At 41.2% G+C, this 481910-nt stretch overlaps 15 protein-coding genes, 1 long non-coding RNA gene, 1 other non-coding gene and 2 pseudogenes across 33 annotated transcripts; 12 read left to right on the plus strand and 7 right to left on the minus strand.

Annotated features, from left to right (window-relative positions):
* Positions 1-10599: 10599 nt before the first annotated feature.
* Positions 10600-22286, plus strand: DKC1 (dyskerin pseudouridine synthase 1). Its single transcript, XM_023248836.2, has 15 exons — positions 10600-10746; positions 11542-11609; positions 12078-12164; positions 13519-13610; positions 13926-14110; positions 14715-14779; positions 15143-15269; positions 15723-15853; positions 16258-16401; positions 17816-17936; positions 18750-18868; positions 19540-19643; positions 20112-20220; positions 21027-21146; positions 21445-22286. Exons 1-15 carry the CDS (start codon positions 10731-10733, stop codon positions 21508-21510), a joined length of 1554 nt encoding a protein of 517 aa, XP_023104604.1. The 5' UTR covers positions 10600-10730; the 3' UTR covers positions 21511-22286.
* Positions 15949-16084, plus strand: LOC111558857. Its single transcript, XR_002739983.1, has one exon. It is a non-coding gene; the product is annotated as a small nucleolar RNA SNORA36 family (small nucleolar RNA).
* A 963-nt stretch (positions 22287-23249) lies between the features above and the next one.
* On the minus strand, positions 23250-50155 carry MPP1 (MAGUK p55 scaffold protein 1). Its single transcript, XM_023248837.2, has 12 exons — positions 49933-50155; positions 37850-37993; positions 37600-37678; positions 36614-36699; positions 32410-32478; positions 31127-31323; positions 29612-29718; positions 28358-28438; positions 27623-27703; positions 25515-25717; positions 25295-25369; positions 23250-23906 (listed from the first exon to the last, which is right to left on the minus strand). The coding sequence occupies exons 1-12, from the start codon at positions 50032-50034 to the stop codon at positions 23730-23732; spliced, it is 1401 nt and encodes a 466-aa protein (XP_023104605.1). The 5' UTR covers positions 50035-50155; the 3' UTR covers positions 23250-23729.
* Positions 50156-57415: 7260 nt separating this feature from the next.
* On the minus strand, positions 57416-66005 carry SMIM9 (small integral membrane protein 9). The gene is made up of 4 exons (XM_006944137.3): positions 65894-66005; positions 64545-64843; positions 63031-63160; positions 57416-57556 (listed from the first exon to the last, which is right to left on the minus strand). Exons 2-4 carry the CDS (start codon positions 64747-64749, stop codon positions 57529-57531), a joined length of 363 nt encoding a protein of 120 aa, XP_006944199.1. The 5' UTR covers positions 64750-64843; positions 65894-66005; the 3' UTR covers positions 57416-57528.
* A 4709-nt stretch (positions 66006-70714) lies between these two features.
* On the minus strand, positions 70715-201766 carry F8 (coagulation factor VIII). 2 transcript variants are annotated; one of them, XM_045051148.1, is made up of 28 exons: positions 201713-201766; positions 201185-201264; positions 199010-199105; positions 174606-174727; positions 172041-172163; positions 164474-164686; positions 154660-154728; positions 149220-149297; positions 147378-147599; positions 145076-145337; positions 144624-144795; positions 143292-143385; positions 138247-138461; positions 135946-136096; positions 129286-129495; positions 122816-125915; positions 105640-105793; positions 103346-103558; positions 102928-103156; positions 102322-102504; positions 100851-100967; positions 99957-100028; positions 98641-98726; positions 93713-93868; positions 80081-80225; positions 79515-79663; positions 78604-78780; positions 70715-72749 (listed from the first exon to the last, which is right to left on the minus strand). In XM_045051148.1, exons 3-28 carry the CDS (start codon positions 199048-199050, stop codon positions 72594-72596), a joined length of 6909 nt encoding a protein of 2302 aa, XP_044907083.1. In that variant the 5' UTR covers positions 199051-199105; positions 201185-201264; positions 201713-201766; the 3' UTR covers positions 70715-72593. The 2 variants fall into 2 exon arrangements, with proteins under 2 accessions (XP_044907083.1, XP_004001103.2); XM_004001054.5 differs by lacking the exons at positions 201185-201264; positions 201713-201766 and having other exon boundaries at positions 199010-199369.
* Positions 75639-84787, plus strand: LOC102899188 (histone H2A-Bbd type 2/3). 4 transcript variants are annotated; one of them, XR_006593304.1, is made up of 5 exons: positions 75639-75875; positions 78562-78688; positions 80333-80439; positions 82307-83655; positions 83932-84313. XR_006593304.1 is itself a non-coding variant. In XM_045051149.1 (5 exons), the coding sequence occupies exon 5, from the start codon at positions 84331-84333 to the stop codon at positions 84670-84672; it is 342 nt and encodes a 113-aa protein (XP_044907084.1). In that variant the 5' UTR covers positions 75659-75875; positions 78562-78688; positions 80333-80439; positions 82307-83655; positions 84067-84330; the 3' UTR covers positions 84673-84787. The 4 variants fall into 4 exon arrangements, 1 of the variants encoding a protein (XP_044907084.1); XR_006593303.1 differs by having other exon boundaries at positions 75641-75875; positions 78568-78688; positions 84067-84313; XM_045051149.1 differs by having other exon boundaries at positions 75659-75875; positions 84067-84787.
* Positions 84934-87223, plus strand: LOC111558727 (40-kDa huntingtin-associated protein). Its single transcript, XM_023249174.2, has one exon. It carries the CDS (start codon positions 85355-85357, stop codon positions 86480-86482), a length of 1128 nt encoding a protein of 375 aa, XP_023104942.2. The 5' UTR covers positions 84934-85354; the 3' UTR covers positions 86483-87223.
* LOC111558729 lies at positions 88639-102509 on the plus strand. Its single transcript, XR_002739856.2, has 4 exons — positions 88639-91820; positions 95780-95944; positions 96131-96288; positions 102373-102509. It is a non-coding gene; the product is annotated as an uncharacterized LOC111558729 (long non-coding RNA).
* A 111-nt stretch (positions 201767-201877) lies between the features above and the next one.
* FUNDC2 (FUN14 domain containing 2) lies at positions 201878-221590 on the plus strand. Its single transcript, XM_004001055.6, has 5 exons — positions 201878-202042; positions 205803-205953; positions 211405-211480; positions 216152-216283; positions 219407-221590. Exons 1-5 carry the CDS (start codon positions 201907-201909, stop codon positions 219482-219484), a joined length of 573 nt encoding a protein of 190 aa, XP_004001104.1. The 5' UTR covers positions 201878-201906; the 3' UTR covers positions 219485-221590.
* A 5033-nt stretch (positions 221591-226623) lies between these two features.
* Positions 226624-235992, minus strand: CMC4 (C-X9-C motif containing 4). Of its 4 annotated transcripts, XM_006944140.4 has the most exons (4): positions 235853-235989; positions 235644-235760; positions 229302-229369; positions 226624-226996 (listed from the first exon to the last, which is right to left on the minus strand). In XM_006944140.4, coding segments are annotated over exons 1-4 (336 nt in total). In that variant the 5' UTR covers positions 235855-235989; the 3' UTR covers positions 226624-226847. The 4 variants fall into 4 exon arrangements, with proteins under 4 accessions (XP_006944202.1, XP_006944203.1, XP_006944204.1 ...); XM_006944141.4 differs by lacking the exon at positions 235644-235760 and having other exon boundaries at positions 235853-235992; XM_006944142.5 differs by lacking the exons at positions 235644-235760; positions 235853-235989 and adding an exon at positions 230373-230509.
* Positions 230575-235991, minus strand: MTCP1 (mature T cell proliferation 1). Its single transcript, XM_004001057.5, has 5 exons — positions 235853-235991; positions 231225-231376; positions 230936-231106; positions 230803-230854; positions 230575-230717 (listed from the first exon to the last, which is right to left on the minus strand). The coding sequence occupies exons 2-4, from the start codon at positions 231327-231329 to the stop codon at positions 230807-230809; spliced, it is 324 nt and encodes a 107-aa protein (XP_004001106.1). The 5' UTR covers positions 231330-231376; positions 235853-235991; the 3' UTR covers positions 230575-230717; positions 230803-230806.
* Positions 235993-236538: 546 nt separating the features above from the next.
* Positions 236539-298590, plus strand: BRCC3 (BRCA1/BRCA2-containing complex subunit 3). Of its 4 annotated transcripts, XM_023248860.1 has the most exons (12): positions 236542-236732; positions 237389-237405; positions 238198-238252; positions 241939-242058; positions 246013-246100; positions 249066-249154; positions 250672-250727; positions 273878-273952; positions 292268-292399; positions 292825-292868; positions 295427-295595; positions 297037-298590. In XM_023248860.1, exons 1-11 carry the CDS (start codon positions 236610-236612, stop codon positions 295576-295578), a joined length of 951 nt encoding a protein of 316 aa, XP_023104628.1. In that variant the 5' UTR covers positions 236542-236609; the 3' UTR covers positions 295579-295595; positions 297037-298590. The 4 variants fall into 4 exon arrangements, with proteins under 4 accessions (XP_023104629.1, XP_023104630.1, XP_023104628.1 ...); XM_023248861.2 differs by lacking the exon at positions 238198-238252 and having other exon boundaries at positions 236539-236732; positions 246015-246100; XM_023248863.1 differs by lacking the exon at positions 273878-273952 and having other exon boundaries at positions 236543-236732.
* A 139-nt stretch (positions 298591-298729) lies between these two features.
* On the plus strand, positions 298730-359562 carry LOC102900281 (phosphatidylinositol-binding clathrin assembly protein-like). 5 transcript variants are annotated; one of them, XM_023249189.2, is made up of 17 exons: positions 298730-299832; positions 300758-300912; positions 310656-310823; positions 313220-313362; positions 315319-315394; positions 315854-315956; positions 316117-316210; positions 316331-316442; positions 317289-317395; positions 318170-318211; positions 330602-330681; positions 331512-331588; positions 335970-336053; positions 336174-336204; positions 340559-340673; positions 358448-358559; positions 359431-359562. In XM_023249189.2, exons 3-16 carry the CDS (start codon positions 310745-310747, stop codon positions 358529-358531), a joined length of 1227 nt encoding a protein of 408 aa, XP_023104957.2. In that variant the 5' UTR covers positions 298730-299832; positions 300758-300912; positions 310656-310744; the 3' UTR covers positions 358532-358559; positions 359431-359562. The 5 variants fall into 5 exon arrangements, 1 of the variants encoding a protein (XP_023104957.2); XR_006592898.1 differs by lacking the exon at positions 298730-299832 and adding an exon at positions 350928-350981 and having other exon boundaries at positions 300511-300912; positions 359431-359444; XR_002739861.2 differs by lacking the exons at positions 298730-299832; positions 358448-358559; positions 359431-359562 and adding an exon at positions 336611-336771 and having other exon boundaries at positions 300511-300912; positions 336174-336284.
* Positions 307002-310645, plus strand: LOC123383318 (annotated as a pseudogene).
* Positions 359563-363277: 3715 nt separating the features above from the next.
* VBP1 (VHL binding protein 1) lies at positions 363278-384334 on the plus strand. Its single transcript, XM_004001058.5, has 6 exons — positions 363278-363431; positions 366949-367073; positions 376608-376674; positions 378431-378529; positions 381042-381180; positions 383267-384334. The coding sequence occupies exons 1-6, from the start codon at positions 363339-363341 to the stop codon at positions 383335-383337; spliced, it is 594 nt and encodes a 197-aa protein (XP_004001107.1). The 5' UTR covers positions 363278-363338; the 3' UTR covers positions 383338-384334.
* A 13080-nt stretch (positions 384335-397414) lies between these two features.
* Positions 397415-403337, minus strand: RAB39B (RAB39B, member RAS oncogene family). Its single transcript, XM_004001069.6, has 2 exons — positions 402898-403337; positions 397415-400329 (listed from the first exon to the last, which is right to left on the minus strand). The coding sequence occupies exons 1-2, from the start codon at positions 403110-403112 to the stop codon at positions 399903-399905; spliced, it is 642 nt and encodes a 213-aa protein (XP_004001118.3). The 5' UTR covers positions 403113-403337; the 3' UTR covers positions 397415-399902.
* A 3388-nt stretch (positions 403338-406725) lies between these two features.
* Positions 406726-407143, plus strand: LOC109496355 (annotated as a pseudogene).
* Positions 407144-439319: 32176 nt separating this feature from the next.
* On the minus strand, positions 439320-468332 carry CLIC2 (chloride intracellular channel 2). 3 transcript variants are annotated; one of them, XM_019824524.3, is made up of 7 exons: positions 467741-468297; positions 455504-455613; positions 455253-455378; positions 441497-441603; positions 440642-440823; positions 440342-440498; positions 439614-439726 (listed from the first exon to the last, which is right to left on the minus strand). In XM_019824524.3, exons 1-7 carry the CDS (start codon positions 467771-467773, stop codon positions 439704-439706), a joined length of 738 nt encoding a protein of 245 aa, XP_019680083.1. In that variant the 5' UTR covers positions 467774-468297; the 3' UTR covers positions 439614-439703. The 3 variants fall into 3 exon arrangements, with proteins under 3 accessions (XP_004001108.1, XP_019680083.1, XP_019680084.1); XM_004001059.5 differs by lacking the exon at positions 440342-440498 and having other exon boundaries at positions 439320-439726; positions 467741-468246; XM_019824525.3 differs by lacking the exon at positions 455253-455378 and having other exon boundaries at positions 467741-468332.
* Positions 468333-478707: 10375 nt separating this feature from the next.
* On the plus strand, positions 478708-479164 carry LOC101097798 (histone H2A-Bbd type 2/3). Its single transcript, XM_006944145.5, has one exon. It carries the CDS (start codon positions 478708-478710, stop codon positions 479047-479049), a length of 342 nt encoding a protein of 113 aa, XP_006944207.1. The 3' UTR covers positions 479050-479164.
* Positions 479165-481910: the final 2746 nt, after the last annotated feature.

The raw sequence follows: 481910 nt of genomic DNA on the forward strand, positions 1-481910 counted from the left end.
CAGCAATGCTTTCCACTTCATAACCAACAGTATCAACCCTCCAAGCTGGCTCAGTAGACCCACAGTTTGCCGATTGGCTCAGTAGCAATAAAGAGCCCTAAATGGCCAGATGGTGACCTCAACCTGCAATTCAGTACAACCAATCTGATGGCCCTAGTGCAAGCATCCTTTCCTTGGGAACCAGTAGAGTTCAAAGCTGTGGGGATGTGAAGAAACCCCTGGAGAGATTAGGGGTGATAGAGAAGTCACCCCCACTTCCACCTCTTGATTCCTGAACCCAGGCATTGTGGCTATGGAAACACAGCACCATAGACTGGACACCAGTTCAAAGTATATCCCTCATCCTGTAAGACACAACCTCCACCTGTCACCAGGTGGCCGGCTGATCTCCCCAGGGAATGCTACCTTATTGGGGGCTGTCCCGACTGTGGAAAGGTTGAGTACACAGCAGTGGCAGTGGCTGTGACCGTATCAACTGATGGCAGTCCCTGGGAGCCTCACCATCATTGCTGATTCCCTTAACCTTGCTCCCAACATGGGGCTTGAACTCATGACCTTGCGTTCTACCAACTGAGCCAGTCAGGAACCCTGGGTGTGGAACAATTAAGTGTATTATATGATTATATGTTGCCTACAGAATTCAAAGAGCCCCACCAAATGCTGTGTCTCCTTTTGAGGTAGCATGAGTGTGGCAACTTGTTGAACACGCAGTGTGGTCCGGACCATCTCAAAATGTTACTGGGGGTCAGCCTTTTGAGTTTTCGTGGGGTTTATCTCCCGTCCTCAGGCATATGTGTGTCAACAACCTCTTGATCACTAGGTCCAGTAAGCATAATGTCTTCATTACAATGGACCAGCATGATGTTCACCATGATTGTTGCAATAACCAAGTTCCATTCACCCTAGATGATGACAGAGAGCCAGAGGATACGTGTAGCCCTGAAGTAAGGCACTAAAGCTGTTCTTCTGTTCCTGCCAGATGAAGGCCAGCTGATTCTGATAGTCTCTGCTGACTGCAATAGAGATAAGAGCATTTGTGGGACAAATAGCCACTTACCAGGTACCAGGGACAGTGTTGATTTGCTCTAGAAAAACAACATCTTCTGGAATAGCAGCTTCAATTCAAGTCACAACCTGACTAACTTCACAATTACCCGCTACTCATCTCCAGGCTACCCCTGTAGATTCAATAAGGCTGTGATGTGGACAATCATTCCTGCACTGCTCTCCCTTCCAGATGGATCAAAAATTGTTTCTGCATGGCTACTCATCCTAAGTTTCTAGGGAGAAATGACCTGTTTGTACTACAACTTTTATTTTCCTTTCATCAACTCCCTTCCTAGCTTCTTTGCCCTCCAGCCTGGGGAGAGGAAATCCATTTGAATAACAAGTGGTTTTTAACACCTGGATTCCCTATTTGGCTTCCCCATTTATTATCATTTTAAAATAGGTTTGGTTTGGCAGTTCATTAAAGTCTGTAAATCTTATAACTAGAAGGATTTGTGAATATAAGTGTCCACTATCAGGAGTTTCCATTTCGATTATGTGACAATGAGCAGATACCCATGAATCTAACTCATTCTCTGTGAAAAGAGAAAATTTGAAAAGAAAATGCCTCTCCAATTTCTGGCTCAGGGACAGCCATGGGGGGAAGACTGTACCTGCATGTGAAAGGCCAACAATGAGGGAAGAGGCTCTGGGTATTCCTATATCCCCACATCCCATCTACCTCTTGTTCAAATCATCTACGTAGCACAGGAACTAAAGGCTTGGAGTGCCATGGTACAATTTCAGGTGCAGAAGCTCCCCTTTTTCCTATATGGACATCTATGAAGTGCTTCTCTGAAAGTGAAGGCAACGTCATTTCCACCCGACATATGAAATTTGACTTTAATATTACCAATGAGAGTTTCTTTCATGACTTATGGAAAAACTCCTGATGTCATATCCATTATTGTCATATTCAAAATAGTATGAAATTATTATCGCAAGTCCAAATCAAACACTTCTCAACTCATTCTTTGAGGACAGTGTTACTCTGATACCAAAACCAGAAAAAAAAGTAAAATGAAAAAGTAAAAGAAAACTACAGATGAATATGCCTTATGAATATAGACATCAAAATCCTTAGCACAGTACTAGCAAGTAGAATTCACAAAAACATAAAAAGGATTATACACCATGACTAGGTGGGGTTTACCCTAGAGATGCAAAGGCTCATTCAACATAGGAATGTCAATCAGGGATGCCTGGCTGCCTCAGTCGGTGGACCATGTGACTCTTGATCTCAGCATCATGAGTTCCAGCTCCACATTGGGGGCAGAGTTTATTTTAAAAAAACAAAAAAGATGGGTCACCTCAGTGGCTCAGTCAGTTTAGCGTCTGACCCTTGGTTTTTGCTCACGTAATGATCTCACGGTTTGTGAGTTTGAGCCCCGCATCCGGCTCTGCGCTGACACTACAGAGCCTGCTTGGGATTCTTTCTCTCCCTCTCTCTCTGCCCCTCCCCTGCTTATTCTCTCTGTATCTCTCAAAGTAAATAAATAAACTTAAAAAATTTAAAAAAAAAATCAATGCAGTCCACCATGTTAACAAGCCAAAGAAGAAAAGTCACATGCTTACAGCAACTGATGCAGAACAAGCATTTGACAAAACCCAACACCAATTCGTGACAAACACTGTCATCAAGATAGGAATAGGAGAAGGGCTTCTGCAACTTGTTGAAGGATGTCCATAGAAGATGTACGACTAACATACTTAATCGTTAAAAACCAGACACTTTTGGGCCACCCAGGTGACTCAGTCGGTTAAGCATCTGACTTCGGCTCAGGTAATGATCTCACAGTTCGTGGGTTCGAGCCCCACGTTGTGCTCTGACAGCTTGGAGCCTAGGTCTGCTTCGGATTCTGTGTCTCCCTCTCTCTCTGCCCCTCCCCTGCTCGCTCTCTCTCTCTCTCTCTCTCTCTCTCAAAAATAAACATTAAAAAAATTAGAAACCAGACACTTTTCCCTGAAGATTGGGAAAAAGGCAAGAATATCTGTTCTCATTATTCTTATTCAACATAGAATTAAAACTTCTAGAAACAAGGTGCACAGATTGAGAAGGAAGAAATAAAACTGGCTCAATTTGCAGATGATAGAATTATTTTCATCGAAAATCCCAAGGAATCTACAGAAAAAACTCCCATAACTACTAAGTGAGCTTTACAAGGTTTCAGGATATAAGATCAACACACAAATCTCTTTACACAATTTTGAGGCTTATTAGATAGTAGCTGCAGTAATCAAGGCTGTGTGGTATTGGTAGAGGAATAGACACATAGATCAGTGGAATGAGATAGTGAACCCAGAAACACACCCACAGAAATTCCCCCAGCTGGGTTTTCACAAAGGTGCAAAAGCAAGGTCTTTTCAACAAATGGCGCTGGAGAAGCTGGTCATCCCAAGGCAAAAAAAGAACTTCACCCAAAACCTCACACCTTATAAAAAAATTAACTCAAAATGAATCACATATTTATATGTAACATGTAAGGCTATACAACTTCTAGAAGACAACATAGGAGAAACTATTCTTAGACACAATCCATAAAAGAAAAAAATGGTAAACTGGACTTCATCAAAATGAACACTTTTGCTCTCCAAAATACCTTGTGAAGAGTATAAAAAGACAAGCTACAGACTGGGAGAAAATGTTTGCAAAGCACATATCTGGCAAAGGACTCTTATCAAGAATACATAAAATGTTCAAAACTCAGTAATTTAAAAAAAAATCCAAACCACTACTAATCCAATTAGAAAATAGATGAAAGATACGAGGAGATATTTCACTGAGGGGGATATACAGACGGTGGCATACAAGCATATGGAAACATGTTCAATGTCATTAGCCATTAGGGCAATGCATATTCAACCCACGATGACATACCACCACATACGTACCTGAATGGCTAAAATTCTTAACAATCAGCAGAACCCCCACATTGATTCCTGACCCATGGGATGAAGCCATCATGAAAGAAAGGCCCAAGTGGAAACCTCTGGGGCTTTGCCTTTCTACCGAAGTGTAAGTCCAAAAAAATATCATATACTTAGGAGACAATGGCAGAAATTAGTTCAAAGACTTGAAACATGCAGGGAAGGAAATTCCTATCACACCCCCCATTTAACTGTTTGGCTTGCACAGCAGTTGATGGTCTTGGTGAATGTGGCAGTCTTAAAGCAGGGGCTCCAAAACTCTTTGACATTCCTCTCATTGAGGGGTGGGGTTGATGCCACAAACAGTCACTGTGATAGCGTTATGCCTTACCTACTGCAACACCTGCTTTTGCAGCCCTGAGCCATTAAGTGCGGAGTCTGACTACTGTGAGGCCACCAAGCTATAAGGAAGTCCAAGCTACTGGAGGCGATGTATAGCAGGTGCTCCTGTTCCAGCAAAGCCTGGCCTTCCAACTGAATTCCCACCATAACTGGAATAATAAAATGTTTGTTTAATGAGACTACGTTTGGGGATGGTTTGTTATTCCGCTGACAGATTACGCTGAGGAATTCTGACAGGACACAGTGGAACGTCTTCTCTCCGCTCCATAATGTCTGCGGCCTCTGCTGAGATGATTCAAGGGCTGGTGGTGACCAGATGGCTGGAGGCTATACTCTTCTGGAAGCTTCCTCACTCACATGCCTGTTGCCTGTGTTAGGATGCCTATCCTGGCTATTTCATATGAGTGGCTATTTCATATTTCATTGTCTTTCTATGTCTGGCTTACTTCATTTAGCATGATTTTTGTTCTTTTTTTTTTTAAGATTTTATGTTTAAGTAATCTCTACACTCAACGTGGGGCTCAAACTCACAACCCTGAGATCAAGAGTCACATGCTCTACCGATGGAACCAGCTAGGTGCCCCCAGCATGATGTTTTCAAGGTTCATCCGTGTTGTAGTATATATCAGTATTTCGTTCCTTTTTATGACTGACTAGTATTGCAATGTATGGATACACCACATTTTGTCTATCCATTCATCTGTAGATGGACGCTTGGGTTGTTTCTACCTTTAGGCTATTGTGGATTATGCCGCTGTGAATATACAAGCATCTGCTTAAATACCTGTTTTCAAGTTTCTTGGGCATATATACATAGGAATGGAATTGCTGAGTCACATGGCAGCTCAGTATTTAACTTTTTGAGGAAGTGCCAGACTGCTTTCCGGCAGCTGCACTGCTAGATGGTGGAGCGCTGCTGCTCACACCGGACTCTGTGGCTTGGTTGGTCGAACAATGCCCGGTTCATGATATGCAGCTCAAGTCTTGAGATCACACAGTCCTTCAGTTTCAACCAAGGACTAAAGAAAGTCAGGAGCCTTTCCTCCCAGCAGATCAATACGTGTGAAGGTCCTGCCTTTATTTTTATTTTTATTTATTTATTTATTTATTTATTTATTTTAATTCATATTTCATTTTTTATAATGGTTTTTTTTAATGTTTATTATTTTTGAGAGACAGAGCATGATCCAGGGAGGAGCAGAGAGAGAGAGAGACAGGGAGACAGAGAATCTGAAGTGGGCTCTGTCCCGGTGCAGGGCTCGAACTCATGAACCGTGAGATCATGACCCGAGCTGAAGTCGGACGCTTAACCGACTGAGCCACCCAGGCGCCCCTAGTTGGTTTTTAATTAATCTTTATTAAACACGAGAACTAATGCCTCTTGGCCTACTGGGGATCAAACGACGTTGGTGTTGCCAGGTCACATGCCACTCAACTGAGCTAACCAGCCACCTAGTCAGTCCTAGCTTTATTTTTGTCCCGAATTTCAGAAGCCTGTGATTCTCTTATCAAGGCTTGGAAAAGGCTCTGGGTAGCACCCTAATGGGGTACGCCAGCTCCAGAAAGAGGCCCACTGAGCACCGTGCTTCTCTCTCAGTGGTGTGGGCTGGAGGTACAGCAACTTGTTTTTCTCTTTGGAGGGCCATCTCAATATGCCTCAGCCCACTGGATGCCCAGAAACTTCACGGAGGTGGTGGTCCCCTGCATTTTTGGGGGACTTATCTCTCACCCTGTGACAAAATATTTGCTACTTCCTATGCATCAGGTCCAGTCAGCGTGGTATCATTCATGTAATGGACCAGCATGATGTCTTGGGGGACAGTGAGATGATCGAGCCAGTCCCTGGGGACTTACTTATAAGAATATACCAGAGAATTGAAGGGACAGCTCTAGAGGCTTCCTTTTGACTGTTCTTTCCATAATTGTCTTCCATCCTTGAGTCAAAAAGCCCCTCGAGGAATTTTTCCAGCTCCCGATTGTGTTTATTCCAATTACGTAGTCAGGAACTGGGAGAAAAGCCAAGGAGGACCCACAGGGAGAGGGACACAGACTGAGTCTCCATTTCTGACCAGTGGACTGTAATGGCATTCTACGTCCCCATGGAAAAGAAGGATGAAGGTGTGAAGTATACACTACGGGCCGCCTAGGTGGCTCAGTCGGTTAAGTGTCCGACTCTTAACTTCGGCTCAGGTCATGCTCTCAGGGTTTGTGAGATCGAGCCTCACATCGGGTTCTGTGCTGACAGGGCAGATGGAGCCTCCTTGGGATTCACTCTTTCACTCTTTCTCTGTCCCTCCCCTGCTTGTATGCACACACACTCTCTCACAAAATAAACTTTATTTTTATTTTTTAATTTTTTTTAACGTTTTTATTTATTTTTGAGACAGAGAGAGACAGAGCATGAACAGGGGAGGGTCAGAGAGAGGGAGACACAGAATCTGAAACAGGCTCCAGGCTCTGAGCTGTCAGCACAGAGCCCGACGCGGGGCTCGAACTCACGGACCGCGAGACTGTGACCTGAGCCGAAGTTGGCCGCTTAACTGACTGAGCCACCCAGGCGCCCCAACAAAATAAATAAACTTTTGAAGAAGTATACACTAGTGTTAAGTGTACCTGGTCTCATCTTCACTTGAGGGCTCTGAGCTTGTGGACTGACTGGGTCTGGGGACCGATGAGGGGCTATGAGTTTCCATTGTGGTGACTTGAGGCAGACCTAGAGCCTTTGTTGTTGGGGTTCTACACACCATGGAGTACTATAGGTGGCCTATTAACAGGACATCATGACCAATTAGCCACCACCAAAGATCCTTGGGGAGAAGCCATCCTGTTCTATGAGATTTAGTGCCACTACTTGGCCTCTGCTGCTCCAGGATCCCATAATTCCCACTGAGAGTGCAACCCTGTTTCCATGGCAACACCACTCCCCTCCTTTCCCAGACTAATTTTCCAGAACCTTCACCAAAGTATGTCTCAGTGTTTTGGTGAAAAGAAGGTCCCTTGAGCTCTCTTAGGGGATGTAGTTAAGGGCTGAGCCAGTAAGTTGCACACAAGTTCATTCCAACATTCTCACCCACCTGAGTCTTGGGATTGGAGACAATGAGGGACGTGAGGAGCTAGGGCACTAGGAGAACTGGCATCCTCTTGCTCAGTAACTGACCTGGTGACTTCATTCCAGGATCCCCAGGAAAGGCAGGATCGGCCTCATCAGACAGGGGAGGGGGGGCTGCTTCTGCTGGTAAGGGCAGGTCCATGGGGTTTCTGAGTTCAGAAGACACAGATTCATGAAACAAAACTACTTACTGAGCATCTTCCAGGAGCTGGATATATAGCAGTGAACAAATAGACAAAATTTTCCTGGCTTCATAAGGCTAGTGAAGAGAGACAATGAACAAGTTTCATTTAAGGCAGAGGGGAGAGCAGGTGCAGAAGACCCGAGGAGGGGGAATATGCCTGGAGTAGTCCCGAATAGTCAAGAGGCAGTGTGCCAGGAGTGGGGTGAGTAAGGGCAGGAGGGGACAGAGCTGGACACAGGAAGAGAAGGGCAGTGGCTGTCACAGACACTTTAGCTCTTACTCTTAGTGAGATGCTGCATTGGTTTCCTGGGGCTGCCTAACAAAGGACCCCTAACTGGGCCGCTTTAACTAACATAAACTCATTCTTTTCCAGATCTTGAGGCTTGAAGTACGAAATCACTACAGTCTCTGCCTCCATCTTCACAGGGTCTCTTCCCTTCTAAGGACACTTGCCACTGGATGTGGGGCCCACCTGGTAATCCAGGGTGATCTCATCTTGAGATCCTTAACTTAATTACATGTACAAAGACACTTTTTCCAAATAAGGTCACGTTCACAGGGTCCAGGGGTCAGAACATATCTTTTGGGGGGCCACTTCATCCACTGCAGATGGGAAGTCATTGAGGGGTTTGAGCAGAGGAGAGACATGCCCTGACTTCCAGTTTAACGGCTCTTGCCTGGTGCCACATTGAGAAGACAGTATAGTTGGAGACAGTAGAAGCAGAGGGCCCTGCAGGAGGCCATTGGAAAAATACAGAACCATACAGATGGCATGGACTACGGTGACAGCACTGAAGGTGGTAAAAAACCATCAGACTCTGGATCTCCTTTGGAACCAAAGCTGAGAGACTAACAGACTGGATGAAGACTGTTGGAGAAAGATGAAGCCTACATTTACTTGGCAAAGTATTTACCAATGAAGCATTATAGAATAGTGGGAGAAGTAATGAACTACTCATGGATTGATTGATACTGGGGACTTTGGTTATCTATAAAAAGTCAATTTAGATCATTATTATTGTTATTACTGGGGCACACACCTAAATAAATTCCATGTAGTATAAAAAGTTAGGTGAGGAAAAACAAATCTATTTTTTAAGGCACCGTAAAATACAAGTGAAAAATTTCTGATTAAAAAATTTTTTTCGGGGCTCCTGGGTGGCTCAGTCAGTTAAGTGCCTGAATTCAGCTCAGGTCATGGTCTCACAGTTTGTGTGTTTGAGCCCTGTGTTGGGCTCTGTGCTGACGGCTCACAGCCTGGAGCCTGCTTCGGATTCTGGGTCTCCTCCTCTCTCTGCCCCTCCCATGCTCATGCTCATGCTGTCTCTCAATAATAAATAGGTGTTAAAAATTTTTTTTAAATTTAATATCTATTCATTTTTCAGAGACAGAATGCAAGTAGGGCTGGGGCAGAGAGAGAGAGAGAGAGAGAGAGAGAGAGAGAGAGAGAGAGAAGAGAGAATCTGAAGCAGGCTCCAGGCTCTGAGCTGTCAGCACAGATCCCCGTGCGGGGCTCGAACTCAAGAGCAGTGAGATCATGACCTGAGACCAAGTCAGCGCTTAACCAACTGAGCCTCCCAGATGCCCAAACGTTGCTAATTTTTGTATGGCAGAGGAAAACTGGAAGCAAAGCAGCAAGTCGTTAGAAAAGGTAATGCCAAAGATTTCATTTACAATAGCAGTAAATAAATAAATCCACAGAGATTAGATTAAGAACCACCTCTTGAGCACGCCTGGGTGGCTCAGTTGGTCCAACCTCAGACTCTTGATTTCGGCTCAGATTCTGATCTCACAGTTCGTGAGTTCTGCACTGTTAGTGCAGAGCCTGCTTGATTCTCTTTACCTCTGTCTCTGCCCATTCCCTGTTCTCTCTCTCTCTCTGAAAATAAGTAAACCTTTTATTTTTTTTACTTAAAAATTTTTTTTTAATGTTTATTTTTATTTTTGAGAGAGACAGAGACAGAATGCGAGTGGGTTAGGGGCAGAGAGAGAGGGAGACCCAGAATCCGAAGCAGGCTCCAGGCTCTGAGCTGTCAGCACAGAGCCCGAGCGGGGCTTGAACTCACGAGCTGTGAGATCATGACCTGAGCCGAAGTCGGACACTCAACCGAGTGAGCCACCCAGGCACCCCAAGTAAACCTTTTAAAAAGTCTTTAAAAAAGAACCCGTGCTTGACAGACAGAAGAGTGAGATGAACACCAAAGACAGACGGGAAGAGAGCTTGCACCAGGATTTGCTACTTCCTGGCTGCCAGATACTGCTGCCATTAAGGGATCTGTGACTACATACAGAGCCCTTGACATGGAGCCCCCTCGTGCACTTCCAATCGAGGTGTGCTGTAAGTGTAAAACACACACTGGAAAGACAGTACCAAAAAACGTAATATATTCCATTCATAATGTTGTGTATCGCTTATATGTTGAAATGAAAATATTTTGGATCATTAGGTTAAACAAATTTTGTTATTAAAATCAATTTCACCTTTTTCCTTTTCCTTTTTTTTTTCTTGCCATGTGGCTGTTGGAAAATTTAAAAGTCCACAAGCAGCTCGCACAGTGTTCCTATTGGCCAGCGGCGCTCTAGCTGGATGGGAATTGCAAGCAGCAAAGAGCTTTCAACGTCTCTGTGCCTCAACGTCTTCGCTTTTTAATCGGGACTGATCCGATACCCAACCTTAAAGGGTCGGCGAAAGGAAGCAATTAGCTGTTGTTTAACAGAGTGCTCGCGGGACGCCCGAGTGCCTAGGCCCGTGTTAAACCCAACGAAAGTCGGCGACCTGGGCCCGGGACCGCGCCCACAAGTTACGGACCACCGGGGCGGACTGCGCATGCGCCTCCAACCGGGGCAGCCCAGGGCCGGGCGAGGCTCAAGGCGCACGCGCGGGCGCGCTACCGCAGCGGGGGCGGGAGGGCAACCCAACCAATGAAATTGTGCAGGCGGCCCGCGCGCGCCCCGGGCTGTGCTCCCAGAGCCCGGCCCCGCCCCCACCGCTCCGCGGCGCGGCGCGCACTGGGCGTCACAGAGGTGGGCGGGGCTTAGTGGCGCGGCCTGAGGGCGGCGGGAGTCTGTGCTTGCTTCCTCGGCGGTGTCCCACGCTGCTCGCACGCTGTGCGGGGCAACATGGCGGACACGGAAGGTAAAGGGTCGTCTCCTCGTGGGTGGCCGGGCCGAGTACTGGCTCCGCCGTGCGGAGAGCCGGGGTGGGAGGGTGGCGGCGTCGGGGGCCGAGATCCCCGCCGGTTTGCCGCCGGTCCGGCCCCGTCGCCGCCGGGCCGGGCCTCCTGTTGGCCTTCCTCTTGGCCTTGGCTCTAAGGGTGACGGCCGGAGATGGAGAGGTGCTGGCAGTGACGTGGCTCTGCGAGGCCCGGGCCTCCCTTCGATGGCACATTCGCCTGAGGGCCCGGGTCGTCGCCGAAAGGCGTCGGCCTCTCCGGCGACCCCGCGGTGACGGGAGATCTGGCCGTACCTGCGCCGCCGCCAGCCCACACACCCGGGTCGGTCGGCGCCGCGCGGAAGGGCGCTGGGAAGAGGCCCCGCAAGGAGAGGGGCCGAGGGGCTCGGACGTACGCGCAGCTCCAAGTGCAGAGAAAGTTGTACAGGCCGGGGGCCGGGGAGGGGGCGGTTGCGTGGTCACTCAGAGAACTTGGAGGCCCTTGGCCCGAGCGCTCCTGCGGCAGATCTAAGCCCCTCCACGGCCACGTGGTGAGCCGGAATGGAAGCCGGCATGTGCGACTGCCTGCGGTCGGTTACCGGGCCGTGCAGCCCACGCGTTTGGCTTTTACACACTAGGCTTTCCCCAGCAATTCTAGATCAAACATCCGATTTTTACTTGCTCTGATTTCACTATTTGAAGCTTCGTTGCCCTTATTTTGGGGAAAAACTCCCAAATCTCATGTGTGTGTGTGTGTGTGTGTGTGTGTGTGTGTTTTAGTGTATATTGTGCCGAAGAAACATAAGAAGAAAAAGGAGCGGAAGTCGTTAGCAGAAGAAGATGTAGCAGTGAGTAGAAATATGTTTTGCTTTGCTTTGACAAAAAGGAAATGTTACGTAGGTAACAGGTTACATAAAACAACTGTTTTTTGCAAGTTTCTAAGGAATGGGTTGGAATTGAGTGGTTGTTTTAGGAAATACACAACCCCAGTCACCTGAGTCTCCTGTCAAGTAGAGTTTGCTGACTGGTGTTGGTACACCAGCTGCTCTCCCTGAAATGCTTTTTTTTTATTCCACCCACAGACCCACTATTCCTCTTTCTCTCATAAGGACCTGACCCCATCTTGGTGGCACTTCACTTACTTTTCTGAGATCGTGGTTCATTTCCGAGATCCTGGTTTTTCTTTGGAGGTCCCAGTGAAGAGCAATAGAGACTACCTTGTTTTCTATTTAAAAGGCTTAAACTTAGGTGATAGCAGTGGAACTTTTCCAAATCACTTGGGAAGTCTAATAGGGTGTGTTTCTGTCCCATGTAAGGAGATACAACACGCTGAGGAATTTCTTATCAAACCTGAATCCAAGGCGGCTCAGTTGGACACATCTCAATGGCCCCTGTTGCTCAAGGTATGTGGTTAAGATTATGCATCGGATCAATGCCTGGCTTTTACCTTATTGAAGTGTTAAAAGATTCGTTAAGAGTGATTAGCGCTAGCATCCTTGACCTTGGCAATGGTAGATGACACAGTCTAAAGCAATGTTTTTCAGTGTGTCTGACGTGAAGGCCAGGTTTTGTTTTGTTTTGGTTTTCATTTCCAGTGCACCCAACGCTTTACATGATACAGTTAAAATGTCACAATGTAAAACCACCATCGAAGTTTACAAATAATTAGTTCTTGGTTCCTGTATTTAACTCCACTTTACAGACTCATACTAGTTTGTGAGCCTCGCTTGGAGCAGGACTGCTTTAGTGCTTGAGAACATGAGCTTTGAAACCAGACCAATTTCAGTCAGACTTTGTGACCACACAAAGTCAGTGTGTGACTTTGAGCCAGTCATTTAACCTCTGAGGTGGTTTGCTCATGACATCTTTTATTGGGAAGGCAAGCTGAGGGCTGCAGGAGGTAATCCATGAAATGTGTTTTGCTGTAGTGCCTGGCACGTAACACGTTCTCTAGAAAATTGCTGACCATTGTGTTGGGTTTGAAATAGGCTGGCTCAGTGATGAGTTGAATTACAAGTTTCACAAACAACTTAGTGGGCACCATGTATGAGATTAGGAGAAAAAGCTAGGGTAGGGAAAGTTACTCAGATGCCTCTTGGCAAAGTGTTTTAATAAATCAATATATATTAGGTGAAAGAATGAGATTTGCTCGTGTAATTCAACACTGTTCAGTTTCTGCCCGGCCAGATGGGTCTACCATTTATATCTGCTTTTCTGTTATAGGTTCTGGGGATATGCTAGTGAACTGGATAGGCCAGAGTCCCTACTATCATGAAACTTAAAATCTAGGGGTGGGAGGTAGATGGTTAAAAAAAATAATTGCTATTTGTCGAAGCACTACGATGGAACTAAACTGGGTAATGTGAAAGGTGAGCTTCAGTTGAGGGGAGCTCTTTGAGACCTGCAGTTGAGCCCTGGAAAGGAGGAGAGTAAAAAGGAGCAGACCTGAGAACAGAGATGGGAACATCTGGAGCAGGAATGAGCTGGTTGTGTTTGAGAAACGTGGTTGCCAGTCCTGGTAACAAAAAGTATTTCTAGAGGAGTGATTAACTTTGTCTAAATCCTCCTGCTGTGGGTAATTTCTCCAGTGTGTAAGGGGGCTTAACGCTGTGTCACACATAATGAAAACCGAGGGGTAGAATCCAGGTTTCTGAACTTGCAAGTTAACCATATCATGGTTGATAGTGGTGCTGACTCTTGTCGTACACACGTTAATGGTTTATTAAGTTTATTTTGTGTTGTATCCTTGCTTTCCAGAATTTCGATAAGCTAAATGTAAGGACAACACACTATACACCTCTTCCTTGTGGATCAAATCCTCTGAAGAGAGAGATTGGGGACTATATCAGGTAAGTGTGTTGGGAGCAAGCACTGTTCAGACTTCTTTTCAAAAGGACCTTTTCAGGGGCGCCTGGCTGGCTCAGTTGATAGAGCATCCAACTCTTGGTCTTCAGGTCATGTGTTCGAACCCCACATGGCACATAGAGTTTATTTTTAAAAAGACCTTTTCACATCAGTTATTCAAGGAGATTGTGGCATTTTAGAATGGCTTAGAATTGCCTTAAACACATAACCCGTACTGATCGTGAACTTTTTTCCTCTTCAGATTTAGTTTTTATTAAAGGGCCAGCGATGATGGTGCAGTGATTTCTTTTCCATTCTAGGACAGGTTTCATTAATCTTGATAAGCCCTCCAACCCCTCTTCCCATGAGGTGGTAGCGTGGATCCGACGAATACTTCGGGTGGAGAAGACAGGACACAGTGGTACTCTGGATCCCAAGGTGACTGGCTGTTTAATCGTGTGCATAGAACGAGCCACTCGCTTGGTGAAATCCCAACAGAGTGCAGGTATGTGCAAGAGGGAATAAAGAGGCAGCCACTTTGATACTGGAAGGCTTTCTACATTTCCTTTCCTTCTATTTTTTGGCCCTTGGAAATTTTCATCAGGAGAATCTCTCATACTTGACCTTCCAAGGTTTTTTCTTCTTTTTTTTTTTTTAAATGCTTATTTATTTTGAGAGGGAGAGAGAGCAAGCCTGTGTGAGCCGGGAAGGGGTAGAGAGAGAGAATCCCAAGCAGGCTCTGCACTTTCAGCACAGAGCCTGACACGGGGCTTGATCTCACGAACTGTGAGATCATAACCTAAGCCAAAATCAAGAGTCGGACACTTAACTGACTCGGCTGCCCAGGTGCCCGAAAAAGGTTTTTTGCTAAGCAGGCTGTACACTGGATGCTCCAGTGGTCCCTGTCAGCGTACAGAAAGTTGAATTCCCAATGAGAGAGAGCATGTTCAGTCCTTTCCCAAGTCCAAACCATGAAATTTGTCTTGATGCAAATTTTACAGAGTCAAATGGCCTGCTTTTCCTGTTATACAAAATGTGAATATGAGCATATTTTTAAAACTACAGAAAACTCAGTGGCCACACCTGACTACTCTTTTGTCATTTTTCAGGCAAAGAGTATGTGGGAATTGTCCGGCTACACAATGCTATTGAAGGGGGGACTCAACTTTCTAGGGTAAGTGTGATTGTAGGGAAGGCACATTTTGGCGACTTGGGTATCCAAGCCCGTAGACATCTGGAGACAGGTCGGTTTTCCTGACTGTCCTGTCTTGTGCCCTTACCAGTGGGCTGCCCAAGCTGGCCTGGACAGGTAACTGCACATGGCAGGGTCACTTCTGGACATGCCACTTCTGAGGAAAGGGCTCTGATTGGCACCGAGTCCTTTCTGTGTCTTTGAAGAAAGAAGCAAAAATGGAAAGGGCATCATAGGTCTTAAATGATTGAAAGATACTTTGTGTTTCAGTTGTGTCCTCAACCTGCCACAGCAGACCCTTGCTCTTATTCAAGAGTCTTTATTTTGATTTGTGCTTGTTCTTAGGCCCTAGAAACTCTGACAGGTGCCTTATTCCAGCGACCCCCACTTATTGCTGCAGTAAAGAGGCAGCTCCGAGTGCGGACCATATACGAGAGCAAGATGATCGAGTATGATCCGGAAAGAAGATTAGGTGGGTCCTTAGGCCTTTGAGGAAGCCATCCATATGTGGACAGGACACCATATGTGGACAGGAATGCCTTTTTTTTTTTTTTTTTTTTTTTTTTTTTTTTTTTTTTTTAAAGAGAGCGCGACTGGGGTAGAGGGACAGAGGGAGAGAGAATCTTAGGCTCCACGTTTGGCATGGAGCCTGACGAGGGGCTTGATCCCACGACCCTGGGATCGAGACCTGAGCCGAAATCAAGAGTGGACATTCAACCAACTGAGCCACGCAGGCACCCCAGGAATGCATTGTAGAGAATTAGATTCTCTCATTAAGAATACATGCCCTTAGTATATGGTGTGGTCAGGGCCTGTTTCTATTGTTTTTAGTCTTGGTGGCTCAGATACAGAGTAACTCTGGGTTTTTCAGTTAGCAGTGTGTTTACTTTGGAAAATGTGCTACTTTTATGTGTGTGCATCTTAGGAATCTTCTGGGTGAGTTGTGAGGCCGGCACGTATATTCGGACACTGTGTGTGCACCTGGGTTTGTTGTTGGGAGTTGGCGGTCAGATGCAGGAACTTCGGCGGGTGCGTTCTGGAGTCATGAGTGAAAAGGTACAGCATTATGGGCTAGAAGTTTTGGAGCTGCTCCTTAACATCCTCCCGCCCCTGCTGCAATGCCACCTGCTTCACATCCTGGAAAAGGCAATTTCCAAAGTGTTGAGTTCAGTTCAGGGCGGCTTCCCTGTTCTGTTAATTAAACTTTGGAACATTGAAACCCGGGCTGTGGGAGATGATTGGATAGAAAGCATTACTCTATTCATTTTGATCCCACAGCCTACAAAACTGCCTAGATTTAAGTATGTCACCAGCTTACAGATGTGCGGAAGATAGATGATTGGGAAGAGACTAAAGACTGAGTTTGGACTAAATTCATTCACATTTTGGAAGTTTGGGGTCTGTTGGACCATTTAAGATACAGTGGCACTGAACAATTTTTGCACGCGGCTGCTTTTCAGGACCATATGGTGACGATGCACGATGTGCTTGATGCCCAGTGGCTGTATGACAACCACAAGGATGAGAGTTACCTGCGGCGGGTTGTTTACCCTTTAGAAAAGCTCTTGACATCTCACAAACGGCTGGTGATGAAAGACAGCGCGGTAAGTCCTGGGCTGCACGTCCGCAGTGTGATAAAACGACCCCAGACAGGAGGTCTGGTCTGTGCTCTGTGGGAAGAGATGAAACATGATATGAGCTTACTGTTTTCCTTTAAGTAATTCCTACACCCAAGGTGGGGCTCGAACCTCACATCCCCAAGATCAAGAGTCACACGCTCCACCAACTGAGCCGGCCAGGCACCCTGAGAGCACTTCTCTTAATGATATAATTAGTGGGGCGCCTGGGTGGCGCAGTCGGTTAAGCGTCCGACTTCAGCCAGGTCACAATCTCGCGGTCCGGGAGTTCGAGCCCCGCGTCAGGCTCTGGGCTGATGGCTCGGAGCCTGGAGCCTGTTTCTGATTCTGTGTCTCCCTCTCTCTCTGCCCCTCCCCTGTTCATGCTCTGTCTCTCTCTGTCCCAAAAATAAATAAATGTTGAAAAAAAAAATTAAAAAAAAAATGATATAATTAGTTATGTCAGGGACAAAGGATAGCAAAGTTAAGGGTATTTGATGCATTTAAAAAATGTTTATTGATTTTTGAGAGCAAGCAAGAGAGAGCGTAAGCAGGGGAGGGGCAGAGAGAGAATCCCAAGCAGGCTCCATGCTATCAGCACAGAGCCCAACATGGGGCTCAAACTCACAAACCGTGAGATCATGACTTGAGCCGAAATCAAAAGTCAGATGCTTAACCAACTGAGCCACCCAGGAATCCGTCTGAATTTTTTGTATGTTATGGTTTGTAGGAGACAAAAATTATAGAGGTATACTAAGCCAGGCTATCATAGTTGGAAAAAGTTAATCACGTGAAATAGAACAGAAATGTGATAAATTCTCATTATGCTGGGATCAGATTGGTGCCGTCTGGGTGAATTTAGGGGGAGGAAGAATGCGGACAGCAAGGTATCTAGGTAAGTGAAGGCAAGATGGCATAAGCCACTGATGCCCAGGAGAGGTGGCCTTTTTAACCTGCATGGGGTCGGGTCACAGGCCTTGGTAATCTTGCTTGCTGGTTACTTTGGGGGCCTGTTAATAGGCCAGATCTCCCGTAAAGCAAAAAGGTCTCCCATTTCTGTCAGGGTTTTCCTCAAGGATAAAAAATAGAGAAGAGTAAGGAAAATGAAGGCTGGGTTTTGGTTTAAGATAAAGATACCTTTGGAGTCCTGTGGATGGATGAGGAGTAGGTATTTCAGTCCCTTTAATGTCTGAGTCAGTGGGGATAAGGTGGCTAGCCCGTGGTGAGTGGTTGCTTCATACACCGGATCGCAGCCAGTGGCTGTCGGTGCCATTAGCCCCATTTTGTAGGTGGGGGTACACTCGCAGGTCCACCCCGCGTGTTCTTTTCTGGTGTGGGTTCGGATGGAGGGCACTGGCTAGCGGAGCAGCTGGTGCTCTGACGTGCGATGCCATCCCTGCAGGTGAATGCAATCTGCTATGGGGCAAAGATCATGCTTCCGGGAGTTCTCCGATACGAGGACGGCATCGAAGTCAACCAGGAGATCGTGGTCATCACCACCAAAGGGGAAGCGATCTGCATGGGTAAGAGGAGAACTTGCACTAGTTCCTGCTGCACCATCACAGCCAGGCTTGCTAAGAGCGGACCCCAAGTCCAACTCCTCAGGTTCACGTAATCACTGTGTTGTCTGGGGCCTGTAGAGGTAGTCCTAGCAGGGGATCGTGGTAGATGGGCCCAGATTTTGTCCAGCTGGCTGGTATTAGCAGCCACATCTCAGCAGCTTGGTTCCAGTGAGGATGGAGGAAATCGTCCAGGAAGAGAATGCATGTCTTTGGTAATTCATATGGAGAGTATAGTCCATTCGTTGTCTGTCTGTAGCAGTTAACTTGTGAGTGTTTAGTTGGTGTTGTCGCTTAGAACTTCGAGTGTTCCATTCCGTGAAGGGTGTGTGCAAGCCGTTCCCTGTGTGTGGCCTGAGCCTGGAGCCTGAGGAGTGTATCTCTAGGGTGCCTTGTCGAGGTGTTCCCTTCCCCTCTTGGCTGCTCCCCGCAGAGCCCTGCTTACAACTGAGAAGGGAGTCTGATGACATGCTTTCCTCCTGGCACGAGTGAGGCGCGGTCAGTGAATACTCAGATGTCTGGACTCCTGAGGATCTAGGAAGCATTGAGTTTTACGTGATTAGTGTGAATGTTTTTTAAACTGATAACATGCTTTCAGAGGCTTTCTTCCCATAATGGCAGATTGTCTCCATATGAACATCCTCAGCAAAGGAAGCCTCCATTAAGGCAGTAGAGCTTTGAGTTTCCAGTGGATTTATAAAACAGTGGAATTAGGGCTCATCGCCAACCACGTTTTCCGCTCCAGATCCCTCTTTCATCTCTTTCCCACACCTCCAGCTATTGCATTAATGACCACAGCAGTGATCTCTACCTGTGACCATGGTATAGTAGCCAAGATCAAGAGAGTGATCATGGAGAGAGATACTTATCCTCGGAAGTGGGGTTTAGGTCCAAAGGTAAGTGGGACTGTGTGTGTGTCCCACCGGGTTATGTTTTCATTTTTGTGTTGTTGAATATTCACCTGGATGGCTGTCGAGTGTGTCCCTACTACCACAATCTTGCCTTGTGCTGGGCTGTGGCGAGTTGATGGTGAGTAGAAATGGGCCCATCTCAGACCTTCGAGATTTCCTAGTATAAAGGGGGAAGCAGATGGACGTCAGTCATACTGCGCAATGAATGGTGAATTTCCGCCAAGTTGAAGGCTTATCAAGGGATGCAGAGGGGTGCCTGGCACTTTGGGAGTCCAAACTGAGGGGCTTGGCCTGGTTGGGGGTCCTGGGTAAGAGATTTGCTGGAGCTGGGCCAGCTTAGAGGATGCAGTGTTAGGTGTCAGGGAGGGGAGAGTGTGGGGAAGCTGGAATAGGAGGTGCAAAGGCCTGGGGGTTGAGAATGAGGTGGGGGGAGGTGCCACAAAACAACGCTTCAGAGGCTGTCAGCGATACAGTGGGCTTTGTGACTTGCGCCAAGTCCCATGTTTGCTCCCGTTGGAGAACATGGGTTCTGAGTGTTGTGCGGAGGAGTGTGGAGCCCAAGTGAGACTGCGAGGGAGGAGCCTGATGTGAGCGGTCACAGTACCTGCTTCACGAGTTGACACTGTTCTGATGTTGAAACTCTGACGGTCTGCCAGGCAAGTCAGAAGAAGTTGATGATCAAGCAGGGCCTTCTGGATAAGCATGGCAAGCCCACAGACAGCACACCTGTCGCCTGGACGCAGGAGTACGTGGACTACAGGTGAGGGTGGGACGTCTCCGAGCCCCAGCTGGGCAGAGAGTGCAGGTGAGGAGGGCATAGGTGGTGAGGGTGGGAGGCCGTGGAGCCCGGGGGACAGGTGTGGTGAGGGGGCGGCCCAGACGGGTGTCTCGACTGCAGGTGAGCATGGGGAGGGAGGACAGGAGCTCCTGGAGTGCCTGGGTACGGGGGGGGGGGGCATATTCAGTTTGGGGGAAACTTGCTAAACGCGGGGTGGTGGCTCAGGAGGCCTGGGGGCCGGAGGTACTACCCTTGACTGCCCAGGCCGGTTAGGGGCCGGGGCCTCCGTGGCAGACAGTTAACCCCTTTGTAGTCTGGTTCATGGGGCTCTAGAGGGAGTCATTCTGCAGCAGTGAGTGGGGATTTTTGGCCACTGTCAGTATTTGGATGGCGACTTGCACTGCCTGAAAGCCGTTCAGTGTGTTTGACCCATCGCTCCCTCTTTTTCAGTGACTCTGCCAAGAGAGAGGTGGCGGCCAAGGCAGCAAAAGCCCCGCAGGAAGTTGTTGAAGTGGTAAAAGCCCCAAAAGTAGTTGATGAAGCGGTGAAAGCTCCAAAGGTAAGTGACGTGCTGGGATCAGTTTGCAGTGTCCTTTGGGAGAGGGTTCTGTTCGGCCCGTGTCGAGGATTGCGGTCCCCCCCGTATGTTGCAGCTCAGCGCGGCAGGCTTCCCGCCCCTGGGGGTGCACGCAGCACACGATGCAGGTCGTGCGCCACACCTCGGGCTCCACAGGCCCGGAGGTCGGGCAGCGACACTGGAGCAGAGCGCACGTACGTGTCCCTCTGGCTCCCACCTGGGGTCAAGCGCGGGCACAGCTCGTGTGGGAGCAGAGTCCGCTCTAGACGACAGCAGCTCGGCGTCGAAAATACGCGGCAGTGCCGCAGCTCTCCAGTCTGAGGGTTCCGGGAAGGACTTCTGGCCCCACTGGGGGCCGTCAGCCTCACGCCCCTGGCTCACCCTCCTTCTCTGAGGGCACGCGGCCCACCAGTTCAGGCTCAGCTGCGCCCACGGGTCCTGCTCTCTAGGGAGGAGACCGTGTTGGAGTCCTCGGTAAATGGGGGCTCTGTTTGTTGGATTTAGGCTCTTTTCTTAATGTTTGTTTATTTTTGAGAGAGAGACAAAGTGTGAGCAGGGGAGGAGCAGAGAGAGGAAGACACAAATCCAAAGCAGGCTCCAGGCTCTGAGCTGTCAGCACAAAGCCTGACGTGGGGCTCGAACTCACGAACTGTGAGATGGTGACCTGAGCCGAAGTCGGACGCTCAACTGACTGAGCCACCCAGGCGCCCCAAGATTTAGGCTTTTTTCTTACTGAACCTCTCTCATCCGTGTTTGCCCAAGACCTAACACGATTGTCCCCACCTTAGCGGAAGCGAGAGAGTGAAAGTGACGAGACGTCACCACAGCTGGTCAAGAAAGAAAAGAAGAAGAAGAAGGATAAGAAGGCCAAAGCTGGTGTAGACAGTGCGGACGATCCGGGAGATGGGGTGTGTAGAAATACGGCAGACACGAAAGGGGAGGGGGCGGCAGTCCCACGTTGCCCACGGTGCGTGTGCCCTCCAGCAGCCCTGGGGGGGAGGGCACCGAAACCGACCCCAGCGTTTACTTAGAAGTGTGCTGCTGGCCGGGCGGTCTGTGGAAGTCCGGCACTGGGGCGGCGCTGAAAGTTACGCGCAAAATGACCGTGGAATAGCCTCGCCGATCCCAAAAAGGCTTCCGGGGCTTTCGAGACTTCCCTAATTTGGTTCTGTTAACAGATGCTGTGAGGCTCTCTCTTTCTTCCAGGACAGTGACGCCAGCAAGAAGAAGAAGAAGAAGAAGAAAATCAAAGTGGAAGTGGTTTCTGAGTAGTGGAGACCACTTTAAGCCCGGTGTCCAGTTGGGAGGAGAAATTAAAAAGCCTTACTGAGAAAACCTAATTCCTTTGGTTCTTGAGGGAATGGAACCCAGGTCCCAGAAAGGGTGGAGAGCCCCGGCACGTTTTCCTGCTACCTGAGAGCTCTGTGAGGTCACCTGGTGCGCCCATCCCATCCTGTCCTGTTTTAAGGATACGGGTGAAGGAGGCGGATTTGATGCCACCCGCTTCTCTGCTGGGGAGAGTCGGAACCCTCTCCTTCAGACCCAGCGCAGCCCGGGCACCGTCTCAGCCGTTGCCCGGTGGCTGTGTTGACACCCTCGCTCTCTCCTGGTTTGCACCCCGTCCCCCGCCCTGGCTCATGGAAAGCGTCCGCACGTTGCTCAATGAAATGGTGTAGAGCAAGTAAAACCATAGAACCGAGCCACGCTGCTCACTGCAGAGATCAATTTTTCCTCCCGCGTCCTATGAGGACAGTGGTCTACCTTGGCGTCATGGCCACCTGTGTCACCCCCATTTCCCCTGCCAGAGGCAGGCCAAACTTACCAGCTGTTTTCCAGTCCATCTCGGGCTTAGTGGTCTTCTGTGTACTTGTTCAGAGCCTGTGTGTACAGCCTCGTGCGCCTGGATCCATCTGCCTACGTGTTTTGTGACAGAAGCTAGAAACTGCTCTGTACTCTTAACCCTCCTTTACTTTCAAAGGATGCAATCACTCACTGCTGGGAGAAGGTTGGAATTTTTACTTATTAAACTTTACTTGTTTTTAAAAGTATTCTTGTTGGGTTTTCTGATTGTTGGGGATCTCAGATTCGTAGAAGAAAAAATATAAAATATTTTGATTAAAAATCCAGGGAACCATGTCCTGTTTGACATTTGCTGATCCCCTGGTTACTTTTCTTGCCTTGCAACGTTCATCTCGGGGCCTATTATCTGGCATGGGACCAAATGCTCTGGAGTCTCCATTCGGGACATTGACTAGATAAAAAGAGGGACATCATCACAAATTTAGTGATCCCGCAAATGACCGAGAGGAGAAAGGTGTTAGTATCTACGGAGTGGGTCTGGGAGGGGGGGGATCCTGAGCGTGGCCCGGGGCTGGGTTTCCCTCTGTGAGTGAGGTTGGAATGCAAGCCTCCAGCAAGTCGTGGTGGGAAGCTCACTGTGCCCCTGCTTAGTGGGTTCTCGTGCAGGATGGGAGCGTCTCGTGTGCATTTCTACATGAACGCACGTGTTTGTGACCCCAGCAGCTGCTGTGAGAACAAGGGAGTGGAGTTTTCCTTCTGGACACGGTAGTTTAATTTGGACAAGTAGTCGTGGGTGTTCTGAAAACCAGGTCTGGAGAGCGAAGCAGCTGAAAGGAGCGGCTGGTAGAACGGGCAACGTTCCCTCGGGAATCTTCACAATACCTTAAATAAACGCGAATGTGCGCACTCCCCCTGTGGAATACAAATGGGGTGATCACACCTTTGTTGCCAAACTTTCTTTAGATGCGCGCGTGCATGTGTCCGGGTCCATGTGTAAGCACCGGGTCATGCCCTGCCCAGTGCACACACACACCGCTCCCGGGAAGTTCTTTTGACCTCTAGGTTCCAGATTGTTCCATGCTGGAGGGGAGACTTAAGGACCCAGGAGAGGTAACTGGGACTGATGCTGCCCTCGGAAGCTTAAAGCAGGTGGTGTGGTTTCCCTCTCCAGAGACCCGTGTAGGCGGAAACACAAGGAGACACAAGACATCGGCGTTTTAACACATTTTTATTGCTTTTGAGGGTTTCCCTAGAGCAGACATCCTCCTATTGCACAGCTGTTTCATTTTGGCATTTTAGAAAGTTGAGGCTGAGGTTACAGATGCTTCCAAGACCAATGAAGTGCCCGGGGTGATTCGAGGTGAAGGCGCACAGGCTTTAAGGGACAAGGTCCGTCGCTTTTCCTCTCTGTGTGCACCATCTTTGATTAGCAGTTGCGTTTTGACAGTATTTTCGGCCTCAGGTTTCCAGAGAGCCTTCTGAAGCCCTGATCACTGGGGCTCCATCTAGCAGGAGAGTCAGAGCCCAGCCAGGAGCTGGCACCAGTCTGACGCCCACTGGCGGAAGTAGGATAGGAGCAGAGTGCGGGAAGCTGACAAAACTAGGGGAGCGTCCCTGTTTGTCTGAAAGCAAGGAGAATGGAGGTCACACCGCTAGAGAAGGGCGGACGGAAGCTCCCCCGTTCTGCAAGCTTAGTAAACCCAGGAGACGGGCACCCACTGTGGAGAACTGCACGCCCGCTCGAAGGCTTCTTGCAATTTCTTCAGGGTCTCGTCGACGCCATTGTTGACCAGCGAGAGGTCAAAGTAGTGCGCGTACTGGCTGCGGATGGCCTCGGAGTCCTTCTGCAGCTGCTGCAGGGCCTCTGTCTGCAAAGGAGAGAGAACCACGGATGAAGCGGTCCCAGAGGCCAGCGATGGCGTGTCGGCGTGCGTTGACTGTCGTGACCCTGCCTGGCTCAGAACCACCTGCTTAAACACTCAAACCCTGAAGGCCTTCCTTGGGAATGTTAACAGGATGTACAGAGGCGATCAATTAAGAACGCAAGTCTCAGGGGATCTCAAAGCAACCGTGACTGGAGAATCACAGCTCTGAAGACCAGTAGCTCCATCGAGTTGGCATGGACTTGAGCAGCACCCCCAGTCCACGCCTTTGAGCACAGCCCTTCCCAGAGCCACCACAGCTGCAATCCGGGCCTCTGTCTAGCATCCCAAACCTGTGTCCATGAAAAGACTGAGCACTCCATACAAGTAAGAATGCGTAGCAATAAACACCAAATACATGCCAAACTGGGAAAAAGTATCTACAACTATCTATAAGCTCGGAAAAATGAGCCGCAGACACGAGCAGGCGGTTCACAGAGGAGTTGACACAAAGAGCCCTCAGTAGTCTGGCGAGCTACTCAACCACTGGCAGCAAAAGGTGGAAGTACAACGAGACTGCGGTTTTCCATTAGATGGGCCAGAAATGAACTTTGGATAATATGCGCCTGGCACACGGAAGCAAGCATTCTCGCGGGTAATTTGTCTCCAAATTCTCAATGCCCACTGCACGCATCCTCGGACCGGGCAGCCCTGCCGGGAATTTCTCCTACGCCTACATTTGTGCACGTGTGGAATGCCACATGTACGGGCCGGTCGCCGCGGTATAATTTGTAACGATCCTTTTGAAAACAACCCAAATGGCCTTCGAGAAGGAAATGGCGAGACTGAACAGTTATGTCACATACGCTCACTGGGAGACCACACGCGTACTAAGAAAGGCGGGAGAAGCTATCTATGCAGCGACACGGTGAGATCTCCATCGTGCCTGGCGAACAGGCCGGGGACAGTGAAGCGTATGGAGGACGATGCAGAGTGGGTAGGAGCCCCTCCTCTCTCCCCACAGCCGCACACACCCCAGGGTGGGTTCAGGGCCGCCTCTGGTACCCCTGCTTTGTCCCACTTGAGCTCCTGTCGCGCCGGTGTGGGGGTCTGCCAGACTGTCCGTCTCTGCCCCTAGATCCTAAGCACTTCGGGAACGATGACTGGGTCTGATTCCTCTTGCCCCCTGACCTGGCCCGGCTGCCGGCCTAGCCGCTGGCACAGTAAATCTAACGTGCCCACGCCCTTTGGCTTCTTGGCCTTGCGCAAAGGATGGCAGTAGCCAGGAAGCTCGTGGGGGATTTGTGACGAGCTGTGCTCTGGACCGATGCCCCAGTCTGGGCAGACCCAGACAGCGAACCTCCATCCCCCCTGCATAACCCCGTCCTTCCCACCTGGGCGCCCTGGTCGGTGGGTGCGATGAACACAATGAACGGTGACAGCTCTGCCGTGCGGACAATCTTCAGGGTCTGGAAAACGAGGAAGGAAGAAGAGAGGACCAGGGTCAGCCATCACGACGGGCAGCACCAAGCCCGTCATTCCTGGTACCGCTGCCCCGGCTCTAGATGAACCGGGGCAGCGTTCATCCGTTCCCGCCGTGGCGTGCCTACCCACCTGGGGCTCGATGTCCAGGATGGCAATCTTGTCCTGCTTATGAATCTGGTGCACGGTTTCAAATTTGGTGCCAAACATGTTGCCCTGGTAGCTGCCAAACTCCAGGAACTCGTTGGCAGAGATGTCTCTCGTCATCTCTTCGGTGGAGATGAAGTGGTATTCCTTCCCATCTTCCTCACTCTTCTTGGGCGGCCGTGTGGTATCTGCGCCAGAACACAAATCCCTCACCGTCCCCTAGGGGCGTGGGCCGGGGTGTCTGCCACTGGTACGGAGGGCTCAGCAGAGGGGTGTGTCCCACGGGGTCCCACAGGGCTGACACTGGAGCAGGAGATGCCCCGTCCGCCCAGAATGCATGTGCCTTTCAAGAGGCGAAGCCCAATGTGGAAAATTTCTATCCCTTTCCCCATATGAAGGGTCATCTCTTGGGGCGCCTGGGTGGCGCAGCCGGTTAAGCGTCCGACTTCAGCCAGGTCACGATCTCGCGGTCCGTGAGTTCGAGCCCCGCGTCGGGCTCTGGGCTGATGGCTCAGAGCCTGGAGCCTGTTTCCGATTCTGTGTCTCCCTCTCTCTCTGCCCCTCCCCCGTGCATGCTCTGTCTCTCTCTGTCCCAAAAATAAATAAACGTTGAAAAAAAAAAAAAAAGGGTCATCTCTTCCACCGCCAACCCCAGGAGCATTAGAGCTCACAATTTGAGAAATGACAGCTGAAAATACTTTTTAAGCAGATCTGTGAGCCATGGGCAGCGTTCCGTGTAAGGACATTTAAAGTTGCTTTCTGGGGGTGCCTGGGTGGCTCAGTCGGTTAAGCGTCCGACTTTGGCTCAGGTCATGATCTCGCGATTCGTGGGTTCGAGCCCCGCGTCGGGATCTGTGCTGACAGCTCAGGGCCTGGAGCCTGCCTCAGATTCTGTGTTTCCCTCTCACTCTGCCCCTCCCCTGCTCACGCTGCCTCTGTCTCTCAAAAGTAAATAAATGCCAAAAAAACATTTTAAGTTGCTTCTCTGTAGCTTGGAAAGAAGGGTACTTTCGTTTGGTTTAAACTGCTATCGTTAAATGTTGGCATGTTCTTAAGGCACGGCATTTACTACCACTCATATCAGTCGTCATCGAGGTACAATGTGCTCCAGATAGCACTGCTTGAAACTCCAGCATCACACGCTTCCCGGCACACCTCTCCTGCAGCCCATCCGCATCCAGCCCCCTGCCCCTCCATCTTGCGCGTCGCCCGTGCAGCTCTCTTCCTGGCTGCTCGATCCCAACCTGCACATGCCTCTCTTTCTTTCCATCTTACAAAACAGCAACTCTCCTTCACTGGTTATTTCTGCTTTCAGACACCCCCACTCAGTCCTGAACCCCGGGACACCTGCTGTCTTGTCTGCCCCTCGTGTGTCACTTATTTCTAAAGGCACAGCGTCGAAGTAAGGAGTGCAACAATACTAATACTAGATTCTGAATAGGGTTTTCTACCCTGATGAACAGTGCCTCCTCCTGGGAATACACATAATCAATCACACTACGCAGCTTCGCTTCTGGGAACGGAAGGTATCTGACTCCCGGCCTGATTCTCCTACTGAGGGCAGCTGCCGAGACCGGGCCTCTCCCGAGTGCTGCTTTGATTCAGAAGACATTTCGGGAGAATGAGAGGCAGCCCAGATGTGAAGCAATAGTGGGCTAGCTAAGGAAATTACCGCGTAGCCACTCAACGGACTGCGGTTTAAGCTCATGAGAACATGTTTATAATATAAAGTAAAATGAAAAGAGTAATAGATGTGTTGTAAAGATTTTAAGTAAGCTCTACACTTGACATGGGGTTCAAGCCCACAACCCTGAGGAGTATATGTTTTCAATAACATTACCTGCTTGATTCTTTTAAATATTCAGTGTGTAATAGTCAATATTTTCAATATTTAAAATTATTTTCTACCACTTCTGTGACGCAGGCAGACAGCACAGAAAAGAACAGGGGCATAGTTAGTTATCCAGAGCGATGACACATATATGCTTCTATCTTTCCAAATGGTGCTTTGTTTTTCTAATCAACATTTAAAATCACATGGGACACAGAGAGTGGCACTCCTGCCCGGCCCGCAAGGCCCCTAGGGTACTCACATGGGGCGGGGTACGCAAACTTGTCCGGGTTCTGGCTGAGCAGGGCACTCTTAATGTGGCTGCGGCCGACCCCGCTGGCTCCTGCGGAGGGAGGACAGAAGCTTGGAGAAGACAGAATGTGGCCTGCTCTTTCCTCACGAAGCCTTCTGCTTCTTTCCCCCAAAACCAACGTGGGGCTAGGTTGAGGGATGAGACGTGGGTGAAGTGGGCTCAGGAGGGCTCGGGGCTCCGGGCCCTCGCGTCCCAGTCAGGGGAGGAGGCTCCGCTTCAGGGCTCGGGGTCAGGACTCAGAAGCTAACTGGTTGCCACAGAGGAGCCAGCTAACACATGGGGTTTTCCATCCCTTTTGTAAAGATGTCGCTTTGCCGAGCTCTCCGAAATTAACGGAACCGCATTGAAGGCACTGTTTTCCCCGGCAGTTTCTCCAGAACCCTAGTACAGATTAGCTAAGCAACTACTGTGTTAGCTCCAAAGACAGTGGGGCGAGCCACCCACGTAAAGCGAGCTGCTGAAAACCTTGTAAGGATTCGTTTCGTTTGTAAAGCGAATCCACATGGGATATACCCATAAGGCTTCGGAGAGCACAAGAGGTGGTGCTTTTCTCTCCACTTTTCCTGCTCACTGCCTTTTTTTTTTTGGAGTGGGGCTGCACTATGCAGTGCGGGTGGGACCACCAGGAGGGACATGCAGTGTCGCCAGCAGAGCATCGTGGGCGGGAGGACAGCGAGGCAGTACCTATAAGCACCAGGGTCTTCCTCTTGAACGCGGGGAGCCGAACAACTTCCTCGTAGGAAACGACGTCCAACTGGTCAAAAACTAGAGACAGAGAAAAGCGGTGTTCACTTTCACAGCCGGGGAGAGCGGCGGGCCTGGCCGTGGGGCCAGTGACCCGGGACGCTGGCCTGGCTTCACCGATGTCGCGCTCTGGTAGGTCACAGGCCGCAGGGGCCGTGATCGAATCAGTGAGGCCCCGAGCTGCCCCAGTGCTCTTTGGGGCAAACCACACTTAGTGGCCCTGCAAGGGATGAGGGGGGCGCTAAGCCACTGTTCAAGCCAGGACACCATCGGGAACGAGCACAGTGGCTGCTGGCAGAGAATGACGGCCAGGGTCACGGACGCGGTGCCTGTGGGTCTATTTGTTGGGTTTCCCAACTCGACATGACTCTGTCACTGAGTTCTCTGGACTCTAATATTCTTTCTTATTTTTTGGACCCCATTATTCTATTTCCTCTGTCTTGTCCCTAGTTTGTTACCTCATGCCCCTGGGACATGCCACCTGGCTGCTCGAGATGGAAACCTGAGTCTCGTCTTGACTCTCTGTCCCTCCCAGTTCTCCCATCCCCCATTCTTCAGTGCTGCCAGAGAGACCGGCTAATCCCATTCCCCACCCCCGGCTCAAAGCCCTGCACCAGCTCCACAGACACACCCCAGAGCGCGAACACAGTCCCTCCGTCTCCGTGCTTAGCCTGCGTTCCTGCCACACACCCCCCCCCCCCCCGCCAACCCGTGCTCCGGCCACAGCTTCTACTCCTTCCATGTAGGCTCCTGACACATGAAGTGATTTCAGGCTGTGATTTGCTCACGTTCCTGTCTTTGTTTTGAACACTCCCAGCGGGAGTTGAATGGTAGATTATGATTCATTTGTTATCTACAATCTGCTTGAACCCATTGGTAATTTCAGTCTATTACCTACCACGGTAGGTAAAAAGCAAAGGCAAAATGAGTTCTTAGCAAAACGTGCTATTTTCTGGGGTTGCTCAGACCATGAGCGGGCCAGGCTGATGGCACTGACTTGGTGAGAAAGGTCTGGATCATGAGCAGGTGTGAGCACACCTCTAGCCTTCCTGTACATGTACCGGGAAGATGAGGGTTGTAATCAAGAAAGCCAGAAGACACAGCATGCTTTCTGTATAACATATGGTCCACTGTGCAGGACGCCAGCCCCCCTGTGCCACCAGGAGCCCACGGAGAGGATGCTGGGAAGCTTACTGGAGCTGTGCTTGGCCAGGTACTTGTCTTTGTACTTCTTCTTCTTCCCAAAGGGACTGCAGCTTGGGGCTTCACTCGGAGCCGACTGAGCCACACTGGCCACTCGCCTGGCAGGAAAAAGTGATGAAGAAAGTCAATGGAACCTCAGTGTAAAAGGCCCAGGGCCATTCTCCCAGAGCAGGGCTTGGGGACCTCCTTCCCCTTCTCCATTAGACCTCCAGACCGAGGGCACCTGGCTGGCTCATTCGGTAGAGCACGCGACTCTTGATCCTGGGGTTGTGAATTCAAGCCCCACGTTGGGGTGTGGAGATTCTTTAATAAAATCTTGAAAAACAAAGCAAACCTCCAGACCAATCTGCCAAAAACTTGGTGCTGGCCTTGACCTTTTCCTCTCTCACACTGCTCTGTGTGTCCCTCGTCCTCTCCATCTCTCAGCCCTCACTTGTCTCTCCCTCCCAGCTTCCCCCATCTCTCTCTGTGTGTCATCTCTGTCTCCAATCTGTGTGTCTCTCACATCCACTCCCTGCCTCTTGTTCTCTGTCTCTGCCAGTTACCCCCTCAGCTGCCTCTCTGTTCCCTGCTCTCCCGCCCCACCCCCTCCTCCGTGAGCAGAAGACTCTGGGTGTGTGCTGAGTAGGGTGTAGACCAGTAGGGAGGTGGTAAGGGAAAATGTGCATGAGCCAACCGGTACACTGCATTTTTAGTCTTGCACTTGAACCTGAGGGCCCCACGAGAAACAGGCGGAAGGTGCCTGGCTGGCCCGGCCAGGCTGCACTGAGGGGTGACGCGGCAGCGGAGGCGGGGGACCCTCCCGCTTGCACACATTTGCAACACCAGGTATTTGGATGCCCACAAAAGAACTCTCCAGAGAGGCATGGGAGGCGACTGAGACCTGAGAAGCCATTCCCGTGTGAGTCTGCACGGCACCCAGCTCTGAGCCTTTGTTCTCTACGAACAGGGCCACTGTGCCCGCGGGGCATAGCGTGTGCGGAGTGCCTAGCGCGCCGCGTGGGGCACCGTGAACTGGGTGCTGTCTTCAGACAGGTGACCCGGAGCCTGGGGCCCACACCTGTCAGCAGACAGCACGCACCACCCAGCAACGGCTCGCTTTCTCGGCTGCAGTGCTTTCTGAACACTGACGAGCGGGCCGCAGTATGGAAACACACCGCACACTGCGCCCCCGTATCATGCACATGTAGGCATAGAAATAAACACTCCAATACTTCCCTCCGATGTCACTTTTAAAAGAAATACTTGTCGCACCCAGTAAACTGATGGCACGTGCTGTTACAGCACGGTCCCCCGTGTGAATACCACTGTGCCACTGAGTCCTCCTGAGGAGGACCTGCATGTTATCCCCACCGTGCTACCTCGGAGAATGGCCTAGAAGCCACAGCTGATGTATTTGGGCCTTTCGCCAATACCATGCAGGGTCAACACTGTATTTCATTTGCTGCTCTAATTGTGAAACGGCTAATAATTCGTGTGGCCGACTCCACCTGTATGAAAGCTCACCATTCCTGTAGCTCAGGGGAAGGGATCAATCCTGCTGACTCCTTGGAGGAACCTTCCACCCGCCCTTGCCACCAGTTACTGTCATCCTTGTTGATTATCTTGATGATGTCCCCGGTGACAAACTTCAGCCCCGCCTCCTTGCAAGGGATCAGGTGGTCCTTTTTGGGGTCATAGTCAAACTGCGCTCTCATGAACATCTGCAAAATGAGGCAAAGGGTCAGAACTGCAGGGACAACAGGGAGGCGACAAAGGTGAGACACAGAAGCTGGTTATTGGTCTGAGTTGTCCATCTGTCTGTCTTACAGTACAATGCAGCTACTATCTGAAATGCACATTTCCTCAGTCCATCAATTAACAATAGGAATGTGCCAAATGCTGATACCCCTTGTACCCACAATCCACTTCTATGCAGAGGTTGTCAGTTACAACGTGTGGAAAAGTCACCACAGCATTATTTACAAAAGTGAAATACTGGAAGCAAGCTAATTTTCCAAGAATGGGAAATTAGTTAAGTATGGCTACCTACTGTATATATTACCATGCAACTATAAACATCAATTTGCAGGGACACCTGGGTGGCTCACTTGGATAAGCATCCGACTTCGGCTCAGGTCATGATCTCATGGTTCATGGGTTCAAGCCCTATGTTGTACTCTGTGCTGACAGCTCACAGCCTGGAGCCTGCTTTGGATTCTGTGTCCCCCTCCCCTCTCTGCCCCTCCCCTGCTCACGCTCTGTCTCTCTCTCTCTCTCTCAAAAAGAAAATAAACATTAAAAAAATTAAAAAAAAAAAAAGAAAATCATGCCACAATAACATAAATGACCCGAGACAGAAACTTTACAAAACATCATATGCCAAGGCCCTATCTGAACACTTTCTCTCGACTACTGACACTTTCCTTTGGCACCATTAACCACTGTGTTTAAAAACATTTGCCAATTTGCCTGTGAATAATTATACTGCATACAGTTTACTTTGTGTTTTTTTGATGACTGGTGACACTGGATATTTTCTCATGTGTTCAATAGCCATTTGTATTTTTCCCCGTCTGAATTACCTCTTCATCTGCTTTGCCCATTCTTCTCTTGGAATAAGGAGATGACCCTTTCCTTTCACATCGGTTACAACAAGCAACTCAGAAAGAAGGTCTGCTTGTTTGTAATGGATGTTAATTTAGTTCAGAGAGCAGCAGGCAGCTACAGTCGTGAAATACTGAGAACTTAGAATCACATCACTTCAATCGAATCTCAAAGAACACAACAGAGAAAATGGTGTCACCTACCTGTAGTGCAGGAAGACGATTCTGCTGGTTGGGAATTACTTTTAATGAGATCATTCCTTTGGTTTCTTTCTATTAAAAAAAAAGCAGAGAAATAAAACTGTAAGGAAACTAACTTGGATGATCTGCGATTTCAAAAACTCTCATTTCCCCTCTCAAAGTCCCAAAAAGTGTTTTTATCTAACACACATTTTGACCACACACTTTGAAATTTTGTAGGACAATTCCTCCTTCAATACAGAAGTCTTGTGTGCCCCATAAACCAGTGTAACTTGGAGACGTACAGAGAATAATGAAGAAAAAACTAAGGATTTTCCCTCTTCCCCTACACTCAACCCCAAAAGGTCCCCAGAAGAACCTAAAGTGAACCTAAAATGAACCCTGGCACACATACACCCATGCCTTTCTCCACACGAAAGAAAACATTTCCAAATATTTACACACATATGTCCATATTCACATGCACGTATTTTTGTTTTTAACAACAACTGGGCATGTCGATTGCTGCCAATCTTTTTGTCACTGTAATCTGCTACAATAGACATCCTCGAACATATATCCTTCTAGATTTGCATTTTGATATTTAAAAAATTTTTTAATGCTTATTTATTTTTGACAGTGGGGGAGGGGCAGAGAGAGAGAGGGAGACACAGAACCTGACGCGGGCTCCAGGCTCTGAGCTGACAGCACAGAGCCTGTTGTGGGGCCCAAACCCCCAAACCACGGGATCATGACCTGTGCCAAAGTCAGATGCTCAACCAACTGAGCCACCCAAGTGCCCAAAGCATTTTGATTTTTATAGAATAAAATACCATGGTAGAAATGCAGAATTGAGGGGTGAGAACATTTTAAAAGCTGTCCTCATATTACTCTTCCAAAAGATTACAGCGACTTCACTCCCACCAGGAATATATGAGAGGCCCTTTCCCCCTATTCTTGCCAGAATTCTATGCTAACATTCTGCCAATCTGACAGGTGGAAAGGATTTCATGGTTGCTTCATTCTGTAATTGTATTACCATAAATAAAGTTAAACCTCTTTTCAAAAGCTTTTTTTCTTATATCCTTTGTCTAGTTATCTGTTTGGCTGTGAGTCTTTTTATAACACAGTTTAGAAGTTCTTACAGTGTTAGAATTATTAACTTTCTACCTATCATATGTGCAACAAATATTTTTCCAAGCCTACTGTTTCTGGGATGTTTCACCACATAGCACAAATTACCTTCTATGTAGTCAATTATATTTACACACATCAAAAAGAAGCACAAATTTTGAAGCTTTACGTGTCACCACAGGCTCAGGACTCAGTGCACCCAGCCTTACTGAGAAGCACCACGAGGCCAAATCGCCGAGCAGCCTGCTTTGTGGAGGAGGCCCTGTGGGGAAACACATCAACCTTCTCGTGCTGCCCATCGTGGGACTCTCGGTTCTGCTTCCTCTGGGCGGGAAGGTGCCCCAGATGACGTCGTATATGAGAGACAAGCGGGTGAATGGGCCCCACGGATCAGCGTTCCAGCAGGAAGCAGGTGGCCTGCCCCACAGGGTGCCGAAGACCGCTGAATGAAGGGGCTATTTACAGCCCCAGGATGGCAGTGGCATTCTTACCCCCCACAGGCCTGTGGGCACATGCTTTCACCCTGTGTGTCTGCGTCAGGATCCAAATGAAGTCCACACCCTGCAAGTGGGTGATCCGTCTCTTTAGACTCTCTTCACCTACCTGTTCTCAGTCCGCTAATTTCTTAGCACTTGCCAAATGGTGCTGTTCTAACCATCACTTGGTGAACTAGCTAGAATACTGTCCCCTTACGGACTGTGAGTTACCCAGTGGTAGAGTTCATACAGGGAACAGAGGGACAAAGGCATCATTCTCTGTCTGTGTTTACCACGTTCCAGAGTAATGAACTGGTTCCCTCACATCCTCCAATTAGCTCATAATGTGTACGTACACACACACACACACACACACACACACACACACACACACACACACAATTACAAGTAATCTAGTTACAGATACTTTTTATAACCCCCTTCGTCTTCCACATTCTTTTGTCAAGGTCCTGTCCGATCTATTTCTGACTGTTTAATAATTTCTTTTCTTCTCCTAGCTTTGGATTGGTTTGCCTTTTTCCAGTTTCTTAAGGTGGAATCTGAGGCCACAGATTGTGAACTTTCTTGTTTTTGAAGATAAGTGTTTTGTGATCCAAACCTCTACCCCAGTACAGCTCAATCAGTGTTCTACAGAATCAGATATGCTGTGTTTTCATTTTTATTTGCTTCAAGGTACTTTCTAATTTCCCTTGTGATTTCTTCTTTGGCCTATGGGTTATTTAGAAGTGTCTTATTTAATGTCTAAGTATTTAGGGATTTCCAGATACCTGTTTTTGATTTCTAATTTAATTTCATTGTGGGCAGACACCATATCTTCTATGTTTTATGGGTCGAGAGATCCCTCGTGAGTTTGAGCCCCGCATCGGGCTCTGTGCTGACAGCTCGGAGCCTGGAGCCTGCTTCGGATTCTGTGTCTCCCTCTCTCTCTGCCCCTCCTCCACTCACGTGCGTACGCTCTCAAAAATTAATAAAAACATTAAAAAATTAAAAAGAGAGAGACTGAGACCTGGGACAGATTCTGGATCTGCCTTTTCCTCCTTGCAGCTCTACCAGTTTTTGCCTCAAGTATGGTGAAGTTCTGTCATTAGGATCTGGGTAAATTTGCTCCCTGTTACTTCATTTAGTCAGAAGCAGAAGTCCAAGTGAGGGCTTTTTTAAATTTTTGTTTTAATGTTTTTATTTATTTTTTTGAGACAGAGAGAGACAGAGCCTGAGCAGGGGAGGGTCAGAGAGAGAGGGAGACACAGAATGTGAAGCAGGCTCCAGGCTCCGAGCTGTCAGCACAGAGCCCGATGCGGGGCTCGAACTCACGGAATGTGAGATCATGACCTGAGCTGAAGTCAGACACTCAACTGACTGAGCCACCCAGGCGCCCCGATTTTTTTTTAATTATTATTTTTAAATGTTTATTCATTTTTGAGAGAGACAGAGGCAGAATGTGAGTGGGTTAGGGGCAGAGAGAGAGGGAGACACAGAATCCGAAGCAGGCTCCAGGCTCTGGGCTGTCAGCACAGAGCCCGACGCGGGGCTCGAACTCGCAGACCGTGAGATCATGACCTGAGCCGAAGTCAGACACGCAACAGACTGAGCCACCCAGGCGCCCCACTGAGCCACCCAGGCGCCCCCCCGATTTTTGTTTTTTTAAAGTAATGTGTGGGGCGCCTGGGTGGCTCAGTTGGTTAAGCGGCCGACTTCAGCTCAGGTCATGATCTCGCAGTCCGTGAGTTCGAGCCCCGCGTCGGGCTCTGTGCTGACAGCTCCGAGCCTGGAGCCTGCTTCGGATTCTGTGTCTCCCTCTCTCTGACCCTCCCCCATTCATGCTCTGTCTCTCTCCGTCTCAAAAATAAATAAACGTTAAAAAAAAATTAAAAAAAAAAGTAATGTCTATGCCCAACGTGGGGCTCAAACTCACAACTCTAAGATCAAGAGTCACAGGCTCTTCTCACTGGGCCAGCCAGATGCCCCTCAACTTTTCATTTATAATATCCCATCCACCGTTTATAACAAATCCATGATGGGGCGCCTGGGTGGCTCAGTCAGTTGGGCGTCCGACTTCAGCTCGGGTCATGGTCTCGCGGTTTGTGGGTTTGAGCCCCGTGTCGGGCTCTGTACTGACAGCTCAGAGCCTGAAGCCTGCTGCGGATTCTGTGTCTCCCCTCTCTCTGCTCCTCTCCTTCTCAGGCTCTCACTCTCTCTCTCAAAAATAAAAAACATTTAAAAGTTGTTTTTTTTTTTAAAGAAAACAAATCCACGAATAGGGATTCCTATCTTCATTTTACAGATGACTTAGAGAGGTTAATTTACCTGCTCAAAATCATGGCTAGAATAAAGTAGAGCAGGATTTCAGAGCTGCCATCAAAGACCAAAGCTTTCTGACACCCACTCCAGTGTTCTTTCTAGATAGACACTCGGGGTTATTTGCCTTGGTTTAGAAAGTTACTAAATGAAAGCAAAGAACTGTCATTTGTTGCACAGAATAAAGACTAGCGGTGGTACGAGTCCCCTCAAGGAGTACAAAGACTTGACAATAAACTCATGTACGCAGACACCAATGTGGTTCCACACTTCACAAAGACAACGGCAGAGACTATACCCACCATCGCCTTCTGCAGCTGATCTACTGAGTGATTAGTCACGTTTGTGCCATTGATTTCCAGGATCTCATCCCCGACGTGAAGGGAGCCTACCACGAAATGAAAAATCAGTCCACAAGAAATAAACATTAAAACAAGAGCTGTCAATATAACTCAAGATACCGCAGAAAAGAAACCACGACCTACAGCATTGTTCTACAACAGACTGTGTAAAACACTCAAGGTTGAGAATATTCAAGGATGCGGGAAGGGAATGGTTCTTTTGAGTCCCTTGAGGGACGTATCAAGGCGAGCACTCGACAGTTTAGTATGACCTCGTCCTCCCTGGTCAAGCCGAATAAAAGCACTTCATTCACAGCAAGTTTAATGTTTCTTTGTTGTTCTACCTAATGGTAAAGCTCATCAACGGTTAGATTCTATGTGAAGAGTAATTACCAATATTTGTGCCACCCTAGATACAAAATAAAAGTTCTAACTGAACAGAAAAAGGTAGGGTTCAAAGCGTGGGATGAATCAGGTGGGCAAATACAGGTTATCATCCGCTACTAAAAACAGGTCATATTTTAATGTTCTCTCACCAACCTCCCAAATAGCTTTGACTCAATGATGCATCTGAAAACTGACGGCACCTTCACATTAAGGAGACACAACGGTTACTGATGATTATTTGTCTAAATTCTATTTTCACAGTGCAATGCAATGGGCTGCATGTAGTTAACCGGTCAAATATTGGGTGGAAAAGTATTGGCGTAAAGAGGTGTGCAAGAATGCTCAGAGGGAAAGACAGTGGCACTGGGCAGTTCATACAAAGGTCTTATAACACACTTAAAGAGCCAGTTACTAAGCCACAAAAAAAATCTCCTGTCTCACACACACACATACACACACACGCTCCCCACTGTAAAGGCTGTAAGCCTCCAGCCCCCCAGCACTGACCGGCATGTCGATGGTTCTCTGACTGAAGCACTGCCCAGGGCCCCCATAGTTACCTTGTCTGTGAATCATGCCACCGTGAAGAATTCTGGCCACTGTACAGGACTGCTTGTCATTCAGCTTCAGGGTGATTCCCTGCAAGGAGGACACAGGGGACAGCAAGCTTTATTTGCAGCTCTTTCTGAGCTTATCCGTAGGATGATTTAGGAGGATCTCTGCAGAGGAAGATCGTTCATCGTCCTCTTGTGGCCTGGGGGCTCAAGGGGTCGAGAGTAAGCAGTGGGCTAGAACAGGACAAGGGATTACCATGGGCTCTTCTGTGACCTTCTCGAACTGGATGAGTCGCACCTTCCTCACGTCCTGCCCCTTGGCCTGGGCAGGGCTGCCTGGGGCAGCGCAGCCGTTGGTGTACATGTCCTCGGTCATGGCGCTCGCCTGATGCGACGCAGCCTGTCGGGTCAAAACAACAATGCGTCAAGTCAGCGGCGAAGGCCCACCATCACTCTGGAACTGCAACTCTACAATCCAAAGGGCTCCGCAAACCAATGGTTATTGCATAAGCTTGGTGTCCCTCACCTGGAGTGACGTGAGGCTATTTGTAAATGCTATCATCCGACTTAACAGACGTGCTCATCTGGTCGGCTGCAGACGCGTTAAGGTGTTTAATGCCCAGGGTGCTGCCCAGGACCCTGCTGGGGCTGTAATGAGGTGTAATACAATTCACAAAATTCTGATTTCTAAGGCACACCGCCACTGAGGCCGCGGGGAGGGCTGTGCACCCATGGTGTCTATAGCGAAGACCCGAGGTGGGATTCATTCAAACAGCCTGATGCTTTGCACCAGGCTGCAGTAAGGATGATTCGCGTTAGCATTAGCCTCTCACAAATCATTTCTTTGGCTACAAACAGGAAGTTCTATCGGGACTAGAGAATTAGGCTTAGCCCTCGGCCTACGACGATACCGCTTAACCTGAGGGGTCCCTCTACGTGAGGTTGCCGCCACCCCTCCTGCCATCCCATGATGACACCTCCACTGTGACCCCGTTCCCCCCATCTTGACAACAGCAAAGCCAGATGACTGGTGCCACCAGACAGTAAAGCACTCAGCATGGCATCAGCAGGAGGACAGACAACGGACCAATGGAATGGAATAGAAAGTGCAGACACGTGGTCCGTGTCCGAACCTTTCAACACAGATGTGTGGCCACGTGCCACGGGCACCAAAAGATGTGGACAGTGACGTCATCATAGCATTATTTTGTAAAAAAAAAAAAATGCTGTACAATTTAATTTTTTGAACCATTTGACCATAATCTGAAGATATCATGCTCCTTAACCCATAAAGGTTTGTGTATTTTCTAAGAACAAAAACTTTCTGAAAAACGCAAATTTAGCATTGATACAATACTACACCTGGTCCTCAGTTTCTATTAAAATTTTATCAGCTGTCCCAATAATGTCTTTTACGGCTATATATATTCTTCCCCAGACCAGGAGCCAGAACCGTGCACTGCATTCAGTTTGCACAAGCTTTGGCCTCCCTTAACTTGGAAAAGCTCCTCAGTCTTTCTCGGTCTTTTGTGACCTTAACATTTTTTAAGAGGACAGGCCTATTGTTTTGTAGGCTCTCAGTTTTGGTTCTGCCCCGTGTTTTTTCATAATTGGGTTGAGGTCGTACATTTTTGGCAGGAATCCCACGGAAATGGTGGTGTTCCCTTCTCAGAGCGGCACTATTCTTAAAAGCCCGAATCTGGAAGGACCTCCCAAGTCCATTAATGGTAGGATGAATGGACGCACGTAGCCATTACTGATACCACACAGCAGCGAGTGTGCAACGTGGGTGAATCTCTCAGCCTCCTTTGCTGCTTCTTCCTCAGGTGTCTAATCTGCTAATGTTGAAGTGGCCCAGAACTTGTGGTAAGACATGTGACAGTGGGGAAGGTCAAGTGGAAACCTCCGACAGTGCCCTCCACCCACCCCAGATGAAACAGTAAATCAAAAACAGCATGGCCAGCTAGAGGAGGAGGGACAGGCCTGAGCTTGGTTTACAAAAGGGCCAATTGACTATTTGAGTCCAAGCTCAAAATGGAGAGCAAAAACATGCCAGCTACACCTGGGGGGCCCCTCAGAGATACTAAGGGAGATTTTTCTGAGATGGGGGTGGTGTGAGGGGCATGCCTCGTCATCCAGTTTGTGGGGTAGCAGAAGCGGAAATATCCTCTGGTGGGAGTGTCTCCATCGAGATAGAGACTCATTCACTCACTTCCTCCTGGGCCCAGGCCCTGGGGGGAAAAGGGCTAGAAGATCAGAGGGGACAGGCTTGTGGATGGTATGTTAATTTAATCTTTATAATTTAATTTAAATTTATTTATTTTGAGAGAGAGAGAGAGAGCGCACACGCAGGGTTAGGGCAGAGAGAGGGAGAAAGAGCATCCCAAGCAGGCTCTGCACTGTCTGCATAGGGCCCAACTTGGAGCTCGAACTCATGAACAGTGAGATCATGACCTGAGCCGAAGTCAAGAGTCAGACGCTCAGCCCACTGAGCCACCCAGGCACCCCTGATATTTTAATTTTAATTTACCTCATCCTAAGAGGTCATCAGAAACTCCGATGAGATGGTGAGGCTTGAAGGAGTGTTATTTACTGGGGGGCCTCGAAAGACGGGAGTGCTGAGAAAGAGAAACTGCCTGTGTAGCAACTGAAACTTCAAAAAGCTCACACGACCTCTATGTCATATGACCCTTCAGCACCACTGCTGGGACGAGATCGGTGCATCCGGGGCGGCATGGCCACAGACTCATTACCGCTATTCAAACAGAATTGGGGATGATAGGTTGGTATTTAGAAAACATATGGACTTATGACACCTGGGAGTGCAGAACTCTCCAGGCCATGGTTAACAACACAGTTAACAGTGCGCACGGCACGTATGGTTAACAGTGCACACAGTACGTAGCAATGAAAAGGAGGTTCCAAGGTTAATCTTGAAGACATATTATTCCTAAAAAAACCAGAGAGATGAAAGGTATGCTATCATCAGCACAGTGAACACAATGAATATATTTATATGTGCTTATAAATGTACGAGCTGTGTTGGAGACAGACATAAACAACAGCAATTATACACAAACTGGATTGCAGTCCCTGAGTCTTTTAACAGCTGGATAACTTGGGGCAAGCGTGGGGCCTCGCTCCCTCCCTCCACCCCTCTCCCCTGCTTGCGTTCTCTAAAAATAGAAAATAAAATTAATTAATTAAAAACTTGAAGAAAAAAACCCTATAGAGAAGACTGATGGTTCCCAGAGGGGATGTGGGGGATGGGTGAGACAGGTGATGGGGATGAAGGAGGGCTTGTGAGGAGCACCGGCTGTCGTATGGAAGTGTAGGATCACTATATTGTATACCTGAAGCTAATATTGCACTGTATGGTAACTGGAATATTAAGAAAAACTAAAAAAACAATCTAATTAAAAAATGGTCAAAGCATCCCGTTCTGGAGCATTCAAGATGTGGAAGAGAGGACACGGTGGGTGCCCCGGTGCGAAATTCGACTTCCCTGGGTCTTTCGGTAGCAGCCGTGATCAACTGTGCTGACCACACAGGAGCCAAAACTCCGTGCATCATCTCTACGGAGGGGACTGAGGGATGCCCGACCAGACTCCCCGCCGCTGCCGCGGGGACACGGTGATGGCCACGGTGCAGAGAGGCAAACCCGAGCCGAGAAGAAGGTACATCCAGCAGTGCCAACGGGACCATGAAAGTCGTAGCGGAGAAATGACGGCGTGTTTCTGTCTTTCAGGGACGAGGCGGGCTCACGGCAAACCACGAAGGCAAGGGGAAAGCTTCCGCCACCACGGGCCCGGGGTGCGCACACTCGGGGCGCAGGACCACACCCGATGCTGGCAGCACTGCACGAGGCCTGGGTGTAGTTGTTTAAAACAATCACAAATTATTTGCTATCCTTTCCCCTAAAAGGGCCAAAGACAGGAAGAAATATTTCACTAAGGAAGATAAATAAGGAGGAACGGCAAGGGATGAGCTAACATAAAACACAGGCGACACTAGATGCCCGTGAGGACGCAGAGAACGGAATCTCTCATCCTTGCTGACGGGAGTGTAAAATCGCACGGCCATTTCACAAGAGAGTTAGGGACTTTCTTAAAAAACCCACAAGACATAATAAAATAAGATAAAATTTAAAAATTAAAAAAAAAATGTTTTTAAATGAAACAACCACTTTACAACCCAGCCATGTCACCCCTAGAGAAATGTTCACACAAAACTTGTATGTGAAGCCTTATAACAACTTTATGCCTAATAGCCAAAACGTGGGAACAACGAGAATGGCCTATAATTGGGTAAGCCGTTCAACAGATGACCGCAGCCCATCCGTACCACGAAACATGTCTCAACAACAAGGAACAAAGGCACTCTGATGAGTGAAAAAAAAGCCAATCTCAAAAGGTTGCATATTCTATGAATCCATTTACATAACATTTTTTTGAGGGGGGTACAAGGGAATGAGGGGGAGAGAGGGAGAGGGAGAGGGAGAGGGCGAGGGCGAGGGAGAGGGAGAGAGAGAGGGAGAGGGAGAGAGAGAGAGAGAGAGAGAGAGAGAGAAGCGGGGCTCACCGGAAGCAGGGCACATGCTCACTGGAAGCAGGGCTTGAACTCATGAACCACGAGATCACAACCTAAGCTAAAGTCAGATGCTTAATGACTGAGCCACCCAGGAGCTCTAAATAACATTTTTGAGATGAAAAATTACAGAGATGGAGAACAGATCAGTGGCTGCCAAGGTCAGAGCGACAGTAAGAATGAGGAGCAATGTGGTGACAGAGCGGTTCTGCACCTTGATGGTGGAGGCGGTGGTTATACACATGCACACATGACAAAATAGGACAGAACTACACGCATACATCGTACCGATGTCAACTGTGTGGTTTTCATACTGTACTACGATTGAACTCCCAGTAGATAGAACTGAACTTCTTTGGATAAAATAAGTAGCAAAGTGGCGGGCAAGCAGCACCCATCTGCAACCAAAGAACTCTGAGAAAGCCTGGTACCGAAGAATGGGTACCGGTGACAGGTCCTTGACAAGTATGCAGCGTACACGATCGGTCTTCAGATCCCCATTCGTGTTCTGGGACAGGAATGTCAGAGGCCACGATACACGGTGATCAAACAGGTCCCCAAAGCATGGCCCGTGGTGACCTGGGACGGTGTGGTTAAGCCTCTTCAAAGCTGAACAGCTGCTGCCACAGTCCACACAACAGGGTGAGACATTAAATATTTCAAGTAGGTGGATTCAGCAAATCAGAGGAGAAGCAGGGCCAAGTTGGAAGGAAGAATCCCTTTCACAAATTAATCGCTGGCGCTGTCTGTACATTTTCACCCTGCATGTTACAGGAGGGATGTGGGGGGTGAGGAACCGAAGGCCCTCTGACCACGGCCGCGGTGAAAACACGACGGGCTGCAATCTTGCATGTCGGGCCTCCGAGTCCAAAATAGAACCCAGGACTTTCCTTGACCCTCATTTATTGATTTTTGACCACTATTACCCATGGGGCTGAAAACTAAACTCAGGCAATCATTCCACGGGTTTATCAGCAGCTACCGTTTATGTGTGTTGCTAACAAGCACAGTGGTTTACAGGTGGCCATAAAGTCAGGAAACACGGATCGTGTTCTTTTATTGTGTGCTGTAATGTAGCACCAATAAACTGCTTACGATGATTCACCTTGGTTTCCAGACTCCGCGGCCCCTGCAGAACGCTCTAAGCGACGACAGATTAGAAAGTCTTAGTCCAGAGAACACAAACTGACCTTTGAAAGGGGAAGAAGCCTACACGGTCGTGTACCTAGAACAGGCAGATAAACTGGCACTTACCTCATGTTGTTCTTATTCAGCTATATTACAAAGATCGTTTTTGAACGCGTCAGCCTTTAAGTTAAGGACTCAGCAGAGCTTACCAGAGGCAGAACACATTCCAGTCAGAAAAGTCCAAGAGCTGCCATCCCAAAGGTTGGTCTTTCAAATGTGCTTATCCATCAAGATGTTCTTCGAGATGACTAAGAGTCACTCTCACACTCGCCCAGAAGTTGCAAACGATGACGAAGATAAACGGAAATGTCGAACGTGCTAACTAAAGAACCAACTTGCTTCTTACCAACAGTAAGGCTTCTAAAAGCAAAGCGCGATGTTCTCCACCCCAGACTTGTCACTGGGCAGCCCTGTCCTTCTGAGACACACGCTACACTCCCCGGGGCCTGTCTTCCTTGGAAGTTCCCTACACTACTCCTCAACCTCATGTCGCAAATTCCTCTGACCGGCCCTCATGTCTGTCTCCTCATGACAACTGTAGGAGCAACAACACACAGACACTTACATTTGACGTCTGTACATGCACACGCACACGCACAGAGTGAAGGTGACTTCTTAATTCAATCTGCGAGGCTGAGACCCCATGAAGTACAGATCTCCACATGCTTAAGTCATGGTCTCTGCCCTTGGCAGCTCATGACTATAAGGACAAGTCGTTCGTTCATTCATTCATTCATTCATTCATGTATCCAACATAAATGATAAATGGAAAGATTTCCTCCATCAAGTTTAAGATGGTCTTAGACTGTATGTGCTCAAAGGACTCAAAACAAGGTTTCAACTTTCTTCAAAACTAGCTTCACCAAGTTTTGAAATGGAGCTTCACCAAGGCTTTCTGAATGGTGAGGAGGATGGCATCTATGGGGGATGAAGGGGAAGACGACAGGAAGTCCTAGGGGCAGACCAAGGAGCGGTCTGCTCTTCAGTGGGACGCAAAGACAGAGGAACCAGGACTCAGACACAAGTTCCGCCCAATGAGGCCACGTTGCAGTCCTCCTGCTACACAACTGGCCCAGACTGAACTCAGGAGAAAGGGAAGGAGGCTGCCTTCGCCTCAGGGTAATGGACGTGCCTAAGACTGACCGAAGAAATTGCAGTCCTGTCCCACCGGGTCATCCACTCGTCTGCCACGGAGCAGGCTTGTGTCCTGGTCCCTGATTTGCTCCAACGTTTCTTGTTTCCACAGCTGGTAATACATTCCACTTTGAGACAGAGATTTGTCTGTCCCTTCTGTTTGTCTCCTCAAGCTGCAAGACAATTACCACACAGGCAGGGGTCTTCATTTTACTCACTCTTGGGTCCCGGGCACCTAGAACTCTGCCTGGCTCTAATTTAGGGAGCTTGCTCAACACTCACTGATGACATGAATCACTCCCAAGGCACGTGCTGCTGTTTTTTGGGCCACTACTACCCCCCCGTCACCACCACCATGCGATTGCTAGGTGACACGAGTCACGTTGAACAAATACTAAAGTCAAACGTGCTAGATTCCATTTTGCAGGGTTCACTTCAACCTTAAAAATCACCACCCTCCTCTCTGGTGCACATGGGAGGCCCCAGGGCTAGGATGGGCATGGTGGGAGCGGCTCCGGTTAAAGACGACTGCTCGACCGCTCGGATTCTGGAGAAATTGGGGCATAAACACCCACCCACGGCTCCATGTCTGGCCTTTGCTCTGCAGCCTTTTGGCCTTTCATTATCCAAACTGTGGGAGTGCTAACGCCCCACTGCTCTGAAAGCCCCTTCGGAGGAAACATCTGCAGCAGGGTTCAAAGGGCACAGGCAGCTGGTCAAAGGAAGCTGGGATTTAAAAAAAGATGAAAAACAAACTTGGCACTTGGCGGGGGTGGAGGTCGGGGGGTGGCCAGTGGGGGGAGGAATAAAACTGGGACAATTAAAGCTGGTTTTTTCATCCAAACAATCGGATTAAGAGTGACAGTGAACGTAGGAGAGGACAAACATTTGTTCAGCCTACTGTTAGGCTCTTTGCCAACTGCTTTCACATGGAGACTTAGAAGGCCAGGCGAAGAAGGCAAGCCATCACCAGAGGGCAGACTATGGTGGTGGTGGGGGGGGTGAAAACACCCACTCCAGCCTGGGCAGGATCCGCTTCCAATTTGGGGCAGAAAAACAAACAGGACGGGCCTCTGGGTGGCTCAGTCAGTTAAGCGTCCAACTCTTGGTTTCAGTCCAGGTCATGAACTCACAGGTTCTTGAGTTCGAACCCTGCATTGGACTCTGCACTAACGGCGCAGAGACTGCTTGGGATTCTCTCTCTCTCTCTCTCTCTCTCTCTCTCTCTGCCTCTCCCCCACCCACACTTTCTCCATCTCTCAAAATAAATAAATAAACTTAAAAAGAGCCTGGAGACTGCTTCAGATCCTGTGTCTCCCTCTCTCTCTCTGCCCTTCACCTGCTCATGCTCTGTCTCTCACAAAAATAAACGTTTTGTAAAAATTTAAAAAAAAAGAGAGAAACCGAGAAAATCAGAAATCAGCACTTTTACCACAAATGACAAGAGCTGGAGAAGAACTGGGGAGAGAAAGGCCTAGAGCCAGGAGTTTCTGGCCAAGTACTATCTTAAAAATCATGCATTAACTAGGCACACTGTTTCTCAGGCACTAAATCATTCGAGAACACATACATCAATCAATCCAAAGGCCAAGTGTCTAAAGATCCTTTTCCAGTGTGCTTTATCTACCCAGTGTACTGTGAATAGAGGCAAAGGCTTCTTCCCTTGCAAGGAGGGTGACTTTTGAGCAAAGACCTACATATGTTTTTGGTTCATGTATATTTCTTTATATAAAGGAAAAGGAAAAAGTGAACAATCAGAAGAGAAAATTCCATATTATGAAAGTTGTACTCTGGTTCCCTAATTCAGAGTTTTTCTTCCTGTTCCCCACCCTGGGGTGACTTCCCCTCCCCCCACCCACTGCTGGAGATGTGCTTACTCCTGCCTTCTTACACTCCATACCCAGGGCCCTCCTTTTCTTTTTTATTTAAAAAAATTCTCTTAACATTTATTTATTTTTTGAGAGACAGAGAATGAATGGGTAAGGGGCAGAGAGAGAGTGAGTCACAGAATCCAAAGCAGGCTCCAGGCTCTGAGCTGTCAGCACACAGCCTGACGCCGGGCTGGAACTCATGAATCGTGAGATCATGACCTAAGCCAAAGTCATACGCTTAATGGACAGCCACCCAGGCACCCCCAGGGTCCTCCTTTTTTAGGAGGTATGAGCAATTCACTACTTATGGATAAAATCTCTGCATCCATGAAATGTCAACTGATTTTGTTTCCCTTTCCCCAGGGGACATTTTACAGTGTATCAAGACATTTTACAGTGTATCAAGGCATTTTTTGATTGTCACAACTAGGGGGGTGTATTACTTTTCACAACAGAGAATGATCAGACTCAAAGTGTTACTCAACAAGAACCTCAATGGCTTCACACAAGCAGTTCCCCCCCGCCTGGAGCGCTGTTCACCAATTACATCCTAGATACCCCAAGACTCAAGGTCTGGCAGCTTCACAGCGCCCTACACCTGCCTGCCTCTGTGGCCTTCATTGTTGACTCCTCAGCCCCAGAACCAGGTCCACACACAGTAGGCGATCAACAAGACTACATCATAGCCAAGGACGACCAGTGTGGACTAATGCATCTGCTGCCTAAGAATCGACAGATTTTAGGGGCATCCGGCTTCGGCTCAGGACATGATCTCACGGCTCATGAGTTCAAGCCCTGTGTCGGGCTCTGTGCTATCAGCGCAGAGCCCACTTTGCATCCTCTGTCCCCCTCTGTCTCTGCTCCCCCTCTGCTTGCGCGCTTTCTCTCAAAAATAAATAAACACTAAAAAGAATAGATCTTAGTGGAAGCTCACCTGTAGCCTGACCTATGTTAGGTCATTTTTCATTATGGGAGACGCCCAAGCGAATGTTGAGGGATTTTCGACATACTACTTCATGGGAAAAGTGTTGTTTTTAGCAGGATGGAAGAGGAATTCTATGAGCAAATTTACAATCACTAATGAGCCCTGCTGTAAAGAATAAGGTCAGAGGTAGCTTATGAGTTTCTCCAAGGAAAGAAATGTACTTCAATATGGGAGACAGGCCATCGTTCAAACCTACTGCAAAATTATTTTTTGGCAATACTTTTTCAATATTAAATGTGGCCTATGATCAGAAGTGCAACTTCAGGTTTTGAGTCTTGAGAACTTTTACAGAAAGCACTCTCTGTACACGAGGCCTTCAGCAACATCATTTTGAGAATTCTGTTACAGCCCACAAGTCCTTCCCAGGTTTTCGTACTTCTTACCAGTATGGGGCCGTGCTGACTGCTACCGGACAGGCGGTTCTTAGGGACATGTAGGATGCCCCTGTGCGGTTCTAAGTGCTCGACACGCATCACGTCAGGTCACTGCCTCCACAACCCTCCACACAGGTGTGTCTGACAGAGGAGAAACCTAAGGCACAGACAGCTTCGGCAGCTTGCCCAGGGATACACAGCAAGTGAACGGTAGAGCCCCGGAGGAAAGGTGAACCTGAAGAAACCATTGGAGATTCTCCCTCCAATGTCCACACCTTGCCAGATATGGATGCTACTCCATTCAGCAAGCTAGCAAGTTTCTTCTGTCATCTTCTTTAAATCCTTTAATAACACCAAAACACAGTGGCTACCCAGTAGGCCCATACGCAGTACTTTGGGACCAACTGCCAGCTCCACAGAAACTGTTTACTCAAAGGGTGCGCCACAACATAACTCTTGTAGGGACGGAGCCTTGTTTCAAAGAGCCACGCAATCTCTCAAGCCTGCACGTAAGGAGCAGAGAGGTTTACACAAAGTCGGGTCACTTCATTATATACGGGGCTCTTGTTGGGCTCAGTGACAGGAGCCTGATACAGTTGGATTCCATTTATAAGACTGTAAAGGATCACCAGGGAACTTTCTGGAGAAATGAAAGGGTTCTATATCAGGATTTTGGTGATGGTTACATGACCATAGGCATTTGTTAAATCTTACTGAACAGACCAAATGCATTTATGAATTATATGTATGCTAATTATACTTCAATACAGCTGCCAAGAGTAAATTTAATAAGGAGATTTTTATTAAAAAGTCAAGGCTCAGCCAAGTGAACCAATTATAGAGAAGCAAAATCACACATCCAAGCCTACGGGGAGCCAGGTAGTTTTAGACCCCGATTCCCTCTTAGTGCATATTCTACTAGAGAACGGCAAGTCCAATTTTGTCTTGCCATCTGAAGAACAATAGTGTCTCCCCCACCGGGTCATTCTAGCACTCACTGAAGCCTAGAATATTGCCATCATGACTGGAAACAACAGACAGGTGTGAACATGGCACTGATGCTTATCAACTGTTTCCTGGAGCTTCCAGTCCAGAGTCACGGCTCTCCTGTTTGCTTTACCTTGTGAACCTTCAGTATCATCATCTGTGGAAGTGGAAGGTTATGCTAAATCTCTAATGTCCACCTCTTCAGTCGTTTATTAATTCAGCAAACATTTCTGAGGACCTATTTATCAGGCATTTAAAATAAAAACCGTGAGCATGAAATAGCCCTGCCCTGAAAAATCTTGCTGTGGAGAACAGAGATTCACGCTGACTTCAGGCTGGGTCAGGGCAGAAACACAGCTGCTGCCTGGCTCTGGCTCACGCTCTCGCTCTCGCTCTCTCTCTCTCTGCACATTCACTAGTGGTACCTGACCCCCAGTCCGTGCAGCAGGCCAGGCTAGGTGCGGGGTCGCCGGGCCTATCTTCGGGGTGATGGCTCCAACTGCGAGCCAGCCGCAGCCTCCGGATGAGTGAGCGAGCATTCTGCTGGCTGCACCTCCGCCCGAGAGGACCTCCTTTTGGTGGGTGAAACCCACACTCGGAACTATATGACAGATAACACGGAAACCATCAACCTCTTCTGGGCATCTTTGAGGATAGAGGATAACGGCTCTTTACCACCCATCCCAGGAATCCGGAGGGCACAATGACGTCAGCCACCCGTGGATCCCTTGTCCACCCGAACACGCACACGGGCCACCCCGTCTGCACCGCAGCCCCAGGGGCCGTGCGCGAATGCGGAGGGACGGTGAGTGAGCGCTTTAGAGGCAGAGTTGGGTTTTACAACCTTCTCTGCGGACCCAGACACGCGAGCAGTTCAACACGCAGGCGGACCCACTCTTCTTGGATCTGTTCCCCAAAGTCTTTCTGTCACCCTGACTTCCGTCCACGGGGAAGTTTGCCTTGACCTTAACCAGCGCTGTGTACAGGCCGCGGCCTCTCCGAGTTTCCACCCAGAAGGGCTGCGGGGGTGGGGGGAAGACCCACCGCACCTGAAGCCCCCGAACGAACCCCGGTAGCCGCCGCGGGCTCGGCTCCGAGGCCGGCCGCCCGCGGCCGGGGCCGCGGACCGAGCAGGTCCCGCGGCGGGCGGCGCGGCCTGGAGCCGAGCCCCGGCCCCGCACCCCGCGCCCAGGACGCCGCGGGGCCCTCTCACCTCGGGCCGGCTGCGCTTCTGCAGCAAGTGCTCCAGGTAGAGGTCGGAGAGCGCGGTGCGCATGCCGCCCCCGCCCTCGCCCTCGCTCGCCTTGAGCGTCATCTTGCCGGAGCCTCGACGCGGGGCCGCGAGCCGCGAGGCGGGCAGAGCCGGGAGTGCGAGCGCCGAGGCCTGCGGGGCGGCGGAGGCGGCGGTGGCGGCGCGGCCCCGTCACCTCCCCGCGGGCGGTGCGCTGGAAGGGCGGGGACGGAGCGCCGCCCCGCCCCTGACCTGGCCCCGCCCCCGGCCAACCTCGAGGCTGAACCCAGGGGGGCCGTGAGGAACCCAGCAGACCGCGCCCTCCCGGCGGAGGGCCCACCGGCTCCGCCCACAGCCCTGGCCGAATCGGTGGGGACTGGAAGGAAGCCGTCGCTCCGACTCCGGGCTCTACCCAGAAATCTCTGCGGGCCCAGCGCGTTGCGAAAATGCCTTTAAGGCTCCTGGGCTGCCGGTACCCTGTCATTTACATTGCTGGCTGCAGTTCGGTGATGGGAGGCCTGATTGCCCCGAACAGCAAACTGTTTTTACTTGTCTTACGCCACATCTTCTACTCTTAATGCCACAAAAATTTTGAGGGATCAGTGGAAGTAAAGGGAACCGACATTCCTTAGGAATCCTAGAACAGGATTCCTTAGCATCCTAATGCTTTGGTGGCGTTAAAGCAGCAGTCTAAATCATGGAAGGGTTTCTGAACAAAACATTGACTGGGCTTACAGGGCTCAGGGCTGTCTACATCCATAGATACCTTTACCTGACCCAAACCTGGTCCCCTTTTCCCGAGGCTAGTAACCTCACACTATTATAAGCAGTTCATTGCTCTATATAATCTTATGCGGACCTTCCAGTACCATATAGCCACGAGGAGAAAGTCCAACGGAAGACTTTGGACATCACGCAGTTTTCTCTGTTAAGAGGCTGAGATCACATGATTGATGGCTCCCTTCCCCAAGATTACCCTAAAGGAAGTATAGAAAGCTGAGAGACACAGAGACAGAGACGGACAAGGAAAGAGGGTGCTATCGAAATTAAGGGTATGATACTTGTGCAGGGATATACTAACTGAGCAACGCAATACATTACAGAACGCAGACACACCCTGCACGTGTACAACTGTGGTATACGATGCACTTGGCGTGTTAGGTAACTCAAGAAAGACTTTCATTAACTGAAGCTGGAAAATGGTTATTTATATTGAAAGAGATAAAATTAGAGCCTTCTTCCTGCAAAAACAATCTATTCCAGATGGATTAAGAATTTAAATGTCAAAAACACGCTTAAATGTCAAAAAGCTCTGGAAACAAAACATCAGCAAAGAGCTCTTACTTTGGGGGATAGGAAAAGATTTCTTAAACAATGCGGACAAACGACTGACTATAAAACAGAACGCTGATAAGTTTGACTTTGTTAACAGTAAGAACTTTTACTTGTCAAAAAACAAACCAAAAAGCAAAAAAGACCACATGTGCATTGAGAGAAAGTATTTTGAGTATAGGCAAATGACAAACAGTTCCTGTTATAAATACATAAAGGACTATAAATTAACAGTATTTAAAAAGGCAGTAGAGGGGCACCTGGCTGGCTCAGTCAGTAGAGCACGTGACTCTTGATCTTGGGATTGTGAGATTCAGCCCCACGTTGGGGGTAGAGATGACTTAAAAATAAAGTCTTTAAAAGAGTAAAATAATCCAGTAGACAAATGGGTAAAAAACAGGAAATAAACATCTCACATATGGAGAAATACATATGATCAATAAACAAACAGATGTTCAAGTTCATTAGTGACCAGGGAGATAGATGCAAGTCAAGACTTCACTGTATGCCCACTCAGTTATCAAAATTGAGAAAGTCTTACCATATCAAGTGTTAGAACCGATATGAGTCCACGTGAGTTCTTGAACATTGCTGCTGGGAGTCAAAACTGGTACCACTAGTGAGGAAAGCGCTGTCTTACAATTGGACATGCGTCCGACCTCTTGGCCAGCAGTTGTACTCACCCTTCATCGATTCCCACTCTCCAGAGGAAGCAACCCTCCCCAGTTTGCTCTGGAACCGTCCGGACCTTCCTTTATGCACAGAGAATATATTCAGAACTAGAGTTGCCTCGTTCGTCTGGGTAGAGAAACCACAGTACACGTGGCCTCACTTCTTCCGAGCCAAACCAGGCTTCCTTTTCCCCACCTCCCCATGAAGCAGGCCTCCTCTGAGGACTAGCCCAAGACGGGATAAAATTCACCCATTCAAAGTGAACAAGTCAGTGTTTTTTAGTAGAACCATCACCACTCTCTCATTCCAGAACATTTTCATCACGCTCAAAGGAAGCCTCAGCCCCATTAGCAGTCACTCCCCAGCCCCCTGGTCCTTGGCCCTTGGCGACCACTAATCTATTTTCTGCAGGACTACTAATTGTGTCTACCACAAGAGGCTAAACAAAAATTCTCCCTTGAGAATTTGTCAGTACAGTTTGCCCCTGCAGCTCACAGTAAAATACAAAAAATCACTACACACAAACAAGAAAAGGCCCCAGGGGGTGCGATCTGGCAGAAACTGCACATAACCAAATTGGTCCCAAACCTTCAGTATTTGAATTCAAGATTAGCTTAATGGTAGAAAATGTATTAATCAAGAAAAAAAAAAAAGAAAATGTATTAATCCAAATTTACCATGTTAACATATTAATGGGAAAATCCTATTATCTATCTCAGTAGATGAAAAATATTCAATTGAAGTCAACATCTATTCTTGGTAGTAAAAAACAAACTTTTAACAAACTAGGCATAGATGGGAGCATCCTTAACCTGATCTTTAAAAGTTATTTGTAAGGCACGTGAGTGGCTCAGTCGGTTAAGTGTCTGACTCTTGATTTCAGCTCAGGTCATGATTTCATGGTTCCCCTAGCCTGCTTGGGGTTCTCTCTGCCCCTCCCCTACTTGAGCTCTCTCCCTCTCTCTCTGCCTCTCAAAATAAATAAAATAGCCATTTAAAAAATCTTCCATTAAAAAAAGTTATTGGTAAAAAATCTACAAGAAATATACTTAGTGGTAAAAAGCTAAACGCGTTTCCTTTAAGATTTTGTATTGCAAGTTGTATCCAGCAGAGTCAGGTAAAAATAAAAGTATAAAAGCTATAAAGATTGGAAAAGAAGAAACAAAATTGTCACCGTCTGCAGATATTTTATTGTCTTTGTAAAATATTTAAAAATCTATCAATAAATTATTAAAATTAATAAGTGGTATTAGTAAGGTTGCTGGCTACAGTCATTACACAGAAATCAATCACACTTCTATACACCAACAACACACAGAAAATATAATTTGTGGGGCGCCTGGGTGGCGCAGTCGGTTAAGCGTCCGACTTCAGCCAGGTCACGATCTCACGGTTCACGGTCCGTGAGTTCGAGCCTCGCGTCAGGCTCTGGGCTGATGGCTCAGAGCCTGGAGCCTGTTTCCGATTCTGTGTCTCCCTCTCTCTCTGCCCCTCCCCCGTTCATGCTCTGTCTCTCTCTGTCCCAAAAATAAATAAATGTTGAAAAAAAAATTAAAAAAAAAAAATATAATTTGCTCCGCGTAGGGCTCTGCGCTGACAGTGCGGAGCCTGCTTAGGATTCTCTCTCTCCTTCTCTCTACCTTTCTCCCACCTGCTCCCTATTTCCCCTCTCTCTCTAAATAAATAAACATTCAAAAAAGAAAATATAATTTTAAGAGATGCCATTCAGTGTGACATGTAAAATGAAAAATACCTAGGAATAAATGTAACTGTATATCGTGTAGCCAGAATTACAAGATTCTATTGGAATCCATTAAAGAAGAGCTACAAAATGGAGAGCTGAGTCATATTCACGGTTTGGAAGGTTCCGTCGGCCCATAGATCCAATGCAGTTCCAAGACCCTAACAGGTAGAGCCGTAGGGAAAGTGCAGACTAGCACTAGGTAGTACTGGGCATATCGGGGATGCATATTATCAGAATGAAAACTGAGACTTGTTAGACGTGAAAACTAACACTTTATCCAAACTACCGCAGTCAGAAGAACTTCAGAGAGGGTGACTCCTCCAGCAAAATTTAGTTAGAGTTTTGATGGAAGCTCAGGGTGGAAAAGTACCCCCGACCGAGTCAGCTGACTCAGAGAAAAGCCGGCCTCACAGGCTTTCCTGGGCGGCCGGTTCCGGTTCAGGGGTGCTCAGTGCTCAGAATCTGGGTCTGCTCCTTGGAATTTATTGCTTCTTGGAATTTATTGCAGGTATCTGCTTCTCTCAATTCCGAGAACTGCCTTTAGGCACCGAAATTCAGTTCAAGGTTCAAGAGTGGAAAAGTATAGCTTCTCAGAATAGTAAGAAAATAAAATTGAACTCAGTCTCACACCCTACGAAAATTAATTGGAGTAGTTTAAGGACTTAAATGTGAAAGGCAAACGTGCAAAACTTTTGGAATGCAGGAGACTTCCTTTATGACATGGGGATAGACAAGGATTTCTTAGAAGAAAGTGATGGGCGAATTTGTCTACCTTCAAGCAAATACATCCTCTTGAAAATACATCCTAGCAAGAGTGAAAATCGAATCTTCTAGCTGGGAGAAGCCCTTTTCACTTCAATCACATTCAAAACAATGGTATACAGAATATATCAAGAATTCCTACAGATGGGTAAACAACACTACAAATGAGAAAAATGGGCAAAATTCACTAACAGGAATTTCATATGAGAGAAAGACGAATGATCCATAAAGACAGGGAAAGGGCTTCAGCCTCATCGCTTATCAGGGAAATGCAGGGTAAGAGCACAAGATGATCCAACCTCTCATCTACCCGGGTAGAAGACTCCTGATATTCCATGTGCTGAAGCATGTGGGATCATGGGAACATTATACTCCCACTAGCGCTGGCAGGAAGTGTAAATCCGTGCAATCACTCTGGGAAGCTGGCACTGATGATGCAGCATGCACTTACCCTTTGACCCAGCAAGTCAATCACAGGCTGTATTCCGTAGAGACACTCTTGTCCATGCGCACTATGAGACATGCTCTTCTAGAAGCTTTGTCGAGAAGAGAAAATGAACCCCAGAAACAGTAGAAATGTCCTTCGACAGTTGATGGGCTAAGTGAGTCCAGCTCTTCTCAGGCAATAGGCCATTCGACAGGACGGGTGCAAATCTTAGTCACGTCTATAAGCATCGACGTGGCAGAATCTCAGAACATAAAGCAAGTAAACAGAGAAACCCCCTGAAGAGTACATACAGTTTGAAAGCAGGTGAGGCTGTGGGATTAGAAGACAGGACAGGGCTTGCCCTGGGGGCGAGGAGGGGCCAAGGGGGAGGGGAACGCCAAATCTGTTCCCTTGGCCCTCTGGTCCCCTGTTAGCCTCTAGCACAGCCTTTTGGTTTCATCAGCAGCCTCTGTAACCGAGCTCACCTTGGCCTGCGGGGTGGCCTGTGGCTGACGGCTCCCTAGATCTCACCTCAGTATCAAGTCAAATACCACTTCAGTCTTTCTTTTCGTGCGGGAAATTCCTAACTTGCAGCAGGTTTCCGTTCACTCGCTGGGGTCAGAAGCCTGGGAGGCCCCCTGGGAGCCTCCCTCTCTTCCACACGTCATTTGACTTGGAATCAAATCCTGCCCGATTCTCCCCTCGCGACCTCTCCAGCATCTGACACTACGCAACTCCGCTGCTCCCCACCCGGGTCCAAGTGAAGTCATCTCTCACCTGACTGGTCTCCCTGCTCCTGTCTTTGGCCCCCTATATTCTCAACATGGCAGCTGACATGACGCTATAAAACGTCTATCAAATTATATCCCTTCTCTGCTCCAAACCTTCTGTTGGCTCCCCTATCACCCCAGGATCCTTCCAACGGCCACAAGGACCTACTTTGCCCTCACTTGCTCTGGTTTCTTTGCTGTTTTCGAATGCAGAGGGGGTACTCTTGACTCAGCATGTGTACCCTCTTGCGCCTTGTGCCTGAAACACGTCTTGTTGGAGGTTCACCAATTTGCCGGAGTGATCTGGATCCTTCCACCAGCACAGGGCTCCACAAGAGCTGGGATTAGTGTCTGTTTTGTTACCTGCCCAGAACAGTGCCTGAGTCACAGTATGTGTTCAGTAAGTATCCACCGAATGAATGATTTCAAACTCAGAACAGCAAAGGGGAAAAGCAAATTAATAATTTGTACAACTATTAACAGCATTACATTTATAATAGTATCATATTATAATATATATTATAATAGTAAACAAGTAGAAACACCCTAAATGGTTACATGACTTATGTCATATCCATGGCAAGGAGTACTATGCGACACTTAAAATTGTATAGACATATATTTACCGACACTATGTGAAAAAAACCAGGTTGTGACTGTGTGCACACGCATCCATTTCTCAAAGAGTGCAGATCAATCCATAAAAACAAATCCCATGTTCAAATTTGTTTGGGAAATACCGCACATCATACCCTCTGGTGGAGAGTCATGTTAGCCTTTCAAAAGGCCTTTGGAAGTCCTGGAGCAAAGAAACACTCTTACGGGCACCTGGCTGGCTCAGTCGGTGGAGTGCGTCACTCTTGATCTCGGGGTTGTGAGTTTGAGCCTCATGTTGGCTGCAGAGATTGCTTCAAAATAAAATCTTAAAAAAGCACACTTAAATATGTTTAATCTGGCACCTCTCAAACTTCGTTGGCCATTGATTGAGCCCTCCTAGCTCATAACATTTATTAAAACAGAACTGTTGTTTCACAGGAAGGATTTTGGGAGGGGCGCCCGAGTGGCTTAGTCGGCTAAATGTCTCTGGCTCTTGGTTTCAGCTCAGGTCATGATCTCACTGTATACATGGGTTACAGTCCCGTGTCGGGCTCTGTGCTGACAGTACAGAGCCTGCTTCGGATTCTCTCTCTCTCTCTTTCTGCCCCTCCTCTGCTTGCTTTCTCTCAAAAATAAATAAATAAACTTAAATTGTGTGACATGATGGATATCCTTCTTTAAAAAAAAAGGGCGGGGAGGGCTGGGTGGCTCAGTCGGTTAAGCATCCGACTTCGGCTCAGGTCATGATCTCGCGGTCCATGAGTTCGAGTCCCACATCGGGCTCTGTGCTGACAGCTCAGAGCCTGGAGCCTGCTTCAGACTCTGTGTCTCCCTCTCTCTCTCTGCCCCTCCCCTCTAGCAATCTGTCTCTCTGTCTCTCTCAAAAATAAATAATAAACGTTAAGAAAATAATAAAATAAAAGATTTTGGAAAACTGGTAATACAAGCATAGAAAAAAGTTTGAAAGGAGATGTGCCAAGATGTTAACAATATTTATTTCTGGGTCACTGGCATTACGGGTACTTTTTCTTCTTATTTTAGGAAATTTTTTGTAATAAAATATGTATTACTTTTATAATCAAAACGGCAATAAGGCTATTCCCATTTTTCAATCGCATGTTTTAAAGGAGAAAATAAAGGCAAAGGTAAACATGGAAGACAATTTAATTTTAACCAACAGGTACCTCCTTACTGTAAGCAAATAGCACACTCTGCACTCCCTCGGAATCCAGCAAGCCAAACACCACAGTTGTCCAACTGAATTTTCTGGTGCTTCATTGGACTGGTTCACCTACAAGAATACTGGGAAAAGAAGAGAAACTGATGAACGAGGTTTGAATTCCTGGTCTGCAGAGTTACTTTGTAATTACATTACCTTTTCCAAAATATGATTTTTAAAGTTTTTATTTATTTATTTTGAGAGAGAGAGAGAGAGAGAGAGCGGGGAAAGGGTAGAGAGAGAAGGAGAGACAGAGAGAATCCCAAGTAGGCTTCACCCTGTCAGCGCAGAGCCCGATGTGGGGCTCAAACTTACAAACCTCGAGGTCATGACCTGAGCCCAAACCAAGAGTTGGAGGCTCAACCGACTAAGCTGCTGGACACCCCCCGGGATATGATTTTAGACAAAGCCTTCTTTTAATATGAACCACACGATTTCATTCAGACAAAATGCTTTGATGAATTGTGTAGTTGAGGTTGGAGGTAGATGTACAAGTATGGTCACGTGGCTTTTCTTCTTTTGGATGTATGTATGCACGAATTTCCACTGGGAAATCATTTTCACTCAAAAAGTAGAAACAGAACAGAGGTTCCACCTCTGGTTCTTTCTTTCTTTCTTTCTTTCTTCTTTCTTTCTTTCTTTCTTTCTTTCTTTCTTTCTTTCTTTCTTTCTTTTTAAAATTTTTTTCAATGTTTATTTTTGGGACAGAGAGAGACAGAGCATGAACGGGGGAGGGGCAGAGAGAGAGGGAGACACAGAATCGGAAACAGGCTCCAGGCTCCGAGCCATCAGCCCAGAGCCTGACGCGGGGCTCGAACTCACGGACCGCAAGATCGTGACCTGGCTGAAGTCAGACGCTTAACCGACTGCGCCACCCAGGCGCCCCTGGTTCTTTTTTTAAAAGATTGTGTTCTGAGGGAGTCTGGGGGCTCAGTCGGTTGAGTGTCCAACTCTTGATTTTGGCTTAGGTCATGATCCCAGGGTCATGGGATCGAGCCTCACATCAGGCTCTGGGCTGAGTGTGGAGCCTGCTTAAGACTCTCTTTGTCATGGGGTCCCAGGGTGGCTCAGTCAGTTAAGTGTCCAACTTCGGTTCTGGTCATGATCTCACGGTTTCTGAGTTTGAGCCCCATGTCGGGCTGTGGGCTGACAGCTCAGAGCCTAGAACCTGTTTGGGATTCTCTCTTTCTGATCCTTTGCTGCTCATGGCACGTACACACACTCTCTCTCTTTCAAAAAAAAAAAAAATTAAAAAAAAGGTTTTATTTGGGGCACCTGGGTGGCTCAGTTGGTTAAGCGTCTGACTGCGGCTCAGGTCATGATGTCACGGCTCGTGAGTTCGAGCCCCGCATGGGGCTCTGTGATGACAGCTCAGAGCCTGGAGCCTACTTCGGGTTCTGTGTCTCCGTCTCTCTGCCCTCCCCCACATGTGCTCTGTTTCTCTCTTTCTCAAAACTAAAAATAAAACATTTAAAAAAAAGATTATCTTTCTCCCTCTGCCCCTGTCCCCCTGTCCCCTGCTTGTTATGTCTCTCTTTAAAAAAAAATAATGATAATAACACAATAAAGATTTTCTTTTTGAGTCATCTCTATTGCCAAGGTGGGGCTGGAATTCACCAACCCAAGACGAAGACTTGCATGCTCTAATGACTGAGCCGGCCAGGCACCCATCTTCTTTTGTTGTTAAAGTATCTTTTAAAAAACTTACTAATCAGGGGTGCCTGGGTGGCTCAGTCAGTTAAGCATCCGACTTTTGATTTCTGCTTCGGCCACGATCTTATGGTTCATGTGCTCAAGACCTGCACCGGGACTCTGTGATGTCACTGCGGAGCCTGCTTGAGATTCTCTCTCTCCCTGCCCTCTCCCCCTGCTCCAGTACTGTTGCTTTCTCTCTCTCTCAAAAATAAACATTTGAAAAAAAGCTTACTAATCACAGGTGCCTGGGTGGCTTCGTCGGTTGAGTGTCGTACTCTTGATTTCGGCTCCAGTCGTGATCTCACGGTTTTTGAGCCCTGGGCATCGGGCTGTGTGCTGACAACACGGAGCCTGCTTGAGATCCTCTCTCTCCCTCTCTCTCTGCCCCTCCCCCACTCACGCTGGCTTGCTCTCTCCCTCTCTCCCTCTCAAAGAAATGAGCATAAAAAAGTTTGAAAACCTTACTAATCAAGCAATACAATTTGTTTTGGAAAAGCCCGGGAAGTGCAGTTAGATGAAAAGAAACGTGAAAATCAGTAGCAGCTGCAATAGGAAACTAATCACAGCCGCCCATTCGCCGGCACAAGGAGGTGACCCACGTCTGATACTTTGGTGACATCCCTGGAAGCTTTTTTCCCCCTGTACATATAGTTTTTAATAACAAATTGGTTTCAATTGTGTATCCTCTGTCATAATCTGCTTTTTCCACTATAATATTTCCTGAATATGATTCCACGAGATTATCCTTAAGTTGTTTCTTTAACCAGGTAATGGACATTTAGTAAGGTTTTTAAACTTCTTTATGCTTATTTCCTTGAGACGGAGAGAGGGAGAGAGCAAGCCAGCGTGAGCGGGGGAGGGGCAGAGAGAGAGGGAGAGAGGATCTCAAGCAGGCTCTGTGCTATCAGCACGCAGCCCGAGGCCCAGGGCTCAATCACAAAAACTTCCTTATACACGGTTCTCTGATTTCCTCAGGCAACAAAGCATCTAGTTTAAGCCTCTTTACAGCTTCAGCTAGTGGTGTATAGGTGAGTATAGAGGATAAAGAGGCAGAGAGAAACTCTTTCCAATCCTTACGGTGAAATATAGTTTTAAAAAATCAGTGTTGTTGAGATTCTACTATTCCTGGGGCTTCATGTGCCCTTTATGATCATAGACTCAAATCTTCCTTTATTTCTGTAACATGAAAACAAATTATACCTTGAGTGTCTTTTCCTGTTGTATTATTTTGCTTGTCTTCTACGAAGAAATTAATTATGTGTCCCCTGCATATATCGTTTTTTCCTTTAATCTTACTTTCTCTAAAGTATTTTATTTTTTATTAAAATTTTTTTAATCTTTATTTTTGAGAGAAAGAGACAGTGCAATCTTTATTTATTTTTGAGAGAGAGAGAGAGAGAGAGAGAGAGCGTGAGTGGGGGAGGAACAGAGAGAGGGAGACACAGAATCCAAATCAGGCTCCAGGCTCTCAGCTGTCAGCACAGAGCCCAAATGCGGGGCTCGAACTCACGAACCATGAGATCATGACTTGAGCTGAAGCCAGACACTTAATGGAATGAGCCACTAAGGTGCCCTGTGACAGAGAGAGAGAGAGAGAGAGAGAAGAGAATCTTAAGCGGGCTCCACACTCAGCACACAGCCTGACGTCGGGCTCAAACTCACAAACCGCGAGTTCATGATCTGAGCCTAAGTCGGATGCTTGAGCCGCCCAGGCACCCCTAAATAAGGTTTTTTAAATCAACTAAGTCTCTTTAATGGTGCTGGCTTTGTTTATCCTGTTTTCCCTCTCTCCTTTTATATTTTTTCATCAATGTCTTGTTTTGTTTTGCTAGATCTTGCTTTCCCTCTTGTCCTCACTGTCCTCACTGGTGTCTTTCACTAGCCATTTGCTTGTTCCCAGCAAGGGCTTACTGGGTTTTCTCCTCAGGGTGAGCCATCTACTTCAAGAGATAGACAATCAGATACACCTTGAGTTGAGTCCTGGCTTCCTTTACTTGGGAAATGCAGCCTTTCTCTGTGCTTGGGAAGAAGGAGCAGACCTGGTGAACACATTGCCGGCGTCTTCCGCAGCCTGTGTTACCGGCCACCCGAAATCAATTTCATTTTCCCTTCCATACGTGCCATGCCCCCACCCTGTGGTGCGCACGGAAATACGCCACTCGGGTTCCCCCCCTGAGAACGACCTTGTTTCTCTGGCTGCTGAGACAGTTGTCAACACACAGCCTCTATAAAGTATCGGCCACATCAGGCTAATGTGAGATGACTCTGTTGGGGTCACCTGAGGCTTCATTGGGCTTGCGAGGCAGTTCGACCTCTCCCTTCCGCCCCCTACCCTCCACAGGTGTTGATCCCTGATAATGTCCTGCACGCCGAATTCCTGTCTCACTGCTTCCAGAACACCTGATTTGTGGCACCATGTTCCCCCAAGACCAAAATCTCATTCATCAGTGTGTCCAGCTCGAAGTACAGAGTACCTGGGTGAAGCTTGGTTCTTTCAATTCTGGGTGCAGCTCTTTCTTCTTGGTTTAAGCGACTTATTAAGTTAAACAAGTTATCTGCTCCTGATCCGCACAACCCAAATACAATGAGGGAGCAGGAAGAGTCTAATCACCATGAACATGCCCATTGGCAAAGGCATAATGGGCGCCACACAGAGTTCTGGCTCAGCAGTAGCGCCGGAACCCTGCCGGGCAGACGCCGATGAGGCCTGTTCTGCTTTCCAGGAGAAGCTCCAGGGCCCACTGCCCACCTGCTGGGAGGCTCTCCCTACTAGTCATTGTGGCTGCATCTGAAGCAAGTGCCGGGGAGCCACCCTGGGAAACTCCGAAGCCTGTGTCCTTCTCATGCAAGGTCAGAAGCCCAAATACAATTTTAAGGCTCAAACAACAGACAGCTCATTTAGTTCTGGCTCATGGTTTCTTTGGCAATAAGCGCCTCTCGAAAACCTAGCTGACTTCTGTTTGGCTCCAGTTCTGTGTCCGTAACCATATCCAAGGTTGTTGTTTCCTAGATAGGGTTCTTGATCGTGTGATCTTTTCAGATTATCAGGAGCTTTAGGCGGGGACGCCACACCCTTAACCTGATCTCTGCCCTCAGTCACTTTATTAGTTTATGCACTTTGAACAGTCCTTTAGCAGGCAAAGCCTTTTTAATCCCATCTCATGTTTTCATAGGTTCCCCGCCTTGGACTCTGTCTCCCACCATAGCATTGACCCACCAGACAATTAATAAAATTTAGGTTTTCCTAGCTATGTTTATTTTGTTAACTATTTCACGAATCTCTCTGACTTCATATGATTTACATAGATAAATTTTGTGGCTGAGTTTCAGGCAATTGAACACATAGGTAATTAGATATTTTCCATGTATAATTCCTAAACCAAAGGGAAAGACATTTGGAGTTAATGAAGTTAGAAAAAAAAAAAGATCAGCTATAAACACTGGTTATTCAATGTCACCTCTAAGTCATTGGTAATGGATGGAGTGGGTTGGATGAAACAAGAATTACCTTCCTTAAAGCTTTCCCTTAATTAGGGGCGCCTGGGGTGGCTCAGTCGGCTGGGTGTCCGACTTCAGCTTAGGTCATGATCTCACGGCTGGTGAATTTGAGCCTGTGCTGACAGCTCAGAGCCTGGAGCCTGCTTCAGATTCTGTGTCTCCTCTCTCTGCTCCTCCCCCACTCGTGCTCTCTCTCTCTCTCTCTCTCTCTCTCTCTCTCTCTCTCTCGAAAATAAATAAACATTAAAAAATTTTTTAAAAAAACCTTTCCCTTAATTATAGTTGTACAGGCTGGTGGGGAACTTGATTGTTCCTGCCTCTCCCTCAAGCTCCCCTTCCCTCTCTTCATCCCAGAGCAGCTTACGTGAGGCAACAGAGGATCCCCATCATGGTTGCGGTGATCAGAAAAGCAAAAATGGCTGCTGAAGGTATGGAGTTCTTGATGTGATCCTGCAAGTAATTCCCGAAGTTGCTCAGCCAGGACCTGTGGTTTTCTGCAGAAAAAGCATAGACATTCACTGATGAGAGATCAAGTAAGGGATAACGCTGGGATTTGAACCCTGGTTCAAGTTCACATAGCTGTCCCAGATATCATGCTCTTATGGTTGCCCAGAGCCCATATACTTAATGATTTTACTGTGGTGCCTCTCAGATATCCAAGGAATATACATTAAAAAAAAGGTATCCCATGGGGCGCCTGGGTGGCTCAGTCGACGAAGCGTTCCACTTTGGCTCAGGTCATGATCAAACTGGTTTGTGAGTTCGAGCCCCGCATCAGGCTCTTTGCTGCCAGCTCGGAACCCGGAGCCTGCTTCAGATTCTGTGTGTCCCTCTCTTTCTGCTCTTCCCCCACTCTCTCTCTCTCTCTCAAAAATAAGTAAAAATTAAAAAAAAAATTAAAAAGTACCCTCAGAGGAACATCATCTTTGCCTCCTTGTACATGAGGGCACTTCGTGAAAAGATCTGAGCAGTATATGTGTTCATGTCTGAAGCTGGCCTTTGGAAGCAAGTCTTCCCTAGCCCCTCCCCGCCAAGCAACTTGAATGATCCCTTTGTCCTCAAGTAGCCTCTGACATATTTCATAGAAGGTTGGCATCTCTGGCTTTGGGTGCCCAACTGTGAACTCCTCATCCGTGTCACTCTGATGAGGGAACATAAGGCAAGCTGACAGGCCACGAACAGCACCCCCCACAACCAGGTGGGATATGTGTGATATTCCTCTGGCGCTCCTGGCTGCCCAAGAACGAAGGAAAGGGAAAAACAAATGGTTAACTGATAGAGATCATAGTCCTGCAGGCCCTAAGTCTCCATCGCCCCTCCATAGTGATGGGGGAAACAAAGGCAGAAGGAAATGGCAGATAGAACCAAGTTTCCTTGTAACCTGCAGCCCGTTGGCAAATAACTTGAGGCTGGCCGGTAAAACTTTTCTCCAGAACTCCCTACTGTGTTAAGGCTGATGCTTTGCTGGAGGGAAAAACAACCTTCCCTTGGCAATAGCTAGGCCTCCACTATCCTGGGAGTCTTCTTTAGTGTGTGAAACTCTCACTGGAGACTTCCCCTGGACTTTACCTCGCCCAACCCCATAGTATATAACTAGTCTCTCCTCATGGTCCCGGGGCAGCTCTTCCTGTCACGGGTTCTGTCCCCGTGCTTCAATAAAATCACCGTTTTGCACCAAAGACGTCTTCAAGAATTCTTTCTTGGCCGTCGGTTCAGGACCCCACGAACCCCACTGTCACCCCCCAAACCTCATCAATTCAGCAAAGGGTTTGGGGAACAATAGGTGGGTTAGTGCTTATTGATCTAAACTGAACTAAACCACAATAGTTTGCTTTCCTGTGCACATTATTTTTCAATACAAGATCAGCTTTTCCTAACCTGAGACATGAATCTTACGTCTTCCGGAGGTGATGGGAAGATTCATCCTCACGGCAAGCACACCCCTTGACCGTGGTTTCCATCCTGCTGCGTCTTGTGTTTCAGAGGCAGATAAAGGTGATGCGGGGGAAGCTACAGTCTCTAACAAGAGGCAGTTCACGGAACACAGCAGAAATCCTACATTCACCAGCTTCTGGGGTTCCATGACTCTCCTGAGGGCCCCTCTGCTGTACTCCTAGCTCATTTGGCCAGCAGGAGACGCCTTTTTCCTTGGCTCTTTCCAAGGCAGAAAGAGTCGTCTGAAAGGTTAGAAAATGGTGGTTTAGTTTGTATTACAAAAAGCTTCTCATCTGTCACGAACATAAGAATGTCCCGACTCACACTGTCGAATCCTGAACACGGTCAGTGTCCACGGCACAATGCGTCCTCCCTCCAAGAAAAACAAAACAACACAAAACGAAACTTTGCTCTGTCAGTTCAGGTACGCGGCGCTCCCTCCTGGTCTAGATCTCCCTTCAAGCTTCCCAGCTCCGTGAGTGCAAATGGTCTCAGCTGTTCGGGCCCAAACGTGTGGGTCGTCTTTGACTCTTCTTTTACACTTCCCCATGCCCACTATCAGAAGAGCCTGGTCAGCTTTACCTACCAAGTCTTTCCCTACTCCTGCCACTCTCACCACCTCCACTCCCACCCACAGTCATCTCTGTCTCCTTGCTTCCATCCACGCCTCCCCTCTGCTTCCTCACTTCTCCTTACTGGAGAAGCTAGGAGAGCTGAATCCTGCCTTCCCCAGCCATCCTTGCAGCTAGCAATGGTTAGGTGACACGGTTCTGGACAATGAAGCATAACAGAAATGGGTCAGGTGGCTTCTGGGAAGACTTTTTGCTGTCTCGAGAAAAGAGACGGTGTCACCATTTTCCCTTTGGAAATTTTGAGTCACTTAAGCCTGCACCTGTATCTGTTCACCTCTAGGCTGCTTCGTATGAGAAAAATAATCCCTATTTGAGCCATTCTAATTTGGGCTTTCTATTACTTAAGTCATTTATAACTAATACATTCATCTGTTGTTTGATAAGGCATAGAGAGACCCATGTTTGGGGCACCTGGATGGTTCAGTCGGTTAAGCGTCCAATTTCGGCTCAGGTCAAGATCTTACGGCTTGTGAGTTCGAGCCCCACATCGGGCTCTGTGCTGACAACTCAGAGCTTGGAGCCTGCTTTGGATTCTGTGTCTCCCTCTCTCTCTGCCCCTCCCTCGTCTGTGCTCTGTCGCTCTATGTCTCTCAAAAAATAAATAAATAAACATTAAAAAGAAGAGAGAGAGAGACCCACGTCAGGTGCGAAGACACTTACCTGAAAATTGACTTAGTGCCAAGAAGTCAGTAAATTAGGTTCAGTGTTCAGAGTGCAGAAGAAGCTGGTCAGAGTTTTCTCTTAAGGTCTCTCTCTGAAGTTCCGAATGGAATTCTACTATCCTTTATGATATCATCTGTGCATTGGACCCTCCCCTAGTCTCTCTCTATTTGACAGCTAAACACAGAGGCGTCTTTTTCTATGTACAAACATCTGTGTTGATACTAACACCCATCCTTACATAGCTGTTTCCTTTTAGTCTTGAAGAATTCTAAGATATTTTGCCTGCCACATGGTATCTACTATACCTTGCAATAGTATGTATATATATATATATATATATATATGTATATGCATGAGACCTTAATAAATGATAAAAGATGGTTTAACATGATGATTGCCTATTCATTTGGATGCACTGAAGGGAAAGCCCTACACAAAAATAAATAATTTCTGGATAGATCAAGGACTAAACAAAAGTAAAACCATATTCATATTAGAATAAAATATGGGTGGGTGTTTGTATAATCTTGGTGTGGAAAAAAACTACTCTAAGCATGTCATAAAACCCGAAGCCATGGGGCACCTGGGTGGCTCAGTCGGTTGAGTATCTGACTCTTTTTTTTTTAGCGTTTATTTTTGAGAGAGAGGGAGAACCAGAGTGTGAGTGGGGGAGGGGAAGAGAGAGAGGGAGACACAGAATCCGAAGCGGGCTCCAGGCCTTGAGCTGTTGGCACAGAGTCCCACACGGAGCTCGAACTCATAAACCACACGCTCATGACCTGAGCCGAAGTCGGATGCTTAACCGACTGAGCCATCCAGGTGCCCCAAGTATCCGACTCTTGATTTCAGCTCAGGTGGTGATCCCATGGTCATAGGATCGAGCCCTATGTCAGGATCCATGCCGAGTGTGGAGCCTGCTTAAGATTCACTCTCTCTCGGGCTGCCTGGTGACTCAGTCGGTTGCGTGTTTGATCTCATGTTTTATGGATTTGAGCCCTGCAATGGGCACCGTGAGCAGAGCCTGCTTGTGATTCTGTCTCTCCCCCTCACTCTCTTCCCCTCCCCTACTTGTGTGCATGCTCTCTCTCAAAATAAATAAATAAATTGAAAAAAAATGTCTCTCTCCCCCTCTGCCCCTCTCCCCCTGCTCGCATGTGCTCTCTCTCTCTCTCTCTCAAATAAAAAAACAAAACCAAAAAACCACCCCCCAAACTAGAATTGGAAATACTGATGATAAATTTATTGCATAAAAGTGTAAAGCTTTCATTGAGCAAAATATTAAAAAGAAAGGTAAATGATTAATGACAAATTAGGTAATACATTTCATAAAATATATGGTAGATAATAGGTTAAGATCCTTAATATACAAAGAACTCTTACAAGTTAATTTTTTTTTGAGAGAGAGGCAGAGTACAAGGTGGGGGGAGGGACAGAGAGAGAGGGAGACAAAGAATCGGAAGCAGGCTCCAGGCTGTGAGCTGTCAGCACAGAGCCCAATGTGGGACTTTAAGTCACAAACCGCGAGATCATGACCTGAGCCGAAGTCAGACGCTCAACTGACTGAGCCACCCAGGTGCCCCTCTTACAAGTTAATTTTTAAGAAAAGATGCTCACCTCCATAGATGAACCAGCATAAATGAGGTACTAGTCAGAGTTCTACCAGAAAAGCAATGGATAGATTGTGGTATATACTATATAACAGGATAGGATACAGCAATTAAAACAAGTGACTGGGAAATACACACAATAAGGGTGGTTTTTCCAGTTTGGATAGTGCTCCCCTATCTCTTGGTTCACAAGGCAATTCTATCTACTCCTGGGTCATTACCCAAGAGAATTATCGTAGGGTATCTCCATGCTCAACCTGGGTAATGACAGATTGCTTTCCAGAAAAAGTATATCACGAAGGGCATAAGAGAGTTCTACCTGCTACACATCCATTTGTCAATTGTACAAATATTTTCTCCCACTCTGTGAATGAACAGAAGATCTGAATCTAAGTGTATTCAAATTTATCAAACTTTTCTTTCCTGGTCAGTGGCTTTGGGGTGCTGTTCCAGAAACATGACCCTGCTAGAAATTTGTTTGCTGTTCACAGAGCTTTAGTTAATCTGAAACTGATTTTTTTGAGTATAGTGTGAGGAAGGGGTCAAATTTCATTTTTAAAAAAAAAAATAGCTTTCACTTGTTTTTATTTTTTATTTATTTATTTTTAGTAATCGCTATACCCAATGTGGGGCTTGAACTCATGACCTTGAGATCGAGAGTCACATGCTCTTCTGACTGAGCCAGCCAGAGACCCCAAATTTCAGTGTTTCATATAGATTTCTGACTGACCCAGTACCACTGCTCTGCTGAGCTATTTTGTCGTAAGTCAATGCCCATCTATAATGTGTCTCTACTTCGGGATTCTAATATGTTCCACCACTATATTGATCTGTCCTTGGGCTGACATCAAATTGTCTTAATTACTGTGGCGTTAAGATAATTGTCGTTGTGGCGCCTGGCTTGCTCACTGGCTGGAGCATGCAGTTCTTTATTTAAAAAAAATTTTTTTTAACATTTATTTATTTTTGACAGAGAGAGAGAGAGAGAGAGAGAGAGAGAGAGACAGAGCATGAGCGGGGGAGGGGCAGAGAGAGAGGGAGACACAGAATCCGAAGCAGGCTCCAGGCTCCGAGCTGTCAGCACAGAGCCCGACGCGGAGCTCGAACTCACAGACTGTGAGATCGTGACCTGAGCCGAAGTCGGACACTCAACCAACTGAGCCACCCAGGCACCCCTGAATTTAAAAATCTTAAAAAACAAAATAAATGTTGCTATTTGGTACCACGAATATTTTGGCCACTCTTGGACTTTTATATTTCCACATGCTTGATTCCACAATGAGAAAATGTTGGAATTTAGATTGAGATTGTGTTGAATCTATAGATGCCTCTGTGAAGAATTGATGTCTTTATAACACTGAGTCTTCTAATCCCAATTACTTAGGTCTTTTAAGATATCTCTTAATAAAATTTTTTAATAGTCCCAGTCTTCATTCACACTCTGGATGGAAATCACACCCACAAGTTTCTAGGAGCGCTATGTCAATCATCAGCCTTTGATTAGACAGTCACAGAAGAAGGTTAGAAATAGTTCAAGTCAGTTTATAAACAATAAAGTTAAGTCTAAATCTGTATCTTGTCATCATAAAGCTGGTTTTCTATATAGCCTGTTTACTAAACGTTTCTCTAACGTTAAAAGATGGACTTGTTTTTTACATTTTTTTAAAGTTTTTATTTTTTATTTATTTTTTTAATTTTTTTTAATGTTTATTTATTTTTGAGACAGAGAGAGAGCATGAATGGGGGAGGGTCAGAGAGAGAAGGAGACACAGAATCTGAAGCAGGCTCCAGGCTCTGAGCTGTCAGCACAGAGCCTGACGCGGGGCTCGAACTCACGGAACGTGAGATCATGACCTGAGCCAAAGTCGGATGCTTAACCGACTGAGCCACCCAGGCGCCCCTTTATTTTTTATTTTTGAGAGAGTGTGTGCATGTGCACACACACACACACACACACACACACACACACACGAGTAGGGGAGGGGCAGAGAGAGAGAGGGACAGAAGATCTGAAGCAGGCTCTGGGCTGAAAGCAGAGAGCCCGATGCAGGCCTCGAACTCATGAACAAACCTTGAGATCATGACCTGAGCGGAAGGCAGATGCTTAGCTGACTGAGCCACCCAAGCACCCCAAAGATAGACTTGCTGTAATATGCATCTTCCAAAGATTGTCGACTTATAACCTTGAGATTATGTTTGACAAAATGTTTGTGACAGAAAGTTGTATTTGTTCACTTAAAGTGACAAGCTACATTTGTCCTAGGAGTGAATTGGTGTCCCGATATTCTGATAATTAACTTGCTATGATCTCTGTGATTTTTCAAATCACTCAAACAGCATTATCAAATAGTGTGGATTTTCTGGTGCTCCCGAGGGTGTCTGTTTTGCTGATCGACCTCATTGCCCCTACAATTTAACATCGGCCCCAGGCTATAGTTTGTTCTTTCTTTCTGCTTGGCACTAAGAGACTGATCTGAAGATTCGCATTTGTTTGATGATGATGTTGATGATGATTTCATCCCAAAGAAATTTGTTCGTATTGTTTTATTTGACCACATCCAATCTGATCTTTCCTTCAGGAACTTTCCATTTTTATTGTGGTAAGAACACTTAACCGTAGCTTACCCTGTTAAATTGTTTTAATGTCTATTTATTTATTTTTGAGAGAGAAACATAGAGAGGGCTAGTAGCGGAGGGGCAGAGAGAGAGAGAATCCCAAGCAGGCTCTGCCCTGTCAGCACAGAGCCCAGTGTGGGGCTCGATCCCACAAACCGTGAGATCATGACCTGAGCTGAAATCGAGAGTCGGATGCTTAACTGACTGAGCCACCCAGGTGCCCCTCCCCTGTTAAATTTTGAAGTGCACAGTCCAGTATTGCTACCCGTAGGCACGATATCGTCCAGGGGAGCTCTAGAACTTACTTGTCTTGTATGACTGAAACTCTATAGCCATTGAATAGCAACTCCCATTTCTCTTTTGTCTCTATATAAAGTCTTCTTCTGGATCAAGGCTCCATTTCTCATTTTTAAAATTTTAGTTTACCTCTCATAAACGATATCACTTTCTACTCTGAGTTCAACTTAATCTGGTTTTCTAACTCACTAATTAGGTTTTCTAAAGTGTCCTTCCTGTTCTTTGGTGCCTCCGTCTGTTTTTTAATATCTTGTTCACATTTTTATTTGCAGTGTAAGAACACAACTCTCAGAGGCGCTTGTTTGTATGTGTCACGGTTTTATTTAAATGGTTATTGAGGAAACAGGAAGACCAGAGGGCTCCAGGAGCAGTTGAGGAACAGAGACGCATTTGGTCAATAGGAAAAGACTGTCAAAACAGGGTCATTAAGTTAGACATGAGAGTGGTTAACCTTTTACAGCAAATAAAGCCATATCACCTTTAGGGTTAACTTTTCTACCAGGCTATAAAGAAAAACAACTTATTGATTTCTGTAGATTGACCTCTAACCCTACAGTCTTACAGAATTAGAACCACTTGTGCCTTCGGCTGTTGCAGTTTGTGATTATGCTGAGACAGCTATGCTACATTCCCCAAAAGGTCAGGTCGGGGTCAAGCAGGACTCTTAGACAATGCTCTAGCTTAGACAAAAAGCATCATTTTCTTGCTTTTTCTGAGATTGTAATACATTTTTCTCTAATACTCCTGTTTTTAAATGCTCTGGATTGCAAACTTTGGAGGCTTCCTCCAACTGCTCTGTGGCTTATCCTCGCCTCTAGCGCCCTCTGCCGTGTGGGAAATGTTTGCGTGGTCGCAGGGAAGGGGGTAAGCAGGTGGAAGGAAGGAGTAGTAAGGAGCCCTTCGTGGCCTTATCTATGAGGCATAGGCCAAGGTGGGGCTTCCTGTGGTGCGGTGGGGTGATCGAGCGTTTTGTCTCTGCTTTCCCCAGCTCGGTGTCATCCGGCTCCTTGAAATTTCAACTATGTAAGTGGGATTCTAGTTTTCCGTCATGGTATAGAATTTTCCGTTACATTTTTGTTGTGCTTCCGCAGGAAATGAGCTGAGGGAGGGAGTCCAATGAGTGTATGATTAGAATATAACGTTGTATCTGCTATCCCAGATGGGCACGTATTTTCCTTGTTTCTTTGTGGGAATATTAAAATATGCCCTTTAGAAACCTGTTATGATTATTACCTTTCTTGGTCACCACAAATTTCAAGGGAACATTGTCATTGTACTTCAAAGTTCCCTCTGTGATCCTAACGTATTATCTTTTTCTTGTTGTTGATTAGAATTAAGACCAAATAGCTTTATTTGTACATCCTTCTGAGATGAAATTGAATTCTTGAAAGCCATTCGCCCCTTTAAACTTCCGATCACATCTTTGGACGATCTTGTCAGAAAACCGCACGTATGCATTCATACATAATGTTGTCTATGATGTCATGGAATCTGGGGGTTCCTGAATCCCACCTGTGAGTCCCAGTTTAAAAACACTAGTTTTCGAGGTAAGAGTCTGCCACTAGCAAAGCCCCAAGATGACCAACTAGGAGAATTCCATCTATAAGTATATCAGACATTCATGTAGTGGTTCTTACATAATCTACATTTTGCGGGTTGTCAGAATGGCTTGCCTTTTGGCTCCAAGGCTGTGGTGACACGGATTTGCTCCATGCTTGACCGGGATCATAAACAAGTGAGAGTTTTATTTTAAATGTATGAAGCCCAATCCGAAATGCTTACATCATGACTATCTTCTGCAAACTTTAAACACACTGTTCTTTGACAAAGGAGGAAGAGGAGGGTTTGTGAGAGATCTGACCTGGCGGGAGGAGAGCGCTTTCCAGATGAGTTTCCTCATTTCCTCCTGGCATTGGAAGGAAAAAGCAATCTGGGAGCAGTTGCAGCAAATGGAGGAGAGTTAAATTGAATGCAATCGTCCCAGGAAATGCGGGATGCACGACAATTAATTTGGGAGGCTTCGGGGCGGTGTCCCCTAGGGCTGTGTGGTTTAAACACATAGAAAAGTCTCGGCCCACAGGCAGGGCAGGGCAGGGAATGACCCGGAGGCCAGGTTGGGAGGCAGAAGGCAATTTGGAGAGGGTGTAGGCCTGGAGGCAGGGCCTGGAGGTGTACCCTCAGTATACCTGCTGGGCCTCACAGCCCAGAACCTCCAGCCTCAGGGCGATCTGGTGTGCCCAGCTCTGGGGGTGAATTCTAAGGTAGCGAGTCAGTAGTGGGGGGTCTAGAGAGTTCACCACGGGTGTGAAGGAGTCTTGATTTCCCTGAAAAACCTGAAAGAAGAAAGATGGCATTTGTTAGTTGTCTGACGGGAAAAACACTACCTGCTAACCCCCCTTCCGCTTCTTCTCTTCTTCTCGCCTGGGCCATCGAGTCCTCTGGCCTCCTACTGTGTCAGTCGGAATCCCTCCCTCATCCCCAGAGTGGCCCGCACCTCTGGCAATGCCCAGCACAACACGCACGCTCCATGCGGCTCTTTGCGCTCAATTGAGTAGCCCGTCTTCTGGCAGTCCCGGATTGAACCCCGGGAGGCGAATGGATGACTGCATCCCACGCATCTGGGCCTGGGAAAGTGGGTCGGACTTCTAGAATTAAGAGCACCTGGCATGCCTGCTGTGGAGGCCTTTGCTCCAGCTATGCCTTATATATGGAATGTTCTCACCCACTCGCCAAAACCTCAGTGAAATGGAACGTTCTGTCTGAGGTGACACACAGCATCTGCGTGTTGAACCCTGTGGGGGCGGGAGTCAGGCTGCTGCCAGGTGAGGGCACAGGAAATGCCCGACACAGGTAGCCACTGCCGGAGCCCTGAGTCTCAGCTGGTTGACTTCGTCCAGAGCGCTCAGTGTCCACGTGTGTCTGGCTACGGGCTTACCCACCGTTTTCCTCGGTTTTCACCACCAAATGCCAGCCAGCCCCACGAGAGTCAGAGACCCTGCTCACTCGTGTATCTTCCACACACAGGACACGTGGCATAACGTACACACGTGGCAGATATCCTACAAACATCTGTTAGAGCTGGTGTGTTTGATGAAACTTTTCAGAAACATTAAAGTCCCTCTTCTGGGATTCTTCAACAGATGTTTATGTTCTATTTGGAGGCTTGTACATCTTCTGTTACACTTACTCCTTGTTACCTCCCCTCAAGTTTTTATTGTGAAATGGTAGCAACCCCAAGAAATTGAAAGAATAATGTGATGGACACTTAAGTCCTCCACCTAGATTCACCGGTTGTTAACATCATGCGATTTTACTGTATCTATTTCTCTACACACACACACACACACACACACCACCACCACCACCACCACCACACACAATTTTCTGAACTACTTAAAGGAAGTCGTAAACATCATGGCATTTTACTCCCAAATATTTCAGCATGTCAAACTTAAAACTAAGGTTGTTTACAACTACAGAATAATATCCTATCCACCGAATGTAATACTGATATAATACAGCCTAATATTTTAAAATGTCCAGTTATCATATGATATCCTTTATACAATTTTTCCAACCCAGAATCTAATAAAAATCACACTTTGCATTTATTTATTCTATCTCTTCAAATCTCCTTTAATTGAGAACAGACTCTGATCTTTTTTGTCCTTCATAACATCGACATTTAATTTTTTTAACGTTTATTTATTTTTGAGACAGAGAGAGAGCATGAATGGGGGAGGGGCAGAGAGAGAGGGAGACACAGAATTGGAAGCAGGCTCCAGGCTCCGAGCCATCAGCCTAGAGCCCGACGCGGGGCTTGAACTCACAGACCGCGAGATCATGACCTGAGCTGAAGTCGGACGCTTAACTGACTGAGCCACCCAGGTGCCCCAACATCAACATTTTAAAAATAAGTTTATCTATTTATTTTTGAGACAGAGAGCAAGAGAGAGAGAGAGAGAGAGAGAGAGAGAGAGAGAGAGAGAGAGAAAGAGAATTCCAAGCAGGCTCCACACCTTTAATGCAGAGCCCAGTGAGGGGCTCGATCCCACAACTGTGAGATGGAGACCTGAGCCGAAATCAACAGTTGGATGCTTCACCAACTGAGCTACCCAAGTGTCCTGACGCTGACATTTTGAAAAGCGTAAGACCATTGTATTGTGGATTGTTCCACATTCTAAATTATGTGACTGTTTTCTCATTATGACATGTTGGTTAAACACTTTTAGTGAGAAAACTGAGTGCATGATGTGTCCTTTCCACTACATCCATCAGGGGACACATAATGCTAATTTGTCCCATAAATTGACGATGAAAAGTTTGATCACTTGGTCAAGGTGATGTCCACCAGATCTCTCTGTTACCAAGGTGATCGTTTCCCTTTCCTAACAAACAATCTGTGGGATGATACTTTGAAACCATGTAGATACTCTATTTCCCATCAAGTTTTCAGCCAATGGTTTCAGCATTCATTAAAGTTCCTTCTCAATATTAAGTAGTATATCGTCGGGGCTCCTGGGTGGCTCAGTTGGTTAAGTGTCTGACTTCAGTTCAGGTCATGATCTCACGGTTCATGAGTTCAAGCCCCACATCGGGCTCTGTGCTGATGGCGCAGAGCCTGCTTGGGATTCTGTCTTTCCTTCTCTACCCCTCCCCACTTGTGTGCTCTCTCTCTCTCTCTCTCAAAATAAATAAACTTTAAAAAAAGAAGTGATTTTCTTTGTTTTCTACCACTGACCTTTTCTGGTTCTTGCACAGTCTCCCCTAGACTCTCCAGCGTGAGCCCTGATGCTAGCTCAACTATAGCTTTGCATGTTTATTGTCTACTTACTTGTGAATAGAAACAGAATTCTTTGTTTTCTAGCTACTCTGCAGGTGAGTTATGGGTGGTTTTATGCAGTTAAAAAATATATATATATATTCAGATCATTGGTGAAGAGAGATTTAGTTCTTCCTTTCCAGTTTAGATGCCTTTTATTTCTTTTTGTTGCCTAATTTCTCTGGCTATACCTTCCAGTAAAACGTTGAATAGAAGTGGCAAAAGTGGTTGTCCTTGTTTGTTTTGTGAAAATTATAAAAGGAAGCTCTTTTAGAATGGAGTCAGGGGCGAGGGCAGCAGGGGAGGCTCACAGCCTACCACGTGTCCTCAATTCCAGATCCGACAGGAAGACGGCGGGCCTCTCACGAGGATGCCGCTTTCTTTACTACTTTCCTACCGGAGCAAGAGGAAGGAAGGTCCACCCCTCCTCGGCCCTATCCCCACTGCAGCCCAGCCCCGAAGTCACAGCTCAGCCAATGAGAAACCACTGCACTTCCCACTTCCAGTTTATTCCAATGGACTGTTTGTTTCTGGCGGCCGCTCCCAGCTCCTCCCTTTCCTGCAGGACTCGGTGTGCTTTGCTTTTGTTCTGCAGAACAACAGCTTTCTGCTGTTCCCAAATAAAGCCGTTTTGCAGGTAAAATAATTGGCAGTTTTCCTTTTGAAGTTAACATTTTGCTATTTGTCCACTATATTTTCCCTTTCGTCCTGGGATCCTGATCATATGTATGTTAGGCTTTTGATGGGTACCCTCTGTCTCTTAATTTCCTTTCCGCATGCTTTGCCTTCTGTGCGCCATCCTGGGTAATTTCTTCAGCTGTATCTTTCAATTGAATAAAGTCTCTCTGGCTGTGTCTAATGTCCTACTAAGTCTTTCTTTGATTTTCAAACTTCGATAATTCTGTTTTTCATTTCTAAAAGTAGTGTTGTTCCCCAGAACTGCCTAGTAATTTGGGGTAGTTTGTCATTTATTTTTAAAGTAGGCTCCACACCCAAGCAGGGCTTGAACTCATGACCCTGAGATCAAGAGTCACATGCTCTATGGTCTGGCTCCCCTCTGCTCACGTGTTGTCAAGTTGGTTTGTTCTCTTGCATGTTTGCTAATGTTTATGATCTTATCACTGTGATTTGTGGGGATCTTGGGGACCTAAACTGGGAGTGCTGTCTTCTAGAGTGGGCTCAAGAAAGGTTCTCCCAGATATCAGGATGTGCCTGAATGCGTTTGGTTCTCATTGCATTACGCTCAAAGCTTAGTCTCCTACTAACACTCATATAAGCATTTTCCTGTAGGAAAGGTCCTCCATTGTATATTTTCTCGTATTTTACCTCTCTGTTCTGATTTAAGCTCGTTATTGTCAAGTAAAAGCTCATGGGTTTTTTGTTTTGTTTTGTTTTGCTCCTGTTGGCGAGGAGGCTGGAGAGTCCCCTATCTTCTCTGAGTGTAACAATGAGGTACGAAGTATGGACTATACACGATACAGCCTTTTTATCATGGTGATATGTACATAACACACCATTTACCATTTTGACTGTTTTTAAGTGTACAGTTCAGCAGCGTTACATCCATTCACAATATTGTCCAAGTATCACCACCGCCCATATCCAGAATTCTTTATCTTGCAGAACTGAAACTCTGTACCCACTAACCAATAATGTGCCATTCTCCTCTCTATGAACTTGCGATTCTAGGTACCTCATTATAATTGTTAATTTTATGTGCCAACTTGACTGGTTCATGAGGTGCCCGGATTGTTGGTCCAACACTATTCTGGGAGCGTCTGTGAGGATGTTTTGGGATGAGATTAACATTCGAATGATAGAATGGGTAAAGCAGATTGCCTTCCAATCAGTTACAAGCCTGAATAGAACAAAAAGGCTGACCTTCTTCAGAATAAGAGAGAATTCTTCCTGCCTGACTGCCTTTGAACTGGGACATTCGCTGTTCCAGCTTTGGGCCTCAAACTGAAATATCAGTCCTTCCTAAATCTTGAGCCTGTTGGCCTCCAGCCTGGGATTTACACCGTCAGCTCTCCTGGGTCCCCAGCTCACTGCTCACCCCTGCAGATCTTGGGACTTGTCAGCCTTCATAACCGTAAGCCAATTCTTTACCATAATCTCCTTATACACACGCACATTCTACTGGCTCTGTTTCTCTGCAGAACCCTGACTGACTAATACACTCATATACATGGAATCATACATTTTCCTTCTGTCTAGTCTGTTTCATTTAACCTAATGCGTTCAAGGTTCATCCATATGGTAGCAGCCTTTTAAAATGTCCTGAAATATGTATTATCTATACTCTGGTCTACTAAACTGCCAGCAGCAGAAGTCTAATCCAGCACTGGGGGATCAGGGAGTTCTCCCTGGAGGAGGAGATGATGTTTTTCTGAGACTTAAAGACCGAGCCAAGTAAAAAGGGCAATGGGAAGTGCCTAGGAAAAATGTTCTAGGTAGAATAGACAGTATGTATAAAGTCCTAGTATGAGAAAGAACATGCTGTTTTAAGAGACCTGAGAGTTTCTTAGTATGGATGGAGCTTAGAGAGCAAAGGAGCAAGCAGCAAAAGGCTATATGAGAGAGACTGGTAAGGGCCGCACCATGATTAATTCTTGATGAAAAAGAAAAGAGATGATACAGATGAACTAGTCATTCTCTCATTAGTCATGGGATAGCAAGACTTTTGTCATGTTCTCTAATTAGCAAAATTTGTTGACTTATGCAGCAAACCCACATCAAGAAGGAAGATTGGGGGCACCTGGGTGGCTCAGTCAGTTAAATGTCTGACTCTTGATTCTGGCTCAGGGTATGATTTCAGGGTTTGTTAGATCGAGGCCCGCATCAGACTCTGTGCTGACAGTGCGGAGCCTGCTTGGGATTCTCTCTCTCCCTCTCTGCACCTTCCTGTTCATTCCCTTGCTGTCTCTCTCTCTCAATCCCAAAATATAAATAAACTTAAAGAAAGAAATAAACTTAAAAAAGAAGGAAGATTGTCTGGGTCATGTACGTTAAAGGTCAATGAGGCTTGGGAATTGACGTTTATGTTATGGGTGAGGATACAGACATCATTAAACATTTGGCAAATAACTCGCATTCTTCTTCACCCCTCTGATTCCTGCCATCCTCCTGAATTACATCAACATCCAGGAGGGTAATCAACTTTTGGCTCTAGTCTGCCCTTTCCTGGGATTGTACATCCTTCCTTGGAGTCACTGTGTCCTCCCGAAATGTCTTCCATCATGTCCTATTACCACAGATACTCAGTAAAGTCTATCTTAAAAGTCTGATCATGTATCCACCTTGTTATCTTTATAAATGTCGAGCTCTAGGAAGAGTTTTGTGCCTCTCCCAGGAGACCAGCATACCTTGACTTTGCCATTGTGAAGAAACAGAGCCCAGTTATGGCCATCTTGACTACTGGAAACGAGGAACTCCTTCACATACATGCTGGTAAGGAGTGATTTCACCCCCTGGGTGGCTATTCCTGTGACTTTCATTGTCTTCTGGAAGTCCACTTGCAGCCACTCTTTTGGATTATTTGCCTGAGGAAGGTAGGTAGAGTAGTATCGTTTTGGGTACCATTTGTTCCCAGAAATCCCCACAGCCCTCCCTCTTCACCATGTCATAGCAGATATCGCTCTGCATTTAAATGGTCTCTCCATCAGTCTCCCTTATTAGGCTCGAAGCAACTTGAGGGCCGAAAGTTTTCGTGATTCCGCTTTGTATCCTCAGGGTCTCCCACTTGATAGGTGCCCAGTAAATGTTTGCTAAATGAATACGTGAGCCATATATAGATGGACTAGAGTATTACCAGTTTGGCAATGTGCTATACAACCTGTTTTGTTTAAAGTAATCCCCTGGGAGGAGCAGAGACCATTAATTGCATTCATCCCCCTAAAACTAGTCAGTGACTGAAAATCCCAAATTCAGTGGTTCTGCAGAGAAGGCCAATTGTTGATACTTCTCCATAAAACTGTACTTCAGGTTACTACAGTTCTTTCACAGACACCAGCCCAGTAATGCTCATAGAGATTCTGCTTCTAGGAGGTTTGATTAGGGATCATTTCCCCCAATGAACGCTATGTGAAATCACATGGCACATCTGCGAAGTAACTGGGGGAGTTTTCCCCAGAGGCAACCATCCTTGACTTTCCTTCCCTTTTGGGAACAACCAGGTGACAGAAATGCCTTAAAGAAACAGTCAAGGACTTTCCCTACTCTTTCCCCACCAGTACCCCCTCCTGCGCTTTGGTTACATGGCAGACCTGCCTCTTACCTGAGGCCTCCAGGCATTCGTCCTCCCCTGGAGGTGCAGCCGGGCTTGTGAAGGGGACCAAGTGCCAAACATGCTGTTTAAGTAGGACGAGGCGGTGACCTGTGCGTCTGATATTGCTTTACTCTCCATTCCCAGTGGCATGCTGCAGCCTCGAAGAAATTACAGGGGAATGTAATCACAAGGAGAAGATGTAGCCTCGGTTCTACCGGCCTGCGCCCAGCGATCCTCTAGGGCTATTGTCATCACGATGTCATTTCCCGGGCATAAACTTTTGCACAGATTCTGTTGCTGTTAACATGCCCCTAGTTTTCTGGTCAGCTCTTCTCAGTTCTGTTTGACTTTGATTTGCCTTGTTAAGCACACCTTGGGGGGTAGCTGCCCCTGGGGAGTTGCTTCCCCCCGCCCCCCGTTAGCATGCCCAAGCCCTGGGTTTGCTCAGGACTCGGCTGGTTTAGCGTTGATAGTTTCTGATCTGGGAAACCCCTCTGCTCTCGAGAACACCATGACAGTTAGTCATCCTACCCATGGTTGGGAGAGGGAGGGATACAGGATAACTTGGCACTCACTGTTTAAATCACAGCCCATCAACTCCATGCGGAGAGTGCTGCGGATGCTGTAATGCGTTGGGTGCAAACGGATGTACCGAGCAATAATCGGAGGGTTAAAAATATTGTGTTTTATCCCAGATGAATCCACATTGCCAAAGAACACCTGTAGGGAGGGAGTAGCGTAGGTACATGGAAAGTGGAGTCAGAGTAAAAAGCAATTCCTCCCAATCACATCTTCCTTCTAATTTTGCTTTGTGCATTTCTCAACAGCATCCAACACTCAAAGCTATTCTGGCTAGACACATGTTAAAATGGAATTCATGAAAGCAGAAAACACCAGGAGGAAGAATGGAACAAGGGACATTAACTCTGGGCAGGTGAAGTAGTCTTCTATTTTCAGGGTCCTATGAAAGGCTCATTAAAGTTGAGGGCAGAGGCAGCAGTGAGAGAGTGCTGGGAGTCAGGACTTGGCCACGTGGGCCTCAGAAGAATCTTCCAGGGATATGTGCTGCGTGTATGTGTGTGTGTGCGCCTGTGTGTGTGTGTGTGTGTGTGTGTGTGTGTGCATGAGCTGTGAGGCTTTAATTAATTATTTCTTGCGTCTGAATTCATGAGATACATATTAACATCCAACATGTGGTGTTTAGGACCTTGACATGTGTAGCTTCCAGAAGACAGTACCGGGCATATTTAAAGTAAAAGGAACACAGTTTGAGAAATATGATAGGGATGCCTATTCAAAACGCCTAGATTTAAACCATGGCATACAGTGTAAAGAGAGTTGAAAATTATCTCTTCCAAAACACCTGGGATTTGTTTCTGCTTGAATACACTAAAACAGGAATCAATGTAAGTCTGTTATATAATCACACATCATAGTTATACTATTATGGGGCATGTAAGAAAATTATTTTGCCTTGTGACAATTTTTCCTTCCTATGGGATAAAAATAAAATATTAATAAATTTATAACATTGTCCCCAGAATCATAGAATTATTTTTGATAAATATATCTGCATTTTTTACTCAATCCTTGTGTCTTGATTGTAAACCTTAGGGACACAAGGTATTAAATCAACAAATGGCTAATGACTACACAAATCCTAGATTCCATTTATTATGTGCCAGGAACTGTGCTACGTGGCTTTACTGGTGAATTCTACTAAATGTTTAAAGAAGGATTAATGCCAATCTTTTCCAAGCTCTTTTAAAACATCCTAACTCATGCTATAAGTTACGCATTACCTTGATACCAAAGCCAGACATATACACCACAAGAAAAAAATCACACACCAGTATACATTAACAATTTATATGCAGAAATCCTCAATTTTAGCAAACTGAATCCAGCAGCACATTATAAATATTACATTTTTTTAAATTTTTATTTATTTTTGAGAGAGAGAGAGTGCGTGCACATGAGCGAGGGAGTGGCAGAGAGAGATAGAGACACAGAATCTGAAGCAGGCTCCAGGCTGTCAGCACAGAGCCCAACGTGGGGCTCGAACTCATGAACCGTGAGATTGTGACCTGAGCTGAAGTCAGGCGCTTAACCAACTGAGCCACCCAGGCGCCCCTCCAACATTTTCTGACAAAAAACACTCAGCAAACGGCATAGAAGGGAAATGACCAAACATAATAAAGGGTATTTATGAAATACCCATAACTAATATCAGACTCAATGGTGGAAGACTGAAATCTTTCCACCTAACATCAGGAACAAGACCGGAACGCTTGCTTTCACTGCTTCTATTCAAGATCGTAACAGAATTCATAGCCAGAACAGTGATGTAAGAAGAAATAAAAGGCATCTAAATTGGAAAGGAAGAAATAAAACTATCTCTATTCTCAGATGACATAATCTTACATATAAAAAAAATCCAAAAGAACACACAAAACACTAACAGAGTTAATAAGTGAATTCAATAAAGTAGCTGGGTCTGAGATCAATGCACAAAAATCAGCTGTATGTCTGTATAGTATCAATGAAAAATATACAATGAAATTGACAACGATTCTATTTCAAACAGCATCAAATGGAATTAAATACATAGGAATACATTTAGCCAAGGACGTGCATGACCCGTGCACTGAACATTCCAAATCATTGCTGAAAGAAATTAAGGAGGACCTAAGTCAGTGGAAAGGCATCCAATTTTAGTGAATTGAACATTTAAAATTGTTAAGATGGCCATAATATAGATTCAATATAATCCCTATCAAAATCTCAATGATCTTTTGCAGACATAAAAGCCAATCCTAAATTTATATGGAAATGCAAGGGACAGAGACAGCCAAAACAATCCGGAAAAGAAGAACAAAGCTGTGCGATCCACACGTGCCACTTTCAAAACTTACTTCAAAACTACAGCAATCGTAAACTGTGGTACTGGCATAGGGGTAGACATGTAGGTCAATGTTTTTGAATTTACAGTGAGAAATAAACCCATAGATTTATGAATAGTTGATATTCAACAAGGGGGCCCAGACCGTTCAATGGAGGAATGAGCAATCTCTTCAACAAACGGTGCTGGGAAAACTGAATGTTGACAGAAAAAAGAATGAACGTGGGCTCCAGTTTCACACCATGTATGAAAATGAATTCCAAAATGGATCACAAACCCAAACGTAAGCGATGAAACTATGAAACTCTTGGAATAAAACATAGATATAAACCCCCCTGGCTTTAACTACACAACAGTTCCTTACATATGGCAGCAAAAGTGCGGCCACAAAAGAAGGGGGGTGGTGGAAAGAGGATAAGTTGTACACCATCCAAACCAACAACTTTTGTGCATGAAAGGACTCTGTCTAGAAGGTGAAAGGACAAAACGCACAGGATGGGAGAAGCATTTGCAAATCACACATGGGATAAGGGTGTATTTTCCAGAATGCATAAAGAACACCTACAAGTCAACAATGAAAGCACGAACGAACAACCCAGTTAAAAAATGGGAAAGGACTTGAACAGACGTTCCTCCAAAGTGGATGTGCAAATGGCCAAGAGGCACATGAAAAGACGCTCAACATCATGCGCCAACAGGGCGATGCAAATCACAACCGCCATGAGGCACCACTTCGCAGCCAGTAGGCTGGCTCTTCTAGGCACAAGAAAGCAAAACAAAGGCAAAAAGACGAGTTGGGGCGAGGGTGCGCAAGGACTGGGACTCACACACTGCTGCTGGGAACGCAAAGCTGCTGTGGGAATCCGCTGGGCGGCTCCTCAGTCAGTTACCGGCAGAATTAGCACCCGACCCCTCAGTCGCACTCCCAGTGCAATTTCCTACCCTAGGGAATCAGAAACAGGTGCTCAAACAGAACCCTGTGCAGGAAATGTTCGGCGCAGCGCTGTTCACATCTGCCGCAAGGTGAGAATGGCGGAGCTGCCTGTCAACCCATGAACTGGGATAGGCCGCCACACACGGTGTGTCCCTGCGGTGGAATATTACTCAGCCGTGAAAAGGCTTGAAGCGCTGACTCACGCTCCCACACGGACGAACGAACCCTAGTGACAACGCTGTGCTACGGGAAAGCAACCAGGCACAGAAAGCTGCCTATTCGCCCAGCGATCCCGATCCCGCGTGCAGAAAGAAGTAAGTGTCCGGGACAGGCGAACCCCTATGGGCAGCAAGCCGACTAGCGGTTGCCTGAGGGCTCCCGAGGACGGGGGTGGGGGGGGGGGTGCGGTGAGGACTGGCTGCCTGACACGTACAGGGGTTTCTTTGAGGGGTGCTGCCACGGTTTGGAACTAGACGGTCGTGGTGGTCGCCCGACCCCTCTAGTGTATACTCGGGGCCGCTGGCTCCTACACGGGTGTTGGGTGTGCACAATGCGCCCGCCCAGCCAAAAGCCAGCGTTCCTTCAAACAGGGGTTCCAGGGAGCAGGCTCCCGTCCAGCACTGTTTCTCTACAGCGGGGGCCCATGGGAAAGCAGTGACTTCACCGGATGTACGTGTCCCAAAACGCGCACCCGACCAATGATGGGGTCGGTCTGTGATCTCTAGGATATAGAGTAGCGGCTTTGGAACCCTGCCGGTCGGAAACTTCGGGCCAACTGGCTTTTTACACCGCTTCCCGCCACATCGCACCATATCCAGCCCTATCCGACCGCATCCAGCCACACCCGACCGCATCCAGCCACATCCGACCGCATCCAGCCCTATCCGACCGCATCCAGCCGCACCCGACCGCATCCAGCCGTACCCGACCGCTTCCCGCAGCGCACGCCAGACCGAGGCCCGTCCGAGAAAGCGCAGCCGAGGCCCAGCATGCCTGTGAGGAGGAGCCGTCGAGGGTCGTCCAGTGGCCAGAGCCGGGTCCGCTCCCGCACTGCCCGAGCCGAGTTGACGTTCTCCGTGAGCCACATGGAGCGCCTCCTGCGGGAGGGCCGCTACTCGCAGCGCCTGGGCGCGTCCGCCCCGATCTTCCTAGCGGCCGTCATCCAGTCCCTGACGGCCAAGGTCCTGGAGCTGGCCGGCATCGAGGCCCGGAACAGCGGCAGGAGGCTCATCACCCCGGATGTCCTGGACATGGTGGTCCACAACCACCCGCTGCTCAGCGCCTTCTTCCAGTCCACCATCATCTCCCAGGCGGTCCCGGGCTGGTACTAGCTGTCCCACGCGACGTGGGGTCCGGCAGGCGCCAGGCCTACTCATGGCCGGGGTGGGCCCCGGCCGGCCTGGTGCCTCAGGCAGTCACTGAAAGCCAATAAAGTGTTTGGAGGAACCCGTGTGAGTGCTTCTGTTGCTGGTGTGTGGGGCGTGGTCGTGGGACGTCCCTCGTCGGGGGTGGGGGGTGGGGTGGGGGCGTGGGGCGGGGGGTGTGGTCGGGGAAGACCCAGCAGAGCAGCTTGTCTCCGGGATCATGCAGGCGGTGGCCCTGGGCGGGAGAGGCTGGCTCGGGTGGAGGCTTTGACGGGAGGGGTGACGAGTGACCGGGGCGGGGGGACCTGGCGAGCGAGAACCCTGCCAGGTTGGAATTGGGGTCACGCGGGACGGCGAGCTGGGTTTCGGGCCGGTTCGGTTACAGATTCTGGGAGACGCCTTCGGCCACGCGGGTAAACAGGCCGTCACCCAGCCACAGGGGGCACCTGGCCAGGCCCCGCCCCAGGGTCCACAATTTGCACACACGACCCGCGCGGGGCGAGGCCTCTCCTGCGGGGCCCGTCGCTTGCGTATCACCGGGGCAACGGGGCGCCTGGCTGCCCGAGCGCGGACGCAGGGCACGTCGCCGCCGGGCGCCCGCACGTCCGACCGTCGGCGTCCGCGTCTGCGTCTGCGTGTGGCGGCGAACATGGCGGCGTCCGCGCCCGGCCTGGGCGGCGCTGCGGGCCCGGGCCCCGAGGCCGGGGACTTCTTGGCGCGGTACCGCCAGGTGTCGAGCAAGCTGAAGAAGCGGTTCCTGCGGAAGCCCAACGTGGCGGAGGCGGGCGAGCAGTTCGGGCAGCTGGGCCGGGAGCTGCGCGCCCAGGAGTGCCTGCCCTACGCGGCCTGGTGCCAGCTGGCGGTGGCGCGCTGCCAGCAGGCGCTCTTCCACGGGCCTGGGGAGGCGCTGGCGCTCACCGAGGCCGCCCGCCTCTTCCTGCGGCAGGAGCGCGACGCGCGCCAGCGACTCGCCTGCCCGGCGGCCTACGGGGAGCCGCTGCAGGCCGCCGCCAACGCCCTGGGCGCCGCCGTGCGCCTGCACCTCGAGCTGGGCCAGCCGGCCGCCGCCGCCGCCCTCTGCCTGGAGCTGGCCGCCGCCCTGCGCGACCTGGGCCAGCCGGCCGCCGCCGCCGGCCACTTCCAGCGCGCCGCCCACCTGCAGCTCCCGCAGCTGCCCCTGGCCGCGCTGCAGGCGCTTGGCGACGCCGCCTCCTGCCAGCTGCTGGCGCGCGACTACAACGGCGCCCTGGCGGTCTTCACGCGCATGCAGCGCCTGGCGCGGGAGCACGGCAGCCACCCGGTGCCGCCGCCGCCCCCGCCGCCCCCGCCGCCGCCGCCTCCGGGGCCACAGGTCGGGCCCGGCGCGGCCCCGGCCCTGCCCGCCGCGCTGCTCCCTGCGAACGGCGGCCCTGCGCCCGCGCCCTCTCCCGCCACGCTGGGCGCCTTCTCCGACGTGCTGGTCCGCTGCGAGGTGTCCCGCGTGCTGCTGCTGCTGCTGCTGCAACCGCCGCCCGCCAAGCTCCTGCCGGAGCACGCCCACACTCTGGAGAAGTACTCCTGGGAGGCTTTCGACGGCCACGGGCAGGAGAGCGGCGGCCAGCTTCCTGACGAGCTGTTCCTGCTGCTGCAGTCCTTGGTCATGGCCACCCACGAAAAGGACACGGAAGCCGTCAAGTCGCTGCAAGTGGAGATGTGGCCACTGTTGAGTGCCGAGCAGAACCACCTCCTTCACCTGGTTCTGCAAGAAACCGTCTCCCCCTCGGGACAGGGCATCTGAGGACTCACGTGAACGAAGGCACTCGTTGCTTGCTACCAAACGTCGTGCGTCTCCCTTGGCGTTTCGGGGGGAAATACAAGTCGTGGATGCCGGCAAAGTTCTACCTTGGTTTCTCGTACTCCTCTGGCCACTGTAGCAATATAGTTCACTGGGAGGTACCTGTGTCCCAAAGACTGACTTCCATAACGGAGGGAGGGAAAAACAACCAGGACAACGTGATAGAATCAGAGTGGAAGACAGGGCTCTCTTCCCCAAGGCTGCAACATAAGAATGAGAACCCTCTTGTGGCGCCTGGGGTGGCTCAGTCCGGAGTCTGATTTCTGCTCAGGTCATGATCTCGCTGTTAGTGAGTCCGAGACCTCCCCCCACCACCTTGGGGCCCTGCGCTGACAGCTGGGAGCCTGCTTGGGATTCTCTGTCTCCCTCTCTGCCCCTCCCCTGCTGCACCCATGCTCTCTGTCTCAGTAGAAATAAAAAGAACCCCGTTTATCCCTTACTTCTTCCACCCAACTCCCCCTACATCTTTGTGGCAGAGGATTTCATGTTTCACAGTTCTGCCTAAGTACTTAAGCTATAGGATTTTTTTATTGTGATCTCATTTCTTAGCGTATATTGACGGCTATCTGTGGGATCACCCAAGTAGTTTCATCTGCCCCATGCATATTTGTGGGAATCATTTGATTAGTACATTGTTGTTGCTCCAGCCCTAAATCCACAATAAAGCCATCCTGATGCCCCTAACCTGTGGTTTAGCTTTACTTCATCTATAACATGGGAATAGCTTCTCTGCCCATCCAGAAGCAGGAGGTAGAAAAACAGTTCTCCTTCAGGTCCATGATGCATTCATTCATTTGAAATGGACAGTGTGCCTGGGATTCAGGCTGTGCCCCGCAGTGAATCTACAGAGATCATTTGCGATGTGGTGCTTAAGTGGTCCTTACTTAAGAGAGCTACCATGCAAATGTGTCTGGTGCAGGGTTGGGGGTGGGGCGGGAATGTTCTAACAAATGTGTTTAGCAAATGTGTCGGTGTGCATTGGAATTCACAGTTCTGGTTCCAGGTTCTATTCTGAGAGGTATGCCTAATCCATGTGACAATCCTGTATTTGTAGTAGGGAACTTTCTGTACCTCTTCTTTAACTCCAATGTGTAAAACCTGCACGGTTCTTTGGTATTGTGTGGTCATGTATGTGAAAGACAGTGTCTTTGTTCCGCAAGAGCAGGGTGGTATCCCATCTCAAAATACTACATTTCCAAAGCTTTTTGGCCCGAATGTTACATGCAGACATTACAGTCTGGGGGCTTTTTCAATTCCATTTTATTTTCTTCACGGTGTTGGGAGTGATAACGAGAAGTCTTCAGAATGGAATCTTCTCAATCATTCAGGTTTGGGAAAATGCATCCTTTACGCTGAAGTTGTGTACGGTACTAATATTTTGGAGTGAGATTTAAGGGCACAGCTTGGCGGTAGATTTGCCTTATTTTGTGTGCATTGCAGGGGATGTGTACAGGTTGTCACCATGAGTTAAGTGCCGCAAAAGGGGCGGGACTTTTAGCGTATTCTTTCCTACTTCTGTTTCAACAATGTGGGAGCAATAGGTAAGGAAATGTGGGACAGGCCCATCGAGACAGACTCAGCCAGCATTCCTGTGCTCTCACTTGTCTGCCAGGAAGGGTCTTTCGGAGCCCTAAAAACCTCATCCAATTTTTTGCAAACGTGGCTAGGGTATCAGACACATGGCAAGATGCTCAACATCGCTCATCATCAGGGAAATGCAAGTCAAAACCACAGTGAGATAGCCCCTCACACCTGTCAGAATGGTTAAAATCAAGAGCACAAGAAACAACATGTTGGCGAGGATGTAGAGAAAAGGGAACCCTCTTGCACTGTTGGTGGGAATAAAAACTAGTGCAGCCACTCTGGAAAACTGTGGAGTTTCCTCAAAAAGTTAAAAATAGAGCTGCCCTTCAACCCAGCAATTGTGCTAGTAGGTATTTGCACAAAGAAAATGAAAATACTAATTTGAATAGATATATGCACCCCTATGTTTATTGTGGCATTATTTATAATAGTCAAAATATGGAAGCAATCCAAGTGTCCATCCATAGATGAATGGAAAAAAAAGATCTATGTATAGAAGCACACATACACACACACACACACACACACACACACACACACACACACACAGGAATATTAGCCATAAAAAGAATGAAATCTTGCCATTTCCAACAACATGGATGCATCTAGAAGGTATAATGCTCTGTGAAATAAGCCAGTCTTAAACTGGAATTTACAAAGAAAGTTGTTAGGTTGCATGCTCTTTCCTGCTTTTGCTTTTCCTGGTGTATTCCTCTCCATCTGTGCTACGGGCCTGGCTGGCTGCCTTACTGTTTTATGACAAAAATGTTTAGGAGTTATGGAATGTGTCTGGTGATAGTATTTGGATTTGGGCTCCAGGAAAAGCCTCCTTAGGCCTCTGGTCTAACTCCTTGCCTTGGGGAAGTGGTGGGAAGGGATTACCAGAGAGCCTGTGTTGGGTATATGAGTATAATTTTAGGAAACTTGAAGGTTGTTTTTATTTGCCATTGGCTCATTTATATATCTCCCTCAGAAACTTCATAGCACAGATATTTGGGCCAAAGCCAGATTTCAGTAATTTTGACAGACTTTGACAAATCACTTGGTAATTATAAATAAAATTAACACTGTTTTATAACATGACCAAAAATAAATATTTTTAAAAGACATGAGTAGTCTTCTTTTTAACTTGAAAAGCAAAGGGAAAGAGCCACATCAGTGAAATGCTCATTGATAATTCAAAATTAACATTTAAGTTATTATAAACTATTGACAATATAGGTGCCTAGGTGGCTCGGTTTGTTTAGTGTTAACTTTGGCTCAGGTCATGATCTCATGGTTTGTGAGTTCGAGTTCTGCTGTAAGCACAGAGACCACTTTGGATCCTTGTCTCTCTGCTCCTCCCCCACCCCTCTCTTGCAAAAATAAATAAACATTAAAAAATTTAATAAAACTACTGAAAATAGTGGCAGTGAAGCAGCGATCCTTAAAGGGCATTGCAATTCCCTTTGCCCCATTTATGTGGGACTTCTATGATGAGAATATTGCTGCTGCAACAATATTTAGTATGTGGATGATACGAAGATGTAAAAACCTTTGAGGACCTCTACACTGAAGGTCAATGACTAAGACTGCAATCTGTTGATTAGAGAAGGTCTGGGATGGAAGGGTTCTGGTTCATGTTAACACTCTAGGCATCTCTGCTGCCATTAGAGTAGTTCCTCATTCTGCAAACTCTTTCTGTAAAGGAGCAGATGGAAACATTTTAGTCTTTTCAGGCCCCAAATGGTCTCTGTCCCATAACCTTTGTGTTTGCGATTTTAAACATGTAAAAACCATTCTTAACTCACAGTCCATACAAAAGCAGGTGGTAGTCCAAATCCATGGATGGGCTCCAGCTTACCCATCCCTTTACTAGAACCTAGAACAGTAGTTCCTGAGTAACTGTTAAATGAATGACCTTCATGATAGTATTATCAGTAGTTAATATTGTATCATTATCACTGAATGAGAAAGACTAAAAACAAAAGAACTAGTCATTTAACTCGAGATTCTAGGAAACAAAAAATAAACCAAAAGAGAATTAAAGAGAATTTTAAAAGTTTTGAGCAGAAATTAATTGGAAAACAAACATCAAGTCTATGTTTTACTTTTTTAATTTTTATGTATTTATTGACAGCATAAGCTTGGGAGGGGTAGAGAGAGGAGAGAGAATCCAAAGCAGGCTCTATGCTGACAGCACGGAGCCCAACGCGGGGCTCAATCCCCTGAACCATGAGACCATGACCTGAGCGGAAACCAAGAGTTGGATGCTTAAGCGACTGAGCCACCCAGGTGCCCAAAGTCTATGTTTGATTTTAAGACCAAGAGTTGATTCTCTGAAAATCAAATAGAATAGACAAACATTTGCCCACTCAGATAAAGGGGAAAAAGAGAGAGATGTGTGCATGTAGATATGGCTCTATGACATAGGCAGGGAGACAGAAGTCTAATGTATACAGTCACAGCAATGAACTACAGGGAATAGAAAATGAGAATATCAATATTCAGATGAGGATTGGAAAAGATAGCCAGGCCACTAAATAAGGCACAAAGCTCTAGTGGCATTTCCACCTAACTTTCATTAAAGACATGATTACTATATTAATTAAACCATTCTACTTTATTTTCAAGTTCCATATAACTCTCATGCCAAAACCTGATAAACAGAGCCCTTGAAAAAGGTAAACCAGTTTTATTGATTAGTATAGATAGAAAAATTCTAAATGAAGTGTAATCAAATTGCATCCAGCTAAGTTTTAAATGATTATTACACTATGAATGAGAGTGGTTTTCCCAGGGATTTCACAGTGCTGTGCTGGAGCTGTCTAGTCCTGGATTGTGAGAGCCACTTGTGCACGTCTGTTCCCAACTCTGCATTCAATGCCATTAAATCATCGGCTTGAAATCAGGTCTGATTGGACTGTTACAAATCAGGTATGTTAATGAGTATTTATAGCATGGAAATGAGCAAACGCTACAAATCAACACCTTTCCCCCCTAACCGTCCCCCATTTTGCTTCTGAGCCAAGTGTTAAACATTTGCCAGCACACCACTGGATGTTAACTGTATTTTGACAATAGGAAAGAGAAGAAATGTGATCATACCAAAGATGCTGAAAAAGCATTTGATGAAATTGTGCAGCCATTGCAAATAAAAAGGAGTGGAAGGAAATTTTTAAATGTGGTAGAAAGTATTTGTTTGAGGGGTGGCTGGGTTGCTCAGTCGGTTAAAGTGACTGTCTCTTGATATTGGCTCTGGTTGTGATCGTGCAGAGCGTGGAGCCTGCTTGGGGTCCTCTCTCTCCCTCTCTCTCTGCCCCTACTCTGCTTGTGTGCTCCTCTCTCTCTCAAAATAAATAAATAAACATTAAAAAAAGTATTTGTTTGAAACAGTGAACATTATGTTAAAGAGTGAAATATGGGATCCATTCACAGTAAAGTCAAGAAAAGATGGGCTTATTTGTTTTACATATATGTCTATATATGTGTCTCTCTGTGTGTGTTTATGTATATTAATCACAAAAGCATTTAGGGTAATTGCTACTTCTGTTTACCAGGTCCTGCCAGCATAACGTCATCAATGTAATGGGCCAGTGTGGTGTTCTGTGGGATGTCAACACGTTTGGAGTCCCTTGGGTGTATATTATAACAAAGAACAGGAGCCGGCATTGTCCTGAGACATGAACAGTAAAGTTAATACTCCCGATCCTACGTTGTAAGTGCAAATCTATCCTGTTTTTGCTTATCAATGGGAATGAAGGAAAAAGTATGCTCCAGGTCAGTGTCAGGTGCCTGGGGCTGTGTTAATTTGCTCTGGAGAAGATGCCACATCTGGGATTGCAAACTTTTTGTCATCACCACCTGACTAAATTTGTGATGATGTGTCATTTCCTCATGACTCATCTGACTTTTGTAGTAGCCAAACAGGGGCCCTAAGGACACGAGACACTGGCTTGTGAGGCAACAGTTGCAGGTGTAGTCACCAGAAGACTTTAATGCAGAGAAAAGAAAACTGCCTTGGAGGTTGTGGAAAGGTCGCTCCCCAGGCAAGGGGATTCAGGGGCATTTGGAGGTTGGCGGTTCTCAGCCTTATCCATGTGTGTGTAAAGGCTGAGACCCACCCAGGTCTCAGAGCTCCCCTTCTTTCCACTTAGCATAAGAGACCCGGTGGGGTTGACCATTCCATGGCAAGTCTGTAATTCATATGCTCAGCCCTTAGACTTGGTCTTAAGTCCGCGTATCTGTCTACAACCACAGGATGTGGCAGTGTCCTCCAGAGCTCCATGGATGTGGCCCAATTCTATATGTACATCCACGGGTGTTCTTCTTTGTGTATATTCATAATGTTTAACATTTAATTTATTTCCTCTACGTATGCCGTAAAAATAAGGGCTATGAAAGGTAGACAGGTCATTCTACAACCATGCGATGCTATAGTTATCACCATACTGACTAAATGCCCCTGTCAATTTAATCTCCCAGGGTTTTTGTCACCATCTGTATCTCATCCCATAGCATCACTGGTGATACTTGGATGACAGTGGTTTACAGAAAAGACCACAAGTTCCTTACATTCCTCCCACTGAGAAGTGGCGTCTGTCTCTTCCTCTTGAATCTGGATAGATGTGTGACCATCAGGCTGTGAGAATCCCAGGCCTCATGGAAAGGCCATACCGAGTTACTTCCCTCAGCAGCCGCAGCTGCAGCCCTAGCTAGGTCAGTCAACACCAATTATCACACATGCAAGTGAAGATGCTTCAAGCCCCCAGCTGTCAAATCTTCCCAGCTGAGGCCCCAGATATTGTGGAGCCCAGACAGCCACCCCTATTGTACCCTGCTAAAAGTCCTGACCCATAGAATCTGTGAACAAAATGGTTTGGCATTAAGTTTTGCGGTGGTTTGCTAGTCAGTGATAGTAACCACACCAGGGAGAGAAGAAAGCCACTGTGAAGGGAGCAGTGACCTTCAGTGGAGAGATAAAGCCAAATCCTCTAAAAGGAGGGCACGAGGAGAATAAATATCATGTGTGTGTGTGTGTGTGTGTGTGTGTGTGTATCTATATATCTATATATCTATATATCTATATATCTCTCTCTCTATATATATCAAGTAAACTGTGCACCCAACATGGGGCTCAAACTCACAACCCCAATATCAAGAGCCTGTTGAATGAAGGGTCTTGTGATCACTTCCCAAGGTTTCCCCTGGCCCTTTATGTGGAAGACACAGATCTTTACCTCCATTAGGGTGTTGCCCCCATGAACTCAAGTCTTCAAGCTACCGCCTGCTGGATATTTCACCTGACGGCCCTATTGTCATCTCACACTTAGAATATCCATAAGCAAACTCATAATGTTATCAATCCACTCAGTCCCGAGTCACAGATTTCTGTCAACAGAGCATACCTCTTCATTTGTATTATCTAGGAGATCTTTGATGCTACTATGTTTTTATCCAGACATCCATAATCACTCCTATTGCCCCAAAGTGGAAAAATCTTTTTTGGAGTTAAGTTTGTAGAAGGTGGGAGTGTTTGTCCCATATCTGAAATCTGTCAGAAGCTCTTTAAAACACTCATGCATTCTCTTAAAAGAACTCATGACATACCATTAAGGTCCCAGTGGAATTCCCTCGATAACTCTGCCACTTCTTTCCATCAAGACTATACATGATGATAAACTGAGAGATGTACAGGCTGGACAACTTCTGACGGGCGCCCTGGGTCATGATGCTGTGAATGATCATTGGTGCCAACAGATCCACCTGCCAATTAAAACAACACTTTATCTTAAATGTATGTAGCACCTTCTGAAATTCATTATTGGCTTAAGAAGAATCTACATCAATACAGATATGCTCAGTATCACCTTGGACGTGCAGTGAAATAGACGGCAACGTTGGAATGTGGATGTGTGTGAAGCGGGGAGATAAATGATGGGAACAAGAAGGAAAGGGCTTATTGGGTTCTCAGCCTACTTCCTGACACACCAGACCGCTTCCAAATCAATGGGCCTTACTTCCTGTACCTGCATCCCGTGTGCTGCACTTAGGGACCCACATAACCTAGTGCTTTGCCTCAGCCTCAGCGTCAGCCTCAGCAAAGCCGATTTCCTCCCCTCTCCCCAGACCAGTCTCCATCCCAACATCACTATCAGTGATAGACCGCTGTCTCTCCTTCAAGTGTTACTTCAGAAACGATTTCTCCTGGTTAGCCTTCCCTGACTTGCCCAGATATATTTAGTGCTCCTTTCTCTATACTTCTGTTTCACTTTGTGTATAAAACTTCATGAGAGCATATTATTGCATTATATTATAAAGCTTTCTTTACTTATATTCCTTCATTGTTAGACTGTGATCCTTAAGGCAGTGAACGTGTTTGAGTCACCTAACCTCTGTGTGTCTTAATTTCTTTATATGTAGAGTAGAAATAATAATGGTGTTTATCGCAAAGGTTTACCAGAGGATTAAGGGGTTAATACATGTGATGTGCTGAGTTCAGTGCCTGGCACATACTAAACAATAAATGGTAGCTTTTATTTTACTTTTATGTTTTTATTTATTTATTTTGAGGGTGGGGTGTGGCAGAGAGAGAGGGAGAGGGAGAGAGAATCCCAAGCAGGCTCCATGCTGACAGACCTGGGGCTTGATCCCATGAACCATGAGATCAGGACCTGAGCCGAAATCAACAATCAGAAGCTCAGGGGCACCTGGGTGGCTCAGTCAGGTGAGCGTCTGACTTCGGCTCAGGTCATGATCTCACGGTTTGTGAGTTTGAGCCCCACATCAGGCTCACTGCTGTTGGTGCAGATTCCACTTCAGATCCTTTGTACCCTCTCTCTCTGCCCCTCCACCTGCTCATGCTCTGTCTCTTAAAAATAAACATTAAAAAAAAAGAAGAATTGGGTCAGGGGGACACCAGGGTGCCTCAGTCGTTTGAGTGACCAACTCTTGGTTTTGGCTCAGGTCATGATCTTGCACTTCATGAGTTTGAGACCCATGTCAGGCTCCACGCTGACAGTGCAGAGTCTGTTGGGGGTTTTCTCTCTCCCTCTCTCTCTCTCTGTCCCTTCCTGGCTGGTGCTCTCTTTGTCTCTCTCTGAAAATAAATAAATAAATAAATAAATAAATAAATAAATAAATAAATGGAAGCTTCACCGACTGAGCCGCCCAGGCACCCCTAAATGGTAGCTTTTATATTCTCTCTAGCTGTAGACCTAACCTGGCATCTGGTATAATACTGATGCACAGGAAATGTTTTGGAATGAATGAGTGAATAATGGCAGAGTGGTAAGGAATAATTGGTTCTTTTTGTTTGTTTGTTTTTAAAGAAATTTGTTTGAAGTGAATAGATGTTTCAATGATAATGTTTATTATTTTTTTAATATATATTTTGAAATTTTATTTAAATCTGAGGCAGTTAATATATCGTGTAGTATTGGTTTCAGGACTGAATTTAGTGACTCATCCCTTACATATGACACCCAGTGATCATCCCAACAAGTGCCCTCCTTAGTACCCACCTCCCATTTAGCCCATCCCCCTACCCACAACTCCTCCAGCAGCCCTCAGTTTGTTCTCTGTATTTAAGAGTCTCTTCTGGTTTGTCTCCCTCTCTGTTTTTATCTTAATTTTGCTTCCCTTCCCCTATGTTCATCTGTTTTGTTTCTTACATAGGAATGACTGGTTCTTAAAGAAGAGAGCACAGGCTATGCAAGCATTAGAAGGAATTGTGGCATCAGCGCCCTGATAAGCAAGTCCAACTTAACTTCTCACAGATGCCTGGCACACTCAGATTGGACTGTAATGACACTTGAGCTTCATAACTAACTGTCTCCTTCAGTAAGTGCCATCCATCTATCCATCCATTCATTCAAAGAAGATGTTTTTAGCACTTGTTATGTGCTAAGCACTGTTCTAGGTACTGGAATTGAGCAGGGAACAAGAAAACAAAAGCCCTGCCCTAATGTAACTTACATTTGAGTTAGAGAAACAGACTACATGTTATATAGATGTTTTTGTTTACAGCATCACATAGCAGTAAGTACAGGAGAAGAAGAAGGAGGGCTGCAGGACAGAGAGTGGCACAGTCTTCAGAAGCTATAGCACTATCTGCGCCCTGATTAGAAGATACTTTCAATTGAAGACACTTTAGTTTTACTCTTTGTGTCGGGGCATAAACAACTGTAAGTACGAGGGGCAAAACTCATGACTTTTGTTGAATTGAGTTGTACTGTTTTCTATGTTGTGTATGTGAGGTCTCTTTTGGACCACTGACTATTGCACTTTCTAGCAGTTGTAAGAAAGCCTTGCCAGCCACCCTTTCCACCTGCGTTCTGCAACTGATGAATTCTTGGCAAACCGCCAGTCTCATCTACTTCACTTTCTTGTGCTTCTTCTCTATTATAATTGGAATCTCAGAGCGACTTGGCATTTACAGAGTCAACATCTTCACCTATGTATCCAGCCATGTATTTGAGTGTGACAACAGGACACACCTCTGTATGAGGGAGTAAGCAAAGCAGTAATGAGTCACCGGGTGCACAAATACAAACATGGCAGCTAGACATCTCTGACTGCCAGCCTGGCTCCCTAGAACCATTTCTTTTTCTTTCTTTCTTTCTTTCTTTCTTTCTTTCTTTCTTTCTTTCTTTCTTTCTTTCTTTCTTTCTTTCTTTCTTTCTTCTTTCTTTTGTAAGTGAACATAACTTTTTATTTCCCTTGGATATTTATTGCATAAAGTCACCAGATCATGAAAATGTGTATCTGGGCTTCAGTAGAATATGACGGCAAAAACAAAACAAAACAAAACAAAACAAAACAAAACAAAAAACAAAACCTTCAGGATGAGGTGATTTAATACAGATTGGATGGTAATACAATTAAGTGAGGATTTGTGGTTCAATTACCATAAGCAAACCATGGCAGTTAACAGATGCTTATCAACCTGAAGGGAGCATTCTAGAAACAGTATAGTATAATGATTACAAATTAGGCCTCTGGAGCCCAACTATCAGGGTTTGAATTTTGGCTCAACCACTTACTGGCTGTGACTGGGCAAGTTATTTAACTTTGTTTGAGCTTTCTTAGCTGAAATGACAATGATAATGACAGGTGTGGTAGGGATTTACTAGCTTGATTTGTTTAAAGCACCCAGTAAGGAAGCCCTGTGTATATCAATATTTTGATCATGAATTTGCTAAAGCATAAAAAAGCGTATTGATCAAGTCAGTAAATTATGTGAAACTGGAAAGACTAAGACAGTCTTTGGGAGACAGAAGCTTGGCAAGCTGTAACAATTGGCCAAATCTAAGTGGAAATGTAATGCTGTGTATTACTCAAGTTCTTGGCTGGGCACAGAAAAGGCACTCCAGTTACTAGTCCTGGGAGGTCATGTGCAGTTAGGGTGATAGAATTCCTCAAATGGAAATGAGAATGCTGTTCCAATAAATAGATAAGTCAATGGAACACCACATGCAGGGCACCCAAATGGATGATGGTATCCACTACCCAGGGATACATGTCGGGTTGAAAGTGATAACTGCGGAAATACAGGGTGAAAACATGTGGTTTGGCCGCCTCACAAAGAAACAGACATACTTAGGAATCAGTGAGCGCCAGTTCAGGCTGAGCCACAACTGGCCGTGCTGACGACCAATGAGCCACTGTGACATTGAGAGATGTGCTCTTTCCAGGTCTCACTGGTGTACCACTTTATCTCTCCCCAATCCCTATTTAGTATTTTAATCTCAAGAAAACAGGAGCAGATGCTGTCTTGCAGCAAAGGAGGGAAATGTATAGGTAATGGCGTTGGTCAGCTCAGAAGTCAGCAGCACGAGGACCCGATGTGGGGAGACAAGGTGGCGGGGCGTGTGTGCATTCCCCGCTTCGGGCTGTAAGTTCCGGACATGGAGGTGCGTTAGAGGGTTGAAAACAAAGCTGGAAGCAGTCACGTTTTCTCCCTTTCCCTGGGTGGGCTCTAGAAGGAAGCTACGCTTGTGGTTAGGCAGAGGGCGGAATTGGCGTGAGTTCCTATATGTGTGCCCTTGAAGGGTCACAGTCCCGACTTAGCACATGCTCATTTGGTAGCATTTTTAGCTATGTTGGATCACATATATCATTAAAATGAATTTCAGATGTTTCTTTTTAAATGTGGCTACTGGGACATGTTGACTGACACCCATGGTTGCATTTGTGGTTCGAAGTGTGTTTCTACTGGGTAGTGTGGCTCTAGAGGAAATGGGGAGTGAGCAGATCTGAAAGACTTTGTCATTTGAAAAGGAACTGAATGACCCTAAAGACGCTGTTTCAGTCACCGGTTCCGTTTGTTTCCCATATTGGACTAACATATCAGCATACTCAATTCCATTCCCAAATCATTATTCCTCATTGTCTTTGTACAAATCCTAAGCCACTGTGTTCTTTCCTGGTCTGTTACTTGGACTTTGACGACAATGACTACGGCTTAAAGCAGATGTATAACGTTTTGAGCTTGCAAGAGAACACACGACATGATTGAACACAAGGTACTTTCTAACCTTGATCCAGGAAATGGGGTCCTTGGTGCTCCAGGCATTGATTGATCCAGAATAGTGAAGTCTGGCCAGCTTTGGGGCCCACTGTCCTTTGCCCAAGAAAGGGGAGAGAGATTAGATTCAGCTGGGTTGGTCCTAGACACTTAGGAAATAAACTTTCTCTCTTGAGAAAGGGTATACCTAGCTGTGGAGAAGATAAAGGCATAAAACATAGTAGGATTTTATTTTCTAAACTTAATAATTTTGTTTATTAGTACCTCTAATTAGCTGACACTGGGATGTGTTACCAGTACTATAGAATAATATCATTATTTCTTTATTACAAAATGTATGTTCCTGGTAGCAAAGTTAGAAAATGAAAAATAAAAATAAGACACAGGGGCTCCTGGGGGGCTCAGTCGGTTAACCGTCCGACTTCAGCTCAGGTCATGATGTCATCACTGGTGAGTTCGAGCCCCACATCGGGCTCTGTGCTGACAGCTTGGAGCCTGGAGACTGCTTTGGATTCTGTGTCTCCCTCTCTCTCTGCCCCTCCCCTGCTGGAGCTCTGTCTCTCTGTCTCTCAAATATAAATAAATGTTAAAAAATTTAAAAAATAAGACATAAATAAAAATAAAAGTGAAAAAAGTATCCGTTTATGCAGAGAAAAATAATACAATTATGCAGAGAAAAATAATACTATTTTGGTATATCACTCTCAAGCTTCATTTTCAAAGGGCATTTTGCTCCCTCTAAAACAGGGATTGACAAACTTTTTTCCGTAAATGGCCAGATAGTAAATAATTTAGGCTTTGCAGATCATCTGGTTTCTGTTTCAGCTATGTAACTGCTGTTGTAGACAATTATAAGTGAGTGGGTGTGGCTGTATGTACCCATAGAAGATTTTATTTACAGACACTGAAATTTGAGTTTCATATAACTTTCACATGTGATGATACAGTCTTCTTTTGTTCTTTCCCAATCATTTAAAAATAGAAAAATAATTCTTAGGAACACTTGGGTGGTGCAGTCATTACACATCCAACTTCAGCTCATGTCATAATCTCACAGTTTGTGAGTTTGAACCCCGCATCGGGCTCTGTGCTGACAGCTGACAGCCTGGAGCCTGCTTCAAATTCTGTCTTCCTCTCTCTCTGCCCCTCCCCTTCTTGCACACTGTCTCTCTTTCTCTCTCTCTCTTTCAAAAATAAATAAACATTTAAAACTAAAATAGAGTTTACACTTTAAAAAAAAGAAAGAGAGGCATTTATGGAGCAGAATTAACAGAAGTAAAAAAGATCTAATCAGTGCAGTTCTTGTAGACAAAAAATGGTATTTACCATACTGTCCTGAAGCTGTGATCTGGAAATCTCTAATGCGTCCAGAAGCCATTCCCAGTGGAATCTGACACTCTGAAATCAAAGTGGAGGAACACAACAGCTAGACATACAGAAAATGTAGCTTCACAGATGCAAGTCAATGAAAACGGGAGAACACCAACAAATGGTCATATTTTTACTGTTCACGATGTGCCAAGAACTATATTAAATGTTTATTGTACTCTCTGTCTCATTTAATTCACTCCAGTAGGTGCCACAAGTATCCGTGTCCTGCAGCTGAGGAACGCAATGGCTCTCTTACTTGCTTAGGGTTAAATATCAAACTCTTCCAGGTGATATTTGTAAGTTATCTTTGATAACTGAACCAAAATTAAGTTTCCCAATTTGTTCTTGGAGCTTCACTGAGTTGTGAAAATGAAGATATTTTTAGCACTGGTTTGTTGTATATTTACAGCTTCGGGTTCAAAATGTTCGAAGCTTCAACCATATCTGCCCTTCTCTGGGGACTCTGATCATTTGTACCAGCAATATTCACTTTAGATTTGGAAATGACCATAAGCTTGCATTGTTTCTTGACAAAGGCAAGCATTGGAGGAAGGAGGAAAGCTGTATGGAAGTAGGCTGAGGTGGGGCGCCCAGGGTGGGGCGACGCTCAGCCGGTTGACACTCTGACTCCTGATTTTGGCTCAGGTCACGATCCCCGGGTCTTGACACTGACCCCTGCGTTGGGCTCCACACTCAGTGTGGAGCCTACCTGAGATTCTCTCTGTCTCTCTGCCTCTGTCTCTGTCTCTGTCTCTCCCCCTCTCCCCCATTTGTGTGCTCTATTTCTCCCTTAAAAAAACGAGAAGCGGGCTGACTAGGAAGGGGGCGTCTGCGCATAGCGCTACTTACTCGGGCTGTATACCAGAAAGAGAGTGCTCATCCCAGCTTGCAGGTGTTCGCCAATTAGGCATTCTATCCGCCAAATTCCAACTTTGGATGGTAGCATTTCCACTGTCTCAAAAACACCTTATCAAAAACAAAAGGAACAAAAATGATTTCTTTTTGCTAAAAAAAAAAAAAAAAAGACTGGCAGATGCATTGGTCTATGCAGAATATCAAAGGAGATCTACCTAAGTCAGTTCTATCACCCTCGGACCCTCAAACCCAAATTGCTCGCTATGTGAGCCCTACAGTTTGGAGGCACCGGGGATTGAGTCATGGCAGCCCCCACCCCTGGGAAATAGGAGAGACAGGGTGGTGGCAGCCTTTGCTGGTGCAGACAGGAGAAAGCCACTGCACTCTCAGGGTTTTCCAGAGACAAAGGTTTATTTCCCATTGGGCACATGTGAGCTCCCTGGGACAGGGAGGTCTGGGCAAGGTCCTCATGGATCTGGTCCACTAGGGCCACCTTGAGGCTAAAGTAACCTGGCAGCAAGAAGCTAGAGGTGAAGGCTGAGGGGCTGAGGAATGAGTCACAAGCGGCCAACTAGGATAAAGGTGCCCTTTAAGGTGCCAACTAGGATAAGGGTGCCGTAAGTTTACCCTTTCCATGCTGGAGTTGAAAGCAGCTGCCAGGGTTGGGAGCAGGGGGACACACAATAAACACAAGGTAGAGGAAGAAAGGACTCAACTGTGCCTCCCTTTCCCAATGTAGGTATCTCGGAGTGGACACTGCTGCTTTGTACTTGAACTGTATTTGTGATGTAAAGTGACTGCAGGAATGTTTATTATGCAAGAGTGAGCAGAGAGGCGCCTGGGTGGCTCAGTCAGTTAAGCGTCCAACTCTTGATTTCAGCTCAGGTCATGACCTCACAGTTCATGAGATCGAGCGCCACGTGGGGCTCTGTGCTTGGGATTCTCTGTCCCTCTCTCTCTGCCCTTCCTCTGCTTGCGCTCTCTCTTTCTCTCAAAAATAAATTAAAAAGAAAACAGTGAGCAGAAACGTCATTGAACTTATTGGAAGTTTTACACAAGAACGGGGGAAGTTCATTCCCATGATGAAAGCTGATCAACATTATGAGTACTGCTTAATCGATATACTGGTTATATACATAAACAAATCACTCTATGGATAACTGCTAGTGCCGTGTGGGATCTCAGATGGGGAAAATAATCTCCTTTTCCTAGTAAAGTGCTGCAACATGAATTATTCCTGCTTTCTGTTCTGTTTCTTTTAGAGCACATTATCTGTATCTGAAATTATCATGCTCATGTGCTAAATTATTTAGTATGTCTCTATAGAGTAAAGTGAGTTGAAGAAGTAAGTTACCTGAGATCAGGGAGTGTGTGTGCTCTGTCCTTGGATTGCTCTCCCAGTGCCCGGACCATTTGAGTGGAACAATAGGTACAGTAGTCAGAAAGAGCACAAACTAATTCATACCTGGATACAGGTTGTAGACTGCCATCTTATATTCCTCTTTTTTCCGTACAGTGAACACCTGCCCACTGAAATGAATAGAATGAATGTTTTCATTGCTCCCCATGCTGAGCAGATACCATCGGATCTTCTGATCCTGAGCCACTACCAAGCCGGGTAGTGTGTCCATCACATAGCCGTTGATTGCTGGAGGAGAACACGAAGAAGGCTGTTAAAACCTATTCTCGCGGCACCTGTGTGGCTCGCTCAGTTGAGCGTCGGACTTCGGCTCAAGTCATGATCTCATGGTTCGTGGGTTTGAGCTCCCCGTCGGGCTCTGTGCTGACAGCTCAGAGCCTGGAGCCTGCTTCGGATTCTGCATCTCCCTCTCTCTCTGCCCCTCCCCTGCTCATGCTCTCTTTCTCAAAAATAAATAAACATTAAAGTAAGTTAAAAAGATCTATTCTAGAAGTTTCTTTCCCTCTACTCCAGTAAAAAGTATTGATTCCTGTGAGGATTCCACTCCCATACATACACTCCCAATTCATATACTGTGGAAACATCAGGCTCACGTCTCATCTGTTGTAGTGCTTTTCACACGGAGTAATATTTGGGTGTGGGATGCATTACCGTGGAAGCGGTACTTTTCTTTAAAAGTGGGATCCTCCTTCTGGATACTGCAGGGGGCTCTACAGCTCCTTTCCATGTTTTCCGTGAAGTACCAGCTCTTAGTCTCATCAAAAATGGTGAAAAACAGAGCAAACTCCTGCACTGTCACTTGTCTCCCGTGAGCGGGGCTCAGTGTGTTACTGCGGCAGATCAGAAGGGGTCCAATCAAGCCCGAGTGCATGTCTTTTTCCTGAGAGAGAAGACATCAATCCTCCTTAGTAGATCCCAGAGTGATACCTCTCAAACACAAATATGATGGCACCTCCCCTATTTAAAGCTTTCCATTAAACTTAGGGTAAATACCAAAATTCTTGGCAGATAACACAAAGCCCATTCCTTTTAAACCAGTAAGCAGCAGGCACAGTACACACTTACTTACCAAATCAACATCAGAAAAATAAGCCCAAGCCTTGCAGTCAAACTCATCTTCAGTGGGTGCCATCTGATGTTGTACTTTCCAGAAGTAAACTCTGGTTTCATTAGGGTTGACAAACTTTTTTCTAGGTTCTGCTCCTTGCCTCTGATCTTCCTCATAAGAAATCAGGCTAGAATAGAAGGAGTAGGGACGAGAAGCCTGGTTTTTGAAAGTTACCTGCAGAGAAAAGAAGTGAATACAAATTTTAAAAAAGAATTCAAGTGTCATGTTTTAGGATCTTATAAAGTTCTTCGCTTAGGGTTTACGTCCCTAATAGTAATGCCTATTTTTGGCTTTTCCCAAGTTTTAATACCCAAAGTAAGTGGCACAGAGGATGGATGTTATTAGAACCCCAAAGGAAGGATCTACAGAGGAAAGTGGGGAAGTTCTGAATTCTAAAATCTTTAAAGCATGAACTGAAAGTTGCAAAAGAGAAAATTCCTAAATACTTAAAAGCAATCTGAAGTGAAAGGGAAAATATCACACCAGGGGTTTTAAGAGACCATAAGCCCAGGAATTGAATCATATGGTTCTTATGACAAATTCTAGGGTGAATGCATATAATCCTTAAAAAAGACTTCAGTTGTTTAAAAGTTAGACATGCTTCATATGACATATGGAAGCTAAAATCAGAATCAAGACAGAAAAAAAAATTCACTTGCAATCTCATAATCTTAGGTCCTTCTACATCCTTAATGTAAACACTCAATTGGACCAATGGATGACTATTTTTGGAAAAGAATAAAACTACTTTAATTTTTGGCTCACACAATGCATCAAAATAACTTCTAGTCTACAGGAGTTACTGATGGAGTAAAAGGTTAAATGTTAAGAAATTAAACTGTAAAATAAAGTTGAAGAAAGTGTGATTTTAAGAAAAACAATCTTTGTATAGGGAAGGATTTTTATTTATTTTAATGTTTGTTTTTTGGGGGGAGAGAGAGACACAGAGAGAGAGAAACAGAGTGTGAGTGGGGGAGGGGCAGAGAGAGCGGGAGACACAGAATCTGAAGCAGGCTCCAGGCTCTGAGCTGCCAGCACAGAACCTGACATGGGGCTTGAACCCACGAACCATGAGATCATGACCTGAGCCAAAGTCCGACGCTCAACCGACTGAGCCGTGCAGGTACCTCAAGGGAAGGATTTTTATAAACATAAAAGCTATGTAAGTGTCATAAAGGAAAGATTTATGGGTTACTGCCTAAAAATTCAAACCTGTTTTATTTAAAAAACCACTATATATAAAATTAAAAGACAACAAACTTGGAAAAATATATAACATATATGGTAATATAAATTGATAAGAAAAGCACTCCCTCCAAAAAATGTCAAATGGGCAAAGGACATTAACAGATAATGAATGTTTCTCTACATTGCTCTTCCAGAATTTTGTCCTGGTAAACGGTTGTGATTACAGCATTACTGAACTGTTGAAAAAATATCAAACTATTTAAAAGGTGGTTCAAAGTATATGGCTAAGTAAACCATACATTCACATAACAGACTACTATGCCATCATTAAACAAAAGTATTTAGAAAGTCTTTTTAATGACATGAGAAATACTTACCATGTGATATTTAGTCAAAAGAAGTAGAATTATACATTGTATAATTCTGAACCCATAAAGAGAAGGATACATAAGACAAAGATAACATACACCAAAACGGTAGTTATGGGATTATTTTTCAACTTCTTTATTTTCTATACTTTGAAATTTTTCAAAAGTGAGAATACATTATTTTTTAAAATTTTTTTATTTATTTTTGAGAGAGAGCATGAGCAGGGGAGGGACAGAGAGGGTGACAGAGGATCTGAAGCAGGCTCTGTGCTGTCAGCAGCAAGCCCGATGTGGGGCTCAAACTCATGAACCATGAGATCATGACCTGAGCTGAAGTCGGCCGCTCAACTGACTGAGCCACCCAGTGCCGAGAATACATTAGTTTTTAATTTTTAATTTTTTTAGTTTATTTATTTATTTTGAGAGAGACACAGACAGTTCGAGTGGGGGAGGGGCAGAGAGAGAGAGAGAGAGAGAGAGAGAGAGAATCCATAACAGTCTCTGTGCTATCAGTGCAGAGCCCAATGTGGGGCTCAAACTCACAAAACTGTGAGATCATGACCTGAGCCAAAACCAAGAGTGGGATGCTCAATCAGGCGCCCCAAGAATACATTATTCTTATAATTAGAAACAATGTGTGTGTATATATATATATATATATATGATTAATTTTTTTAAATTCCATTGTCCTTAACTCACCATGATATTGTCTTCAACTTCTGCTCTTATATATGGCCCCAAGAGTCCCAAATGTTCATTCAGCTCTCCACGGTATAAGGGCTGAGTGAAGGATCCATCAGTAAATTCCTGGAAAACCACCTTCTTGAACTGAGGGACATCCCCACCTGGAGCCCTGGGAGGAAAAGCAATGTCTTCATGGACCAGGTGGGCAGAAAAAGCTCACATTCTTGCCCTCCCTGTATTTGAGACACATTTAGTAGAACTGATGATGAACTGGAAGTGTAATGGAGTGGAGAGAGGAGAACAAAGGATTAAAGAGAACCTCCAGGCTTCTGATTTGGGCAAATGGATGGATGGTGATGCAATTCACTGAGATGGGGAACCCCGGAGGACGAGGTGGTTGGAGTATACAGTTTTGAACACATGGATATCTGTGTAAATTCAATTGGCAAATACCTAGAGGCTGAGAGCTCACAAGAGATCTAGATGAACACTATCCATATTCAGACGATATCCAAATCAGGGAAGCAGCTTATCAAAGCTGATAGTCAATTTTGTTATGTCCTCATCTTATTGGATGACTAAGCAACATTTTGCATAGTTAACCCCTCCATCTTCCTGACATACTCTCCCTCCAGGCTTCACTAGTACATAAGTTCTATGAAAGCAGCGCATTTGTCTGTTTTGTCCACTGCTGTATTCCCTGCAACTGGAACAAGTGCCCGGCCCATAGTAGGTGGTCAAAAAATATTTGTTGGATGTTAAATGTATGTAGGGCTTATAAACTTATTCTAAATTTTTTTAAATGTTTATTCATTTTTGAGAGAGACAGAGAGACAGACACAGAATGTGAGCAGGGGAGGGGCAGAGAGAGAGGGAGACACAGAATCCGAAGCAGGCTCCAGGCTCTGAGCTGTTAGCACAGAGCCCGATGTGGGGCTCAAATCCATGAACTGCAAGATCATGACCTGAGCCGAAGTCGGACGCTTAACCGACTGAGCCACCCAGGCGCCTCTCCCCCCCTTCCCCGCCCCGTCCCAGACTTTTGATTGAGGAATTATAAAGTCTCTGTTCACTCATCCTGTAAGACACTTCAGCAGACCCACCAAGAAAGAAAACAACTGCAGATCATCACTGCAACTAGGTGGTCCTCTTGCACTTAAATTTTAGTTCATCCAATTCTTATTGTTCTACAGGTCTCCAAAGATTTTTAAAATATGGATTTTTAGCATTTATCTAGTTTTTATAGTTGCAGCAGGAGCATTGGCCTGCCATGACCTACTCTCTATCCAGAAGCTTTGGATTTGCATGGCGTGCCATTTTGCATCCTTTTCCTTTCACCTTTCATACTCCTATGCTTCAGCTCTGTAGCTTGGAAACAGCATCTAGTTGTATTTTATTTTGTTAAGAAAAAGCCCAAATTGGAGTCATTTGTCACCAAGGAGAGCAAAACAAGATTCACAGTCTCAACCAATCCCAGGAATGTGACCTTTTGACACTCAATCTGAAATTTCCAGATCAGCATTAGTGAGGTCATCTGCATGATCAAAATCTTGTTCTTCCCTTCTCCCCAAAAAGCTATCCTGGGCTGAAGCACCCTTTTCTTGTGCTAATAACCAACCTCCTTGCCCCATCTTCCATTTGTATTGCTCCTCAGAGCATCTCTCTGCTTGCTAGATGGAATGCTGCCTAATTCATGATAATCTCATAAAGCACTTCATAAACTGATTTACTTGCTTGAATTTTGTTTTTTAACAGACTTGGTGGCAGCAACAGGCTCCAAAGTGAACCTCTGATGGCATTCCAAAACAGGAAAGTGTGGCACCCTGTGAGCCCTTTGAGTTCATTTTCTTCCTGCTTCCCGGGGTCGCGGTGAGTTCCTTAGTTGAGTTCTGCGCTTTTTGCTTTCAAGCTCCAAGTGCAACTGGCTTTCCAGTGCAGGGTTAATAGGTCAGTCCTGAGTGACAGGAGGCTCTAACAAAGAGCCAGCCCTTGGTTCAGTCCCCAGTTCCATGTTGGAGTCCCTTCCCCGTTTCTAGTCTGCAGTCGTTATTGACTGGGCTCTGCTGGTTTAGTGCTTTCCTCAGTTCTATTCTACTGTCTCTATCAGTGGAGTCGGCCGGTTTAGTCCACGCTAGGACTTGCTGGATGTGCATGCAGGGACCACTATGGGCCAGTCTGCAGTAACATCTAAACCACAGTCTCTGCTTTTGTCCCTGGATGCCACGCTGGGAACTCGTAATGGTTTAATTTGCAATTCCCCCCGTGTTTGGAATTATTCTCCAGATTCCATGCTGGGAACTGCTGGTGGCAGCTGCAATTGTCTATTGGTTTGGAATCAGTTTGTGGTCTCCATTATTTTAGGCCTGTTCGTTTAATCCTGTCCCAGTCCCTAGTTTGTTGGTTACTGCTGGTGTCCACAGTTCTGTTCTTCCAGTTACTATTGTTTTCTACTAATGTGCATGTGAAGTAAAGGCTGTGGCAAAAAGAGTATCTCAGAAGTCAAAGAGCTTAGGCATTAGCTTGGCTCTGAGAAATTCAAAGAGCTGGCTAAACACATGGGATCCTTTGCATCCAGAGAGCTGAGTGTGCCGTCTTCTGGCACACACACTCGTTTCACATATAAGAACTATAGTGCCAGAAGCTGCAGATGTCTAGCAAGGAGGCAAAATTTTACTAAAAACAACCTGGAATTATAATGGGTGTTATGGGGAATGTTCCAAAGACCCCAAATGTCCATCGACTGACAAATGGCTAAAGAAGACGTGGTATATATATATATATATATATATATATATATATATATATATATACAATGGAATACTACTGGGTGATGAAAAAGAATGCCATCTGCAGCAACATGGATGGAACTAGAATGTATTATGCTAAGTGAAATAAGTCAGTCAGAGAAAGACAGATATCATATGACTTCACTCATATGTGGAATTTCAGAAACACAACAGATGAACATAGGGGAAGGGAAGGATAAATAAGATAAAAACAGAGAGTGAGGCAAACCATAAGAGACTCTTAAATACAGACAACAAACTGAGGGTTGCTGGACAGAGGTGGGTGGGGGGATGGGCTAAGTGGGTGATGGGTACTAAGGAGAGCACTTGTTGGGATGAACACTGGGTGTTATATTTAAGTGATGAATCACTGGGTTCTACTCCTGAACCCAAGACTATACTGTATGTTAACTAACTTGAAATTAAATTAAAAAAAAACAAAAACAAAAACAAATAGATAAGATCACTTAAAAAGTGCATTTAAGGGGTACCTGGGTGGCTCAGTTGGTTAAGTATCTGACTCTTGATTTTGGCTCAGGTCATGATCTCATGGTTTGTGAGACTGAGCCCCGTGTCCAGCACTGCATGGGGCCCCGCATCAGGCTCTGCCCTGAGCTTGGAGCCTGCTTAAGATTCTCTCTCTCTCTCTCTCTCTCTCTCTCTCCCCTTCTCTCTCTCTCTCTTTCAAATAAAAAAAAGTGCACTTAAAAGCAAGAGCTCACAAATCAAAGAAACAAATTGGGTCTTGTATGTTAATTGTATGCAAAAACTTCCAAAAGGTTTCAAAATTCCAAAATAGCTTCATTGAATGAATCACTACAGAAGGTTAATGAAAAATTAAAAAGATTAAAAGTACCTAAAACAAAAGCTACAACCCAATTCTTTGGGGGAATTGGAGACAACTGCCTTTGTCTTGCAAATATCTGCCAGGTAAAAGGTTTGGTTCTATAAGTTGAAAGTTCACCTGCCCTTTTGCCAATCCTCCAAACCTTTGCTGGTTCCTCTCAAAATGCTTGAAAAGATCTGGACCCTGGAAACCGAATTCTCCTGTACTCAATCTGTGCCTTTGGGATGTAAATTTTCTATCTGCACCTTCTCTAGGACCTGAGGGCCATCCTTTCACATGCCAACATTAGGGAGAAATATCATCAGAAGGGAAGAAAAGGAGAGAGGGAGGTATTTGGAAATTAAGCCTAAATGTCCTCTCCATTAATATTAGTAAAAAGAAAAGCTGTAAGATCTTTGTGTTTGTGTGTCCATCTATCTATATATCTGTTGTAAATGTGTCATACTTTTCGACATCTGGGTGGTATTGCTAAAATTAATTTGTAAAAGAGCTCTATTTAGTTGGTTTGAAGGCAAACACTTATAAAGATTGGGCATTCTAAAACTCTCAAAAAGATAGACACTAGCCCAAATGTTTTTCAAGTTCATATGCTCGGGATAATCTCCAGTCAAGTTGTTTCCATTAAAAAGTATTGTTTTTTTAAATTAAGAACTTAAAACTGCAACACACACACACAAACCAATGGTCCACAAAACATTCTCCTCTTCTTCTGAGGATTTAGGATGCATTGTTATCATTAACCAGTCTTTTACCGATAAACTTAAATGGCCAATTGGAATACTTCTGAGATTGTTCTGCCAGTGATTAAGACTGAGGTGGCAGGTATTAGGTAGGGATTATATTCATTTTACTTTTTCGGCAGACTTGGTGACCTCATTAGCCACAGAAGTCTTTGAGACACCCACAGCAACTGTGTCACGCGGGAAAGAGCAAAACGGCCCAAAGGAGGACAGCCCAAGAAGCACTCTACACATATGGACTTGGCAGGAACTATATAAAAAAATGGAAGCATTACCAAGTTTCAAAAGTTTGGGGCCATCTTCCAGCTTCTTTCCAGAACAGTGATCAATCTTTTTCAGGTCAGCAAACTTGCAAGCAATGTAAGCTGTGTGACAATCCAGCTTGGATGGTTCAGAATAATCATCTGAGCTGTGAAGCCAGCTACTTCTACTGGTGGGTCATTTTTGCTGTCACTAGCCATATCGTTACAACAAACATCTTTGACAGATACGTTCTTTTAAGATTTTATTATTAAGTAATCTTTAAACCTAATGTGGGGCTCAAACCCCACAACCCTGAGATCAAGAGTCACACGCTCCATCAACTGAGCCAGCCAGGCACCCCTGGCAGATATGTTCTCAACATCAAAGCCCACACTGTCTCCAGGAAGAGCTTAACTCAAAGCTTCATGGTGCATTTCAACAGACTTGACTTCAGTGGTAACACTGACTGGAGCAAAGGTGACTACCGTGCCAGGTTTGAGAACAATCTCCACTCAGCTCACAAGGACAGTACCAATATCACCAATTTAGTAGACATACCAGAGGGGTAGACAAAAGGGCTTGTCAGTTGGATGATCTACTGAGAGGAGGCAATCCCGAGTTTCAAGCAGCATGGCTCCCTTGGCATAGCCATCTCTGTGGGTGACGTTTCATCCCTTCAATCAAGGCATGTTAGCACTTGGCTCCAGCATTTTGTCATCATTCCAACCGGTAATTGGCACAAATACTACTGTATTGGGGTTGTCACCAAATTTCTTAATATATGTGCTGACTTGCTTAACATTTTCCTTGCATCTCTTCTGGCTGATACTTTCCTTGTGTCAGTGGAATCTATTTCCTAAACAACAACAATTAGTTGTTTCACACCTAGTGTGTAAAGCCAGAAGGGCATGCTCATGGATCTGCCCATTCTTCGAGATACCTGCTTCAGTTTCACCAACAGCAGCAGCAACAATCAGGAAGCACAATCAGCATGAGATGTGCCTGTAATCATGTTTTTGATGAAGTATCTTTGTTCTGGGGCATCAGCGATAGTCACATAATACTTGCTGGTCTCCGATTTCCAAGGAGAGACATCAGTAATGATACCACACTCACTTTCAGCCTTCTGTCTGTCCGAGATCCAGACATACCTGAAGGGGCTCTTTCCCATCTCAGCAGCCTCCTTCTCAAGTTTTTTTTTTCAATATATGAAATTTATTGTCAAATTGGTTTCCATACAACACCCAGTGCTCATCCCAAAAGGTGCCCTCCTCAATACCCATCACCCACCCTCCCCTTCCTCCCACCCCCCCATCAACCCTCAGTTTGTTCTCAGTTTTTAAGAGTCTCTTATGCTTTGGCTCTCTCCCACTCTAACCTCTTTTTTTTTTCCTTCCCCTCCCCCATGGGTTTCTGTTAAGTTTCTCAGGATCCACATAAGAGTGAAAACATATGGTATCTGTCTTTCTCTGTATGGCTTATTTCACTTAGCATCACACTCTCCAGTTCCATCCACGTTGCTACAAAGGGCCATATTTCGTTCTTTCTCATTGCCCTGTAGTACTCCATTGTGTATATAAACCACAATTTCTTTATCCATTCATCAGTTGATGGACATTTAGGCTCTTTCCATAATTTGGCTATTGTTGAGAGTGCTGCTATAAACATTGGGGTACAAGTGCCCCTATGCATCAGTACTCCTGTATCCCTTGGGTAAATTCCTAGCAGTGCTATTGCTGGGTCATAGGGTAGGTCTATTTTTAATTTTCTGAGGAACCTCCACACTGTTTTCCAGAGTGGCTGCACCAATTTGCATTCCCACCAACAGTGCAAGAGGGTTCCTGTTTCTCCACATCCTCGCCAGCATCTATAGTCTCCTGATTTGTTCATTTTGGCCACTCTGACTGGCGTGAGGTGATATCTGAGTGTGGTTTTGATTTGTATTTCCCTGATGAGGAGCGACATTGAGCATCTTTTCATGTGCCTGTTGGCCATCCGGACGTCTTCTTTAGAGAAGTGTCTATTCATGTTTTCTGCCCATTTCTTCACTGGGTTATTTGTTTTTCGGGTGTGGAGTTTGGTGAGCTCTTTATAGATTTTGGATACTAGCCCTTTGTCTGATATGTCATTTGCAAATATCTTTTCCCATTCCGTTGGTTGCCTTTTAGTTTTGCTGGTTGTTTCCTTTGCTGTGCAGAAGCTTTTTATCCTCATAAGGTCCCAGTAATTCATTTTTGCTTTTAATTCCCTTGCCTTTGGGGATGTGTCGAGTAAGAGATTGCTACGGCTGAGGTCAGAGAGGTCTTTTCCTGCTTTCTCCTCTAGGGTTTTGATGGTTTCCTGTCTCACATTCAGGTCCTTTATCCATTTTGAGTTTATTTTTGTGAATGGTGCGAGAAAGTGGTCTAGTTTCAGCCTTCTGCATGTTGCTGTCCAGTTCTCCCAGCACCATTTGTTAAAGAGACTGTCTTTTTTCCATTGGATGTTCTTTCCTGCTTTGTCAAAGATGAGTTGGCCATACGTTTGTGGGTCTAGTTCTGGGGTTTCTATTCTATTCCATTGGTCTATGTGTCTGTTTTTGTGCCAATACCATGCTGTCTTGATGATTACAGCTTTGCAGTAGAGGCTAAAGTCTGGGATTGTGATGCCTCCTGCTTTGGTCTTCTTCTTCAAAATTCCTTTGGCTATTCGGGGCCTTTTGTGGTTCCATATGAATTTTAGGATTGCTTGTTCTAGTTTCGAGAAGAATGCTGGTGCAATTTTGATTGGGATTGTATTGTATGTGTAGATAGCTTTGGGTAGTATTGACATTTTGACAATATTTATTCTTCCAATCCATGAGCAGGGAATGTCTCCATTTCTTTATATCTTCTTCAATTACCTTCATAAGCTTTCTATAGTTTTCAGCATACAGATCTTTTCCATCTTTGGTTAGATTTATTCCTAGGTATTTTATGCTTCTTGGTGCAGTTGTGAATGGGATCAGTTTCTTTATTTGTCTTTCTGTTGCTTCATTGTTAGTGTATAAGAATGCAACTGATTTCTGTACATTGATTTTGTATCCTGCAACTTTGCTAAATTCATGTATCAGTTCTAGCAGACTTTTGGTGGAGTCTATCGGATTTTCCATGTATAGTATCATGTCATCTGCAAAAAGCAAAAGCTTGACTTCATCTTTGCCAATTTTGATGCCTTTGATTTCCTTTTGTTGTCTGATTGCTGATGCTAGCACTTCCAACACTATGTTAAACAACAGCGGTGAGAGTGGGCATCCCTGTCGTGTTCCTGATCTCAGGGAAAAAGCTCTCAGTTTTTCCTCATTGAGGATGATGTTAGCTGTGGGCTTTTCATAAATGGCTTTTATGATGTTTAAGTATGTTCCTTCTATCCCGACTTTCTCAAGGGGTTTTATTAAGAAAGGGTGCTGAATTTTGTCAAAGGCCTTTTCTGCATCGATTGACAGGATCATATGGTTCTTATCTTTTCTTTTATTAATGTGATGTATCACGTTGATTGATTTGCAAATGTTGAACCAGCCCTGCATCCCAGGAATGAATCCCACTTGATCATGGTGAATAATTCTTTTTATAAGCCGTTGAATTCGATTTGCTAGTATCTTATTGAGAATTTTTGCATCCATATTCATCAGGGATATTGGCCTGTAGTTCTCTTGTTTTAGTGGGTCTCTGTCTGGTTTAGGAATCAAAGTAATACTGGCTTCATAGAATGAGTCTGGAAGTTTTCCTTCCCTTTCTATTTCTTGGAATGGCTTGAGAAGGATAGGTATCTCTGCTTTAAACGTCTGGTAGAACTCCCCTGGGAAGCCATCTGGTCCTGGACTCTTATTTGTTGGGAGATTTTTCATAACCAATTCAATTTCTTCGCTGGTTATGGGTCTGTTCAAGCTTTCTATTTCCTCCTGATAGAGTTTTGGAAGAGTGTGGGTGTTTAGGAATTTGTCCATTTCTTCCAGGTTGTCCAATTTGTTGGCATATAATTTTTCATAGTATTCCCTGATAATTGTTTCTATCTCTGAGGGACTGGTTGTAATAATTCCATTTTCATTCATGATTTTATCTATTTGGGTCATCTCCCTTTTCTTTTTGAGAAGCCTGGCTAGAGGTTTGTCAATTTGGTTTATTTTTTCAAAAAACCAACTCTTGGTTTCGTTGATCTGCTCTACAGGTTTTTTAGATTCTATATTGTTTATTTCTGCTCTGATCTTTATTATTTCTCTTCTTCTGCTGGGTTTAGGCTGTCTTTGCTGTTCTGCTTCTATTTCCTTTAGGTGTGCTGTTAGATTTTGTATTTGGAATTTTTCTTGTTTCTTGAGATAGGCCTGGATTGCAATGTATTTTCCTCTCAGGACTGCCTTCGCTGCACCCCAAAGCGTTTGGATTGTTGTATTTTCATTTCTGTTTGTTTCCATATATTTTTTAATTTCTTCTCTAATTGCCTGGTTGACCCACTCATTCGTTAGTAGGGTGTTCTTTAACCTCCATGCTTTTGGAGGTTTTCCAGACTTTTTCCTGTGGTTGATTTCAAGCTTCATAGCATTGTGGTCTGAAAGTATGCATGGTATAATTTCAATTATTGTATACTTATGAAGGGCTGTTTTGTGACCCAATATATGATCTATCTTGGAGAATGTTCCATGTGCACTTGAGAAGAAAGTATATTCTGTTGCTTTGGGATGCAGAGTTCTAAATATATCTGTCAAGTCCATCTGATCCAATGTATCATTCAGGGCCCTTGTTTCTTTATTGACCGTGTGTCTAGATGATCTATCCATTGATGTAAGTGGAGTGTTAAAGTCCCCTGCAATTACCACATTCTTATCGATAAGGTTGCTTATGTTTATGAGTAACTGTTTTATATATTTGGGGGCTCCGGTATTTGGTGCATAGACATTTATAATTGTAGCTCTTCCTGATGGATAGACCCTGTAATTATTATATAATGCCCTTCTTCATCTCTTGTTACAGCCTTTAATTTAAAGTCTAGTTTGTCTAAGTATGGCTACTCCAGCTTTCTTTTGGCTTCCAGTAGCATGATAAATAGTTCTCCATCCCCTCACTCTCAATCTAAAGGTGTCCTCAGGTCTAAAATGAGTCTCTTGTAGACAGAAAATAGATGGGTCTTGTTTTTTTTATCCATTCTGATACCCTATGTCTTTTGGTTGGCACATTTAATCCATTTACATTCAGTGTTATTATAGAAAAATACGGGTTTAGAATCATTGTGATGTCTATATGATTTATGCTTGTAGTGATGTCTCTGGTACTTTGTCTCACAGGATCCCCCTTAGGATCTCTTGTATGGCTGGTTTAGTGGTGACGAATTCCTTCAGTTTTTGTTTGTTTGGGAAGACCTTTATCTCTCCTTCTATTCTAAATGACAGACTTGCTGGATAAAGGATTCTTGGCTGCATATTTTCCTGTTCAACACATTGAAGATCTCGTGCCAATCCTTTCTGGCCTGCCAAGTTTCAAAAGAGAGATCAGTCACGAGTCTTATAGGTCTCTCTTTATATGTTAGGGCACATTTATCCTTTGCTTCTTTCAGAATTTTCTCTTTATCCTCGTATTTTGCCAGTTTCACTATGATATGTCATGCAGAAGATCGATTCAAGTTACGTCTGAAGGGAGTTCTCTGTGCCTCTTGGATTTCAATGCCTTTTTCCTTCCCCAGTTCAGGGAAGTTCTCAGCTATGATTTCTTCAAGTACCCCTTCAGCACCTTTCCCTCTCCCTCCTCTGGGATACCAATTATGTGTATATTATTTCTTTTTAGTGTATCACTTAGTTCTCTAATTTTCCCCTCATACTCCTGGATTTTTTTATCTCCCTTTTTCTCAGCTTCCTCTTTTTCCATAATTTTATCTTCTAGTTCACCTATTCTCTCCTCTGCCTCTTCAATCCGAGCCGTGGTCATTTCCATTTTATTTTGCATCTCGTTTAAAGCGGTTTTCAGCTCCTCCTGACTGTTCCTTAGTCCCTTGATCTCTGTAGCAAGAGATTCTCTGCTGTCCTCTATACTGTTTTCAAGCCCAGCGATTAATTTTATGACTATTATTCTAAATTCACTTTCTGTTATATTATTTAAATCCTTTTTGATCAGTTCATTAGCTGTTGTTATTTCCTGGAGATTCTTCTGAGGGGAATTCTTCCGTTTCGTCATTTTGGATAGTCCCTGGAGTGGTGCGGACCTGCAGGGCACTTCCCCTGTGCTGTGGTGTATAACTGGAATTGGTGGGCGGGGCCGCAGTCAGACCTGATGTCTGCCCCCAGCCCACCGCTGGGGCCACAGTCAGACGGTGTGTGCCTTCTCTTCCCCTCTCCTAGGTGCGGGATTCACTGTGGGGTGGCGTGGCCGGTCTGGGCTACTTGCACACTGCCAGGCTTGTGGTGCTGGGGATCTGGCGTATTAGCTGGGGTAGGCAAGGTGGGTAGGCAAGGTGCACGGGGGGGGCAGGAGGGGAGGCTTAGCTCTCTTCTCCTTAGGTGATCCACTTCAGGAGGGGCCCTGTGGCAGGCGGAGGGAGTCAGACCTGCTTCCGGAGGGGTGGCTCCACAGAAGCACAGCGTTGGGTGTTTGCACGGAGCAAGCAAGTTCCCTGGCAGGAACTGGTTCCCTTTGGGATTTTGGCTGGGGGATGGGTGAGGGAGATGGCGCTGGCGAGCGCCTTTGTTCCCCGCCAAACTGAGCTCTGTCGTCCGGGGGCTCAGCAGCTCTCCCTCCCTTTGTCCTCCAGCCTTCCCGCTTTCTGAGCAGAGCTGTTAACTTATGACCTCCCAGATGCTAAGTCACGCTTACTGTCGGAACACACTCCGTCTGGCCCCTCCGCTTTTGCAAGCCAGACTCGGGGGCTCTATTTGGCCGGCAGGCTGCCCCTCCGCCCTGGCTCCCTCCCGCCAGTCCGTGGAGCGTGCACCGCCTCTCTGCCCTTCCTACCCTCTTCCGTGGGCCTCTCGTCTGCGCTTGGCTCTGGAGACTCCATTCTGCTAGTCTTCTGGCGGTTTTCTGAGTTATTTAGGCAGGTGTAGGTGGAATCTAAGTGATCAGCAGGACGCGCGGTGAGCCCAGCGTCCTCCTAGGCCGCCATCTTCCTCAAACTCCTCCTTCTCAAGTTTTCAATGGTTCTTTTGTTGATCTCACCACATTTGTAGATCAGATGGCTAGGAGTGGTAGATTTGCCCAAATTTATGCATCCAATGATGACAGTGTTGATATGAGTTTTTTCCTTTCCAATTTTGGCTTAGATTTAGGGATGGTTTTCATGACACCTGTGTTTTGGTGGCAAACCCATTGTGAAAAAAGCAATTATATCTTAGACCTCATAAGATGTTTTCACCGTTCTTTATACAAACAATATTTATACTTATCCATAATTTATCCTTTCTTTACTTTTTTGTCTTTTTTGCCTTTTACTTCTTTCATTATCACTTTCCTATTGTCTCAACTACATAATTAGAATATTTTTATTGGGTTTTTGCTGGTGGTGAGATTTAGGTTTCTGTTTGTCTGAAAATGTCCCATTTCACCTTGAATTCTGAATCATATTTTTGATGGATATAGAATTCTAGGTTGGCAGTTATTGTATTTCAACGCATTCTAGACATCATTTCCCTGTCTTCTATGTTTAATTAGCACTACTGAAAAGTCACCTTTCTGTATCTCATTTGAATGTATGCTGTCTTTTTCCTTTGGCTGCTTTTAAAAGGATGTTTATCTATTTATTTTGAGAGAGAGAGTGTGTGTGTGCATGCACATAAGTGGGGGGGGGGGCAGAGAGAGAGGGAGACAGAGAGTCCCAAGCAGGGTCTGCACTATGAGCACAGAACCCAACATAGGGCTCGAACCCACAAACTGAAAGATGATGACCTGAGTTGAAATCCAGAGTCAGAAGCTCAACCGACTGAGCCACCCAGGTGCCCCTCTTTGGCTGCTTTTAAGACTTTTGGATTTTCTGAAGTTTCACTCTGATGAAACATTCCTAGGTGTTGATATTTTTATTCATTCTGTTTGGGGTTTGTTGAACTCCCTGAATCTGTGCATTCATGAATTTTTTCAATTTTGGGAAATATTAAGCCATTACCTCTTCAATTATTGCTTCTCCTCTAATCACTCTTTCCTTTCCTTCTGCAATTACATTTAAAAATAGGTAAATCTTGAGGCTTGGGTGGTTCAGTCAGTTAAGCATCCAACTTGGGCTCAGGTCATGATCTCGTGGTTTGTGAGTTCAAACCCCGCATCAGGCTCTGTGCTGACAGCTCAGAGCCTGGAGCCTGCTTTGGATTCTGTGTCTCCCCCTCTGTCTGTCCTTCCACGCTCATGCTGTCTCTCTCTCAAAAAATGAATAAACATTAAAAATTTTAAAAAATAGGTAAATCCTTCACACTATCCTTTACGTCTCCTCTATCTGTTGCTGTATCACAAATTACATCAAAACTTTAGTGGCTTAAAACAGCAACCATTTTGCTGTACTTTTCAATTGTGTTAACTCAGAATTGCTCCTCATGGTATCATATGTAGTCACTCAGTTCTCAGTTCTCCTGGTATGCTCTCTCTGGAAGAAGCCAACCACTATGTATGAAATCTGATTATCCAGGTACTCTCATGCTAGAAAGGTTACATGTAGGCCTTCTGGTCAAGAGTCCCAGCAAGTCTAGATTTCCATTATTTTCTGCCAAGGCATCAGATGTGTGAATGAAGCCATTTTGGACCTTCAAGATAAACCCAGAGATTTCATGGACAACACAGATGACAGAAAACTGGGCTGCAAGTCAATGAAGTGAATTAACTGGCTTACTGTTACCTTGAGGATGTAGACCTCTGGGGACCCAGCTTAAAGTGGACATGGTTTACATCTACTTTTACTCTCTTGATGGACCCATTGAGTCTTATTTGAATGCTATCAAGATGCTTATGGCTCCCAAGCTTATTTGTCTTTAGCACAGAGCTCTCCCTTGGATTCCAGACTCATATATCCAACTGACTACTCAACATCTCAATTTGGGCATCTAGTGGGCATCTCAAAGTAAACATGTTAAAAACAGACCCTTGAGTGTTTCCTCAAATAAATCTGTTCTACCTCAAGCTTTCCACATCTCATTAAATGTCATCATTGTCCACCTAGTTGCTTAGGAAAAAAAATAACTAAAAAAAAAACACAACAAAAATTTCTCTGAGTTCTCTCCATTGCCCCCATACTCAACCTAACAGCAAGTCCTGTTTGCTTGTTTTCAAATTATACTCAACACCTTTCCATTTCTTTTGATTTTCCCCACCACAATTTTGGTCTAAATAATCTGTCTTCTCCGGATGACTGTAATGGCCCCTTTGCTGGTTTCCCTGCCTCTATTTTGGCTCACGGAAATTGTGCTACCATTCAGTTGGCATTCTCTGGAGTGCAGACATACATGAGAGACCTGCTCTTGCCTCCCTACATCCATCATTTACTAATTCATTCAATAGATATTTAAGCATTTATCACATGCCAGGAACTGATTAAGGTTTTGGGGATATACCATTGAACAACACCTTCAAAATTTGTGCTTTCAAGAACTTAGTTTCTAGTTGGGGAAAATAGACTATAAACAAGTAAATGTATAATATTTCAGGTGCTAGTAAGTGCAGTGAAAGAGTGTGGTAGGAGCTGTATGCATACACAGTGTTCAGGGAAAGCCTCACTGATAAAATGAAATTTGAGCAGCAATGTGAAAGAAGTGAGAGGATGAACATTAGGATATCAAAAGAAGAGAATTCTAAGAAGAGAACACAAAGTGCAAAGGCCTAGAGAAAGGTATATATTTGCTCTATCTGAGGAAGTACAATAAGGGCAATGTGGTTAGAACAGAGTGAGCAGGAAACAATGGTAGGATATGAGAGCAGAGACGTTTCAGTGGGTCAAATCTCAGAAACTTGAAGGCCATGGTGAAGATTTTGGAATTTACCAAGGGTAGAAAGGAAATCCACTAGGAGATTTGGAGCAGAGAACAATAATCAGAATTACACTTTGAAAATTTACTTTAGGTTCTGTGTAGGGAAAAGACTGTATAAGGGCCAGGCTGGAAGCTGAAAGTACAGTTAAGAGGCTATTACAATAATTTGGGTGAGAGTTGAGGATGGTTTAGACCAGAGTGGTAGCCACTGATTTGGATACCAGTAGCTGGATTCTTTTCCACCTATTCTTCCTTTAAGCCACTTCAAAAAGTCTTTTTGATCTCCATTATTCCATTAAAAATACATTTTCAAAGTCACGGATGATCTTTACTAATTCTCAGCCCTTGTCTTAGTTGAACTCTCAGTACTATTTCCTTTTTTTAAAGTTTTATTTATTTTGAGAGAGACAGAGGGTAAGAGGAGGGACAGGGGCGGGCAGAAAGAGAGAATCCCAAGCAGGCTCTGTGCTGTCAGTGCAAAACCTGATGTGGGGCTCAAACACCCAAACTGTGAGATCATGATCTGAGCTGAAGTTGGACGCTTAACTGACAGCCACCCAGGAACTCCGATTACTCCATCCTGTGTGCTCTCATCCTGTCTGACACCAATTTTATATCTTTTTTTTTCACTAACCTCACTGTCAATCTTTCTCTGTAAACTTAAGTGTTAGTTCTTTAAACTCTCCTCTTTTCTGTCTAAACTTATTCTCATGATGGTCTACGCTTATGCAGATAATATCAAGTTGTATTATCTCCATCTAAGATATCTTCCTTGAACTTGAAATTCATATATAAACTACCTTACCATGTACAAAATTAGTCTCTTAATTTCTGCTCCTTCCACAAATCTTTTGTTTGTCCAGTGTTTTCCATGGCAGTCAATGACCATTCCTTCTTTTTATTTATTTTTATTTTTTTTTATTTAAAAAATTTTTTTTCAACGTTTATTTATTTTTGGGACAGAGAAAGACAGAGCATGAACGGGGGAGGGGCAGAGAGAGAGGGAGACACAGAATCGGAAGCAGGCTCCAGGCTCCGAGCCATCAGCCCAGAGCCTGACGCGGGGCTCGAACTCACGGACCGCGAGATCGTGACCTGGCTGAAGTCGGACGCTTAACCGACTGCGCCACCCAGGCACCCCCATTCCTTCTTTTTAGTTACAAGACTCTAAACACCGAAGTTATTCCTAACTCATCTTTTTCTCTCACAACCACATCTAATCCATCAAAGAATACCGCTGGTTATAATTTCAAAAAATAACAAGAATTTGATTATGAACTGAGAATTGGATAAGATGAAAATGCACTATAATGGAAAGTTGGAGATGGTTGACTAGGAAACTGGAGAGGTTGGCCTTAGGAGCAATGGTTATTTATTGCCATAAGCATGAAGACGGTATATGGTTACAGATGTCAATAAATGTGTTGGAGGTTGGGACGTTCACTGCATAGGCATTGGCTATGAATGAGAAGGGCTATTGGAGAATGGGTAAAGGGGGTTGGAGATTTAAGGAAAAAGAAAATGCAGGGGAAGGGTCCAGGACAGTGGGAAAGTCAGCAGATTAGGGAAATATTCTATAGTTGCTATGCAGCAATAAGGGCCCACTTGAGGTAGACAGAGAGGTCAGAATGTGACAATGAGTAATGAAGAAGGCACCTAACCTTTCTCTAGGACCTATATTATCTTACCACTGCTCATCTTTACTACTTCGTCTCCCATAACCACCCCCCTCACCCCAGTTCTTCACTCTACTCCAGTCAGACTGGTCCTTTCTTGTTCCTCAAACTTGTTTCATTCTCAGAGCCTTTGCATTCCTTGTTCCCTCTGCCTGGAAGCATCTCTCAGAGCTCCATCAAGTGTCTTCTTCTCATCATTTAGGTCTCAATTTCACAGAGGATTTCTCTGACCAACATAGCTAAAGTAACACCCCAAGGCACTCTCTATCATATTAGATTCTACCTCCTGAAGAGCACCATCAAGATTCCTCTATTTACTTTTCTGCTAATTTATTACCTCTTGCTCCCCCCAATAGAATGTAAGCTCCTATTCTGCTGCACCCCAGTGTATACAAGAGTGTCTGGCATAGAGTAGGTGCTCAATAAATACATGTTGACTGATCGACTCTCCATAAGACTCTCCTTATCTTCCAAATTTCTCTGTGCTTTCTCTTCCCTGCCCAATCTCTTTCTGCTTCCCTAACAATCAAATCCTCCCACCTTGCTCCCTGGATCCCCAGTACCATGGAAAACAACATTCTCTGTATCCTCAACATCTTTACCACACACTTTACTTCTTCCTCCTGCTTCTCTCAGAACCTTTTCACAAGATTAAGATTACTCCTGCAGCTCACAAGGTTGATAGGTGAGGTTGACTTTCTTCCTGTTCCCCATTGATGCTTCTTGACCTTGACCCATTTACCCTTTTGTAACTCTCATTATTGGTGTCATCATCTAACCTCCTATTTACTCCTCAGCTCCATCTAGACTTTGCTTCCTGGACTTCAGGGTTCTTCTATAAAGCAACCTTTGGAGACTTATTCCTGCAGATTAGCTGTGTTTTTCATATTGTTTCAGCATCTGGTAAAGTCAAATGTGGCAATAGCAGGACAAAGGAATAATCAATGTACTCATACCTGTTTCTTAGTGCATGGGGAGATCTACTCATCCCATAATCCCAGAGACGCTCCACTGCAGCAATGAAATAGTGTCGTGTTCTCTTTTGAAAGCTGCGGAGGCCCTGATTTTCATCTTCACCATAGATGTCAAAATCTTCTCTCTTCATTTCAATTGAAAACGTATCATCATACTCAATTTTGTCTTCCTCTGACTGAAGAGTAGTAAGGGTTATTTCTCTTTGATGGCGTTTTGAGACCGGTGGGTTCTGAGAGCACAATCTTCCAGTCTCTCCTTGCTTTGACCTGGTGGCTTCTCTTTGGAGTTTACCTTGCCCTTCATTTATTGCTGCTACTGAAGGACTGTTTTCACAAGGGCCCAAGGGCAAAATGGTGTCCTTGCTCTTAAAAGCTATGTTTTTCTGTGACTTTTGGGATTTCCACTCTTCTCTCGGTATCTGGGTGGCATTGTTGTTATCCCAAGCAAGGGGACCCAGCAGCTCAGAGGGAATCTTTTCAGAGCTCTCTGTTGTCCATTTCAGGAAGGGCACTTTTCCGGGTCCATTTATTTTCTTAGGTCCCTGTGTTTTCCGAAGGAAGATCTTCTTCATAAGATCCAGGTGGCCAGAAGAATCATTGCTAGTTTTTGTAGGGAAAGAGTCTTCTTGATGAACATGAGCTTTAGGGAGTAATTCAACTTTGCCAGATGCTTCAGACAAGCCTTGTTGCAAAAGAGTGTTTTCACGTTTCTGGGACATGCGTTGGTTCATGGCACTTTTCCCTAGGGAGCTGAACTTTCCTTGACCTACAATCATTTCTGAGGTTAGGAAGGCTACAGAAAGTTTATTTCTCTTGGCTCCTTGTGAGAAATGAGTGCTTTTTTGGACCCCAGAACTCTCCCTGAAGGTATAAGTGCAGGCTGATACTGGAAGATGAGAAGAGTTGTCCTGGGATGGGATCTTGGTCAGATCTGTATGTCTGATTGATGGAAATGCTGATTCCTTTGCAATGGGTAATGCAGAGTCATTCATTTGAATGGTGCCCTGATTCCCCATAGAACAATCTGATTGGAGGGACTGAGTGGCAGCCCCTTTTTCTTTCTCATTGTCCTCTATCTGTGTGAGGGTTCCATGCATCAAAAAGTTCATGTTTTTGGATGACTGGGTTGAGGTGTCATTCAAAATTACCCCCCTTGCAAGCTTAGTTTCTTCTAGTGAGAGTCTGGATTGTTTCAAGGCCCGCTTCCCACGCTGAGTGAGAATATTATGCTGACTTGGATTAGGAGACATCCTTGGAGTGCTTGAAAACCTCTCTGCCATTTCCTTTGTTTGATTTCCCAAACCTTCCAAGTTTTCTTCCTCCCTTATTTTTGAGAAATGGACTATGTGAATCCCTGCTCTATGTGCTGAATCATTTAATGACCTGGTGTCTTGAAGTATTGGAGTATATGGCCCCTCATCTAAACCTTCCACATTTTGCTTAGTGCTTAGTAAGAAAAGGTTCTTCAGGGAATTATTAGTGTCAGCTACTGTATATTCCTGAGGCAAAACCACATTTTCTTGGGTTAATTTCTCCTTTCTTTCTATCTCTTCCTGAGATTTTTCTTCTTGATTGTAAGGACCATTATCTTGGACATTGGGCAAGTTAGTAAAAAACATGCTCTTGCTGTTTGGAAAACTCATCTCTTTGAGTTCTGTGTCCTTTGTAAATTCATCTTCTCCTACTACCACCTTCTTTTCTGACAAAAACTTCTGATCTTTCACAGATTTTTCTGATCCTAAAGATGTTAATTGTGTTGGAATGGGCCTTTGCCCAGAGCTTAGGGAGTTCTCGCCATGGGTCCATTTTATCCACTTTGCTGAATCTGGTGAGAACAGTGTCTTGAAGAATGAGAGACCTGGATTTTCTGCACCTAGTGGCACCGGGCCCTCTTTGTTTTGGTAGACCACTTCCACATTTTTTGATGAAGTAGTTTTATTTGACACATGCTTTAGCTCCAAAGCTGTAATATTTCTGTCCATAAATGTTTCATTATGAAGCAAAGAAGTCATTTCTTGAAACTCAGCATTACTTTCTAATATAGTATCTTTCCAGACTGATGTACTGTTCTCAGTTAATAATGTTGGGACATCAACATGATTTTTGCTATTAGTTGTTGAGTTAATTGTTGCGTTGTTTGTCTTTATCAAAGAGATATTAACTTTGAATAAAGCATTATCTTTAATTAATGAAGCAGGTCCATGAACTCTGTCTTCTTTAAATAACCCATTTCTCTCCACTGATAATACATTTTCTCCCAGTGAACTTTCTTGACTATTCATTAAAGCTGCTTCTAACAACTTGGAATCATTGTCTCCTTCACTCGAGCCCAAAGGTACACCAGAGTCAATAGAGTGAGATGAATTTTTGCCAAATACAATAGTACCTAAATGACTATTTAAGTGAATTGACATATTTGGGGGTCCTAAGGAACCTGTCTTTTCAGTACCTGCTGCCAACTTGTCTGATGGAATTGTTGGTGAAGCTGTTAGGTTGTCTGATGAACTAGAAACTTTTAAATCAAGGTTCTTCAACTCTGCTGTTACAGTTGTCCCCAAATTCTCATTTAATCTTAATTTTAGTTTTGGCTCAGGAGTAAATACTCTGTCCCCACTGTGATGGAGCTCTGGTCTGAGATCTGCCACTGCAGATGGGCCCTTGTGTCTTTCTATAGCTCCAAGTAAATGATCATCTGCTTCATGTGTGGCTTCCTGGAAATCAGATAAGAGTAATCCACGTGGAGTAGGATTCTGTCCCAGAAGCATCAGCAAATCACTAGAGGAGACACTTTGTACGTTAAGCAGCTGCGTTCTTTCTCCAGGCTGAGGGTCAATCTTCTCTATGTCATTTTCTGGAGTTGTGGTGGCTTTGAATTGCTTTTGCCTAGGGCTATGATGTCTTGAATTCTGGGAGAAGCTTCTGGGTTCAATGACATTGTTTTCATTCAGGAGGGAGGCTGGAATATCTTCATATCTATCCTCATCATAATCATCAATGTTCCCATTACAACTAGAAACCTTCAGTAAAGCTGTCATGCCTCTGTTCCGAAAGTCTGAGTTGTGGCACCCCAGCACCCATAGACCTGGAAGAAGAAAAAGACTCTGGTTACTCACAACCCACATCCCAAGCAAGTTATGTATTAGTCGTTCTCTTCTATTCCCAGATAATGAAAAAATAGTAGTCGGTACCATTGTATTACAAGTCATTAGGTTAAATCCCTGGCACATAAAACAGTCCAACAATGGTAGTGAAAGTGCTTTTTTGCATTGCCGCTGTTGTGGTATATCTGTCTGTGATCACAAGAAAGGGTTGTGATTACAAATGAACAGATATTGGAATAAAAATGGAGAAATATAATTAACATATACAACAGTGGGGAGTCCTAATAGTCACACAGAACTCTTTGATGATGATAGTCACTTAATCCCTGAAACTGTATGTAGGCTAGGTATTATTGCTATATTACATAATGGCACAGGTTCTTACAGTCAGATTGCCTGGGTTCAAATCCTAGCTCTACCATTTACCAGCTGTGTGACTTTGAGCAAATCAACTGATCTCTCTGAGCTCCACTTTTCTAATTTGGAAATGAAGCTAATAGTATCTCCCTTATCAGATAATGTATGCAAATCATATATCAATGACTAGCTTCCATTGTCATCAATTTGCAGGATAAGTAAGCACAAGGGAGTAGGACTTTAGGATATATATGATAGAAAATCCCTCTACTGTGCTAGCAATGTTAATTTCTGCTGTAAACAAGATTATTCAAGTGAAGGAATTTTACAGTGGCAAAGGAAAAACTTTCCTCAAAGTATATTTCCATAGAGACCTAAGAGATAATGGGATACCCATGGAAAAGGTCTTTATGGTCAAATGCATTTTGGAATTAGTGCACATTGCACTCTATGTGCAAATAATCAATCCGATGGTAAATGAGAATAAATACATTTTATATCATACAAGGATTTAGAAAATCTACCTTTAAAGCAGCCATGCTGAGGAGGTGGTGGGAGAATGTTTTCTACCAAAATAAAGGAGTATACTGTAAATTTAAAAATAAGATGACATGGGATACAGGAAATCAGCGCTGAAGAAAAGTCCTGAATTAATAACTGATTTTCAGATCTAGAAAAAAAACAGCCCAGGCTGGGGGAGGAGGATGCATGGGTCCAGGTGGTCAGTTTCTAAGTGAAAAAGAATATGTTGTATGATAACACTCTTGAATAAAAAAGAGAATAACTAAAGGGAAAACATTACAATAAGAACAGTAAAACAATTAGAAGTTTCAGCTAAACAAGTTATAAAAAGAAGAAATATAATTCTATTTGATTCCATAGTGAACATTTACATAGTCATAATAATGTGGTTTCACTAAAAATATGGACATAACTATATCATAAGTTTGTGGATTGGGAGCCCAATTTCATGACATTTAAAGCATAATTTTGATGGTGTGAAACGAAGTTGGGTCAGAGTAGATCAAGACTGGAGCTGAAATGAGTAATTTAAATAAGGTTTTTGACTCTTAAAATTCTACTGTTATAACTTAGACACAACCACTTCCTTCTTCTTCCTAAGGAGGATAGTAGTTGAGTGAGAAAAGGGAAAATGAAACTCCATAAACAGGTTTGGAATGACATACACCAAACTGTGAGAAGGGCCTGGGATTGGGAACAGTGATCAAGAAGGACTGTAGTTTTATCTGTATTGGTGCAAAGTTTTTAATGAGAACATCTTTTTGTATTACATGCACGAGTAAAGATTAATGTAAAGCATAATTAATTAAATCTCAATCGAACAGCTTAAAGAAGAGCTGATTCTTTGATGAAAAACTCAATAAAATAAATAACCAAATAAAAATAAGAAATTCTACGTGTATAAAATTTGGAATAAAAAAGGAGATATAGTTACAGTTGCAGAGAAAATTAAAAGAAGGGGGAATAGGGAGTGACTTCCTAATGGTAAAGGGTCTCTTTTTGGGGTGATAAAAATATTCTGGAATTAGATAATAGTAATGGTTGCACAACGTTGAATTATAATTCCCTTGGGGATACCGGCTGGCAATCCCCTCCTTCACCTTCTGCCACAGGCAAATCATGTCCAGTCAAGTTTGAGACTGGGTCAGTGGGTATAGACCAGTCTCCTGCCACAGAATTGTACACTTTTAAATGGTTAAAATGGTGAATTTTACCTCAAAAAAAAAAAACAGACAAAAGGAATCAGACTTTACCATTCTGAACACAGGAAATCTTTAGGGGCTTTATTTAGCTTGAGATTTGTAAATAATGATATTACATTAGGATTTTTTTTCCCTCAAGACACATAAAGCCATTTTAATTTGTCTGTAGAATTTAAGTAATCACCAAAATAGTTTAAAAGCTTCATAAAATATTGTTATTTGTAATATTTTTCTCTGCCTATACACATACATACACATACACACAATTTCTCTCTTTGGTTTAGATATTTATAACCATATTGTACATAATGTTTTATCATCTTTTTGGTACATATTCATTTGTTAATTGAAAGAAATATTTATTAAGCACTTACTACAGGCCAGGAACTATATACATTAGGGATATAGTGATGAATAAGATAAACAAGGTCTCTGTCCTCAGCGAGTTTGAAAATTAGTTGGAAAACAGATAACAAAGACATAAATGTACAAGACACTTCCAGAGATACTGCTGGAGTTCTGCCAGGTTCTTCTTTACTCACTTTCCACAAAAATCCATCACTTGTAAGTACAATAAGTTTCTGGGTATAAAGGTGAACATATGTTTATATAGGATGAGACTGGTTTTTATTCCCCAGAAATTTCCCTTTGAGAGTTTATGTCCAGAGAGGCCTTCAGTGTAAGAGAAGAACTACAATCTGACATGCTCTTCCCTGCAGACAACAGAGGTGTGAAGGACGAGAGCATGGAGTGGCCTAGCACTCGTTACTAAGCTGTATGAATGCAGCAACAATCTGTGTTGGATTTAGGCCATGTCAGTGTTTTTGCTGACAGCTGATGCTGTCAAAAGCCTTGCAGTGGTTACGGACGGAGAAGGAAGATGAGAAAGTGACAGCCACAACCATCCCAAAGGCTCCTCAGTGGTTTGAGGGTATGTGTACCAAGAGAGATTACTCGGTGGTATTCAGATGACAGTACAAGTGTTCACAAAGCACACAGAAACATGTTCAGCTCACACACGGTAACTGCATCTATAAATATATATTCACCACTACAGTTTAGTAAGCACACTTAAGATTTTGGGCAATGGTAAGTAAAGGCACTTTTTAAAGGAAAGACTTTAAGTTAAATACCTGATGTTCTGCTGTCATTAAAATGCCTTGCAATTACTAACATCACTTGGACCATTCAGTATCCGCTCCCACGTGAACACATGAACAGCGAGCAAAGGATCACAGCTGTTAGTAAGAGAATAATATAAATAGCTAACCTGGATTTTCCATTGACATGAAGACAGTTTCTCCTGAGAATGGGAATAGGGTAAGTGTGTCTTCATAGACCATTTTGTGTTTGAAGGTGTATCCAGAGAAGAAGACAGACAGGAAGTCAGTTTGTGCTCCAACACTTAGAATGTACCAGTATGCCACCTCATGCAAACAAACTGACAGCTGCAAGTTGTCAAAAACATAGCCGTTGATGCCTGCAAACCAAATGGGAACAAGACATTTGATTTATTATTTTGGGTTGTCGTGATATGATGAAAAATAATGACGGGTTAAGCCCATTACCTTATTCCCAAGGAGAGGTAGCGCTATACTTTCCATAACAGTACATCGCTAGTACTTGGTCACCTAGCTCCCAGTCACAAAGCGAGAAGAGTCATAGACTTTAACCCTCCGTGAACTGGAGAGGGAAATGCTACAAAAGACGGCCTTGATTTATACAATTGGAATACTGGCTGCCAATTAGATAATTGTATTGTAGCAATGTTAAAGTTTTTCAAAAAATATCTGTACTCATAGTGAATGCAAAATGAAGTATTATGAGATAAAACAGCATGATGTCTGCAACCTGTTCTGAATTGGAAAATAAGCAATAAAAGTATATGGAGAAAAAAGAGAATAATACAGTAAATAAGGAAAAATATTAAAAATTAGTGAATCGGGGAGCCTGGGTGGCTCAGTTGGTCAAGCGTCCAACTTTGGCTCAGGTCATGATCTTGTGGTTTGTGAGTTCAAGCCCTGATTTGGGCTCTGTGCTGACAGCTCAGAGTCTGGAGCCTGCTTCGTATTCTGGGTTTCCTCCTCTCTCTGCCCCTCCCATGCTCATGCTCTGTCTCTCTCTGTCTCTTAATAATAAATAAATGTTTTAAAAAAATTAATGAATTTGGGTAAAAGGTATATGGGAGTTCTCTATAATATTCTTGTAGAAGTTCTGTAAGTTTGAAATTATTTCTAAATAAAAAGCTAAACAAAAGTAACAGTGACTTTCTTCTATAAAGGGAATTATTTCTGAAAGCCTCTTCCATACATCTATCTATCTATCTATTCAATAAGTGCCTGTCTATTCTGCAGAGTGGTTCACAAATCTACTAAGCAATGCTCAGACTCTAGCTGAGGGCAACTAAGCAAGAATCAAATTTCTTGCCCTACAAAGCATTAAAAGATATTATAAGTCTATTGTAATTGAAGGTGTGGTCATCCACAGGTATACATGAATATGTCAATCAGAATATAGAGTCCAGAAAGAGATACAGATATACATGGGAATTTAATACGTGATAAAGGCAGCATTTCAAACTGGTAGCAAAAGAGAATGAGCTATTTGCTAAATGCTGATGGAAAATATGACTATTCATTTATTTTTTATTTTTAAAGGTTATTTATTTATTTATTTATTTATTTTGAGAGAGAGAGAGAGAGAGAGAGAGAGCATGTGAACAGGGGAAGGGCCAAGAGAGAGGAGAGAGACAGAATCTCAAGTAGGCTCTGTACTGTCAGTGTGGGCCTGATGCAAGGCTTGAACCCACGAACTGTGAGATCATGACCTGAGCCGAAACCAAGAGTCAGATGCTTAACTGACTGAGCCACCCAGGCACCCTGAAAATATGACTATTCATATGGAACAACAAAAGACTCTGAATAGCCAAAACAATCTTGAGAAAGAACAAAGCTGGGGGCAATCACAATGGCTGATTTCAGGCTACCCTACAAAGCTGTAGTAATTAAAGCAGTATGGTACTGGCACAAAAATAGTCATAGAACAAAGGAAGAGAATCAAAAGCCCAGAAATATATCCTTAAGTATACGGCCAACTAATATTTGACAAAGCAATCAAAAATATTCAATGAGGGGGCTCCTGGGTGGCTCAGTCGGTTAAGTATCCGACTCTTTTGGTTTCAGCTCAGGTCATGATCTCACAGTTTGTGAGATGGAGCCCCGCATCGGGCTCTGTGCTGACAGCAGGGAACCTGCTTGGGATTCTCTCTCTCCCTCTCTCTCTCTGCCCCTCCCCTGCTCACATGCTTGCTTGTGCTCTCTCTCCCTCTTTCAAAATAAATAAATTTTAAAAAAGAATATTCAATGAGGAAAGGGTAATGCCTTCAATAAGTGGTGCTGGGAAAACTGAATAGGCATCTGGAGAAGAAAGAAACTGAACCCTTACACTCTACACAAAAATTAACCTGAAATGCATTAAAGACTTAAACATAAGACCTGAAAGTGTAAAACTCCTACAAACATAGGGAAAAGGCTCCTTGACATTGGTTTTGGTGATGATTTTTCTCGATATGACACCAAAAGCACAAGCAACAAAGGAAAAATTAACAAGTGGGATGACATGAAACTAAGAAGCTTCTGCACAGCAAAAGACAATCAACAAAATGAAAAGGCAGCCTAAGGAATAGGCGAAAATATCTGCAAATCATTTATCTGGTAAGGGCTTAATATCCAAAATATATAATGAACTCATAAAACTCAATAACAAAAAAAAACCTCTGATTTTTAAAAAGGGCAGAGGAAGGTGTCCCTGGGTGGTTCAGTTGGTTAAGCATCCAACTGTTGGTTGGTCAATGGGTACATGAAAAGATGCTCATCATCATTAATCATTAGGGAAACGTGATCATTAGTAAAATAGATCAGACAGAGACAGAAAGACAGTGTATGATTCCACTTATATGTGGAATCTAAGAAAGCTGAATTCATAGAAACAGAGAGTATAATGGTGGTTACCAGGAGGGCGGTGGGGGAAATGGGGAGATGTTGGTCAAAGGGTACAAAATATCAGTTATAAGACAAGTTCTGGGGATCTAATTTACAGCATGGTGATTATAGTTAATAATACTGTATTATGTACTTGAAGGTTGCTAAGAGAGTAGATCTGAAATGTTCTCACTAGAAAAAAGAAATGATAATTATGTGACATGATGGAGGTGTCAGCTGACAGTATGGTGGTGATCATTTTGCAATAGATAAGTATATCAAATAAACATGTTGTACACCTTAAACTTACACAATGTTATATGTCAATTATATTTCTGGAATATCTGGAAATGAAACAAGGCAAAGAACAACCTCAGACTTTGTATGAAGGGCAGTATTTTAAGAGTAATCCTCCCCAGGGGCACCTGGGTGGCTCAATTGGTTGAGTGTCTGACTCTTGGTTTTGGCTCAGGTCATGATCTCATGGTTCATGGGTTTGAGCCATGCATTTAATAGCTGAGAGCGTGGAGCCTGCTTGGGATTTTCTGTCCCTCTCTCTCTGCCCCTCCCCCCTCTATCAAATAAATAAAACTTAAAGAGCAATTGTCCCCAAAAGTAAATAGAAGTGTGCGTAACTTCCAAAATAGTAAAGGAAAAAGATGGAGTTTAAAAATAGCTTAATAAAAAAAGCAACAAAGGAGAAAAAAATGAAAAATTCAGAAAAAATAGGAAACACAAAATCCGATAGTACCAATAAATCCCATGCAATGGGCTACATGCCCCCCGTAGGAGAGAGATGGTCAGATTGGACTTGAAAAAGTAGAACATGTATTCCTTCTCTAGACTTGTATTGCCACATTTTCTTGACATAACTTACATAGTTTTGTTTTTGAAACAAAGTGGGAATAAAGTGATAGAGATATGATTAGAAATACTGAGGAAAGAGCCCTAGCCCAGAATGATTAGAACATATCACATTGCCTTGAAAACATATCACTCTCTACATATATATACATACATGTCTATGCTTTCTCTCTTGTGGTCATTATTTACTTTACAAAAATGAGGTCATATTACATATACTTTTTCTGCATCTGCATTAGGTTATTCAACAATACTTAACAGAAATTGCTTTAAGTAGCTGGGTACAGCTCTGATCCATTCTTTTTAATGGCTTCATGATATTTCATATTATGGGTGTGCCACAATATATTGAAACATCCCTCTAATGATAGGCATTACCTTTGACTTTAGTTTATTTGTTTTCGGCACTATAAACACTGCTACAATACATCCCTGTACATCTGTCCTTATGTACTGGTGTTTTACTCCCATGAGATATATCCCAGCAGTAGGAATGTTGGATCAAAAGGTATATATATTTAATTCTAAAAATTTACATAGTAAAATTGGTTCTTATTTGGAGCACAGTTCTGTGAGTTTCAGCACATACACCAATGTGTGTAGCCACGAGGACAATCAGGATACAGAACATCTCATTCAACACGGAAAACTCCATTGTACCGGAGCCCTTCATTGCAAAGAATCAAGCTCCGGCTCCACCCAAGCTCTGACAACCACTATTCTATTTTCCATCCTTCCCCAGAATGCCCTTGTAAATGAAATAACACAGTATGCCACCTTTTGTGACTGGATATTATCACTCAGCTTAATGCCTTCGGGGTTCATTCATGTTTTGTGTATCAATGTTCATTCTGTTTTATTGCTGAGTATTCAAGTGTGTGGATGTACCACAGTTCGTTTAACCATTTGCCTACTGTGGGACATTTTGATTATTTCTAAGTTTTTAAAAATAAAACCTGGCATATTTGTTCCCCAGGGGTCCATTTTCAAGAAGCTAAAGGCGAAGGTGGGAAAGGAGAGGTTTCCTCCCCATTTACTTTCTCCATCATTGTGTTTTCCCCAGGGGATAGAAATGGTGTGGACCCCTAAACCTACCCAAATAAAATCCCAAAAAACTGAGTTTCCAAAAAGTTACAGCATCTTAATTCTTCGTATTAAGGGGAAAGGAGACAGAGGGAAGGAGGTCCCTGGTTTGGGGGGAGACTCCCCTAGTTTGGTGGGATATTCCTCCCCACTTTGAATTACTGGCCCAAATGGAACAAGCAAGGGCTACAGCATTCAAGTTTCATCAAAGCCACACATTTTCCTCCCCTGTCTGACCCAAAGATATTCTACATTAAATCTGCATTCATTTCTTTACTTGTAATATGCGTGCTTTGAAATCTTTCTAGCTTCCTTCCCCAATTATCTGCTGTTAAGGAATTTCAGTCATCCAGTGGGACAGACAGAGTGAAATGTGCTCATTCCATCTTAACCAGAACCAGAACGGCAAATGCATATATTTTTAATTTTAATGGTTTCAATCAGATCTGTTTCAAAATACTGTACTACTTGTGTACTACCATCGCATGAGCATACCCTTGTGCTCACAAGCCCACGAGTAATAATTGTGTTACTGTCTTATCATTTTGCCAGTCTGATAGGTAGCAAGTGTCACAGCATTGGTATTCTATTTTGCATTTTCCTGTAGTGAGATTGAAATTTTTAAATTATATTGTTGACCATTCTGACTTGTGTGTGTATGTATAAAACACACACATATATGTGTGTATGTAATAGGCTGAACTGCGCTCCTCCCCAAATTCATATGTTGAAGTTCTAACCTCTAGTGTCTCCGAATGTGACTGTGTTCAGAGATCAGGTGTTTAAACAGGTAATTCATCAAATGAGGTCTGAGGGTGGCCCTAAGAACATGAAGTTTGTACCCAGACATGTGCACGCACAGAGGAAAGACCGTGTGAGGATACAGAAAGTGGCCATCGACAAGTCAACAGGCCCCTTCTGCTGACACCCAGATGTCAGATCTTTAGCCTCCAAAACTGTGACAAAGTAACCGTCTGCCATGAAGTCACTCAGTCTGTGGTCCTTTAAAGGTTAGGGTAGGCCTTGCAGACTAACACAATATATATATGTGTTCATATATGGTTATGTAATCATGGAGAAAATACATTTTAACATGAGCTATTAGAATATGGAATCCTTAGTGGGAAGGTATAGTTTGGGAGGAAATAGAGAGATAAAAGGGAGGAGGCAGCCAAATAAACATAAAAAAATCATGTTGTGTACCTTAAATATATATAATTTTTATTCATCAGTTCTACCTCAATAAAGCTAGAAAAAAAGATTTCTTTTTAATGTACAGAGTCTTGATTAATTTGACTGTAGCTAGCAATGGGTTTACATGTCTAAAATTGCATTCCCTTTGTAGTTCATGTGTAACTTACCAATTGAATGCATTAAAATAATTTTTAAAATTTTAGTTTTAGGAGAACCTGGGTGGCTCAGTTGGTTGAGCGTCTGACTCTTGATTTTGGCTGAGGTCATGACCCCGGGGTCCTGGGATTGAGCCCTATGTCAGGCTCTGCACTGAGCATGGAGCCTGCTTAAGATTCTTTTTGTCTCTCTCCCTCACTTGTGCTCTCTCTCTCTCACTAAAAAGAAAAATAATAATAAATAAATACATACATAAGTAAATAAATACAATTTTAGTTTTAAGTAATCTCCACACCCAACGAGGGGCTCAAACTTACAACCTTGAGATCAGAGGTTGTATGCTCTACCAGTGCCCCACATGCATTTTATATTAAGGATGGATTATGCATATTTGGATAAATGAAAGTTGTGTCTTATTTGATTTATTCCTTAAGAATAAAGTTCTCTGAATGCTTGATATCTTCGAAAAGACAAAAGCGTATGCATTATATGATCACACTTATGTACTTACAGAAAACTGTGTATGTTCATATGTAACAATTTTTAAGGAAATAAGACTCTTGCCTGGCATATCAATTAATCTGGACATCAATTTGGTGGCTTCAGTTTTCCTTTATCCATCACCCACTGGACTCAAGTGCTGCTTTACTTACTGTGCATGATGTTAGAGACCTGGAGCTCCGGGTCGTGGGGCGGCACTGCATCTGCATTCGGGAGGAAGCGCTTCATATTCTCTGCAAGGTACCAGCTTTGGTTCTCATCAAATACAGAAAACAGGATGACGTTTCTCTTGTCTGACATCATCTGTTAATTGTACATTTTGAAAGAAATAAATGCTATGAGTCTTGTTAGGTAGGAATTAGCAGTCTGCACGAAGTGATGGCATACATGTGCTATATCTATACTGAATCCTTTGGTTCAATTCCATTTCTCCCTAAGGTCACTATTATGGCACATACCAGGGCCTGGGGGGAGGAGCAGATGCTGCAAACAGTGAGTATATGTTTAGAGCAGATGTGCCCTCAAGGCAAGAGGGTGACTGGACCCACCAACTTAGTTTCTTCTGGACCCAAAGTCAAATGCTGACTGAATTTTTGGTACAGTCTGCAGCCTCATTTCCTCCAAGTTCAGATTAGAGGATTTTCATTCTTTAAAGACTCAAGTGATTATTCAGTGTTTTTCTTAAACAAGTTAGTCAAATCAAGTAAGATTAATGCCTCTCCTAAAATTCCAACAGGCAAGTGTCCTTCCACAAAGCTACCAATCTATAAAAAAATAAAAACAGAAAACAGAAATCAAATAACAAAGTTAAAATGGACCATAAAATGTTAACTAACACAAATATCTTAACTTTTCTGTTTATTTTTTAAAAACATTTTTTAACGTTTATTTTATTTATTTTTGAGACAGAGAGAGACAGAGCATGAACGGGGGAGGATCAGAGAGAGAGGGAGACAGAATCTGGAACAGGCTCCAGGCTCTGAGCTGTTGGCACAGAGCCCGACGCGGGGCTCGAACTCACGGACCGCGAGATCATGACCTGAGCTGAAGTGGGACGCTTAACCAACTGAGCCACCCAGGTACCCCTCTGTTTATTTTTTTTTAACATTTATTCATTTTTGGGAGACAGAGACAGAGCACGAATGGGGGAGGGGCAGAGAGAGGAGACACAGAATCTGAAGCAGGCTCCAGGTTCCGAGCTGTCAGTACATAGCACAACGCGGGGCTTGAATTCACAAACCGTGAGATCATGACCTGAGCCGAAGTTGGATGCTTAACTGACAGAGCCACCCAGGTGCCCCTTAAGTTTTCTGTTTAAAAGTTTTAAAGTTCTTTTCAGAAAAGCAGTTTTTATATGAACCAAAATTAGGAGTTAGTACTTGTTAACTGAATCTGTTAAGACTTACTGTGTGAACTTCACCAGTAGGTGTAAATTTCAATTTGCATAACCTAGCACTACAGAAACCAAAATGCTGAGGGGAGAATGCTGGAAAATATACAGGTACATTTCAGTCCTTTTCCAAAAACTAGTAGAAAAACTATAATTATGAAAACAAAATTCAGGGCTGGTACTTGACTAAATTTTTGCCTCTTCGATTTGTGTGCCACATGTTTTAAAATTCACATGCTTTATTCCCTAAATAAATGAAATGTTCTCAGACTAGTACAAATCCTATGTTTCATACATAACCACATAGACATGTAGTCAAGCCTCAGCAATATGGCACTAAGTTATTCTGGATCCAGGCAATGAGTTTTTGACAAGCATTAGGCTTTTCTTATTCAGACAACTCAACCTTATTTTTTTAAAGCAGCGTAAGTGGTCTAAATTTTCAACATTTCTGAAAGATCTTATATCTTTTCCTGTATTTTGCTCGACAAATATTTACGGAACCCCTACTACATGCCATGCGCTATGCTAGACACTGCACGTGTGTTAATTTTGAGTCACCTGTGATGAGACATCCAGGGGAGAAGGCTACACTATGATATACGTTTATGGGGTATCTAAATATGGGTGGTAGCTCAGCATGTAAAAATGAGCAAGACCACCTATAGAAAGTGGAATTAAATTTTTTTAAGTTTTATTTATCTAAGTAATCTCTACACCCAATGACGGGCTCAAACTCATGACCCCGAAAGTCACGTGCCCTTCTGACTGAGCCGGCCAAGAACCCCCAGAAAGTGGAATTCTAGGCTGGGAATGAGTATTATAGAAATATTCTAGAGCCCAGGCTCTCCTATCCCTCCAGCAGGCAAGTTTATTACACCAAACTAAATTCAATAACAGCTGTGAAAAACCCAGCTCATTTCTTTTATTGGCCAATATTGCAAACTACTGTTTTTTCTGGAGGCTATTAGGGGACATACACTGAGAGAGTATAACAAATATCTAGAAGTTCATATTCATCATCGGTCCATCAAACCCAGGGCTTGGAAAGAGAAGAACTCACCTGGTTTCCTCTTTGATCTACAGATCCTTTGTAGCATATGAGGAGAGGGCCAATGAGTCCTGAAGCTAGATCTCTCTCTGGATTAATGAAGCTCGAGTAATATCGAGTCAGGCACCGAGGATCTGATTTAGTCGGCCCATCTTCTACAGTCACTGTCCATTTATACTTGAATATCTCTCCTGGCATAATTGGCATATCTTTCAAATGTTTCATACCTATCCATACCCAAACCACAAAATCTCTTGATTAGATTATAACAAACCACATTTTAGTAAATCATGTTGTTATTTCAAGGGCTCTACAAATTTATATGTACATATCACGTTTCTTAATAAATTGAAACTAAATTTTCACCTATTATAAGTTTAAGATTCATGCAATTGTTTTACAGTAAAAGTGCATCCAGGACTTCAAGTTATATTACAAAGCTGTAGTGATTAAAACAGTATGGTACTGGCACAAAAACAGACATATAGATCATTGGAACAGAATACAACACCCAGAAATGAACCCACAACTATATGGTCAATTAATCTTTGACAAAGCAGGAAAGAATATCCAATGGGAAAAAGACTGTCTCTTCAACAAATGGTGTTGGGAGACCTGGACAGCAACATGCAAAGCAATGAAACTGTACCACCTTCTTACACCAGACACAAAAAATAAATTCAAAATAGATTAAAGAGCTAAATGTGAGACCTGAAGCCTATAAAAATCCTAGAAGAGAGGACAGGCAGTAACCTCTTTGACATTGGCCATAGCAACTTTCTTCTAGGTAAGTTCCTTGAGGCAAAGAGATGAAATAAAAAATGGACTGTTGGGACCTCATCAAGATTAAAAAGCTTCTGTACAGCAAAGGAAACACTCAACAAAACTAAAAGACAATTGATGCAATGGGAGAAGATATTTGCAAATGATTTAACAGATAAGGGGTTAGTATACAAAATCTATAAAGAACTTATCAAACTTAACAGCCAAAAAGTGAATCATCCAATTAAAAAATGGACAGAAGACATGAATAGACACTTCTCCAAAGAAAACATCCAGATGGCCAACAGACACATGAAAAGATGCTCAACATCACTCATTATCAGGGAAATACAAATCAAAACCACATTCAGATACCATCTCACACCTGTCAGAATGGCTAGTATCAAAAAGAAAAGAAATAATGGGTGTTGGAGAGGAGGTAGAGAAAGAGGAGCCCTCTTGCACTGTTGGTGCAAATGCAAACTGGTGCAGCCACCCTGGAAAACAGTATGGAGGTTCTTCAAAAAATAAAAATAGAACTACCCTATGATCCAACAGTTGCACTACCAGGCATTTACCCAAAGGATACAAAACACTAATTCAAAGGAATACATGCACCCCTATGTTTATAGCAGCATTATTGACAATTGCCAAGATATGAAAGTAGCCCAAGTGTCCACTGATAGATGAATGGATAAAGAAGATGTGATGTGCGTGTGTGTGTGTGTGTGTGTGTGTGTGTGTGTGTGTGTAAAATGTAATATTATTCAGGTATAAAAAAATGAAGTCTTGCCACTTGCAAAGAGATGGATGGAGCTAGAGAGTATTATGCTAAGTGAAATAAGTCAGAAAAAGACAAATACCATATGGTTTTACTCAAATGTGGAATTTAAGAAAACAAAAAAAATAGGGGAAGAGAGAGAGAGAGAGAGAGAGAGAGAGAGAGAGAGAGAGAGAGAGAGAAACAGACTCTTAACTACAGAGAACAAACTGATGGTTACCAGAGGGGAGGTGAGGGGATGGATGAAATAGGTGATGGGGATTATGAAGTGCACCTGTCGTATGAGTGCTGGGTGATGTATGGAAGTGTTGAATCACTAAATTGTACACCTGAAACTAATATAACAGTGTATGTTAACTAACTAGAATTAAAATAAAAACTTTAAAAAGTGAAAAAAAGAACAGGTCTGGGGCACCTGGGTGGGTGGCTCGGTCGGTTGAGCGTCTGACTTCGGCTCAGGTTATGATCTCATGGTTCGTGGGTTCAAGCCCCACATTGGGCTCTGTGCTGACAGCTCAGAGCCTGGACCCTGTTTCAGATTGTGTGTCTCCCTCTCTCTCTGCCCCACCCCCAATCATGCTCTGCCTCTCTAAAATAAATGTTAAAAAAAATTTTAAAAAGAAATGAACAGGTCTGTCCACCATTACATAGAATAGATATTATTAAATGTTTATAATAAATAACTGAAAATCTATGAAGAAGAAAAAAATACCAAGTGCTTAAAGAAATAGAGACATCAAAACCACAGTGGTAAGGTACAGTTGGTAATCCAGTTGACTCTGAGAATTTCAGGCCTGAATATATTCCAAAGGACTGCTCACTGAAGTTTTTTTTATGTTTATTTATTTTTGAGACAGAGAGACAGAGCATCAGTGGGGGAGGAGCAGAAAGAGAGGGAGACACAGAATCCGAAGCAGGCTCCAGGCTCTGAGCTGTTAGCACAGAGCCTGACGTGGGGCTTGAATTCAGGAATGGAGAGATCATGACCTGAGCCGAAGTGGGACTCTTAACTGACTGAGCCACCCAGGCGCCCCTGCTCACTGAAGTTTTAACTCACATATTGTATAAAGAGATGTGGTATCCAAATAATGCTGCAACAAACATAGGAGTACATATATCTTTTCAAATTAGTGTTTTCATTTCCTTTGTGTAGATACTCAATAGTGGAATTATTAGATTATATGGTGTTTCAATTTTAAATTTTTTGAGGAACCTCCACACTGTTTTCCACAGTGGCTGTACCAATTTACATTCCTAACTAATAGTATATGTGGGTTCCTTTTTCTCTACATCCTCTCCAACACTTGTTATTTTTCATCTTTTTTATTTTAGCCCTTCTAAGATATAAGGTGATATCTCATTTTGGTTTTGATTTGCATTTTCCTGATGATTAGTGATGTTGAGCATCTTTTCATGTGTCTGCTGGCCATCTGTATGTCCATTCTTTGAAAAAATGTCTACTCAGGTTCTCTGCCCATTTTTTTAAATTGTATTATTTATATTTTTGGTGTTGAGTTGTAGAAGTTCTTTATATGTTTTGGATATTAACCCCTTATTGGGTATATCATTTGCAAATATCTTGTCCCATTCAGTAGGTTGTCTTTTTGTTTTGTTGATGGTTTCCTTTGATGTGCAGAAACTTTTTATTTTGATGTAGTTCCAACAGTTGTTGTTTCGCTTTTGTTTCCCTTGCCTGAGGCTGAATAAAAAAACACAGGAAACAGTAAGTATTGGCGAGGATATGGAGAGAAAGGAACTCTCATGTACTGTTGGTGGGAATACAAAGTGGCATAGCTACTGTAGAAAACAGTATGGAAATTCCTCAAAAAGTTAAAAATGGAATTACCATATGATCCAGTCATTCCACTACTGTGTATTTACCCAAAGAAAATGAAAACACTAATTGGAAGATATATGCACCCCTATGTTTATTGCAGCATTATTTACAATAGTTAAGATATGGATGCAACCCAAGTGCCCATCAATTAAATGAATGAATAAAGAAGATGTGGTACACACACACACACACACACACACACACACACACACACACACAATGAATTATCACTCAGCCATAAAAAGGAATGAAATCTTGCCATTTTCAATGACATGGATGGAGCTAGAGAGTATATAATGTTAAATGAAAAAAGTCATTCAGAGACAAATACCATATGATTTCACTCATATGTGGAATCTAAGAAACAAAACAAAAGAGCAAAGTGAAAAAGAGAGGGAGAGAAACCAAGAAACAGACTCAACCATAGAGAACAGACTGATGGTTACCAGAGGGGAGTTGGATAGAGGGATAGGTGAAGTAGGTGATGGGGATTAAGGAGTTCACTTGTTGTGATGAGCACCAGGTGTTGTATAGAAGTGTTGAATCACTATATAGTAAACCTGAAACTAAGATTACACTCTTAACTATACTTGAATTAAAATTTAAAAATAAAATTTAAAAAACATTGAGACACCTCTTTTCACCCACAAGATTGGCAGGATTTTTAAAAACTGTCCATGTCTAGATATCAATAATGTGGGAAATTACACTTTCATATATGACTGGTAGGACTGTGAATTATAACTTTATTTGGGGGCAAAAGTCTGGCTATCTATTAAAAATAAAAATATGTATACTGTGACTTAGAAATTCCAGTTTAGGTCAGTGAACTTCAAGATAGGTCAATAGAAACTATCCAACCCACAGATGAGAGGGAGAAAGAAAAAAATATGATGAAAACATTAAGGTATGTAGGACAATACCAAGAGGTCAAACATTCTTATAATTAGAGACCTGGGAAAGGGGATAGAGAATAGGGTAAAAAATTTATTTAAAGAAATAATGACCACAATCTTTCCAAATTTGTAAAAACAAATGTACAGATCCTAGAAGATCAGTAAACCCCAAACAGGATAAATATGAAGAAAATCACAGCCAGAGAAAAATAACCTCCAGGGGAAGAATAATTCAATGGAATCAAAACTCAGCTATTACGAATGCCAAAAGATTGTCAAATAATATTTGGAAAGTACTAAAAGGAAAAAAAAAACACCTCTGAACCCAGAATTCTATGTCCGGCAAAATTAGCCTTCAAAAGTGAAGACAAAATAAAGACATTTTCAAATAAGATAAAATGAAGAGAATCTATTTCCAGCATACTTGCACCATAAGGAATGCTAAAGGAAATTCTTCAGATTGAAGAGAAGTGATCTGAATGGAAGTGCTGCATTGGTAATAGTAAATAGGTAAATATGAAGGAATTTTTTTCCTCATAAGTGTCTAAAACTACATATGACCATTTAAAGCAAAAAATTATAGCATTTTCTTATGTGTATTGGTAAGTATATAGATGTAATCCATATGGAAATTATAGCATACAGGATAGGGGGGTGATAGATGTGTCTACATCATACATAGCAGCTGGGGCGAAGGCCAGTATAATGTTAGTGCTGTTGAGGCTATGACCTCATCCATATCTACAGGTAAGCGAACTTAGATGACTGAGGTGACACTTACCTTTAGGCAATCTCCCTGAGTACAAAGGACTGACGTCAGTGATTCCATGAGGGTAGATGTTATATGGTCGGCTTGCTTGATTTTTAAATATAATCTGCAAGTAAAAGTGAAATAGAAGACCAAGTCTTAAAAGGGCCAGGATCAACCAGTGTGGCCCATCTCCAGAAGACAAAAGCTGCCTTATGTCCATACTGTAGGGGTTTGAGCCCACATAAAGCTCAAAACATTTGTTCTTTCTGTATAACTGCTCAGATAGTCACTTAGGTTTTTCACTAAAGGCCCCTTTCCATTTCTTTACAGTTATTTCACTTGTTCAGGAAGTATTCTTTGCACCTTCTCAAACTAATTGAAATTGAATGTCTGCTGAGGACACTGCTTCTTCTCAGCCTTTTCCCACCATTTGGGCCCTAGTTCCCCAACAGCTGAGAGGAAAACAGCGATTCAGGTGATAAAATTCTTCACTGAATGAGCAGGGACGACTAGGATGACAGCACTCTCGACTGCCCCAGGATATATGCTGGCAATCATTCCCCTAGCTTAGGGCCCCCTGATATACATATGAAGGGTCTCATGACTACTAAACGATAATAAATGGAGTTTCCCTAGCAACAGCTAGCCCCTTAAGGTCCTGGAAACCTTGTTTCCAAAATTTCTTAGAGACTTACTCTATCCCTGACCCCCACCAAACCTGAGGGTATATAATCAGTTACCCATTACAACCCCAGTGCAGCTCTTCCTGCCCACAGGTCCTGTCCACATGCTTTAATAAAGTCACATTTTTGCACCAAAGGCGCCTTCAAGAATTTTCTTGGCCATCAGCTCTGGACCACCCCACCATCACCCTAAAACTTCATTACTGTTAGGTTTTCCTAGAAATTCACCTTCCCACTTACTTAGTTGACTAATATCTGCTTCCAGATTCTCACTGTCAAGTGCTTCTGTTTTCACTGAGAAAAGAGAGTACTCACCCTCCCGCCATCAAATCTACCCACCTATGTGCATATATGGCCACATTCCCTCCTGCGAAAATCACCTCCTATCTAATGACAACATCTCTTCTGTTGTACTACTACACAATAAGGCTGCAGCATCTTCCATTATGAAAACTTCCTTTTGGAACAGAATAGTCACTTAACTGACTAAGCCACCCAGGTGCCCCAATATACTCATATTTTTAAAACAAATTTATAGTCCACATTTATCTGTGTAACATTTATGATATTTAGACGATCATATCCATTGGAGACAAGGCTAAATTATGAAGCTTTTAGATACTCAAAATTCTCCAGACTTTGTCTTCTGACCCAACCTTGTATCTCCTCCTCAACTTACCAACAGTGTGTCTCCAACTTCTCCATAAAGTAAAGGTCCTAGGATTCCTGATTCATACTGAATAGCTTCACGAGTCTTAAATGTTTCATCTGTGTATGCCATAAATCGAACTTTTTTGTACTTCCTACCAATCCGCTGAGGACCACTGTTCAAATATAGATGTTTATAACTTCTGCATGAGACACAAATAGATGACATGTTGGGATGCAGAGTTCTAGGTAGGGACAGGTGGCTAAAATCCAGCTCTAAAACAGCTCATGAGATTTAATCAAGGGAAGGAGGGAGAAAAATACAAGTATCCCTGATACTTAGCTATGTTAATAGGGCTATATTATTTGATTCCATATCTGTACTTAATCCCAACCATGGCTTGAGGATTTGTTGTTTTGAATAATTGGGAAGAACTTTTTGAACATGAGGAAGAGTTCATACCAAGAGTCAAAGGTGCTTACCTGTCAATGGGGGTGGGGGCCGAGGGAGCATAGTCCCAGTCCTCCTCTTCGGCGGCAATATAGTGGATCCAAGTTTTAGGATGCTTCTTGGCAACTGAGCGGATTTGAATAAAGGGAGAAGGGCTGTCGCCATCAAACCTAACCATGTCCATGTCAGAATCATAAAGATCATCATCATAATCTTCCTCTTTTTCATTAGTTTTCATCCGTAGCTGGGGTTCCTCTGGGCAGCTATCTACTTTGACATAAGCTTCCATGCCATCTGGAGTCAGACAAATCAAACAATGTCAGATTCCTACAAGACTCTGGCCTTCAAGACCCTCTCCTAAGTGTTTTCTTCTCCATGCCAGTACTCTTCTTTGCCACTCTCCTACAGGGATTACCTCCCCCATAGCTGTTCCTTGTTGCTTTCTTCCTATATGGTCTTTGCACTCACTGTTTCCCTTCAGCCAGACTCTCCTCCAATCTATGTTTTATCCCTTTTCCAACACTCACTCATTTGCTCTTACAATATATATGAATATTTCCCTTGTGGTATTGGCTCTGAGCCTATCACTCCCCAACTCCCAAATTATAAACGAGCAGACTTGACACACTGAGTATTTTCAGCATGTGGTTGCCTAGGTCAGACCAACTCCCCACTCCTCCAGTTACCTATGATTTCTATATGTATTCCATTGAATCATGATACAAACCACCGATTTAATAAGTTTATCAGGAAAAATGTCACTATAGATATAAATTTCAAGAAACATTGCAAGTTCATAAAAACATGGAAAGGTACAACTTAGAGCTAAGGAAATATGTCATATATTTTAAGAGCATGTCTGTCTGTGACTAGTTGCGAGCCCTAAAGCAATCTCATCTCTGGCTTTAAAGATGTGGATGGCAATACCTCCTTCCCAGTCTATGCCACAGGCTGTTCTGAAGCTCAATCCAAAGAAGGGGGGCCTGTTTACTGGGTGATGGGGAACAGGGTAGCTCTCAGGAGCGGCAGACAGCTAGTCTTTAAACTAGTTCATATGGCTACAAACGTTATTTATTCTAGGTCTACAGATGAAAAGTTTTATCTGAGGTCCAACAAGACAAAGCATTTTTCTGCAAAATGTGGATTAAAATCAGTGGAAACAAGTCAAAATAATAAAACAAAACATAAACCCTTCAAACTAGATAGTGACCAACCTGCATACAAATAAATAACCTATTCCTGTTGTGTGCCCAGTAGGATATCCTTTGCCCCCTAATGTCTTATCAAAAGTCCCCCAAACATGATGTAACAGATGGGGAAAAGAGGTCCCATTCTTCATCATTATAGAGGACTATAGACAAGGCCACTCACTGAACATAAGGGGGAAATAGTGGAAGTGTGGCAAGATCCAATCTCTTCTCCAAGGCAAACAAGGAATCTGAAGAGAGCATTAATACAAGAGTGGTAGGAACAAACGAGTGCTGAGTGCTGTTAGACATGAAACATTAGGCCTCCTCAAGATGTTTCTCCAACAGCCCTCAATAGCCACAAGAGGGGACTAGGCAAGGAGTGATGTTACATTGATGCAAGTTGAGGAGTTAGTGGAGTAAACACACAAGACGGCAAATGGGGGTGGGATGATCGTGTTATATGAATTTTCACAGGCTGTAGCTCCCAATGAGGTTACATTAACAATAATTTGAAAGCGTAAGCACTGTTGCCCCAACTCACTTAGATGGGACCTTTGGCCCTTCGCAAAGTCCTCATCAAGACGTCTTCGAAAACCTCATGTGGTGTGTCACCTATGCTTGGCAACTTCCACCCGCAGCGTGTCACCTCCTACCAGGTGCTGATAGAGCACCTCCGTGTACACCAGGAGTGTGGGCTTTCATGCTGAGAACTGCAGTATCGTCTTGTCTTTGCTATTTACTGCTCTCAGCATCACTACTGCTATCCTACAACCTAGGTGACTTATTTCCTTACATTTCTCATAAAACATCTCTTCGGCTATGACCTGCAATGTCTCTCTCCATGGTATTGAGGCCTAGTTAATGGGATCAGGCTGGGAAACCAATACTGTACTGTCTTCCTCCCTTTCACCACAGCATTCATTCCTAAAATATCTCCCCTCCCTCTATCATAGTCATTTAGACTAAAAATTCACCAGTACTACTAACACTCAAGCCCTCTTACGTTCAAGGTGAAATCTTTACCCTGAAAACTGACAACTAGGGCACCTCAGTTGAGTTCTAACATAATCTTATACTGGACAGTGGACACTAAAAGAAGAGCTGAATATGTATAGTACTCATTTTTAAGATCAACAGATATTACCATGCTGGTGGGAAGAGATGTGACAAAACAGTAGAAACTGGCCAAGGTCCATCAGGAATGTCTGAGCAGTGAGGAAAGTTATTGGTGAGATCTCCAAGGAGGCCTGGCGGTGGTTTCTGATGAGAAATGTGTGACCTTCAAGAAAAATTGAGTGCACTTCGGGGGTGGTGCCCATTCCAATCACATGCCAATAGACTGATTTCTTGTGGCATCCAGTCAGACCTATAAAGTAGAAATAAGATAGTTATGGTTAGCAAGTAGAGAATTTGAAAGGGAAAATGCTGTCTAGGATAGGATGGACAAACTGACCTTCAAATTTTATTACTGACTTGGAATAAAACTTTCCAAGGAGGCTAGGGTACTGCCAAACCAACAGCTCTCGCCAAGGTCACCCACCAGTGAGTGCCATGCTGCTAAATCCAACGGACCATTTTCAGCCACCTGCACCTGTTGACCATTCATTCCTTCTTGAAATTCTCTTCCTCCCTCGATCTCTGTGCCAACACCTGTCTGGGCTTTGTTCCCCTGTTGTTTAGACAGCTCCTTCTGTCTCCTTTCCTGACTCCTCAGTAAATTACAGATCACCTAGGATTCACCCCTAGCCCTTATTCTCTTATTGACCAATATTTTCTCCTTGAAAAATATCAAAATTATTCTTTTTACTACGCTCACTTCTCACATCCAACCTGATACCAGTTATGGCAATATAATTAATAACACTAATATTTACTGAGCACTTATTTTATATCAAACACTATCCAAACTATTTTACAAGTAACTCATTCACTCCCTCCAGTAACCATATGAATGTAGAAACTATTGTTATCAGGAGAGGAAACCAATGCCCAGAGAGGTTAATTAACTTGCTCAGATTGGAACCCAAGCAGCCGTATGCTTAGACTCACACTGTTAACTACTAGGGCACAGTTTTCTAGTATTTTGGTTCCCGAATGTTTCAAATATATCTATTTTTCACCATCATCACTATCCCCACCATCTTAATCCAAACTAGCTACCATTATCTCTTGTCTCCGTGTCAAGTCCCAACTCTCTAGTAAGTCCTAGAAAGCCCTGAATGGTATTGCCAATTTAAGTTTCCTGCTTTTGTTTGTGACCTGTTTGTCCCAGGGGAAGCTTAAACATCTTCTCTTTGTTCTCTGAAATTCCACAATCATAATTTTTTGTGGGAGTCTTTTTAAATATTATGCTACTGGGAAATTTTTATATGAGGACTCAAATACTTTCATCTATCATTTCTTTGATTTCTGAAATCTGTTTTAAACTGTATTCTCAATCTCTTTTCATTTTCATTTCTGGGAGATTTTCTCTATTCTAACTGCCTTCTATTGAGTTTGTATTTTGAAAACCATATTCTTCATTTTTGTGAGCATACTCTTATTTGGTTATTTATTTTTCATAAAATCCCATTATTACTTTATTGATGCAGTATCTTCTTGAATCTTTATGAAAATACTAAGTAGACCTTTTGACAAGTTTTGTTCAGTTCTAAGGATTATCTCTTTTTCTTCTGGGATTATTATTTTATTTATCTCTGCATATCCCTTTCATATTTCAGGCTTTCCTTAAATATTTGTTCATCCTTGGCCCCATCTATTTTAAGCAAAAGGAAAGAGAAATCTGTGAGCTCTGTGTACATGGGCAGGCCTTCATTTTTAGGTGACTGGAAAAAGAATCAGCCACTTCAGTTTAAGACCCCACCAGACGCCAGAATTCAGTGGGCTTTCCTCTGGGCATACGGAGCTGTCTGAAGACAACCAGAGGAGAGAGCTGTGGTGGTGAGTTAGGAAGATCCTGAGGATTCTTGAGCACAAATGGACATACCTGGCAGAGACCTGTTGACATAGCCGTTGACCGTGTGCATTTCATGCTGGGCCTGAGCAGATGAGTGCCAGCTTTTTCCTGAGGAGAGAGGAGGCAAATACAAGGCTAGCTCAGTGTCTGTCTCACGAATGACGCTCCATTTCTCCTTCCCTCCGTCCCATGCTGTGAGCAGTCTTTGCCCCCAATCAGTAAGAAAAAGGGAGAAGACAATTACTAAAAGGCAGACATTTCTTGCTCAAATTGATGGTCTCTCCTCATATTTGTCTGACAGTAGATGGGAATGGATGATGACAAGTGATAACGAGAAGGGAGAATATTGGTTAGTTTGTGCCATGAGGATTTCACTCTATTCATTCACTGACTTATTTGAAAGGGAGCAGACAGGGGTGCCTGGGTGGCTCCCTCGGTTACAGTTAAGCATCCGACTTTGCCTCAGGTCATGATCTCGTGGTTCGTGGGTTCCAGCCCCACATCATGCTCTGTGCTGACAGCTCAGAGCCTAGAGCCTGCTTCGGATGCTGTGTCTCCCCTTCTCTCTCCCTCTCCCCTGCTTGTGCTCTGTCTCTCTAAAATAAATAAACGTTAAAAAAATTTTAAAAAGGAGCAGATGAAAATCATCGTAGAAAAGGACTCTCAGTCCCTGTCCCTGTCCTAATTGCTTCATTCAGATTGTAGTAATGAAAACCCAAGAACCTGAAAGCTTGTCCACCTCCCCTCTGAAATTAATGAGTGAAAGCACTGTAAATATTATCATGGCACAGCCATCTCCCTGAAGTTGCCCCTTTGTATAAAGGACTAGCAGCTAATACTGAAACTTTCTGAAGCACCCAGCCTTTGTGGGTAATTCTCCTAAGTTCATTTATCTGTTCATCTACTAATTTCTTCATTCATCCAAACGCATTTACTGAGCACTTCTGAGTGCCAGGCACTGTGGACAGAGAAGACACTCTGCCTTCAAAGTGCTTATAATTTAGCTTAAATAGAGAAGCCAGCAATTATAAGTGAAGAGTAACGTCATAGAGATGAGAACAGGCTTTTACAAAACCAGAGAGAAGAAACTTCACTTCACCTGAAAGGGAAGGGATATAATATCAAAGTATCAGGCAATGATGATTTAGTATGATAAGGAGGAAACTCCTTTGTTTGACTTTCTAGTGGTGTTTTGAAGATGATTATTTTATTGTTTTTTTCAAAAAAGGTTGTGAAATATTATTTGAAGTAGCTAATATAAATACATAGTTGCATTTGCTCTGTTTATTGTAATGTATACTAAATTAATGCAGAACCATAAAGACAATTTACTAAAATCTACTCACAAATTTGCTTTCTGTATCCTTCATTTCATCTATGTAATATTGTGCTTTAAAAAATTTTTTTAGCATACATGACATTTTATTTTCTTGATGAGGGGATCTCTATTTTCTTCACCAGAATTGTCATTAATACAAAATCATCAGGGTTTGTATACCAAAAGTTTTCTCCAGGACCTAGTAAGCCTTCCTGTTCAACTGCATTTGTAAATAAACTTGCTGATGCATTAAAAAAAAAACTGTGGAGGGTCCCATGGGTGGCTCAGTTGGTTAAACATCCAACTTTGGCTCAGTTCATGATCCCACGGTCCGTGGGTTCAAGCCCCGCATCAGGCTCTGTGCTGACAGCTCAGAGTCTGGAGCCTGCTTCAGATTCTGTGTCTTCCTCTCTCTCTGACCATCCCCTGCTCGTTCTCTCTCTCTCTCTTTCTCTCTCTCTCAAAAATAAGTAAACATTTAAAAAACTGTGGAAATATATAAAGAGGCATCTAACCCAGACTGGAAGGAAAAGGAAAATCTTCACTTGGTGTGAAGGTGCAGACAGGCTTTCTAGGCAGAGGACACAGCGTCAACAAGGATCTGGATGCAAGAAAACACAGGGCATGTTGCAGGGCAATATAAAATGTGTTCAGCGTGGCCAGCACCTGCACAGTGAGGCAGGAAGAGGGGCCCAGTGAGGCTAGACACATCATCAGTAACAATGGAACGTCAGGGGACAGGAGAAGACAGGGAGACTAGTCAGGAGAGAGATGATGGGGTCCTCAGTTCAGAAGAAGCTGTGTAGGAGGATAATGGCTCTATTAGCAGGAGGAGGTAGCAAAAGTTCTGATACTACTGAGGACCTACTCTGTGCCACATAATGTTCTAAGTTACTTAATTGAAATCACTTACATAATCCTCACAACTATCCTATGAAAAAAGTACTATTATTTCGATTTTAAACTTAAGAAAATTGAGACACAGAGAGGTTAAGTAATTTGCAAAGGTATTTAAAAGAAAGAAAGGAAGATAAGAGAGGGTATACTCCTAGAAGCAGACAGTCAATGCTGCTTGCCAAGAGCAGAGATGTGGGGGAAATGGGGAAATGTTGGCTAAAGGCTACAAAATTTCAGTTTTAGGATGAATAAGTTCCAGAGATCTAATGTACAGGCATGATAACTATACTTAATAATACTGTATCGGACACCGAAAATATGCTAAGAGAGTAGATTACAGGTGCACTCATCACACACACAAAATAGTAACTATGTGAAGAGATGGATGTGTTGATCACCTTGACTATAGTAATCACTTTATTATCTTCTGTATATCAAATCATCATGTTGTACCCCTTAAATATGCACTTTTACGAACATTTCCTTTAAAAGACACATGAAAAGATGCTTAAAATTACTAATCATCAAAGGGGCGCCTGGGTGGCTCAGTCGGTTGGGTGTCTGCCTTTGGCTCAGGTCATGATCTCACAGTTTGAGTTTGAGTCCCGTGTCAGGCTTTGTGCTGACAGCTCAGAGCCTCAAGCCTGCTTCGGATTCTGTGTCCCCCCTCTTTCTCTGACCTTACCCTGCTCGCACTCTCTCTCTCTCTCAAAAATAAACATTAATGGCACAAAAACAGACACATATACCAATGGAACAGAACTAGACCCACAAACGTATGGCCAACTCATCTTTGACAAAGCAGGAAAGAACATCCAATGGAAAAAAGACAGTCTCTTTAACAAATGGTGCTGGGAGAACTGGACAGCAACATGCAGAAGGTTGAAACTAGACCACTTTCTCACACCATTCACAAAAATAAACTCAAAATGGATAAAGGACCTAAATGTGAGACAGGAAACCATCAAAACCTTAGAGGAGAAAGCAGGAAAAGACCTCTCTGACCTCAGCCGTAGCAATCTCTTACTCGACACATCCCCAAAGGCAAGGGAATTAAAAGCAAAAGTGAATTACTGGGACCTTATGAAGATAAAAAGCTTCTGCACAGCAAAGGAAACAACCAACAAAACTAAAAGGCAACCAACGGAATGGGAAAAGATATTCGCAAATGACATATCGGACAAAGGGCTAGTATCCAAAATCTATAAAGAGCTCACCAAACTCCACACCCGAAAAACAAATAACCCAGTGAAGAAATGGGCAGAAAACATGAATAGACACTTCTCTAAAGAAGACATCCGGATGGCCAACAGGCACATGAAAAGATGTTCAGCGTCGCTCCTTATCAGGGAAATACAAATCAAAACCACACTCAGGTATCACCTCACGCCAGTCAGAGTGGCCAAAATGAACAAATCAGGAGACTCTAGATGCTGGAGAGGATGTGGAGAAACGGGAACCCTCTTGCACTGTTGGTGGGAATGCAAATTGGTGCAGCCGCTCTGGAAAGCAGTGTGGAGGTTCCTCAGAAAATTAAAAATAGACCTACCCTATGACCCAGCAATAGCACTGCTAGGAATTTATCCAAGGGATACAGGAGTACTGATGCATAGGGCCACTTGTACCCCAATGTTCATAGCAGCACTCTCAACAATAGCCAAATTATGGAAAGAGCCTAAATGTCCATCAACTGATGAATGGATAAAGAAATTGTGGTTTATATACACAATGGAATATACGTGGCAATGAGAAAAAATGAAATATGGCCTTTTGTAGCAACGTGGATGGAACTGGAGAGTGTGATGCTAAGTGAAATAAGCCATACAGAGAAAGACAGATACCATATGGTTTCACTCTTATGTGGACCCTGAGAAACTTAACAGGAACCCATGGGGGAGGGGAAGGAAAAAAAAAACAAACAGGTTAGAGTGGGAGAGAGCCAAAGCATAAGAGACTCTTAAAAACTGAGAACAAACTGAGGGTTGATGGGGGGTGGGAGGGAGGAGAGGGTGGGTGATGGGTATTGAGGAGGGCACCTTTTGGGATGAGCACTGGGTGTTGTATGGAAACCAATTTGTCAATAAATTTCATATAAAAAAACATTAAAAATTAAAAAAAATACTAATCATCAGGGAAATACAAACAAAAAGTGTAATCACATCAAAAAGACAAGAAATAACAAGTGCTGGTGATGATGTAGAGACAAAGGAACCCTGTTACACTGCTGGCGGGAATGCAAACTGCTGCAGCCACTCTGGAAAACAGCGTAGAGGTTCCTCAACAAGTGAAACATGATCCAGTAATTCCACTTCTGGGTATTACCCAAAGAATTCAAAAACACTAACTTGATGGGATACATGCACCCCTATGTTCCCAAGTATAGATTCATACATGACTGGATAAAGAAGATGTGGTATGTATGTATGTATGTATGCATATATATATATATACACGTATGTGTATGGGTGTACATGTGTGTGTATATATATGTGTGTATACCCACACACATATATATGCACATGTGTATACACACACACACACATGATATATAAAACTTGGCCATAAAAAAGACGGAGATCTTGCCTTTTTGCAGCAACATGGATGGACCTAGAGAGTATTTCAGTTATGTTAAGCGAAATAAGTTAGACAGAGAAAGAAATACTATACTATATGGGTTCACTTTTATGTAGAATCTAAAAAACAAAACAAAGCAGAAACAGACCCACAGACACAGAGAACAAACTTGTGGTTGACAGAAGAGGGTACAGGGGTGGGTAAATGGGTGAAGGAGGTTAAGAGATACAAACTTCCAGTTATAAAATAAATAGGTCACAGGGATGAAAAGTACAGCACAGGGAATATACTCAATACTCCTGCAATGCACTCATCATGGTGAGCATTTCATAATGTATATAGGTGAATCACTATGCTGTATACCTGAAACTAATTTAATATATGTCAACTATACTTCAATTAAAAATGTTTTTAAATTTTAAATAAAAAATACATAAAATTCTCTAAAAAAGGAAGAGGTATTTAAAGTTAGAACTAGAAGTCTCTGTTGATGGATTTAATGAAACTCAGGTTGTATTTTTTCTTGAAATTCAGTTTTCTCCCCATCTCTTTCATTCCTGAACAGTAGTTTATGATCTTTCTATAATCTGGACAATAGCAGCCCTCATTCTCGAGTACCAGATTAAATTAATATATGTGATTTGTTTCAGGAGCCCAGGATTCAGACTGTGGCTCACTCACCTTCATCAAATACAGCAAACAGGAGTACAAATTCATGCAAGGTCTGTGTCCTTTCTTCAGCCAGACTTCCTGAAAAAGAAGTGAGAATATTTGTCTTCTATTACAAATCTTATCACAGGAAATCAGCACGAATAGCTGCTTTGTCTCTTGGTCTCCTGTTAACTTTACATAGTATTGCTTCTTGGTGTCAGGCCTTCTGTACCAGTTTTTGTAAAACTGTTTGGGGTAAAGCACTTTTTTTTTCATTTCAAATTTGTTCCAGAGCAGTACTTTTGTAAAACATAGGAAAAACAAATTACTGAGAAAATGAAATTAAAGAGACATACAAAATACAAGTCCATATAATCATATTTCATAAATATGTATGTGTTCAGAACTAACAGAAAAGAGAAAAAGAAAAATTATAAAAACTGTAAATACTGTTCATAGAAACTGTGCACACAGGCAATTAATATAGTTTCTATTATACTTTTAACTTTTTTAACTTATGCAATTGTACATACACAAAGCATTATGACCAAAATAATAATTATCAATAATAAACACCTATAATCACAATTTAAATCAACACCATGTATATCAATATTTAAAGTTGTTAATGTAACAAATGAACTTGCTTCATGCTTTAATTATTGAATTTGTAAGTTGTCTTTGTTAGCATTATATTTCTTCATTTGATTGGGAAGTTTTCTTAGCAGGCTTCTTTAAGCAGGAAGATATTTGTTTATGACATTTTCATTTTTCCTTGTACCTTTGACACTTGACAGTAAATCTTAGATTGGACAAAGAAAGTAACTCATCCATACAAAATTAAGATATAGGTAAAGCTGTCTAAAAACATCTTAATTCTTTTTATTTATTTTTAAAACAATCAAATAGTGAAATTGACTTTTACTTTTCATGTTTAAGTCATGTATCTTAACACAGGTATGGATTCATGAAACCACCAACCATCAGGACACAGAACAGTTCCAACATGCCTCAAAACTCCCTCCTTCTATCCCATTATAGACATATATATAGTCATGTATACAGAGACAGTCATATATATGGTCATATCCTTGGCAACCACTGATCTGTTCTCCATTGCAGTATATTTGTATTTTTGAGGTTGTCCTACAAATGGAATCATACAATATATAACCTATTGAGATTATCTTTATTACTCGAGATAATGCCTTTGAGATTTATCCATTTTGTTGAATATATCAGTACTTCATTGTGTTTTATTGCTGAAGAGCATTGCATTTCATGATGTGGATGTACCACAGTGTGTTTAACCAGTCATTTGTTAAAGGACGTTTAGGTTGTTTCCAGTTCTTGGCCATTACAAATAAAGGTGCTGTGAGAATTAATATACACATGTTTATGTGATTGTTAAGTTTTTATTTCTCTAGGGTAAATACTCAGGAATGGAAATTAGGTGTATATTTAATTTTATAAGAAACTGGTTATAACTGTGACATCAACTCCAGGGTGTATGGGTTTTTTTCCCTACCACCAAGCAATTCTGTAACACCAGCTGGGTGTCCAACAATTTAACTCAATTCTGGTGCTATCTCTCTGGAGATGGTGTAGATTCCCACAAGTTAAGGGCTCAGTTCTATGGGACTCCCCTGAACCCACATGTCAGATGCCAATCGAAAGTCCAAATCATCACCTGTGCTTCTGACCCACCTCTATAGCTCAGAGGTTCCAACAACACCTTTCTTGGGTTCCATTAATTTGCTAGAGGAGCTCACAGAAGTCAGAGAAGTAATTTACTTACTAGATTACCAGCTTATTCAAAAAGGATACAACTAAGAAACAACCAGGTGGAGGAGAGGTGTAGGGAAAGGCATGGGGAAAGGATGCAGAGCTCCCATGCCTTCTCCAGGTATGCCACTCTCCTCAAATCTCCTGGTGTTCACCAACCTGGGTCTCTGAACTCCGTCCTTTGTGGTTTTTTATGTAGGCTTCATTACACAGGCACAATTGACTGAATCATCAGACACTGGTGACTGAGCTCAATACTCAGCCCCTCTCCCCTCTCTTGGGGGTGGGGGTGGGGTCAGGGGGGTGAGACTGAAAATTCCAGCCTTCTAGTCACTTGGTTGACTCTGTTGGCAATCTGCTCCCATCCTTAGGTGTGTGGTCTAAAAATCACCACACTAACGTAGCAAAAAGACATTTTTATTGCTCTCATCACAGAAAATCTCAAGGGTTTTAGAAGCTCTACCAGAAGGAGATGAAAACCAAATATAGATTTTATTTAAATCACAGTATCACACTGCCAAACTGTTTTCCAGAGTGGCTATGCTATTGTGAATCCCCACCAACAACGTATGAGACTTCCTGTTGCTCTGCATTCTTGACAGCATACTTAATTTTAAAATTACTACATTAGGTATTCTAATAGGTATGTAGCAGTATTTTGTTACGGTTTTAATATACATTTCCCTAATGACCAATGATATCGAGCATCTTTTCAGGTGTTCATTTCCCACTTCTTTGCTGAATTATCTATTCAAATCTTTTGCCCATTTGAAGAATTGCTTTTTTTCCTTATTGTTGGCATTTGAGAACATGTTTTAGAAAATAAAATAAAATGTTTTATACACTATATATATATACATATATAATACATATATAAAACGTATAAAAATATCTTGGCTATTGTGAATATATATATGCATATATATGTATATTCCATTAGTAATATATATATTACATCAGTCCTTTGCCAGATATATGATTGGTAAATATTTTCTTCCAGTCTGTACCTTGTCTCTTCATTCTCTTAACAGTATTTTTTTTATTACAAAAGCAAAAGTTACTAGTGTTGAGGAAGTCACATTCATCAATTTTTTCTTGTATGGACTGTTTTCGGTGTTTTCTCACCGAAAACCCTAGGTCAGAAAGATATTCTGCTATGTTTCCTAACAGTGTTATGGTTTTACATATTACATTTAGAACTATAATTCATTTTGAGTTAATCTTTGTATAATGTTAGGTCTAGGATCATTGGATACAGCTATCTAATTGTCCAACACCTTTTGATGAAAAGACTATCCTTCCTCCTTTGAATTGTTTTTGCACCAAATCAATTGGCTTACTTGTGTGGATCTATTTCTGCACTTTTATTCTCTATCATTAATCTACAGGTCTATTCCATTTACTAATATATGTTATGATTACTGCAGTTTGTAGTAAGTTGGAAAATCAAGTAGGATTATTACTCCAAATTCATTCTTTTTTGCAAAATCATTTTAGCTAATCTAGTCCTTTTGCCTTTTCGTATAAATTTCAGAATCAGCATGTCTGTGGCCACAAAAAAATCTTGCTGAAAATCTACAGACGTGGGAGGACTAAGAGCTCCACTGTTCGCAAACACAGTATGTCTCTCTGACTTCTTTCACTTTGTAGTTTTCATCATATAGACAATTCACATGTTTTGTTAGATTTGTATCTAAGCTTTCAATTTTTGGAGCTACTGTAAACATTCTTTTTTTTCTTTTTTTTAAATATGAAATTTATTGTCAAGTTGGTTTCCATACAACACCCAGTGCTCATCCCAACAGATGCCCTCTTCAATACCCATTACCCACCCTCCCCTCCCTCCCACCCCCCATCAGCCCTCAGTTTGTTTTCAGTTTAAACATTCTTTCTTAAATTTTGGTTTCCATTTATTCACTGATAGTATATAGAATACAAAATTTTTAAAGTTTTTATTTAAATTCCAGTTAGGTAACATACAGAGTAATACTCGTTTCAGGTGTATAATATAGTGATTGAACACTTCCAAACATCACCCAGTGCTCATCACATGTGACCTCCTTAATTCCCATCACCTATTTCACCCATTCCCCGCAGCTACCTCCCCTCTGGTAACTATCAGTCTGTTCTCTATAGTTAAGAGTCTGTTTCTTGGTTTCTTTCTCTCTCTGTTTTACCCTTTGATCCTCTGTTTTGTTTCCTAAATTCCATATATGAGTGAAACCATATGGTATTTGTCTTTCTCTGACTGACTTATTTCGCTTAGCATAGCTCTATCCATGTCATTGCAAATGGCAAGGTTTCATTTTTTTATGGCTGAGTAATACTCCATTGTGTATACTTCTTTATCCATTCATTAGTCGATGGACATTTGGGGTCTTTCCATAATTTGGTTATTGTTGATAATGCTGCTATAAACATTGAGGTGCATGTATCCCTTCAAAGTAGTATTTTTGTGTTCTTTGGGTAAATACCTAGTAGTGTAAATGCTGGATCACAGGGCAGTTCTATTTTTATTTTTTGAGGAACCTCCACACTGTTTTCCTGGCTGTATGTGCCAGTTTGCATTCCCACCAACAGTGCAAGAGGGTTCCAGTTTCTCCATGTCCTTGCCGACACTTGTTTTTTGTTTTTTGTGTTGTTGATTTTAGCCATTATGACAGGTGTGAGGTGGTATCTCATTGTAGTTTTGATTTGTATTTCCCTGATGATGAGTAATGTTGAGCATCTTTTCATGTGTCTGTTGGCTATATGTATATCTTCTTTGGAAAAATTTCTATTCATGTCTTCTACCCATTTTTTAATTGGATGATTTGCTTTTTGGGTGTTGTGTTTCGTAAGTTGTTTATAGATTTTGGATACTAGCCCTTTATCAGATATGTCATTTGCAAATATCTTCTTCCATTCCATAGGTTACCTTTTAGTTTTGTTGTTTCCTTCACTGTGTAGAAGTTTTTTTATTTTGATGAGGTCCCAAAGTTTATTTTGGCTTTTATTTCCCTTGCCTCAGGGGACATATCTAGTAAGAAGTTGTTACAGCCAATGTCAAAGAGGTTGCTGCCTGTATTCTCCTCTAGGACCCACATAGATGGGTCTTGTTTTTTTTTTTTAAAATCCATTCTGACAACATCCCATGTCTTTTGATTAGAGCATTTAGTCCGTTTACATTCAGAGTGATTATTGATAGATATTAACTTAGTGCAATTGTATTACTTGTTAAGTCATTGTTTCTGGAGATTTTCTCTGCTCGTTTCTAGTCTTTTTTTGCTTTTGGTGTTTCTTTGCCTACTTAAAGAGTCCCCTTTAATATTTCTTGTAGGGCTGGGTTAGTGGTCACAAAGTCCCTTATTTTTTGTCTGGGAAATTCTATCTCTTCTTCTATTCTGAATGATTGCCTTGCTGGATACAGTATTCTTGGCTGCAGATTTTTCCCATTCTGCATTTTGAGTGTATCATGTCACTCTCTTCTGGCTTGCCAAGTTTCTTTTGGGAAATTTGCAGCTAGCGTTATGGGTTTTCCCTTGTTAAGGTAAGGACTTCTTTTGTCTTGCTGCTTTTAAAATTTTTTCTTTATCACTATATTTTGCAAATTTAATTATAACGTTTCTTTGTGTTGGCCTGCTTTTGCTGATTTTGGTGGGAGTTCTCTGTGCCTCCTGGATCTAAATCTCTGTTTCCTTCCCCAGAATAGAGAAGTTTTCAGTTATTATTTCCTCAAATAAAATTAGTGCTCCCTTTTCTCTATATAGAATACAATTTATTTTTAACAGTTCTATTGAGATATAACTGCTATACAAAGAACTGCATATATTTAATATGTATAATTGGATGAGTTAGGCATATGAAAACACCCATGAGGGGCGCCTGGGTGGCGCAGTCGGTTAAGCGTCCGACTTCAGCCAGGTCACGATCTCGCAGTCCGTGAGTTCGAGCCCCGCGTCAGGCTCTGGGCTGATGGCTCGGAGCCTGGAGCCTGTTTCTGATTCTGTGTCTCCCTCTCTCTCTGCCCCTCCCCCGTTCATGCTCTGTCTCTCTCTGTCCCAAAAATAAATAAACGTTGGAAAAAAAATTTGAAAAAAAAAGAAAACACCCATGATACCATTACCAAATCAAGGTAATAGACATATGTAACACCTCTCAAAGTTTCTGTGTCTTTTAGGGTGGGTGTGTGTGTATGATAAAAACACTTAATATGAGATTACCCTATAACAAATTTTGAAGTGTACAATACCATATAGTCAACTATAGGCACTTATGTTATATAACAGATCTTTAGAATTATTCATGTAGCATAATTGAAGCTTTATACCTTTTGAATAACAACTCCCAATTTCCTTTCCTCCAGCTCCTTGCAACCACTATTATACTCTCCACTTCTACAGAATTTTAGACTACTTTATGGCTATTTTATATGCCTCATATAAGCGGACTCTTATATTTGCCTTTCTGTGACTGACTTATTTCACTGAACAAAATACCCTCCAGGTTCATACATGTTTTTGAAAATAACAGGATTTCCTTTTTTCAAATGCTGACTAACACTCCATTATTATATACATCCATGTGATTGTGATACATACATGATGTATGTATATATCACATTTTCTTTATCCATTTATTTGTCAATGGACACTTGGGTTGTTTCCACATCTTTGCTATTGTGAATAATGTTGCAGTAAATACAGGAGTGCAGATATCTCTTTGAGATCTTTTTTTTTTTAAATTTTTTTTAATGTTTATTTATTTTTGAGACAGAGAGAGACAGAGCATGAGCAGGGAAGGGGAAGAGAGAGAGGGAGACACAGAATGTGAAGCAGGCTCCAGGCTCTGAGCTGTCAGCACAGAGCCCGATGCGGGGCTCGAACTCACGAACTGTGAGATCATGACCTGAGCCGAAGTCAAACGTTTAACCGACTGAGCCACCCAGGCGCCCCGAGATCTTGATTTCAATACTTTTTGATATATACCAGAAGTGGAATTGCTAGATTATACAGCAATTGTTTTAGTTGTTTTCCATAACCACTGCACTGATTTACCTTCCTACCGATAGCGTACAGGGTTCCCTTTTTTCCACATCCTTGCCAACACTGCTATCTTGATTATAGCCACTCTAACGGGTATGAGATGATATATCATTATGGTTTTGGTTTGTCTTTCCCTGATGGTTAGTGATGTTTAGAACCTTTTCACATACTTGTTAACCATCTGTATACCTTTTTCCCCCCAGAAATATATTTTCACATCCTTTGCCAGTTTGGGGAATATAGAAGGGGAATAAAAAAGTGAAATTCTCCACCAGTTTGGCGGTACTTTAAATTCTGATGCCTTTTCCTGATCTGCTTGCTCTATTTGATTTTTAGAATTCTCAAATGGCTGGGCTAGGTGTTTTGTCAAGGTTCTATAGTCGGGTTCAATGGGAGATAAAGGGTGGCATATGTTTCCTCCATATTACCCAGAACCAGAACCTCTGTTGACTTTTAAAAAAAATGATTTTATTTTTAAGTAATTTCAACACCCAATGTGGGGCTCAAATTTCTAGCTCTGAGATCAAGAACCCCATGCATCACTGACTGAGTCAGCCAGCCACCCCTCCGTTGACTTTTTAAGTCAGTTTTCTGTCAAAGAATTCTTTTGATTTTAAAGTTATTTATATTTTATATATAAACATGTATTGATGATTTTATTGTTTTGTTAAACTTTATATCTCACAGATAACACACTGTAGTTTTAGCACTTTGTCATAAATTCGGATTATGAAACTGAACTTAGTGTATGAGAGATCATGCTTCTACTCCCTCCCCTCTTGTTTTTTTTTTCATAGTCATCATAATCATCCAGAAATGGTGGTTCATGTTCACAAATTCTTTGCCTATCCTCTCATGCAAATGTGGAGCCTAATTCTCCTCCCCTTTTATGGGCTGGCCGTAGTGACTCATTCCAACAAACAGAATGAGGTGGACGGGATACTGTGTGATTTCAGAGGGCAGGTTAAAAAAGGGACCATATAAAAAGACAGCATGAGCCACCATAAAAAATATCTGGCTACTTAAGAGAGAGAAGACAAGCCAAAGACTGAGAAAAGTATTTGCAAAAGACATATTTGATAAAGGACCATTATCCAAGATGTACAAAGAACTCTTAAAACTCAACAATAAAAAAACCAATCTGATTTAAAAAATGAGAAAAGGACCTGAACAGACACCTCAGCAAAGATATGCATATAAGCCTATGAAAATGTGCTTCATGTCATATGTTATCAGGGAAGTGCAAATTAAAGCAATGTGATACCACCACATGCCTATAAGAATGGCCACATTCCAAAACACTGGCAACACCGCAAGCTGGTGATGATGAGGAGCAACGGGTACAGAGCCACCTTGGAAAACAGATTGGTGGTTTCATGCAAAAGAAAGCCTACTCTTACTGTATGATCCAGTAGTTGTACTCCTTGGCATTTGCCCAAAGGGGTTGAAGACTATGTATGCACAGAAACCTGCACACGGCTGTATTCATAACTTAAAAATTGGAAGCAACCAAGGTGTCCTTTATTGGTGAGTGAATAAACTAACTGTGATACATCCAGACAATAGAATGTTATTCAGTGCTGAAAAGAAAAAAGCTATCAAGCCATGAAAAGACATGAATGAAACTGAAATGCCTATTACTAAGTAGAAGAAGCCAGTATGAAAAGAGTATATAATGTATGATTTCAACTATTTGACATTCTGGAAAAGGCAAAACTATGGAGACTATTTAAAATAACAGAGGTTGGTGGAACACCTGGGTGGCTCAGTCGGTTGAGCATCCGATTTCAGCTCAGGTCATGAGCTCACAGTCCGTGAGTTTGAGCCTCGTGTCTGGCTCTGTGCTGACAGCTCAGAGCCAGGATCCTGCTTCGGATTCTGTGTCTTCCTCTCTCTCTGCCCCTCCCACACTCGTGCTCTGTCTCCATGTCACTCAAAAAATGAATAAACATTAAAAAATTTTTAATGAAAAAATGAAATGTTGTGGTTGTTGAGGGGTAGTAGAGGAAAGGATGGGTAGATGGGACATGTATGACACTATAATGATGGATACATGTCATTACACATTTGTCCAAACTGTAGAATGTAGACCAACAAGAATGAACTGTCATGTAAAGTATGGACTTAGGTTGATAATGGTATGTCAATGTAGGTACATCGATTGTAACAAGCATACCACTCTGGGGTAGGATGTTGACAGTAGGGGAGGCTGTGTGTGGGTTGCAGGCAGGTGGTATTTGGGAATTCTCTGCAGTTTCTGCTCAATTTTGCTGTAAAACTGAAACTACCCTAACACATGGAGTCCATTTAAAAGGAAAAAAAAGGAAAAACTTCTGGCTACCCTGTAGCTCCCACACTGAAAAGATCTTGTGGAAAGCTCTAGCTATTTGAGTTTTCTAAGTGTAGGTGCCACACATATGAATAAAGTTTTACTCAGGATGACCTTGGCTCCAGCCACTATCTGACTACAACCTCATTAGAAACCCTGGGATAGACCATCAGGTAAACATAGTCCCAAATTCTGTGAGAGACCCACAAAAACCATGAGAAATTAGAAATGATTATTGTCATTTTAAGCCACTAAATTGTAATAGTTAAAGGAATTAAAAAAAAGTCCATTGAAGCTGAATTCACTATTAAAAACTCAGAATTACAGTAAATTCTGCAATGTTTACTTCCCTAATTTAGTGCATGCCATTAAACTACAAACTAAAAACAGCTTTGATTAGTATAAGATGATTTGTAGAATAACAAGTTATAAATGTTTGCTTTTCTCCATTTTTTACATGCTTTTGTGATACAGATGATACACTTGGATGTGTTCATCTCCAGGAAGCTCTCAGGGAATGTAACACAAAATTTAAGAAAAGACTACAGAGAGCCCATAGAATATAATATTTTCTTTCCATGGGCATAATGCTAGGGAGAAGAAACCTCCTTAGATGAAAGAACACAAATGCTATCTTTTATGAATCGACCTAGATGTTTGTACTTCTCTGTTATTTCATCTGAGTACTACCCTCTCTGCCACTTACCTTCTTTGCAAACCAGCAGGGCTCCAATGAGGCCTGAATTCAGGTCTTTCACCAGGTCCACATGAGAAAAATATGAGTAGGTGAGACATGGAGGATCCGAGGCCATCGGTCCATTCTCTTTCAGGACCTGCCAGACGTAGGTATGACTCTCACCAGGAAAGACTTTATCATCTTCCTTCTCCTTCTGGCTGGTCTGGTCCTCATATTCAGCACCTAGAGCAAGAAGGGATACAATTGTTCTTTCCGTACCCATTATTTACTCAAGGAAATGTATCAAGCTTGTTATTATCAACAGATTCTACACAAGAAATAGACTTTCTGCAACTGAATTTGGAAGACTACTAAGCAGCCTTACATAGCCCAGAGAAGTTGTAGACCACTAATGCAAACGTGAGGGGTTCGGGAGGGTCTCACTGCAACCTCCAGATATTAACAAATAATACTACTTTCATCATTGCATCTTTTTACCTAGTTTGCGTTCATTCAACTTGACAGACATAGGTTGCTTATGTACTTTGTCCCAGATTCTTTAATGAGCACTGGTGAGGATAGTGGAAAGGTGAGATACACGGAGTTTTAAAAATGTTTTTAACTTGGCTCTTCTTTGGAGGAACAGATCACATCAGGGGCAGATATTTTCTGGCCGCCCCATCCTTAGTGGTGTTAAAATGGACTCCTGGATTAGTGTGATGCCTTGATTCTCAATTGAGCACTATATGTGTTCATTGTTAATGAAGCGTCATTGCTTCCAGGTCATTTCAGTGGACAGGGGTAGAGAGTATTTAAAGGCACTGACCTCTTGTACTTCTATTGAAACATCTTTTCTAGCAACTCACCATAACTTCCCGGATTTATAATAGTCTCTGGAGTTCCAGAGCGGTTCAAGGCATTCAGGGGGCTCTTCATTTATACCCTATCTTATCCCCTAATATGTACACATCTGAGAGAGGGACCTCTCCAACACAGCAGTGCAACACACCCCTGAACTGCCCCTACTCCGCCTGTACTTTCACTAGAAGCTTTCAGCAACCAAGGCCACCTCCAAAGGACAGATGGGTAGTCCCCACTCTAAAGTCAGTCTCTCTGGGGTATAGGGACACCCTCTTCAGTGTGCACTAGGTACTACTGGCTTCATGTGGAAGCAACATCAGACCAACACCTGCACATGGCAGAGACAGGTAGACATTTTTAAAAACCTGAGTCAGCATCTGGGGATGGAATGTGCATTTCAGGTGCCTGTGTGATCATGGGTTGATATTAAATTCTAGACAGTAGATACATTTTGATAGGGAGGGAGGGAATCAGAGGAGATACACAAGGGGCTTCAACTGTATCTATAATGTTTAATTTCTTAAAGCAGAGATGGCAAAATGTTAAGATTTGGCAAAGTGAGGTGACAATTGTTTGTTTGCTATATTATTTTCTGTGCCTTTGTTTGAAGCATTTCATTAAGAAATGAATATCCTTTAAAAAAAAGAAATGAATATTCTCTTTCCTGACAGTAGGGTTGGGAAAGAGGTGTGGAACGTTTGATGAGAGGCCACGAATGTGTGAAGCACTGTAGCTGTCCTGGGGAGAGGGACGGTGAACCACCGGGAGAACTGTCGCAGTAGGATGGCCAGGAGGTGCCGAGCTGACGAATGAGGAACTTAGTGACATGATTCTGGGTGAATGTATACTTTTACTTCCACTATGGCCATTCACTTGGCTGCTAGTTGAATAGGCAGAGAATAGCTGTAACCAGGGTAGTGGTTTAGCCAAGTGAAGAGAATGGACATCAGGGAGGCCAGGAAACTGGGACTGCATGCAAGGGCACCATGTCTGTGATGAGCCAGGGCATATGAGCTGGGCAAGGAGGGAAGCGATAGCAGTGGATGGCAGATTCCAACGAGAATGAAGCGCTGTTGGAATGGGCAGTGAGAAACATTCAAGGTGGTGCTCAAACACTGAACACTTGAACTTGAGATTTCGGGGGCTGTTCAAGTTGCTAATAACAAAACCTATTCTTCAATGAACACAAAGGTGATTTGTGAAGACCAAGAAAAGTAGGTGGTACCTGGAAAAAAGCATTGTGCACAGCCCTTATAGTCTATTATCTACTAATGTGTATTATTTTTGGAAGATCCCTGCCTCCATCAGACTCTTATCTGAGCTTGTACGTCAGCCACCTGCAAATATTCTAAACAGAAGGTAAGGTGTTCTGTGTAATTTTCACTTTCTGTTATATGCGGAACAACACTGTTGTGACATTTGAGAGTTCAGGGAGTTCATCTGTCTGATATCAGTGTGTGTTTCACATGGAAGATGTCCTAAGGAGTGTACTGAATCAACAAAAATCCACTTCCGAAAGGACGTCATTTTGTAATTAGCCCTTGAGCCAGTCAAAGCTTTCTCCAGTAGTTTTGGGCTTGAGATACACAAGGAAGAGAGAAAAGTTGAGGAGTACATCACAGAGCTTCCTGTTGAGAAGACTGTTAAATAACCGTCCCAAATATAGCAATGTGAAACAACCACCACCTTACTACCCTCACTGACTCTGTGGGTCAGGAGCTCAGAGCACAGGCTCTTCTGCTCCAAGGTATCTAGGGTGTCAGCTGGCATGCCACAAACAGCTGAGGGCTAGAACCATCTGGAGGGTTTTTCATTCACGTATCTAGTAGCTGGATGGGACTGACCTGAAAACTGGATTCAGTTGGGACTGTCGACCAGTGCACTTACACCTGGGACTTTCTACTTGGCTTTGGCTTCCTCATGGGGACCTTGAGGAGTCAGGGGGCCAAATGGCATTTCAGGATGCCAAGAGTGAATGTTCCCACAAACAAGACAGAAGCAGCCTATTATTTCAGCACTCAGTGCCAAAAGTCACATGGCATGGGCTGTACCACACACTATTGGTCGAAGCAGTTACAGGCCTCCACAGATTAAAGGGAAAGAACTATAGATACCAGAGGCGCCTGGGGGGCTCAGTCAGCTGAGTGTCTGACTTCAGCTCAGGTTATGATCTTATGGTCTGAGAGTTCGAGCCCCGTGTCGGGCTCTGTGCTGACAGCTCGGAGCCTGGAGCCTGCTTCGGTTTCTGTCTCCCTCTCTCTCTGCCCCTCCTCCATGTACTCTTTCTCTCTCTCTCAAAAGTAAAATAAAACATTAAAAACATTTTAAAAAATATATAGATTCCAGCTCTTGATGGGAGGAGTGTCAAGGCACCTTCTACCATGTTTCTGTAAACCACCACACTAGGGCATTCTAAAAGTGAGTCACCGGTGCTCTGAAGTTGGAAGCTATCTCAACAATGTGCACTCAGTAACCAAGGTAGCTGGTAATCTACACAGAGATCTCACAGTCAGGCCCAGGGGCTGTGGCAATCTCTTTGGTCTCCACCTTCCACCTCCAGCCCCAATCCTGTTCCATCCCCTGATGTTTATGTCCTTGTATCTGCATCCTCCCTCTGCCTGGCCTCCACTGCACTGGGTGTCCTGGAGAACTCTCTACCCAACCCTCTGCAGTTAGCTGGTCAGCCTGATTCCAGGCTTAGCCTAGGGCCCCAGAAGTTAGCCAAATGCTGTGCCTCAGGGGCTATTCCACCCCGCTTCCTGGAACCATCAGTTATTATTCCTTTACCTGATCTCTGCTCAGCAGCTTTGGGTTGACACTTCGTGACTTGTATGTCTCCATGCTGTCTTTCAGGTTTCACCCAAAGTTTTGCAGCTCATGGCCAACCTCACCTAATCCTTATTGAGAACCTCACTTCACGGACACATCTATAGCTTGGGTTGGTGCCTCCCCACTGGTCCAGAAAAGAAAGTAAAAATGTACCTCTAGCACTGAACTTTCATTTTCAGCTCCACCAAATCTGAAATTTGCTTGGACCTGCTTTTCACTCGTTTTGTGGCTACTTTCACAGACACTTCACGTGAACAAGCTGTCTTGGTTTATATCTTGTGCCTTTAGATTCTAGCAGCCATGGCAAGTCATATGGCTAAGCTGCACATCAATATGGCAGGGAAAAATAGCCCTCCCACTCTGGAGAGGGGATGATTACTTGCTAAACAGTAACATGATTTACCAGAGTTGGCTTGGGAGAGAAAAATGACAGGTTTGCAAAGTTATGCAAACATAAAACAGATCAGCATTTGCCTGCAACTAGAAATGGGAATGGGTCTGCAAAGAGAGAATTTCTTGAAGTGACAGAAGTGTTCTAAAGACGAATTGTGTTGATGGCTGCACACGTGTAAAAGTCTACGAAAATTCATCAAACTGCTTTTTATTGAAATGTAGTTGACATACGATATTGTATTAGTTTCAGGTGTACCACATGGTGATTTGGCAATTGCATACATTGCTCAATGGTAATCACAGTAAGTCTGGTTACATTTTTCACCATACAAAGTTGTTACAGTATTATTGACTTCATTCATTATGCTGTACATTACATCCCTGTGACTTATTTATTTTATAATGGGAAGTTTATACTTTTTAATCCCCTCCACCTATTTTTCCCATCCCCCAACTTCCCTAGTCTCTGGAAACCACCAGATTGTTCTTTGTGTCTATGAATCTGTTTCTGTTTTGTTTTGTTTTTAGATTTCACATATAAATAAAACCATATAGTATTTGTCTTTCTCTGTCTGACTTATTTCAGTTAGCATAATACACTCTAGTTCCATTCACATAATTGGAAATGCAAGATTTCATTCTTTTCATTGGCTGAGTAATATTCCAGTGTGTGTGTGTGTGTGTGTGTGTGTGTGTGTGTGTGCGTGTGTGTGTGTGTTTGTGTGTGTGTGTGTGTGTGTGTGTGAGAGAGAGAGAGAGAGAGAGAGAGAGAAAGAGAGAGAGAGAGTATCCCACACCTTCTATATCCATTCATCTATGGATGGACACCTGTGTTGCTTCCATATTTGGGCTATTGTAAATAATGCTGCAATGAACATAGGGGAGCATATATCTTTTCAAATTGTGTTGTTTTCAGTTTCTTTGGACAAATACCCAGAAGCAGAATTGCTGGATCATATGGTAGCTCTATTTTTAATTTTTGGAGTCACCTCCATGCTGTTTTCTACAGTGGCAGCACCAGCAGTGCATGAGGCTTTCCTTTGTGTCACACCCTCAGCAGCACTTGTTATTTCTTGTCTTTTTGATACTAGCCACTCTGACAGGCGTGAGGTGGTACCTCAGTGTGGTTTTGACTTGTATTTCCCTGATGATGAGTGATGTTGAGCATCTTTTCATGTGTCTGTTAGCCATCTGGATGTCTTCTTTGGAAAAATGTCTAGTCAGGTCCTCTGCCATTCTTCGTTTGTTTGTTTTAATTGGGTGGTTTGTTTTCTTTGATATTTAGTTTTGATATTTAGTTTTGTGAATTCTTTATATATTTTGCATATTAACCCATTATGGGACATTTCATTTGCAAATACCTTTTCCCATATAGTAGGTTGCTGTTTCATTTTATCGATGGTTTCCTTCATGTATGCCAAAACTTTTTAGTTTGATACAGTTCCATTTGTTTATACCTGCCTTTGTTGCTGTTGCTGTCAAACTACTTTAAATGGGTGAATTTTATGATATGTAAGTTATACTTCAATAAAACTGTACAAAAGTGTTATGGGGAGAGGGGCACCTGGGTGGCTCACTTAGTTAAGCATCTGACTTTGGTTGAGGTCATGAGCCTGGAGTCTGCTTCAGATTCTATGTCTCCCTTTCTCTCTGCCCCTCCCCATCCCCTCCCTCTCAAAAAAATGAATAAACATTTAAAAAATTTTTAAAAACTAAAAAATGCTATGGAGAGGGGCACCTGGCTGGCTCAGTTGGTAGAGCATGCAACTTTTGATCTCAACTTAAAAAAAAAAATGTTATGGGGAAAACATACACAAAACTCAATTTTAGATGGATCACAGACCTATATACAAAAGGTAAAATAATAAAACTTCTGGAGAAAAGCATGGAAGAAACTCTTCAAGACTTTGGGGTAGGCGAATAAATATCTTTTTTTTTAATCTTTATTTTTGAGAGAGAGAGAGAGACAGAGTGGGAGCAGGGGAGGGGCAGAGAGAGAGGGAGGCACAGAATGTGAAGCAGGCTCCAGGCTCTGAGCTTCCAGCACAGAGCCCGACGTGGGGCTCGAACCCATGAATCATGAGATCATGACCTGAGCCAAAGTCAGACGCTCAACCGACTGAGCCACCCAGGTGACCCAGGGTAGGCAAATATCTTAAACAGGACATGAAGCTCTAACATGGAAAGAAAAAAGTGATAATTTTTTGGGTTGAACTTCTGTGCTTCATTAGTAACTTTTGTTTGCCAAAAACTTATTGAGACAGTGAAAATTCAAGGCACAGACTGGAAGAAGATATGCAAATATTTACATCTGTCAAATGGTGTGTATTAAGAATATATAAAGTACCTGTACAAATCAATAAGAAAAAGATAAACAACTCCTTTTTTCAATAGGAAATCAGTTAAACACTTGATACGATATTTTACAGTAGGGTATCAGAAAGGTCAACACATCACAGATTTAACTGACATCCTGGGGCTCCCAGGCTAGTCTAAGAAGGCCAGGAGCTTGTGGATCACAACATGTGAGTATACAGGCTTCTGACAGGGCCATAAGTCACATGGATTTGAGGCCATTGCCTCACTGTGTTGCTCCTGGGCAGAACCACTGTGGATGCACATGTGAGAGATTAAATAGTTTTCCCAGACTTCACCAGGCATAGGGTGCAAAACAGTCATCTCTATGCTCACCCCGAGCTGCAGGACTGTGAGGACCCTGGCCTCTCTAAAAAGCTCCTAGATATGTTCTGGAAGCTCCCAGTGGATAATCCTCATGGGAATAGCCTGCCTGGCTCCAGCCAGAATTGGGATGACATTTCCTCTATACCACCAGCCCCCACCTGTCATCTTCCCCCAACCCAGGTCTGCCTTGGCCTTATGGGTACAACTCAAAAAATTAAGACTTTCCAATTTCAGAAGCAATTAGTCAACATGTAAGCACAGTTAGGCTGTTCAACATAGGGCATGTGCTCAAATTCTTTATTAATGATTTTCTTGAATCTTCTTGATCTATATATGCCCTAGTTTATCTGGACAATGTGGCACCCCCTTCACTCCCTTCATGCATTGTGAAGGTTAAGGAGACGCTAGGTAAAGTGGGGACTGAGGCCATACAGGTTGTTTATTTTAACGAGGTCAGCTTGTGCTTATCACGTAGTGGCATTGATATTTAGAAACTGGGGGGAGGGGAGGGAGAGGAAATATCTAGAAAGTGAGAATCTAAGGAAGGAAGAATTCTATTTCATTTCCATATCATGAGCCTTCATCCTCCCTAGAAAATTTCTGGGCATAGGAAGGCAGATAAGTGGAATTGTTAGGATCTGTAGCCTGGCTCCTCAAGGGAGAACAGGAACCAAATTAACTTCAGGGCTTCAACTAAGATGACAATGTTCCTGACTTCATGAAACAGGCCTTGGTTTGAATCCTGACTCCCCCATTCACCAGCGGTATGACCCTGTGTTCAATACTCCTTTATCCCTGGGATGAGAGGACACTAGCAAGGCATCTGACTCACCTTCAGAAGCTTTCCAATAGGATACACCAACAGCATGAAGACTGACAGGGTGAGAAGCCATGTTCTTGAGTGTAATGACCACTGTGTCAAAAACTTCGGCCCGGATGGTAGGACCCAGCAGACCTGCAAGAACAGGATGTCCCTCAAAGGTCACTTGGAGAGCAGCACTCCGGAAAAGCTGGTATTATGAAAGTGATGGCCAAAGTCATGTCCCTGTGATTATTGATAGAAAGTAGTAATTGAATGAATAAATGCATAAACTGCCATCACCAGCTCAGTGTCATGATTCTTCTGAGGATAGATTTCTGGCAATTCATTCAGTTGAGTTCCTACTATATTCTAGGAACTGTCCTAGGCACTGGAGACACAGGAGTGAATAAGACACATCATGAAAATTATATTCTACAGAATGAAATCAGGAACATAAAGAAATAAGAACTATTCTGTTTGTGGTCAATGCTGTAAAAGATGGTAGTGAGCTAGAAAATGCCGAAGCAGGAGATACAAGATCCTTTAAGTATAGGGGTCAGGAAGGGCATGTTTGAGGAGGTGGAATTTGAGCAGAGATATAATTAAAAAGCAAGATTTGCAAAGATCTCATAGAATAACATTCAAAGCACATGAAACAAATGGAAAAGTCCTGAGACAGGAATAATATTGACATGGTTGAGTAAGATGTGAACGAGCAGGGGAATAATAGAAAATAGGGTTATAAAGGCAGGGAGCGAACGTAACATGTAGGACTTTGTAGGGCCCAGGGGTTTGGATGAATTTGGAATTCATAAGAAGTGAGCAGACTTGGGACTTATTTTGGATGAAGAGTCAACAAGACTTGCTGATGGACTGGATATTAGAGATAGGAAAAGAAAAAAGAGAGCAGCTAAGGATGATTCCTGTGCTTTGGGCTTGTGTAACTGGGTGGCAGTCAGGCCACGACACAGAAAATTAAGAGGGAAACCAAATCAAGACTTTTGACTTACACACATATTAAGTATAAGATACCTACAAAATGATTTGAGTGAACTGGATTCAATGGGACAAAAACATAAAATAAACTTATTTTGCATAGTTTTTAACTGTGTTCTGTGCAGTTTCCCTTCTATCACTTTGAATAGTCTCCAAATTTCTCCAGTAACCTTCACATATCAGCAGTATCATATTAGTCCAGTGATACCAGTCTAGACCAATTAGTCCAGTCTAGTAAAATATCAAACGTTTGATGTCTCCTGCAATTTAAGGGTCCTTCCCTCCTTCAGCTAAGTCCTGACAATTTCAGAAACGTATGTTCTCATCTTCCTCTCCTAACCCTCTTCCCCGACTCACCTTGCTGCCTCTGGGCCCTCTAAGGTTGGAGCTAGTGAGAAAAGGACAGGGGCGGAAAAAGAGGCATGATTGTTCTCGGAAGGAACAGTGATAATGTGGCTTTGGCACCCCTGGTGGTGGGACATGCCAAAATTCTGTGTCTTTCATCCTTAGGGAATTTATACGAGTTCTTTGGAGACTCTCTGTCTTCCAATCATGCTCTCTCCAGCTGTCACTTGTATCTCTCTTCTCAGTTTTTGCTTCTGACAATACAATCACAGAGACCTTTTCTGGAGTCACCCAGCCCTGGTAGGAAGACATCCTGGGCAGGATCTTCTCAAGACAAATCTTGTCCTATGACCTTGCTCATCTCACACCTAACAGCAACAGTGCACTTAGCTTCAGCTATAACCCACAATCCTTATGATGACATCAGGGGAAGTTCCCCAAAGACTCTGGCCTTGACAAATTTTCCAGATAAAAACCAGGCACTAGTCAGAGTCTTACAAGCTCCACAGGTGTTATGTCAAGCCTTCTAAATGGTTCTCCTAAGGCCTCCTTCACTACACCTTGACATGAGGGTGAGGCCTCCTTCCCCTGTGGGGTGGAGGATATACGAATCACCAAAATTGGTTTCCAAAGAAATCATCAAGTCTACATTATTTCATAAGTTTCTAGTCTTCTTTTATATAGGCTGGAGGTGCATGATGGGCTAAGGGTTGTAGAACCAATTTGGGGACACCAGCTAAACAAGTCCTAAATATGAGGACTGATCTTTCTCTTTAGAATTGGGGGGGGGTGCTTGTCACCTAGAGGTCTCAGAAATAATTCTAAGGTAGGAGATGTCTCATCTTAATATCCTGTTACGTTCTTACTTGATATCTAAGTGGGCATATCAAGTAAGCAGTGTGAACTGAAGATATAAACCTGGGAGTAACTGGTACAGAGATGGTGTCTTAAAATTTCTATACCAGATTGGGTAACATCAATCTGGATAACTGGATAACATCAGCTAGGGATAGAAGCTAAAGAGAAGATAAAGGAAGCCCTGGTCCAAGACCCAGAGGACTCTAACATCTAGAGTACAGCAGAGAAGGAGGGCCTGGCACAAAGACGGAGAATACTCAGTGTATTTCCCTGACAGGTGGTAGTAAGGGAAGCCTAGCCCTCTTCAACTGTAGCTGGAAGACTGGGGGATCCTTGCCAGGACACCAGACACAGATATTCAGTTTCATAATACACAGTCAGTGTTGTTTCCATTACCCATCCATGGTGGCCTGGGCTTGGCAATGTTGAAAAGGCGATCTGTAAACTCTACAAACACAGTCTTTCTGTACATGACTGATGTGTTGAATGGCAAAGATCTTGGCACCCCAGGGGATAACCTGTGTGAAGAAAGGAAAAAGTCATTCATTTTGGTGACCTTCTTTGAACCCATTTTGAAAAGCAGCTGAAAGTAAAGCTTCTATCCCACTCTCCTCTACTGTTAACAAGGCAAATTGGAAATTGTGTATAAGCCCCTGCTATAGGCTGAATGTTTATGTGTGCACAAAACGGGATTACTGACCTTAGAAAAGAGACTTCAGAGAGATCTCTCACCTCTTCCACCACACAAAGGTACAGTGAAAATATGGCCATCCATGAACAAGGAACAGGGCCCTCACCAAACACCAAATCTACTGGCACCTTGATCTTGGACTTTCAGCCTCCAGAACTACGAGAAATAAATGTCTGTTGTCTGTAAGCCACCCACTGTGTGGGGTTTTGTTATAGCAGCCTGAGCTGAGACAATCCCTAATATCTATAAAACCAAAACACTGTTTTCAAAAGTCACCTGGGGGCGCCTGGGTGGCTCAGTCGGTTAAGTGTCCAACTTTGGCTCAGGTCATGATCTCGTGGTTCGTGAGTTTGAGCCCTGCATCCAGACTCTCCTGTCAGTGCAGAGCCTGCTTAGGATCCTATGACCCTCTCTCTCTCTCTGCCCCTCCCCTGCTCATGGTCTCTTTCTCAAAAATAAACATTTAAAAAAAAGTCATCTGAGGGGCACCTGGGTGGCTCAGTCAGTTGAGCTCCGACTTCAGCTCAGGTCATGCTCTTCCAGTTCAAGGGTTCAAGCCCCGTGTTAGGCTCTGTGCTGACAGCTCGGAGCCTGGAGCCTGCTTCAGATTCTGTGTCTCCCTCTCTCTCTGCCCCTGTTCCGCTTGCACCCTGTCTTGTTCTATCTCTGTCTAAAATAAATAAGCGTTAAAAAAATTTTTGAAGAGTCATATGATACATTAGGTGCTGTTTGATAAAATAAATCATAAATTGGTACATATACGCTACATCAGCAAAAATTCCTTTGCCAAAGCAGGCACTACATGGTCCTTCAATTTCATCTCCAAAAGAGGGTGACTTTAAATAAGTTGTATTTAAATTTTGTCAGTATGTACCTCAAATTATACTTCCCTTCTTAGGGATACCAGGAATATCACAGAGAAAATTACTGGTTCCCGACTGTTTCCTCTCTGTACCTGACAAGTTAGGTTGTCGTGTTCTGGGGCCCAGTCTAGGTTAAGTGATCAAAATGACCAATGTGAATCCTAGTGAGAAAGGTTCCAGGTGAATGGTTGAAAATATGCAGTGGTTGAAGGCGACTAGTGCCACTCATTTTCACACTCAGAGTCATTGGGCAGAAACCATATGCTCCGTGCCACTGTGCCATCACAAAACACATATGAGAAATGAACATGGAAAAGGAGATACACACTTAGATATGGAGAGGTGTTATTTCTTTTTCACATTTGACATCAGATTTCAATCTCATATATTTGAGGAATAATTACAAATGACCTCTTATGGTTAACTGTTCACAACTGCACACTAGGTCACCCGATGCCCCTTTCTCCACTTAAAACCCGACTCTTGTTTTCTTGTAACACTGGAAAGGAAACAGCTGCGGGTCCCTTACAGCCAAGTGGGGATGTATACACACAAAACATAGTGGGTGGCATCTCCGTACACCATGGTTTGGATGGCAACATCTGGCTTGGTAAACAGGATAGAAAAGGGTAAGAAGAGAGAAGGAGGTCTCATTATAAAAGAAACTCAAATGCACTCCAGCGTCCCCCCCACCCCCGTGGTTGAAACTGCTGAGTCAGCAGCCCTGTGTGCTCTCTGCCAGGTGTCAGCAGCTGGAATCCGACTGTGGGAAGGAAGGTCAGGCACTACCCATCTATCCCCTTCCACTTCCTGGCTAAGGAGAAGATTCAGGGAATTGGGGTGAATAGCTGGACAGGGACAGGAACGTAGGCTTTCAGACCCAGGCCCTTGGTACTCAATGTTCACTTAACCCATATGTTGTCAAACTCATTTCTTGGTCATCTTCATAAACTTGCAATCCGTGAAGCAATACTTCTTCAGTCCGAATAATGTTGGAAACAATTCAGTTGCCATGCGTAAGTTTCCTCTGCACAACATTTTCTGACTTGGTTGTGATTACGATGAGACTTTTCATCTATCACTCCACCAGAGCGTAGCACACTCCCTGTGGAGCTGAGCTTGGGGTGAATGTGTCAGTGGGGCTTATGAACTGTCATTTATCGTTCATGCTGCTTCTCTTCACCTGGAGCTTACATAACTGCCTCTTTTTAAATGTAATAATTAGGTCAATGCTTCTTGATTTATTTTTAAAAGATAATACCAACACAGTAATAAGACCAGGGTGAAATAGTGCAGTTCTAACATCCCAATCTGAAAGGAATTTTCTTCTATATTATACAGAGGAATCTAGCATTAATAGACACTCAGAAGTAGCGTTTGGTGTAAGCATTTAAGGATGGGCAGAAGGTTTGTGTGTTGGACGCCAAGGACCTTCAACACAGAATATTTTCAGCTTCAAAATTAAAAACAATTGTGACCTCGTGGCGCAATGGTAGCACGTCTGACTCCAAAATTGAAAACAATTTTCTAATGGGGCACCTGAGTGGCTCAGTCAGTTAAGCATCTGACTCTTGATTTCGACTCAGGCTATGATCTCATGGTTTGTGAATTCGAGCCCTGCATCAGGCTCTGCACTGATAGCACGGGGCCTGCTTTGATTCTCTCTCTGTCTCTCTCTCTATCTCTCTATCTCTCTCCTTCCTTGCCTCTCTCTCTCAAATTCAATACATGAACATTAAAAAAACAATTTTATAGGATAAATGGAATGATTACTAACATAGCAATAGCCAGTACTGAATGTTATAGTGGGATGATCCACGTTAGTTTTCCAATTGAATACAATAAAGAATGATTTTTCCCTGTCACTGTAAAATTGAGATCTGCTATCTTTAACATCTTTAAGACTATGGATGCCAGGTGCTGGTTGGAGCAGGTAGTTGAGAGATTCTTCTTGGATTATTATAATTAGCACAGGAGTGACGCAAGTAGCTTGGAATAGGGTGCTCACATATGCCACAATCTGGCCAAAAGGCCCGTGGACACCTCCCAAGGTCACAATCACATCTATATGTAGGTCTTTTTCTTCTGTGTGTGTGTGTGTGTGTGTGTGTGTGTGTGTGTGTGTGTGTATGTGTGTGTGTTTTGAGCAGTTCAAGGAACTTGGTAAAGGCAGTATGGTCTTGGTCAGGAGTTGAAATAACCTCACATCCCTGAACAGCATAGTATTCCTTAGCTTTGGGCTTACTAGAATCAAAGTGTCCACTGGCTAATTCAGGCAAAAAAACTTTCCCTCTCTCCTTCTGTGTATCCTATAAGTGGATGGCACCTGCATCAGCACAGGCTTTGCTCCAAAGATTACAAACACATTCATCCAGAGGCTGACTCAGAACCACAAGGCAGTATTTCAGCTTCCTGGTGGGAAGCAGGGGTTCCACAGGGCAGAGACATGTTCTGCATCAGACTGCTGGCCTACTATGGCAGGTGGTGGGGCACACGTGGTTTCTTATGTCTTGTTTGCCCTCACAGGCTTTTGAAAAGCAGAAGATTGTGAGAGGTGGATATACTTGGTATGGGGGACCACTGAAGAAGGAACCCCAAACACAAACCAGTAAAGCCAGTAAGATACATACTCCCCTGTTACAAATAACAACAATGAGGATAAAAGTGGAGGAAAGGACAGGCAGCTTTCAATTGTGAGTAGCAGCATGCCTGGAGCAAAAGCCACGCCACACTGGGGATTACCAGATGCGAAATCAATGACTAGGTGTCTGGCATTTATTGCTTACCTATTCTTTTTCTCAATCCAGTGCTGAAATAACAAAAATCTCAGTGTGCCTTTCAGGAGCAGCAATACCAGAGAATTGTTCATTCCCATACGAAAATTTGCTTTTTCTTATAAAGGATTTAGTGACAATGCTGAGGTAGAGAAGGAAAATGCTATCTAAAAATGGTGATGGGGGCATCTGGCTGGTTCAGTCAGTGAAGTCTCTGACTCTTGGTTTTGGCTCAGGTAATGATCTCACGGTTTGTGAGTTTGAGCCCTGCATTGGGCTCTGTGCTGACTGTGCAGAGCCTGCTTAGAGTTCTCTGTCTCCCTCTTTCTTTGCCTCTCCCCCGCTCATTCTCTCTCTCTCTCTCTCTCTCTCTCTCTCTCTCAAAATACATAAACTTTAAAAATGGTGAATACTGCTAAATAGGAAAATCGGTGATCTATGGGGATTTTAAATTTTTCCCATTTTTATTTAAAAAATTTTTAATGTTTATTTTTGAGAGAGAGAGAGAGAGAGAGAGAGAGAGAGAGAGAGAGAGAGAATGAGTGGGGGAGGGGCAGAGAGAGAGGGAGACACAGAATCCAAAGCAGGCTCCAGGCTCTGAGCTGTCACCACAGAGCCCCATGTGGGGCTCAAACCCACAAACTGCGAGATCATGACCTGAGCCGAAGTCGGACGCTTAACTGACTGAGCCACCCAGGCGCCCCAATTTTTTCCCAGTTTTAAAATTGTAGTAAAACACATAAAACATAAAATTTCCTCTTAAACATTTTTAAGTGTACAGTTCAGTGGTACTAAGTAAGTTAATATTGTTGTGTAACCATCACCACCATCCGTATTCATAACTCTTATCTTGCACAACTGAAACTCAGTATCCATCAAACAATAATTTGTCATTCTCCACTCTCCTCGGCTTCTGAAAATGCCATTTACTTTCTGTTGCTATGATTTGGTCTACTCTAAGTACCTCATATACGGTATTTGTCTTTTTGTACCTGACTCATTTCACTTAGCATAATGTCCTTAAGGTTTATCCATGTTGTAACGTATGTCAGAATTCTCTTCCTTTTTCAGGCTGAATAATATTCCATCATGCGAACAGATCACATGTTGTTTATCCAGGTGGACACTTGGGTTGCCCATGTTTTCACTATTGAGAATAATTTTGCTTTGAACGTGGGTGTACAAATAACTCTTCAAGATCCTGCTTTCAATTATTTTGAGTATAAACCCAGAAATGGAATTGAAGGGATTCTATGGTAATTTTTAAAAAGTTTTGAGGAGTCACCACACTGTTTTTCACCAAGGCTACATCATTTACATTCCCAGCAACAGTGCAGAAGTGTTCCAATTTCTCCTCATCTTCATCAAGACTTATTTTCTATTTTTTGTTTGTTTGTGTAATAGCCATCCTAATGGGTGAGAGATCATATCACTTTATAGCTTTGATTTGTATTTCCCTGGGTGGTTTTGAGTGTCTTTTCATGTGCTTATTGGCTGTTTGTACACCTTCTTTGGAAAAATGTCTATTCAAGTTTGTTTTGCCCATTTTTTTTCATTTTGACCATTTTCTTTTAAATTTTTTTTTCCAACGTTTATTTATTTTTGGGACAGAGAGAGACAGAGCATGAACGGGGGAGGGGCAGAGAGAGAGGGAGACACAGAATCGGAAACAGGCTCCAGGCTCTGAGCCATCAGCCCAGAGCCCGACGCGGGGCTCGAACTCCCGGACCGCGAGATCGTGACCTGGCTGAAGTCGGACGCTTAACCGACTGCGCCACCCAGGTGCCCCCATTTTGACCATTTTCGAATTACGTTGTTTGCTTTCTTGTTGAGTGCTTTTTTAAAAAAGATTTTATTTTTTTAAGTAATCTCTACACCCAACATGAGGCTCGAACTCACAACCCTGAGACCAAGAGTTGTATGTTCTACTGAATGAGCCAGTCAGGCACCCCTTTCCTATTGAGTTTTAATGAGTTCTCCATATACAGGTTTCCCCTGCTATCCAAAAGTAGAGTGTGCCTATGAAACCTTTTGTAAGATGCGGTGGCATAAAACAAAGAAGCAACTACCATTTTGTATTATGGATACTAATCCCTTGTCAGGTATACGATTTGCAAATATTTTCTCTCATCCTGTGAATTCTTTTTTAACTCTTTCGATACAAGTGTCTTTGATACACAAAATTTTAGATTTTCATTAAGTCCAATTTGTTTTTCTTTTTTTTGTCTGTGACTTTGGTGTCCTGTCCAAGCAATCATTGCCAAATCCAATGTCATGAGCATTTTGCATGTGGATATCCAGTTTTCCCAGCGCCATTCTTGAAAAGACTATCTTTTCCCCACTGAATGATCTTAAAACTCTTGTGGAAAGGCATTGGACCACATATGCAAGGGTTTATTTCTGGACTTCCTATTCTATTGGTCTGTATCTGTGTGTTTATGCCAGTGGTACACTATTTTGAAGACTGTAGCTTTGTAGTAACTGTTGAAATTAGGAAGTATGAGTCTTCCAACTTTTTTAGGGTTGTTTTGGCTATTTGGGGTCCCTTGAGATTCCATATGAACTTTAGGATGGGTTTTTCTGTTTCTGCAAAAAAGAAGAAGAAGAAGAAGAAGAAGAAGAAGAAGAAGAAGAAGAAGAAGAAAGAAAAGAAAAAAAGAAAACATTGGGATTTTGATAGGGATGGCATGAAATCTGTAGATTGCTTTGGGTAGTATTGACATCTTAACAATACCAAATCTTTCATTTCATGAATGTGGGATGTGTTTCCATTTAGGTCTTTAAATTCTTTCAGAAATGTTTTGTAGTTTTCATTGCAGAAGTCTTTCTCCTTGTTAATTCCGAAGAATTTTATTCTTTCTGATGCTACTGTCAATGGAATTGTTTTCTGTATTGACTTTGTATCCTGCTACTTTGTTGAATTTATTAGTTCTAATAGGTTTCTTTGTGTGTGGAATCTTTAACATTTTCTACATATAAAATCATGTCATCTGTAAACAGGGATCATTTTGTTTCTTCCTTTCTGATTTGGATGATTTTTGTATTGGTTTCTCATCTAATTTCTCTGGCTAGGATTTCTAGTACTATACTGAATAGAATTAGGAAAAGTCCTTGCCTTATTCCTGATCTAAGAGGAAAACCTTTCAGTCTTTTACCACTGAGTGTGATATTCACTGTGGGTTTGTCACATATGGCTTTTTATGTTGACTTCGTTTCATTCTATTAATAGGTGTTGGATGTTTTTTATTATGAAATGGTGTGGAATTTTGTTAAATGCTTTAGATGCATCAGTTGAGATGATAGTGTATTATCCCCTTTATTCTCTTAATGCTGTGTCTTATATTGATTGATTTTTATATGTTGAACTATCCTTGGATTCCCAGAATAAATCCCACTGGGTCACTGTGTATAAATCTTTTCACGTGTTGCTGAATTTGGTTTGCTAGTATTTTGTTGAATATTTTTGTATCAATGTTCATAAAGGTATCAGTCGGCAGTTTTCTTGTAGTGTCTTTGTCTGGCTTTGGTATCAGGGTAATTCTGACCTTAGAATGAATTAGGGAGGGGCGCCTGGGTGGCTCAGTTGGTTAAGCGGGCGACTTCGGCTCAGGTCACGATCCCATGGTCCGTGAGTTTGAGCCCTGCGTGGAGCTCTGTGCTGACGGCTCAGAGCCTGGAGCGTGTTTCGGATTCTGTGTCTCCCTCTCTCTGACCCTCCCCCGTTCATGCTTTGTCTCTCGCTGTCTCAAAAATAAATAAACGTTAAAAAAAAAAAAAAAAAAAAAGAATGAGTTAGGGAGTGATCTCTCCAATTTTTGGAAAGGTTTGAGGATTGGTGTTAGGAATTTAAAATTTTTTAAAAGGCAACATAACTTAAAAATCAGACTTCTGTTTTCCAGTCTAGCATGTAAGGAGTTTATAAGTCACCATTCCATGCTATCAATAAGTAAAAAGGTGAACAAATTGAAAAATCAACAACTCTTCTTAGGTCCATCAGAGAAGTGAAGTCACAGGGCAAATTGCTGCCTCCAAAATTAGAGATACTGGCTGGCAAACACAGAGTCGCAACTTACCAGAGCAGAACCCTGAGGCATAAATGTCTGTGGGAACCAGTGCTGAGGTAGGAAAACCTGAAGGTAAATTACGAACTACTGGAGACTCAGTGCAGGGTGTATGAGAGTTAAAAATCTCAGGGTGGCCTGAGGCCCCACATTTTTGTGCTTTTTACCTCTAGGAGTTCTACTAGGTCCTCATAGTGAATATCAGAAAAAAAAAAACTCTCCTCATGCTTTTAGCAGGGGAGGGGGAAATTATTTTGCCAGAGCCTAACACATTGCAATTTTAATCACAGCCTAATCCACCCAGGGGGAAGGGAAAACACAACATCAGTCTGCTTTAGCCTTCTACATGGAAGAGATACTCTCGCCTCCTCTAACCATCCTGTTCCACCTAAAGAAGAAAACTTAGAGGCAACGGTGAAGTTCACAGTCCAGGGACACAGGCTCACCAAAAGACTGAAACCTAATCATATGACTATAGAATGCATCCTCTCCCCCCCACACCTCACCACTATATTACTAAAGATCTCATTTTTCATAGTTCCTTTTACCCAGGACAGCATGTCCACTTTTGAACAAAATATTGTAAGCCACACTAAAGGGCAAAAAAACCCCAACACAGGTTGAAGAGACTGAACAAGAAGCAGAACTACAACTAGAGTCAGTATGGCAGGAATGCTGGAAGTGTTAGACCAGGGACTTTTTAAAAACTGGGATTAACATGCTGAAGACTTTAATGGACAAAGTAAACAACATGCAAGAACAGATGGATAAGATAAGCATAAAAAAGGAAATTCTAAGAAAGAACCAAAAGGAAATGCTAGAGATCAAAAACACTGCAATGCAAATGGAGAATGCCTTTGATACATGCACAAGTAGCCTGGATATGGCTGAGGAAAGAATCTCTGAGCTTGAAAATATGACAGTAGAAGCTTCCAAAACTTAGAAGCAAAGAGAAAAAAGAAACTGACAAAAATCAGAATAGGATATCCAAGGACTGTGGGACAACTACCAAAGTTATAACATACACACAATGGGAATAGCAGAATAAAAAGAGAGAAAGGAACAGAAATAATATTTGAAGCAATAAGGAGAATTTCCCCCAAATTAATGTCATGTACCAAAACATACATATAGGAAGCTCAGAGAACACCAAGCAGGACAAATGCCCTGAAAAAACTATCTCTAGGCATATCTTTTCAAACTTTAGGAAATTAAGGATAAATAAAACATCTTGAAAGGAACCACAGGGAAAACATCTTACCTAAAGAGGAACAAAGAAAAGAATTACATCCAAATTCTCCTCAGAAACCAGGCAAGCTAGAAGAGAGTGGAGTATTGCATATCTAAAGTGTTAAGAGAAAAAAAAATCAACCAACCTAGAATTCTGTACCTTGCAAAATTATCCTTTAACAGTGAAGGAGAAATAACAACTCTCAGACAAACAAAAATTGATGGAATTTGTGGCCAGTAGAGCTGTCTTACAAGAAATATTACAACCAACTATTCAGAGAGAAGGAAATTAATGTAGGTCAGAAATTCAGATCTACATAAAGAAAGGAAGAGCACTGAAGAATGAAAAAGTGAAGAGAGTATCCACCACAGAAGAGGCACCAAACTACCAAGTAGACTAACTTAGCCAGTTGGTATTAGCCAGCCTCTGTCATTGCAACTCCAATCCTGCCAAAATGGACATATGAATGGAGGAGCCACAGGGGAAGCTACGTATGGGTGTGACATCACAGACTCACCAAAGCTCAAATGTCCAACTTTCCAGCAACAGAGACCAACACTAAGCCCCTGATATGTCACAATTCCTCAAAGAAACTCTTCAGATAATTAGTGAGCCTCAATAAGCACCAATAAGCTCCCCCTAATAAACTTCCTGTGTGCGTGCACACACACGCACACACAGACACACACACAGAAAAAAGCAGACACTTTTTTTTCATTTGTGTGCTTATAAAGCTATAAAATCACCCAAGGAAGCACAGATGTTATCATTATTTGAACAACGTTTGTTGGAAAGACTCGTTTTCATCTGAGTTGTTTTCAGACAATTCACTGTGAGCTGTAAATCTGTGGAAATGCCGCTGCCCAAGGTGACAGATATAAGTAGCAGAACATTGCTCAGAACTACTGAAAACTTAACAGGCACCAAGGTGCTTTGCAGTGAAAGGGCAGGTATGAATCTGTAAGACGTCTTTTGTGAGGCACGCAGTTACCCCCCACCCCCCAACGGCACAGAAACACTGTGGCGAAGGCAGGAGGAGAGAGCATCCAGGTACACGTGAGAGTGGAACCAGCCGGTCGGTGTTCGAGTTTGTGTCCCTGGAGCGCTGATGAGGGATGTGGCCCAGAGATGTATGTTTGAACGAGGCTGGTGTGAACTAAAAACGCAGACAGCGCAGACCTCGCACGTGAGTTTCCGGGAGTCACCCCGAGCAGCAACGGCGCAGAATGGGTGAAAGATGAGGGCCACACACAGACACAGCAGCCGGCCGCTCACAGGAGGAGGCTCTGTGAGCCCCAGACGATGTCAAAATCAAGACAGAAAGGATTCGCTGAGCAAACGAGCGAGATCTCCTTTTCAGAAGACACAAGGGTTTCAGTGAGCCCGCACCTAATAGGTTGGCATCCGTTCACATGAAGTAAAGACTGATGGAGGCACGAGGAGAAGCTGGCCAACCTACAGTCACAAAGGAAGACCTGAGGACCTCCGAGGATCCAGGGGCACACTGGCTAAAAACGCCCCTTGAAACCGTGCGTTGTTTGGAGTAGACCTGTCTCAAGGAGACCAACTGCGGTGGGGCCGAGGTGAGACTGACTTAATGCTCACCTCCCTAGCCTCCCTCCCCTCCCTCCCTTCCCAAGGAGTGCTGCATTTCACTGCACTCCAGGGTTTCCAGGACACCCAAGACAGCACGACGTCATGGGAGCAGCTCTGCCAACTCAGGGCCATGACAAATGACTTTCTGTACTGGCTGAGGGCCAGGGGCCAGGGTACTGATAAGGAAGCTCTCCCAGAAAAAGGAGCTGATTTAAGGAGGAAGGAATGAAGATCTGCATGGACCAGTGGGCACAAGCAGGCTGCATGAGCAGCTTGTCAGAGACCTATGTCATTCACTCCTGTTCTACTGATACCTCTACTTCAAGTCACACCCATCGCCATGTGAGGGATTCCTGATGACCAGTTGCTAGCAGAGGAAGAACCCTCAGCTTTATTTACAGATGGCTCAGCTTGATATGCACATACTAGCCAATGTTATCAAAAGGTAACATTTTGTGTAGAAAGAGAATTGGCCTGAGGTGCAAACATATACAGACTAATGGACAGCAGCAAATGGTTTGGCTGTCTAGCCAGGCGCCTAGAAGTAACAGGACTGGAATATCAGGGAGGAGGATATCTGGGGTAAAGACATATCAATGAGTGGGCACAAAACAGAAAGATCTTCGTGTCATACATTAATGCCACCATAGAGCTTCTATCCTGGAAGAAACACAAAACAATAATGTAGACAAAATGACTGGCAATTAACATCAGCCAGCCTCTGTATGGGCCACCACAGTGCTGGCAAAATGTGAGGTAAGTGGCGATGGGGGTAGGGGAGAGAATTTATGCATGGATCCAAAACCATAGGTTCCCACTAAGGCCAATCTACCTAGTGCTACCCCTGAAAGTCCAACTTGCCAGCAGCAGAAACCAATGCTGGGTGCCCAATACTGCACTGTCCATCATGGAGACCAGCCAGCTCGTCAGTGGCAAGTTGACTGCACTGGACCCCTTCCATCCTAGAAGGGACAGCACTTCATTGTGATAGAGACATGTAAGTGTTTAGTCTTTCCTGCCTGCAAGTCCTCAGCCAGCCCTGCTATCATCTGAGCTGTTACAGAGGGTTCGATTCACTGATGTGGGATCCCTTATAACATCATGTCTGACCAGGTGACCCACTGTACGACAAAGTAGGTGCTGGAGTGGGCCCCTGACCATGACATCCATTGGGTTTATCACATGTTGCCACATCCAGGAGCTGCCAGACAGAGAGAGCAGTGAAGTAATTTCTTAAATCACAGCTAAAACTCCAACTTGGGGCCCTGTGAAGATGGAGGGCCAACTTCCAAGGTGCTGTACATGCTGTACATGCGCTGATGGTTCTGTACCCCTGGGCTAGGAACCAAAGAAGGGCAGCAAAAGCAGCTCAGCTTACTATCACCCCACTGTGACCCTCCTGGGGAATCTGTGCCACCCCTCTCTACAGCTCTGAGCTCAGCAGTGTAGAAGGTCCCCACAGCAGAAACGCCAAAGTCTCAATGAGTGAAAAATTGGGGGGCCACCTGGGGCTACTCATACCAAAGGGGCAACAGGCCAGAAGAGGAGTCCTGGGGGGCATGATTACAAGGCGGGAAGCAGGGGTAGGGTACTGTCACACGCCAGGCAGAAATGTGCCCCTTCCCAAGGGCGGCCACCCTGCCTGAGAGGCAAGGTGCAGGCCCCTGGGACCTGGAGAAGCTGCCACACAATACCAGTGCGGATGAGCAGATGAGCGGGTGGGGGCGGTGACGAAGACAGACAGGAACTGGTTCCAGGTTCCAGGAGCCACCACCAGGCCTGTGGTTACGCCCAGCACATGCTGAACCAGAAATCCCCTTTCCCAAAGCAGCCCGCAGGCCCTTCCCAGGGCAGGCCACGCCCCCTTCCCAAAGCAGCCTGCAGGCCCTTCGAGGAACAGGCCACGCCCCCTTCCTGGGAGCCTCCCGGCTACTCCCAGGATAGCCGGTGCTTCATGATGGATCAGGAGGAGGCAGAAAAGTCTGGCCCCGTTGGCCCAAATGGGGCAACTCAGAATGGTGGCTCCGGCTCCAGAGCTCCCGGTAGGGTCGGCCTGCACTGCTGTCCAGCTTCTCCCCGTGCCCACCCCTGCTTCTTCCCTGTCCTTCCCTTCCCTTCCCCAGGACTGGTCCTGTGTAGGCGCACTCTAAATAAACTTCCTGCACGTTAATCTCTGTGGCACAGTCAGCTTCCAGGGAACCCAACCCCATGGTATTAACTCATATTTAAATGTGCTCTAATTTCATCCATCTCTAAAAATTTTCATGGCACTAGCTTCGGTATAGACCTACATGGTTTTTAGTCGTGTAATAACATTATCTGGTACCCATGTCATCAAGTGCACTCCTCTCTTCAGTCCATTTGTGCCATCTCCTGGCCACTTTGACACTTACGTCCTTCCACAGTCATCAATCAACTCGTCCCTAATTTGTTCCCTTTTCGCTTTTTCCAAATTGTCTCCTTGGTTCTGTAGGGTCTATTCCACCCAGTTTCTCCATTTCAAGAGATAGGTATTTTTACATCCCTAGCATAGTGCTTCCACTTTAATATTTCTGACTAAAATGAAAATTTAACACACAGAAAATGTTTACTAGATGAACAACTTGGAAGAACAAAGAGGGAACAGGATCAAGAGCACACAGAAAACACTTTTTTCTCCCTCTAAGGAAAGAGGCAAAAATCAGAGGCTAAAGAGATAAGTTTGTGGGACAAAGAAACAGAAGGCCTACACCCTATTCCAAAGGAACATGGTCCACAGTAGGGACACTATTCAAAGGGACACACCAGACATTCCTAAGAGCACTCGCACCATTCATGTATGTGATTCAGTTCTGAGATGAGCGTATACGGGACCATGTATAGCTCTCCAGGCTAAGACCTTTTCTATCAGAGTGAATAGTTTCCACTGAAGCAGAAACACGTGATGTATGTGCCTGTCTCAATTTCGGGGTAATCTGCACAATAAGTGACAAAATGTTCCAGGGTTCAAGGGTTTTACTCCTTCCTAACTTCTGTGGGATTTTGTTTGTGCATTTCCCTTGGGATTTCATATATAAATCTTGCCAAATATATTTGGCAACAATGTCCTTCACATGAACTGTTTTTTCACATTTTATCTAAAACTAATCGGAAAACCTATTATATTCCCTGACCTTTGCTTAGAAGTTGAGCAGCTGCAGGAACAGATAATATAAAACTGAATTTCCCCAGATGTTTATTTCAAAATTTGGCAGAGCTTGTCAGGATGTGTCCAGAGTCAGTTTATCCTGTTAATCGGTATCAAAATAATCTAGACTATAAAATAGTATCATCAAAATAAAAATTCTATTCACTTTTTCCTGGTAAAAATACATGTGACTGCCTACACAACAAAAGAAGGCTAGATAACAAGTACACCATTTTCTCCATTCAATTAAACTTTATACTATTATTCACTATGCCTCAGACTGCATGCTAGATGGAAGATACAATACAAAGTACAATGTATTGGGGCACCTGGGTGGCTCAGTCAGTTAAACATCTGGCTCTAGATTTCAGCTTAGATCATGATCTCATGGTTTGGGGGTTCAAGTCCCGTGTTGGGTCTGTGCTGACAACAGTCAGCCTGCTTGGGATTCTCTCTCTCTCTGCCCCTCCCTGCACTTGCACTCCCTCAAAGTACAAATTTCTTAATAATTTTTAACAATGCCAACATTAATGGATAAGTGGCTAATTGTTCAGTTACATATCAGGCCTCTACTTTAGGGTCATTAACACTTCACAACTGCAAGCCATATAAACTATAGAAAGTACTTGAATCCATTCCTCACATCACACACAAAAATTAACTCAGTGTATTAAAGGCCTAAATGTAAGAGCTAATATTATAAAACTCTTGGGAGCAAATATGGGTATAATTCTGTATGACCTCACATTTGGCAATAGTTTCTTAGATATGACATCAAAAGCACAAACAACCAAAGGGAAAAAAAATAGACGAATTGGACTTCATCAAAATGAAAAACTTTGTGCTGGGAGAAAATATTCAAAACAGGTACATCTGAAAATGTATCCAGAATATATACAAAATCCTTAAAACTACAAAATAACAAGACATACAATGCAATTTTAAAATATGCCAGCGGCACCAGGATGACTCAGTCGGTTAAGCGTCCAACTCCTGATTTCAGCTAAGGTCACGAACTCATGGTCGTGACATCAAGCCCTGCATTAGGCTGTGTGCTAAGCATGCAGCCTGCCTGGGATTCTCTCAATCTCTCTCTCTCTCTCTCTCACTCTCTCTCTGCCCTTCTCCCCAGCTCACATGCTCTCTCTCTTTCTTTCTCTAAAATAAAAAATAAAATGAAATAGGCCAAAGATCTGAACAGACATTTCATCAAAGAAAATATAGGAACAGCCAATCACACATGCGAAGATGCTCAGAATCTTTAGTTGTCAGAGAAATGCAACATCAAGTGTTATCCAGGATGTGTTGCAACTGGCACTCTCATGTGTTGTTGGGTGGGAGCAGAAAATGGTACAACCTTTCTAGAAAATCTGTTGGCAGTGTCTTACACTTAAACATGCATTTACCATATGATCCAGCAATTTCATTCCTGGATATTTAACCAAGATAAATGAGAACACATGTCCACACAAAAGCTTGTACAGGAATGCTCATAGCTGGTTTATTAGCCCCCAAATTGGAAATAATCCAAAGGTCCATGTGGCAGTGAATGGATATACAAATCGTGATATATTCCCATAACAATGGAGCAGTAAGCAGCAATACAAAGACTAAAACTACTTCGCGCAGTAATCTGGATGAACATCCAAATCATGATGGTAAAGATAAAAGGCCAGACACTGAAGAGTGCATACTATATAATTCTAATGATGTAAAAAAATTAAAAAGTAAAAAATGAATCCAGAAAGCAGCTTGTGGGCAAGGGCCAGATCAGGGTGGGGAGACCCACTGAAAAGTTGCAGAATGATAGACATAAATGTTCTATCTGTTGATTAAGGTGGTAATTACATAACTTGTATGCACTTGTCAAAACTTATCAAACTGTACATTTAAAATCTGTATGTTTCATTGTATGTAAATTATACCTGGGGTAGGCAAAATTTTGTTTCCCTTAACCTTTGCTCTTTGGTGTTATGCCCATGAATATGTTACATGGCAAAAGAAATATTGCAGGTGGAATTGAGGTTGCTAATCAGCTGATCCTGTGAGGGGGACATTATCTTGAAATATCTGGATGGATCCAATATAATCATGAAAATTCTTAAATGTGGAAGAGGAAGGCAGAAAATGTCAGAAAGATATGGTGGAAGTCAAACAGATTTAAAGCATGAGAGAGACTTGGAACTTCAGAGAAGGGACTAAATTACAAATGAGTCTGGAAGTGGATTCTACTCCAGTAACAAGGGCAGCCTTGTCCACAACTTAATTTTGGTCTTGCAAAAGATGTGGTATACACATACACACACACACACACACACACACAATGGAGTATTACTCGGCAATAAAAAAGAATGAAATCTTGCCATTTGCAACTAGTGGATGGAACTATAGGGTATTATGCTAAGTGAAATTAGTCAGAGAAAGACAAATATCATATGACTTCACTCATGTGAAAATTTTAAGAGACAAAACAGATGAACATAAGGGAAGGGAAGCAAAAATCATATAAAAACAGTGGGGGACAAAACATAAGAAACTCTTAAATACAGAGAATAAACAGAGGGTTGCTGGAGGGGTTATGGGAGGGGGGATGGGCTGAATGGGTAAGGGGCATTAAGGAAACTATTCCCGAGATCACTGTTGCACTATATGCTAACTAACTTGGATGTAAATTAAAAATTCATTAATTAATTTAAAAAGTTTTGGTCTTGTGTGACCTTGAGCAGAGTGGCTAGTAGAGTCCACCTGGCTTCTGACAAACTAAAACTATGAGATAATAAATGGGTGTTGTTGCAAGCTGTGAACTTTGAGTAATTTGTTACACAGCAATAACAAACTATTATGATACTCAAAGTTGATCTAAATACTAAAAAATAACTTCACAAGAAGATTAAAAATGTAATTAAAAATGATGCTCCTAAATGAAGTTGGTTATTTCAAAAAATTAATAAACTTGATAAGTCTCTAGCCAGACTTATCAAGAAGAAAAAAAGGACCCAAATAAATAAAAGCACAAATGAGAGAGGAGAAATGACAACCAACACCACAGAGATACAATTACAAGAGAATCTTTTGGAAAACAGTATGTCAACAAATTGGACAACTTGAAAGAAATGGACAAATTCCTAGAAACCTATAAACTACCAAAATGAAAACAGGAAGAAATAAAAAACTTGAACAGACAATAACCAGCAAAGAAATTGAATCAGTAATCAAAAATCTCTCAACAAACCAAAGTCCAGGGCCAGATGGCTTCACAGGTGAATTCTACCAAATATTTAAAGAAGAGTTAACACCTATTCTCTAACTATTCCAAAAAATAGAAAAGGAAAGAAAACATTTAAATTCATTCTATGAGGCCAGCATTTCCCTGATCCCCAAACCAGATAAATCCCCCACTAAAAAAGAGAATGACAAGCCAGTATCCCCAGTATCCCTGATGAACATGGATGCAAAAAATCTCAATAAAATACTAGCAAACCAAATCCAACAATACATTAAAAGAATCATTTACAACACTCAAGTGGGATTTATTCCTGGGTGGCAAGGGTGGTTCAATATTTGCAAATCAATCAATGTGATACATCACATTAATAAAAGAAAGGATAAGAACCATGTATATGATCTTCTCAACAGACACAGAAAAAGCACTTGACAAAGTACAACATCCATTCATGATGAAAATCTTCAGTGAAGGAGGTTTAGAGGGAACATACCTCAACATTTTAAAGGCCATATATGAAAAACCCACAGCTAATGTTATCCTAAATGGGGAAAACCTGAGAGCCTTTCCTCTGTGGTCAGGAACACGACAGGGATGTCCACCCTCATCACTGTTATTCAACATAGTACTAGAAGTCTTGGCCTCAGCAATCAGACAAGAAGAAGAAATAAAAGGCATCCAAATCAGCAAGGAAGAAGTCAACCTTTCACTATTTGCAAATGACATGATAGTCTATATAGAAAACCCTGAAAGACTCCTCCAAATAACTGCTAGACCTGATATACAAGTTCAGTAAAATCGCAGGGTACAAAATCAACATACAGAAATGTGGTGCATTTCTATAGACCAATAATAAAGCAGCAGAAAGAGAAATTAAGGAATAAATCCCTTTTACCACTGCACCAAGAATAAGAAGATAACTGGGAATAACCTAACCAAAGAGCTGAAAGGCTTGTACTCTGAAAACAATAAAACACTGATGAACAAAATTGAAGACATCACAAAGAAATGGAAAGACATTGCTTGATCATGGACTGGAAGAACAAATATTGTTAAAATGTCTGTACTACCCAAAGCAATCTACACATTTAATGCCATCTCTATTAAAATACCAATAGCAGAGGCACCTGGGTGGCTCAATTGGCTGAGCATCCAACTTCTGCTCTGGTCATGATCTTGTGGTTTGTGAGTTTGAGCCCCACATCAAGCTCTTTGCTTGACATCTCGGAGCCTGCTTGTATTCTCTGTCCCCCTTCTCTCTGCTCCTCCCCAACTTGTTCTCTTTCTTCTAAAAAAAAACATTAAAAAATGCCAATAGCATTTTTCACAGAGCTAGAACTAACCTAAAATTTGCATGGAATCACAAAAGACCCCGAATAGAAAAAGCGACCTTGAAAAAGAAGATCGAAGCTGGAGACATCACAATTCTGGACTTCAAGTTATATCACAAAGCTGTAGTGATCAAAACAGTATGGTACTCAACACAAAAACAAACACATAGATAAATGGAACAGAACAGAGAACCCAGAAATGAACCCACAACTATATAGTCAAGTAATCTTTGACAAAGCAGGAAAGAGTATCCAATGGGAAAAAAGACAGTCTCTTTAACAAATGGTTCTGGGAAAACTGGACAGCGACATGCAGAAGAATGAACCTGGACCGCTTTCTTACACCAGACACAAAAATAAATTCAAAATGGATAGAAGATCTCATTGTGAGACAGGAAACCATCACAATCCTAGAGAACTCAGGTAGTAACCTCTTTGACATTGGCCATATCAACTTCTTACTAGATACCTCTCTGGAGGCAAGGGAAGTAAAAGCAAAAATAAACTACTGGGACTATATGAAAATAAAACGCTTCTGTATACTGAAGGGAATAATCAATAAAACTAAAAGGCAATCTATGGAATGGAAGAAGATGTTTGCAAATGACATATCATATCTGATAAAGGGTTAGTATCCAAAATATATAAAGAATTCATCAAACTCAACACCCAAAAATGAATCATCTATTTAAAAAATGGGCAGAGGACATGAATAGACATTTCTCCAAAGAAGACATCCAGATGGTGAACAGACACATGAAAAGATGCTCAACATCACTCATCATCAGGGAAATACAAATCAAAACTACAATGGGATATCCCCTCTATCAGAATGGGTAAAATCAACAACACAAGAAACAACAAGTATTGGTGAGGATGTGGAGAAAGGGGAACCCTCTTGCTTTGTTGGTGGGAATGCAAACTTGTGCCTCCACTGTGGAAAGCAGTACAGAGGTTCCTCGAAAAGTTAAAAATGGAACTACCTTATGATCCATGAATCACCCTACCAGGTATTCACTTAAAGGATACAAACGTACTAATTCAAAGGGATACATGCACCTTGATGTTTATAGCAGCATTATGTACAATAGCCAAATTATAGAAAGAGCCCAAGTGTCCATTGACTGAGGACGGGATAAAGAAAATGTGGCATATATAAACAGTGGAATATTACTGGGCCGTAAAAAGAATGAAATCTTGCCATGTGCAATGACATGGATGGAACTAGATAGAGTATAATGCAAAGCAAATCAGTCAATTAGAGAAAGACAAATACCATACGATTTCACTCATATGTGGAATTTAAGAAACAAAACAGATTAGCAAATGGAAAAAGACAAACCAAGAAACAAACTCTTAACTATAGAGAACAGATGGATGGTTAGCAGAGGAGAGGTGGAAGAGGGGTGAAACAGGTGATGGGTACTAAGGAGGGTACTTGTGATGAGCACTGGGTGTTATAAGGAAGTGTTGAATCACTCTATGGTACACATAAAACCAATATTACACTGTATGTTAACTAACTGGAATTTAAATCGAAACTTTAAAAAAAAAGAAAAAGAACAAAAATCATGCTCCTAAATGAAACCAAAGAAGATATTGCAAGCTATTAAAACAATGAAAACTTTGTAACATAACCTGTGGGATATGGAAAACTTGTTCTCAGAGAAAAATATATAGTTTTAAATGCCTTCACTATTAAAAACAAAAGACAAAAAATATGTTACTTTTCCTAAGATATTAGAAAAAGTACAGCACAATAAGCCAAAAGAAACAAAGAGATCGGTCATAAAGATAAAATCTAAAAACCAATCAAACACTAAAAAATAACTGGGAAGAACAAAGAAACTTAGAGGCTCATCTTCGAAAAGACCATCACCAACAACAAAATAGACAAATCCCTTGCAAACCTGTTTATGGAAAAAAGATAAACAGCAGAGATATAGGAATTTAAGAAAAATAAAGGGCCCATAACTATAGATAAGGTGGTGTAAAAGAATCCTGAGAGAACGCTCTATGCAATACAGTGGCAACAGAACTGAAAAAATAAAGGAAGTGATTACCTGGGGAGATATAAAATTATTAAATCTGACTACAAAAAAAGTTGAAACTTGATTTGACTAATTATTACAGAAGAGCCTCAAGAGATGATTAAAGATATTGCAAATGTCACTTGGACCAAAGAAAAAGATGGAGCACTTACCAGTTCATCTGATAAAGCCAATACAATTTTAATCACAAAACCTAAGAATAGTAAACAATAAAGCTATAATCAGAGTCACAGGATAAAGGCAGACAGTGTTTACCTCTGCTGCCCTCTGCTCTGTCGACTGCCCTATAGAAGGGTGCTTTAAAGGCACACAGTATTTAAAGAAATATTAGCTCATAGAACCCAGCGATAATCAAGTTATATGAACATTAGATTGTAGTCCAAGAATGTAAGGGTATTCAGTGTCAGAAAATCTATGAACATAATCCATTTATCAATCAACATATTAAGAAATAAAATTTAGATGATGCTAGATGCTGAAGTCACTTCTAATAAAAGTTTTATGGCAAATTGGAATAGAAGTAACAACGACCATTTATCCAAAACAAACAGCAAATGTTATTCCAAACAGCAAAACATTAAGACTATTTCAAGTAAAATCATGGAGTGGTGCTTTCATTACTAATATTTAACATTTTCTTGTATTTTCTAATAAATTCAAGAAGAAGATAAAAAAAGAATTGGTTATAAACATTGGAATAGAGCTATAATCTGTCTCATTTTGCTCATTTCACATAAGATTCAATATTGTAGTGTAAAATTACTAGCATTAATAAGAGAATTCTCTAAGGTACCTAGATTCAGTGTGAATATAAACAGATAGAAAGGTGACTTTTTATATGCCCTTCTGGTCCCAGGATTATGGCCAAAGGGATATCAGTGTCACCAGGAATAATTTGGAGGTTGCCAAGGACTTATTTTAAAGTGTTTTCAAGTCTGACCGAGAACGCTGACATTTGGGGAAAGGAAAAAAACAAAAAACAAAAAACAAAAAACAGATAGCTTTTCCCTATTCTGATACTAAACATCAAGAAACAGAAATAGGAGAAAAAATTTTTATTAACAATAGCAAAATGTATATAAAATGCATAGAGATAACTGTAATGATAAATTGCTTCTGTTTATTATATTCATAAAATTAATGTAGAAGTTTAATAAAATTCCAATTAAAATCACAACAGGACTTTTTTTTTTTTCAACGTTTATTTATTTTTGGGACAGAGAGAGACAGAGCATGAACAGGGGAGGGTCAGAGAGAGAGGCAGACACAGAATCAGAAACAGGCTCCAGGCTCTGAGCCATCAGCCCAGAGCCTGACGTGGGGCTTGAACTCACGGACCGCGAGATCTTGACCTGGCTGAAGTCGGACGCTTAACCGACTGCGCCACCCAGGCGCCCCCACAACAGGATTTTTAACAACAGGACTTCTTTTTAATTGGAAAAATTTTTAACATTTTTACATAGAGGAATAAAATGCATAATAAAATGCTAAGAAAGGTAAAAAAAAAAAAAAAGAGCAGCAAGGACTGAGTCCATTAGCCAGGTATTAGAAGATTAGGCATTTTATTCTTCCACTGTAATCAAATCAGTATGGTATTGGCATAGCAAGATCAAAGTTAGTTCAATGCATCCAGAAATAGATACTAGTATATTTGAGAATTTTTAAAAAATGTTTTAATGTTTATATCTGAAGGAGAGAGATACAGAGCATGAGTGGGAAGGGACAGAGAGAGAGGGAGACACAGAATCCAAAGCAGGCTCCAGGCCCTGCGCTGTCTCCACAGAGCCCAACATGGGGCTAGAACTCACAAACCATGAGATCATGACTTGAGCCAATGTTGGGCACCCAACTGACTGAGCCACCCAGGTGCCCTGTATATATGAGAAATTTATATGATGAATGTGTTTATTCGAATCAGCAGTAAAAGATGTATTATTTGATAAATGGTGCCACTGCAATAGGGCTACTGATCTGGATAGAAATAAAACTAGACAGAAGTGGGATACCATATGCAAATATACCCACTTCTATACCATATGCAAATATAAATATCAGATGAATTGACACCAGAAATGTAAAAAGCAAAACAATAAAAATCTTGCAAGAAGATCTGGGAGAATACACATACAACCTTGATGAGCAGAAAACGGTTTTAACCAACACTGGCCACTCTGAAGATATGAAAGAAAAGGTATATACACTTGAGCATAAATTTTTAAAAATTTTATTAAAAGTTATAAACAAACTCAGTAGACAATAGGTCTTGGGGGAAATTGCTCTATGTGCTAGTATATTAATGCAATATAATAAAGGGTTAATACTTGTGATAATAAAAGAGCTTTTGTAATTAAAAAAAATAAAAGAGCCCAAAGAAAAATGGGCAAAACATAGAATAGCCAAATCTCAAAATATAAATGCAAGAGCCAACAGGCACTTGAAAAGATGTTCAACCTAAGAAATAAAAGGAATGCAATTAAAGTAATGACACAGTATCATTATACCCCAATTGACAAAAAGTTAAAAAACAAAATAACGCTTAATGATGTGAAAGCTGGGAGGTGGTCACTTGCATACATTGATAGCAGAAATGTTGGAAGAGTTCTGGCCTTTCTGGAAGTTAGAATTATACTAGGTGTTAATGAGAGAGTGAAGTGTGTGTAATATCCCATTTTTGTAAAACAATGACCAACAAAACCTTTATTTGCATATATATGTGTATATGTGTGTGCACGAGTCTATACTATCATCCTAGGGTTATCTGGTTGGGGACAGGCAAGAAGGGGGCTAATGTAGAAGGAGGGTCGGGAGCCAAACAGAAAGGACAAAAAAGACTATAAAGTACGTATGACATCACAGTTAATATTAAATTGCCATTATAGATATATTGGGGTTAAATCTGTATGATACACCTTTAAAGAAAACAAAAAAAAATGTAAAATAAACGATTTCAGCACTCAACTCAATAAGCAATAAATCAGCGAAATGAACCAAAGGAAATTAGGAAGAAGGAATGAATTCATGAAAGTAAAAGTAGAAATTGATAGAACCAAAAGATTGTTCCTGACAAGATCAATACGATTGAGAAACTTTCCGGAAATATTATTTTTAAGAGAAGGAAAGAGGAAATACACAATATAAGAATGAAAAAGGAAATAGAACTACAGACAAAGAACAGTTGAACAACATCACAAGACTATTATGTGACTTGATACCAATACATTATCAAATCTAGGGATGACAGATTCCTTTCTAGGAAAATATATACAACAAAATTCGACTGAAGAAGAGGCAGAGAAACCTGAATAAATCAATGATCATAGATAATATCGAAAAAATTATTTAATACTAGTCTCCCCAAATGCACTGCAACCCAAAAAGATGAAAAGTTTCTGAACTCATGGCTAATCCTTAAACCAAAACCGGGCAAAGATATCAAAACCACACCACACCCACACAGAAGTACAGACTAAAGTTGTGGGTAATATTGATGGGATCTCATGGCTCTGCTTCTCTGGATGGAAACTTGGGGGTAGGCTGGGGGAAGTTTTGTTCTCTCTCAGGCTCCTTGCCTCCTTGTTCTCCCTCTAGTCTGCGGTCTGGTTTCCAGAGTGGCGGCATGTGACAAAGAGAAGCAATGGACAAAACAGAGCAACATATCAACAAATAGTTCAGATCTGTGACAACAATTGGCAATTAGCATTTGTGATATCACATATAACCAGCATCACAGCTACCCTAACCTGATGTCTGCACCTTCCTCCAACCAATCACATTCTCACAGTCCTGACTGGACCCTGTAGAACATGCCATTACCTTGTGTCCACGTGCAGCTCACTGAGCAGTTCACTTTGCATATAGTCCCAGGACAGTTCCACTGCGCCCAGGTAGTATTTTCTTGTGGCACTGAAGCTGAATGGCAAAAGGCACAGAAAGAAGCAGGTGGAGAGTTCTATTTGCATGGCTCGTATTGCTAGAAAATGTTCAACTGAAGAAGCGAAAGAATACTTTTCCTCTAAAATATCTTCAGCTCCCAGGAGAAAAAGGGTAAATTTTCTATGATTTAGAGAAAAGTCCCAAAATTTTTGCTGTGAATTTTAGGGAACTTTACCTGCTGGATATTACAGCAGCATTAGCAGTAAGCAGTAACAGATAAGATTGCTTCCTTTGTGGCAGTGGGAAGCAGCCACAGGAAGAATAGGAAAAGGGAGGCTGAGCTAAATCTTAACCCATTCACTTCTGAGAGTGGTAGGGACACAAGAATGCTGCTTTAGCAGAACCTTTAAGGAAAGGAAGAGAGGGACGGAGAGGTCAAGGTGAAGAGGAGCTTTAATGTGTATTCATATTCCTAGCCTAATCCAGCCTTCTTCCTTAGTAGTAGCAGCAGCAGTAGCAGCAGCAAGAGGTCTGGATGTTGTTGGAGATTCTGGAATCCACTTGCACAAACAAGAGTAACCAGTATTCTAATAGTCTCCCTGTTTCTGCCCTTACCCCTCGAATAGCCACCACCAAGTGACTTTTTAAAACTATAAAGCAGGGGTGCCTGGGTGGCTCAGTCAGTTAAGCTTCCGACCCTTGATTTCGGCTCAGGTCATGATCTCAGGGTTCATGAGTTCAAGCCCCACGTGGGGCTCTGTGCTGACAATGTGGAGCCTGCTTGGGATTCTCTTTCTCTCACTCTCTCTCTCTCTCTCTCAAAAATAAACATCAAGAAAAAAACACAAAAAAATAAAACTATAAACCAGATCATGTCACTCCTTTGCTCAGAACCCTCCACTGGCCTCTGACTTCACTCAGAGTAAAATCCTACGTCTTTACCATGGTCTAGAGTATCTCCCATGATCTGCACGGCCCTTTCCTCCAGACCTCTTGCGGCCTCATATCACTATGGCTACTGGCCTTCTTGCTCTTCCTTAAAATATGAAGCACTCTCTTGCATCTAGACCTTAGCACTTGCTATTTTCTCTACCTAAAACACCTTTCCCCCAGACCTCTACACATTTCCACTTCCATATCTCCTTCAAGTCTTGGCTCACATCTCGCCTTCTCAATGAGCTTAAACATGGCCCGCCACATTTATGTTGTAGCTTGTCTACCTCCACCGGCACTACTGATAAGGCTCCTGGCTTCAGTTCTGTAGATAGCACTCATAACCATCCAGCATTCATGTATTTTTTTTAATCCTGCATTGTAGTTACCTGATGCTTAAGTTGGTTTGCATTGAGGTATGGGATATATCTCCTTACATGAAAAGGTAGCGGTGCTGAGCTTAAGCAGAGGCCCTACTCAGGTTAATGTTTATCTGGGGGGATGAGGGAGGGCCTCAAAGTATAGAAGATAACAGGAAGAAGCTTCACCAGCGTTGCTACAAGAAATGTTATCACTGGGAGCCCAGTTCTGCACAGGTACGAATGTACCTGGGAGCAACTGGTAGGGTACTGTCCAGCTTGGAAAGAAGTAGGAAGAAGCCCCTTTGGTAACCATTTGCTGAGACCTTCTACTAGGCACCAGGATGCAGACATAATAGCTGGCATGTACTATATGCCAGGAACTGATCTAAGTTACTTTACTTTAATGCGGTCTGCTATTCTTGTCTTCATTTTACAGGTGATGAAACTGAAGCACAGAGAGGTTAGGCAACTTGGCCAAGGTCACAGAGGTTGCAAGTGGTAGCATTCCAACCCATGTAATCCAGTTCCGGAAGTCATGCTCCAAACTCCTATGCTACACTTCCATGCACTGGGTACACAGCTTTGAGAAATATAAACAACTGATAGAAGCAATACGTATGATACATGAGTGCCTCACACAAAAGGAAAGTAAGCAGGGGAAGGGAAAAGAGGGGTGTACCAGGTTGCAATTTTAAATGGGCACGGTCATGGAAAGTGTCACCGAGATTACATTTCGGCAAAGGGAGTTTGGCTTCTGCACTGAGAGCAATAGGGAGCCGGGCTAGGGTTCTGAATGGAGGAAGGCTGTGATCAGAATTACCTTTTAGACTGATCTTTCCGTCCGCGGTGGAGAGGACAGACTTCAGGGGGATAAAGAGTAGGAGCAGGTCGACCTGTCAACTGCGGGCAAGAAATGATTGTGACTTGGGCTAAGACGGTAGCAGTGGAGTGTGAGAAATGGCCGGATTCACTGTGAAGGGCTATTGATGGGGGCTGCCGCTGAAGTGGATTTGTGGCGCTGAGAGAGGAGTTCAGAATTAACACCGGTCTTCGGTACGCGGAAGCGGCCACTAACTAGGACGGAGTGAGAGCGACAGGAGTAGCTGCGGGGCGGGGAGACGCGCCCTGGCACAAGCTCCAAGGGCTCCACGGGCCCTGCAGGCAGGGAAGCTCTTCTTTCCAAGAGCTTCTCAGTAAAATCGCAACGGGTTTTTTTTAAATGTCTTTCTGCGCTGGAACGGAGTCGGGCACAGAGCAAGCGCCGATAAATATCTGCTCGACATTTCCATGAACTAACACCACGAGCCAGTGTTATTTTTAATAATGTAATGGGTAAAACAGTCCTTACTAGGGAAGGGCCGGGTCGTGGGCGCGTCCCGGGAATCTGCTAGGTGGGCACGTCAGTCCGGGAAGGCTTTCCGCGCACGCGCGGCTCGGCGCTCCTGCCGGGCGGGGCCGCGGGGCCTTGTGACGCAGCCTGGCGCGCGGGCGGGGCGCCACCTCCGGGCGCGCCGCTCAGCCTCTTCCGCTGCCGCCGTGGGAATGGAAACATCTGGCCCACGTGCCGGAAGCCCGCTCGCGGCGGCGACGGCGGCGCGCCACTCCGTGTCCTATCGCGCCAAACCCCTGCGGCTGTCATCGCGAGACGAGCTCGCCGAAATGGCCGCTTCCAGTCAAGGTAAAGGCGGGCGCGCGCACCGCCGACGCCACGCGGAGCCGCCTCTCTGGGTCCCGGAAGGGGGAGGGCCGCGCGCCGGCGGGTCTCGGCAGAGCTCCCCCGGGAGTCCGGGCCGCTCGCGGCCGGGGAGGGCGCCCTGGGCTCGCCGCTGGCCCGGCCGCTCCCAGGGTCCGGCCAAGGTCAGGCGCCGGGCTGGGACCGAACCGCCCCGAGGCGTTGTCTCCGGTTGGGCTCGCTCAGCCTTCCGGCGCCGCCCCGAACAGCCTAAGCCGGGAAACATTCTGTCCTTGTTCTCGGAAGCACTCTGGCGCTTTCAGACTGAGGCGGCTTCTTTGTCCCTTTGCACGTTCGTCCCCAACACCTGGCAAGCTTCTTTCTGTGCGCAGGGAGCCTCCTCTTGCGCTTTTAATGTCTTCCAAAGAGTAGTACACATCGGATTGTACTTTGAAATCGTTTCTTATTTAGTCCGCGTGGTCAGGAAGATTCCCTGTAATAAAATATACACGGGAGAATGACTTTTAAGTCATGCTTCTTCCCCGACTAAGTATCCTGCTTCAGGTTATATTTAGTTCATTACTGGCTCTCAATATCCTATTGCTAAACAGAGCTATCATCGAAAACCCAATTATGTAAACCCCCCAATTACGTAAATTATGTTAAAAACAAAGGCAGTGAGGATATTCAGAATTCATCACTTCTTAATTATTTGCTGTGTTTCGTTGTTATGTGTGCTCTCGAGGTTATTCACATGTATTGTGTCTATGTGATGGAAACAACAGTATGGTCTGCTGCTGTGCGTCTCTTTCCAGCCCTTAGGGTCGTGATGTCACACCCACCGGGGGTGACTACATAGTGGAAATGGATGTACGCAGCAGATCACTCCCAGCCGGTTGGTAAACATTGACCAGCACCCCACCAAATCTCAGTGACTAGGGGTTCGAATGCACAATTTAATTATTTTCCTGAGGAGTAGACTGCTCTCATTCACTTAAAAAATACAGGTTCAGGGACCCCTTTTGACTGGAGCCCCCTATAGAGCTGATGGGCTTTGGTAAAGTTACATTAAAACAAAACTCAAAACGTATTCTTGTTTTCACTGATATTCTTTAACCCAAGGAGAGAATTTTTTCATCAACACAGCAGTAATGTCTTCCTGTTGTGTTGTGCTGGTGCTTAATGTTACATTAGAAAAATAATTTTTCATGGCGCCTGGTGGCTCAGGCTGTTGAGCCTCCCACCGGTATCCGACTTCAGCTCAGGTCATGATCTCATCGTTCATGGGTTCCAGCCCTGCATTGGAGTCTGTGCTGACAGCTGGGAGCCTGGAGCCTGCTTCTGATTCTGTGTCTCCCTCTTTCTCTGCCCCTCCCCTGCTCATGCTCCATCTCTCTCTCTCTCTCTCTCTCTCTCTCTCTCTCTCTCTCTCAAAAATAAACATTAAAAGAAAGAAAAATAATTTTTATGTAACTACTTGTGAAGCCATTAGAAGACCCAGTTCCTCACGTGTCCATATTTTGGTTCTGTTAAATTGGGGTCTGTGATCCATCTTGAAGTATATTTCGTGTCTGATGTAAGGTAGGGATTGCATTTTTTTTTCAGTACAGATAACTAGTAGTTCTAACACAATTTGTTAAGAAGACTCTTTCTCCATTAAATTACCTTGGTGCCACGTTACTGAAAATCACATGACCGTATGTGTAGATCTACTTGTGGACTCTGTATTCTCTTCCATTTATAATATTTGTGTATCCTTAGGTTAGTGGTACACCGTCAAATATGGTAGCTGTGTAAGTCTTGACATTAGGCAGCTGTAGTATTCTGTAGCTTTATGAGAAGTCTTGAAATTCCTTTAACTTTGTTCTCCCCCCCCCCAAAATTGTTTTGACCACTTGTGGCACATTAGATTTTCCTAAGCAACTGCAACGATATCTCCCATTCCTGCTCTTTTCTCGGTGTGACTTTGATACTCCTCCCACTCAGTGATGGGATCTATGCATTCCCTCTTGAATCTGCATAAGGGTTTGTGACCACTTCTACAGAATGTGGTAGAAGTAACGCTGCATGGCTTCTGGGGCTAGGTCTTAAATGGTTTTCATAGCTTCTGGCTGGCCCTCATGCTCCTTCACTCCATTGGTCTCTACTACTTGCCTTGGGCCATCCACCCTTGAGCCTAGGCACCATGCTGTAAGGAAGCCCAAATTAACCTACATAGAGAAGTAGCCTGTATATGTCAGTGTGGGAGATGATTCCAGACCTTCTGCCTGTAAGCCTTCCAGCGGAATCCTCACACATCGTGTAACAGGGGTAAACTGTAACACTATATCCTATCTGAATCCTGATCCACAGAGTTTAAGAGCATTATAAATGATTCTTTAGCTCCATGAAGGTTTGGCATAATTTGCCATAGTAGCTGGAACACTACTCAAGGAAGTCTTTTGCACCTCCAAATACATTTTGGAACCAGCCTGTCAATTTCTAGATAAAAACCTACCTTTTGACTGGGATGGTGTTGAGTCTATACATCAATATGGAGAGAATGAACATTTTAATAATATTGCCTTGCAAATCATAGTACATATCTCCATTAATTTCAGTCATTTTCACTGTTTCCCTGCAGTGTTTTGTTCTTTATTATAGTGCAGAGGTCTTGTGCGTATTTCATTAAATTTATCCCTGCATTATCTTCTCACAGAGAAAGGGATTAGACATTTTGTTAACTCTTTCTCCTTTCTTGGGCAAATCACTTAACCTCTGAGCCTCCATTTCTTTTTTTTTTTAATGTTTATTTATATATTTTCAGAGAGTGCACAAGCAGGGGAGGGGCAGAGAGAGGGAGAGAGAGAATCCCAAGCAGTCTCCGCATTGTCAGCACAGAGCCCGATGCGGGGCTCTAGCTCAGGAACGGTGAGATCATGACCTGAGCCGAAACCAAGAGTCAGATGCTTAACCGACTGAGCCCCCCAGGCACCCCTGAGCTTCCATTTCTTGATTAGAAAGTGGAGTTAATAAATAGTACCTTTTTTTTGTACCTACTATGTTCTGTGGATTTAATTAGAAATATGTATTTGTTGCTTAGCACATTTCCTGGTAAGCATTGTCTAGTAAGAGTTCAATAAAACATTACCGTTTATCCTTATTATCAATGGAGATTCATATAGTAGTAAGAATTTGTGAATTTGTGGGCTACTGAATAGTACTGAGTGACTCTTCAAAAAGGAGAGGCAAGGGCACCTGGGCGGCTCAGTCAGTTAAGTGTCTGACTTTGGCTCAGGTTATGATCTCACGGCTCATGAGTTTGAGTGCTGCATTAGGCTCTGTGCTCACAGCTCAGAGCCTGGAGCCTGCTTTGGATTCTGTGTCTCCTTCTCTGCCCCTCCCCCAATTGCACTCTGTCTCTGTCTCAAAAATAAACATTAAAAGGAGAGGCAAATGAAAAAAAATCCGTTTCATTTAAGATACTAATTATTACTAGCAGGCTTTTGTAGGTCCTTTGCTTGTTTTTAAATTCGAGAGGAAAAATTAGAGCACTAATTCTAAATTGTCTAGTTATTTTTTTCTCTAAGGCAGCTATTATTTGTTGATTTTATTCTGATTTTTAAAAATGCTATCCACGATTTCAGAGTTAATTTACTATTTAAAATATAATAATATTTGGAGGTTCTTATTACAATACCTGTTTCTTAAAAATCTCAATCTAGTTAAGAATTGTGATTTATTGTAAAAGTAAGTATTTTCTTATTCCGTATCTTAATTCTTGTAGGAAACTTTGAGAGAAATTTTGAGTCACTGGACCTTGCAGAATTTGCTAAAAAGCAGCCATGGTGGCGCAAGCTATTTGGGCAGGAATCTGGGCCCTCAGCTGAAAAATACAGCGTGGCGACCCAGCTGGTAATTGGAGGTGTCACTGGATGGTAAGTGATATGAAAGATGTCCAGTATCTTTTTTTGCATGATTTAGTATTGCACTCGTGGGAACCACCTCCTTAACCAGTGAAAACACATGAACTTTTGTGAAATTGATCACTTAATGTGTAGCATTCATCTAAACATCTTGTTAAAGTGCTACTTAATGGTTGTGGTTATACACGTGAGTATTTATTACATTCCAGGCAGTATTTTGAGTATTTATATATTTCATTTCCTTTTCACAACTCTTGAAATTGGTACTGGTATTATCTATCCTCATTTTTTTCCAGTTTTATCAAGAAATAAATATGCATCACTGGGTAAGTTTAAGGTATATAGCATGATGGTTTCACTTACATATATTGTGAAATGGTTACCACAGTAGGTTCAATGAACATTCATCATCTCGTATACATACAGTAAAAAGAGAAGAAAATACTTTCTCCTTGTGATGAGAACTCTCAGGATCTACTCTCATAACCATTTTCTTATACAGCAGTGTTAGCTGCAGACATTACATTGTACGTTATGTCCCTAATACTTATTTATAACTCCAAGTTTGTACCTTTTGACCACCTTCATCTAGTTCCCCCTCCCCCAGCCCCCTGTAACCACAAATCTGATGTCTTTTTCTATGAGTTTTGTGTTTATTTTAGACTGTACACATAAGAAATTGCACATGGGGTGCCTGGGTGGCTCAGTTGGTTGAGCATCCGACTTTGGCGCAGGTCATGATCTCGCGGTTCATGACTTTGAGTCCCACGTTGGGTTCTGTGCTGACAGCTTGGAGCCTAGAGCCTGCTTCGGATTCTGTGTCTCCCTCTCTCTCTGTCCCTCCCCTGCTTGAGCTCTGTCTCTCACTCTTAAAAATAAACATTAAATTTGAAAAAGTTTTTTAAATAAGGGATTGCACATATAAGATCTCACATATAAGTGAGATCTTGCAGTATTTGTCTTTATTTGTCTGACTTACCTCACTCAGCATCATGTCCTCAAGGTGAATCCATGTTGTCACAATTGATAGGATTCCCCCCCCCTTATGGCTGAATAATAGTCCATTGTGTGTGTGTGTGTGTGTGTGTGTGTGTGTGTGTGTGTGTGTGTGTGTGTGAAAATATCTCTCTATAGATAGATAGATCATATCTCATGTTTTTTCACCCATTGATCAACACGTAGGTTGTTTCCATGTCTTGGCTATTGTGAACAGTGATGCAGTGAACATGGGGGTGCAAATATCTTTTTGAGTTCATGTTTTAATTTCCTTTAGATGTATTCCCAGAGGTGGAATTGCTGGATCATATGGCAGTTCTATTTTTAGTTTTTTGAGGCACCTCCATATTGTTTTCCACAATGGCTGTACCAGTTTACAGTCCCAGCAAGAGTACACAAGGGTTCCCTTTTCTCCACACTGAGAAGTGGAGAATGCAAAAATACACAAATATGTAAAGTATGTATATAGATAGCTCATTTCCTTTTCACAACAACTCTGAAATTGGTACTGTAATCATTCTCATTTTATAGGAACTAAGGCTTAGAAGGTCCAGGGTCTCAGCGCCAGAAAGTGGTATACTAGGGAGCTAGCCGCTTGTTTCTTAGCTGTGTCAGATGATAACGTTCTTAATGTGACACAGCCTATGGATTTATTTGTAGTAAATTCAACAGGTTTAATAGATTTAGTCAGGAAGACATAATGCATCAATCTCATCTCTCCATTCTACATTTAAAACTCCTATTGTACAACATAATCTATAGAACAGCGCATATGATATTAATGAATACATATGGAGTGAGCACCTGTTTAACAGACACTCAGGTTGAAAACATGTGGCTGGCACCCCAAAAACTCTAGAGATGAACGCTGTCCTGAACTCCTTGCTTTTCTTTTTACTTTTAACAGCAGTTCAATCAGGAAATATTATACTGTCGTTGACCTGCTTTTGAACTTTAAATAGACACACTTGTGTATTCTTTTGAGTCTTCCCTTTTTTCTCAACTTCTTTCGTATACACGACCATGCGTGTAGTTGTAGTTCCTTTGTTTTCATTGGTGTTTAGAATTCCATCAGATGAGTATACCACAGTGTTCTTATCCAGGTGATGACTGACACTTGGGTTGGTTCAATTTTTGGCTAATTTAAACACTGCTGATATGAACACTCCATATAAATTTCCTGGTCCATACATATGCACTTTTTTGTAGGGTCTAGACCCAGGAGTTGAATTGCTGGGTCGTGAGGTTTAAGTGTCTTCAGCTTTGCTGGGTAATGTCAAACTGTTACTTGATTTGAAAAACCACTTTCCAAAAGTGATTGTAACTGTTTGCCTCTCCACAGCAAGGGTTGATGTTCCTGATGCTGTACATTCTTGTAAGCACTTGGTACTGCCAGACCGAAAGTTTTGGTGGTCTGATCGTGGCATCTCACATGGTTTTCGTTGCATTTCCCTGAGTACTGGTGGAATTGAACAGCTTTTACGTGTGTTCCATGACCCTTCTGGACCTCGTCTTTGATGAAGTCTCATTTTTAATCTTTTGTAATTTTTCTCTTAAGTTGTCATTCTTTTTCTTATTGAGAGTTGTAAGCATTCTTTATGTATTCTGAATACGAGTTCTTTATTGGTTGTACATTTTGCAGGTATTTTTGCACATTCTGCATTATGTGATTGTCTTTTCATTTGCCTTTTGGTGTCTTTTGATGAACGTGTAGTATTTTCAATGTCAATTTTATCGATCTTTACCTAAATAGTTAGTAATTTTTATGTTCTGTTGAAGTAATTTTTTTTGCCTACCCCACATGCTAGAACTTTGTTGTTTTACCTTTCACATTTACATTTATAAATCCACCCGGAATCGTTTTTGGTGTTTAGTGTTGGTCGACACTTCTTTCTTTTTTTCCACGTACAATACCCACTTGTCCCAACTCACTTTATTGGATATGCTGTCCTCCCCCCAGTGCTCTGCCATGTGTCAGACCTGTGTGTGTGTGTGTGTGTGTGTGTGTGTGTGTGTGTGGAACCGCAACTGCCATCTTGGTTTTTAGGAATTTCTTGGCTGTTCTTTATTATTTTTTTAACAGTTTAATAAATTGGCATATCATAAGATACGGTTGTTTAAAGTATACAATTTGATAAATTTTGGCATATACACACCTATAAATCATCACCACAATCAAGGTAATGAGCACATCTATCACTCTAAAAGTTTCTTCATACCTCTTCATAATCCCTTTTATGCCTCTATCAACCACTGATCTGCTTTTTATCACTACAGATTACTTTGCATCTTCTAGAATTATAGATAAATGGAATTATACAGTATGTGTTCTTGTTTGGCTGCTTTCTTGTGCTTAGCATGTTAACTTGGAGGTTCATCTGTGCTGTTTTTTTTTTTTTTTAAATCAGTTGTTCATTCCTTTTTATTGCTGAGTAGTAATCTGCTGTGTGGATGAACCATTTTGTTTATCCATTTACCTTTGTTAGATACAGGTTTGTTTCCACTTTGGGGGTAAAACTGCTGTGAACACTTGTGTACAAGTCTCTGTGAATGTATGCTTTCATTTCTTTTGGGTCAATACCTGTGAATAATATGGCTGGGGATTATAGGTGGAATGCTTTAATTTCTTAAGAACTTGCCATATGCTTTTCTAAAGTGCCTGTACTATCTTATACCTCTACCAGCCCTAACACTTTGGCAGTATGTCGTTTTGATCACAGCCATCCTGGTGGGTGGAAAGTGGTATCTCATTGTGGCTTTAATTTGCATTTCACTAACGATTAATGATGTCAGCATCTGTTCATGGGTTTATTTTTGCCATCCATATATCTTTGATGAGGTATCTGTTTTCTTTTCTCCATATTTTTATTGGGATGTTGATTTTCTCATAACAGAGTTATGAGAGTTCTTCACTCCAGGTACAAGTTTTATATCAGATATGTGGTTTGCAAATAAATTCTTCTACTCTATAGCAGTTTATTATCTTAACAGTAAAGAACAGAAGTTCTGAACCTTGAAATGTAAGTTATTGGCTCTTTCTTTTATACCTGTAGCTTTTGGTGTCATGTGTGAGAATATTTTCCTGACCCAGGATCACCAAGATTTTCTTCCGTGTTCTCTTCTAGATGATATATAGGTTTAGATTTTTCGGTTAGGACCATGATCCATTGATCCATTTTGATTTGCTTTTTGTTTATGTTGCAAGGTAGGAATCTAAGTTCTTTATTTGCATATGATATGTAATTGTGTCCACATGGTTTGATGAATAGACTATACTTCTCTATACTGAATTGCTTTTGCACTCGTGTCAAAAATCAACTAACTATATATTTCTGAACTTTTTTTTTTTAGATTTTATTTTTACGTAATCTCTACCCCCACTGTGGGGCTTGAACTCATGACCCTGAGATCAAGAGTCACATGCTCTTCCCACTGAGCCAGCCAGGCACCCCTGTTTCTAAACTCTTTGTTAAGTTGATTTGTCTATCTTTGTGCTAGCATCACACTGTTTTGATCACGATAACTTTATAATAAGTCATGAAATCAGGTAGCATAAATCTTACAACGTTGTTTTTCTAAGTTGATTTGACTGTTCTGGGTACACAGCATTTTCTTTTTTTTTTTTTTTTAATATATGAAATTTATTGTCAAATTGGTTTCCATATAACACCCAGTGCAGCATTTTCATATGAAGTTTAGAATAAGCTTGCTGCCAATTTCTACCAAAAGCCTGATATGATTTTGACTGGCATTGCATTGATCCATAAACATGGTTTATGGATTGGTTTGGGTTTCTTTTAATTTCTCCCAGCAGTGCTTTGTAGGTCTTGCACATCTTCTTTTTGATGCTATCGTAAATGGTATTTTAAAATATCAATTTTGGATTGTTCATTGCTTATATATAGAAACACAATTGGAACTCACGAACTGCAAGATCATGACCTGAGCCGAAGTCGGACACTCAACCAACTGAGCCACCCAGGCACCCCTAAAAGTTTTTTTAAATTTTTTTTAAGTTTATTTATTTTTGAGAGAGAGAGAGAGAGAGAGAGAGAGAGAGAGAGAGAGAGAGAGATCATGAGCGGGGGAGGGGCAGAGAGCGAGGGAGACACAGAATCCGAAGAAGACTCCAGGTTCCAAGCTGTCAGCACAGAGCCCGACTCGGGGCTCAAACCCATGAACTGTGAGATCATGACCTGAGCTGAAGTCAGTTGCCCAACCGACTGAGCCACTCAGGCACCCTGCAACCTAAAAGCTTTAAGGGATTTGCTCAAAATTAGTAAGTGGTAGAGGTAAAATTTGAATCAGGGTCTTTCTGAGTGCAGAGCCTTTGTTCCTTATGTTGTATAAGAGTGGGAAGGAGCTGGATCATCCCAAGGTAATTACGATCTGAACATTGTTAGAAGTACATGTTTCTGTGTATTTGACAGCTTGTCGACTTGTCTGATATTGGTTTGGTTTTTGTAGGTGCACGGGTTTCATATTCCAGAAGGTTGGAAAGTTGGCTGCAACCGCTGTGGGAGGTGGATTTTTTCTCCTTCAGGTCTGTATGTGACGTGTTCCGGGGTGTTTGGAAGTCCCCCTTGCCCATGGGGAATGTGATGTGAGGAGCCGTACTTGAGTCCTGGCTGTATTACACCAGCACAGCCTTTGCCCTTGTTTTCAGCATACTATCTGAAATTCTAGTGAGCATTTGAGTCCACTTTCATCAACTACTAGTCACATTTTATTTCATAATTTATAACAGGGAATATTCCTTATCATAGTTCCCTCATAGGGTTTTCAAGACCAGTTGAAATATGAAACGTGATTTCAAAAATATGAAGTGTGATGCAAGTACCTTGTGATACTATTATTTTGCCCAGGGCACATTGATCCCAGAGCAGCCAAGGAGACGAGGGCTAAATGATATTCAGTCTTGTGTGTTTGGCCCGGAGTTGATTTCAGAACTACTGGGTATTGATTCTCTGAGGCAGCATTTGGCATTGCTTTGCACACCTGACTCCACATTGGAATCACCTGAGGACGTTTAAAGACCGCTGGTGCTTGAGACCTCGTCCCCCCGCCACCGCCCCCCGATTCCATAGGAGGTAGATGCAGTTGCCCATCTGAGTACTTGTACACCCCTGGAGAAGCACTGCTCTGTAGGGGACAGAACTTGTTGGATTGTGCCACAGTCTCCAAATTCCTAGCCCTTTGCCTCCTTCCATGGTTGACAGCCCTCACTTCAGCAAGGTCGGTGCTGCCTTCGAACTGCAGGTGCAGTGAGTCTCCCAGATGGGTCAGGGGAAGAAGGACCGTGCAGGAGGAGGGGGCTGGCACCTGGCGGGCCAGGGTAGAGGCCGGGGCCCGGCTCAGTTGGGTGTAGTATTTCTCTCTCACAGTTTCCATGGGTCAGAAGTTCGGGGAGGGGAGGGTGTGTGCTTGTGGCCGGAGGTCCCACGTAGTTACATGGGGGAGGTGGCTGCTTCAGGGCCGGGCCTCGCTTCGTCTCTCAAGGAGGTCAGACTCGCTGCAAGTCGTGGGCCCCCTCATATCTCCCCCTCTCTCCTTCCTCCTGCCCCGTGGGGCAGAAGTGCAGTGACAGCTCTCTCCCTGTGCTCCCCCAACCTTGCCCCAGACTCTGTAAATACCTTAATGTTGCTTTCAAATATCTTTTTTCTTTCACCTAAAGCTTTCTTCACTTGAAGTATAATTGACATACAATGTGAGTTTCAGGCGTACAACAGAACGGTTCAGTATTGATATACGTGACAGAATGTCTCAATCTGAGCGTACCCTCTGTTTTTTGGAGGGGCAGTGACTGACAGAAGCAATTGCTACTAGAAACGCTTCCTTGCTGAGGGAGGTGAGACCTGGAGAGTCCATGCTGTGCACTCACGCTACTGGTCACCAGAGGGATGCGGGTGGCGCTAGGCCTGACGTTTCACACAGGGATCCAGGTTCCTTTCCTTCGTACTCGTCATTGTGCTAGCGGCATGTAGTGAGTCTTCCCTCAGTATTTGTAGTGTGGCATCTGTCATATGTCAATCCAGACGTGTGGATCTGATTCGAGTTGTCTGGTCAACTTTCTACTTGATAGTTGGTAATACAGGCTCCTCCCCATATCATTCAGGAGCATCGTGGCTGCTTTCATAATTTTTGCTTGTCCTTCTAAATTTTAGAACAGGCTTGTCAATTATTTTCAAAAATTCTGTTGAAATTTTTACTGGAATTGCATGAGAACGATATAGATAAATTTGGGGAAAATTAAGATCTTTTATGATAATGTGTCACGTGTGAATATGTACTTTCCATTTATTTAGGTCTTTAATGTCTTTGCATAGAATTTAAAATTTTTCATCCATATATCCCGTATACCTCTGCCTTGATTTCCTTCCTAGATACCTTAGGGCTTTAGTTGCACTTGTGGCTTTCCTTGGCCACTCACCCTCAGCCCCCAAACTTTCCAGTTGGACTTAGAATGGCACAACTAATAACGTGGGACATCTTTTCCTGTGCTTATTTGCTGTCCACATCTCCTTTTTGACAAAGTGTCTATTCAGGTCTTTTGCCCATTTTTAAATTGTGTTGTCCATTTCTGTACTTTTTCTTTTGTCCCATTAAAGGGATATTAAAGGGTTGTAAATCCTAAAATCAGGTAGTGTGATTCCTCCAATTCTCTTCTTTTTCAGAATCATTTTAGCTGTTCTAATCCCTTTGCCTTTCCGTAGACCTTTTATTTTTATTATTTTTTTTTATTTTAGCATGTGAGCAGGGGAGGGAGTAGAGGGAGAGAGAGATAGAGAATCCACATCCACGCTGAGTGTAGAGCCTGACACGGGACTTGATCCCACTACCCTGAGATCATGACCTGAGCCGAGATCAAGAGTCATACACTCAACCAACTGAGCCACCCAGGTGCCTTCCATGTACATTTTAGAAGCAGCTTGTTTGTGTATCTGTAAAACTCCTGCTGGGGTTGGGATCGCAATAACTCTGTAGCTCAACTTGGAAAGAATCGGACATCATTTCTTCATCAAGTCTTCAATTCCATGTGGATGGCCTGTCTCACCATTTATTTGTTCATCTTTAAATTCTTCAGCATTTTGTGGTTTTCAGCATGCAGATCCTATTTGATTTTTGTTTCGATTTCTATCTAGTATTTATTTTACAGCTATTATAAATCATGAATTTTATTCCCATTTCCAGCTGTTTCACTTGCTAGCAAAAAGAATACGATTGATTTTGTGTGTTGCTCTTGTATTCTGCAGCCTTGCTTAAACTCCCCTTTTTCCCCAAATGAGGCAGTTTATTAACACAGCATATGTTTTAATGCTTCTTGTTGGCAGCTGCCACCTGTCTCGCATTCCGTCCACATCTCTCTGTCCCTGAGGTGTCAGTTTGCAGCCCCCATCTTGGTCCCTTTCCACCATTTTATGCCCCTCTAGGGCTTGGAGGACCCTGCAGGCCACACTCTTTGAGCCTCTGTTGAAGTGGCTGGGCATGACCCCACTTCTCTGACGTTCCCTGTAGATCTTGGTCATGGAGCTGACGCCAGCGTCAGCCTGGAGGTACAGCTGTCATGCTGTGGAAGCAGCTCGTGTGTAGAACCAGTTCTCATCATAGGGAGCAAGCTCTTTTTTTTAAGTTTATTTATTTATTTTGAGAGGTGGGGGCAGACAGAGGAGGGAGAGGATCACAGGCGGCAGTGTGGGGCCTGACGCAGGACCCAAACCCACGAACCGTGAGATCATGACGAGCTGGAGTTAGATGCTTAACTGCCTGAGCCACCCAGGTGCCCCTGAATTTCTTTTAATGTTTATTTATTTTTGAGAGAGAGAGAGACAGACAGACAGACAGAGTGCCAGTAGGGGAGGGGCAGAGAGAGAGGGAGACACAGAATCTGAAGCGGGCTCCAGGCTCTGAGCTGTCAGCACGGAGCCCAATGTGGGGCTTGAACCCACAGACCGGGAGATCATGACCTGAGCCAAAGTTGGACACTTAACTGACTGAGCCACCCAGCACTCCAGTTTATTTTTTGTGTTGGATTCTTTGAGATTATGTAGACAGAGATGTCTACAAATAGCAACAATTTGCCTCCTTTCTGATCTGGAGAAGAATTTCAGTTTTTATGAATACTAATGTTTTGTATATTATATGGACTGAAAATACTTTTTCCAGCCTGGTTTGGGTGGGTGACTGGTCGGTGGTGCCGTGAAATAAAACAGAGACTAGAGGAAGAGCCACAATGCTCTGTAGGAGACTACAGAGAGGAGAGTTTCAATTTGAGATACTTTGAGAAATCCAAACTTCGGTGGAGAGAAGCGGTATCAGTGGAAGATTCATTGGTGGGGTATAATCAGTCTCTTCATTCCTGGGACAACATTAATCCATCAGAAAACAACATACTTGAATCATTTTTTTTTTTAACTTTATTTATTTTCAGAGAGAGCACAAGTGGGAGAGGGGCAGAGAGAGAGAATCCCAGGCAGGCTTTGCACTGTCAGTGAGGAGCCCCGTGTGGGGCTCGATCTCATGAACTGTGAGATCATGACCTGAGCTGAAATCAAGAGTAGGACCCTCAACTGACTGAGCCCCCCAGATGCCCCTACTTGAATCATTTTTATCCTATTCACACATTCTCATTGAAATTGGTTTTTTTTGAGTTTTAGTGTTTGTGTCTGCCGTCTTTATAAAGAGAAGTAGGCATATTCTATATGTATATTTGGTTGTATTTTTCTCAGTGCCCAGTATATGAAGTTGCTCGTAAGAAATCTCTGTGCAGCCATGTCCTAGAGGATTTCTTTCTGAGCAACAGCGATGACTACATTGTCAGAAAACTCGTGCTTATGTTGGCTCGAAGGTCAGTAAGGTGTCTTCACCTGAAATCTTGAGTTTGGGTTTCCATTCTGATTTTCATCTTACCATTTTATATTTTTAAACGAACTTAAAAGTTCTTAGTGAGGGATAAGAGTACAAATAAAGTAAAACAGTTGCCAGCGGTCACCAAAGGCCAGTCTGTTGATCTGGCATCAGGCATGGGGTCTTGCACATAGGGTGGACACTGAAATGTGGAGTGAATGTCATTGTCATGCAATGAACGGGATGGCAGATGTCTCCAGAAATGGAAAATCAGATAGGTTTTTGATAATGTGCTTCAGTGATTAACCCTAGTGAACAGAAATAACAAGCCTATCTTTCTTATTTCTTGCTGTCATTATTGAAACTCTAGCTTGCAAACCATACTGGGTACATCAAGATTGACTGGCAGCGAGTAGAGAAGGACATGAAGAAAGCCAAGGAACAACTGAAGATCCGTAAGAGCAGCCAGATACCCAGCGAGGTCAAAAGCAAAGCAGAGGAGGTGAGACTGTTTTGTTTGCCTGCAGTGTGAAAAGTGTCGGCCTTAGATGGAGTACCTTCACCTCAGAGGCCTTGTTTCACAGCCGGGTAATGTGTTGGTGGCCTTTATCAGTGACCAAGAACACAAAGTGATACGTGTACGTACGTGGCTGGGTCATGCCTTGAATTTCTTGTGGGAACTGGGGCAGTGTGGCAAATGGGATATAGATGGCTTTAAGTCATACTTTGTCTCCATGCACACCCTTCTCTGAAATGTCTATGTTTTACACGTACAGAGAGTAGCAGGAGTATCCAGCCCAGAGGTGGGCAAACTTTTTTCATAAAGGGCCAGACGATAAATATTTCCAGCCTTGTAGGCCCTGTGGCCTCTGTCACAACTACTGAGCTCCATCACGTTGCATGAAAATACCCACAGATGATATGCAGACAAGTGGGTGTGGCTGTGTCACGAGGAAACTTTATTTCAAACAGGCAGCCGGCTGGTTTTGGGTTACAGGCTGTATTGTGCCAAGCCTGCTCTACCGCATAGAACCAGGTCTGGTTATACCGGCTGGCGCTTGGACAGGAGAAGTCCTTCCTTTTCAAAAGACTGTATTTCGCTTCTTCTTTATTACCTCTAGAAATATGTTAAGGGTGTAAGGAAATAAGTGCACTGCAGTGGGGAGCAAGAAATAAATAGGATCAAGGAGTCAAGAAGGTGCCTTCTACCTTGCACGGCCTGGAGCCATGCTCTTCTGCATTCACAGAGAAAGGGGTTGGAATGAGTGCAGAGGGAGGATTTAGAGGTAAATTGCAACAGGCCTTGGCCTTGAAATACTGCCAAATGATGGTAACAAAATAAAACAGGTTAAACCCAGAAGGACCGAGAGAACAGGAAAAGAATGCCAGAAGACAAGAAACGTCAGCAAATTTTCAGAAGTTGAAAAGCAGATGGATGAATGGTAAATGAGTTAGCAGACTAGAAAGTACTGAACGGACAAGTCCCCTCACCAGGCGCATAATGGCAGTCTCTCTGTGGTGGTGGGTGGCAGGCCGAAACTGGTCCTTTGCCCAGAATGGAAAGGAGCATCTGTGAGGGCCCAGGAGTGCAGGTGGTCCCTCCCACTCCTATCCCCCCACCTCAAGCTCAGGGTTATGAAACTGACACTGTTTTCATTTTCCCAAAAGTTTATTGTTCAGGTGTTTACAAAAGTAATACATGATTGTTGAAAACTTCTTCAAAGACGTGGGAAGTGTATATAGTCAAAGGTATTAGCCTAATGTTTGATTAGAACTAACTATTGACTCACAGAGGGAATTTGTTATAAACTAACCAAAAGGTTTGTAATTGATTCCACAAATTTTTGTATTCCTGTTCATGGTCTGGAGCTGTCACAGGCCCCGGGGTTAGCGGCTGGTTCCCCCCTCAGAGCCCATGCTCTTACCTGGGAAGCCAGGGAATGAGGATGAGAAATTCAGTGTTTAGCAGTAAAATCATCAGTGACTTTGGCAACAGCAGTTTTGGTGGGGTGGTGGAGTTGAAGGCCAAATGGTAGCAAGTTGAGGAATGAGTAGGAAGTAAGAAAAAGATAATGAATGGAAACAATTACTTCAGGAATTCGTATGATTTTTTTCACTCCCCCTGATGGTAGATGGCAAAAGACAAGGCCTCAAGTCCAGGGGACAAGTGGAACTGACATAGGGAGACGTAGACATAGTGGGAGGAAGAGTGCTAGAGAGCCCCAGAGGAGAAGGCCGGGGTGTGAGTGGCTTAAATGGTTGGGAGATGAACTCACCACTTTGCTTGAGTTCATGAAATGATTAGGCTGGGATATTGGATGTGTTGTCGCAATGAGTGCTTTTCAGTTTTAATTTTTTTTAATGTTTATTTATATTTGAGAGAGAGAGAGAGAGACAGAGCACAAGTCGGGTAGGGGCAGAGAGAGAAGGAGACACAGAATCTGAAGCAGGCTCCAGGCTCCGAGCTGTCAGCAGAAAGCTTGACGAGGGGCTCGAACTCATGAACCATGAGATCATAATCTGAGCCAAAGTCAGATGCTTAACCAACTGAGCCACCAAGGCGCCCCATCAGTGAATGCTTTCTAAGGTGATAGTTGTACTTGGGGAAAAGAGGCAGTCTGAATGACTTACCAAAGGTCTCTCCAATGGAAATTGATAGAGCATGGTCATCGGATCCAAAGGGTGCTGAGTGCATGTTCTGAGCTGCAGATGAGTAGACAGCAGGTAGAGGCTTTGTGAACTTAAGATATCCTTATTTTAATCATCTTCTGATGCGTTGAGGTGTGAGAATGCAAATCTGTGGCATCTAATTGAGAAGAGGCCTCAGAGGGGAGTGGGTGGGTAGATGGACAGATGGACTGATGGATGGACAGGATGAGTGGGTAGAGAGATTTGGAGAAAAGACTTCAGAATGAGCAGCCTCTATTGGAAAGTAGGTGTCAGAGAGAATGGAAGAAGTGAATTTGGAAACTGTAGGGGCACCTGAGTGTCTTAGTCAGTTAAGCATGCGACTCTTGATTTTGGCTCAGGTCATGATCTCACAGTTTGTGGGTTCGAGCTCCATGTTGGGCTCTGTGCTGACAGTGTGGAGCCTGCTTGGGATCCTCTCTCTTCCTCTCTGTCTACCCCTCCCCTGCTCTCTCTCTCAAAAAAATTGTGTATATGTGTGTGTGTGTATAGATGTATATGTGTATATATGTATGTATGTATATGTATATATATATATGCATACACATACACACATATATATATATAAACTTAAATTGTAAGCTGTCACCAGTTTATTGAATACAGCTTTATTCTTTTCCCATAACTTCCCTGTGAACTCTGTCCTTCCCTGTTCCTGAATGAATTCTCAGGCAGATTTCTTAGCTCTGTAACAGACATTACTGAAGACCGAACCCAAGGAGTTGCCTTTGGCTTCTCCTTCTAATCCCTCATATGGCTAGTCATCCATTCGAAGTCCCATCTTGAAACCATCTCTTGAATTTCATCACTTCACACCCCTGCTACCGCCTTGATCAGAGAGCCCATGTTGTGGGGATTGCATAGGGTAAAAGACACGTGATTCCGAATAATAAGGTCCTTAGCAAAACAACCCATTTGTGCTCTGTTCTGTTTCTAGGTAGTGTCATTTGTGAAGAAGAACATTCTAGTGACTGGTGGATTTTTCGGAGGCTTTCTACTTGGCATGGCATCCTAAAGAGGTCAACTTCACTTCCATTATTCCTGTGTTTTCCAGCCAGCAGCCTCTACACTCCATCATAGACATCAAGTATCTCCTGCTTCTCTTCTTCTGTGCCTTCCTCCTCCCTGCTGCGGCATATCTGAATGGCTTCTATAGGCATCTGTCGGTACAAGTTGATATGGCCCTACTCTGAGCTCGATGGCAACGGAAGAGACCATAGACGTTAGCTCTTCTCCCAGCACACTCCCCACTTGACTAATCTGTAGGTCAGCAAAAATGTTCCTTTCCCTCCTCCCATATAAGATACTTAACAGAGCATGGTATAAGATGGCCCAGCTTGGAGGATGAGTGGATCCTCAGAGGTTGTCGCAGACTTGCTTTGGAAAGAAATAATAAGCATATAGATACCTTATGTGTTGCATGGAAAGGAACTGAATATATTTGCCTTTAAGCATGAAAGACTTGGTATCTTGGTGTCTACTTTCTTTTTTTTAGTTGCTTTTAGATTACAGAAAGAGAGCTATTTATATGCTTGCTGTAATTATCCTGACCAAAATGGCAGTATAAGCACTATAATTGAAAAATCTGAATATGGAATGAACTTGTGCTGAGCTGAAGGTATTGTGTTTGGAGGGAACGTCTTTAGGGAAACCAACCAATAGATACACTGTTGAATGGTCAAACTTAGTGAATCACTTAAAGGTGTTAAGATACTATCCAGGGATGTATTCCACCATAAAGCAACTCATGGCTATTTCCACAGGGTTTTTTCATGGTGAAATAAGTGACTTTAGGTGGGAGATGGAAGAAGCTCTTGGATTTTTATCTCATAGGAACGGTTTTAAGCTTTGAAACGTTAAGTATTATTTACCTCTTGTCAAAACTTTAGGGGTAGCCATAGTTCCTGTGTGAAATTCTACTACTTCTCTACCTAGTTGGTATGAAATATCTCACATTTGAGCCACAGTTTTAAAGAGCTGGCGTTCCAGGCATTCAGAGTGGAGAACAATAGCAGCGACATGTGTGAAGTAAATTGTTGCCATCCTCCAACACTGTGTCAGTGACCCCACCTCTTCGAATTATTCTTCAAAATAAAAGTTTACAGACACATACACATGCTTAGAATCTTAGCACATTTTGTTATAATAGCCCATTACCATGTCTGCAGCCTCATCTAGAATATCCACTTCTGGAGGGTAAGGCTTGTGTCTTCACCGTTACGATGGAACTGAGCACTTAGTAGGTGTTCAGTGTTTGTTGAATATATGAACGATGACCTCATATAAATGTATCCAGAAAAGGGACTGATCTAAAGAATTCTTGGAGACTTTTTGAGTTCTGAGAATGCAGAAAACTTAGAATTCCTAAACTTGCAGCTGATTGTTTGCAAAATGTATGTTTTTAAGGCCTTCTTTTAAAACATTTGCCTTTTTACTAATCTTGGGAATGATGTATTGACTTTGTAAATTGTAGCTACCAATGGATGTGTGGAACTTTTTAGAATTCATCCACCTGCATTTTCCCCCTTACTTTAAGGCAACATGAAAGTTTTGCTTATAATTTGTATGAAGCATCCTCAAATCATAATGGTATGAGGCTCTGTGTTGCATATTTTGTATAAGAACTTAAAAACTTGCTATTACTTTTTATTATGAAAACATATATGAAAACTTTATTATGAAAACAGATATATCTAAAAGTAGAGAAAGTACAATGAGCCTCATATATCTTATCACCTACCTGCAGTGATCATCAGATTATAGCTTGTTTTATCAAGTGTTTTGAAACAAATACAGATGTATCATTTCATTATATTTAAGTACGTGTCTCTAAAAGGTAACAACTGTTTTTAAAAATCATGAATACAGTACCCTACTGTCATACCAAAAACTTAAGAGTAATCCCTTAATATCATCAGTTATCCGGCCAGTTTTCAAAATTTCCCATCTCCAAGGTTTTACATTTTGGTTTGTTTGAATCAGTATCCATATGACATATACCCACATTGCATTCAGATGGTCTGTTTAAGTCTCTTTTAATCCTGTATGTTCTTTTTTGCTTGTTTGTTTGTTTGTTTGTTTGTTTGTTTTTGGCCTGCAATATATTTATTGAAGACACTGAGTTATTTGTCCCTTAATTTTTCCCATTCTGCTTCTGAGGCCTGGGTCCCTGGGTTATGCTATGTCATTCACCCAGCCCAATAGAATGGTGACTGATTTACTTAAGTAAGTCATAACTGAAGTGCCCTGTGCCCCTGTGGGTTGCATGACAGGGAGAGTGGCCACTGGCTGCCTCTCTAGTGGGGTGGGAGTTGCCTTATATCCATCCGTTTTTCCGTGATTATTGGCCATGACAACAGAGATGGGCAGGTCATTCTAAGCTTTGAGCAGGTTGTCGTAGATAATAGGTTGAAATAAGATCCATAGGCCTCTCCTGAAGTTTATTCCCAGCTGGCTGCTTCTGGGCCCTAAGGTGCACGGTGAAGGTCAGTGTTGCAGGTCGGCCTCCCGCTGCCGCTGTGAGAATGAGCCTGAGCTCTGCCCACCGCTCTGGGGCCTGTGGGGGAGGACTGGGTGCGTGCATTTGTGGAGTCTCTACTTTGAGGCCCTGTTGCCAGCGGCATTGCTTGAAGATAGTGAAGTGGGAGGTAAGATTTCCCCCCAAAGAACAGCTGCCAGCCCTTCGTGCAAAACCGAGCTACGAGGAGCCGGCAACTATTTTCATTTGATTACCGAGGCCTGTTTAGCGAGGCACGCTTTTCTCCAGTACCCCGGGTGCAATAACGTGTTGGGCTTCCTTTTTAGTGGTGGAGGAAGAGACCGGTTTTTCCTTGACCGACAGAGGTATGCAGCGTGGCCGGGGTTTTGGCGCCCCCTGCTGGCAGGCGTGTGGTAACAGCACATTTGGGCCTGCCCTACCCGGTGGCCCGAACACTCGTGAGGTTTTTCTCCCCTTTGCCCCTCGGCCCCGTGCATCCCACCGCGCCCTGTCTGTCCCCTCCCGAGTCACCTTGGCTCCTCCCGGCGTCCTCGCACTCCGGGCCACCCTCTGACCCACAGTCGCTCCCGCGATGGGACTAGGTAGGATGGGGACGTGGGCCTGATAAGAGCAGAGCTCTAATGCCTGAGTTCCTTCTCCCTGAAGTTCGCCCTGGTGTCACAGGAGATGGGAAAGGGGTCCGGGGTCGCTTTCAGTTTAGGGCTGCTGCCGCTCAGCCTCAAAAACAACTCGTGTTTTCAGTCCCGCTGAGGTGCCGCGTCATTGCTGAGCAGCCCGGTTATCATTAGTGTCATCATCTTAAGGTACGTTTTCTTCCCGCTGCCTGTGTGGACTTCACGTTTGCTCCCAGTCTCTCACCACTGAGTTTCAGGACATTCATCAAACCCCGGGAGTCTTGGTTCCCCTCCCCTCCCCTCCCCTCCCCTCCTCTCCCTCGGTCAGAGTGCCCCTTACTGGACCTGGTCAGTTACTATCTCATGGATGCTGGCAGAAGACAGGACATTAATGAAGTTGCAGAACAGTATCCTAGAAGGAACAAACCTTTCGGAACTCTAGGAACTCTGGCTAACATACTGATGGGTTGGGTGCTTCGGGTTTCAAAATGTGGCTACTGTATAGTTAACTACTGTAAGAATGTTCTATCATCCTTTGACACTCGGCAGCAGGATGGGCATGGCCAGTGGCTGGGCTCTTATTTGAAAACTCTACTTTTCTATAGTTTTAGAAAATACGATAAATCTCGACTTGACAAAAATGATATAGAGATGGATTTGAAATTTCTGGAAATCACTAATGCTTCATGATGCTCTCAGTTTCTTCCCTGAGGGAAACTCCACGAAGGCAAAGTTAGACTGCTGCCCTCTCTGCTCCTTCCACCAACATATCCACATGGTTGCTTTGTCATGAAGTCCAGGGATGGGGCCTTCTTAATCACTTATACAAGGTTAGTGTGATCTCTTGGGGAATTGGGCAGAAAATATATATCCTATCCTGAAACTGATTTCCCAGAAATCATATGTTCTGTGATGTTTACTTCTTAAGGAATCATGAACTTTAAGAGCACTGTTTTTCTAAACACACTTGATAGTGTTCCACTCTTTTCACGTTAAAAACAGTCGACTCACCTTATTGACTCACCTCAACTGTCTACCTTTCTGAATTTAAAATGGTAAGAAGTACTATTAGGATTATTGAGAGCAGTGGAATGTTACAAAGTACTGATTTCACCAGTCGGGTTCCTCGGGGCAGCCTGACTTTTGGACACACCTCATGGGTTTCTCAAGAGCAGCCGAGGTTTACAAGCACTGAAGCACAGAGTTGGAACCTGGTGCTAAAAAAGTTAGAGCTCTGCTGTTAAGTGACTACTTAACAGACCTTTAAAGCCTTTTAAATTAAGTGCCATATAACCGGAGGCCTTCTGGATACCGAACACAAGTGTGATATTACAGTTTATTAAATGGTTAGGAGTTGTGGGGAGTGAATGCAGGGAGGGGAGTTGTCACATAATGGTAGATCAGGAGCTTCTGTCATCAATGGGTGCTGAAGTTCTTGGGTGAAAAGTAGTGGGATATGGCCCAACATATCACCCCACAAATGACGTACCCGTTATAAGGGGGAAGACTGACTTTCCAGTGGAAAGTTAACCAAGTGATTCACCTTGGCACCGCCAGCCCACTTAGAGGCTACAAGGGAGGAGACCATGGTTCTCACCGTCCCAGTTCCTCCCTGGAGACTGACATTCAGCACTAACCATGGTCCCTAACACATAAAAACACTGGATGAATGTTCAACTTCTCTACTTTATTAGTGGCTATTTTATTTTTCTGTGTGCCATGATAGCTGAGAAGAATCAGATTTAAATTAATGTCTGCCAATAGATGTTAACTTCAACTGAGACAGGACTGATTTTACAGATAGGAAGGAACAATGGATTTGAGGCTTTAAAAGGCCTAAATAAAGTAGTATACCCTAGAAGAAAAAAATTTAAAACAGTGTGAAACGAGTAGTTAACTCAATTAAAATAGTGTTTTTAATAAAGCACAGTCATGTAGTGGTTCCTAATGTAAATCCTAGTACCACTATCAACTTATAATTTTAAATGTAATTTATATTTTTATATGATGTAAACATAGTTGTAAATGTTTTATTAAATTGTTTCAGTCTTAACACAAGAGTTCACTTAAATGATTTCACGAGAACGTAGCACTGTCACCTTGGTCTGTGGATCAAACATCTCTAAGGCAGCACTGCTCCACGTCTCTCTGGAGAACGTTCACCCTCAGAGGTGCTGTCTGCAAAATGGGTTCGCTGGGCACACTGTGGCAAGTACTGCATACAGTAGTCCTTTCCAAAGGATCATAATTTACGGTAGCATTTTAAAAGCTTTGAAGTCTTACAGGAAAGACACCTGCTCCCTTATGTCCAACCTGGCATTCTCCAAACTTATCTGCCATGGAAATCTTTTCCCCCCTTGTCTTATAGCAATTCCTAGAAACACTTCAGGGAATGCTGCTTTAAAAGAACAGTTGGTCTCAAATGATAATGGTATTTGAGTATCGGGGACTGCCTTATCTTAGTCCATTCACAGCAAGATGGCCGTCTGTGAACCAGGAAGGAGGTTCTCACCAGACACTGAATCTGCTGGGGCCTTGATCCTGGACTTGCAGCCTCCAGAGCTGTGAGGAATACATGTCTGTTGTTCATAAGCCACCTCATCTGTGGCATTTCGTTACAAGCAGTCTGAAGGGCCTGAGACAGGCACATAGCAGGATCTGTTTCTGCTCCTGCTTAGACAGTCATCTTTTTCTTTCTTTGGTTGGCGGGGAGGCAGGGTGGAATGATGGTGGTTCTAGCATCTGTTTGAGGAAAGGCAATGGCCTGTTTGCTACTGTCACTCCAGTACCACTACATTTAGCCGCAGACAACTGTCAACAGGCTTCCTTCAGCAGCCTTGTATTACCATCATCAGGAGCTGCTGTAATGTTTTGATTATAAAGATATAAAGAGTAGATAAACCATCTAAGTATTCTGTTGCTACCTGACTTCCAATGAAGCATTTGTTCCCGTTTTCTCATGATAAATTAGGGGTCATTAACCATTATAAGAGTCATTTCTAGGCCTTTCCTACCAGTCACTGAACAAATATTAAGTGTCTTCTTGCTAGGCCCTGTGGTGGCGATGTAAAAGTGGAAGGAAATGCTCTTACTGGCATGCGAAAGGGTACTTTGCTCGGAATTACTGGAAATGCAGCAGGTACGGAGTTGGGTTAGAGACATCTTTGAATTTCGCCTGCATTGTGTGGAAGGTATCACAATTGTGGCACGGCAGGGGCGTCTTCCCACCTAGCACAGGACTAATTTTAGGAACGGAACCAGTAGTCTGAAAAATGCTAAAGAGAATGCATTAACACCTATGTTTATAGCCTTAATACATTTAGTACTCTTACGTGTTTCTTCCAACACCACCAAACGACTCTCCAATTCTCAGCAGACACTGACTAGATAGCCTACAGATTCAGTTATGACCCTATCTACCTGGAATCAGTGTCAGATCCCACAGGTTAAGGGCTCAGTCCAACAAGAGTGCCCCCAATTCAGACACCTGTCAAGTGCAGATTGTCACCTGTGCTTCTCACTCACTGGCTATAAATGTCAGCTTCCCAATCACATTCGCCTTGGGTTTGATTCATTTGCTAGAGTAGCTCACAGAACTCGGAAAAAACATTTACTTAAACATTTACCAGCTTATTATAAAGGATACAGATGAACAGCCAGATGGCGAGGTACATAGGGCAGGGTCCCATGCAGAGGAGCGCCTGTCCAAACCCAGTCCCTTGGGGTTTTTAAAGAGGCTTCATTACATAGGCCATTGGCGATTGATTCAACCTGGAGCCCCTCTCCCCTCCCGAAAGGTAGGGGGACTGGGGGGTTGAGAGTTCCAACCCTTGAATCACACAGTTGGTTCCCCTGGCCACCAGACCCCATCCATAGGTTACTCAGGGGCTTTCCAAAAGTGACCTCATTAATGTGACAAGACACCTTTATCACTCTTATCACTTAGGAAATTCCAAGGGGTTTAGGAGCTCTGTGCCAGGAAAGGAGACAAAGACCAAATATATATTTCTTATAAGTCACAATATCACAAGTACTAAATCACACTTTTTCACTTCACAGGTTTATTTTAGCAGCTCGGTTTTATTACATTCTACGTATTTAATATATTTATATTTCTATCCATTCTGCATAGATGGCATATTCATTAACTTTTATAGTTGACTTTTTCATTTGGTATTTGCTGCTACCTGGCCTGAAGAATCAGGAAGACAAATACAACTCGCTTGGTGGAAACATGGTGCAGCATTTCACTTGTCAGCAGAACTCTACTTTGCTGTAGGCTTCAGTGTCAGCTTTTCTTCCTCCTCGTTTTCAAATCCCGAACAGACGAGAGATCTTCCCTTAGGATATCGAGCACAACACTTCCGCAGTTCTTGGATGACAGCCTGACACTTAGATTCCATGTAGTTGTTGGCTGCAAAACAGACACGCAGACCCTAGTCATGATCTCACAGAGCTAAGGCCCGGGGAGGTTCAGATCAGTGCCTCCCACTCCTTTTAACTTTCTTGTATCTCCAGACGTGGAAGAAAGAGGATGTACCCAGGTCCACTTAATTCTTTCTGATGTAGAGACCAATCAACAAGCTAATTACAAATAAAAGCACGATTTACAAAGTGGTTGAAGGAACTTTATATATCATTTCCTTTTCTTTAAAATTGATTTAATAGTCTATGTGCCCTCTTCTAGAACACGGGCAGCTGCAGAATCTACGCAAGCTCAGAATGGTTCTTACGCTTTTCAAGGGTTGTAAACCCACCCCACGTACCCACCCACACCCTATACAACAAAGACCTTTTGGCCTGCAAAGCCTAAAATATTTACTGTTTGGCCCTTTACAGAAAATATGTGAAGACCCCTACTACACATAGACCCTAAGTCAAGGAGAACTTGACCTAAAGGTTCTAGGTCAGCTGCACTTGATCTGAATCCTCTGCTGCTAAAATGGGGTGCATGGGAGTTAGTCCAGGATTAAAAAAAGAAAACAATTCATGCTGAGTGGTTGAGTCCAGGCTTGGAGCCAGACCAAAGAGGTTCAAATCCTCACTGTGCCCCTTATAGTAGTGTGACCCTGGACAAGTTATATAACTTGTGTCAATTTCCCCATCTATAAAATGGGGGTCAATAATAGCATCTACCTCATGGATGAAAGGATTAAATGACTTAATATGTTTAAAATCCTTATGGCTGTGCTTAATGCTAACTCTTAGCCCATCCACCCTCACTCCTCCCACACTGTAGCAAGGGAGTGTCTCTACCTTGATTCTTGTTCTTCCTTAGCCATAGGTTGCTAATTCAAATAAGGTAAGAATTTATTTGGGAGAAGGAATTGTGAAAAACAGTTTTTACTTTTCTTAAGTTTGGAGGAAGTGAAGAGAATGAATAAAGTAGCATTATCATTATACATTAATATTTTAGATTAAAAGATATTTATGGGGGCGCCTGGGTGGCTCCGTCATTTGAGCACCCTACTTCGGCTCAGGTCATGATCTCGCAGTTCATGGATTTGAGCCCTGCATCGGGCTCTGTGCTGACAGCTCAGAGCCTGCAGCCTGCTTCGGATTCTGTGTCCCCCTCTCTCTCTCTGCCCCTCTCTCAAAAGTAAATAAACATTAAAAAGATTTATGAAATATTGCTTACATCATAAAACGAAGAGTCCAAGAATGAAAGGTAAGAGTCAAAGGAAATAAACAAACAAGAGTTTTCTTTAGTGGTGAATCTCTGGGTAAATTTGTAACATGTTTCCTTCTGACCCTTCTATATTTTCATAGGCATCCATCTCCATTAGTTAAATAATGGGAAAAATTATCAAAAGTGTCAGTTTTGAAATTCAAAAAGCCTTGTAGTTTTTTCTATCTGTTCTTCTGCCAATAATCATTTGCTGATTAAAAAAAAAAATCTTCTAGCATTTGGCCAAACTTTTTGGCCAATTTAAAACCAGGTTGGGGGAGAAAACCAAGTGGACAAATCACATCAAATATGCTTTACTTGAAATTTGCTTTTACCTTTAAGACTTAGTTGCTAACTTCAGCAGCCTAAATTCCAGTTGTTTTTTTCAACCCCCACTTCCAACCTGATTGCTTTTAAAAAGTGAGTTGTCAGCCACAATGAAGTATAACCAACACATTTACAACTAGTCTTTTTAAAAAAGGACTTTGCTTGAGGAACCTGGGTTGCTCAGTTGGTTAAGCGTCTGACTCTTGATTCTGGCTCAGGTCATGATCTTGTGGTTCATGAGTTCAAGCCCCTATGTCGGGCTCTGCACTGACAGCACGGAGCCTGCTTGGGATTCTCTCTGACCCTCCCCCAGCTTATGCTCGCTCTTTCTCTCAAAATAAACAAACAAACATAAAAAAAAGACTTTGCTCAGCTTAGTAACTCTCAACCCTGGCTGTACATTAAAATAACCTGGTTAGCTTTTTAGACTGATTCCTGCCCAGAACCCATCCTCAGGAAGTTCGATTTAATTGTTCTAGGCAAGTTTTTAAAGCTCTTCAGGTGATTCTAATGTACAACCAGGATTGCAAACAGCAAGCTTATATCACATCACTTTTTATTTTCTGCATCTTTGATGATACAATGAGGAAAATCTTCAGGCTAATTACAGAAATATTACATTTGAGAGGAGTTAATATTGTCTGCTAATAAAAAGAAAAATCGGTCTCTTGTAGTTAATTCACAGGTAAAGTGGAAAAATATAAAAAAGCGTTTCACATACTACCTTGTAAACATTTCTGTATTTCACAGGCTTGTTTCTGGCACGGATCCTTCTGCGGCATATCCAGAAAACTAAAATAAGAAAAATGATTTTTATTTTGTCTTTTATCCATAAAGACTTTAAAGCCCTTATAGATGGAATTTTCTTCTGAGACAACTAGGTATGCTAGAAAACATTTGCACTAAAAAATACTCTTCCCATTCATAGGATGAATCAAGTGTATTTTTATAATATCCATTTCATTCAATTTGGAAGCTATGAGTAGCTTTACATGAAAAAAGAACCCTTGAATTCAATCAACTCATCTTGAATACTGTAAACCAATGTTGGGCTAGAGGAGCCCACTGCTCAGATCTATCATTCACAGAACCACTCTTGGTAAGTCATTAAACTCCTTGCAATTTTTCCGTATAATTCATGTGTAAATTGGGGACCATTCCTACCCAACTCCAAGCATTAATGGAAGGACTAAGTGTGATAAAATACATAAAGTACACACAATAGCGCCTGGAAGGAAGGCAGTAAGGACTCAATACATGGTAGCCGTGATTCCCAAGATGTAAAAAGTAAAAACCTTACTTTTAATGTACATAAACAGTTATGACTACTTTAACTCAGGAAATTATCAGGTAGTAAATGCTTTCCTAGGAATCAGCAATATTTGGTGCTATTATTACTTCCTGAGAAAGGTGCTAGGTAAGCAGCTAAAATATTTTTTGGAGCTCTTACAGAAACCAACTTATTTAAAATATCTATAACCAGAGAACGAATTTAAGTGCCCATGATTTTGATCGGCAACTTCTAATAATTTGAAGGCACAACTGCAGAAAGGAAAAAGGCCCAGGAGCCTTGGTAGCTAATTTCATTAATTGAAACGACCTCCTTTTGTTTCAGAGCCCCCTAAATTCTCAGTAGATCCAAGTTAGGTCAGTACTGGGATGGGAAACACCGGAGCAAAACCTCGGATATTTACAGGACGGGAGAAGGAAAGGCAGGTGAATTGCTGCAGGGCAAATAAGCGACAAATAGATGTTGATGCTGCTAGCAGCTGCTCTCTTCTCTCTAAATCAGTACCAAGTCCTTGGCGGTCAGGTGCTGACTTTTGTGGGACTCATCAGATCCCAGTTCCAGCTGATGATGTCCATGAAAGGTTCCATGGCAATTTCCAAAGGAGTCGACTTCAAGTTACGTGTCCTGACTAAGTGCTTTTGTTGACTTGCTTTCTGCCTGTGTAACCCCCTCTCTGCAGTTCCACTTGTGCTGTTGGTCATGACCCTTCCTACGCTTCTGCGTTCTTGAGCAGTTGTTCAACCCACTCCCTCCCCCCAGGCCCACAGGTGGGTGCACTGCAGTGGTGGATGAAGTGATTGCCATGTACTGAACAGAACAGAGGAGCATATCTTCCTAGAATCCCAGCACCTGGAAAAAAAATAGATCATTAAAATCACCACAGCCAAAGAGAGTGAAAAAGAAGGGAGAACGGGGGATAAATAGAAATACATACCAGGTTAATCATCAGGCAAAAGCTTAAGCAACAGCTCCTGTACTCCCCTGACCTGTCAGAAAAAGAAAAGTTTATAGAGTACTCCGTTGTAAGAGCCCCAGTACAATGGAAAATGATTAAGCAACATGGGTACCATTAAATGATGCTGGATCTGCCACAAGCGAGAGTTGTTATCCATGTAGCGCTCCTCAGGGTAGAGTTGCCACATGAGAGGTAGCTGGGAGGTAAGAAGGTGACTCGGCCTAGCTGCGTCACCTAAGGGAACCTGAACTTGCTGGACTCGTGCCCTTAGGAAACTCGTCTCCTAATGGAAAAAAAATGATCAAAAATAAAAGCAAAGGTTTCAGGATACTGAGACTGGCTAGAAACCAAGTTGCTTCAAAGCAAAATCGATAAAAAATAAGCAAAATACAAACACTTACCTCTTCCACGACGGCCACCCACGTGCGCTGGTATTCGTCGCGGTAGATACCCTCTTGGTGAACCCAGAGGTGATCGGGTGGAGCCCCTGCATCCTCTCCTGCCATTCTGGGCTTTGGGTTCCAATTCTAGCCCTGCTTTTCTCCACCTAAGCCTGCAGCACCCGCGCACAGGACACAGGTGTGACTTTTTGGGTTTGAATGAACTCGCCAGTGAGCAAGGTGACCCGGTACTAGCAACACCAACCAGAACCAAAACTCCTACACGTCTACTTGCACAGCCTAAACAGAGCCGAGGCCATCTGAAGCTGCCTGCAGGACACTGAAGTGACGCTCAGCAGTGTCTTGGGTAATGCTAACTGTTGACTGCAAAGCACGCAGCTCCTCAGGAAGCCAGGCAGTGGTCTCCCAATCTTTGCATTTACAAAGCAGCATCTGACCAAGTGTGGTTAGCAACGGAGTGTGCACAGCAGGGTGCTAAGGGCACTCAATTGGGCAAGAAAGCAGTATAACAACGGACCTGGGTGTGCCGTATCTCCCAGGTAAAAGTCCCTTCCAAACAGCTCCATTTTTAAAAGATTGTGAAGGCTGAATTATGTGCGTTGCTAAATTGAAATTAAAAGTTTGTTTTAAGACAAACGACCTAATTGTCAGCTTACTTAGAAATGTTACTTATGCCAGTTGGGCATTTCCAGAAGGGGGTTTTCATGTTAGGGAAAATATTTAAGATAGCTTCATGGAATTCTAAAGCTGCAAAACACCTTGGCGATCATGGTGATTTGAGGCTGAGAGCAAATGATAGTTATCCATCTAGGTCCTTGTTTCATTTTAATAATGCTTCAGGATGTCACAGGAGCCCATTTCTCCATAGAGGTGTGCGTTTAAATTCTGATTTCCCAAGTCAGAGGGCCAGAAAAACCCCTCTGCTCTTTGGTGTAAAGGAAGCAAAGGTACTGGGCAAAATCCTTCCATCACACAGATTAGGCTCTAACCCCATAAGGATCTCTTTGTACCTGGCTTCTACTGTCATGGCACACTTTCACTGTATTTCTACCTCTGACAGCACAGATACAGCATTGGGGGATCTGCCCCCACAAAACAAAGGCCTCCTGTTCCCCTTGGGTGGCCTTTAGGTAGAAGAGGAGCTGCCACACACCTTTGGAGGTTGTTAAGCCATTAAACTGAGACTGTCCACAGCAAATGAGATGCCAGAACAGAGGATGATGCAGCCCAGGAAAAAGCTAGAAAGAACTAACTGAACTAAACCAAATCCTCTTTTCAAGGACAACAATCTGAGTCTGATTTTTCCCACCTTAACAACTGTTAGTTCACCATCCCTAAAAGTAGAAAATATCTTTTATAGAGTTAGGAAATGGTCTTATCTCGGTGGTTAATTTCAGAGCATTATGGTTGCTTCAGCCATTGTATCCTGAATGGAGGTGACTCTGAGCCCATCCTAACCTTCTAGGCCTCTCTCCTTCCAAACTCACCTAAAGTGGAACCCCTTCCCCTTCGCCAAATCCCAGTTTCTCTCAGTTATCTTGGACTTCATCTTGTTCAGTTGCTACATCCTGTCACCAATTCTAGGAAGCACCACTACCACTGTATTTGAGACTAATTTTCCCCTAAATACTAGGCTCATTACTAGCTCCAAAGGTTTGCTCTTGCTTTCTCCTTGCCTAAAATGCTTCCACAGGCCATTTTCTGTATGCCTTTTGGGACCACTGCAGCATTTATGTCTAAGCTCTTACTCATATTTTGGCCTCTAATTTAAATTGCCTTGCACATTTGCTTTGCTTATTTCACAAGTCCTGTCTCCCTTCAAAGACCGTATTATAAGCTCTTTGATTCACAGGAATGATACACTACTGAGCACCCCAAGTCTCAAATACTAGTCAGTGTCCTTGTGAGTAGATGGACATATATGCTGACAAGGGAAATGGATAAATATCACATACACAAGAGTAGAGATTGATTCTCTAGGTGTACTATATGACTACATATTTTTTGAAAGCTATTTTTTTTTCCATTTAGTAGACACAATCATTCTCCCTCTCTTCTTCCCAAGGGCTTTTGGAAAAGAGAGATATAAACAAAAACCAAGTAAATACGAATGTGAAAATAAAGTATATTAATGTCTGGATTTTGAGTACAAAAGAAGTGTGGCCATTTAATAAAAAATAGAAACCAAGTGTTAAGGGTTTCAGTATCGTTTCAAGTTCACAGATTCACTCACAGACAACCATCAATATCCTGACATTTAAATTTGTCTTGGATGAAAAGTGAAATCTTAGTGGTTATGCTGACATTAAAAGGGAATGATTCCAGTGGTATAGAGGGCAAACAAATTGGAGATGATAGTGTGAGTTACTATGAATCACTACAAAGAGGCCCATGAGTCACTACAAAATATTCTCAGAAGAAAGGCAGTGTGATGTGCTGCTGTGACCTAAAGACCAACATGCTGGGCATCAGCAGCATGAGCCTGGGAACAAACCCCAGCACATGACCCTGGACTTGTGTGTGCTACCACTTAGACACAGCATGAAGGCCCAGTGAAAGGCAAGGGCAGTGGCCAAGGGACTGAGAAGCTGCCATGTGAGCTCAAAGCACAACATCCTTACCGAAGCAGAAAGTGCCTGGGAAAGCGTGAGATCAAAGACCACAAAATACCAGGTTGTAGGAATTGAGCACCATTTCTCTAAAATATCATTCCTGGAACACTTGTCCCTACCTGTCTCTTTGGTCAAATAAGTTTGGGAATCTATAGTCGTAAAAGCCGTGGCAAGTTACACAGTAAGGTGGCTTTATTTTGTTTACCATTTCCCGAATTTATTTGACTAGAGAACATTTTTCTGCACATGAACCTTGTTCACAAACTTCAGAACTCCTTAAACTACTATGAATCTCTTAAATACTCAAGATAAACTGAGGTACACAGTGCAATGTAATACACAGAACATAAACTTGTTTCCCTCAACTCCAAGGAATACTACCATGTGCAAATTGAAATGGATTCAAACAGTGCTTATATTAGGTTTATCATCTTTTAAGGTACTAATACAGATCGTCCCCATGGGGGTCACGTTGTGTTATGGTCAGAGACCATAGTGGCCTACATGGCTATTTACTAGTATGGCATTTCGTAAGTTTTGTTTTGAATGGATGATATATAATATAGGAGGACTTTCGTAAGGAGTATAATTCAATTTACAGGTGTTTGGACAATTTTTAAGTATTAATTACTTGAAGACACTTTACTTGAAGTGAATTAATCACCTGATTTAATTACAATGGGTGAAGTTACTCAGAACGTGTTCACTAGAGTTAGTCTGGCCTGGGTATGAATCCTGATTTTATCAGTGACTAGCTTTGTGACTAGACCAATTAACCTGTCTAGAGTTCAGTTTTTTGAGGTGTAAAATGAGAAACAAAGAACGTATTGATCATCATCGTCAGCAGTTATTTACCACTTTTTGTATGTTTTATATGTATATATATATACATATTATATATATTATATATATATATTATATATATATAATATATATATAGGAAGTTGTGGACTCTGATTCTAATTGGGGCAGTTTCCATATAAAGCTATATCAAGGCTTAGTAGAGTGTCTAGGACATAAGTTTGCTGTAAATGTTAAGTTTTTTTTCTACTGCAATTAAAGATTTAGAAATGTGCAATGCAGCGGCGAGTATTATGAAAGTCAGAAAATATCATTCTCGAATTTGAGAGTAACTGAGAGCAACGACAAAGGGGTGTTTTTTGTCTTGAAGGTATCTAAAGGTACTTTATAAAGTCAGAATATTCCATTGCTGGACATAATAATGAGAAGAATGGCCATCCTTGTCCTATTACAGCAGGGCATATTCGCCATGAACAGTATCTGGAAATAATATATGGTGCAAACTTGACACTTTAGAGAAAAAATGTAGATCGGTTCAATGTAATCGCACACTTGAAGTTTTGTACCATATTCATGAGTATCAGAATGAATCATGGACACAGGTGCCATGTGAACCTTAAGCATTAGGTCAAAATGGAGGTTGGTGGCATATATGTGACAGATAATCCCAGTGGATGTGGGCCCTATCTGTGGTGGGGAGAGTTGGGTTGGAACTGACTTCGGAGAAAAGAGCAAAGCATCAACACCTCTTCAAGTGGAACGTTGGGAATGTTCCCTTTCCAGTACTGCCATGTCTGCCTGGCTTCAACGCTACACAGGGAATCGAGAAGCAGATCAAAGAAACATAAACACTGATGGGCTGTGGAGGCGGCAAGGCATAGATTTTCCTTTGCTTTAGGATGGTTCCTCACATCCACGTGTCATTCCTAAGCTTGGGAGTGGAAAGATCTGTACTTTTACCCGTGGCACGCTTGCCATTCCTGAAAAGAAAAGGACTTTTACGTACAGTTTCACCATATCTGATATCATCAGGACAAGGAGAGAGCTGAGGACACTTGTAGTGTGGATATGGGCTGCGATACATCCGACCTTCGGTGAAAGCTCACGTCCCCCATTCCCGTCCCTGTATCAAACAAGCAGGTACCTAAAAGCCAAGCTTCAGAGTGATACTTTTTCCGATACAGTATAGCACTGTTTCTGGAAGAGGTTACTCACATGAATATAATGTTTCTTGGGCTACTTAATCCGCCTCAGGAGCCGCGAGGCTAAAACTTCCAGGTCCCCCGCCCTGGGCCACTCAAGGCAGGATCGGGACGTGAGCTTGGGGCGGGCCGAGGTCACCCGAACCGAAGTTAGGAGGCGAGGGCCGGCAACCGGAAGTGCTCCGGGGAGAGTTGTACGAGATTCGGGGCCGTAACTTGGAAGCAAACCGAAATAAAATAAAACCTGAACTGTCTTAGGACCCAATTTCAACCGAGCGTCCCCCGGACTCAGGAGGCCGGCGCGCGCGGCGAGGCCGCCTTAAAGGGCTGTCCCCGGAGCGTGTAGGCCGCGTACGGCTCTCTTCGGCGGGCGGGCAAAATGGGCGCGGGCGCTCGACAGGCGCCGGCCCGGCCGCCCGGGCGCCGCTCACAGACCACGTCCGCCCGCGGCCCTCGAGCGCCGCCTCCCTGCCGACCCCGCCACCCGGCCTGACGCCCCGACCGCGGCCGGCTACCGCCCTCCGCCCGACGGCCACGCCCGCCCCGACCGGCGCGGGCGTCTCCCAGGTGCCGCCGGGCCGGCCCCGCCCGGCCCCCGCGCCCCGAGCCCCGCCTCCGCGCGCCCGCCTCGCGCCCCGCCCCCACCACCCCGCCCCGCCCCGCCCCGCCCGCGCTCCTCAAGCCCCGCCCCCGCGGAACCCGCGCTCCGGAGCACCCGGTTGGCCAGGCCCGAGTGGGCCCGAGGCGGACGTGAGCGCGGCCGGACCAAGATGGCGGTGCAGGTGGTACAGGCGGTGCAGGCGGTTCATCTGGAGTCGGATGCTTTCCTGGTTTGTCTCAACCATGCTCTGAGCACGGAGAAGGAGGAGGTGATGGGGCTGTGCATAGGGGAGGTGAGTAGCGTAGTTAGCCTGGCCGGAACCCTGCTGAGCAGTCCCAGTGCGGCCCCGGGGTGGGTGCCGGCAGCGCCCGGGACTGCGGGGGCCACAGGCACCCCGGACTCAGATTCTTGGACTGATCCTCCGGATGGTCCCGGAGTGAGGACTCCGTTTCCTTTGTGTCTTCACGCTTCTTTGGCTTCCCGCAACCCCCCAGCGACCTGCATAAGCCTCCGGGTGGGCCTTGTAGTTTCCCTTCTAGTCTGTGCTTTTCTTTACATCTGGATTTACCACCCCATTGACCAAAACCGCAAGTCAGGCCATAAGGACATTAGAGCATAACGAGGACAGCACCGTATTACAAAGCAACCAACCACGATGAGTACCCCTTCTCTCGCATCCAGTCTTCTTTCTGGAAAGCCTTCTAACTGTATTAGACAACCACAGAGAGAAGACGGTTGCAAAGACGCGAAGGTTTCCGCTGGCTTAAGTGTTGCACAGGGACTAAAGAGGATGAGGAAATACAGCTTAGTTGTTTACAATCCAAAAATAAGAATTGTCCAGTTGTTCATGCCTCCCTACAGAAACACGTGACCCAATTTTCATATAATCTGCATCCATGTACATCAAACTAGTGATCAATAATGTTTTCTGCTTTCTCCCCACTCTAGTTGAATGATGACACAAGGTAAGATTATATTTCTTTACTGATACCTTTTGACCTATATGTTATTCTTAACTGAAACATTACAAGTTTTGCAATATTGTATACGATTTGTATTAAGACAAGTTTCGCAATATCGTATGCGATTTGTATTTTAACTTGCCATTATGAGTCTGGAGCCCCCGTACTGATAACTTTGAATTTCACTCCAACCCTGAATGTTGGTTTCCACCTTACTTCCTAGTACGAGTACTGTCGGTTGATATACATATGACCTTATGTGAAAAATGTGGGTGGGAATACCAACATGATAACTGAACCTGTGAAAACTCTTACAATTGTTCACTGATACGGTGCTCCTACCTTCTTTTTCCTTGATTGATATATTTTACATTCTCTGCCCCCTGAAACAACAATGAAATACAGGTAATTTTCTTTCTGGCATGTGATATGCAATATTAAAAGACATTTCCCCTTATTAACCCATTCCTTCCTTTAAATGGTCAATGGCTTTCTGCTTCCCCTTACAGCACCCTTCAGTGATCTCAGAAATGCCCAGTGGCTTGAATGCGTCACTTGGCAAAAGCTTTGGGTTACCTTTATTTCAGTTTCAAACAGTAGCAAGCCCACCTCCTCAATACCCAGGATTCTATGCGTTTGGCTTTGCCAGTGAACACACTATACACTTAGCCACTCTTCCTTTGTCTCTGATCAAGTTTTCATTGCAAAAACTGCTAAACCTGTTACTTTGCTTTAATACCTTTTTATATTACAAACCTCAGTTCCCCTTTTTTTTTTCTAATTTATTCCCAAAAGGAGTGACTCCAAATTTACATATACCGGAACTGAATTGCGCACAGTTCCTGAAAAGGTATGTGTGCTAGAATTTTGCATGATGGAAACTTGCCATTGGGAAGGGATTTCTGTCCTCACATGGATGATCTCAGCCAGGGATTAATCTGGTTTGTGCAGGCCCACATTTTTGGCTGGGTACACTGTTCTCTCTAGTAAAATCAGCTGAAGAGTCTACTCACTAAGAATGGACCTAATTTTCTACTCCTTGTAGCAAATTCAGATGAGTACTCACTCTCAGCTCTCCTCCTGGCTGTCATCTGTCTGCCTGTTTTCTGGCCCCTCTCCCACCCTCCTTGAGACATCTCACTGGTACACTGCCTTGAGATCTGGTTCACATCACTGTTGTCATCTCCTTATCCCAGATCCCAGTACCTACTCGGGCAGCCCCTCTCTTACAAGCAAATTATCCATAGTTCATAATTGATAGTCTACCTTGACTCTTCTCCTGTCTACAATTCCGCCTCACCTTTTCTGACATGCCCTAGCTTTCACAATCTGGTATAATGCTTCTCAAGCTAATTCTGATATAGGGCCATTTCATTCATTTTCCAGTATGTTGCAAACCAATGCCTTTGAAAAATACAATAAAAATCAATTATGCCTTCCTACCAAGCACATGACAGACATGATAAAGACCATCAGGCAACAACTCCATCTACTTATTACCCCTATATCCAAACTTTTCCATGTTGACCACTCTGCCTCCTTTCTTACAGATTCTTCACAGACCTTGCTTATCAAATATCCTCTCTTCTGAGTCTTCAACCTTTTCCTGTCATCTGGCTTTTTACCCTTTGGATACGAATGTGCTTAAATTACTCTCATTTTCAGAAACAACAGAAAAATAACTTTTTAATCCCACATATTCCTGTAGTCACTACTCTTATATCCTTCTCTGAATAGTCAGACTTCTTAAAAGGGTAGACTATAATCATAATTATTTCTTTACTTTCTCCAGTCACACACACCAAGGTCTGGTTTCCAATTCTGTCTCGCCAGCCACCTCACCATTGCTACTATATCAGGTGATGACATCTTGAGGCTTATCTTCATCTTTCTCCATTGTAAATGGCAAGATTTCATTCATTCTGATGACTGACTAATATTTCATTGTATACATGTACACACCACATGTTCTTTATCCACTTGTCAGTCAGTGGACATTTGGGCTCTTTCCATAATTTGGCTCTTGTTGAGAGTGCTGCTGTAAACATCAGGGTGCATGTATCACTGGGGGAATTATTAAGTTAATAAATGGAAAGCATTTTTCCAAGTCCCAGACACATGGAAATATTGTGCCATTCTGATTGCTGTTGTTAATATCCAGTCCTAGCTTTCCATTTATTAACTTAATAATTCCCCCGGTGATACATGCACCCTACTGCTTATTTCAAGTTTAGGTCAACACAGGCATGTTAAATTAACATGTTCAAAACTGAACCTTCGTCTTCTTCAATCCCACTCCTCCAACATTTGTCATGCCACAGTAGTTCCCAAGCCTGGGGCACCTTGGAATTACCCTGTAACCTTTACAAAATCCTGATGCCAACTTCCTTGGTCTGGGGGTGAGACCTAGGCAGCAGGAGTTTGAAAAACTCCCCAGGTGATTCTAATGTGCAGCCATGTTTGGAAACCTTGTTGCCATTCAGAACCGTAAATTGCCCTCATATTGTTTCCAATGCTTCATCCCAGCTATTTCTACCTTACTGGAGGTCCTTATTGCTTCTTTTCTTGAATATTTGCTAGCTTCTCCACAGTCTCCTTGCCAGATTTTTCCCAAGGAAGGCTGGGCAAGCCATATTTTGCTGGCCTTTGTTCTATATGAAGATAGAGGAGCAAAAGGAACTTTTGAGACTGAAAAGGTATAGAGGCCAGTCTAGCTAAGCTAGAATATCTTATTTCTTATGTGACTGTCACTGTAACAGGATTCCTCAAGCCCTTCAGCTACCTGTGGCTTTCAGGGACATCTATCAGACCTTAGTTGCCTTTATTTATGCTTATTTTGTTTTTCATCTGTTCCTGGGCTGGCTGGTCTTGCCATCCTGAACTTCATTTGCTCATTCCTCTAGGCACTGAAACCCTCTCAGCCTATAGAGACAGAAAAAAGTCACCCTGTGACTCAACTCCTACTAAAATACATTCCTAATCTTAATGGTGTAATTTTATTTTTCAAGAGTCCATGTCCTCATCTGGAATTCTGTGTCAATTTGTACTGGCCAAATAGATGTTAAGCTTCATGAGTTCAGTGACCTTATCTTTTTAGTAGATGTTGGCATGGCATATCTTTTTCCATCCTTTTATTTTTGGTCTTTTTGTGTACTGACATGTAAAGTGTGTTTCTTGGGGCGCTTGGGTGGCTCACTTGGTTAAGGGTCCAACTTCAGCTCAGGTTATCATCTCACAGTTTGTGGGTTCGAGCCCCATGTCAAGCTCTGTACTGACAGCTCGGAGCCTGGAGCCTGCTTCAGATTCTGCATCACCCTCTCTCTCTGCCCCCCCCCCCCCCCCCGCTCATGCTCTCTCTCTCTCCCTCAAAGAATAAATAAACATTAAAATAAAGAACCTCCTTTCCGATTTCACTCTTATCCCTGCAACATCTGCAAGTGTCACACCCATCTTTTCCCATGAAACTCTTGAACCATTTCATTCTTCTGCTTTTCACTCCTCTGCTCCCTCTGCCCACACTGTTCCTTGCCTTTATTTACATCCTCCCCTGCTACATCAGCTTATCTTCCTTCCTTCCTTCATGATCCTTTCTAAACTTAGATCTGCTTTCTGTGTTCCACTGAGTTTCAACCTTGAAATTTTAGAGTTAAACTTGACAACTTCCTTTCCTCTATCATCCATGGGCCAATAAGCTAACAACTCTTGTGGATTCTTCCTTCTTAATGAATCTCAAATCTGTTTCTTCCATGTCTGCTATGTACTTAGCCCAGTATTTTATCATTATCCCACATTCAGACTCTTTGAAACAATATTCTTCTGGGTCATCTTGCAGATCATGGTATCTGAGGCCCTGTATAGTTTTACTCTAACTTTTCTTAGCCTTACTATCATTCCACCTCAAGTTCTCTGTTTAAACCAGTTGGCCAACTTTTCTCCCAAACATCTCACTCATATCCATTTGGCATCTAGAGAAGTTCTGTACACACCCATGCACACATATATGCATGCATGCACATACACACACACACACACACACACACACACACATGCACACACATGCACACTACACTCAGAGCAGTTGGGAAATTGTACACTTGTCAGCCTATGAAGACTTTTTTCTAATCTAAGTGACTCCATTCCTCTGCTCTTGTATTGATTTACTACATTACTTCATTATAGTTTCTGGTATGATACTTGCTGCTTAACCAAATTGTTAGCATTTTGAACACTTGGATTGTCTGCACTCTGTATCCTTTTCTGTGAGAGTCACTCACACGTCGTAAATCAAATGATTATTACTGGATCATTCATAAAGCTCTTCCTTCATTCAAATATTAGCCTTTATATTTTGTTTTGAAATGCATATATCAAAGTTGGATGTCTTTTATTTGACATATTCTCTCACTTATGATAAAAATTTGCAGTTTTCTAAATAGAATTTCTAACCTAATCGTGTAATTCAATGCAATTGTATAATTGCAGGGAAACATGTTACTGCAGAGACAGAAGTAAATATTTCTATGGATTTTCCTCCAGGTTGACACCGTCAGAATTGTTCACATTCATTCTGTCATCATCTTGCGACGTTCTGATAAGAGGAAGGATCGAGTGGAAATTTCTCCAGAGCAGCTGTCTGCAGCCTCAACAGAGGCAGAGATATCCTTACTGGTCATTAAGAAGCTTTCGTGCTTTTACAGGTGCTGGGACTTCCAGGCCAGGCTCCTCTGTCTCCTGCCTAAGGAGATTTCACAGGTTTTCTTCCTGGTGACTCTCTCCCAGTTCACATATTTACCTGTGAGAGCAAATTGTTTGCTTCATCAGAATTTCTTTCCATTTTTCCTTTTGAGTGGCTTTTATTGGAAAAATTAGAAATTTCTAATGTTCCTGCTCTTAAATGCCAGACGATCCCAGTGTCAAGTATTGTGACAGTGATCTCTGTGGGGCAGTTCCCTCCTCCTTCCTTTCATTCCCCCATTGCCCCTCTCCAGTCTGCTCTGCCCACCTCCCCTCACCCCAGGTTTTCCATGATTTAATTTCCAGGCCCTTGACTATCTTAGTCTCTATTCATTGGAGTTGAGGCTGCCTCTCAAAAAAAAAATGCATTGCTGAAAACTGAATGCAATATTCCATGCTAAATATAACCAAAAGTAATCAAATGGGAAATTTTCTTCCTATGATCAGGACTTCATATGTCCGCTATAGCAACTTAAATTTGCATCAATGGCTTTTAGTAATTCATTGGGTTTTTTTTTTTATTAAGTTTATGTTGTCAATTAAAAAGTAACTTTTAAAACTAGGTGGTTCATATGCATAGTATAAACTTTCAAAGGTACAAAAACGTGTGAAAAGTAAGTATTTCTCTCCAATGTCTATGTCCCAGTACCCTCATGGTCTGTCCCTGGACATAACCAGGGTTATCAGGTTTTCATGTATCCTTACAGGTAAATTCTGAGCATACAGAAGCATACATGAATATTTTCTTTTTTTAAAAAAAAACTATTTAACACACACACATATATATAATTATATATAATAAATGTTATATATTATATATATTATATACTATCTATAAATGGTAACATAATGATATATCATATGTATATTATATATATATGATAGCTCATGACATTGCATAACAACATATCTAGACAATCGTTTACATCACTATATAGAGATACCTCATTCCGTTGTGTGTAAATTGTAGCCCCGGGTGACTTTTCTGGCCTCACACACATGTTTAGGCTCTCTGTAACCTGCTGGGCAGCACTGTAACCTTGCACACACTGCATTTCACAGACATGCACATGTACATGTATGATGGAGTCCTAGAGGATTTCCCCTCCAGCAGTGTGCGAGAGTGCCTGTTTCCCTGAACCTTCACAAACACTGTGGGTTATCAGAGCTTTTTGTTTTTGTGCTGCCAGGGCACAGTACTTGTGTTAAGGAAATTAGCTTTTTGTGATAAGGATACTGATTTTTCTCAGCTTATTCATGATGTATGTATATTTCTCCAATCAAATTGTTTTTGCCTTTTTATATAATCAGATGTATCAATCTCTTACATACGTTTTGCAATCTTTTTTTAAACTCTATTTTGAAATAATTATAGATTCGTGGTAGGTTGCAAAAATAGTATAGAAAGGTCTTTGTACCCTTCACCCAGTTTCCTCCAAACACTACCAGAAAACTGACATTGATACAATGGGTGTCATTCTATGCCATTTTGTCACGTGTGTAAATATATGTGACCACCACAGTAGTCAAAATGCCGACTTGTTCCATCACCATATAGATTTGTCTCATGCTCCCTGTGTATAAGTCATGCTCACCCCATCAAGCTTTGGCTCCAACTCCTGTTCTCCATCTCCCAGAACACAAGTGTATAAAAGTGTTTATAATTGTGCTTATATATTATAAGTTTGAGATACACTCCCAAGATGGGGGGGCGGTGACTGGATACACTGTTGCATGTTACTGCATGCATTGACATTACAATGTAATTACAATGTAATTGACATTACAGTGACTCTCTGTTAAGAATTTACTAAACATCTTGTGTGCTCTTCACTGCTGTTGGAGGCGGAATTCCCTCAATGTGCAGTTGAAAAAAATGGGTTTAGAGAAGTTAAGTAACCTCTTTTTGCATCTAAAAATAAAAATATATATATTTAAAAAGTATTCTTTCTCAGATTTTTGTTGTATAGAAAGGATTATTTTGTTTTAACATAGTGATTTGCAGGAAAACAAATCAGCATTTTGTAAGATAGCAAAGCAGCAGCAGAAAGGGACAGTGTCTTATTTCTAAGTTGAGTTCTTGTATCAAATTAGAGCACCAGATAGAGTTATGGGAAATTTTTGTCTCTAGGACAAAGGAGGAAAATATTCTCTTGCAGTATATTTCTTGACACATGAGGAGACCAAAGTAGGGGTCTTTGTTCATTTGGTCTCTGAAACCACCCTAATTGCTATTGTTGATACTGGCAGGCTGCCAGAGACAAATCAAATGAGTTTTTAAAACCTTGTATTTCTTTTTCAAAAATGTGAGTATGATGGAGCTAGAGAGAGGATTGAAGATTTGCTCACCTTGATAATATGAGTTCCAAAGATTTAGATAAGCTACTTTTCAGATAGCACAGTGATAAGTATTTGAGTGATCAAACATTAGTAAGTTGGATTAAGAGGATGTAACTATTTACAGTAATGGAAGCCAAATAGAGTCTAGTTTTATTTTTTATTTATTTATATTTTTAAAGTTTATTTATTTTGGGGAGAGATAGTGCATGCACGCAAATTTGGGAAGGGCACAGGGAGGGAGAGAGAGTTTCCCAAGCAGGTTCCACGCTGTCAGCAAGGTCATGACCTGAGCCAAAATCAAGAGTCGGAACTTAACCAACTGAGCCACCCAGGTGCTCCTTATTTATTTACTTTATTTATTTATTAAAAATTTTTTAATGTTTATTCATTTTTTGGGAGACAGAGACAGAACACAAGCAGGGGAGGGGCAGAGACAGAGGGAGACACAGAATCCGAAGCAGGTTCCAGGTTCTGAGCTGTCAGCACAGAGCCCAATGCAGGGCTAGAACTCAGACTGCAAGATCATGACCTGAGCTGAAGTCAGATGCTCAACCGACTGAGCCACCCAGGCGCCCGTTTATGTACTTATTTTTTTTAACAATTTTTTAAAATGTTTATTTTTTTGAGAGAGAGCGAGAGACAGAGCTCGAGATGGGAATGGCAGAGAGAGAGGGAGACACAGAATCTGAAGCAGGCTCCAGGCTCTGAGCTGTCAGCACAGAGCCCAATGCCGGGCTCGAACTCACAGACTGTGAGATCATGACCTGAGCCAAAGTCGGATGCTCAACCGACTGAGCCACCCAGGTGCCCCTTATGTACTTCTTTTTAAAGTAATCTGTACACTTGACTTGGGGCTTGAACTCACAACCCTGAGATCAAGAGTTGTGTGCTCTAGGGACTGAGCCAGCCAGGTGCCCCAAATTGATTCTATTTTTAAAGTTTATTTATTTATTTTTGAGAGAGGGAGAGTGAGGGTGCAGGGGAGGGGCAAAGACAGGGAGAGAGAATCCCAAGCAGGCTCCATCCATGCTGTCAGTCCAGAGCCCAATGCAGGGCTTGAACTCACAAACTGTGAGACCATGATCTGAGCCAAAATCAAGAGTTGGACGCTTAACTGACTGAACTACCTAGGTGCCCCAATTCTATTTTTTTTAAGTTTATTTATTTATTTTGAGTGAGAGCGCAGGAGGGGCCAAGAGAGAGGGATAGAGAGAATCCCAAGCAGGCTCCCCGCTGTCAGTGTAGAGCCCAACGCAGGGCTCAAACTCCCAAACCGTGAGGTGATGACCTGAGCCAAAATCAAGAGTCGGACAGTCAACCAATGGAGCCAGCCAGGTGCCCCCTGATTCTATTTAAAAAAAAAAAATACTTTTGGCTTTAAACGGGAGGTCTGGGAAATTCTGGGCATTGACCTTATTTCATTCTTTTATTGATATTAAATTGGACTAGGTTTATTTTAAACCTCAGAATGCTTTCTGAGCCCATAAGCATCACAAATTTTGTTCCCACAAGTTGAAAATACCTTGACAGACACACAGGTTGGCTGAACTAACAGGTCGCCCCATGAGAGTTGTGGGCTGGTATCATTCCCATCCTCATATAACTGTTTGGCCTTCACATGTTGGTAAGTATTATGGGCTTGCAATGTTTATTATCTTTAGCAATCAGTATCATCTTTCCTTCTCCATTACATGAACTACAGTTATTTTAAACCATACTTTATCCTTAAACAGCTGCCCTTGTCCATGACCCTGGGATCATAACGTGAGCCCAAATCAAGAGTCAGATGCTCAACTGACTGAGCCACCCAGGCACCCTGTCATATTGTTTTTAGTAGAGCTAAAATTTCAGTACTCCATTTTGACTGTATTCATGAAACCACAACTAACTAAAACCTGACAATTGGCTGATACCTCAAAAAGTTTAAATTGTAACTGAAAATTGCTGATTGCTGAATACCACTGTCCAGTACCCTCCCATTTGGAATACTCAAAGGTGTCAGGTGTGAAAGCTACAAAATTGAGGTTTAACACATATTCCATCCTAGCTGTTGGGGCTCTCAACCTACCTCCTCATCCCTCTAATCAGTGTAATGTAACAAAATTCTTATCTCTTTTTTTTACTGCTTTTCCTGAGTCATGGTGATTTTTGGTGTCTACCTGACTCTTTTTTTTAAGGTTTTATTTATTTATTTTTAGGTGGGGGGAAGGAGAGGCAGAGAGAGAGAGAGAGAGAGAGAGAGAGAGAGAGAGAGAGAGAATATATGAATCCCAAGCAGGCTCCACGCTGTCAGATCAGAGCCTGACATGGGGCTCGAGCCCACAAACCATGAGATCATGACCTGAGCCAAAATCAAGAGCTGGACAGTGAACCGACTAAGCAACCCAGGTGCCCCAAAGGTTGTTTTCATAGCTATAAATGTAGTCCTGTAAAACCATAATATCACTGAATAAATTCAGTGTTTGATTTTATCTAACTTCTACTCAAAAATAATTGCTATTTTCCTGCCACCCATTAACACTAAAATCAGATTTGCTTCTAATTTCTCCCATGGTAGTACCATCAGCCAGAAAGGAAGAAGTACCAACCATTAATGAAGGAAAGGTTAGAGAGTATATATTCCTGAACAATATTGTCACTATGGTAATAAGTTGGAATGGAAAATTTTCTGGTAAAAAAAGAAACTCTAAGAGCTTAGGAAAAAAACTATCAGTCTCTGAACTGGAACACCCATTCAGAGACTGATTGAGTTTTCCCCTCAGGGGCAACAGATCCAAGCTGTTAAACAAGAACCTAGGGAGGCATTTGCAATGTAGCAGTAAGAGCAGTAGGGCAAGTGACATCTTTACAAAAGGCAGTTAGGAAAACAAGGGTATTGCAGAATGTAACTGAACAAAAGAATCAGCTAAATAGTGAAAATGACTAAGGAACCAAATGAAAAGAATTTAACACAAAGTAAATTTGGAGACTAGAGCATTGAGATCTTATCTTGAAAATAATATCTAACTGGGTAAGAAAAAGGAATAAATAACAAAATGGAATAAAGTCTATGCTCAACGTTGCTTTTAAGGGTGTTAATTTTCTTTCTAAACTGCAGATGGGAAGGTCAGAGAGTTATCACACCAGGAGAGTTGGGAACAGCAGCTTTGGATTCTGTTAGGGGGCAGGTCTGTTAGACTCTCATTTCAGTCACTAGTTGAGAGACTAGTTAAGAGATCTTCCCTGTGCCACAGTTTCGTCACTACAGAAAAGGTGAACGTGTTATCAGAGTAGTATATGAAATCATGTATAAGTCATTCTGTCCCATGCTCAGCACAATAACAAAGATACCAAAGCATTTATCCATAGAACTCAACATGGAGAGAGCATGAGTAAATATTTAAAGTTGAATGGCAGACACCATTGGAAGGATTAACAAGAACATTGAGGTCACAAAACTATAGGTAAAATTAAAGAAAAAAATCATCTCCCAACTAAACTGGTGTTCACAATGACTAGATTGTTGTGTAATTCCAGAGCCTAAGGAATTGTGTAGATACAAAGATGTATAGGTCATCTCCAAATGGTTGTGCAAGAATTAAGTCAAGCAGGTGTCCTGTGTTAGCAAGTCCTGGAAAAAAATGAGTGATGATTTAAAGTATGTATAGTAAGTATGTTTAGTGGGAAAAATATTCCAAGCTACATTCAAGAATGACAAGTGAGAAGGAGTGAAATGAAAATATTTTTTCGTTAAGAGGTAGAGAGAGGGAGGTGACAATGGTGTGTGTGTGTGTGTGTGTGTGTGTGTATGAAGAATTTTAATGTGTTTTATGATAAGGTAGTATAATTAAAGTTCCAGTAGGTTAGAATGGTTATTACATAAATGATTATTCAACAAATTTATAGGATACCTGAATGGAACAATATAGTGACAGTTTCTGCTGGTTTGGGCCTTATGATTTTGTGGGGAAAAAACAAAGTACTAAAGGGGAAACAAAGAGTAACAACAATAAAGAAGAAATCTAGAACATTTGTACCAGCAAAGTTTTAAAAATGTTTATTTATTTTGAGAGAGAGAGCAGGAAAGGGGCAGAGAGAGAGTCCTAAGCAGGCTCTGAGCTATCAGCGCACAGCCTGACGTGGGGCTCAATCTCACAAACCATGAGATTATGAACTGAGCCAAAGTTGGACAATTAACCGACTGAGCCACCCAGGTGCCCCAATACCTAATGTTTTGTATCCTTCATAAGAATTATGCCTGTAAGAATTTCCTCCAGAATAGTTCTACACTTCCATTCTTTATTGTCAAGTCTAATACATTCACTTCCCTAGAAGATGTCCATCAAAAGGATTATTGCAGGAGACTTTGCCTTTTTCCGGGGCTTTTCTTTCTCTCTGAGTCCCCTGGAAGAGATTATCAACTTTTAGGGGGCTAATTGAAGAGTCATTAATCTAATTTCTCTTATTTAATTGCAAACTTCCTAGAGTACTCTTCACTCACCTAGTAAAGTGTTCTGAATCTTGAGAGGACTGTGTGCTACCATTATCTTTAAATCTTCATATTTGTGAGATACAGCTTATTGACAGCAGATTTTTATCTTTATTCGCAGATGTTCGCACACAAGCTATGTACCAGATGATGGATCAAGGCTTTGTAGGACTTATTTTTTCCTGCTTCATAGAAGATAAAAACACAAAGGTATTGTGTGTGTGTGTGTGTGTGTGTGTGTGTGTGTGTGTGTGCAAGTGTGTGTGTAAAAACACACACACACACAGAATAGAGAAAAATCTTTTTGCAATTTCAATAGGGTGGCCAGGGAAGGTTTCAATGAGAAGGGTCATTGAGTCAGGACCTGAAGAAAGTGAGGGAGCAAGTCTTGTGGATTTCTTGGGGGAAGAGCGTTCCAGGCAGAGGAAATAGCCAGTGCAAAGACCCTGAGGTGAGTGCGGCATGTTCAGGGGACATCAAGGAAGTCAGTGTGTCTGCAGCAGAGTGAGGAAGACCGTGACCATATGTTCCAGTTTGCCTCTGTCAGTCCCAGTTTTACCCCACGATCCCAGTCTCCTATTTAGTTCACACCTTTCCTTCTTGGAAGTGTCCTGGTTTGGATAGTGACTCATTTGGTCATTCTGCAATGAAGTCTGAAAGATAACGGGGCCGGATCTTAAGAGGCCTTTGATTTCACTCTGATTTGGGAAGCCACTAGGGGGTGACTTTATGTTGTAATGGGATCTCTCTGGCTACTGTGTTGATAGTCGACTGGACGGTGGGTGCGGGCGGTGCACGGGGAGGGAGGGAGTGTGGAATCCATGACGTCCATGAGACCAGGTAGGAAGATGCTGTAGTAGTCTAGGCAAGAGGTGATGGAGGTTTGCCCATGGGGGTAGGAGTGGAGGTAATGAAAAAGAGCCAGATTCTGCAAACATTTCCATGGCTAATAATAGTAACAAATGTTGCCATTTATCACCTATTGTATGGTGCCTGCTTATTAGGTGTTTCACATAAACATGCTCTAACCTTGACAATAGGTCTGTGAGGACTATTATGTGTATGGATGAGCCAAGCTCAGAGAAGCTCAGTCAGTGGCTAGTCTTGCTAGTCTGTCTAGAGTGTTTCTTTTTGAATTTTACATTTGTAGGCTTGACCATGTGTCAGTTCAAACAAAAAGAAAATTACTATTTAATATTGTAGGAATGAATTTTGCCAAGACTATCAAATGTGTTGTGTCCTTTAGTATATAATTACATTGTCAGAATCTGTATTAATAATGAATATTCTTCATAAAATCACTCTTTTCCAGAAACATTAAAGTAACTTGAACTTTATACTTCATATGAAATGACTTTGGCTTTGTCATCATAAATTTATTTGTTGTCATTATAAATAGTTGAATAAGTTTGTCAGCTTCCAACAAAGCAGTTTGAGTGCTCTAGTTTTCCGTTTCTTGGTTCTCATGTTTATAAGTAGTTCTCTGCTGTCACATGAATGCATGTTCATGTTGACTGAGTACACGATCCTGTATAGAAATTGATCGATGGCATATTCCATCTTCGGAAAGCCGTTTAACGCTCCTCTTCTGAGGGTCTGTAGATACCGCTCATGTAAGGATAGGAGTTTTAGGTTTGAATCTACTAAATTGCTATACCTGTTTCAATATTAATCCTTTTCTGTGTGATCTTTCTGTTTCTTTCTCTTCCTTTTTCTTTTGTTTTTAGACTGGCCGGGTACTCTACACTTGCTTTCAATCCATACAGGCCCAAAAGAGCTCAGAGTAAGTATGACAAACATGTATGTATGTATTGGTGGGTTCATTTTCATTCCAGGGAATTGATTGTTTAGTTTAATTTTATTTCTCTCACTAATAAGACACTAATAATTCTATAAATCTACTTATACCCCTTAACATCTCTGTGAGGTGTTAGAATCTCTTTAGCATCTTGGATTTTAGGGATCTAGAATGCTAGGATCATATAAAAAGTCTGTTCATTGCAATTACATCATGAGAGCCCTGTCCCACTTTTCCTTTCCTGAAGTTATTCGAAAATGAGTTACTACTTTTCCTTCCTCTTGTAAATTGTAAAACAAAGACTGAGTATGCAAACTATTATAGATTTCTTGTCTTTGCTGTGCCATAAACTTGCTTTCAGAATTACAGTATTTTATTTAAATGCTTGCATAGGTTAGTTCCTCATTTCAATTCAATTCAGCCTGAATTAGCAAATCTTAATACAATATGTACTATATGCCAAGGACCATGGTACAGACTGAGGATGCAGAGATGGAAGCCAAGTTCATCATCTAATTGGGAGACAGAAGTAGACAGTCTTACATTTTTTTCTTATATTTGTCAATGTGTCGTTATAGCATTGTTTGAAAGAGCAAAGAATTGGAAAAAGTAGATGTGAGTACGGAACCAAGGAAATAAATTATGATTCATCTAAATAATGGAATAATAAGCCATTAACAAATATGAGGAAGGTCAGGAGTAATACAGAAATATCTGCAATATACATTGTTAAATAAAAAAGATAAGGTACAAGAATAGCATGGAGAGCCTGCCACTATTTGTGTAAGGGTATGGGAGAGGAGTATATATACACCAGCGCACTTGCTTGTAAATATATCAGATATCTGGAAGGAAACATGTCAGTCACCTCAGCAAAGAGGAAGTGGGAATGAAGGAGACTTCACTGGACCCTTCACTTAGCATACAGAAGTGTTACTTAGTCAAGAAAATTTAATTACAATTTTTTTATCAAAGTAATAGATGCATATGCATAAAAATATCAAATGGTACGGAAGAACATAATAGTCTCCCTCCTCAGAAGGAGCCACTGTCTCCTAATTTTGTTTTTAGTCTTGATGTTTGCTTTGATATATCTAAATAATATGCTTTTCATACTCTTTCTTGATTTATTACTATTAGATATTATCTGTTCTTATTAAGTTATCTTGCAGTCACAAGTGAGGATTTAGCCCCATTTCCATTTTCCCCCAATGTAGTCATATTACTACTTTTTGTTCTGTTGGTTACTTTTCTAATCATGAAGTTTGTCCCTTTATTTATTCTGTCAACAATAGACAATATCTTTTGGCTCCCTATTGTTACTTGTAGTTTTACCATAAACCTTTGTATTTTCACAGTTGCAAACATCTATGTTCTGTGTTGTAACCATAATTGCATTTTCTGTGCTTTCTCTACTGTTGACTCTAAGAGTATAAAATAAAGTGTCTATATTATTATGATTATGTAAATATTCTTCCATGTACAACCAAGAAATGCAAAGCAGTATGATTCCATTTCCTTTCTTGTATAGTTTTTTGCTTTTTCATGGAGTTTTGAACGGCTTCCCTCCTAATTTTTCTGCCTTTAACACCTCACTGAGTTCCAATTTGTTAGGACTAATATAAAAATCTTTGGAATCCCTGCTTTTGCTAGGATTATTCCCTGAAGCCCTCCATCTTCCTACCTTAGCCAAGGCTTATCCTGGGACTTTTGTTCATTATTCTCCTTGGTGAGATCCATTGTTGTCTGGATTTCATGTCATCTTTCTTGGTTCACTCTTTCTAAGAAAGGTATGCATTTGAGTCTTTTACCAGTGTAACGCTTGTTGTTTTACAGGGGACTTTTTTTTTTCTCTGACAGCTTTTAGGAGCTTCTGTATTCTTGATGTTGTGGAATTTTCTGTGATATATCCAGAGTGTGGATATTCTGTGATTCAAACTGTTGGACACTGTCAGTCAGACAGTACTTGTCCTGCCAGTAGGGGAAGTTCTCTGCTATTGTTTTCTTTTGTATCCCCAGATATAACCATGTATACCCAGTTCCTGGGAGGAGAAAATACTATTTACAATTCAGTGCCATCCCATAATTTAAAATTTCTTCAAGTGTAAATCAGTCTTTGGGGGATAATTTCTCATTCTTTCAGTTACTTCTCTTTCTCTCCATTTTGACTCTAGATGGCATTTAAAGTATTGGGAAAGAGAAGTAAATGCACTTATGCTATAGGGAAAGGAGACTTCCTGGTCTCATACTGGTTTTGGGAATCAGGGCATGAGTCCTTCTATTCATGATTAATGTTCACCTTCATTTATGCAATGTATTCCTCCTCTCTCATGGACTTGAAGCCCCAACATAAGGAGATACCTTAACAGCTTCCTCTCCTATGACTTCCTCTCTCTATTCTTTGATAATTCCTTCCCCTATTAGTCAGATATTAAAGCTCCTAGATTGTCAAAAGAACTCTTTTAACTCCTATTTTCTGTCTCTTTTTTTGTTGTTCTGATTTCTCAGGTATATTTGCGATTTTATCTTCCAACCCTTGCATTTTAGCAATTTAATATTTTTAACTTCTGAGCGATTTTTCTTTAGTGGTTATTCCTATTTCACAGTATCCTATTCTTGCTTTATTGATATATTGAAATGTTAAATTTTCTTCTGTTTTTTTTTGTTTTTTCAGTTTCTGTTTATTTTTTATTATATTTGATATATTCTATAAACATTTTATGATTTATATTTTTGTATCTTGCTTTTCATCCTCTTTTAATAACAAGGCAACATAACATGAGTGATAGCTCATTATTTGTGGCCTTAGCTTGTCAACAGGAAGCTTCATTTTAGGGTGAGTGGGTTTAGAGCCAGCCATTTTTCTGGTGGATCACTTTTAGGTATCTTGCTCTGGGATATCAATTTTAACAATTACCACAATCCCAGACAGTTTCTTCTATTAGGATAATTCTTGCTGCTGCTGCTGCTGCTGCTGCTATTGCTGCTAATGATGATGATGATGATTTTGGCTTAAGAATGGAAGCCTACTTACTAGGTATTTTGTGTATACTGAGTCCCAATTGTGGAAGAGCACAAAAGGGGAGTAACTAGAGTCCCAAATTTCTGGCAGGAAGACCAAAAGGGTAGCTTCCAGGAAATTACACAAAGGTAGGAGTATGTTAAAGCCAACTTCATAAAGTTGTTTATAAATTTCTGGGCCCACTCGTGAGCCATGTGTGCATGGACCTGATCTTAATTAGCATAAATGAAAACTGGATTAACTGGTAGACCACCACATTGGTCCCATGCTAACCACTGGGTGGCAAACATGCAGGAAAGACCTGAAGAGCACTAGAAAGGCTCTGAAAATTGAACTGACATTGGAACCACAGCCCACTGTGTAAATTTCAACCCGAACTTAACTAGGCAGGTACCCTGCTAAAACAAAGACAACATTCTCTGTAGACTATAAACAAGACCCAGTGTATCATTTAAAAAATATTCAAAATACGCAGGATGCAATTCAGAATTATTTGGCATGTGAAGAACCACAAAAGCCTCAACTTGCATGGAAAATGATAATCAACAGATGTCAACACTGAGATGACAGTGATGTAGGATTGATCTGGTAAACACTTGAAAGCAACTAGTATAAAAATGTTTTTGAAAATCACAACTTCTGCAACAAATGTTTAAGTAGAAAGTCTCAGCAAACAAATGCAAGACCTAAAGAAGCAAGCAGTCACTGAAATATAAGACTCACTGGATGCACTTGATAGCACAATGGAGATGATAGAGGAAAGAGTAAACATTGATGATAGATCAGTAGAAACTATCCAATCTGAATAAGAGAAGAAAAAGATATTGACTAAAGTGAATAGAGAGAATGATAGCAACAAAAATGGCAGAGTAGGAAACTTCAAATGTTCTCCACGAAAGCAGCAAATAATCTGGCCAAAGCTGTCAGAATCAACTTTATTGGAACTGTAGAAACTAATCAAAGCTTTATAGGAACCAGGCAAATGCTTAAGGAAAAACATCACAGTCTCACATTTAAGGAAATCTCTGTTGAGTCACTCGATGTCCACTAAGCTAACAGGACAGAAGTCTCAGTGGCTACACATAACAAAGATCGTGTAAAATTACTTCAAGAAAGTTATTAAACACACAAAATAAGATAAAATAAGCAGCAACAATAAACCCTGGGGAGGGTGTAGAATCTGATTTCCACAGTTACCACATTATAATATTCAAAACGTCCAGTTTTAAAAACAAAAGCATTCAAAGAAACAAATTTTGGGCCATAAACAGGAAAAAAGGAATTAATAAAAACATTCCTGAAGGAAACCCAGACATTAGATTTACTAGACAAAAAGATTTTTAATCAACTGTTTAAAATATCGTCAAAAAGCTAAAAGGAAACCATGTACAAAGAACTAAAGGAAACCATGAGAATGTCAGAGGATATCAAACAGAATATTGATGATGAGATAAATTATAAAGAGGAACCAAATAGGAATTCTGGAATGAGAAGTACAATAACTGAAATGAAAAATTCAATAGGTTCAATAGCAGATTTGAGAAGACAAAAAGAAAGAATCGAGATTACTGTCTGAGGAGCAGAAAGTAAAAAGAATGAAGAAAATTGAACAGAGCCTAAGAGACCCACGGGACACCTTAAAACATTATCAATATACTCAAATAGGAGTCTCAGAACAAGATGAGAGAAAGGAGCATAAAATATATATGAATGAATAATGGTCAAAAACTTCCCAAATTTAATAAAAAGCATGAATCTACACACTTAAGAGTCTCAAAGGATTCCAAACAGGAAAAACTCAAGGAGATTGACATTGAGACATTATAATCAAAGTGTTGGAAGCCAAAGGCAAAGAGAGAATCTGGAAAGCAAGAGAAGTGACTCTTACATACAAGGGATTCTTTTTTTAAAAAAAATGTTAATGTTTATTTTTCGAGACAGAGAGAGAGAGAGCATGAGCAAGGGAGGGGCAAAGAGAGAGAGGGAGACACAGAATCCGAAGCAGGCTCCAGGTTCCGAGCCATCAGCACAGAGCCCGACGTGGGGCTCAAACCCATAAACCCTGAGATCATGACCTGAGCTGAAGTTGGATACATAACTGACTGAGCCACCCAGGTGCCCCATACAAGGGATTCTTAATAAGATTGAGAGGCAATTTATCATCAGAAACCAGGGAGGCCAGAAGGTAGTGGGATGACATAGTCTAATATGCTGATAGAAAAAAAAAAGAACAACAACACTACCAAGTAAGAATTCTGTATCTGGCAAAATTATCCTCTTAAAGTGAAAGAGAAATTGACATTCTCAGGTAAACAAAGACAGTATTTTTACTAGTAGGTCTGCCTTATAGGAATTGCTCAAGTGAGGCCTTCAGGCTAAAATAAAAGAACACTTAAAGGTTAACTAACTTGGATTTAAATTAAACAGTAAAATAAAGTAAAATGAAAGGACACTTGACAGTAACTTGAATCCACACAAAGAAATAAAGAATAGCAGAAAGATAACTACATAGTTTGATATAAACATCAGTATTAATGTATTAATTTTCGCTTTGAAACTTCTGTTTTTATCCCTATAGGATTTAAAAGGCAATTACATAAAGCAACATTTACTAATTGGTTGATAGACAATATGTATAAAGAATTTTTAATAATTTTTAATAATAACATAAAAGGATGGGAATGGAGCTAGATAAGAGCAATGTGTATATGATTGAAACTAAGTTGGTATTGATTTCAATTAGGTTGTCAGGAAATAGGTTAATTGTAATTTCCAGGGCAACCATTGAGGAAATGTCTTTCTAATACAAAAGAAGGCAGTAATGGAGGTATTGAGGAACAAAAAAATGCATGACATATAGAAAACAAATAGCAAAATGGCAGAACTCTTAATAATTATGTTAAGTATAAATATAAATAAACTCTCCAATTGAAAGACAACAGTTGTCAGAATGGATAAAAGAAAAATAACTATCTACAGATGACTCACTTTAGATCCAAAGGCAAAAGTAGTTTGAAAGTAAAAGAATGGGAAACGATATATGCAAATAGTAGTAGTCAAAGAGAGCTGGAGTACCTTTGCTAATATCAGACAAAGTAGACTTTAAGATAAAAATTGTTACGAGACAAAGGAGGACATTACATAACAATAAAAGTGTCCAACAAGAAGATAAAACAATTATAAATGTATATACACCTGACAAAAGGGTCCCAAAATATATCATGTAAACATTGACAGAACTAAAGGGAGAAGTAGATGGCTCAGCAATAGAACAACCAGAAAAAAAAAAAAATAATGAAACAGAACACTTGAACAACACTATCAACCAACTACACCTGACAGACCTATGTGGAATACTCCACCAAATAGTAGCTGAAAACACATTCTTTTCAAGTACACATGGGATGCTCTCCACAGTTAAACTGCATGTTAGTCCACAAAGCAAGTCTCAATACATTGTAAAAGATTGAAATCATACAAAACATCTTCTACAAAAATAGAATGAAATCTGAAATCAGCTATATAAGGAAATGTGGAAATTTCACATATATTTGGAAATTAAATATTCTTAAGCAACCAATGGGATAAAGAAAACATTACAAAGAAATTAGAAAATACTTTGAAAAGAAAATCACAGCATACCAAAATGTATGAGATGCACAAAAAGCAGTACTGAGAAGGAAATTTATAGCTGTATAATAAAAAAGAAATCAGCCAGGAATTCCTGGCTGGCTCAGTCAGTAGAGCATGTGAGTCTTGATCTTGGGGTTGTGAGTTTGAGCTCCATTTTAGGTGTAGAGAGTACTTAAAAAATAAAATTAAATTAAAATTAAAATAATAATAAATACCTCAAGTCATTAACCTCACTTTACACTTTAAGGAAAAAGTGTAACCTAAATACAAAGCAATTAGAAGGAAGGAAATCATAAATGTTAAAGTTGAAGACAAGATAAGGAATAGAAAAACAGTAGATAAAATAAAATAAACCAAAAGTTATTTGAAAAGATCAACAAAATTGACGTGTCTTTAGCTAGATTGAAAAAGAAAAATGAGAGAAAACACAAATAACTAAAATCTGAAATAAAAGCAGGCTACCACTACTGACCTTCCAGAAATAAAAAGGATTATAAGGTAAAACTGAACAATTGCATGTCAACAAATTAGATAGCCTAAATAAAATGGACACATTCCTAGAAATACACAAATTGCCAAAACTGGCTCAAAAAGAAAGAAAACTAGAGCAGACTTATAAAAAATAGATTGAATCAGTAGTCAAAAACCTCCTGACAGAGAAAACTCCCAAGACCAGATGACTACACTGGTTAATTCTGCCACACACTGAAAAAGAATGAACACTAATCCTTCTCAAAGTCTTCCAAAAAATAGGAGAGAGTACTTCTCACTCATTCTTTGAGTCCAGCATTACCCTGATACCAAAGCCAGACAAAGATAGCACAATAAAAAAGAAAGAAAAAAATTACAAAGCAATATTCCTTCTGAATACAGATACAAAAATTTTCAGGGAAGTATTAGCAAACTGAATCTAACAGCAGATTAGAAGGATTATATACCATGACCAAGTGGGATTTATCTCAGACATACAAGCAAGTTTTTTTTAATGTTTATTTTTGAGAGAGAAGAGAAAGGATGTGCACAAGCAGGGGAGGGGCAGAGGGAGGGAGACAGAGGATCTGAAGTGGGCTCTGCACTGTCAGTAGAGAGCCCAATGTGGGGCTCGAACCCACGAACCGTGAGGTCATGACCTGAGCCAATGTTAGTTGCTTAACTGACTGAGCCACCCAGGTATCCTACAAGCAAATTTTAACATAAAGTCAATTAATATATATGAAGGAAAAAACCCCACAAGATTATCTCAGTTGGTGCAGAAAAGGTATTTGACAGATTCCAACACAGTTTCATAATAAAAACACTCAAAAAACTAGGAATTTAGAGGATACTCCTCAATATTTATGGACATTTAAGAAGACTCACAGCTAGGGGTGATTGGGTGGCTCATTCGGTTGAATGTCTGATTCTTGATTTCAGCTCAGGTCATGATCTCATGGTGGTGAGCTCAACCCTGCCTTGGGCTCTGTACTGTGCATGGAACCTGCTTAAGATTCTCTCTCTCTCTCTCTCTCTCTCTCTCTCTCTCTCTCTCTCTCTCTCAGAAAACAAAAAGCCTACAGCTAACATTTTACTCAGTAGTGAAAGAGCGAAAACTTTCTAAGATCAGGAACAAGAAAAGTTGCCCACTTTCACCACTGCTATTCACCACTGTACTGGTAGTGCTAGCCAAGACAATTAAACAAAAGAAATAAAAGGCATCCAAGTTGAAATAAGAAGTAAAACTATCTGTATTTGAAGATGACTTGATCTATATCTATATCTATCTATCTATCTATCTATCTATAATCAATCCCATACAAGTCCCCCAAAGCTATTAGAGATAACAAAAAAATTCAGGAAAGCTGTAGTGTTCAAAATAAATATACAAAAATCAGTTGTATTTCTGTACACCAGCAAGCAACAATCCAAATAGGAAATTAAGGAAAAAATTCCGTTTACAGTAGCATCCAAAATAATAAAATACTCAGGACAAAATTTAACTGAGGAAGAGAGAGACTTGTAAAGTTAAAAATAGAATACACTGCTGAAAGAAATTAAAGAAAACCTGAATAAATCAAAAAGCATCCCAATGTTCATAGACTGGAAGATTCAATATCATTAAGGTGACAATACTTCCCAAAGAGACCAACATATTCAATACAATACCTATTAAAATTCTAATGGCCCTTTTTACATAAATTGGAAGAGATGATCCTAAAATTTATATAATAGTGAAAAAGAACAGAGTTGGAGGAATCACACTTCAGATTTCAAAACTTGCTACAAAGCTTCAGTAACCAAAACACTGTAGATCTGACATAAGTATAGACCTATAAATCAGTGGAATAGAGTGGAGTCCAGAAGTAAGCCTGTATACCTATGGCCAATTGATTTTCAATAAGGGTGCCAATGTCATTTGATGAGGAAAGAATAGTCTGTTCAACAAGTGGTGCTGGGGCAACTGGATATCCATATCTAGTATAAACAAACAATAACTTAAAATAGATCAATGACCTAAATAGAAGAGCTGAAACCATAAAACACTTAAATAAAACATAGGGGTAAATCAATACATTAGATTTTAGATGGAATCTTAGATATGACACCAAAGGCATGAGTAACAAAAGAAAACATCAAGTGGATTTAAAAAAATTAAAAACTCTTGTGCCTCAAAAGACATTATCAAGAAAGTGAAAAGACAAGCTACAGAATAGGAGAAAATATTTGCAAGTCATATCTATTATGGCTCTAGCATTCAGAGTATGTAAGGAAGTCTTACAACTCAACATCAAAATGACAAACAACCGAACTTAAAAATGGGCAAAAGATTTGAAAAGACCTTTCTGAAGAGGATGTACAAATGGCTAGCAAGTACATGATAAAATTCTCAACATCATTAGTCATTTGGAAAATGCAAATCAAGACTAAAATGGGATAGCATCTCACATTTGGCTAAGTTGAGCATAATTTTTTAAATGGAAAATAAGTTGGCAAAGGTGTGGAGAAATTGGAACCTTCAGATGTTGCTGGTCAGAATATAAAATATGGCCACTGTGGAAAACAGTTTGGTTGTTTTTCAAAAAGTTAAAAATAGAATTATCTTATGACCGAGTAATTGTATTCCTAGGTACATACCTAAAGGAATTAAAAGCATACACTCAAATATATGCATCGACATGAATATTCGTAGCAGCAGCATTCACAATAGCTATGAGATGGAAACAACCCAAATGTTCATCAACTGATGAATGAATAAGCTAAATACGGTACAGTTTTCCCTTGAACAGCATGTAGATTAAGGGTGCCAACTCCCCGTGCAGTAAAAAATTCATGTATAACTTTTGATTCCCCAAAACTTAACTCCTAATAGCCTACTATTGACAAGAAATCTTGCTGATAACATAAAGTCAATTAACACATGTATATATATTATATACTGTATTCTTACAGTAAAGTAAGCTATGGAAAAGAAATTGTTAATAAAATCATAAGAGAAAATACATTTATAATACTGTAGTGTTTTTATAAGAAAAAAATCCTTATATAAGTATATCAACACAGTTCAAACCCATGTTGTTTAAGGGTCAACTGTATATCCATTGAAAGGAATGGATAGATTCAATGGAATATTACTCATCCATAGAAAAGGAATGAAGTGCTGAAACATGTTACGGCATGGAAGAATCTTGAAAACATTATGCTAAGTGAAAGAAGTGAAACACAAAAGGTTACCTATTATTTATTTATATGAAGTATTCAGAATAGCTAAATCCATAGAGACAGAAAATTGGTGGTTGGCATGTGCTGAAGGGAGGGAAGACTGGGGAGCAGGTATTTAATGAATATGATGTTTTATTTTGGGGCGATGACATGTTTTGGAGCTAGTTAGGGGTTGTGGTCACACAAAATTGTGAATGTACTAAGTCCTGAATTGTTCACTTTAAAATGGTTAATTTTATGTTCTATGAATTTCATGTCAATTTTTTAAAATGGGCAAAGGACTTGAGTAGACATTTTTCCAAGGAAGATATATGAACAGCCAGTAAACACATAAAAAGCTGCCCAATGTCATTAGTCTTTAGGGAAATACAAATAAAAACCATAATGATTACATACTATTTCCTACCCAGTAGGTCAGCTATAACTTTTTAAATGGAAAATAACATGTCACCAGGACTGTGGAGAAAGTGGAACCCTGATGCATTGTTGTGGAAAAGTTTGGTGATTCCTCAACAATTTACATATAGAATTAACATATGACCTAGCAATCTACTCTTAGGTTTTTACCGAAGAATTGAAAACAAGTGTTCAAACAAAAAACTTGTACTTGAATACTGAATAGCAGCAGTTTTTGTAATAAAAATTAGAAACAGCCCACACATCCATCAACTGATAAATGGATAGAGAAAGTGTAGTGTATCCACACAATGGGAAATTTCGGTTATAAAAAGGAATGAAGTACTGATAAGTGCTGTAATATGGATGAACCCTGAATACATGCTAAGTGAAAGAAGCCTGACACAAAAAGCCACATAGTACGAAATATGCAGAATAGGCAAATCTGTAGAGACAAAAAGTAGATTAGAGAAGAGAGACAAATAGAGAATATATTTGTTCATTATCCCTGCCGTAAAAAAATCACAGGCTGGGTGCATTAAACAACAGAAATGTATTTTCTTACAGTTCTGGAGTCTAGAAGTCCAAGAGATGTTGGCAGGTTTGATTTTCTCCTTGGCTTGCAGATGGCTGGCTGCCTTCTCACTGTGTCCTCACCTGACCTTTCCTCTATGTGTACACACTCTTGGTGTCATTTTGTGTGCCCAAATTTCCCCTTCTTATCAGGGCACTGGTCAGACAGGATTAGGGCCTGACTTAATGGCCATGGTTACTTTAATCACCATTTAAAGCTCTCTCTCCTAATATAGCCACATTCTGTGGTCCTGGTCATTAGGGCTTCAACATATGAGGAGGAGGGCAGGGGCACAATTTAGACCATAACAGGAAGTGACTGCTTGATAGGTATGGGCTTTCTTTTTGGGGTGATGAAAATATGGAATTAGTGGTATGGTTGCAACAACATTGTGAATGTACAAAAAGTCACTGAGTCACACATTTAAAAATGGTTAAAGTGATGAATTTTATGTTTTCTGAATTTTACCTCAATTAAAACAAAGAACAGAGCCATGTCATTGTAGTCACAGAAGTAGAGTAGAAATAATATGGTGCTGAGAAAAGTCCACTCTCTGTACTGGAAATCTTAACCACTGCAATAATGCAACAAATACAAGGCATAGACTGGAAAGGAATAAATAAATTAATCCCTATTTGCATAGGTCATGGTTGTTTACATAGAAAACCCCAAGGAATCAAAGAAATTCCTAGAACTAATAAGTGAATGATGTCACAGAATACAGTGTGAATGGATAAAATCAATCATGTTTGTATATGCTAGTAATGTAAAATTAGAAATAAAATTTTAATGGTACCATTTATAATATTTCCAAAAATGAAATAGTTATGTATAAATTTATCAAAACATGTATCAAATGCTTATGCTGAAAACCATAAAACACTGACAACAGAAATGAAAGAAAACCTAATTAAATGTAAATATATACCATCTTTATGGATTGGAAGACTCAACATAATAAAGATTTCATTTCTCAAATTAACCTATAGATTAAGAACAATAGTAATCAAAATTTCAGCAAGATGTTTTTTTTCTTTAAAGACAAATTGACTCTAAAATTTATATGGAAAAGCAAAGGAACTTACATAACTTAAACAATTTTGAAATGGAAGAATAAAGTTGGAGTAATTGCACTCCCCAATTTTAAGACTTGCTATGAAGCTACAATAACTGGTACTGGTTAAGGCATAGATACCTAGATCAGTGGAACAGAATGCAGTTCAGAAATAGGCCCACAGAAGGATGGCCAATTGATGTTATACAAAACCAAAAAAGCTATTCAGTGGAGAAAGGATAGCATTTTCCACAAGTGGCATTAGACAATTAGACTACTGTCTACAAAATTATGTCAATCTAAACCTTCTATCCAACTTGATATAAAAAGGGATCATGGGTCCAAATAGAAAACATAGAAGTATGAAAGTTTTATAGGAAAAGAGAAAATCTCATGTTCGGTTTGCCAACAACTTATACATGGACCCAAAAGTATTTTCCATAAAGGAAAAGTTTGATAAATGAGACTTCATCAAAGTTAAAAACCTTGCTGAGTGAAAGAAACTTTCAAGAGAATAAAAAGAGTAACTACAGAATGAGTGAAAATATTTGCAAATCACATAGGCATAGGTATACGAGTAGGCGCAGGATACGAGTATAAAGGGATACCATGAGGGAGTTTTTTAGGGTGGTTGATGGAAAATGTATGCTCATTAAAGTGGTTCCTGGAATCTATGTGTTAAAATTCTTTGTACTCCCTACACTTTTGACTATACGACAAAAGGAAATAAAAAAGTTGTAAGTCATTAGTACATTTGTGACAAATAATTTGAAAATCCAAAGGAAATGGGTGATTTCTTAGGAAAATATACCAAAGTTCATTTCAAAATAGGAAACCTATTTCCTGCGATTATCAGACCTGAGACCAAAAATGGTGATTAAGGATCTATGATTTTAAAAGGCATCAGGTTTATGTGGATTTACAGCTGAATTCTGAGTAACCTTTGAAGGATTGATGGTTCTATTTCAATTTACACATCTTTCCAGACCATGCAGAAAGGTTAAACGCTCCCTAATTTTTTAAATAACTAGAATAGTTTTAACACCAAAACCTGATTAGAGGTAGCATAGAAAAAGGAAACTACTGGGTTCCTGGCTCAGTCAGATAAACGTCCAACTTCAGCTCAGGTCATGATCTCACAGTTCGTGGGTTCAAGCCCCACGTCGGGCTCTGTGCTGACAGCTCGGAGCCTGGAGCCTGCTTCAGATTCTGTGTCTCCCTCTCTCTCTGCCTCTCCCCCACTCATTCTCTCTCTTGCTGTCTCTCAAAAATAAACAAACATTTAAAAACAAAAAGAAGAAAAAGGAAACTGACCACTATCACTTATAGGTGTAAAAATTCAGAATAAAATATTAACAAATCAAATATAACAGTGTTCATAGGGAATAATATAGAATGAGCAAGTTCAGTTTAATCTGGAAATACACGGTTCCTTCAGCTTCAGGAAATCTAAATGTAATGTACTTCATTATATCAACAGATTAGGGGAGAAAAACCATAGATATTGGGAAGACATTGACAAAAGTCAGGTTCTTGATGTGCCTCCTCTCATCTAATTTTCCCAACAACCATGTGCCCCCTTTTACTGATGAGGAAATGAGTTCAGAGACTGAGACTTGCTCAAATCTGGCATACAGGGCCATTCTAAATGTCACACATTAATTTTTTGCCAATCTGACAGCCTAACAGTAAATAGTGCCCATCTGAGTTGCCCATTCATATCCCTGACTTCATTTTCTATAGAGTTGTTGCATTTTTTTCATGCTGATTTGCATGATTTCTTTATATGTTTTGGAAATTTCATCCTCTGTCAGGTGTGTTGCAAATATTTACCTCCAGACCTACTTTGTTATTTTATTTATGCCTTTTGTCTCTCTTCTTTAAAAGAGAGACATTATTATGGTTCCCCAAGACCATAAATATAGGGTTAAGTTTTTTGTTTTATCATTTTGGTTTCATCTGGAACTTAACTTAGTTAACCTCTTGTAGTAAGATCTCTAGTTGTCCTCACATGACACCGATTTGTGACCACAAAGTAACCTGGGGAACAGGCAGTGGCTGAGGGCATGTGGCCTTAAGCCAGCCAGCCTTGTTTGAGTCCTGAAGCCACCTTTAACTAGGTGTGTGACTTTGGGAAAATAATCTGAAGCTATGAGAGCTTACGGAGTGGGGATGGGAGAGTGGGAGCCACTGTGGCTTAGAAGTCCCGTGTCCACAATTAGGGACCCCTCCATTCTGTCCCCGTGCCAGGGACAGGGCCCAGGAACAAGAAGCGTGTGCACTTGAGCTTCGGCCATGGCTCTGACTTGTACCTTCCTAATCCAGGTGTAGGAAACCACCCCGGGCATTTTATCAGAAGCCAGGCCCACTTAGTCACACACCTGATGGTCAAGCTTTCTCAGGTTTCAAGGGGAACTGAACTAAAAACCTAATCTAAGGCCATTTCCTCACCTTGAAGGAGAAAGGATTTGGGAATCCTGTTTTCACAGTACAATTTCCAGAACAAGGAGGAGACAATACATGGCAGCAAAACCAGCAAATCTATACTATAGTAGTTCTTGTTAAATCCATAATTTTTGTTGCTTTTCTCATTGGTATGGACATACGTATGAAAGTTGAATGGCAGACTCGAGTGGCAAACATCCCTGTTTTTTCGAACTCTAGCACGAATACCTCTGATGTTCTGTCAACTGTGGATGTTATGATTTTGTGGTAGACATCCTCTATTCCTTCATTAACTTAAGGAAATTTCTAGTTTGCTGAGAATTTTTAATCATGAATGTCTCTAGTTTAATCAAATGCCTGCTTGTCATGTCCTCAATTGACAATGAGGCTGTTTTCCCCTTTAGTTAGTAAAGGTAATGATTCACATGGAAAGCTTTTTTTTTTTTCTCAAAAGAGCAATTATGCAAAAAAGGCAAAATTACATTGAAAGCTTTTTAAACAGCAAACTGTTTTCACATTCCTGCTATAAGCCCCGCTTTACCATGATGTGTTGTTCTTTTGATACAAAGTAAATCCTGTTTGTTAATATTTGGCTTAAACTGTTACATCTATGTCCATAAATGAGAGTAGCCTAAAGTATTCTCCTCTTGGATTTCTCTTGTCTGGTTTTGGTTTCAGGATTATTTTATTAATTTATAAAATGAGTTGATTTTTTTCCCTTTTCTGGAAAGACAATATAGCATAATAAATAAGAACATGGCTCTGTGGCCACACGCTTTTGTTGGAATCCTGAGTTTCTACCATCTTGACTTCTAACACGGTAGGTTATTTTCTCCTGTTTTTGAATCGTTTGTAAATGGAATAATACAATGTGTACTCTTTTGTGCCTAGCTTTTTAATTATTGTTTTAGAGAGAGAGAGTGTGCAAGCAGGGGACAGAGACAGAGGGAGAGAGAGAATCTTAAGCAGGCTCCACGTTCGATATGGAACCCAATGTAGGGCTCAATCCCATGACCCTAGGATCATGACCTGAGCTGAAATCAAGAGTTGGACGCTCAATCGACTGGGCCACCCAGGCATCCCTGTCTAGTTTCTTTCAACCAGTGCTGCTTATGAGGTTCATCCATGTTGTTACATGAAGCAATGCTATGTAAGTATTCCACTGTATAAGTATATCACAGTGTATTCATTCTGTTATTGGGAGAGAGTTGCAGTTTTTAAAAGGCTCTTACCATTTGTACTGCTATGTATTGGCATTTCTGTCGGGTGCATACTAAGGAGTGGAACATATACGTATATGTTCAGCTTTAACAAATAACACCAACAGTTTCCCAAAGTCTCACTCCCAACAACAATGTTGGAGAGTTGCTTTTTCCACATCCCTGCCAATAGTTGGTACTGTGTGTCTTATTTATTTTTGCCATTCTGGTGAGTGCATAGTAGTGTTGCTTTAGTAGTGGCTTTAGTTTGCATTTTGTTGATCACTAATAAAGTTGAAAACCTTTCCACACATTTTATAGCATTTATACATGGATACAGTCCTTCAGTTATATGTGGATAGATTCCTTGGGTTAAGCCCTATGTTCATAGTCACAAAATTAAAGTCAAACAATCAGAATGTTTTTATTTAGGTTCATAATGGGTATATAAAAATTTATTAGGTTGTATCAGTCAAAATTACATTTGGTTGGCAACTAAGCACAAACTGCAAAAATAGTACCTTAAGTAAAGTTAAATTCTCCATCACAGAAGTAAACAGATAGACACTAAATGGTTGTTACTAGGGGCAACGGGCATCTTCTGTCTTGTTGTTCCATTTTACAGGGTCTCCAAATAGCCCAAGAAGGATGATAAGCTTTCAGGCTTACCATGATACTCTAAACATCAAATGGAAGGAAGTTTTAAAAAAAGATCCCCTTCTTTTTAAGGAATCTTCTAGGTAGTACATATAACTTTTTTGTAAATGAGGCCTTTTGTGTACTAAGAAAGAGGATATTTAGAGCAGTTGCTTTTATACAGGATGTGTTGGAGGCAAATCAAGAAGTAAAAGCTGCAGTCCCTGCTGCTACATAGATTCTCACACGCACTGAGTAGTAAAGACTGCTGCAGAATTCAACCAGAAACTGTAAGGAATAAACATTGTGATAGGAAATATCAGGGATGTAGGAATTCATGAAAGGAAAAGGACAACCTAGACAGAAATGGAGAAAATATAACCCAGGAGCAGAATAAACATTCAATGAATGAATGACTACATAATTGAAAGAATAAATGAACATTCTATTCATCCCTTTTTTCAGTTGAGAACAGCTTAAAGTTACACAATACTGTGAGGGAGTTACTTTAATGTTTAATTGCTTATAATGATGGGTTTCACTTTGGGGGCTTAGTTCAAATACACACACACACACACACACACACACACATATGTAATCAGTTGTATACTTTGCATTAATAAACATCCTTTTTGAGTGGCACCAGGGTGGCTCAGTCGGTTGAGCGTCCAATGTCGGTTCAGGTCATGATCTTGCGGTTCATGAGTTTGAGCCCCATGTTGGGCTCTGTGCTGACAGCTCAGAGCCTGGCACCTGCTTCGGATTCTGTCCCCCCACCACCCCCCACCTCCAAAACTAAATATTAAAAAAAGAATTCCTTTTTAAAAGAGACAAAACACATCCTCTTTGAAATCTGTACTTCTATCTTTCTCAAAAGGAATAAAAGTGGGATGTCCCCAGTTATCTTAAGGATCTTATAAGCCGTTAATTAATGGCTTATAAATGTCCCAGTTACACCAGATCCTCCCTCCCCTAAATGCAACATGCCTGAAGCCTATAGGTATTGCATATCTAGAGATAAAGCCAACCTCCCACCATACAGAAACATGATAATGAAAAAATAACCTTAAAAACAACACCCATTCATCTTTGTGATATATCCATGAGGGAAGCTACTGCAAGAAAAGAATACTACAGGTGAATATCCCTAATGAACAGGGATACAAAAATATTTTTTAAGCTTATTTTTATCTATTTTGAGGAAGAGATAGCAAGTGGGGGAGGGACAGAGACAGAGGGAGACAGAATCCCAGGCAGGCTCCACACTGCCAGTGCAGACCCTGATGCAAGGTTCAAGCTCACGAACTGTAAGATCATGACCTGAGCCGAAACCACAAGTCAGACACTTAATGGACCGAGCTATCTAGGTGCCCTGGGATACAAAATTCTTTAATAAAATACCATCAAACTGAATTCAACAGCACATTAAAAGGGTTATACACCATTAACAAGTGTACAAGTGTGATTTATCCCTAGGATATAAGGATGTTTCAACATATGCAAATAAATCAATTTGATATACCATATTAACAGAATGAAAGATTAAAACCACATGACCACCTCAATTGATGGTGAAAAAGCATTAAAAATCACCAAAATAGGTAGAGAAGGAACTTAATACGATAAAGGCCACACATGAAAAGCCCACAGCTGATATTATAATCAATGGGGGGAAAATTGAAAGCTTTACCTCTAAGATTCAGTGCAAAGGCAAAGATGTCCACTCTTGCCACTTCTATTCAACATAGTACTGGATGTGTTGGAGCAATCATATAAGAGAAAGAAAAGGCATCCAAGTCAGGAGTAAAATTTATCTTGGATTACAGATGACACGATCACATATGTCGAAAATGCTAAAGACTCAACAACAACAACAACAAAAACTGATTAGGAATAATAAACTCCATAAAGTTGCAGAATACAAAACCAATATATAAAAATCAGTTGAATTTCTAAACACAAACCACAAACTATCCAAAAATGGAATTAAGAATACAATCCCCCCCACCAAAAAAAGAATACAATCCCATTCATGATACCAACAAAAAGAATAAAATACTTGGGGATAAGCTTAACCAAGGTCAATTTCAGTACACTGAAAATTATAAAAACATTAATGAAGGAAATTAAAGACACAGGTAAATGGAAAGACATGCCATGTTCATGGATTGGGGGAATTAATATTGTTAAATGTCCATACTACTGAAAGTGATCTAAAGAGTCAGTGCATTCTCTATTAAAATCCTAATGGGATTTTTTACAGAAATAGAAAAAACAGTCCTAAAATCATATGGAATCACAAAAGACCCCAAATAGCTAAAGCAATCCTGAACAAGAATGAAGGTGGAGGCATCACACTTAGTGATCTGTAAATACATTACAAAGTTACTGTAATCAAAAAGTATGATACTGATATAAAAATTGACTTCTAGACCAATGGAACAGAATTGAAGGCCCAGAAATAAATCCACACATCTATGGTTGGCTGATCTTCAAGAAGCGTGCCAAGAATACACAATAAAATGAATAAATGATTTTTGAAAAACTGGATATCCACATGTAGAAAAATGAAATTGGACCCTTCATACCATATAGAAAAATTAGCTCAAAATGGATTAAAGACTTAAACGCAAGACCTAGAAACATTAACTACTAGGATAAAATTTAGGAAAAAAGATTTTTGAGTTAGAACTTGGTAATGATTTTTTTGGATATGGCAACAAAAGCAAAAATAGACAACTGGGATTTCATCAAACTGGAAGTTTCTGCCCAGTAAAGGAAACAGTTGACAGAGTGAAATGGAAGCCTGAAATGGGAGATTAGGGGTTAATAACTAAAACATATAAGGAACTTGATAACAACAACTCGACCCAATTAAACATGCAAAGGACTTGACATTTCTCAAAAGAAGACCTACAAATGGCCAACAGGAATTTGAAAAGGTGCTCAATGTCACTAATTATCAAGGGTATATATATATATGTGTGTATCAAGGATGTATACACACACACACACACACACACACACACACACACACACACATACAATGACTATGATTGAGCATTAATGTAGAAGGAAAATCTTAACATTTTCAACATGAATGAACCTGGAGGACATTATGCTAAGGGAAATAAGCCAGACACAGGAAGATAGATACTGAATTATCTCACATATATGGAACTAAAATAGTCCAGTCCTAGCAGCAGAGAGTACAGAGTAGAATGGTGGTGGCCAGGGCTAAGAGGTGGGGGAAATGGGGAGATGTTGGTAAAAGGGTACAAAGTTTCAGTTATGCAAGATAAATTCTGGAGAGCTAATGTACAGCAATGTGACTATAGTTAACAATATTATATACGTGAAATTTGGTAAGAGAGTAACTCTTGTGTTCTCATCTCACCCACAATTGAACCTCTTTTTAAAATTATTTAATGTATTTAATATATTTTTTTCACAATGATACCTCAATAAAACTGTTCATTGAAGTACAAAGCACTGCTTTCCTCTGAACTTCTGAATGACTTAATTTGAAACATTTTAAGTATTAAGAACAAACTTATTTTTGTAGGATGGTGAAAATTAGTGGTCTAAAAAAATTGTCGGAGGGAAAACTTTTTAGCTGGAAATTATCCTCCATGTTAGTTCCAGCAGTTTCAGAATGTGTTTGCCATTGTGTTCTCAGTAAATGGTTCTTCTCCTGTAAAGGAGAAGTGCTACTATAACGGGAAAAAAGAGAAGAATTGAATTCTCAGTCACTAGAGCCTAAAGTGCTTTGAAAGATCACTGAGTGTCTTTCTTAAATTTGAGTCTGTGGAAGTAAAGTGACTTATCCAAGACCATGCAGCTGGGCAAGTGCAGGGCCAAAGCTTACCCTTGTGTCTCCTGAGAATGTCAAGGCCCAAATCTATCTAAATTAAGAAGGCACTGATGAGGTCATCAAAATCATCAATAGAAGCACTGCTTCTGCACTCATAGAAACAGGCTTTTTAATGTTTATTTACTTTTTGAGAGAGAGAAAGTAAGCGAGAGTAGGGGAGAAGCAGAGGGAGAGAGAGAATCCCGAGCAGGCTCCATGCTGTCAGCAGATGAGGGGCTTAGTCTCACAAACTGGGAGATCATGACCTGAGCAGAAATCAAGAGTCAGGCGCTTAGCCAACTGAGCCCCCCAGGCGCCCCTAGAAGTAAAGTTTGGGCTAGAAGCAGATGATCCTTCTCTTCCTTTGTTTGAATTCCTGAGCCTTATCCTTGTCTTATCTTACTCTCCTTTAAAATTTTTGCTTCTGACTTTATTGGGTTACAAATGATCTAGAACATACATATAAATCAAGTTTAGGGCTAGAATGTCATCACACATAAAATAACGGAGACACCAATGAACAATGAAAATTATGGTGCCCATTGAGTGTTCTGGGGGTTTTTAACCACCTTAATCTTTAAGACCTTATTTTAGCTGCACAGTGCTATTTTTTTTCTTGCTTGTTTGTTCATTGTTCATTTTTAAAACTGCTTTTTCAAGGCATAATTGATATATACACAACTGTACATATTTAATGAATACAATTTGATGAGTTTGGACATACGTAAATAGATGTCATACCATCACTCTAATCAAGGTAATGGACACATCCAGTACCTCCAAAGTTTCCTTGTGTCCTTTGTGGGTTTTTTTTTTTATTCATTTTAATTTTGTTTTTCTGGTAAGAAGAGAACATGAGATCTACCCTCTTAACAGAGTTTGAAGCGCACTGTACCTTATTGTTAACTACAGGCAAATCTTTAGAACTTATTCATGTAGCATAACTGGAGCTTTATGCCCCTTGAATAACAACCCCCCCCCTTATCCCTACCCCCGTCCCCTGGCAACCACTATTGTATTCTCTGCTTCTAGGAGTTTGACTGTTTTTAAAAATATGTTTAACTTTCTTTGTAGCATTTATCCCTAACACAAATTAGTCATTCATTTATTTACAGTCTCTTCCCTCCATTACACTGTTATCTCCATAATTGTGGGGATCTAGTCCATGTTGTTCACTAGTGCTTAGAGCAGGGCCTGCCACATCATAGCCATTTAGTAACTCTCTCTTGAGTGGTTGATTGTGTGATTTGTTTTTTTAAGTATGTCCCCTTTTCCATCGCTGATGCTGTTTACTTGTGTTTTCTCTTTTTTCTTGCTTGTGTTGCCAGAGGCTTATCTATTTTGTTGGTTTTTTTCAAAGGTCCAGCTTTATGTTCTCTAGATCAATTCAGTTTCTTAGCTTTTTAAAAAACTTCCACTTTTCTCTTCATTAATTTCTTCCTTCTATTTCATGTACATTTTATTGTTGCTGTGTTGTTCTTATTATTTTTATCCTAAATTCATGAGGTGAAAAGTAGGCTCATTTTCTATCTCCCTTGTTTTCTCATAAATACTTCTAAGGCTATACGTATTCCTCCTCACTGTGGCCTCATTCCAGAGGTTTTGATGTGTGGTAGTTACAATGGCTTTTGTTTGTTGGTTTTTTTACTTCTGATTTGTGTTTCCAGTCGTTATTTTCTCTTCAACCTAAGAGTTATTTAGAAGTGCATTTAAAAATTTCCAGATTTGTCAGTTTAGGAGGTTTTTTTTTTTTTTTTTTTTTTTTTTTGCTATTACTTTAATTTTTAACACATTATTATAACTGTGGCCTGTGTGATATTGGCTTTATGGAAATTTTTTGATATTTCCTTTGTTACCTAGAAAAGAGGTTCACAGATGACAGCCTGTAGGCCACATGGGCCTGGTGCCTATTTTGTAAATTAAGTTTTATCGGAACACAGCTACACTCATTTGTTTACTGGTTACAACTGCACTGCTGAGTGGTTGGGATAGAGACTCTGTGGCCTATGCAGCTTAAAACATTTACTATCTGGACTTGTCATAAAAAGTTTGCTGGACTGCTAACTTAAAACATGGCCAATTTTTGTGACTTTTTCATAGGGATCAAAAAATACGTGTATTGTCTTTTGGGTCTCAGTCCCTTATATCCTTGTTAGAATAAGCTGGTTAAGTTATGTTGTAGTGATCCTTATATCCTTTCTCATAGTTTGTGCTTTTGATTATACATATCTGAGACAGATGTATATAAATTTCCCATCCACTTGTATATTTTAGTCAGGGTTAGCTTTAGGTATTTTGAGGCTGTATTGTTATTGCATAAAGAGCATATAAAGGTTCATAACTATTATATGATCCTGTTGTGTTTTCCTTCATAAAATATGTAATAGCCTTCTTTGCCCATTTGTGCATTTATTTATGCATGCTTTCTAGAGAATATTATTGTTCCTGTCAGGTTTAGGTTGAACTAAATATATTAGGGAAATAATAAATAACAGTTTAAACAAGAAAGATTATTTCTTTCTTGAGTAGAAGTCTGGACATAAGTATTCCAGGGCTCTATGATGTCATCAGGGACCCAGGCTCCTACCTTCTGCTTCACCATCTTGGTATATGGTTTCCATCCTAAGGTCCCCTCATGGTCCACGAGACTTCTGGAGTTCCAGCCAGCACATCTCCATTGAGGGCCAGAAGGAAGAGGAAAGGTAGGAGGGCAAAAAGGGGCCCATCCTAGCTCAGCCAATTTCTAAGTGACCTCAGAAGTCCCAGAAAACAATTCCATCTCCTTCTCATTGGCAGAACTTAGTGAAGCAGTCACACCTAAGCTACCAGGGAGGCCCATCAGGTAACTTTGCCTTGGCTAAAAATGGGCATTCTGTTACCAAGGAGGAAGGTGACACTGGACATTTTGGATTAGTCAGTCAGCAGTCTCAGCCACTGCCTGTTGCATGTTGTAGTTCTTGTTACTAGCATTTTCCTTTTATAACTTTTATTGTCAACCTTCCTCAGTTATTTTGTTTCAGGTATGTTCCTTATAAATAGAATATAGCAAGATCTTGAGTTACTTGGTTTTAAACAATGAGAGCATCTGTCTGTTAATAGGTGAGTGTAATGCATTCACTTTATTATCGTGGCTGATACATGTGGCAGTGTTCCTGCAATTACATTTTTGTCTTCTGTTTGCCATGCTTTCTGTTTAATTCTTTTTATGTTTCCTACCATTTGTGACACTGAGTGAGTTTTCTGTTTTTTCTGTTTTAGAAGTTGTATTTACTGCTTTGATTCTTTTAGTTATTACTCTTAATGTTTTTTAACATTCGTTTTTTAAAATAATTTCAAATTTACAGAAAAGTTGCAAGAATAGTACAAAGGATTCCTGTGTACCCTTTACACAGATTCCTCAAATATCAAAATTTTATCATATTTCATTATTATTTTTTTTCTTTATACCTATGGATGGTTTTTCCTGAACCATGTGAGAGCTAAGTTGCACACATGATTGACATTTCCTAAAGAACCGGTACATTTTCTTACATAAAAAAAATAAAATAGTTTCAGGACATTAAACTTCATACAATACTATTACCTAATCCACAGATAGTATTCAAATTTTACCAGTTTTCCTAATAACATTCCTTATAGCAGGAAAAGACCACTTTATTTTGGTCCAGATGCAGCTTCACACACTGCATGTAATTATCATGACCTGGAGTCTCCTTTGATCGGAAACAATTCTTTTGCCTTCTGTGAACATTGTATTTTTGAAGATTGTAGGCCAGTTATTTTGGAAAATGTCCCTCATTTTGGGTTTGTTTACATTTTATCAAAATAAGCTTCAGATTAAGCACTTTTGGCAATAACACCACAGAAGGGATGTTGTCTTCTTCTCAGTGATTTGTATCAAGAGGCACATGCTATCAATTTGTGCCATTATTGGTGGTTTCAACTTTGACCAGATGCTTAAGGTAGTGTCTATGAGGCTTTTCCACTATAAGGTTACTATTCTTCCCTTTGAAATGAGTAAGTATATTGTGGGCACTTTTACCATTCTTTCCTAAATTATTTATTACTAAGATGGTTCTCAAAAGCAATGTTCTAATTCCATCATTCCTTTTACATTTACCAGATGGCATTCTACTCTCAGGAAGGGCTTTCCCTGCCCATCTGTTTATTTAATCATTTATTTATTAAAAATTTTTTAAGGCTTATTTATTTTAGAGAGGGAGAGTATGTGCATGTGCGTGCAAGCAGGGGAGAGGCAGACAGAGGTGGACAGAAAAGTGGGCTCTGCGCTGACAGCAGAGAGCCCGATGCAGAGCTCAAACTCACAAACCATGAGATCATGACCTAAGCCGAAGTCAGGCGCTTAGCTGGCTGAGCCACCCAGGTGTCCCTCATTTATTTATTTATATTCATGTGTGTATCTGTATTCTTTATTTTATTCAATGGGTTTTAATCCATTATTATCATTAGCTATTTTGAGGCACACATTGTTTCAGAATCAACCAGTGGAAGCTCCTCCCATGTTCTTTTGCCATATTCTCCTTATTCTTTGAGTACTACTTGATTTTCTGGCACAAGAAGATGTTCCACCTTCCTCTTGTTCTTTCCCGGATTCAGCTCTGGATTCAGCATTCCTCCAGGGAGCCCGGGTTCCTTTTATTTTTTAACAGCTTTATTGACGTATAATTGACATACAATAAACTACACACATTTAAAGTATATAATTTGCCAATTTGCCAATAAATTATATTTAAAAAATAAAATGATGTAAAGATCAAAAAAGCAAAAAAGTAATATGATAAGTTTTCACATGTGCACACTTGTTTATACCATCACCACAATCAAGATAATGAAGATATCCATCACCCTCAAAATGTTCTTCGGGTCCCTTTGTAATTCCTCCCTCTCATCACTCCCTGTCCCTCCTCCAACCCCAGGAAACCCTGATCTGTGGTTACTATAGAGTAGTCTGCATTTTCTATGGGAAAATATACATATGTATAGAATCATAGAATATGTACTCTTTTTTGTCTGTCTCATTTCATACACCAGAATTATTTTAGGATTCATCCATGTTATAGCATGTATCAATAGTTTACACCTTTTATTACAGAAAAGTATGAAATTATATAAATAGTAGCACAATTTGTTTATCCCTTTGCTTGCTGATAGATATTTGAGTTAATTGCAGTCTTGGTTTACTACAAATAAAGCTACTTTGAACTTCTGTGTACAAGTCTTTGTGTGGATATGTGCTTTCTCTTCCCTTAGGGAGATACTTAGGAGCACGCTGGCTGAATTATATGGTACATGCATATTTAACTTTCTAAGAAATTGCTAGACTATTTTCCAAAACAACCTGCTTATATTTTTGACTGGGATTATATTGAATATTGATCATTTTGGGGAGAATTGACACCTTAATAATATTGAGTGTTCCAATCCATGAACATGGCATATGTCTCTGTTTATTTTAGGTCTTTAATTTTCTCAACAATGCTTTGTAGGTTTCAGCATACAAGTCTTGCATATCTTTTGTCAGATTTATCCGTACACATTTCATATCTTTATCCTATTGTAAATACTATTGTTTTAATTTCAATTTCCTATTCTTCATTGCTACTATATAAAAATACAATTGATTTTGTATATTGATTTTATATCCTACCTTGCTAAACTTATTTGTTAATTTTAGTACCCTATTTGAACAGTCCATTGGATTACCCACATAGATTTTCATCTGTGAATAAAGGCAGTTTTTACTTCTTCCTTTCTAATCTAGATGCCTTCTGTTTATTTTTCTTACCTTACTGTACTCATTGGAACCTCTAATAAACTGCTGAATACAACTGGTGAGAGCAGTCATGGTAGCTCTGTTCCTGATCTTTGGGGAAATCATTCAGTCTTCTACTATTAAGTATGATGTTACCTGAAGGTTTTTTTCCCTTACTGATTTGAGGAGGTTTCCTTCTATTCCTAGTTTATTGAGAGTTCTCTTTTTCTTCAGTAATAAATGTTGCATTTTATCCAATGCCTATTTGTATCTATAGTGCTTTTCTTTTTTAGTCTGTTAATATTGATGAATTACATTGACTGATTGTTTTGATTGCTAAACCAACTTTGCATTCATGGGAAAAACTCCATCATTCGTGATGAATGATCCATTTTATGTACTGCTAGATTTGATTTGCTAAAATTTTGTTCACAATTTTACATACATGAGAGATATTAGTTTGTAGTTTTCTTGTAGAGTCTTTCTCTGGCTTTGGCAGCAGAGAAATCCTGACTTCAGAAGGAGAGTTCAGCAGTATTGCCTGCTTTTCAATTTAATGGAAGAGTTTTTGTAGAATTGATATTCTTTCTTCCTTTTTAGTAGAATTCACCAGTCAAATCTTCTGGGCCTGGAGTATTCACTGTGGGAAGATTTTTAACTACCAATTTGATTTATTTAATAGATATAGGGCTATTCAGATTATATAGTTCTTCTTGAATAAGCTTTGGTAATTTGTGTCTTTCAAAGGACTTATTTCATCTAAGTGGTTGAATTTATTGGTATAAAGTTGTTATGATAATATCTTTTATTGGTTATTATCTGTAAAATCATAGTAATGTCTCTCTCATTACTATATTGGTAATTTGTTTCTTTTTTCTGATAAATCTGGCTAGAAGTGCAATAATTTTACTGGATATGTCTGTTTTTCTGTGTACTGTTCCATTTATGTCAACTCTGATATGTTATTTCCTTCTTTTTGCTTCCTTTTTTTTTTTAATTGAGAGAGAAAGTGCAAGTAAGCGAGGGTGGAGTAAGAGAGGGAGAGGGAGAGAATCACATGAGGGGCAGAGAGAGAGAGAGAAAGAAAAGTGAAGCTCATGTTCACCCAAAGCAGGGCTCAAACTCACCTGATGCAGGACTCGGACACACATACTGCAAGATCATGACCTGAGCTGAAGTTAGATGCTTAACCAGCTGAGCCACAGGCACCCTCTTTTCACTTACTTTGAGCTTCACTTGTTCTTTTTTCTATTTTTTTAAGGTGGATGGAAGCTGAGTTTATTTGAGATCTATTTTCTTTTTTTCTATATAAATTTGTGTAAATTTCCAAGTATTCCTTTAGTTGTATCCCACAAATCTTACTGTGTTTTCATTTTTATTCAGTTCAAAGCATTTTGTATTTTTCCTTTTTGACTTCCTGATTAATCCACAGGTTATTTATTTAGGTATTTTTCTGTTTTATTGAGATATAAACAGCAGAACATTGTATAAGTTTCAGGTATAGAGCATAATGATTTGATACATGTAAATATTGCAAAATAATTGGCACAAGTTCAGTTAACATTGGCCACCTTGCATAGTTACAAATTGTTTCTTTTGTATGTGTGATGAGAACTTTTAAGATGTACTCTCAGTAACTTTCAAACATATAATACAGTATCGTTTTTGTTTGTTTTAGAGAATGAGAGAGAGAGAGAGAGAGAGAGAGAGAGCAAGTGGGGAAGAGGGGCGGAGGGAGAGAGGAGAGAGGGAAAATCCCAAGCAGGCTCTAGCTGTCAGTGCAGAGTCTGATGTGGGGCTTGATCCAATGAACTGTGGGATCATGACCTGAGCCAAAATCAAGAGTCCGACACTCAACTGACTGAGCCACCCAGGTGCCCCTATGATACAGTATTGTTAACTGTAGTCATCATGTTCCACATTACATCCCCAGGACTTATTTATCTCATAATTAGATGAACTTGTCTATTAAAGAAAATGGTTTTAAAATTAGATACTAAAGTCAAAACCAACTCTATGTGCCATACAAGAGTCAAACAAAATACAAAGATTCAGGAAGGCTAAAACTAAAGGTATGTGGGAACAGTAATACAGCGGGGCTGCAGTCATAGCCAGAGCAGGACCAAGGCAAGGAAGTCCACTATTGCACGATTTCTTCTCTTTTTTTCTTTTTTTGGCATATTTTCAGTGAGATTTTTTTCCTTATTTTATTTTTTCAAGTTTTTATTTAAATTCCAGTTATTTAACATGCAGTATAATATTAGTTTCAGGTGTGCAATACAGTGATTCAACACTTCTGTACAACACCTGGTGCTCATCACCACAAGTGCACCCCGTGATCCCCGTCTCCTATTTTACCATTCCCCATCCATCTCTTCTGGTGACCATCAGTTCCTTTTCTATAGTTAAGAATCTGTTTCTTGGTTTCTCTCTTTTTTTCCCTTTCCTCATTTGTTTCTTAAATTCCACATATGAGTGAAATCATATGGTATTTGTCTTTCTCTGACTGACTTATTTAGCTTAGCATTATACTCTCTAGCTCCATCCATGTCGTTGCACATGGCAAGATTTCATTCTTTTTTTATGGTCAAGTAATATTCCATTGTTTGTATATGTGTGTGTGTGTATGTGTGTATATACATATATATACACACATATACACATACAACACACACACACACACACACACATACCATTTCTTCTTCATTCATCAGTTAATGGACACTTGGGCTCTTTCTATATTTTGGCTATTGTAGATAATGCTGCTGTAAACATTGGAGTCATGACGCCCTTTGTATTTGTATGTTTGTATTCATTGGGTGAACACTTAGTAGTGCAATTGGTAGATAATAAAGTAGTTCTAATTTGTAACTTTTTGAGGAACCTCCATACTGCTTTCCACAGTGGAGGCACCAGTTTGCATTCCCACCAACAGTACAAGAGGGTTCCTCTTTCTCCACATCCTCGCCAACACCTATTGTTTCTTGTGTTGTTGATTTTAGCCCTTCTGACAGATGTGAGATGATATCTCGTTGTAGTTGTGATTTCTATTTCCCTGATGATCAGTGATGTTGAGCATCTTTTCACGTGTCTGTTGGCCATCTGGATGTCTTCTTTGGAAAATGTGTATTCATGTCTTCTGCCCATTTTTAATTGGATTATTCATTTATTGGGTGTTGAGTTTTATAAGTTCTTTATATTTTAGATACTAATCCTTTATCACATATGTCATTTGCAAATATCTTCTCCCATTCCATAGGTCGCCTTTTAGTTTTGTTAATTGTTTCCTTTGCTGTGCAGAAGTATTTTAGTTTCATGAAGTCCTAATAGTTTATTTTTGCTTTAGTCTCCCTTGCCTCAGGGGACATATCTAGTAAGAAGTTGCTATGGCTGATGTCAAAGAAGTTACTACCTGTGTTCTTCTCTAGGATTTTGATGGTTTCCTGTCTCACATTTAGGTCTTTCATCCATTTTGAATTTATTTTTGTGTATGGTGTGAGAAAGTGGTCCAGGTTCATTCTTCTGCATGTTGCTGCCCAATTTTCCCAACACCAGTTGTTCAAGTGACTGTCTTTTTTTCCATTGGATATTCTTTCTTGCTTTGTCAAAGATTAATTGACCATATAGTTGTCAGTTCATATCTGGGTTTTATGTTCTGTTATATTGATCTATGTGTCTATTTTTGTGCCAGTACCTTATTGTCTTAATCACTACAGCTTTGTGATATAACTTGAAGTCTGGAATTGTGATGCCTCCAGCTTTGCTTTTCTTTTTCAAGGTTGCTTTGGTTATTTGTGGTCTTTTGTGGTTCCATACAAACTTTAGGATGGTTTGTTCTAGCTCTGTGAAAAATGCTATTGGTATTTTGGTAAAGATTGCATGAAATGTGTAGATTGCTTTGGGTATTATAGACATTTTAACAGTATTCTTCTTACCCATAAGTGTGGAATGTCTTTTCAGGTCTTTGTGATATCTTCAGTTTCTTTCATCAGTGTTTTATAGTTTTCAGAGTACAGGTCTTTCACCTCTTTGATTAGGCTAGGCTTATTCCTAGGTATCTTATTATTATTGGTGTAATTGTAAATGGGATTGATTCTGGGGTGCCTGGGTGCCTCAGTCGGTTGAGCATTCAACTCTTGATTTTGGCTCAGATCATGATCCCAGGGTTGTGGGATCAAGTCCCGCATTGGGCTTCATGCTCAGCGTGGAACCTACTTGGAATTCTCTTTCACTCTCCCTCTGCTCCTTTTTACCACTTGTGTGCTCCCCTCTCTCTAAGAAATAGATAGATAGGTAGATAGATAGATAGATAGATAGGATTGATTCCTTAATTACTCTTTCTGCTACTTCATTATTGGTGCATAGAAATGTAACAGATTTTTGTACGTTGATTTTGTATCCTGTGACTTCACTGAATTCGTATATCAGTTCTAGGGCTTTTCTGGTGGAGTCTTTCGGGTTTTCTATATAGAGTGTCATGTTGTCTGCAAAAGGTGAAAGTTTTATTTCTTTCTTGCCAAATTGGATGCCTTTTATTTCTTTGTGTTGTTTTAGTGCAATGGCTAGGAATTCTGGTACTATGTTAAATAGCAGTGGTGAGGGTGGACATCCCTGTCTTGTTCCTGACCATAGAAGAAAGCTCTCAGGTTTTCCCATTGAGGATGATATTATATGTGGGTTTTTTCTTATATGGCCTTTATTATGTTGAGGTATGTTTCCTCTAAACCTAATTTTTTGAGGGTTTTCATCATCAATGGATGTTGTACTTTGTCAAATGCTTTTTGTGCATCTATTGAAATGATCATGTGGTTGTTATCCTTTCTGTTACTAATGTGGTGTATCATGTTGATAGATTTGTGAATATTGAACCACGCTTGCAGCCCAGGAATATATCCCACTTGATCGTGATGAATGATTTTTTAATGTAGTGTTGGATTTGGTTTGCTAATATTTTATTGAGAAGTTTTGCATCTATCTTCATTATCATTCTTTTTTTAAAATATAATTTATTGTCAAATTAGCTAACATACAGCATATACAGTGTGCTTTTGGTTTGGGGGGTAGATTCCCATGATTCATCGCTTACATACAACACCCAGTGCTTATCCCAACAAGTGCCCTCCCCAATGCCCAACCCCTCTTTTTCCTCTCCCCTTGCTCCCCCCCCACATCAACACTCAGTTTGTTCTGTGTATTTAATAGTCTCTTATGGTTTGCCTCCCTCTCTGTACTTTTTCCCCCCTCTCCTTCCCCCGTGGTCTTCTGTTAAGTTTCTCAGATTCCACATGTGAGTGAAAACATGATACTGTCTTTCTCTGACTGACATTTCACTTAGCATAATACCCTCCAGTTCCATCCACATTGTTGCAGATGGCAGGATTTCATTCTTTCTCATGGCTGAGTAGTATTCCATTAATGGGATCTTTGTCTGGTTTTGGTATTAGGGTAATACTGGCCTCACAGAATGAATTTGGAAGCTTTTCTTCCATTTCTATTTTTTTGGAATAGTTTGAGAAGAATAGGTATTAACTCTTCTTTAAATCTTTGGTAGAAATCGCCTGTCTAGGTATCTGATCCTGGACTTTTGTGTCTTGGGAGATGTGTTATTACTGATTCAATTTCTTTGCTGGTTATGGGTCTGTTAAAGTTTTCTATTTCCTCCTGTTTCAGTTTTGATAGTTTATAGGTTTCTAGGAATTTATCCATTTCTTTCAGGTTGTCCAATTTGTTGGCATATAGTTTTCCATAGTATTCTCTTATAATTGTTAATATTTGTATGGTGTGGGTTGTTATTTCTCTTCTTTTATTTGTGATCTTATTTATTTGGGTCCTTTCTCCTTTCTTTTTGATAAGTCTGGCTAGAGGTTTATCAATTTTATTAATTTTTTCAAAGAAACAGTTCCTGGTTTCATTGATCTTTTCTATTTTTTTTTTCAGTTTCTGTCTCATTTATTTCTATTCTATTCTTTATCATTTTCTTCCTTCTGCTGGCTTTAGGCTTCGTTTGTTGTTCTTTTTCTAGCTCCTTTAGGTGTAAGCTTAGCTTGTTTGAGATTTTCCTTACTTCTTGAGGTAGCCCTGTATTGACTGATTTTCTGGTTGAGCCATTCATTGTTTAATAGCAGGTTATTTAGCCTCCATGTATCTGTGGTCTTTTCCAAAGGTTTTCTTGATATGTATTTAGGTGCCATTTTCTTACTTGTTTTGTGGTGGTTTTTGTAGTTTTTCCCTGATCATTTCTTCTCTTGCTCCCTTTCATGTTTTGTTAGCTTTCTTTAGTGATATCTTAGATTCCTTTCTCTTTATTCTTTGCATAGCTATTACTGATTTTTGACTTGTGGTTACCAATAGGTTTGTATATAACATCTTCTGAATGTTACAGTCTATGTTAAGTTGATGGTTGCTTAAGTTACTCCTGTACCCCCCATGTTTTAGGTTTATGGTGTCATATTTTAATCCTTTCATTTTATGACTCCCATTTTTTGGAGAAATACTTATTGTTACAGCTTTTCTATTTTTTACTTTTAATACTCTCACTTTTGGTCTTTCATTTCAACTCAAAGAATCTCCTTTAATATTTCTTATAGGGTTGGTTTAGTTGTCATGAACTCCTTTAGTTTTTGTTTGTCTGGGAAGCTATCTCTCCTATTCTGAATGACCACCTTGCTGGATAGAGTATTTTTGGCTGCAGGTTTTTCCCATTCAGTACTTTGAGTATATCATGCCACTCTCTTCTGGCTTGCCCAGTTTCTGTTGAGAAATCTGCAGCTACCATTATGGGTTTTCCCTTAAGTTAAGGACTTCTTTTGTCTTGCTGCTTTTAAGGGTTTTTTTCATTATCATTATATTTTACAAATTTAATTACAATATGTCTTGGTATTGGCCTGCTTGTTGATTTTGGTGGGAGTTCTCTGTGCCTCTGGATCTGGATGTTTGTTTCCTTCCTCAGATTAGGGAAGTTTTCTGTTGTTATTTCTTGAAATAAATGTTCTGCCCCCTTTTCTATCTCTTCTTCTGGGATTTCTATAATATGAATTTATTATGAATGTTATTACATTCAATGGAGTCACTGAGGTCCCTAAGTCTATTCTCATGTTCCATAATTCTTTCTCTCTTTTGTTCAGCTTCATTATCTTCCATTATTTTCTCTTCTATCTCACTAATCTGTTACTCTGCTTCTTCCAGACTGCTGCACAATGCATCAGGCCTGTTTCAAATCTCATTTATTGCATTCTTCATTTTTGATCCTTTTTCTTAAGTATTTTATCTCTGGATCCAGAGGTTATTTAGAAGTATGTTATATAGCTTCTAAATACTTTGGTATTACCATATCTTTCTGTTGTTGATTTCCAATTTAATTCCACTGTGTTCAGAAGAAAATACTTTATGTGACTTGAATCCTTTAAAAATTATTGAGAATGTGTTATGGCCCAGAATATGGTCTATAGGTAAACTTTCTGTGTGTATTTGAAAAGTTGTTCTACTGTTGGGTGAAGTGTGCCTATAAATATCAATTAGATCAAGTTGTTTTATAGTGTTTTTCAAGTCTTTATCCTTACTGATATTTGTGTCTACTCTTCTATCAATTTTTGAGAGAAGGTTTTTTAACCCTCCAGCTATAATTGTGGATCAGTCTGTTATCATAGTTCTATCAGTTTTTTATTAATATCTTCTTAAGCTCTGTCATTAGGTGTATACATGTTTAGGACTGTTATGTATTTTTTATGAATTCACCTTCTTGTCATTATGAAATTACCTTCTCCATCCCTGTTAATATTCTTTGCTCCAAAATCAACTTTGTCTGATATTGATATAGCTATACCTACTCTCTTTTGAGTATTGTTAGCACGTTTTGTCTTTTTACTTTTAGCTTATTTTTGTCTTTAAATTTAAAGTGTAATTCTTGTAGTTAGCATATAGTTGGGTCTTCCTTACGATCTTGCTGTTTGTTTTTTATTTGTCTTATCTGATTTATGTTCACCTTTTCCTCTTTTGCCTTCTTTTGGATTGAGTAATTTTTATGATTTAATTTTATCCCCTTTTTAGGTCTATTAGCTATAATTTTTTGTTATGTTACTTCAGTGCTTGCTTTAGGGAATATAGCACATCGTCACCATTGACATATTGGGTGGGATAACTGTAGTGGTGGTGGGACTCCTGTATATTTTAGGGTGTTGGGCAGTAGCATCCCAGGCCTTTACCTGCTAGATGCCAGCAGCACCTCCTCAGTTGTAGCAATAAGAAATGTTTCCAGACATTGCCAGATGTTTCCTGAAGGGGAAAACCATCTCTGGTGAAAAACCGCTGGTTTACGTATTTTTACTTATCGCAGTCTGCCTTCAAGTGGTATTATAGTAGTTCACATGAAGTTTTAAGAACCTTGGAACACTATACATCCACTTCTCTCCTGGTTTTTGTGCTAATGTACACAACACGTAGATTTTACTTGTTTGTATGTTATAAAAACATAATATGTTGTTATTTTGTTTTACTTTAAACAATTATCTTTTCAAGAAATTTAAAAAAGTGTCATGTAGACAGACACATAGATATGTATATATACATAGTTATACAGACATATATACATATATACAGTTATTCATATATATAGTTATACATATAAATATGTATATATATAGTTATAATGGTTATTTTAAGATGCTTGTCCACTAATTATTTCATCTTTGATATTTCTAACTCTGTTTCTGTTGACTTATTTTTTCTTGTTTATGGGTCACATTTTTCTGCTTTTTCCTATGCCTAGTAATTTTATATGAATGCCAGGTATCGTTAATTTCACTAATTGTCCCTTTGAGGTTTCGTATCTAGCCAGAAAGCACTTTGCTTACCAGCTTTTCTCTTTTAGCTTTTTTATTGTTAGGAGAAAAACTCATGTACCTCACCTTATTTTTTTTTCCTTTCTAAGGAAATGTTAATAGGCTTCTGCAACTCTAAGGAATACTTTGTCACCAAAAATTAAGGAACATTTGGACTGAGTAGATTGGAAGGTATGGAGAAAGAAAAAGGAGTTAAACCACTCATTCCCAAACTTGGCTGAGCACTGGAATCACCCAAGTAGTTTAAAAAATACACTGAGCCTATCCAAAAAGGCTACATACTACACAATTCCAACTATAGGACATGCTATAAGAGGAAAAGCTATAGAAACAGTAAAAAGATTGCCAGGCGTTAGGGAGAAAAGAGGACTTTTAGGGCAGCGAAATTATTCTGTATGATATTATAATGGGGTACATGCCATTATACATTTGTGAAAACCCACAGAATGTACACCAAGAGTGAGTCCTAATGTAAACTATGGACTTCGTGTGATATTGATAAGTCACTGTAGGCTTACCAGTTATTACAAAGGTACCACTCCAGTGTAGGATGTTGCTAATGGGGGAGGCTGTGCATGTGTGGGGACATCTCTGCACCTTCCTCTCCATTTTGCCCTGAACCTAAAACTGCTATAAAAAATTTTGCATGCGCACACACACACACACACACACACACACACACACACACTTGCTCTGGATGTCTGGGTTCCTCCCCCAGAGACTGTGATCTGTATCATAGGTAAAGAATGATGCCTGGGCATCAGGACTTGTAAAAGAGCTTAAACATTCTCACCACAAAAAGAGGAGTGGTAATTATGTGATGTAATGGAGGTGTTAGCTAACTCTATGTTGATAATTATTTTGCAGTGTATAAGTGTATCAAATCAACGCCTCGTATACCTTAAACTTACACAATATTGTATATCAATTATATCTCAATAAAGTTGGAAAAATAAGGAAAGAGAAAAAAGACAATTACATACTTAATTTGTTGCTGAACAGTCAAGGAAGTTTTTGCTGAGGAAAGCATTCTTTTTATTCTTTACTAAGATATAATTGACATATAACATTATGTTAGTTTCAGGTATGCAACACAATGATTCAATATTTGTATACACTGTGATATGGTCACCACAATAAGTCTAGTTACCAACCCTCACCACACAGTTACAAAAATTATTTTTCTTGTCATGAGAACTTTCAAGATCAACTCTCTTAGCAACTTCCAAATATGCAATTCAGTATTATTGACTATAGTCACCATGCTGTACATTGCATCCCCAGGGCTTGTTTATTTTATAACTTGAGGTCTGTACCTCTTCATCCCCTTCATTCATTTTGCCCATTCCCCTACCCCTTCCTCTTTGGCAATTACCACTCTGTTTTCTGCATCTATTAGTTTTGTTCACTTATTTTGTTTTTTAGGTTCTACATGTAAGTAAAATGGTGTGGTATTTAAAGAAAGCATTCTTAAGCTGTTTTCTGATGGATGAGTAAAAGTTAGCTAAGTAAAAATGGCGGGGGAGGCGGGGGAAACTCCAGGTAGAGGAAACAGCATGTTGGAGGGTCAGAGATGGGAAGGAAGTTGGGTATACATGAGATTCTTTTTTTGCATTTGTTTTTCCCATTGCCACTCTTTTTATTGTTTGTATATTTGACGACTATTATTTCTGTATGTAAATTTTACCTTCCTGAATTCCTTTATTCTTTGAGTTAATTTTACCTTTGGTTTTTTGGAGACTTCTAGATAAATATCATATTTCATCTGTAAGTAAAAATAGCTTCACTTCTTCAATTTCTGTACTTGTAATTGATTTCTTATGTGTAACTGTATTGACTAACATCTACTTTACAACATTTAAATAGTAGTGGAAGTAGTAAGCACTTGTGCTTTGTTTCTGATCCTTGTGGAAATCCCTGTGGCATCTCACTCTTAAGTAAGATAGTATTCAGGACTAAGGTTAACATACTTTTTCATAGTAAGTAAGTATACATTCCTGGGGTGCCTGAGTGGCTCAGTCAGTTGAGCACCTGACTCTTGATTTCACCTCAGGTCATGATCCGAGGATCGTGTGATCAAGCCCCACATTGGGCTCTCTCTACCTCTGCCCCTATCACCTGCTCACACACACTCTTTCTCTCTCTAATAAAAAAAAAAGGATACATTCCTACTTTTGTCTTTTATTCTGTGTTGTAATCAGGATTGAGTGTTGAATTTTGTTAATTTTTTCAGTATCTATGGAGGCAATTAATATTTTCTTCAGATCTCTTAATATGATGTATTAATAGATTTCCTACCATTGAACCAAGCTTGGCTTCTGAAAAAATATCCTGTTGAATTGCCTTAATGTGATATCAGGCTTTGCTCACTGATATTTTGCTTAGTATGTTTGCATAAGTAATCATAAGTTTAGCTTTTTTGAATTTTTGGTACTGCTTGAGTCAGGTTTAGTCATCCATATCGTACTTGCTCCCCAAGAATTGTTTGGACTTTTCTTTCATTTTTTTAGGCTCTTGTGCAATGTATGTAGCATTGAGGACAATGTATTGTTTGAATATTCCCCCAAAGAAAGCAGCAGGGTCTTTTATTTGGGGGGTGGTAGGTATTCCCTTGGTATATTTCTCTGTTTGCTATGGGAATTGGTCTGTTTATGTTTTCTTTCCTAATGAGGTCAATTTTGGTAAATTGTATTTTCCCATGAAACGATCCATTTTGTCTTGTTTTCAAATTTATTTGCAGAGAGATCGATCTGCCGGGTAGTCTCCTATGGTATTTTACATCTCTCCTATTTTAATAGTTACCTCCTCCTTGTCATTTCATATTTTGTATATTTGTGTTTTTTTCCTTTTCCCTCCTTGATTATGTTAGCTAGTAGTGTGTCTATTTTGTTAATTTTCTCAAAACAATCATTCTTTACATTAATTTCATTGTTTTTTTCCTCCCAATCACATTAATTTTTCTTGTAGCTTTCATTTTTCCCTTCCTTTATATTTTACTTCAGTTATTTTATTGTGTTTTATCTTAGTAATTGGCGTTTAGGGGTTAATTAATATATTTTTGGTCCTTCATTGATATATAAGTGCTTAAGGCTATGATTTTCCACTGATCTCTGCTTTAAATATATCCCACAGATGCTGGGATAGTAGTATTTTCATTTTCATTATTTTTTAAAAACTCCTTTTAGTTTCCATTTCACCCACCCATTGTGCTCCAGTCTTCCTTCCCTCCAATCTGGTATCTACGATGTAGCCTATTTGAAATGGTCCTGCTCCCTAATGCCCTCAGAAAAAAAGGCCCAAACTGGAAGCTGTTCATGGTTTGCCTGTTTCCCTAGCTAGAGTCTCTCCCGGTCACATCTATGCCCATGCTGCCTGCAGTATCTGTTCCCCTTTTACTACTTAGTGAATGCCTACTCATTTTGGAAGACTAAGCTCAAATTTCGGAATGCTTCTCTGAAACCCCTTAATACCTAGTACCACCCAAGCTAAGTATTCCTTCTCAGAACTAAGTAGGACACTATATTTCCTTTATCATAATACTTACAACATTTTATTTTAGTATTTAATCTCTCTAATAACATTGTAAGATCTTTGAAACAAAGGCTTGCCTTTTGTCACTGTACGCCTGGTGCTCAGAAAATAATTGTTGAACAATCCCTTCGGCAGTAGACTTCCACACTAGTATTTTAATATGTTCTGACCTGTCAGAAACTTAATTTACTTGGTTGATTTTAGCTTTTCAGTTGAAGTGAAATGCATATAGAAAAGTGCACTAATTTTAATGTCCAGCTCAATAAGTTTTCACAAAGTGAAGACACCCATGCATCCGCGACACAGATCAGTTCCAAGAATTTTCACAAAGTAAATGTTCCTTTGAAGTTGCAACACGTAGCGATAGGTGCCATTTTATTTGGCCCAGTTCTTGTAGCTGCTCTCAACAGGAATACTGGGAATAACTATTCCAGCTATTACAGTTGACCCGTAAACAGCAGAAGGATTAGGGGTGCCGACTCCCTGTGTGGTAAGAAACCCACATAGAACTGTTGGACTGTCCACAAACTTCACTACTAATAACTCACTATTGACCAGAAGCCTTAATACAGTAACATAAACTAATTAACACATGTTTTGTATGGTATATGTGTTATACACTGTGTTCTTACAAAAAAGTAAGCTACAGAAGAGAGAATGTTATTGAGAAAATCATAAGGAAGAGAAAATACAGTCACAGTCCTGCACTGTACAAAATCTACTTCCTGTGGAGCTTAGACCCCTGCTGTTCCATGGCCAACTGCAGTTCATTAGCAGAAGCAGGATCTCTGCCCTAAGCTTTGCATCTCTGCCTCCATAGGTTGCGGGGTTGTAGTTTTGAGTGAACTGACAGAGGCTCGAGCCATTTCCAATAAGAGTTTATGGAAATGTGTGTCCATTTCTGCTCTTAGTCCTGACAAACTCGGTAGGAAACCCTACTAAATAGCCTTATGGCAACAGGAGGCTGACTTCTTCCAGGTGTTTAGAATCATCAGTAGTAACAGTCACTGTGGGGCGCCAGGGTGGCTCAGTCAGTTAAGTGTCTGACTCTTGATTTTGGCTCAGGTCATGATCTCACGGTTCGTGAGTTGAAGCCTTGTGTCGGGTCCTGTCCTGACAGTGAGGAGCTTGCTTGGGATTCTCCCAATCCGTCTCCCTCTGCCCCTCCCCTGCTTGCACTCTCTCTCCCTGTCTCTCTCAAAATAAATAAATAAAGGGGCACCTGGTGGCTCAGTCGGTTAAGCATCTGACTTCAGCTCAGGTCATGGTCTTGTGGTCTGTGGGTTTGAGCTCCATGTCGTGCTCTGTGTGGAGAGCTCAGAGCCTGGGGCCTGCTTCGGATTCTGTGTCTCTCTCTCTCTCTCTCTCTCTCTCCCTCTCTCTCTCTCTGCCTCTCCCCAGCTTGCACTCTGTTTCTCTCTTTCAAGAAGTAAACATTAAAATACATACATACATACACACATACATACTTATAAAAAAAAAACAGTCATGTGTATTACTGCAAAGGGCCTTCTGCAGACCAAAAGCAGCTACTTGGATGTGAGGAGGGGTGCTTGTAATTCTCCATTATTTGGGTCCTACCTATATTATGGTATAGAGCCCAGACACATTCTGCTGGATGCGAAAGAGAGAGAGGAGGGCTAGATCTTATGCTGCTGCTCTGCCATGTGCCAGTGAGGCCTCACAGTGCCAGCGGCCCTCAACCCGGATGCTCCACTGAACCCACCATTAGGTGGAGTTTAGGCGTATTTGGGGTGAGAAGTAGGTTAGAGGTAGATTAGTTGACCTCAGTAACAAGCATGTTTGTTTCTCCTGTTCTAGCATGAAAATACAAGTATTTATGAATTTCTTACCTATTTCCCTCCCAGGGGAGAGAATGGGAAGTGAGGGCCACTGGTGAACACTGAGTTAGAACAAATGAGCATTTATATGAGTAATCCAATTTACATAATGAATCTGATGGAATCATTGAAGAGTCTGCAGTTACTTTTCCCCAGGCTTTGTGATCAAGGTGTTCAACCCCACTGGCAACTTCTCAACAAAAAACAGCATTAATTAGATATTCCCCTTTTCCCCTTGTGCTCCCAAGTCCTCCATTAAGTTTATGAAAGGGCTCCAGGTTTTCTAGGAGAATAGAGAATATTGACTCTGCAAATGTGCTTCTAATTTGCTCCCCAGATGAGCTCAGTTAGAACTCAGTCCCCTTTGATGTTGCGCTACTAAATGAATGACAAGAATGTCTAATCTTTGAGTACAGCGTATCCCAAAATTTCTATTAGGACTATCGAAAACTTCTGATTATGACAACTCAGCATTAAAAACTAACCCCCTTCTTGGTATATATCCAAAGAAAATAAAATATGGGTCTCAAAATGATATCTGCACTCCAATATTCATTGCAGTATTATTCACAGTAGACCAGATACATAAGCAACCTTAAGTTCTGTCAATGGATGAATTGAAATAAATAAAAATAGCCAAACTCATTGAGTTGAGAGTACAATGGTGGTTGCTATGGCAGGAGTGGTGCAGGGGAAAACGAGGAAGTGTTGGTCAAAGGGTACAAAGTTTCAGTATGAATGAGTTCTGGAGATCGAATGCACAACATGCTGAGTATAGTTAACAATACTGTGTTGTATACTTGATATTTTCTAAGAAGGTAGATCTTAAGTATTCTTACCACATACACACAAAAAGAATGGTAACTATGTGAGGTGATGGATATGTTAATTAGCTTAAGTGTCGTGATCATTTTACTCAAAATATCAATGTCAAAATATCAATTTCTACACCTTCAGTGTATGTAATTCCTTTTTGTCAATTACACCAAAATAAAGCTGGAAACATAAAACTGACCTGAACTGATTGTCTTGCAGGTATGAGAGGATTGAAATCCCAATCCATATTGTGCCTCATGTGACCATTGGAAAAGTATGCCTTGAATCAGCAGTCGAGCTGCCCAAGATCCTGTGCCAAGAGGAGCAGGATGCATATAGGAGGATCCACAGGTAGAGTCTTCCCTCCTCTGTCATCTGTGAGAAAGTGTGTTAACAATCTGTTTAACATTCGTTGCTTTCCTGCTGCACTTTGAACCCTTCAAGGGCAAAGGCACTTTTTGGTTGTTAAAAAAAATAAACTGCAACATCTTAGTAGCTCTGTTGCCAAGCACTGGGTCTTTCCCAATAAATGTGTACTATATGAAGTGAGAGACAGTAATTTAATATTATCTCTTTGAATTATCTTGAAGTTCTGAAGAAAACCAGATCCCCAAATAATGCAAAATTTAACTGTAATGTGATTTAAATTATACATATTCATCTAATCCAACTGGCAAAGTTCTGGTACAGTTTATCACTTGTTATATTGTCCATGACCACTTTGTTTTCCTTTCAGTGCTGCTTTGCTACTGACCTAAACTATTTTATCCCTTTAGCCTTACGCATCTGGACTCAGTAACCAAGATCCATAACGGCTCAGGTAAGGCTTGTTTGTTTGTTTGTTTTTTTAGAACACAGACAGTGATCCCTAAATACTCAGCTGACAGAAAGAAATTTAGTGTTAAGTGCTTGAAGTGATAGGTACAAGTTCTCCTTGAATTTCCTTTTTCAAGAGTTTTGCCGTTCCTTAATCCTACTCCCAATTTTTCTTTAGGACCCTGTGGACCGTTTACTATATATACAACTAGAATAAGGCTGGAAGAAAGACTGGAACAAGCTTTATGATCATTTTCCTAGGTGGTGTGCTGGTGTATGTTTAACCCCAGCTCTCAGGGAGGCGGAAGGGCCCTGAGTTTTTGTGTTTGCCAGTTTCCATGGTGTAATACCCCTACCATGGCTGATTTCAAATAACTAATGTGGCTTCAACCAGCTTGCAGACTTCCTGAAATTTCAACGGATGGCTCTCATGAGATGATCTAAACTGGTTCCAGCACACCACTACTAGCCTATTATGGTGGGAGTTGAAAGAGATGGAGAGACAGATAGAAGGGAGGGTATGAAAGAGGAAATCGTTTTATGTCTGAACACTGAAGGAATTTCTACACAAGGCCAAGGAACAGAAACTCAGTACAACAGATGTACTAAATCACTTTTCTCCAGCATACGCTCCTACCCTTCCATTCCTCGTCTTTGAGGCCATTCTGTGTAGTCTTCCCCAGCGACTGTCAAAGTCAACAGTGGGGAAGAAGGTGAGGCCGTTACTTTTAGAGGAAAAGAAGAGATGACTCGGCATATCTGTCCCATCATTTCTATCTGGAGGTAAAACATGACAAAGAGCTAAAAGTTGGCAATATATGATATGTAGCCATACTCTAAAGCTGCAGTAATTTAAAACTTATAAAAAATGAACAATTAAATCAGTAGAACTGAATAGAGCCCAGAATTGGGCCCATGTGTATATAAAAATTTATATTTAATAAATCTATCACTTCGAATCAGTAAGAAAGGATAGATTATTTACTAAATAGTGTTGGGCAAGTTCACTTGTTTGTTAGTTCATTCAAGAAACATATGAGCACCTGCTTTCAGCTAGGCACTGTTCTAGGCACTGGGGCTCAGTGACAAACAGAAGAGACATTCTTTTTTTGTAATCTTTTAATGTTTATTTATTTTTGAGAGAGAGAGAGACAGAGTATGAGCAGGGGAGGAGCAGAGAGAGAGGGAGACACAGATCATGACCTGACCGAAGTGGATGCTTAACCAACTGAGCCACCCAGGTGCCCTTGTACATTTTTTATTATTATTTATACATTATATATATATATATATATATATATATATATATATATATATATATATCCAAGAGACATTCTTAATCTTCATGGGCTTCTATTTTTCTATTAACATTTGGAGGAAAATAGAGTCCTACCTAAAATCCTACACAAAAGTAAATTCCAGATGTATTTAAGCTTTTTAAAAAATTGTTTTGAGTTCATTTATTTATGTATTATTAAGTAATCTCTGCACCCATCACGGGGCTCAAACTCATGACCCTGAGATCAAGAGCTGCAGGGTCTTCTGGCTGAGCCGGCCAGGCACCCCTAAAGGGCTTGGCAGTTACCATGATGACATATCCCACCAGTTCTACATAGACCCCAAAGAGTTGAAAACAGGTGTTCAAAGAAAAACCTGTACGGAAGTATTCATAGTAACATTATTCACAATGGCCAAAAGGTGGCCGAGTGTCTGTCAGTGGGTAGACAAAGTGTGATCCACCCAGACAGTGGAGTACTGCTCAACAACAAAGAGAACTGCTGAGACATATACCACCTGGATGAATCTCAAGGGAATTATGCCAAGTGAAGGAAGCATTGCACAAAATACTGCATACTTTATAGTTCCATTTATATGGAACTATATACATATATCTGGGAAGATGCACCCCACAGTCTTACACTGGTCATTTTCAAGAAGTCATATGTTATGAGGGAGAAAAAGATATTTCCATTAGGCAGAATTTGTTTCAAAAAGAGGACTATAGAATCCTTGTCTCCCCATCAAGCTGAACATGAATGACGGGAGCTCCCTGACTCTTCATCTCTCTGTTGCCCTCATTTTAAAAGAGTGGCTCTACACTGTATACACTGCATGTTAGCTAACTTGACAATAAATTATATTAAAGAAATAAAAAAAATTAAAGAGTAGCTCTGAGGTGAGTTGAATTAATGTATTTATTTCTTAAATCTATGAAACATTGGAGCCATTTTCCTACTGGGCTTGTGGAAAAATAAGTGGCAGAAGGCAGAGTTGTTGCTCTCTGGGAGGCGGGGTCACTGGTCATTTGCACCATGCCAATGCCCGGGGCTGGGGAAAGAGACCTGTAGTTCTTAGCCCTTCTGCAGGAGGGAGGAAAGAGCCAGTTTCTGCTCTCTGCATGGCCAGCCTTCCCTCCACCTTATGGATCCAGGCATACTCAGGAAGGTGTCCGAGATCATCTGCTAGTCCCACTTCCTTCTCCAGCTCCTTCTTTGTGTGCTCGTGGTTGAGGGGCTCCTAGTGGCAGAGTGTTCCCTCATCTGTGCGTTTCTTGCATTGAAGTGTTCACCAAGAACCTGTGCAGCCAGATGTCCGCAGTCAGTGGGCCTCTCCTGCAGTGGCTGGAGGACAGACTGGAGCAAAACCAACAGCATTTGCAGGAGTTGCAACAAGAAAAGGAAGAGCTTTTGCAAGAACTGTCTTCTCTAGAATAAACCAGGAGACCAATGGGGTAAATTTTGTTTTTTCAATTTGTATATTAAGCATGGTCTGAAAATTAACCCACCTCGTGTGTAGACAGACAGTGGCGCAGCCCCTATTGTAGCCCGGTGGAAGGGTGTTAATAATGCACTGAGCACAAGATGTCTTCCTGAAAGTTTCACTGTAACTGGCCTACAAAGTGCATACGAAGATGATTTCAGTAGTAAAGTTTTTTTTTTAAAGGCTACGGAAGGTACATTGGCATGGACATCTTGGAAGGAAATATCCAAGTATATTTCAAATGTTTACTTTTCCCTTGCTCAGCTTTGAAGTCTTATTTTCATTTTTAGACACAATCCCTAGAATAAGTTAAAGGCAGAAGAGCGTTTCGTGTTTCAATCTTGTAGTTATGAGAGTTATGCTCATGTTGGACAAGTAAATGAGTATACTACAGTTTTTTTTTAAATCTTTTTTTTAATGTTTATTTATTTTTGATAGAGAGAGAGAGAGAGAGAGAGACAGAGAGAGAGACAGAGAGAGAGAGAGACAGAGAGAGAGACAGAGCATGAGCGGGGAGGGACAGAGAGAGGGGGAGACACAGAATCCGAAGCAGGCTCCAGGCTCCAAGCTCCAAGCTCCAAGCTGTCAGCATAGAGCCCGATGCGGGGCTCGAACTCAGACTGCGAGACCATGACCTGAGCCCAAGTTGGATGCTCAACCAACTGAGCCACCCAGGTGCCCCTGAATATACTATAGTTAATGGAGGGAAGTGAAGGTGTCTCATTAGCGCCCTACCTGTACTCTTAGCCTTCATTGAGAGCCATATGGCTTATGTCTTCCTTCTTGATCTCTAGAATATTAGGCATTCTGAGGCACCTATCGAAGGTTGAATCTATGTGGGTGCCATTCTAACCAAATAGATGAGTTCTAGCATATTTGACTCTGAAGGAAATTCCTACTGAAGAGATCCTATTTACCTAGGAACTGCCATTATGATATAAATAGGTTTTTCCAGAAACACTCAGGACTTATGATGTAACAAAAATCATGTTTTAACAAGTTCTGTTGCATTATTCTTTCTATGTATAACTACAAATGATAAGCATGTCTTCAGAAAAGAGTCAAGCCTATTGTATACTTGAAATTAAAGTGAGAATTGGAGGAAGTGGGAAGAAAGAAAACAATCTCAACAATAGTGGCAAAGGGTTGGTTTTTGTTTTTTTATTTTTCTTCTTGCTTCTCCCTAGCTTATTGTGTTTCAGATTTCAAGGTTTAGTCCACCTGCACGTGAATCACTTGGAGGTCAGCCTTCATCTCTCGGGGTGGAACCTAGAAATCTCTGTGAATGCCCCAGCTGATTCTAAGGCATACTAAAGTTTAAAAACCACTACTGTAGGGCACAGGGAGTGTAAATGCCATCTTTTCTGTAATTTCCCACAGCCACAGTTCTCTATTTTTTTCTTTCCTTGTAGGAAAAATGAAATTATCCAGGTATAAAATTAATTAAGCTAAATCAGTTTTGAAGAAGTTGGAAGACTCACGACTCACATTACCTGACTTGCAGACTTACTATAAAGCTACAGTAATCAAGACAGTGTGGTATATGTGCAACTGATTTCGACAAACGTGTAAAAGCAATTCAATGGAGTGAGGATAAATAGTCTTTTCAATAAGCTATGCTGGAGCGATTTACACCCATAGGCAAAAAAATGAACTTTGACCTAAGCTGCACACCTTAGACAGAAATTAATTCAAAAAATATCATGGATTTAGATAAAAGATGTAGAACTAGAAATCTTTTAGGGAAAAAACAATCAGAGAAAAATCATGAGTTCTTGGCCTCCACCACAAAAGCACAGTCCTAAAAGGAAAGAACTGCTACACTGGACTTCATCAAAATGAAACACTTTTGCTCTGTAAAAAATTTAAGAGGCGGAAATTATTGAGGGAAATTATTTGCAAACAATATATCTGATCAATCTAGACTATATAAAATCAACAATAAAAAACCATCCATTTAGAAAGTGAGCAAAAGACACGGATAGACATTTCACTAAAGAGGACACGTGGGTGGCAGGTAAGCACACAAAGAGATCTTCAACTTCATTAGTCATGAGGGAATGCAAATTAAAACCACAATGAATTACAATTACACATTTATCAGAATGGCTGAAGAAGAAATAGTAAAAATACCAGATGCTGTTGAGCATACAAACCAGATATCTCATACAGTACTTGTAGGAATGTTAAATGGTACAGCTTCCCTAGAAAAGAATTTGGAAATTTCTAACAAAGTTAAACACACATGTGTCATACAGCCCAGCAATTGCACTCCTGGACATTCATCCCCCAGAAGTGAGACCCTATGTTGGCACAAAAACTCGTACACCAATGTTCTTAGCAGCTTTATTTAACAGCTAAAAACTGGAGACAACCCAGCTGTCTTGCAACTGAGTGAGTGATTAAAGCAAGCACCTGTACCATGGAATACTGCCCTGCAATTGAAGAAAAACAGACAACTATTGATCTACACAATTTGGGTGGACCTCAAGGGTATTACAATGAATGAAGAAGCCAGTTTGAAAATTTCACATGCTCTGTGACTGCATTCTTGAAATGGCAGAACTATAGAAATGAGGAACAGATTCACGTTTGCCAGGGTAGGGACTGGAGGAAGTATGAGATACGTGCGACTGTAAAGGGATCAACATAGGGAGTTCCTTTGTGCCGATGAAATAATTCTGTATCTTAATTATGGTGTTGATTACATTATTCGTGCTAAAACTACATAGACCCACAAATGAATGCATGTAAACTCTGATGAAACCAAATAAGGTCTATAGTTTCGTTAGCAGTATTGTACCATCATCAATAATGCTCGTTTTGAAGTTGTACTAATCATGTAAGATCTTAACCACTGGAGGAAACTGGGTGAAGGGTACATGGGACGCACTGTACTATTTTTACAATTTCCTGTAAATCTATAGTTATTACAAAATAAAAAGTTAGAAGTATTAAATAAGGAACTAGGATGAATGGTACTTAATTTATGAAATAAGATAAGAGTGATAAAAAGAAAACCCAAGAGGAATGAAATGATTTGAATGTTTTCAAAGGCCAAGGTTGAGCACATGTCCCTTTCCTTTACTCGGTTTCATTTTTTTCATTTTATAAAGTTGGAGTAGATGACCACCAACGTTCCTTGAGGTTAGTGCTCAGTCTTTAAAAGTGTTCAGCAGCACAAGGAACAGTGATATAAAGAAAGATGGTGTATCATTACTTTCTCACTAATTGGGCTTACTTTCCACCAAATATTGCATTCACTTTGCAACTCTGTATCCCCTTCTGGTTAGTAGATCATCTATTTTCAATCACAGCCAAAATTCTGATGGGAACAATATGGACACTTCCTCTCTCTGTTTTCTCATCTTCATTCATCAGCTCATTGCGTTATGACCTCTGCCCATATCATTCCGTTCAAACCACTCTTGCCGAAGTTATCCAATGACCTCCACATAGTGACAGCAGATGCTTTCCATACCCTTAATGAACCTACCAGTCTTGACACAGCTACTTTTCTTTGAAATCTACCTCTCTTGGCTTCTGCTATTTTCTGGTTTTCTCTCCTCTAGCTGTTCCTTCTCAAGTTCATTCATAGGCTTGTCTATTGTTGCTTACCTATATGGAGTTGACAGACAAATCCGTGTGTCCATCCAGACCTCTGTGTGAACTCTAAATCTCCATTTCCACCTGCCTTCAATCCATTTCCACTGGATCTCTTAATATATCTAAATCTGGACTCCTGGTTTTCAATCTCAACCATATTCCTTTGTTTCTTACCTCAGTGAACAGAACAACGTTTTGCATAAAGCAGAAACTGAATAGACATCTTTTTTTTAAATGTTTATTCATTTTTGAGAGAGAGAGAGAGAGAGAGAGAGAGAGCGAGAGCGCATTAGCAGGGAGGGCCAGAGAGAGAGGGAGACACAGAATCCAAAGCAGGCTCCAGGCTCTGAGCTGGAGCTAATCTGGGTCTTGGCAGAACATCTTGAGATCTTCCCATTACATGAAAGGATAGAGGCCTGTATAGAACTTCTGGGAGGCTGTCCTGAAAGTTACTTTTTGCCTCCTGGCAAAAGTGGGGTGGCTCACAGCTCACACTGAAGCCATCCAGCCCCTTTCAACTTGCTTCCATCCATTTGGGCGCGTGGGACAAAGATTGCAAAGAACTGCCAGTACCTTTGATGTCTCTTCCTTCTGCTGACGATGTAAGTAATAAACTATCTGAATCTAAAAAGGGCCTGTGTGGCTTAACCCACCAAATCTGTTAGCCTCGGTCTTGGGGCTCAACATGAGGCTGGTAAAGTTAAAATGCCCTCATTAAAGACAAGCAGGGCCAGGTTACGGGATAAGACTCTCCAGGATTTGGTAGCACACCTCTCACATAACTGTTCAGTGAAAGCAGAGAGAGTAAGAGCCCTCCCGCTGTCCTACGCGTTCAGGGGCTGTGTGGTCTGGGTTAGAGGACCTAACAGGGCTCCCTAGGGTGCAGTGGCATATGCGGCCTGTTGATCTACATCTGGAAGTTAAGCAGCAGAAAGTAGGACTGAAATAAGCCACCTGATCGGTGCCTTAGCTGTCGTTAAAAGTTCATTGGTTGCAGCTAACAAAAGGCCACTTAAAACCAAAAGTAAATTCAAAGTGGTATTGGTAGTTTTGCAACCTCCCCAAATCCCTCCCTCCTTTACCCTACTTGAAGCTGCTTTGAAACCTCCATAAACTTCCACCATGACAGTGTGAGGAGGTCTACAGATTCACTCCCCAGTGAAACCGGTGAAAATTATTTTATTTTTATTTTTTTTAATGTTTATTTTTGAAAGAGACAGAATGTGAGCAGGGGAGGAGTAGAGAGAGGGGGAGACACAGAATCTGAAGCAGGCTCCAGGCTCTGAGCTGTCAGCAGGGAGGCCGAGGTGGGGCTCGAACTCAAAAACTGCGAGATCATGACCTGAGCCAAAGTCAGACGCTTAACTGGCTGAGCCACCCAGGCGCCCCTTTGAAAAAATTAAAGTGTCTGGAAATGGTCCTAAGGGTAAACAAGTCAAGAAATGTCTCTTCAAGAAAATCTACAAAAATGTGTTAAGAATCTCTAATTTTTGAACTGAGATCAGCTCCCTCCTTCCCCTCTCCCAGCTCAGCAAGGAGACTCCACTTCAGACTGGTGCAGCCAAGAACACAGGGTTCCCTTCCTCCCAACTCCCAGTTGGAGGGCTTTCCTCCCAGGAGGACCAAGACTTCAGTGTTTCTCATCCTGCTCCCCACTTTCTGTTGCTGAGAGTAAGCCCCAGGTAAGTGCAGTTGAGAGGTGAGGGCTCCTTTCTCCCATTCAGCCCCCACTCATTGGATGGAGGCTCTAATTTGGGCATGGTGCACTGAGAGTACTGGGCCCCTGATCACCCTTGCCCTAGCTCATGAGGTCGTGGTTCCATGCCTGGAAAGGCAAGCTGAAAGGATCTCAGGCTACTGCAACCCCCACCCCCAAATGACCTTTTAACTCCTAGAGCAGAGATGCCATTCAGAGAGAAGTTTGCCCTTGTCCCTATCCTCAGCCTCAGAGCCCTGGCTCAGAGATTTTGCCTAGGGGGGAGAGGCAGTCCATAAAACAGACACTCCTAATCTCTTCCCAGAGGAACCGACTTTATTTGTAACAGAATGTGGAAAAGTTGAAGCCTAAGGGCACTTGTACGAGTGGTAGAGATTGTGGTGAAAGCCAATTTGTAGACTCAGCGAATAGCCAGAACAATCTTGAAAAAGAGGAACAAAGAAGGAGCACACTAACTCATAGGAAGCAATGACAATCAAGACAGCTTGGTAGTGTCGCAAGGATAGATGTACAGATCACTGGAGTAGAACTGGGTGTCCAGAAGTAAACCTACACATCTGTGGTCAACTTATTGTCAAGAAGGATACCAAGACTATTGAATGGGAGGAAAGAATAATCTTTTTAACAGCTGTTAAACACATGCAATAGAATGAAGGTGGACACCTACCCCACACCATATTCAAATATCGAGTGTAAATGTATCAGAGACCTAAATATGAGGTCTAAATATGAGTGAAAAAACCCAGAGAGTGGGAGAAAAAATATTTGCAAATGATACAAATAAGAAAGCATCCAGAATATGTAAAGAACTTTGACAACTCACAAAAATATTTTTAAATGGGCAAAGGATATAAATAGTATTTCTCCATGGATAAATAAATTGTCCATAAGCACATGAAAACATGCTTGACATCATTAGTAATCAGGAAAATGCAAATGAAAACCATGAGATACCACTTCACACCTGCTAGAATAAAACAGTATGACAATTACAAGTGTTGGTGGGGATGTGGAGAAATTGGAAACCTTGTACATGACTGGTGCGAATGTGAAATGGACAATAGTGGTTCCTCCCAAATGTAAACATAGAATATTACCATATGATCCAGCGACTCCACTCCTGGGTATACATCCCACAGAACTGAAAGTAGGTATTCAAACAAGTTGTGCACGGATGTGTATGTCAGAGCTATTCAAAATAGCCAAGAGGTGGAAACAACCCAAATGTCCACAAACTGGAATGGATAAACGAAATGTGGTCTATCCATCCAGTGGAATATTATTTGGTAATTAAAACTACTGAATTACTGGCACTTGCTACAACATAGATGAACCTTGAACACATGCTAAATAAAAGAAGGCATACACAAAAGGATACATATTTTATGATTCTGTTCCTCTGGAATGTCCACAATTGGGAAATCTGTAGAGACAGCAGATAAGCAGCTGCCAGAAACTGGAGGGAGGGAGAACAGAGGGGTGATAGCTAAAGGTATTGGCTTTCTTTTTGAGGTAACAAAAATATTCTAAAGTTAATTATGGCAGTGGTGGCACAACCCTGTGACTATATTAAAAACCATTGAATTGATCACTTTCAGTGGTTTGTATGGTCCGTAAACTATGTCTCAATAAAGCTGTTTATAAAAAATGAAAAAAAGAGAAGACACTTCCCTGCAGCTCCAGACAACCCTGCAGGCTGGCCTCTTCCTCTCCACCCTGCACTGGAAGCTCCCAGCTGGGGAGATACGGTGTAGTATCTCTTTTTGTTACAACACCAACAAAAAAGAAAAACATTGTTCTTAGAGTTTGGGTAAAACTTGCAGTGAAGAGAAAAAAACTTTAACTTTGTGATGGGAACGAGGCTTGGGTGAGTTAATTGTACGTATTGTAAAAATGTGTAATTGGTGTTGAAATATGTCTAAACTATATATGTCTAAACTATACACATTTATAAAGCGGTAGAAATAATGTCTTGGCTGTGGCAAGTTGGAAGTCTCAATTTCAATGACTGTGGCCCCAACAAACTCCAGATGCCTGCCTGTTAGGGAGCATTTCTTGAAACAGTGGGGTGAATTCGCAGTCTTTAGTCTTTCTGTCAGTCCGAGAAAAACAGCTGTATTTCACAAGGTAAAGAACTTTATGACCCTGATTTAAAAGAAAGAAAGAAAAAAAAAAACAACCCTGGAACTCCTGCCAAAAACCGGCCCATTTGTTCTATGGTAAAGCATCAGACTTTTGATCCCTTCTTGGGCTACTGGGAAGACCTTTATGGGTTACAGTGTTGTTATTTCAGTGCAGTCAGCTGACTGTGGTCACACCACTGAGGTCCTTGAAGCTAATTCCTATTCTGTTTTAGTTGATGGACCTTCTTGATACTCTGTGTTTATGGCTGATACTGCTGAATATGCCATGGGACTAGGTGTTTTGAGAATGTTTCACACCTCTTCAGGTTGTGAGGGAGGTTCCACAATCAGAACAGCGGTGGTGGGGTGAGTGCCCACAGTGGTGTGGAAAAACGGAAGCAGTGTAGGACGCCAGGGCAAGAGAAATGGGAGATCACTGTCTTGATGGAGGAACTGATAGAAACAGGAGCCATTAAGGAAGCTACTCAGCATGCAGTCTACAGCCTGAAGCACTCCTGTTTCTACAAGCTCTTTTTCATTAGTACTGCTTCCCTTTCCTTGAGGCCTTTGGTACACTGAGGTTCCTGAAGATGCCTGGGCCTAGTCCAAAGATGGATCAGCTCACTTAAGGCCAGGCTGGGTCTCTCACCCCCTCCCAAACTCAAAATTAAACACTTTCTTTCAATGGGAAGTGCCTTTCCAGGGAATCAACACATTTACAGACCAAATTCCCTGCCTTATGTCTGTACGGCACTGGGCCCAAGCCTCAGTCATCTAATGATAGTTTCCAGTACTGGGCTGCTACAGTTGTGCACCCCACCCCCCACCCAAATGGCTTAAAACTGTGCACGGGTGAATTCTACAAAACATTTAATGAAGAATTTGTAGCAGTCTTTCTCAAACTTTTCCAAAAAATTGAAGAGGAGGGACCACATCCAAATTCATTTAATAAGGCCAGCATTACCTTCATACCAAAGCCAGATAAGAACACACAATAAAAGGAAATTATAGGCCAATATCCCTGATGAAAAAGATGTAAAAATTCTCAACAAAATACCAGCAAATCAAATTCAACAGCACCATAAAAGGATCGTATACCATGATCAAACGGGATATATCCCAGGGATGCAAGGATGGTTTAACATCCACAAACCAACCACTGTGATATTCCACATTAACAAAATGAAGGACACAAATCATATGATCACCTCAATAAATGCATTAAAAGCATTTTGCAAAATCCAACATATTTTCATGATAAAAACTCAACAAATTAGTATGGAAGAAATGTAACTCAACATAATAAAAGCCATATTCCACAAGCCCATATCTAACATCATCCTCAATGGTGAAAAGCTTAAAGCTTTTTCTCAAAGATCAGAAATAAAAGAAGGATGCCCACTCTCACCACTTTTATTTAAGATAACACTGGTAGTCCTAGAGAGAGCAATTAGGCAAGAAAAAGAAAGACATCCAAATTGTAAAAAAAGAAGTCAAATTAGCTCTGTTTGCAGATGACATGGTCTTATATGTAGAAAAACCTAAAGACTTCACCAAAAAAATTTTTAAATAAACAAATTCTGTAAAGTTGCAGGATACAAAACCAACATACAAAATAAGTTGTGTTTCTATATATTAGCAATGAACTATCTGAAAAAAAAATTAAAAACGTTCCCATATACAATAGCATCAAAAATATTTAGGAATAAATTTAACCAAGGAAGTGAAAGATCTGTACACTGAAAATGGCAAGACACTGATCAAAGAATTTGAAGAAGATACAAATAAATGGAAACATATCCTGTGTTCACAGACTGGAAGAATTAATATCATTAAAATGTCCGTACGACCTAAAGTGATCTACAGATTCAATGCAATCCCTATCAAAATTCTTATACCATTTTTCACACAAAAAAAGAAAAAAAAATCCTAAAACTCCTAAGGAACCACAAAAGATGCCCTATTTGGGATTGCCAAAGCAGTCCTGAGCAAGAAGAACAAAGCTGGAGGCTTTGCTCAAATGATATTACAAAACTGTAGCAATCAAAACACTATGGTATTGGCATAAAAACAGACACATAGACCAATAGAATAGAATAAAGAACACAGGAGTAAACCTGTACATACAGGGTCAACTAATCTTTGACAAGGGCACCAAAAATACACAATTGGGAAATGATAGGCTTTTAAATAAATGGTGTTGGGAAAACTGGATATACGTAAGCTAAAGAGTGAAAATAGACCCTTATATTGCACAATACACAGAAACTAACTTGAAATGGAGGAGCGCCTGGAGAGCTCACTCCGTTGAGTGTCCGACTCCTGATTACGGCTCAGGTCGTGATCTCACAGTTGTGAGGTGGAGCCCCACATCGGACTTTTCGCTGAGTGTGAAGTCTTCAGATTCTCTTTCTCCCTCTCTGCCCCTCCCCCACTCATGCACATGCACATGCACATGCTCTCTCTCTCTCAAAAAGTAAACATTAAAAAAAGAAATTAAGTTGAAATGGAGTAAAGACTTAAAAATAAGACCTGAAACTCCTAAAAGAAAACACAGGGAAAAAGTTCCTTTACATTGGTCTTGGTAATGATTTGTTGGATATGATAGCAAAAGCACAGAAAAAAAAGCAAAAATAAACAAGTGGGACTATATCAAGCTAAAAAGCTTCTGTACAGCAGTGGAAACCATCAAAATGAAAATTCAACCAATAGAATGTAAGAAAATATTTGCAAATCATATATCTGATAGGAAGTTAGTATCCAAAATATATAAGGAACTAATAAAACAGTAGCAAACAAAACAAACCAAAACAAATAATCTGTTAAAAAATGGGCAAAGGACAAATGTCTATCGATGGATGAATGGATAAAGAAGATGTGGTATGTATATACATTGGAGTATTACCCGGCAGTCAAAAAGAATGAAATCTTGCCATTTGGAATTACATGGATGGACCTAGAGGGTATTATGCTAAGGGAAATTAAGCCAGTCAAAGACAAATATCATATGACTGCACTCAAATGAGGAATTTAAGATACAAAACAGATGAACATAAGGGAAGGGAAGCCAAAATAATATAAAAACAGGGAGGGGGGGCAAACCATAAGAGACTCTTAAATACAGAGAACAAACTGAGGGTTGCTGGAGGAGGTTTGGTGGGGGGATGGGCTAAATGGGCAAGGGGCATTAAGGAAGACACTTGTTGGGATGAGCACTGGGTGTTATACATACGGGATGAATCATTGGCATCTACTCCTAAAATCATTATAGCACTATATGCTAACTTGGATGTAAATTAAAAAATAAATAAGTAAATTTAAAAAAAATAAATAAAAGCATTAAAAAATGGGCAAAGGACTTGAATGAATATTTTTCCAGAGAAGACATACAATTGTCAACATGTGTATGAAAAGCCAGACAATGCAAACCAAAACCACAAAATATCACCTCACACTTGTGAGGTAAAAAGACAAGAGATGGGGCACCTGGCTGGCTCAGTTGGTGGAGCATGTGACTCTTGGTCTTGGGGTCATGAATTTGAGCCCCACGTTGGGTGCTGGGTGTAGCATTTAAACTTAAAAACATCTTAAAAATACAAGAGATAACAAGTATTGGTGAGGGTGTGGATAAAAGAGAACACCTGCACACTGTTAATGGGAATATAAATTGATATAGCCATTATGGAAAACAGTATGGAGATTCTTCAAAAATTAAGAATAGACTACTGAATGATTCAGCAGCAATCCCACTTTTGGGTATATATCCATAGAAAATGCAATCAGGATCTCAAAGAGATGTATGCATTCCCATGTTTATTGCACCATTATTACTAATAGCCAAGATGTGGAAACAATCTAAGTGTCTATTGATGGATGAATCGATCAAGAAAATGTGGTGTATATACAATGGAATATTAGCCATAAGAAAGAAGGAAATGATGCCATTTGTGACAAAATGGATGAACCTGGAGAACATTATGCTAAGTGAAATAAGCCATACACAGAAATCCAACTAATGCATGATCTCATTTATATGTGGAACCTGAAAACGCTGAACTCATATAACCAGAGAGTAGAATGATGGCAGTTGCTAGGGGCTGAGGAGGGGGGAAAATGGGAAGAAGTTGGTTAAAGGGTACAAACTTTCAGTTATGAGAGAGATTAGTTAACGTACATCATGGTGACCATAGTTGATAAAATTTTATAGTACACTTGAAATTTGCCGAAAGAGTAGATCTTAAGTGTTCTTGCCATACACACAGAAAAACTGTAAGTATGTGAGGTGATGGATGTGTAACTTGATTGTGGTAATCATTTCACGGTGTATACATATATTAAATCCTCACGTGGAACTCAAGAGCCCAGTGCCAGGATGGAAAGTAGCTTTTACCAGATCCCATTTTATCCATGGCCACACTTGCAGGAGCAGTGGTGTGATCTGGGCTGTGCTGAGGGAATTGAGCCGGAATTGGAGCTATCACAACTGCAGCACACTGACTACAGGGTGAGGTACATCCCGCAAGATGGCCATATCTTCATTAGCACGTTCAAGACTTCAAAGCTTTTGGCCAGCTTATGAATTTGATCTTCTGTGACTGTGAAGAATTCAGGAAGATCTAGCCAAAGAACTCAAAACAAGCAGAAAGAGAAGAGAAGTGACTCCTCGGTCTGGTGCTACTTTGGGGAGAGAAGCTAGTGTCAATGACAGTAGACGGGTCTACTCCCAAAGATACTGGCATTGCACGACTATCACTTGCTGGAGCTGCCAGGGACCCAGGGATAGGGAGAGCTCTGGGCAGAGGAATCCCCACTGGTGTTCTGATGCCCTACACTCCCGTAGGACTTGCTGGGCCAGTCTGAGGGCCATCCCAACAAGTGACGACCCGGCAAGGAAGAGGCACTGTGGCAGCCGCTGGAGCTACTGCCACAGTCAGAACTGGAGGGGCCCCAACCCAATATCTACCTGGCTGTGGGGTCCTTCACACCTATGGGCTGAGGGCACCCCCTGCAGGCACTATGGGCCCACCACCTGTCATGAGGACTCCCATGGGTTCCCCAATGGGGATCCCCTTCTGGACAAGGAACTCCAATTGGCATGCTCCCACCAGGGATGCAGCCCCCTTCTTCCAGGGGTTTGAGGCCTTCTTTGACCCTTGGCCACAGAGTTATGGAAATTGCTCCACAGAGGCATGGGCCCAGTGCTCCAGGGCCACATTGCCACAGATCTGTTTGTTATGCCGTTGTTCTCTGAGTCTCATGGGATTGTCTGGTTTCCCTTTCAGGGCCCTCTCCCCCCAGAATGCACCCACCAAGGCCCTAGACCCATACTGGCCCTCCTCAACCCCCTGCCTGTTTCCTGTAAGGCTGTACTAGTCCTTTTACTTCTTTGTGGCCTGTGAAACTAGTTTATAATAAACTCTTAAGAATAATATAAATGTAATAAATAAATCCTCATGTTATACACCTTAAAAGAAAACATGACATTGTACAACCTAAATATATACATAATTTTTGTTAATCAGACCTCAATAAAACTTAAAAAAGATAAATAACTCAATTTAAAAATGGGCAAAGGATCTGAATAGACATTTCCCCAAAGGAGATACACAAATTCCCGGTAAAGTACATGAAAGAAATCCTCTAAATCATTAGTCATCAGGGAAATGCAAATGAAACCTGAAAGAGTTACCACTTCCCACACAGTAGGATGGCTGAAATCAAACAAATGTAGAGAAATTAGAGCCCTCATACATTGCTCATGGGGTTGTGAAATTGTTCAGCCACTGTGGAAAATAGTTGGGCAATTTCTCACAAAAAGTTCAACACAGAATTAACATATGACCGATTGATCGTTAAAGTCATATGACCGTATGACTCCTAGGTATATACCCCAAACAACTGAAAACAGGTATTGAAACAAAAACTTGTAAAGGAAGCAGTATTCACAATAGTTCAATAGGGAAACAACCCAAATATCCATCAATGAATGAATACATAAATTGTAGTATATCCATGCAGTGGAATATTATTTGGCCATAAAAAAAATGAAGTACTGATACATGCTACAAGATGAATGAACCTGGAATATATTAAGTGAAAGAAAGCACTGCCGAAGGCCCACATACTGAATGATTTCACTTATATGAAATGTCCAGAAAATCTTTAGAGTCATAAAGTAGAAGAGTAGTTGCCTAGGGATGTGAAGTTTAGGGAGAAATGGGGAATGCCAGCTAATGAGTCTGGGGTTTCTTTTGAAGGTGGTAAAGATGTAACTTGATCTTGGTGATGGTTGTGCAACTCTGAATGTACTAGAAGCTACAGAATTGCAGATTAAATTGGTGAATTGTACAATGTGTGAATTAAGTATCAATAAAGCTGTTTAAGAAAACATGACCTGAAAGTATGTGATATCAAAGTATCATACATGCCTATCTAAACAAACCTCAACATTCTTTAATGGAATACATCAAAATAGAGGACTCAACAAAGTAAAAGTAACAGTGTCTGGCATTCATACAAAATTGCTAGGCATAGGGAGAAGCAGAAAAATGTGACTCATGCACAAGGAAAAAAAGTCAACAGAAACAGCTAGAATTATGAAAGATGAAAGAATTAGCAGACAAGCATCTTAAAATAACCAATATAACTATTATGAATATCCTCAAGGGTTTAAAGGACAATGTGATCCTAATGAGGAGAGCAATGGATGATATAAAAAGAACCAAATGGAATTTCCAGGGATGAAAAATACAATATTCGAAATGCAGCCTGTTCTGGATGAGATTAGCAGAAGATTAGAATGCAGAAGAAAGAAGAAAAGGTTATTGAACTTGAAGAGACATGAAGAGAAAGTCTCCCATTTGAAGCATGGTCAGGGAAGGAGATGGCTCCAATCACTTGTGATACAATATCAGGAACTATGTTACACATTTGATTGGAACATTGCACCCAATAGTAGAAAAATATGCATCTTTCCGAGAGTATAGAGAACACTGATCTTGGGAGAGCATATTCTGTTTCATAAATCAAATCTCAACAAAGTTTAAAAGATTGAAATCAAGAAATATGTTCTTTGAGAAGAAAGGCAGTACTTAAGCCTAACTGCTAATATTATAAAGAGGAATCTCAAATAGGTTATCTACCCTACCACAAGTTGGGTCTTCGAGATCATGAAAGTTGATAGCTCTCTGCCCAGAACCATGAAGAAAAAGAACAGAGAAGACTTACCAATATAAGGCACGACAGTGGCAACATCAGTACGGATTCCGTACATTTGAAAAGTGTAATGAAGGGACAGTACGAACAACCCTACGGACTTATATGTCTGATGCTGGGCGAAGGGGCGGAGGACATGTCCTCAGGTGGGAAGCAGCCTCCAAAATATGTGACTGGAGCCTCCCTAAGAATGCCACATCAAGGGTTTCCAAAGTATTGTCATGTGACCGGTGCCTCGCAGCTTCAAACCCCACCTCATGATGCTGCAGGTGTGCGTCAGGCTGCAAAGAGAAAAGGTTGCCAAGTGAAGGCTAGCCGCACAGCGGGGCCTTTCTTCCGTCACCTCAGGTGCTCCGCCCTTTGCTTGCAGTGCGGGTCCTGGCTCAGTCCGCTGGCCCGGAAGAGGAGGGACCGGACACCGCACCCATCACCCTCGTGGCCGGCGGTCCGTGACGCACCATGGGGTCTTTTGCGTCCAAGGCTGCCCTCGGGGCTACCACCGACGAGCCCACAGAACCCGAGCCGAAACACCTGGCAGGTGAGTTGCAGTCCTGGCGCAGACGGCCCGGAGGCCCAGGTGCCTCTAACGTCATGGGCACCCCAGTCCCCTCCTACCAGCCCCCTTTTCCTGTGGGAGGTTTGGGAGGAGATGGAATTCTCACCCCTAGTCATCTTGGAGTGAGCCTAGAAGGGAGCCACTGGCCTTTTTAACTCCAAACTCTGAACTATTTACAAGTTACCCCAATAACTTAGGACACACAAAGCGGTGGCATAATAAAAGCCAGGCTTAGGAAAAGGGTCTCACTTCCAAAGTCCGCCCAGGCCCCCTTATAAATCATTACTTTCAGCAAAGGCTTCTGAAATAAAGGAGGGAAAGTTTGCAGAGCAGATCACCCCGTGAGCAGTCCTGACCCAAGGTCAATGGATAGGCTTTACAATGTCCACTGCAGCATTTTTTGTGCTCCCATGAATGTTTCCAGGTGACAGAATCTGTTGCTTAGAGACAGAATAGACTCCCAGGCTAGCCCTACCCGCTACTGTTTGAGTTCACATTGAGCACTGACTTCATAAACAATGCATGCTATTGCGAGTATACGTAAATCCCGCTGCTTTTGAGAACGTCATAGCCAGCTCACTCTTTTGATCACCTCTTTATTTTGCTGTTTTGCTTAAAAACTCTCCATTGATTTAGTATGTATTTGCTTTCTGAATTTTTAACTTACCATCATGATAATCTGCATGTATTACAGCAACTGACACTTCACTAAGTGAAACAGATTATTTATATGTACACACACACACACACACACACACACACATACACACATGCTTAATAGTATTCTGGGCAGGCCCCATAGGAGATTCTGGAGCAAAATATGTAATACATCCCTGGATGTTGATGCATATGTGCCAAAATTTGCTTCTCAAGACCTAAAGGATGAATAATGGTTATCTATGTGAAAGATGCATGGAACCAAAGGGGGCACTTGAGTCAGTACCATGATATCCTGAAGGTTCAGTCCAAAGGCTGAAATCATGGGGAAGGAGAAACAAAAACCTTGCAGAGGAAACTTCACAGAAAGAGGAATGGAGCAGACTTAGAAAACAATGTGAGAGAAGCTCATTCTTCATAACCTTAAACATGGCATAGCCACTGGAATGTAGTGTATATTCTTGAATAAATGAATCTGGCTGGGTCTACAATTAAGGTCAGCCTGTTGCTCACCTAGCGTATTTGTTAAGCACCCTCCTCAGTATGGATCCTGGTGCTATGCCTGTTACCATGCTGCTTAATGATTAAGCGCTAGAGATGAAATTGTTTTATAATGATAGTTTATAGACAGTTTTGAAATGAAAGAGGATTTTTTTAAGTTTATTTATTTTGAGAGAGAGAGAGAGAAACAGAGAGAGACACAGAGATAACCAGCAGGGGAAGGACAGAGAGGCAGAATCCGAAGCAGGATCCATGCTTTCAGCACAGAACCCAATGCGGGGCCTGATCCCACAAACCATGAGATCATGACCTGAGCTGAGATTAAGAGTCAGACTCCTAACCGACTGAGTTACCCAGGCGCCCCCAAAGACGATTTTGAACTGACAGAAAGTAGGGAATCTTTGCCTGTTGCTGAATGGAAAAATGAAGTGATGAAAATTAGCTTTTGAGGGGTTGTATGAATGCTTACAACCCAGAGCAGGAAATTGGGAAGTTGTTTTAGTAAAGTTTACTACTTTAGTAAAGTAGCTTTAGTAAAGCTATGTGGAAGTGGACTCAAGAACAAGAAATGAGGGCACCTGGCTTGCTCAGTCAGTGGAGCATGTGACTCTTGATCTCGGGGTCATGAGTTTGAGGCCCATGTTGGAGGTAGAGTTTACTTTAAAAATTTCTTTAAAGAGAACGAGCAATAAAAGGTTATAGCATGCAAACAAGAGGGTTAACACGGGGTGACACTACAAGGAGAGCTCCTGACTGAACCTTCACATAATGTCGCTTTTCTCAAAAAAGGCAGTATGATGTAATAGTTAGCATCTTGGTCAAACAAATGTGATTTCAAATACCAGCCCTGCCACTTGACTGCCTGTATGACATCTGGTATGTTACCTTCTTGAGTCCTATTCATTCACTTAACGAGTATTTACCATAACCCATTGTATGCCAACTACTGTGCTGGGTCTTGGGAAGATCTGGTGACCAAAATGGACACAGTCCCTACCCTCATCAAGTATACAGAACAAGAGAGTAGACAGGCATTAACTATCATGTAACACGTATCAGTACAAATTGCAATACCTGTAATGAAGAAAATGTTTTGGATTATTCCCGTTGTGATTTCTGAGACTTGATTGCATCTGTATTTAAGTTAAAGTTACCAATTTTGGTTTCAAAAGGTATTTCTCAGTCTGTGTTTTAATGCTTGTCACTGTCTCTTAATTCAGATCTAATACAATACGTAAACGAAACAAATATGAGTGTTAAACATCTGGCTGATGTTCTTTCTGAGAAGGCCAGGAGCAGCAGCTGGGTGGTAGTGTTTAAAGCCCTGGTCACTGTGCATCACCTCATGGTTCATGGAAATGAGGTGAGCGTGCTGTATATTCAGTGGGTAATCATTTCCTTCCTGTTAGCTCAAAGGACTGTCAGTACCCAATGGCAAAATATTCTTGGTTTGTCAAGGCTTGCTATCTTTTACTTTGCAACACCGGTCCACCTCTCCCCACATACAAACACTCTTTGTATTTTACAGAACTGACATTGTTCTTTAACGTGAAATTACTTATTCTACTTTAACATTTTGTCTCAGTAAGCTTTGCATTAAAAAGTTAGGATTTACAGATTGACTGGATCTTGAAACACTATAAAGTGACTAATTATACAGTGTGGTATTGATAAAAAAGGAACATATCTACATGGAACATAATAAAGAGCTTGGAAGTAGAACCATATACTTCTATCAGAGCTTGGTGGCACTAAAAATGTGGGGGGAAGTATAGAATTTAAAATAAAGCCTTTTGGTAGAAATAACAACCTATGGAAAAAATAGAACGAGATCTCTATCTTACCCTAATATACGAAAATACATTCCACATGAATGAAATGTCTATGCATGCAAAAAACTAACATTTAAAATTAAAGAAAATGTGGGAGAATATGTTTATGACATTTGAGCAGGGAAGATGCCATAAAGTTGGAATCGGGTATTTCCAACATATACATTACAGACAAAAGATTAATAATCAGAATACATTATCAGTAAGAAAAAGGCACTACAGTGGAATAGTTCCCAAGACAAATGAACAGAGGGTTCATAGAAAAGGAAACCAGAATGGCTGATGACCATCTGAGAACATGCTCAGATAAGCAACATTTTAAACGTGTGACAGCATCAGTGGATGATATATAAATATTAGTTGCTAGAGTTTGTGACTGTGGGGAGGATAATATTGAGACGTGTTTAGTAAAATTGAAAATGCCAAGTCCTTGGGGCACCTGGGTGGCGCAGTCAGTTAAGCGTCTGACTTCAGCCAGGTCACGATCTCGCGGTCCGTGAGTTCGAGCCCCGCGTCAGGCTCTGGGCTGATGGCTCAGAGCCTGGAGCCTGTTTCCGATTCTGTGTCTCCCTCTCTCTCTGCCCCTCCCCCGTTCATGCTCTGTCTCTCTCCCAAAAATAAAAATAAAAAAAAGTTGAAAAAAAAAATGCCAAGTCTAGTGACCCAGCAAATCCACTTTTCGTAGCATATTTATAATAATTGAAAAGTAGAAATTAGGTAAATTTCTATCAGTACGGCACAGATAACTAAAATGAGGTGTTTATAAAATTAAGTGGATGTATACCAACAAGGCTAGATCTGAAAAACCATGCTCAGAGAGGAAGTAGGTTGCAGAATGATATTTAAATATAATATTATTTATGCAAATTTCAAAATACTTAATATTTACCCTTGGGACAAATATATCTGAAATTATAAAGAAAATAGACTATAAAGATTAAAACTATGATACTCGTTACTTCCAGGGAGGAAAAGGAAATGGAACTTGGGGATGGGCAAAGGGCACTTTTTACTTTATAATATACTTTCTTCTTCTTATTTTTGAAATAGACTTGAGGCAGTTCTGTGAAAAAGTTAGCAGTTATCATCTCTGGGTAGTGAGGTACACAGATGTATCAGATTATATTTTTCTGAAAATTAAGTTATTAAAAAGTTTAATATTCACTATTAAAATAATTCTGGAACTAAGTAAAACTTCTCAAAATCAGAAAGGAGGGAATGGCTAGGTAGAAAGTCCTGGTGGAAAAGAGTGTGTATTCACATGAGCTGCAACATCTAAGCCCTTGTTTCGTTGGGAGAGTTGGCAGCACTGCATATTCTTATGCTGCGCAGCCCAGGATGTGATCACGTTCACCTTAATCAGCGCTCCTGAAATAGATAGAAGCTATATGATAGAATTGTGTTAAAGATGCATTCACAATGATAAACTCGTCAAAGAGCTCTACTTGTGGACAGAAGCTGATTTTATAATTTGGTACATTTGACAGCGTTTTATCCAGCATCTTGCATCTAGAAGCTCTTTGTTCACTTTACACAACTTCCTGGATAAAAGCACGCTAGAAGGTAAGATGATTTTTTGATGGAAATATTTCCATGTGGCAAGACGGGGGGAGCTCTGTTTTGAAAACTATGCCTGGTTAAAACATGGGCAGGGCTGGGGACAGATGGTGACAATGGGATGGGGAGTTTCAGGAAAATGCTAAGAATTTCCAATGGTTGTGTAGAAATGTGAAAAAAAAAACCTGATAAAGTTCAATTACTTCCTCGATTCAGAAATGTCACTATCAACACTACATCCTGAGGTGATTTCAAGGCTTTGAGGAAATAAGAAATAACCTTTAGCAGAAAGTGTGAGGAATATTGGACTAGATCATTAATAAGGTCCATTCTAGCTTTTGTGCTTCAAAGACATCATAGAGGTATATGGATGAATGTGGAATGAGAAGTCTCGGCATTTATTGACATACATTGTAAATGGTTAATGTTGATTACACTGGAAATAATAAAATATTTCATTTTTAGGCTATGCTATGTCAACCTTCATCAGGCGATATAGCAGGTACTTGAATGAGAAGTCACTCGCATGTAGACTGATCACATCTGACATCACCAAAGCCAGGAGAGGGTCAGTAAATATCATTCGTTTGTAAGCAAGAAATACTGAAATATGTAAGTGTTCTGATATGTAGTTGGCTAAAAACACAGCTTTATTTTGCGATGCTGATGTCACTGTGCTTCTCAAACTCTTAATTATTGATATTATGAATCTCTCTTCTCTTTTACAGGATGGATGGTATGATGAGAACTATGGATACAAAACAGCTGCTAAACACTCTTCCAGTTATTCAAATTCAGTTTGATGCTCTTCTTAATTTTAATGTAAGAGCTTTATAAATCCTTTTTGAACATATTGGTAAATGGCATTGTTTACCAGTAGGTGGGAGAAGGAATTATTTTAAACTGTGGTGGTAACTGATTAGTCTTTGATTTAATTTCCAGGCAAATCCTGACCAGTTAACGAATGGTATAATCCATGCTGCTTTCATGCTTCTCTTTAAGGATTCTCTTCGCCTCTTTGCAGCCTATAATGAGGGGATCCTTAATCTGCTAGGTAGGCTAAGGAATAAACATTGCTTAAAAATATATAAACTGTTAAAAACCTTTTATGTCTACATTTAGACTCATATTTGTTTTAGATTCAAAATAGAAGATCCTTTCAAGGTCATATATAGTTTTAAATAATGAGACATTATATTGCTTTTTTTGGATAAAAATTACTTGACTAATTAGCCACAGAACTTTATAGTTGTTATATAAATGCTAATTGATATTTCTGGGAAATTTACCAGGGAATCAACATGGATTGCCATATTTATACATTACACATTAAGGCCCACTCCACCAAGGTCATATCACATCATTTTGACTTTACTAGGAAGATATAGCCTATAACAATTGTTATTATTATATACAAGCATATACTTCTTATGCTTTCCAAGAAGTTTCTGCCCTAATTTAGTCCTAATGAATGATCTATTTCATACGAAGTGTTCTCCAAGTTTCATTGATGAGAATTTGAGATTTTTCTTACAGTGAAGAAGTATCTAGCACATTTGTACAGTTATAAAAGAATAGGAAACACAGCCCCTTCCCTCAGAAAGCTTCCAATTGTGATGTTAGTACTGAAAGTTAGAGAAATTAAACTAAACTATCTGTATCTTCCCAGCATTAGTGTTTGGCATGTGGTACTTACTTCATAAAAATCTGTTGCTTATATGGATCGACCAGTGTTGCTGCTGGCCAAGACAGAAAATAACTGGGTTAAAACTAGAATTGTTTTTGAACAAGTTAAAATCATATACAGATTCAGCTTAAGAAAGAATGATCAGAGTGGAGTGTAACTGGAAATTGGCTGTGATATCGGCTCTTTCGTGATAAATTTGTTTTTCGTTTTTAGACAAGTATTTTGATATGAGGAAAAGCCAGTGTAAGGAAAGCTTGGATATTTGCACCAAGTTCCTTGCAAGAACAACCAGGTTGGCAGAGTTCCTGAAAGTAGCAGAGGTACAGAAATCTGTTCCTATCCATGGCTTTTCTGCTGGTTTCTGTATCAGTTTAGTATCTGGTATAATGGGACCCCCCCTCCCCACTACACACGCACATGCACATGCACACGCACACGCACACACACAGAAGTTGGTAGAATTTTAACTATTTTGTAAACAGTAAAACTATACACTAAAATTAGGTAGTTCAAGGATTTTTGTTTGTAGCCATGAGGATAAGTGTTACCAAGCTTATCCTCCCACCAGAAACAACTCCAACACTGGGCCAAATTCACGTGATAGACATCTTTTCAGGCAGTGGACAGTAGGTAGCACAGGTCAGTGATGAGCTGAAGAAGGAAACATAGGAGGTGACCCCCACGTTTGCCCTGACATTCAGAACCCACACGGGATAACTAGTTGAACTTCTCAAAACCAAAGCAGGAAAAAAAAAAAAAAAAAACCCAAAGCCAAAACCACAACAATATGCATAGCAGCTGATCTCTGAGTACTTGACAAATGAGAACACATGTGTATAATACCCAAAATGCAATCTGGCTCTTTCCAGAAGAGCAAAAATTCACTATCTGGCAAGTCTTTTCTTTTATAGGTTGATCCTTAGGATGAATATAAGGCATACTTTAGCTTGACATGGTTTGCTTGATCAACTAGGCACTAGCCCAGCAAGGCATTCATGCTCTAGCGGTATTTTCTCTTTTGTGTGCACATTGGTCTGATACTTACTTTTCTTTGTTGCCTCTCCCGGTTTTCATGTTTACGTTTGTGAATTCAGGAAGTCGGAGTTGACCAGAAAGACATTCCATATCTTACACAGGTCAGTGTATCTTTTCTGTGGGTTTAAATGACCTTTTTTGTCCTTATGTTTGTGTGTTTATTATATCATCATCTGAGACTCCATCCTTTGCCATAAACTTAACATGTGTATTTTCACTCCCGCATGACTTCCATGCACACATACATGCATACATACATAGACATGTGTTTTCTGAACAGGCCATTCCCTGCTGAGTGCTAAATGGTGACTCATAACAGCTAGACCACGGTTTTTTTTTTTTAATTAAAAAAAAATTTAAGTGTATTTATTTATTTTGAGAGAGAATGCATGAAAGCTTGAGTGGGGGAGTGGCAGAGGGAGAGAGAGAGAAGGAGAGAGAGAGAGAGAGAGAGAATCCCAAGCAGGCCCCGCGTTGTCAGCACAGGCCCAATGTAGGGCTCAAACTCATGAACTGTGAGATCGTGATCTGAGCCAAAATCAGGAGTTGGGACACTTAACCGACTTTGCTTTTTATTTTTTTTTTATTTTTATTTTTTTATATGAAATTTATTGACAAATTAGTTTCCATACAACACCCAGTGCTCATCCCAAAAGGTGCCCTCCTCAATACCCATCACCCACCCTCTCCTCCCTCCCACCCCCCATCAACCCTCAGTTTGTTCTCAGTTTTTAAGAGTCTCTTATGCTTTGGCTCTCTCCCACTCTAACCTGTTTGTTTTTTTTTTTCCTTCCCCTCCCCCATGGTTTCCTGTTAATTTCTCAGGGTCCACATAAGAGTGAAACCATATGGTATCTGCCTTTCTCTGTATGGCTTATTTCACTTAGCATCACACTCTCCAGTTCCATCCACGTTGCTACAAAAGGCCATATTTCATTTTTTCTCATTGCCACGTAATATTCCATTGTGTATATAAACCACAATTTCTTTATCCATTCATCAGTTGATGGACATTTAGGCTCTTTCCATAATTTGGCTATTGTTGAGAGTGCTGCTATGAACATTGGGGTACAAGTGGCCCTATGCATCAGTACTCCTGTATCCCTTGGATAAATTCCTAGCAGTGCTATTCCTGGGTCATAGGGTAGGTCTATTTTTAATTTTCTGAGGAACCTCCACACTGCTTTCCAGAGCGGCTGCACCAATTTGCATTCCCACCAACAGTGCAAGAGGGTTCCCGTTTCTCCACATCCTCTCCAGCATCTAGAGTCTCCTGATTTGTTCATTTTGGCCACTCTGACTGGCGTGAGGTGATACCTGAGTGTGGTTTTGATTTGTATTTCCCTGATAAGGAGCGACGCTGAACATCTTTTCATGTGCCTGTTGGCCATCCGGATGTCTTCTTTAGAGAAGTGTCTATTCATGTTTTCTGCCCATTTCTTCACTGGGTTATTTGTTTTTCAGGTGTGGAGTTTGGTGAGCTCTTTATAGATTTTGGATACTAGCCCTTTGTCCGATATGTCATTTGCGAATATCTTTTCCCATTCCGTTGGTTGCCTTTTAGTTTTGTTGGTTGTTTCCTTTGCTGTGCAGAAGCTTTTTATCTTCATAAGGTCCCAGTAATTCACTTTTGCTTTTAATTCCCTTGCCTTTGGGGATGTGTCGAGTAAGAGATTGCTACGGCTGAGGTCAGAGAGGTCTTTTCCTGCTTTCTCCTCTAAGGTTTTGATGGTTTCCTGTCTCACATTTAGGTCCTTTATCCATTTTGAGTTTATTTTTGTGAATGGTGTGAGAAAGTGGTCTAGTTTCAACCTTCTGCATGTAGCTGTCCAGTTCTCCCAGCACCATTTGTTAAAGAGGCTGTCTTTTTTCCATTGGATGTTCTTTCCTGCTTTGTCAAAGATGAGTTGGCCATACGTTTGTGGGTCTAGTTCTGGGGTTTCTATTCTATTCCATTGGTCTATGTGTCTGTTTTTGTGCCAATACCATGCTGTCTTGATGATGACAGCTTTGTAGTAGACCGACTTTGCTTTTTAAATGGGCAGTGGAAACAGCAGAATATTTGGAATATTTGGAATCTTAAGCAACTCATTTCCATTCTCCATGCCTCATTTATGCAACTGCAAAATGGGTATAATCCTACTGTCTTTCTTGTAGCAGTATCATGAGAATCAAACGGACTCAGGCTTTTTCCTTTCCTAGACACTGATCATCAGGAATCTGTCACACAGCAACAGGCGGGATGTGAGGTAGAGGTGGCAATGCAGCAAGTGTGGGTGAAACAAGGGTCTGGCCACCTGCTCGAGCAGCCTGCGTGTGCCTTTTGCCTGTGCTCTGTCCCGCATGTACCATAGGACTCGAGCAGTAGGGCTGCTGGCCTAGCCTGGACCTGCAACGGAACTTTTTCCTGCTCTGGACCCCAAACTAATGTGGCCAGGTCACCTGGGATCTGGGCCAGAGCATTCTTCCCTGGTGTTGGAACATGCTGTCTCCAGAACTCAAAATTTACTAAAGTAGAAGGCCCATGAATCTTCGTAAGCTTTATCTCCTACCCTCTACAGGGCATGTAGTGTTTGGGGTTATCCACTGTACTGGCCTCTTCCTGCTCATCTGATCCAGTTAGCATGACATCATGGATATAAGTGGATCAGTATGATTTTCTGAGTGGCAACCAGATGATCTAGAATTCTTCTGACCATATTATGACAGACTGTTGAGGGCTAACACAGCCTAGGTCAAAACTGCAAAAGTATACCGTTGTCCGTTCCATGCCTACAAACTCTTTCTGATCAATGCTTTTGACGGAAATAGGTAGGAGAACATTCACCAGATTTATAGTGTCACACCATGTATCTGAGACTACATTAACCCACCTCTACCAGAAGAACTGTTGTGGCTGGAACTGTGGCTACAATTGGATTACTACTTGATTGATTATGCTGTAGTTTGTCATTCTCCAGGGCCTGACTGGTTTTGGGGGCCATAATGGTGAACTACATGGAGTAGTCATGGAGTACTCATCACCCCTGCATCCTTTTTAAGATTGGCACTACTTTCTGCCACCCTGGGAGGTGATTGTGTTTTTTATTTACTATTTTGCCTGGAAGGCAGGTGGAGGCCATTTCTGACACAAAGACCTCCCCTCCACAAATTACATGCCCCATCGCGATCTTCCCCCACCCCATTCCTGGCCTCTAGGCCTTTAACTACTTTCATGGCCATCCACCCAGCTCTCCCTATCCCATAAGTTAGGGCTCTTACTTTTTCCCAACCGGGTCCCTGACCTTGGTGTGGTAGACCTGCCTTCGTGGGGACTAAAGGAAGGTGAAGTACTCAGACAGTGCCCGGCACAGGTAGTAGGCATGTGAAGAGAGAGAGGGTGAAGATGTAGGGGGCGAGAGGGGCAGTAGATTGAAGTCCTCAAGGGGATGAGAGGACACTGGATCCAGAACACTGTGGACACACCTGTGGCCTCCAGTAAGAGGATGGAAGAGGCGAGGATAGGATGGTTGCAGATACAAATAAATGTTAGGTTTGGTGGCAGAGAAGGAGGGAGTTTCTGTCTTATGTCTTCTCATAAACCTTTAAAGGAAAGAAAAGCGTCTTCTAATGTATACACAGCATAAGCACTCCTTCCTGTACAGATAAGTACAAAGGGGATTGGTGCACAGACATTGAACCCCACTGTGGGATGAAATAAGTCACAGCTTCCTGAATGAGAAGTCAGATAGCCAGAACAGATAAAAAGTGACAATGTCTGGGTGAGTAGGGGAGAAGATGGGATATCATTGCCCAAAGTCACCATAACTGGTGGATATCAATCAACATTCACTCAAAAACACATGCTTGACCCCTGTAAGGAAGAAGGAGCCATAATGAGTGAGACACAGTGCCAACTCCTGAGTTCCTGGAGAAGACTACAGAAGCATGACTAGATATCTCCCAAAATGCAGTCCTCTGATTTTTGTCTACATTAACCTCAGTTCCTTCAGGGAGGTGGTGGAGGTGAGAAGGGATCTTTGCTGAGAGCTGCAGCTTGGCCATCATGAGGGCACAGAGAAGCATTAACTGGCTTGGACTTGGCCTCTTGGCCTTGGCCTCCTTCAGTGCTCACCACCTGTGGTCAGAGCTCCAAGGGGAATATCAGACAGAAGGAGCCCTAGGATAGAGGTCCACATTTCCCATTGGACTGACCAGTCTCTCCTCCTTACCTCACTTCTGGTTCTCAGGACCCCCAAATCAAAAACAAAGTACATGGCTATGGGAGTGGCTGCAGAAGGCAGGTGAAGGTCTTTGCTAGTAAACTTTCTTGCAGATCTTCATTCCTTCCTCCTTAAATCAGCTCCTTTTTCTGGGAGAGCTTCCTTATCAGTACCCTGGCCCCTGGCCCTCAGCCAGTACAGAAAGTCATTTGTCATGGCCCTGAGTTGGCAGAGCTGCTCCCATGACGTCGTGCTGTCTTGGGTGTCCTGGAAACCCTGGAGTGCAGTGAAATGCAGCGCTCCTTGGGAAGGGAGGGAGGGGAGGGAGGCTAGGGAGGTGAGCATTAAGTCAGTCTCACCTCGGCCCCACCGCAGTTGGTCTCCTTGAGACAGGTCTACTCCAAACAACGCACGGTTTCAAGGGGCGTTTTTAGCCAGTGTGCCCCTGGATCCTCGGAGGTCCTCAGGTCTTCCTTTGTGACTATAGGTTGGCCAGCTTCTCCTCTTGCCTCCATCAGTCTTTACTTCATGTGAACGGATGCCAACCTATTAGGTGCGGGCTCACTGAAACCCTTGTGTCTTCTGAAAAGGAGATCTCGCTCGTTTGCTCAGCGAATCCTTTCTGTCTTGATTTTGACATCGTCTGGGGCTCACAGAGCCTCCTCCTGTGAGCGGCCGGCTGCTGTGTCTGTGTGTGGCCCTCATCTTTCACCCATTCTGCGCCGTTGCTGCTCGGGGTGACTCCCGGAAACTCACGTGCGAGGTCTGCGCTGTCTGCGTTTTTAGTTCACACCAGCCTCGTTCAAACATACATCTCTGGGCCACATCCCTCATCAGCGCTCCAGGGACACAAACTCGAACACCGACCGGCTGGTTCCACTCTCACGTGTACCTGGATGCTCTCTCCTCCTGCCTTCGCCACAGTGTTTCTGTGCCGTTGGGGGGTGGGGGGTAACTGCGTGCCTCACAAAAGACGTCTTACAGATTCATACCTGCCCTTTCACTGCAAAGCACCTTGGTGCCTGTTAAGTTTTCAGTAGTTCTGAGCAATGTTCTGCTACTTATATCTGTCACCTTGGGCAGCGGCATTTCCACAGATTTACAGCTCACAGTGAATTGTCTGAAAACAACTCAGATGAAAACGAGTCCTTCCAAAAAAAATGTTGTTCAAATGTAGTGATAACTGCTGTTATTTTGTTATTTTATGTATTCTTTGTTAGTTATTTTGTTATATATTCAGTGGATGACTGACTGAATGAACCAGAAACACTGTCTCATTGGCCACTGTGTGTTTGCCCTAATGAAACTGGCAGTGCTCTGTTCATTTTTGGGTGTCCCATTGTCCCTTCTTGCCCATCTCATATATTCGAACCTTTGAGGTTCACCCTAAGCCCCAGACTTCCTGGTTTTCCCACTGCTGAAGTGCCTATAGGCTCCATCAAGGGAAGATTCTCTTTTTCTTCTGTACTCAGGAGAAGACCTGGTCCCCACCTTTGGCCCAACGGGAGAATCCCTCTGAGCAGATTTCTGCTTGGTGGCCTCATTCTGTCAGCTCCTCTATTTTCAGGCCCATGTGTTTGTTGCCCTTCTTTATATCTGTTGTACCATTATAATCAATGATAGCACTCCCCTTTTTTTTGCAGAATTGTTCCTTCCCCTGCCTACATCTCTGCAAACAGTTCCTTCATTAAACCCTCCTCCAACTGCCATTTCAGTGGCCATCTACACCCACCTCTGCCACCACACCATCATCCATAATCCTAGCTTAAACTTCCATCATCACTCACTTCCACCATAGACTCTGCCCCATGCTGTTTGTTTGGCACAATGCACCAGAGTGGCCACCATCACTCACTCTGCCACCATAGACTCTGCCCCATGCTGTTTGTTTGGCACAATGCAACCAGAATGCTGATCTGGTAACTTGCAAAATACAAACGTGATCACTTCACCCCTTGCTTAAAAGTCCTCCAGTGGAGTAGCCATACTTATATCAGACAAACTAGACTTTAAATTAAAGGCTGTAACAAAAGAAGAAGAAGGGCATTATATAATAATCACAGGGTCTATCCATCAGGAAGAGCTAACAATTATGAATGTCTATGCGCTGAATACAGGAGCCCCCAAATATATAAAACAATTACTCACAAACATAAGCAACCTTATTGATAAGAATGTGGTAATTGCAGGGGACTTTAACACTCCACTTACAGAAATGGATAGATCATCTAGACACACGGTCAATAAAGAAACAAGGGCCCTGAATGATACATTGGATCAGATGGACTTGACAGATATATTTAGAACTCTACATCCCAAAGCAACAGAATATACTTTCTTCTCGAGTGCACATGGAACATTCTCCAAGATAGATCACATACTGGGTCACAAAACAGCCCTTCATAAGTATACAAAAATTGAAATCATACCATGCATACTTTCAGACCACAATGCTATGAAGCTTGAAATCAACCACAGGAAAAAGTCTGGAAAACCTCCAAAAGCATGGAGGTTAAAGAACACCCTACTAAAGAATGAATGGGTCAACCAGGCAATTAGAGAAGAAATCAAAAAATATATGGAAACAAACGGAAATGAAAATACAACAATCCAAACGCTTTGGGATGCAGCGAAGGCAGTCCTGAGAGGAAAATACATTGCAATCCAGGCCTATCTCAAGAAACAAGAAAAATCCCAAATACAAAATCTAATAGCACACCTAAAGGAAATAGAAGCAGAACAGCAAAGACAGCCTAAACCCAGCAGAAGAAGAGAAATAATAAAGATCAGAGCAGAAATAAACAATATAGAATCTAAAAAACCTGTAGAGCAGATCAACAAAACCAAGAGTTGGTTTTTTGAAAAAATAAACCAAATTGACAAACCTCTAGCCAGGCTTCTCAAAAAGAAAAGGGAGATGACCCAAATAGATAAAATCATGAATGAAAATGGAATTATTACAACCAATCCCTCAGAGATACAAACAATTATCAGGGAATACTATGAAAAATTATATACCAGCAAATTGGACAACCTGGAAGAAATGGACAAATTCCTGAACACCCACATGCTTCCAAAACTCAATCAGGAGGAAATAGAAAGCTTGAACGGACCCATAACCAGCAAAGAAATGGATTGAGTTATCAAAAATCTCCCAACAAATAAGAGTCCAGGACCAGATGGCTTCCCAGGGGAGTTCTACCAGACGTTTAAAGCAGAGATAATACCTATCCTTCTCAAGCTATTCCAAGAAATAGAAAGGGAAGGAAAACTTCCAGACTCATTCTATGAAGCCAGTATTACTTTGATTCCTAAACCAGACAGAGACCCACTAAAACAAGAGAACTACAGGCCAATATCCCTGATGAATATGGATGCAAAAATTCTCAATAAGATACTAGCAAATCGAATTCAACAGCTTATAAAAAGAATTATTCACCATGATCAAGTGGGATTCATTCCTGGGATGCAGGGCTGGTTCAACATTCGCAAATCAATGTGATACATCACATTAATAAAAGAAAAGATAACCATATGATCCTCTCAATCGAAGCAGAAAAGGCCTTTGACAAAATTCAGTAACCTTTCTTAATAAAAACCCTCGAGAAAGTCGGGATAGAAGGAACATACTTAAAGATCATAAAAGCCATTTATGAAAAGCCCACAGCTAACATCATCCTCAGTGGGGAACAACTGAGAGCTTTTTCCCTGAGATCAGGAACACGACAGGGATGCCCACTCTCACCGCTGTTGTTTAACACAGTGTTAGAAGTTCTAGCATCAGCAATCAGACAACAAAAGGAAATCAAAGGCATCAAAATTGGCAAAGTTTAAGTTAAGCTTTCACTTTTTGCAGATGACATGATATTATACATGGAAAATCCGATAGACTCCACCAAAAGTCTGCTAGAACTGATACATGAATTCAACAAAGTTGCAGGATACAAAATCAATGTACAGAAATCAGTTGCATTCTTATACACTAACAATGAAGCAACAGAAAGAGAAATAAAGAAGATGATCCCATTCACAATTGCACCAAGAAGCATAAAATACCTAGGAATAAATCTAACCAAAGATGTAAAAGATCTGTATGCTGAAAACTATAGAAAGCTTATGAAGGAAATTGAAGAAGATATAAAGAAATGGAAAGACATTCCCTGCTCATGGATTGGAAGAATAAATATTGTCAAAATGTCAATACTACCCAAAGCTATCTACACATTCAATGCAATCCCAATCAAAATTGCACCAGCATTCTTCTCGAAACTAGAACAAGCAATCCTAAAATTCATATGGAACCACAAAAGGCCCCGAATAGCCAAAGTAATTTTGAAGAAGAAGACCAAAGCAGGAGGCATCACAATCCCAGACTTTAGCCTCTACTACAAAGCTATAATCATCAAGACAGCATGGCATTGGCACAAAAACAGACACATAGACCAATGGAATAGAATAGAGACTCCAAAATTGGACCCACAAAAGTATGGCCAACTAATCTTTGACAAAGCAGGAAAGAATATCCAATGGAAAAAAGACAGTCTCTTTTACAAATGGTGCTGGGAGAACTGGACAGCAACATGCAGAAGGTTGAAACTAGACCACTTTCTCACACCATTCACAAAAATAAACTCAAAATGGATAAAGGACCTGAATGTGAGACAGGAAACCATCAAAACCCTAGAGGAGAAAGCAGGAAAAGACCTCTCTGACCTCAGCCGTAGCAATCTCTTACTCGACACATCCCCAAAGGCAAGGGAATTAAAAGCAAAAGTGAATTACTGGGACCTTATGAAGATAAAAAGCTTCTGCACAGCAAAGGAAACAACCAACAAAACTAAAAGGCAACCAACGGAATGGGAAAAGATATTTGCAAATGACATATCGGACAAAGGGCTAGTATCCAAAATCTATAAAAAGCTCACCAAACTCCACACCCAAAAAACAAATAACTCAGTGAAGAAATGGGCAGAAAACATGAATAGACACTTCTCTAAAGAAGACATCCGGATGGCCAACAGGCACATGAAAAGATGCTCAACGTCACTCCTCATCAGGGAAATACAAATCAAAACCACACTCAGATATCACCTCATGCCAGTCAGAGTGGCCAAAATGAACAAATCAGGAGACTATAGATGCTGGAGAAGATGTGGAGAAACGGGAACCCTCTTGCACTGTTGGTGGGAATGCAACTTGGTGCAGCCACTCTGGAAAACAGTGTGGAGGTTCCTCAAAAAATTAAAAATAGACCTACCCTATGACCCAGTAATAGCACTGCTAGGAATTTACCCAAGGGATACGGGAGTACTGATGCATAGGGGCCCTTGTACCCCAATGTTTATAGCAGCACTCTCAACAATAGCCAAATTATGGAAAGAGCCTAAATGTCCATCAACTGATGAATGGATAAAGAAATTGTGGTTTATATACACAATGGAATACTACATGGCAATGAGAAAGAATGAAATATGGCCCTTTGTAGCAACATGGATGGAACTGGAGAGTGTTATGCTAAGTGAAATAAGCCATACAGAGAAAGACAGATACCATATGGTTTCACTCTTATGTGGATCTTGAGAAACTTAACAGAAACCCATGGGGGAGGGGAAGGAAATAAAAAGAGGTTAGAGTGGAAGAGAGCCAACGCATAAGAGACTCTTAAAAACTGAGAACAAACTGAGGGTTGATGGGGGGTGGGGAGGAGGGGAGGGTGGGTAATGGGTATTGAGGAGGGCACCTTTTGGGATGAGTACTGGGTGGTGTATGGAAACCAATTTGACAAGAGACTTCATATATTGAAAAAAAATAAAATAAACATTAAAAAAATAAGAAGAAATAGAACAAACATTGGTATATAGTTAGGTAAATTGAGTAATTTCTTTTTTTTTCTTTATTTATTTAAATGTTAAAAATTACCCATTTCTGTGACCCTCACTCCAATGCCACCTCTGGGGACCACTAATTTGTTGTCTGCATGTATGAGCTTGTAGAATATATATATGTATTTTTTTCAAGGATTCTATTCTGTCCTATTCTTCCATGTGTCTGAACTTAATACTACACTGTTTTAATTATATCTTTGTAATATATTTTGGAATCAGGCAGCATGTAAATAAACAAAGAGCAGAAAAGACCTGTAAATACACAGAACAAACTGATTATGGCCAGAGGAGAGGGTGGTAGGAGTAGGGGCAAAATGGGTGAAGGAGAGTGGGAGATACAGGCTTCCAATTATGAAGTGAATAAGTGACAAGAATAAAATCTACAACACAGGAATATAGTCAGTTGTATTGTGCTAGCATTTCATGGTGGTAGATACTAGCTACAACTGTGAGCATAGCAGAACATGTGCACTTGTGAATCACTATGTTGTATGTCTGAAACTAATGTAACATCCTGTGTCAACTATACTCAAATTAAAAAAAAAAGAAATTAAAAAAAAAGTCCTCCAGTGGTCACCATTGTTGAATCCTTACCTACTCTCCAGGTTCATCTCCCCCACATTTCCCTTTGCTCTCTGCTCTAGCAACATGGTGCATGGTTATTCTCGGTCTGTGCTATGTGACCTTCCCAGGGTCTTTGCACATGTTCTACCTGCGATTCTCATTCTTCTCCTACTACCCTACTTATCTTCTGGAGATCCTTCAGATCTCAACTCACCTGTTGCTTTCTTCAGGAGGACTTGCTTCTCTGACCTCCTTGACGTGATCAGATTCCGCAACTTAAACGCTAGCTGAATATCATGTACCCTTCTTTCATAGTACTTTTCACAACTTTGATTTTACATTTATTCCTGTGATTCTTTGATAGTTCTCCTCCCCTAGATCTGTAGACTGGAGCTTCCCAGGTCATGAAGCCTGGGGCCAGATTCTTGGCTGTATCCCTAGGGTCTAATGTATTGTAGTAGTTTATCAGTAAACTTGCTTCAGAGTGAGTGATTGGATCAGGAGAGAAATGGTGGGTTATGTAAAACTCCTTTGGGAACAGATCTTATATAAGAAGCACACTTTTTCCATTTTTAATGGGGATTGGGAATGAAAAGATGTATCCACATTCATTTAGCAAATATTAATTAAGCACTTACTATGTGCCACACCCTCATATTCTATTGCAAGAGAGCAGACAATAAACATACATAGAAAGAAACCTAGGGGCGCCTGGGTGGCTCCGTCGGTTAAGCGTCTGACTTCGGCTCAGGTCAGGATCTCACGGTCTGTGAGTTTGAGCCCCGTGTTGGGCTCTGTGCTGACAGCTCAGAGCCTGGAGCCTGCTTTGGATTCTGTGTCTCCCTCTCTCTCTCTCTTTCTGCCCCTCACCCACTTGTGCTCTGTCTCTCTTGGTCTCAAAAATAAATAAAATGTAAAAAAGAGAAAGAAACTTATAGTTTCAGTGAAGGTAAGTGATGTGAAGAAAAGTAAAACATAGTGAGGGTAAAGAGACTATATTGGTAGCTACTATTTTATATCGGTGAGGAGGTGACATTTCAGCAGAGACCAAAAACCATGATTGAATGTGCTAATATGAGTGAGATTCTCCCTTTTTTTTCTTTCTCTCTCTGTTTCCTTCTCTCCCTTTCTCCCTCTTCTCCATTAGGCTTAATGTTTTACTTAAATTTATGTAGTGACTTGGTGACTCATGAAGGAACCAAAAATAATGAATGATTGCAAGTCTGATGTCTTCCCCAAAAGAGAGAGATGTTTTACCAGTCCTTTTGTCGTTTTAAAAAAAAATGTACATAAAAGCATAGTTTGAAAATCTTATTTGCCGCCAAGATGCTGCTTTTCATAATGAATTTACTTGTAGCAATTGAACATGGGTTTGAACTATGCAGGTCCACTTATATGTGGAGTTTTTTCAATAAATAGATTGGAAAATTTTTTGGAGATTTGCAGCAATTTGAAAAAACTCATGGATGAACTTCATCACCTAGAAATACTGAAAAAATTAAGGAAAGTTAGGTATTATTGTAAGAATAGAACATATAATATGTATAACACACAAAATCTACATTAACCAACTGTTTATATTGTTGGTGAGGCTTCCAATCAATAGTAGGCTATCAGTGGCTAACTTTTTGGAGAGTCAAACGTTATACATGGATTTTCAACTGCACAAGGGTCTGTGTACCTAACCCCCACATTGTTCAAAGGTCATCTGTATTTACCTTTAATACCTTTGCTATATAGGTGTCTTAGTTTTTGTTTAGAACCTTTTTATGATGTAGGAGAGTATGGATTTGCTAAGAACTATCAGAAAATAAGTCTTCCACAAAAACTTGATCTTCAGGCACCCTACAGTTTACTTGAAGCCCTAAAAGAGCATTTAGCTTCTTTGGAAGAGAAAAATGACAGTTTTCCTCCTTACAGGTAAGTTAATAAATGCCTTAATATAAATTAATTTTGTTTCCATGTAAATAATTTCCTTCCTTTTAACAACATGGAAGTGACTAAGTAAATCATGGGCTTTGAACCTGCTGGAACACTATGTAGCAGTTTTAAATGGAATAGAGGTTTTCAGTCTTTTATGGGATTCCATACTCTCTACAAGGCTGACATGCTTCCCAAGGGAACAGCTTTTATTATGTTGAGTGAGTCTCAAACTCAGAAGTTGGGACTGGAACAAACCCTCTTTTGCAGAATTTGTTTTCCTCCCTTAGAGGCTTCCCTAGTGAGAATAACTGTTGTAGACAATGATTTAATGCTTATCCACAAAACAGTGTGCATAGTAACATTCAAGACGTGTGTGTGTATACACACATATATGCACATACACACAGACCTGCACTCTTCTGTATATGTGTGTATATACACAAATTAAATAATACACATTTTGAGGTATAATGCTTCAAATGTTTGTTAGCTATTTCTGATTGGAAAAATTATGGTTGATTTCAATTTTTTCTTTTTTCTTTTTACTTTTCAGTATTTTTCAGAATTTCTATAAAGATCATGTATTATTCATTCATTCCACTTATTAGGTTATGTTGATTATAATTGACTTATATTATCACATTGTATTAGACAACAAGTCTGTTGACTATTCTCTTTATCACAGATGTATAATTAGTATATAGTTGGATGGATGGATTAATGGATGGATAGATGGTTAAATTAAGGAAATGTATGCTCAGCTGGGTGGGATATATGTGATTCTATTTATTTTCCAGTATGCCTCATTTTTCTTGTAATCTTTTAAGTCTTCAGCGCGCATTGATTCCCCCCATCCCAAATAATCCAGTTGTGAAAACTTCAACAAGCAGAGCTTGGTTCTCAGGTAACCTAACTCGATTATATGATTATGTCAGTAATCACTGAGAACAGGATTAGAGTCTTTAATTATTCTGCTGCTTAACCACCTACTATGTGTGCTGCCTCCTCCTGAAGCAGTCTCTGACCAAGTGGTTTCATTTGTAGGAATTTATTCAATGCATATATTCAGGATTGCGAAATGATATATGAACAGGGATATCCAATACAATAAGAGGCTTGTTTTTATGTATTGAAATAGAAATATTTCCAATACATATTGTTAAATAAAAAATGAGCAAGGTGTGACACAAAGTATAGTATACTCCCATCTTTGTTTTTAAAACAGAAAAAAGGATATATATGTTTGTAAATTTCTTAAAGAATACTTCTGGAAAGATATACAAGAAATGAATAAAATGCACTGCCTCCAAGAACTTGGTGGTTCATGGAAAGGATGGGTGGGAGAGTCCTCATTGTACACAATTTTGTAACTTGAATTTTGTACATGTAAACAATTACTAATTAAAAGATAAATTTAACAAAGAACACATACAGTGTGATACCTTGTTACGCTTAACATGGAAGTCCTTTGTAACCTCTTAAGGTTAGTTTGCCTCATACTTCGGTAGTTTGCTGAATTTTCAGGAATTTTGCAAGCTGGTTGATGTCACATTGGTAACTTGAAATTGGCCATGATAGAAGTATTTACACGACAGAAATGGACAAACACTACAAAACAGGCCTTTTGTTTTTCTTGGAGAGCTGGTTGTTACACATTTACTGGCACATGACAGTTCATAATCAGCCATATTCTGTTTTTTTAATGGGTGATTGTGTTTCGATGATGTTACTTAATCCTCTAGTCACAAATCCAGTAATAATGAGCTATATTATCATAGGGTTTATATGTGTTCGAATTAAAGTTCTTAATTTAACTTGAAGACTTAAACTGTATCCATTTTAAATGTTTTTGCTTTTCTTTTGTACATATATTCTTAATGGACAAACCTTCTGCACTTTGAATGGGTAAGTTTGACCAAAACTATGAGGAACATAGTAAGTCCTTTGAATGAAACCATATTATAGCAAAAGTAGCACATTTTTGTATAGTATACTCCAAAAGAGTATACATTTTTGTATAGTATACTCCAAAAGAATGACTACTTTGCTGAGTCCCTACGGGAGTCATGAGCACTTATGACAGATGTTACAAGACAGTTAAATATAGTATTTGACAAGCTGTGGATTCAGTCTAATGTGAATGTGAATTCCAAGTCAAGGGTAGGGAGAATGGGGAACTACTACTATGCTATTACAAAGGCCTATGGGTTGCCTGACCCTCATTGCTTGAACCGATTCTACTGACAACCCTATGAGCAGCTGAAACCACTTTTTCTCTCAAATCAATGGTTTAAAGGTACCTGCCATGAAACCAGAGTGCTTGGGTTCAAATTTCACTCTAGCATTCATAGACTGTGTGACTTAGGGCAGACTACTTAACCTCTCTGTACCTCAGCTTCCTGATCCTCATAAGGTTGCTCTCAGGATAAATGAATCAGTACCTGTAGAATGCTTAGAACAGGGCTTGACCCATGTGTTACTTAGAAGTGCATTTCAAAATTTCATGTATATGGGGAATGGGGATCTTTTTTATTCAGTTTTTCATTTTAATTTCAGTATAGTTAACATGCAGTGTTATATTAGTTCCAAGTGTACAATATAGTGATTCTACGCTTCCATACAACACCCGGTGCCCATCACAAGTGCCCTCCTTAATCCCCATCACCTATTTTACCCATTCGTCCTTCCCACCTCCCCTCTGGTGACCATCAATCAGTCTGTTCTCTAGAGTTAAGAGTCTATTTCTTGGTTTGTCTCTCCTTGTCCTTTGTTTGTTCTGTTTCTCAAATTCCACATATGATGAAATCATAAGGTATTTGTCTTTTTCTGACTGACTTATTTCACTTAGCATAATACTCACTACCTCCATCTGTGTCATTGCAAATGGCAAGACTTTATTCTATTTTTATGGTCAAATAACATTCCATTGTATAGATAAACCACACCTTCCTTATCCATTCATCTATCACTGGACACTTGGGCTGCTTCCATAGCTTGGCTATTGTAGATAGTGCTTCTGTAAGCATACGGGTACATGTATCCCTTTGCATTAGTGTTTTTGTATTCTTTGTGAAAATATCCAGTGGTGTGATTACTGGATCATAGGGTAGTACTATTTTTAATGTTTTCAGGAACATTGGTACTGTTTTCCAGAGTGACTGCACCAGTTTGCAATCCCATGAGCAGTGCAAGAGAGTTCCCCTTTCTCCACATCCTCACCAACACCTGTTGTTTCCTGAGTTGTTAATTTTAGCCATTCTGACAGGTGTGAGGTGGTGTCTCATAGTGGTTTTGATTTGTATTTCCCTGATGATGAGTGGTGTTTAGCATCTTTCCATGTATCTTTTGGACATATGGGGATCTTCTAATGATCTTTTTTTGCTACTAAATTGTAGCCTGGTTGCATTATGTCAGAGAATCTTCGCTGTAATTTCAGTCCTTTGGAATTTGTTGATACTTCCTTCATGGCCCAGCATGTAATCATTTTTCTTTTTGGTAGAAGTTTTATGTGCACTGGAAAACTGCATCCTTTTGTTGGTAGATACAGTATTCTGTGTATGTCTGTTAGGCTGAAGTTGTTAATTGTGTTTTTTTCAGATCCTCTGTATCTTCATTGATTATTTTGTCCACTTGTTCATACAGTTCCTAAGAATCATGTGTGAACATTTCCCTTATTTCCTCATAAACCACATTAAGCACTATTTTTAGCTCGTACACCACTAAATGAGTCTTATTAAAGTCATCAGTCACCTCCACATTGCAAGATCTGATGGTGATTACTCAGGCTTCATCTTGTTGGGTCCCCTCAGTTCATCACTCCCACCTCTTTGATACACTTTCTTAAGTTTACCTATTGGTTTTCTTCTTATGTAACTCTTGGCTCCTTTTTAGACTTTTTTTTTACTGATTTATCCTCATTTCTCTTCTTTACATATACTTACTCATTCCTAGATGACCTCATCCAGGCTCAAGGCCTTAAACACTGTTTACGTGATAAGGACCCCCAAATTAGTATCTCTAGCTACAGCCATTTCTCTTGGACTTCAGAATTGGTATCCAAGTGTCTAGTCGGTGATTTCACTTGAATTGTCTAGTAGGGTTCTAAAACTCAATATGTCTAAAACTAAGCTTCTGATACTCTACCGCAAACCTGTTGGTTTTACCTTCAAAATATGTCTAAATGTTGACCACTTCTCACTATCTCCAGTGCTACCACCCTAGTTAACGTTACCATCATCTCTGACCTGGACCACTACAAGGGCTTTCAGACCACCTCCCTGCTTCTTCCCTTGCCCTGCAGTCCTTCTTTACATAACAGGGTGATCTCATTAAAATACCAATCAGATAGGGGTGCCTGGGTGGCTCAGTCGGTTAGGGATCCAACTCTTGATTTTGGCGCAGGTCATGATCTCATGGTTCATGGGATTGAGCCCCTCGTTGGGCTCTGTGCTGACAGTGCAGAACTGGCTTTGGATTCTCTCTCTCCCTCTCTCTCTGCTCCTTCCCTACTCACCCTCTCTCTCTCAAAATAAATAAATTAAATAAATAAATAAATAAATAAATAAACAAACAAACATTACAAAAAACCAGATCATATCTCTCCTCTGTTCAAATCTCTCCAGTGGCTTCCCCATCTCAGGGAAGTTGGCCTAAGATGGTGGCCTCAGAGTAAAATGCAAAGTCCTTACAATTCTTTACAAGGACCTCAGTTGCCTTTCTGACCCCTTTGATTACTCTAACTTCAGACACATTTGCCTCATTATTATTCCTGAGGGCCTTTGTTCATGCTGTTCTTTCTGCTGGATGCACATGGTTTACTTTCATATACTTTAGGTCTTTACTTAAAAGTCCCCTTCTCAGTGAACTTTTCCTATCTAAAATTTAAATACCCCTCCCCTACCGACATATCATACCTTTCTCTCTGATATTTTTCCCTTAGCACTTACCACAAGCTAACATATGCTTCATTTACCTTGGTTATTTTGTCTCCAATGGAATATATGCTGCATGAAGGCAGGGAGTTTTTTCTTATTTCTTCACTGTATCTTCAGCACTGAGTATGGTATCTAAGAAGTGCTCAATTAAAATGTATTTAATGAGTAATTTAACATGACTTTATAGTCATTAACCTAATAATTTTATGTGCTATTATTTTGTAATGGGAGGTACATATATATCATTACTGTGTTGATATAAATTTGCTTTAGGTTTTCATCTAATTCTGTTTCTTATTTTCAGATTATTTTCCCTATATGATATATTATAACAAACATTATATTCACAAGTCTGCAAACGTGTTGGAGCCAAACGGCAAGGTGGAAAAACCATTGCAAACAATCTGGATGGCTTGCCTGCTAGCCTTGCAGGAAGTAAGCATCTATTTTTAAATTAATATTATATATATATATATGTATATATATTCATATTTAAATTTATTTTAAGAAAAAGTATACAAAAATAATGTGAAATTTGTTTGTTTTATGAAACAGATCTTAACTTCGGAGAAAGTCCAGTCAACAAGTAAGATTTTAGTATTTAAAAAGTACAGCCAATAACATACATGTTAGAGGAAGAGACTCATGAGAATAACAACCAAAAAAGTAATTATTTTAGATTCGATATAGAAATCATTTGTTAAAAAACTCTATAATATGAGAATTTTTTCCTTCAATAATTAATATAGAGAATTTGTTATATACTATCCCAATTTTCGTAGGCGATGTTCTTGGTGAAAGTGTACCATATTATATATTACACAGTTCTCCTCCTACCCCTCTGACAATCCCTTCAATGGTTTATCTGGAGGATCTGTTTTTCTAAGCATGTCTTAAACATTGGCATTCCTCGTGGTTTTGTACTCTTGGTTCTTTCCTTTATTATATAGACTCAAGTGACTAATACTTATTTTTTATTTTATTAAACAAAGGCTGTAAAACCACCAGTTGGAACTTCTCGGCATCTTAAGATAATCAGTGTTACTTCAGTGAGTGAATCCCTACATTTTCAGCCAAAAAAACTTCCAAAAGCAGGCAAATGAAAACCAAAGGAAGGCAGAAGTGATAATATTAACAACAAATACTGTGGGATGTAAGTTTAAAAACACTACACAGATTAGGAGGGATACCATTACAATGATAAAAGACACTATGGAGGCACTATTTTGTGTATACACAAAGTTAAATACATGAAACAATTATTAGAAATACATGGAGAATTTAAGAAAAATACAATTATAAGCAGTGATTTCAAACCACCTCTTTCATTATTGGATAGATCTAGTAAGCAAAACGTGAGTAAGGACATAGAGGAATTTGAATAATGCATAATAAATAATAAACCTGAGTGCGCGCACGCACGCACACACACACACACACACGGAATGTTCATTTTCTTCAAAGCAATCACACCTTGGCAAAAAACTACAGAATTTTACAGGCTATATTCTGTCATAATCTAATGAAATCATAACTCATTAATAAAAAGTTGACCATGGATCTTAACTATTTATAAGTTTAAAAACATAGTCCAAATGTCCACTGACTGATGAATGGATAAAGAAGGTGTGGTACATATATCCAATGGAGTACTACTTGGCGATCAAAAAGAATGAAATCTTGCCATCTGCAACAGCATGGAAGGAATTAGAGTGTATTATACTAAATGAAATAACTCAGAGAAAGACAAGTATCATAACTTCACTCATGTGGAATTTAAGAAACACAATGGATGAACATAGGGGAAGGGAAGGAAAAAGAAGATAAAAACAGGCAGGGAGGCAAACCATAAGAGACTCTGAAGTATAGAAAACAAACTGAGGGTTGCTGGAGGGGAGGTGGGTGGAGGGTTGGGCTAAAGGGGTGATGGGCACTCAGGAGGGCAGTTGTTGGGATGAGCAGTTGGTGTCATAGGTAAGTGATGAATCACTGGGCTCTACTCCTGAAGCCAATACTATGCTGTGTGTTAACTAACTTTAATTTAAATAAATAAACAAATAAACTTTGCCAAAGAGGAAAGCCAAAGGAAAGTTATCAAACTGTTGGAAGCTAAACTCAGAGGAAAATTTCATCATTGCCAAAAAAGAGAAATTAATAAACATTTAGTTTTTGTCTTAAGAAAATCTATATAAAATTATAAAAAATATATTAGATAAAATTTATAAAGATAAAAGCTCAAATTAGTAAAATTGCAAACAAAAATAAATGCAAAAATTTTTCTTTTTAAAGTCTAATAAAATAAGCTCCCATGACTAAACAGAAAAGGAAATGTAAAAGTGTAACAACATGAAATTGAGAGGGCTGACATGACCACAGATGTAGGCGAGATTAAAATAAGTAAAAGCGAATATTTTATGCAGCGCTGTGGCAACAGCATATTTGAAATTTGGAGTAAATTGATTTCCAAGCAAAATATAAACAAATTCATCCAAGAAGCGGAAACATGCATGGAGCAAACACCACATAAATTTTTAAAAAAGGAATTACAGATCTGCAGATGCATCATGGGTTCCTGGTTGGATTCACAAATAAAATCTAGGAATATATTGAAAAATTACGCTACCTACATAGACTCCTCCTTTTTTTCTTGGAGTGTGCTGTCTGAAACACCGACTGTGGGATGGTGGTGGTAGAGGCAATGTAATGAAAAGTGGATGCATCTGAGACGTGTTTCGAAGGTAGAGTTGACAGAATAAGAGGATTAGGGATGCTGCTTAAGTTTTTGGTTTGAGCTGCTGCATGGATAGTAAAGTCATGTATTGGGATGGGAGAGATTGAAGGAGAAACAGTTGGAGTAGGCAAGTTGAATCAAGCGTTCTCTTTTGACATGTTATGTTTCAAATATGTATGAGACATCTAAGAGGTAGACATAGAAGTCTGGATATTAGAGCTAGAGCTAAAAACTGTGGTAGTTATTTTTTTTAAGATTTTTAAAAAGTATTTTTAAGTAATCTCTACACCCAGTGGGAGGCTCGAACTGACAACTCTGAGATCAAGAGGCACATGCTCTTCCCACCGAGCCAGCCAGGCGCCCCTAAACACTGTGGTGGTTAAAGTCATAAGGCTTGATTTCTTCATCTTGGTAGAGAGTAAAGAGGATAATGGTAGGTCCAGAAGTGAACTTTGAAACATCATAATATTATAGGGATTTAACTGAAAGGTTAAAGTGTCAAGAATTGAGGAAAATGAAGCACAAACAATGGATCAGAAATAAGTGTAACATTGGACCTTAAAATAATAACACTGGAAGCTAGAAGAAAATACTTCACCCTGTTAAAAATTTTAGTGAAATTTATTTCTAGTCTAGAAGTCTGTACTCAGACAAGCTCCCAACCAAATGCAACAGTTAAATAGACATTTTTAAAACTCAAAAAATGCAAAAAAAAAAAAAAGGACTTACCATGCACCTTTGCTCAGGAATCTCCTACAAGGTGTGCTCCAAGAAAACAGAAAACTAAGAAAGAGGAACACATGGGATTCAGGGAAACAGAGTCCTACTGAAGTGAGAGGTGGAAGGAATTCCCAATATAGCAACAATGGAAATCCCAGGGTGATATTTGTACAATTGGCCTAGAGAGCAGGTTAGATTGGAACAGAAGGATATAGAGCCCCAAGAGAGATGTCTTCAGGAGAAAAAATCTTTCAACTTAAGATAGTTATTATTTCCACTAGATCATAAGCTCTATGAAGGCAGATGTTTTCATCTGTTTTATGTATCCTAAGCACTGAGAATACTGTCTGGCACCTAGTAGATATTTAATGGATATTTGTTGAATGAATGCAATGAATCCACACTTCACATATGAGCAAATTGAGATACAGAAATTCTGTAACTTGCCCAACCTTACACAGTTAGAAAGTGGCTGAAGTGGGATTTGAACCCAGGCAGTCTTGCTCTAGCGTCAGGGCTATTAACCTCTGTAGTGTTTTTATATTTACATATATAAGGTGTACACACACACACACACACACATCTCTCTCTCTCTCTCTCTCTCTCTCTGGTTATATATATATATATATATATATATATATATATATATATATACTAGGTTTCAAAGATGTAGATGTGGAAAGGGGAAGTAGGGTATGGTGTGAATGACAAATCTTCCAAAGGAAATCAATAGTGTCTAACTTCTAAATTAAACTTATCAATTAAGATATAGTAGTATAGACATTCTTTTTTAGAATTATGGATTTAAATACCATGAAGAAAAGAGTGGCTACCTTTGGGAAGGGGAAGTGGTGACTGATGTTTCTGGTTTTAGATCTTTTTGTATTATTTGACTTTTTAAACTCCGTATCACTTAGATAAAAATTAAACTTATATAAGTCAAATGACAAATATGGAATAAACAGGAGCTTTTAGGACAAGAACATAAGCATTTGTTTCCTTTTCTTTCTATTTATTATCATATTTATATAAAATATTCTCTATCTAGTATTATTTATTCTCCTAATAACTTTAATTCATAAAGAAGATAGGTAAATCCCATTTTACAAGTAAGAAAAGAAGTTCCTTAATGAAGGTTACACAGCTAGTGAATAGCCTCGTGGGGCTCAGAACTCAACACTTCTGCCTCTGACCTTAGTGCCCCTTCGACCTACCACCCTGGGAGAATACTAGTTTTTTCTCTAGATAAACTATTAAAATAGCTTAGAATAAAATGTATTCACTCAAGTCACTTTTTTATGCATAACTGCTACCATTGAATTCTTTTCGTGAACTCAAAACCCAGCAGAAACATTTAGTTTTGTAATGATAACTTAATTTCATCTACAAAACAGCCAATGGGCTTCTTTTGGCTTTGTTTTGTGACTTCATGTTTAAATGGTAGACTTGTCATTCTTCAGAGTGGACTGATTTATAAATCCCATCTTAGATCTGACATGAAGTGGCCTCAGACTTCAGACAAGGAAATTACTGGTGGAATGAAGTGGCAGCTGAATACCTACACGTGCACATCAACCATCTGGAACCATGTTTCCATTCCTCTGGTACGTCACATGGTAACGTTTCTTACGTATTATTACCTAGAATGCTAGAATGGTGGTAGTAAATCCAAAGATTTGAGAGAGAGAGAGAGAGAGAGAGATTTGAGAGAAGGTTGCTAATAGATTCAAAGTTGAAATATGGGTCCCCAATAAATTATCTGCAATTCTAAAATTCAAAAAGCTCCAGAAAGCAAGTTTTTAGTTGTTGTTGTTAAGTTCGCAACAAACTCTTTTGGCTGCAAAACTTTACCTGAACTACAAAGAGGCTGTCATCATTATTTATGGAAGTATAGATATTCACACCAAAATTTTGCATTTGGATTTTGCTGCAGAAATATTAATGTGTTAGATTACAGGGTACTATTCCAGCCCCCCAACCCTCAGGGTGTTACCAATATGGTCTTTGTGTAATTTCTAAATTATTTTTCCAAAAATTAGAAAACATTTTGAATTCCAAAGCACATTTGGCCCCAAGGGCTTAAGGATGTGGACCTATGCCATTTTTATATGATTTTGCTTTAATATTGGTCCAATGATATAACAAACTGTATGTTAACTCTTGAGCACCTAGTGACTTCGGTTTTCCTAATATGCAGCTGAGGTGTGTTCTAGGAGTGAGAATTTTGAGAGGTTTTGGGAAACAGGAAGAAGTAATTTCAAAATGTGCTGAGGAAAGGCGTGGCTGCACTGCTTCCTGGAGGACACAGATGGCTAAGGACCTAGAAAGGTCACAGCAAGGAGGTTTGGGGCTCGGAATAATAAGGAAGAAATGAAAAAACATTAACAGTTTGGGTCAACTTTAGGTTCATAAAGCTATTAATAGTATTCCCTTATTTTCCTTTAAATGGCTACAAAGTCTGGTGATTTCCATTCATTCTTGATATTGGTGAGTTGTATCTTCTGTTTCATCAAGCTTGTTACAGTTATATCAAACAACGAACTTTCAGTTTCATTGCATTTTCTCTACTGGTTTTCTCTTTTTAATTGTATTGATTTCTGCTTTCTAAATTTATTTTTTATTTTTTAGAGAGAGTGTGCATGCATGTGTGTGCTACTGGGGGAGGGGCAGACAGGGAGGGAGGGAGAGAATCCCAAGTAGGCTTCACACTCAGCACAGAACCCGATGCAAGGCTCGAACTCATGAATTGTGAGATCGTGCATGACCTGAGCCAAAATTGAGTTGGATGCTTAACCGACTGAGCCACCCAGACGCCTCCTGATTTCTGCTTTTATCTTTGTTATTTCCTTCTTTCTGTTTGATTTGAGCTTATTTTGCTCTTCTCCTCTGAGTTTCTTAAGATAGAAGTTTAGATTATTGATTAATACCTTTCTTCTTTGTAATATATTGTTTAATGGTATAAAACTCCTGCTAGGCCCCGATTTAGATGTTTTACTTTCATTTTTTTCCAGTTCAATATATTTTTAATTTCTCTTTGACTCATAGATTACTTACAGGTATGTTGTTTAATTTCTAAGTGTTGGAAGATTCTCTTGTTATGCTTTTAGTATTGAGTTCTAGTTTAATTCCTTTATGGTCAGAGAAAGTATGTTGTATGCTTTAAATTCTTTTAAATTTATTAACTTTTGATTTATAACACAGGATATGGTCTATCTTAGTGACACTCCATGAACACTTGATGATGTGTATTCTACTGTTGTTAGGTGGAATGTTCTATAAATGTCAATTAGATCCTGATGTGTTTATATTTAGGTTTGACATTTTATTATTTTCTGTTTGTTCCCTCTATTCATTGTCATTGTTGTTGTTCCACTGTTTCTTCTTTCTTGCCTTCTTTTGGGTTCTTTGAATATATTTTAGAATAGTATTTCATTTTAATTTATATGTTGTGATTTGGACTATATCTCTCTGTATGGTTTTTTAGTGTTTGCTCTAGCAGGTACAAAACACATACTTTTCACAGTCCATTAGATTCAAAATTTTACCATTTCAATTGGAATGTAGAAACATTAGCACCATATAGGTCCCTTATCTTCCTCTTTTTTACATTAGAGTTGTCTGTACATACGTTACACTCAGAAGACCAATCAATCTTACACCTTTTGTAGAACTCAAGAATGGGAGGATAGCCTATATAATATCTACTCATATATTTGCCATTTCCGTTGCTCTTCCCTCATTCCTGATATTCCAAGTTTCCTGCTAGTATAATTTCCCTTTTATATGAAGAACATCGATTAGCAATTCTGGCAATTCTGGCTATGAATTCTCTTATTTTTCCTTCATTTGAGAATGGCTTCATTTCACCTTTATTACTAAAACAGCTTTTACTGGATACATAATTCTGGAGTAACAGTTCTTTTCTTTCAGCATTTGAAAAAATGGGCCACTTCCTTCTGGCCCCATGGTTTCTGATGAAAACTCCACAGTCATCTGAATCATTTGTTCCCCTATAGATATTGTAAAATTTTTCTTTCAATATATTTTGTCTTTCATTTTCAGAAGTTTTAATGTGATGGCATGGATTTGGGGGGTTTGTTCTGTTCTAGTTTGTACAGCTTCTTAAATATGCATTTGTATATCTTTTCAGCACTCCAGTCGTTCTCTTCCCCTTCTGAGACTCTAAGAACGCAAATATTAGACCTTTAGATGGTTGTTCCACTAGTCCCTGAGGCTCTTTTTTGTTCTTTTGAGTCTTTTTTTTCCGTTCTCCAGAATGAATAATTCTATTGGTCTGTCTTCAAGTTCAGTGAATCTTTCCTCTGTCATCTGCATTCTGATATTGAGTCCGTTGATTGGGCATTTTTATATCAATTATTGCATTTTTCAGTTCTGAAGTTTCCATTTGGCTTTTTCCTGTTTCTTCTGTCTCTTTGCTGATGCTTTGTATTTTAACTTTTATTTCAGGGGTGTTCATGATTACTCATTCAAGCATTTTTATAATAGCCACTTTAAAGTCTTTGTCAGATATTTTTATAATAGCCACTTTATTTATTTTTTTAATATATGAAATTTATTGTCAAATTGGTTTCCATACAACACCCAGTGCTCATCCAAAAGATGCCCTCTTCAATGCCCATCACCTACCCTTCCCTCCCTCCCACCCCCCCCCCCCATCAACCCTCAGTTTGTTCTCAGTTTTTAAGAGTCTCTTATGCTTTGGCTCTCTCCCACTCTAACCTCTTTTTTTTTTTTCCTTCCCCTCCCCCATGGGTTTCTGTTAAGTTTCTCAGGATCCACATAAGAGTGAAAACATATGGTATCTGTCTTTCTCTGTATGGCTTATTTCACTTAGCATCACACTCTCCAGTTCCATCCACGTTGCTACAAAGGGCCATATTTCATTCTTTCTCATATAATAGCCACTTTAAAGTCTTTGTCAGATAATTTCGCCATCTGTGTCATCTTATCATTAGTGTATGTTGATTACCTTTTTGTCATGCAAATTGACACATTCATGGTTTTCTTCACGTACCAAGTAATTTTGCATTGCATCCTGGACATTTTGCCTATGACTTTGACTCCAGGTCTTGTTAAGTTTTACGAAGAATGTTAATACTTGTGTTGTAGCAGGCATAGGACCTGGTCAGGCATAAGCTGCACATTCTGCCTCCTTCTCTGGCCTGTGCTTCCAGGGTCAGCCCACTTTCCACAGCCTTTGCGCTACTGTTCTGGCCCTTCCTGCATGTGCACCGCCCAACAGTCAGCCTGGGATCTGGGTGTTGGTCTCTCCCCTGTGATCATTCTTCGGTATGCTCATTGAGATCAGATCTACCAGTGTGTTTTAACTTTCATTTGTTTGCATGTAATTTTTTTTATAATCTTAACTAAAACTTTATTTTAAAAAATTTTTAAATATAATTTATTGTCAAGTTAGCTAACATACAGTGTATATAGTGTGCTCTTGTTTTCGGGGGTAGATTCCCATGATTCATTGCTTACATACAACACCCAGTGTTCATCCCAAGAACTGCCCTCCTCAATGCCCATTATCCACTTTCCCCTCTCCCCCACTCCCCATCAACTCTCAGTTTGTTCTCTGTATTCAAGAGTCTCTTATGGGTTTGCCTCCCTCTTTTGAAACTATTTTTCCCCTTCCCTTCCCCCATGGTCTTTTGTTAAGTTTCTCAGGTTCCACATAGGAGTGAAAACACATGATATCTGTCTTTCTCTGACTGACTTATATAACTCAGCATAACACCTCCAGTTCCATCCACGTTGTTGCAAATGGCAAGATTTTATTCTTTCTCATTGCCAAGTAGTATTCCATTGTATATATAAACCACATCTTCTTTATCCATTCATCAGTTGATGGACATTCAGGCTCTTTCCATGATTTGGCTATTGTTGAAAGTGCTGCTATAAATATTGGAGTATAGGTGCCCCTATGAATTAGCACTCCTATATCATTTGGATAAATTCCTAGCAGTGCTATTGCTAGGTCATAGGGTAGTTCTATTTTTAATTTTTTGAGGAACCTCCACACTGTTTTCCAGAGCGGCTGCACCAGTTTCCATTCCCACCAACAGCCCAGTAGGATGCCCATTTCTCCACATCCTGGCCAACATCTGTTGTTTCCTGAGTTGTTAATTTTAGCCATTCTGACCAGTGTGAAGTGGTATCTCACTGTGGTTTTGATTTGTATTTCCCTGATGATGAGTGGTGTTGAACATCTCTTCATGTGTCTGTTGGCCATCTGGATGTCTTCTTTGGAAAAAGTATCTATTCATGTCTTCTGCCCATTTCTTAACTTGATTATTTGTTTCTTGGGTGTTGAGGTTGGTAAGTTCTTTATAGATTTTGGATACTAACCCTTTATCTGATATATCATTTGCAAATGTCTTCTTCCATTCCATAGGTTACCTTTTAGTTTTGTTGATTGTTTCCTTTGTAGTGCAGAAGCTTTTTATCTTGATGAGTCCCAGTAGGTCAATTTTACTTTTATTTCCTTTGCCTTCAGAGACGTGTCGAGTAAGATGTAGTAAGTTTTTATTTCTTCTTTGATTTCTTCTTTGACCTATTCATTGTTTAGTAGCATGTTATTTAACCTCTATGTATTTGTGGGCTTTCCAGACTTTTTCTTGTGGTTGACTTCTACTTTCATAGTGTTGTGGTCAGAAGAGTTGCATTTTATGACTTCAATCTTTTTGAATTTGTTGAGACTTGTTTTGAAAACTAATATCTATTCTGGAGAATGTTCCCATGTGCCCTTGAAAAGAATGTTTCTTTTGGGGTGGAATGTTCTGAATATATCTGTTAAATCCATCTGTTCCAGGGTTCCTGGGTGGCTCAGTTGGTTGAGCGTCTGAGTCTTGATTTCAGCTCGAGTCATGATCCCAGGGTCATGGTATTGGGCACCACATTGGCTCCACACTGAGCGTGGAGCCTACTTGGGATTCTCTCTCTCTCTCTCTCTCTCTCTCTCCCTCCCTCCCTCCCTCCCTCCCTCCGTCTCTCTCTCTCTCTCTCTCTCTCTCTCTCTCTCTCTCTCTCTCCCTCCCTCTGCCACTCTCCCCTGCTTACACACACTCTTCCTCTAAAAAAAACCAAAAATCTGTTCCAGAGTGTCATTCAAAGCCACTGTTTCCTTGTTGATCTTCTGTTTGGATGATCTTTCCATTGATGTAAGTGAGATGTTAAAATTCTCTACTATTATTTGTATTACTATCACTCAGTTTCTTTATGTTTGTTATTAACCATTTTATGTATTTGGGTGCTCCCATGTTGTATGCATAAATATTTACAATTGTTATATCTTCTTGGATCATCCCCTTTATGATTATATAATTTCCTTCTTTGTTTCTTATTACAGTCTTTGTTTTAAAGTCAATTTTGTATGATATAAGTATAGCTACCCTGACTTCCTTTTGACATTACTTTCTTGAGGCAAGGGAAATAAAAGCAAAAATAAACTATTGGGACTACATCAAAATAAAAAGCTTCTGCACAGTAAAGGAAACAATCAACAAAGTAATCAGCAACCTACAGAATGGGAAAAGATATTTGCAAATGACAGATCCAATAAAGGGCTAGTATCCAAAATCTATAAAGAAGTTATAAAAATCAACACCTAAAACTGAATAATTCAGTTAAAAAATGGCCAGAAGACATGAACACACACTTCTATAAGAAGACATACAGCTGGCCAACAGATGAAAAGATGTTCATCATCACTTACAATCAGGGAAATGCATAATCAAAACTACAATGAGATATCACCTCACAACTGTCAGAATGGCTAAAATTAGCAACACAGGAAATAACAGATGTTGGCTAGGATGTAGAGAAAGGGGAACCCTTTTACACTGTTCATGGGAATGCAAAGTGGTACAGCTAGTCTGGAAAACAGTGTGGAGAGTTCTCAAAAAGTTAAAATAGAGCTTCCCTATGATCCAGCAATCGCACTACTAGTTATTTACCCCAAAAATACAAAAACACTAATGCAAAGGGATACATGCACTACTAGGTATATTACAGCATTATTTACAATATGCAAATTATGGAAGCAGCCCAAGTGTCCCTCTATACGAATGGATAAAGAAGATGTGGTATATATCTACCATGGAATATTATTCAGCCATGAAAAGAATGAAGTCTTCCCGCTTGCAGTGACATGGATGAATTAGAGAGTATTCTAATTGAAAACCTAATCCTAAATCAGACCCTTACTCTAATCCCTAACTGCTAACCAATAACCCTTAACCCTAAGCTCTCACCTTGACCATAACCCTCTACCTAAACTCATCCTTCTGTAGAGATCTTTGAACTGCAGGACAATAGGCCCATACAACCACCATGGCCCTATCCCTGACTCTTATTCCAGGCATAAACTAAACCCATGATCTGAAAAAATAAAACATTTGATGTGTATATACAACGAAATATTATTCAGCCATAAAGAAGAAGGAAATCTTGTCATGTCATCTTAACCCAAACCCTAACCCCTAACCCCTAACCACTAACCCTAAGCCCTCACCCCTCACCCTGACCGTGACTCTCGTCTTACTTATCCCTCTGGAGAGGTTTCTGAACTGAGGGACAATAGGCCCATACCCTCACTCCAGCCCTTACCCTAGCCCTATCCCTTATTCCTCTTCTGAACCCTACTCCAAAATATGAGGAAAGAAAAGATCCATATTACTCAGCTATAAAAAAGAATGAAATCTTGCCCTTGCACCAACATGGATGGAGCTAGAGAGTATTATTCTAATCAAAATAAGTAAGAGAAAAACAAATACCATACCATATACCTCACTCATATGTTGAGTTTAAGAAAGAAAATAAACAAGCAAAGGGGAAAAAAGAGAGGCAAACCAAGAAACAGACTCTTACTGATAGAAAACAAACTGATGGTCATTAGAGGGGAAGTGGGTGGGACATGGGCTGGAGGGGTGATGGGTATTAAGAAGGGCACATGTTGTGATGAGCACTGGGTGTTGTATGTAAGTGATGAATCTTTGAATTCTACTCCTGAAACTAGTATTACATTGTATGTTAACTATACTGGAATTAAGATTAAAAAAAAACTTAATAAATAAAGATCAGATCTACCCCTGCAGGGGTGAGGAGAAGCGGACCGTGACCCCAGTAGTTCATAAACAGCTTCCCTGTGCTTTTGTATCTCTGCTCTCTCTCCAGTATTTTCCAGTTTCCTGGGACTCTCATTCTTTTTCCTCTGGCCCCAAAACCCCTCACTTCTGTGACTGAGACAAGTCAGGGTTCCAAGTGGTGGTGGTAGGGCAGAATTAAAAAAAAAATTTTTATCCCTCCCCTCACAGAGCCACAGCTCCCCCTAATGGAGAAGAACATTTCTCTCCCTCAGATATTTGGCTCTTCCAGTTTTCCCTGCAAGCCACTTTTGCTGCCAAGATATCAAGTAGGATTGCCTGGGATCTGGGGTGTGAGAGAATACAGTATGGGGGACTTTCTGACTTTCTCTGAGCTTTAGAAGTTCTCACGCAGACCGGAGCTAGACTTCTGGAGTTTTCTCTCATCTGTACAACAGTGATATCTTCCAGGTTTTAGGCTGCTTTGAGTCCAGTGTGGGGATAGTGGAAGGGAAAAATGATGAATCCACTGCCAGTTCAGTGGTACTTCTGATTTGGGAATTTTTTCCTGATCCACCTGCTGATACTTACTTTCCAGTGTTCTAATAGCTGCTCAGGCATGCGACCCAGCTTTTATACTTAGGTGCTCAGTAGGAAAGGCAGGTTGCCTGCGCTGACTAGATTTTAACTGCAACTAAAGCCCAATCCTTGGCTTTTACCTTGAGTTTAGTAAGTATATTTTATGTAACTATGGGTATATTTGGATATTCCTATTATAAGATATCTTCCCTCCTATTTTTGTTTTTCCCCCCTCAGTTTTGGCCTTCTTTTGCAATAATTACTTTCCTTTTTTCCTCCTTTCACTTCTTCCCCTGTTAACTTCTGAAGTTATACACTATTCTGCTATCCTTCTGTTTCCCTAGAGACTACAGCATGCATAGTTAAACTATGGAAGTCTAAAGTTAGTAATTTCTTCTGAAACGACATAAGGACTTAGGAAACTTGAATTTTGATCATACTCCCTGCTGACTTAATATGTTATTTTTGTAAGGTATTTTACTATTATCTTCTTAAAACTTTTTTATTGTGGTAAGATACATATAACATAAAATTTACCATCCTAACGATTTTAACTGTACAATTCAGTGGCATTAAATGCATTCAGAATGCTGAGTGGTGACTACTTTTCTGTTTTCTGTGCCTATCAAGTTGACTATTCTAGGTACTTCATTCTAAGTGGAGTCATACATTATTTGTCCTTTTGTGTGTGTCTTATTTCACTTAGTGTAATGTCTTCAAGATTCACCCATACTGAAAAAAAAGATTCATCCATATTGTAGCATGTCTCAGAATTTCATTCTCTTTTAAGGCTAAATAATTTTCCATTGTATATATTTACATTTTCTTTGTTCATTCATCCATTGATGGACACATTGGTTGTTTCCACCTTTTGGTTATTATGAATAATGCTGCAGTGAACATTGGTGTGTAAGTATCTATTTGAGTTTCTGCTTTCAGTTCTTTGGGTATATACCCAGACGTAGGATTGCTGGATCATATGATAATTCTATGCTTAATTTTTTGAGGAATTGTCATACCATTTACCCCAGTGGCTAAACCACTTTCTATTCCCCCAGCAGTGCAACTTCCCAACTAACTCACCAACACTTGTTTTCTGGATTAAAAAAATATATATTATAGCCATCCTAATGGGTGTGAACTAATATCTCATTGTAATTTTGATTTTCATTTCCCGAATGATTAGTGATGTTGAGCATCTTTTCATGTGCTTTTTTGCCTTCTGTATATTTTCTTTGGAGAAATGTCTATTCAAAACTTTTTGCCATTTTTTAAAAAAGTTTATTTATTTATTTTGAGAGAAAGAGAGAGCACAAGTGAGGGAGGGGCAGGGAGAGAGGAAGAGAGAGAATCCCAAGCAGGCTCCACACTGCCAGTGCAGAGCCTGATACAAGGACCGAACCCACCAAACCCCCGAACCGTGAGATCGTGACCTGAGCCTAAATCAAGAGTCCTATGCTTAACAGACTGAGCCACCCAGGTGCCCCAACCTTTTGCCATTTTTGAATTTGGTTATTTGCTTTGTTGTTGTTAAGTTGTAGGTGTTCTTATATAGATATATGAGATATATGAATAGCAAATATTTTCTCCCATTCTTTTCATTCCCTTGATAGTGTCCTTAAATGTACAAAATTTTTAGTTTTCATGAAGTCCAATTTATCTATTTTTTTCTTTTGTTGCTTGGACTTTTGGTGTCATGTTGAAGATTTCATTGCCAAATCTGATGGTATGAAAGTTACTCCCTATGCTTTCTTCAAAGATTTTTATAGTTTTACCTCGTAAGTTTAGGTGTTTGATCAATTTGGAGTTAATTTTTGTATATACTGTGAGGTCAAGGTCCAAACTTACTGTTTTTCATGTGACTATCCAGTTGTCTCTGCAGTGTCTGTCGAAGACTGTCCTTTCCTCATTGAATGGTCTTGGAACCCTTGTCAAAAATCAATTGACTAGATATGTGAGGGTTTTTTCTGTACTGTCTCCTATTTCATTGGTTTATATGCCTGTCTAGTCCTAAATTTTTCATGTTCAAAGAAAGATCATTGCCCTGGGTATAAATGGTTTACTATATTTGCTCTCAATATTAAATATGTAGCAGAATTTCTTCTGTATAATATTTCTTATTAAATATTAGTAGAAAACAGACTATGTAGTAACTGATACTTTTCTTCAAAGTACTACCTCTAGGGGCCTATCCAGTGACTTCACAGCAAGTGCCTATATAGAATGGTAAGAAAAAACCCTTTTAGGATATCAAGAGTGGGAGATATATTTAAACAACTTTTAAAAATGTTTATTCTTGAGAGAGAGAGAGAGAGAGAGAGAGAGAGAGACAGAGACAGAGACAGAGAATGTGAGCGGGAGAGGGGCAGAGAGAGAGGGTGACACAGAATCCAAAGCAGGCTCCAGGCTCTGAGCTGTCAGCACAGAGCCCAATGTGGGACTTGAACCCACAAACTGTGAGATCATGACTTGAGCCAAAGTCAGATGCCCAACCAACTGAGCCACCCAGGCGCCCAAGAGTGGGAAATATATTTAAAATTCTCCATGGCTTGCACTAACAGAAAAAAATCATGATACAGATAATTAAAAATGGAAGGTAATCGATCCACATCCTTTCCTTGCATTGGAAAAAGAAATGGCAGCCCTTTGAGATATGATATCGCAAAGGCTTTATGAGAAAGGAACCCTAGAAATGGGGAAGAGATGGGATTTGTGGCAGTGCAATAATTTAGAGAAAGCTGTTCCAGAATTAATAGATAATCCAAAATAGGAATAATCAATATGCACATAATGGAGATATAAGTATAACTTACTTTACATTCTTGGTTTGAGTTATGAGCTACTGTTTGCTGCTGGTTTTTCTCCTTTACAGCAGGGATTTTTGTTGTTATTTCATTTTGTTTTGTTTTATTTGCCATTTTGCTCTCTGGGATCATTTCCACTCTTCATTAAGCAGGTAAAAGAAAAGTGAAATGTAATAAGGCTGAATTTGTTGTTGTTGTTCAAGACTTGCAATGGGAGAAATTGTTAAGACGAGCAGAATGTCTGGAGATTTTCTGATTTCAGGCTTTTCATCCAACCTGTTTCTAACTCATTTTAGTCCATTATTTCTGTTCTGCCTATTTGGCAATGTTTTCATGATTTAAATTTTTTCTTTACTTGGTTAAAAATTGTTTGCAATCAGCAGTTCCCCTTTTTATAGCTTCAGTGCACTCCATAAATGTCATGTGATATAATACAGTTAATTGAAACTGTGAGGTCATTCAGTCTACATAGCCTCATCACCAATTAACTCATGTTTTTTTGTTGGTGGTGTTAATTTGGAAAAACGTTAAAAATACAGGAAAGTACATAAGATAATAGCCATCCATACCTCAAAGTCCTGAATTACTAAATGTTGGTATTTTGTCATAATTTTTTCAGATAATTTTTAATGATAATGATGTTATTTTACAAATAACAGCAAAATAATCTTGGCACACCTCCAGTGCTAGTCACCCTCCACCCCTCCAGAGACAATGACTGTGATGAATTTTATGTGTGGCCTTCCAGAACATTTCCATTCTTTTGCTATGGGAAAATAAATACTATTATTTTATATGATTTTTAAAAATTGATTATGATCAGTATCATTTTGTACTTATTACCGAAAATTTTTTTTCTTTTTGTTTTAAAAAAATTTTTTTTAATTGAATTTTTTAAAATTTATATCCAAATTAGTTAGCATATAGTACAACAATGATTTCAGGAGTAGATTCCTTAGTGCCCCTTACCCATTTGTCCCATCCCCCCTCCCCCAACCCCTCCAGCAACCCTCCATTTGTTCTCCATATTTATGAGTCTCTTCTGTTTTGTCCCCCTCCCTGTTTTTGTATTATTTTTGCTTCCCTTCCCTTATGTTCTTGTGTTTTGTCTCTTAAAGACCTCATATGAGTGAAGTCATATGATTTTTGTCTTTCTCTGACTGACTAATTTCACTTAGCATAATACCCTCCAGTTCCATCCATGTAGTTGCAAATGGCAAGATTTCACTCTTTTTGATTGCCGAGTAATACTCCATTGTCTCTATATACCACATCTTCTTTATCCATTCATCCATCGAGGGACATTTGGGCTCTTTCCATACTTTGGCTATTGCTGATAGTGCTGCTATAAACATGGGGGTGCCTGTGTCCCTTCGAAACAGCACACCTGTATCCCGTGGATAAATGCCTGGTAGTGCAATTGCTGGGTCGTAGGCTAGTTCTATTTTTAATTTTTTGAGGAACCTCCATACTGTTTTCCAGAGTAGCTGCACCAGCTTGCATTCCCATAAATTTTGTTTTTAATCTTTATTTTTGAGAGAGAGAAAGCAAGGGAGCAACAGAGAGAGAAGGAGACGCAGGATCCAAAGCAGGCTCCAGGCTCTGAGCTGTCAGCACAGAGCCTGACATGGGGCTTGAACTCACGATATGTGAGTTCATGACCTGAGCCGAAGTCAGATGCTTAACCGACTGAGCCACCCAGGTGCCCCACCGAAAATTTTCTCAAAAGAATTCTGTATATGCTATGTTACTACTTCTTTTCCTCTCATTCTCTCTTGAACTTATTACAGTAAGGACTCTGCCTGCCCCCATCGTTCTTCTTTCAGTCATGTGTGACCTCAGTATTACCATAACCATGGCTATGTTTCAGTCCACATCATGTCTTACCAGTGGTATCTGATACAGCTGACCACTCCCCACTCCTCGAACTGCTCTTTTCACTTGACTTCTAGGACATCATACTCTCAACCCATTGTTCCTTTTCAGTTTTGTCTTTCCCATCACTGAATACTCGAGTGCCCCAGAGTCAATCTCTGAGCACCTTCTCTATCAACATTCATTCCCTCGGTGACCCCATCTACATCATGGCTTTAGACGTACATTTATATGCTGACGATTCCCAAACTTGTATCACCAGTCTAGAGCTCTTCCCTGTTACCAATGTATATATCCAACTGCTTAATTGACACCTTCACCTGGATGTGCAATTGGCATCTCAAACTGTACAGATGCAACACTGAACTCCTTATCTCCCCAAAGCTGTTCTACTCACAGCCACCCTAATCATAGCTGATGGCAACTTTGTCTTTCTAGGTGCTCAGGCCAAACACGTTGGAGTCCTCCTTGATGCCTTTCTTTCTTTTGCTCCATAAATGATTGGCTTACAGAATAAGTTAGATCAAGCCACTCAGGTGCAACTGCCCCTGCTCCCGTTTCTCTCGGAGTAAAAGCCACGGTTCCCCATGGTCTCTCTGTCTTCATATCCTGGGACTTTTGCCTTGCTTAGTTCATTCTAGGCACAGGACTTCCCTGCTATTCTTTGAGCACACCAGGCACCCTCCCAGCTCAGGGTATTTGCAACTTTTTATGCAAAAAAAGTGCTCACAGCACTATTTTCCTAGATACTCATTTTGCTCACTACCTTACTTCCTTCAGGGATCTGACCAAATGAGTCCATTCTTGACTACCCTATATAAATAGCACCCCACTATTACCCAATGAGTTACTTTTCTGTCCTTATCTTACTCAACACTTCTATCACTCAGCCAGCATGTACTCATTAAGCATCTACTATGTTCTAGGTATTGTTTTAGGAAAGGGGATATAGCAATAATCAAAAGGAACAAAAATCCATGTCCTTGTGGTACGTACATTCTAATGGAAGGGAGTACACACAATAAATAAATAAGGTGAATTTCTTCACTTTCTATGAAGAAATTTAAAGCAGGGAAGAGTAAGAGTATTGGGGTAGGTTTCCATTTTAAATAGGCTGGTCAGTGAACACTTTATTGAGAGTATGACTCAGTCTTGAGTAGAAAACTGAAAGAGCAGAGGGAATAGGCCACATGGAAGATCAATTCCAGGGAGAGGGAATCGTCGGTGCAAAAGCCCTGAAGAGTGTCATGAGAGAGTAGATAAGATCACCTAGGAGTCAGTGTAGATCTTTAGTAACACAGATCCAAACAGTGAGCCCTGGGATGACCTGTCATTCACGGAGCAGGGAGATGCAGAGGAACTTGCAAAGGAGGTAGAAAAGGAGTGGCCGTGGGCACCTGGGTGTCTCAGTTGGTGAAGCATCTGACTTCAGCTCAGGTCATGATCTCACGGTTCGTCAGTTTGAGCCCCACGTTGGGCTCTGTGGTGACAGCTCAGAGCCTGGAAACTGCTTCAGATTCTGTGTCTCCCTCTCTCTCTCTGCCCCTCCCACACTCACACTCTGTCTCTCTCTCTCTGTCTCTGTTAAAAATAAAATAAACATTAAAAACATTTTCAAAAAAAAAAGGAGTGGCCAGTGAGGGAAGAGGAATGCTTCTTGAAACACTCTTAGATTTGGAAACACTATACTCTCTTAGTTTTCCTCCTACCTCATACCTGTTTTCTTTTAATTCTAGGTTCTTAAAATATTGTTTTTATTTGAGTACAGTTGACACACAATGTTACTTTAGTTTCAGGTGTACAACTTAGTGATCTGACAAGTGTATACATTATGCTGCCATCTGTCATCACACAACACTATTACAATATCATTGACTATATTCTCTGTGCACTTTTATGTAGACCTTTTATTCCCATGACTTATTCATTCCATTGCTAGAAGCCTCTATCTCCCATTCCCCTTCACCCATTCTGTCCCTCCCTCCCCCCCTCCCCTATGGCAACTGTCAGTTTGTTTTCTGTATTTGCAGATCTGATTCTGCTTTTTATTTGTTGTTTTGTTTTGTTTTAGATTCCACATATGAGTGAAATCACATGGTATTCGTCTTTCTCTGTCTGACCTATTTCACTTGGCATAATGCCCTCTAGGTCCATTCATGTTGTTGCAAATGGCACAGTCTCATCTTTTTTTTTTTTATGATTGCATAATATTCAATCTTCCTTCTCTGCTTGTCTATCGATGGACACGTGGGCTGCTTTCACATCCTGGCTATTGTCAATAATGCTGCAGTAGACACAGGGGTGCATCTATCTGTTTGAATTAGTGTTTTCATTTTATCTGGGTAAATACCCAGTAGTGAAATTACTGAATCATATTCTGGTTCTATATTTAACTTTTTGAGGAATCTCGACACTGTTTTCCACAGTGGCTGCACCAGTTTGCATTCCCACCAACAGTGCACGAGCGTTCCTTTTCCTCTGCATCCTTGCCAACACTTGTTGTTTCTTGTGTTTTTTATTTTAGCCATTCTGACAGCTGTGAGGTGATATCACATTGTGGTTTTGATTTGCATTTCCCTGATGGTGAGTGGTGTTGAGCATCTTTTCATGTGTCTGTTGGCCACCTGGATGTCTCCCTTGGAAAAATGTCTTTTTCAGGTCTTCTCATTTTTTAATTGGATTGTTCGGGGTTTTTTGGTGTTGACGTTTATAAGTTCTTTGTATATTTTGAATATTAACCCCTTATCAGATATGTCATTTACAAATATCTTCTCCCATTCAGTTGGTTGTCATTTTGTTTTGTTAATGCTTTCCTTTGCTGACTTCACAGCTCTTTTAAGTCTTCATTTGGACTTCTCTGTGCAACTTCTATAATTCACTATATTTGCCAGTTAAGCTCCAAAAGAGGATTAGAGGAGTATCATATGATGCTAGGTATGTCTATATATGCTAGAAGTAAGTATGGGCCCAAGCCTGGAGAAAGTAGACTTAATAGGAATATAAGGGAATGGGGGTAGAGCTGGGATACTCCACAGGAAAGGATAGGCAGTTAGGGTCCAACCACTAAAAGGTAGACTCCAGGTTAGGAATCAGTAACCAGATGGCATGTGTTGTTAGTATATAACAGAGACTGAAGCAAAATGTGTGGATCGCAAAGTAAAAACTAAACGGCTACAAAAAGAGCCAGGTTAGATCACAAAATTTTTCCCCCCAAAAGTGAACAGAATAGGGCCCATTTCCTAGGGAGTTTGCGTGAATGAGTACAAAGCTGTCCCTAGCATTGGCTGGACTGTGGAATGGGGATCTCACCCCTCAGGCATGAGTAACTACAGACCCAGGTGAACTGAAGGAGGCATACACACCTAGGTTCCCTAGAAGGATTAGGTGCCCCATCTGGTCACTGCATGGGGCTATTCCAGGGTGCAATATCTGATAGAATCATGGAAGTGGACCAAGGTCTCAGTCCTTGAGCAAGAGCAATCTTGATGATTTCTAAGCAGCACTGTTTGTAAGATGGGAAGTCATAGCAAGCCCTCTGTTTGGTCCTGCAGAGGCGACAGCCCTGTACCCTGCAGAGAGGTGGGGGCTGCTTCTCAATTGCTGCCATGGGGTTAAGACAACAAGAAAGACAGGAAAACTTAACCGTAACCTTAAAACTTAACCTTATTATCAACTAAAATTCTATTAGTCATTTTTACTTCTCCCCTATTCACTTCTCCCAATATCCCCCTGGGGATTTTTTAAGATCCAAGAGCAAAACTTCACAATTTTCTCTGTTAAACTTCAGCTTATTCATTTGGGATCCTATCTCTAGCTTGGAAAGTACACTAATGTTTCTGAGTCTATTTAATATGTTTATTATCCCTTCCAGTATATATGCTATCCACATGTTCAATGAGCATGGCATCTACATTTTCATTGATACCTTAGATACAGATAATCTGGAAGACCAAGGACACAGTCCTGTGCATATCACCAGAAACCTCTCAGCAGGTCAACACATTAATCATTAGTCTTTAGATATTAGTCATTTCAAGTCTCTAATTTACCCAGTTGTCCTTAACTACAGCCCACATTGCCTCAACTTGTGAGGAAAAAGTGCAATAGATAAAGATAGAGAAGCAGTAGGCTTGGAAAGACTTGCTGAGGAGTTTCACACTATCTGTAGTTAGTGAGGATCCATTTAAGAGGTTTAAACAGGGAAGGAAAATGGCCAGAGTCTTATCTTAATGGGCCTGTGAAACCTCCTCATATTTGTCTTTCATTAAATGTCCTTCTTTCATCTTTTGAATATATTTTAAAATCTGTATACAAATGCCAAATCATAATGTTGTACATTTTAAATATATACAACTTTATTTGTCAGTTATACCTCAACAAAGCTGGGGGGAAAAATCTGAGCTTATCAGGTCACCAGAAAGGTAACACAAACTAGAGAGATGTCAAAACAACTGATGCGCTATCAATTCTTAGCCCCGAATGCCTACCTAGCTCCACTCACCGCCATTACCTGGTGTGCCTGCCTGTTCTTCCCTCATTCCTTTCACCAGGAAAAGTTCTACATATCCTTCACGTTTGACCTTGAAATCATCAAATCAAATCACATGCCTGTACTAAAGTATTTCATCAAAGATCCATACATATTGTTGTATATCTAACATGTTCCATGTCCACCTTACAGATTTCCCTTCTCTTTCCCATGAGGATTATTGGCCCTGCAATGTAGGAGATCTTATTCTCATAAAGAGTCCTCTGTAGGCCTTATCGGTAGTTCATTCATGCCTCCTTTTCTAGAACTATTCTTGAGGTCTTATTCCTTCACACCATCTCACCAGCAGTTCCTTCACATCTACTTTTCTCTCTGGCAGTTAGCATTCCTTTCAGTTGATGTTCATTAAGTGTCGTATTTACTCTGGAGGGGCTACTTGTGCTCCTGGTACTATCGTATTGGGAGAGCAATTAAATGGTAATTAAGTTTTCATTTTTTGTTTTCTTTTCCATTTAAATTCATAGGTTCAAACTCCAGTGGGAGCTCCTTACCAAATGGTACCTCAACCCACGAGTTATACGCAACCAGACTCAGAGACCAGCAAGTAACCCTTCTACTCCATCCACAAGAAATAATGTATGTTTGAACTGTTGTTGCTTAGGGCCTTGGCAGAGATGTACAATCACTGGAGGCTTGGCCAGTGTCAGAAGAGAGTTTTACAATCTACACATCTTTTGTGTACTGTTTGTCTCATAGAAGAAAAATGAATTCTAACATTTTCAGCATTATAAAAAGACACCAAACTGTGCAGACCTCGTCCTCTACAAACTTGTGTTGTTAAACCTCAGCTGGGTTCTGATACTTACCCAGCAGTCTTATTCTTTCATTCAATAAGCCCAACTGATCAGTCCTGGACAGGTGGATAAATAACTCAGCCTGGAGATTTCAGGAACAACTTCCCAGAGAAGTGTTCTCTAAGTTGATTGCTAAGATTTAAAAATAGATAGCCTGTCAAGGGAGTGGGGAAAGGATATTCCAGATAAACAGATAAACAGATAGGAAAGCACAAAGCACCATGGGAAATCAAAGGAGGGGATGATTAAGTCAGGGATCAAATGTTCCAGGGTAATGAGTATCAAATGACAGGGAGGATTTCAACTAGTAGATGTATAGATAATAGAAGTTTTGTATCACAGCTAGAGAAAACAGCTTCAGCATAGAAGTGCATGCAAGTGTGGAAATGTGGATGCATGTAGCTGAAGCATATGGGAGACTGTCATTGCTTCAGAGTATTATTTTCTAGAATTTTCTTCCTTCAGTCTTTAGGTGATGTATTGGGTCCCCTAGTTCCTGAATATTTGTCTTAGGAGGCCTGACAAACCTTCGAGTATTAGATACTAAGATGGACCAGAGGTTGGTGTAAAAAATTTGTAATTTATTTTATAACCACAGGGAAAAATATGTAGAAATGATAAAAGACTTACATATCTATCTTTCTTTCATGCAGACACAATCCATGTAGAAGTATCAAAGCACAAAGATTCATATTCAGAGGTGAAAAAAAGGTGATGATCTCTCTAAAGCCTGAACTGAACCATCCACATCTGCCAAGTAAAGTAAACATTCATTTGAACCATCAGTACTTTTGAGACTCTTCAATTCAATGTTTTAGAGCTGACGCACTCTACTTCTCTTAATAGTTATTCTTGAAACTGTATCCTGCAAAATTATCAAAAACTAAAGTTAGTATCTTAATTTTCCCTCCCAAATAACACAAGGACCATAGAACACTTTTAAACTGTAAGGCCATTCCCTCCCAACTTACATACTATGGTGGTCCAATATTTTAGACCTGTCCCGTTTTGTTAGCCCCCCAGATAAAAAGTATTCGTATTTATATGAGGCATCTGGCTGGCTCAGCTGGTAGTACATGCAACTCGATCTTGGGGTCATGAATTTGAGCCCTATGTTGAGCATAATTTAAAAAAAAGGGATTAGTATTTACAGAAACAGTTTTTGCTTAGATTTAGCCATGTGTTTACAAATTCTTTGTTCGCTATTCTTTCTTGTAATTATTGTAATTATTTTCGTCTTTTTGAAGTACATCTTTTAGAAGTTCATTTAGTTTAGTTATGCTTGTGATAAACTCAGTTTTGTTTATCTGAAAATCTTTCTTCTTACTCATTATTTTTAAACTAAATTTTATTTTTTTTTTAAATTTTTTTTTTCAACGTTTATTTATTTTTGGGACAGAGAGAGACAGAGCATGAACAGGGGAGGGGCAGAGAGAGAGGGAGACACAGAATCAGAAACAGGCTCCAGGCTCTGAGCCATCAGCCCAGAGCCTGACGCGGGGCTCGAACTCACGGACCGCGAGATCGTGACCTGGCTGAAGTCGGACGCTCAACCGACTGCGCCACCCAGGCGCCCCATAAATTTTATTATTTTTAAGTATATTTATTTATTTTGAGAGAGACAGAGAAAGAGAGAGAGTGCAAGCAAGGGAGGGGCAGAGGGAGAGGGAGAGGGAGAAAGAGAATACCAAGCAGGCTCTGCACAGGTGGGGCTCAATCCCACGAACCGTGAGATCATGACCTGAGGCCAAGCCAAGTGTCGGATGCTTAACCAACTGAGGTACCCAGGTGCCCCTAAACAAAATTGTATTTTAAAAAATATCTTTAAATGTTTATTTATTTATTTTGAGAGAGAGAGAGAGAGCATGGGGGAGGGGCAGAAAGAGAGAGGGAGAGAGAGAGACTTTCAAGCAGGCCCTGTGCTGTCAGCACAGATTCTGATGCAGGGCTTGATCTTATGAACTGTGAGGTCATGACCTGAGCCAAAACCAAGTGTCAGACCCTTAACCGACGGAGCCACGCAGGTGCTCCCCTAAGCCAAATTTTAAACTAATGTACACATACAAGTTCTACAAGCATGCTTGTATGAATCTTTTTGCAGACAAACATGGATATATCTCCGGGGTAAATATATAGGAGTGGAATGGGTGAGTCATAGAATAGGTGTTTGTCTAAAATTAAAACTGCCAAAAGGTTTTTTTTTAATTTTTAATGTTTATTTTATTTTTGAGAGAGACAGAGTGCAAGTGGGGAGGGGCAGAGAGAGAGAGAGACATACACAAAATCCGAAGCAGGCTCCAGGCTCTGAGCTGTCAGCATAGAGCCCGATGCGAGGCTCAAACTCATGAGCCATGAGATCATGATCTGAGCCAAAGTTGGATGCTCAACTGACTGAGCCACCCAGGTGCCCCAAAACTGCCAAAAGTTTTCCAAAAACAACTGTTCCACTTCTTCCTGCTGCCAATGTATGGAGAAATCCAGGGACTTCAAATTGTAGCCAGAAATTACTGCTGTCAACATTAAAAAAAATTTTTTTTAATATTTATTTGTTTTTGAGAGAGAGACACACACACACACAGAACCCAAAGCAGGCTCCAAGCTCTGAGGTGTCAGCACAGAGCCCCACTTGGGCTCTAACCCATGAACACGAGATTGTTACCTGAGCCAAAGTTGGATGGTTAACCAACTGAGCCATCCAGACACACCACAAATGATCCATCCACAAATGAGCCATCCCTCACCCCATGATGAGGGAGAGTGGGGCAAGCTGAGGGCAAAGTACAGGCTAACAGCACCCCACCCCCAGGTGGGGTATGTGTGACATTCCTTAGACACTCCTGGCTACCCAAAAACAAAGGAAAGGGGTTTAAGTGCATGCCATGGTGATGTGGGAAACTAAGGCAAATGAAAAATTAAGTTCCCTTACTGCCTACAGCCGCTTATTGACAAGTCCTTGAAACCAGCAGAGTGACGTCCCTCTAGGAGCTCAGCTGCCTCTATGATGACACTTTGCTGGGGGCAAAAGAGAATCTTGGCTTAACATTATCCTGACCCACCCCCCAGGAACCTGTAAGTCTACTTTAATGTATAAAACTTCTTTGGAAACTTCCTTATCTCAACTGCCCCAGGATATATGCTGGCAATCATACTTCAAGCTTATGGCTCCCTAATATACATCTGAAGGGTCTCATGACTGAGGTTTTACTAAATGGTAATAAATGGCATTTTCCTAGCAACAGATAGTTCCCCAAGGTCCTGGAAACCTTGCTTCCAAGATTCCTTAGAGACTTACGCTGTCCCTAAGCCCCCCCCCCCCCCCCAACCTGTGGGTATATAAACAGTTACCCATCACGACCCCAGTGCACCTCTTCCTGCCCACAGGTCCTGTCCCCATGCTTTAATAAAATCACCTTTTTGCACCAAAGACATATTCAAGAATTCTTTCTTGGCTGTCAGCTCCGGACCACCCCACAATCACCCCAAAGCTTTATCAGTTCATTTTTAAGGTTCTTTAGTTTGTCTATAAACTGTGGGTGAAAATATTCCCTGTCACACTGGGCTTGCTGTGATTAAATCACATACTAAGTGACTGGCACATAATTAGCCTTTGATAAATGTTAATCAGTATTATCATTACATATGTATCCCCACTGAGTAAGAGAAACTAACATCCTTTATTCGTCAAGGAGCTGGCTCATGGTAGGGTTTGTGTGAATGGATGGAGCACCGCTTCACTGGAAAGCACTCCAATGTAAGCAAAGGCAGGAAGGAGCAGGGTGGTTAGTTGTTAGAAAGGAGACTAAAGAATAATTACTTAGGTCTGTATAGCGCACTTGCTTTCAAAGGGTTGTGGTGGCGGACGACATTGGGGAAGGCCTTAGGACTGGAAGCCTCGGAAGAGTTTAGGATTTTGTATGTAGAACATGAAGTTTTGAAAACGTTTGAGTTGGGGTGGCAAGATTGTGATCAAAGGTGGCTTTTGGGAAAGGTTGGTGCAATGGGCTGGGTATTTATTAAAAGCGGGCCAACGGCTCCATACCGAAGCAGGCACAAAACCAGTCCCCTCTGAGGGCCAGGAAGCTCGCTGGGATGGTGGGACCAGAAAGGCACCGAGACCAAGGCTCCCCGATGGCGTCTAGTCCCTGGTTCACCTTGAAGCTGAGAGGGGGATCGAGTCGCTTCAAAGACCATTCTGGAGGGTGCTGCCCGTTTTGGCGCGGTACTGGCGTTCCAGTTGGACCTCTGATTCCAAGGGCCCTCGAGTCCTCCCACCCACAGAATCCCCTGTACCCCTCTTTCCCGGAGTCCGCATTGGTTCTTCCCGCAAAGCCGGCATCTCCCTCGCGACACTTCGTCACTTGTCACTCACCTGCTCGCAGCCAATCGGTACCCATAGGTTGGGCACCTCCTCCTCCGAGAGAAGGAGGGGCTACTTCCTGCGCGCCTATGAACGCGCAGATTCACAAGAGTGGGGCGGGCCTGCAGCTGTGAGCGAGCCAATCAGGGGCCACCGGCGGTTGGCGGCTCGAGAGGCGGCTAGTCGCGCGCTCGCTTTCCCAAGATGGCGGCCGCTAAGGACAGTTGTGGATTAGGAGAAGTGGCCGCAGGGAACGGCCGGCGGCTCCACCTGGGGATTCCTGAGGCCGTGTTTGTGGTAAGAGGCACGCTGGTCCTCAGGATCTTGGCGTAGGCCCCGCGGGCAACCCCTTCCTTTCTCGCCTCCAGTCCGGCTTTGACTACGGGGGAAGGAGTGGAGGTGATGGACCTGGGGGAGCCCTTCGTCCGCTGTCCCCTCGGCGCCTAGACGCGCTGAACTGTGCCGGGACCCGCCCGGGGAAACGCGGTCGGTGAAGGGAAGGGGGCGCCGGGCGTGAGGCCTGTGGGGCGGGGCGGTCTGAGGGGCCGCCCCCCCCGGGTGCCGGTGTTCACCCTCTGCTGCTGGGAAAGGGAAAGGGGGAGGCGGCGAGAAGCCGGAGAGAGACTCAGCCTGCAGGCTGGAGCGACCGGCGGTTTTGGTGACTTAGGGTACAATGAGTAGGCAGAACAGCTGGTGCCCAGGTGTGACAGTAGGAAATTTACCGGTGCGTTGAAGGGGCGCAGTGGCCTGCCGCCTGGCCGGAGTGGAAGGAGACACCGATGGGAAAGTAGCGTGGAGGCCGAGTGCGAAGGCCTCGTGTGTCCTAAGGAATCGAGGCTGTGTGCAGTAGGCACCGGGCTATTGTTAGAAAGTGTCTACGGAAAGGCACGATGTGGTCATATTTGGTTTTAGGTACGTCATTCTAACGCTGGAAGAGAATTAACGGTGTGGAGTTGAGAGAGGAGGCAGGGAATGCAATTTGGAGGCTTCACAGAACAGGGAGTTCAACGGAAGTCCAACCAGAGAGAAGCAACTAGATGCTTTCAACACTGTTCTTCCATAAGGCTGCTCTAGAAATGGTTTTTGAAAACTGAGTGAGAGAGAACCCGACTGGCCTTCAGCCCAGTATCCTCCGTCTTTCCTCACTCACTTCTGACTGAGCTGCTGTAAAGTCTTAATGAAGTGTTCTCGACCTTTTGGGTTGTACCTATATTGCCGTATGTCCACCTCTTTGTTAATGATATCGTACATCGTTCGATGGACCCAATTTATTCTTTATTTAGACCACTTTTATATACACTCTATTGCATAGTTGCATTTGGTGATTCAATTTTGTAGTTGTTTTCTTTTGTTATTATTTTGTACCATTTATTTCTTTCCATTCATTTCCCAACTAATGGTAACAAGAGACAAAATTTGTTGACTGCCAGGCGCTTTCCTGATGCTTTTACAGAACTCTGGGGGGCGAGTATGATTATCATTTCCATTTTGTAGATGATGAAACTGGGGTACTTAAGTAACTTGCCCCAAGTCATAGTGCGTAAGCAGGTGACTGAGGATTTGAACTTGGGCAGTCTGTGGAGCACCAGAGCCACTATTTATACATTCTGCTCTGCCAGTGGGAGGAAAGTGAGGTGGTCATCTTGGCTCAGTGTCATTTCTCCTAGTCCTAGCACAGCGCCTGACACGTAGTATAATCTTATAACTAGACGTTGAATTCAATTTCCACAGTGCCTTGAACACTGCATTCTTGGTCCTCAGCAAGAGGTGACTTCAAAAATCTAATTCCAGAGGATACACTTTATCTGACACTTTATAAAGTCTTATCTTAAAATGCCATTTCCCCCTAAAACTGCTATGGGTTATTTTTTCTAGACCTTTAACTTTCTACCAGTATGACATAATATATCTGCAATCTAATATAATATATAAGCAGCCTAATTTTTATGTATTATTTGAATAACATGTACTGTAGAAAGAACATTGGCTTCTAAACAGACCAGGGTTTGAATCCTGCCTGGACTTCCCAATTACTGCCTCATGTTGAGCATATTATTTTACCGCTTTGAGCCCCAGTGGCTTTAAGTGTAATAGGGATAACAATGCTTAGTTGCCGTGGGAAGCAATATGTACTTTCAGTATTCCAAGTAGATGCTGAATATGTATTAGTTTCTTTGATGATAGGAGGTAGTATACTGTCTTGGTTAAAAGACCTCATCCTTTTCTCCATTCCCACTGGTGCAGTAGTTTGTTTTCTTTGCTGGAATTGTCTCTTTCCCCTTTGCCTAGTGGCTGACCTCTTAATCTCTCAACATCTAGTTCAGATAGGACCTCTCTGTAGTTTTGCTTGAGCACTACCACTACCCCAAGACAGAATGCTTGGCACTTTCATCAGTTCCCTCAGCTGATTGTATTATACACATAGCTAATGTTTGTTGAGCACTTATTACCTGTCATGTATTCTTCTAAGCATTTGACATATGCTAACTCATTTAATCCCCTGTGAGGAAAAGGTATTCTCATTTTACAGATGAGAAAGTTGAGGCAAAGAGAGAGGTTCAGTAGCTTCCCCGAAGTGAACACATCTAGTATGTGGTGAAGCCAGGATTCAAACCAGGCAGGCCCTGTGTTGTAGCCACAATGCTGTGCTGCTACAGTTAATTCTCCTTGCTAGACTCTAAGCTCCTAGTAATGTTTACCATGTGCTAGAAACTTTAATTTAGATCTCTTTCCTGCAGTGACCCTTCTAGGAAGATGTGTCTCCATTTTACATGCAGAGTTCAGCCATTGCCCCCAGCCTCACCTTTTCAGTTTCTTTTGCTGTGTTAGACTGATAATTTTGATGGCCTCATGGTTCACTCCCTTGCTGTGTTTCTCTTTCATTTGCTTCTTGTCTTGCTTTAGCTGAAATATTCCCTTATAGCTAGTAAGCATGGATAAGAGTAATGATCTAGAGATTGCAGAAACCATAAGGTAGTCGAATTTAACGTACAGTGAAGGAAAAACGTTCTTTTAAGTGCTGGAAAGCTCTAGTAGGATTGGCTTAAAGCTTCCATATATTTTCATCTAGTTCTTGATCCTTATTTAATTAACTAGCTTTTCTTTAAGGACCAGGATGTAGTATACGTTTTAAAAAATGCTATTCAGTTTGACTACTTTTTTTTGCGTAATTATTCCTGTTACAAAAGATTGTTCTGTTTGCCTTTCAGGTTTATTTTATTTTGACCAGTTGATACTTAAGGAGGTATTTGTGGCTTGCTTTGGGAACCAAATGACCATATTTAACATGATTTCAGTGGCAGAACTTGTTGAATTAAAAATTTTAGTCGAGGGGCACCTGGCTGGCTCAGTTGGTAGAGCATGTGAGTCTTGGTCTCAGGGTCATGAGTTCAAGCCCCATGTTGGACATGGAGCCTACATTAAAAAAAAACTTAGTCGATAATTTTGGCATACAATCTGAGTTGTTTTGTGGCTGGGGCATGTGACTAGGCAATGTGTTTGTTGGTAATTTTCATTACCATTTTCATTTCATTACTAGGGCCACCTGGGGGTGCATAAAGCAGGTAAGGTCATCTTTCTTTCCATATATATAAATAAAAAGGAAGCGGAGGAAGAATAAATTGGATACATAATGTATGTGCGATGTCTGAAATGCTTTTTATAACTACTTTTTTGTTAAAAACAAGCCTTTGGAGAAAGGAAATACAAGCTTCTTTTTTTTCTTTTATGTTTTAAAGATAAAGTTGAAGCACTCAAAAATCAGCTTAGAGGTATAAATTCTAAAATTTGTCATGTGTTATTTTTGATAATAAAGGAAGATGTGGATTCCTTCATGAAACAGCCTGGGAATGAGACTGCAGATATAGTACTGAAGAAGCTGGATGAACAGTACCAGAAGTATAAGTTTATGGAGCTCAATCTTGCTCAAAAGAAAAGGAGGTAAGTGTAAAAATTTACAAGAGGTTTTTTTTTTCTTTTTGGTTAATCTTGTATGGCTTAAACTTTTTAAGAATTAAGGCATAATTTACATATAATGAAATGTCCAGGGGTGCCTGGATGGCTCAGTCAGTTAAGCATCTGACTCTTGATTTCAGCTCAGGTCATGATCTTAGGTTGTGAGATCGAGCCCCACTCGGGCTCCGCACTGGGTGTGGAGCCTGCTCAAGATTTTGTCTTTCTCCCTCTACTGCTCACATGCGCGCACGCTCTCTCTCTCTCTCTCAAAAAAAAAGGTCAGATCTTGAATTTTAGTTTGATGAATTTTCACAGATGGATCCACTTCTGTAACCATTGCCCAGATCAATATGTAGAACATTCCTATCACTGTAGGAAGTTCCCTCCTGCCCCTTTCTGGCCAGTCCTGCCCACTCCCAGAGCTGACCACTGTTCTGATTGTTTTCACCATAAATTTGTTTTGTCTGTTTGTGAACTTCATATAAACGAAAGCATGTAGTAACTACTATTTTATGTCAGGATTTTTACACTTCATATAATGCTTTTAAGAGTCATCCATGGTTTTGTGTGTGTCAGTGGGTTAATTTCTTCTTACTGCTGAATCTTGTTCCATTGTATGTATGTACCACAATTTTTATCTATTTTTTTTCTATGTGATGTGCTATTTATTTTTTAATTTATATCCAAGTTAGTATATAGTGCAACAGTGATTTCAGGAGTAGATTCCTTAATGCCCCTTACCCATTTAGCCCATCTCCCCGCAGCCCCTCAGGCAACCCTCTGTTTATTCTCCATATTTAACAGTCTCTTATGTTTTGCCCTCCTCCCTGTTTTTATGTTAAATTTGCTTCTCTTCTCTTATGTTCATCTGTTTTGTATCTTAAAGTCCTCATATGAGTGAAGTCATATGATATTTGTCTTTCTGTAATTTCACTTAGCATCATACCTTCCAGTTCCATCCACGTAGTTGCAAATGGCAAGATTCCATTCTTTTTGATGGCTGAGTAATACTCCATTGTATCTATATACCACATCTTCTTTATCCATTCATCCATCAATGGACATTTGGGCTCTTTCCATACTTTGGCTATTGTTCATAGTGCTGCTATAAACATGGGGGTGCATGTGTCCCCTCAACAGCATACTTGGATCCCTTGGATAAATACCTAGTAGTACAATTGCTGGGTTAAGGGTAGTTCTATTTTTAATTGTTTGAGGAACCTCCATACTGTTTCCAGAGGGGCTGTACCAGTTTGCATTCCCACCAGCATTGCAAAAGAGATGCTCTTTCTCTGCATCCTCACCAACATCTGTTGTTGCCTGAGTTGTATCTATCTATCTATCTTTTATTTTTTTTTAATTTTTTTTTTCAACGTTTTATTTATTTTTGGGACAGAGAGAGACAGAGCATGAACGGGGGAGGGGCAGAGAGAGAGGGAGACACAGAATCGGAAACAGGCTCCAGGCTCTGAGCCATCAGCCCAGAGCCTGACGCGGGGCTCGAACTCATGGACCGCGAGATCGTGACCTGGCTGAAGTCGGACGCTTAACCGACTGCGCCACCCAGGCACCCCTATCTATCTATCTTTTAAGTTTACATCCAAGTTAGTTAGCATATAGTGCAATAATGATTTCAGAAGTACATTCCAGTAATTCATCCCCTATGTATAACACCCAGTGCTCATCCCAAGGGTCTTCCTTCATGCCCCTTGCCCATTTAGCCCACCCCCAACCCACAACCCCTCCAGCAACCCTCAGTTTGTTCTCCATATTTAAGAGTCCCTTATGTTAATGTGTTTTATATCGTAAAGTCCTCATATGAGTGAAGTCATATATTTGTCTTTCTCTGACTAATTTAGCTTAGCATGATACCCTCTAGTTCCATCCAGTTTTTATCTATTTTTATCTATTTGCCTGCCAATGGACATTTAGGTTGTTTCCCCATTGCGTTTGAAGTCTTTGTGCATGTGTATGTTTTCTTCTTCTGAGTACCTAAGGTTAGAATTGCTGACCTGTAAGTATAATGTTCAATTTTATGAGGAAACTGCCAAAAGTTCTCCAAGGTGGCTATACCACATTTCACTCCCACCAGCAATGTATGGGAGTTCCAATTGTTTCACATCCTTGCCAGTACTTGGTGTTATTAGTCTAAAGATGGTTTTGAAAACATAATAGAATGAATATTGAAGACCTTATTCCAAAGCACCTAGGGTCATAACATCTTAAATCTCTAGTTCATCCTTATTTTTCTGATGAGATGAGAGATGCATAGAGGTTATGATTTTCCTGAAATTTCATAACTAATAGGCATAGGACAAATGGATCCTTGCTTTTACTTATTTATTTCCCTGTATTTTTATAGTAGCTTATAAAGTCAGTTCACTGTAGTAAATATTTGCGGATATCTGCTGTGCACAAACGCAGCATTCTTCTGTCAGTTAAATATTTATGGAATTCCGACTAGGTGCCAGATCCTGTTTGGGTGAAATCAGGTCCAGTATCTGCTCTCAACAGGGACACAGTCTAGTGGCATGATAGATATGTAAATAAGATAAGTACATAAAGTATAGCAGTCAAGATACTTCGGTGCAAAGGAATAAGTTAGCAAGGGAGAGGTGTGATCTGGAGGGGGGCAAGGAGGTTCAGGGGAAGCTTCCAAGAAGAGCATATGGCTCTGTAGAATTCTGAAGGCTGGGTATGAGTTTTGGAGGCAGACTAAAGGAAAGAGGGTCACCTGGGCATAAGGTGCCATTTATCTTAAAGTGCAAAAGTTTCTTTAGACATTTTCTCATTTGATTTTGGTGACGGTAATTTGAATATGGGCTGGGTATTAAATAAGATGAGAAGTTATTGACATGAACAGATAGAGAATGTTAGCAGAAAAAGGCAGGATAGAAAACACTATGGTATGCTCTCATTTTGGAAAAAAATTGTATATGTACACAAATATTTGGAAGTACACTAATGGTGTATTAGCAGTGATAATCTTTGGGTGGTGGGAATATGGCATTTTTAGAAATTTGGTCATCTGTATTGTTAAATTTCTACAATATTCATATGCTGCTTTTTTAAAGTTTATTTTTGAGAGAGAGAGAGAGAGGTAGCGTGAGTGAGGGAAGGGTAGAGAGCGAGGGAGTGAGAGAGAATCCCAAGTAGACTCTGCGCTGTCAGCATGGAGCCCAATGCAGGGCTCAATCCCACAACTCTGGGATCATGACCTGAGCTGAAACCAAGAGTCGGATGCTTAATGGACTGAGCCACCCAGGCGCCTCTCACATACCGATTTTGTAATAAAGTTTATTTTAAATTTAAAAAGAAGAATAAAGCCATTGGATTTCAGGTCACCCACAGGGAGGTCATAGATAGAGAAGAAAATGGGCCTCAGGATCAAGCCCTGGGACTGAGGAGGAAATTTGTGTATCAAAGTTATATTGCTAACTCTAGTACTGTGTGGTATAGTAGGGTACTCACTCCAGGTTTATATATGCTCTAGGTCTGAATGTGAGGGATAAAAATTGCAGTGTGCACCTGCAGTCTTCCTAATTAGGTACATTTGGGGTATATCAGTTAACAAAACAGACAGTCCCTGCCCTTGGAGATGTTGCAGTCTAGTGGAATGTAGATAGTAAACACACAGTTCAATAGAATTAGTATTTATTGTGCACCTGATATGTGGCACCATCCTAAATACTTAGTATATATCAGTGAACAAAACAGGTAAGAATTTGTGTCCTCATGGAGCTGGCATTCCAACCAGAAAACAGAACTAGAGTATACAGTAGGTTAGAAGGCAATAAATGCAAAGGAAATAGAAAATGGAGTAAGAGGGTGTGTGTTTGTTTATGTGTATGATATATGTGTGTGTATATATATATATATGTGCATATATATATATATATACACATACATCTATAAAAATTTTTTGAGGATGTGTGACCTTTTGAAAAAAACTCACAGATGAACCACGTAGCCTTGAAATACTGGAAAAAAATAAGAAAACGTCAGGTATTACTGTAAGAATACAGTCTATAATACATATCACATATTATATAAAATACATGTTTATTGACTTTTTATGTTATCAGTAAGGCTTCCAGTCTACAGGCTATTAGTAGTTAAGTTTTTGAGGGAGTCAAAAGTTATGTGTGGATTTTTAAAAATATATGTGTTCTTGTTTTTTTTTAAGTTTATTTATTCATTTTGAGAGAGACAGAGAAGGAGCATAAGCAGGGGAGGGGCAGAGAGAAGGAGAGACTGAATCCCAAGCAGGCTCTGTGCTATCAGCACAGAAGACTGACTCGGGACTCAATCCCACGAACCATGAGATCATGACCTGAGCCAAAATCAATAGTCAGATGCTTAACCAACTGAGCCACCCAGGCACCCCTATACATGGATTTTTGACCGTTTGGGGGAATTTTGTCAACCCTGCATTGTCAAAGGTCAACTGTATATTGGATACTAATCCTTTTAAGTTATATGGGTGAGAAATTTTTCTTCCTTTTGTGATTTGTCTTTTTTCTTATGGTTTCTTCTGATGAGTAGTTCTTAATTTAAATGTTTTCGATTAAAATTTCCCTTAATATTTTTTTGTGTCTTGTTTAAGAAATCCTATCCTTATATTTGTGTTTAAAAAGACAAACTTCTATGTTTTCTTATAAAAGTTTTAAAATTTTGCTTTTCACGTTTAACGTCTTAATCTAGAAATTTATGTATGGTGTGTGGTAGGCTTTCAATTTCTTTTTTTAGTGGATATACTGTGGACATAGTATTTGACTCAGCACTATTTAATTGTAATGTTGTGCAGTTTAACAATCTTTTTCCTTACTAGTCAGTGCTTTTTTGTATCCTATTTAAGCAATACTTTCCTATCCCAGGTTCATGAAGATATCCTCTTCATGTTTTATTCTTTAAGTTTTATTGTTTTATCTTTTCACATTTAGATCTTTATAATCCATGGGTTATTCAGAAGTATATTGCTAAATTTTGAAGCAGTTGTGAAACTTTCTAGCATGTTTCTTTGTCCTCTCAATACTATAAATTGGTAGTTGGATCGATCTATGGTCTTAATTGTATTCAGGGTTTTTGTGGTTTTTTGACAGTACTGCTTCATAGGTTTGTGTAACGTTTTTCCATTAAGAGGTAGATAGTATCTAGTTGTCTCTTTTTATGATACTCCATGCTGGATCCATTCGTTGTGAGTTGCAAAATGATGTTCTAGTTCAGTTATTTTTAAATTTATTAATAAGCTGGTATACTTCTATAAAGAAGCATCCCCTACCTATTATGTGGTAAAGTAGCTGCAGGAGATCAGCTCACTTCCAAGTTGCTTCCCTCGCAGGGGTCACCCCTGTGGTCCCTGCCACCCTCAGTGGCTCTCCGCTGCCTTCCAGCTAACAGGGTGTGTGTTTTCTCTGGCTGTTGGGACGGTTACAGGTGGGAGGGCCGGTCTCCCCTCTGAACCTGGGGCAATTTGTATCCCTTTTTAAAACCTTTTTAGTCTACATTATCAGGCACATGCAGTTTGAGAATTACTATGTTTTGGTGAACTTAACCCTATATAAAATAATGCTTATTGTTTCAGGTCTGTTTTGTTGAATGCTTACAGCTGTTCCAGCTTTTTTCGGGTAACATTTTCTTGATGAATCTCTTCTGTCTCTTCATTGTCTACCTGTTTATTATTTCTATTGAAGGGTGTACCATGGAAACAACATAAGGTTATTGTTTTAAACCTAGCCTTTCTTTTTAGATAAACTAATTTTTCTTTTTGGGTACTTTTGATATCATCATCTCTTTTGTTTTAATTCACTGGAATTTGTGTGTGGCTATCTTTTGTCTTTCTTACCGAGCTGTATGTCTGCTTTCTTTTAGTATGGATATAGCTGTGTGGTTTGCCTTTATCCATAGAGGATTTTGCTTTTGCCAGGAGTGCTTATTGTATACAAGCCTGTTCCTGTTCTGGCACTTAATATGCGAGCTCCCCCACTGAGCTGCTGGGTGGGGGGTGGAGGGCAGGCTTAGGTCTGCAGCCCACAGTGGCACCTGGCTCATGATGCTTACTTTTCTGTAGGTCTCACTGCTCAACCCAAAGCCTTTTCCAGTTTTTTACCCTTTAATTTTTTTCTGGAACTTCCCTCACCTCTGATATCAGCTATGCAACAAAAACGATTTTTTTGTGCACGATTGAGTTGTTTTGCAGCAGATGGCTCTATGTAGTAGTTTGCATACTAACCTCTGTCTTTACATATGCTGTAAATGGTTCCTTGCAGCCTGTCATTTGTCTTTAACTTCACCTTCAGTATAGAAGTTCTTTAGTATTTCATAATTCTCTTGTGGTAATCTCCTCTCTAACACCTGAATTGTATGCCTTTTATTGTTCTTTAACCGGAAATTTTGTGATTATCATTTTTTGCATTTTTTTCTGTTAATTTTTTTCTCCTTTTGGGATTCCTGTCAATATAGATGTTGATGCTTCTAATTCTGCCTTCCATTTCTCTATTATTTCCTCTCTTCTGACTTTGGTAATTTGACTTTTGGCGATTAGATGGATGTCCATGAGTTCCTTATTTGAGCCATTATGTTTTATACCTAGTCATTCTGGTTGGTTCTTCTTATAGCTACTTGTTTCTTCTTCATATTACCAATAATTCTTTTTTTGCTCTCTGAGGTATTTTTAAATACTTTTGATAATCTAATCTTTTAGTATTTCATTTTGTTTCATCTGATGGACATTGTTGAATTTAATTGTCTTTTTTTATTGTAGTTGTGTTTATCAGATTATCATTTCTTTTCCCCATCAGCTCACATTCCCTCAGGGATACCAGTTACTTTGGCCAGTCATGGAGTAATGTGGAGGTGGGAGTAATTTAAGCCCCTCCTGGTGAGTAGGGGTAGGAAGAATGCTGTTAGTGTTATAGTCTAGGACACCACCATTGGACAAATGTCCCTTCTCCCCAACCAGGTGACTTGGTCTCTGAGGATTCTTTTAGTTCCTCCGCCCTTGGCTGTCTTTGGTGTCATCACTCCTGGGAGTAGGAGTGAGGGGAAGGGGATGACTGTGGACCAGTATTTGTCTTTTCAGCTCCTCAGCCTGATCTCTCTGCTTCTGGTCAGTTCTACTCTTTTTCCACCCCGTAGCAATGACAGAGTAGGTAAGGTGATTCACCCAGAGCAATTTAGATGGAGGAGAAAACACCTAGAAAGTTCTCCTTTAGCTGTACTCCCCTTTTGAAGATTTGGTTTGCTTCCCTTCTAAGCCTCCATCTCCCTTCTCACTCCGCTACCCATTCCTAGAACTTAGAGATTTCTGTTGTTCATATAATAACAATGACGTAGAACTGACCCAACTGTCCACTGGCAAGAGAGTAGATAAAGAAGATGTGCTATATTCAGAATTTAATGTTACACAGCTGAAAATGAATGAACAAGTCTTAGGAACCTAACTGAGTTAAAAAAGCAAACCCAAGAAAACCACATATAACACGAGATTGTATTAAGCCAAGAAACCTGCAAAGAATATATTATTTGGGGATGTACGTAAATGTGATGAAACTCTTGAAAAAGAGAAAAAGGAGCTGTAGGCATATGGTTCAGGAGAGCTGCTATCTCTTGGGATGGAGCAGACTGGGGAGGGGTGATGAGGTACCTAAGTTGCCTGGGGCTGCAGCTGATTGATTTATATATGGTCCATAATTTATGTATAACATGTAATATTTTTACATACAAAAATATATGCTAGAAATCATTGGCATGACCAAAAAATCTTTATCTGAACATTCTTCTTATGTTGTATGTGTATCAGATATTTTACAAATATAGCTCCTTAACATTTACCTATATCAACACAGAATACAAAAGTAAGCAAAATTGGAAGATCTACAACATCCATATTGAATTTGTAAAGAGTTCACAAAGTATTATCCTTCAAACTAAGTAAAAAACATAAATGCTAAGTATGTGTTTCTAGATTATTCACTGGACTTTATTTCCAAAAAGCAATCTACACATTCGGTGAGTGCAATCCCTATCAAAATGACACCAGCATTCTTCACAGAGCTAACAATCCTAAAATTTGTATGGAACCAGAAAAGACCCCAAATAGCCAAAGTAATGTGGGCAAAGACAAGCAAAGCTGGGGGCATCACAATCCCAGACTTTAAGCTGTATTATAAAGCTGTAGTCATCAAGACAGTATGGTATTAGATGTCTGGGTGGCTCATTTGGTTAAGTGTCCAACTTCAGCTCAGGTCATGATCTCGCAGTCTGTGAGTTCGAGCCCCATGTCGGGCTCTGTGCTGACAGCTCAGAGCCTGGAGCCTGCTTCGGATTCTGTGTCTCCCTCTCTCTCTGCCCCTCCCCTGCTCACGCTCTGTCTCTGTCAAGAATGAATAAATGTTTAAAAAAAGACATTATGGTATCGATACTGTTTTTTTTAAGTAGCAAGCTCTTCTACCACACTTCTTGCCAGGTCAGTAGCACAGGGTAAAATAAAGTTTTCCCTGCTGCTCTTCATGCATGCTGTGACTTCCTTTATATAATAAGTATATTTTCTTTGTTTATCAAATTTTCATTTAAATTCCAGTGTAGTTAACATACAGTGTTATATTGGCTTCAGGTGTACAATATAGTGATTCAACACTTCTATAATAAGTACATTTTCATCATCACATTTAAATTTTGTTTACATACCAATCTCCAGTCACGTTTAGTTAAATGCATTCTGAAAGAACCACAGCTTTGTTTCTGTATCCTTAGTTTGTTTTGTTGCAGATTCCATTGTGATTTGACAGGGACCCCACATTTGCACATTTTTCCATGCAAAACATTTTATGACCTGGGGCAGCCTCTAATCATCACAGAAAAGAGCTAACCTTCAGTGCCAACAAAATAAAAAATGTTTCATTCTTTCTTCTAAGTAACTTTGAGTGTTTTCAGCATATTTTTATCTCTTATTTTCTTGTCAGTGACATTGATGTCACTTGGGACAGTTGCTAGTAGTTTCGTTTTTTAAGATTAATTTTTAATAGATGTTCATTTTTAGAGCACTTATGGAGCACATCTCCGTAGCACAGTTGAACAGAAGGTACAGAGGTTTCCCATACACTCTGTGCCTCCCCAAACATGCAGAACATCCCCCATTCTCAACAGCTCAACAGCCTCCACCAGAGTGGGACATTGACTACAATTGATGAGTCAAGGGGCTCCTGGCTGGCTCAGTCTGTAGAGCATGTGGTTCTTGCTCTAGGGGTCGTGAATTCGAGCCCCACTTTTGGCATAGAGCCTAACTTAAAAAATAAATGAATGATGAACCAATACATAATAATAATATATTTTTATTAACTAAACTCCCTAGTTTACCTTAGGGTTCACTGTTGTGTTGTATATTCTGTGGGTTTTGACAAATGGATGGTTTTAGCAGTCCTCAAAAAGATATCGATAGAAAATGCAAAGCCAGTAAGACTGTGTCCTAGGGTTTTTCTTGCCTGCAGAACACTAAGTCAACCTTTTTCTTATTCACAGGCTGAAAGGTCAGATTCCTGAAATTAAGCAGACATTAGAAATTCTAAAATACATGCAGAAGAAAAAAGTAAGTGCATTTTTGTTTATAAATGTGAATGAACCAGAATACTTCAGCAGAAATTCATCTTCCTTGACTCCTTGGTTACTGGTATTTGAATGTGCTGGTAGATCCAGTCTGCCGCCTTGATTCTTATGTATTGTGCAGTGTGCTTCTGTGATAAATGTGGCTTTGTGGCTTGTTTTTCCAAGTCAGCTTTAATTTTAGGGTCTACACATCTTGGATTATTTTACTTATATGGAGTATTTATAAAACTTAAATGCAATTTGAAATTATTTTCTTTTTTAAATTTTTTAAATGTTTGTTTATTTTTGAGAGAGACAGAGAGAGCACGAATGGGAGGGAGGGCAGAGAGATAGGGAGATGCAGAATCTGAAGCAGGCTCCAGCCTCTGAGCTGCCAGCACAGAACCCAACGCAGGGCTTGAACCCACAAACTGTGAGATTGCAACCTTAGCCAAAGTCAGACACTTAACCAACTGAGCCACCCAGGTACCCCAAAATTATTTTCGATACAAAAAGAAAATACCTTATTTTGAGGTAACAGCATCTAAGGGTTTTTGTTGTTGTTGTTCTCCCTAAGAATAAGGAGTGAGTCCAAGATTTACAGATCTGCAAAGAATCTTAGAAATTATGTTTTGGGTTCTCATTTCACAGTTGAGGGGACCATTACAGAGAGGTTACACTTGACCAATGTCACATAGCTGGTTATTGGCAGAACTGGATTTGAAAATGTGCTGAGTCTTAATCCCATATTCATTAGAGGCTATAAAGATTAAATTTTATAAGCATATTATATTTAATAGATTATATGTAGGTGTATATGTATATGATTTATTATTTGACAGGATAACTGTATTTCTAATACATTATTTTATGTGGTGAAGTTTTTTTTAATATCATTTATTGTCAAGTTAGCTGACCTACAGTATAGATAGTGTGCTTTTGGCTTCGGGAGTAGATTCCCATGATTCATCACTTACATACAACACCCAGTGCTCATCTCAACAAGTGCCCTCCTCAGTGCCCATCATCCATTTACCCCTCTTCCTCACCCCTACCCCCATCAACCCTCAGTTTTTTCTCTGTATTCAAGAGTCTCTTATGGTTTGCCTCCCTCTCTGTTTGAAACTATTTTTCCCCTTCCCTTCCCCCATGGTCTTCTGTTAAGTTTCTCAAATTACACATATGAGTGAAAACATATGATATCTGTCTTTCTCTGACTTGTTTCACTCAGCATAATATCTTCCAGTTCCATCCACATTTTTGCAGATGGCAGGACTTCATTCTTTCCCATTGCCAAGTAGTATTCCACTGTATCTATAAACTCATGTGGTGAAATTTGTAAGAAACTTCAGAAAACTGGTTGGTTGGGCATGAAGCACTGATGAAGTAATAATTGCTGACTCTTGCATAGCACTTACTTTGTGCCAGGCACTGTTGTGTGTGTGTGTCTGTGTTTGTGTAAAGTCTGCTTACTACAGCCTTCAGAGATGTAGGGACAATTTTCCTAATTTTGCAGACCAGGAACCTGAGACACAGAGAGGTCAAGTGAAATGCTCAATTTACACAGGTAGTAAGTAGCTGATCCAGAATCCATCCCCCCCACATGCAGGTGTCTGGCTCCAGCGTTCATTTCTATTGCCACTACACTTAGTTGGCGTGGTGGTACAGTTTTCAGTGACTTAGGTTCAGATCTGTGATCTCTCCTTTATAACCTTTTTAATTAAACTGACCTATTTACAGTACTGTCATTTTTTTCCAAGGAGTCCACCAGCTCACTGGAGACTAGATTCTTACTGGCGGATAACCTGTATTGCAAGGCTTCAGTTCCTCCTACTGATAAAGTGTGTCTGTGGTTGGGGGTAAGTAACCGAAATGGCCACAGCTTTCTTGGCTTACATTTGTAAACCAGCATGGTTTTCCCGGCATAGCAGTACTGTTTGAGCTGGGTAAAGTGCCCATCTGTCTTTGACCCTGGAAGGAACAGAGGTGGAGTTCAAGGGGTCTGTACTGGAGACGGACTGAGGTGAGGAGTGTGGTGAGCTGCACAATATGCTCGGGTCTCTCCTGGGCAAGACAGAACTACCTGAAACCCTCATCCCCTTCCTCTCGTGCTGTATCGTTTAAATGTAACAGAAGGAAGAGCAAGAGAAGTAAAATGGAAAGGACTGTTGAACCTCCGATAAATGTTTCTTCCCCATAAGAGTTTATTAGTTCTCTCTAAAGTTAAGGGGAAAAGATGATTAAAAAACCTTGAAAATGGAGTCCATTTTTTAAACCATATATTTCAATTTTAGACAATTTCATAGGCCTTGTCTGTGATTTTTCCTGCCTTACTCCTCTCAGTCGCCTGACCAGACATCCAGGCCATTCCTGATGGGCCAGGTAACTGTCCACAGGTCTCATTACCCCAGGCAGGTTCTCATACAAAGTGACAAGCTACGTGTACAGCTCCAAAGTGTAGAGATTTTCTGAAAACTAAACAGTAATAAGAGACAGTGTCAGTTGACTCGGGAATGAGATTGGGGTCTGGGATTTAAGAGACATGTACTTCCATTGAATTTTTTTTTGTCCTATTCGAATTTGTATACAGTTTTCTAACTGTCACGGATTGGGTTATTCAGTCAGTAAGTATTTATTTATGTAGCACCTACTTTGTGCCAGACACTTTCATATTGTCTGTCTGATTTAATCCTTACACCATCTTTTGAGTAATTTTTAAATTCCATTTGTCAGATGAGGGAAGTGGTTCCGGAAATGCCCAGTGTAAGTCAGGTGATGGGAAGAGTTCAGTGCTGGAGGAGGTTTGGTTCCCCACCTCCAGAATGCCCGCATCTCTAAGTGTAGGCAGTAACACCAGAGCTTCAGAATTCAACACAGTCACTTTGTCTTTGCTCCTAACATCTGTTGGAGGTAGGAAGGGGACAATAGGGGCTGCTGGGTGGTTCAGTCGGTTAAGCGTCCGACTTCAGCTCAGGTCATGATCTTGCTGTTCGTGAGTTCGAACCCAACATCAGGCTCTGTGCTGACAGCTTAGAACCTGGAGCCTGCTTCGGATTCTGTGTCTTCCTCTCTGCCTGCCCCCCTCTCAAATATAAATAAAATCATTAAAAAATATTTGAAGAAAAGGAAGGGGACAGTAAAAGCTTGCCATTACTGGATCAAATTACATAATATATATGTATTTGAAAACTTTTAAATTACTTAAGCTTAAGCTCAGAAACAACTTTCTTTTTTTTAATTAAATTAAAATTTAATGTTTATTTATTTTAGAGAGAGAGAGCACAAGAAGGGGAGAGGCAGAGAGAGGGAGGGAGACACAGAATCTGAAACAGATTCCAGGCTCTGAGCTGTCATCAGAGACCCCACGCGGGGTTCGAACTCACAAAATGTGAGATCATGACCTGGGCCAAAGTCAGACACTTAACTGACTGAGCCACTCAGTCGCCCCAGAAACAGCTATTTACATTGATTCAAATGTGGGGCACCTGAGTGGCTCAGTCGGTTAAGTGTCCAACTCTTGGTTTCAGCTCAGGTCATAATCTCACAGTTTATGAGATGGAGCCCTGAGTCAGGCTCTGCACTGATAGTGTGGTGCCTGCTTGGAATCCCCTCTCTCCCTCTGTCTCCCTCTCTCAAACTAAATAAACTGTAAGAAAATAAATTGATTCAAATGTAATACAATTTACTGTCATCATGGAGGTTGTAGAAAGATGGAATTTGATGTTTGATCATTGGTTTTTCTCTTAATGCTCCTGTTTACTTACTATCTATATTAGTGTAGGCAACCTGACCTCTTTGAGCCCACATTTTCTTAGCTGTAAAGAAGGTGGTAACTTGACTGACCAGGGTTGTTTGTGAGGAATCGATGATGTAGTGTATGTAAATATATTCTCTAACCCAGGGATCAATAAACTTTGTGTAAAAGGTCAGAGAGTAAATATTAAAAAAAATGTTTTTAATGTTTATTTATTTTTGAAATAGAAACAGAGTGTGAGCAGAGAAGGGGCAGGGAGAGAGGGAGACACAGAATCTGAAGCAGGCTCCAGGTTCCAAGCTGTCAGTACAGAGCCTGATGTGGGGCTCGAACTTACAAACTGTGAGATCATGACCTGAACCAAAGTTGGATGCCCAACCGACTGGGCCGCCCAGGTGCCCCATGGTCAGAGAGTAAATATTTTGGTTCTGCAGACCACACGGTCTCTGTCACGAGTACCCAGCTCTGCCACTGTGGTGTGAATGCATAAGTGAATGGAGAATATCTGGAGTCCAAGAAAACTTCTAAGAAAGGGCAGCTAGATTTGGCCTAACCCCTGCCGACCCTGTGAGACACTGTGTGAATGTTGAGTAATTGTTGTGACTTTCTCTCTCCAGGCTAATGTGATGCTTGAATATGATATTGATGAAGCCCAGGCATTGTTGGAAAAGAATTTATCGACTGCTACAAAGAATCTTGATTCCCTTGAGGAAGACCTTGACTTTCTTCGAGATCAATTTACTACCACAGAAGTCAGTATCCTTTCTTTAACTAAAAGCAAAGGGAGGAAAAGAGAAAGATGGTTTTCAACACTCTTATTTGCATTACTTTGATGAGAAGAATATCCTTATTCCTGGGCTAATTTGAAGTTGCAGATTTTATGAGAGTGATAAATAACATATTTGGAACTAATACTGAAATAAGTTTGTAGATAGGTTAATCTGACCTGAGTTGTGAAGGTTTGGAAACTGCAAAATGCATAAGCGTTTTTCTTTCAAATATTTTTTCAAGATGCCTTCATAGCCAGTTGAATAGTTTAATCCGCAAGCATTTATTAAGGGTCTCCCATGTTGCTGCAACTGTGCTAAGCTGTATGGGGCACAGGATGGTGAGGGAATCAGTGCAAAAAAAGAGCGGCAGAGTCTTGCTGTGTTAGAACTAAACATGTATAAAGCTACATCATAATTTCATAGCAAAATATAAGTTCATTTCGTGTATGCCACGCCAAGGCAATATAAAGTTAGGGAAAGAGATATGAGCTGGAATTAGTGCAAAGAAGACTTGGGGAAGTTAGAACTTGGTTTGTTTTGAAAGGCAGTAGAGGGTTCAGATGAGCAGAGAAGAGAGGTGGAGGCAGGTGTTCTGCTTAGGGAGGGGGCAGCTGTATTGAAACCCAGATCTGTGCCTCTCCTTTCTGACTTCTCTCTCCTGGTTCCTATTGCGGACACTGGTCCCACACACTCCCCAGGACAGAAACTCGGGAGTTGCTCTCCACTCCTCTTTCATCACCAAGAGCCAACCAATCACCAGATTCTTGTCAAATTTCCCTTGTAAACCTCTCTGTCCATTGTCTCCTTTTGGCCTTCCAGAACCTAGACTAAGTAGTTTTATAGTCTGTTTTTCTCCCATCTCTCCTTCACACTATCTCCAGTGTGAATTTACTGAGTCACGCATCCTATTTTTGCTCCTCTGGTTGCAATAGAGAACTTCAGTGGCTCCCTGTTGCAGGAAAGGTATGCACAGAGGCCCTGAGTGAAGTGTCCCATACCGCCTTACCTTGTGCCCCTGACCTCTTCCTGCCCCAGCCTCCCCCACCCCGCCCCGTGCACCTGGGTTCCAAGTAGCCCCAATCAGTTCTCCTCACTGCCCCCTGCCAATGTGCCACACCCTTTACATTTCCACTTTGTTCCTCCCACCTGGAACAATTTCCCCCTATTTATGTTTCTGTGGGTTACTCCTTCGTTTCCTTCCTAGTACAGTTCAAGTATCAGATCATTTCTATACCTGTTCAGATCCTCAGGGTGTTTTATTGTTTCTTTGTGCTTACTTAGCGCTTTGCACTCAGTACTTGGTTTTCTGTGCCAGGTCGGGAGCACTGCAAGCGTGGGAGCTGCACCTGTTCTTTTCTCCACGGCATGTGGCACGCGGCACACAGCGGCCGCTGAGTACTTGGGTGACAGAAGGCAGGCCTGGTGGAGGCCTAGAGCAGGGGCTGGGATGGGACTCGTGATGTGGAGATTTGATCCACAGAAGTCCAGGGAAATAGCTGTCAAACTCGTAGAGGATAACATTGGAGAAAATCTAGATGGCCTGAGTTACACTGGTGACTTTAGGATACAACACCAAAGGCATAGTCCATGAAAGAAATCACTGATATGCGAGGGCCTACACAGGGTGGTGCTTGTGGAAAGGAAAATAAATTGAGTGAATGTCCTATTAAACCAAAGGGGGGGGGTAAGAGATGAAATTATTGATAATTGAATTGTACTAATTTAAATATTGCCTGTAAGGATATGGTGTCAACAGTCTTTGAAATTTCATGGATGAGGAGCTATCTTTAAAACTGTTGACAGTGTCAAGGACATGTTTTGTCAAGTACAAGGCTTCAGTTGGCTACATATGCTAAACAGTTGTTGACTTGAGGCCTTGACTTTGTATTGGTGGAATTTAGTTCCAGTATTTTCTTAGCAAATGGTATTCTAGCAAGATAGCTCACAATCCTAGCTGTTACCGGTATTTTGTGTGCACGATTTCTGATTCAACATGTGAGTGAATACTTACTTAGTCATTGCGTATGTTATCTTTAGAATTGCATTTGCATTTTCTTTGACAATTCTTGCAGATATGGCCAGGGTTTATAATTGGGATGTAAAAAGAAGAAACAAAGATGATTCTACCAAGACCAAAGCATAATGCTGGCAATTAAAAATGTGGTTCAGTTTTCAAAACATGTTATTTTAAGTACCCCAAAGTTTATCCCTAAAGGTTGACATTACTTTGACTGATTTTTTTGAACAGTAAGAGCGGTAGTTAAAACTTTAAAAAACAAGATAAACATTTTATTATAAAAACAAAGTTAGTTTCAAATATTTTGTGAAATTAGCAGTATTTTAATTTTTTTATTTCCAACAAAGTAAATGCTACTTTCATCTTTTTGTTGTTGTTGTCGGTCATAAACAAAGTCTTAGCTGGAATGGCTGAAAACTGTGAGATATACTCTTGAACCTAATTCTGGACACTAGCACAGTTTACTTTTTCTTTATTGGCTGATATTACTCTTACTTGATGTAGTTAAACCAGTTTAGAGGTAGGAAAAGCACTTAGTTTAAATATTTCCAAACTTGTTTTCTTTAGTACATGTGGGGCTTTATGGCTCTCTGTTGCTGTTATTTGTCTTATATAATGGATTTTCATGAAGTGCTGCTTAGCCAGTAGCTATCTATTATAATATTCTGTACTTTTAAGGAACTGGTAATTGGCCTTCCTAAGTAGTAAGAGGGCTATTGAGACGCTTTTTCTTACCCCATAGAAGTACACAGTGTCTTTGCAATGTCAACATAAGGGAGATCTTGGCCAACGTGAAACAACAAAATTCTTTAGCCTCTCAAAACTCTTGGCTAAGGCAATTTTGTATTTCTTAACAGTTCTCCAAAGCAGCTGAACAAAAATGTTAAGCTAAATATAAATCTGCAGTGGTTGAAAAGATTTGTGAGCTTTTTTTATTCATGATAAGACCTCATGGGAAGACTAGAAAATCCCTGTGGAAAGCCGTTGGTACAGTGGCTAACGCTGGATGTAGAGATTCTGGTAAAAACACAAATGTATTATTCCATCTCCATGTAGAGAACAGAATATACTCGTACAATGTTTTGTAGTTGTATTTCATGATATTAAAACATTGAAGTTAAAACTGTGGCCTGGCACCTTTTTTTCACATTATTCTTTCTAAAGTTAACATGTATCTTTTCACATATTTGTAAAGCACATTTACTTCACCTTAAAACCAGCATGTCCCAAGAACTTATGTTTGTAGAAATAACACAGAATCCCTTTGGAAGGAGTACAGATCAGCAAACAATTGAGTAGTTAAATCTGAAAGATACCAAAGTTCCTTAAGTCAGTTTTTTCATAATTTTAAATTTCCATATTTAACTTTTGAACTTTGTAAACATCTTGAGATATTTTAAGTGCTACTTTTCCCCAAACCTTGTTATGGTAAGTATATTGTCACAAAATGTCCTTGTTAATATTAGGACAGGAATGATTTGGTCGGTTGAAGTCCATGAAAATTGAACTGAATATGAAGAAATGCAGCTCTTTAGAGATATGAGTTAAAATAAAACTTAATTCAACAAATATATATAAGCATCTCTGCCAGATCATTTCTCTTATACGGGTTTACAGTTTCAGAATAACATAACCATCCTGATTTGACATGATATTTTCAAGCTTAATATTAGTACAGTATACCCAGAGAGGATATGGGCAAAAGAGTTCCTTCAAAACTTGGTCTGAATAATAAGTGTGTTGGAAGTGAAACATATTGACAAATCTTCCCATTCACATGCTCTTTTGAGAAAATTTAGAAAATGGGAAAAAGAAATTCCATTTGTAGTCCTCTTAACAATGCTGTGTCTTCCATTTCTTTTTTATGCATAAGTTTTTTTAAAATATAACTTAAATAATTTTGTCTTTATAATTTTTATTCTACCTTTTTTGCTTAGCATGTAATTTGCTTATTTGTAGTGCTGTTATATTAACATCACTTTACTAGTTCCACAGTAGTATACTAATGGGTGAACTCTAGTAAACTGTGGTACACATTTACACATCTGGGTGTTTTTAAAATTTCTCTGTTCTCCATTATGGGTAACAAATAATTCAGTAGTTAACATTTTTACATAAGGCTTTTTCTTGTATTTAGGATTTTTCCCGAGACTTGCCAAAAACAGAAGGAGCAAGATTCTAGTGTTTTTATTTTCAGGGTTAACTGAGAGTAGTTTTGTCAGTAGAGACAGCAGGGGATGATGGAACCTGCCTCCATGCCCCTGCCCTTCTCTGCCATATAGATATTGATGGACCTTATCCAGAGCCACATAGCCAGAATGAGACCCAGATCCAGTTCCTAGGTGAATTTCCTTCCCTCTGTACCATGATGCCTCATTCCTTTATTTCACAATAACTAGTAGCTAAGTTTGGTAGAAATGTTAACTGAAATTCAATACCTTCATGAGTAATGCTTTCGTTTCTCTGCTGTTCTCTGCCCTAAACCTCAGTGATACCTGTAAGTCTTGAACCATTTCTTAAAGGTTTGTTTTGGTGGTTCTAATTCTGTACCCTTTTGCTAGCCTTGCCTGTGCCTATTCAGTGCTAATGTGGGATTGTGTTGTGTCTGAAGACACTGGCTGAGTGCATGTGTGACGCCTGTCATAGCTGGTGTTGGGTTCAAATATACATTTAAACTCCAAAGCCCTGGATAGGCTGTGTCTCACACCAATGTAGTCTGAAGGACATGGGACATTAAGACACCACGCCAGGGGGCGGCTTTGGGCACAGTTCTGTGGGAATTCTTGCAGTAGCCCCCACAGACTACACACATAGGTTGCAGGAGCCACCGTGGCTTAGAAGCTGCAAGGGGACCACTACATCTTAGATCAGTCCCCTGTGCATAGCATCCGCATGTCCTGGCCAGGGGCAGGGCCCAGTAACAGGAGGTACACTGTACTCAGGGAGCCCGAGCTGTAACTCCTCACGGACACTCACGTTCACTCACAGCCCTCAGCCTGGACACGAGGTGCCAGCCAGGGCATTTTACCAGAAGCAGGCTCCCCTGGTCACATGGCTGCTGGTGCACTTTTGTCAGCTTTCCAGGGGAGCTGAGCTAGAAAGCTAATCCAGGGTCAGTTCCCTACCTCGAAGGAGAAAGGGGGTTTGAATACCTCTTGCTCACAGCCCATTGGATCTTGCCTAATTATGGCCCAGTTTTTGATAGTGGTTTACTTCCTTTTATAAGGCCCCTGGCTAATAACCGCCTCTGCCAAAAAGGTAGTAAAGGTTCGGATACTTTAAGGGGCTAGATGGAAGCATCTCTGTCTGGATTAGGTGAAAGGAAGACTTCAAGTAGCCTCCAAAGTTTTGCAATTATATGATGGATTGGAGAGGTTTTTTTTCTCCTTAACCCAAAACCAAGTGATGCCATAAATTTAGCAAAACTATTGAGGAAGGCTTTACAGAGTAACTTCTTAGGCTTGTGGCCAAAACTACTCGATAACATTTTTCATTTTTACACTTTTTAGTTTGAAATTTTGTAACTACAATCAGCATCATAGATTTGATGTGCCTGCTAATTAACCATGTTTTCTATAGATTAATACTGTTCTGTATTCAGGGAGAGTACTGCTTACATGACCAATGTGAGAGAGAAGTTTGAGACTTGAAGTGTTTGAACTTGGTAAATGTGCGCAGAGCTGCTGTTTTTGTTGAGTTAGTGGAAGGTGGCCCAGGGTTCTGTGTACACATGAAAACAGGTGTGGGTTGTGCCTCAGTTCATTTGAAGAATTTACTTTTGTCTGGTCCTTCTCTCTTGTCTGGTATCAGAGTTAGTTACAGTCAGATTAAACATAAAGGATGGACCTGGTGTGCACAGTATATCTGAGCAATTTGTTTATAAAGGACCATACATCTTGGTCATGGTTTTCAAATAATTTTATGTTTAGTTGATTGTATGACAGCTATTTGCCTTTCGGGGATACTTTATTTGGAGGTAGGCCATGACCAAACAGGAAATTTCTTCTAGATCTTTTAGCTGCTTCAGTTAATCCATCTTAGTCTGAATGGGCTTATGTTCCCCAGATCAAACCTGTGGATTCTAGAAGGTAAAAAATACAAAAATTAAAAAGCAAAAGGTTAGCAGGTAAGCCTCTTCTTTTCATCAGTACACCCCAGGTGACAACAACTACACCATTGGCTACTTCAGCCCATGTCTGGACCGGATTGGGCCACAATTTCTTCTCAGTCCAGAGTTAAAGTTTTAATTCACCCTAGATCGTTAATTTTCAACTCCACTATAGATATTGGTTGTAATACCAGAGCAAAGTAACAATTATAGCTTTTCGGTATCTATTTGGTGTCACACTGAAATACTGGCATCAATGTTTGTTTAAAAAGTGGACTGATGATGGGGAAAGAATGTAGGGGGGATAATACATTTTATCATAGGGAGGGAGTGGTCAAGTTCCAAGACAATAAGAATGATCCTGGAAGTCAAAAGGCAGGAGGCCTGTCAGTGACAGGTGGAAGCAGACAAGCTGGGAACTAAGCATGGAACCCCTTGCTTTCTTACCTGCTAGGGAGCGGGTATCATACTCCCCTTCTTTGCCCTCTACTTATCCCATAGGTAAAAGTTGGCTGTACCAGGAACTCCTGAAAGTAGATGGGGTCCAAACTGGGTTCTAGGAGAAATCCAGATATAGTAACTGTAGGGAAAACCACTCAACCATAGTAATAACCAAGGAAAGAGGCATTTGAAAAGTATATAATAAGAATACAACTTGTGGGGCGCTTGGGTGGTTCAGTCAGTTGAGCGTCTGACTTCGGCTCAGGTCATGATCTCACAGTTCATGACTGAATTGGAGCCCCACATTGGGCTCTCTGGGCTCGCTGTTGTCAGCACAGAGTCCACTTTAGATCCTCCGTCTCCCTCCCTCTCTGCCCCTCCCCCTGCTCACAGACTCTCAAAAATAAACAAAGAAAATACAGCTTGGAAGAGTTTTTAAAAGGTCAGTGGCTTTATACAGCTCCAATTTTTTATGTGTGACTGCATATGCCATGGTACAAAATAAAGATGATTACTGAATAATGGCAAATAAAAACCAATATTTAAAGCACTCAAAAGTGGAGGAATACACTGAAATACTGAACACTGGTTATGGTAGTCACTAACCATATCCATATTACTCTGCCCTCTTATTTCTACCCTAGGAAATATTTCTATGAAGTTGTAATTAATATAAGTAAAGTATTTCAGAGTAACATACTTTTAGAAAAATGTTTTTGAACGCTTTAAATGACATGTCAGGGGATGTTTTAGAGAATCAAATTTTGGGCTTTCTACTAGAGTAAAAACTCTGCCTTGTTAACGTCTTTTCATTCTGGTGTTTGATGTTTCTGTGTTTTCAGTTCCAAAGAATCCGGTCACCAGGGGGTTTGTAGTAGGAATTCAACTTCCTGTTTCCTTAAATTAATTTTTCTTTTACTTTCATATATTTAAAACAGGATCCTGTTGCAGTGGTAAAGGGTACCATTTATGATAAAGATGAAACCTTTGTGAACATGTATCTGGTAAATAACATTGTGTCAAAATATATGAAATGTTAGGAATTCAAGAAAAAAATGGATCAAAACATTAGTGGAAGTCTTAGTACACCAGTAGTCACTTGCAGGCAAATCATCTGGGTCACATTTGGTGCTCATAACTCATATAAATTAGTAATTAATAATACTTTAAAATAAATCCAAAACATTTCAAAATTAAATACTATGAAATAATGTTGAGGTAAAAAAAAATCAAAGCTAGAATTACAGGTTATTTAGGATTTAATGCAATGAGAACACTAGTAGGCTTGAAAATGGAATTCAGATTAAAATATGAGCCCTTGATGCTAAACTCAAAAAAACCCAAATGTCCAACCACTGATTTTTGCTGCCTCCATCAATAAAGGTCAAGGATGATCTGTCTCTTAGGGGAATAGTCTTTCTCTCCTGCCTTATCTCCCCTCCAGTGATCTTGTCTGTCTCCGAGAGCATTCCTTAGCCACTTATTCCCACAGTCACACCTGAGACCTTGTCATTACCAATCACTGCCACCCCTTCCTAATCTCAATCTCAAGCCATTCTGTCCCAGCTTGGTTGGGATTTCTAGCTGAAGCACAGGAAAGGGGAAGCCCCTGGGAACTGGAAAGAGGGAGGAACTTGGGAAAGTGACCCCCGTGAGCTCAACCAAACTCCTGGGTTCTTATGTGTTTCTAATTAGCATACCAAAGAGCTGAACAAAAGGATAGACGACTGCCCAGTTTCTGGACTGGCTACTGTGTTGTGCATGAGCACAGGAACCATCCAAGTGGTTCAGCCAAAGCTTTGAAAACTGAACTAGTATTGGAACAACAGCCCACAGAGGACAGGTTGGAATGTGTGACCTGAACTTTTCCAGAGAAATCGTCAGCTAAAACAAAAATATCAACATTCTCCATAGAATTTAAACAAAACCCAGAGTTGCATAATATTAAAAAAATGTTTGGAGTACAATTAAAAATTACTTGGCATATGAAGAATCAGAGAAATATTCACATGAGAAAAGACAAAGTATGTTTATGTAGATAACGTGAAAAGTTAATAAATTAGAATGCAGAATAAGCAAAATTGATAAAACCAAGAACTGGTTCCTTGAAGTACTGATAAAAATAGATAAGCCTCTAACAATTCTGAATTATAAAGACAAAAACATAAAGCATTACAAATGAGAGGTTTCTATGCACCAATCCAGAGATTTTAAAGCTATACTAAGTGTGACAACCGTATGCCAATGCATTTGAAAATCTAAATGGAATGGATACCTTTCAAGGAAAATGTCAATTACCAAAATTCATTCACCAGGATGTAGGCTGTGTGCTGCTAGGGTAGTCCCTCCCAATCCCTGTGCCACGTGGCCACCACAGGTCCCCGTGGCTCTGGAATCCAGTCGGATAGGTAAGCCTCCAGCTAGGGCGCTGACAGTCACATGGCCAAGCCCACATCATAGGAGGGAAGTATAAACCTATTCCAGAGAAGGACAATGAGTATATGTGAACAACAAAATAGTGTATCTAATGGTTTTAAAGCTGAATCTAACCATAACTCTGAAATAAAATGAAAGGGTTGCTAAAGATCTATACCCTCTTCTTCCAAAAACAAAAACAAAAACACAAACAAAAAACCCCACAAGAAGAATAAAGAAGAAGAAATAAAAAAAACAGGGGAGGGAAGGAAGAAGAAAGAAAGATAAATGCTGGACCTAAAAGCTTTTATGGGTGAATTCTATCAGAGTTTCCAGCAGCAGACCACTCTGTTATTTAAGTATTCTAGGATATAGAAAAAGAAGACATACATTTTCAACCATTTTATGATTTCACGAGGCCAGAATAACCATAGTGCCACAACCTGAAAGAAAACACAAAAGAACAACATTTACAATGAACTCTTAGTCAAATTATTTTGTCATATAAGTTGAGGAGATGCTGTATAAAATTGCCTCCCATTGGAAAGCCCCAATATATACTAGCGTACTCCTACAGGATATTGTTTTGATTTGTTAAATCCACAATTTTCCAAGTTTATTTGACTGTAGATCCCCCCTATTTCTCTTAATCTCTGTTGAATTTTTGGAAGTACTGTTATGAACCCATCTCAAACATGAATATAGATGCAAAGATCCTAATAAAATATTAGTAAATTAAATCAAACTGTTTTAAAAATATACCATGAACATGTACAGTTTATTTGAAGAATGTAAAGAAACATGGTTAAACATAAACAGATTTACTAGGTACAATTTATTACATTAACAGGTTAAGGAAAAAAACATTTGATTATCTCAATAGGTAGAAGAAAGACATTTGAAAAACTCAGCATACATTCTTTGTAAAAGCTCTTAGTAAATAGTAATGTAGTGAAAAGTTCTAGAACGTAATCAAAGTAATTTAAAGTTAAAATGCTAGAAGCATATAAGCAGGAACAAGACAGAGATGCCCACCATCACTGTTGTTATTCATCATTTTATTTAAAATTTTTTTTTCTTGATTATTTATTATTGACAGAGAGAGATAGAGCATGAGCATGGGAGGGGCAGAGACAGAGGGAGGCACAGAATCCGAAGCAGAGTCCAGGCTCCGAGCTGTCAGCACAGAGCCCGATGCGGGGCTCGAACTCACAAACTGCGAGATTATGACCTGAGCCGAAGTCGGACGCTCAACCGACTGAGCCACCCAGGTGCCCCAATCATCATTGTAATCCAGGTTCTAGTCAGTGTGAAAAGAAGAAATGAAGTATAAATATTAGAAAGGAAGAGAGAAAAATATTTCTTTTTTAAAAATATTTTTAATGAGGGCGCCTGGGTGGCTCAGTCAGTTGGGTGTCCGACTTCAGCTCGGGTCAAGATTTCAGTCTGTGGATTCGGCCCGGCGTCTGGCTCTGTGCTAACAGCTCAGAGACTGCTTCGGATTCTCTGTCTCCCTCTCTCTGTCCTTCCCTCCACTCTTACTCTGTTTCTCTCTCAAAATAAAAGACACACACACAAAATTTTTAAAAATATTTTTAATGTTTATTTATTTTTGAGAGAGCATGAGCAGGGGAGGGGCAGAGAGAGAGGGAGACACGGAATCCAAAGCAGGCTCCAGGCTCTGAGCTGTCAGCACAGAGCCCCAAGCGGGGCTCAGACCCACAGACCATGAGATCATGACGTGAGCCAAAGTCAGACACTTAACCGACTGAGCCACCCAGGTGCCCCAGAAAATTATTATTTCTGGATTACAGTGTCCACCTAGAAAACAGAAGAGATCAATTGAAAAACTGAAGTAATAAGAGAATTTAGTATAGTGTCTGAATACAAGATGTAAACATACACATATCCACAGTTCCCTACACACTAGCAATGACCAATTAGAGCATGTAATGAGAAAAAGAACCCATTCAAATAAAATACAAATATTTATGATATGTAAATATTATAAAATATCTAGGAATTAACAGACAATAGCTAAATCCTATAAGTGAACTATAAGAATTAACTGATGGACATAAACAAGGATTAAATTAATGGAATGACATTCTATCAGTGTCAGTAAATTAAAGCAATCAAAATCCTAACCCTGCCTGAGGGAAAACGTGACACATTTATTATTTTTTATGTTTATAACAAAAATTGTATACATTTAAGGTGTGCAACATGGCGATATATCTATATCTATCTGTCTATACTTAAATGATTACTACAGTCAAGCTCATTAACATATCCATCCCTTCCCATAGTTACCATTGTGTGTGTGTGGTGAGTACCTGAAATCTAGTCTTTTAGCAAATTTCCAGTATCCGATACACTATTGATAACTATAGTCTACATGCTGCCCAGTAGATCACCAAAACCTATTCATTCTGCATAACTGCATCTTTGTAACCTTTGGCCAGCATTCCCGCATTTCCCCTCCTTCCCCACCCCCTAGTAACTACCATTCTATTCTCTGCTTCTATGTATTTAAATTTTTTATATTCCACATATAAACGAGATCATGCAGTTGTTTCCTTTCTGTGTCTGGCTTTTTTAACAGATGAGTGGATAAAGAAATTGACACATTTATTCTTAAGTTTTAATGTACTGCATGAGAATATCAAAGAAAGTTTTGAAGCGAAAAAAGGTAATAAAAAATACAATGTAGTATTAGGGCAAGAATAGACAAGCAGATTAATGAACTATAAAATGGGAGTCCAAAAACCCATATGTATGTCAATATTTGAAAAGAGTAGAATTTCCGGTCATTGAAGAAAGAATGAAGTATTTTATGGATAGTGTAGGGTAAGTAGCCATTTGGGAGAATAGTTCTTATTCCTACCTCCACATATTAAACAGAAGTCAATTCCTGAAGGAACCCTAAATGGATTTTAGGAAATCATGGTTTTCTAGTATTTGGGTGGAGAAGGCTTATCTAAAACTAACAGTATTGCCATAAAACATCAAGAGAACAGGCCATATATATACGTATATATATATGAGGTACATGGTATAAATATCAAAAGTTATAAAATATTATCTGATACACATTAAGTTTTCTTTGCACCTTGTCTGCCAGCCACCCAGTTCCCCAACTTGGAGACAACTGTTTCCAGATTCTCATAGACAATGTGTGAAATTATGATTAAATAATAAACAAAATATTATTTATTGTTAAATTATTTAATAATGATATTATTTATGAAATCTTAAAGACTTCTTTTTATATTACCAAAGACCATAAATAAAGTTAAAAGTCTGAAAAACATGAAAAAATATAGAATAACATATGTGGTAGATAAAGAATTTATTTCCATATGTAAGGAAATCTTATTTATTAATTAATAAGAAAAAAGTCAGCACCTTGTTATTAGTCCTGTTTTCAGTTGCAAGTGACAAAAAACCAATTAACCAAATGTGTGCAAATTACAAAATATATATTATTCACCTCTCAGTTTTGCAAAGAGTTTAAAGATTGACAATAATACTCATTATAGACATTATCACACACTGTTCGTGGGTATTCAGTAAAAGCTTTCTAGAAAGCAATCTGAGTAATTGTATCAAAATTTGAAAGGTGTATATTCTTTGATTCATAAATTCCACTTTTATGATTTTGACTTGACATAATTGGTGAAATACTCAAAGGTATGTATACATCGCAGAATTACTTTAAAGCAGCAATGGGAATTAAATAACTTCCTGTATAATGCTATTGTATCAGTTAGGAGACTTTTCAGCTACAAGTTGAAAAAAATGGCATAAACTAAAAAGGGATGTATTATTTCATGTAATAGTCTTAAGATACAGTGGCTCCAAGGGTAGTCAAATCTGTAGCTCAATGGCCTCATCAAAAACCCAGATTTCTTCTGTGTCTGTCGTCTTCAGTATGTCAGCTACCTTTTTTTCCTGATCACATTCAACAAATATGTATCAGGCACCGATTGGCTATAGAGATACAATAATAAGCAGAAAACCGACAACTCCTACTCTCACATATTTACAAAATATATACTGTATGTGTGCAAAAGGTAATAGCACAGTGTGTTACATAATACAATTTATGAAAAAGATTAATTTAGGTGCAAACATAAAACACCCATTTTCTGAGTATGTTTACGATGTGACATTTACCAAGTGCTAGGTACTTTATATGGATTATGTCATTTCATTCTCACAACAATTCTATGAATTAAATATTATCATTGTCCAGTTTAGTGTATGTGGTACCCTGAGAGTCTGAGAAATTCAATCACACATATATTAACTGGTAGACTCAGAATTTGAACCCATGATGGTCTTACTCCAAAATCCATACTCTTACCCACTATGTAAATAACATTTTGAAAAAGAAAGAAAGAAAGAAATCGTCTAGAAGGAAATAGACCAAACTGTTACCAATCATATTCTTTAGGAACTGATGACCTGAATCCAGCTGACAGACATCACAACAGCCAGGAGAAAGAGCGAGCGAAACAAAGTCAAAGGGTGCATTGATAGACTGGCAATGGATGGTGGTTGATTGCCTGAAGGTCCTAGAGAAGTTTAAAATAGGGTTCATGGGATAGAGTAGACAAACAGAACCTGTAATCAGGTTTCAGAGGCTATATAAAATTTCATCCTAGGATGCTTGGGTGGCTCAGTCGGTTAAACGTCTGACTCTTGATTTCGGCTCAGGTCATGATCTCAGTCGTGAGATCGAGCCCTGTGTCCTGCTCTGTGCTGACAGCCTGGAGCCTGCTTGGGATTCTCTCTCTCCCTCTCTCGGCCCCTCCGCCACTCATGCTCGCTCTTGTGCTCTTTTTGTCTCTCAAAATAAAAGAAAAAATTTGGCCATACTTTAGGATAGGGCCATGTGTGTATTTTACTGAAGTGAAGTAATAGTGAAGGTCATTGGATTAGAGTAGGGGAATAAAACAACCATTCATTCAAATATTTATTGGTTATTGAAAAACAGGTGTATGTCACAGGTTGCAGAAACAATGGTGAACAAGACGAATAAGATTCTGACATTTGTGGAACTTACAACTGGAGAAGTAGGCAGAGAGGCCCGATCTTGCAAGGCCTTGTCATGTTAAGAAATGTAAGGTTTATTTGGATTTTGTTCTAAATGTGATGAGAAACCATTGGTGGGTAGTAAGCAGAAGAATGACTTGATCTGTTTTCTGTTTTGAAAAGACCATTCATTCTGGCTGTTATGTTGAGAATGTATTTTGGGAATAGGAACAGAAAGTAAGGTGGCCACTTAGGAAGATACCAGAGTAGTTCAGGAAAGAGTTGGCAGCAGCCTGGACATAGGTGATAGCAATGGCGCTGCAGTGGAGATGGATTTGATACAGGAGGTGGGGAGAAGTGAGGGATTAAGGATAACTGCTAGGTTTCTGTGTTGAACAAAGGGTTGGATGGTGGTGTCATTTATAGAGATGAGAAAGATTGGGGTGGAAGGAACACATTCTGATAGATGCTGGTTTCATACTGGATATGTTGAGTATGAGGAATTTGTGCATGTGTTCAGTGGGCGAGTTGGCTGTATTGGTATAACGCTCAAAAGAATGGGCTGGAGTCCTCCATCGGGGAGTCCTCAATGCCAAAACAATAACTGAAGTCACGAGCAAAGGTAAGATGGTCTAGGGAGAGGAGAACAAGAGGAGCAAGGAAAAGAACTGGAAAAAAAAAAAAAAGAAAAGGAAAGAGTTGGACTTCCAACAGAACTGAGAACAACGCCCTAAGGGCCATGGTATAGGCAGAAATCATTCCACCAATGCTGTGCTGACAAAGGTCGCTCGTGACTTCCGGCTCCCTTGAATCTTATGGACATATTTTAGTCATTAGCTTTCTGAATCCACTGCTGCATTGTGATACTACTGTCCACTCCTTCCTGTGAAGCTACACTCTCCAGGTTTTCCATTCTCTCCTCCCAAGTTTCTCTGCCCTTTATTGTATACCGAAACTCTGTTGTTCTCCAGGGAAGACTAAGGAGTTACATGCTACGTTGAGCTGTCAGGGACAACTTCTGGAGCTACATCTTCTCGAGAATCAGGAAGCTGCTTGCAGATTTTGGAGGCTGTTGGTTTCAGAACTTGATGGGGGTGAGGGAGAAATCCAGGCAGTCATCTCAGGAAAGAGAATTCCAGATACAGTAAAGAGCAAGTACAAAGGCCCTGAGGTGTGAATGTGCTTGGTGCATTTGAAGAACGTTTCAACACCTTCACCTGAGTCTGATTCTGGTTACTTTTAAGGTAGAGCCAGCCTAGCCAGATAGATCCCATGTGGACTATGAAAGAGAGGAGTCAAGGATGACTCCAAGGTTTTTGGCAAAAGTACACAGAAAGACAAAGTTGCCATTTACTGAGGAAGGAAAGGCTATGGGAAGAATACATTTGGGGAGGAAGATTAGGAGCTTGGTCTGGGACATGTTACATTTCTGATGCCTGATAGACATTCAAGTGGACATGCTGGGTCAGCAGCTATTTATAAAGGTCTGGAGTCCATGGGAAAGAGACAAGCTGGAGATCTACATTCAGGACTCATTGGCTTATAACGTGGTATTTACAGACACGGGACAGAATAAGGTCACCAAAGGAATTAACCAAAGAAAAGGTGATCAGACCCTGGCATTATAAGGAGTGTTTTAAGGAGAATGGGATGTTAACTATATGAAATGCTGTTACATTGTTGGTTTTTCCTTTCTACCTTCCCTCCTCCTTCCTTCACTCATGACTATAAAAATGATAAAGCTGTGCATAATTCAGCCTTCCTATGCCCAGACTCAGAATCAAACATCTTTCCCTTTTTTCCCCTCCCCTAAATATGCACTATCAACCACAGGCAGTGTTCTGAACTTTTGTGTTCCAATCTGGGCCCCACACTCCAAGTGATCCTGGCACAAAACGGATATCATAGAGTAGGACTCAAAACAGCTGAGACAATTTAGCCTGTGGAAAAGAAGACTTTCCAGGGATGACAATAGTTGTAAACAGCTAGCTGGTGTCATGGGATTCTCAGGCTGTAGTGAGGTCTCTGTGACTTTCAACATGATGATTACATAACTTTCAAAACTCATATTCTTGTTCTGGCTTTGAGATACCAGTGAAGACTCTTTTGCATAGTATATGTCATACATAACGGATAACCTACAATGGTTACTACTGTGGTGACAGACTCTGGAAACAGCTACAACACACACTTGGAATCTCACAGTCACATAATCAACCATTTTACTAAATACAAGCAAATTCTCATTCACATACAGCTAAAGAAAACATTTTTCCACATTTCATTACAATGCACAACAAAGTGAGGAAAAGTATACAGTACATTTTATTCTGGAATATGAGACAATCCAATCCAACATGCAGTTGTGGTCTTTGTTACAAGTTAGTTGATCTTTTCTTTACCTATGTAGTAAAATAGCTTCTAAAGCTTTATCCTTAGTATTGTATTAACACCTGATTTTTTCACACTCAGTTTCTAAAACCCACTTATTGCAGTGACAACAGCACTGAATTCTACTAAAATGATTTTTAAAGTTTCTAGAACTCGTTTAAGCAATTAAGCTCAGCCACCTTTGCTGGATCCTATGCTGAGTATTTTTAAACCTGCCTTTAAAAAATGCAAGGAATGGAAAAAGTATACATATAGTGTCTTAGACAAGAAAACCATAAAGAAGTTTTGTTTCTATCTTTTTTTTTTGAACTGACAGAAGCCACTGAAAAAACTCATTTATCTACTGGATAATCTTGCTTTCAGAATCTTCTTGATACAATTAAACATAGTAGTTGATGAAATTTTGTGTTAATCCTGTTCACCATCTTTTATTTGCCTTCTAAAACCACAAAGCTGGCCACTTAATCACTCCACCCAGGCCAGGTCATGTGAAATGAATGTAGACAGGATGAGAGCTTCACTTGTAGTCGATGCTGCAAGTTGGTCCAAGGTGGTTTGTCTCCATAATTCTCGTTATTTGGCTTCTTCTTTGTGGCTGAAGCAAATTCCCGAACTTTCAGGTTCAGTCACATTCATACCGAAGTTCAGTATTATATCTCAAAGCAATTTACCATTGTCAGGCTTTCCTGTCAGAATGGATATGAGAAACCTGACTACTCAGAATTGTTTTCTTACTGTGAAAAGTATGGCTTTTGCCTAGCTCAGCTGGCTACAATCTGAAAAATAATTTAAAGCATGACCTCTCTTCAAGAAGGTAATGGAACCTTAAGCCAACCATTTCAGTTTTCTGATGCAGTTAGACGTCTGCTCACCTGAGAATTAGGAGCTGATTCTCTAGGGTAGACAAGAACCCCGTGTAGTATGTGGCAAACAGGTAGCCAAGGTCATTGTGAGCTGAGTGTTTACCCCCCATCCCACTCCCCATTGCTGCATTTGGTTCTTTTCGCTAACATGTCCACTGTGTTTCAGTGATAAGAACGCTTGTAGCGCACACAGTTTTAATGTGTTTTTAGTTGTGCAATTACTCACTCATTTAAAGCCTACTTGTCAGTAATACCTGAAATGGCTTTACCTTCGTTTCATCCCCAGGTTCCCTCAGGATGACAGCTGAGTCGTAAGCAATAAGGAAACACCCTAACATGTCGAGAACATTTATTTACAGTCATAGCTCTTCCAAAGTAAACAAATTAATAATGGTTCATTCACCCGACAGCAGGAACGAGAACTAGGAGTCAGGAGACCTTCACCCTGGCAGAGAGAGGCTCCTGCTTCTTAGTTTTACTCTTTTGTAAAATGGGGAAGAAAATCTCAGAGGCCTGCTGTGAATTCAAGTGACGGTGAAGTGTTTGTGAGGGTGCCGGTGGTGCCTCTTGCTGAGCAAATGTCTGCCTCAGGGCTCTTTGCAGAGGCAGTCCCTGTACTGTTGTCGCCAGGAACCTGAAGGGACAGGCAGGTTGTGCACTTTTTAGGCAGCAGCTGCCCCTGCAGAGAAACCCCGGGCATGATCTGGGCTGGGGGGCTGAGGGAAGAGGGCATGGCATGGGTTACAGGGTTCCTTTCTTCTACTTATATGGGAATTTGCATGGCACAATTTCTTTCACACAGTTGGTTATTCCATCATAAGGGTGTACATTTTCTGGAATGTGATAAAAGCAATACATATAATGGCTTCCCTCTTCATACACACGGCATTTTTACTAGAACAACAGGCCTCGAAACGGTCTTAGTAAATAGCTGGTCCGTGCCCCTCATTTTACAGACAAGCTGTTTGGAAGCTAATTGGTACCCTTGCACCCAACCCAGCACACACACTTGGTGTAGGATATTCTCACTGATTAAGTTGATCTCGTAGTCTTTTTTAGTTTGGCTTATTGTTTCCAATGTGATACTTTTTTCCCCTTTACAGATTTATGTTTGTGACCTATGAATGAGCTGAAATACCAAGAAATAGCTGTCCTGTCTGTGGTTGTATTTTTCTGGGCCCAGCTCCCCAAACCTCAGCCCCTTGACATGTGGTCCACTCACAACGGGCCACAAACAGTCGCCGAAATGAGTCCCTCACTCCCAGCACCCAGGCTCCCACATCTACTCCGCGGCCTGTCCAAGACCCCTGGAGAAGGAGGCTCCCTTGTATGTAAAATGGAGGCTGAGTTCTCTTCAGTCACGCAAGGATTCTCTTCATTTTCATCACTTTTAAGTTCAGGTGGGAGAGCCGTTTTGGAAATAAAAGGGCTGACTAGCACAAACATCTCCTCTCTGACTTGACAACCTCTTCTGAAGAGTGAACCACATTTGGTACAAATCCACTCTTCACCCCTTCCCATCCCTCCTGGATGGTAATATCCCCCCTTTTAACCAGCTCATAGATGTCTCTTGTCAGGTCTGTGAAGGCTTTCTCCACGTTAATGGCATCTCGGGCTGACGTTTCAATGTACTTCATGCCGTACGCAGCAGCCAGTTTCTCTGCCTCGTGGCGAGTCACTTGCCTCTGTGTATCCAGGTCACACTTGTGACCCACCAGAACAAATACAATTTGGTAGGGCTGAACGTGTACTTTGGTCTCTTCTAACCACTCATGGACATTCTGGAAGGACCTGCGGTTGGTAATGTCAAATAAGAGAAGGCCACCTACTGAGTTCCTGTAGTAGGCGCGAGTGATGGATCTAAAACACAAGAAAGAAGTAAAGAATAAAGGCCGTGCCCAAACTCCTGTCCTTCAATGAACTCAGATGGTGTATTCTAGCGTGTCTCGTTACGGACACAGTCCTTTAGTAAGAATGATTTTCTCTTTTCTTAAACAATGGAATGCAGATGTCATTGTGTAATAATACTACATGAATTTTCAATTGGCCAAAACTTTGAGATGGCATCTTCTAGAAATGAATGCTCATGGCCTTACAGGCATTTCCCCTCAGTTCAGGTAGAACCACAGCCCACTCTCCCACCGTGGCAAAATGGGATACCTAAGCCACAGGATATTATGTAGCAAAATGAAATAACGAATGCTAAAGTGTTCTCTGACCTGGAGAGCTCATTACAAACTGTCGTAGTTGAAACAGGGTTTGAAAAGATTAAACATGAACTTATGAGAGTCAACAGTACATGTTTATAAGTATATAGAGGTATATTACAATAGGCCCCATTTTTCCCACTTCTTACTGCTATGTGCATCTTTGAGGAGAAATGCATTTTGTTTTTTATTTCTTAGGCTATGTGGGAATGGGAAAAAGAAGAATGGTCTGCAAAGGTCCTGACACATTTCAGAGAGGCTGACTCAGGAGCTACCACTGTGAAAAACTGCTTAAAGAGCCAAAACTTCCCCTTAAAGTGACAATTTATTTAAAGCGATGTAATTAGAATATCTCTAAAACCTATTATACATGTGCTGTGCTTCTTAAACAGGAGAAGCTGCCTATATTTTAACTTGTTGACTTGCATACGTTATGGTATTTTGCTTAGAGCATATTAGAGCTTATTAGAGGGTGTCAAACTATTTTTGTCTCTACAGTTGCTTGCTTGAAAGTACTGTGCTTTTTGATCTACGTCTAGTTTTAGGTTTTCTGTCTCCTTGGATAAAAAAAAAAAAAGATAAACAATGAGTGACTCAGTAGCTTAAGGCTTAGTACAAATGGCCCAGTGATAAGAGAACAGACATCATCCAGGGAATTAAAGTCCAAGCTAAATGATGATAAGGACAAATGCTACGAATGAGTTCAACCAAGCAAATAAGCCTTGGAGATGGAAAGCATTTCTGATTCCCTTATGTTTAAAGGAGAATGGTAGGTGTAATCAGAAAATTCAACATGAACAAAGGTTTTCATTTGTGAACAACTTGGTTCAGGAAATCAATGAGGAAGCTGTAACAAAGCCCTTTCCAAACACAACATGAGGCTACATAAAAATTAAAACCTTCCATACATCAAAAAATGTTCTTAAAGTTAAAAGACAAATGACAAGCTAGGAAGATGTTTCACAATGTACATGACAGAGGAGGATGAATAATCTATAAAGGACTCTTACAAATCAAGATCACCCAATAAATAATAGGCAGTGGATATGAAAAGGCTGTTCATACAGAGATTGCAATAAATATATAAAAGACACCTTTCTTCACTTATAGTTTGTGGAATTGCGGGGTTGGGGGTGGGGACAACTCAAGTTTGTAGTGAACTCTTGCATCTCCTCTTCTTCAACTACCTAACCAGTGTTTTCTGTGTGGAATTAGTGTTCAATAAATAAACAAATAATCATAAACATATTTGAAAATGCATAAACGCTATTTAGTCCTTTGTTGGTCCAGTTCCTGCTGCTTTATGTGACTTTAGCTCAAATTGTTCTCTCCAAGTTTTCTGTGTACACTGTTTTCTCCCCCCGGGCTTTTCCTGTCTCTGCTGGGCTACTCCTACTCATCACGGCCTCATCTTCTCCGGGTAGCCTTCTCTGTGTTCACACATATAATTACACATGATACATATTCCAAAGGGAAAACAAAGGGTTGTGACAGAAAATTACACCTGTTCATTGATTACTCATTATATGTGAAGCATTATAGTAGGCAGTGAGCATACAAATATGAACAGGACACTCTTGTATCATTGCTAATTATGTGTTTCCTCCCACTATGCCAGCACAGAAGTTCTAAGAGGGAAGGGCCTGTGTCTGTTTTGTTTACAAGGCATCCTCTTGTGTGTTTCCTTGGGCTGTTTCCCCAGAAACAAGCCCAGCGCCTGGCATGCAGTGGATAATCACTGAATGTGTGCTGGTGGCAAGCAGGAATCAATGATCAGTATCTATTTCATGTAATTATGTGTGTGTTTCTCTAAAAATCTATATCTATGTCTAGGTCTATATGTAGCTGTCGCTATATACCACCTATCTATATCTGTCAGTTATGTTAGGTGGACCTCGGAACATGTTTGAAAGTATGTAGTATAAGGACTGAGATTGATAAATTTCAGTGATCAATTCCAGCTAGTTTGTTAGCCAGCAAGGGGCACATCGGTGGAATTGTGGTGGAAGCAATACGTATCATTGCCCGGCCTTCCCGGCCAGGGCGCTTCTTTCCCCGCACTGAACTCCCAGGTAGCTGAAGGTGGGCTTGAGCAGAAATCCCCAGATGCTCGGTATCGTCCCTAAGGGGCCGCGACCAGGACCAGGAAGTCCTCTTTTCCCAGGGGTTGTGCAAGCCCCGAAGACCCTCCCACTGCTCGCGGCCCCGGCTGCGCTCCCACCTGAACCTCTCTTGACCCGCGGTATCCCAGATCTGGAGCTTGATGCGTTTTCCTGGCTCGATCTCCACCAGACGGGAGAAAAAATCCACCCCCACGGTGGGGTCCGAAACCTGGGCAAAGCGGCCCTCCGTGAAGCGGCGGATCAGACAGGATTTGCCCACCGTGGAATCCCCGATGACAATGAGCCGGAACTGGTATAGCCAGATGGCCTCCATAGCCGGGGATCAGCAGGTCTCCTTGGCCCGGGCCGGCCTTGGGCGGCGAGAGGGGCGCCCAGCCGAGGCCTCGGAGAGCGTGGCTTGGTCCGGATCTAGATCGGCCACGAGCACATCGCTGGCCTGGGAGCCCGAGGCGAGGTAGGCCCAGGCGCAAGGAGAGCGAAGGAATGGATGCTGCGCTCGCAGAGGTGATGAAATGGCAGCAGCATCAGCACCACGCACTCTGACTCATCACTGACAACCAAGTTACTGTAATCCCGCGCGTAGACGCGACGTCCGGGCCTGCCGCACTATCTGTAAAAGGAGCGCACACAGAAACAGCCGCAAAAATAGCTCCTTCCTTTCTTTTCTAATGCCTCCACCCACCTCCTCTTCTTAATTTTTTTCCTTCATCGTCAAAACCCAAAAGTAATGCCTTTTTCATTAAAACTAACAAAACAATGCAAGGATGTACACAAAAGGCAGGTCCATCATTATCTGACACTCCCCCCTCCCCCCACCCAAGATATTAACAGCTTGGGATATATTCTTCCATGCAAATATACATGCACATAATTTTTTTTTTTTTGCTGTTTGATTTTACAAAAATTGGATCAAACTGGGCCATTACCCTGGCATTTGCTTTTTGCATGACAATGCTGCAATAGTGATTCTAAGTATAGTCACATGCGTTATTTCTAGGACATAGAGTCTTTCAAAAGGGAACACGAAGTGAAAGAGTAGGAGTATTTTAAATGTAATGGATATGGACATTATACCTTGCAAAAACGTTTATTAATTTAAATTCTACTTAGCGATGTGTGAAAAAACCATTTCTTCGCCTTTTTTCAAGCATCATGTTGTATTCTTTCCAAATTCTTGCCAGTCTGATGTAGTTAAATAAAAAGGTGATCTTTGTTTTATTTTACATTTCCTTGGTACTAATGAGGTCAATACCATTTCATGTGCATCGACCATTTGCATTTCCTCTTCTGGGAATTGCCTCTTCAAATCTTTTGCTCTTTTTTTTTTTAAATGCAATCCCTTATCATTGCCTTACTCAATTAAAAAACAGCTTTATTGGTATATAATTCACACACCATACAATTCGCTCATTTGAAGTGCACAGTCCAATGCTTTTTAGCCTAGGCACAAACTTATGCAACCATCACCACAGTCAATCTGAAAATATTTTCAGGGCCATCTGGGTGGCTCAGTCAGTTATGCATCCAACTTTGGCTCAAGTCATGATCTCACGGTTTGTGGGTTCAAGCCCCTCGTCAGGCTGTGTGCTGACAGCTTGGAGCCTGGAGCCTGGTTCAGATTCTGTGTCTCTTTCTCTGCACCTCCCTTGCTCGTTCTCTCTCTCTGTCAAAAATAAATAAACATAAAAAAATATTTTCATCCCGGGGCACCTGAGTGGCTCAGTTGGTTAAGCGGCCTACTCTTGATTTCAACTGAGGTCATGATCTCATGATGGCAGGATCCGGCTTTGCATGGAAGCTTCTTGAGATCCTTTCTCTCTCCCTCTCTCTCTGACGCTCCCCCACATGCGCGTGCTCTCTCTCTCAAAATAAATAAGTAAACATTAATAAAACAAAATATTTTCATCACCTCAAAAACAAATCACCCCTCTATCATCCTTCCCCCCCCCCCCCCCCCGGCACTCGGCAAACACTAATCTAGTTTCTCACTAAATAGATTTCCTTATTCTGGGCATTTCATATAAATGAAATTACAGAATATGTAGACTTTTATAACTGGCTTCTTTCACTTAACATGTTTTAGAGGTTTATCCACGTTCATTTTTATGACTAATATTCCACCATGTGGATATGCCACATAAACATTTGGGATGTTTCCACATTTTAGCTATTATAAATCATGCTGCTATGGACATTTCTGTACAAATGTTTGTTTGAACACATGCTTTGAACTCTTTTGGGTTTAAACCTAGGAGTGAAATTCCTGAGTTCAATGGTGACTGAATGTTGAATGCTTTAAAGTAATGCCAGACTGTTTTCCGTAGTGCCACAATGCATGAGTGTTCTCATTTCTCCCTATCTTTCCAACACATTATTTTCGGAGTCTTTGATTCTAGAACTAATGGCAATGTGCATATTTTTTTCATTCCTATTGGCCACTTGAAGAAATATATACTCAAATCCTTTCCCCATTTTTATTTTAATTTTTAAATTTTTTAAAGTTTATTTATTTTGAGAGACAGACAGAGAGAGAGAGAGAGAGAGAGAGAGAGAGCAGGGAAGGGGCACAGACAGAGGAAGAGACAGAATCCCAACTGCAGGGCTGAATCTCACAAACTGTGACATCATGACCTGAGCCGAAATCTGGAGTTGGACGCTTAACTGACTGAGCCACCCAGATGCCCCATCTTTTCCCGTTTTTAAACTGGGTTATTTGTCTTTTTACTATTGAGCTTTAAGAGTTATTTATATATGCTAGGTACAAGTGTACATGTCCTTTATCAGATATATGATTTGTAAATATTTCTCCCATTCTGTGTACACTTTTTGCACTTTGCAGTTTCTTGAAGGTGTCCCTTTAAAGCACAAAGTTTTCAATTTTGATGAAATAGAAAAAATTTTTTCCTCTTTTGTTGCTTATGCTTCTGTCTAAGACTACTTTGCCAAATCCAAGGTTATGAAGATTCACTCCTATGCTTTCTTCTAAAATTTTTGTATTTTTAACGCATACATTTATTTGGATGCATGCTCTATTTTGATTTTTTATATATGCTGTGACATCTGAACATTTGCATCTGAATAGCTAATTCACCAAGCACCTTTTGTTGGGAGAGATTATTCTTTCCCCATTGAATGGTTTTGGCACCCTTGTGGAAAACCAATTGACCATAGACCATGGTTTATTCCCGGACTCTCAATTTTATTTCACTGGTTTATAATGTATCTAGTCTTAAGCCAGTAACACATTATCTTGATTGTTGTAGCTTTGTAGTAAATTTTGAAATCAGGAAATGTGAGTCCTCCTCCTGTGTTCTTTTCCAAGATCGTTTGGGTTATTTGGGGCCTCTTTCAATTCCTTATGAATTTTAAGAGCAGCTTGTCAATTTCTGCAACTAAGGCAGTTGGGATATTGATTGGGATTTTATTAAATTTATAGATCAATTTGAGCAGTGTATTCATCTTAACAAAATTAAGTTAAATTAAATCTTCTAATGCTTGAACATAGAATATCTTTCCATATATTTAGGTCTTTGAAAATTTATTTTAGGGGCGCCTAGGTGGCTCAGTCTGTTAAGCATTCGACTTCAACTCAGGTCACGATCTCCTGGTTTGTGGGTTCAAGCCCTGCATCGGGCTCTGTGCTGACGGTTCAGAGGCTGGAGCCTGCTTTGGATTCTGTGTCTCCCTCTCTCTGTGACCCTCCCCTTCTGTCTCTGTCTCTGTCTCTGTCTCTCTCTCAAGAATAAACATTTTTTTAAAAAAAGAAAATTTATTTTAACAGTTTTTTTGTTTTTGGTTTTTTTTTTTTTTTTAGTTTTCAGTTTACGAGTCTTAACACTTCTTTGGTTAAGTTATTCCTAAGTATTTTATTTTTTTTGATGCTACTGTGAATGAAGCTGTTCTCTTAATTTCATTTCCAGATTGTTTCATTACAAGTGTATAAAAATACAACAGAAGTTGTCTGTAGTGGGCGTGATGACCTCAAGATTACTTCGTGGAGTTGGAACACTGGCTGCACGGTCCCAGTCAAGTCACCCTGGTGCGCTGCATGGCATCTGGAGGCAGTGTTCCTGCTGAGGTGAGCAGGTGACAGGGCTGGAGAGGGAGGTCATGATGGCTGCACAGAAGGGACCAGACCCATACAAAATGCTAGCCCCCAGGCAGCTTCAGTTACCAAAGAAGACCCTACTTTTGTCCCATCTATCACCAACAAGTGAATAGTGCTGCAACTGTGAAGAGGACAATATTGCCATCATCTGGTTCTGGCTGCACAGAGGTGAAGCCCAGCGATGCCTTAGTTGGGGAACTCATCACAAGCTGGTGCCTCACCAGTTGGTCCACTGAACTTTTGCACTAACTTACTCAAAATGTGCTTTAGGGGCACCTGGGTGGCTCAGTCGGTTAAGCGTTGGACTTCAGCTCAGGTCATGATCTCACGGTTCTGTTCATGAGTTCAAGCCTGGCATTGGGCTCTGTGCTGACAGCTCAGAGCCTGGAGCCTGCTTCAGATTCTGTGTCTCCCTCTCTCTCTCTGCCCCTCTCCCGCTCCTGCTCTCTCTCTCTCAAAAATAAAATTAATGCCTATTTATTTTTGAGAGAGAGAGAGAGAGAGAGAGAGACTAAGCATGATCACAGGAGGGGCAGAGAGAGAGGAAGTATGAAGCAGGCTCCAGGCTCTGAGCTGTCAGCACAGGGCTCTACGCGGGACTTGAACTCATGACCCACGAGATCATGACCTGAGCTAAAGTAAGCTACTTAGCTGACTGAGCCATCCAGGCACCCCTTTTCTTTTTTTCCTTTTCTTTTTCTATTTATTTTTGAGAGAGAGACAGGGAGACAGAGAGACAGAGAGACAGAGAGACAGAGAGAGAAAACATAAAAAAATTTTTTTTTAATGTGCTGTAAAGTTTCTTCTTTCCAGTAAAGACTAGCCATTGCATTGGCCTCTTCTCTCCTCCCCCCCCCACCAAATACAATAGATTTGTAATTTATTTTATAATTTCCAGTCTTGCCAACCTCATTTATTAGTCCTAATAGTTTTCTTTAGGGTATTCTGTATAATGTGATCAAATGATTTTTCTGCAGCTACTGAGATGATCATGTGACTTTTGCTTTTTATTCTGTTGATACGATGTATTACATTAATTGATTTTTGGGGCACCTGGGTGACTCAGTCAGTTAAGCCTCTGACTTCGGCTCAGTTCATGATCTCGCAGTTCATGGGTTCAAACCCCTCATGGGGCTCTGTGCTGACAGCTCAGAGCCTGGAGCCTGCTTCAGATTCTGTGTCTCCCTCTCTCTCTGCCCCTCCTCTGTTTGTGTGCTGTCCCTCTCTTTCTCCCCAAAATATATAAATGTTATTTTCCTCTCAGGACTGCCTTTGCTGCATCCCAAAGCATTTGGATTGTTGTACTTTCATTTGTTTCCATATATCTTTTAATTTCTTCTCTAATTGCCTGGTTGACCCATTCATTCTTTAGTAGGATGCATTTTAACCTCCATGCTTTTGGAGGTTTTCCAGACTTTTTCCTGTGGTTGATTTCAAGCTTCATAGCATTGTGATCTGAAAGTGTGCATGGTATGGTCTCAATTCTTTTATACTTATTAAGGGCTGTTTTGTGATCCAGTATGTGATCTATCTTGGAGAATGTTCCGTGTGCACTTGAGAAGAAAGTATATTCCATTGCTTTGGGATGCAGAGTTCTAAATAATCTGTCAAGTCCATCTGATCCAATGTATCATTCAGGGCTCTTGTTTGTTTATTGATTCTCTGTCTAGATGATCTATCCATTGTTGTAAGTGGAGTATTAAAACCCCTGCAATTACCACAATCTTATCAATAAGGTTGCTTATGTTTGTGATTAATTGTTTTATATATTTGGGGCCTTCAAATTTGGTGCATGGACATTTATAACTGTTAGCTCTTCCTGATGGATAGACCCTGTAATTATTATATAATGCCCTTCTTCATCTCTTGTTACAGCCTTTAATTTAAAGTCTAGTTTGTCTGATATAAATGTGGCTACTCCAGCTTTCTTTTGACTTCCAGTAGCATGATAGTTCTCCATACCCTTATTTACAATCTGAAGGTGTCCTCAGGTCTAAAATGAGTCTCTTGTAGACAGCAAATAGATGGGTCTTGTTTTTTTTTTTAATCCATTCTGATACCCTATGTCTTTTGGTTGGCGCATTTAATCCATTTAAATTCAGTGTTATTATTGAAAGATATGGGTTTAAACTCATTATGTTATCTGTAGGTTTCATGCTTGTAGTGGTCCAGGCCTATCTCAAGAAACATGAAAAATCCCAAATAGAAAATCGAAAAGCACACCTAAAGGAAATAGAAGCAGAACAGCAAAGACACCCCAAACCCAGCAGAAGAAGAGAAATAATAAAGATCAGAGCAGAAATAAGCAATATAGAATTTAAAAAAAAACAGTAGAGCAGATCAATGAAACCAAGAGTTGGTTTTTTGAAAAAATAAACAAAATTGATAAACCTCTAGCCAGGCTTCTCAAAAACAAAAGGGGGAGGACCCAAATAGATAAAATCATGAATGAAAATGGACTTATTACAATCAATCCCTTAGAAATACAAGCAATTATAAGGGAAAAGTATGAAAAATTATATGCTAACAAACTGGACAACCTGAAAGAAATGGATAAATTCTTAAGCACCCACACACTTCCAAAACTCAAACAGGAAGAAATAGAAAATTTGAACAAACCCATAACCAGTGAAGAAATTGAATCAGTTATCAAAAATCTCCCAACAAATAAGAGTCCAGGACCAGATGGCTTCCCTGGGGAGTTCTACCAGACATTTAAAGCAGAGATAATACCTATCTTTCTCAAGCTGTTCCAGAAAATAGATACGGAAGGAAAACTTACAGACCCATTCTGTGAAGCCAGCATTACTTTTATTTCTAAACAAGACAGGGACCCAGCAAAAAAAGAGAACTACAGGCCAATATCCCTGATGAATATGGATGCAAACATTCTCAACAAGATATTAGCAAATAGAGGGGGGAAGCGGCAAGATGGCGGCTTAGGAGGACGCTGGGCTCACCGCGCGTCCTGCTGATCACTTAGATTCCACCTACACCTCACCTACACCTGCCTAAATAACCCAGAAAACCGCCAGAGGATTAGCAGAACGGAGTCGCTGTAGCCAAACGCAGACGAGACGCCCACGGAAGAGGGTAGGAAGGGCGGCGAGGCGGTGCGCGCTCCACGGACTGGCGGGAGGGAGCCGGGGCGGAGGGGCGGCTCGCTGGCCAAGCAGAGCCCCCGAGTCTGGCTTGCAAACGCGGAGGGGCCTGACTGTGTTCCCACAACAAGCGCGACTTAGCGTCTGGGAGGTCATAAGTTAACAGCTCAACAGCTCTGCTCGGAAAGCGGGAAGGCTGGAGGACAAAGGGAGGGAGAGCTGCTGAGCCCCCTGACAACAGAGCTCAGTTTGGTGGGGAACAAAGGCGCTCGCCAGCGCCATCTCCCCCGCCCATCCCCCAGCCAAAATCCCAAAGAGAACCAGTTCCTGCCAGGGAACTTGCTCGCACTGCGCAAACACCCAACTGTGCTTCTGCGGAGCCAAACCTCCGGCAGCGGATCTGACTCCCTCCCGCTGCCACAGGGCCCCTCCTGAAGTGGATCACCTAAGGAGCAGCGATCTAAGCCTGCCCCTCCTGCCCCTGTGCACCTTGCCTACCCACCCCAGCTAATACGCCAGATCCCAGCATCACAAGCCTGGCAGTGTGCAAGAAGCCCAGATGGGCCACACCACCCCACAGTGAATCCCGCCCCTAGGAGAGGGGAAGAGAAGGCACACACCAGTCTGACTGTGGCCCCAGCGGTGGGCTGGGGGCAGACATCAGGTCTGACTGCGGCCCCGCCCACCGACTCCAGTTATACACCACAGCACAGGGGAAGTGCCCTGCAGGTCCTCACCATGCCAGGGACTATCCAAAATGACCAAGCGGAAGAATTCCCCTCAGAAGAATCTCCAGGAAATAACAACAGCTAATGAGCTGATCAAAAAGGATTTAAATAATATAACAGAAAGTGAATTTAGAATAATAGTCATAAAATTAATCGCTGGGCTTGAAAACAGTATACAGGACAGCAGAGAATCTCTTGCTACAGAGATCAAGGGACTAAGAAACAGTCACGAGGAGCTGAAAAACGCTTTAAACGAAATGCATAACAAAATGGAAACCACCACAGCTCGGCTTGAAGAGGCAGAGGAGAGAATAGGTGAACTAGAAGATAAAGTTATGGAAAAAGAGGAAGCTGAGAAAAAGAGAGATGAAACAATCCAGGAGTATGAGGGGAAAATTAGAGAACTAAGTGATACACTAAAAAGAAATAATATACGCATAATTGGTATCCCAGAGGAGGAAGAGAGAGAGAAAGGTCCTGAAGGGGTACTTGAAGAAATAATAGCTGAGAACTTCCCTGAACTGGGGAAGGAAAAAGGCACTGAAATCCAAGAGGCACAGAGAACTCCCTTCAGACGTAACTTGAATCGATCTTCTGCACGACATATCATAGTGAAACTGGCAAAATACAAGGATAAAGAGAAAATTCTGAAAGCAGCAAGGGGTAAACGTGCCCTCACATATAAAGGGAGACCTATAAGACTCGTGACTGATCTCTCTTTTGAAACTTGGCAGGCCAGAAAGAATTGGCACGAGATTTTCAGGGTGCTAGACAGAAAAAATATGCAGCCGAAAATCCTTTATCCAGCAAGTCTGTCATTTAGAATAGAAGGAGAGATAAAGGTCTTCCCAAACAAACAAAAACTGAAGGAATTTGCCACCACTAAACCAGCCCTACAAGAGATCCTAAGGGGGACCCTGTGAGACAAAGTCCCAGAGACATCACTACAAGCATAAAACATACAGACATCACAATGACTCTAAACCCGTATCTTTCTATAATAACACTGAATGTAAATGGATTAAATGCGCCAACCAAAAGACATAGGGTATCAGAATGGATAAAAAAACAAGACCCATCTATTTGCTGTCTACAAGAGACTCATTTTAGACCTGAGGACACCTTTAGATTGAGAGTGAGGGGATGGAGAACTATTTATCATGCGACTGGAAGCCAAAAGAAAGCTGGAGTAGCCATACTTATATCAGACAAACTAGACTTTAAATTAAAGGCTGTAACAAGAGATGAAGAAGGACATTATATAATAATTACAGGGTCTATCCATCAGGAAGAGCTAACAATTATAAATGTCTATGCACCGAATACCGGAGCCCCCAAATATATAAAACAATTACTCATAAACATTAGCAACCTTATTGATAAGAATGTGGTAATTGCAGGGGACTTTAACACCCCACTTACAGAAATGGATAGATCATCTGGACACACGGTCAATAAAGAAACAAGGGCCCTGAATGAGACATTGGATCAGATGGACTTGACAGATATATTTAGAACTCTGCATCCCAAAGCAACAGAGTATACTTTCTTCTCGAGTGCACATGGAACATTCTCCAAGACAGATCATATACTGGGTCACAAAACAGCCCTTCATAAGTTTACAAGAATTGAAATTATACCATGCATACTTTCAGACCACAATGCTATGAAGCTTGAAATCAACCACAGAAAAAAGTCTGGAAAACCTCCAAAGGCATGGAGGTTAAAGAACACCCTACTAACGAATGAGTGGGTCAACCAGGCAATTAGAGAAGAAATTAAAAAATATATGGAAACAAACGAAAATGAAAATACAACAATTCAAATGCTTTGGGACGCAGCGAAGGCAGTCCTGAGAGGAAAATACATTGCAATCCAGGCCTATCTCAAGAAACAAGAAAAATCCCAAATACAAAACCTAACAGCACACCTAAAGGAACTAGAAGCAGAACAGCAAAGGCAGCCTAAACCCAGCAGAAGAAGAGAAATAATAAAGATCAGAGCAGAAATAAACAATATAGAATCTAAAAAAACTGTAGAGCAGATCAACGAAACCAAGAGTTGGTTTTTTGAAAAAATAAACAAAATTGACAAACCTCTAGCCAGGCTTCTCAAAAAGAAAAGGGAGATGACCCAAATAGATAAAATCATGAATGAAAATGGAATTATTACAACCAATCCCTCAGAGATACAAACAATTATCAGGGAATACTATGAAAAATTATATGCCAACAAATTGGACAACCTGGAAGAAATGGACAAATTCCTGAACACCTACACTCTTCCAAAACTCAATCAGGAGGAAATAGAAAGCTTGAACAGACCCATAACCAGTGAAGAAATTTAATTGGTTATCAAAAATCTCCCAACAAATAAGAGTCCAGGACCAGATGGCTTCCCAGGGGAGTTCTACCAGACGTTTAAAGCAGAGATAATACCTATCCTTCTCAAGCTATTCCAAGGGAAGGAAAACTTCCAGACTCATTCTATGAAGCCAGTATTACTTTGATTCCTAAACCAGACAGAGACCCAGTAAAAAAAGAGAACTACAGGCCAATATCCCTAATGAATATGGATGCAAAAATTCTCAATAAGATACTAGCAAATCGAATTCAACGGCATATAAAAAGAATTCTTCACCATGATCAAGTGGGATTCATTCCTGGGATGCAGGGCTGGTTCAACATTCGCAAATCAATCAATGTGATACATCACATTAACAAGAAAAAAGAGAAGAATCATATGATCCTGTCAATTGATGCAGAAAAGGCCTTTGACAAAATCCAGCACCCTTTCTTAATAAAAACCCTTGAGAAAGTCGGGATAGAAGGAACATACTTAAAAATCATAAAAGCCATTTATGAAAAGCCCACAGCTAACATCATCCTCAACGGGGAAAAACTGAGAGCTTTTTCCCCGAGATCAGGAACACGACAAGGATGCCCACTCTCACCGCTGCTGTTTAACATAGTGCTGGAAGTTCTAGCATCAGCAATCAGACAACAAAAGGAAATCAAAGGCATCAAAATTGGCAAAGAGGAAGTCAAGCTTTCGCTTTTTGCAGATGACATGATATTATACATGGAAAATCCGATAGACTCCACCAAAAGTCTGCTAGAACTGATACAGGAATTCAGCAAAGTTGCAGGATACAAAATCAATGTACAGAAATCAGTTGCATTCTTATACACTAACAATGAAGCAACAGAAAGACAAATAAAGAAACTGATCCCATTCACAATTGCACCAAGAAGCATAAAATACCTAGGAATAAATCTAACCAAAGATGTAAAGGATCTGTATGCTAAAAACTATAGAAAGCTTATGAAGAAAATTGAAGAAGATTTAAAGAAATGGAAAGACATTCCCTGCTCATGGATTGGAAAAATAAATATTGTCAAAATGTCAATACTACCCAAAGCTATCTACACATTCAATGCAATCCCAATCAAAATTGCACCAGCATTCTTCTCGAAACTAGAACAAGCAATCCTAAAATTCATATGGAACCACAAAAGGCCCCGAATAGCCAAAGGAATTTTGAAGAAGAAGACCAAAGCAGGAGGCATCACAATCCCAGACTTTAGCCTCTACTACAAAGCTGTCATCATCAAGACAGCATGGTATTGGCACAAAAACAGACACATAGACCAATGGAATAGAATAGAAACCCCAGAACTAGACCCACAAACGTATGGCCAACTCATCTTTGACAAAGCAGGAAAGAACATCCAATGGAAAAAAGACAGCCTCTTTAACAAATGGTGCTGGGAGAACTGGACAGCAACATGCAGAAGGTTGAAACTAGACCACTTTCTCACACCATTCACAAAAATAAACTCAAAATGGATAAAGGACCTGAATGTGAGACAGGAAACCATCAAAACCTTAGAGGAGAAAGCAGGAAAAGACCTCTCTGACCTCAGCCGTAGCAATCTCTTACTCGACACATCCCCAAAGGCAAGGGAATTAAAAGCAAAAATGAACTACTGGGACCTTATGAAGATAAAAAGCTTCTGCACAGCAAAGGAAACAACCAACAAAACTAAAAGGCAACCAACGGAATGGGAAAAGATATTTGCAAATGACATATCGGACAAAGGGCTAGTATCCAAAATCTATAAAGAGCTCACCAAACTCCACACCCAAAAAACAAATAACTCAGTGAAGAAATGGGCAGAAAACATGAATAGACACTTCTCTAAAGAAGACATCCGGATGGCCAACAGGCACATGAAAAGATGCTCAATGTCGCTCCTCATCAGGGAAATACAAATCAAAACCACACTCAGATATCACCTCATGCCAGTCAGAGTGGCCAAAATGAACAAATCAGGAGACTATAGATGCTGGAGAGGATGTGGAGAAACGGGAACCCTCTTGCACTGTTGGTGGGAATGCAAATTGGTGCAGCCGCTCTGGAAAGCAGTGTGGAGGTTCCTCAGAAAATTAAAAATAGACCTACCCTATGACCCAGCAATAGCACTGCTAGGAATTTACCCAAGGGATACAGGAGTACTGATGCATAGGGCCACTTGTACCCCAATGTTCATAGCAGCACTCTCAACAATAGCCAAATTATGGAAAGAGCCTAAATGTCCATCAACTGATGAATGGATAAAGAAATTGTGGTTTATATACACAATGGAATATTACGTGGCAATGAGAAAAAATGAAATATGGCCTTTTGTAGCAACGTGGATGGAACTGGAGAGTGTGATGCTAAATGAAATAAGCCATACAGAGAAAGACAGATACCATATGGCTTCACTCTTATGTGGATCCTGAGAAACTTAACAGGAACCCATGGGGGAGGGGAAGAAAAAAAAAACAGGTTAGAGTGGGAGAGAGCCAAAGCATAAGAGACTGTTAAAAACTGAGAACAAACTGAGGGTTGATGGGGGGTGGGAGGGAGGAGAGGGTGGGTGATGGGTTTTGAGGAGGGCACCTTTTGGGATGAGCACTGGGTGTTGTATGGAAACCAATTTGTCAATAAATCTCGTATAAAAAAATAAAAAAAAGTTAAAAAAAAGATATTAGCAAATAGAATTCAACAGCATATGAAAATAATTATTTACCATGATCAAGTGGGATTCATTCCTGGGATGCAGGGCTGGTTCAATATTTGCAAATCAGTCAATGTGATACATCACATGAATAAAATAAAAGAAAAGAACCATATGATCCTGTCAATCGATGCAGAAAAAGTGTTTGACAAAATACAGCATCCTTTCTTAATAAAAGCCCTCAAGAAAGTTGGGATAGAAGGAACATAATTGAACATCATAAAAGCTATTTATGAAAAGCCCACAGCCAATATCATCCTCAATGGGGAAAAACTGAGAGTTTTCCCCCTGAGATCAGGAACACGACAGGGATGTCCTCTCTCACTGCTGTTGTTTAACATAGTGTTGGAAGTCCTAGCATCAGCAATCAAACAACAAAATGAAATCAAAGGCATCAAAATTGGCAAAGATGAAGTCAAGCTTTCACTTTTTGCAGATGACATCATATTATACATGGAAAATCCGATAGACTCCACCAAAAGTCTGCTCGAACTGATACATGAATTCAACAAAGTTGCAGGATACAAAATTAATGTACAGAAATCAGTTGCATTCTTATACACTAATAATGAAGCAACAGAAAGACAAATAAAGAAACTGATCCCATTCACAATTGCACCAGGAAGCATAAAATACCTAGGAATAAACCTAACCAGAGATGTAAGAGATCTATATGCTGAAAACTATAGAAAGCTGATGAAGGAAATTGAAGAAGATACAAAGAAATGGAAAAACATTCCGTGCTCATAGATTGGAAGAATAAATATTGTCAAAATGTCAATACTACCCAAAGCTATCTACACATTCAATGCAATCCCAATCAAAATTGCACCAGCATTCTTCTCGAAGCTAGAACAAGCAATCCTAAAATTCATACGGAACCACAAAAGGCCCCGAATAGCCAAAGTAATTTTGAGGAAGGAGACCAAAGCAGGAGGCATCACAATCCCAGACTTTAGCCTCTACTACAAAGCTGTCATCATCAAGAGAGCATGGTATTGGCACAAAACCAGACACATAGACTAATGGAATAGAATAGAGACCCCAGAATTGGACCCACAAAAGTATGGCCAACTCATCTTTGACAAAGCAGGAAAGAATATCCAGTGGAGAAAAGACAGTCTCTTTAACAAATGGTGCTGAGAGAATTGAACAGCAACATGCAGAAGAATGAAACTAGACCACTTTCTTACACCATTCACAAAAATAAACTCAAAATGGATAAAGGAACTGAATGTGAGACAGGGAACCATCAAAACCCTAGAGCAGAAAGCAGGAAAAAACCTCTCTGACCTCAGCCACAGCAATCTCTTACTCGACACATCCCCAAAGGCAAGGGAATTAAAAGCAGAAATGAACTACTGGGACCTTATGAAGATAAAAAGCTTCTGCACAGCAAAGTAAACAACCAACAAAACTAAAAGGCAACTGAACGAATGGGAAAAGATATTTGCAAATGACATATCAGACAAAGGGCTAGTATCCAAAATCTATAAAGAACTCACAAACTCCACACCTGAAAAACAAATAATCCAGTGAAGAAATGGGCAGAAGACATGAATGGACACTTTTCTAAAGAAGACATCCATAAGGCCAACAGGCACATGAAAAGACGCTCAACATCACTCCTCATCAGGGAAATACAAATCAAAACCACACTCAGATTCCACCTCATGCTGGTCAGAGTGGCTAAAATGAACAAATCAGGAGACTATAGATGCTGGAGAAGATGTGGAGAAACGGGAACCCTCTTGCACTGTTGGTGGGAGTGCAAACTGGTGCAGCCGCTCTGGAAGACAGTGTGGAGGTTCCTCAAAAAATTAAAAATAGATCCACCCTATGACCCAGCAATAACATTGCTAGGAATTTACCCAAGGGATACAGGAGTGCTGATGCATAGGGGCACCTGTACCCCAATGTTTATGGCAGCACTTTCAACAATAGCCAAATTATGGAAATAGCCTAAATGTCTATCAACTGATGAATGGACAAAGAAGATGTGGTTATACAATGAAATACTACTTGGCAATGAGAAAGAATGAAATCTGGCCATTTGTAGCAACGTGGATGGAACTGGAGAATATTATGCTACATGAAATAAGTCAGGCAGAGAAAGACAGATACCATATGTTTTCACTCACATGTGGATCCTGAGAAACTTAACAGAAGACCATGGGGGAGGGGAAGGGGGAAAAAAAGTTACAGAGAGTGAAGGAGGCAAACCATAAGAAACTCTTAAATACTGAGAAGAAACTGAGGGCTGATGGGGGGTGGGGGAGAGGGGAAAGTGGGTGATGGGCATTGAGGGGGGCACCTGTTGGGATGAGCACTGGATGTTGTATGGAAACCAATTTGACAATAAATTATATTTAATATAATATACATATTTATACACATATATGTATATATATATAAACGTTAACAATTTTTTTAACTATAAAAAATTTGGATGTTGAGTTAAACTTGCATTCCTTGTGTAAATCCTACTTGATCATGGTGTATAGTTTTTAAAAATATGTTTTTAGATTTGATTTGATAGTATTTTGTTGAGAATTTCTGCATCCAAGTTCATAGTATTTATTGGTCTGTAGTTTTCTTTTATTGTGATGTCCTCCTCTGGTTTTAGCATCAGGGCAATATTGGCCTCTTAACATGAGTTTGGAAGTGTTCCTTCCTCTTCTGTCATTTGGAAGAGTTTGTGAAGAATTGGGTTTAGTTCTTCTTGAAACGTTTGCTAAATTCAAGCCATCTGGGCCTGTGCTTTCCTTTGTGGGTAGTATGTTGATTACTAATTCAGTCTCTTGTTATAAGTCTACCAAGATGGTCTATTTCTCCCTCTTTTTAAAATTTTAAATGCATTTTGTTTGACCAAATATACCCAAATCTATAATCAATTTTATAATCAATTACTCAATTTATAATCAATATAAAATTATGAATGAAATGTTTTATATATATTTTTTGTACTAAGGCTTGGAACTCTGGTGTGTATTCTGCACCTACAGCACATGGCATCCTCCCCCTATAACTCCTTCTCAAAACCAGCTGGCTAGTGCCCTAGGCCTCACCCCACCCCCCTCAGGTTACATCATAGAGCCCACTGGCAGGGAAGGGGGGGCGCAGATACACCCGCCCTGCCCAGTGGGCTCAGATGCTCACACTCTCCCCACCTACCTACCCAAGTTCTAAAAGGAAGTGAGGATCCCTGCAGAACCATGGGGTCGTTGGTCTGCCAGCCCGCCACTGGTGTTAAAAGGCTGAGGCAGTACTCCTGTATCCCTTGGGTAAATTCCTAGCAGTGCTATTCCTGGGTCATAGGGTAGGTCTATTTTTAATTTTCTGAGGAACCTCCACATTGTTTTCCAGAGTGGCTGCACCAATTTGCATTCTCACCAACAGTGCAAGAGGGTTCCCGTTTCTCCACATCCTCTCCAGCACTTATAGTCTCCTGATTTGTTTATTTTGGCCACTCTGGCGTGAGGTGATATCTGAGTGTGGTTTTGATTTGTATTTCCCTGATAAGGAGCGACGTTGAGCGTCTTTTCATGTGCCTGTTGGCCATCCGGATGTCTTCTTTAGAGAAGTGTCTATTCATGTTTTCTGCCCATTTCTTCACTGAGTTATTTGTTTTTCGGGTGTGGAGTCTGATGCATAGGGGCACTTGTACCCCAATGTTTATAGCAGCACTCTCAACAATAGCCAAATTATGGAAAGAGCCTAAATGTCCATCAACTGATGAATGGATAAAGAAATTGTGGTTTATATACACAATGGAGTACTACATGGCAATGAGAAAGAACGAAATATGGCCCTTTGTAGCAACATGGATGGAACTGGAGAGTGTGATGCTAAGTGAAATAAGCCATACAAAGACAGATACCATATGTTTTCATTCTTATGTGGATTCTGAGAAACTTAACAGAAACCCATGGGGGAGGGGAAGGAAAAAAAAAAGAGGTTAGAGTGGGAGAGAGCCAAAGCATAAGAGACTCTTAAAAACTGAGAACAAACTGAGGATTGATGGGGGGTGGGAGGGAGGGGAGGGTGGGTGATGGGTATTGAGGAGGGCACCTTTTGGGATGAGCACTGGGTGTTGTATGGAAACCAATTTGACAATAAATTTCATATTTTGAAAAAAATAAATAAATAAAAGGCTGATGCAGGAGTCTGAAGCCCCTGTGCGTACCTTATCCCCAGTGCCTCTCCACTCCAGCCACTGTTTCCTCTTGAGTCAGCTTCACTAGTTTGTATCTTGGTAGGATTTTTCCATTTCATCTAAGTTATTCAATTTGTTGGCATACGTTTGTTCATCGTATTCCTTTACAATCCTTTAAAATTTTGTAAAGTCAGTAGTAATGTCCCCTGTTTCATTTCTGATTCTAGTAATTTGAGTCTTCTCTCTCTCCTTTTTCCTTGCTCAATTTAGCTAAAGGTTTGTCAATTTTGTTCATCTTTTCAAAGAACCAACTTTGCCTTTTGTCAAATCTATTTTTAATGTAAATTTACTTTTCACTTCATTTATCTCTGCTATAATCTTTATTATTTTCTTCATTCTCCTTGATTTACTTGTAGTTTGCTTATCTTTTTTCCAGTTTCTTAAGGTATACGGTTAGGTTCTTGATTTGAGATTTTCCTTTTTTCTTAACATAAGCATTTACAGCTATAACTTTCCTTCTGAGAACTGCTTTATCTGCATCTCATAAATTTTGGTATCCTGTGTCTTTGTTCTCATTTATCTAAAAGTATATTCTTATTGGGACACCTGGGTGGCTCAGTTGGTTAAGCGTCTGACTTCAGCTCAGGTCATGATTTCACGGTTCTGTTCATGAGTTCCAGCCCTGGGTTGGGCTCTGTGCTGACAGCTCGGAGCCTGGAGCCTGTTTCAGATTCTGTGTCTCCCTTTCTCTACCCCTTCCTCGCTTGTTCTCTTTCTCTCTCAAAAATAAACATTAAAAAATTAAAAAAAAAGAAACATAATAAAAATATATTCTGATTTCTATTTTGATTTCTTTTTTTTGAGCCCTTTGTTATTTAGGAGTGTTTTGTTTAAAACTATTTTTTTTAAGTTTTTTTACTTTGAGAGAGAGAGAGACAGAGAGAGAATCCCAAGCAGGCTCCACACTGTAAACCCACAGTCCAACATGGGGCTTGAACATGGGGCATTATCACAAACTGTGATAATGACCTGAGCTGAAATCAAGAGTCTGATGCTTAGGGATGCCTGAGTGGCTCAGTTGGTTGAGCGTCCGACTTCAGCTCAGGTCATGATCTCACTGTTCGTGAGTTCGAGCCCCGTGTCAGGCTCTGCGCTGACAGCTCAGGGCCTGAAGCCTGCTTTGGATTCTGTGTCTCCCTCTCTGTTCCTCCCCTGCTCACACTCTGTCTCGCTCTCAAAAATAAAGACTAAAAAAAGAGCCTGACACTTAACCAACTGAGCCACCCAGGCACCCCATAGGAGTGTTTTGTTTAATTTCTATATATTTGTGAGTTTCCCACATTTTTTCTTGCTATGATTTTTAATTGTATTCCATGTGGTCATAGAACATACTTTGTATTGTTTGTATCCTTTCAAATTTCTTGAGGTCATTTTATGGCATAACATATGAGTTTATTCTGGAGAATGCTCGATGTGCACTTAAGAAAATTGTATATCCTCTTTCTGGGTGTAGTGTTCTATATATGCGTCTTAGGTCTAGTTGGTTTTTAGTGTTGTCCAAGACTTTTATTTTCTTCTTGATCTTCTGTACAGTTGTCCTATCCATTATTGGAAGTGGGGTGTAAAGTGTTCACTATTATTGTAGAAATATTTCTCACTTTTGAGAAATCAGTTTTGCCCCATGTATTTTGGAGCTCGGTTGTTGGATGCTTATATGTTTGTAATTGCTAAACTTCATGATGGATTGACCCTTTTATCATTATGAAATGTTCCTGTTTACCTCCAGTAACACTTTTTGTTTGTTTGTTTGTTTGTAGGTCTCTTTTGTGTGATACTAGTATAAACAGTTAAGCTTTTTTTGTAGCTAATGTTTCATGATATATCTTTTGCCATATATATATATGTATATATATACTTGCCATATATATATATATATATATATATATATATATATATATGTATATATACTTTCAATCAGTTTGTAACTGTGGACTATTAATCATTTTTTAAATTTAAATTTTAGTTAACAACAGTGCAGTATTGGTTTCAGGAGTAGAATTCAGTGATTCATCACTTACATTCAACACCCAGTGCCATCACAGCAAGTGCCCTCTTAAGCATTTCTACTGTATATATATAGTTATTTCACTTTTAAAAATCCAATCTCACAATCTTTGCTTTTTTATTAGGTTTTGTTATTGTAATCATTGATATACTTGGATTTACACATGCCATTTTATTTTTTCTTTTCTATATATCTTATGGATTTTTTATTCGTCTATTCCTCATTTATTACTTTTTTGCTTTAAATTAATATTAAAAATTGAAGTATAATTAACACACAGTGTTATATTAGTTTCAGGTGTACAATATAATGGTTTAACAATTCTATACATTACTCAGTGCTCATCAAGATAAGCATATTTTTAATTCCCTTTCACCTATTTCACCCATCCCCTGACCCACTTCCCTTCTGGCAACCACCAGTTTGTTCTCTGTAGCTAAGAGTCTGGTTTTTTCTTTGTTTCTCTTTTCTTTCTTTCCCCCTTTTATTTCTTAAATTCCACATATGAGTGAAATCATATGGTATTTGTCTTCCTCTGACTGACTTATTGTACTTGGCATTGTACCCTCTAGGTCTATCCGTGTTGTTCCAAATGGCAAGATTTGATTCTTTTTTTAAGTTTTTATTTAAACTTCAGTTAATTAACATACAGAGTAATATTAGTTTCAGGTGTACAATTTAGTGATTCAACACTTCCTTACAACACCTGGTGCTCATTACAAGTGCACTCCTTAATCCCCATCACCTATTTATTTATTTATTTTTAAATTTACATCCAAGTTAGTTAGCATATAGTGCAATAATAATTTCAGGAGTAGATTCCAGTGATTCATCCCCTATGTATAATACCCAGTGCTCATCCTGACAAGTGTCCTCCCTAATGCTCTTACCCATTTAGCCCATCCACCCACCCACAACTCCTCCAGCAACCTTCAGTTTGTTCTCTGTATTTAAGAGTTTCTTTTGTTTTGTCTCCCTGCTTGTTATTATATTATTTTTGCTTCCATTGCCTTATGTTCATCTGTTTTGTATCTTAAATTCCTCATATGAGTGAAGTCATGTGATATTTGTCTTTCTCTGACTGGCTAATTTCACTTAGCATAAAACCCTCTAGTTCCATCCACGTAGTTGCAAATGGCAAGATTTCATTGTTTTTGACTTCCAAGTAATACTCCATTGTGTGTGTGTGTGTGTGTGTGTGTGTGTGTGTGTGTGTGTATGCCACATTTTCTTTATCCAATAATCTGTCGATGGACATTTGGGCTCTTCCATACTTTGGCTATTGTTGATAGCACTGCTATAAATATTGGGATGCATATGCCCCTTCAAAACAGAACACCCTTGGATAAATACCTAGTAGTGCAGTTGCTGGGTCATAGGGTAGTCCTATTTTTAATTTTTTGAGGAAACTCCATATTGTTTTCCAGAGTGGCTGCACCAGTTTTCATTCCCACCAGCAGTGCAAAAGAGATCCTCTTTCTCCACATCCTCGCCAAAATCTGTTTTTGCCTGAGTTGTTAATTTTAGCCATTCTGTCTGGTGTGAGGTGGTATCTAATCATGGTTTTAATTTGTATTTCCCTGATGATAAGTGACATTGACCATTTTTTCATGTATCTGTTAGCTATCTGAATGTCTTTTTGGAGAAGTGTCTATTCATGTCTTTTGCCCATTTCTTCACTGGATTGTTTGTTTGTTTGTTTTGGGTGTGGAGTTTGATAAGTTCCTTATAGATTTTGGATACTAACCCTTTATTGATATGTCATTTGCAAATATCTACTCCCATCCCATCAGTTGCTTTTTGCTGATTGTTTCCTTCGCTGTGCTGAAGCTTTTTATTTTGCTGAGGTCCCAATAGGTCATTTTTGCTTTTGACTCCCTTGCCTCTGGAGACATGTTAAGAAGTTGCTGTGGCCATGGTCAAAGAGGTTTTTGTCTGCTTTTTGCTCAAGAATTTTGATGACTTCCTGTCTTATGTTTAGGTCTTTCATACATTTTGAGTTTATTTTTGTGTATGGTGTAAGAAAGTGGTCCAGGTTCATTCTTCTGCATGTGACTGTCCAGTTTTCCCAGCACCATTTGCTGAAGAGACTGTCTTTATTTCATTGGATATTCTTTCCTGCTTTGTCAAAGATTAGTTGGCCATACGTTTGTGGGTCTATTTCTGGGTTCCCTATTCTGTTCATTGATCTGAGTGTCTGTTTTTGTGCCAGTACCACACTGTCTTGATGATTGCAGCTTTGTAATACATCTTGAAGTCCGGGATTGTGATGCCTCCAGCTTTGGTTTTCTTTTTCTGGATTGCTTTGGTTATTCAGGGTCTTTTCTGGTTCCATACAAATTTTAGGATTGTTTTTTCTAGCTCTGTGAAGAATGCTGATGTTATTTGATAAGAATTGCATTGAATATGTAGATTGCTTTGGGTAGTATCGACATTTTACCAATATTTCTTCCTCCAATCCATGAACATGGAATATTTTCCCTTTTTTTTTTGTGTCTTCTTCAATTTCTTTCATAATCTTTCTATAGTTTTCAGTGTATAGATTTTTCACCTCTTTGGTTAGGTTTATTCCTACGTATTTTATGGTTTTTGTTGCTATTGTAAATGGGATCGATTCCTTGATTTCTCTTTTTGTTGCTTCATTATTGGTGTATAGAAATGCAACCAATTTCTGTACATTGATTTTATATGCTGCGACTTTGCTGAATTCATGGATCAGTTCTAGCAGTTTTCTGGTGGAATCTTTTGGGTTTTCCATATAAAGTATCATGTCATCTGTGAAGAGGTGAAAGTTTGATTACCTCCTTGCTGCTTTGGATGCCTTTAATTCCTTTGTGTTGTCTGATTGCTGAGGCTGGGGCTTCCAATACTATGTTGAACAACAGTGGTGAGAGTGGACAACCCTGTCGTGTTCCTGACCTTAGGGGGAAAGCTCTTAGGTTTTCCCCATTGAGGATGGTATTAGCGGTGGGTCTTTCATATATGGCTTTTATGATCTTGAGGTATGATACTTCTATCCCTACATTCTTGAGGGTTTTTATCAAGAAAGGATTCTGTATTTTGTCAAATGTTTTCTCTGCATCTATTAAGGGGATCATGTGGTTCTTGTCCTTTCTTTTATTGATGTGATGTATCACATTGATTGTTTTGCAGATATCGAACCAGCCCTGCATCCCATGTATAAATCCCACTTGGCTGTGATGAATAATTCTTTTAATGTATTTTTGGATCTGGTTGGCTAGTATCTTGTTGAAAAGTTTTGCATCCGTATTCATTAGGGAAATTAGTCTGCAGTTTTGTTTTTAGTGGGGGTCTTTGTCTGGTTTTGGAATCAAGGTAAAGCTGGCTTCATAGGATGAGTTTAGAAGTTTTCCTTCCATTTCTATTTTTTGAAACAGCTTCAAAAGAATAGGTATTAACTCTTCTTTAAATGTTTGGTAGAATTCCCCTGGAAAGCCATCTGGCCCTGGACACTTGTTTTTTTAGGAGATTTTTGATTACTAATTCGATTCCTTTACTGGTTATGGGTCTGTTCACAATTTTCTATTTCTTCTTGTTTCAGTTTTGGTAGTTTATATGTTTCTAGGAATTTGTCCATTTCTTCCCAATTGCCCACTTTATGGGCGTATACTTGTTCATAATATTATCTTATTATTGTTTGTATTGTATTGGTTGTGTATTGTTTGTATTATTGTTTGTATTATCTTATTATTGTTTGTATTGTATTGCTTGTGATCTCTCCTCTGTAATTCTTGATTTTATTTATTTGGGTCCTTTCCTTTTTCTTTTTGATCAAACTGGCTAGGGGTTTATCAATTTTGTTAATTATTTCAAAGAACCAGTTTCTGGTTTCATTGATCTGTTCTCCTGGTTGTTTTTTTTTTTGTTTGTTTGTTTCGATAGCATTGATTTCTGCTCTAATCTTTATTATTTCCCATCTTCTGCTGGCTTTTGACTTTATTTGCTGCTCTTTTTCAGCTCTTTAATGTGTAAGGTTAGGTTGTGTATCTGAAACCTTTATTCCTTCATTAGGAAGGCCTGGATTGCTATATACTTCCCTCTTATGACCACCTTTGCTGTGTCCCAGAGCTTTGGGGCTGTGGTGTTAACATTTTCATTGGCTTCCATGTACTTTTTAATTTCCTCTTTAACTTCTTGGTTAGCCCATTCATTCTTTAGTAGGATGTTCTTTAGTCTCCAGTATTTGTTATCTTTCCAAATTTTTTCTTTTGTTTGATTTCGAGTTTCATAGTATTGTGGTCTGAAAATATGCATGATATGATCTCAATCTTTTTGTACCTGTTGAGGGCTGATTTGTGTCCCAGTATGTGATATATTCTGGAGAATGTTCCATGTGCACTGGAGAAGGATGTGTATTCTGCTGCTTTAGGATGAAATGAATATATCTGTTAAGTACATCTGGTCCAGTGTGTCATTCAAAGCCTTTGTTTCTTGGTCGGTTTTCTGTTTAGATGATCTGTTCATTGTTGTAAGTGGGGTGTTGAAGTCCTTTACTATTATGGTATTGTCATCAATGAGTTTCTGTATGTTTATGATTAATTGATTTATATGTTTGGGTTCTTCCACGTTTGGAGCATAAATGTTTATAATTATTAGGTCTTCTTGGTGAATAGACCCCTTAATTATGATATAATGCCCTTCTTCATCTGTTACAGTCTTTATTTTAAAATCTAGATTGTCTGATATAAGTATGGCTACTCTGGCTTTCTTTTGGTGACTATTAGCGTGATAGATGGTTATCCATCCCCTTACTGTCTTTTTTTTTTAAAGTTTATTTTTGAAGGAGAGACAGAATGTGAGCGGGGGAGGGGCAGAGAGAGAGGGAGACCCAGAATCCAAAGCAGGCTCCAGGCTCTGAGCCATCAGTACAGAGCCGGATGTGGGGCTCAAACCCATAATCTGTGAGATCATGACCTGGGACAAAGTTGGATGCTTAACCAACTGAGCCATCCAGGCACCCCTCCATCCCCTTACTTTCAATCTGAAGGTGTCTTTAGGTCTAAAATGGGTCTCTTGTAAACAGCGTATAGATGGATCTTGTTTTATTATCCATTCTGTTACCCTATGTCTTTTGATTGGAGCATTTAGTACATTGACATTTAGAGTGAGTACTGAAAAGTAGGAATTTATTGCCATTATGTTGCCCGTAGAGTTGGAGTTTCTGGTGGTGTTCTTTGGTCCTTTCTAGTCTTTGTTGCTTTTGGTATTTTTTTTTCTTTTTGTCTTTTCTCCCCTCATAGAGTCTCCCTTAAAATTTTTTGCAGGGCTTGTTTAGTGGTCACAAACTCCTTTAGTTTTTATTTGTCTGGGAAACTTTTTATTTCTCCTTCTATTTTGAATGACAGCCTTGTTGGATAAAGAATTCTTGGCTGCAATTTTTCTGATTCAACACATTGAATACATATTGCCACTCCCTTCTGGACTTCCAAGTTTCTGTGGATATGTCTGCTGCAAACCTGATCTGTCTTCCCTTGTAGGTTAAGCACTTTTTTTTCCCTTCCTGCTTTCATGATTCTCTCTTTGCCTCAGTATTTTGTGAATTTGACTATGATATGCCTTGTTGATGGTTGGTTTTTGTTGAATCTAATGGGAATCCTCTGTGTTTCCTTGATTTTGATGTCTATGTCTTTCCCCAGGTTAGGAAAGTTTTCCACTCTGATTTGCTCACATAAAGCTTCTACCACTTTTCCTCTCTCTTCATTTTCTGGTACCTCTATGATTCAGATGTTATTCCTTTTTAATGAGTCACTGAGTTCTGTAATTCTTATGTCATGCTCTTTTGCCTTTGTTTCCCTCTTTTTTCCTGCTTTGTTATTCTCCATAAGTTTGTCCTCTATATTGCTGGTTTGCTGCTCTGCTTCATCCATCCTTGCTGCCGTCACATCCATTTGAGATTGCAGCTCAGTTATAGCATTTTAAATTTTGTCCTGACTAGATTTTACTTCTTTTATCTACACAGAAAGAGATTCCCCAGCTAGTTATTTTTATTATTGTGATTCTAAATTCTGGTTCAGGCATCTTGTTTGTATCTGTGTTGATTAAGTCCCTGGCTGTCATTTCTTCCTGCTCTTTCTTTTGGGGTGAATTCTTTCATTTCATAATTTTGAAGGAAGAAAAAGAATTAATAAAATGAAAAATTAAAAAAAATTAAAATAAAAAATTAAAAACAACATAAAAAATCAAATAAAGGATGCTAGCTCCTAGTGTTTTGGTTTGGTTGTTGAAAGAAGCTTGATAGGATAGAGAAAAAAGGGAAAGAAGAGAAAAGAAAGAATAAGGAAAAGAAAAGGAAAACTTTTGAAAATTTACAAAGATCAATACAATAAAGTAGAATGAAATGAAATGGTGAAAGTAAAATAGAATTTAAAAAAATTTACCAAAAGTAAAAAAATAAAGTAGAAAAAAATTAAAGAAAAATCTTTTTTTATAAATAGGGAAAAGAAAAAATAATTTTTTCTCTTTCTGTATTCAAGAATAAGAAAAGAAAAAGAAAAAAAAGTTGAGTAGATGGACCAGTGAACAGAATGAAATATGATTGAAATTACATCAGTTTCCCCTAGAAGTCAAACTATGAAGCACTTTATAGTCTGTAAACTAAGCAGGTGGAAAGACTTGTGGTGTTCCTCTAGAGCCTGGTGGCCCAGTTGGGTGGGGCTTGGTGTAGCCGCTCCATTCTCCACTAGGCGGTGCTGCTTAGCTTACTGAGGTGGATCATTGTGGCGCATGTAGCCGTGTATGTGCATGTGTGGGAGGGGTGAAAATGGCATCAGCCAGCTACCCAGTCTCTGGCTGGTATCAGAACTCTGTGCTCTCCCTGACTGGCAATCATGCAGTTCTCCTTTGTCTCCAGCTTCCGTCCACTCCCCGCTTTTACAGTGTCCGTGACCAAGCTGTCAGGCTGCCAGGCGGCACCTCCCTCCTTTTATCTCAGATGGCTCTGCTTCCCTACCCCTCATTCTGAGGGACTATGGCTTTGATCCGCTCAGACCCTCTGGAGGAGGGTCTCATCAAGCAATGGCATGGCCTGGTGCCGCCTGACCCCAGGAACATTCTTGATACCATGCTGCTGCCAATGCCCAGAGACTGCAGATGGGTGCCAGCTTGCTCCCAGGAATGTTCTCAAGGACGTGCTGCTGCCAATGCCTAGAGACTGCAGCCAGGCATCAGCCGGCCCCAGAAAAATTTTGGGGGATCATGTAGCAGCATCGTTTCAGGGATTATGGAAAATCACAACACACATGTGGCATCAGGCTTCACCCTTAACGTCCTTGTTCCAGCACCAGTGAATGTGGCTGTTCTCCAGGGTCTGCTGGGACCTTTGCCTGTGGGGTGGCTGCACCGCCTCCATCAAATGTCCTCCCAGCAGGGGAACCACCTCTCCCCGTATGGCCCATGGACCCCTCAGACCCTGCTTTCTGCTCCCAGGGATTTGCCCTTGCCACCAGAGCACCAACAGGTATTGAGCTTCCAAGTTTCAGACTGTGTGATCCCCTGTTTATAGCATCTTAATGGAATTTAAACCCTCTCCTTTCTCCTTTCTCCCTTTTTTTGTTCAGTGCACTCTTTCTCTTTCTCTCCAGCTGCTTTCGGGGGGGAGGAGTACTTTTCCCATACTCTCCCCCCTGTCTCAGTCCTCTCTCCACAAGCAAAAACAGCTTCCACGACTGCTCTCTCCCCCAGTTCACCTCTCTGTGCTGCATACCTGCCAAGTTCTGTGATTCAAGTTGTGCAGATTGTTGTGTTAATCCTCAGGTCAGTTTTCTAGGTGTGCAAGATAGTTTGGTGTTGATCTAGTTGCATTTCAGGGACAAGAGAAGCAAAAAAAAAAAGTTCCATGATACTCTGCCATCTTGTCCCCTCCTCTCTCCCCATCACCTATTTAACCCATCCTGCCTCTCACCTCCTCTCTGGTAACCATCAGTTTCGTCTCTATAGTTAAGAGTCTTTTTCTTGGTTTACCTTTCTCTCTTTTTTCCCTTTGCTCATTTATTTTGTTTCTTAAATTCTACATACGAGTGAGATCATATGGTATTAGTGTTTCTCTGACTGACTTATTTTACTTCGTATAATACTCTCTAGCTCCATTTATGTCATTGCAAATGGCATGATTTCATTCTTTTTTATGGCTGAGTAATATTCCATTATATATCGTGTGGTTTGTGTGGTATATATACCACACCTTCTTTATCCGTTCATCAGTTGAGGGAACTTGGACTGTTTTCATAGTTTGGCTAGGGTAGGTAATGCTGCTATAAATACCAGTGTGCATGTATCCCTTCAAATTAGTATTTTGTATTCTTTGGGTAAATACCTAGTAGTGCTTGGGGCGCCTGGGTGGCTTAGTCAGTTGTGTCCAACTTCGGCTCAGGTCATGATCTCATGGTTTGGTTCATGAGTTTGAGCCCACATTGGGCTCTGTGCTGACAGCTCAGAGCCTGGAGCCTGTTTCGGATTCTGTGTCTCCCTCTCCCTCTCTCTGCCCCTTCCTTGCTAGTGCTCTGTCTCTCTGTCTCTCAAAAATAAACATTAAAAAAAATTTAAATACCTAGTAGTGCAATTGCTGGATCATAGGATAGTTCTATTTTTAACTTTTTTGGGAACCTCCATACTGTTTTCCAGAGTGGCTGAAACACCTATCAATAAAATCTACAAAAATATAAGAAAGGCAAGAGTCTGTAGTATTTGAACCAAGACTACTCCCTCCTTTTCCCTTTCCTACCAGTAAGGTGGAGGCTCCAATCCAGACTGCTGCATATCCCTCCCCCTTCAATTCCCAGTCAGAAATCTTTCAGTGTGTCCACATTTACCACTGCGGGGGGGAGGGGTAGGGGGAGGGTAGGACTTCATTAATATAAATTGGCTAGTCACTAAAAACAATTATGAAACATGCAAAGAAACAAAAAATGTATGATTCACACAAATAAAAATATTAGGCAACACAAAATGCCTACAAGCAGATGTCAAATTTAACAGAAAAAGACTTCAAAGTAATCATTATAAATATGTTCACAGAACTAAAAGAAATCATGGTTAAAGAAGTAAAAGTAGTCCTTTTTTTCTTGTTTCATTTAAGAGTTTTCTATTTGTCTCTGTTTTTCTGACATTATCTTATTTCTTTGAACATTTTTTTACCCTTTTCTCTATTTTCTTTCCTGCCAGTTGAATCCTTTCTTCCACTGTTGAGCCTCTGTAATGAATTATTTATTTCAATTATTATAGTTCAACTCCAGAATTTCTCTTTGGTCCTTAAAAAATAATTTGTATTTCTTTATTGTTTGTTGGAAACTAGATGTTTTAGAGAATATATTGCTGTGACTCTGGGTATTGTTCTCCACCCCACCCTGGAATTCATTATTGTTAGTTTTTGTGTTTTTTTTTTTTAGTGACTAACTGGATTATATTAGTGAAGTCCTAGCCACAGCAATCAAACAAGAAAAAAAAAGAGAAAAGCCATCCAAATTGGTAAGGAAGAAGTAAAACTGTCACTATTTGCAGATGGCATGACACTATATGTAGAAAACCTTAAATACTCCACGAAAATACTACTAGAACTTATAAATGAATTTTGTAAAGTCACAGGATAAAATATCAATATACAGAAATCAGTTGCATTTCTATACACCAATAATGAAGTAGCCACAATAGAAACTAAGAAAACAATCCTATTTACAATTGCACCAAAATAATAAAATACTTAGAAATAAACTTAACCAAGGAGGTGAATGATATCTGTACTCTGACAACTATAAAACATTAATGAAAGAAATGTAAGATGACATAAACAAATGGAAAGAAATCCTGTGCACATAAATTGGAAGAAACAATATTGTTAAAATTTCCTTGCTACCCAAAGTAATCTACAGATTTAATGCATTTCCTGTCAAAATGCCAGCAGCATTTTTCACAGAAGTAGAACAAACAATCTTAAAATTTGTACAGAACCACAAAAGACTCTGAATGGCCAAAGCAATCTTGAAAAAGAAGAAAAAATCTGGAGGTATTATAATCCCATATTTCAAATTATATTACAAAGCTGTAGTAATCAAAATAGTATGGTACTGGCACAAATATAGATACATAGATCAATAGAACAGAATAGAGAGTCCAGAAATAAATCCACACTAATATGGTCAATTAATCTATAACAAAGGAGACAGGAATATACAATGGGAGAAACACAGTGGTATCTTCAATAAGTGGTGCTGTGGAAACTAGACAGTGACATATAAAAGAATGAACCTGAACCATTTTCTTACACTATGCACAAAAATAAACTCAAAATAAATTAAAGATCTAAATGTACGACCTGAAACCATAAAACTCCTAGAAGAGAACACATTTGTGATTTGTTTGATATGTTTCTCATGGTTAGACTAGTTAGGATTAAACACCTATAATGTGAATGTTTGTTTGCTTTATGTTGTCTAAGAAAACCCTTAACTTATTAAAAACAATTCTTTTTTCCTTTTTCTGTTCAGCTTGGGTGCTATTACCCTGTCTTCCAGATTGCTGAACTATTCTTCTGCATCTTGTAAACTACTGTTGATTACTTCTAGTGTATTTTCCATTTCAGTTACAGTATTCTTCAGCTATGATTGGTTCTTTCTTATATTTTCTGGCTCTTTGTTGATATCTTCACTGAGGTCATCCAGTCTGGTGAGTATCTTTATGACCATTACTTTGAACTCTTTATCAGGAAGATTTATTACTGCCATTTCATTTAGTTCTTTTGCTGAGGTTTTGTCTTGTTCTTTCACTTGGAGCATATTCCTCTGCCTCCTCATTTTGCCTGATTTCTGTGTTTGTCTTTATGAATTAGGCGGAACAACTACATCTCCTAAATTTGAAGGAATGGTCTTATGAATGATCATCTCCTGTGTAGACTGTGTGTGCCTGGTGACTTTGGATAGCTGGTTGGAGCTGTAGCTAGCATGGGATGGGGATACTAGGGATGCCACGGTGGGGTGGCCAGGGTTGAAGTGCGTGTACAAGCTAGGGTGTACCAGTGTGCTCAGCACAGGGGGCACCCTGGTGGGCATGAATTGGGTGTTCCTCGGGTGTTCTGTGCCTGGGGTACAAGGAGGGTGTTCAGAGTAGAAGTGCGAGTGAGCTGGGAGGTCCCAGAGTGCTGTGCACCAGGAGTGCCCTTAGCAAGTCATCTGAAGCCAAAGTGGTGTGGGCCTGGAGTGTTCCAGGGTGCTTTGTGCCTGTGTTGCCTTGGTGACATGGCTGGAGCTCAGTGAGTACTGACCCAGGGTGTTTTGGTATGTGCCATGCTAGGGATTGCCTTTGTGGGATGGCTGGGGCTGGTGTGGACTAGGGACTAGGGACTCACTCAGGCAGTAGGCCAGTTAGGGTGTCCAGACTGTGCACTGGTCTGAGCTTTTAAGTTGGAGGGGAATGTAAACTGTGGAGCTCACCTACTCCTATAACCAAGATAAAGTTTCACCAGCTCCCTTGCCATTTGGTGGAGTTCTAGGGCTGGTTCCTTTATATTTTAGTTGCCCTTTTAAACCATGGCTTTTCTTTTTCTGTTTCCCAGGGAAGAAATATCTGCTCCTGTTGCCTCAGTGCTATCCCTCCCCACTGCAGTTCACAGCATCAGAGGTGGTGGTTCCCTTCACTGCCACGTCTCCATCTCTCTTGCCATTGTCTGTGTGGTCTCTGTGTCTTTTGTTCAGTTAGCTCTCAGTTCTTCAGGAGGAGCTTCTCTACAAACACGAGTCATTTGGTGTGAATTCAGGGCATTCCTGTGTCACCTTCTGAGACCAGAAACTGTACTTCTACTTTTTTTGAAACTTCCTATTTTTATATAATTATACTTCTACCCATAACCTGGCTTCTCCCAACAGTAATGTTTGCATAACTACTGTATGTCTACCTTTTCAAAGTTGTTTGTGGACACACTGGTATAGACTCTTTCAAGTTCTGTTTGTTTAAAGTTTTTTCTTTTTCTATAACTGTGATATTTGGAACTAGCTTCTCTGGATATGGAATCCTTGGTTCACACTTTTTTTTTCCATTGAATTTCTTGAAAATGCTGCCTCGGGGCGCCTGGGTGGCGCAGTCGGCTAAGCGTCCGACTTCAGCCAGGTCACGATCTCGCGGTCCGTGGGTTCGGGCCCCGCGTCAGGCTCTGGGCTGATGGCTCAGAGCCTGGAGCCTGTTTCCGATTCTGTGTCTCCCTCTCTCTCTGCCCCTCCCCCGTTCATGCTCTGTCTCTCTCTGTCCCCCCCCAAAAAAAACGTTGAAAAAAAAATTAAAAAAAAAAAAAAGAAAATGCTGCCTCATTGTTGCCTTGCCTTGTATGTTGTTTTTGGAAAGTCTGATGTCAGATTAATTAATTTGCCTTCATGAGTTATTTCATCTTTTTGCCTAGAGGCTTTGATGACTTAGTTTATCTTCCATATCTAATATTTTACTAGGATATGTCTCAGAGTTGATCATTTTGGCTTATTTTCCCAGGAACCTAGTGGGAACTTTGAATGTATAGACTGAAGTCTTTCACTTTGGAAATTTTTCTTGGATTATAGGTTTAAATCTTTTAAATATTAACTTTGTTCCATTGTTCCATTGTTTCTTCTTCCCCAGTAATTCCAGTGACACAATTGCTATTCCTTCTTTGCTTCTCCTTCAATTCACTGATTTCTTTCTGAGCCTTTTTACTTTCTTATTTGTTTTATTTTAATTCTCTCAGTTATTTTTCTGTCTTTTTCAATGCACCTTATTAAATTTTCTTGAGTCTGTTTTTCCTTTGGAATCTTTAAATTTATCTTCACATCTGAGATTATTTTGTCTTTCTTCCATTTATTTTCTAGTTTGATCAATTATCTCTTTGATTTTTTGTCTTGATTTTTTGAAAGTCTGAATCCAGATGGGTTTTTTTTTCATATCCCCAAATGTATTTAATTCAGTTTGGAATGTTGTCTTGCAGGGGTTTTCTTTTTTGTTTTGTTTTTTTGTTTTGTTTGTTTTGCTTCATAGTTGTTTTCTGTAATGAGATGTTTATCAGTTGTGTGTTGACTCTTGTTTTCTGATTTTTTTTATATATGAAATTTATTGTCAGATTGGTTTCCATACAACACCCAGTGCTCATCCCAAAAGGTGCCCTCCTCAATACCCATCACCCACCCTCTCCTCCCTCCCACCCCCCATCAACTCTCAGTTTGTTCTCAGTTTTTAACAGTCTCTTATGCTTTGGCTCTCTCCCACTCTAACCTCTTTTTTTTTTTTTCCTTCCCCTCCCCCATGGGTTCCTGTTAAGTTTCTCAGGATCCACATAACAGTGAAACCATATGGTATCTGTCTTTCTCTGTATGGCTTATTTCACTTAGCATCACACTCTCCAGTTCCATCCACGTTGCTACAAAAGGCCATATTTCATTCTTTCTCATTGCCACATAGTACTCCATTGTGTATATAAACCACAATTTCTTTATCCATTCATCAGTTGATGGACATTTAGGCTCTTTCCATAATTTGGCTATTGTTGAGAGTGCTGCTATGAACATTGGGGTACAAGTGGCCCTATGCATCAGTACTCCTGTATCCCTTGGATAAATTCCTAGCAGTGCTATTACTGGGTCATAGGGTAGGTCTATTTTTAATTTTCTGAGGAACCTCCACACTGCTTTCCAGAGCGGCTGCACCAAGTTGCATTCCCACCAACAGTGCAAGAGGGTTCCCGTTTCTCCATATCCTCTCCAGCATCTATAGTCTCCTGATTTGTTCATTTTGGCTACTCTGACTGGCGTGAGGTGATAGCTGAGTGTGGTTTTGATTTGTATTTCCCTGATAAGGAGCGACGCTGTACATCTTTTCATGTGCCTGTTGGCCATCCGGATGTCTTCTTTAGAGAAGTGTCTATTCATGTTTTCTGCCCATTTCTTCACTGGGTTATTTGTTTTTTGGGTGTGGAGTTTGGTGAGCTCTTTATAGATTTTGGATACTAGCCCTTTGTCCGATATGTCATTTGCAAATATCTTTTCCCATTCCGTTGGTTGCCTTTTAGTTTTGTTGGTTGTTTCCTTTGCTGTGCAGAAGCTTTTTATCTTCATAAGGTCCCAGTAGTTCATTTTTGCTTTTAATTCCCTTGCCTTTGGGGATGTGTCGAGTAAGAGATTGCTACGGCTGAGGTCAGAGAGGTCTTTTCCTGCTTTCTCCTCTAGGGTTTTGATGGTTTCCTGTCTCACATTCAGGTCCTTTATCCATTTTGAGTTTATTTTTGTGAATGGTGTGAGAAAGTGGTCTAGTTTCAACCTTCTGCATGTTGCTGTCCAGTTCTCCCAGCACCATTTGTTAAAGAGACTGTCTTTTTTCCATTGGATGTTCTTTCCTGCTTTGTCAAAGATGAGTTGGCCATACGTTTGTGGGTCTAGTTCTGGGGTTTCTATTCTATTCCATTGGTCTATGTGTCTGTTTTTGTGCCAACTGATTTTTTTTATAACAACTCTATAGATTCACCAAAAGTTACTGCTCACTTCTTTTTATGTCTTGTATTTCTTTCTTAGAAGCCATGCCTTTTGAAGATTGCTACCTAAAATTATGCACACTTGAAAGCTTCTTCCTTGTTCTGGCCTACTAGGACATTAAAAAAATATTTTTATACTTGAGGGAGACTTAATCTTTCTTTCAGTGACTTCAGATTAATCCTAAGCCCATGACAAACTCCCTTATTTCCTACAGTTTTTATCAGCCTGTCCTTGCTCACTATAAGAGTTTGTGGTGCAGCATGGATGTGAGAGAGTACTTCTTGAGATTTGGTATTTTTTTTCTTCTTTTAAACTTAGTTATATTGAGGTTTGGGAATTTTTCTGCTTTAAGTTATGCTTCCCATGTGGTTTTAGTGCCATTTAAAATTTATTTTTGTTATTCTGTATTGACTTTGGAGGAAACATTGGGAGACACAAACCAAGGCAGCCACTGTTGTCTTCATCAACCTGGAAGTCTAATTAGTCTTTTAAAAAAGTTTTCTAATTTATGAAAACCAGATCAATCATCACCTACTTTGCTGAGATGTCAAGGTATCATTTTCCTCAGCTGAAGAGCTTAAGACCCTCTCGCCCTTGCTGATCACAAAGCAGATCTTGGAGGTGGTCTTAGGTTGTAACTTATATATTTAAAAAAAACTATCCCCAGACACTAGGTATAATACATTTATCTCCTTCTTTCTCACATTTATCTCCTTCTTTCTCATAAATAGCAGTATTGTTTTTTAGATTTTAATTTTAATTCTGGTTAGTTAACATGGAATGTTATATGAGTTTCAGGTGTCCAATATAGTGATTCAACACTTCCATGCATCACCTAGGGCTCATAACAACAAGTGCACTCTTTAATCCCCATCACCTATTTCACCCATCTCCCCAACCACCTACCCTCTGGCAACCATCAATTTGTTCTATATAATAAGAGTGTTTCTTGGTTTCTCTCTCTCTCTCTCTCTCTCTCTCTCTCTCTCTCTCTCTATTTTCCCCTTTTCTCATTTATTTTGTTTCTTAAATTCCACATTGTGAGTGAAATCATATGGTATTTGTCTTTCTCTGACTTATTTCACTTAGCATAATACTCTAGCTCCACCCATGTGTTTGCAATTGGCAAGATTTCATTCTTTTTTATGGATAATATTCCATTGCGCGCGCACACACACACACACATACACACCATCTTTATCCATTCATTAGTTGATGGACATTTGGGCTCTTTCCATACTCTGGCTATTGCTGATAATGCTGCTATAAACATAGGGGTGCACGAATCCCTTTGAATTAGTATTTTTGTAAATTAGGTATTTTGTGAATTAGGTATTTTGGGTAAAACACCTAGTAGTGTAATTGCTGTATCCTAGGGTAGTTCTATTTTTAACTTTTTTGAGGAATCTCCATTGTTTTACAGAGCAGCTGCACCAGTTTGCATTCCCACTAACAGTGTAAGAGGGTTCCCCTTTCTCCACATCCTCGCCAACATCTGTTGTTTCCTAAGTTGTTAATTTTAGCCATTCTGACAAGTGTGAGGTGGTATCCCATTCTGGTTTTGATTTGTAGTTCCCTGATGATGAGTGATGTTGAGCCTCTTTTTATGTGCCTGTTGGCCATCTGGATGTCTTCTTTGGAAAAATGTCATGTCATCTGCCCATTTATTAACAGGATTATTTGTTTTTTGGATGTTCAGTTTTGTAAGTTCTTTATGTATTTTGGATACTAACCCTTTATTGGATCTGTCATTTGCAAATATCTTCTCCCATTCCATCAGTTGGCTTTTAGATTTGTTGATTGTTTCCTTCACTGTGCAGAAGTTTCTTATTTTGATGAAGTCCCAATAGTTTATTTTTGTTTTTGTTTCCCTTGCCTCAGGAGAGATATCTAGAAAAGAGTTGCTATGGCCTGTGTTTTCTCTTTAGGATGTTTATGGTTTCAGGTTTCATATTTAGGTATGTATTCCATTTTGAATTTATTTTTTGTATAGTGAAGAAAGTGGCCAAGTTTCCATTTTTGCATGTTTCTGTGCAGTTTTTCTAACATCATTTGTTAAAGAGACTGCTTCTTTCCAATTGGATATTCTTTGCTGCTTTGTTGAAGATTAATTGACCATATAGTTGTAGGTTTATTTCTGGATTTTCTGTTCTGTTGATCTATGGTCTTCCTTTTTTGAGGCTGTACTTAGTTTCTTCTTTGAAGGACTGAGTTAAGTTCAGGTTTTGTTTTCAGGTTTGAGTGATTTTATTTTAACATGTAAATTTGAGTACATATAGTAATAGAGCATTTTAAATTCTGTACAAATATTTGTGACTATCCTTTAAGCATAGCTTTCCTTCTCCTTTTATGGACAGCAACAAGACCTTTTGGTCAAATTTCCTAGTTTTTTTCTCATTTCTATTGAATAAAAGATCTGATTTACTTTGTAACTTTACCATATATTTGTTGTTAATCTTTTAAAAATTATTATTATGTTGTATCTAATGAATGCTTGCTCATTTAACAATATAATCTGGTCATAAAGGTCATATTCCCATCTCTGACTATGACACAGTCATATTTCTAGATGTTTAATGCCATTCTAATACCAGTTGGTTTTGATCTGTATTTAGAGCTGATTTTTAAAAGAATTCTTTTAGGATTTGCCTTTCTGATATACTCACTCTCTGATTTTATTATTCATATCAGAAATAAACTCAGGAGTTTAAGATTGTGGCTCTACTTATGTCATTTGTAAGTTCAGCCGTCTGTTGAGCTTACGCATAATGCATTCTAGGAATTCAATTAAATAGCAAAAGATCTTGATGCTTTCCGTGTCATTTAATATTGCAGTGCTTATGCCATAGAAATAAAGAAAAGTAAGTGAAAATATAAAGAACTTTAAAATGCATAGTGGAAAGATAGTTTGGACTGGCCAGATACAGAAAATACAGCATTCTTTTCATGAGAGTTGGATAGAGGAAACAGTATTTTCCATATTCTTATTTCCAGAAACCTTTATAATATGACAAGTGAAAAGAGGGCTTTTTCTACTGAAAGAGTTGCCTTAACTCTTCTGTTTAGCCACACTTGCATAGGTGTTTTCAATTTCTTTGTCTTCAGGACATGTGTGGATAAATTCTTCACGGGCATAGGCATTGTGAAGATAGCGCCAGACTCCTGAGAATTCTGCTGGAATGTCAAAGTCACGGTATTTCTTGGCAGCAACCTAGGGTTTTGGGAAAAAACGGTAATAAAAGGCATCAATGACATGCTTAGTGTGGAGAAACATATTTCAAGAGTCAAGATCATTAAGGACATGTTATCTGCACAAAAATAATCTTGCACTTACTACTTTAAAGTTTTTTTTTACAAATGTAGACAAAGCTATATTTGTGTAATCATATTTAAATTTATGCTGTGATTATCAGAAGAATTTCTCCACTAGACTAAGTTTGCTTAGGGTCCCAACTATGTCTTATTTCTTTATGTATTCTGTGTGTTTGGCATAGGACCTGAGACAGAATAAGTTCTGTTCAATAAGAATTTATTAAATCAATGATTAAGTCATCATGATATTATTAGTAGCTCACATTATTTATCATTTGTTATGACACTGTTCTAAGCATTCTACATGCTTTAATTTAATCAACAATTCTATGAAATGGGTAATATTACCCTTGTTTTTTTTAAGTTTATTTATTTTGAGAGAGCATGCATGCAAGCATGGGAGGCAGAGAGAGAGAGAGAGAGAGAGAGAGAGAGAGAGAATCCCAAGCAAGCTTTGCACTGTCAGCACAGAGCCCCATGCGGGACTTGAACTCAGGAACCATGAGATATTGACCTGAGCCAAAATCAAGAGTTAGATGCTCAGCTGACTGAGCCACCCAGGTACTCCTTACTCTTGTTTTATAGATAAGCCAGTGGAAAGCACCTTCTGATTTGGGAAGAAAGAAACAAATTTTATGGTTCCCAGAGGAGATCACTGTGGATTTTTTTTCCTAAGGAGAAAAAGGAGATATATACCATGTATAATGATGACAAAGCCATCATATAACAATCTCACACTAAATAGTCACTGTGTTTCATGCTGGCAACTCCCAACCCCTTCCCAAACCATTCAGTATGCCCTACAAAGGCTTACTTTAATAATGTTCAGTTTGGGTAACAAGCTGCAGTCAGCCAGTGTCAGCTGGTCCCCATCCAAGAACAATCTTCTGGAAACTGTGAGTTCCTCAGCACTGTCTGGATCAATTTCATCCAGAAGCGGGGTGTTTAAGTAGTCATCCAGACGTTTAAATTCTCTGAGTAGAGATTTTTCAAAATCTGAGGCAAAGAAGTCAGAAGGTTACTAATAAACATTTTGTCTTCATGACTACATTTTACATAAGCTTTTCACACATTTAGACATCTCTATCTATACACATTGCTTACACTGGCCCTTCAAAATCTAAATAGTTAACTAGAACTCAACTACCCACTGATAAGACAGAATCAGGTGTTTAATCAAATGCTCTTTGACTCTTCTTGAGGAGCATTGGAAGGAGAGTCAAAGAAAGAAAAAGTCACATATGTTATTACTAAACACAGAAAAGTCAGAAAGTGGAATCAGAAACTAATAGCTCTTATGACTCACAATACAGTAAACCCATTCAAGAATGGTCATGGGAGATAGTAGATGCTATAGTTTAAGAAACCTTAAAGGCACACAGGAAAAGTAGGGGGGGGGGGCTAAAAAATACAGTCCTGCAGTTAGTTAACTCCTAGCATGTCAATGCTCTAATTGAGCCAAGTTAGTAATTGCTATATTGAATCTTGGGTTCTAAATTTAATAAAATTTCATGGAAAGGAATTTCAAAGGAGAAAAGAAAAAAATCAGAGGAAGAGTGCATTCCCCAACATATATTACATATTCAGGAAAATCCCATGTTAGCTGAGTGAGACTGTGGGAGTCAGCAAATGTGTGAGAGAAATAGAAATTTAAATAAAGGTATCTTACTCTTATTTGCTTCTTTTTGTGTATTCTTAATGTATGCAGAAAACTTGGCAAAGAGGTTACAGCCCACATCAAAGGACTCCTTGTTCTTGGGACTCAGGTGAGGATACCTTAAAAAGAAACATCACTGCATGATTATTCACACATAAGTCAGAGACCAAGTGTCCTAGCTTGTACTCTACTGAAAATGGAGGTTTTAGAAAATTGTGCTGGAAACAGAGGATTCTGAGAATCTCTATTTGTAAATATATATTTTTCCCAATATCAGAACACTTTAGTTTCTAAAGTTCACTAGGAAACAAGCTGTGGAAAATTGAAAGGCCATTTACCTGTAGGAACAATGTTTTAAATGGTAGTTAAGTCCCCCATACTTGTTCCTGAAAGCCTATTTGGCAGAAGATATGTTGTTGGTAATACATTTTTAAAGCTAAGTAGGAAAAAATATGGCTTTAAATTATTGTAAATTCCATAAAAATGAAGGAATAAAGAGGATAGAGAGCATGGAAAAAGGTAGCCAAGATGTCCTCTCCTTAGTAATACAAAGTTCACTTAGCATAATAAAAATTAAATAATGTAATAATGTAATCCACCACATTAAGAAATTAAATAATACCATATTATCATGAGTAGATGCAGAAAAATTATTGCAAAGCAATTCCTAGTCATAAAAAAACCCCACTAGCAACTAGAAATGATCAGGTCAAACAGTCATCTTCCTTAATACCTCTCTTTCTCTCCCTCCCCATATTTGCTCCATTAGCAATTCTATCCAGTTTACCTTTCAAAATATACCCAGAACTTATCCACTTCTCACCACCTCCACTGCCCTCTGCCTTGTCCAAGTCTTATACTACTGCAATAGCTCTTTGACTATTCTCCCCACTCCCATGCTTGTCCCCCACACTCTTAGACTATTTTCCACTTGCTGCCAGAGCAATCATGTTAAAAGGTAAATTGTATCATGTATCTCCCCTACTTATTACCTTGCAATGCCCCCATCTCATTCAGACTCAGACCCCAAGTCCTCATAGTAGTCTACAGGGACTGATGTGATCTGACCCTATCTTACCACTCTGCTCTCATTTCCTCCTACTCTTTTCTCCACTCACTACACTTGAAACTTACCTCTTTGCTGTTCTTAAAATAGACCTGACAATCTCCAGCCCCAAGGCTTTTTCACTTAGTCTTCCCTTAAATGGAGTGATTTCCTTTATGTATGCACATGACCTACTCCCTCTCTTCTTTCGGATCTTGTTTTTATATTTCTAAGTGAGACCTTCCTCTGCCCACTCTATTTAACATTGCAACCTTACCCTGCCCTTACCCCATACTTTACTCCCTAGTTTTATTTTTTCTTAGTATTTAACATCATCTAAAATAGTTTCTATTTTGCTTTTTAATCTTGCCTATTTATTGTCTTCCCCAACTAGAATGTAAGGTCTACTAAGACAGTGTTTTTGCCTGGTTTAATCACTGATGTGTTTCAAGTGTCTAGAATATTGTTTGATAGTAAGTACTCAGTAAATATTTATTGAATGATTAAACTAATTCATTAATTTCCTTAACTTGATAAAATATATCCATCAAAAACTTTCAGCAAGCACCATATTACATGGTGAAATGTTAGAACTGTTTCCCTTAAAATGAGTAAATGATGAGAATAATCATTATCACTACTTGTCTTCAACATTGTGCTGAGTGCACTAACAAATAAGACAAACAACATTCTAAATGGTAACTTTAAAACCATTTACATTAAATTTAGGAACAAGACAGAATTAATGAGATATTTTGGTAAGGTGGCTAATACAAGTCAAACATTAAAAAAATAAGTTTTCTATGCTACCAATAACCAGATGGAAATAGATATTAATAGCATATTCCATTTACAATTGTGATAAAGTATAAAATATTTAGAAATAACTTAATACAAAGGTATAGAACCAATATGAAACAAAACAAAACAAAACAAAACCTCATCAAAGAACATAGGACTGGCACTTAGGTTGATAACCTAATGTAAATCAGTGGATGAATGGATAAAGGACATGTGGTGTATATACAATGGAATATTATTCAACCATAAAAAAGAAGGAAATCCTACTATTTCTAACAACATGAATGGACTTGGAGGACATTATTCTAGGTGAGATAAGTCAGACAGAGAAAGACAAATACTGTATGATCTAACATATGTAGAATCTAAAAAGCAAAAATCATAAAAAAGAGAGTAAAATTATAGTTACTGGAGGCACCTTGGTGGGGGGATTGGGGAGATGTTTAAATGTTAAAAGCTTGCAATTAGTAGATAAATAAGCACAGCATAGTGATTATAGTCAACAAAACTATATTATAAACTTCAAAGTTCCCATTAGCAGTTACTCCCCATTCATACCTCCTCTCAGTCCCTGGAACCACTAATCTTTCTATCTCTATGGACTTGCTTATTCTAGACATTTCATATAAATGGAATCATACAATATGTGGCCTATTGTGTTTGGCTTATTTCACTTAGTATGATGGTCAAGGCTCATATCCTGGTATGTATCAGTACTTCATTTTTTTTATGGTTGAATAATATTTCATTGTATGGATAGATCACATTTTCTTTATCCAGTAATCACTTGATGGATATTTATGTTGTTTTCACCATTTGGCTAGTGTAAATAGTGCTGCTATGATTGTGTACACGTTTTTGTTTGAATACCTGTTTTCAGTTCTTTTGAGTATATATCTAGGAATAGAATTGCTGGGCTATGTGGTAACTCTATGTTGAAATTTTTGAGTAACTGTCAATTTTTTTTCTACAATGGCAGCATTTCTACCAGCAACGTATGAGAATTCCAATTTTTCCACATTTTTGTAAGCATTTGCTATTTCCTGTTTTTTTTCTTTTTCGTGATAGCCATCTTAGTGGCTTTTAAGTGTTATCTCACTATGGTTTTGATCTGCATTTCCCCAATAACTAATGATGTTAAGCATCTTTACATGTGCTCATTAGGCATTTGCATATATCCTCTTGAGAAATGTCTACTTTCTTGATACTTTTAAAATTAGGTTGTTTGCTTTTCTGTTGTTGAATTGTAAGAGTTCTTTATATATTGTGGAAGCTAGACCTTTATCAGATACATGATTTGGAAACACTGTCTCCCATTTTTTTTGGATTAATTTTTCTTTTTTTTTTTGATAGTGTTCTTTGATGCACAAATGGTTTTGGTTGATGAACTCTAATTTATCTACTTTTTATTTCATTGCTGTGCATTTGGTGTCATATCTAAGATTCTATTGCCAAATACAAGGTCCTGAAGATTTACCCATATGTTTTCTTCTAAGAGTTTTATACTTTCAGCCCATATGTCTAGGTCTTTGATGTGCTTTGAGTTAATTTTTGTTTATGGTATGAGGTAAGGGTCTAACTTTTTTCTCTTGCATGTGAATACCTAGTTTTCCCAGAATGATTTGTGGGGGAGACTATTCTTTCGTCATTGAATGGTTTTGGCACTCTTGAAAATCAATTGACCTTTGATGTATGGGCTTATTTCTGGACTCTCATTTCTCCACTATTGACTTATAAGTCTACTCTTATGCAAGCATTGCACCATTGTGATTATGGTAGGTTTGTAGTAAGTTTTGAAATCAGGAAGTGTGAGTCCTCCAACTTTGTCTTTATCAAGACTATTTTGGCTATTTGTGGTCTCTTAAAATTCCATATGAATTTGAGCATTGGTTTTTTTATTTCTGCAAAAACACCATTAGAATATTTATTGTGGTTGCATTGAATTAGTAGATCTTTTGGGGGAATATTTCTATCAATAAAATTAAGTCTTCTAGTCCACAAACATTGGATGTTTGTATGGGTTGAATTGTGTCCCCCCAAAAAGATATATTGGAGTCATAAACTCCAGTACTTTCTTTTTTAATTTTAATTTTTATGTTCATTTATTTTTGAGAGAGAGAGAGACAGAGTGCGAGCAGGGGAGGGGCAGACAGAGAGGGAGACACAGAATCTGAATTCGAAGCAGGTTCCAGGCTCCGAGCTGTCAGCACAGAGCCCAACATGGGGCTTGAACTCACGAACCACAAGATCATGACCTTAGCTGAAGTCGGACGCTTAACCAATTGAGCGACCCAGGCGCCCTAAACTCCAGTACTTACTAATGTAACCTTATTTTGAAATATGATTGTTACATATGTAATTAGTTAAGACAAGGCCACACTGGAGTAAGGTGGGCCCATTAATCCAAATTACCAGTGTTCTTAAAAAGAATATCTTTTCAAAAGACAGAGGAATGGGGAAAATGCCATGTGAAGATGGAAGATTGGAATTATGGATCCACAGGTCAAAGAACACCAGTGATTGCTGGAAAGCCACTGGAAACTAAGAAGAGGCAAGGAAGGATATTTCTCCTAAAGGTTTCAGAGGGAGCATGGCCCTGCTGATTCTTTGACTTCATACTTCTGGCCTTCAGAACTATAAGACAAATTTCTGTTGTTTTAAACCACTCAGTTTATGGCACTTAGTTGTGGCAGCCCTAAGAAACTAATATACATGTCTTTCCATTTTTTAGGTCTTCTTTCAGCAATGGTTTGTGATTTTCAGCAGAGAAGTCTTTATTAAGTTTATTCCGAAGTATTTTGTTATTTCTTATACTGTTGAAAATGGAATTGTTTTTTAAATTTACTTTTTGGATTATTCATTGGTAGTGTAAATAAATAAAATTGATTTTTGTATATTGATCTGTATATTTCAATTGTACTTAAATCATGTATGAGTTCTAGTAGTTTTTTAGTGGATTTTAAAGGATTTTCTGTGTGAAAGATTATGCCATCTGCAAATAGAGATAGTTTTACTTCTTCCTTTCCACTTTGAATACTTTTTTTTTTTTTTTCATAACTGCTCTGGTTAAAACTTCCAATGCAGTGTTAAACAGAAGTATCAGATATGGTACCCCTGTGTTGTTCCTAATCCTAAGGGAAAGTTTTCAATCCCTTACCATTAAGTATGATGTTATGTGTGGGTATTAGATGCTTTTTGTCAGGTTGAGGAACTTCCCTTCTGTTCCTAGTTTGTTGAGTATTATCATGAAATGGTGTCAGATTTTGTCCATTTTTTTTTTTTTGCATTGAGATGAGTATGGCTTCCCTCTTTTACTGGTGCTCTTTATTCTTCACATGACCTTAATTTACTGTCTAGTGGCCTCTCATTTATGCCTGAAGGACTCCCTGTAGCATTTTTTGTAGAATAGGTCTACTAGCAACAAAATTCCTCAGTTTTTGTTCATGTGGAATGTCTTAACTTCTCTTTCATTTTTGAAGGATAGTTTTGCCAGATATGGAATTCTTGGTTGATTTTTTTTCTTTCAGCACTTAATATGTCATCTCTCTGCCTTCTGGTCTCCATGGTTTCTGATGGAGAATCATCTGTTAATCTTACTGAATATCTCTTCTACATGATGAGTCATTTTTCTCTTGCTGCTTTCAAGATTCTATCTTTGGCTTTAGATAATTTGATTATAATGTATCCTGGTGTTGATATCTTTGTCTCTATTCCACTTGGAATTCATTGACCTCCTTGGATGTATAGATAAATGTATTTAATTAAATTTGGGAAACTTTCAGCCAATATTACTTCAAATATTCTTCTGCATCTTTATCTCTGTTGTCTCATTCTGGGACTCCTATTATGTGTATCTTGGTACATTTGATGGTATTCCACTGGTCTGTTAGATTCTGTTCATTTTCTTCCTTTTACTCAGACTGGATAATCTCAATCAATTTATGCTCACTTTTGCTTATTACCTCTTTTATATGTTCAAATCTACTGTTGAAACCCTGTAGTGAATTGTTCATTTTAGTAATTGTACTTTTCAACTCCAGATTTTCTATTTGGTTCCTTTTTACAGTTTCTTTTTATTGCTGTTCTCTCTATGCTGAGGATGCTCTCTGTGGTTTCCTTTAGTTCTTTGTTTATGGCTTTCTTTAGCATTCTAAACATATTTAAGACAGTTGATGTAAAGTCTTTATTGAATCACATATCTGGATTTTCTCAGGAACAGATTCTATTAATTTCTTTTTTATCCTGTGAATGGGCCATACTTTCTTGTTTCTTGACATGAATTATATTTTTTTCTTGAAAACTGGACGCTCAAATATTATAAGGTAGAAACTCTGAAAATCAGATCCTTCCATTCCTTGGGGTTTGTGTTGCTGCTTATTATGAGTATTGTTTATTTGTTTAGTAAATTTTCTGAAGTAATTTTTTAAACTCTGTGTTCTTTGTTGTTTGGGGCTACTGAAATATTTGTCCCATTATCTTTGGTTGGTTATTGATTTAATGGATATTTTGCTATTCTCCTGGAACCAAACCAACCAACCAAGCAAACAAACCAAGAAAGAAAACGTATCCCAGTGTTTGCAGTCTTTCTCTGAGTCGAGGCTCTCCTTCAATGCTTATGTATGCAGTCTACAGCTTAACCTTCAATTTCTTTTTTTTTCAATGTGTATTTACTTTTGAGAGAGAGAGAAAGAGCGAGCACAAGCAGGGGAGAGGCAGAGAGAGGGAGACACAGAATCGGAAGCAGGCTCCAGGCTCTGAGCTATCAGCACAGAGCCCAATGTGGGACTTTAAGTCACAAACTGTGAGATCATGACCTGAGCCGAAGTTGGATGTTTAACCGACTGAGCCACCCAGGTGCCCCTAGCCTTCAATTTCTGCTTGCATGGTGCCTGAAGTCAGAAGTAAGAGCTTAGGGTCTTCTCAGGTCTTTTCTGAGCATAGGCCTAAACCTGGACATGTGCATGGGCTTCTAGAGTCCTTAGAATACATGAAAGCTTTTTTAAAGCCCATATTCCCCTACGTATCCTCCAAACATCCAGCCTATTTCTTCCCAGGCTTTTCAGTTTGTCTATTGCTTTCCTCAAGTGCTATTCCTTTCCCCATGTGGCAATGGCTAATACATGTGCCTTTAAATGCCTTCCATGAATGCCACCAAAGAGCCTGCCTCAACCCTGGGAAAGCTCCAGGGTAGGTGAAAAAACACGAACCCTCAAGCCAATCCTTCAGGGTGCCACTAGGCCAAACCACATAACCACAATTTTTGAGAATAAAGCCCATATCATGTCTTCTGATACCAGTATCCTGCACCCACAATGTGGACTACTATCTTTAAGGCTGCTCAAGACTGGGGAGTGGAATATGGTAACAAGATAATCTAAAATGCCACAAGGCTCTTTTACTAAAATTCAGCTTTTTTTTTCTTTATTAATATTTCCTTCAGTGTTGTAAATTTTTGGTTAGATTCCAGAGTTCTGGAAAAGCTGATTCTGACGGTTTTTCCCCCCAAGCTATTCATTGCTTTCATGGAGGGATAGATTTTTGGAGTTCCATACTCCCTCATTTTCATTGATGTGGGTATCTAACAGGTTTTAAATTTTTATATGAAGTTTATATGGCAGGACTTCCATATCTAGCAAAATAATCACTCTGGAGGGCTTTGTAAAAGGAAAGTACATTTTAGCATTGTTTGTAATGCCAATACCTAGAACGTCTTTCAGCTGTTTCTCTAACAATGGTAACTGTTATGAACCGGTGATTGCTGTGTGTTATCCTATCCTTTTTATCATTATCCTTTTAAAAATGGAAGTTTTTATTCCAGCTATCCAGTTCCTGCTCTACCATGATATATCGAGTGCATCAAGGAGTTGGTGGAGAAAACTTGTCTTTTAATTTATTTAATTGCCCTACAATTAGTATCTAATGGAGATGTTGCACATCACCCAAAGATCTTGAACTTTGAGCAGGATGCAGTAACTATATGGAACTTGGAAGTTGTATCTCTTGGGAGTAAGTGTGTTGCATGTAAGAAGCAGACTATGGCTGATAACACAGTTCTGTACCTATCTCTCTTTCTTTCTCTTCCTTCTTTCCTTCCTTTCATTAACTAAAACTTGTTTTTGTTTTATTAGGGGTGGTGATATACCTGGATAAAAACCACATTTCCTAGGTCCCCTTTATATTTATATGTGACCATGTGAATTATTTTTGGATGATGAAATGTAAATAATGCAAATTGTTGATGTGGCTTCTGCAAAAACTTCTTAAATCTAGCTTGTACCTTTTGGGGCGCCTGGGTGGCTCAGTCAGTTAAGCGTCCGACTTCAGCTCAGGTCATGATCTCATGGTTGTGAGTTTGAGCCCTGCATCGGGCTCTGTGCTGACAGCTTGGAGCCTGGAGCCTGCTTCGGATTCTCTGTCTCCCTCTATCACTGCCCCTCCCCTCCTTGCATTCTGTCTGTCTGTCTATCTCTCTCAAAAATAAATAAACATTTTAAAAAATCTAGCTTGCATCTTTTGTTCTTTGTCCTTTTCCTTCTTCTTGTGTGGGAATTAGATCTGTTGCCTGGAATTCCAGCGGACATACTGTCACCACGAATTAACTTTGAGACTGGAAGCCTCACCTGAAGGATAGCACAGAAGAGAGATTAGAAAGAGCTTGGATCCCCAGTGAAGTCATGGAACCATCATTCCATCCCTACAATGACTCATTCTTGGCTCATTATGTGAGAAAAATAAAACCCGTATTTATTTAAGCCACTTTTTTCATCTCTAGTTATCAGAATTGAATTCAAACCCTAACTGATACATAAGCCAACAGAAAATCAGAAGGATTTGACAAGATGATTCACAGAACAAAACCAAATGATCAATCAACATATGTAAAGATGCTCAAATTCACCTATTATTCAGGGAAATGCAATTTAAACTATCAATGTGATATCACTATACCCATCACATTGGCACAGATTTAAAGAGTGATAACACCTAAATCTTCATCACCTCTTTTACCCATCCCCCACCCACCTCCCTTTTGGTAACCATCACCTTGTTCTCTATAGTTAAGAGTTTGTTTCTTGGTTTGCCTCTCTCTCTCTCTCTCTCTCTCTCTCTCTCTCTCTCTGTCTTTCTCTCTCTTTTTCTCCTCTGCTCATTTGTTTTGTTTCTTAAATTCCACCTATGAGTGAAATCATATGGTGTTTGTCTTTCTATGACTGACTTATTTTGCTTAGCATAATACTCTCTAGCTCCATACACATCGTTGCAAATAGCAAGATTTCATTCTTTTTTATGGCTGAGTAATATTCCATCTGATCCAGTGTATCATTCAAAGCCATTGTTTCCTTGTTGATCTTCTGCTTAGGTGATCTGTCCATTGATATAAGTGGGGTGTTAAAGTCCTGTATTATTGTATTATCATCAGTGAGTTTCTTTAGGTTTGTTATTAATTGATTTATATATTTGGCTGTTCCAAGTTGGAGGCATAAAATTTACAGTTAGATCTTGTTGGATAGACCACTTTATTATGATATAGTGCCTTTCTTCATCTCTTATAACAGGTTTTTGTTTAAATCTAGTTTGTCTGATGTAAGTATGCTACTCCAGCTTTCTTTTGATGTCCATTAATATGATACATTATTCGTCAATTTATCTTCAATTGTTTTTTCAATCTGGAAGTGAGTTTGGGGCTAAAATGAGTCGCTTGTAAGCAGCATATCAATGGGTCTTTTTTTTTTTATCCATTCTGACCCTATGTCTTTTGATTAGAGCACTTAGTCCATTTACACTTACAGTAATTATTGATAGATATGAATTTAGTGTCATTGTATTACCTGAAAGTCGCTACTCATGTAGATTGTCTCTGTTCTTTTCTAGTCTTTGTTGCTTTTGGTCTCTCCTGCTCAAAGTGTTCCTTTTAATAATTCTTGCAGAGCTTGTTTAGTGTTCATGAACTCCTTTAGCTTTTGCTTGTCTTGGAAACTCTGTACCTCTCCTTCTATTCTGAATGGCAGACTTGCTGGCTAAGGTATTATTGCCTGCATATTTTTCTGTTTACTACATTGAATATATCTTGCCACTCCCTTCTGGCCTGCCAGAAGGCCTGTGGACACATCTGCTTCTAACCTTATATGTCTACTTTTGTAGGTTAACGACATTTTGTCTCTAGCTGCTTTCAGAATTATCTCTTTGTTTTTGTATTTTGAAGGTTTCACTATGATATGTCTTGGTGTTGACCTGTTTTTGTTGATTTTGAGGGGAGTTCTCTGTGCTTCTTGGACTTGAATGCCTGTTTCCCTCCCCCCCAGATTAGGGGTTCTCAGATATAAAACCTTGTGTCCCCTTTCCCCCTTCTTCTTCTGGAACTCCTATGATATGGATAGTATTGCACTGTATACAATCGCTGAGTTCCCTAAGTCTATATTTGTGATCCAATAGTTTTCTTTCTCTCTCCTTTACAGCCTCATCATTTTCCATAATTTTATATTCTGTATAACCTATTCATTCATTTACTTCTTCCATCCTTGTTGTGATTACATCCGCTCAGTTTTACATCTCATAGCATTTTTTTTTTTATTTTGGCCTAATTTTTAGGTCTTTTTTTCTCTGCATCAAGGGTTTCTCTGGTATATTCTGTGATTTTTTTCAAGCCCATCTACTATTCTTATGACTGTTTTTCTAAATTCTTGTTCAGATATATTATTTATATCTATTTTGAGTAAATCCTTAACTGTGGTTGCTTCTTGATCTTTTTTTGGGGGGAGAATTAATCTATCTTGTAATTTTATCTAGGTTTCTGTCTTTTGTGTGTATGAAAGCTTGTTATGTTTCATGTTCTTGAGAGTAATGCTATAGTAAGAAGGGTTTATACAATGTCCAGGGCCTGGCACTTCAGGAAATGTTTCTGGTATATGCTATGTGGCCTCTGCTGCTGTAAATTGTCTGTCAGTCCTCTGCAGAGTTCCTCCTTGCTTTAAATGGGGAGTGTTTGGACCTTTAACTAGGTGTGCTTTGATTTGTTTGTTAAAAGAAACCTGCCATGTTCTCTCCCTCAAATTATGCAGATTGTTCTCTTAATCCTCAGATTGATTTCTTAGGTATGCAAAATGATTTGATGTTGATCTAGCTGTGTTCAAGGGACAAGACAAGCCCAGGGTCCCTTTACTACTCTGCCATCTTAAATCCTTTTTCTTGGCTGAGTAATATTCCATACACCATATATATACCACATCTTTTTTATTTTAGAGAGAGAGGGAGAGAGAGCGAGCAGGGGAGAGGGACAGAGGGAGACAGAGAGAGAGAGAGAGAGAGAGAGAGAGAGAGAGAGAGAATCTTAAGCAGGCTCCATGCTCAACATGGAGCCCAACATGGGTTTCCATCCCATAACCATGGGATCATGATCTGAGAGGAAACCAAGAGTTGGATGCTCAACTGACTGAGCCACCCAGGCGCCTCACACATCTTCTTAATCCATTCATAAATCCATGGAAACTTGGGCTATTTCCATAATGTGGGCATTATAGGTAATGCTGCTATAAACATTGGGGTGCAGGTATCCCTTTGAATTAGTATTTTTGTATTCTTTTTAAAAAATGTTTATTTCTTTTGAGACAGAGAGAAACCGTGTGTGAGCTGGAGAGGGGCACACACACACACACACACACACACGAAGAAAGAGAGAGAGAGAGAGAGAGAGAGAGAATATCAAGCAGGCTCTGTGTCATCAGCACAGAGCCCAACTAAGGGCTCGATTTCATGAACTGTGAGATCATGACCTGAGCTAAAATCAAGAGCTGAATGCTTAAACGACTGAGCTGCCCAGGCACACCAGTATTTTTGTATTCTTTGCATAAATACCCAGTAGTACAGTTACTGGGTCATAGGGTAGTTCTATTTTTAGTTTTTTGAGGAACCTCCATACTGTTTTCCACAAACTGCACTAGTTTACATTCCCACGAACAGTACAAGAGAGTTCCTTTTTCTGCATATCCTCAACAACACTTGTTGTTTCTTGTGTTGTTGATTTTAGCCACTCTGACAGGTGTGAGGTGATATCTCATTGTAGTCTTGATTTGCATTTCCCTGATGGTGAGTGATGTTGAGCATCTTTTCATGTGTCTGTTGGCCATGTGGATGTCTTCTTTGGAAAAATATTAATTCACATATTCTGCCCATTAAAAAAGTTTATTTATTTATTTTGAGAGAGACAGAGACAGTGCAAGTGGGGGAAGGACAGAGAAAGAGGGAAAGAGAGAGAATCCCAAACAGGCTCTGCACTGCCAGTACAGAGCTTATGCGAGGCTTGAACCCATGAAGCTCCAAGATCATGACCTGAGGCAAAACTAAGAGATGCCTAACCGACTGAGCCATCCAGGTGCCCTTCTTCTGCCTTTTTTAAACTGGATTATTTTGTTTTTGGGTGTTCAGTTTTATAAGTTCTTTATATATTTAAGATACTAATCCTTTATCAGATATGTCATTTGCAAATATCTTCTCCCATCGCACAGGTTGCCTTTTAGTTTTGTTGATTGCTTCCTTCACTGTGCAGAAGTTTTATACTTTGATTAAGTCCCAACAGCTTATTTTTGCTTTGTTTTCCTTGTCTCAGGAGACATATCTAGTAAGAAGTTGCTATGGCCAATATCAGAGAAGTTGCTGCCTGTGTCCTCCTCTAGGATTTTGATAGTTTCTTGTGTCACATTTAGGTCTTTAATGCATTTTTTAAAAAAAAATTTTTATTGTGGAAAAAATATATAAAATCTGCCATTTTAAGCATTTTTTATGTTTACAATTCAGTGACATTAATTACATTCACTGTGTTGTGCAACCATCACTACTGTCTTTTTTTTTCAAGTTTTTATTTAAATTCTAGTTAGTTAACATATACGGTAAAATTGATTTCAGGTGTATAAATTTAGTGATTCATCACTTACCTATAATACCCAGTGCTCATCACAAGTGCCTTCCTTAATCCACTTTGAATTTACTTTTGTGTACAGTGTAAGAAAAGGGTCCAATTTCATTCTTTTGCTTGTTGCTGTCCAGTTTTCCTAACACCATTTGTTGAAGACGCTATCTTTTTCCCATTGGATATTCTTTTCTGCTTTGTCAAAGATTAATTGACCATACAGTTGTGGGTTCATTTCTGGGTTTTCTATTCTGTTCTATTGATCTATGTGTCTATTTTTGTGCCACTACCATACTGTCTTGATCACTACAGCTTTGTAATATAACTTGAAGTCTGTAATTGTGATGCCTCCAGAAACAGACCCATAAATACATAGCATAAACCACTGGTTGCCAGAGGTTAAAGGGGTGGAGGATGTGTGAAAATGGGTGAAGAGAAATGGAAGATACAGACTTCCAGTTATGGAATGAATAAGTCATGTGAATAAAAGGCACAGATAGCATAAGGAATATAAAAGTACTTTGAAATGTTAAATCTAATATCTTTGTGTATTTAAAGTTGAAGGGGGGAAGTTTATGCTTAGTAGACATAATATTTCTCAACCTGCAGAGCTTAGAGATCAGACCGAATCAAAAGCTGTTTCAAAACTGAAGATTTTGTGAGGGCTCTACAATAAAACAAGTCGAATTTCTATCAGTATAAATTCCCCCAAACTTCATTATGGCTGAAATTCCCTGCCTTCCCAAGGTTTCTAAATCTATCTTTTGCCCTTTCCTTATAGACTGCTTACAACTCAGAAAGTTTTAATACCTTTACATATATTAAATAAGTAATTCTGTAGTAAAGGTGTGTAGTCATATATAGAGTAATCAAGGGGATCTTTGAAAACTTTGCTAGAAAAATAGCAAAAGAGAGGCCAACAGTGAAAAAAAGATGTCTAGAAGAATTCTCAATCTGCAATAAATAGGGCAATACAATAGATTTTCTCAACAACAATAATATCCTGTAGAATGCTGTACCTTGGAGGAGCCAGTGTCTGCTCTAGAAACTCCTCAATTTTAATGAAGTCTGTTTTCAACTCCTTGTTATACACCAGGAAGGGAGGATTGGTGCCTGGGGCTAAGTCTTTCAGCTCTTCAGGCTTTCTATAATTATTGAAAATAAGTAGAGTTAAGCCTTTAGATATAGTACACATTATACAAACACAAACATTATATTGGTGTCTACCAATTTCACTCTCCAGAATGAAACATGTCCTGATTTCTCTTACCTGGTCATGTCAACAGTAGTTACATTGAATTTAACTCCTTTAAGCCAGAGGATCATAAAAAGGCGTTGGCAAAAGGGACAGTTTCCAATACTCTCCCCATCACTTCCAGCCTGTTAAGATAAAGGAAGGCCTCATTCATTCATTTGCTCAGTATGTATTGAGTGCCTACTGGGAAATGAACCAGTTGCTAGAGATAACCTTAATCTCATGGATTCTATTATCTGTGGGCAGACGGAGATAATGAATCAAATAAGTTTATTGTATTTAAAATGACAAGTCTGATTAGTACATAATAATAATAGTTTGTTTTATATATTACCAGAATATATATAATATAACCATTTCCTGTTGATGGGCATTTCAGATATTCCAAAATTTTGCTATCCTAAATATTTCAGCAGCAAATATTTGGGGGCATATAATTTGTTCCACTGCTGAGATTATATCTTTAGAATTAATACTTAAAATGAGAATGTTGAAAAAAGACTAAGTGCATTTTCCGTTTTAATAGATCCTGCCAAATTTCCTTCTTGAGAGACATTTTCCATATGTTTATTGCCCATTTGATTGCCTTATTTTGTGAAGTGTTTGTTCACGACAATCTTACATTTTTTTCTATTAAAGTGATGACATTTTCCTTATTGATTTGAAAAATTTATTTACATACTGAAGATATTAACACTTTTTGATACACATTACATGTATTTTAAAACATGGCCTATGTGAAATTTAGATTTTACATAAAATCTATTACTTTTTTCCTCTATGCAGTCTAGTTTTTCTGATCTGCTTACATGACTATTATATACATAAAGATTACAAAGAATATCCCACCTTTCTTATTTTGTTTTATTATAAAGATGTTCTCTTATGTTTTCTTTTAGTACCTTCATGGTTTCATTTTTGGCATTTGTTTCATCGATTTGGAATTTATTTTGGCAGAGTTATATTGGGACTTTAGCCTATGTATTCAGTTTGTTTTTTTTTACAAATAGATAATAGTTAAATTTTTTTTAACATTTATTTATTATTGAGAGACACAGAGCATGAGCAGGGGAGGGGTAGAGAGAGGGGAAGACACAGAATCCGAAGCAGGCTCCAGGCTCCGAGCTGTCAGCACAGAGCCCGACGTGGAGCTCAAATTCACAAACTGTGAGATCATGACCTGAGCCAAAGACGGTCGCTTAACCAACTGAGTCACCCAGGCACCCCAGTTAATAGTTGTTTTAACACCATCCATTTAAAGATCCATCTTTTGCCCAGCATTACCCTGATGCCAAAACCACACAAAGACACTATAGAAACAGAAAACTACAGGTCAATATCCCCGATAAACATAGATGCAAAAATCCTCAACAAAATGGTAGCAAATAGCATTTAACAATACATTAAAATTATACTTCACCAAGATCAGGTGGAATTTATTCCAAAGATGCAAGGATGGTTTAAAATTCAAAAATCAATCAATGTGATACAGGATATTAACCAAAAAAAAAAAAAAGGATTAAAACCATATGACTATCTCAATAGATGCAGAAAAACCATTTGACAAAATACAACATCCATCCATGATAAAAACTCTCAATAAAATTGATTTGGAGGGAATATATCTCAACATAATAATGAAACATATGAACACTCCACAGCTAACATCATATTCACTGGTGAAAAATTGAAAGCTTTTCCTCTAAGATCAGGAATAAGACAAAGATGTCCAGTCTCACCACTTTTATTCAACATAGTACTGGAAGTACTAGCTGCAGTAATCAGACAACAAAAAGAAATAAAAGGCATCCAAATTGATAAAGAAGAAGTAAAAATGTCACTATTTGCAGATGACATAATACTCTATGTAGAAAACCCTAAAGACTACACACACACACACACACACACACACACACAAACTATTAGAATAAATGAATTCAGTAAAGACCCAGGATACAAAATTAATATACAGAAATCTGTTGCATTTCTAAACACCAATAATGTAGTAGCAGAAAGAGAAATTAAGAAAACAATCCCATTTACAATTACATTAACAAGAATAAAATACCTAGGAATAAATTTTACCAAGGAGGTGAATGACCTATACTCTGAAGTCTATAAGACACTGATGAAAGAAATTAAAGATGACACAAACAAATAGAAAGATATATTGTGCTCATAGATTGGTAGAATTAATATAGTTAAATTTTGTTAAAATGTCCATAGTACACAAAACCATCTACAGATTCAATGCAATCTCTATCAAATGCTGATGGCATTTTTTGCAGAACTGGAATAGTTGTAAAAATTTGTATAGAATCACAAAAGACCCTGAATAGCCAAAGTAATCTTGAGAAAGAACAAAGCCACAGGTATCATGCTCACTGATTTCAAACTATACTACAAAGCTATAATAATCAAAACAGTATGGTACTGGCACAAGAATAGACACATAGATCAATGGAACAAGATAGCCGAGAAATAAATCCATGATTATATGGTTAATTAACCTATGACAAAGGAGGCAATAATAATCAATGGGGATAAGACAGTCTTTTCAATAAATGGTACTGGGAAAACTCGACAGCTACATGTATAAGAATGAAATTGGACCACTGGCTTTTTTTTTTACACCACACACAAAAATGAATTCAAAATGGATTAAAGTCCCAAATATAGGATCTGAAACCATAAAATTCCTAAAGGAAAACATAGGCAGCAATCTCTTGGACATCAGCTTTAGCAACATATTTATGGCTATGTCTCCTGAGGCAAGGTAAACAAGCAAAACTAAGCTATTGGGACTACACCAAAATGAAAAGCTTTTGCACGGCAAAAGAAACTTTTAACAAAACAAAAAGGCAACCTCCTGAATGAGAGAATATATTTTCAAATAATACATCTGATTGGGGGGGGGTAATATCCCAAATATGTTAAGAACTGCTGGGGCACCTGGGTGGCCCCTTCGGTTAAGCATCTGACTTCAGCTCAGGTCTTGATCTCATGGTTCATGAATTTGAGTCCCCACGTTGGGCTCTGTGTTGACAGCTCCGATCCTGGAGCTTACTTTGGATTCTGCCTCCATCTCTCTCTGTCCCTCCCCCACTTGCACTCTGTCTCCCTCTCTCTCAAAAATAAATAAACACTAAAAAAAAGAACTTATACACCAAAAACTAAAAAATAATCTAATTAAAAATGAAGACGTGAATAAACATTTCTCCAAAGAAGACATACAGATAGCCAACAAAGAAATGAAAAGATGCTCAATATCACCAATCATTAGGGAAATGTAAATCAAACCCACAATGAGATATCACCTCATAGAAATCAGAATGGCTAGTGTCAAAAAGATAAGAAATAACAAGTGTTGGAGAAAAGGGAACACTTGTGTACCTTTGGTGGGAATGTAAATTGGTCCAAGCACTGTGGAAAACAGCATGGAGGTTCCTCAAAAAATTAGAAATAGAAATACCATATGATCCAGTAATTCCAGTATTGGGTACTTACCCAAAGAAAAAGAAAACACTAATTTGAAAATATATATGCACCCTGTGTTTACTGCAGCACTATTTATAATAGCTAAAATACGGAAGCAACCCAAGTGTTTAGTAATAGATGAAAGGACTATTACTTGGGCATAAAAAAGAATGAGATCTTGCCATTTGTGATAACATATATGGACCCAGAGGGCATTATGCTAAGTGTAATAAGTCAGGCAGAGTAAGACAAGAACCATATGATTTCACTTATATGTAGAATCTAAAACACAAAACGAGCAAGCAAGCAGACAAACACCCCCTTCAAACAAGCCTGATCTCTAGATATAAAGAACAAACTGCCAAAGGGGAGGTGAGTGGAAGTGGGCAAAGTAGACAAAGGAAATTAAGAGGTATAAACTTCCAGTTATAAAATAAATAAGCCATGGAGATGTAAAGCCCACCATAGGAAATATAGTCGATCATATTGTAATAATGTTGTTTGGTGACAGATGTTGACTACACCTACCACGATGAACACTGAGTAATGTATAGAATTGTCAAATCAACATGTTATTTACCTGAAACTAATATAACATTTTATGTCAACTATACTTCAATAGTAAGAAAAATAATGGTGAAAAAAATGAAAAGCCATCTTTTGTTCACTGAAAACAACACATTTTTCTGCTTTGAAATTTTATGTAAACTTGAGTTTATCTGTGGTCCCTCCATTCTTCACTTATCTATTCAGTCTCCCAGTAAATATTTAACATAGTCCATATATATATATATATATATATATATATATAACAGTCCATATCTATATATCTATATATCTATATATTTATATATCTATATATCTATAGCCCTGGGGTGCCTGGGTGGCTCAGTCGGTTGAGCGTCCGACTTCAGCTCAGGTCATGATCTCACGGTTTGTGGGTTTGAGCCCCGCGTCGGGCTCTGTCCTGACAGCTAGGAGCCTGGAACCTGCTTCGGATTCTGTGTCTCCTTCTCTCTCTGCCCCTCCCCCACTTGTGCTCTGTCTCTCAAAAGTAAATAAATGTAAAAAAATAAAAATAATAAAAATAACCCCCAAATTAACTCTTAGTTTTTTAAATTGTTTTTACATTTATTCGTTTTTGAGAGACAGAGACAGAGCGTGAGCGTTGGAGGGGGAGAGACAGGGAGACACAGAATCCTAAGCAGGTTCCAGGCTCTGAGCTGTCAGCACAGAGCCTGATGTTGGAACCAAACTCACGAACCCTTGATTATGACCTGAGCCGAATTCACACACTTAACCGACTAAGCTACCCAGGTACCCCAATTAACTCTTAGTTTTAAACAGATATAAATTATTTGAAGGAAGGATGTGCATGTTATGAGCGTGTGTAACAGAGAAATAATCTATATGGGGTCTGGCAGAGAAAGTCTTTCTGAGGAACTGGCATTTGAACTGAGTTCAAAGAATAATTAAGAGTTAAGTGCGAGAATAGGCATGAAGGAACCATTCTAAACAGCAAATAGTATATCCAAAGGCCTTGCAATATGCTTGAGCATGGCATTATAAGGAACCAAAAGAGGGTCAATATAGCTGGGATTCAGAGAGTGAGGTAGAGGAAAGACAAATTCAATAAATTGAGCTACATGAAAACAAAATCTGGTTTTCAAAAGAACCATTAAGAAAATGAAAAATGTTAATAAAATATATGAATAAAAAACTCTTACAACTCAATAACAAACTGTCCAACTTCAAAATGGGCAAGCGATTTAAACACTCTATGAAAGAGATACATATGGTAAATAAAGACATGAAAAGATGCTCAACATCACTCGTTAACAGGGAAATGAAAATGAAAACCACAACAAGATGCCACTGCACACACACGGGAATAGCTGAAATTTGAAGGGCATAGGAATGTGGAACAACTGGAATGGATACACTCTTGTTAGGAGTGTAACAGGGTGCAAGTGGTTTATAAAGAGCTTGTCAAAGTTAAAAATGTACCTACCATATGATCCATTAATTCTAATCGTAGGTATTTACACAAAAGAAGTGAAAGCATATGTCCATAGAAAGACTTGTACATGAATGTTTATAGCAACTTTATTAATCACAGCTAAAAAAGCTGGAAACAGCCCAAATATCTTTCAGTAGGTAGACAGATAAATATGCTACATCTATGCAATAGAATAGTTCAGCAATAAAAAGGGATGAGATATTGAAGCACACAACAATATGGGGAAATCCCAAAACAATTATGCTGAGTGAAAGAAGCCAGACAATAAAAGAGTACATACTGTACAATTCAATCTATAGAAAATCCTAGGAAATACAAACCAATCTATCTAGGCAGAAGGCAGATTGGTGATTTCTTGGCAGTGTGGTAGTGGGATACGGTGGGGAAGATTGACTGAAATGAGACACAAAGGAATTTTCTGAAGTGATAGAAATATTCTATATTTTGATTGGAGTAGTAGTTGCATGTGTGTATACATTTGTCAAAACTCATTAGATTGTGTACTTAAAGTAGGTGCATCTTATTTTATGTAAATTATAATTCAAAGTGTGTTAAAATAGAAAATTTCAAAAAGTAGGAAAAATACCCTCAAATAAATGACATTATGCAGTCATTGCAGAAGTTGCAGTGACAAAAGTTAGCATATGGCTATGGAAAAGGAAGAACAAGATCGCTGGAGGAGAAGTCAAGGATCAGAGAGGCCAGAGTATTGGAAGGGTCATCTGCATAGATATTCAAATCACCAAGAATTATGATAGGAATAGTGTTGGAGAGAATGACAGTGGTCCAGAAGCTAAAAATCCTCAAGAAATAAGGGAGAGTGACCTGGTGTTTGGAAGACTACTATCACAAGAAGGGGTGGTTTAGTCTGATTTTATGACTGGTATTTCTCTGGATGGGGGACGCAGAATGGTCTGGAAACAGGAATGAGAAGCAATGATACCTAAAAGATACCTACCTGATTTCCAGGCTCAGTGGCAAGACGAATGAGGAAGAAAAGGTAGCCACTTTTGGGGGCGCCTAGGTGGCTCAGTTGGTTAAGCGTACGACTTCGGCTCAGGTCATGATCTCATGGCTCATGGGTTCAAGCCCCACATTGGGCTCTGTGCTGGCAGCTCAGAGCCTGGAGCCTGCTTCGGATTCTGTGTCTCTCTCTCTCTGCTCCCCGCACTGCTCACACTCTGTCTGTCTCTTTCTGTCTCAAAAATAAAGAAACATTCTGGGGTGCCTGGGTGGCTCAGTCGGTTTGGTGTTTGACTCCGGCTCAGGTCATGATCTCGCGGTTCACCGGTTCAAGCCCCACGTTGGGCTCTGTATCGACAGCTCAGAGCCTGGAGCCTAGTTTGGATTCTGTGTCTCCCTCTCTCTCTGCCCCTTGCCCGCTCACACTCTGTCTCTCTCTCAGAAATAAATAAACATTAAAATAAAAAAATAAGGAAACATTTTAAAAAATTAAAAAAAACTAGCCACGTCTTGAGAGAGCTATAGCTGATGCAGTGTCATCATGGGAAATCCAGGTTTTAGATATCTCAATCTCAACATGTCCCAACCTGAATTCCTCCCTTTTTCTTTACTCCACTCCCTGACCTGCTCTTTCTTTAGGGCTCCCAATCCTGTAAATGACATTGCCATCTGCTATCGGCTGAATTGTATCCACTCCCGAATCATATTTTGAAACTCTAACCTTAGTATTTGGTAGAAAGGCTTTTGGGAGGTAATTAGGATTATATGAGGTCATGAGGATGGGGTCCTCATGGGATTAAGGCCCTTATAAGAAGAGACCAGAAAGCTTTCTCTCTCTCCTGTCCTCCTATTTTTCTCTGCCCACCATGCAAGGACACTGAGAAAGCAATCATCTATAAGCCAGGGAGAGTTCTCACCAGAACATGACCATGCTGGCACCCTGATCTTGAGTATCCAGCCTGTATAACTGTGAGAAGATAAACATCTGTTGTTTAAGCCACCCAATGTATGATATTTTATTATGGCAGCCATAGCAGATAAGACATTATCTACTCAGTTGCCCAAATTAGAAAATTGAAAATCATCCTTCTACTTCACTTCCAAATTGAAATCAACACCAATTCTTGTTAGTTTCACCTATAAATATCTCCAAGTAAGTTTAGTTCTTTCATTTGCCATGGCTATTACATCATTCATTTATTCAATATTTATTTGATGCTTACTATCTGCTTTTGCCTCAGTCTGTAGAAGAAAATAAAGGGTCCCTCATTTTACAGCTGCTCTGATCTGTCATTTCTCACAATATTAAGGTCCCAGAAACCCTGGGCATAATCCTAATTTTTTGGCAAATTTTCCTTTCCTGGGAAATGGGTGCAACAGAGGAAATGATGCTTATTGTTATTCTTTTGTGATGTCAGGGAGTGAAGAGCTATGGGAAGAGGCAACCAATGTTGGCAGCTGTGTTTCTTTTGTAATGGAAGTCAAACTAAGGATCCAGTCAGAACTGGGACTAGTGAGTACAAGCATGATTATGGGTGGGAGGCAGGAAGAAGAATGGAGTCTGATAATAGATACAGCAGGAAGGGTGGATCACCTTTGGCAAAAGGAAAGGCAAAACACTGAGATGTGGGGGAAATGCAGTCAAGTTTTACAGGAAAACTGAAGTTTTTCCCCATGTTTATAATATGCAGATTTAAAGTACCATCACAGAAAATTTTAGGATGTAAATTCCTTAGCCTGATTGATGAGTTACCACCTCTTAAGTATATTTAGCTGGCAAGGACAGGATATGGTCATCCACAAAAACAACTTTTTCTTCTTGTGTTTATGATCTAAGTTTCTAAACATGAAAAATAATAATAGCTACAATATCTGACATTTGTTGAATGTTTACTATGTCAACAACTACTGTCTTTTACAGATTTGTTTTATTTAATACTCACCACGAAGATGATCCCATGATATAGGTTCTGTTATTACTCTTGTTTTACAGATGAGTAAATTGAGGCTCAGAGAAGCTAATTTGCTCAAGTACACTCAGCCAGACAAGAGCTGATGTGTATATACTCTTCTCATGTAGCAAGTCCAGGGCTGTCTACTCCAGAACCCAAATTCTTTTTTTATTTTATTTTTTTTTTAAATTTTTTAAAAATGTTTTTATCTTATTTTTGAGACAGAGAGAGACAGAGCATGAACGGGGTAGGGGCAGAGAGAGAGCGAGACACAGAATCAGGAACAGGCTCCAGGCTCCAAGCCATCAGCCCAGAGCCTGACGCGGGGCTCGAACTCACGGACCGCGAGATCGTGACCTGGCTGAAGTCGGACGCTTAACCGACTGAGCCACCCAGGCGCCCCGAGAACCCAAATTCTTAAACACTGTTTTCTCCCATCTAATGGTTTTGTTGGATTTTAAAAATTAATCAGTTTTTACGATAGTCTTTATGATAGTTCTAAGAGTTTGAAAATGGTTCGATAATTCAGAGAAAGTATAGTCTTTTTTATCTCTTTCACATAGATAAAACATTTTTTTTCTTCCTGTTAGAGTTAGGGTATGTGCCTGGCATCCTGCAGTTCAGAGACCTCTCCTGAGAATAAACCTCAGACTTCTGCTGGGATGAGAATAAACATGACAACAATCTATGAGCTGAGGCAAGGAAGGGATTTGGGGCTCTAAAAACTCTTTAAATAGATGTTCAATAGATTTTTCTGTTTTTATCTCTACCTTCTCACCCATTTTCAGAAACACTACCAATTTTTAAATGTTTGGGGGTCATTTCCAGGATAACTCTGCTGTTTCTCAGTTTTCTTACTGTGTGTTCAGGAGTCTGCTTTCTCAGATCAAGGGTTAGGATTAGAGTTAAGGTCAGGGTTTGTGCCTGGAATTTTGCAGTTCAAGAACTCACCAGAGAATCAAACCCCAGTCTTCTTTTGGGGTAGGTTTAGTGTTATGGTTAGGGTATGTGCCTTGTGTTTTGCGGTTCACAGACCTCTCCAGAGGGTTAGGATTTGTGGTTAGGGGTTAGGGTTAGGGTTAGTGTGGGGTCAGCATTAGTGTTAGGGTTAGGGTTAAAGTCAGGGTTTAGTGCTTAGGGTTTAGAATATGTGCATGTTATTTTGCAGTTCAGAGTCCTCTCCTGAGAATAAAACCACAGACTTCTGCTGGTAAGAGACTAAACATGACAACCATCTATGGAGCTGTGGCAAGGCAGGGATTTGAGACTTTAAATACTCTTTAAATAGATATTCAATTGATTTTTCTGTTTTTATCCTACCTTCCCACCCATTTTCAGAAATACTACCAATTCTTAATTGTTTGGAGTCATCTCCAGGATAACTAGGCTCCTTCTTGGTTTTTCCTATCATGTGTTCTGGAGTCCTCTTTCTAGGGTTAGGGTAGGGTTGCGGTATGTGCCTGGTATACTGCTGCTCAGAGACCTCTCCAGAGAGTTTTTAAGGGTTTTTAAGCCACAGCCAGAGGTAGCTGGGGAAATGACAGATTCCTTTAATCTTTAGAAAGAAACCACATGAGCTCTAAATGAGATATTGTTGATAAAGAGTGCTTTTTAAACTTATTAATATTTTTCATGCCTCTAAATCATTATGCCCCATCTCCATATCTTTTATGAAACTTCTAGAGATCTGTGGAACGCATCTTACAGCAAAGCAAAACAAAAACCCGGACCAGGTGATACTCAAGTTTCTTTCAGAAAATCTATAATTTGTAGCAATGTAATTACGTAAGCTTACATCTAAAGGATTCCATCTGATGAAATTATGGAAAATTTACTAAAAAGTTTGCCAAATTGAAAACAATTGAATAAGATTACACATAGCTATTTTAAATAATTAGAATCCTAACCCTGCCATTCACTAGCTATGTGACCTTGGACAAAGTCACTTAGATGCTCTTTGCTTTACTTTCTTTACCCATAAGGTAGGGTTAATAATAAACTACTTAACACAGTGCCTGCCATATAGTAAGTACTTAAAAATGATTAGTTATTTTAACTCGAAAGTTATTACTTAATTCAACCTTTGTTCATCCAATGTGTGATTCACTAACTTCTCCTGTCCAGATTACTACCCAAATATGAGGAAGTCTATGAAGATGAACACATCAATGCTAACAACTAGTTAGAGGGGTTCGATTGGATTGAATGAATAGTTTAGACTAAGGGAACATTTTAGTTACCCTATGAAGAGACATTACCTCTGGTTTGAAACTGGTAGATGTGAAAAGCCAGTTAGGAAATTAAGGCTTATTTATATCATGTCTGAGCAGTCACATGTTTTGCTAAAATCCAGAGATAAGAGAAGTAGCTCTTTGCTACATAGTACAGCACTTATTTGGATTACTTTGCTATGCAGGAATTCAAGGGTCGGTCTCCTATAATTTTGAAAAAGCAGGTTGATTATGTCCTTTGTGCATATATGTGACGAGGTAAATATTTTTTAAATAATTGTTAAAGTATTACTTTGGCTAACAGATGTTTAAACTAACATTTGGTAAACTTACTTTATTTTATGTCTTTGTAAGCCATCAGTAGAGATACGGTTTTAGACGCAAGTTACTTAAACTTTATTGCCTGGGGCACCTGGGTGGCTCAGTCAGTTAAGCATCTGACTTTGGCTCAGGTCATGATCTCGCGGCCTCTGGGTTCGAGCCCCGCGTCAGGCTCTGTGCGGACAGCTCACAGCCTGGAGCCTGCTTCGGATTCTGTCTCTGTCTCTCTGCCCCTCCCCTACTTGCTCTCTGTCTCTCTCTCAAATATAAAACATAAAACAAAAAAATTTTAAAAACTTTATTGCCTTAGCTTACTTACCTAGAAATGAAGACAACTGATGCTACTATTGCAAGTAGTACTACTAATGTAAGTTGTTAGGACTAAGTGAGGAAATATATGTAAATATGTATAATATATGTAAAGTGCTTAGAAAAGGACCAGGCATGATATGAGAGTTTGTTATTATTATCATCTTGGATACTTCTTAAAGTCAATGAAAATATAGAGAAAAAATAGTTAATATAAGCAAAGTTTTTGGAAACTGTAATTGCTACAATAACGTATACAAAATTATTTCTTTTTCTTGATTAGTTAATTTCAAAACACAGTTCCCTTCTCCTGCCTTAGGGGTTTTCCAAAGTACTTTTCTGAAAAGTTGAAGCATTAAAAAAAAAACCCAAAGCACCCCATAAAGAGGAAACAGCATTCTAAAATGTCTTCTCCTCATGTAACAGGCACACAGACTCCTGGCTGTTTCCTCCCATTGCGTCCATGTGACTCCACTGTGATCTTCATCTATTGTGGGAGAGTTTTAGAAAACTCTACCTGGGCTATGTGTGGGATTGGGGCTCTCAGTCCAGTCTTGGTTCTCTCCTTCCCCCATTCAAGGTTCCAAAACCTATCTCATAAAACACAGATTGCAAGAGCTAGAAAGCCCTTAAAGATCACTTTGTCAGGCTTCTTCATTGTGCATATGTAGAAATAAAGGTCCAGAGGGAGTGAGAGGTTTGTCCAAAGTTACGTAGGATGCCACCAAGAATATGATTTAGTTGTTCTGACTACCAACTAGTCTAGTGCTCTTTCCGCAACGTCTCCTTGTCTTTTTCAGATAACATATTTTCCTATTGTCATCTAAGAGCAACCAGGCATACATCTAGGACTCAGAGGAGGAATATAATTCAAAAAATATTTATGTCTAGCCCAAATATTGACCTCTTTTTAGAATGTGAGGCCCAGTGTCAAGAAATAATACATTCCATATGCCATTATTATAGCTAGAAAACTTACCTTCACAAAAAGCTCAATTTCAGGGTCTGCCATCTTTCTGTTTTTACTGCCAGTTGTCAGCCCCCTGCTTCCTGCAGAGTCCAAAGTACTTGTGGACTCTTTTCTTCCAGTTTTGTCCAAAGGCTCAGATAAAGTTGGTGCTTTAAGAGGAGAGTCCAGTTTGTAGTAGACTGAGTCAGAGCTGGGGCCAGTCTCTCTTCTGAAGAGGTGGGGTGCAGAGAATTCTAGATGCTTGAGAGCAGCTCTTGAATTTATTTTCCTTCTTCCTCTTGACTTAACATTTGAAACAAGGAGGAGCTGAAGGGGTGTGTATAAACTGGCTGGCTACAAAAGTGGGGGTGTTTCCAGAAAGGCTTCAATGCCATGAGTCAGCATAGGAAAAACACATACACACAAATACACACATGCAGTGCTGGCTTCTATATATCAAATGGACCAGATGTTCTCTAGAGCCTCCCTTTGAGTCCTGGGCTTCATGCCCAGAAAATGGACTCTTATTGCTGTTCCTGTAAACTGACAGCAGCAAAAAGCTTTTCCAGGAAAAGGGCCAGAAATGGCTTGGGTTGTATCATTGAAAAGGATGTTTATCTAATGATATCGTCTAAAAGGGGGTTAAAAAAAAGTGTACTTCATCAAATGTCTCCACCCCAAATTCTTCTCACACAGCCAGATTTCCCTTCTGGATTATCGCTTTCACTTCTCTTCTGTAACTAGGGAACATTCACTGGGTTGGTTGAGTCTGAGGCGCATCGTCCACATACCCCATCTCATTCTTATTTCTGGGAAATCTGCACTGGGACAGATCACTTCCTGGTTTTGGTCTCTGTACCAGGAACCACAAGCAGTTCTGTATCTCTGCTTGTCAGCCCTGGCTGGGAGAAGCAATAAAATATCCAAGCTGATCACTTGATGTCTGTGGTGTTTCTGGCAGTTGTATTTTTTGCCTGCCAGTCCGAGGGTCTGGGGGGAGAGGCTGGATTAAGAAACCCGTTTGGTGGGAAGAGTCTCTGATCCAAGCCAAGGTGAACACAGATCCACCAGTTGGGTGCCATTGTGACCCTGTTTCTACAACACCAAACATCCCCTGTGCTCCTAAGGGTTGTACGCTGTGCCATTGGCCTCATGTAAAGAAATTACAGAAGAGGCTCCTGGCAAAACCCAGTCTGTGCCACACCTACAGGTTCTAGGCAAGGAGTGTCTGATGTGAAGGTGGCTGTTCTGGACCTGAGATATGGCGATTTTCCAAACAGTTGATAAAGTGAGAGGGAAACTGTGATAGACCTCTGCTGAGCTGACCTTGAGGGTGAGTTTAGGACTAGCTGTTTGGCAGGCACTGGTGAATGAACTTTGGCCGTATTTCTACTCTATTCATTTATTCTTTCACTCCAAAGACAATCAATGAATGCTTAGTCTGTGCCAGCATGCTGATCTACTCACTGAGATTAGCAGTGAAGGAAGACAGTAAGTTCGGAGGCGAACAGCAATTCCACTTTAAGCATGCTAAGTCGGAGGCATCCTCTCTCTTCCCAATTCCCAATATAGAATCAATACAAAATCCTCTCACTTCTGCTTCCTGAATATTCTTAAACCTATCCACTTCTCTTTGCCCCCACTGCTACTCCAAATTTCAAGCCAGCAACATAGTTTTTTAAATTCATTTATTAAAAAATTATTATCATTGAAATAGAATTGATACACAGTGTTATGTTAGTTTCAAATGTACAACATATTGATTCTGCAATCCTATACATTACTTGGTACTTACCAAGATAAATGCAGTCACCATCTGTCAACACACAATGTTATTGTAATATTATTGGCTATATTCTCTATGCTGGGCTTTTCATCTCCGTGACTTATTTATCCATTTAAAACACTTTTTATTTTAGGGGCACCTGGGTGGCTCAGTCAGTTGAGCGTCCAGCTTTGGCTCAGGTCATGATCTTGAGGTTCATGGGTTTGAGCCCCACGGTGGGCTTCTGTGCTGACAGCTCAGAGCCTGGAGCCTGCTTCAGATTCTCTATCTCCCTCTGTATCTGCCCCTAACCTGCTTGCACTCTATCTCTCTCTCAAAAATAAATAAACATTAAAAAATTAAAAACTTTTTATCTTAAAAGATTCAAATCATTCCTTGACCGTCAGCCCTCATGGGAAAACCACCACTCTTATCACCACAGCAACAACATACGACAGTCCAATGAACTCTGTACAATCCTTAATTAGTTGTGAAAAAGATGAACTTTCTTTTTTTTTGCTGCTGCCCAGAGTGTCTTTAAAATTTTTTGTCCTGGGGCGCTTGGGTGGCTCAGTCAGTTGAGTGTCCGACTTCAGCTCAGGTGAAGATCTCATGGTTTGTGAGTTTCAGCCCCACATTGGGACCTCTGCTGTCAGTACAGAGTCTGCTTCAGATCCTCTGTCCCCCTCTCTCTCTGCCCTTTCCCCGCTTGCATTCTCTCTCTCTCTCTCAAAAATAAATAAAACGTTAAAAAATTTTTTTGTACTGTCACAACATGGATGGATCTAAAGGGTACGGGGTTAAGTGAAATAAGCCAGATAGAGAAAAACAAGGACCATATAATTTCACTTGTATGTGGAATCTTCAAGACAAAACAAAACAAACACAAAAAGAGACTCTTTTTTTTTTAAGTTTTTATTTAAATTCCAGTTAGATAACATACAGTGTAACACTAGATTCTGGTGTACAATATAGTGATTCAACACTTCCATATGACACCCAGTGCTCATCAAAACAAGTGCAGTTGACCCCCATCCCCCATCCACCCCATCCCCCTGACCACCTCTCCTCTGTCAACCATCAGTTTGTTCTATATAGGTAAGAGTCTGTTTCTTGGTTTTCCTCTGTCTTCCCTTACCCTGTGATCATTTGTTACTTAAATTCCACATATGAATGAAATTATATGGTATTTGTCCTTCCCTCACTGAATTACTTCGCCTAGTATAATACTCTTTAGCTCCATCCATATCATTGCAAATGACAAGATTTCATTCTTTTTTATAGCTGAGTAATATTCCATTGTATATATATATATATATCCCACATCTTTATCCATTCATTAGTCAGTGAACAATTGGGCTGTATCCAGAGTTTGGTTACTGTTGATAATAGTGTTATAAACATTGGGGTGCGTGTATGCCTTCAAATTCGTATTTTTGTATCCTCTGGGTAAATACTTAGTAGTGTAATTGCTGGGTCGTAGGGCAGTTCTGATTTAAATTTTTGAGGAAACTCCACACTGTTTTCCAGAGTGGCTGCACCAGTTTGCATTCCCACCAACAGTGTAAGAGGGTTCCCCTTTCTCCACATCGTCAGCAACATCCATTTTTTATGAGTTGTTAATTTTAGCCATATGACAGGTGTGAGGTGGTATATCAGTGTGGTTTTGATTTGTATTTCCCTGATGATGAGTGATGTGGAGCATCTTTTCATGTGTCTGTTGGCCATCTGGATGTCTTCTTTGGAAAAGTGTCTGTTTATCTCTTCTGCCTATTTCTTCACTGGAATATTTATTTTTGGGGTGAGTTGTATAAGTTCTGAATATATTTTGGATACTAACCCTTTATCAGATATGTCATTTGCAAATACCTTCTCCCATTCCATCAGTTGCCTTTTAGGTTTGTTGATTGTTTCCTTCACTGTGCAGAAGTTTCTTATTTTGATGAAGTCCCAATAATTTATTTTTGCTAAAAATATTTTCTTAATTTCACTTTTGGAATGGTCATACTAGTATGTAGAAATACAATTGTTTTTTTTAAAGACACAAGATCGGTCTTTACTGATGACGGATTAGGCTGTAACCACTCTGGTCTGGATAAATGGAAGTCCATGTTGCTGAGTCCATGCATGATCTCCATCCCCGCCACAATGGCTACTTTATTAATGAGCCCATGGCGCACTGGTGGGTGTGGCTGGGGAAAGAGGCAGGCTGGTGTTCACAGAACAGTTCATCTTATCCACTTGAGTATGAAAATCCTTGTCTGCTGTGGTCACCCTTTGGTGAGCATTCACATGGGACACAGATATCATCACATTATTTTCCATTTAGAGAGGTCTATCCATATACCAATTAATCAGAGCTTCTTGTTACCAACCTTCTAATTGTTCCCCTTAGAGGTTCCCTGACCATCCAGCCAAACCATTCATTGGCTACTGCACATGAGTCAATATGTAAACACATATCTGGCCATTTCTCCTTCCAAGGAAAGTAAACAACCAGGTGCACTGCTTTAAGTTATGCCCACTGGGAGGATTTCCCTCCACCACTGTACTTCAGGGGTGTCCCAAAGAGGGGCTGTTGTGCCACACCTGCCCATCTGTGGGTGGCACCTGCATGTCATGAAGTACCATCTGTAAACCAGGCTCAAGTCTTCTCTTCCTCTGTTCACTGATCATAGGGAGCTTCTCATGAGGTCATAGGTGCAGGCTGGGAGAGAGGAGCAATGTAGCAGGTGTGGAGACCATGGGTGTTTGAGCCACTTCTTCACATAATGTATTTGTGCCTTTAGCCAGCTTAGGCTCAATCTCATACATATCACTTCCATTTGAGGATGGAGTGCCATTGTGTGCACCCAATTTTATTAAAAAGAAAAGCTTGGTGTGTCAAAGAACACCCAGTTCATGATGGGCAGTTCAAATAACATGGCAATTTGGTGGCCCACGGTTAGGCATTCAGTCTCTACCAAGGCTCAGTAACAAACCAAAAAATCATTTCTCAAAAGGAAAGTAGTCATCTGCAAAGGATGGCAGGGCTTTGGTCTGAAGCCCTAAGAGCCTGTGCTGTGATTCATCTATAGGGGTCTGTCAAAGGCTCCAAATAAGCATCCCTATCAGCCACTGATATTTCAAGCACCATTGGATCTAGTAGATCATAAGGCTTGAGTGGTAGAGAAGCTTGCCTAAGAGTCTGAACCTGTTGTAGATCTACTCTTGTTCTGGGCCCCAGTCAAAATTAGCACCTTTTCAGATCACTTGGAAATGGTCCATAATAACCACCTAAATGAGGAATATGTTGCCTCCAAAATGCAAAATCCAAAGAGGCCCACTAGGTGTTGGGCTTCTTTTGGGGGCATAGGAGGGCCCAGATGCAATAACTTATTTTTCACCTTAGAAATGATATCCTGACATGCCACACACCACTAGGCCCCTAAAAATTTCACTAAGGAAGGAGGCCCCTGAATTTTAGTTGGACTCATTTCCCACCCCCTGACATATAGATGTCTTACCAATAAGTGTGGAGTGGTTGCTACTTCTTGCTCACTGGGTCCAATCAGCATAATGTCATTAACATAATGGAGTAGTGTGATATCTCATGGAAGGAAAAGATAATCAAGATCCCCGAAAGCTCAATGATGACACAGTGGTGGAGAGTTGATATATCCCTGAAGTAGGATGGTGAAGGTGTGTTGTTGCTCTTGACAGCTGAAAGCAAACTGCCTTATGGACAGGGGTGGAGAAAAAGGCATTTGCCTTTCAGCAGCTGTAAGCCAGGTAGTGGTAGAGATGTAAATTTGCTCAAGCAGTGAGACCACATCTGGCACAGCAGCTGCAATTGAAGTCACCACCTGGTTAAGCTTATGCTAATTCACAGTCATTCTCCAAGATTCATCTGTCTTCTTCATAGGCCAGATAGGCAAATTCAATAGGGATATAGAGAGAATCACCGCTTCTGTATCTTTCTAGTCCTTGATGGTGCCACTATTCTCTGAAATACTCCCAGGCATGTAGTATTGCATTTGGTTTACTATTTTTCAGGTAGAGGCAGTTCAAGTGGCTTCCACTTGGCCTTGCCTGACAAAATAGCCCTGAACAGAATAGTCCACAGGTCAGGGAATGAATGTGGGGTCTGCCAGTTGCTGAGTATGTTTATTCTAATTGTGTCTTCCAGAACTGTGGGGAGATAACCACAAAATGGGTTCAGGGACCCAGTGGACCCAATGAGAGATGGGCTGGAGCTAAAACACCATTGATCACCTGACTTCCAAAAGCCCCTACTCTGATTTGTGGACCATAATGATAATTTGGGTATCTTGGAATTAATAAGTTCAGAGCCAGGGTCCAGTAGTCCCCCCAAAGGTCTGATTATTTCTTTTTTTCCAGTTCAAAATCATACTGATAAAAATCTGTAGGTCCCTTTGGGGAAGGTTTAGGGAAAGATTAAGAGTAGACATTTTGGGCAGTGTATCAAGGTCCTTCCTCAAGGGAATGCTGCTTCCCCTCCATCCAAAGATTTCTGGGTCTGTAAACTTGCTCAAGTTTGGGATTTGGCTGGGGTCATTGACTTTCAGGTTTTGTGATTCAAGTTAGATTTTTGTTCACTACATCTAAAACTCTTCTGTTTATACAGATCAAGTAAGAATTTAGTGGGCTGCTATTATGGACTGAAGTGTGTTTCCTCAAAATTCACGTGTTGAAGCCCTAACCCCCAAAGTGACTATATTTCAAGACAGGGCCTTTAGTGAAGTAATTAAGGTCAAATGAAATCATAGGGTGAAGCCCTAATCCAATTTTATCAGTGACCCTATAAGAAGAGCCAGAGACACTAAAGATGAACAGACAGAAAAAAGTCCATCTGTGAACACAGTGAGATGGCAGCCATCTTCAAGCCAAGGAGAGAGCAACTCTGCTGATACCTTGATACTGACCTTCTAGGCTCCAGAATTGTGAGAAAAAAAAAAACATTGTTGTTTAAGTCCTTTAGTCCATGGTATTTCATTATGGTAATACTGGCTAAATATTACATCTTCCTATCTACTTCACTCCTAGGAACATTGTGACCAACTAGCCAACATCACAGGTGTCCATGAATCACACTATTGTGATTGCTGCTCTGACTCTGCTGTCCATTATGGTAACCATACCTGCCTTGCCTTGGGCTATTGAGTGCCTGCCGCTTGGCCCCTGCCACCCCAAGGTCTAATCACTCCTACTGCATTTAGATTTCTCAATTCAGTGGCAGCAATTTCCATTGTTAAGTTCTGGCTACAGACAAGAGTCATCAGATAGGACAAGAGTCATCAGATAGCTCTTCAAAGGGCTGGGGCTCTGGGGGTCTCCTCACAAATTTATTTCCCACAGTTGTGAGGAAAGATGTGTCCTCTAAACCTTCCCAAGGTGGATGAAAAGATATTAAATGACGAATCCACTGTCATATTTCAATCTCATTAAGCTTTTGAATCCCTCCCTCTACAGTACACCAAGGCAGGTTGAACAGGTCAGGTTAATTTACTGTGGGCCACCTTTTGGTTCATGTTGCAGCCAAATAATCAAACACATGGCTAGAGTCCTTTCTAGCTCCCCAAGCTGCAATATTAAAAACACAGTCACTGCTTCATGGGCCCATATCAATATATTCAGCTTGATTCAACTTTATGTTGTTCCACCATCACCCACACCCTTAATATCCATTCCCATATGTATTCCCTGGATTTCTCTGTATAAATTAGAAAAATCAAGTGATTCTTTGGAGTGTAGTATACCTCCTCATGGATCACTTTGTGTCTCACCTGTAGGGGCCTTCTAGGACTCGACTCTACTTATATGTCTAGAAACAGAAAGGGTAGTGGAGGTCCTGAGAAGAAATGGTAGTTTTTTGTAAGACAAATACTTCATAGGAGGCTATTACAGTTTCCCAAGAGCCATGCAGGTTTAATCTCCTTGGACAGGGGTAGAGAGGTTGTTTTTATTGGCAAAGAAGACTTATCAGAATCTAGGGGTTCAAAATCCCCAGCTTCATCAAAGTTTTCCTATTTACCTCCATTCCAATTTTCACCCACACATTAACAATGAACATTCTGCAAGGCTGGGAATTCAGTTTTCATTGCAATTCAACCACTCGCAGAATGAGTTTCTGGGTTTGGTTTTCAGAAAACTCAGCTCTGTGGCTACAAGAAATATATGCTTCAGGGAAGATAGAGAAGTTTTCAGGTCATTTGTGTGACACTTGGGCTGAGAATTTGAATCCCAGCACTCATTCATTTATTCCCTGTCATAAACTCTGGGTCTGGAGTTCTCTCTTGGCCAGCAAGAGGGTGGCCACAGAATTAAAATGCGAGAGAGGCTAATGTCCAGGAGGAGACAAGAACCCCGAGTAAGGGTCCTTGCTCTGTTTTTATTAAGATCAGAAGGCTTACAAATGTGATGGATGTGCACAAAGAGACAATGAAACAGTGAACATTAACTCGTGTGTGAGAGAAAGGGGGTTTCGAAGATAGGCAATGTTAGGGGTTTGGGTAAATATAAAACAAAAATCGTGACACTGGGCCTAGGGGATAAGAGAGAGCATGCTACCACAGGGTCAACAAAGCACCATTCTTTTGCTAATTAGCTCCGCCCGGCAACTTCATCCTGCTGTGGTCTATAGCCCTGTTTACCTCTTTACCTATTGTCATCCTTCTTTCCTGTGCAAGCAGCTTTCTGTTTTGGTACTATGTTGGGGGCACTTTTGCCCCGATTGCCTAACCTTGGATGCTTTCATCCTGTGACTTCCTATTCCTATGCCTCTGTTCTATACTGGGGGCACTTCTGCCCTGTTTACATAATCTTGGATGCTTCATCCTAAACCTTGTTAACCCATTGGTTTAAGGTCAGTGAATTCCTAAGCTTATTCCCCACAATTCCCCACTTTGTCCAGAGACATTCACAACCAACTCATTATGTTTATGAGTTTGACAAAAATGTTCTAAAGTTTTATATATATGGTCACCAAGAACCTTGCCTCTTATTAGTGTATGATTAGTAATATACAGTGGTGATATTTTCTGTATCTCTATTCCCATATCAGGTCATGGACTATCAGTGTTTTCTTTACCATTGGCAATAGACTCATTAGTAACTTTAAAACTAATGAGACCAGAAAACAAATTCCAGAAACTCCAGAACCAAATTTAGAAAATTCATTCTTAAGATTCTGTTGCTTTAGGACTTTTCTTACTATCAAAATCTACATTAGTCAAAATTCACCAAAGAAACAGAAACAAGGGTGTGTCTGTGTGTGTGTGTGTGTGTGGAGAGAGAGAGAGAGAGGGAGAGAGATGATTCAGGATTGGTTCACAGTATTGTGGAGGATGGCAAGACCAAAATTACCAGGCTGGGGTACAATGCTGGAGACTTAAGGAAGAGTTGATGTTGCAGTTCAAGTCCCAAGAAAGTCCACTGACAAAATTCCCTCTTCCTTGGCAGACGTCAGTTTTTTTCCCAGTTTTTTTTTCCTTCAACTGATTAGATGAGAAGCACCCACATTATGGGGAATAATCTGTTTCACTGCAATTCTATTAATATACATATTAATCTCACGTAAAAGTACTTAACACCTAGAAAAGTGTATGATAAGATAACTGGGTACCATGGGATAGTCAAGTTGACACATAAAGTTAACCACCAAAGTTCCTTAGATAGGGCAGCAAAAGCACAGCAACAAAAGAAGGGGCGTGGTGGAAAGAGAATAAGTTGTACACCATCCAAACCAACAACTTTTGTGCATGAAAGGACTCTGTCTAGAAGGTGAAAGGACAAAACGCACAGGATGGGAGAAGCATTTGCAAATCACACATGGGATAAGGGTGTATTTTCCAGAATGCATAAAGAACACCTACAAGTCAACAATGAAAGCACGAACGAACAACCCAGTTAAAAAATGGGAAAGGACTTGAACAGACGTTCCTCCAAAGTGGATGTGCAAATGGCCAAGAGGCACACGAAAAGACGCTCAACATCATGCGCCAACAGGGCGATGCAAATCACAACCGCCATGAGGCACCACTTCGCAGCCAGTAGGCTGGCTCTTCTAGGCACAAGAAAGCAAAACAAAGGCAAAAAGACGAGTTGGGGCGAGGGTGCGCAAGGACTGGGACTCACACACTGCTGCTGGGAACGCAAAGCTGCTGTGGGAATCCGCTGGGCGGCTCCTCAGTCAGTTACCGGCAGAATTAGCACCCGACCCCTCAGTCGCAGTCCCAGTGCAATTTCCTACCCTAGGGAATCAGAAACAGGTGCTCAAACAGAACCCTGTGCAGGAAATGTTCGGCGCAGCGCTGTTCACATCTGCCGCAAGGTGGGAATGGCGGAGCTGCCTGTCAACCCATGAACTGGGATAGGCCGCCACACACGGTGTGTCCCTGCGGTGGAATATTACTCAGCCGTGAAAAGGCTTGAAGCGCTGACTCACGCTCCCACACGGACGAACGAACCCTAGTGACAACGCTGTGCTACGGGAAAGCAACCAGGCACAGAAAGCTGCCTATTCGCCCAGCGATCCCGATCCCGCGTGCAGAAAGAAGTAAGTGTCCGGGACAGGCGAACCCCTATGGGCAGCAAGCCGACTAGCGGTTGCCTGAGGGCTCCCGAGGACGGGGGTGGGGGGGGGGGTGCGGTGAGGACTGGCTGCCTGACACGTACAGGGGTTTCTTTGAGGGGTGCTGCCACGGTTTGGAACTAGACGGTCGTGGTGGTCGCCCGACCCCTCTAGTGTATACTCGGGGCCGCTGGCTCCTACACGGGTGTTGGGTGTGCACAATGCGCCCGCCCAGCCAAAAGCCAGCGTTCCTTCAAACAGGGGTTCCAGGGAGCAGGCTCCCGTCCAGCACTGTTTCTCTACAGCGGGGGCCCATGGGAAAGCAGTGACTTCACCGGATGTACGTGTCCCAAAACGCGCACCCGACCAATGATGGGGTCGGTCTGTGATCTCTAGGATATAGAGTAGCGGCTTTGGAACCCTGCCGGTCGGAAACTTCGGGCCAACTGGCTTTTTACACCGCTTCCCGCCACATCGCACCATATCCAGCCCTATCCGACCGCATCCAGCCACACCCGACCGCATCCAGCCACATCCGACCGCATCCAGCCCTATCCGACCGCATCCAGCCGCACCCGACCGCATCCAGCCGCACCCGACCGCTTCCCGCAGCGCACGCCAGACCGAGGCCCGTCCGAGAAAGCGCAGCCGAGGCCCAGCATGCCTGTGAGGAGGAGCCGTCGAGGGTCGTCCAGTGGCCAGAGCCGGGTCCGCTCCCGCACTGCCCGAGCCGAGTTGACGTTCTCCGTGAGCCACATGGAGCGCCTCCTGCGGGAGGGCCGCTACTCGCAGCGCCTGGGCGCGTCCGCCCCGATCTTCCTAGCGGCCGTCATCCAGTCCCTGACGGCCAAGGTCCTGGAGCTGGCCGGCATCGAGGCCCGGAACAGCGGCAGGAGGCTCATCACCCCGGATGTCCTGGACATGGTGGTCCACAACCACCCGCTGCTCAGCGCCTTCTTCCAGTCCACCATCATCTCCCAGGCGGTCCCGGGCTGGTACTAGCTGTCCCACGCGACGTGGGGTCCGGCAGGCGCCAGGCCTACTCATGGCCGGGGTGGGCCCCGGCCGGCCTGGTGCCTCAGGCAGTCACTGAAAGCCAATAAAGTGTTTGGAGGAACCCGTGTGAGTGCTTCTGTTGCTGGTGTGTGGGGCGTGGTCGTGGGACGTCCCTCGTCGGGGGTGGGGGGTGGGGTGGGGGCGTGGGGCGGGGGGTGTGGTCGGGGAAGACCCAGCAGAGCAGCTTGTCTCCGGGATCATGCAGGCGGTGGCCCTGGGCGGGAGAGGCTGGCTCGGGTGGAGGCTTTGACGGGAGGGGTGACGAGTGACCGGGGCGGGGGGACCTGGCGAGCGAGAACCCTGCCAGGTTGGAATTGGGGTCACGCGGGACGGCGAGCTGGGTTTCGGGCCGGTTCGGTTACAGATTCTGGGAGACGCCTTCGGCCACGCGGGTAAACAGGCTGTCACCCAGCCACAGGGGGCACCTGGCCAGGCCCCGCCCCAGGATCCATGATTTGCATACAAGACTGGCACCAGGCAAGGCCTCACTCCTTGGCTTTCTTATGTATCAACTTTGCCCCTGGAAAAGTTCTTGCCCCGGAACCGTTAATTTGCATAAGTATCTTGCACTAGACCATAGGGTCTCAAAGCCAGAATAATGGCTAAGTGTGAGTCCTACATTTTTTAGTGTTATTTCTTTATGCTTTATGTAGTTTGAATTTGATCAGTAAGACATTTTATGCCTACTGCTTTCCTGCTATGATACTGGTGTTTCGCTGAAACTTAAATTTCTTCATTTTTATAATGAGAGCATAATACTTGCCCTCCATTTTAGAACAGTGATTAGAAGAGTTAAAGGAAATGTATAAAATTTTATATGCATACCTATGTATATATATAATAAAATTAAATGTGTAAAATTTTATATGCATATATATATAAAATTATGCTAAAGTAAGAATTTACTAAATCTTAGGGATGATACTGTATGCAATCCATGATGCTGTTATTTCTTTTCTGTTTTTTATTTTATGTTTTACATTATACAAAAAATCAACCTCTTTTGGAGCCCAGTTCTATGAATTCAACATTTGTATACATATGTGTATCCACCACCACAGTCAGGCTATGGAACAGCTTCATCAACACAGAATAGTTTCTGATTTGGTACTACTGTCCCTTTTTAGTTGTGATTTTTGTTAAATTAACACTTTTAAGGAGAGCCCCGGGGTGCCTGGGTGGCTCAGTTGGTTGAGCGTGGGAGTTTGATTTTGGCTAAGGTCATGATCTCAGGGTACATGAGATCGAGCCCCACATGGGTCTCTGAGCTCCCAGTGCGAGTGTCTTTCTCTCTCCCTCTCTCGGCTTCTTTCTGCTCCTGCCCCGCCTTCTCCCCACCCCCCCCCCCCCCCCGTCAAAATAAATACACTTAAAAAATTTAAGGAGAACCCAGGGTAAGTGTGTGCGATGGTGAGCCAAGTTTCAACAGAGACTGAAAGGGAAAATGAAACGGAGAGGTGTATTACTCGTAGCTCCTGAAGAGGTACACAGCATGCCTGGCGGGCCACATGGGGAGGTCAAGGCAGGGCATAAGCAGAGAGGGGGCAACAGGAACTGGGCATATGCCTTTACTAAGGTTCATAGGTGAAATCTTTCTGGGTTTCCAGGCTCAGGCTAGATTGACCAATTCAAAACAAAAAAGAATGGTGTTTTGTTAAGCTCTGTGGAAGTCTTATCTAAGGGACCCACAAAGGGAGGACCTGGGAGGCAGGAGAGACTAACACTAGGGTGATTGGGGAAGTCTTGTCAGGTTCTTACACTCACTTGTGACTCAGCTGGTTGTCATCTAGGGCATGCACTTGAGGGTAGGCTCTTGTTTTCTCAGGACCCCTGCATGTCACTTATCCACATAAAATGAATGCTGAAGCAGTTGTATTTTGGAGGAGTTTAAACTCAACATTAGCGAAACCCTTTCCTCAGACCTAATCTTGAGAATAACCACTGCTCTGTTCTCCATCTCTGTAGAACTTCCTTTCCCAGAACATCTTGTAAATATATTCATACAGTATGTCACCTTTAAAACTGGCTGCTATCATTCAACATATTGCTTTCCAGGTTTATCTGGATTGTTCAACTAGAATATATCAATAGTCATGTTTTATGTTCAAGTATTATTCCATTATATGGGTATATCACAGTTTGTTTAATCATTTGCTTATTATAGGACATTCTGGTTTCCAGGTTTGGGAAATTTTGAATAAACTGCTATAAACATTTATGGACACGTTTTTGTATAAATATAAATTTTCATTTCTCTAGGCTAAATACTAAAGAGTTGGACTGATAAATCACATGAAAAGTTTTCTTGGGCCCCTTCCGAATTAGTCTCATCCTCATTTCCTATAGGCAACCACTGATCTTATTTTTTCCTACCCCATATTAGTCTTGAAGTTCTAGAACTTCAGATAAATGGAGTCAAAAGTGTAATTAATTTCAGTGAAGCTTTAGATTCAACCATATTTTGCATGTATTAATGATCCATTCCTTTTCATCAGTGTTATTCAGCTGTATTAAACCACACTATGTTTATACATTCAACTTTTTAAAATTTTTTTAATTGTTTATTCATATTTGACAGAGAGAGAGAGAGAGCAAGCAAGCAGCAGAGAGACAGAAAGAAGGGGAGACAGAAACTGAAGCAGGCTCCAGGCTCCAAGCTGCCAGCACAGAGCCCAACGCGGGGCTCTAACCCACGAGCCGCAAGATCATGACCCGAGTGGAAGTCGGATGCCCAACCGACCGAGCAACCCAGGCGCCCCTATACATTCAACTTTTGATGGACATCTGGCCTGTTTTTAGTTTTTTAT

Source organism: Felis catus, chromosome X, assembly GCF_018350175.1.
Source record: "Felis catus isolate Fca126 chromosome X, F.catus_Fca126_mat1.0, whole genome shotgun sequence".
Classification (NCBI taxonomy): domain Eukaryota; kingdom Metazoa; phylum Chordata; class Mammalia; order Carnivora; family Felidae; genus Felis; species Felis catus.

Excerpts from the sequence above, each read along its gene's own strand:
- LOC101097798 (XM_006944145.5), top strand. The coding sequence starts at position 478,708 with ATGCCTGTGAGGAGGAGCCGTCGAGGGTCGTCCAGTGGCCAGAGCCGG.
- CLIC2 (XM_019824524.3), bottom strand. The coding sequence starts at position 467,773 with ATGGCAGACCCTGAAATTGAGCTTTTTGTGAAG. Across the intron at positions 455,614-467,740 it reads AAATTGAGCTTTTTGTGAAG|GCTGGAAGTGATGGGGAGAG; the intron begins GTAAGTTTTCTA and ends TTATCTTAACAG. Across the intron at positions 441,604-455,252 it reads CAGACACTGGCTCCTCCAAG|GTATCCTCACCTGAGTCCCA; the intron begins GTACAGCATTCT and ends TTTCTTTTTAAG.
- CMC4 (XM_006944140.4), bottom strand. Across the intron at positions 229,370-235,643 it reads ATATCAGATATGGTGAAACT|TTTTCTGGATATGCCGCAGA; the intron begins GTACGTAAAAGT and ends TTCTTATTTTAG. Across the intron at positions 226,997-229,301 it reads AATACAGAAATGTTTACAAG|CCAACAACTACATGGAATCT; the intron begins GTAGTATGTGAA and ends TCTGTTTTGCAG.
- LOC111558727 (XM_023249174.2), top strand. The coding sequence starts at position 85,355 with ATGGCGGCGTCCGCGCCCGGCCTGGGCGGCGCTGCGGGCCCGGGCCCC.
- BRCC3 (XM_023248860.1), top strand. The coding sequence starts at position 236,610 with ATGGCGGTGCAGGTGGTACAGGCGGTGCAGGCGGTTCATCTGGAGTCG. Across the intron at positions 273,953-292,267 it reads GGCCAGAAGGAAGAGGAAAG|GTATGAGAGGATTGAAATCC; the intron begins GTAGGAGGGCAA and ends ATTGTCTTGCAG. Across the intron at positions 292,869-295,426 it reads CAAGATCCATAACGGCTCAG|TGTTCACCAAGAACCTGTGC; the intron begins GTAAGGCTTGTT and ends CTTGCATTGAAG.
- SMIM9 (XM_006944137.3), bottom strand. The coding sequence starts at position 64,749 with ATGGAACCCCAGAAGCTGGTGAATGTAGGATTTCTGCTGTGTTCCGTG. Across the intron at positions 63,161-64,544 it reads ACGTAAGATTCATGTCTCAG|AAAACCACAGGTCCTGGCTG; the intron begins GTTAGGAAAAGC and ends CTTTTTCTGCAG. Across the intron at positions 57,557-63,030 it reads GGGATCCTCTGTTGCCTCAC|TATTCTTGTAGGTGAACCAG; the intron begins GTAAGCTGCTCT and ends TTCTTTTCCCAG.
- FUNDC2 (XM_004001055.6), top strand. The coding sequence starts at position 201,907 with ATGGAAACATCTGGCCCACGTGCCGGAAGCCCGCTCGCGGCGGCGACG. Across the intron at positions 202,043-205,802 it reads AATGGCCGCTTCCAGTCAAG|GAAACTTTGAGAGAAATTTT; the intron begins GTAAAGGCGGGC and ends TAATTCTTGTAG. Across the intron at positions 205,954-211,404 it reads ATTGGAGGTGTCACTGGATG|GTGCACGGGTTTCATATTCC; the intron begins GTAAGTGATATG and ends TGGTTTTTGTAG.
- VBP1 (XM_004001058.5), top strand. The coding sequence starts at position 363,339 with ATGGCGGCCGCTAAGGACAGTTGTGGATTAGGAGAAGTGGCCGCAGGG. Across the intron at positions 363,432-366,948 it reads TTCCTGAGGCCGTGTTTGTG|GAAGATGTGGATTCCTTCAT; the intron begins GTAAGAGGCACG and ends TTGATAATAAAG. Across the intron at positions 381,181-383,266 it reads ATTTACTACCACAGAAGTCA|ATATGGCCAGGGTTTATAAT; the intron begins GTATCCTTTCTT and ends CAATTCTTGCAG.
- RAB39B (XM_004001069.6), bottom strand. The coding sequence starts at position 403,112 with ATGGAGGCCATCTGGCTATACCAGTTCCGGCTCATTGTCATCGGGGAT. Across the intron at positions 400,330-402,897 it reads GCGGGTCAAGAGAGGTTCAG|ATCCATCACTCGCGCCTACT; the intron begins GTGGGAGCGCAG and ends CTTGTGTTTTAG.
- LOC102900281 (XM_023249189.2), top strand. The coding sequence starts at position 310,745 with ATGGGGTCTTTTGCGTCCAAGGCTGCCCTCGGGGCTACCACCGACGAG. Across the intron at positions 317,396-318,169 it reads AGTTCCTGAAAGTAGCAGAG|GAAGTCGGAGTTGACCAGAA; the intron begins GTACAGAAATCT and ends TTGTGAATTCAG. Across the intron at positions 318,212-330,601 it reads ACATTCCATATCTTACACAG|GCACCCTACAGTTTACTTGA; the intron begins GTCAGTGTATCT and ends CTTGATCTTCAG.
- MTCP1 (XM_004001057.5), bottom strand. The coding sequence starts at position 231,329 with ATGGCAGGAGAGGATGCAGGGGCTCCACCCGATCACCTCTGGGTTCAC. Across the intron at positions 231,107-231,224 it reads GGGTGGCCGTCGTGGAAGAG|GAGACGAGTTTCCTAAGGGC; the intron begins GTAAGTGTTTGT and ends TTTTTCCATTAG. Across the intron at positions 230,855-230,935 it reads AGATCCAGCATCATTTAATG|GTCAGGGGAGTACAGGAGCT; the intron begins GTACCCATGTTG and ends TTTTTCTGACAG.
- LOC102899188 (XM_045051149.1), top strand. The coding sequence starts at position 84,331 with ATGCCTGTGAGGAGGAGCCGTCGAGGGTCGTCCAGTGGCCAGAGCCGG.
- DKC1 (XM_023248836.2), top strand. Across the intron at positions 12,165-13,518 it reads AATGGCCCCTGTTGCTCAAG|AATTTCGATAAGCTAAATGT; the intron begins GTATGTGGTTAA and ends CTTGCTTTCCAG. Across the intron at positions 15,854-16,257 it reads CTGGAGTCATGAGTGAAAAG|GACCATATGGTGACGATGCA; the intron begins GTACAGCATTAT and ends GCTGCTTTTCAG.
- MPP1 (XM_023248837.2), bottom strand. The coding sequence starts at position 50,034 with ATGACGCTCAAGGCGAGCGAGGGCGAGGGCGGGGGCGGCATGCGCACC. Across the intron at positions 29,719-31,126 it reads TCCCCTGAGCTACAGGAATG|GCGAGTGGCCAGTGTGGCTC; the intron begins GTGAGCTTTCAT and ends TTTTCCTGCCAG. Across the intron at positions 27,704-28,357 it reads GAAGACCCTGGTGCTTATAG|GAGCCAGCGGGGTCGGCCGC; the intron begins GTACTGCCTCGC and ends CTCCCTCCGCAG.
- F8 (XM_004001054.5), bottom strand. The coding sequence starts at position 199,155 with ATGCAAATAGAACTCTCCACCTGCTTCTTTCTGTGCCTTTTGCCATTC. Across the intron at positions 138,462-143,291 it reads CTCAGGGAGATTGCCTAAAG|GTATGAAACATTTGAAAGAT; the intron begins GTAAGTGTCACC and ends GGGTATGGATAG. Across the intron at positions 102,505-102,927 it reads AGAAAAGTACCGCTTCCACG|CAATCAACGGCTATGTGATG; the intron begins GTAATGCATCCC and ends GTTCTCCTCCAG.